At 36.3% G+C, this 444,483-nt stretch overlaps 2 protein-coding genes across 5 annotated transcripts; one reads left to right on the forward strand and one right to left on the reverse strand.

The window, feature by feature from the left end:
• Positions 1–130,769: 130,769 nt before the first annotated feature.
• NOX4 (NADPH oxidase 4) lies at positions 130,770–276,737 on the forward strand. Of its 3 annotated transcripts, none has more exons than XM_082410173.1 (18): positions 130,770–131,330; positions 133,682–133,777; positions 156,027–156,137; positions 157,682–157,766; positions 162,353–162,450; positions 165,230–165,257; positions 171,780–171,852; positions 173,802–173,882; positions 187,918–188,134; positions 190,410–190,574; positions 190,697–190,759; positions 207,801–207,861; positions 236,619–236,700; positions 254,888–255,007; positions 256,562–256,670; positions 260,996–261,064; positions 262,449–262,549; positions 272,728–276,737. In XM_082410173.1, the coding sequence occupies exons 1-18, from the start codon at positions 131,274–131,276 to the stop codon at positions 272,846–272,848; spliced, it is 1,737 nt and encodes a 578-aa protein (XP_082266299.1). In that variant the 5' UTR covers positions 130,770–131,273; the 3' UTR covers positions 272,849–276,737. The 3 variants fall into 3 exon arrangements, with proteins under 3 accessions (XP_082266299.1, XP_082266300.1, XP_082266301.1); XM_082410175.1 differs by having other exon boundaries at positions 131,313–131,330; positions 156,031–156,137; XM_082410174.1 differs by lacking the exon at positions 156,027–156,137.
• Positions 276,738–294,066: 17,329 nt separating this feature from the next.
• Positions 294,067–416,784, reverse strand: TYR (tyrosinase). 2 transcript variants are annotated; one of them, XM_082410178.1, is made up of 5 exons: positions 404,090–416,784; positions 387,868–388,084; positions 344,831–344,978; positions 306,974–307,155; positions 294,067–297,646 (listed from the first exon to the last, which is right to left on the reverse strand). In XM_082410178.1, exons 1-5 carry the CDS (start codon positions 404,906–404,908, stop codon positions 297,420–297,422), a joined length of 1,593 nt encoding a protein of 530 aa, XP_082266304.1. In that variant the 5' UTR covers positions 404,909–416,784; the 3' UTR covers positions 294,067–297,419. The 2 variants fall into 2 exon arrangements, with proteins under 2 accessions (XP_082266304.1, XP_082266305.1); XM_082410179.1 differs by lacking the exons at positions 294,067–297,646; positions 306,974–307,155 and adding an exon at positions 339,318–343,421.
• Positions 416,785–444,483: the final 27,699 nt, after the last annotated feature.

Genomic DNA, 444,483 nt, shown 5'->3' on the forward strand with positions numbered 1-444,483 from the left:
CCAGAGAAAACCATAATTTGAAAAGATACATGTACCCCAATGGTCATTGCAACACTATTTACAATAGCCAGGACATGGAAGCAACCTAAATGTCTATCAACAGACGAATGGATAAAGAAGATGTGGTACACATATACAGTGGGATATTACTTAGCCACAAAAAAGAACAAAATAATGCCATTTGCAGCAACATGGATGGACCTAGAGATTGTCATACTGAGTGAAGTATGTTATACAGACAAAGAAAAATATCATATGATATCGCTTATATGTGGAATCTATAAAAATGGTACAAGTGAACTTATTTACAAAACAGAAACAGAGTCACAGATGTTGAAAACAAACTTATGGCTACCAAGGGGGGAAGGGGGGGATAAATTGGGAGATTGGGATTGACATATACACACTGCTATATATAAAATAGATAACTAATAAGGACCTACTGTATAGCACAGGGAACTCTACTCAATACTCTGTAATGACCTATATGGGAAAAGAATCTAAAAAAGAGTGGATATATGTATATGTATAACTAATTCACCTTGCTGTAGAGCAGAAACTAACACAACATTGTAAATCAACTATACTCCAATAAAAATTAATTTAAAAAAACCTTTAATAAACATTTCTTGAACAAAAAAACAAAAACAGAAACAGAACTCCATGACTTCTACTTAAGCTGTAAACACAGAACCCTTGAACTCTAAATTACACATTAAATAACGTAGCTTGGAAAGACAAGAACTCTCTTCTCCAAGTGATTTTCTATCTTTTTAAAATTTTCAATCTTTTAAAGTTGGAGGGTGGTTATATGAACATATACATTTGTAAAACTCTTTTCACTATACATTGAAAATCTGTGCATTTTATTGTATATAAATTATAAATCACAAAAATTGATTTAAACAAAAAGATAGGTGTATAGGTAAATGAGAATATTTCTTAATGATTCCTCTAAATTCCACTCTTTTAAACTAATTAATTCTCATTCTCCTAAACTAGGGGAATCTTTGCAGACAAGTTTCTTTGCTTCGAAATTTTGAGAAATAGAATATTTAGCTTTTCAATCAAATGATAGAATGGGATTGTAAAAGGACATGTTTTAAGAAAAAATATAGGGTGTTTCGGTTAAATTTTATTACTAAAAAGAAGCATGTTAATCTTTTTAAGAAATGTATATAGAAGTATAGGAAATAAGAAGCTCAAAGTAATCTTTTACACCCTTCTTTCCTTTCCTACACCATATCACCCTCCAGAGGTAAGTATTGTAAACATTTTAGTATTAATCCTTCCTGACGTTCTTTGATGCATATACACAATACCTGTAAAAATACAAAATGATATCATGCTATGCATTTATTTATTTTTTTATTTAAAAAAGCTTTTAATTGATGTGTACATACTTACAGAAAAGTACACAAATCATAATCGTACAGCTTCATGAATTTTTACGAGGTGCAAACAATGGTAATTCAGCATCAAGATCAAGAAACAGAACTTTACTAGGAACTCCAGATGCCCTCCTCAATCCCCTTTACATCTCTACTCCTCACATTGAATAATATCCACTATTCTGTCCTGAATTCTAACACCAACGTTTAGTTTTGCAATTTCTATAAATAGAATTATATAGTATATTTACTTTTGTGTTCTACATCTTCCACTCAGAATTACATTTGTGAGATACTTTCAGTGGTGTACTAGTAAATCAGCTCTGGCAAGGGAGGGAAAAGCCCTGATTTGTGGCATCTCTTAATTTCCATGATGCAAATACACCCACAGTGGTAGATTTAAAGCTAACAACGTGTTGTATGTGAGTGGGAAGGAGATGCCCGTAATTGCATTTTTGGGGGTTGCATTCGGTCTTTGTTGCTGCGCACGGGCTTTTCTCTAGTTGCAGCGAGTGGGGGCTACTCTTCGTTGCGCTGCATGGGCTTCTCATTGCAATGGCCTCTCTTGTTGCAGAGCACAGGCTCTAGGCACATGGGTTTCAGTATTTTCAGGGCACAGTCTCAGTAGTTGTGGCTCGCGGGCCCTAGAGCACGCAGGCTTCAGGGGTTGTGGTGCACGGGCTTAGTTGCTCTGAGGCATGTGGTATCTTCCTGGACCCGGAATCGAACCCGTGTCCCCTGCATTGGCAGGTGGACTCTTAACCGCTGCGCCACCAGAGAAGTCCCCCATAATTGCCTCTTTTAAGCTGGTAGGAGCAGGCTCCAGCATACTACTGGGCCATATTTTTTCCATGTAGCAATCATTCATTCATTCTCTGGGCTATGAACTAACCTATTGTACAAATATGCCACCATCTATTTATCCATTTTCCTCTTGATAGACATCTAGATCATCTCCAGTTCTTAGCTGTTAGAAACTGTGCTTCTACAAACATTTGGCGATTATATGTATTTATTTCTGTGGGTATATATCTAGAAGTCACTCTTACCAGCAGTGTATGTGAAATTCTAATTCCTCCATATGCTTGCCAACTAAATTGTATTTCCCTGACAGCTAATAAAATAGAACAGCTTCTCCTAAGTTTGTTGCCCCACTTGTACTCTTTGAAGTGACTGTTCAAGTGTTTTGTCCAATTTTCTGTTGGGTATTCTGACTTTTTCTTTTGGTGTTTTTGTAGGAATTTTTTTGTACTTATGCCTATAACTTTATAATATGTTTATTTTACTCAATAATGCAGACTTTCATATTAGTACATAAATTTTTTCCTTTATCGTTTTTAGTAGCCTTATAATATTTTAAAGAATAGATGTGAAAAATAGATTTTTTCATTCTTAAGCATACCAAAAATTTCTGTGTGTATCTGATTCATATGAGAGTTTAATATATTGAATCAAAGCTGATATCTGTCCTGGAAAGTAGCACCAGGAATTTTGTTATGAATAAACATTTAAAAGGAAGAGTGGCCCTTAAAGAACTTGAAAAATGAAAAAGTATTCTCCAGTCTGATGAAATAGAAAGGGCCATTTTATTCCACACACAGCAGAATAATCACCGAATGCTGGTGATTTTAGTTTGGTAAGAAGCAAGGTGAGTGTGATTTGGATAGGATAAAGTAAAAATTGTTGAGATTTGTTTGGAATATAAAAGTAAGAGCTCAGCCAGAAGGTCATTAGGAATAACTATTGGCAAAGGTCACGGTTTTGAAGGTCTGTAGGGGGAATTCTGAGAAAAAATACATTATTAAGACTTAGACTAAAGAGAATTAAATTAGCAAGGGTCTAAAGAAATATCTTCCTCAGAGTTCTTGAGAAAATATGGAGAATGGTAAACTAAAGATTCAATTAAATGTAATTTTATTGAGAGAGGGGAGGAGTGTTGATTGGTGGGATGTTTCATTGTTTAAGCTAGAAACTAAAAATTCTGTTTTTTGGGGTTTTGGTTTTGTTTGTTTTTTAAATAATTGGAAATCTTTTACACTATTGTTGGGAGTGCAAAATGGTGCAGCCACAGTGGAAAACAGCATGAAGGATCCTCAAAAATTTAAAAAGAACTACCTTATGATCCAGCCATCCCACTTCTGGATATTTATCCAGAAGGATTGACAGCAGGACTCGAAGAGATATTAGTACTTCCATATTAATTGCAGCCATATTTACATAAGATAAGATGTAGAAGCAACCTAAATATCCATCAACCAATGAAAGGATTTTTTTAAAATACAGTAGGTATACATAACATAGAATACTATTCAGCCTTAAAAAAAAAGGGAATCCTGCAATATGTGACAACACTGATGAAACTTTAGGACATTATGCTAAGTGAAATAGGCAGTCACAGCAGGGAAATACTGCATGCTTCAACCTATATGAAGTATCTAAAGTAGTCAAACTTGTAGAAGCATAGAATAGCATGGTGGTTGCTAGGGAGTTGCTAATGAAGGGCTATAAAATTTTAGTTACGCAAGATGAATAAGTTCTAGATATATGCTGCATAACATTGTGTCTACAGATAATATTGTGCATAATAGGTAGCAGTATTGTTTTGAACACTTAAAAATCTGTTAAAAGATTAGACATATTAAATATTCTTACCACCATTAAAAAAAAAGAACAAAAAAACTAGATGGCAATTCTAAAACGAAATGATGCTAAAAGGCCCCAAATATAACCAAAACAATACATTAACAAAAATTTAGTTTTTAAAATGTGGTATCTTAGATTCATTGAGAGTATTCACTTCAAAAATATTAACAAAAAATATTATTGAAAAGACACAAACATTCACACATACAAATATGCCAAAGTACATATTTTCAAAGTCATGGCTTTGAAATCAGACATATTTGATTTTAAATCTACCTCAGGTGCTCCCATACACAATTATAGGTAAATTGTTCAGTTTTACCCCTTTTATAGTCTCTACCAACTCCACAGAATAGGCTCTTCTCAAAGTTACCAAGACAGTGGTCAATTCTCTTTGCTCCTCATTTTCTCTCTCTCTCTATTTCTCTCTCTCTCCCTGTCTCTCTCTGTCTCTCTGTCTCTCTCTCTCTCTCCCTCCCTCTCTTTTATTAGTGGAATGGACTGCACCTTGGCACTGTATATCCATGAGTTATCTACACCCATATGGAAATCTGTTTCTACCAAATGGGAAAAACCTGACCAAAGTGTAGGTTTCCATTAAGATCAGAGTTCTTTAGACCTATGTAGGAAGAATTTTAAATAATGTAAGAACCAAAAGAAAATTAAACCCAGTGATATAACCACCTGAGTGAGGTTGCAGAGTCTTGTGAGAAGAAAACTTAAGTCAAATCTAAACCCAAGCATGTAATCTCTGTTGGTTATTAGACCTACAAGACTATTAAGTGAATTGATATAGTGGCTACAAATAGGGCATCATAGGCACAGTATCTCTGGTCAGTATCTCAGGTAAATATGCCAAACATGTAAGAGAGTATCCTTGAAGACTCTTTGCGATGGCACCAATATTTCCTTTGTGAGAAAGCATATTTTTACCTCTAGAATATTTAGATTTAAACATAGAAATGTTTAGGTAATCAAATTAATTATTTATTATTCCATTAATTATTATTTCAAAACTGTGCTGTGTGATATTTAAGAGAATTTGGCCTATTCGATTAGACTTGATTCTAATATAAGCTATATAATTGAGTAATTCAGTTAATCTTTTGGGTTTTAAATTGAAATTACTTACTATATTTATATGCAGTTTTACTGAAATACATAAAAGAAGTTAATATTCCCCATAATTATAAATTAAATTTTTTTAGACTTATAAGAATTAATTTTAAGTACTTGATAAGGTTTGTCAGGTGATTGAATTGCCTAAAACTTAACAGAATACATTAAATGTATAAATGCTGTTTAAAATGTTTGACAGTATTTAATTAACTGTGTAAAATAAGACTAAAATTATAAAAGGTCCCAGGGTTATTGTTAAAATTTATTTGATTTATTAATTGAATAAGATATATATGCTGAAATTAAAGTAAGAAAGAACAAGTTCTTTTTTAAATTTCAAACTTCAATCAACCAAATATACATTATAAAAATTAAAGTAAAATTCTGAATAGTTTTTTTTTCTATATAAAACCTGCCCTTAAGGATATTTGAAACAATTTTTTAAATGTTACAATACAGATCCTCAAAGAGTTTAGTAAAGTGAAATGCTAGTTCCCCAATTAACACTTTCTCTTCCAGACCAGATGACATCACTTCTCTCAAACTGGCATTCCTTCTCAGTCTCCTTTGCCAGCTCCTCCTTTATCAGCCCTTTAAATGTTGGACTGTCTCAAGGCTCTGCCTTTGGCCCTGTGCTCTCTTCTTTCTATAGCATCTCTTGAGGTGATTTCAAACTCGAAGTATGGTCCATGCTCTGGTAGAAACTGCTCACCAAACACATTTCCTGTTTCCTAGGCAAACAGCTACGCCAGAAGTTCTCAGTCTCCCTTGAAGTTAGGTAGGCCCACATTACCGCGTAAGAGTTAATAAAATATAGGAGGAAGTGATATATACCACTGCCAAGCCTAGCCTTTAAATACTTCCTACATATTCTTCTCTCTCTTCACTTCAATCATTTGGCTGAATACACAAGATCTAGCAGAGATATCAGAGGCTCTAGGGGATGGTATTGCCTCAAGATGGAAAGAGCATCCATTTCTGAATCATTACTTGGAGGAGTAACCAGCAATCAAGAATGCCCACTGGATTTTATAGATGTGAAAAATAAACTTCTATTTTTTTTAATCCAATAGATTTGTCACAGAAGTCACTGTCACTAATATCACTGATCTTGATAGAATCCTCCATTTCTTCATGTTTTTCGTCAGCCTAGACTTCACTCCTGGGATCCAGAATTAAACACCCAATTGCTTAATTGAAATCTCCACCTGAGAGTCTATCAGGTCCACCAGTATTAGTCAGGGTTCTACAGAGAAACAGAACTGATAGGCTATATAGAGATATACAAAAGAGAAGATTTATTATAGGAATTGACTCACATGGTTATGGAGGCCAAGAAGTCCCACAGTCTACTGTCTGAAAGCTGGAGAGCTAGGAGAGCTGCTGGTATAATTCAGTCCTCGACCGAAGGCCCAAGAAGGGGCATGGTAGGGGTGTGTCTCTCGTATAAGTCTTCAAGTCTGAAGGCCCAAGAACCACTTCCTCTGATGTCTGAGTGCAGGAAAAGATGAACGACCCAGCTCAAGAAGAGAGAGAGGAAACTCGTCTTTCCTTCACCTGTTTGTCCTGTTAGGACCCCAATCACGTTGGTAAGGGTGAATCTTCTTTACTCAGTTTACTGAATCAGATGCTAATCTCTTCCAGAGACACCCTCACAGATACACCCAGAAATAATGTTCTACCAGCTCTCTGGGCATCCTTTAATCCAGTCAAGTTGATAAATAAAAGTCACTTCACTACCACCCCCAACACATTTACTGTCCACTCTCCAGCATCACCCGCACCTCCACCCAGACTTCCCTGTCTGCCCTATCTGAATAAATGACACCATTCTCCATTGTTGTTCAGGATAAAAGCCTAAGGCATTCTTTGTCCATTTACCAATGAAATATCTATTGAGTCTCCTATGCATCAGGAACTATGCCAGGTACAGCAGATACAATAGTAAACAAAGTAAACCTGGTTGCTCTTCTCTCTTTTAGTCATACCCAACCACCACTAGGGTCCTCCTAAAAAAATAAATGCAATCATATCTGACTCTTGCTTGAAAATCTTTGCCTTTACTCGTTTTTTCCCTTCAAAATAAAGTTGAATTGTTTTCATCAGGATATGCACATTTTCCCAGGACCTTATACAAATCTATTCTTGTAGTGGACATCTACCTTGAAAACCTCATGCCTCTGGGTACAGTTAGTTAAATGAAGAAAAGATATCTGATTCCATTTAGCAGACGGTCTTCTTTGCTGAGGTAATGAATTGGAGTTTGAAGTGGCTGGACGTGTTACATATGTGACCGGTCAGCTTCTGCCTACCACATGGATACATTCACAGAGAACTGGGATTAACTAGAAAGTATAATAAAGCACGTGTCCAGAGAGGAGCAGAGATAGTGTTAGAAATGGAGTACTCCCTTAATTCCTGACCTTCAAGATTTTGATTCCAGGGTTTCTTGACACCCAGTGTCATTCCTACCCTTGGGTTCTATGAGATACTCTTGTGTCCTTGTAATAAACCCCTACCCCTTTGTCCATTCTCCTTTTTGCTTAAACTAATTTTAGTTTATTTTACTTGCAACATTGAATCCTGAATATTTAAGCTCTTCAACCTCATCTCTCCTTCAGCTCTACTCCCCCATTCTCTAATCCCATCATCTATCATAAAAACTTGTTACATAAAATTTCAAATGGTTTCTGAAACATTCTTGGCTGTTTTGTGGCATTAGGCTTTTATAACTTAACTTAACTTAACTTAACTTTCTGGAAATGTTCTAGTTGTATATTAAGGTTTTTCTCAAATATCACCTCTGCAGTTCACTTTTTCTGGATTTTGCCAAGAAGATGTTTTCATCTTCTGTGTTGCCATAGTACTCCATCTACACATCTGTTACAGCCTAAAGGACATGAAATCACTATTGAGAGATTTTCTTCCACATTAGACTAACTCAAGTGTAGGAATGGTCTTTAATTCTGAAAAGCATTTGGATTAGTTTCTATATTTCTGAGAGTATACCTGATGTATAGAAATGCTTTGTCTTTAAGCCAACTAAATAGAATTCTTTAAAAATTAACTTTGTCAATACCATTGGAAGTAGAAAACTATCACACACTGATACATACATAGACATACATAAACATACAGAGAGACAAAAACAGAGAACTTATGGTTCTAAAATTTTACCAAGAAGCAGATAGGGTAGGGGTCCCTGGAGAAAGAAAACCAGACATGGGTTTCTTGACATAAGAAAAGCTGTTTTTTGGCCTAAGCTGTGTTGTGATCTAAGCCTGGCCACAATGCTTGCTCTTGAACAGGTCTTGGTAATTAATGATCTTAAAAGAACAAAATAACTCAGGAACAGATGACTTTTATCAGGCAAGAGAAGTAACAATAACAAAGATAATAAATCAGTTGTAAAGATTCCCAGTTCCACAATGGTAAAGATTAACATGAAGAACATTTTCAAGCTGTTTCGCAGAATTCGGACCCCCTTGAGCACTCAACCACCAGATCAGGTGGAACCTAAGGAATGATGATGTTGACCCTTTCTGAATTCAATCAACTAGAGCTTGGACTCTGTCGAACTTTGCCCTAATTCTATACTGAATTCTCCTCTGCTCAAACCCCCTCATGAGTATGTATGTACACTTAGCTTAAAACTTCCTCAATTTTGCTGTCCAGGGAGACACTGCTGTGGGAAAGATCCCCAGTACACTCCTTACTTGCTGCAAGTAATACATCCTTCCTTCTCCCGATCTTTGACTTGGTTGTGCAATTTGGCTGACACCCACCAGGAGGCAAAGCCAGTTTTTTGGTAATAGTATAATAATACAAAACCCACAAGTTTAGAAAAGAGTGGTTGGATCCAAATTGTGTTTCTGGTAGATGCATAAGTTAAGTTTACCAGCTCAAATGGCACAAACTTTTTATTAATATTTGTGGAGAGTGTTAAGATTTTCCATTTTTTCATTTGCTTAGTTTCCAAATAGCCTTTTTCCTTTTTTTCTTTCCTTTTCTTTTCTTTTCTTTTCTTTTTTCTTTTTCCTCTGATAAGAATTACCTCTCTGCATTTTCTGTTTCAAAGAGATGGCTCTCAGTTCCTAGAGGAGACCAGGTAGAACATTTACGTCTCGAAGATACAGGGAATGAATGCAAGTTTCTTCAAGAAGGACTGTTGATCCTAAGTCCAGAATTTTACAATACTTACAAGTCTTTTGAGATGAATAGGGAAGGTTTGGGGATTGGTAAAAAGATAGGTGAGCTTTTAATTGTTTCTAGAGCTGCATTTCTGTTCTTGTAAAGACTTGATCTGTAAGAAAAATACAGTTGTTTTTAATTCCTCAAAGAATGGGTTGCAACCTAAATGACAATGAAGCTGACCTATCCATCCAACTATATTATCTTCAATTTTCTTTAGGAAAATTAATAAACAGAAACCTCATTTAAAATGGAGTTGGGAGGCCAGAAGGGGGAGCTCTCATGCCCTACCACTTAACATCAGTTGCAGACCCAACAGGAAGAAACTTACCTTTACGTCTCCAACAGGAAGAATGTTACTACTTTACTGCCCAGCAGGAAGAAGAAAGAATTTCTCCTTGCTTGGAAACAGACCAGCCAATGAGAGACTGTCACAGCTCAACCAATGAAAACTTCCATTTCCTATAATAGGACTCTCTGTTTATAACAACTTCACTTCTCCCTTTTCTAGAAAAGAACTTTCCTCTCCTTTGTCCTCCAGACTTGCCTGTGGTTCACCACCATAAATTGTATGTCCCAAATTGCATTTTTTTTTTTCTGTTCTCAAATAAACTCATTTTGCTGGTAAAATAACTGGCTGTTTTATTGTGTAGGTCAACATTACTTGGTGTCAGAGAGTGGGATCCAGAGAAGACCCCCCAATAACTCTGAGGCTGGTTATTGGCTGGTTATTCTTTGGTGCTGGTACCCACAGAGCCCACTGAACTCACTGGTTTCTTGCAGACCCTGGAGCTGTGCTCTTTTTGCATTTTAAAACTTTCCAGGCTTTATTCATGGCACCTGCTTTTTTTTTTTTTTTTTTGAAGGTTTTGTCCTTTCTGTTAAAGGCTTTGTCTTTTTTGTGAATACTCATTTGGCAGTTTGGCCTGACTCTTTTGAAATTGGGCTGTTCATATTGGAAATGTGCTGCTAAGCCTTTGGTCAGATCCCTTTGGAACCAGGCTGTACCTATTGAAATTGTGCTGTTTAGGATTTTTCTTTGTTTTTCTCTAGAGTAAAACCTCTAAGAAATGGCATCGAAGTTATCTAAAAGTTTCGAGCATGCCCTCTCTTTTCAGAAACCCCAGCTGGTTTTATAAATTAAAACCACAGTCCCTCCTCATGCACATTTCTATCTAAATGGACCTACTTAACCAAAAGTAATTTAGAACACTGATGTCCATTATGGGGAACTTTTTGAACTCCCCAAACTTACTTTTCTTAAAATTGAATTGGACAGCCATGGCTTTAAAATTGTCAAAACTGAATGGGATACTTATTTCGATTGGTATTTTGAGGCTTTCAAGTGTTATCAGAAGTCTAAAATTTCTTCTCTGAAAAATACAATTTTTAAATAACTGAGGCAAACAAACAATTAAGAAAGACAAAATGGCTTCTGAGGCCGCTCTTTCCCTCCCCCCACCTCCCAAGTCTTTTTATCCAGATACGTGGGAGTCATCCTTGTGATCAGGCCCCACCTCCAGCACCATCTTTCTCCTTCTGTTCTGCACTGCCTCTACCTCCCCTATAACCTCTGCTTCTCCATTCCAATTCTTTCACCAAACTTCCCTTTTCTCCTAAAACTTTCCGCACTCTCTCCTCCTCTGAACCTATCAGAACCTGCCCCTTTAAAGTTAAGTCTTCTGATGATACAAACAAACCTCAAGTTTTTTATGTTCCCTAGACTAAGGCCAAATTTTGAGCCACAGTTAAAGAGTTTCCTAAAGTAACTAAGGATCACCCCCACCCCATAGGTTTGCTGAAGAATTCAACATAGTTATCAAACTTCCCAACCTGGTTTTTCAGATCTATATCTGTTAGTTTACATGCTTGTTGGTGAGAGTCAGGCCAAACATTGGATGAAACTTGCCCAATGGGAACTTCCTGAAAGAGATTTAAAAAAACAAACTCCTAACTTTCGGCAAGAGGCTAGAACACTCGCTGTAGAACTCTACCCAGCACTTACAGTAGCTTTTCTTAAGTCTATTGATTGGAACAAAATTCAGGCTAGCACACAAAAATCTGATGAACCTTTTCATGGCTATTATAATCAACTTCAGATTTTTTTCAAAGAAAATTCTCATCTTCCTTCAGATGTTGAATCTACTTGGGTAGCCTTTAACTCTATGCTTGTTAACATTTTGAACTGGTGTCTTTCTTTTTCAGTTAAAAGGACCAGAGTGGAATGAGAAACTATGTCCACTCCAGATTTAGTTAATTTGGCAAATCAGCTCACTCGCACCCTAGATCAGTCATCTAAAAGAAAGACTGCTAAAATTCTTAATTTTCAACTCCAGCTAATGAAGGTTCCCAAACAAAACCAAAGCCCTCCTAATTTCTGCTATTATTGCAAAGAGCCAGGACATTGGAAGAAAGATTGTCACCAACTTAAGTGCTTCAGGTGCCTTTAGCCCTCTAATCACCTTTTTCAATGTCCTCCTAATTCCCAATGGTCTAAAGGGATGCAAAAGATACTATCCTCTCAATATCCAGAGCCACTGGCACAGATAGCCAAAGGAAAAAATGGCTTAGACAATTATCCTGAGAGCTGGCAATAGTGAGTGGTAGGACCCTAACTGCAAATATGGCACAATGCACATTTCTGTTCAGCCATATCTAGCCACTAATAGGATGTAACCCACATTTATCTCTAGTCATATTTTAGGGGTCCACAACCTGACAATTGTCAAGCCAAGTTCTCAGGACACAAAACAAAACAGACAAGAAGGTAATAGCTGTTCCTGGGAGAGAAAGCGTTGACAACCAATGAGTACCTGAAAGCAAATTCATGAGTCACAAGTCAAAGATCTAATTCTTACTTTTTTTTTTTTTTTTGCCTGGCAATCTGAATTTGGAAAGGAGGGGACAACATGAAATTTACCTTCCTCTCTCTACCAAGCACCACAGATAGAGATCTGAGAGAACTGACTTTGGTAGGAATTCTCACCCTTTGCTGGCTTCCGCCATTTTGCCCAGGATCCCATTTGCAGGCTCTGGAATGAGTGGGATGTCCCAGCAGGTCTCATCTTGGTCACCAGGAACTGTAGCAGAGGAAAAATAATTTTTCCTATATCGTTTATGGTGAGTGCTTGGCTGAGATCTCTTTTTCTCTAGGATACCTCATATATAGATAAGCTTATCTAAGTTAAAATTTCTCCACTGTGGTCACTGAATTCAAAATATTTGTTGGTAAGGTTAACTTGCTTGTTCAGCCTTAGGACAAAATTTTATTTACCCGAGGCTTAAGTCAGGCCCAGTCCAACCCCAGACCCAGTCCCGTAGGTCAAACCCAGTCTGACTCTGGCCAGTTTCTGGAAAAAGAAATGCACAAATAAATTCTGGAAGCTAATAATGTAAAAGCTGCAGAGCTAGGATCCAAGAGGGATGTACGCACCATCTCCAGAGGCATCGAGAAAGCAGGGAATTCAGGGGCTCAGCAGGTACATTTGCTTGGTTGCTTCTTGCTCCTGGGGGTGTTGGGGGAGGTTGGAGGGAGTCTCCTTTGGTTCCACATTCTGAAACCAGAACCATTAAAAGATAAACTCAGGTATATTAAAATTTTTAAGAGTTTATAAGAGCAAAAATCAAATGGAATTTGGCAACATCAAACCAGAAGTGGTTAGGAATGCTCCACTGACAGGAGCACAGGGAGAGGCTTTTCTGGAGAAAAAGCGGGAGAAAAGTAAGAAAATTATTGATTGGGTATAGTTTAAAGCCTTGTTTCCTGTTTGTGATTGGTTGTGCTTAGTATTTGGATTTCATAACATTAAGGCATTTATAGGGTTAGATTTGGGTTTGGTTACATGGGCCACCATGACATTAGGGCCACACCATCTAATGGTTTCCTGTTTTAATTAATTTAACACTTCTCATTTATTGGTTCAGGATTTTGGATTTTATCGCAAGTCCAGTGGGTATCAGGCAAGGATCTCTTGCCAACGATATCTTTAATGCAAGTTATTTAGGTTTATAAGGACTTTGTTGTTGTTGGAGCAGTAACTCGTTAAGCAACCATTTGAGGGCTTAGGAGAGGTTGTTTGCGAGCTATTTCACACTCTTCTGATTTATATCGGGGTACTCAATGCCCTCTTGCACTAGAATACTTTGTAATTTTCTTCAGAAATGTCTATACTATGACTGTCCATTTCCAATACGTACTATATCTCGGTTAAGAAACTCTTTATGAATTTCCACGTTTTCTTCTGCCAAGAGCTGAACTAAACAAGACGTATTTTGAGCCACTGGCCAATAATATGCAAAAAAATTCTTTTTTTTGATATAAGTTTACTAGCTAGAATGGCTTTGGAGGAGAAAGACCTCTTTACCCTTCAGAAGTGGCAGGAAAATCAAGCTGTTCCTCAGAATTGGCTTATCCACCTGTGACTCTGACATGATTATATGAAGTGATATTAATGCAGTGATATTAATGCAGGTTTTGTAATTCAGTTCGTTGTTTCTTGCTCCAATGAGGAACTTGATCTGTTCTTCTGTTCCAGCTCTTCCCCTTCACAGCAAGTAAATCAAAGGAGAGGAGGGAGTTGTGGGGCGGGGAGGGTGACGAAGACCTGAGAGTGAGGGTTTCAAGGTGACATTCTCCAGAAAGAATGAAGAATTATGCCAACCAGTCGAAACACATTGTGGAGTTTGAATTTGGATTAGAATTTTTTTCTTTATGTCTTTTTGCTCCAGTTTTTTTTTTTTAATTCTCCTTTAAAAATGTGTTATAGTACAAATTAGATTTTAAAACTCCACCTTTGTCCTAGCTGAATTGATAGGTTAAGGAATGCTTCCAGATCTCAGACCTAAATGAATAGGGCAATGGCTTATCCCTAAATGGCAAGCCGTTAAGGAGGGCCCTCTTTGGAAAGCCCAGTCACAAGAAAGTTGATATGAAGTGGAAACCAGGAGTTTTTCTATAAAAATAATCCTTTACCCTTCTGTCCATAAAAAAAAAAAATTGTTTAGTTTTTACAGTGTTGTAGGGATTTTCCAGCTACTGCTAATAGTGAGGGAACAGATTTAGTCTCTGGAAAAGGACAGAGTGAGAATTGCAACATAGTTTCAGATTCCAGAAGAACCAGGGTTCCGGCCATGGATTGCCAAAATATCCATCTATAGCTTAGCTTCTGTTTAGATGATCATTCCTGTGTCTCTTAGATACTCTTCTTCCTGATCTTGGGAAAGCTGCCCAATTCCTTCTGTGTTTCCATCTGGATACTATGCACATTATTTTTTTGTTATCATGTATTACTCATATATAATTCAACTGGATTTTGCTGTTTAATAGAAAGAACACTAGACCAGGAATCAAGAGCTGTGGTTTAAAAGAAATGATAATAGAACAATGTAAATTCCTCTTACTTTGTAACTATTTAGCTTTTAAAATTATTTAAACTGCTACAAAATTATTCATAGTACTTTCATTCTTAATTACTTTTCTTAACAAGCTGCAACAGCTGCTGTAAAAATTCTGGAATCATCTCTGAGTAAATAAAACAACACATAGTAAGGATAAAAATTTTTTTAAATAAAAGAAATAATAATGTAATAATAACTAACAGTTATTGCTTATTTGCTATGTGTCTGGGATTGTGATAAATGGTTTACATGGGCAGTTGAAAATAAATGAAATGTTAAGTAAGCAACACACTAGATATATATGATAATATTCAGTTTGGTTACAGAATAAAATATAAAATAAAATAATCTATGGTGTACATGCAGTCATTAGTGTGTTTTGTATTTAGGCATAAGTGGGAAGTATTTCAGACAATTTTTACAGCCAAGCCGAGTAACTCAGTAGAAGAGAAGTCTGCCTTTATTATTACTACTTTTTGTCAAGCCTAAGCATCTGGATGTCTTACTTTCACTAGAAAGCAGCCTGGGCATTGCAAGACCAGTGTATTTACTATCATAGATACATAACACAGCTGAGTCATGCTCTTCATTCAGAAGCCCCAGGGGAACATGGTGCTATATAATGGGGTGAAATGAGAAGCAGGGAGGAGAGGAAGCATAACTTCTTTAGAGGTATGAATCCAAGATTCCTAAGAGGGCAGAATAGTTTTCTCATTTTTTTAAGTTTCTTTCTGTACCTCCTTTCAGTTGAAGAGAATTGAGGTCATAAACACTTTTTTTCCCTTTCCATTTTCATTATTGACTTTACATAAACATGGAGTAAGCTACTGACAAAAAGACTCTGGACTTTGTCATCCCAGATCAACTCTATCATTCAATGAAAACTCTGCACACAGGAAAATAATTTGGATTAATAAGCAAGTGGGACAGATGTTTGTGCTAGTTCATATTTCAGCAGATAGGACACCTCCAAAATCATCATCATCATCACTATTATAGCTTTGGGTTTGTACATTCTGGGTTCTAAAGTTTTGACAACAAGAGTAAGGTAAGGTTGTCCCAGCCCAAAATATGGAGGAGTTCTATAACTGAGGACTTTGAAATACAGTTAAAGAATTCTTATCTTTTGCATGGCCTAAATTCTGCAAATCCTCTTCTATATGTCTTCATATTCTGTTCTTCTGCATTCAGATGATTCTTTGTACTGAAAAGAAATTAACCATATATATGTACATCCTTAGTATTCAGAATTCACTGTACATATCCAGGTGTATATGTGCAGTATCCCTCTATTTCTCCCTCTGTCTCTGTTTCTCCCTGTGTGTGCTGACCACTGCCTGCACCATTTAAAATGTACTTCTCTTCCCAAAAAGAGTGTATTATTCATGGAGATCTCAACTGAAAAAGTTCCTTCCATTGGACGGAAATGTGCATAGAATATCTTCCTTTGGCTGAAACAGCTTAGAATTGTTATTGTTTAACCATTTTATGGCCCATAACATGTTAGGGAAGTATGCTTATTTAGTACATCTTCCCTATATTCTTGTTTATTTTTCATTCTGTTGTACTTTGTGAATCTTTTATAAGACACCTCAAATCTTTTTGGGGGAGACTAAGTCTAGAAATGTGTCACTTCTATGCTCCAGCGCAATTTATATGTGCCTGTTCTAGGTTGAATGTGTTTCCCCAAATTTTTTTTTTTTATTGTTTTGTATTTTTATTATTTTTCTGCTCAAAAAGGTACATTTTCTTTATTTTTTATTTTTTTCCCAAATTTTATATATTGAAGTCCTAACCCCCAGTACCTCAGATGTGACCTTCCTTGGAGAGGGGGTCTTTACAGAGGAAATCATGAGGCCATTAGAGTGGGCCGTAATCCAATATGACTAGAGTCCCTATGAAAAGAGGAAATTTGGTCATAGGCATTCATAGAGGGAAAATGTCTTATGAAGAAGAAGGCAGAGGTCAGGGTGATGCTTCTACATGCCAAGGATGCCAATCCTTATCATCAACAGAAGCTGCAGGAGGGACATGGAACAGAGTTTTCTCTCACAGCCCTCAGAAGGAACCGACCCTGCCAACATTTTGATTTTGGGCTTCTAGCCTGCAGAACTGTATCAATAAATTTCTGTTGTTTAAGCCACCCAATTGTGGAATTTTGTTATATCATCCCTAGGAAACTAATACAGTGTCTCTCGTGAAACAACTGTCTTGTAATTGCAGATGTTTTTCTTTGGCATTTCTGTTCTATACTGGAGTAGGCATTCATCAGGAGACATAAATTTGCTTGTCACATACTTTTTACTCTGTGGTAGTTTTGTAAGGGATACAAAATATGACATGATTCCTGCCTTAAAATATGAAATTTATTAATCAAATATCTATTGAGTGCCAGATGTAATTATGTAACAGGCACTCAGTCAGGATATGGATCTCACAGTGGCGAGCACAAGAGCTGGTGATCCCTACTCTCATGGAGGAAATAGTCTGGAAGATGGCAGTGGGGTGAAGCATTAAGAACATACACAAGAGGGCTTCCCTGGTGGCACAGTGGTTGAGAGTCCGCCTGCCAATGCAGGGGACACGGGTTCAAGCCCTGGTCCGGGAAGATCCTACATGCCGCGGAGCAAGTAAGTCCGTGTGCCACAACTACTGAGCCTGCGCTCTAGAGCCCGTGAGCCACAACTACTGAGCCCATGTGCCACAACTACTGAAGCCCGTGCGCCTAGAGCCAGTGCTCCACAACAAGAGAAGCCACTGCAATGAGAAGCCCGCGCACCGCAACAAAGAGTAGCCCCGGCTCGCCGCAACTAGAGAAAGCCCACGCGCAGCAACAAAGACTCAATGCAGCGAAAAAATAAATAAATAAGTATATTTAAAAAAAAAAAAAAGAACATACACAAGATAAAATAATTGCATGTTATTATAAATAGTTTGAAGGAAAAGAAGGCAAATCACATTTTTATAATAGCAATTTCAATGCATACAAATATGTGATCATTGCCAAGTAGGAAAGAAACAACTGTGCATAGAGGAGGGAACAGTGATCATCCTTGGCTGTGAGATGGTCTGGGAAGCCCTCCAAGGGAGGGCATTTGAGCTCAGCTTACAAAGAGCAGTTGACTTTGATAGAGGGTAGGGGGAGACCCCATTTACAGTTGATGTACACTTGATTACATAAGATTCCCAAGATGGGAATAAGCATGAACCTCTGGGTCACTAGTAGTCCACTTGTCTGGAACATAAAGAAATAGAATAAGCAGAATGATATGGTAATCATAGCTATTATTATTTTTTAATGCTTACTAAGTGCCAGGAACTGAAACAAAGGTTTACATTATCTTATTTACATTCACATTTTTTATGAGGTGGCCTGTAGTTGTCCCAGTTTACAGATGAGAATGTTGAAGTTTGCTCAATCATTGCTTTGAACTCATGTTATTATACCACACAACACACCACCAAGACTGATTCATAGGAATAACTGTAATTTGGAATGAGGTCTCTAACTCCAGTAAACTGTTTATTCTATGAAAGAGGACTGTGTCCCCACATACAGTCAGAGGATGGGTTGCAGGCAGATTTTTAGAATATTTGTATTCCTAGCTAAAGACTGCAAAGTTTATTTTAGAATAAACAAAGGTGGAAATAGAACTTTGGCAAAGTAGTTACATGAACTGAAATGTGTTTTAATATATACATGCTAAAACGTTGAAACAGGAAGAAATTGGGGAATATAGAATCCCTTAGCCCTTAATAAAGGGAAAATCCAGATGAGAAATACAGATGTATTATTAGGATGGCTTAATGTGCACAAGAAGCACCTGAGGTGCCTCTTAATAATCCCTATTTCCAGGCACTACCCCAGGGGATTGTTGATGTGAGGAAGCTTGAGACAATATTCTGTTCTCACTTAGCCAAAAGATTAGGGAAGCAATGTGAGCCAAACTTCCTTCTTCACAGCAAGCCTTTGGCCTGCAGGGACCAGAATTCATTCATCTTTTCATTCATTTTCCCACTAGGACCTGAGATCTTGCTCATAATAAGCATGTGGATGAATTGAATTGAATTGTCGGAGTGAAAGACTCTTATCAAAGAAGAATCATTAGGATTGTTTGAATTGAAAAAGAGAACAAACTCAAGAAAACACGATTTGTAAGTCTGGGAGAGAGAGCACGTGGGCGTACAGGGATGGTTATATGTGACCAACAAAACAAAATTAAATGAAATCTCTAGCCTATTATATCTGAGTGATCTGCTGCTTAGGGTGCATGATTAAGTTCCTAGCAGGTTTTATGTTTGTTGGGTACTTTTTCCTCTACAGACTCTGAAAGCACTTTGAAGAGGCTGCGTCACCATTAGGAGGCAATATAAAGCACCATTTGATTAGAGCCCCCTGCTCTGGAAACATGCAGGCAGCGCTCTTTCTGCTGAGTGCCAGAGGGGAAGCAGAGAACAGTTTTTTTCCATTGAAATAGCAGGAAGATATGTAGGGAAGCACAATATTGTTTTCTGAGTTGGAAATTGGCTAGAACATAGACATGTGAGTGCCCATCTTCTCTAAAACACGCTGGATTCCAATACATATGAATGGCGTGAAACATTAAAATAAATGGCAGGCTCAAAAGATACTAAAGCCCTTATTTAAGAAGTCCTCATTTATTGACCTAAAGGTAGTTGGCATTCCAATAAATATCTGTTGAAATAAAAATATCAATAACAAATTTAGGGCATACATGCTCTCAAGGGGTTGCTGGCTTGTTTCTCGTACCTCTTCTGTTGCTGGACCTACCTAGATGTAGAAAGGTTGTCTGTCCTTCTTTCTCCTAGTTGACACTTCCAGATCATTTTCCTTCTGTCCTCCTTAAAAATCCCCCATCATAATGCTCATATCATTAGATTATATTACTTATTACTCTTATTTATTGCTTTAAGATTGTATCATGTGTGTCTTTACAGCACTCCTGTGTGTCATATAAGTTTTTACAACACTCCTGTCATAACTCACGATAAATGTCTATGGATTAAATTTCCAAAATCCTGACCTCTCTTTCAGAGAACTTCCATTCTATTTCTATTTCATTCTATTTCTAGGGTACAACCAAGGACCCCATTCTAGGGTCCTTGGTTGTACCCTAGAATAATCCGTAGTTAGCTCCTCTGTCCTGCTGCCACCACATCAACTAACCTGTTCTATCTGCACATGAGTATTCTCTCATCTTTCATTGCTACTAGGAATGAACTAACCATGATCCTATATGCTAATACTTGTACACTGGGTCTCACTCCCTTTCACTTCAGCAATTAGACTCTCTCTCTCTTCTTTATGCAATATTTCTCTGTCTCAAGCAGACCATTACCAAAATCATGCAAACATACTGTAATATCTTCTTTTTTTTAAAAAAAAAACCCTTCTTTAAATAATCTCCAACTATTACCTGATTTCTCTGCTTCCCTATGTATCAGAATTCCTTGAAAGAGTTTTCTTATACTCATTCTGTCCCCTCTCTCTCCTCCAGTTCTGTCTTGAATCTACACCAAAAGATCTCCACAATAAACAAAAAGTAGCCATTCTCAAGACTATGAATGACTTCCATTGTGCTAAAATCATTGATAAACTCTCAGTCTTTGTCTTAATTAATTTCTCCATAGCTTTGAAAAAAAATTTTTTTATTGAAGTATAGTTGATTTACAGTGTTGGGTTAGTTTCTGGTACACAGCAAAGTGATTCAGTTATACGTATACATATTCTTTTCCATATAGGTTTCTACAAGATATTGAATATAATTCCCTGTGTTAAACAGTAGGTCCTTGTTAGTTATTTATTTTATATACAGTAGTATATATGTTAATCCCATCCTCGTAATTTATCCCTCCCCCGCTTTCCCCTTTGGTAACCATAGTTTGTTTTCTATATCTGTGAGTCTGTTTCTGTTTTGCAAATAAGTTCATTTGTATCATATTTTAGATTCCGCATATAACTAATATCATATGATATTTGTCTTTGTCTGACTTACTTCATTTAGTATGATAATCTCTAGGTCCATCCATGTTCCTGCAAATGGCATTATTTTATTCTTTTTTATAGCCATGTAGTATTCATATATATATGTATACTACATCTTCTTCATCCATTCATCTATCGGTGGACATTTATGTTGCTTCCCTGTCCTGGCTATTGTAAATAGTGCTACTATGAACATTGGGGTGCATGTATCTCTTTGAATTACAGTTTTCTCCAAACATATGCTCAGGAGTAGGATTGCTGGATCATATAGTAGTTCTATTTTTAGTTTTTGAAATAACCTCTGTACTGTTCTCAATAGTGGCTGCACCATTTTACGTTCCTACCCACAGTGTAGGAGGGTTCCCTTTTCTCCACACCCTCTCCAGCATTTACTGTTTGTGGACTTTTTAATGATGACCATCCTGATTGGTGTGAGGTGATACCTCACTGCAGTCTTTATGTGCATTTCTCTGATTATTAGCGATGTTGAGCATCTTTTCAAGTGCCTATGGGCCATCTGTATATCTTCTTTGGAGAAATGCCTATTTAGATCACCTGTCCATTTTTTGATTGGGTTGTGGATGGCTCTTTCCTTGAAATACTTTCTTCACTTGGCTTCTGGAAGCTTCTCTCTCAGTTCTCCTATTCCCCTTGGTTGTTTCTTCTAGTTCCCACTGTTGACTCTTCTCAACTCTCCACTGGGGTTCACTGGGGTTTGGTTCTTAGATCCCTTCTCTTCTGTATCAACACTCATTCCCAAGGTGATATCACCCACTCTTATGGCTTTAAATATTATCTGTATGTTGATGATGCTCAAATGTTCTTTCCCCTGAACTTAAGATTCTATTCAACTGCTACTGGACATCCTCACTTGCAAAGTTAATAGACATCTCAAATTTAATACATCCTAAGTTGGACTCTTGATACCAGCTCCTCCAAACCTGATCTTTCTGTATATTTCCTGATCTCATTTAATGTCAACTTCTTCTTCCAGTTGCTTAAGCAACTTGGAGTCACCCCCCTTCCCAAGTGACTTTCCTCTTTTTCTCATACATATTCAATCTATCAATCAATACTGTTAATTATACCTTCAAAATGTATAAATAATCTGATTATTCCTCTGCCAAGGCCAACTCCTCCAGGTGACCTTGATCTGTTTCCTGGGTAAATACAATACTCTACTTTTGGTGTCTCTGATTCAGAACTTGCCTCCCTCCTATGGTCTGTTCTGAACATAGCAGCTAGGTCAGATTGGGTAATGTCACCCTTGAACCCTAAACTCTACAGTGGCTCCCCAGCATCCTCCTTACAATGGCCAACAGCCCTGCGTGATCTGGTCACCATTTTTTTCTTCAGACCTAACTTATTCTTCTCTTTTCAGGCCTCATTCATTAATCACACTGTCCTCCTTGGTGTTCTTCACACTCAACGCATGCTTCCAACACAGAGTTTTATTGTTCCCTTTACTTGGAGCACTTTCTCCCAAATACCCACATGTCTCCCTCCATAACCTCCTTCAGGTCTTTGCTAAAATGTCAGTTTCTCAGGGAGGCTTTCCCTGACCACCATACTTAAAATTATACTCCTCCCAGCACTATCTACCCTCCATCCCTGATCAATTTTTCCTAATAATATTTATAGCCATCTGACTTACTATATATTTTACTTATTTATTTATTGACTTTTCTCCCCTCTAGAATGTAAGTACAACGAGGGCTTGGCTTTTTTTTACTGTTCTATCTCTAACACCATGGAGAATATCTGATACATAGTAGGCACTCAATAAATAACACTTGAGTTTCTCAAAGTCAGACAACTCTGGTTTCTGTCCCCCAGCTCCTCTACTTACCAGATATAGAAATAAGAAATATTGAGAACACTAGGAACACCCCTGTGTTATTGACCAGAAACAGTAACATACTCTTTTTCTCTACAAGGACCAAGTTGATCAATACTGAAGAAATATCAGTGACATTCATATTCATGAAATTAAATTGAATAAAAATATATTTAGACACTAGATGCTTTTTGATACATTTGAGAATGAATTGAGACCTTTTGCTTTTTAAGTCAGGTGGACTTCCAACCCCTTTTAAGAATTAAGTTAGAAAGGTCTCATTTTCTCTGAAGGCTTCCTGACTTCCCAGTCAGTCACTCCTTCCTCATCATCCTTTCATCAGCATATTTTTACATATCTTAATTTTAGCCCTTATCACATTTATTATAGTTCCCTGTAACGAGTTTATTTCTCCAGATAGGCAGTGAGGTTCCTGAAGAAAGGGGTAATAGATATCTACCTTTGCTAGAACTGTTTCTGTCATGTAGTAAGTTCTCTTAGGTCTTTTTTGAATAGATGATGTAATTTAGGTTCAGATGGCACAATACTGGCAACAATTCACTGTTATTAAAAAGAAAATGACTATAAAACAGAGCTTTGTTTATAGACATATTAATAAGAGGGGAACAATGGAAGGCTATCTTCAAAAATTTTAACATACTCTCCAAATTTTGGACTTAATAACCCTAGAAAAATGTTAATAAACATAAATGCAAAAGTACTTTATTTTTATTATCCTATATTTTGTATCACCCTGATTTAGACACCAGATGTCACTAGGAGACTGTGGTCTATGTCGCTCTTTCTGTAAACAAGAAGGAAACAAAGGCTTGACATTGTAACATGAAGTAAAATCTATTTCCTTGTAGAAACTCATCTGAATGTAAATCCTAGTAGCTTTAATATTTTATTTTTGACCTGATTTTGACATAATCTAGGTTAGAATAAAGAACACTGGACGGGGAATCAGAAATCTTGGGTTTTAGCTCCCACTCTGACATTTTCTTTTTTTTTTTTTAATCAAGATTTTAAGACAGTTTTTTTTTAAATTTTTTAGTTTTATTTAATTTATTTTTTTATACAACAGGTTCTTATTAGTCATCAATTTTATAAACATCAGTGTATACATGTCAATCCCATTAGCCCAATTCATCACAAAAACCACCCCCACCCCCCCAAGGCTTTCCCCCCTTGGTGTCCGTATGTTTGTTCTCTACATCTGTGTCTCAATTTCTGCCCTGCAAACCAGTTCATCTGTACCATTTTTCTAGTTTCCACATATATGCTTTAATATACAATATTTGTTTTTCTCTTTCTGACTTACTTCACTCTGTATGACAGTCTCTAGATCCATCCATGTCTCAACAAATGACCCAATTTCGTTCCTTTTTATGGCTGAGTAATATTCCATTGTATATATGTACCACATCTTCTTTAGCCATTCATCTGTCAATTGGCATTTAGGTTGCTTCCATGACCTGGCTATTGTAAATAGTTCTGCAATGAACATTGGGGTGCATGTCTCTTTTTGAATTATGGGTATATGCCCAGTAGTGGGATTGCGGGATCATATGGTAATTCTATTGTTAATTTTTTAAGGAACCTCCATACTGTTCTCCATAGTGGCTGTATCAATTTACATTCCCACCAACAGTGCAAGAGGGTTCCCTTTTCTCCACACCCTCCCCGGCATTTGTTGTTTGTAGATTTTCGGATGATGCCTGTTCTAACTGGTGTGAGGTGATACCTCATTGTAGTTTTGATTTGCATTTCTCTAATAATTAGTGATGTTGAGCAGCTTTTCATGTGCTTCTTGGCCATCTGTATGTCTTCTTTGGAGAAATGTCTATTTAGGTCTTCTGCCGATCTTTGGATTGGGTTGTTTGTTTTCTTAATATTGAGCTGCATGAGCTGTTTATATATTTTTGAGATTAATCCTTTGTCCATTGATTCGTTTGCAAATATTTTCTCCCATTCTGAGGGTTGTCTATTCATCTTGTTTATGGTTTCATTTGCTGTGCAAAAGCTTTGACGTCTCATTAGGTCCCATTTGTTTATTTTTGTTTCTATTTCTATTACTCTAGGAGGTGGATCAAAAAAGACCTTGCTGTGATTTATGTCATAGAGTGTTCTTCCTATGTTTTCCTCTAAGAGTTTTATAGTGTCCAGTCTTACATTTAGGTTTCGAATCCATTTTGAGTTTATTTTTGTGTATGGTGTTAGGGAGTGTTCTAATTTCATTCTTTTACATGTAGCTGTCCAGTTTTCCCAGCACCACTTATTGAAGAGACTGTCTTTTCTCTATTGTATATCCTTGCCTCCTTTGTCATAGATTAGTTGACCATAGGTGTGTGGGTTTATCTCTGGACTTTCTATCTTGTTCCTTTGATCTATGTTTCTGTTTTTGTGCCAGTACCATATTGTCTTGTTTACTGTAGCTTTGTAGTATAGTCTGAAGTCAGGGAGTCTGATTCCTCCAGCTCCGTTTTTTTCCCTCAAGACTGCTTTGGCTATTCGGAGTCTTTTGTGTCTCCATACAGATTTTAAGATTTTTTGTTCTAGTTCTGTAAAAAATGCCATTGGTAATTTGATAAGGATTGCATTGTATCTGTAGATTGCTTTGGGTAGTATAGTCATTTTCACAATATTGATTCTTCCAAACAAAGAACATGGTATATCTCTCCATCTGTTGGTATAATCTTTAATTTCTTTCATCAGTGTCTTATAGTTTTCTGCATACAGGTCTTTTGTTTGCTTAAGTAAGTTTATCCCTAGGTGTTTTATTCTTTTTGTGGCAATGGTAAATGGGAGTGTTTCCTTAATTTCTCTTTCAGATTTTTCATCATTAGTGTATAGGAATGCAAGAGATTTCTGTGCATTAATTTTGTATCCTGCAACTTTACCAAATTCACTGATTAGTTCTAGTAGTTTTCTGGTGGCATCTTTAGGATTCTTTGTGTATAGTATCATGTCATCTGCAAACAGTGACAGTTTTACTTCTTCTTTTCCAATTTGGATTCCTTTTATTTCTTTTTCTTCTCTGATTGCCGTGGCTAGGACTTCCAAAACTATGTTGAATAATAGTGGTGAGAGTGGACATCCTTGTCTTGCTCCTGGTCTTAGAGGAAATGCTTTCAGTTTTTCACCATTGAGAATGATGTTTGCTGTGGGTTTGTGGTATATGGCCTTTATTATGTTGAGGTAGGTTCCCTCTATGCCCACTTTCTGGAGAGTTTTTATCATATATGGGTGTGGAATTTCGTCAAAAGCTTTTTCTGCATCTATTGAGATGATTGTATGGTTTTTCTTCTTCCATTTGTTAATATGGTGTATCACATTGATTGATTTGCATATATTGAAGAATCCTTGCATCCCTGGGATAAATCCCACTTGATCATGGTGTATGATCCTTTTAATGTGTTGTTGGATTCTGTTTGCTAGTATTTTGTTGAGGATTTTTGCATCTATATTCATCAGTGTTGTTGGTCTGTAATTTTCTTTTTTTATAGTATCTTTGTCTGGTTTTGGTATCAGGGTGATGGTGGCCTCATAGAATGAGATTGGGAGTGTTCCTTCCTCTGCAATTTTTTGGAAGAGTTTGAGAAGGATGGGTGTTAGGTTTTCTCTAAATGTTTGATAGAATTCACCTGTAAAGCCATCTGGTACTGGACTTTTGTTTGTTGGAAGATTTTTAATCACAGTTTCAATTTCATTACTTGTGATTGGTCTGTTCATATTTTCTATTTCTTCCTGCTTCAGTCTTGGAAGGTTATACCTTTTTAAGAATTTGTCCATTTCTTCAAGGTTGTCCATTTTATTGGCATAGAGTTGCTTGTAGTAGTCTCTTAGGTTGCTTTGTATTTCTGCGGTGTCTGTTGTAACTTCTCCTTTTTCATTTCTAATTTTATTGATTTGAGTCCTCTCCCTCTTTTTCTTGATGAGTCTGGCTAATAGTTTATCAATTTTGTTTATCTTCCCAAAGAACCAGCTTTTAGTTTTATTGATCTTTGCTATTGTTTTCTTTGTTTCCGCTCTGATCTTTATGATTACTTTCCTTCTGCTAACTTTGGGTTTTGTTTGTTCTTATTTCTCTAGTTCCTTTATGTGTAAGGTTAGATTATTTATTTGAGATTTTTCTTGTTTCTTGAGGTAGGCTTGTATAGCTATAAACTTCCCTCTTGGAACTGCTTTTGCTGCATCCCATAGGTTTTGGATCGTCGTGTTTTCATTGTCATTTGTCTCTAGGTATTTTCTGATTTCCTCTCTGATTTCTTCAGTGATCTCTTGGTTATTTAGTACTGTATTGTTTAGCATCCATGTGTTTGTGTTTTTTATGTTTTTTTCCCTGTAATTCGTTTCTAATCTCATAGCATTGTGGTCAGAAAAGATGCTTGATATGATTTCAATTTTCTTAAATTTACTGTGACTTGATTTGTGACCCAAGATGTGATGTTTCCTGGAGAATGTTCTGTGCGCACTTGAGAAGAAAGTGTAATCTGCTGTTTTTGGATGGAATGTCCTATAAATATCAATTAACTCTACCTGGTCTATTGTGTCATTTGAAGCTTCTGTTTCCTTATTTATTTTCATTTTGGATGATCTGTCCATTGGTGTAAGTGAGGTGTTAAAGTCCCCCACTATGATTGTGTTACTGTCAATTTCCTCTCTTATAGCTGTTAGCAGTTGCCTTATGTATTGAGGTGCTCCTATGTTGGGTGCATATATATTTATAATTGTTATATCTTCTTCTTGGATTGATCCCTTGATCATTATGTAGTGTCCTTCCTTGTCTCTTGTAACATTCTTTATTTTAAAGTCTATTTTATCTGATATGAGTATTGCTACTCCAGCTTTCTTTTGATTTCCATTTGTATGGAATATCTTTTTCCATCCCCTCACTTTCAGTCTGTATGTGTCCCTAGGTCTGATGTGGGTCTCTTGTAGACAGCATATATATGGGTCTTGTTTTTGTATCCATTCAGCGAGCCTGTGTCTTTTGGTTGGAGCATTTAATCCATTCACGTTTAAGGTAATTATCGATATGTATGTTCCTATGACCATTTTCTTAATTGTTTTGGGTTTGTTTTTGTAGGTCCTTTTCTTCTCTTGTGTTTCCCACTTAGAGAAGTTCCTTTAGCATTTGTTGTAGAGCTGGTTTGGTGGTGCTGAATTCTCTTAGCTTTTGCTTGTCTGTAAAGCTTTTGATTTCTCCATCAAATCTGAATGAGATCCTTGCCAGGTAGAGTAATCTTTGTTGTAAGTTCTTCCTTTTCATCACTGTAAGCATATCATGCCACTCCCTTCTGGCTTGTAGAGTTTCTGCTGAGAAATCAGCTGTTAACCTTATGGGAGTTCCCTTGTATGTTATTTGTCGTTTTTCCCTTGCTGCTTTCAATAATTTTTCTTTGTCTTTAATTTTTGCCACTTTGATTACTATGTGTCTCGGTGTGTTTCTCCTTGGGTTTATCCTGTATGGGACTCTCTGCGCTTCCTGGACTTGGGTGGCTATTTCCTTTCCCATGTTAGGGAAGTTTTCAACTATAATCTCTTCAAATATTTTCTCTGGTCCTTTCTCTCTCTGTTCTCCTTCTGGAACCCCTATAATGTGAATGTTGTTGCGTTTAATGTTTTCCCAGAGGTCTCTTAGGCTGCCTTCATTTCTGTTCTTTCTTTTTCCTTTATTCTGTTCCGCAGCAGTGAATTCCACCATTCTGTCTTCCAGGTCACTTATCCGTTCTTCTGCCTCAGTTATTCTGCTATTGATTCCTTCTAGTGTAGTTTTCATTTCAGTTATTGTATTGCCCATCTCTGTTTGTTTGTTCTTTAATTCTCCTAGGTCTTGGTTAAACATTTCTTGCGTCTTCTCGATCTTTGCCTCCATTCTCTTTCTGAGGTCTGGGATCATCTTCACTATCATTATTTTGAATTTTTTTTCTGGAAGTTTGCCTATCTCCACTTCATTTAGTTGTTTTTCTGGGGTCTTATCTTGTTCCTTCATCTGGGACATAGCTCTCTGCCTTTTCATCTTGTCTATCTTTCTGTGAATGTGGTTTTTGTTCCACAGGCTGCAGGATTGTAGTTCTTTTTGCTTCTACTGTCTGCCCTCTGGTGGATGAGGCTATCTGAGAGGCTTGTGCAAGTTTCCTGATGGGAGGGACTGGTCTCTGACATTTTCTATTTCTTTGACTACCTGGTAAGTTTATTCACCTTTCTGGTCTCTGAAAAGTTTCTCATCTGAAAATAAGGATAGCAAAAGAAGATGATCCCCATAAGTGCTTCAGCTGTAACTTCTGATGATTTTATTCCCTCCTCTTGCTACTCCTTAGGGCGTAGCAAAGAGTTCCTCACCTCCAGTGGTGACTGGGAAGTCAGCTCAAGTGAGAATTCTGGATACATTTTACACTCTCAATTTTATTCTAAATGCAGGCTTTCATGGATTGTGACCTACTGTGAAGCTGGAAAACCTTCATGTTCTCATTGCCACACCATCTCCAGATGTTGGTTGACATGTCGTGTGAAATTCCTTTTCCCTCTAGAGAATGCTCCATTTTTATTATAAAAATATTGCACAAATTTGTTTAAGATATCAATATGTAAATATGATACTTTTAGCAATAGTCATTTTGGGGGTTTCATTCTCACTGGCAAATGAATTATTTACCTTAGGTATTTCTGAATACTAATCTGAATATTCTCTCTCTTTGTTACCAGTTCTCTGTTCTGCCTACCCATCCACCTACCTAAAACTCATACAGCTTAATCTTTTATTTAAGGTGTTACAAAGCAGCCTGCAATCACAAACCACTTGTAGAAGACTCAGACACTGTTGTTGTATGAGTGCCTCATTTATCTCTTTCTGTGAATATTTATGCATTGGCTGATATATACATTTCATATGTTCTTTTTTTTAACATCTTTATTGGAGTATAATTGCTTTACAATGGTGTGTTCGTTTCTGCTTTACAACAAAGTGAATCAGCTATACATATATGTATATCCCCATATCTCCTCCCTCTTGTGTCTCCCTCCCACCCTCCCTATCCCACCCCTCTAGGTGGACACAAAGCACCGAGCTGATCTCCCTGTGCTATGGGGCTGCTTCCCACTAGTTATCTATTTACATTTGGTAGTTCTTTTGATGGTGAGGGTCCAGCAGTCTCAAACCATTCCTTTGTAATTCTTTTACTATGGATTAAGCCACATAGTAGTATCTTTGAGAATAACCTCAATTAGACGGAGCCCTTAACACTTAGAGCCAATAATCCACTACCCAATTTACATGAACCAAGTTTACAAATGTTTTTGTAGAATTTATTCATTCCTGAAACATATGTTGCGTATTTACTAAGCACTTTGCACTGTTGATGGTCTGAGATTTAGACAACAAATAATACACCAGGTAACCTGGGCACAGCACGAATAGGTATGGACACAGCAAAGTGATGGACACTACAGTGGAGTTATGTCAGTGTGCAGTGGGGGGCTAGAGGAAAGCAAGCCTAAGCCGTCTGGGGGAACCCGAGAAGGCTTCACAAAGATTTACAAAGTTACCCTTGATCTGCATTTCATAGAAAAAGTCAGCAAGTTTGGATGGGAGGTTGGGAGACTATTTCAGGCAAAGGGGGCAGCAGAGGCAAAGAAACAGAGGTACAGAAATGCATATTAAACTGGAGAACTGCCTGTGCGTGGTTTGTGCTTATTGGTTAGTGAGGGGGTGATACACTGGGAGGTGAGACTGAATTAACGTCACCCATTGATTTCTCTTTGAAACTTATAAAATGTTCTCTTGCCTCTCTCTCTTCATGTACTTTGATAACTTTTCAAGGGTCAGTTCAAGTGTTTCTTAGAGAACTATTCTTCATGATCTTTGTTTCAGTGATTCATTGCTACTCTTTATTTATATGTTGGTGGTTTGACAGGTACATGGGCTCTTGCCTCAGCTAGGCAGTGAGTTCCCCTGGGTCATGTTTGTACTTAGCAGTCACATTGAAATGTTATTATTCAATATATAGAGGATGGAAGGAAGAAAAGAAGAAAAGAACAGAGGGAGGGAGGAAACAATGGAGAATTCTACCTACTGTACTTACTTAATAGCATCATATGAGATAATGTATGAAATGGTCCATCCGATTCGGGGGGGTGGGGTTCCAGGTCCCTGAGGTTGAGTACCTGTGCCTTGTTCTGCCTGACAGCCTAGGACTGATCTACTTGCAGACTTTTAGTGCTCTAGTTGCTGAAAACAACATCACATGGCTCTGTGCAAAGTACAGTGCCCATTTCATGGGTTTATGGAGGCATATATGCCAAAGTTGAGAGTCTGATTGAAAACTTAGCAGTCCTGTGTGGTGTCTTACACTACTTTGCATTTTGAAAGAAACTCATAACATAGCTATATGGAGTTTGGTTGTCGTGGTTATTGTAAACTTCCATGAGTGTCTCATATTGTGTTATTCATATGCAGGTTATTTATACAGTCATTCTACCCACTATTCTTAAAAGCTGATATGATTTAAAGTTGCCACTGCATCTTTACGGTTCTTTTTCATTCTTGTATCTGCAATCAAAGCCAGATGCACTAGCATCTGTTTTCCTTTGTTAATGCCAAATCTCACTTCCAAAAGTCAGCTTTCTTTTGACTTTTTTCCTCAAATCATACTTTAGGGTTTCAAGAAAACATGAAGGCCACCAAACCAATACTCACTCTTTACAGCTGAGGAAACTGAACTCCAGAGAGCTTTAGAGATTTATACAAGCTCACCTGGTGTTAGTGGAAGAATGCTAAGTCTTCTTGTTTATGTGTCTTTTCAGATAAATCATATTATCCTTGAAAGTAGAGTCATTTTAAAAATTTGGTTTAGTTCAGAAAGTTTGCATGAAGTATGAAGCTGTTTGATGTAATAATTATTTATATTGTTACAATTTGTTTTATTTTATCTATAATAATTCATCAAATCATTATAAGCTTAAATACTTTACAAAGTAATTCCACATTAATCATTTTGTTGTGTCTTATTCATACTCATTTGAAGAACACGGGTAGATATAACTCTATTATTAATCTCATGTCCCAGATGATCGCATTGAAGTTCAAGGGTTTGTGGCCTTGCTCAATGTCACATAGCTAGTAAAAGTAAGTGCCAATATATAAATACAGGTCTTCTGACTCCAAGTTTACTCCAATCCACCAAAAGTATTATTTAAATTAAAGTATTAATTGTCTACAGAAAGTAAACTTGAAGAAATAGGTTAGCCAGTTTTAAGCTATTTCTTTGCTTGGAAGCAGATGTGATAATTTTCATTCTCTTTAAAACACTGGTTGCATGGTAAAACTGGACACTTCCTGTGTCTCCTGAATTGGAATTTCATTATTTAATCTGAAGTATTAATTTGAAATATTAGACATTAGATACAGTTAGGTTTATGCATAATTTTGTAAGCTTAGTTCAGAGTTAGATGTAACATAATTGTTTTTAGGTTCTCTGTGCTAATGCTTCTATCCATCAGAGCAGATAATCGAGGAGTCCTCTATATGTGTCATATGCATGGACTTCTTCAAATTATCAACATGGCACTTAGCTTTCTTATCTTGGAAATCTCTTAGTTCTTTTACAATATTGCAACTGTACAACTTCCAGAGGAAAATGTAATTTTGATCATTTTGTGTTTTTATGAAAAAATAATGATTATTATTAAATGTTGGTTCTATTTATATTGAGTTACTGTTAAAATGCCATATGGTGACTATTTAATTGTATGCTACTTCCTCTTAAAAACACTTGAAAATTGGATCACATATGCTATAGATTAATAATATATAAGTACATATATATTACTTATATATTTCTTCAACCACGGTTGAAGAAAAATCAACTGTGGTTGAAGAATGATGCATGATGCTTGAAAAAGAGAAGAAAGAAGGAAATTTTCCCCCAATTCAGCATTTTTTATTCTTCTACAATCATATTCTTTTCTAGATCAAGAAGATTCTTGGAATTTGTATTATTGAATACTTTTTTTTAAGCTGAGGAAACTACAGATCTAAGTGTTTTGCCAAAAATCACACAGTCAGTTGGTAGCAGCACCAAAACCAGAACATAGTTATTTTTCAACTATGTGCCAGAGTCCCCCCAGCCCCTGACTTCCTTAATAATGTATTACTTAGTAATTTAATTTCACTTGAACTTCTCCTTTGTAATCCCCAAAGTACATTATATTACAAAAAAGAGGAAGTTCTGAAAGAATATATTTATGATCAAATTTTAATTTTCCTTTTTTATATAGCATCTAGCAGTTTGTTCATCCAATGTGCATAGCAAATAACTGTCATAAATATTGTAAACACCTGATTAAACTTTCTCTTTTATCACTCTATACAAAGACATAGGTGGGGGACCCATGCGAGCATCTCCTCACACCACGGTTAGATTATTGGCTAGTACAACTCTGAGCCCTTCTCCCCACTCCCAATCATTCCCAGCCACCATATCCTATGCTGTTCCAATCCAGCTGACAAGACCATCTTCTTAAAGTCTTTTAAGTTCTCAGAACAAAATCCTCAGTGGTTCATTTCAAGAAACATTAAATCTAAATTTCTCTAACAAGGTTCTACAAATCTAACCCTATTCACTAGTATTGTGATGGAGAGGGAAGGTGTGCATGAGGCAATTTTTTTTCACTTCTTATTTTTAAAATAATTTTTATTGGAGTATAGCTGCTTTACACCGTATTAGTTTCTACTATACAGAAAAGTGAATCAGCTGTACGTATATATATCTCGCCTCTTTTTTGGATTTCCTTCCCATTTAGGTCACCACAGAACACTGAGAAGAGTTCCCTGAGCTATACAGTAGGTTCTCATTAGTTATCTATTTTATACATAGTATCAATAGTGTATATATGTGAATCCAAATCTCACTTCTTTTTAAAAATTTTTATTGAAATACATATAGTTGATTTACAATGTTGTGTTAGTCTTAGGTATACAGCAAAGTGGTTCAGCTGTATAGATAGATATAAAAAAAAATATTCTTTTTTAATATTCTCTTCCATTATAGGTTATTACAAAGTATTGAGTATAGTTCCCTATGCTATACAGTAGGTCCTTGTTGTTTATCTATTTTATATATAGTAATGTGTATATTTTAATCCCAAACTCCCAGTTTATCCCTTCCTCTCCTCCCCTTTGGTAACAGCAAGTTTTTTCTATGTCTGAGTCTATTTCTGTCTTGAAAATAAGTTCATGTGTATCATTTTTTTATATTCCACATATAAGTAATATCATATGATATTTGACTTACTTCACTTAGTATGATAATCTCTAGGTCCATCCATGTTGGATAATGCTGCAAATGGCATTATTTCATTCTTTTTTATGGCTGAGTAATATTCCACTATATATATGTACCACATCTTCTTTATCTATTCCTCTGTCAATGGACAGAGGTTGCTTCCATGTGTGTGAGGCAATTTTTAAAATTTTAAGCTGTGGAGGAGTAAGAACTGCTTGTGTGTAAAGGGTGTTGATCTTAATATTGAAGTCAGAGGCATAATCCATGAGGACAAAGGGCAATCAGAAGCAACAGAGGCAAGAGGCAGTCTTTTCCTCAGAGAAGAAGCTTGAGCTGTCAGAACACTCCTCTTGGAGGAAAAAAGCACAGGTGGAGGCCCCCAAGCGCTCTTTTCCCTATAGTGACCAGGCCACCTGGCAGTTCCTGAGGACTGGGACCCTGACACCTCGGTCACATGCAGTTGCCCCAAGTAAAATGCACACTTTACCTTCCTTTTTTTTTTTTTAAATTAATTAATTAATTTATTTTTGGCTGTGTTGGGTCTTCGTTTCTGTGCGAGGGCTTTCTCTAGTTGCTGCAAGTGGGGGCCACTCTTCATCGCGGTGTGCGGGCCTCTCACTATCGCGGCCTCTCTTGTTGCGGAGCACAGGCTCCAGACGCGCAGGCTCAGTAGTTGTGGCTCACGGGCCCAGTTGCTCCGCGGCATGTGGGATCTTCCCAGGCATTGGCAGGCAGATTCTCAACCACTGCGCCACCAGGGAAGCCCCTAACTTCCTTCTTAATCTCCAGAGTTTTCCTGAACAAGTTTCACTGAATTCTTGATCAGTAACAGTCTTAGGCTGTTTGAAAATTTTCTCTTGATCTGCATACTTCTTAATGCAACATTAAGTAGAAGTCACTCCAGTTCTATCTTTTACCGTGAGACCAAACATACCTTTTTAAAGTACTTGTTGGGATGGTTCTTTGAACAAGTCAAAAAAGAAGGATGCTCTCTGAGGTTATGAAGACAGTGCAAGTGTGGCAGGGACAGACTTGTCAGAATGAACACACTGTGGCATTCTGAATTAAACTCAAGGTGATCTCTATTCAAAGGCACTTTAAGAATTATGCATGACAATCAACTGTAATGTAAAAGGAATCTCTTAACACTTCTGTTCATAATTATTTTATCTAAAATTAAAATAAAACATGATTTAGGTTTATTCATACTTATATTAACACAAATGTATATGTTAATATCACATATATATAATATGTACTTCCAATGTATGAACACATATAGATGAATATATATATTCAGTGAGTATACATATTGTTCATATATTGGAAATACACTCACCAAAATTTCCACTGATGGGTTGAAGCATTAAAGAAGTTTGAAAACTGCTGCTCTAGTCCTTCTCCTCATCTGCTTATAAAACCTGAGGAGCTATTCATCTCAGTATTTTGCAATGACACAAGTAGATTAGAGATGAATTTGTTTATCACCCCCCCCCAGAATAGCTATAAATGTGGTTGTAAAGACAATGTGGGTTTGCTGTAATCAGTGAAACTGAGGGAGCAAAGAGAGGATACTAAAATGTCTTGCTTTTCTCCTAGAATGTTGTCAATAGACAACAACAATTTTTTAAAAAGGGAAAACTGAGGCCCAGAGAGGTTTATTAAATCGCTTAAGATAACAGATCTTATTACAAGCAAAGTAAGCATTTGAATTCAGGACTATTTGTCATTAAATCCTGCCTCTTGCTATGAGAACTTGCTGCATTTGTTCTTTTCTTTGTATTATTATCAGGATATCATGGCCTTTTTTTCCATCCTTTCCTTTATCCAAATTCTCCTTATCCTTCAAGACTCAGCCCCCATTCTCTATGAAGCTTTTACTGATGATTCCAGCGCTTATTAATCAATCTCTTTTCCAAACTCCCGGTGTGAGCTTCATTTACTGAGGGTTTACTCTGTGTCAGATATACAGACATTTAAAATGATCTCCTCACACATCACTATGAGTCATTGTGATAGGCAGAATAATGGCTCCCAAAGATGTCCCCACCCTAATCCCTGGAACCTATGAATATGTTACACGGCAAAAAGAATTTTGCAAATTAAGGTGATGGACCTTAAAATAGAGGGGTTATCCTGGATTATTTGGCTGCGCCCAGTCTAATCACATGAGCCCTTAAAAGTGGAAAAAGAAGACACTAAAGGCAATCAGAGATGTGACAGAAGAAGATGCAGGAGAGATCCAAAGCATGAAAGCGACTTGACCCACTGTTAGTATCTCTGAAGACAGAGTAAGGGGGGGCCACACGCCAAGGAATCTATCTGGTCTCTAGAAGCTGGGAGCAGCCCTCAGCTGACAGCAAAGGAAAGAAGACCCTAGTCCTACAACTGTAAGAATCTGAATTCTGCCCATATCCTGAATGAGCAGGAATGCATTCTCCCTTAGAGCTTTTAGAAAGGAATGCAGGCTTGTGGACACTTTGATTTCCACCTGGTGGGATCCGGAGCCCAGAATCCAGCCAAGCCCACCTGGGCTTTTGACCGAGATAACCGTGAGATAATAAATGTGTGTTGTTTTACGTTGCTAAATTTGTATAATTTGTTACAGCAGCAGAAAACTAATACAGTTGTTACCTACAATTTCCCAGTAAAAATTTGAACCATGGAAGAGTTATGCTCACACAACTCCCAAGTGTCTGAACTGACTCAAATATACTCTACTTCCTCTTGAGTGGGCATGTTACATAGTCTCTTCTACTCTCTACTCAAGGGAGAGAACCATATCTTAAATATTTTATGCATCTATCTTCTCTATATTACCTGCTATAGTCTTGGACACACAGACATCCTAGAGGGTGGACATTTGATGAGCTTTCCAGATGCCCCATCAGTGAAGGACTTAGTACCCTGACAGCTGAGAGGGTTGTCAGTCATGACCGTCAATCACAAGCCCCTTCAGAGATCATCCCAGCTATGGCGCCACCTTGCCCAAACACACACTGTTTGTGGGGTGGCCCACATGACATGTCTAGTACATATCAGGGCATAAAGACCTGGCTGTGTTGACCCAAGTTGGGACAATGCTGAAGGATCCTTATAAATACAGAGCTCCCCATGGGGTCAACAGAGACTGTTGTTAAGTTTACCTTGCATATCCATTTCTCCCTACCCCATCCTGTTTCCATCTCCTTCCTTCCACAGGCCCATAGGTGTGGATCCCAAGGGTACTTTCTACTAAACATTTTGCAAGTTAATCTGCTTCTCAGAATCTGTTTCCCAGGGAAACTAACCTGTGACATCTAACCTTTGGTTGGTTAGCATATCTAAATGTTAGATAAAGTTTATTTTACCTATTAATTTAGGTAAAACATTAGCTCGTTGCCACAAATTTCCAAAGTGTGCAGGAGGCCTATTGGAATTGTTCTTGTAACTTCTATCCCTCATTTGATGACTCTGAGGGCTGCAGATGGCAAATTTTATAAATAGCCTCACTTTGGTTAGTGTTTTAATATGCACGTGTAATATAATAAAGTAGGGTGCAATATAAAAAATGAGGCAGTATTCTTACACGAGGCATGTATCAGGCACTAGAGGGATAGAGGTACATTAGCATGCTTAAACAAAAGCCACAAATTTCATGATGAGCTGGGAGAATTATATAGAAAGTTGACGAATACCTACCCTATTTTCCTCCCTGCCTCTGCAGCCTTGCTGCCATGTTCCTGGCCTGTGAGTTAATTTACTTGGGAGTGTTAATACAAAAGGAGGTTCTTCAGCTGTGCCTTTTTTCTTTCTTTTAAAAGTCTCCAAAGCCATCTTCCTGGTACCCATGATGAGTTCTCTCACCTCCTGGCCTTTGTACTTGTTCTATGATCTCTGTAGCTCCTGCCTTCCAGGAATTCACTGGCCACAAGGTAGCCTTCTGTTGTTTTCCAGTAAACTTATGTGCTCTTAAAATTTGTGGTCCAGAAGCAAAACCCTCTCAAGTGTCATAGCTTGAGATAACTGCTTCTTTTATTCTCATTGTTGTAATCTTTCCTTTCTCCCTCTACCATTTTTTAAGAGTCCCCTTTAAATTCCCTTGGGAACATTTCTTCTCACCATCTCTTCAAGGGCCTCTCTTTTCTATAGTACAACTTTATTAGATATTTTATACAAGTTTTCCCCTGGAGTATTGCAGTTCAGCATTAGGTTTTTCTTACATTCAGTTTCTATTGGTATTCATTTCATCTACTTTTACCAGTGTTTTATGCCACAAAAAATAGAACTACTAAGCATAGTGATCTTTTTGACTCTAAGAACTCCAAGCTAGCATTGGAATAGGTGGTAGGCTTAGAGTCAGTGAAGAAGAACTTTTAACAACATATATGTCTTTGATGCAGTGGTGAGCACTTGTCCCGTTGTACAGTAAGGATGGAGAATCCTCAGACCTCAAGTCAAAGTCCACATTTAAATCCTAACTCTCAGCTCCCTAGGATGCATACAGACATCCTTCCTTGCTCTTTGAACACAATGCATCCCATAATAGTTGTTTTGCAGTGAATGCACATTTCCTGGGGAATTGAGGTTGCTTGCTAGCTAGCCTTCGAACGCCTTCTACAATAGGTACATCTTCGTGGGCAAAGTTGTTGCCTTTTGTTTCCAGTGTCGAAGCACAGGCAAGACTGTAAGTCATCAGGAGAGCATCCTAAAAGCACCTCTGTTTCTTCCTGTTGGCATCAGATCCCAGCAGACTAAATTTTATCTGTTGTTTCATCTTAGACTTCGCAAATCCATTCTGCAAAAGATATATCTCAACAGGAGCCAAACACAAGCAATCAAACTCAGACATATCATATTCTTAATTCCACTTCCCCCCTCGATACAACCATTTTGGCCAGATTTACGCTGTGATGAATGTCTGCTTGTGTTCTGTTTGTTCGCCATGGTCTCAGTTATCTACAAGATTCGTTAAATTGTCTTTTGCTTATTTCTCCTGTTCACCTGTATGCAGCCTATGTTTCGCTCATTTCCTGATAACATCGCTACAAATACTTTACTTCAAATTGCCATGGATAAATTTGGTCAGTGGCCTTATTGCTTCTATCAAATTCTCTTCCCACTCTTCATGCTCCAGCTCCCTTTCCATGGATAAATTGAATGCAACAGGCATGAGCTACTGAGTACAGGTGCTGCTGACATGCTGGAATCCTGGAGGCACCAAGCTGGTGCCCAGTATAGTCTTCAAAGCCAATGACCTGAAGTTGAGCTGCATTACTCATGGAGGAGTGGGGAGAGTACCTCTCTCTTAATTTTAGTATGACCATTCCACATGACCATAAAACATTTATGTTTGTTTCTCAATAATTTACAAAGTTTATAGTGAAATAGCTCTTTCAGTGTTTTACTTATACCACGTCTTAGCAAAAATATGAGTCCATAGGACACTGAACAAGAGACGAATCTGAGAGTGAAACTAATCTAAGTGTAGATAGCTAACACTCAAAATATTTCTTGATGGAGTTCAATTCGGATTAATAGTCAGCAAAACCTGTTTGCTTAGGTCTCTCCTTTATGGTAAGCTCAGTCTAGCCCCACTCCTAAGGGAAACTAGCTGAAATTCGTGAATTGAAAGGTAGGGGTAGAGCATGGAGGAGATCTGGATGGAAAGTGACCTTGGAGGAAGTCATAGGGGCCTGAGAAGAAGGACAGATAGAGGAGTGATATGAGGAGAGATCCAGAATCATCATCAAGAGACTGCCAAGTACATTTCAGTCACCAGTGCTCACAGCTCCATGGATGCCAGAGAAAGCTTGTAGCCCTACGCTTGTGACCATTTGCAGAGGTACTGCACATCACCTATGTGAGGTTCTGTGTTAGCTGATCTCAGAACTCTTAGACAGGATAGCCCATCATCACCTACTTGCTCCATGTCTGAGAACCTTCCAGGAGAGGTGCTGATCAGCCAGAAGATTTGTTGAGTACACCTGAGCTACCTGTGCTGTGGCTACTCCTCTCTTAACTGCCCAGGACACTCCTAAGCCCTGGAAACAGAGCATGGTGTCCTTGAACAGTAGTGGTTTGGAAAGGAATTCCCATTCCACCCTCAGCACTAGCATGTGGAAAGAACAAGACTGTAATTAAAATGAAGTCCATTACACAAATATTATTTACAAATTCTAACTCTTCCTGAAGCAACTAGGAGCATTAAACTTGCTTTGAATTTTGAAAGATTAAGATTTGTTCTCACCAACGTGCATCCTGTTCTATTTGAACTGACAATTTTAGCGTTGGCTTTAATCTTGTTTGAATCTGAAGTGGGGCTTCTTTCAACCTTACCCTCACTGAAAGGAGAAAAATATGACCATAAAAGCAAGTGTAGCACCTTTGTGTTTATCTGATTACCATGCCAATGTACAAGAAGTCAAAGAGTGTGGCAAATCAAATACAACATAAGGCAAATTAAGCTTTTATTAAAATTTAATTTCTTGGCAATAGTTGTTTCTCCCTGGAGAATTACAGTCTGCCATTTAAGACTTAATCTAATGCTTTTATAAATCTTCTCTTCCTTCTTTCCTTCTTTAGTTCTTTTCTTTTTTTCTTTTTCTTTCTTCCTTCCTTCCTTCCCTCCTTCCCTATCTCCCTCCCTCCTTCCTTTCTCCCTTTCTTCCTTCTTTCCTTCCTTCTCTTTCTTTCTTTCTTTCTTTCCTTCCTTCCTTCCTTCCTTCTTTCCTTCTTTCTTTCTCTTTCTTTCTCTCTCTCTCTTTCTTTCTTTCTTTTTCTTTCTTCCAAATATGACTGCTTGCTGGACAATGCAAGTGACACCCTTGAGCCTAACTATGGTCATTACTCTAGTTCTTGTTAGCCTGAAATGCAGAATACTTAAATGAAAATATTTACTTATTTTCAATATCCTCAAGAAGCCCCCTCCTTTAATTCACTTATTGTACAAACATTGATTTTGTACCTACTTTGCATCACACTTGTAAAAGGTGCTGAGGATACACAGTGAGTAGGGCATAGACTATGGTATCAAACAGCCCATAGTCTATTGGGAGCTAGGAACACGGACAATAATAGGCTGTGTCTGTGCAGTCCTAAGAAGATGGCTTTGTTGGGTTTGTAGTAGTTACTAAATAAATGTTTATTACATGGATGTTATTGAAAGATTTGGTTGCTACCATTTATCACCATCACCCATCCCAACTCTGTGAATGTGAGTATGCCAAGTTCACTTTCAGACTGTTTTAGTGGTGAAATTTTCCTTTGCCCTGTCAGTACCATCTCCCAAATGGGACTCTCTGACCTTATTTGCTGCCCTTAGTAAATGTCTCAGTATGAGAGCATTGCTCGAAGCAAATAGGAAAAGGCTTTCTTTTCTTTATTTGTCCCTTTTAAACTTACTGACTTCTGATTTGAAGATTTATTCGAGTATGTAGATAATTGACAGGTTAGAAAACTAGTTTATCTCTTTCTTGATGTAGGTCTGTTGGTTTTTAACTTTAAAAAGTTGGTAACATTTAGGCTAATATATTAGTCTTCAGTCAAAAAAGGCAAAAGAAAGGAAAATTAAGTCAATTTTTATTCTTTTCAGAGCGCATTCACACATGTAAGCTAGAGTATTCTCAACAACCCCCATGGCATTGTGGACCGGAAAGAGCCTGGAAAAAGGGAAAAAGCACTGGGCCAGGTCTTGTCTCAGCTCTGTCTTTAATTAGCTCTGGGAGCAACAATTGTTATGTGTGGAATAGAGCAGACCTACTTCCATTCACCAAATTACATCTGTTTGTGCAACCTTAGCCAAGTTACAAAATTTCCATGTGAACTGGTTTCCTCCTATGTAAAATAGGGATACTATTACCACCATCACACATTTTCTGGGAAAATACTATTATTTAAAATATATAAAGTATTTAGACTAATGCCTGACACATATAGCTATTACCATGTTAATCATTATTATTTCCTTTCTATTAACGTAGATGGGGAATCTGGAATTAGAGAAAATCGCCTTCATTTTCCATAGACTTTCACATGCAGGCGTGTTGTCATGGGTTGGTTTCCAAGGTGCTAACTTTGGGACAGAGTTTAGTGCACAGCGTTTTAGTAGGAATGCCTTTATGATCAAGACCTGTGGAAAGAAAGGAGAGAAAGCAGGACTGGGCAGGTGTCAAACTGCAATGCAGACCTGGTAAGATCCCTGACAGATTCTACAGGTAGCTCCAGAGCTTAAATGGCCTATCAAAGATGCTCCCCTTTGGGACACAACGGTTGTGCCACTACAACCCCAACTCCTGTAGTCATTGGATTTTTGTTGCCCCAAAAATGACTGTGCTAGGGGGAGTCTCTGGTCTGCACACTCCCCAAAGGGGCTGACTTCTTCTACCCACTTTGTAGAAGTCTGTCTACAGACAGCACTCCCAGAAATGAGGGCGCACATCCTCCCTTGAAGGAAGTCTGGATGGTTCATCCCTGTGTCCATCAGATGTACTAACAGTGTTCTACCAGAGAGGCAATGCAGGGTAGAGACAACGGCATTGACTCTGGTGCCAGATTTAGAGACTTACTGTATGCCAGTTACTTAATTTTTCTGTGTCTCTCTCCCTTAGCTGAAAAATGTAGATGATAAAACCTATCTGATAGGCTGTTGTGATAGTAAATGAATATTTATAATTATACCTAACAGTCTATTCAATATGTTAGCTGCATTTTGCAGAAATGCATTCTGCATTTCAACATTCTGCATTTTCCCAAACCAGACAAATTTTGTCCTGTTTTCTCATCAATTAAAAACACCTATTCTAATTTTTGTTTAGAAAATGGAGTTAGCGTAGTTTCTCTGTATATTTGCTTTAAATTTTGTTCTTATATTTTACACTAAGCCCATTTACTTTCTCTACAGCCAGTTGGAAGCCCAAGATCTCTTCCTTGGATCGCTACAGTATCTCACATTTGCTCTGTAGCATAACATGTAAAATGTGACAGCTCCACACTAAGCCAATCTTTTGCATTTTCTTATATTTCAAAAAAGTCATCATTTCCTAGCTTTAATATTACCTGTATATATTATTAATATAAGGGTGGAAAAGGATATGTATATTCAGCTTTTCTCTCAAAATCCAGTCCCTTAGTAACTCAGCCATTGGTTTTCTAGAATGTGTGTCACCCAGATGTGTGACACTACACTTCAGCTCTGTTTCAGTAGACTCCAGATGCAGACATGCCCTAAAAACTGTTATATAGAGTCCAAGCTTATACTACTCACCACATGGCAGGCCAATAATTCAAGAGGCAAGGTGTTGGGGCAAGGAGTAGCGACTTTATTCAGAAAGCTGTCAGACCAAGAAGATGGCAGACTGGTGTCCCAAAGAACCCTTTTACCCAGGTTAGAATTCAGACTTCTTTTATACTAAAAGGAAAGGGGATGTGGCTGGTCGTTGCAAACTTCTTGGTGCTGGCCAGACCCTGGAGGGGTTAAGGTAATCCTTTGTTCTCGAATCTGTCCATGCGGGTCTGGTCACCATGTTCCTGTAAACCTCCAACAAGGCAAATGTTATTTTCTGTTCTGCAACTTTTTATCTCTATATGAATGGAAAGTGTTAACATCTTTAAAGGTCAAGCCTGGTAGGCAGAGCCTTGAGAATGGGCTTTCATGTACATTTCAGGCTAAAGGCAATATTCTTTTACAGAGAAGCAGAGCCAGCATGACTAAGTACAAGCAACAGAGCACAAAGGTTAGAGCTAAAGTAATAGATACAGTATGGAGTCAGGTTTGTTCCTCTTTTTTTTTTTTTTTTTTAATTTTTATTTCATTAGGTTTGTTCTTCTCTGCTACAAAACCAACAGTCGTAAATCAATCTTTTCAGAAAGTAAGTAGGGTGAGACAATATGATCACAGTTTGGACTTTGTTTAAAAAAAAAAATCCAGGGAAATTTACTCTAGGTTTATAAAATAAATATCCATGAGTTTATACTGATACATATAAATGATTGAATAAGTAAACAAAGGGAGGGCATAGACTAATCTCTCATGCAGAAGAATTCCAAATAATTTATGTAGATACTCCACTCTCAAGGAGGTGAAGCAAAACTCCCTATTCCTTAAGTACTGGGTGGGCATAGTAATATTTTTTCAAAAAGTACCATATGGAAATGAGGAAAAAGAGGAACTTTACAAAGGAAAAATCTGGCAAATGCTACTTCGGCCAGGTGATCAAGGTTAACATCAATAGTGATTAGTCATGTTTATAGTATGTATCCTTGATGGGATGGGATAAAAATGGCACTTCACTTCTATGATCTTCATCTCTAAAACCCATATAAGTCTTCTGATTATGATGAAAACATCAGTAAAACCTCAGTTGAGGTACATTATACAAAATACCTGACCAATATTCCTCAAAATAGTCAAAGTCATCAAAAAAAAAAAAAAAAAAGTCTGAGAAACTATCACAACCTAGTGGATCCTAAGGAGACATAATGGCTAAATGCTATATGACTTCCTGGATAAGGTCCTGGAACAGAATATGAATACTGGGTAAAATCTAAGGAAATCTGAATAAAGTATGGGCTTCAGTTAATAATAATGTAATACAGCTTCCATAGTTATGACAAATGTACCATATGAATATATGATGTTAACAATAGGGGAAACTGGATGTGGGTGTGTTGAACTCTGTACCACCTTCACAACTTTTCTATAAATCTAAAAATATTCTAAGATAGGAAGTATAATAAAAAATAAGTTGAAGTCCTCGAAAACATTTGTTTACAAGAGCATTCTCTCATCTGTCCTTTTGTTCTTACCAGTCCTCACAATTCCCCCTACCATGCTCCTTACTTATGGTTAATGAGCACATTTCCTTTCCCATTGATCTTGGCCTTGGGCCCATGACTTGACTTGGCTGATGGAAATGAGCAGAATGTGCATTCAGGGTGGGCTCAGTGCTTCTAACTCTGCGCTTCCACCATTAGAACAGTCCCAGAGAGTGGTTACTCCGTTTACATGCCTTCTAGAATGAGAAAACAGGTGGAGCTAAACTGAGCTGAGCCAAGCCAAGCTGCATGTCATTCATGAGAGCTGCAGCCGTATCATAGTCTTCAGGTAACCTAAGAAATAAATGTTTGTTTCTATAAACCACTGAGATAATGGGAATATTAGCTACTACAACAAAAGTAGGTTAGTATACTTGCAGATATCTTTCAAATAATATTCAGTTCTTGTACTGTCTCCTTCATGAAGCCTTCCCTAATTGTCTCCATGATTCATCTATGATTTCCAGATTTAACATATAAAAAGAGGACTTAATGCACTTTAAAAATGTGGATAGACTAACTTGATTATAATCTCCTTAAAGCAAGTCTCAATCTAATTCATACATTCATAGATTGAGCAATATATATTGGACCCCTAATGTCCCAGGCACTTTATTAAGCTTTGGAGATATAATGGTGTATGAATATAAATAGGAGCCCTACACTCTTCAAGCTTTTAAGCTACCAGAGGGGACAGAAGTTAAATAAATAATCACAATAATAAATGCAAAACTGCAGTTCTAACCAGTGCTATTTAAAGATACCAGTGCTATTTAAAGATACCAGTGCACGTTCTTCTGAGGATCTGTATATGGGAGATTTGAACAAGTCTTAATTCCAAGGCAAGGAAAGTTTTCCTTGACAGTGAGTTAAGAGGTAGAATGGTAGGGAAGAATAGCCAAGCCTCTAAACAACCCATGTATAGAAGTAGCCAGTGTGGCTGGAGAAGAAAGAGTGAAGTTGGTGTGACATGAGATTGGAGAGGTAGATGGGAGACAAACATAGCATCTCTACCCCTAACACTAACTCCAGGGTCACACACTTAGTATGTGCTCAACAAATAATGATGATCATATATGGCTTGATTCGGGCTAGCTAAACTTTTTTTTTTAATTGAAATATAGTTGACATATTAGTTTCAGGTGTACAACATAATGATTTGACATTTATATACATTGCAAAATGGTCACCACAATAAGTCTAGTTACTATAAAGCTAGTTAAACTTTTTAACAGACATACTGAATGCCTGTGGGCAGATGATGCAAGTGCAAATGTGAGTAAGGCATGGCCCTTATCTACAAGGAGCTCATATGCTAGAGGCTATAATAATCCAGTATCCATCAGCTATAGTTGAGTTCTATGTGACAAAAAAGCCAGAGCCAACTGACTTATTGCTTTATTGACTTATAAAATCAAAACAAATGTTCAACAACTAAGCTACAGGAAGGATAGGAATATAGCTAGTCTTTGAAAAACCTGGAGCTAGAAACTCAAATGCTTCCAGGATTTTTTGTGTCCTTTGTTCTTTCACTTTAGACTAGCTTTCTCTACTTTAAGATATAGTGCTGTTTTCGGTTTGTTAGTTCTACATTTCCTGACTTCAGACATAGAGATATTCTAAAACTCTTTTTGGTTGAGGTTGGCCCAGTGACCCATCCTTGGACCAATCAATCAGGATTTGGGTAACAAAATCATGTAAAATCAAGGTCATTAAAACCATGTGAAAGGAAGAAATCCTGACACACAGGGTGACACAGATGAATCTCAAAAAGCTTACAGTAAGTGAAAGAAGCTAGGCACAAAAAAAACTGTATATTATATGATTTCCCTTATATGAAAGTCTGGGAAAGGCAAAACTATAGTGAGGAAAAGAAGAAAAATGGTTGCCAGAAATGGGAGGAGGAGATTGAATACAAAGAAACATGAAGGAAATTTTGGGGATGGAAATATTTAATATTATGATTTTGGTGACAGTTACACCAATAGCTTTAGCAAAACTTTATATTCTTAAAATTGGTAAACTTTACTGTACATTAATGATATCACAATAAAGCTAATTTTTAAAAAAGCAATAAGAACATGTGCATGGGTGACAAGCATTTCCGAGAGAGAAGATGTTGAACAGAAAATACCAACAATATCCACCAAAAATACAGTTTGGTAAGTGGTACGCCAATAATGAAACAAAGAGCTATGGTGGGGGCATTGAGGGAGCGTATTAATTTATATACAAATGAAGAAGTCTCAAATGTTTGCTTTATCTGTGATTAAGAACAAGAGTAGAAGGAAGCTGTTCCCATGAAGATTCCTAGATATTTGAAGTTCTGCAAAGTAGGCATTTCAAATAATGTAATTAGTTTTTTAAAATGTGTGTATGGGGAAGGACATGGTGGGGGAATGGAAATTGAAACGGTTTGGAGAGCCAGAAGGGAAGAAGATGGAATGAACTGAATAAAAGAATTTCTATCCTATGAAGAGTAAGAAAGACTGAACATTCTCAGGCAAAAAGGAATGAAGAAACCTGTTCCTTTCTCTAAAAGAAGACCAGAAAATGAGAAAGCAGAGTTGTAGTGTAAAAGACTCCAAAGCTACAAAGTAGTTTTTTTCTTCCAGTTTTATTAAGATATAATTGACATACAGCACTGTATAAATGTAAGGTGTACAGCATAATATTTGACTCACATACATCATGAAATCATTACCACAGTAAGCTTAGTGAATACCCATCATTTCATACAGATACAAAATTTAAAAAAGGAAAACATTAATTTTTTCCTTGTGATGAGAACTCTCAGGATATATTCTCTTAACAACTTTCATATATAATACACAACAGTGTTAATTATATTAATCATGTTATACATTACATCCCTAGTACTTATTTATTTTATAACTGGACGTTTGTACATTTTGACCACCTTCATCACCATACAAAGATATTACATTATTAAGATATTACATTATTATTGACTATATTCTCCAAACTGTACACTTTATCCTTGTGACTCATTTATTTTGTAACTGCAAGTTTGTAGCTCTTAATTTTCCTCATCGATATTCACCCACCCTCTTCCCCACCTCCCCTCTGGAAGCCACCTGTTTGTTCTCTGTATCTACAACTCTGTTTCTTTTGTTTTTTAGATTCCACATGTAAGTCAAATAATACAATATTTAGCTTTCTCTGTCTGGCTTATTTCACTTTACACAATACCCTCTAGGTTCATCCATGATGTCGCAAATGGTAAGATTTCCTTTTTTAGGGCAGAGTAATATTCCATTATATATATATATATGTGTATATGCATGTATATGTGATATATATATTTATATTACATCTTCTTTATCTAATCATCTATCACTGGGCACTTAGGTTGCTTCCATATCTTAGCTATTGTGAATAATTTTGCAACAAACAGGGGTGCATATATCTTTTTGAATTAGTGTGTTTGTTTTCTTCAGGTAAATAGCCAGGAGTGGAATTGCTGGATCATATAGCAGTTCTATTTTTATTTTTTTTGAGGAATCCATACTGTTTTTTATAGTGACTACACCAAATTACAGACCCATCAATAGTGCACAAAAATTTCCATCCCTATACATACTCCCCACCACTTGTTATTTGTTGTTTTTGATAACAGCCATTCTGACAGGTGTGAGGTGATATCTCATTGTGGTTTTGATTTGCATTTCCCATAATTAGTGATATTGAGCATCTTTCCATGTGTGTGTTGCCCATCTAATTGTCTTCTCTGGAAAAATATCTATTCAGGTCCTCTGCTAATTTTTAATCAGTTTTTCTTTTTTTTTGCTTTTTTTGAGGTTAATTTGTATAAGTTTTTTTGTATATTTTGGATATTAACCCCTTATTGGGTATATTGTTTGCAAATATTTTTTCCCATTCAGTAGGCAGCGTTTTTTTTTTCCACTGTGCAAAAACTTTTTGGTTTGATGTAGTCCTGTTTGTTTATTTTTGCTTTTGTGTTTATTATCTGAGGAGACAAATCCAAAAAAAATATTGCCAAGACTGAAGTCAAAGCTTGTATGTTTTCTTCTAGGAGTTTTATAGTTTCAGGTCTTATATTTACGTCTTTAATCCATTTTGAGTTTATTTTTGTATATGGTGTGAGAAAGTTATCCAGTCTTGATTATTTTACACATAGCTATCCACTTTATCCAACACCATTTATTAAAGAGACTGTCTTTTCCCCACTGTATATTCTTGCTTCCTTTGTCATAGATTAATTGATCATATAAGAGTAGGTTCATTTCTGGGCTTTCCATTCTGTTCCATGGATCTACTGTCTGTTTTTGTACTGTTTTGATTACTGTAGCGTTGTAGTATGGTTTGAACTCAGGGAGTGTGATACCTCCAGCTTTGTTCTACTTTCTCAAGATTGTTTGGGCTATTCAGGATCATTTGTGTTTTCATACAAATTTTAGAATTATTTGTTCTTGTTTTGTGAAAAATGTCATTGGTATTTGAACAGGAATGGCATTGAATCTGTAGATTGCCTTGGGTACTATGTTCATTTTAACAAATTAAATCTTCCAATCCATGAACATGGCATATTTTTCCATCTGTTTGTGTCATCTTCAATTTCTTCCAATAGTGTCTTTAGCTTTTCAAGTACAGGTATTTTACATCTTTAGTGAGATTTATTCCTAGGTACTTTATTATTTTTGATGTAATTGTAAATGAGATTGTTTTCTTAATTTCTCTTTCAGATAGCTTATTGTTAGTGTATAGAAATGCAACCGATTTCTGTATATTAATTTTGCATTCTGCAACTTTAATGAACTCATTAATGAGTTCTAATAGTTTTTTGGTGTCATCTTTAGGATTTTCTATATATAGTATCATGTCATCAGCAAACAGCGGCAGTTTTACTTCTTCCTGTCCAATTTGAATTTCTTTTATGTCTTTTTCTTGTCTGATTGTTGTGGCTAGGGCTTCCAGTACTATGTTGAATAAAAGTGATGAGAATGGACATCCCTGTATTGTTCCTGATCTTAAAGGAAATGCTTTCAGCTTTTCACCATTGTGTATGATGTTGGCTGTGGGTTTGTCATATATGGCTTTTATTATATTCAGGTATGTTTGAGAGTTTTTATCATAAATAGATGTTGAATGTTTTAAAAAGTTTTTTTCTGCTACAAAGTAGTTTTTTACAGGAAAGCAAATTTATTTCATACTAACTCTAACCGTACCCCCCTCAACTTTGTGACTGTTAGCATAAAATGATTGCTATTGGGTTCTGCCTCATTTATTTACTTAATTTTCACCTTACTTAAAAATCAGCCAAAGAGTAGCAGTGACTTTCTTCTTAGAGTTACAAACATTCCAGCAACTAACTCAAACTTCTAATTTATGGCTAACACTTCTTTTCTTTCCTTGCTTAGGGAATGCCCTTTCTCATTAGGCACCAAGAGTCTAGTAGGGGCATTGCACAGCCAGGAACTGAGTTCTATAGCCAGGGTGAAATTGCTGAATTTTGCTATTCCTGCACTGTTTGTGGTAGTAAATTAAGCTTGACATTTTTGTCTTTTAATTTGTTTGGACTTTGCTGCACTTTAGTAAAATTGTGTGGTGTGATTTAATGAGCTCTGGTGAAGGAATAAAAAAACTGTACCAGTGCTCATTTTTTTCATTCAATAGATATTTATAGAGCACTTACTGTGTCCCAGGCACTGCTAGGCATTCAGTATAGCGGTGAAAAATGCCTACCCTCATGGAGCTCATAGTCTAGCAGGCTAACAACCGGGTGGACAAATTATACATATATAAGCCAAGAGCTATGTTTGTGCAAGTACAGGGAACTGCAAGAGCTGATGGCAGTAGCAGCTAACAGTGGAAGGTGTTAGAAGAAAGGCATTTTAAAAAGGTAAAAAGATTTCCTGTTGAAGTTAAAATTAAGAGATGAAAAGGAGCACACCAAGGGGGAAGAGTTAGAAAGCCTGGAGATGAGGGAAACCATCACCTTAAGAACCCGAAAGATGCTTACAGTTTGAAGGGTGTATCTAAGAGAATAAAGTAGGTAAACTTTGAGAGACTACCTGGAATTAGATTATGATGAGTCTTATGATTCAACTAAAGCAGATTAAACTTAACACTAAGGATATTTAGTTCCTTTAATTAGGGTCACTAGTTTCTTTAATTTCCTTGGGCCTAAATTTGCTCATTTGTACTTTGGAGGTTGTATTAGAAATACATTATTTGTTTGCCTAGTATTTCTTTCCTTGAAAATTTAATCCTTCCTTATGCAACCACTTCCTTCCCCAGCCACAGTCATATAACCACATGGCAGTCAAAGTGCCTCATCCTTTTGGATATAGTGACTGATTCAGAGATGAGAACCTGACCCAAGCAAGGCCACTCGGAGACTATGAAATTTGATATGTGCGTGGGAGAAGAGAGCTTTTGGAGGAAAGCTGTAGTATGGGCTAAGGGCTGCTGCAGTGGCCATATATTTTAACCAATAGAGAGTGAACATGAAGCCAAAACACAAAAGAAAGCACTGAAGGGAAGGAAGGAGAATTATATCCCTATAAGGCCCTGGCTCCAGCCATGCTTAAAGCAGCTACAACTCTTGGACTTCCTAGTTATATGAACCAATTATCTTCCTTTTTTTTTCTTAAAGTAGTTTGACTTCCTTGAAATTAAAATATTCTTGATTAACACAGAGTTGATTCCGTCTGCTTTCAAGGCTATTGTGAGGATAAACTTTTAAAATAATATAAGAATGAATTGTAAACTCTAAAGAGTACCTGAGTCATAATTACACATTTAACACAAGTTCATTTGGCCATGGAGAAATAATTTTTAAACAATTATTCCCACTAAATAGGGCTCTTCTTGGAATAAACACACAGTAATAGATTTTTGCATATGCTATGATTTGGAATCATAAGTGTTTCTGTGTTGGGCTTAGTTCTGAACACTGTTTGTGTGTTTGTTTGTTTTTACTAGTAAATGAAACCAGCAAGTATTATGTTTATTCAAGCACTTATGGCCAAATCTATTTAATTACTCAGGAAAAAATTGTTTCTACTTGAACAATGTTTTTTTAATAGACTGGGGCATTATTTTTCTTTAGTACAATTGTGGTAATAAAGCTGGAAATATGTTTTCACAGCCGAGCTTCCTCAGAGATATTTATAATGGTTTGATTGCAAACTGACTCCCTGTGTTTCCTTCTTTTCTTTGTGAGTGAATTAGGGGATTCCCTGGTAGTAAAGTGTATTTACTCTACCCATTTGCTATCTTACCTCCTCTTTCAAATATTTCAAACTCTCCTTGCCAGTGCATCAGGAAAAAAACTGTTTATTTTGCTCCTCAAATGGTATATGATTGCTTTTGTCATATTCTGGGATGCTCACAATACCTTCCTGAGACTCAAAGGCAAATGTGCCAGCTTTTGCAGTTATTCTGATGACATTGTTAGGGAACAGGTTGATAAACTATGGCTGAATCATTCACAATGCCAGATGTTCCTGGCAATTTTTCTTATACGAAAATATATCTGATATATTCCAGAAATGGAAATTACCCACAGTTTTTCAGTATCTGATGTATTTTTACCAGGTATTTCTTCAGTAAGCTACTTGAATGGAATGAGTTAAATAATAACAGCATTGGTTTTTCACACAAAAGTTTGGAATATTCCCTTCAGACACAAAAGTATTTTTTTCTCATTCTCCCTTGTTAGAGATTCACCACAGTAGTGAGGCTGAATGTTTCTTTTAAGGGCTTATTACAAACATTCTGAGAAGTCAAAGGAGAAATGACAATTTACAAAGCAAACTGTACTATGATTTGCATAACAATCTGTACTAAATCATAGTATGCAACACACATAAGCCCAAATTGATTTAACATCACCATAGACCCATATGTTCCAAAATAAGACCTCAGATGAATTGGTTTACACTATCTCTAAACTCACATATTTCAAAGAGAAGACCACTGACGGTCAGTAATTTGCCTTGTTTATAAATTATGACCGATCCCTGCCCAGACCAGGCTGACTAACTTCTGCTCTAAAACCACTACGTCTATCTATCTCCTTCTCTCCTAAATCCTATAAGTATCTTTCTCTAAATTTTCCCTTTTGAGAGCTACAGATACTCTTGCTAATGTTGTGCTCAGCAAGCTTAATAAATTCAGCTTTGTGTGATCAACAGTTATCCCTGGTGATCTTTATATGGGGGCTTGGATCGTTCATACACAGTGACATTATTTTCCTCATCATCCATCGTGATACCCACACTGTGCTCATTGCTCCTAGAATTTAAATCCTTGTAATGAGGGATGTAACATTTACTCCCCTCCTATTAGTTAATGGAAAGGCATCTGAAAGGAGATGGAGACCAGGGACTTATTCTTGTTCAAACTCCATATTCCTTTATTGAGGTCAATCAAAACCAGGTGGTAACCAATCCTTTTAAGTAATGACCCTGGTTCTACAGAAATTATAAAAGAGCCTCAGAAGACAATGACGTACTCATGTGCTCTCAACAAGCAAGCACTAGCCTCCGCTGTTGTTGCTGTTGTTTCTTAGAGCATGCTCCCAAGGTTGGAACAAAGGAGAAATGTGCAGAGACTACATGAAGGGGGCCCAGAACAGCTATGCAAGCAGTTGCAACTTGCTTTGATCAGCACATAAAATCTTCTTGCTGTGAATTACTATCCTTTTCAATATAAATAACATGCCACCTCCATCATGACTTGTGGGGTTGGGCTACATGTTTGTTAGGTCCTTTCCAAACTCAAGTGCCCTTGAGGTCATAAAAATCGCAAAGTTGCTAAACTTTGACTTTAATGATTTTTCAGCTCATGTTTTTTATTTCCCACTCTCTTCACATTGGTTCTGTTTTGCTCTTCTTCACCACTGTTCACTGATGTTCTTAGAGTTTTCCTGTTGTCCTCATTTGCCCAGGATTTTTATTTTAGGCCTGCATCCAAGAGCAGAACATCATTCTCATTCATGTGATGTTATTTCTTGTGTTGGAACTAAAACAATCAGAATGAAGTTTTAACATTTGAAGGTTATAACTCTAAGGTATAATTGATTTTATCATGATCTTCCCGAAAGAAACAATCACTGAATCAAGGAATGGATGTTGGTATTCCGTGTATCATCTCTATAGCAGTGACCTACTTTTCATCTGCATCAGGTCAGCCCTGTGCAATAGTATTTTCTTATTTACATGATGAGCACATCAAGGACGCCATCAAACATTATGTCTTTCAATCTATTCCCCATCAGGCATTTGTCAGCCATTATATTCAAAAACTGCATATAAAATTAACTGACTTATAATGAACATAATTATGTGCTAAACTATGTCTTTTACATGTATTTTATCTCATTAAATTCAAGTAACTGGGAGAGAACGTATTTATAACCTCTGTTTTCCAGGTTTTAAGAGGTTAAGTAAATTGCTCAATGTCACACATTTAGTAACTGTTGGACTTTGCTCTCAAGAAGCTTTCACTCTGGCTGAGTAAATAACGATAGTCGTGGAACAGTTACACAATAACATGAGTACAAAAGACATGCCACACGACAGTACCTTATTAAATGCCCCCTAACCAATTTGTGAAATCTAAATTTCCTGAATTTAAAGAAAGGAGAGATCATGATGAAATGGACTCTAGTTAGAAAGTTTCCTAAAGGAGATGGATAATTACACTGGAGTTCAAAATATGTGCAATGGCAGAATGTTTTATGAGGACAGAAGTTGTGTCAAGTAGAGGAACAATACATTCTTGAAAGGAACAATAATTTGGATAGTCAAATTATCAAGTAAATTTTCAATAGCTAGTGAGGTCATGAATGGGGCATGGAGAGGGGGGAAATCAGGAGTGAAGAGCTATCAGTGTTAAGGGAGGTGAAAAGTATAATTTGCAGCCACACTATCCCTTCTCTCCAGGAGCCACTTGGAGCTATAACGAGATTGGCAACTCAGGTTTATTCTAGTGGAATTTATTTGTACCTGCCTGAAGAGTTGCAAGAGCCATATTTTGAAATAGAGAGACTTTAGAAGGATGGTCTGGCAACTTCCAAACATCAAGCAGAATCATTTGTTTATGAGTTCGTCAACATGTTTGTTGATTGCTTTTTTCAGTCTTTTGAGAGGTAACAAAATGGAAATATGTATAGCTGGGAATGCAAGAAAGAAAAATAAATAAATATATGGCTATATGTGGATATGGTAAATGAGAAGAAAACTGATATTTATAAGTGGATCTCAGACTGTGGATCATGAACTGTGGTAAATTTTTTCCTTAATTATTTTTTTTTCTTTTTTTAAAATTAATTAATTAATTAATTTTTTTGGCTGTGTTGGGTCTTCATTTCTGTACGAGGGCTTTCTCTAGTTGTGGCAAGCGGGGGCCACTCTTCATCGCGGTGCGCGGGCCTCTCACTATCGCGGCCTCTCTTGTTGAGGAGCACAGGCTCCAGACGCGCAGGCTCAGTAGTTGTGGCTCACGGGCCTAGTTGCATGTGGGATCTTCCCAGACCAGGGCTCGAACCCGTGTCCCCTGCATTGGCAGGCAGATTCTCAACCACTGCGCCACCAGGGAAGCCCTCCTTAATTATTTTTAATCCTTACAACAACTGTAAGAAGTTGGTGTTATTTACCTTTTTTTTTTTTCCAGAGAGGGAAGCTGAGCTTTAGGAAAGTTTAATACCTAGCTCAAAGTCATATAGTTACTAAGGAATAATGTCTTTATTTTAGCCAGATCTCATTGATCTCTAAGTACATGCATTCTGATCAAATGAATCTCATCAAAAACAAAAACTCCAAATTTTAGTGAGCAAGCATCCTTGGGAAATTTAAAAGGCAAAATATTCAGATAATAATTAGTGTTTCAATGATATATTGCTGTGTAACATACCACCCAATACTTACTGGATGAAAATGACAACTTTTAATTACTCGTCATTATTCTGTGTTAACTGCACTCAGCTGGTTGGTTCTTCTGCCATACTATACCAGATGTCAGCTAGTTCTACAGTCATCTGGAGGCACTGCTAAGCTAGAATGTCCAAGACAATTCACTCAAATGGCTGCAATTGATGTTGGCTGTTGTCTTGGATCTCAGATGAAGATGAGACTGCTGACCAGACTATCCTGATTCTTTTTCACACAGCCTCTCCATGTGACGTGGACTTCTCACAGCATGGTAGCTGGTTCCAAGAGGGAGCGTCCAAGTGCTCAAAAGTATAAGCTGTAGATCTCTTTAGATTCAGTCTTGGTATTTCCACAGGGCTTCTACTGCCAGATTCTATTGGTCAAAACAAGTTATTGGGTCAGCCTAAACTAAAGAGGTAGAGAAAGAAATTCCACCTCTCAAAAAACGTGGCCAGGGATTTGGGAGCACTTTTAATCAACTACAACTAAAGTGTTTGTTGTGACAATGGAAGTGGGACCCCTCTGCAACTGAATGTTTTTAGTTACTTTTATGTGTGTATATATATATTCAGCCATTGATATTATGATGTTTACTCTATGTGGGTAGAAGCACTGCACCTGTTTTCACAGCACTGTATTTATTCTTGGTGCTTAATAAATGTAATTGACTTGCCCATGGATTCAACTGATGCGGACTGTTGTAAAAATAAATGCTGCTCAAGAAAGTTCTCCCTCCCACCCTCAGGTGACCTCCTAAGCAAAAGTAAACAGAATGAAATCAGCCAACCGTTTTATTTCACAAAGATCACTGTCTAGTTATGTCAAGCAACAGCCTTTTAGCTAGTCTCCTCAGTGCAGAAATCTGCAGCCTAAACCCAGGTGAAAATCTTATTCCGCATTGACCTATCTCGGGGACAGGCAACCACTTGCTGAAGAAGCAAGTTCTTATTATTAATTAGTAATTTATTATTGCATGGTTGCAAAGGAACCTTATGACCTGTTGAGACTTAAAATGGGCACAATCATCAATGTTTCTGTCATTTCAGAATAAGAAACAATTTTAGTCTAAAGTGTGTGTTTCCTGGAATGTATTTCTAAATATTTCTTTTTTTAACATTTTTGAAAGCCATATTAAAAATACAACTTTTGGATACTTTTAGCCTAAAATAATTACTTTTCCCAAACATTGACACTTAAGTAGTGTCTACTACACAATTAACATTTGTTATATATTGCTATAAACATAAATTTATTTGAATCAGAAAAGGTCAAGCAATAAAAGTTTAAACTCAATTCTTTCAATTTTAACAAGATTGTATATTTTTTGTTAAATGTGGTATATGTTTGGCAGAGTAAAAGCAAATGATTGTTTATTCACTACTGAGAAAGTAACTAATTATAATCATGTGGAATCATATGATAGGAATAGGAAGTATGAGAGTAGATATAAGAAATAACAAGGAAAGCATTTGTTATGCTTTTTCATAAATCAGAGGGCAAGTGTTGCAATGAGAAAAATAAAGTTACTGATGATTGTATTTTAATATTAAAAATCATCATAAAGTATATTGAAAATGTAGCTATCTGTTCAAAATCTGAAATTAAGGCACATCCAGGGATTTCCCTGGTGGTCCAGTGGGTAAGACTCTGCACTCCCAATGCAGGGGGCCTGGGCTCAATCCCTGGTCCGGGAAATAGATCCCGCAGGCATGCCACAACTGAGACCTGGAGCAGCCAAGATAAATAAATAAATATTAAAAAAATAATAGTAATGCATAGCCAAAAAAAGAGAAAAACCTAAAAGGAGAGTTATTCATACTGATATACATATATAGGGATATTTTGGTACAAATCAATATAAATGTATTATACTGTTTGATAAACAAAGTTGGACACATAGAAATAGCTTTAACTATTTAACTATTCAACTAATTATTAATTGATTTGTCTCCAAAATTCCAGTGAAGTTGTTCCTACAACACTAATCCAAAGGTACTATTTGTTCTTGCTGTATTTGAAACTTCTTTTTCCCACCTCTCTTGTTCCCCTCCCTTGGTTTAGAGGACACCTCTGTGACTCGGAAATTTTCTTACTTTTTGATCTCTTTTATCTAAATCCTTTATAGTCTTCTTTGCTAGATGCTAGGTCCTTTTTCTCCCCAACCTGTGTTCCAGGTGTCTGTCTTCACATCACCCATTCTCACCAGTAAGCCCCTTTTAACTCTTGACTCTCAGAATCTCTGTCTCTGGAAATCCTCTCTTTAGTATCTGGAACTCATAATTTCAAAATTAAGCACATTATCTTCTCCCAAAAATGTGCTTTGTCTGCTTAATTAATTTACCCCTATAATGGCATCACCACTTTAACAGTCTTCTCAGACAGAAATCTGAGTCATCAAGATGCCTCTATTCCTCTCCTTTCCATACTCCTGCATACAATACATTTCTAAATTCTCATAATTCAACCTCCAGTATTTTTCTTGAATGTATTCTTTTTTCACTGACCCCGTATGGTTTCAGGCATTTATTCAGTCTTTTTCTCAACTCTTCGTATATCTCCCTTGTCTCCCTGCTCCCAAACTTTGTCATTTCCAGTGTCCTGGGAGCTTTCTCCTTCTAAAACATACACCAAACCATAAAACTCTATGACATATCTCCATTTCCTACAGAAAAATATCCAAATTCCATAGAAGTCATTCAAGATTCTTGTAGATATTCCCTCTGCCTAAATGATAGTTTCACCTCCCAGTTCTGTGTTCTCTAGCAGTAGAAGACCATGCAGGTTGAGGTGTATTTCCACACCTTTGCACACGGTGTGTCTTCTTCCTGAAATGTCCCTTAAAATTGTCTTCCACCTAGTCAATTTCAAATTGTTCTTTAAGATTAAGCTGAAAAAAAAAAAAAGATTAAGCTGAATTGTTGCTTCATCTGTAAGGATTCCTGTTTAAAAAGTTAATAATTTTCTCCCATTTGCTACCATGTTACCTTGTGTATTCCTTTATCATTGCATTATGTTGCTTTGTATTTATTTGACTGTATGCAGGCTTTCACCACCAACTAACCTCAATTTTTTGAGGAAAAGGTTTGTTTCTTATCAATCTTTGTACTCCCAGGGCCAAAAATAAGGCCTGATGTATAGTAACCTCTGAGTGAGTTTATCTTAAATGAGTTAAGTGCTTTCTCTTGCATAATGTGCTTTGGAGTTTGACAAAGCTATATTCAAATCTCATTCTGACACTTAGTTGAATGACTTTTAATTAACTTTTCACCATCACATTTCCTTCATGTGAAGATAATGGTATCTACCTCACAGAGTTGTGAGAATTGACATTAAATAATGCATTTGAAGTACTTAGCACAGTGTCTGACACTTAATAAGTACTCAATAAATGATGCCTGCTACTATTATAGGGCTTAAGTTGAATAGGAGAGGAAGTAGAGACCAATGGAATACAATAGTCTGGGATAAAATTGAGGGATAAGGGGATGAAAGCGTAACCAGACAGGATGGAAGTTTTGGTAGCAATAAAAGAGGGAGAGAACAGGAGGAAAAGGAAGTCGTAGTGAGAAAGTGGAATGTCATAGTTTAGTATTCTGCTGTACAGCATTTCACTGTGATGAAAAGATCCAAGATACAGTCATAAGTTAGGGTAGAGAAAATGGATTGTAAGTAAGGATAATCAAAGTTGTGATACACAAGGAATTAAATGTCATGATATTAAATTCTTGCCTTTGGAAATTTGGATAGTAAAAGATTGCCAGGGAAATCAAAGCCAGTGTTGTCTGAAACCTCAGGTGATGCCAGAAACTTGACAGTGCAATATTTGGCTAGTCAACAATGGTGAAGCTTTGGTTGGGATCACAAGCCTGGGGACATGAGAGGATGGATAGAGGCGGTGCCACCAGGAATAACCTAAAAACCCCTAGGCCACAAGGCCTTGAATGTCCCAAAGATTACTAGACTACAAACAAATAATGAAACAACTCATTGCATATGAGTAAGCTCCCATTTCATTTCACAGTATAGTATTCTAGAGTCAGATTGACAGATTAATAGATCAATAAATCGATAGATAGATAGAATGAGATAAATAGAATTATATATCCATTTAAGTGTACACATTACCTGTCTACCTGTCTGTTTGTCTATCCATCTATCTATCATCTTTAGTCATGTATTTTTAGGTAGAGAATTTTGTTTTGGACATTTTAACTGCTGAATATGTTGAACTACACACTGCTACTTAGAAAAATGAAAACAAGACTGTACTATTTAAAATATAAAATACACATTACTTCCCTATAAGTGGTTACCTCAGTCAGCTTAAGACTGTCGATTGTTAATTGACATGCAAACCACTGAACCGCATGTGAATTAAATTACCAAAACTCAGCAGTATATTCATTATTGGTGCCATACACTTGCAAGTTCATTTATTTACCACAGGTGTCAGACCACTGTTACTACATTGTAATAATATTTGTTAATGTGGTAGAGTAAAAAGTAATATAAGTCAATTTAAAAGGCTAATTACCTATGGCGTGAAACTGATAACAGTAGAAAATAAATATATATCCATCAAATGTATCTATAAACATAGAGAATGTGTCAAAGGCAGCAAATTTAAATCCAAAGTTACAAAACACAGTGAATAACCTTGGAATGATGCATAAAGATTCACATTTAATATTCATTTAGGGCCTAGATAATATTAGAAGAGAAAATGACAATACAATATCATAAGCAATGATAGAAGTAGGAATAAAGTCCTGGCCAAGGGAATGAAAAGAGAAAGGCTTCACATAATCTTTACATTTTTGTCCGAAGAAGAATGAGTAAGAATTCACTACCCCAAAGAAGATGCAGTGTTTGGCTTACATTACGTCTGCCATAAAGACACCAGAAGAAAAGGAAGAATGTGAAAGTCAGGTTATTTTTCAAAGGCATTGCTGATTTTGAACTCTGACTCAATTCCAAATATACATTCTGTTCTGTGTTGATACAAATACATATTTATTCATCTTTCCTTCATGTATTCCTTTATCCTATTTTTAAAACAGTATTTATTGAAACCCTGCTGTGTGCAAAGCACAGGAGTAGGTTCTGGGTAAACAAAGATACAATCCTTAAGAATGCTCCCTCAGGTGGGGAGACAGACAATTGAGGGACCAAAGCAATTCCTGAGGTAATGCCACAACAGAGATGGGGAGAGGGCTAGTGGTAGTACAAAAGTCATCAACATCACTCAGGGGAAAGTCTTCACTATGGAGGAGGCAACTTATTACAGCAAATTCATTATACTATTATTTCTATTAGAAAATATTTTATGTTCCTTTCAGGATAAAGCTTTGCTTATTAAAAAGGCTACCAGGAAAAGATGTCAAAAAAATTTTTATGTTTGCTGCAACAGGAATAGATGCAGTCAAGTTTTTCAGATAGATTGCATGTACCTCAATCTGGGAAAGGAATTAGCTTAGCTAATCAGTTTATTTTAAAAAGGTTATAAGTTTACTGCAGTTATTCTATTCAAAAAGGAAATTATTGCTGACTTCTAAAGTCTCTTCCAACCCTGATGGTCTGTTAGTTAATAACCATTGGAAATGTTAAAAATAAACAATATTAAGTTTCACCTGAGTTTATGCAGTGCTGAGGATAACCTTTCTCAGACATCAGAATATGTTATATTAAAACTACCTCTGATTTCTCTAAGACCTTTTGTCGTATTTTAAAAAGCAATTAGCTTCAAGTACGCATTTTCTGATCATGTTTAAGCCAATTGACTTGTCATTTAATATTGCTATGCTACTTTGATAAAGCATAAAAAAGAAGTGTTATTTTGCGTATGTATTTTTAAATTTAGTGGGGTTAGTTTGTGTGTTTTTAAATTAAAAATAAAGATTGCTTTAATGTTATATTCAGTAATATCTTGGGAGCTGCTTGTATATGGCTCAGTTATTTATAGCAGTCTGGGACCAGACCAAGAACAAAATCTTCCTGTATAGGAGCAGAGGCACTGAGGATAGAAACGAGTGACAGGTGCTGAGGGGAAGGGCAGTCTAGAGGCCAGAGTGTAGGATTCAGAGAAGTGCCCTGAAAGTGGGGGTGGGGAGAACATGGAGGTAAAACCTTTAAGTAGCAACATTTAGATTTCCAGGAGAATCTCCTGAAGAACACCTGTCAGCAGGTGACTTGCTGGATTCCAGGCACTGGCCTGAGTTTCAAGGTTGAACTCTCACTTCCAGCAGGAACCTTGGAGGAGAAAGGCCACAGTCTCAGAGAAGCTGGGGTCTGAGACATGTGACAAAAGCTTTTCAGGCACAAGGAACCATCCAAGGTTCCAGTTAACAGGTCCAGTATAGTGAAAGGATGCTGGATTTAAAGAAAAGCAGTGGTTGGCTTATTAGGTGGTTAGTCTACCTTTGAACCATGACCTTTTCATTCCTTCTGTCGCCTCTTTCCTATCTACTCCTGCTGTCCAACAAAGGAGGTTAGAGGAAGAGCCCAGTCAGAAGCAGCAAATCAATGGTTATTTGGATCAACTCAGACTTGGTTATTTTAAAACCAATACTTCTAGGGTTCTTAAAATTATTTTTTAAATGATTACTAGAAGTACCATTCAATTATTCTTTAGTAAGCATTTATAGAATTTACACTGTGTACCAGTTATGTATTAAGTGCTGAAAATAACAAGATGAATAAAATGACATCTGCTTTTGAGGATCTTATGGTCTAAAGGGCAAATAGACATGAAAATGTATGATGCAGTAACATAAATTTTATTATCGCAAAAGAGATGAATAATATTCATTTTTCTGAAGGGTATCTTCTTGCTCAGAAACTTTCAATATCTTCAATATCGCCCCCCATCAAATTTCTAACTGAATGAAGGACTAACATTCACTTTTCTATGTCAGAGCCCAGTAGTAGGGAAGAAACTGTATTGTATTACAAGTTAATCACTGAAGGGATGTTGCCTATAAGCTAAAATTACACATAATAGCCCATCTCTGGGAGCCCTGCTTCCCAGGATATGAGCATTAAGCTAAAATGTCTTTGTTTAGCTCACAGGAAACATCCTGATCAGGCCCACCTGTGAATGACTGCAGGAAGGAAAAAATGAACACATCCCATCCAGAGGCTGACAGGAACCAGGAAATGTTTGACTTTACCCCCTCCCCTTTTAGTAAGAAAGAAACCTGAATTCCAACTCAGGGAAGACGGTTCTTTGGGACACTAGTCCACCATCTTCTCCATTTGCTGGCTTTTCAGATAAAGTCTCCATTCCCTGCCCCAACACCATGTCTCTTGATTTATTGGTCTGTTGCACAGTGAGCAAGCAGTATGAACTTGGACTTGGTAACAGCAACACAGGACTAACCCTTATCCATAATTTCCATAAAAATTCTCCTTTCCACTCTGTATTCAGATCCCTGTGATCTAACCAAACTGAATCAACTGTCAATCCTTGGACGTGACTTACTCTTTTCTGAACCTCCATCTGTGTGAAAATCCTTTCCACCTTGAAGTTCCACTTTTTCCCTCTCCATCTTTCAAATCCATTTAAGCCCATTGAAAATATTGCCTTCTCCACAGCGACGTTTCTGAATTTTCTACACAGAGGCAATTTCTCCTTCTTTAAATTAGCATAATAAACTCCATGTTTCACACTTATTACTTATAAACATTAAGCACTGACTAGAGTTACACTTGAATTATCTCCGTGCCATTCCATATTATCACTGGACTATATTTAAGGATTCAGAGCAGGAACTGTATCTTGGTGTCTTGATTATTTTGTACCTGCCTTACAATGTCTAACCCACAATCCAATGTATGATACGCACTCAAAAAATACCGTAAATTCCTGAATATAATATAATCCCCCCAATAGAGTAAGCCTCCATATTCCCAGTGGGAGTTTTACAAATGAAAGGGTTTTACCCAAGACAAATATAAATTTATTTATCATATATGAGATAGTCTAATAGCTAGTTGTTTTGCTCTAGTTATTAAATTAGTTTCACTTACATATTTCAATCACATATTTTTTTCAAACAACATAATATTTAAGAACTAGCACAATTTTTCTCTCTCACCTTACTTGAAAAATTTACTCAGACTCTTACATGAATCCATCTTACCTGAGTGCATCATGGAATCTTCATCTTTTACATTTATAAACATCATCATTATTTTCCAGGATATAACAACTTCACTGGAATCTAAGAATTTTTAAAATATGTGCTTCTATGGTCTCTGGGAATTTTATTTCAAACAGCAGAATCCATTTGCATATTTTGTAAATCGTCATTTTTTCATTTGATCTGTGGTGGTATACTCATGATCTCCACAACATTGGCATCTGCTATATTTTTTAAATTAATAGACTAGTTTTTGAGTGAAAAATTAAAGAGAAAGTGCCGAGTTCCCATCCTCCCCCCTCACTCCCTCCAGTTTCCCTATTATTAACATCTGGCATTAGTTTGGTAATTTTTTTACAGTTAATAAGCCAATATTGATACATTATTACTAACTAAAGTCAACAGTTTACATTTGGGTTCATCCTTGTGTTGTACATTATGTGAATTTTTGACAAATGTATAATGACATGTGTCTATAATTATAGTGTTATTCAGGATAGTTTCCCTGTCCTAAAAATACCCTGTGCTCCGTATATTCATCCCTTCCTTCTTCCCCTCCCACCCCTGAACCCTTGGCAACCACTGATCTCTTTTCTTCTCTCCGTAGTTTTGTCTTTTCCAGAATGTCATATAGTTGGAATCGTAGAGCATGTAGCCTTTTCAGATTGGCTTATTTCACTTAGCAATACGCATTTAAAGTTCTATGCTTTTTCATAGCATCACGGCTCATTTCTTTTTATTGCTGAATGATACTCCATTGCATATCTTACTCCATTGTAAGTACGAGTTTTTTATTCGACTATTGAAGGGCATCTTGTTTGCTTCCAAATTTTAGCAATTATGAATAAAGCAGCTATAAACAATTTGGGTGCAGGTTTTTGTGTGGATATAAGTTTTCACTGTATTGTTTCTAAAGGAAGCTTTGTCTATATCAACGTGTAATATATACAATTTTGAGATCATACTTCCAGAAATAATTACTGAATTTGATTTAATGTGTTTACATCTTTTAAAAATATTTCTCTTTGATTCAGTAAGTCTATGGAGCCAACATTGACAGACTGAGGTTGTTTGAAGCTATGGCATCTTCACCTTAGAGTCAGACGGCTTTGGGCTTGTTAGTTGATTGTACTATTTACAAGCCATGTGATCTTGTATAAGAAAACCTTCCTGTATGTCAGTTTACCTAAATGTGAAATGCCAATATCAGTACCTATATTTCATGGTTGTTGAGAATATCAATTGTAGTAAATAAATGGCAGCTATATTTATTAGCAATAATTTAAGTAATAACTTGGAACATGAGACACATGAAAAAATTCCAGCATATTTGTCAAAAAGAGCAGGCTTGGGACATTCAACTGTGAAAAGCAGTGTGGGTCACAAAAACTCATCTTCCAGAGCCCCAAGAATACATATGGTATTGTGTAATTAAGACGTCCAAGTGTCACAAAGCAAATTCTCACAAAACTAACAGATATGCATTAATACATAATCTCAAACATAGTTTCCATCAGAAATGTGCAATTTACAGATTACAAAATCATACATACTCCTCAGAATATTATATATTCTTAGGAAAGTAAATTCTCCTGGATTTGTTTTTAAGTAACTTACTGATATGTGGATTTTTTTAAAACTGATATGTGAATTTAATTCATAAATTATTTCATTCCTATACTTCCAAACATATTATAACCTAATTGTAAAGGTTAAATCTACATAGTGATATATTGAGAGAAAATTCTGTATCATAGAATGGAAAAAGTTTGTGCTCTCTGGTCATAATGAGCTGGAGCTGAACCTCAGCTCAGTGATTTACTAGCTGTATAAATTTGGCATTGATTTAATCTTTCTGAGTCTCAATTTCTTCATACCTAAAATTGAGATAATAATTCTTATCTTTCTGGGTTATCTCATGAATGACAATAATATTTGTAAAGTTCCTGATTCATAATAAATGATCTTCAAATAGTAATTCTTGCTTGGATCTCTTTTATCTAAATCCTTTATCTGAGCCTTTCCAGCATTCTCTTTTTCAGTAAGATATGTAAGTGACTTAAGAAAATTGGCTCATACAATAGATTTTTTTAAAATCTAATTTTCTTGTATATCCTGTGACTTAATCTTGTAAATCTAAATCTATCTTACGTAGCATCACTCAGAATTAAATAAATAAGAAGAGATTCTCCAAGTTCAGAATTGTTTTTATGTGATTTAAACTTAAATTATTTAAATTTATCTTTCTCTTCAGTAGAACTTTCCCCCCTTGGCAGCAAAGTTGACTGCAAGTAATTGCTATGTTTTACATCTTACAGTTTGACCCCTAGAAAGAGTTACTAACTGCTGCTCTATCTGGTTCTAGGTCCAAACATTTCAGAGAAGAGAATCATTTGGTCAGCTTGGATCATGTGCCTAAAATCAGACCAACAATTGTGGCCAAAGATACAGATGTGTATGAACATGGAGAATTCATAGACTTATAGACTGTTGGAACAACAAGACATATTAAATGTTACTTTTCTAATGACTTTTTATTTTATAGATTAGTCAACTGTGACAACAAATGTTTGGAGACTTTCCCAAGTGACAAAACCCAGATTGGAATAAAGATCCAGTGGTTTTCTGATACTTAAAGGTATTAAAGGGACAATGACAATAGATGAAGAGGAAGGAAAGGTAAAGAAGGAAAAGGACAGGAGAGGAGGAGGAAGAGGGGGGAAAGAAGGAAGGAAGGTTGAAAGACAGGGGAAAAGGAAAGGAAAGAACAGCTATAATCATATTGATGGAAGGAGTGGGAGCAACGGTTTATAATATACGTGGCTGAGTGTTGGGAAGCAATGCCATATTTGCCCTTTATACCTACCTGCAACTGTAGGCAATGAACAATGCCTTACATGGTATGTATAGCAAGTAGAATCAATAAATGTTTCCATTTAACCTAAATTGTCATGTTTGTACTTATTTTTTTCTCAATTTTGCAGTAGATGTGCTCCATTTTAACTTCTCACTCATCTTCTCTTTTATCTTAATATAGATATGCAGGTTGCTGCTCATAAAACCGGTTCTTGGGTGTAAGAGGGAAAACATTATTTGGTTCTGCCCAGTTTGGGAAGTCAGTGTAAAATATAACCCTTATTACAATACACTTCAATTCCTTAACAAGCACTTAGCTTCGTTAGAAATGTAAATTTCAGTTATTGCTATTAATATCTTTAGTGACTTGTTGGTACCAGGTAATTACTTGAGTTATTCAAACACTGCCATAGAAACACTATGTTCTGTCTTCACCAAGGCTTACCTCTAAACATACGGACCTCTGAGATAGCACTATTTATGTATTGTGGTATTTTCCTTGGAGCTATTTGAGTATGGTGAATGATTTATTTAATAAAATTGACTTTTTGCCTGCTAAGTCCAAGGCAGGTACTTAAAAGTGCAAAGAAAAATAAAATAACTCTTAGGCAACTAGTCTAATTATGAGAAAAAGGCTTATAAAAGGTAATTATTGACATTTTATAGTAGCATACTAAATATTTTGAAACAAACTTCCGTCATAATATAACAAAAATGTTGAAAACATGACATATTCTTAAAGTCATCAGATAGCTAATAAAGTAATAATTCTAGCATCAACCTCTGAAAGAAAACAGAAATCCAGAGAGAAACCTGGTTTTTTGAATTGCTTCTGCTCTGTGGGCCTTTGCCAATCTTAATATAGGTGTCTGACAGGTTGAGCAGTATTTTTGGAAGGCTTCTGCGTCTATGGAGAATTAAGTTGGAAGCCAGTGTTACCAAATAAGGTGGCCCTGATAAGTCCCCTGTGATTGGGGTTGGAATCAGAGGGGATACACTCTAGGTCTAAGGATGCATCAGAAGTAAAACAGCTAGTTTGAGTCATGTGGGTGGCCAAGAAAATTTCAGTTCCTGAAACTCTGTTAAAGCAACAGCAATGATAAAATATGCAAGTAAATCTAAGTGAATATTGAATGTGTAAAACACTAATATATTGTCTCATGGGGATTAAAATATATAATTAAAATAAATGGAAAAATTCATATAAGTTGAAGGGGGAGGTGTTCTAAGGTGCTTGCATTGTTTGGGAAGAGGGTAATTATCAATTAACTCAAGTACACGTTATAACATCAGTAAAACTACTAAAGTGTAGTAAAAGAGGGATAAATAGAATTAATTTAGGGGAAAATAGAGGATAAACCTAATCCAAAAGAAGTCAAGAAAAGACAGAAAAAAGCATAAGACTAGGTAGGACAAATAGAAAATGTGGAGCAAGATTGTAGATATAAACCCAAATATAAAAGAAATATTGACTGTAAATAGACTATGTAACTAAGAGACAGTTGTCGTCTGCCTGGATGAAAACAAAACTCAATTTTATTCTGTTCAAAGAGATATATGTAAAAAAATACAGATACATTGAATGGGAAAAGATAGGAAAAATATATAAAAGGCTTGATTTCATTGGCCTATATAAAACATAACAACAGAATAACACTTATAGAATGTAATTCTGCAGAAGGCACATTGTTTTTATTCTCACAAGGAGCACTTAACAGCAATTAACCATGTACTGGCAATAAAGCATACTCATCAAATTCAAAGGATTGAAGTCATACAGATATGTTTTCTGGCCACAATTCATAGAAGCTAGAGATCCTTAGCAAAAATAAATCAAAATAAGTAGTAAAACAAAACAAAAATTTTGAAACCTTTAAAAAATTCCCATATGTACAGAAATTAAGCAATGCACTCCCAAATAACTCATGAGACTAAAGATAAATCAAAATAGACACAAGAAAATATTTTTGAATGGTCTTATAATGAAACTACTATACATTATACTGTGGCATATAGCTAAAGCAGTGTCTCTGGACAATTTTATAGCTTTGAGTGCATATTTCAAAAAATAGAAAAGATTGATAAAACAATAAGCTAATCAATCCTCCTCAATAAATTAGAATAGTAACCAAAAGATTAAAAAAAGGAGGTATATAATAATAAAGATAAGAGCAGAAATTACTGAAACAAGAAAAATATATAATAAAGAAAACAGACAAAACTAAAAGATAGTTATTTACAAAGAGTAATAAACTGATAAACTCTAAATGAGACTGATGAAGGAAAAAAAAAAAGCACCAATAATCAAAATCAGGGATGAAAAGTAGTCATTAATACTATTCTGCAGACCTTAAAAGATAAGGGAAGATTCTTGAACAACTTTATGAAAAACATTTCAAAATTTAGTTGAAATAGACAAATTCTTTTAAAAGATACAGCATTTCAACTGACACAAGGAAAAAAATGAAAAAATCCTCACGGTTTTATATTTATTAAAGCAATTCAATCCATAATTAAATAACCTTGCTACATCTCAGTGCAAGAACAAACTGAAAATGGAACAGAAGAGAGAGTCCAGAAATATAACGTCATCTGATTTTTGAAAAACAAACACTGGGTTATAGTGGAAAAAGATGGTATTTAAAATAAGTGGTGCTGGATCAATTGGATAGCCATTTGGATACAATATATTTATTTTGGGCCTATCTCACACCATATACAAAAATTTTTTCTAGTTAGATAGAAGATTTAAAAGTGAAGGTAAGCCACATATGGTCTAGGCTGTGGTCTGAAGGTTTGTGTCCCCCCAAAATTCAAGTTGAAATCTTAATGTATGTGATGGCATTGTAAGGCGATCCATTAAGGAGATAATTAGGTCTTAAAGGTGAAGCCCTCATGAATGGGATTAGTGCTTTTATGAAAGAGATCCCACAGAGAGCCCTAGGCCCTTCCAACATGTAAGGATAAAACCACAAGTCTGAGACCCAGAAAAGGCCCCACACCTGACCATGCTGGCCTCCTGATCTTGGACTTCCAGCCTCCAGAACTGTGAGAAATAAATTTCTGTTTTTATAAGCTATGCAGCCTGTGGTATTTTGTTATAGCAGCCTAAGTCAACTAAGACAATATCCACAGGCAATTCAAAATATGAAAAATGCTTAATCTCATTAATCACCATGAAAATGCAAATTTAAATCACCATGAGATAGTGCTCTGCACCTATCAGAATAGCTACACTGAATACTCTCCAGCAATGAGAATAAACAGTGCACAAAATATGTGTATAAAACATGGAAAAATATGGAGTAATCTCATGAACATAATTAAGCAAAGATGCTGGACCAAAAAAAAAAAAAAAAAAAGAGTACAGAATCTGTGATTGAATTATATAAAATTAAAGCAAAGTTAATCTATGATTTTAGAGGTCAGGATAGGGATTAATTCTCCATCCCCTCTAGTATAAGGTAATGACCGCAGGGAGTATTGAGCTACACACATTGGACTGAACTTTTTGGACATGTATATTTTTTTAGGTTCACAGCACATTAAGAGGAAGGCACAGTGACTTCCCATACACCTCCCGCCCGGAAACACCCATTGCCTCCCCCATTAGCAACATTCCTCTTCTAAGCGGTATGTTTGTTACAATTGATAAACCTACATTGACACACAGTAGTCATCCCAAGACAACAGTTTGCCTTAGCGTCCACTCTTGGTGTTGTACATTCCTTGGGTTTAATTAATTTGCTAACACAGCTCCAGAATTCAGAGAAATATTTTACCTATTAGTTTACTGGTTTATCATAAAAGGATATAACTCAGAAACAGCCAGATGGAAGAGATTCATATGGCAAGGGATGAGGGAAAGGGCATGGAGCTTCATTGTCTGCTCCAGGTGTGCCAGTCTCCCCACATCTCCATGTGTTCACCAACCAAAAAGCTCTCTGAACCCTGTCATTTTGAGATTTCATGGAAGCTTCATTACATAGCCGAGGGTGATTAAATCATTGGTCATTGCCAATTCATTCAACCTTCAGAGGTGGAGTGGGGGAGGTGGTTGCGACTGACAGTTCCAACGCTTTTTAATTTAACACAAAGAAAACCTCTGATCTACAGCTAGTTAGTCAGAAGTATAGGTAACAACCTGGGCTTGCAATTGCCATCTGAAGGGGGTGGAGGAGGGTCCTGTAGGACTGAATCCTTAACCTGTGGAATGGGATGCTGTCTCCAGGTAGAGAGTGTCAGAACTGAGTTGAATTCTCAGACATCCTGCTGGTGTGGGATTCCACTTTTCCCCCACAAACACACACTATGGAATTGGGTCCAGAAATCAAAAAAGAATGGGTGATAAGAAATGTGGGTTGCAGGCTGTGTAAAACTGTTACACAGGAAAGAATGAACCCACCATGTAAGCTGGGAGAGAAAATAAGAAAAATAATCCAAAAAGTCTCTGATTTGAAATTAGACAGCAAACCCAAATTACCAAACACCTTAGGTAATGAATGTTGGAGGGCAGGATCAAGATGGTGAAGTAGGAAGACCCTGAACATACATCATCCCATGGGCACACCAAAATTACAACTACTTACAGAGCAACTATGAGAATGACCTAAAGACCAGCAGAAAGAATTTTCCAACACTAAAGATAGAAAGACGGAGCCACAACAAGGTGAGTAGGAGGGGTGTAGATGTGGTGTGGTCAGCACCCACACCCTGGGGTCAGTGACCCAAAAGAGAGATATTAACCTCAGAGTTCCTTCCTGAGGAATGGAAGGTCCAAGCCCCACATCAATCTCCCCAGCTCAGGGGTCTGCCCTTGGAAGATGAGCTGCAGGAACATCTAGCTTTGACAACCAGGGGGGCTTATATTTGGGAGAGCCAGAGGGTTATAGGAAACAGATTCTGCTTTTAAAGGGCACACACAAAAATCACACACTCCAAGTCCCAGCAGAGGCGGTAGTTTGAGATGTGCCTAGGTCAGACGTGCTTGCTGATCTTGGAGCCCCTCCTGGAGAGGTAGGAGGCAGCTGAAACTCCCCTGAGGGATGGAGATGCTCATGGCAGCCATTTTTGTGTTCTTGATCTACCACCCTGACACTGGCATTGGAAAGCAAGCACTATTTTGGAATCCTCCCTCTAGTCTATTAGCACCAGGGGGCTTGCCCTGCCCAAGACTGGGAAGTGGGAAGAAATAGAATATATTAACAGACCAATTACCAGTAATGAAATTGAATGAGTAATTTAAAAGCCTCCCAACAAACAAAAAGTCCAGGAACAGACAGCTTCACAGGTAAATACTACCAGACGTTTAAAGAGTTAACACCTATCTTTCTCAAAGTATTCCAAAAAATTGAAGAGGAAGGTATGATTCTGAACTCATTCTAGGAAGCCAGCATCATCATGATGCCAAAACCAGACAAAGATATCCACCTCAAAAAAATTATAGGCCAATATCACTGGTGAGCATGGATGCAAAAATCCTCAACAAAATATTAGCCAAACAAATTCAACAATGCATTAAAAGGATCGTACACTGTGATCAAATGGGATTTATCCCAGGGATGGAAGTATGGTTTAATATCTGGAAATCAATCAGTGTTAACCACATTAACAAAAAAACTTTTGAGAAAATTCAACATCCATTTATGATAAAAACTCTCAGTAAAGTGGGTAAAGAGGGAACATACCTCAACATAATAAAGGCCATTTATGAAAAGTCCACAGCTAACTTCATACTCAAAGGTGAAAATTTGAAAGTATTTCCTCTAAGATCAGGAACAAGACAAGGATGCCTATTCTCTCCATTTTTATTCAACATACTGTTGGAAGTCCTAACCACAGCAATCAGACAAGAAAAAGAAATAAAAGAAAGCCAAATTGGAAAGGAAGAGTAAAACTGTCACTGTTTGCAGCTGACATGATAGAAAATTCTAAAGATGACCCCAAAAAAACTATTAGAACTCATCAATAAATTCAATAAAGTTGCAGGATACAAAATTAATATACAGAAACCTGTTGCATTTCTATACACTAACAATGACCTATAAGAAAGAGAATTTAAGAAAACAATTCCGTTTGCAATTGCATCAAAAACAATAAAATACCTAGGAATGGAATAAATCTAACTAAGGAGGTACAAGACCTGTACTCAGAAAGCTATGAGACAATGATGAGAGAAATTGAAGACAACACAAACAAATGGAAAGATAAACCATGATCATGGATTGGAAGACTTAATAGTGTTAAAATGACCATACTACCCAAGGCAATGTACAGATTCAATGTCATTCCTGTTCAAATACCAATGACATGCCTCACAGAACTAGAAGAAACAATTCTAAAATTTGTATGGAAACTTAAAAGACCCCAAACAGACAAAACGATCTTGAGAAAGAAGAACAAAGCTGCAGGTATCATGCTCCCTGATTTCAAACTATACTACAAAGCTACAGTCATCAAAACAGTGTGCTATTGACACAAAAACAGAAATGTAGATCAATGGAACAGGATAGAAAGTCCAGAGATAAACCCATGCGCTTATGGTCACCTAATCTATGAAAAAGGAGTCAAGAATATACAATGGGAAAAAGACAGCTTCTTCAATGAATGATATTGGGACAACTGGACAGCTATGTGCAAAAGAATCAAACTGGACTGCTTCCTCAGACCATGCACAAAAATAAATTCAAAATGTATGAAAAACTTAAATGTAAGATCTAAAGCCATAAAACTTCTAGATGAAAACAGGCAGTATGCCTTTTGACATCGGTCTTGGTAAGATTTTTTGGATATGTCTCCCCAGACAAGGGAAATAAAGGCAAAAATAAACAAATGGGACTATGTCTAACTAAAAAGCTTTTGCACAATGAAGAAAACTATCAACAAAATGAAAAGGCAATCTACTGTATGGCAGAAAGTATTTGCAATTAATCCAAAATGTGCAAAAGAACTCATACATCTCAACATGAAAAAAAAATAAACCTGATTATAAAACGGGCAGAGAGGTCCTGAATAGACATTTTCCCAAAGAAGACATACAGATGGCCAACAGGCACATAAAAGGATGCTCAACATCACAAATTATCAGGGAAATGCAAATCAAAATATCACCTCACATGTGTCAGAATGGCTGTTATCAAAAAGACAACAAATAACAAGTGTTGGTGGAGATGTGGAGAAAAGGGAACCCTGGTGCACTGTTAGTGGGGATGTAAATTGGTGCAGTCACTATGAAAAATAACATGGAAATTCCTCAAAATATCTAAAATAGAACTACCATATGATCCAGCAATTCCACTCCTAGGTATTTATCTGAAGAAAACAAAAACACTAATTCAAAAAGATATCTCTACCCCTATGTTCTTTGCAGCATTATTTATGATAGCCAAGGTATGGAAGCAACCTAAGGGCTCAGCAACTGAATGGTTAAAGAAGTGGTATATATGTGTATATACAATGGAATATTACTCCGCCATTAAAAAAGACAAATTGTGTCCTTTGGTAACAACATGAATGGATCTATAGGGTATTAGGCTAAGTGAGATAAGTCAGACAGAGAAAGACAAATACCTGATGACGTGACTTATATGTGGAATCTAACAAACAAAAGAAGTGAACAAACATAACTAAACAGAAACAGTGTCATAAATATAGAGAACAAACAGGTATTTGCCAGAAGGGAAGGGGTGCAGGGAGGAGAGAAATAGGTAAGGAAGATTAAGAGGTACAAACTTCCAGTTGCAAAATAAATGTCATGGGTATGAAATGTACAGTGTAGGGAATATAGTCAATAATTAGGTAACATCTTTGAATGGTGACAGATTGCATCTAGACTTATCATGATGATCATTTTGAGTGTAGAGAAATATTGAAACACTACGTTGTGTAGCAGGAAGTAACATAGTGTTGTTGGTTAACTATACTTCAAAAACAAATGAAGAAAAAACTCATAGAAAAAGATCAGATTTTTGGTTACCAGAGGTAGGGGGGAGGGGGAATTGAATGAAGACAGTCAAAAAGTACAAATTTCCAGTTATAAAATAAATATTAGGGATGTAATGTACAACATGATAAATATAATTGACACTGCTGTATGTTATATATGAAGGTTATTAAATTTTTCTCTATTTATTTAATTCTTTTATCTATATGAGATGATGGATGTTTACTAAACTTATATGGTAATCATTTCGTGATACATGTAAGTCAAATCTTAATGTGGACACCTTAAACTTGTACAGGGCTGTATGTCAATTACATCTCAATAAAACTGGAAGAAAAAAAAGAAAATATTGGAACCACAAAAATATACACAAGAGAGACCAAATGAAGTTGGAGTTGAGACGTAGAGAGAGAGTTAGTGATGAAGCTGGAGTACATCAATCTCTCAAGGAGTCACTGCTCAAGCTCAGAACCTAGAAACCAGGCCAAAAGTCAGAGTAGCACAAAATCTCCCTCCCATACACAAACTATCTCTTCCATTTTCCTAAAGAGTAGAAACTTGTGGTAATTTAGCAGGAAGGTATTTTAGGTTATTACCAGAGATATCAAAAGCTGAACAAAATTAAGGTAAATCGTTTGACTTTACACAGCACCTCTTTATGCTGACAGCCTCCTTTCATTCTCTTGTTTTCCTAAATCTCATCCAGATCCCTAGTTTCTACCACCCTCCCAGAATAACAACCTTTTCATGGCCTTTCCCTTTCCCTACCCCACCATGATTGTGTCTCCACAATTTTCTGTTTGAATGACATTCTTACTAGCGTTAAATCTATTACTTGCTTTTCATTCTTCCTCACTGCCTCTAAAAAAAAATTTCCACTGAAGTTGAGTCTAACAAGCTATCTATTACAATATTTACAAAGAATAATGAACAATTCAAGATCGGAATTTAGGTTTTGAGTCCTAGTCCAGCATTCTTTCCATTAAAGTGAACTTTTATTTTTCAGTTGAGTTTGCTCACAAATGAGTTTGATACATGGCTTCTTATAATTTTTTCTCATGAAAACCAATGGACTAGAAGGCAGTGTGTTGATGTGTAAATTCAAGTTGGTTATTGGAAGCCCAGCATGAGAGCACTGTCAGCTTCTGCCAAGGCAAGCACACTGGCTGTAGCTTAGCAATCTTCCCTGTGAAAGTGTCGATGGTTTGCATGAAGGTGAATTAAACTAAAGCCTGCAAACCTGGGAATTACTACGTTGAGGTCTTGATTCAATTTGCACAACCTCCTCCATACCTACATATGTTACATGTAAAAACATAAAATTAGACAATTGCCAAAAAGTCAATTTATTACCTATTATTTTGTGTCAGAGCAAGGAAGGAATAATCAATTCAATGCTACCATTTTTGCAACCAGTAATGTCATTGTCTTTCCAGGAATTAATTTCTCTCTGTGGTTAGCTTTATGGCTCTGTAGTTTCAGTCCCAATGTTCAAGTACACGTGAAAGTTTGCGGAGCTTATATCATGTCTCTAACCGATAGAGTGGAAGTGTAGCATGCGGGCACACTAAACTTCAAAATGATCCTCTTTGTTTCTTCACAATGATCTTTGTTGCAAACCAGAGGTCTAACTACTTATCTATTCATTGTAATTTGTTTTCAATCTCTAGCCCTTCACTTCATTTCATTTTATTAGTTCCTTCTTTACTTCTAAGACTATCCTTCTCTAGATTCTTCTCAAAGTTATTGTCAGTGGTGTATTCGTTACTCATTTCTTTGACTAGATGTCATTAGTGCCTTCCTACCTGTACCTGACTGCTTCAAGATTAACACTTTTACTTGATATGCTACTTAGATGGCCCTGGACTAATTTCTCTATTCATTAATTTATTCAAAAAATATGTATTAAGGTTCAAATTTGTTCTAGGAACCATACTAGCTGAAAATGGTGTATGGAAAATAAAACATGGGAGCACTTCAGAAAAGATTATGATCTCATGATAAAGACAGAATCATAAACAAATAAATAAATCACAGGTGAAAAGTTCCATAATAGCACTAATGTTGCAAGATTATGTATGAAGGAGTATTCCATTCTACAGGGGATATCAGGAAGGGCTTCATAAAAAAATTCCTCTTTGAGCTGGGCCTTAACAGATGATAAGGAACAAACCATAGTTCCATGTGCTTAACTCTTAGACTTCATGAGGGTAAAATATAGGGTTAGAAGTTGAGACCAAGTTTTTATGAATCTTATTAATGATATTAAGTACTTTAGACTGGAGGTAATAGGATGAAATCAATGGATTTTAATCAAAGAGGAGAGAAATATGGACAGATTATTCATGTTGGCATTGATGGATGGTATAGATGGGAAGAGGCCCAGATTATAGATAGGGAGATTTGTTAGCTGTGAAGGAAGACAGTCCGGAATCTCTGCAGATTAGAACTAGATAGAAAATGAGCTTTGGCTCAGTTTCCCTGGAGATCGTTTTCTATTTGGAGTTGTCTTACTTCAGTTACTGCTGCTACCACCAGGCTGGCTTCTCTGTTTTTAATTCCTTACCCCAGACACGGACAGAGACCTCTTCCCTTTTTTCTTCCTTCACAACAGCTGAGATAATATGGAACTTTCAAAGAGTCTTTGCTAAGTATTAAGAAATAGTCTATATTAAAATTAGCATACTCCTGGGTTTTTGAGTTCTATTCTATCTGCTGTCTTGAGATATCTTTATTAGCCCCAGAGGACAAAAACAAATTGACGATCCCCTAGCCTGAAATTTTTTTCTTACTTACTCTTTTCTAGGTAAGGAATTCACTGAGAAATGGCACATGAAGGAAAATACAGAGTGTGAGAGCATATCTGTGGAAGAGGAAGAAATAATACTCAGTCCCATTGAGGGGTTTCTATAACCGAAACACCACTGCCACTGTCACTTGGCATTTGTGATGCTAGAAGCTCCAGAAGCCCACTGCTTCCCTATAAGAATATTGCCCTCCACCACAGCTCTTTTCAGAAGATTAAATGTCCTACATGCTACCATTTCACATTGCTCATATATACAGGTGATAAATTCCTAGGACAGTGTAGTCAGTGGTGGAATCAGGGAGAGGTTGGAGAGAGGGAAATTATTAATGAGGCTATCTTAATGATTTGTGTGTGAGGTTGGTAAAGTCCTAAGCTCCTGAACTTGACCAGTGATAATGAAAAAGGAAAAGAGAAGAGGGAAGGGGAAGGAGGATGGAAGAGAGACTAGATGGATATAAGAATTTCGTTAGGATTTATTGATTAGCTGAGTGCTTTCGTGGGTAGAGAAGGAGAAGGCTGGGGACAAGGAGTGGATTGCCTATAATGGTCTTTCATTCCTCCAAGATTTTATTTGAATTGTTCCTTGAGACACCTTTCTAAGTTCTCTGCCCCAGCCACTGGAATTTTATATTCTGCTTCCCACATGAAATCTTCCGTGGAATTTAGTCATGGGAAAGTTTCCTAAGGTCCCATTCTTTCCTTTGACCCTTTCTAACTTTCCCCAAGCCACAACTGTTTTTTCACTTTTCACTTATATTTCTCATGTGCACTTATATCGACATTGTTATTGTTTTCACCAGACTTTATAAAGAGGAATATTTCCAATTAATTGAACATTAAGAATATTTAGCATGTAAGTGACTATAGTTGCTTATTAATTAATGTTTTTGTTGAGGATGTTCTAATGCCTAGAGGTTTTTGGAAGTAACTCTTTTTTTCTCAATCACACTCACCTTGTTGTTGTTTCTCTAACAAAATGGGCACTGCCTCAGTTCAGAGCATTTGTACTTTTTGCTTCTGCCTGGAATGTTCTTCCCTCAAACATCTACATGGCTCATTCCTTCATAATCTTCAAAATCATCTTGTTCCTGACCACTTTATATAAAATAGCAAAGGCCGCTTCTCACCCTCCTGCCACTCTCAATCCTGCTTTGTCCTGCTGTTTTTCTCCATAACACTTATCACCATTTGATGTTCTTTACAGTCACTTATTTTTTACAATCAGTCTCTTCCACTAGAATGTAAGCTCCACAAAGATAAGCATTTTGTTTTCTTCACTGCTATACCTTTCCAGCACCAAGGACAGTGTCTGGTACAGGGTAGATAGATAGTTATCAAGCAAATGAATAAAGAATATGTCTATAAAATGTATGCTGTATAACAGAGGTGGTAACAACATTGTAAATCAACTATACTTCAATAAAAAATTAAAAATAAAAAAATATATATCTATAAAATGTAGAGGAAAGAATCTCACATGAAGAAACTGAAGCCTAGAGAAATTAATCAATGTAATGAATACAACATGAGTAACATTAGCAATTATTACTATCACTATCATTATTTTAGTTCCATTTTTAAGAACCTATGTTTTGACATGCACATTAGCTCCAATCATCACAGCAATGCTGCAAGATGGATATCTGGGAGAACTACATAGACTGTACTAATGGGTGGAGGAATAATCTTCTGACAAAATAGTGATTTGTTTTACTTGGACAGAATCCATGCTTCCTAGCTATTTACCTGCTGGGCTGCACTCTGTCTGCCTGTGTCCCTTTGCTTTCTTCCACCTTCTGCTTGCATACTGAAGCAGCACAGAATGTCATTGTAGCTTTACCTATTGATTAAATGTATTTTAATTCTTTATGAAACGGTCATCAGAGATATTGAGAGTAGGTTAGAACAAATTTTAAAAGACAGGTAGTGTATTAGTTTCCTAGGGATACTGTAACAAGGTACCACAAACCAGGTGACTTAAAACAACAGAAATTTATTGCCTCATAGTCCTGGAGAATACAAATCAAATGTGTCAGAATCAAAGGTCCAAAATCAGCGTATTGAGGGCCATGCTCCCTCTGAAACTGTAGGAGAGAATCCTTCCTTGTTTCTTCCTAGCTTCTGATGGTGACAGTCAATCCTTGGCCTTCCTTAGCTTGCAATTATTTCTCTTCAGTCTCTGTCTCTGTGATCACATTGTATTCTCCCTATGTCTTTATCATCATGTGGCCATCATCTCTGTAGGTAACTGTGCCCAAATTTCCCTTTCCTATAAGGACACCACTCATATTGAATTAGGGCCATCCTAATTGACCTTATCTTAATTCAATGACATGAAAGACCCTATTTCCGAATAAGGTCATATTCACAGATACCAGGGGTTGGGACTCCAACATATCTTTTGGGGGAAAAAAATTCAACCCGTAACAGGTGGGGAGCATCAGCATGGTAGGATTGCTAATAATGGGCTTAATACATCGAGCTCTTTCTCAATTCAGACACTTCCTGTGTATTGTCTCCTTTGTCTGCATTACTTTTGTGCCCATTCTTGGCTTGCATTCCAGTTGTGTGCTGGAGCCAACTCACACCAGCTCATGAGAGGCCCTTGGTAAATTTTCAGGAGTCAGTTCCTAAAAACAGCAATTATTAAATATTAAATTATGTAAACTTACAATTAATTAAATTTAAAACAGAGGCAATAAATTCTCAAAACTGATAATTTTCTAATTATTTTGCTACATTTGACTGTTATTTATGTTTTTTAGGTGACTTACATCTATTAAATCTGCATATTAGAAACATAAAATAATGGTGTTCATATCTCTTCCCAAAGTCCACATTCAGTGACATCAACTTGGTAGTTTGAAATTAGCCACAGTGGGAGTATTTATAACACAGAAAGCTATTAAGGCTACAAATTAGGGTTTCTACGTTCCATGGAAAGTCAGCTGTTAAACACTTACTGGATATCACTAAGTCCTATAATTCCTATACTTCTTTTAGGCCTTGTCTCCATTTTCTCAGACTGGCTTTCCATAACATTCATTTAAGTTAGGCTCCTTCCTCCAATTATTCTCACTTTCTCAGTTCCTTTTTCTATTCCTCATTTGTTATTGTGTGTATGATATACACCTAGGTGAGAGGTTCCTAGAATGTAGTAAATTTATTCTAATCACAGAATCTGGAAATAGATGAAAGGAATGTAAATTAGCCTGTGACATCAAAACCTAGTTGCCATGTGTCCCTGGGAATCCTTGGGTGACCTCAATGTAAGGAGCTGCAGGAAATGAAGGTGGGCTAACCATAGGCATTAGAACAATAAATACCTTCTCTGAAAAGATAGATCATCACACCTGAGGTACACTTGGGCTCCTACTGAACCCAGGTGATAATGTAGGGACAGCGGAGGAGGTAAGCATTATTGCTGGCTTCCAGGTAAGTACCTACTAAGTACCTACTTGTAGGCATTATCATCTTTAGTTAGGGAGCAACTTATTCCAAACCAGACTTAGTTACCAAAAACCCAGACTCAGAAAGTATGATAGAAAGACCAGGGGTCTTGAAAGTAGAAGCACTAAGATATTAAAATCAACTCTCCATTTACTAAGTGGCCTTCAGAAATTTACTTAAGCTCTTCACAGCTTGATTTCCTTATCTCTTAAATGGGGGTAACCAGACACATCTCATGGGGTGGCAGAGTCACTGCTAACCTTTAAGGAAGTTTTCTGTGAATTAGTAAACATCAACCCACTCTGAGCTGATGCACTTCCTCTGGCTAGTGGCTTGACAAGGAGATGGCCTTTTTTGGAACAAAATAGGTATCTCCTCTTTCTAGTAGTCATAGTCAGGGTACAAGACCACTAATTCCAAATACAGGAAGCAAACTGCACAACCATTCATCATAGAACTGGGGTTGAGGTCAAGATTAAACAAGATCATTTATTAACCTGAGCTTTGTTTGAAACAGAAATCTGTCACATCCCTAAAAACTCCCTCCTCTCCTTTGTCCCTCTCCTACCTCCCCCATGGCAAATATCAAGTTGGATTTTCAAGTCAGATTTCCTTGTCCTTAGAGACAGAAATGTCAACCCTTTTTCTCTACAAAAGTCTCTGCTTCGGAACCTGAACGGGATAACTGAGAGTCAGGTATCCTGCTTTCAAGTAGGTTCCCCCTCCCCTAAGGAAAAGCTCCCAAAGTGTTCTTTCCTTTCAGGGGTATCCCGGCTAGATGTTGTGGGAGACTAAGTTCAAGTAGCATGAAATACTGACTACTTTTCTGCATGTGCCAATAAACCTAGTCAGTCCCAGCTGCAGAAAAAGAAGGAGTAAAACCTATTTTTTCTTGTTCCTTAAATTATGTCAGTACTTGGCAGTTGTTTATGTTTAAAGAGTCAACAGAAGGCAGGCAAGGGACCAGGGAACATGATAAGTGTTTAAAGGATGTGATTTACTACTCAGAGATGTGTCAATGATGCAGCATGAAAGTCTTCCAGGAGAAAAGATTTCTTTAGAGATGTAATTAATTGACCTGGCTTGGGTCTCTTCTTTCCCAGAGCAGTAGTCATCAGTGAAGTGCTTCCAACACTACCCTGGCTATAATTGTTATTCAAGTTCATGCTGCAAAGTCATTTTCACTTAAGAATTCTAGCATTCACCAGTGAAAAATTCATAGGTTAGGCTTTTGTATTGCCACACACCTTGGAATTGATCCTCAGAATTAAGAAGCAATTACAGCCAGCAATTATTTTAAACATTTGTTTTCAGAAATGAATTTTTCCCATGCTTGTCAGAATTGACTCAGAGTTCTTTTTCAATTTAATCTTTGTTAGCAGCATGAAAAACTGTTAAATGTTCAGGCATAAGCAAGTCATTACTCCATATCTGAACTCTAGGGAACTACTGGTTGTCATGGTAATGTGACTGCACGTTTGAAGTTAGCATTGGCAACCTCACATTTCCATTAAAATATCATGCACATTTGCATGAACTTCTGCCCAGAGCATTGTTACTGTGTTTGGTTCTTCCCCCACGCTCATTGTCCCATAATAGTGCCAAGAGATTTCATATTTCAAAGCCAAGCTTGTGAGAGTTCACTGCATTTATTATTGATCTGTCTCGAATGGAAGTTGAGCTGTATTGAAAGCTCAACATATATGAATAGAGAGCTGACTAAATATATATATATAGTTAATCCTGCCAATTACTCGTCCCCTGAACCCCGTTTTTTTAATGAATGGTTTTAATTAATTTCTTTATCTTGCCTCCCCCTGATATTAGAATGTCTTCCTTCAAATTTCTCCCTCTGGACTTGTAAAGTTGCTATTACTCTTGAAGATGTAGGTTTCTTTTCTCTTTTCAACCCCTCAACCCCATGCCTCCCTCCCAGGACCTCCATCGTGTTCCTTTTGGCTTAGGGCTATGCTCATACTTATTCATCCATTTGTTCATTTTGTTTATTTAGTTGATAAATGTTTAGTCTTTGTTAACTATATGGTAGGCTAGCTGCTGGGTCCAAGGTACACAAGGGCAATAATTAGTTAATAAGAGATACAAGCTTTTGCTGACTGTCCTGTTCTTGATTAAATAGTCTGTGTATTTCAGAGATGACAGCTACCTTTCAGAAAGGTTTTTAGCACACAGATTTTTTGTTGAGTCCCACAGATTATCAAATAATGCGAGTTTACTTTTTGTTCCCACATCATTATTTAAACATTCTTTTGTTGAGCTAAAGTCTTGAATAAATAAACCAACCACTAGAAGTGTCAGGGCAGTATCAGTATGGTAATATGCAGATTATAATGGCTATTAAATATTATATAATACATGTCTACTCCCTCTACTTATACACACACACACACACACACACACACACACACACACACACACACACACTCACACACTAAAGCCAAGACAAGACTCCTTATCAAAAATTGAAACATTTTATTTTGGAGAATCTTATAGAACTTCTATATGATGCCTCATTGTACTTCTGTATGTACCTCTGTTCATCCTGTTCCTTACACTTGGCATGTCTTTCCCATCCCAAATTCCCACAGAATACCTGGAGAATACCTTGTCTTTAAATATTCTATTCAAGTATCACTTCTTCTTTGAAGGGTTTTATAACGATAACAGGAAATAAAGGATAATAAATAATACTAAAAACTTTTTTAGAACTCTAGAGGTAAATTTCAGTACATACACACATACATATATGTATATGATGTATTAATATAAAGAATGTATTGGGGTGTAAAGTGTATTTGTTGTCATGGTTTGTGTTTAAAACAAGTTTGACAATGCAGTATTATATAATACATGTAGAGCATTTCACATGATACTAACACATAGGAAGAGAACAAAGTTTGCCACAAAATATTATGACAGGCGAGTTTCAAGGATGGGCTGATTAATGGTGTGAAATACAGCAGAGAACAAAAGAGGGTGAAATCAGAGAGGGGGTTATTGTTTTAAAAATAATTAACTTGTAAAAAAAATCAAAGGTGATCTACAAACCATGACTTAGTCTGCAAAATATCTACTGTTAATAACGTATACAGTAACGATGCTTTATAGTGCCAAATGACAGTAAAAAATATAAAGAAAAACTATACATGTAAAGAAACAGACAAGATGATTTCTACACAGAAATTACAATAAACAATGAACCGCAGCTCTGTCTCTTTAAGTATGTTCTTTAAAAGGGAATAAACTACTTACATTCTGTATATAATGTAAGACAAAAACAGTCTTGGAACTTGGGACACATGAAACCTTTATGAGACCCCCTTTTTTTTTTGCTGTCTGATATGGATTGAAACTTTGGTTGAATTCCCAGTGGGGCAGGTGAGTCTGGAGATAAGCTTTATGGTTTCTCCAGCAGGTGTCTGCAGACTCCAAACACAACAGTGGTTCCAATTCACCATGTATCTGCTGCAGTCACCATTCCACCCACATTTTCATTAGAATACCGGAGTTTAGTGAAGGTTCTTAAGCTGTTCAAGTAATTAGTCTCCAAGTGTCTGGAGGGGGTGGAATGGGAGAACAAAGCAGGAGAATTAGGGTGGGTAGACAGAGAAATCAAACACCTCACTCTTTCTTACAACATTAGAGGGAAAGCCTCACTGCCTGGCCTCGCTGTGAGAGACCCACTGCACCTTCCCTGTGCTCCCAGGGCCCTGATCTCTTCTCCATACCCTCCAGACATTAGTTCTTTTTTGCTACTAAATTCCACCTCTTTGCATTTTCTCTAGGATCAATCATGCTTTCCTACAAAAATTATGTATGTTTATTCTCCCTCTATCTCATCTAGTGTCTTGCAAAATGATCAACCGCCAGAATTTAAATTTCTAAGCTTTTTTGTCTGCTTAGTTACTTTTGCTCTGTGGAAGGGTAACCATGTCTCTTTGTTCATAACTCCCCCGCCCCTGTCCTGTGGGGATAAGGTGATGAGAAAGACCCGTATATTCTTGGTCCCATGCATGAAGTGGTGCCGAGAAATACTGGGAATTTTTTGCTATATACTATAGTTGTACTCCCCCAGCTGTGACTCTCAATCATGGCTGTGTATTAAAATTGCCTGGGAGGCTTTAAACAATACCCATGTCTAAGCCCATCTCAAACCAATTAAATTAGAGGGTGGGTTCCAAATATCATTTGCTTGTCCGTTTGATCATTTTCTTTCTAAGCTGCTCAGGTCATTCTAAGAAGTTGCTTTGACACTATTCTGGAGAAGGAAAAAGCTAAAAGGTATTACTCCTTCCCCTCACAGAGTTTATAGTCTAGGTGAGAAGGACAGGCAATGAATAAACACATAAAATGGGAGGAGAGACCAGGAAGATGTAAACTAAGCTAGGGTGCTAGTAATAAGCTCTCAAAGAAAAGTTAAGCAGAGACCTAAAGGAAGAATGAAATAGTTTTAGCACAGTAGAAGCTTAAAAAATATTTGTTGAAATGCATTGAGATACATTTAACCAAATCAGTGCCTCTGCCTGGGCCAGAAATTTTAGAAACATAGTCCTAATATTATGAAACACTCTGCAGTATTAGAAAAATGGCAATTATGATTTCTTTTTTATTTTCAAAATAATGCATCTATAATTTTATAAATGAAAGCATAGAAATACATTAAATGAAAAGGAATGGGTTTCCCTTCTCCTTTCTTCTCCAACCACACTCTCTGGAGGCAATTACTTTTAAGCATTTCTAATTTTATTTCTCTTATTTTATTCTCATATTTTATTTCATCTCTATTATTATTAATAAAATGTTTATAGTTCTATTTCTTGATCTATTAGTTCAGATAGTATCTATTTACTTTACACAATGGAAAGTGAGTTGTTAACTAACTCATGCTGCCATTTACATCTGACTGTTTTTGATAATTGTATTACTATATATCATAATTCTTCAACTACTTATATAAATTCTTCTAACGTACTAAATCCTATCTCTTTTTCAGTGTTTTTGAGGTAAATTGACAAAAAATGTGTATATTTAAGGTATACAGTTTGATGTTAGATATACATTGTAAAATATTCATCACAATCAAATTAATAAACATATCCATCACCTCACATAGGTATCATTTTCTTATCTTTTCTTTCTTTTTTTTGTGATGAGAATACTTAAGATCTATCTTTTTAGCAAATTTCAAGTATGCAATACAGTATTGTTAAGTATAGTCACGTTGCTGTACATTCGATCACCAGAAAGTCATCTATTTCACTCCTATAAAATAATAAGCCACTGGGGTGTAATATACAGCATGAAGAATATGGTCATGTAATAACTATGTATGAGAACAGATGGCTACTAGATTTATTGTGGTGATCATTTTATAATGTATGCAAATATCAAATCATTATGTAGCACACCTGAAAGTAACATAATATTGCACATCAACTGTATTTCAATAAAAAAATTAAACTCACTTATGATAAACTGGAGGAGAAGAAAGGAAATATATGCCTATCTTTAGTACAATTCCTTATATAATAGAATATGTGTAAGGGTGTTTATAAGTATTATATAATAATACAATTCAAGGGATATTTTCCCTGAAAATATGAGTATGCTTTTTAAATTAAGACATATTACATATTTTAATGTCCAATATGAAAAAATCAAATAATATATTCAGTAGGTCATAATGTTTGCATAACATCATTTGAGAACATTGTAAAAATAAAGCAACTCCCAGTTTTGACTAAGGACGTTGGCTGACATTTTACTTCCAACATGTTACATTCTGTATTTATATTTTTAAACAATGGCAAAAATTCAAAATATGAAGGGCCAAGCTGCTCTTGTTGGCTCTGGATATGCCTTGCTTTTTTTGGGTTTCAGTCAAATATTTGACACCAGTTCAGTTTACTTTTAGATTGTTAATTTCAGAAGTAGACATAATCCCATTTATGTCATTTAGATGTACATCTCCAAGTTCTTCAAGAACTATGTCATTGTTTGCAAAATGAAGATTTGCACAACACACCCTTCTCATTCATAATGGTAATGGTATGGAAGAAAGAACAAGGTTTTAAGTCAGACTGCCTGGATTTGAGTTCTTGCTTTATAACCTTTTAATCTTAGGCAATTGACTCAAGCTCTCCCAGTCTTATTTCCTTAAGGGAAAAATGAGGATGGTAATACCCATCCTATGCTAGCTATAGGATCTAGCTAATCAAAATCATAACCATAATCTGAGTCATAATGATAATCATAATGAGGAGGAGGAAGAAAAAAGTAGTAGTTATTGAAGAAGGAGGAATAGTAGTAGAAATAGTGCTAATAGGGTGAGATGTAATATAAATAGTATTTACAGTAACATTTATTGAATTGCTTTTGATGTACCAGGTATTATTTAAAGTATCAGAATGTCTAAATCGATTTAATCCTTGGAGCAATCCTACAACCCTAGATCTTTAGGTAACTGTGGTGGGAGTGGAAAAAGGTGGCAAGGGAGAGAGATCATGAATTATTATGAAATTGCAGAGGTAGAGAAGGACAAGATCAAGAAAAACTGCCGAGAACATTGGACTTTATTGAGTGTGTGACAGGGTTCTGTCCAAGGTGATTAAGCAGGACAGTAATGTGATTAGATAGATAACCCCTGGAACAGCTTGAATGCAGCTTAGTCAAGTTTTCCAGATAAGAAAAAGTTCAGGTCTGAACTAAGAGACTGTAATGTGTTCCTTTTCACTCTGTACTTTCATCTTTGAAAATTAATCTTCCTCCATGTCTGGAATAAATATGCTCTTCTTTTTTCTATTGATTTTTCAATGTTTTTTTTTAGAAAAAAGTATCTGTAATATGTTATGATGTAGTAGGGCTATACTTTTTTATATGGCTGCTATCTAGTTTCTAAAAAAATTTGTTAAAATTGTTAATTTAGAGTCTCTTTAAATACTGTACCATTTAGTTAAACGTTTGTTTAAATTCTATCTTATCCATCTCTTTATCTTCAGATATTATTAGCACAGTGCCTACTCGTGGAAGATAAGAGCGAGAGAGAGAGAGAGAGAGAAGTGGGAAAGTAAAAAGTAGAAAGGAAAGGAGGAAAGGCTGATCATGATAATAAATTACCTTAAGGATCTGATGAAGTTTTGTGTTATAGCATCTGGTGGTTCATCATTATTTAGATCCTTTTTGAGAGCAGTAGAAAAAAAATCATTTCTCCCTCCTTTAGTGGATAAACTAATGCTGTTTATTGGACAATTATTTCGTTTTGGGTATCACTCCAAAGTTGGTAAGAACCGCCTTGGAGAACTTACTTATGTATCTCTTGACTCAGGTATTTAGGTGAAAGGCAGGTGAAGAGCAAATAGTCAAATAACTAAAACCCCAAATGGTGTAGGATAATTAGTTACAATAAAATTTAAGAATACTATGACTATAATTTTGTTTGTAACATCTGTATTCATTTAAAAAATGGCTCAAAGACAGTAGAAAAATGCTAACATTTCTTATTGTAGGGTGCTGAGATTGAATAATTCTTGTATTTGTTTCTTTTTCCCCCTGCAATGTGTTCACATTACTTTGACAAAGGAAAATGTAACAAAAATAAAAATAAAAATATTCTAGGACTAAAAGATCAAACTCTTGCAAAGAGAGCTCTATTTAAGTCACTTTTCAGTTTTATAAAATTAGACTCTAAATTCAACACATTCGAGCTGGGAAGGAGTTAAAATCCAAGATCAAACTTAAAGACCTCTCTCTCAGAATTAGTAGTTATCAGTCACTCCTATGCACAAGCAGGCATAGTGCAAACACCTCTATGTGCAAAATATGGTGGAACTGAACAGCAAAACCAAAAACGATAGACACATACTATGAAGAAAATACAGTAGGGACAGCCAAACTTGCCAAAGCACCATGTCCCAAATGTTCATCTAGCTCAAGTATACTTCCAGGCAAGATTCCTGGGCACCCAACCTACTGGGTAAAAATATTCAAAAGAGCAGAATCTGGGAGAACTCTGAGACTATTCTAAGTTAATTTCCTTTTCTAACAAGACTTTCACTAACTCAGAGAATTAGATCTATCCCTAGGGAGAAAGCTCTGGAAAGAGCCGAACAGAGAAACCTGAACCAAGTCCTATGGGATGGGGTACAGGACAAAACAAGATTCTGCGGGAAATCTGACTATTATGAGAATGAACCACATCAATGATGGTGTGTGTGGTGTGGAGATGGTGGTTGTTTGTTGAAGAGGAGGGGCAGTGGAAAGGAAGATGGGGAGAGTAAGGAGAAAAATCAAGACTGTAGACTGTGCCAGTACAGATAAAGAAGAATTAGGAAACACTAAATCAGAAAAATAAGGTCTATGCTTATGCCCAGAACAAAAGCCATTCTTCGGAACAGTTAGGAAAGAGTCTTCCTGTCTAATCTTATCACAGAGCAGTGTCACTGAGAGTGAACATGACCAATGTGTTTTTAGAGAATTAAGAAAAGGATAAAAACAGAAGTTGAGCCTTGGAGTACGTGAGAAAGTGGAATTAAATCTGCCTCTTTGTAATAAGGACTTTGTTCTATTTGTCCTCCCAACATAGTTGGGCAGCTGGAGACAAGACAGACACTGTGAGGTGAGTCAAGTGATACAATCAGACATCACCATGGGGGCCTGTGCTGGGGAAGGGTGTGGAGAGTGGTCAGAAAAAGCAACCTGGGATGATCAAAAGGAAGGAGTTAAGACAAGCTATCTAGAATGAACAACCTTTAGAGCAAACACTAGTCAGGAATCTGTGCAGGAAAGTGGTTCCCGAGTCTATGTGCAGGAATTTGTAACCTGGGGGCTGTGTTCAGAGATGGGGCTCTGGTTCTTGGGAGTTCAGTTAGTCATTATAATTAACATTCGTTGTTATAACAAAGAATTTCCAAATCTTAACCACTTAATGGAAAAGAATTTTATTTCTCACTCACGGTGAACCGGTTGGAAGCAGCTCTAACAGCTCTACTGAGCAGCTTTTCTCCAAATAATGACTTAGGGAACCAGGGCACCAGGTAATTTTTTCTGAATCTCCAGTCTGAGTGAGATATTCCTACCTGTGTCACCTTAGCACGAGGGTTTTCCCTTTATAGTTACACCAGCCTGCACTGTCGTATCTCTGTAAGATTTCTCCCACTAGACTATGAACCCTTAAAGGCAGCAGTTATATCTTTAGTTTGTATTTTTGGTAATCAAAGATATTTGAGGGGGAAAAAAGAAAGAAAGGAAGAGAAAGGCAAGGAAAGAAAAGAAGGAAACTCTGTTTTAAAGGAAGATTATATAGCAATTACATAGAAAACCAATATAAGGAATTCGCGTAGATGGCAATGACACTTATTAGCAATAAGGTAATAAGGTCGGAACTGTGGCGAGTAATAAAAAAATACCATTTATTGAGTGCCTACTATTTGTCAGACACTGTGTTTAGCACATTACATAGTTTTTTTCTAATCCATATAACCATAATTTGAGATACATCGTATTATCTCCATTTTTAAAAAGCTAAGGTTTAGTGAGACTAAGTGACTTTTTCAAAATCGCTCAGGCAGCTGGCATCTGGGATTCAAATTCAGTTCTGGTCTACCCAAAGTCTGTGTGAGTCTTAATGTTGATTCGTTTGAATTAATGCTCTAGGACAGCGGTCCCCAACCTTTTTGGCACCAGGGACTGGTTTTGTGGAAGACAATTTTCCACAGACCGGGAGAGGGAGGATGGTTTCAGGATGATTCAAGCCATGATTACATTTATTGCGCACTTTATTTCTATTATTATTACATTGTAATATATAATGAAATAATTGTACGACTCACCATAATGCAGAATCAGTGGGAGCCCTGAGCTTGTTTTCCTGCAGCTAGATGGTCCCATCTGGGGGTGATGGGAGACAGTGACACCCGAAGAATGTTGCTTATGTCCAGTCTCCTCCGTGATCTTGATTTGGTTGCTGTCACTGCAGAAACCCTGCTTCACAAAGATAGGATGTTGGAAATGGAAGCAGCCTTTTCAGTGCTTTTGTGGCAATCTCAGGTTATTCCGCACTGACTTTAATCCAGAATGTATGGAGATTTGAAGTTGTCTCAAAAACACTTTTAAGGTCACTGTCATTTGTGATCTCAAGCAGTTGATCCTCTTCTAGCACAGAGTCGATTCACCTGGCTTATTCACAAATGGGTCACGGATCCATTCCTTCCCAGTTCGGGGGTCTTTTGTGGTTGGGAATTAATGCTCAAACTCTTTTGAAAGCTGAGATAGGTGATCATGCACCAGCTGGGAGAAAGAAGGCCCTGGCTCAGTCTCTTTCAAAATCTCTGCTAATGTTTGAAACATGTCAAAAATCCCAGTGTTCACTCATAGCCCCCATAATTCCAGTTTGGCTTTGAATGCAGCCACTTTATCTGCCGACTTGAACACAGTTGTCGTTCTCCCCTGAAGTGACAGATTGAGTTCGTTGAGCAGGTTGAATATGTCACACAAATAAGCACATTTTGCGACCCATTCTGTATCACTGAAATGTGCTGTCAGTGGTGACTGTTTTTCTAAAAGAAATCTCTGGAGCAGCTCTCATAACTCAAAAAACCCTGGCCACTGATCTACCTTTAGAAAGCCATCTCACTTCTGTGTACAAAAGAAGACGTGTGTGCTCTATGTCCATCTCCTCACAGAGCTGTGCGAACAGACATGAGTTAAGGGCATATATTTTAATGTGGTTGATAACTTTAAAACATTGTTAAGTTCAGGTGACATTTTTTGGCTGACCAGCATTTCTCTATGGATGACACAGTGCGTAGACTCACGTTCAGAAGTGACCTCTTTGACCCAAGTAGTGAAACCAGAAAGCAGTCCGGTCATGGCAGGCACTCTGTCCATGCATATACCAACACAAAATGACCAATTCAGTTTTCCTGATATGTAATCATTCAAAGACTTGAATAGCTCTGCAGCTAGGGTGTTGGTTGGCAACAAAAGTGCACATAACATATCCTCATGCACATCCTCCTGAAAAATATATCACACGATAACAAGCACTGTTGCCTTGTTGTCAACATCGGTAGACCCGTCAACCTGGATTGTCTACCATGGTGACTCATTAATCCTCTCTAACAATTGTGCCTCAATATCCTCTGCTATTTCATCAATTTGTCTAGTTATGGTGCTAGCCGAAAGAGGAACATGTGCCACTTTTGAACTGCAGGCTCTCCTAAAAGTTCATGACAAATGTCCTTAGCAGCAGGCAGGATCAACTCCTCGCCAATACTAAAGGGCTTCTTAGCTTTAGCAATGCGGTTAGCCACTAAGAATTATGCTCTCAGTGCAGACACATTTGAGGAAGTGGTGGCCTTCAATAATTGCTTCTGTTCTTCGTGTTCACGTTTTTTTTCTTTTGAAAAACTCCAAAGGCTCGTCTTTTAACGCAGGGTGCTTGGTCTCCATGTGGTGAAGCAGTTTTGAAGGTTTCATGGCTTTGTTGGATAGCTGGTCACCACGTTTTATACAAAGTGGGCTTGGAGAATGTGAATTACCTGTTGCAATGAACCTGTAATTTAAGTAGCATTCTTGGTATTTTCTTTTAAATGCAGCTTTCTTTTTTTTGTCAGTCTTAGAGTCTTCTGCTGTCTCATCATTGGGTCTTTCCCCCTTTTCAAAGAAGCTCTCCAGCGACGTTTGTTTTTTACTCATTTTGTCTAGGGCTAGCTTGTGGGCTTACCAAAGCTGTGACTAAGACAAGTGTGCAGTGCAGGAAAGAGGCGCGGAAGGAAGTAGTAAATAAAATAATGGGCGGGCCACGCGTGGACTAAAATAAGTGTCGGATTCTGACTTAAAGCCTGACAGCAGATGCAGCTGTACAATTGAAGTACGTCAACTCACTTGCCACTATAAAGCCTGCCACCAGATGCAGCTTAATTGTCACTTGCCACTCACTGATAGGGTTTTGACATGAATCTGCAAGCAATTGATTTATTATGGTCTCTGTGCAGTCAAACCTCTCTGCTAATGATAATCTGTATTTGCAGCCACTCCCCAGCGCTAGCATCACCGCCTCAGCTCCACCTCAGATCATCAGGCATTAGATTCTCATAAGGAGCGCGCTACCTAGATCCCTCGCATGCGCAGTTCACAGTAGGGTTCGCGTTCTTCTGAGAATCTAATGCTGCCGCTGATCTGACAGGAGGTGGAGCTCAGGCAGTAATGTGAGTGATGGGGAGCGGCTGTAAACACAGATGAAGCTTCGCTTGCTTGCCGGCCACTCACCTCCTGCTGCACAGCCCATTTCCTAATAGGCCATGGACCGGTACCGGTTCATGGCCAGGGTGTTGGGAACCCCTGCTCTAGGATCTTAAACTCAGTGTTGCCTGGAAAGAGGTTTGGTCTTCGGTATGTGGGTGGGGCTAAATGTGTGGCCTCAGGGGTCTCATAGAGAAATGCAGAGTTAGAGGTTTACCCAGATCTTTGTAAGAAAAGACTTAGGTGCAACTTGATCTTTGAGGTCAGTAAAATTTTGCCTGTTTATCCTCTTGATGAAAATCAACTCTGGCATGTTTGGTATTAGAACTGTTGGATTGCAATAAAGAAAGTCAGCTGGAGCTAACTTAAGCAAAACAGGACAACAAATTATGGTGGAACAAAGGAATGACGTCATGGAACCCAATGGGAAGAGTGCAGCTGGACCCCAGGAAGGACTGGGTTTGGGTGCTGGAAATAGAAACTATTGAAAACCCAGGCAGCAATCTCTCTTTCTCACTTCTACTTCTCTTTGTACATATGTTTCTTCTTTTTCTCTACAGTTTGGCATCCTCTGCTTCCCAGTCTACAAAGCCACATATGTCACTCTTAATTTTACCTCTTTGTCATTAATTTCACTTCTTTGTCATTAATTTCAAAAAGCCAGAGAAGGGACCCCAGTTAGCTCAACTTGTATCAGGTACCTACTCATGAACGAATAAACTCTGACCAAGAAGGAAGGAAGTGGTATATATGAAGTAAAAAATTGAATGGTAGTCTAAAAAAAATAGTTTTCTAGAAGAACCAGTATCGATTTAATATGAATGTGTGTGTAGTAGAGGAAGTGAGGGGGAGGCAATTAAGGGTTCTTTGTGTGCTAGACTGACACTCTGCAGGGTCTACTACATTGACCATGCCTATAGCCTCTGGCTGAAAAGAATATGGGATTTGGAGCCAAGCAGATCTAAATTTGAGTATTATCTCAGCAACTCATGTAACTTTGCATAGATCATTTTAGATCATTTTAGCTCTATACTTTATATTTTTTACTTATAATATTGGGTTTATAACTCATATTTTCATATTTACTGTGATGTTTGACAATACAGTATGTGAAATAACTAGCATATAGTGGGTGCTAAAAACTGATATTTGCCATTGTTAGTTCTTCTCTTATATTTTCATTTCTTTTGTGTGTTCCATCTATATGAAAGTGAGCTCCATCATCCCCAAAAGAGATAGGTTTTATAACAACTATCCCAAGAACACGGGAGTCCTTGTGCTATAAATGTTATCCCCACAGGTTTCTTTATCATGTCCAATATTTGTACATTGTATCTAATTTGGTAAACCACTCTGATTTATTTTCCAGTCTTGGATATATTTACCAATGAAAGATTTCCAGTATGTCATTGAAAAAATGAAAGCATTAAACTGTCTGGAGACAGGATTTTAGAGTTTGTATATTCCCTCTTATCACAGTTTATCTTTTATAAAATGATTGGTGGTTGATATTTTGTGTTCTGTTCTTTTTATAGCTTCTTCAAGAATCTTGAGTTTCTAAACGTCTCAGGAGATACTCTGGAATGAACATGAAGTAAAGTATCCGAAGATCGTATTTGTGGCTTTTAACAAATAATCCTTGGCTTCAGGACTGTCTAGGATCTGTTCCCAGGTATTTTACCTGCTTAAATGTCTTCTAATATTATTGTTTATTTGGTACATTGAAGGTTCATATATTCAGTCTGCTTTTCCTGATTTCCCCAATGCATTCCTTTTTTTTTTTTTTTTTTTTTTTTACCACCTCTTGCAGTGACACTTTGGTTTCAGTTAACTTGATTATGGTTGTAAATTGAATATATTTGTACTTGCCTGATCCTACCTTAAAGCCATCCTCGTCACAAAGTCACTTAAAAAAAAACTACTTCTAAAACCCTTGAAAAGAATGTAAATCTTTACTGAGGGTCTCTTGAGAAAACTGAGAAAGAGCTTAGATGGAACATCAAACACAAAACTTTCAAAAGCACAGTAATAAATGCCATACATACATTTCTTTGATAGTATTTGGAGATAAAAATATCAGTCTCTCAAATACATATGTGTGTGTGTATATATATATATACATACACATACACATATATATGATATTATAGAGAAAGAGACCAAAATTCATGGAAACATGCTCAATGTCATATAATTAGGAAATAGCAAAATAGGATTCCACCTCAGGTCTGTATGATTCAAAACTCCATGTTCTTAATCACTATATATAGTTCATACTCACATTCAAATATGAAAAGGTGTAGAAAATATTTACTGCCTTTAAATTTTACTCTAGAGATTCCCTTACAAAGGAAATTTCCTTTCCCCAAACACCTTGATCAGCTCTGGAGGCATCAGGAGGCCCTAAGTACTCAGTTGACTGCAACTGAGGCTTCAGAGAGGAAGAAATATATTGTGCGCTGAATATTCCTATTTGGAAGAATTTTTAACACACCAGTTTCTGGCTCCACGCATTTTAAACCCTTTTTTTTCTCCACTGTGCACATTTCTACCAAAGTTAGAGTAAGATCACATCGTAGCCCCTGAGCCTGTACCTTCAGGTCACAAAGTTGAGTATATTGGCTCAGTAGACAGAGGAATAGTCCTACAACAGGAGAGCTTACAATAAATTAACTATAAATGAAAGTGAACTATGAAGGTATTTACTGCTAAGTTCCAACCATATGAATCCTCAACTCAATGTTGCCTTAGTTAGCTGCAAGACATTGATAAAAGAAATTGAAGATGACATAAATGGTAAGATATACTGTACTCATGGATTGGAAGAATTAATATTCTTAGAATGACCACACTATCCAAGGCAATATACACATTCAATGCAATTGCTATCAAAATACCAATGGCATTTTTCACAGAACTACAACAATTAATTCTAAAATTTGCATGGAAAAACAAAAGACCCTGATAGCCAAAATAATCTTGAGAAAAAGAACAAAGCTAGAGGTAACACACTCCTTCATTTCAAACTATTCTACAAAGCTACAGTAAAGAAGACAATATGGTACTGGCACAAATACAGACACATAGATCAATGGAACAGAATAGGGAGTCCAGAAATAAACTCATGCTTCTATGTTCAATTAATCTGCAACAAAGCAAGACTATGCAATAGAGAAAAGACAACCTCTTCAATATATGGTGTTGGGAAAACTGGGCAGCTACATGTGAATGATTCAAACTGGACTTCTTTGTCACACCATGCACAAAAATAAACTCAAAATGGGTTAAAGATTTAAGTGTAAGACTTGAAACCAAAAACTTCTAGAAGAAAAAAAAAAAAAAAAGAAATCATAGACAGTACACTCTTTAACATCAGTCTTAGCAAGATTTTTTTTGGATCTATCTCCTCAAGCTGGGGAATAAAACCCAAAAATAAACAAATGGGACTACATCAAACTCAAAAGATTTTGTACAGTGAAGGAAGCTATTAACAAAACAATAAGGCAGCCTACTGAAAGGGAGAATATATTTGCAAATGATATATCTGATAAGGGGTTAATATCCAAAATATACAAAGAACTCATACAAATCAATGTCAAAAAAACTAACAACCCAATCAAAAAATGGGTGGAAGACCTGAATAGACATTTTTTAAAGAAAGCATAAAAATGGGCTATGGATACATGAAAAGATGTTTAACATCACTAATCATCAGGGAAATGCAAATCAAAACCACAATGAGATATTACCTCACACCTGTCAGAATGGGTATCATCAAAAAGACAACAAATAACAAGTATTAGTGAGGATATGGATGAAAATTTATAATCCCACTCTTGTGTGCTCTTGGTGGGATTATAAATTGTTACTGCCACCGTGGAAATCAGTATGTCTATTCCTCAAAAAATTAAAAGTAGAACTCCCATATGATTCAGAAATTTAATTTCTGGATACTTAACAGCCCCCCACTAAAAAACCCACTAATTTGAGAAGACATATGTACCCCTATATTCATTGAAGCATTATTTACAATAGTCAAGACATGGAAACAACCTAAGTGTCCACATATAAGTGAATTGATAAAGAAGGTGTGGTGTATATATATGTATACAAACACACACACACAATGGAATATTACTCAGTCATAAGAAAAAAAATCAAATCTTGCCATTTGTGACAACATGGATGGATCTAGAGGGTATTACGCTAAGTGAAATTAGTCAGACAGAGAAAGACAAGTATGTTTGATCTCACTTATATGTGGAATGTAAAGAACAAAAGAAATAAACGAACAAAACAAAATGAAAACAGACTCACAGATACATGGAACAAATGGGTGGCTGCCAGAGGGAAGAGAATTGCTGGGGGGCAGGGAGATGGCCAAAAGAGGCAAAGAGGAGTAAAAGGTACAAACCTCAGTTATAAAATAAATAAGTCATGGGTATGTAATTTATAGCATAAGGAATATGACCAATAATACTGTAATAACTTTGTATGGGAACAGATAGTTACTAGACTTATTGTGGTGATCATTTCAGGACGCACACAAATGTTAAATCATTATGTAGCACACCTGAAACTAACATAATATTGTATGTTAACTATGTTTCAATTTTTTTTAATTAGAAAATTAAAAAGTTAAAAAGAAAATTTCAATAGTATTACTAAAAAATGTTAATTTTTCTCAGATTGATCCAATGATTCAACTAGATCACAATTACAATAGTAGCAAGATTTTCTGGAGAGAAATTGACAAGCAGATTCTAAAATTTATATGGAAATTCTAATGACCCACATCAGTCAAAAATTTTAAAAAAGAAAACACAAAGCTGAAGGATTTATACAATTTGATTTCAAGACTTACAAATATATATTAGTCAAGACAATGTGATATTGGTATAGAGTTCAATGGAAAAGAATAGATGGTATCCGAAATAGACTCACATATATTTGGTAAATTTTCGACAAAGATGCCAATATAAATGAATGGGGAAAGAGAGCCTTTTAAATAAATGGTGCTAGAATAACTGAATATTTCTATGGGAAAAAAATGAACATCAATCTTTACCATATACCATATAGAAAAGATCAAATTGAAATGGATTTTATACATGAATGTGGAGTCTAAGTTATAAAATTTATAGAATAATATGTAAGAATAATCCTTGAAACCTTATAGTAAGTATATCTTATCTAGCACACAAAAATTATAAGTTCCCAAAACTGATAAATTTAACAAAATTTAAAACTTTTGCTCCTCAAAGACACCATTAAGGAAAAGAAAGTACAAATTGTAAAAAAATATTTATAGAACATATATCTCATGAAGGATTTTTATCCGCAATACATGAAGAACTCTTTCAACACATTAAGACAAACAGCACAATATAAAAATGGGCAAAATATTTTAAGTGATGCTTTACAAAAGAAGATTTTAAATGGTTAATAAGCACATAAAAAGTACTCAACTTCAGGGAAATGCAAATTAGGACCAAAATGAAATACCTATGGATATAGCCATTAAGATGGCTAAAATTTTTTTAAATAAAAATACTAAATATTTGCTAGATATAGAGTAAATAAAGCTTTCATTCACTGCTGGTGCAACTGGAAAACCATTTGTCTTATGAAGTTTCTTATAAAGTTAAATATACATCTATAATATTACCCAGCTATTCCTCAGGTAGACATTTAACCAAGAGAATAAAAAGATATGTGCACATAGGGATTTGTACACAAATGTTCATAAATTTTTATTTGTAATAGTTCCAAACTGGAAACTAGGATTAATCTAAATATTGAGCCAAAGGTGATTATATTAAATATGCAGTATATCCATATGATAGAATACTACTCAGTAATTATAAAGGACAAATTTCTTATACAGGTAGCAGTATGTATTAATTATAAAATGATTATGCTGAATTACAGAACCAGACACAAAAGAATGTGATTTTATTCACATTCGTTTTGAATATAAAAGCATGCATATTCAGTATAAAAATACAAAAATTTATATTCAATATAAAAATATAAAAGTTTGCATATAAGAAATTATAAACTATTCTATCATGAGAGAAATAAGGTTAGTGATTGACTAGAGCCAGGCATTGAAGAAATTCATAAATGACATAAAAGAAATGTTTGGTGTAACGAAAATGTTCTATATGTTGCTTGTGATAGTGATTGCATGAGTAGATAAATCCATTAATTTTCATTGGAATGTGCACTTAAAATGGGTACATTTTAGTGTACATAACGTGCACTTCAACATGTTAAGTAAGCAAATCTTACATAGGAATATGAGGCAGTTCTCTGCAATGATCTGAAAGCCAGAGGAAATCAGATAAACTTTCTGAGCCTTGGGTTTTTTCACTTATAATATAGATTAAATTAGACATATTTCATTGAAACAAATGATATAGCATAAGTAAACATTTATACTTAATAGCTAATCAGCCCTTGTTAATTTCTTTCCCCTTAGGTTCTTTTAAATAATTATATCTCTTGCCTTTAATAAGTATCCTCTCAAATACTGTTCAGGAAAATAATACTTAGAACTTGAACCTACTTGACCTTTTTAGTAACTAGGCCTTAAACAGTGCTCTGCTTTGTGTTTAAGGTTAACAAATTTTCAGAAATACTTTTTGGGTTTTTGGGTTTTTTTTCGCTTTTTCTCTTTTTTTAAATTGAAGTACAGTTGATTTACAATGTTGTGTTAATTACTGCTGTACAGCAAAGTGATTCAGTTATATATATATATATATGTATATATATATATATATATATATATATATATATATACACACATATATATATACACACACATTCTTTTTTATGTTCTTTTCCTTTATGGTTTATCACTGGATATTGAATACTGCTGCTTGTGCTATACAGTAGGACCTTGTTGTTTATCTATTCTATCAATATATATACCAGTTTGCATCTGCTAATCTCAAACTCCCAATCCACCCCTCTCCCATCCCCCTCCCCCTTGACAACCACCAGTCTATTCTCTATGTCTGTGATTCTGTTTCTGTTTCATAGATAGGTTCATCTGTGTCATATTTTAGATTCCACATATAAGTGATATCATATGGTATTTTTCCTTCTCTTTCTGATTTACTTCACTTAGTATGATAATCTCTGTTGCATCCATACTTTGATTTTTATATTGTCATTTATGTCTCTTCCCTCATCATGGGGGTGTCTTTTGTCCTTCCTTGTGGTTATCAATATGCCTGCCACTTGACAGTCTCTACTTTCTCATATTGGGTCTAATCTATTTTTTCCAGGTAATCCATGCACATAATTTAGTTAAGCTCATTATAAGTGATGCTAATACAAAGACATGAAACTCTAAGTGAGGCTTTCCTGTTACCCAAGAGCACAAGTTCCAGAGATATCTAGTTTACTTTCTTGAAAGACTGTTTTTCTTTTTCCTACTTTCTGGGTAATTGGTTGTTGAGAAGTACCCTGTGATAAACTGTGGATAAACCACCATGGATTGATTCTACTTTCCTTAGTAGATATTATTGTTACATTCAAGAAAATTAGGAATTTATTTTTACTTTGTGGAAAACATTTTAAAAAATCCTTCAATTTCCTAAGTATTTTTAACGGTTCTCATTCAAAATCTCTAATAATTTCATCTCATTTTAAAATATTTTTCAAACATTTTCATCCCCCATTTTATTTATAGAATTCAAACCGTTCTTTTACATCTGGAATGTGTGTTTATGTTTGCTGATGGGGTGAGAGATATATGTTTTGGAATATAATTCCTAAATATTTTGTTTTGATGGGGTTATGTAACAAAATGTTATTAAATGCTAGACATTTAGGGGAATTATTAGTATGTTTCTTTTTAAATCAGTAAATATTTATCAAGCACTGACATGACAGTATGTACTTTTACATGTAGCAAAGGGGAAAATAAGGCTTTTTACCAAATTTTTTTCTCAGATCCTCAGGGCAACAACTGTAGGGTATAAGTCTTTTTGTCTACTCAGAATCACCCTTCTGTTAGAGAGCTACCCCTTCCTCAGCACTTCCCAATTCTAAAGATGCCATCAGTCACAATGCACTGTCTGTAGTAGTCCTGTTCCTTATTTCAGGATTTGGTAAGTGACATTGTTGGCCACTACTTAGCTCTGGAAATTTTGGCTTCATAAATCTCTTCTTTCAGGAGTGCTTCCCCTTGTCCTTTGAATATCAGCTGATATGCCACAGCTTCTTTGCAGATACCTCGATTTCCTTAGTTGGAGGAAATTTCCTCTTTTAAAATGATAAAAATTTGTATAGGTCACTTTTTATGTCACTTTTTACTTTTTATCCAATGTTTCATTTACCTACATTTTATCTTCTGTTCAAAACCATAATCACCTTAAAATTAGGGTGTTTTTTTGTTGTTGCAGCATCTGCAAATCTCTCCATAGAACATAGCACAGTTTTATACAGAAGATATCATTTGCCTTGAAAAACTTTCCCTAATTTCCTGAAAACCAAGTGAAGTGATTTTCTTTTGTGCTTTTACAATACTTTGCATTTATTCACATCATAACACTTCTTATAAGGTTCAAAATTTTTCTGTTGGCCTGTCTCCCTTATTTCTTTATAATTTATTTGAAAACTTGAAATGTGTTGATTACCATTTTATACCCACAGCCTAACCCAGTACCTAGGAACATAACAGACACTTAATAAGTATGTACTGAATTTATGAATAAATGCAACGCAGTGTAATCCTATGTAAGGACTACAAGATATTCTTTACAACCTTATAATTTTAAAAAGTTACTCCAATACTCATCTTTTTGGTAAAGTTTTAGATCATAATCACAGGTGGATCTTTAAGTGGAAAATTATTTGAATGACAAATTAGAAAATTATGAAATACGGAATGAGTTCAGGAAGTTTGCAGGGTAAAGTATCACTGTATAAATAGCAATTAAAATTCCATACACTAGCAATGAATAATCTGAAAATGAAATGAAGAAATCAATTCCATTTACAATAGCATCCTAAAAATAAAATACTTAGAAATAAATTTTACAAAGCACACTTGTATACTAAAAATTATAAAACACTGTTGAAAGAAATTAAAGAAAATCTAAATAAATAGAAAGATATTCCATGTTCATACATCAGAAGACTTAATATTTTTAAGATGACAATATTCTCCAAATTGATTTACAGATTTAATGTGATCTGTATCAAAATCTCAGCTGGTTTTTTTGCAGAAAATGACAATCTGATCATAAAATTCATATAGCAATGAAAATTCTATTATAGTCAAGACAATTTTGGAGGAGAACAAAACTGGGGGCCTCATACTTTCTGAATTTAAATCAAGATAATGTGGTACTGCCATATGGATAGACATATAGATAAATTCACTAGAACTGATAGTCTGGAAATAAATTTACGGGCAATTGATTTTTAACAAGGTTGCCAAGAAAAATTAATGGGGAAAGAATATTCTTTTCAAGAAATAGTGTGAGGACATCTGGCTACCCACACACAAGAGAATAAAGTTGGTCCTCTTGCTTATACTATACACAAAGTTTAATTCAAATGAACCATAGACCTAAATCTAAGAGTTAAGGTTATAAAAACTCTTTGAAAATAGGAGTAAATCTCCATGACCTTGAGTTAGACAATTGTTTTGTAGACATGACATCAAAAGCACAAGTGGTAAACATGTACACATGTATACATACATACATAAACATACATATATACATAAATTGAACTATATTAAATTAAAAACAAATGATCCCATCAAGAAATCAAAAAGACAGCCTGCTGAAAATATCTGATAAGGGACTGATGTCCAGAATATATGAAGAAATTTTACAACTCAATAATAAAAAGACAACTAACTCAATTAAAAATGGGCAAAGGATTTGAGTAGATATTTTTCCAAAGAAAATGTACAAATGACCAAGAATCATGTGCAAGGATACTCAACATTATTATACATTAAAGAAATACAAAAGAGATTTCACATTCAGTTGGATGACTATAATAAAAAAGACAGATAGCAATGTGTTGGCAAGGATGTGGAAAATTGGGACCTTCATACCTTGTTGGTAGGAATGAAGTGGTGTAGTCACTTCGGAAATAGTTATAGCAGTTACTCAAAATATTAAACATAGAGTTATTGTATTACCCAGGTACCACTATAGGTATCTATCATTAATTTTGGGAAATTCACAGTCATTAATGCTTCAAATTATTTGTTCTGTTCTTTTCTCCCTTTTTTCTCCTTCTAGCATTCCCATTACATGTATGTTACCCAATTATAATTGTCCCACAGGGCTCGGATATTCTGTTCTTTTTCACTTTTTTTTTCTCTTTGCATTTCAGTTTGGAAATCTCTATTAACACTTCTTCAAGCTCATTGATTTTCTCTTTGACCATGTCCAGTGTATTAATGAGCTCATCAAAAACATTCCTCATTTTTGTTACAGTGTTTTTGATTTATAGCATTTCCTTTTCATTCCTTCTTACTTTCTATTTCTCCACTTATACTGCCCATGTGTTCTTGCATGTGTCTACTTTCTCCATTAGCGCCCTTAGCATTTAATCATAGTGGTTTTAAATTATCAGTCTGATAATTCTAATAACCCTGCCTTATCTGCGTCTGGTTCTGAGGCTTGCTCTATCTCTGCAAAATTTTTTTTGGTCTGTTAGTATGTTTTGTAATTTTGGGTTGAAAGCCAGACATGATGAACTGGGTAAAAGTAACTGAATTAAATAATCTTTAGTATGAGGTTTTATGTTTATCTGCCTACGGATTAGACTATGTTTACTGTTTGCTGTAGCTGTAGATGTCAGAGGTTAAAATTTTCACAGGTGTCCTTGTTATTGTCTCCCTATTATCTTTGGGTTTCCCTAGAGACTTCTCAAATAAAACCCGGGACATGCGGTTCTTTTAGCTGTATTCCCTGTTATTATACAGGAACCATGTCGATGTTGTGATAAGGTGTAGGGGGAAGATAAACCTTCCGTAGCCTATGGTTTGGTCTCAGTCTTTTAGTAAGCCTGTGCCCCTAGGCTGTGACTTTCACAATTGCTTTTCAGTCCCCCACACCTTTAATTGGGACAGGAAGGCTATAGAGGACTAGAGCTGGATATTTGCCAGCTTCATGTCAAGGGTAGAGTAGGCTTCAGTTGGGTATTTCCCTTCCCCGAAGTCGCTTAGGCTCTGGTAAAATCTCAGTTGGTTAGGCTCTGGTAAAACAGTTTCTTTTGAGGGATGGTCTTGTTAAGAACAGAATTCTCCAGGAGTGTTTCAAAAAGGCAACTGTCCCCCTCCCCCTGCTATAAGGGTGAGGAAGGGTTTTCCTTCACTGTGAGAACTTCGCAAGACTTCTGGAGGTAAAATTGACCCAAGTGGGGGAATCCCTTTAAGACTAGGACCTCCTGAAGTTTTTAACTTTCAGACTTGTCCACACTGAGCCTCTAGCAATTTAACAATTACAGTTTAGGTTTACCCACCCTGGTACCAGTTCCCAGAGATTTCAGCTCATGGGTTTCTGCTCCACTCAATTGTGATTCTCTATATCTACCTGCCTGTCCCTCCAATTTTGGAGATAGTTGTTTGCCCTGAGACCTCAGCTCTCCAATGGATGCAAAAAGAGTTGTTAATTTTTTGTTTGTTCAGCATTTTTCTTGTTGTGTGGAGAGAAGTGACAACTTCCAAACCCCTTACCTGATGGACAGGAAAGTGTAAGTCCCACTCTAAGTATTATACCCTAAGAGAAACAAAACATATATGAATGTTCATAGCAACGTTATTCATAATAGTCAAAAAGTGGAAACATCTCAAGTGTCCAACAAATAATGAATGGATAAATAAAGTGTGATACATCTATACAGTAAAATACTTCACAATAAACAGGAATAGAGAACTGATGCATACCACAACATGGGTGAATTTTCATTTATGGTAAGTGAAATAAGCTTATCCCAAAAGACCATATATTGTATGATTCCATTTAGATGAAATGTACAGAGTAAGTAAAAAGTAAACTAGTGTTTGTTGAGGTCTGGGGGTGGGGAGGCTGGGGAAAGAGTAAAGATAGGGACTAATTGCTAATAGGGTATGGGATTTCTTTTTGAAGTGATAAAAATGTCCTAAAAATAGAGTGTTATAATTGTTGCACAACTCTGTGAATATACTAAAGACGTTGAATTGCATGCTTTAAACAGCTGAACTTATGGTTATGTATTATATTCAATAAATATGTAAAATTTTAAAAAGTGAAAAAATAAAACCATCTTAATGACTTCCTGGAACCAGAAGCAGAGGAGGATTGACTGCAAAAAGACATGAGGAAACTTATGAGGATACTACTAATATCCTGGAACTATTATCCTGGAAATATCTTAATTGCGGTGATGGTCCCATGGGTGTATATATTTACCACAGCTCATTGAACTGTACTATTAAGTGAGTGGATGCAGTTTATTGAACATAAATTATATCCCAATAAATTTAATTTTTAAAAACCTTTTGAGTAGCAGAAAAAATTGAATATGTTGACAGAAACACAGATTTATACCATGGCATATTTATTTAGTGATCTTGGGCAGATTACTTACCCACCTTGTACTTGTTTTCTCCTCTGTAAAATAGGGATACTAATATATACCTCACAGAATTGTTCTGATGATTAAATAAAATAAAAATTTTAAAGTGCCTCATTTATTTTATGTCAAATAGGAGGGACTTACAAATTGTATTTTTTTCCCCTAAGAATGTCAGTTTGTATTTCAGGACAATTTGTTTTTAACCAGCATTCAAGTAATTGCAAAATTTAAGATCTTTAATCAGGTTCTTTGTATGATGATGGATGTTAATGTGTCTTATTGTGGTGATCATTTCCCAATATATACAAATATTAAATCATATGTTGTACACCTGAAACTAATATAATGTTATATGTCGACTATATCTCAATAAAAAAAGTCTAGAGGTTCTAACTTAAAATGAACTGTTTTAATGACTGAAAACGCATGGAATTTCCCTGCCTGACATCATAAACTTTGTATTCTTCAGAAACTATGTAATTGAGTTATGGAAGCCTTAAACATATGACTTGATAATGATATTCTTACCAAGAAGTTTTTCAATTTCCCATATGCAATGACTAACGAATTTCTTAGTAAAAAAGATCATATTGAAACCACAGCCAAGTTTGAATAGCACTAATACAAATCATTATATTGAGGGTTTTTATAAAGTCTCCAGCTTCTTGGACAAGGAAAGTAATGAGAAATTCCGTCTGGTATTTTTATAAGTAATTAATATATGGTACCACCTATGCCTTACATATCACCAAAATATCAGCCTATACTTTGTGATCAGTCATTTGTATACACTGCAGGGAATGCTGCAAGGATCTAGGGTCTCTTGAACCAACCCTCTGAAAATTATAGTTTTTGTGATCCAAATGACCTGTAAATAATCAATATCACCTAAGGGAAAGTAATATTACCTGCCACTATGATTCTTAGACCTTACTCTAATGAAGCAGTTCTTAACATTTTTGACTTAGAAACTGAGACAAGGAAGCCATGGACTTTCTCTGTAGTAGAATGTACTTAGAAATACTCGAAATTTTTGCTCAGAATTTCAGGAAGTTTATGGACTTGATGAAGCTAATCCGTGACCCATCACGTTAAAAAATCCTGTTATAAAGAAATTTGAGCATCATTTTCTCTAAAGATAGCCCTTAGGTTGGAAAAATATCTGTTCTGCAGTCTTAAATCTATGTCACATAAATATGTAATCATCCAGAACCTAAATAGGGATTTATAATGTCTGAAAAATCTACATTTCTTTTGCAAGCTATTTTATTTATTCAGCTGACTACATTGCAAGAATTGTTTTGCTTATGTTTGAAAAATTATAAACAGATCCCTTAATTTCTGTGGCATGTCATTGTAAAGTCTCACTGGCTAGAGAGCTTTTCATTGTTTTGAACTTTTGTTTTGTGTTTGGTTTTCAATGAGATTTGAAGTCAAGTTTTCCAGGGGACCCAGTGAGTTAAGACAAAGTTCTTTTGGAATTCCTTTCATCAGTGTGGTAGTATAATAACAGAGTTTCACAAATATTCCTCTGAAGATTTCAGTAAATTCATTTATTCAATATATTTTCAATGTCAAGTATGTTCTGGGCACTTTGCTAGATGATGGTCATGCAGTGGTGCACAAGTCAGGACAGAGCCCTACCCTAATGGTACTTGAGACCTACTATATAGCACAGGGAACTATTGTCAATAGTTTGTAATAGTTTGTAATAACCTATAAGAGAAAGGAATCTGATGGCACTTGCATATCTGTGGTGCTTATATACAGACCAGAACTGGCAAGTGTGATTAGTGGGAAGGAATCGTAGAATGATTTAGAGACACATGGTAGGTTAGGAAAAGATTCAATGGTCAAGGGGTGTTTAACTTGAGATTAAAATGAACATATTGGTTTAATCAAGAAGAAATAATGCAATATATAATGAAATCCTACAACATATCAAGTAAAACAATTCTTTTTAAAAGTGCTCTGTTGAGCTCAGTGTCAAGCTCAGCAGTAAAAACACCTACTAATGATATTTATAATCTCCAAACGAAGAAGATTGGTGGTCTTAGTGAGAAGATGTTCCTTTTATATGTTTATGAGTTCATTAAACTGTGATGATCTTAAGAGAAGTAGGGTCTGTTTGGAAACAAGTCTGAGGTATGTGTGGACCCCACAGAAAATCTGGAGAGTGGTTCTTCTCTTTGGAAAACTTTCCTTTGTCCAAATAAATGCAAGCCTCAGAGAATATGAATCCTGGAGAATACTTTAAGTGGTTCTAAATCCTTAAATGTGCTCCAAAGAAGCAGTTTTAGGAAGGCTCGACTCCAGCCTCAAAGTTGATCAAATTCAGTATGATTTGAGAGAGGACTGTCTTCTGATACACAGGTATTTGTAAACAGGAGCCTGCCCATGATGTTTGCAATTAGACAGCCTGAAAAGGACTAGCCTTACACAATAACCCTTACTTAGGAAGTTTATACCAGAAAAACCTTCCCCAAACTCTGCACTAAAAGGCGACGTGGACTCCAAAAGAGCCTTGGTACCATCGCTGCATACTAACATAACACAAATAGTTGTTTCTAGAAAAAAAATGATGCTACGTCAAATAATCCAAAAATGTTTACCTGGGACCAGTGAAGCAGCAGCAGAGGAAGGACTGTATTAAAATTAGATGAGACTTTATCTACCCTGAGATACTGCAGGGAGTTGACTACAAACCCAAAGAGAGGCAATCACTTATTGATTTCTTTTAGGAGTGAACAAAGTTTAAATCCTGGAGTAGAATTTTTGCAAGTTAAGCACTTCCTGGATCCAAGTCAGTATTCCTCAAATAATATGCCTACACAGCAGGTAAACCAGATGCATCTTACTGCTAAGATGGAAAAATGATCCTTTTTCAGAAAAATGTATCAAACATTTCAGGCTTATGGAATGTTCTTATTTTTTTTATTTTCTCTGCATTTTTCTTAAACTGTTGGCGTCTGCTATTATACCTCAACACTATACTCAAGTATAAAACAACATCTGATTCAGTACAAAACTACATGGTTTGATAGCAATTAAACGTATAATCTTTCATGTTCTTTTGTAGGAAGTACTATGATTTGGGGGCACTCTCCCATCTGCACAATTTTGAGAAGCATTGATCTGGAGCTGTAGTAGTCTCTGTCTATCACACTCATAGGCAAAATGGGATCCCAGGTATATGGAAGAACATTCTGTAGCCTTCACATTTTTGTCTAGGGTGAGTTTACCTACGTTCAGCCTAGGCAAATAGAAGCTACATCCCGGGATATTTTTTAATCTCTCAACAGTAAACATAGGCTTCTTTGCTCTGCATGATTTATGAGGAATGTTCCTTGTCTTCTTCCTTAAGTATCTCAAATGGTCATTCTATGTAGAATCGTAATGAAGAGGGCGCCTCCTAGGATAAACCTGAGGGTGTGATCACTTTGGCAAGCCTGGCCATCTCTATCCCAGCTAGAGTCCCAATAGGTGCATTGCAGGTGGCTCTTCATGCCTTCTGATTAAACCAAGGGTCCACAGGTTCCTAGGAAGAAAGCAGGAAGCTGTCTCTCTATTTACCGCTCTGTAGATTCTAATTATCTCCATTACAGGAGGTTGTGGCATTTCTACTACCAATCACCCCTAGGTCATCTCTTTGATTTATGAAGCCAGCAGAGTCTACCATAATGGAGGTAGAGAATTGTGAGTCAGCGTTGTTCATCTTTATACAGAGTAACATCAGAGGAGGGCTGTTGGTTAAAATCAGGAGACACTGACAGATCCGAGGATTAGTTCTCCCCCAGTCCCTGAACGAAAGTGTGCCCTTGGGCAAGTTACTGATCGCTGCTTAGTCTGAAATTGTTCACTTTCTGTCCCAGCGGATCCTTTCTCCATGCTTTCAAGGCTGACTCTGACTGATACATTATTTCTTCAGATATGTTGTAAAATTTAGTTTACATTCAGTAACAAACACAGTTCCAGAGGTCACGATGGTTCTCCAGGGTGGTTTTGCACACTTCTATCCTGAATTGTTATGTATTTGCTCTACAGTTGCTACTCATTTCCCTAGTGTGTGAATTCTCCATCCCCCACCCCACTTTTATCTCCATCTAATGCAAGTTGGGTCCCGCAGAGCCAGCACTAGGCAGAAGGATTTTGTCTTGCTTTGTCATTCCAGACAATTGCTGCTTCTACAAGAACGTTTACAAATGGCATTTGGGGCTGGGCAAGGCAGGCAGCCCACACTGGCCCCTGACATTTTATGACACTGACCTTTTGTTCCTTTGTAGTCAATTTTTACTGGAGATTGAGACTATTTTCAATTAATTGTGCTAGTTAATGTCTAAGAGACACTATCTGTTATATTAGTAATCAAGATATATTGTTTCTTTTATACTTCCATTATCTTTTGGCCATGTAATTCTGTTGGAAGAAAGAAAGTAATTAGGTTTGCTCAGAATGATTTATTCTTTATAAATATATTCTGCTTATTGTTTCTGATTCTATTATTTCTTTTTTTGAGGAGCAGAATCATGTCATTCATCATTTAAAAAAAATAAAAGCAGTATAAGAGACATATTTTCATAAAGTCCTCAGTGACATCGTGATCTGAATATGGATCTGAATTATGCTTCTTGAATAATATGAAAACACTCAATTTTTCCTCTATGCTGGATCTTTCTGTCTGGGAGTTTGGATAGTATGGTGGAAACCCTATGCAGTCATACAACCCTGGGTTTAAATAACAACGTTACTTTGTTGCCTTCTGAATTCGGCAACTGGCTTAACATTTCATAGCCGCAGTTTTTCTGTCTATAAAATAGGGTTAACGATAGCTACCTTACAGAATGTTGTGAGTATTGTATAATACAGCATCTATAACAGGCCTGGCATGGTGCCTGGTAGATTGTTGATATTAGTTTCCTGTCCTCACTCCTTGACTTCACCCTCATAAATCTTTCCAAAGAAATGTCCCTACGTCGGCAGTCTCTGGTCAAGTCTGAGAGAATGGGAATCTTATAACATGTCATTTGTCATATGATTATGCCTGTTTCAGTAGTTGGAATCTGGTTCAGTCCTAGGTGTATAACAATCATAACAATATAACAATCATTTTTAAAATATACATTACTACCTCTATTTTCTCAACATGAGTAATCTTAGGGAGGCTAAAGAAAAAAATGGTTCAGACGTGACTAAATGACTAAAGTTACCATCAGGTGTATTTGCAAGCTCTGGGCTGTCTGCCCCCAGGCCAGCCAGAAAGCAGCACTTTTCAGAGAGATAGCGCTCACTCATGGGACACATCACATCTGTAGTACAGACAGGCCAACTGTGGGACCTTGGGCAAGTCACTTCTGAGCCTCGGTTTGTTCTTCTACATAATGAAGGTTTGGACTGGTGGTCTGTAAAACTGCATGTTATTAAGATTCTTATATCTAACAGTATCTTCGGGGTTAGGGGAAAGTTAATTTGTATATCAATAATTATTGCATTGTACCATTTTAAAAGCATGTTTATGTGATCTCCCTGGCTTTATACATTCTAAATGAGTGGGTGCTTAGTATAAAAATAAATCTCCCTCTATATAAACTATGAAGGCAGATACAATGTTTGAATTGGTTTAAGTGAGAGACAATGCTTAACTATTTGGATTTTATTTTCAAGTTATTTAGATTCTTTGACCTTTGAATTAACTGTGATTTTTCTAAGAAATCATTTTTGTTTTTAAAGTCCCATCATTGCTGTTCTTGGAAGAGAAATAATTCCCTCTAGAAGCTTACTTCTACTGAACTCAACTATGAACTCTCTAACACTTACCATGTGCAAAACACTAACTTGAGCACTGCAGAAAATGAGAGAAGAGTAAATGAAAGTAACTGCAATAAAGCAGACTATTACCTAAGAGACATTCAAAGTGAGGTAGGCCCATCCATTTACATACTGATTTGCAGAGAGGGATAGATTTGAGGATGACTTTTAACACAAAGTCACCTATATACCTATACACACATCTTTAATCTCCTTGTAATACATATACAGGCATACCTCGAAGATATTGTATGTTTAGTTCCAGACCACCGCAATAAAGCGAATATCTCAATAAAGTGAGTCACATGAATTTTTTGGTTTCCCAGTGCATGTAACAGTTATGTTTACGCTATAGTACAGTTTATCAAGTGTGCAATGGCATTGTGTCTGGAAAAACAATGTACATACCTTAAAGTAAAAAAACGCTTTATTACAAAAACTGCTGACCATCATCTGAGACTTCAAACATCAGAATCCTTTTGCTGGTGGAGGGTCTTGCCTCCATGTTGATGGCTGCTGACTGATCAAGGTGGTGGTTACTGAAGGTTGGGGCGGCCGTGGCAGTTTCTTAAAATAAAGCAAAAATGAAGTTTGCCACGTTGATTAACTTTTCCTTCCACGAGTGATTTCTCTGTAGTGTGCAATGCTGAGTGAAGTAAGTCAGAAAGAGAAAAACTAATACCGTATGCTAACACATATACATGGAATCTAAAAAAAAAAGTTTCTTAAGAACCTAGGGGCAGGACAGTAATAAAACACAGATGTAGAGAATGGACTTGAGGATACGGGGAGGGGGAAGGGTAAGCTGGGACGAAGTCAGACAGTGGCATGGACATATATACACTATCAAATGTAAAATAGATAGCTAGTGGGAAGCAGCTGCATAGCACAGGGAGATCAGCTCAGTGCTTTGTGACCACCTAGAGGGGTGGGATAGGGAGGGTGGGAGGGAGACACAAGAGGTAGGGATATGGGGATATATGTATATGTATAGCTGATTCACTTTGTTATAAAGCAGAAACTAATACACCATTGTAAAGCAATTATACTCCAATAAAAATGTTAAAAAAAAATTTGCCATCTTATATGGGCATGGTTCATGTTCCTCAAAACAAATACAATAGTAACATCACAGATCACCAAAACAAAACAAAAAAAAGAATAATAATGGAAAACGTTTGATGTGTAGCAGTATTTCATTAATGTTTTATATATGTTATAAATTCCACACTGCATTTTTCATATTTTTGTTCAAAGTATCCATTTATATTTTAAAGAGATTTAAATAATATGAAAAAATTTTTATACTTACCCACAGAGTTCTCATTTCCAATGTTTATTATTCTTTGGTATAGACATATTTCCAATTGGTATCATTTTTCTTCTGCCTGAAGGCCTCCAATAACATTTACTGTAGTGTGGGTCTGATAGTGATAAATTCTTTCAGATTATGTGTATCTGAGTAAGTATCTATTTCACCTTTATTTATGAAAGGTATATTTGCTAGGTATAGACTTGCATGCCTGGGTATTTTATATTAGATGCTAGACATTTTATTTTACCTTATTTGATGTTGGACAGTTTTATATTCCTAAATATATTCTTGAGGATTTTTTCAAGATCACAGTTAAGTTACATGGAAATAGTGATCCTTTTGTAGATTGACTTTGTCCTGTTTTGTGGAGCAACATGGCATTTAATCTAAGGCTAATCCACAACTGATCCTTCTGTGTACTCTACTCAAAATCTTGTGCATTACATATTTTCCAGACTGATTGTTGGGAAGAGGCACTATTCCTGGCTCTGTTTGACCAGTGGATATTGTTCCATTTTATCTTTTTGTAGCTCTTTTCCCATTCTCATGTGGTTTGTTTACATGCATACACTGATGAGTACTCGAGGGTGGCCTCTGAAGATTTCTGTAATTCTCTATTTGTGCATCTTCTCTTCTATGTGAAACCCCTTGGTCTCCCAGACTCTCAGTTTCATCCTGTCAATTCAAGAAGTCTCTTGGGCTCCATTTGTATCCTCACTCCCCACATCTCAACCTAGAAACTTTCTGAAGGGAATGGCTGGGGCAATCATAAGATTGACCTTGCATTGTTTCCCACTTTTAGAGATCACTACTCTTCATGACCCCATGTCCAATATCTTGAAAGCATTGTCTCATATATTTTTTCTGGTTTTTCAGTTGACTCAGCAGGAAAGCTAATTCTATTCCTTGTTTCACCATTTTGGCTGGAAGCAAAAGTCCAATGAATCGTATTTTAATATTTTTATGCTAATTACAAATGGTGACCCTATTTGTAGAACTGATAATCAGTCAAGTTTTTGTTGCACTAGTAAGTTATCCAGTTTCAAGATCCCTCTGCTTTCCTAACTTTACACTTCCATCAAATAACACAACATGCTCTCTCTCTTCACTGAACATTCCCTCCAGCTGTCTCCTCACTAGGTGAACTCTAGCCATATTAACATGCTAACCCTGAGACCTCTCCCATGCTACCCTCTCTTTCTGGAATATCCTGAATCAAAATTTTCACCTAACTAAATTCTACTTAGTCTCAGCTTAAATATCAGGTTTTTAGAGAGACCTTTGCTGACACTTGCTTCCCACCATTATTCCCATATTATTCTTGATCAAGCATTTTCATTTTTATTATGATCTATGCCATTTCTAATTTTATTTGTTTACTCATTTAACAGTTATCTGTCTCATTTGAGTTTAATCTTTGTCTACCCAGTGATTTTTGTTTGTCTTCCCCCCTTGTGGGCCCAGTTCTCTTAAGGTACTTTATGTCTAGCAGGGAAGACAAATATTAACAATTCTAACCTAAAAAGCACCGTGAAGGAAAAATTAAGGTGATACAGGAGTTTATAATGAGGGAACTTAATCTTCCTGTGTTAGGCTTTTCTGAGAGAGTAGTAGTTAATCTAAAAGACCTAAAAGATGAGTAACAGCTAGTAAAGAGTGACTGAAGAAAGGAAGAAAGAATTCCTATACTTAGCCTGGGGAAAAGAGGCTTGTTGTGGAAGCAAGGTGGGCATAGAAGGAAAGGCGATATGCAATATTTCTACCTTGTTATGTTTGAACTCTTGCCATGTCAAAGAGGAATTAATCATAGTCTCTATTGTTTTGAAGTTCAGAGATAAGACAAGGGAATTAATTAAGACGATAATTAAAGTCAGGGGATTTTGACACAATATCAGTAAGATCTTTCTAACATCTGGAAATGTCCAAACCAACTGTCTTTAAAATGAAATAAATTCTCTGAAATTTGAGGTGCTCAAAGATTGTATGATCATTGTTTAAAGGTATAAATAAGCATAGTTTTGCAGTAGTTCCAAATGTAATATTCTAATCACAAGTACCCTGAAATACAATTTATGCTAGAACTCAGACTAGCAGTTGAATTTATTCATTCATTTATTTGACAATTATATAACAAATACCTCCTAGACACCAAGTATTGTTCTAGGTACTAAGTGAACAGAGGCATTTGAAATAAGTCTGGACCCCATCCCTAAACCTGTAATCTAGAAAGTGTCAGTCCAGATATAATAACAAGGCTTCACAGTCAATATTCCTCATTTGAGCACTGTTCTGAAACATCTTTGTGTTGCTCAGGGTGGCTAGTATAAAGCTTTCCTTGAATGGAAGGACAGTTTATAAATGAATGCTAGATTTAACTATCTCTCCCATGCCTGTTCTTTTGTCTGGAACTTTTCCTTACAACTCCTTTTACCTTACTAACTAGTACTTACCCTGTAAGACTCAGCTCACATGTCACGTCCTTCAGAAAGTATTCATTGAACAACTATCAATATTCCTAGCAAATACTTTAGTGTTTTCTCCTCCTTGGTCACTGCTGTTCCAGGACAAATGGTCATCCTGGGCAGGATGATTTGGCATCACTTCAAAATAAGCTCTAATTTTTTGTTAAACTTTTGTTTAAGGCTAGGAGAGACTGAGCACTTCATGAGGCAAGAGTGAAGACAGAAGATCCTTCTCTTATCCAGTGGTGTTCTTTTCCATTTCATTGCCACCCTTACTATGTCCACCAACTGGTCATTTACACTGCTCAAAATTGCTCTAAGTAGAAAAACTAATTCTGTAATCCTCTGACCACAACCTCCATTGTTTTGGAGATTAGTTTCCTAATTATTTATATTACAGCTCTTCTGCTATCCAGAATTCTACAGCATCCAGTTAATTGTCCTATTTTTTCTTTATCCATCAGCCTCCTCTTCTTCACTTATATACATGGCATACATTCTTTAGTCCCCTGTTTCAAGCACTTTTGCCATCTCTATATTTCCTTGCCCCTTTGCCCAGAAAAAGACATCACACTTGAGTTAATACAATGCTCTCCCTGGGTTAGTGGCTCCACGTTCCTGAAATTCATTTAACTACAACTGCACAATGAAGCAGAGAGGTTGTTTTATGATTCAAGACTACCTATTTTAACTGTTTCAACAGGGACTGGCAGTATTCCTGTGTTTCTCTCATTAGCTGTCTTTCCTACTTTCTAAAACTACTATTTTAAACCTTCTCTATTCTCTTCAAACCTCTGATCTTTTGTCTCACTTTCAGCAGGTAAAACTTTTTCTATTTTGCAGAAAAAAATGGAAGCCATCATAGGGAGACGACTTCAACTTCCTGTTTCCAACTTTATAAATCTTCCTGTGTCTTTACCATCTTTTCCTCCTTCCCTTCTGTTAAAAGATGTATCCTTTCTCCAATTAAACTCTACCTGTGTTATGGATCTCATACTCTTCTATCTTTTTAGGAACATTTCCTATCAACTAGCTTCTTAATTTCTTCTGTTTTTTTTTTTTTTTTTTTTTTTTTGTACCACCTACCTTCTATTGGATCCTTACATTGCCATTTAAAAATATCCTGCCATCATTAAAAAAAAAAAAAAATCCCTGAAATTTATCACCCCTTTCAGCTACTGTCCAAATCTCTTTTCAGCACTTTATAGCCAATTATCTGAAAAGGTACCCATCTCCATTTCTTATCTTCAATTAATTTCTCAGTCCACTCACTTTTGTTTTCTACTACCCAACCCGGACTACTCCTCTGAGCACTCCAATGACCCCTGTGTCAATTATATTAGTAGGTACTTTCAGTCCTCACTTTATTTGACTTTTCTGCAGCTCTTCATATAAGTGATTGTACACTATTTCTAGAAGTACCATCTTACTTTGGCTTCTTGACACTAAGTGCTTCTATCCCACCTCTACCCCCACCAACCTCTGCCACTTCTCTTATCACTTCTCCATTTTCTTGGTTTTTCTTCCTCTCTTCTATGAGTCTTATATGTTAAATATCCTCAGTGCTCTGTCCTGGGCTTTTTCCCATTCCCTTTCCCTCCTTCTCTCTTCTCCTCTCTTTTCTTGTTATGCTTTCTACCTTGAAAACTTAATCCACTCTCATCATTTTAAATACCATATGTGCTATATGGAATCTAACAAAATAAAAAAGGTTCTGACGAACCTAGGAGCAGGACAGGAATAAAGACGCAGACATAGAGAATGGACTTGAGGACACGGGGAGGGGGAAGGGTAAGCTGGGACGAAGTGAGAGAGTAGCATTGACATATATACACTACCAAATGTAAAATAGATAGCTAGTGAGAAGCAGCTGCATCGCACAGGGAGATCAGCTCGGTGCTTTGTGGCCACCTAGAGGGGTGGGATAGGGAGGGTGGGAGGGAGACTCAAGAGGGAGGGGATATGGGGATATATGTATACATATAGCTGATTCACTTTGTTACACAGCAGAAACTAACACGACATTGTAAGGCAACTATACTCCAATAAAGATGTTAAAATATAAATTAATTAATAAATAAATACCATATGTGTGTTAACTGCTCACTTTATAATACATAAAACAATATATATTATACATCCCAAAAATGTCTATTAATATTTAGACCTCTGTATCCAAATGCTATTCAACATTTTCTTTACGTATTGCATAGGCAGCACAGACTCATTATTCCAAATTGAAATCCTAATTCCTCCCTTCTCCACAGTGATCATTTCTCTGGTGTAATCTAGTTTAGTATACGTTATCCACATCTGCTGGCTGCTGAAGGCTGAGAATACAGTATGACCTTTGAAATCTCATGTTTCTTCAATACCAATATCCAAATTAATCACAATTTTGGTAGTTCCTAGCTTCTAAATATATGTCAAAAATCTATTCATTTATTTCCATGTAAACTATAAAATCCCTGTTAAATTCACCATCATCTCTCACTTATCTGCTACAGTAGCCTCTGATTTGGTCTTCTCATATCCACAGTTGCCACCTCCAATATTCCCCAATGATAGAGTAATGTTTTAAAAGCAAATCTGATCAGATTGCATCCTTACTTGAAATCCTTCTATCTCTTTCTGTATGTCTTTGTAGAGTCCAAAATTCATACTATGCTTATCTTTAAGGCTCCAAGTGACCTGACCTTGCCTCCAACTCCAAACTTATTTTGTACCACTTTGTTCTCACTCTGTTTGCTCCAGCAACACTGGTTTACTTTCAGCAGCTTAACTGGATGGAAAACTCTCTTCCATCACAGGGAATTTGCTCATGCTATTTCCTTTGTCTGGACTTCCCCTCCGATCCCCCTCCTTTTTGCCTGGCTATTATCCTTCAGGTATCAGCTTAAATACTTCTTAATCAGAGAAGATTCCCTAGCACTGTAGACTACAGTAAGTTTGTTTACTTTATATCTTACAGTATTGTCTACCTTTCTCGGTAGAAATTCCCACAAATGCAATTAATTATTTAATGTTATAATTATGTGTATATTTTTCTTTCCACTTCACTGTAGTTCCAGAAGGACAGAGATCATGTCTGTCTTAGTCCTTTATCTTCAGCTTTGATATAATGTGGTATCTAACACACAATATATTAATGTGTATGTCAGAGGAGTTTTTAATGTTACGGGATAGATTAGGAAATTTATAGAATCAAAAAACTCTAAAACCAGAAAATACCTTAGTAACCATCTAGCCCACCCTGCTAATCTTATATATTAAGAATATAAAGCTTGGAAAGGTTAAATTACTCATCCAAAGACTTCTAACTCCAAATTCACTGCTCTGTCCAGAATATTAGACAGCCTTCCTAACATAACATTTTCAGTTTCACAATCTGATTTTTTTACTTACTGAGGAAAACAGTACAACATCTAATACTAATGAGCTTGAAGGAGGAAATACAATTTGGTAATAATCAAAAAAATGAGCATCACTTTTCCTTCTACTGTGTTGAATATTATGGCCCAGTTATATTATTCCAGTGTTCTCCACACGTATTTCTTATTTATATTCTGTTAGAGACCATATTAATGAGTGTTGCCACTCAGATAATTATCACAAATTGAATTGGCTGCTTTTCTTATTTGAATTAAGTCTGTGTGGGAGAGATTATTTGAGGACTTATTTCTGTGTGACCTCATAATATTTTGGAATACTGCACTGTAGTATGGAATTTGCCACGGAAAATTTGGCTGTGGGTCTACAAAAATATAAAAAGGAAGTTTTAAATCTTCTACTAACAAAGCACATCTCCACAATTACCAAATACTTAGCCTACTGTTGTTGTTTCTGAATTTGCTGTTAAAATAAATGATTAGAATTTTACAGAACAAATAAATAGGGATCAAGGGCATTTTTCATTTAGATAGAACAGATAACATGAGTAATATAATTCAATTCAAATCTAGCCCAGGGTTAGACACTAGGGAAACAAGTTCAATTAACAGGTAAAGGAGGCAGAATTAACATTCATTTAAAAGGCTGTTTGAATCATACAACCATTCTTACTTTGCCATTGTCATTATGTGAATTATTTAATTAATAAATGAAAGCAATGTGTGTTATCATGTCAGGCATTAGGATAAATATTAGGAATATGAAGATTAAGATGCAGTCCCTTACTTATCAATAAATTAAGATGCAACAGAAACATTTAGAATGTTAATATGGCTATGTTTCTCAATATCAAAAATATTCCTCCATAATCAAGCCATATTTTTACAATCCAATTATAACACCACTTAGGGTATAGACTAAGCTACTGTAACAAAAACACAGTGAATTCATCAAGGTGGTAATTTTTTTTCTCTCTCATATAGGAGTCCATCCAATCTTGGTTAGCAAAGATTTTGCTCCAGGAGGTCATTCAGGGACCAAGTTTCTCCTGTTGGGTTACTCAACTATCGCTTAGAGTATGGTCCTCATTCTCCTGGTAAAAGACAGTTCATAGTTCATTGCCCATTTTGTTCTAGTTCTGAGAAAGTGGAAAGGGAGAGGAAATGAAAGGTAAGTGATTTCCTATTTAGTGAATGTGACTAGAGTTTTAACACATTACTTCTACGAACATAAAGTTGTCCAAAACTTAGTCACATGCTCTCTCCTACCTCAAAGGTAAGCTGGGAAATGCAGTCTCTTGATGGACAGTTCAATGTTTAGATAAAAGCCTGGAGGTTCTGTTATTAAGTAGACTAGGGGAGAATGAATATCCATGGACAATTAGCAGTCTCTGTCTCAATTTTCTCTTTTAGTCACCCAGGTATCTATGACCCTCATCTTTCCTCACAAATATACTCAAACCTTCTACAAGGTCTACACCTAAAATCCTATCCAGTAACTGCAAGCAGCTGAAAATCCACAACCATAGGTAGTCTTTTGTATCAGGTTCTGGAAGGGGTTCCTTTTAATCTGATAACCCATCAGCTAAACACAACTCATATGTCTGCTCTAACGCCAATATACAATGATAGAATAGAAACAGGATAACTGAATTAAAAACACCCCAGTTGTGATACCCTGAGAAGGATCACAACATCACTTATGGAAATTCCAGTCAAGAACACACAAAAAGGAATATTATTCAGCCACAAAAAGGAATGAAATTCTGACATATACTACAAAGTGGATGAACATTGCTAAGGTTGAATTATGCTACGTGATGCTATGAATGAATTATGCTAAGTGAAATAAGCCAGACACAAAAGGACAATTATTGTGTGAGTCCACTTATATGAGGTACTTAGAATAGTCAAATTCAGAGAGAAAGGAAGTAGAATGGTTTTTACCAGGTTCTGAGGAGAGGGGAATAGAGAGTTATTGTTTAGTAGGTACAGAATTTCAGTTCAGGAAGATAAAAACATTCAGGAGATGGATGATGGTAATGTTTGCACAACAGTGTGAAGGTACTTAATGCCACTGAATTGTACACTTAAGAATGGTTAAAATGGTACATTTGTGTTATATATATTTTACCACAATTAATTTTTTAATTAAAGAAGGAAGAAAGAAAACCATCCTTTCAGAAATGTATAAAATGGAAAGCTCACAGTAGTTTTTGTCATAGCAGATGTTAAATTATCCTGGGCAGGAACTGTGAAAGCTTCTTGCAAGTGGAGTAGGTTCCTTGGTTAATTCATCTGCCAGCCCTGAAGTGTCTCCCCTGTTCATTGGTCCCTGAAGCTTTGCTTTTGTGTGTGGTGGGGAGGTTTTTCCCTGTCCACTATCTATATCAGAAAGCAGCAAGAAAGAGTGTGCTCCACTTAGGGCAGCTTTAGGAGACTGAGTATTGTGTTAGAAATTTAACAATCATAGGCTCTTGTACCCCAGGCTTGTGGTTTCTTTGGTAATGAAATTCCCTCAAAACCTTAGTAGAGAAATGAAAACACTAACTCAAAAAGATATCTGCAACCTCATGTTCATAGCAGCATTATTTACAACAGCCAAGACATGGAAGCAACCTAAGTGTCCATTGACAGATGAATAGATGAAGAAGTTGTGGTATATAGATACAATGAAATATTATTCAGTCATGAAAAAACAAGGAAATCCTGCCATTTGACATAACATGGATGGATCTTGATGGTGTTATGCTAAGTGAAGCAAGTCAGAGAGAGAAAAACAAATACTGTATGTGATCTAATTTATACATGAAATCTAAACAAAACCAAAACACACACAAAAAACAAACTCATAGAAAACTCATAGGTGAGGGGGCGTGGCAGTGAGGAGGAGGAGTGCACATTGGCTGAAGGTGGTCAAAAGGTACAAACTCCCGGTTATAAGATAAATGAGTACCAGGGATATAAGTATGACATGATAAATATTATTAACTCTGCTGTATGTTATATATGAAAGTTGCCAAGAGAGTAAATCCTAAGAGTTCTCATCACACACACAAATTTTTTTGCTTTTTCTTTTTATTGCATCTATATGAGGTGATGGACGCTAATAAACTTCTTTTAGTAATCATTTCATAATATACAGTAGTAAAACCATTATGCTGTACACCTTAAACTTATACAGTGATGTATGTCAATTATATCTCAGTAAAACTGGAAAAACACAAGAAAAACGTTAGTTAGGTTTTTTGTTTCTAGACAGTTCCATGTGGAATAGCCACACTCGAAGACATCTGCTGGACAAATTTCTGTAGCGCCTATAGACACTATTTAAAAATTTTATTGTCTCCTTTGCTCTGCTCAGCTCTCTTTCCCTTAATTTAATGTCAGCCACCCTAATGCCATCTGAAACTAAAGTCTTGGCAAGTTGGTTGGGAAGCTAATACTCTTAAACTGATCTTTGCCCCTTGTCTGGCTCTGATGAAAATGTTACGTCATGCTCTTTGAGGAATAGAAGCAGTTGACTTTTCCAACCCTGTAGGGTCCCCAATTAATGGCATTTTAATTCATTAAAGTGCAGGTCAAGGGTAGAAAGACTCTCCATTAGTAGAGCTATATTCCCTTTCATCTCTATTTGCAAATGGGCCATTTCTTGTCTAACTTTATCCCATGTCTCTTGTAGCACTTTGCTAAAAATTCCAAGCAGCAGCCGACATGCACCAAAAATCTGATATCTTTTTAGCCTATTCCTCTAGAGCTACAAGCTTGGTAGTAATGTGGTCTGTTTCCAAGTTAGCTTGTATTTTCTTTTCTTTTTTTTTTTTTTTGCTGAAATCTTGAGTGTTACATCTATTTTTTTTTTTTAACTTTGGGTTTTTATTTATTTATTTATTTATTTTTATTTATGGCTGTGTTGGGTCTTCGTTTCTGTGCGAGGGCTTTCTCTAGTTGGGGCAAGTGAGGGCCACTCTTCTTCGCGGTACGTGGGCCTCTCATTATCGCGGCCTCTCTTGTTGCGGAGCACAGGCTCCAGACGCGCAGGCTCAGTAGTCGTGGCACACGGGCCTAGTTGCTCCGCGGCATGTGGGATCTTCCCAGACCAGGGCTCGAACCCGTGTCCCCTGCATTGGTAGGCAGATTCTCAACCACTGCGCCACCAGGGAAGCCCAGCTTGTATTTTCTAATGACATGACAAAGGGCACTTCTTTCTAGCCTGGATATCTCTCCACCTACTACACAACTTGCTAAACTAATGCCACATATTTTGATTTTTATAATGATGGTGTCCCACTTCCAGGAGCCAATTTCTATAAAAATAGTGTACAAGCCAAGCAGATGTAACCTAAACTATAGTGTGTCAGAATTTTATTTCTTTCTCTCACAACGATCAAGAAGCAAGCTATATAGGCGGGCAGCTGTGACTCACCTACAAGGTAATCAAGATTCTTAATATATTATTTCTTCGTTATCGTTCGAAGTGTTATCCTTACCTTCATTATTTGACGTGTATTTCCAGCTGTGGGAAAGGGGAAAAAAGAAAGTGGAGAGAAAGCAATTTCCTTTGTGATAGGGATGTACACATCCCTTCTGCTCACCTCACATTTGCAGAAACTTAGTACCTACTACTGACTGCAAGAGAGGCTGAGACATGTAATTGCTAGCTGGGTGGGTTTGAGCCAACTGAAAATCAGGGTTATTTATTACGAAAATGAAGATGAGGAGAATAGTGGAAGATTTGCCAACCCTGCCACTCCAATGAAATCCACTGATATGGACATATTTGGGTAGCAAGTAATTGCGCCACAGTTCAGTAATTGAACATATGTAAATAACTGAGCATATGTAAATCTGAACTAAGGACTCTGAAAGACCAGTGGAGGCATAGTGCTGCCTTCAGGGGGAGTCTGATTCAAAAGAGGCTCCAGATAAAGAACTGATAGAACTTGGAGAAAAAGGGAAAAAGGAATTAAGGATGTAAACCTTCCCTCTTCACCAGAAGTTCCAATTGTAGAGCATGAATCTGGCACTCCAAGACGTCAGATCATTTTGCTTTTTAACATGTGATCCCATACAATATTTTTCCAAGCTATTGATTACTTCTAATCAGCTAGGCTACACATAATTGCATATGGACATAGAGACATTTAAGTTGCTTTGTCAGTATAAGCAAGAGTGAGTCACTAGGTGAGCGTGAGAATAAGAACAAGAAATGCTTTTGAAATTTCCAGCCTCAGATATTTGGAGAGTAGGAAAAGAGTTTGTCTGAAGGTTAAATTCCATGGAAAGTTGTTAAGGAGGAAGAAAAGACAAAAGCCAATTTGTTTTTCTTTCATGTTCCTGAACTTGCTTTCCATCAAGTCTAGCATAAAATCTTTGCTACTGTCAACTGAAAAAAAAATGCACAACCTAAAAGTTGGGAATTATGTTTTATTCAGCAGATTTTCTGAGGACTTAAGCCCAGAAGACAGCCTCTCAGATCACTCTGAGGGACTGCTCCAAAGAGGTAAGGGAGGAGCCGGGATATATAGGAGTTCACACATACAAAAAAACCCAGGTAGTTGAACATCAAAAGACTACTGTTAATTAAAGAAAACCAGGCATCTCAAGTTAATGAACTTGGTGCTTTTCTCTGTATGGGAAGATGCAAGAGTCTGGGCTCATTGAAATCATTACTTTGATATGCACCCTAACTATCTAGGGACAGTATCCTGCTTTTCTCCATCCTGAATCCCCTCAGGGTGCACAGTGGCTACTGGCTTGATGACCACCACATCCTTTGTTTACTGACATGGGTGGCAACATTTTTCATCCATACTATACTCTGGGCAAATAGAATAAAATTTTGTGAGTGCTGATTTTCCATTTGGAAAATAACCTAAATTGTTACTGCATACTAGAGTTTCATTCATTGATTCATTCACTAAATATATTTTGAGCTCTTACCATACCCCAGGATTTAGGTAATGAAGAAACATTTCCTGTTTTCAAAGCGCTCACAGTTTAAGTTGGAGAAACAACCTAGAAAATGCATCAACAAATTCAGCCTAACTACCCTGAGAGAGGGCCACACACAGTGGACACAGGCTCACAAACAAGAAGTTCCTGATCCCCCTGGGAAGAATCCATGTGAGCCTCTAAGAAGGAAGGGTTCTCATCTTGACATCTTGAGTCTGGAGACTAAGTGAGTATCACTAGGTCTGGTATGCCAGGAAGCAAGAATAGCACGCACGCTTGGATGAGACTGTTAGTAAAGAGGATATATTTGGGGAAGAGAAAGAATTCGAGAAGTATGAAATTCCATGTCAGTGTACAAAAGGAAATAGTGTGTAAAGATTATTGGAAGAGAAGTTGGGAAATTTATTGTCCTCCGGGCTTTCATTTCTTTCCCTCAAAATAATTACTGAGAACCTACTCATGTTTCAAGCCCAGGGAAATAAGAATGAGCAAAAACAGAAATGTACCTGCCTTTGGGGAGTTCACATTTTATGAGAGAAATAGACATTAATCAAATAAACTCATGAAAAAATATATAAATACAGGTTATCAGGCTGTGCAATGGCCCAGGGGTAGGGGTTGATGGGGGAGGCTCGTGAGCTCAAAGGGCTGAGAAAAGGGTTTCAATCTCCTCTCTAACAAATTCAATGGAAGTTATAATGCTCTCCAAAGCCTTTCTTATCCTGATGTCTTTTATGACTCGACTCTAAAACTCATATTATTTAGTATGGATTGCAATAGTTACGGCTTAAGATTTTTATGATATGTTTAGAAAGTGAAGTGAGACTAGGAAAGAAGTACAATCTTATTTCCTTAGCATTTCAAAGCTGAAGTGAGACTAGGAAAGAAGTCCAATCTTATTTCCTTAGCATTTCAAAGCTGTTTGAGGATGCAACCAGAAACATGCAAGCAGGTGTTAAGATAATTTTTTGGGCCTCCTGGGACACTTCTATTTAAAACTTTAAGAACAATAAAATAATGCAAACATCCAGGAATTATTCTGTTAATGGCTGCATTCAGGAAATGCCACACAATAAAGAGACAAATAAAATAAACAATAGACAAACCTGTCTTTTGAGAATGTGTACTGCCTTAGCAGCACATTGGTAAGTTCCTACACACCTCAGATTATTGGGGGGAGTTGCCAACCATGGCTCCATTTGGGGTCTAAAGTTTTACAGCTCAGAACGCAGGGAAATTCTAGTTCAACAATGACTAAATGGTGTAGAGGAGGAGCATGGGTATTGGCTTCTGGGGATCTACTACTTAATGCCTCCGAGACCTTGGGCAAATTTGTTACTGTTCATGTGCTTCAAATTCTTCGTGTACAAAATTAGGATGAAGTCAAGAATGGGCCTACCTATCTTACAGAATAGATCTGAGGATAAAATAATGAAAAATAATCAGAGAGGGGAGCGAGAGAGAGGGAGGTGGTGGGGGGGGGGAAATGTAATGAGTTTCTGTAGAAGCTGAAGGTAATCAGTATTTCTTACAATTATTTTTGTGTTAAAAGTAAATTTTCTTTAATGAGCACAGCAATGGTATTTTTGTTTGTTTTTCATTTTAAAAATCGTCCTTACTTGCAGTAAAATTTGCATAGTCTGTGTTGGTTTCCATTTAGTTTTTGCTTTTTGAAATTTTATTTGTCTATGATATTCAGAAGTTTGGAAAAGGGTTCTATGTAGGGCAATTTCGAACAAAAGTTCATTATCATTCAGTTTTATTCAACAAACTTTTATTGAGCCTCTTCAGTCTGGCATTCTTAAATTGCCTTCACATTAGCAAGCCTTATTTTCCAACAAAGTATCTGATCCTTGAGGGCTTCAGCTTCTTCAGTATTTCTCAGGGAATTGACCCAGCTGTGTGAGTGCACAGTAGACATTCCTAAAGGCCTGAATCAGAAGATGGTCTACACTTGTTTTTGTGTAGAAATGACAGTGAGTCACTGTTTGGAACTTGTCCCCAGACTTGTGAATGTTAAGCCTTTGGGCCATTTCTTGCTGGTTCCCTGGGGGGCCCTTCTTCCTTGCCAAGGGTCCCAGGGATAAAATGTAGCTTCCTTTTCTCTTTAATATAGCCGTCAGTTATTCACAACTTTAGGATTCTCTTGCTCACTTTACCAGTTATGCTGCATACTGGGACATAGTTTTCCTACTTTCTTCTTTTCTGTTTGTAAGAAAAACACACAGGCTCTTTTCCATTTTTGAGTTTAATACTAATGACTCCTAATAATCAGATATGGGATAACCAAAATACTAAACTCAGTCTAAGTCACAAAGGTTAAGAAAGCTTGCTGAGTTCTATCTGGCATGATTCCTGGTCTATAATTTTTGACTTCTTGACAGAAAAGCTTAGTAAAAGTTCCAACTTTTATGTCTTAAGGTGAATTTCCTCAAAAATCCTTCTCTCAGGCTGGGAAATCAGGGAAAGAAAATTAAAGTCAATTAAGTAACTTTAGGTACTAGAGTAGTCTGAATAATGACCACCCAGATATATCACATCTTAATCGCAGGAACCTGTCAATATTACTTCTTATATAAGGCAAAAAGAGTTTTGCAGGTATAATTAAGTTAAGGCCCTTGACATAGGGTGATTATCTTAGACTATCTGTTAAGCCCTAAATACAATCACAGGAGTCCTTATAAGAGAGAGGCAGAGGGTAATTTGACATACACACAATGGAAGAGGCGAGGCCACGTGATCACTGAGGCAGAGAGTGGAGTGATGCAGCCATAAATCAAGGTACGCCAGCATCCAGCAGAATTGGGAAGAGACAAGGAACAGATTCTCCCCAAGACTCTCTGAAGGGATTGGGGCCCTGTCAACACCTTGATGTTGACCCAATCGCCTGATTCGGGATTTCTGACCTCCAGAACTGTGAGAGAATAAATTTCTGTTGTTCAAATCCACTAAATTTGTGATAGTTACCACAACCCCAGGAAGCTAATATAGGTGCTCACTTGTCCCAGCTGCATATCCTGTGACGAGTGGCATAGGTGACACCCATAGCAAGAGTTCTTGCCCCGTTGGTTCTTTTCTGGTAGTTAATTATCGAGCTAAGCAGAAACTTTTCTTACATTATTGGAAAGTTACACTTGAGACACTGGAGTTTGAGGGAGGCACAAAAAGAAGAATAATATACTTAACTATTATTCATTCATATATCAAACATGCTAAAGTTCCTACTATGTAACAATCTTTGTCCAAAGTCCTGGAATAAAAATTGAATAAGACAAGATCCCTGTCCTTGAGGAGGTCAGTTGATGAGGGGAATTAGACACACACACTCACATGCATACAACTAAAATAATATGTGGGAAATGGAGTAATGATCATGTGTTTGGAGTATTATAAACACATTGAAGAATGCAGACTACAGGATGAGTCTGTGTGAGCACAGAGGTGAGGTGGGCCAGGGAAAGCTTCATGGCAAAGGTGTGCCTCTGAGCTGGTACATAAAGAAGCCGACTAATAAAGCAGACAAAAGGGGGAAACTTTTATCAATTTTTCCCCATGGATTTCATATTTTTGAGGGACACGGTCTACCAAAAAACAAAGCTTCTGTATTTATTAAGTAATAAACAATAGACCAAGAACATCTCTAACTGCCAAACAGAGTTTATAATCAATGTAGGATGATCACTACTATTTTACCATTATTTCAGCCAAGAGCAAAGGTATTTGTCATTTGATTTTTTCCTGTGAAGTTTTTTCCTGGTAAAAGTGTGATTTTTATTCTTCTTGTTGTTGCTCTGATTTTTGGAATACTGATACAGCTACAGGATTCTCTCTTCATTACTTTCAAGGACAGCCTTCCTTATCTTGGGAAAGACAGTATCTACTCGCACTAAACAGTCGGGCCTAGAGAAAATTATATTGAAAAGAACCTCATTAATGAGAGTTCCTGCTCAACACGGCAATAGCTCTGTCCCCTGGAGATAGCTTGCAGTACTGTTTCCTTGTAAGGCAACATAAACAGTTAGGACCTAGTCCCCTGTTACAGAGCTCCTATAAAATAATAGTGATAAATATAATAATCAATGTTTGTATAGCATTCTATCATGGTACAAAAGAGTTCAGAAAAGGATCTGATTATGGGCTTTTTTGAACTATAAGCAAAAGCCTGTTTTGTCATCTCAGACAGATTTCTCTTCTCTTTTAATTTATTGTTTTTCATCTTCATTGCGATGTTCGTATTATTCCAGTTAACAATGTTTTTCCAGCTTTGTTGAGATATAATTGACATGCAACATTGTCTAAGTTTAAAGTGTACGTCATGTTGATTTGATCCATTTATATACAGGGAAATAATTATCATCCGAGCTTTAGCTAACACCTCTATCACCTCACATAGCTACCATTTGTGTGTGTGTGTATGTATGTGTGCGCGGAGAGAACATTTAAGATCTATTCACTAAGCTACTGTCAAGTATATAATAAAATATGGTTAACTATAATCACCATGCTGTGTATTAGATCTCCCCAAACTATCCATCTTATAACTGGAAGTTTGTACCTTTTAACCAATGTCTGCCCATTCTCCCCACCTGCTCAGGCAAGTTTCTTAATCTCTTTTAGCTTCGGTTTCCTCTACTCTGGAGTAAGGGCACTGACGTCCACATGCAGAGCTGTTATGAGAATGAAGTGAGATTTTGTACATGAAGTACCCAGGACAGTGGCTGACACAGTAAGTACATAGTAAGAGCTGGATCCATTATTTTTGTCTTTTTTTTTTTTTGGAAGTAGTTAAACTTTAAAAAAAATTGTCTTTTATTCTACTGTTCTTCAGTTGCGTCCCTCCTCTCAACTCATTAGAAGAACCAGACCATTGTGCCAGTATCTCCCCAACTCCCATTGATTGAAATTGTGACTGGAGGATGGTTTCTTACGGGGGAATTTGAGGAATACCAGTGCGTCCCAGAATCTGACCTGCCTCCAGTGGTGACACCCCTGGGTGCCCCCTGTGCTCTTTTTCTTGTCCTCAGGTATCACATGGTCAATAAGAACAGGGTGTTATTCATAAATAACACACTCCCTAGCCCCAGAAAGATCTGAGGCAGTTTTCAGGTTCAGATCATGCCTGAAACAGGAAAGTCATATGTCAAAGAGATGGCAGGACTGTTAGAGCACTTTGTGAATTCTAACTGGGATCTGATACTGATTTATTTGTGTTTTGAACTGGGGGTTGCAGTCATTAATCAGTTCACGAAATTAATTGAGATAAGTACATTGCATGTAGTAAAGGAAGTATGATTTTTATGAAATTATACATTATATATTATAATTTCATATAATTATATATCATAGCACGTGTTGTAAAATGTATTCCGCTAAAATAAAAAAGAGCTTGAAAGCCATGAGATTAGACTACTAGTGGTTTACTTTTTCTGCCACTTATTAGTCGCTAGAGTTGAGTAAGTTCCTGATTTAACAAACATTTATCCAACACTTACTTTGCATTGGACATTCTTTCACATGCATGATTTTTTGTTTTTTCCCTGCTACTGATATGCTGCAGTGTAGGCTAGGTAGCCTGTGAATATTCTACACTTTAATCACCCTTCACCGGGCCTCTGGTACAAGTTTGAGAGGATTCTTATTACTTAACAGACTCTGATACTAGGTAGTAAAACGCACATTTCTAAATAGAGTGAATCTGAGCTTCCCTAGAGCCCCTGAGAATTACGTCAGTTTTAACCATTAACTCCCCTGGACTCTTTATTTTTTTATTAGTATGATTTTTTTCTAAAATAATGGGTTTATTGAGATGTAATTCACATACCATAAAATTCACATGTTTAAAGTGTACAATTGAGTGGTTTATAGTACATTCACAAAGTTGTGCAATCATTACCACTGTCTCATTCTCCACAGGACTCTTTATTCAGAAGTTTCTTAAAAGCTTTGCATCGGTGTCAGGGATGGGGGGTAGGAAGCGGGAGGTAGAGGGAGGCTTTAGGTAAGGGTTGTGACGGGGGCGTTTGGGGGTGGGATGAGTTGCTGAGGATGGGCAGGAGAAGGGGGACGCTAGTACACAAAAGACAATTTCCGGCTCAAATTTCCTTACCGAGGCGCTCTGAGAGGAACCTTGGAGCGGGGGGAACGACCAGTCGAAAAGGACTAGGTGTGTGGTGTGTGGTGTGGTGTGTGTGTGTGCGTGCGTGTGTGTGTCCAAGGGGGCAGCGAGGGTGTCCACTCTATGTCTGAGTACCAGTCTCCACATCTTGGTGGGTCTTTCGGAGCCGGGCAGGCCGGGCTGAGGCTGCTGGGGGACGCCTCCTAGATCCTAGCCCAGGACATCCTGCCCTGCGGCAGCCACAGCAACAGGCTCGCCCCCAGACAAAGGGGCCGGCGCGGCGGGGCGGACTCGCGCAGCCGGGGAGCGCGCGCTCGGCGCAGGGGCTCCTGGCGGCCGGAGGGCGCAGCGCAGACCCAGCGAGGGCCGAGTCCGCGGCGCTCGGGAGACCCGGCACCGGGGCGCATGCCCCGCCCGGCCTGGCGCGGCGCCGGCGCCGGGCTTCCATTCAGTCTTTGACCCTCCGTCCCCACCCTGCACCCCCCCCACCCCGCCCCGCAGGCCGCACCACTGTAACCGCTGCCCCGGCGGCCGCCGCTGCTTGTCGGGCTGGCGAGCGGAGAGCGCGGCGCGGCGGGGCCGGCGGCATGGCTGTGTCCTGGAGGAGCTGGCTGGCCAACGAAGGGGTTAAACACCTCTGCCTGGTAGGATGGCGGGCGAGGCTCTCCCGGCGTTTTGTCTCTGGGACAGCGATTTTGATTCATTCTCTGAGCGAGCGCGGGTGGGAAGCTGGAAGTTTTGCCTCTAACGCAAACATTCTCAACTAACAAAAACTTTCTGCCGGGAATACCTGGAGATAACCATCCGCTTCCTCCCTTCCTCCAAGTGCTGGGCAACTTTCCTACACTTTGATGGGAGAGCGGATGTGGAGGAAGGGAGAAGAGATCGCTGTTAGTGAACACAGCTTCTTCCTTAACCATTTAAACATCTTCCCCCCCCCCCTTTGCTCTTTTTCCAGATTGCTTCTGTTGGTTTTATTTTATACAGCAAAGTCCTATTTTTCATCATCTATTGTTCATACAATTGATATTTTTGGAAGTTTAACAACATGCAACGCCCGGGACGTGGTGATGTCGCTCATTTCTTAGTCTCATTTTGTCCTGCAAGGGGATATCTGCAATCTTTAGGAGACCTGTTTGCACCCCAAATGCTTAATCTCAGGTGTGCAGGGGCTGAGTGAGGTCAGATAGGTTTTCCTCTGAGTGGTTTTCAGCTTGCTGGTCAATTGAGAATGCTCTCCAAAGCCTTTCCTATTCTGATGTTTTTTATGACTTTAAAACTCATATTATTTAACATGGATTGCAATAGTTATGGCTTAAGATTTTTATGATATGTTTAGAAAGTGAAGTGAGACTGGGAAAGACCATCTTCTGATTCCGGCCTTTAGGAATGTCTACTGTGCACTCACACAGCTGGGTCAATTCCCTGAGAAATACTGAAGAAGCTGAAGCCCTCAAGGATCAGATACTTTGTTGGAAAATAAGGCTTGCTAATGAGAAGGCAATTTAAGAATGCCAGACTGAAGAGGCTCAATAAAAGTTTGTTGAATAAAACTGAATGATAATGAACTTTTGTTCGAAATTGCCCTGCATAGAACCCTTTTCCAAACTTCTGAATATCATAGACAAATAAAATTTCAAAAAGCAAAAACTAAATGGAAACCAACACAGACTATGCAAATTTTACTGCTAGTAAGGACAATTTTTAAAATGAAAAACAAATAAATAAACCAAAATACCATTGCTGTGCTCATTAAAGAAAATTTACTTTTAACACAAAAATAGCTGTAAGAAATACTGATTACCTTCAGCTTCTACAGAAACTCATTACATTTCCTCCTCCCCCCACCTCCCTCTCTCTCGCTCCCCTCTCTGATTATTTTTCATTATTTTATCCTCAGATCTATTCTGTAAGATAGGTAGGCCCATTCTTGACTTCATCCTAATTTTGTACACGAAGAATTTGAAGCACATGAACAGTAACAAATTTGCCCAAGGTCTCGGAGGCATTAAGTAGTAGATCCCCAGAAGCCAATACCCATGCTCCTCCTCTACACCATTTAGTCATTGTTGAACTAGAATTTCCCTGCGTTCTGAGCTGTAAAACTTTAGACCCCAAATGGAGCCATGGGTGGCAACTCCCCCCAATAATCTGAGGTGTGTAGGAATTTACCAATGTGCTGCTAAGACAGTACACGTTCTCAAAGGACGGGCTTGTCTATTATTTATATTATTTTTCTTTTTATTGTGTGGCATTTCCTGAATGCAGCCATTAACAGAAAAATTCCTGGATGTTTGCGTTATTTTATTGTTCTTAAAGTTTTAAATAGAAGTGTCCCAGGAGGCCCAAAAAATTATCTTAACACCTGCTTGCATGTTTCTGGTTGCATCCTCAAACAGCTTTGAAATGCTAAGGAAATAAGATTGTACTTCTTTCCTAGTCTCACTTCACTTTCTAAACATATCATAAAAGTCTTAAGCCTTAACTATTGCAATCCATGTTAAATAATATGAGTTTTAGAGTCATAAAAAATATCAGAATAGGAAAGGCTTTGGAGAGCATTATAACTTCCATTGAATTTGTTAGAGAGGAGATTGAAACCCTTTTCTCAGCCCTTTGAGTTCACCAGCCTCCCCCATCAACCCCTACCTCTGGGCCATTGCACAGCCTGATAGCCTGTATTTATACATTGTTTCATGAGTTTATTTGATTAATGTCTATTTCTCTCATAAAATGTGAACTCCCCAAAGGCAGGTACATTTCTGTTTCTGCTCATTCTTATTTCCCTGGGCTTGAAACATGAGTAGGTTCTCAGTAATTATTTTGAAAGCCCGGAGGAGAACAAATTTCCCAAGTTCTCTTCCAATAATGCTTTTTTGCAATGACTAATTGAGGTTCCATTGGAAGTACTGTGTCCAATGAATGTACTTGAGGTTTCCATTCATCAGGTAATGTTTATTTTTAATTTTTTCCTCTCACCCTTCGTATGATTTAGCTTATCTGGCTGTCCCTGAATGTCCTGCTTTTCTGGAAAACCTTCCTGCTGTATAACCAAGGGCCAGAGTATCACTACCTCCACCAGATGTTGGGGGTAAGTGGGACTTGGGTGACCTGTGGAATGGCTTTAATGTGGGCAGACGATGCTACAAAGCTTGGTCAGTTTTTACATTCATTAAAGAAACATTGTGTGGGTTGTTCATTTCAGAACCGTTTGTTACTCTCTAAAGGGGTCAAGTTTTCATGATTTATCGTTTACACGGGTCCAAGTTAAAACGATTGACTCTTTTAAGAGCCAAAGATAGTATCTTCTAAAGTGAACTGTTGGGCTAGTAGTATCTGAGAAAAGTGCTACTCCTTGCCAGCTGCAAAGTGTCCTGAGGTCTCCTTCACTTGGAGGACCAACCCATGACAGGATTTTAGTTTTTACTAATCAAGACTTCAGCCCGCCCATCAACTTACAGAGAATTTCTGCACTGCTTCCTTTTACTGTCAGTTCTCGCAAAGTATGTGTCTCAGGCGGTTATTCACTGCTGGGCATTTCTCAGCTGCTTGCCCTAGGTTAATGGCTGCTTATGGTGCCGGTGTTCTGGTCTAATAGGAGAACGATACTGTGCAAAACTTTGCTCTGATTTATCTCATGTCGATATTTTTCTTTTCTCCATTCCATGATGTTTCTGTGCTTATTCTTCCTCTCCTTCCCCTTCCTACTTGTCTCCTGAACAAAAGGCAGTGGCACTGAAGACATCTTTTTTGTACAATACAAGGAGACAGCTTTTTCTAAGCAAAAGCAAAAGATATAAAACATACTGAAAAATCTTAGGGCATCTGAAAAAGCAGATTTTGTCATTCCTTTTCATTGGGGAAGAAAATACATTCTAAATAGGAGATGCATTTTTTTTCATGGTTTAATAACTATTTAAAATTCTGATTAGTTCAGATGAATTCAGTGGAACCAGCCTTCCATTTCCTGCTTTACTGTTATAGATCTCATTTATCTTTAAACCTCAGCTCCTATAGTAGTGCTTGGCACATATTAAGATTGCAATCAATTGAGGCTGAATTAATTGATTTATATTTCGTTTTATACAGTAAGGTACTGTCTTCATTATCGGTTGTTCACACAGTTGATATTTTTAAAGTTTAACAACTGTTTTTTTAAAGAATTTTTTTTTAGAGCTGTTTAAAGTTCACAGTAAAATTGAGGGGAAGGCACAGAGATTTCCCATATGTTCTCCTATCCCCACACATGCATAACCTCTCCCATTATCAACCTCCCACACCAGAGTGATACATTTGTTACAATTTGATGACCTACACTGACACATAATAATCACCCAACATCTGTGTTTTCAACTGATGGATTGATAAAAATAGTCTCAAAGATTAAACTCATTTTATTGCAGATTCCTAAATCTGAACATTTCTTTCTTTTGTCCAACTAACCTGACATCCAGCCATCCAGAAAACTGTCATGAAACCTTTACTTTTCAAATGGGCACATAGAGAGTAACACCTCCCCTTTGCCCTCAGGTTGCTTATAATCTAATGGAAACTCCAACAACTAATTCAATAAACAAGTTAAGAAAAAATTTTCTCTAAGGAACACAAGAAGGTTTACTGGCCTATCATGTTACTTTGTTTCCTAGAAATTCCCCCTTAGGTATAAATTAGCAAACGTGAGGTTTTTCAGTGAGAGCTATATCTGACCTATTATATAACTTATGAACAACTTGGAGAAAACTCTTGAGAGTTACGATGGTAAAATTTGCCTTTAAAAAATGGTAAATCTTGATCAGGACGTAGTTTTAATAATATAAAATCTAAGCCTAGACAACTTGGAACGTCATAATTGAACTTTGGATTTCAGCTCTATGACATTGTATAAGCTAAAATGATAACTTATTTAAAAATTAATTATGTTGGAAACCAACAAGTTAATTTTTTATGAATTTGGATGCTGTGTAACAGCTTCAAATTTATTTTGGTGACAAGTCAGATATGAAGAATACACACACACACATATATAACCCAACTAATTAAAAAAATATATGTTTCACCTCTCTCTACCTCATCCCATTTCAGTGGTTTTGTTTGAATAATATGACAGACTAGTGAGGTTCAATGGTGAGGCCTACAGAATAGCTGGCACATAGTAGGGGCTCAATAAATATTAATCAGTTGAATGAAGACAAAGATGATAAAAGGATTCAATGGAAGACTATGAGTAAAAAATGCAAGAGGCAGACTGAAGGAGAGAAAGGTCGTAAATTAGTTTTCATGGAAACATAAGAATGATCGTAGTGAGTTGACCCTTAACCCATCAAGTCAGGAGTCAGCATTTTATGAAGAGTCATAGTGGAAAGGAATAGCTTTTCTTCTTGGCATCATGGCGAAGGAAGAAAGATGACTTACAAACGTCTCACTTTTCAGTAATCACCTATCTGAATTTTCTAGTCATTAATTTATCTACACCATTTGGAATAGATATCATCCATACTTTTACTGAAAAAGGAACTCTATGTATACTTTGACTATTTGTTTAATGAAGGAGTATTTAATTTTATTTGTCCTTGGCTTATCTTTTCTAATCTTTTGATGATTGTGGCATTGTTACATAGTATAAGAATTTGCAGGCATTTTTCAAATTGCAAAGAAATACAGTATAACAATGAGATATAATTAATTTTAAAATAAATATTGCAAGCTCCCATGTTTTACATGTTTAATAACTATATATTATGAACTTAATGCCTTAGAGCAGTTTTTCTTAGAGCCTACCAAACACTCAACAAGAACATGGTCCCACCGTGATAGAGCTGTAGAAATCCTGAAAAGGACATAGGTACTCTGATATTATAAGTCCCTTTTAGGTAAATTTTAAGTTCATAAAAATTATGATGGTATTTCTGGAAATGAATTTGATTGCTACCACTTTAAAACACAAATGGAAACAGTACTTCCATTTGTTGAACATTTTGATAATGGCCTTTAGTCTAAGGTTGCTGTTATTCATCGGTAAAATGTAAGGTAATAATAAAGTTGGACTAGTATTATAGGAATAAAGGGTCCACAGGATATAGCTCATTTGCAGGAAGACATAGACATTCAGAAGCAGTAAATTCTTTGTAGTGGTGGTCTGACATCTCTGCTTTCTATTGAAAGATGATTTATTCAACTGTTTATTTATACTGATGATATACTAGTCACTTTACAAATGCTGTGTTTAAGCTAGGAAACTATTCTTCCCATTTGCACCTGGGGAAGTATAGGCTGAGGAATCTGAATGAATGATTTGCTCAGGTTCCTTTGGATGGTCAGTGTCAAAGCTGGAATTTGAATGCGGTGCTGTCTGGCCTTTTGCTTTTTCCTCGTTCTACACAGATTTTCTAAACCACTTCACTGGCCCATCTCAGATATTTATGTCACTGGTTAGTATTACTCTTTATCAGTGCTGCCCAATAGATATATAATGTGAGTCATATGTAATTTAAAATTTTCCAGTAGTAATTCAAAAAAGTAAGAAGCCAGTGGCATTTAACTTTAACAATATATTTTATTTAAAATAATATATCCAAAGTACTGTAATAGACTGAAGCATTCAACATGTGGTTAGTATTTTTTAAAACTATTACTGAGATATTTTACAATATTTTTGCCTGTTCTTTGAAATATAGTGTATATTTTACACTTATGTACATCACAATTCAGTCACTAAATTTTCATCAGAAATACTTGACCTGTGTTTAAATTTCATAAAATTTTACAGATGAAAAAGTGGATTCACATACCCAAGTTGTTCCAAACATATTTAAAGATTTTCCTATAACACAAATGAATATCAGCTTTTAAATTTGAATTAAGGGACTTCCCTGGCAGTCCAGTGATTAAAGACTTCGTCTTCCAATACACGGGGTGCGGGTTCAATCCCTGGTCAGGGAGCTAAGATCCCACATTCCTGGCAGCCAAAACACCAAAGCATAAAACAGAAGCAATATTGTAACAAATTCAATAAACACTTTAAAAATCGTCCATATGAAAAAAATCTTCAAAAAAAATTTAAGTTAATGAAATCAATGAACCTAAAAATTCAGTTCTTTTGTGGTCCTAGACAGATTTCACATGCTCAATAGCCATGTGTGGTTAGTGGCTACCATTTTGGACAGTATATGTGTTGGCTGTGGTGGGGGGAGATTTTCCTACCTTCATGGCCAAATAAATGCATTTATCGTTTTGCTTTAAGGCAACCAATCAGCCCAATAAAAAGACATCAGCATATGGGTAGTCCTCTTGTTCCCTCTCTCCTGAACAGGAATTAACATTGGGTAGGAAGTTGTGCACTCTAGTTATTGGCATTTAACTATAAAAATATCTCTGACTTCTCCCTAATCTTCCTAGCTTTCTGGGGTGGGAGCCTTTGAGAATGAAGGTAAAATTCAGAACTGGAGTATCCATTTTTATTACTAGTAGCCTTGGTGACTGTCCTCAGACCAAAATTAAGGGTTAAGGGAAAAGAAGATCTTAAATGATGGAAGATAAAATAATGTTGGGATTTAATATGTCTTAGTAGGAGTTTTCATCAGAATTGTTTTTTCCCAGACTAGGCTGACCCAGGCCTGGAGGCAACATGGTCACGGCTGGTTTATGCCTGAGTTAATGTGCTAATCAGACTGTGCACTTCCTAGGAGATGTTTAATTATGACATGCTGTGAATATTGGAATCTTAAAATTAGCTAAGAGGGAAAAAGAAGTCTTTTGAGGAAAGCCAAAACAAACACCCAAACAAACAAACCAGACAATAACTTTCCTTACCTTCCCATAACGATGTTTTAAACAAAGGACTCCATTGATTACTTAAGTTGAAATCTGTCTTTGAGTTATTTATTTTCAAAGAATGGAAAATGTATTTAGTACTTTAATAGCAAATACTAATGTGTTGTGACAGACTCTGAGAAATTCAGTTTCCTAAATTTTTTGAAATGTTGGGGCAGTTTAATTCAGGATACTACCTATAGAAGCCTTCATATTCATGTTCACCTATTTCTGAGTTCTATTTCTGACATTTTAACAATTAAAGGATATAATTTAATTGATATAAACATTTTAGTTTGCGAAGAGAATGCATTTTATGGTACCAGATTCAATTAGTCTTTGTTTTATATATTTTTCCCCAAAGCTAACATTTGGGGGAAGAAACCTAGTTTTTCTCACGGTGCCATGATGAGAATTTAATTTTTTTGCTTCATCTCACAATTTTTCTTTTAGATCTGCTACATGGTCATGAAGATCTTTTCTTTCTTGTTTCTAAACTCTTATTGAGATACCTATGTTGATTGGTATCTCAGTAAGAAGTTGTGAAGAAGAAAGTTGTGAGCATTGAGGTTTTTTCTAATCTTACAATGATGATCTTTCTTTGGTCAATCATTATGCTTCAAGTAATTTAGAAACATTAACAATTTACCCTCTCAAGAGTCCTAAGAGTTGTATCATAATTAACATTTTTCAGAGACAGAAGTCTGCTGTCATGTGAGTTTCTTAAGGTTGGAGATTGGAGTCTCTGGACAAACAGACCTAGGATTTTAAGTCACCGTTGGTTTTACAGCTGGCAGAATTTAATTCTGCTGAGAAGGAATATATGCCTCCTGTATGCCTCCTGTCATTTTCAGAAAAGGCTTGATCATTAACTCTTTCCTTCTATTGCACAGAATACTGTGGTTTCAATTCAGAGGATACTTTTAAATAAGTTGGTTTTGTTTGTTTATTTGTGTTTATTCTTAACATTCTGCGATTGAAAACAATTTACTTCTTGTTTATTGACAGGTGAAATGAGTTACATTACATTGATGCAATCATTATGTACTTAATCCACTTACAATAGAGACTCATATAATTTTAGACTTGAAAGAGAGCTTTGTAATCTTTACTTAGATTTCTTCCTCATTTTCCCAAATAGAAATATGAGGTTGAAGTGATTTGCTCATTATTACTCACTCAATTAGTGGCTTGGTCACTATCCTGGTTCATTGCTTCTCTCAGTCCAATATTCAGCCTGTTATAATTAACAACTCTATAGATATATGCAAGACACATTAAACCCCATACTCTGTAGACCACTGGTTTTTCATCTTATGTGAAATGATATTTAGCAATGACGTTTAGCAATTTAAGAAGTTCTGGAAAATTATTGATTTACACCCAAGATAACATATATTTCCAGTATTACAGTTGTTTTTGACAAATTGTTAAGGGTTATGAGATTTATTTTTATTTAAATTTTTTCTGATTCCATGATGTTTGGCAGAATTTTAGCACAATGATTAACCTCTTTGTTATATTCACCTAAATACCCACTGTATAATTCTCTTTTATCAATACCATCCAAAATAGCATAGAATTGGAATTTGGAATTAATTTCTGAGATTTTCAAATCTACTTCCTTCATTTTATTATTAATAGTATCAATTACATTGATTACATTCATTGAGGACTAAGTACCAGGTATTAGTCTAAGAGCTTTGCTTGGATAAATTTATTTAATCTTTTCATCCATCCTATGGAGTAGATATTTTTAATTCTTAATTTTGCAGCTAAGAATTGAATTAAAGAAGCTCTGTAACTTGCTAGTGAGTGACAGAGCCAGATCTCTAGCCCAAACATCCTAATTCTAGAACTTGTACTCTTAACCATTGGGCTCTTCTGCCTCTAGGCAACATTAGTATTACTGTAGGCTGAACCATATGGAATTGTCATTTCGATAGATCAAAAATAATCCAATAGCAGCCATTGATGTGATTCAACCTAATAACAACTATAACCATTTGTTAATCACATATTATGTACCAGACACAGTTAGTTCTTTGCTCTTTTATAATCTCATTTAATCCTTACATATTTAATTTAATCCTTATAATAACACTGGAGGATAAGAATGATCACTTTTTACAGAATTGAGAAACAGGTTCTGAGTGGTTAGGTAACTTCCCCCAGGTCACACAACTAACAGCTGGAGAAGCCCAATTTGAGCCCACATTTGTCTCATACTAAGACCACACCCTCAATCATGCTGCTCCTCCAGGGAGGTTTCTGAGACACAGAGGGTTAGAGCCTGCAATTTTCTACTCCTATCCAAGGTTCTTATGCATCCCACCACAGTGGCTCTGGGTAAGACTGTTTGTATGTATGTTTGTGTGTTTTTGTATTAATAAGTAAATGTAAGAATATAGTGTATAGATTATTCTTAAACCTGAAGCAGACTTATACACCTCATCCTAACTGATTCCTACTGCATTAATTTGCTCAGGCTTCCATAACAAAGGACCACAGACCGGGTGGCTTTAACAACAGAAATTTATTTCCTCATAATCCTGGAGGCTGTATGCTTTTTCCTAGGGATCACCCAGCCTGAGGGAATGAAGCTTGTAGAACTGCAGAATGTTATAGGTACCTTAGGTATTGTTCTAGCTCATTTATCTCATTCAATAGACAGATTTAGTATTGGGAAATGCCTTCTTTATGGACTCAGTGCAAAGTTTAATGTGGACAGTAGGTCTTCAGACTCTAGTCAGTGTTTCTAGTTCATCATGCTAAGCATTGTGTTGATCATAAAATTGACTTTAAAAATGCCTAGGTAATTCTGTGGAGGAAAATCAATCATCCTTAATTCCTTATTGACAATATCATAAGCTTTGGAGCTATATGGATATGAGTTTGAACCCTGGCTCAGGCATTTATCTCCCTTTATGATTCTGGCAAATTACTTCTCTGAGACTAAGTTTAACTCATCTTCCTCTTAGGTTAGTTGTGAAGATTCCCTGAGAAAATGCAAGTGAAATGTTTAGCACTTGGTGCATATGTGCTTAGCAAAAGATAGCATTACTATAAATATTAAGTAATATTATTTAGCATTAATGGTATTAATACTATTAATAGTAAATAGTAATAGAAATTATTTATGTTTATCAATAAAAATATTAAAAGGAATTCAGAGAAATATAAATATGGAAGGAATTTGCTGAGCATCTGGCAGATGGCATTAAGACAGAGAGACTTTTCCTTTCCTTTGACCTCTGGCTGCCCCCCTGATCCTTGTGGACAAAGGAAGCCTATCAGTTGCTATTTGTAATTGGAACAAAATTTGTAGCAACTTGGTTATTATTGCTGAGTGGAATTTTGTCCTGAGGTAGAAGGCATTTTATTCAGAAAAGCTTGTATTAATCTTCATTGAATTTTGGAGTCTTCAGCAGATAAACAGGGAAATAATGCCTATTTCACAAGATTACTGTGAACCTTAAAGAAAATTAAAAGAAATAACCGCAATAATAGCTAGAGCCAACATTCACTGAAATGTTCTCATGGGCCAGACATGATAAATTCTTTATACATTCAGTGTCAGAGTCCTGACTAGTCTACAAGGTAGGTTCTATTACAAAAGAGGAAGCTAAAGCACAGAAATTATAAATAATTTGTTCATGGATTAAAGTACCTTGCACAAAACCTGTTATGTAATGAGTTCCAAAAATGCCAGCTTTCCTCTTTCCTTCCCTTTTCTCTCATCCTTCATATTCATATACAGCAATTCACTTAACTGTTCTGTACTCCCATTAAAACATGATGAAATGATCCCACTTATCTCAGAGTGTTGTACTGAGGATTAGGTATGACTTAACAGGCAACTACTTTGAAGAATTGAAAGCATCACAGAGGTAAAAAATAATGGTTATTATTACATATTGTTTCTGTCTCCTATTCATTCCTCCCAGCTTTTAAGGCTCCAGCCATTGGTACTCTAACAGAGCTCCTTTGGGAGTCGTAAAGGACAGTTTGGACAAAGAAATGAGAAGATTTCATTTTCATGACAGAAAAGCAACAAGTGGCCCTTAACATCTAATATGCTTTACTCCAGTATTGATTATTGAAGTGGGATCTTAAAGGGCTGTGACATGTAATTAATAATTGCCGAGGCATGAACTAAGAGTGAGACTTTAGTATAAGAGTAAATTACCTAGAGGTGGAGTGAGCTTACCTTACTTCTTAGTATCCATGTCTTTTTTTTTTTTTTTTAATTTATTTATTTATTTTTGGCTGTGTTGGGTCTTCGTTTCTGTGCGAGGGCTTTCTCTAGTTGTGGCAAGCAGGGGCCACTCTTCATCGCTGTGCGCGGGCCTCTCACTGTCGCGGCCTCTCTTGTTGCGGAGCACAGGCTCCAGACGTGCAGGCTCAGTAGTTGTGGCTCACGGGCCTAGTTGCTCCGCGGCATGTGGGATCTTCCCAGACCAGGGCTCGAACCCGTGTCCCCTGCATTGGCAGGCGGATTCTCAACCACTGCACCACCAGGGAAGCCCAGTATCCATGTGTTAATGCAGCTTTGTGATGTGATAAATGTCGATGTAATAAATAGTCTTGTGAAATGTAGTTTCTTTTCAGTTCTGGCAATGGGATTAAAGAAAAAGTAGATAAAGAAGAAGATGGTGTTTCCATGATCAGTAGAATTTGTTTCGTTTTTAGAAGCTGGGAAGTTGAATTTGACAATGACTCCTATCTGTGGATAAATGAATCCAACACATATTTTATAGGGAAAAGTTGCATGCTTTGATGATTTTCATGGATTTGGAAATTGTTAGAGTCTCCAGACACATATCAGGAATACCAGAGGTCTGATATAGTTTAATGCAAGAAGAGATGAATGGTGTACATAAAGTGAAAGCATCTTATACACCTGAGATTTTTTAAAAATAGGTACATCAACACCAAGATAAATTTAAGAAATGATCTATGGCAAATGCCTTTCTGACTATAGTCATTTTTCCTATGATAGTGTTATCAAATAGCCGATTTCAAATTTCAAGTCCCCCCCCCCAACCCGTGCTATACTTTTGGTTCTCTTTGTTGACTTCCTTTCCCCCAGTATACCCTCTGTTATGCGCCTTTCAATTAGCATTTTATCCTGAGTGAACTCCCTGTCACCCCACCTCATATAGAAACATGGATTTCAAGGATGCCCTAAGAAGAGACAGTTGTGGAGCAAGAAAATAAGAACTGTCTATTGAAAATACTGATGAGATAGGGTGATGAGAGAGTTTTTAGTTCTCACTTATTTTCCTTGGCCAAGTTACTTTTGTTAAGTTACTTTGAGCCTTTGAGCTTTGTTAATTCTCTTGGTTTGAAAAGCACAGGCTCCAAAGCACATTTGTAAAGTGCTTAGAGTTATGCAAACATAGGTGAAGATACATTTTTCTTTTCTTCTTTTTCCATAGCTCAGAATATCTAAAGGGAAAACCAAGCAAATATCATCAGTGGTCTATACTAATGGATTCCAACTGGAAAAAAAATGACTTATATTAAACCACAAGAATGTAGAGCTTCAGTAAGAAAATTCTTCTCCCACCTGAGACATGGCATTTGTTGTTGGGCATTCTCTGTATTACATTTGTTACCTACAATAGAATTTTCTGGGGTTTGGGCCTTAGCTTGGACTACGTAGAACCCATCATTGAACTGTTGTTATTTTGATCTTGTTTGTACATTTTTTAACACTTAAGAGAGAGATAAATGAGTCAAATGAAAATCTTGGAAAAGTTTAGTTTCCTGGATCATAATGGATCTACACGGTTTCCTTAATTTTGGTTTGCCTGAAGAAAACTAGTCTTAGACTTGTACTGGTTTGTTTTTTTTTATGTTTTTATTTTTTCTAAATGTGTAAATGCTCCATTTTACAGGGTACATTTTCTAAAGCTGTGGCTCTAATAACCCACGAGCAGTGTATAGGTTTTCCTGTTGGCTTCCATTTATTTATTTATTTATTTATTTATTCATTCATTCATTCATTCATTCATTCATTCATGGCTGTGTTGGGTCCTCGTTTCTGTGCGAGGGCTTTCTCCAGCTGCGGCAAGTGGAGGCCACTCTTCATCGCGGTGCGCGGGCCTCTCACTATCGCGGCCTCTCTTGCTGCGGAGCACAGGCTCCAGACGCGCAGGCTCAGCAATTGTGGCTCACGGGCCCAGTCGCTCCGCGGCATGTGGGATCTTCCCAGACCAGAGCTCGAACCCGTGTCCCCTGCACTGGCAGGCAGATTCTCAACCACTGCGCCACCAGGGAAGCCCAGACTTGTACTGGTTTTTAAAGCTTGAGTGTGTCATGTTAAAGAAGAAAATGTACTTTGTTCAACCACAAATTTTATATATATGAAATTTAATTTGTTAAAGTCTTGTGTGACAGTCATTCTAATTCTTATTAAAACAAAGTGCCTGCTATTGCTTTTTCCTAGCACGGAGCAACTATTAGTTTAAATTTCAAATAAAAAGTAATATCTGTAAAAATTTCAGAGTATCAATGGCAAAAGTATAATGTAGTGAAAAGAACATGGATTTTGTGGACAAATTGACCTAAGTTGAAATCTTGACTTTACCTCTCAATGACTGTATCTTTATTGAAATCTTCAAAACCTAGTTTCCTCAATTTTAAATTGAGAATTATATTATTAGATTGAACTACATGAAAATTTCAATATTGAAACATTTTGACTTACAAAAATGGCAATTTGGCATAGTTTAACCTAATTTCCCTCTTTTCGGATTATTATTATTATTATTATTTTGAGGAGAGGATTAAGTAAGATGAAAAAGAAATGAGTGTAAAGACCACAGATTGTGTTACTTCCCTTCTTTCTAATGGCAAGTTATAGTAGACAAATTCATGACAATTCTAGACTCATTTCTTTCAGGAAACACTGTTGAAGTTAAGAATGTTTTGATATTGCAATCTCCTTGTAAATGTTTGCTAATGACTAAAAGTTTCCAGTAACTAAGAGAAGTGTTAATGTCTAATTTTGTGCAATGTATAAATTCTGGAGTATTTAAAAAGATAGTTTGCAAATTACAGTATACATTTTTTCTTCATTATGGTTTCAGAAATATTTAAGCTCACAATTAATTGCTTTTCAATTGGCAGTAGTTTTCAAATTTTAGCTCCAAATTTCTTGGCCTTTTTTAAACTTTCCATCAAGCAAACCAAAGACTGAGGTTCACATGAAGAGGACAAATTTTATAGGACACTAGCAGTGAATCCTCTCTGTAAAAACAAAGGCGTTAGAAAACTATGTTTCTGATGTTAGGTACAGAGTGTTTAAACATGTACCTTAGTTCACAGCACACTGTCTTCATGGGTCTGTGCAAGGCCCCTGTTTGCTTTCTTCACCATTTATTTGGCAAATTTTTTAATAATGTGTGGACATGTATCATTCTATATTGAATGCTGATGACACAGAATTAGAAACTTCACTTCTAAGAGATAACCAACTATATATATAAAATCTATGTCAATTTCTCTATCTATATTTATGCCTGTATATGTAGATAAACATTTATATGCATGTATATTATTAATTCAAAAATATGTCACAGATATTATTATTTCATTTCCATTACACAAGTTTAATTTATCTTATTTTTAATGGCTACATAGTATCCCATAATGTGTATGATAATTTGTTTTATATTTCTCCACTGCTGGCCTTTTTAATTCTATTCTTTGTATCACAGATTGTACTGCAGTGAGTATCTTAGAAATTTACCCTTGGTTTGCTATTTTCCTTTTTTAAGAAAGTCCAAGATGTGATATTTTGGTCTTATTTAATGTTAGTATTTAGGGAAGAAAAGATTAAACTTTATTTACATCTTCTCTCTTATACCAATATATCATCTTGTATTTGATTTAATGTATTGTTCTACCAGCAGATGAACTAGTGTGGCCACTCTAAGTTGACCAATTAAACACTGAAGACTTTGTCAGAAGAGTCTAATGCTTAAATATGTGTGTATCAGGAAGTTTAAGTAAATGGTCTGTAACAAATGATCCATCGATCCAGTCCATTGTTACTTTACCTACTCTGTTAGGTATTTGGGCCATTTTAATGCATCCAGAGTTCTTACTCTTAGAATTGATAACTTCTTGGAGACAGCGTATATATATATATATCTTTATCTTTATATTTACATATATATATTTTTTTCCTCAAAGAAAGACTGAAAGAAAGTGAACTTGATTCAAACTTGGAAGTTATGGTTAAAAGATGCTGAGTTAGCTAACAGTGCTAGTATTTCAAAGACAAAGGCAGAACTTAAAGACACTTTTATAGTTTCAATTAAAAATGTTATTAACTCACAGGATTGAGTTCGGCAGTTATAAAATAGATATGTTTAAAAGCAGGTTATGCTTGACAGACATGCGAGAAAAATCTTAATTTTGAATATCCTATATTCAATATATGAGTTTTAATACATGTCATTATGGATATTCTGATTAAAATTCTAACCAAGTGAATGGGTGCCATTGCTATGAGTATTGTTTCCTTCCAAAAATTACTCCATATGCTCAGGTTACTACTAGTATATCTGTTTTGGCTTCCAAATTTTAGGAGGAATATTGAGAAATTGTAAGTGGTGTGAAGATGAAGAAGAAAGATAGAAGAATGATTGTTTCTGATGAAGAGTAGCTTAGAGGTGGCTAAATACTCAGTAATCAGTGATCAGATATGCTGGACCTGTGATGTAGGAGAAACAAGGCCTTTCTCAGCTTTTAAGCCAACCAATCTCTGCAAAATACATTTCACTCCTCAGTGCTTTCCCCTGTGCATGGATCATTTCTGTAGGAGGAGGAAAATGTAACAATGACGTCCAATCAAATGCTCTGTAACTCTTGAGGCCCTTGTTGTTGGGCCTTAGAAAGGAGTAGAGGAAAAGGGATAGGTGTGAATATCCACAGGGATGTCATAGATGAATTTTAAAAATTCCACTTTAATAATGTTTGTCAGCTAAAGAGGTCAGATAATTTTTACTTTATATGTTTTTACCTTTTAGAACAATTCCATGAGGGAAAGTGGAGGACATTTTTATTACTGTTCTGTTAAATTCTTCAGTGCTAGGTTTTGGAGACAAGTGACCTTGGTAGAGGTCACAGGTGTTAGCTGTGGTAAAAATTTCATACCTTTTAATCTGGTGACTGTTCACTAGACAGCGTTGCCTTTAGAAACCCATGAACGTGTCCATATGCAGTTCTGACTGCCATTTATGTTGAAGTTTAACTTTTCCAGACAGACATATAGTCTAGAAGTGAATCTCTTCTGCTCTCTGGGCTTTTGGTACAGGAAAGACAAGGTAGACAAAATCAGGACAGAACTATCATGTATCCATCTTGCTTTCTTCTCTCTCTGTAATAGCTACATTTCCTTCCAATTCATAATAGATTTCTAAGGAAAGACCACATTCCCACTGAAAATGGAAGAAAGTTCATTTCTAGAAAAGGTAGAATGAAGGATGATGACATATAAAAGGGAAGATTTGAGTTCAGCATAAGGATATCTGGATAAAGTATCAGGATGGACACTCTACTTTTGGTGGTCCCTTGAGCTATATGGAAAAAAAATTTTTCCCCCAGCTTCCTTCTTTGGAACTGATAGCTTCTTTTAGAGACAGTGTTTTTTTTAAAAAAAGCAGTTTATAGATGGGAAGAAAGGTCAACTTGAGTCGAAAATTACATCATAGTTAAAAGTCTCCAGGGCAGTTAGTTGACAGAAACCAGCTAGGATCATTTGGAATGAATTACAGTTTTTTATTATGGCATGAAGGGACATTCATGAGCTTTTGGATATACCCCAAGAGCACTGAATTGGTAGTCTATATTGGGATTATGTTAAGAAATAATTACTCCAATTATTATTAATGACTTTCTGGTTGCTCATGACATGTTATTCATTATTGTTTCCGTATGAAACCGTATCAAAATAGTTAGGTAATCCACTTTTGAAGTAGCCTTTCGTTGAAATGTCATTTTTTTATTCTTAAGTGCAATCTTGCTCCCATGGAATGCTCATTATATTCTAAATTCATATCCCTATTAGAATATATTAATGGTACAAACTAAACATTTAAATTAGAACCACAGTTTTGATTTATAGATAGAGGAAAAATAAATTGTTCTGATTTTCTGCCATGAACCCTTTTGGTTACTATAAAGACAATTTAAAAATTCCTACTATTGCCTTGGAAATCATATAGACTACTTTATGGGGTTGTCTCTTCTTGTTCATGTATTTGTCTCATGACTACTTTCTTTGGCTTTCACTGCTAAAGGAATATTTTCCCCAAGGAGTATTTTTTTGAAATAATTTTCTTTAGTATTGACCATGCGTTTTTGAGGTTCCCAAGGGTAAGAGGCAGTTTGGGCTTGTCCACTTACTATGCTGCCACTTGCTAGCTTTGTGGGAGAGATAAGGATATGATAAATAGGTAAACCATTACAATATAGTGGGTTAAGTGTTCCAGAGGAGGTATGGTGAAAGGCAGAAGGGAAGCTTTGAGAAGGATGCTCCAAATTTTTCAGGGTATTTGAAAAAGGGAAAAATGTGGAGGTGTAAATGAGGATACTGTCAGGGATGTGGCCCTAGCAAGGCCTAAGAGAGAAAATGACCCTGGGCTGAGACTTGAAGAATAATAAAGAGTTCATCTGGTAGTTAGCACGGAAGTGGGTGGAAGAGGTGGAAAGCCATCACAAAGCAAAGTAATGGCCACAGCACGAGCTGTGGGTAGGCAACTGAGATACGCAGGGAAAGCTTGGAATAGCTGGTCTGGATAATGCATCCAGGAGCTGAACTGAGTCATATAATAGAAAAGTATAGCTGACTGGCCTTATGGTGTCATCAGTTTGGCTTATTTACAGGCTTCTAATACAAGTTGGATGGAAAAGAAGGTTGGACTAGATGACTTATCCAGTCTTATCAGAGAGCTACAGTGGCCCTGAGGGTTTCCTTCAAACTGGGTGTTGCTCAGTTCCATACAGTTGATCCCAGTCTCTAGAAGGGTGGGTGCTGGGGGCGTGGAGGTAGAGTTGGTATCCTGGGAGATGTGATGTGCAGGAAAGAGCAGATCCTGTGCTCTGGTCCTGGATGTTAACCAGATCTCTTGGGTAATCACTTTTGGTTTTGATTCTTTTTTCCTTTATTTCCAAAATGAGGGCATTGAAGGATCCTCTCAGAGGCTCACTCATTCATCATCCGCCATATACTTATTGCACACCTACTAGTTACCTAGAACTCTCTTTGACTTCTTTAGATACAGTTGAGTGGAATAAAGCTCAGCTCCCATAGCTCCAACTATAACGAGAGCTGAGGATGAAAAGACAGGCTTGGAAAGAGTGATTTTCAGGAAACTATGCCATAAGAGCATTTAAATTCTGTAACTAGACCTAATTTGTGGATGGCCAGGGACCAGGATGATAGCTTCTATTTACTTCTTACTATATGCTGGGTACTACACTTAGTATATATATGTTCATTGAATACCATTACCCTTCGGGGTGATTATTTTCATTTTATAGATGAGGAAAATGAGACAGAAAGGGTAAGAAAATTACCTAAGGCCTCACAGCTAATAAAAGTGCTTAAAACTCAGGTTTGTCTGACTTCAAAGTGGATTCTAAAACAGTGATTGCCAAGCCTGCTTGTACCTCCTGAGGGCCCCACTCCAGATCTAAGGAATCAGAATTTCAGGTAGTACAACAGAGATATGTTTATTTTTAAATAGTCCATCAAGTGATTTCAATGTGTAGTTAGATTATGGAAATCTTAGATAAAGATTTACACAAAATGACAGGAAAACCTACTGGTTGGATAAGAGGCTAAGCAATTGAAAGAGTAAGAAAGTATTATGGTTTGGAAAGAGTTATACAAGGCATCTGAATTCACATCTCTTTTCTGGAGAGTGACCTGTCCTGTTCTGTTCTCAGGGAAGTAACAGCGAGGATAAACGGAGGCCTGGGTTCTAGTGCTTTGTGTCTTTACGAAATAACAGTGCAAATAGAGGCAAAAACGTTGGCCTGGATGATATGTAAGGCCCCATGAAAGAGCTAAGTTCTATGATTATAAAATATGTAAGAATTAGATGTTGTATTGGCTTCATTTGGTTTGATTAAAAATATTTCCTTGGAGGAAAAGAGTCAATAAAATTGACCTTAATGAATACAAATTTACATACTTTTTGCCAAACATAAAATGCCAAATCAGAATATAAACTCTTTAATAAACCTCTATGGTAATATTTATTTTTATTTTTTCCTGGAAATGACTAATTGTTGACCCACCAAGAGGTAGCTAGAAAATGGACCAATTATTAAAGCTTACTATTAATACTACTCTGGCCTTTTCAAATCCCTTTGAATACCAGTTTTGCATAGATATTTACATGTAGAATGTCATTTTATATTTCCCTAAAATTGCTGAGAAAATTCCCAGCTGAGAGCAAAATGTTCATTTGAAAGTTAATTTACCAGAAAAGGTAGTTTTCAAGTCCTCTCTAGAGTCAACTATTTCAACAGAATTTTGTTACAATTTAATAGCTTTGTCAAGAACTTGGATGAAGATGAGGAAACATGAATTTGTAAAATTTTCAGCTAAGGTAAAATTGGGAAGGAAAAATATCAATATACAGCATTCACACCCAATATAACATAATGGGCTGACACCAATAAATTCCTACATTTATGTACCTGCTCTCTCACACCTCCGTTTCTTTGTTGCTTGATAGCAAGTCATGTGAGAAAATTGTTGTAAACACAAGATGAGCCATTATGCCGCATGGTTGCCCCACAATATAACACTGTCTTAGAATCAGCAGGTCTTAGAATCAGCAGGTCTTAGAATCAGCAGGCCTTGGACCGTGTCCTTGGTGAGGGAGAGCATGATCTTAAGTACTGAATTCTGGTGAATGGGGAAAGGTCACTGAGATGATGAGGGAGTCTTAAATGTATATCAAGAATTTTAGAGGCTTAAAGAATTGTGTTTAGCCTGAAGAAAACAAGATTGAGCTAGGAAACCATCCTACTTTTACCTTCAGTTTTTTAATGTCTATTTAGGAATATTGTTATCCAGAGTAGCCTGGTGGGTAGAAGTTATAGAGACACAGATTTCATGTAAGTGTAAGAAAACAAAATAGAAGTTCTTGACAGTAGAACAGTCTGCTGTCTCTGGACACATTCAGCAGAGGGTGGGTTACCTTTGGTCAGGTGTAATAGAGGAGGTTAGTCACTGGGTGGATGGTGGGATGTGGGTTAGACCCTTTTAGTTCTCCAATCTTAGATGTATATGTTTTAGGAAATTATTTAGCAAAATAAATGTACTGATAAATAAATATTTAGTTGAAACTGAATCCCTTCTATATGTAAGGCTCAGATATAATTACCATAAAATGTAGTCCCCGTCTCAAACACAATTTCACTTCTGTGATGATTAACTACACAAAGTCCTGTCATTGCCCAAATTATGTCCTTCCAGTTTGTCCTCCACACTTCATTCAGAGTTATCATTACCAAATACTAATCGCTCCTTACCACCTCCCTACTCAAAACACAATGCTCTGCATTGACTTTAGGATAAAGATGCACATTCTTAATATGACCTACAAAGTCCATCAAGGTCTAGCCCTACCTGCTTTTCTGGTTTTATGTTGTACCCTCCTTCACTTCCAATCCAGCCATATTGGCCTACTATTAATTTCTCGTGTATACACCATGCTCCCATTTGCCACACATCCATTCTCATGCTGGTTTTTTCTGCACAAATGTCCTTCTCATTCCTAGATGACTTCTGCTCACGCTCTAGATCTCAGTTCACTTTTCACTTATCAAGGAAGCCTTCCTGACCTTCCTATTTAGATTGCATTTCCTGTTAGGCACGCTCATACTCTGTATTTCTCATTCACAGCATTGGTCACTGTGTATTGGTTACAATATATGTTTGATTATGTAGCTATTTGATTAATATCTGTTTCCCCTACCAAAATATAACATCCTAAGGAAGAAGGCATTTTTTGTTTTTAGTTCACTATTGAACTCCTGGTGTCTTGTGATATGTGCATATCATAATAAATATATCTTGAATGAATAATGTAAGTGGAATAGATAACACTTACTATGGCAGCGCAGAAGAGACCATTTAGAGAAAGGATGTGATACAGTGACCCTAATCAATAAATTAATTTTAAATAGTGCTTGCATTTTTTAGACCAGTTTTACTTTTCACAAAAGTCTTGCAATCTAAGATTATTATACCATATCATATTATATTAATTTTATGGATAAGAAAATTTTATTCCTCTCAACTTTACGGATAAGGACAGTTAACTAGTGCAAGAAGAATAGTTATTAGGTAACAGATTTAAGATTAAAAAAAAAAAAAGTGTTTGAGATTTTAAGAAATGACCATGCACTTGTTATACCCAGATATTACATTCTTTTATAACTTGCTTCAAATGGCATACTTTCTTATAGGACTGTCTTAGTTCAAGCTGCTACAACAAAATACCATAGACTGGGTGGGTTAAACAACAAACATTTATTTCTTTCGGTTTTGGAGGCTGGGAAGTCCAAAATCAAGGTGCCAGCAGAGTTGGTGTCTGTTGAGAGCCCTTTTCCAGGTATGCAGATGGCTGCCTTCTTGCTGTATCCTCACGTGGAGGAGAGAGAGCGAGCTCTGGTCTCTTCCTCTTCTTAATAAGGGTGCTAATCCCATCATGGGGCTCTACTCTTATGATCTTATCTTAACCTAATTACCTCCCAAAGGCTCCACCTCCAAATACCATCATGTTAGGGTTTCAACATATGAATTTGGGGGAACGCAAACATTCAGTCCATAGCAAGGACCAAACTGTGTATTATTTATACATATTCATCTAAAATATATTTATAGTTTAAAAAAATTACGCTTGGAATTTTCAGTTAATTATGTTTGAGACCTTCACAGGTAAGATGTGAAAGTAACGCTGCCATCTAGTGATAACTAACCTGAATGAGATTTGAAAACTAGAGTAGCAGGTTGAGCTCTCTAGGAATGGTAGAACACGTCATCCACATAGAATGGGCTGGGCACATAACGTAGGCAGTCATTTCTTTTTAGTGAACATTTGAAGTAGCTGATTCTTATGAAGGTCATGAATTAATAATGACTAAATAAAACAAATCTTAGCTGTAGACTATTACCCATCTAGTAAGTAGATAAAATGGTTTCCTATGATTTTGTCACTTAACTGAGATCTGTCTCCATTTCCTTACCCTCTTGACGGCTTCTGAATGAGGGAGTTTTGTACTCTGATAACTTAATAAAAAGAATTTTTCATCTTGGTTTAAAGAGCTAAATATATTCAGGAATAAATATACATGAGGAGATGAGTCCTTGGTAAAATTTCCAGTAAGATTTTGCAGCATCATAAGGAAGAAGTGGAATGCCAAAATAAACTCCATTCATCCTAACAGGACACTTAAAGCCACGTTGAATTAAATTACTGTATGAGTTAATGTAAGCACAGCAATAAAACACTTCCAGACATGCAATAAATGGTTAGCAAATGCAAAAATATAGGAATGCTCTTTAAAGCACTAAACTGCAAAGATAATTTGGATAATTTATTTGTAGCTCTTAAGTCCTGAACGTATATGGTAGAAGTTAGCTGATATATTTTAAGTGAGTTATTGTCTTAGTACATTAAAATTACAGATAAAATTATTATCCAAAATCCCTCGAGCTAAAATTTTCTGGTTACATTCAGATGCCATATCAAAAAGATATAATTATTCCTTCTCTGGAGGCCTAAACAGCAAAACCTATCACTTTGAAATGATATTAATTTTGCTCATTGAGGTGAGAAAATTATACTTAACATTTTTTTAGATAGTCCAGTAAGGATTATTTCTACTTGTCTACTGACTGGTATACTCATTGAACTGTATCCCTGAGGTGTTCAAATTCGTGGTGTAGAAATAGTCTAACTGGAAATATCAATTACTTTTTATATAACTCAATGAAAATTACGGCTTTCCTGACATGAGTTATTACTCTGTCTCCCTTTCAGGAATAATAGTTCGTATGCTGACAATAAACACTGTGTAACAGAGTTGCTATTTTGCCAAGAGTTAAGCTGGGAATCTCAGGGGCATGAACAATTTTAAGATAAGAAAAGCATCTGACTTAGACCTGTTTCTTAGTTGATATCCTTAACATAAAGTAGTTTTGTGTTTATTTCAGGACAAGTGCACAGATATGACCCTATCTCTTGTTTTTGTGTGATACATTCATCATATGAAGAATGTACCAGACAACAGTAGATGTCAATCTAGCAAGAATTTGATTTAAAATTAGTTGCCAAAAGTATTGGATCATACCAAGGGGACTGATACTTTGAAAAATATGTTGTACAATATGATTATGATCAGCTTTGTATGAGGCACAGCTGATCTGGGATCTCTCTTGGTTTTGGGTTGGGGGAGAACTTATTAATTTATTTTGTTAGTTGATTTACAATGTTGTGTTAATTTCTTCTGTACAGCAAAGTGATTCTGTTATGCATATATGTTATACATATATATGTATTCTTTTTCATCTTCCTTTCCATTATTTTTTATTATAGGATACTGAATATAGTTCCCTGTGCTATACAGTAGGACCTTGTTGTTTACCCATTCTATATACAATAGTTTGCATCTGCAAGTCCCAAACTCCCAATCCATCCCTTGCCCACTCCTCTCCGCCTTGGCAACCACAAGTCTGTTTTCTGTCTGTTAGTCCCTTTCTGTTTCATAGATAATTTCATTTGTGTCATATTTTAGATTCCACATATAAGTGATATCATAGGGTATTTGTCTTTCTCCTTTTGACTTACTTCACTTAGTGTGATAATATCTAGGTCCATCCACGTTGATACAAATGGCATTATTTCATTTTTTATGGCTGGGTAATATTCCATTGTATATATGCACCACACCTTTATGGGTCAGGGGAGAACTTTAGAGGAGGAGTGCTTAAGATGAACCCTGAAAGATGGGTAGAGTCAGTAAAGTGAAGAGCTTAAAGGTGGGTGCTGGTGTGGAAGGGAGTTGTGGGGAGGCTCAGAGTGTTCTAGAGAGAACACAAATGAAAAACCTTTGTTTTAAATTCTTGGTACCCTACCAGTGAACAAAGGATTCAACGCTGCATCTGTGTGGAGGTACAGAATATACTGAAGCTCTCTAGGGCTCTTAACACCCAGAACAGTCCAGTGTGGGTACAATAAGAAATTGACCTTGCACTGAAACAATGTAGTGAGGTGATTGGAACACTAGTAGAAATGAGAGGAGGCTAAGTTTTATGGCAGTGCGGAGCAGAAAGAGACCGGTTTCTCTTTTGGTGAGAGAGAAAGTGGAGGGTTATTGAGGTCTCTTGAAGGAGTTGGCACTTGCCACGGTCCTGCAGGGTGAGGTCTGCAGCATGCTTGTAGTTTACTTTTGTCCTTGACTGTGTTTTGCCCCTTGCCTTATTCGTTCAGCTAGGATTGTGTCTAAGCAGAGCCTCCGCATCAGTTCTTAACCTCAACTGCAGCCTTATCCTCTTACCCATGTGCCGGACGCTCCTGGCTTACCTTCGAGGATCCCAGAAGGTAAGAAAAAAATCCGTCACTGATTCCAGCATAGAAATCAAGTGTAAAAGTGGCATGTTAGTCCTACTTAGTTTGCATGGTCTGACTTTCTGCTGGAGTGATTTCTTCAAAGATGATAGTAAAGACCACGTCACACGTCAAGGTGATCAGTGAGCTCTTCTACAACAGTAGATAAGGGCAGAGGATAACAGAGTATCAGGCACTGTGCTAACATCTATAAAATTCACATATATTGAATCCTTGTCCATCCTCACATGATTCTGTGGGTACTGCAGATGAAGAAACCGAAGCCTAGGGAGTTTAAGTAACTTGACCACGACCTTGAGACTAGTGAATGGTAGAGCGGAGCTCAGCCCCAGTTCTGAGCTCCTTCTCATTCTTCACTGAGAGCTTGTAGTTTCATTTAATTAAATTCAAGTGAGCAAACTAGAGCTGTGTGGACTTTGATTAATATATAGGATGACTGCTGGTATTGGTGTTAGTTTCTTAAAACACATACCTGTTTTGAGCTATGTAAAAGGCTTGAAATAGATTTCTTGATTAAGATGTGATGTCATATATGATACTTAGTATAAAACAAAGGATTTAAGAAAACAGAAAAGCCCTTTGAAAGTTAAAATTCATCTGAAATTGTTTTTTGTTTTCTCTTATCCTCGTGGGTGTGTGTGTGTTTGTGTGCTATATGTGTGTTTATTCCTTTCTTCAGTAAGATAGTTAGGCACTGCTGGATCGATACTGATATTTTAAAAGGAGGTGTTAACATGAGGTCATTTTGATGTTCTGTGAAGTTCATGTGAGTGGATTTACTGTGGTAAAGCTTCTCAACCTTTTCACGTAATTATATTTAGAAACTCTTTGCTTTTAATGCAGTAATTTGTGGGAATAACTCTTTCTGTAGGTTGCCAACTATTGCAAAATGCTAGGTTTTGATCCCTGTGGCTGGCCATTGGCTTGGTGTGAAGAAAGAGAAGATAAATGGCAGGAAATGAAAAGTGCCCACATAAGTCTCTCAGTATTTAATGTCTTAAAGAATTATCCCCCAGTGTGAAACCTAGGTATTTTATTTTTGTGTAAGATCAAGCAGGCATTTAAACCTGTAGATAAAATTGCTTCATTTAAAAATAATCTTATTTTTTGACCACAAAGGAAATTGTATATATTGTAAAATTAAAACGTTCCAGAAATATGCAAAGTAATCAGTGACGGTTCCCCTAAATGTTACTCTGCCAGAACAACCACTATTTGAGATAAATGCCTGCAAATATGTTAACATACATAATGTCATTAATTTTAAACAATATAGGATCATAGTTTAGTTTATGTGTTGTAACTTTTTTTACCTAACAATATATCTTGTGTATGTTTCCATATCAATAATAAGCCTTCTCACATTCTCTTTAATGATTTGAGTGTTCCATTGACTAAATATAGTATACTTCATCTCACCAATTTTTAATTGATAAGCCTCTGCCATATTTACAAAGACTCATGCATATATCTTATTTGCTACATCATTTTTATCATATTAAATGATTTTTATTTAGGTTCCAAGCAGGAGAACCAGAAGATTGTTGGATAAAAGCAGAACATTCCATACAACCTGTGGTGTGACTATCTGTATTTTCTCAGGTGAGAAAACCAAAAGATACTAAATATTATGTTAGAATAGCACATTTTATGAATGGTATTTTTATTGTTTATGGTTTTCTTATTATATAATTTAATTTTCTCTTCTGTGTATTTATCTAGTGGTGCTATAGAAAATGGGTGTGTTTATATATATATATATATATATATATATATATATATATATATATATATATATATATATATATATATATATAAATGTGCAAAGTTTGGCCCCCAAGCTGGTAATGATTATTTTCTAAAAGTAAGTAATTTCATTTAGAAAGATTGGAAGAAAGTGATTAAAAGTTTTTAACCTCTAAAAGTAGTGATATGGTAGAAACTTAAATGTGTGAAAATTAGAATGCGAAATGTGCATTCACAGAATATGATTCTATCAAAATTATATTTGTTAAGTGTTTCTTTGATATTAACACTTGGGCAGAAAAGCAAATGTCAAAATTTGTGGAAATTTATCCTGCTCAATTCCAAGTTAAAATATAAAGTGAGAACCTTGTGGTTTTTTAAGAGTCATTTTAAAATAAATATTTATCCTGAGCATTTATATGATACTTTTCAAATTTTTGAAACAGAAATTAATTAACATATTAAGTACAGAAGGGACTCTGGAGACAGATTTTGTAGGATCTATCCCCAGCTGCCCTTCTGCCTTACCGAGTGACATAATCTCTCTGATCTTCAGTTTGTTGTTAACTGTAAAATGGATCGACAGTAGCACCTATCTCATGGTTTTAAGACTAAAGTAAGAACATGCCTATGAAGTTCTTAGGATAGATTTAGTTATTATAATTTACAACCTCAGGGGTAAATTATCTCAGTGGCGTAGCACCTGACATTTTCATCTGTTCATTATTTGATAGGACATAGGTGTCTTGATACTTGGGACATTCGATCTGGATATGTGTGTATGGCCATTTTGAATCACAAGTGTTTCGGTATAGCTATTGCCAAGAAATCATTAAACTTTAAGCTTTTTAAAATTGCCAAGTATTGTTGAAACAGGCATCTTCCCAGTGTTTTATCCCTCAACATCTTCCCACTGGTAGTTCCCACCCTGGAAGTGAGAGATGGGGAGAGGCTCAGGGATGGGCTGAAGATTCCAGTATAGCTCAAGGCTAAGAACGGAGTAAGAGTCCAGGATATGATGAGGACCAAGGGTGTGGTCAGGGTTAGGGTTGGATTAGAGCTCGAGAGAGTGAAAGGTCAAAATGGAGGAGGATCGGGAAACGCTGGCACATTCCTAACTTGATTTGTTCTAAATGGTAGTTGTGTTCAAATATTCTGTTCAGTTGGATAACAGCTGAAAGACTCAGATAGTGTGGAGTATTGCCATGAATGAGTATGTGTTCCAGAGGGTTTGCCTTCTGCCATTCACTAGGGGTCTGACTTTAGGTAAGTCACCTTTCTTAACCTTAGTTTTCTTATCTGTAAAATAGGGATGAGGGAATTCCCTGGCAGTCCAGTGGTTAGGAGTCCATGCTTCCACCGCAGGGGGCCCGGGGTTCGAACCCTGGTTGGGGAACTGGGATCCTGCAAGCCGAGAGACGCCGCCAAAAAAAAAAAATAGAGAGGATTCTACCTACCTCATTGTTTCATTATGAGAATTAAATGGGGAAATCCATGCAAAGTGCAGTGCTTTCTCTCTCTTGCCTAAAATTAGAAGCCCTGAAGTCTTTTAACCTAAAAAGCCTTTTAAGGAAGGTGAATGTATCCCTTAAGGCTGTATCTCATACAGCTGTTACCTAGGACTTTTTTTCAGGAGAATTCAGAAAGAATGGTAATTCCTCTAAGGATGCCCTTGCACTTTTGAGCCATATAATATGTAATGAACATATCAACCTTGCATTTAAAATGAAGGAGTATTTTTCCTATAGATTTTTAGAAGTGCTGAAGCTACAGGACACAGGCAGTTTTGCTTTTATAATGTTTTATATCTGTGCCATAGTTGAGTCTCACCTAGACACCCTTTGTTTATTTCTTTGGAACCCTGTCCTTGCTTGTTAGTTAACCCACTTTCAGTTTCCTGTCCATTTTTTTTTTAACATCTTTATTGGAGTATAATTGCTTTACAATGTTGTGTTAGTTTCTGCTGTATAACAAAGTGAATCAGCTATACGTATGCATATATCCCCATATCCCCCCTCTCTCCCTCCCACCCTCCCTATCCCACCCCTCTAGGTGGTCACAAAGCACCGAGCTGATCTCCCTGTGCTATGTAGTTGCTTCCCACTAGCCCTGTCCATTTTTTATGGGACCCTTTTCCCTCCTCTAATTTGGTCACTGACAGGAGTTTAATCCTTTAAATAACTTTTAGGTTATTTAGCATTCTAGCCCTTCTCTCTCACTTTCATTTGTCTTTGTGTGTAATTTGGAACTCTTGGCTTACCTATGTACATCTCGTATGTTAGGTTGGAGGGGTCATAGAATTTTCTAGTTTCCAGGCCATGTCTTCTTTTGAATCTCAACACTCCATATATCAGTGTAAATTATAATAGTTTCCTAAGCAATTTAGATTCACTTATCTCATTAAGCCTCTTATTTCTGTCATCACCATTTTACAGAGAAGTAAACTGAGGCATTAGTAGGCAAGCAATGTGGCCAAGAAAACAGGTTTTCTAACTAATTAAATATTGTTCTTTCCCATACATTACAATGTGCTGTTAATGTTAACTTTATTTCACCTACAAGGAAAGGTTGGGAAGGGAGGAGGGTATTACATTTCTGTGCAAAATGTCATTAGTTTCTTTCTTGTCCAGGCTTCTCAAGATAATTTACTTTTCCCTGACCATGCCGAAATGAATTTGTCTTCAACTCTCTAATAACTTCCTAACACTTTTTTTTTTTAAATTAATTAATTTATTTATTTGGCTGTGTTGGGTCTTCGTTTCTGCGCGAGGGCTTTCTCTAGTTGTGGCGAGCGGGGGCCACTCTTCATCGCGGTGCGCGGGCCTCTCACTATCGCGGCCTCTCTTGTTGCAGAGCACAGGCTCCAGACGCGCAGGCTCAGTAGTTGTGGCTCACGGGCCTAGTTGCTCCGTGGCATGTGGGATCTTCCCAGACCAGGGCTCGAACCCGTGTCCCCTGCATTAGCAGGCAGATTCCCAACCACTGTGCCACCAGGGAAGCCCCCTAACACTTTTATCTCTAAGTCAGTTGACTACTCATTACCATTGTAATTGTGCCATTGTAGGTAGGTTATTAAATGCTGGTCATCATCTTCCTGAGTTTTTGTCCCATGAAGTGGTTACCAACACTTTTGTTATTGGGTTTAAACACTATGACTTGAATCTGTGGATTGTGAAAAATGTTAACTGGTTAAAAGCCTTTTCATGGGCCTATATTTTAGGTTGAGTGTCAGTGAAGTATACAAGATATATAACAGGTTTGGAACTATGGGAGAAGTGAAAGATGTGGAAAATCTACAGTACAGCGGTTCCCCCTTATCCATGGGGGGATGCTTTCTAAGATTCCCAGTGGATGCTTAAAACTGAGGACAGTACTGAATCCTATATACTGTTTTTTCCTATACAAACATACCTGTGACAAAGTTTAATTTATAAATTAGGCACACTTAGAGACTAACAACAATTACTAATGATAAAATATAACAATTGTAATAAAAGTTACTTGAACCTGGTCCCTCTTCTCTCTCAAAGTATCTTATTGTACAAATTTAATGCCTTTTCCATCTTAACTAAACATGAGTTGCAGTTTGAGGTGTGACAGCAAAGTGAGCACGAATTTCTTTTTTCCTTCCCACTTTCCCGGATAGACGATTCATTCTTACCAAGGATCTTAGCAACCTCAACGTACGAAATTTTGTCCTTTCCTTATTAAGTCAAGAACTTTCACCTCTTGATTTAAAGGAAGGACTTTATGGCTTCCTTTGGCATAAATGAATTGCCAGTATCACTACTCTTGCAGTTTGGGGCCATTATTAAGTAAAACCAGGACGACTTGATCACAAGCACTGCAATACACCGGAAAGTTGATCTGATAACCAAGCCAGTTACTGAGTGACCAACGGGTAGGATGTGCTGGACAGAGGGATGATTCACATCCCGGGTGGGATGGAATGGGATGGGTGGAGATTTCATTACACTCAGAACAGCATGCAATTTAAAACTCATGAACTGTTTATTTCTGGAATTTTCCACTTAATGTTTTCAGACCGCAGTTGACCACAGGTCACTAAAGCTGCAGAAAGTGAAACAGTGAATAAGGGGGGATTACTGTATTCAGGAGCTGCTTAAATGAATAAATAATTCCCATATTATTATACACATACGTGTGTGCATGTGTGCCAGTGTGTGTATGTGTGTTTCTAACTCTTGACTTACTAAGGTTATTTTATTCCAGCCTTTGAAAGTTCTGTTTCTTTACATGATTTCTCATACTAAAACTGTCTATAATTAAGATTCTTTGTGCTTTTAAAACTTCCCTTTTAATTGAACATTTTATTGCGCCCATAGCTGTCAAATTGTGACCCTGTGTTTACTTAAGGAGAGGAACTGACTCCCTCTTATAGAGCATATCTGAAAATCCCAGTGACTGGTGTGATTCTATAGGTGTGCACGTGGCCGCCCACCTGGTGAATGCCCTCAACTTCTCAGTGAACTACCGTGAGGATTTCGTTGAACTGAACGCAGCAAGATACCGAGATGAGGTGGGTAGTCTCTGTCTTCTCATTTTCCTTTCACTCGTCGTGAGATGACTAATGAGGGTCTGTGATTTTCACAGAAAATTTGTACCTTGCTGCTCCTTTTGAGTGCTTTTAAAATGCACTTGTCAAGTTGAGTTTTATTCTTTTCAGTAGAAAATATAGGTAATTACTATTTCACAGTCTCTCCCGCCGAAAATGAAAGTTCGGAGAGGGTCTACTTTTTATATTCTGCAGTGTTCAGCAGGTTGCCACTCAGATCTGCCTTCTGCCTCCCAACAGCTTTTGTCCAATTCCTGTCGCTCAGTGGAGACTGTTGACAGTGCCATTACAGGGTAAAAATCCTTCAGTAACTCACACAGTGCTTGGGGGAAAAAAGGCAGAAAAGAAAGTTGACTATTTGAGGATCCTGGACCATCAGTTGATTTGACTTAAAAATATTATTGAGTTTTAGTGCTTTACTCTGTTTTATTTTGTGTTTAATCCTTGCTCCTTAGCATGCCGGTGGAAGCTCTTCACATGTAATGATTTCAGAGCAGAGCTTCCATCTCCGCCTGTCTCCCATCACTTCTCTCATTCCTCTATCCTCCTCTGCCCAAATCACGTGGGGTTACTTGTGTCTTACTCCCACCATGCAGTTTCCTTTTTTATCTTTTCCTTCTTTGCTTCTCTCGCTTTCTAAATTCATGTCTTCAGTAACTACAATAATCTTATCATTTTATTACAATATACTTTTGTTTAATGTTCCAATATTTTAGTCATTTTAAGATTTCTAGTTATTAAATTTATTTCACTTTAAGAGAGATATAGGCTCAATGGAAAATATTTTAAAACTCCCAAGTAAATGAAAAGCAAAAGCTTCTCTTCCAAAACTAGCCACAGTTAATGATTTTATGTTTTCTTATAAGATATTTTGAGTGGTATTTTATGATATATATGCTTCAGCAATTTGTAAATATATGTATTGTGGCTTGCTGTATCAGAAAGTATACATCTACCTCATCGTCTTCATATGAATATACCACAATTTATTTTTAGCCTTTTCCTTATTCACAGATGTTTAGCTTGATTCCAAGTTTTTGTCATGCACTGCGTGCCAATAAATTTATTTTTTTGTACACTTCTGCTAGGCAGATTCATGGAAGTAGAATTTTGGTTTCAAAGTTATGCACATTTTTAGTTTTGATGGACAAATTACCTTCCAAAAAAGCTTCACCGGTTGATACACTCTACCAATTTTATCAGAGTGCTTATTTCTACACTTCACTTGTTTGTAAAAAAACGTTGCTGATCTGATGGATGAAAAATGCTAACTCATTTTAATTTACATTTTCCCTTTTTTCCCCTTCCTTCCTTCCTTTTCTTCTTCATATCTTCCTTTTTTCCCCCTCCCTCTCTTCTTTCTTGTAATAAATATTTTTGAGTACCTAGTAGGTACCAGGCCATGTACTAGATGAAGATGAAAAAATACACACATACACAAACACACACTCACACACACAGATATTGCATATATAAACGGTTATATTCTTCTGTGAATTGTCTTTGAAAATAATGGGTTTATGACATGCACCTTATTGTTCTGTTCTGTGCTTTCATTCTGTCTTCTCCACATCTCCAATGACCCCTCCATCCTCCAGTTTGTGATGGTGGTGCATTCCTGAGGGCCTAGCTCAGTTGGCCTCATCTTGTCATCTGTGAAACAGTCTCTTACTCTTCTTCTATTCTGTCTTCATTCCCTGGCAATATTAATTGTTCCATCTTCTGAGTTTCCATAGTTATTTATTCATATTTCTGGTATTACCACTTTGTTCAGCCCATCTTGTATTTTTACTAATTTTTTATGTATTAGGTTACTCTAGATTAGCCTTTAGTCATGTTTCTAACATCAGTGGTAGAATTCAGTTGACCTAAACTGGATGAGGAGCTATTCTGGGGCAAATGGTCCTCGTTCAAGACCCCTAAAATTGTATCATATAAATGGCTTCCTACTTTGTATATAGCCTGGCCTGACCCCAGATTCAATGGAGGCATGAGGAAAGAAATTCAGTAGTTGTGCAATATTAGGCACCCTTAGGATGAAAAATTAATCCATATTCTACTGGGAATTGATCTAAAGTTTTCCAGAAGACAGAAAGGGAGTTGACTTCAGTCCATTATACCACAAGAATGTAGTTTAAAGGAAATACTACAATAACAATATTAATGTGTTATATTTCTGGGTAGCAGGAACCTATCTTCCTTATTTGAATATCATCACTTCTTTTTACGGTAGCCTTTGAAACATTTTAGTTCTCAGTATTCTCTGTACTGAATTTACACAGTACAACCCACCCCTACATATTTTATCATTTTTTATTCTCACTGTCTTGACACTTGTTAGGTGCAGTTTGGCAGTTGTGGTAGATAGAGTATATATTAACGTTTCCACAATATAGGTAAGGTATTGAGCCCCAAAATGGTCAAAGGGTGGGCTTCAGGCCAATGCCACTAGCTTATAATAACTTATAACTGGCCATGAAGATGAAAGCCTAGGCCTTCTGACTCTTCATCCAGTATTATTCCTTTTTCAGATAGCTAAACTTCTTGGAATTGGGTTTTTTATGTATTATAATCTCCTGTGACATTGTAAAAACATTATGAAATTCAATTGCGTCTTATTTCCATTGGGAGAACAGTCTCTTACATACCTAATACATCACTCTTATCTCTCTCAGACTCATTGCAGAATTTTATGTTATCAGTGTTTTGTTTTTCAGTCAATTTTTTTTTTCCTTTTTCTCAGGATCCTAGAAAACTTCTCTTCACAACTGGTAAGTTGTTACTCATTTCTGCTTCTGAAGATTCAGGGAAATCTTGGAAAATAAGCATCATCAAATTACACAGCATTTAGATATATGCTAAAATATAACATGGAAAATTTGCGTATGAGAACAAATGATTAGGAGTTCAAGCATAAAGTTGCAATGAAAACAGTCAGGGTTCAGATGAATGAAGAGTAAAAGTAAGCAAATGCATTTGCCTTTCATATATTCTTTCAAAGAAAATAACATAATGCCTTATGCTTATTGAGGGCCTGCTATGTGCCCACTGCTTTGGCAAGTACTATTGGAGATAATATATATGGACCAGTTCTCTGTCCTCAAGGGTTAGAAAGAAACACCAAGCACTCTGAGTGTCAGTGTAGTTCTTCTAATTCAGTAATTTAGTAGGATATTTTGTGATCTTAAAACCCATGGAAAAAGAGGAGAAACAGTCATTAAAATAAGTTATCTTTCTTGAAATGTCTTCTTTCTCATTTCTAATTTACTTTTCCTTCTCAAACATATTGTCCATGAAATCTCAGTATAGACTATTCATTTGTTAAAGCACATTTGAACATCTCAAAATTTTGCCCTGATGTTACTACAGTTCTTACTATTTTCTTCTTTTTCTCAACCTTACACTTATAATAATGAAAAGGAAACTGTATTTGAGGGATTTTTAACTTGTATTTCAGGGACAAGGATGATTGTGTAGCGGAAATGGTCTGTCATAAAGGCTTGGCTGTACTCCCTTATTAAGGATCAGAATTGCATATGGGACTGAGGCATGGCTCTGTCAAATGCATTGTTTTTCTTTTGAATCAATTTTATGATGAAAATAAGAATAATTGGGGTGTTTTCCCCCTCCATGTCGCAACTACATATTTAGATTGATAATATATATATATATTTTTTCTGCCTATATTTAGATTGATAATATATATATATATTTTCTGCCTATCAATGTATGATGCTTACCAGTTGCAAAGTACTCATTTCAGTTTTCTCTTTAGGAACACAATTTAGTTTTGTTTACAAATTTGCTCATTGAAAACATGTTTTTATTTAAGCCTTAAGAATTGGGTGAGAAGTAGAAAGGAGAAAAAGCAGAAAAACAAAACTTAATGTATGAATCAATGTATTTTTTGTTCATATGAATCATTTTAAGAGAAATAAACAAGAATTTTGTTTTAATATTATCTTGTGCAGCACAGAGTATAGTTGAAGACTTGGAACATTTGAAATGCTTGAAAAAGTTTAGTTTACAAAGATATAAGAGAATTTCTTATATGACAAAGATATTACATTAAGAAACTTAGTAAAATTAATACTTCTTTATAAGTAGGTGATCTCTCCACCTAGCTTGAAACATCATCATCCTATGTTCTTTCCCAGAAGTTCCCATGAGTGTATTGGGCTAGGTAAAGATGATACTTAAAAACACAAATTCCTGATTCCAGCCTAGAGAGAGTCCAGGTTGGGACCTGCCAATATGTTTTATTAACCTTTCCACTACTGTTTTACCCTTTAGTGAGCATCTCATTATACTCTTGAGCATAACTTCTCACCACTACCTACCTTTTACCTTTTACCTCTCTTACTCTCTTTTTTTCACCTGGTCAACTCTTACCTATCCTTTAAGTCTCAGTTGACACGCCTGTCATGCACAGATTTCTGCCAAATTTCACTAAGTAGAGTTGGTCTCTTCTTGCCCTGGGTCCCTAAAGATACCTAGTGAAAATACTATGAATAATTTATTTCCTTGCATATACTGTAGAATAATTATTACCTTACATATACTGTGTTTTCCACTCAAAGGTGAGCTTCTCCAGGGTGGAAAAGGGATGCCCGTAGGGCATGCAGAGAAAATATTTTGTGTGGCATTTCTGTCAATACAAACAACTTGAATTATCCAAAATCAGCATGTCAGCATCACTTTAGTGGCCTAGTTCCAAAAAATTTCATGAAAGAAGTACTGTGCTTGCCATCAGGAGTCATCTACTTCACAGGGACACAGACCCCCCCTTAAGTATGAGGCTAGAGCTCCTCAGGCATCTGGTCGACCCCACTGAATAGTAGCAAGTGAGAGAGCAAAGCAGAATCTAAGGATGGTAATGGGATGAGTGACACTGTTCACTTAGTCCAGCTTTGAATTCACTTAGTCCAGCTTTGAATTCACTTAGTCCAACTTTGTGTTATGAATACATCTCTGACTGAGTCTATTTCACAGCTATCTTTGAATATTGTCAGGCACAATACCTAGGAAGAATAAAGTTCCTTATGAAGAAATACATGCATGTTTTTAGATGTTCTGATGATAAAGCATATTTTCTATTAGTTGATATAGTTCTTGAATTTTAATTTGTTTAATGTTACATAGAGTCTTCTCTCTCTCTGTCTTTAAAAGTTTTTCCGTGTAACCTAGGCCTAAGAAATAAGGTTGTCTTGTAGAAAATAAAGCCTGTGGCAGCACAAGTGACATAAAATATGGGATTTAGACTCACTAAATAAGAAATGTTAAAGACATTTCAATTAAGAATTTATAGAATAAAATAAGTTTAATAGATTGAATTATTCAAACATTTTATAATGCTTACTACGTATCTCCAAATTTGGTAGCACTTGTGTGATGAGAATAAAATGCACAGTATCTAATTTTAATTAGAAAAACCCTCACAAACAAATACAATTATGTCTCCAATTATGTTCGTAAAAACAGGATAATGAATACAAGATGGTATATTTCTGACTATATCTGGGTATGGATGAAAATGATCTTTCAGTTTCATCTAGAAATGGCAATATAGTGCAATTATTCACTTGAAGGGCTCCTAATTAATTAACCTAATATGCATAGATAAAAGAGTAATAAGAGTAAACATAACAAGCATGTTTTTTCCTAAGGAAACAAATATAGGTTTTGCTTCATAACTTGAAGACTGAGAGTTCGCAGTGTACTTCACTTTGGCAAGTAACTTTCCCCGGTGAGCTTAGACTAGCTCAATAATTTCTAACCTGTGCTTCCTGACTCTTGGAATATGTGTGGTAATAGAGGCTAATTTATTGGGACTTGGCTGCGCTGTCGTCCAGCGCTAGGTTAGGATGCCCTTTGATGTACCTCGAAAACACTTAATGCTTAGCATTCTTTCAGCACTTAATACCCTATGTTGCAATTGCCCGCTTACCCTGTCTCCCACACTGGACTGGGATTTCTTTTAGAGCAGGATTCATTTTTTCCTCTAGCACTTAACAGTACAGTACAGATGCCTAGAAAATATTCACTGAATGGATAAAAGTCATTTATTTTTAAACTCTACTACTTGTTGCATAGATATTCTCTACAACATTCCAGATAATTGGTTGGCCAACCTGTTTGTTTAATTCCAGTAAAGAAAACCATAGCTTTTTTTTCTTTTTTTTACTGAAGTATAGTTAATTTACAATGTTATGTTAGTTTCAAGTAGACAACAAAGTGATTCAGTTGTACATATGTATACACGTATATTCTCTTTCAGATTCTTTTCCATTATAGGTTATTACAAGATATTGAGTATAGTTCTTTGTGCTCTACAATAGGTCCTTGTTGTTTACCTATTTTATTCAATATATATAATAGTGTGTATATGTTGATCCCAAACCCCTAATTTATCTCCCCCCCAGAATCCCCTTTGGTTTTTAAGTTACCCACCCCACCGTTTTTTTTTGACCACCATAATTGCAATTTTTTTTCATTGCTAATTTAAGTCACTTTTTCTTCTTCATTGCTCTGAGGTCTATTACTTTATAAATTACAAACTCTGTCCCTTTTGTACTTCTGGGAGACAGAAAGGAAAAATGAATTCTTTAGATAAAAAAGTTAACTTCATAAATCTGAAAGAACCTTAAGAAGCATTGAATTGATCCTCAGTTTACAGATGAGATTCAGTGAGATAGGGGTTTGGCGTAAGGGACACTAACAGGACCGCAATCCCAGAATATACATACATACCCCAGGCTGTCTGGGGCCTCTACTTCATGTTGGATTCAAATGACTGAGGTCAACTATTTCACCCTCTCTAAGTCTTTCCAGTTTGTTTTCCATGTTCTGCTCTAAAATGTGTGCTCTAGTTAAATGTTTGAGGAAGTATCTGTTCAACTTTACACTGGTTTCTTGACTTCAGTACTTCTCAGAAGCTTTACATTAATGTGCCCTGTGATTCTTCAAGGAATGGTTATAACCTTTTTGAGTAATATAAATTAATACCTCAAGGAATTAATGTTTAGATAATACCCTTTGGAAATTATAACTTTGTTCTAAACATACTCCGTTTTCTCAGGTGCCCTGATGAAATGATTTGCAGACATTCTGTAACTAATCTTGGCATGTTCAGGACTACATAGGAAACCTTGTGTGTAGACACAGTAGACATTCATGAAGCCTCAATAAAATTACTGGAAAGGCCTCTCCAACCACAAATTTTACATTTTAGTGAAATTAGTTGAAGCCAGAGAGACAGACCTCTTTTTTTTTTTTCTTTAAATTTATTCAGTTACAGTTGAAGCACTCTGAATTATACATATGTAAAGCATGCTACTTGATTGGTTTTGATATATGTGTACACATGTGAAACCATGATCAAAATCAAGGTAACAAATATGTCCATCATTCTGTCCTGCTCTCTACCCCTCCTAACTACAGATCTGCTTTCTATCACTAAAGAATGCTCTGAATTTTCTAGAATGTTGTATAAAAGAAATCATAGAGCTTATGTTTTTTCAGGTTTTTTTTGGTGGGGGAGGGCAGTCTGGCTTTTTTCACTAAGTCTAATAAATTTTGTGATTCATCTGTGTTGTCATGTATGCATAGGTATGTATCAGCGGTTCTTTTCTTTTTAAACTGCTGGTTAGTTTTCCAGGTACAGATAAACAATTATTTATCCATTCAGCTGTTGATGGAAATTTGAATTGTTTACAGGCCTTGAGTATTAAAAATAAAGTGGTTATGCACATTTTTGAACAAGTTTGGGGTGGATATATGTTTGTGTTTTGGGGGGGTAAATTCTTGGGAGTGGAAAGGCTTGGTCATTTTGTAGGCATGCTGTTCTTTTTAAACAGTGTTTTGCTGTGCTATTCGCCCTATCGTGTGAACTAGTGTAGTTATCTTGCTCTTCTCTTACCCCCTAGGAAGTAAGTACTCACCTGGGGCAATGGGAAAGGGAGTACCCTACGAAAGAAGTGTAGAGAAGAGATGATTTGGATTAGGCACATCTGGGAAAGGCAAGGATTGTTAGGCTTCCAAATCTTTGTATTGGGAAGAGTGAAAGGAGAGCATACTCCAGTATTAAGTTCCAGAGACCAACTGCCTTATTTCTCATGTGTCCCTTTACAAGTGGAAATTTGTTTCTATTGTACTGGGATTTCTGACGTTATTTTCCAATGATTCTAAACCTTCTGTGATCCTAATGGTGCACATCACTGTGGCTCTTATGTTGTCCGCAGCTTGTTTGCTTCTGCTGGTGGCTTACAGTCCCTGATGGTCCTTCTGTTTCATAGGTGGTTCCTTGTCAAGAAGAAGAGTGGGGGGATGTCTATACTTTTGGAGGCAGAATTGTTTCAATACCTTTTCTGCAAAGATTTAAGATGGAATCTCTCAGCTAGGTCATTTAGTACTTATTGTTGCTTGTATGATTATAAGAGTAAATAAAGGTGACTTACAGACAGAATCTTTTATTTGGTAGTAATAAGATAATAAGAAATGAGGCTATTGTGATTTTCACTCTTTGATAAACCGTATCACCTATTCATCTTGGACATGCTGTATGAGCTAACACTAGATTTGTAGCAATCTATTATGTCAGTATTAATATTGAAAATTGACATGTTTGCACACTTTAAAAAATGTTATGTACTATCAGAAGCACTGATTTCAAAATGTTTTCCATTCTGAGGGGAAATAAGCCTGCAAGTGTTCTTAAAACATGAACACTGTAACTTTTTTCTTCAAATTCACCATTGTTTGTTCTATACTCGAAGTTGCAGTTTTTAGAAAGGTTCAGGTTTTGTTTATTTTTTCTTGAAAATTATTCTAGATAGTGAAGCCCAAAAGAAATTATTTGACGTTGAAACTGAAGGAGCTACTAGTTTCCTTAAAGTGGGGAGGTGAGAGTAAGGAGGGTTTAGTACTATGGTGGAGAAAACCAAAACAACAAGGGAGTTGAATGTCAACCCTGTCCTGTTGTATTAATTACTGACTTTTGTTATAGTATGTACCTATAAAAGTATGCACATATTCACCATTCTGAGTAGAATATTTGAAAACACCAAAATGGACTCTTCTGTTAAAGGTGGAAAAGACTCTGCTTTGTCCTAAGCACCTTGAAACTTATGCTAATTCAAAAAAGGCTTTTTTAAGAGGGAACATACAAGGAGACATACAATTTGAATTGGGCTTCCCACAGATCAGCCTAGTACTTTGAATTTTAAGGTAATAACTTTTTGTACATTTTTTCTCAGCATGACTTAAGTTAAACATACTTATGTACATTTTTATAGTTCCTGGCCTGACAGGGGTCTGCATGGTACTGGTGCTATTCCTGATGATTACAGCTTCGACATATGCAATACGGTGAGTGTCAGAGCCATTATTTTGATGTTTCTTGGTCAGATTATTTAGACTTCCTTAAGATTATCTTCATTTTCATATGTAGAAAATGTCTTGATTAACCCGAATGTTTAGCCAATGCAATATTCTGGTTACTGGACTGTTCTGTGTAACTAAGAGGGAAATAGAGAGGCATTTCTAGATATCATTTCCTGTTTTTGAAAAATCTCTTTCTTTCAGTCAAATATTCTGGGTTGTAAGGAATTGTGTATGGAGACTTTCCAAATACATGTTCCAAAGTGGAATAAAAGGGGGTGGGGTGTGGCTTACTAAATATTAAAATGATTATGCTTCAGTAACTTAAAACAGGATAGGGAATTACTGTATTGTACACCTGAAACTAATATAATATTGTAAGTCAACTATACTTCAATGGAAAAAAAACAACCAGAATAGGACTTACTTGCAAAAAATGACCAAGACGTTGAACTAAATGATAGTAGACAGAAAGTGCTGTAAAAGACTTAGCTATATGTAAGAACCTGCTAAATAATAAAGGTGCCATTACAAACTTATGAGGAAAGTAAGGCTTAAGTGAATTAAATTCTAGATAAATTACAGAGTTTACTGTAAAAAATTATACCACTAAAGATTTAGAAGAAACTTTAAGTGGATATTTATCAGCTCTCATAATGGACAAGGAAAAATATAGGAAATATTTGGCTACCTAAAAATATGAAAACTAAAACTCCTGAATGTCAATATACATTATAAAAATTGAAAAATAAACATGCTATTGTGAAAATTATTACACTCATATGGAAGTAGTACATTCTTAAATTTGAATAGTTTAACCCACAGCAATTGAGAAATATACTATAGAAATGGGTAATTATTATGAACAGATAAGTCACAGAAGAATACAAAGTGAATAACACAAAAATGAAATAATACCTAATTCCACTTATACAAAATACTGAAGATGTATAAAGTGGAGTCTGGGTTTGGGGAAACAGGCCCTCCTGCACTATGATTGGGTTCGTAATTTATGAACATGTTTCAGAGAGCAATAGGTAGTGTGTATCAAAAACCTTACAAAATGTGTGTCCTCTGATGTCATAATTCTACTTCTAGAAATTTAGATTCAAAAAGAATCAGATCTGTGCAAAAAGGCATACATTACAAGGATGCTAATGATCTTGTTTATGATAGCAAAAACTGTGACCCATGTAAATGTGACTCTATTGGCTCTTGCCTAAATTGGGGGTCCCTAAAGTTTCTAGGGGTTGTTATCAGAATCATCTAAGCTTTTACGAATACCTGCCCACCACCCACAAGATTCTAATACATGAATATCTACCGAGATATATGAAATAAAATAACTGTTAGTCTTTTTACTTATCTCAAACATTCTAGGTTGTGTTTATTATACCCATTCCTCTTCAGACTCTTTGTCCTTCCCCAGGACAATAACACAAAGTGTTACTTTAAAGTTATACACTGTCCAGGAAGATAAGAGAAAATTTTAATGAACACTTATTTAGTTTATCTCCATCTGAGTTTCCTTTGAACTACTCTCAAAATATATATTGGGATAGAAACATTGGTTGTCTTAGAAGTCATTTGCAAATTGAGAATATTGATAAAAAGGACAGCAGAAGTACGTATTAGCAGACTATTATTGCCTGCACCTTCGCCTTACATCATAATAACTTTAATATAAACAGCTGATTTTAATTCTTTCTGTGTATCTTTATTTGAAATACAAAGAACCTTCAAAATGATAAAGCGTTACTTATAATTTTGGTCAGTTCTCTCTGCAGTGGTATGTTAATACTTTGATATTAATAGATAAATCTCAGACGAACTCATATTTTAACTTTCAGTTGTGACATGTATTTGAAAGGATGCACGATATTTTTAGTGAGATGGAGTGTAACGTGGAATTGAAATTAAGTTATTTGTTTTTTCAGAGTTTCTAACTATGACATCTTCTGGTACACTCATAATCTCTTCTTGGTCTTCTACATGCTGCTGATGTTACATGTATCAGGGTAAGTTTAAAAAAGTGTTTTTAAAGCTATGTGTGCCTAAAAATGGGGTAATAAAAGAGAAATCTATAGAAATTTTCATAGGAAATGGTAAAATTATTTGGTTACTTGGAACTGAGGGTAGTGTCAAGAGTGGAATAAATAGTTCTATTTTCGACATAGCATGTTTTAACGAAACTAGCATAAAAGTATATTAAAATGGAAAGACAGAGTTACTTCTCCCTCAATGTTGTAGTTTTTAAAGCCCCCTATAGTTATATCCTGATAAGCCCTAAAAGAAAGTGAGTAGGAACTGAAGAACTTCAAGAAGATATTTAGTGTTTGAATTTTCAGGAATTTATTATGTCTTGCTGCTGCAGAGTTTCTAACAGTGGAGTTACCAATTTACTAATATTTGCAGAGACAGCCAAAGATTTATAAGACCCAAAGACAAGGATCTGTCAAAAACACCAGAAAATCACAAAGGGAAGAGAGATAGCATCCCAAGTTGTTACAAAGGATTTACCCCAAATACTCTGAAAAGTATGTGGACCCAAGCAGTATACTCAAATGTATGGCGCTTAAAATAATTCATTAGGTCAGAGGATGTAAATAAATAATATATTTTTGTGTATGTATATGTCTGCATGTTTACAGAGTGGACCTGTGGTTTTGTCTTGACACTCATACTAATATGACACAATAGGCTATTGTCTGGCATCAGGTTCACTTGGTTTAGTAGAAGGATACAGGACAGGAAACATGGAATGTCAACAGGATAATGTCAGGTGCTTCGTCAGTAGGGCTCCCTCTAGATGCACAGTGACCATTTTCCACCTTCTCTCCCTTACCTTGCATGTAGTAACTCAGTTTTAAGATGAGGAGACCATATGGATACACAAGGACTACCTTGCCTTGGGAAGGCTCATGCCCCACAGGAACCAGTCTCTTGGTAACAGTCCAAGTCTCCTCAAGGGATGCCCTCAGTTGCTAGAACACACTGCATCTGGAGGCTGAGGTCACTCAGTATCCTCCAGGTCCAGATGCTTTCCATCAATAATAATCAATGCTGGCTGGTAACACAGCTGGCACTCCCTGTTTATCTTAACTCAAAATGTTTCCAGGGAAACAGTATTTGGAGAAAAGTTCAGACCTGCTGTTAATTTTTTCTTCGGAATGTTTTCTAATGTACTTTGTCAGTACAGTAAATCTTATCCATAAATTATATAGTTATTTCAAGGTGCATGTTCAAAATGTTGTTCCCCCAGTTTTGGAGGCCATTGATTTAGACATCAGTATTATGTGGATCTCTGTCTCCTACGTCCCGGTTCAATTTGTTCTGTATCATGGTTCTAGAACATATAATTGTAGAGCATTAGACACATGGCCACACATAATCCTGACTTCCAGCTAGCCATGGCTGCCACACAGGGAAGAGGGCCACAGTCAGTGGAACCTCTGGGTTCTGTTCTTTTCCCTTTGTGGGGCTAACACATTCTGTAGAGCATTAGGACACCGAGAAAGCCCTTGGTAGAGAAAATCTGCTTTATATTCTGTTCTGTAAATGGCTTGCATGCCTGTCCAGGGCTATTATCATAAAAATAGACTGTGAGTAAACAGACGTGCTACTAATGATAATACTAATTTAAAACATTTGCAAAGTGCTTACTATATGCCAAGCATAAATTCAAAATGATTTAGATGATTTATATTATTAAAGGATTATAGTTTTATAAGGATAAATAATATTGTTAAACCCTTTTTGTGGGTGGGAAAACAGATTTAGAGAGAGTACATAATTTGCTAAAGTTTGCTTAACTGATGTATCCTGGATTCAAATCCAGGCATTCTGACTCAAAAACTTATATTGTTATACTTTTTTTTTTGAGAGTTCAGTACTTCTAAGAATTTGGTCTTAAGTTTTTTTAAAAAGGTTAATATCTTGATTTATCTGGAATTGTTCTCTCTTCCTCTCTCTCTCTCTAGCTATAACAGATGAGAGAAAAATATAATAATTTGTTAGTATAATTAGTTATGCATTCTTTTGCCTTTATGTTGTACTAAATTAAAACTGAGAAAATCTGTTTCTTTGTAATTCAAAGTAGAGTTATTTTTCAAAGTTTCAGGAGTTCTAACAGGCTTCTGAAGGTAAAGAGAGTATTAAGAGTCCTTTCTCCATTTTTTTGGAAGTAAAAGAAGATATATTTAAAATTTGATTTTACTTCTGTAGAACAGGAGTCATAAACAGAAAGTGACTTTATTTTATGTAAAGAAATAACCAAAGACATCAACAGAATGAGTTAAATATAATCACTCTATTATACCAACGGAATTAATAGTTCTTTACATATGATTGATAAAAATGAAGAAAACAATTATTAAAATACTGAAATAACTGTTGTGCAACAAATATACAATACTCTAAGCTTTCTATAGTGCACATTTTTTATAAAGTTTAATTTTTTAAATTGAAGTATAATTGGCAAATGAAATTGCATATATTTAAAGTGTACAAGTGAATTAACACATCTATCATTTCACATAGTTTCCTCTTTTTTTTTTTCTGGTGTGAACTTTTGAGATCTACTCTCTTAGCAAATTTCAAGTATACAATACAGTATTATTAACTGTAGTCACCATGCTGTACACTAGATCCTTAGAACTTATTCATCTTATAACTAAAAGTTTGTAACTCTATGAAGTTTAATTTTTAATAAAGCTACATAGATTATGCTTCTGGTGTAGGAAAAATTATTACTGATAAATCTTACAGCTTTCTTAAAATGGAACATTTCTCAAAATGTTCCTTTTTATCTTTAAAGGATCTATCTACAAGTAAATCTATTGAAGCTATTATTTGTGCCAATGTAGAAGACTTAGACATATCTTTATTTATGAAATACCTTGATAATGTCATTCTCTAGCTTTTGGTTATACAAGTAAAGTGCAGCTATTCAAAACAAGCTTCTTGAATTTATATTGAGATTTCTGTTAAACGGTATGCTTTAGGTTTGAACAGAAAAGCACTATATGTTGGGCATTTGCTTCTTTCTCTCTCAATGTGGTAAGTACTATAATAAGGTATGAAAGAACGATATAATATATGATACTTAGTCTCCCAGAATTAGTAATTGGTTTGACATTAAAAAAAAGAGTTGAAAGAGCTAAAGACAATTTTAAACTGCATAATTTCCAAGTGTGAACATATTTTATTTTCAAGAATTCTGGTAGCCTAGAGAATTGAAGGATCAATGTGGGCTAGAAATTTTAGAAAATTTTTTACTTCAACAATGAAGCAGTTTGAAATTGTCGACTGGTTTCCTTATATAAGCAGACTTCTGTAGTAAGGAGGAACAATTTCTTCATATGATTTTCTAAAGTCAATTTTATTTTTATAGTAAATATATAATTGTGAAAAGCCCGTTCTGTTTTTGGAAAGCTCTCACTTTCACAAAGTCATTTCTCTTTTGAAACAGAATCTATTTTACTTTAATTTCTACCCAATGATTTAAAAGTCTGTGACTCTGGAGGCCATGGAAATTGAGTTCTTCTCCTTCTTTAAATTCTGTTCCTCTGTTACTTTCTCCTTTGACTAAATTAATAGTTAATATTCATTGAGTACTTATCTTACTAATGGTTGATTTCATTAAGTCCTCCCAACAACTCCGGTAAAATTTGCTGTTATTATTATTATTATTATTATCATTATTATCATTCCCATTGTCCAGGTGAGAGAACAGGGGCACTGAGAGGTGAAGAAACTTGCTGAAAGTCATGGCTAGTAAATAGAAGAGCTTGGGTTTGAACCCACGTATCAGATTCCAGAGCCCACATTCCTAACCAGTAAATCAAACTGGCTACAGTTTGGCATGGCTTCCCTGTATCCTTTTCAGATCTGGAAACCAAAATTAAATACGGTGTTCTTGGGGTATGCAATCTATATCGGCAAAGTGGAAGTCTTACCTTCTTTGCTCAAAATATTACAACTCAGTATTATTTAGGATCCAATTATCATGTTCCACGATTATGCATGCCTTTAGCTTAACCTAGTTTTCATTCCTATTACCTATGTTTTAGGTTTTTTTCATTAGTATAAGCAATTGTATTGCATGGCACCCTAAAAAACCCACATTTCATATACGCTAAATTCAGATGTTCTATCAGTGTTCAAATAGATCTTTAAAATACATTAATTTTGGGCTTCCCTGGTGGCGCAGTGGTTGAGAATCTGCCTGCCAATTCAGGGAACACGGGTTCGAGCCCTGGTCTGGGAAGATCCCATATGCCGCAGAGCAAGTGGGCCCGTGAGCCACAACTACTGAGCCTGCGCGTCTGGAGCCTGTGCTCCGCAACAAGAGAGGCCGCGATAGTGAGAGGCCCGCGCACCGCGATGAAGAGGGGCCCCCGCTTGCCACAACTAGAGAAAGCCCTCGCACAGAAACAAAGACCCAACACAGCCATAAATAAAATTAATTAATTAATTAATTAATTAATTAATTTTAAAAAAATACATTAATTTTTTTTTTCCTGGGAGGTCAGTATAACATGGCAATTAAGAGCTACATCACTTAATAGCTGTATGACCTTGCCAGATAATTTGCCCTTTCTTTTTCATCTATTTTATGGGATTAATAATAAAATATCTATATCATAGAGTTGTCTCGTGTTTAAATAAGTGAATGCAGCCATGTAGGCAGAATATAGATATACTCAATAAATGTTAGCAGGAAAAAAAATTATACTGGTACTAATACTAATAACTGTGTAAGGAAGAAACTCCACATTTAATTTGTTGAAGAATCGTTTTTGTTTTGATAAAGACACTGCACTTTTGAAGAGCCCAGATTTTCCGATCAGCAAAGTAATTTGATAAACATATAATGAAAACTGCTTAGCAGATCAAAAGAATAATCCTAAAGGGCAACAGTTTTTATAATGTTGTTAGGTCTCAAAGGTTCAACTGATTTTAATGATAAAGGTTTATTTTGGGATTTGCAAGACAAGCCTTCCCCTGAGGAATTTTTTTTCTGATTTTTAATACACCTTTCGAGGAGGTTGCCATTTGTACACTGTCCTGAAGATATTTCAATTCAGAAGACATTCAGAAAAAATTTTTAAAAGCCAAAAATGTTTCCTCTTTCCAGACATGAATGTAACTGTCCGTTTCTTTCTTCATTTTCATTTGAAAAACTCATCAGGAGGCGAGATATACTGCCATTCTCACTTACTGATAAAAGGGTATTGGAGGGAAAAGCAATTATGAATGTCACAGAGTCTCAGCCCAGAGCCTAAGCCCACTCCTTTGAAAGGCATGTGGAGGGAAAGCATCGTAAATGAGATTTGACACCCTAGCCTTTCAATTTTAAGACAGTCAACACCCCCACTGGCTTTAGCTCTCGGAAGTGTTGCGTGGGTAGTAATTGTATTTTATTTTTTATTTACATAAGAGAGGAAATATAATGTGAGAATTCTGGGAAAGAAAGGGGGAAGGTCCTTCTCAAATGTGTAGATGGCAGTGAGAGCCAAACAATAGTGAATAACTGAGCCAGCTGGACTTCCCAGACTATATTTTGTTACAAAAATGAGACCTGGATTATTCTTTTAAACAGAGCTTTCTGCCATTTGGGACTACTGCTGACAAGAGTTCGTTGTAGAGCATGATTTATATTCTGCTTGAATCATTTTTTTCAGAGAATTTAAAAAGAATGGTTTTCTAGGTGCATGTTTCTAAAAACATTTGTTCTTTAAACCCGAGGAACACAGTGAAACTCCTTTGTCAACAATGACAATGAACCAGAGGCGCTGTCAGCTTCATAGGTATTGAAACTCAAGAAATTAACCCGAGGTAGACAAATACTTATGAGATTAGGCTTATTGTGTTGGTTTATCTTCCCTCTACTATGCCCTTAGGAGGAGAAAATTAAGAATATACTCTTGGGGGATGGAGGTATTTATGCAATATAGTTAAGTGTTAGAAGTTGCCGATTCCCAAGAATCGTCTCTTTTAGAAGCACTTGTACTGAGGGCTCCTTTTACCCACACTGTTGTGGAAGGAGGAGGGGCTTGTGGGATTTTCCTACTGGGGAGAGGCACCAGCTCTTCTTAGAATGTCAAATGGAAACTTGGTGAAGCCAAGGGAAAGGAAGGCCCAGAAGCTGTATGCTAAGCCAAAAGTACAGAATATTAAACACTATATAAAACCTTAGGTAAAAGGGAGAAAGTCAGGTTATAGCTGAAGTTGTAGTTGAATAGTAGAAAATTCCAGTGTTCTCTGCAGCCTACCCCCATTACGCATCTGCGAGTTGCAGTATGAAAGAGAAAAGAAAATATAGCAGAGTGACATATCCTAGGTAAATTATTGTGTTTTTGAGGGTAGGACTGTTTCTTACTTATCTTCATCCGTGGAATCCCTTTCATCATCGATCCTAAGTCATCATTCACTCAGTGTTTGCTGGATTACATGGAACTGTATTAATTGGCTTTTAGCTAGGAATGTGTTATTCTTCTAGGCCCTTCCAATTTTCCTCAAATATTAAAGTATTGCAGATAGCAATAAAAATAATCTGTGTATTTATTTAAATGTAACTTGGATTACCATTTTGGGCCTGTCACTTACATTTAGTGTTATCTAGGTAATAAGTTATTTTGGCAACTGGAATATCAATTCCTGTGCCTGAAGAATTAACTTTTAAGTCTTAACTATTTTCATTGTATTGTAGACTGGCACATTTTTGCTGGAGATTTTTGTGTGCTTCTGTGGCTAAAAATTCTTTGGATCATGGAGGAAAATTTTTCATCTCTTTTTATTTGTCTTCTTTCACTTTTTTGGTTTTTTAATTTTTTACTTAAAATATATAGGGTGAATAAAATTCCTGAGGAATTAAGTCTTTGTTATGTGGAATTCAAATCCCCCTCCCATAATATTTACATATTCTCCATATGTTAATAAATATAGTGTTCTGTACAACTATTATCTTTAGACATGTATGTGTTTTTTCCCATTTCTAATTTCCCATTCATAGGATTAATTTTCCTTCTTGTGTAAAAAATGATTTTTCTATGTAATAATTCCTGACTAAAGTCTTATGATTTATTTATTTTTGCTGATATTTTATCCTGAAAGCCAGGTAGGGGTGGGAATTGAGATCGTGGGGTATTTTCTCCCATAAGGATGCCATTTGTACAGATAGAGATGTGTAGTATATTTGAAGCATTTTCATGTAAATGAATTAATTTATGCTATAAGCTATACTTGTTAATGAATTTTTAGTCTTCTAAACTGTGAGTTAACTTTCTCCCCACTTTGAGGATAGAGGTAGTGAGCTTCAGCCCAAATACTTTCTCACATAATTTTAACCTCAGTTTTTCTCCTGGGACCTTATTTATAATAACAAGTGGTTCTGGCTAGAGGTACAGGGTGAGAAAGTTGGGGAGGAAGGAGAAAGAACTAGAGCTAAATTTATTGTAAGAAATATTTTCAGTACATTAGTGTTTTTTCTGAAATGTGGAGTAATCCTTTTCTCTCCCACTGCCCTTTTAGTAAAGCCTGAAAGCAGAGGAAATAGTAACAAATATTAGATGCTTACATATTTTTTCCTTCCCAAGAGATCAAAGTCCTTTCCTTTATGTACCTGTGAAGTAGAGGGTAACAGGCACTGTCTCTCTCTTTCAGCTGAGAAAACATATTAAAATGACCTATTTTACTTCACACACTTAGGGAAGGTTGGGATCTTGATCCTAGGTCCTTAGACTCCAAGGCTTTGTTTTGCCAGCTGCATAGTGTCTGTGGCAGGGTGCTTAATTGCAGGGCTCACTGCAAAATGAAAACGCGGGGCCCTTTGATAGAAAATTATTAAGCATTTCAAGATGATGGCAACAGAGCATTGAACCAATTACAGTGCCTTTCTAAGATCAGGGTCCCGTGAGAGCACACAGGTCACACACCCATGGTGCTAGCCCTGTCTGTGTGGCCCAGTCTCGTACCTTGGGCATCACCACCAGCAAGAGCTAGACACGATACGTGCTCCAGTCAAGCTGCAGGTTGCGAGTACACTCAGGTATCTGTAGCAAGAGCCCAGCAAAGAATGCAGAGGCAAGTATCTGGCAAGAATCTGGCTAGACCCGACAAAGTGGGGGTGAGAGTAGAAGCTTTGGTTGGATGGGTATCCGATGCTTAGGGTTTCCCTGAGGCACGCTGGATCCTTAGTTTAGGAAAGCACTCTATTTCTAGACGCTGCTAACAGATAGCCTTGACTCTCTCGATGACTTGTCTACCTAGGTTAGGATGGGCTCAGGTTCAGGGCAGGGCTGAGATCTCAGGTTGGACTTTGCGGTACTCAAGGGTGAAGAGGGGTGCTGTAAGTTGCAGACCTATTTAATGCTGTTCCCTGCGAAACTGAATGAACACACATGGTTTATTTTACTAAATGCCATTTGCTAAAGTCTAGACATCTTTATTGAAATTAGAATGAGTTCAAACTAACTTCTGTGTTTGTTAAAACCGGGTGACTCTTCAATCACGTGTTTCAAAAATAACCACAACAAACAATTGTTTATATACTTCTAGCCATTTATTAATCCATTCAGTGAATATTTATCGAACACTTGTTACAGATTATAGGCACTGTTCTAGACTCCGGAAAAATAGAGGCACAGGACAAATCTTTGACCTTAAGTAGTGTATATTCTAGCGGATTCCTCAGAATCCAGTGAATTCCAGTGGGTTTTGCAATATTGAATTTGGATGTATTTTCTTAAGCTCTTTTTTTGTACTTGAAGCAAAGTAAAAAGAATGGTCAGAAACAAGTTGTTATATTTTTTCTGTAAAGAAAAGAAATATTTTGTATGTTATGGAATACAAGGTAAAAAATAGATTCCTCATGGGACAAGGATTTTTTTCTCCACTTTAAAAAAGGATTAAAATCACCACAAACATAAAGGTCTCATAAGCAACACTGCATTTGTTAGAAATTTGTAACTTGCAGTTAAAGTAGATATGATTTTGTGATTCTCTTTTTGGCAGGCATAGTGTTTTGTAATATTTAACTTTTGCCGTAAAAAGTTCTTATGATTTCTATGTTTTAACCTGGTAGGATTTATTCTGTGTACTATATTATTTTCTATGACTTTGTCACAGCCAGGCATTAAAAAATAGTAGTATAACTATAATGCCTAGGGAGGAAAAAAGGAAAGAAAGAAAGAAACCTATTTTGTGGAAACACTGTTGAGTGTTGAAAGCATATCTTGAAATCCTTATGAGTGCAAAAACAGTAGTGTCCACAACTATGTGTTTTGATACACCATAAAATCCTTGATCTCTCATGATTGAAGAACGCTAGACATTCCAGAGATACTTCAAAATCTCTCTTTTAGAACATAATGCAATATACCTAAAATAAATTAGTAATAAGTGTTCCTATTCCCACATAGGCCATGTGCCTCCTTCCCCAATCCCCTGCCACATCACTGTCTTAATTTGGCAATATTCTCTGCTTACCATTCACTAACATCTTTTTCTTTTTTTTCACTTTCAAATGATTTTTCATTTAATTATGAAAGGTACAACAATATAAGAATGTTCCCTTTATTTTAACTTTTAGATGCACTTGCTGTATTCAAACAAATTATGTAGTTATTATTTGCTTTTAAAATCAATTCACTAGAAACGCACTGAAGACTTACTACGTGCAAGAAACTTGCTGGAGGGCTGATGAGATTTGGCAGTGAGTGTGGTTATAAGGGGGATATATAAATGCACAAGATATTATCCCTTCTACTAATTTGGGAATAAACAATGTGCTTTTGTTCATACTACTCCCTCATATTGGAATGCCATTTCCCTAGTCTCTAACATTGGAATCTCCACATCCTTCAGTTACTTCCCCGTGAAGCCCTTTCCAGAATGTCATAATCAGAGTTCATCATCTCTATGTACTCTCCAGGGGTCACTATACATCTATATAGCATTACTCATTTTGGTTTTTAGTTGTTGTTTTTGCTTTCATGCCTAATTTTACCCATTAAAGTCGTGCTATTCAATTTAGATTAATTACAATGAAATAATATGAAAAATTCCATTTTTTGCCTGCACTACCACGTTTCAATTGCTCAGTAGCCACATGTGGCCCATGGCTGGACAGCACAGATTTAGACCATTTCCACCACCACAGAAAGTTCTGTTGGATAGAAGTGCACTAAATTCTAAGCTTCTTAAAGACAGAGGCCATATCGTTTAAATTAATAAGTTTCAAAACTTAAATAATAATAAATGTGAAATAGGTATATCTCAGTGGTGATGTGGGGCAAGGAAGAAGATCAGGATTATTCGTCAGATAGATACAGCTGTGCATTATTTAAAGTGTTAATTAAAGTGGGCTCTGTTGTATTTGAAAAGATTGCATTAAACTCTAAAGAAAGACAAGTATGTTATGTTTGCTGAAATAAATATAGGTACTAGGGATTCAAAGAAATCACAAAGACCACATGTAATATTGAACTCAGTTTTAACAAATGTGGTCACAGTGAAGTAATTGGATTAAAAAGATGATATCTGATTTTTATCTATCAATCTAATATCTATAATATCTAATATACATTCCTATTCAAAATTCTTCAGAGTAAAATTATTTTATGGACTTGAAATATAATTTTTAAAGAAATATTATATTCTAGGGTTGCAAATTCTAAGAATTTCTTCAGTAGTACCAAGGAAATTTCTAAAACTTCTAAAAAGTTCTGCACCAGTACTAAAAAAGTTTTATTTTTTACTAGTACAATGAAAAAGTAAGTTACTGCATTTATTTGAACTTGAAAAATAACATAAAATTATTGGTTTGGTAGAAATATACTACCTCCTTTTCCAGATATATAACCATGTAGAGCCATAAAGTTTATTCATTCATTGCACACATTGGCCTTCAATTTCAGAATATTGTTCATAAGTAGAATGGGAATTCTGCAGGGAGAGCAGGTCTAGTACCTGGGAAGGTGTATGGCCTTTGTACTCTCTGACTTGGCTACTGACTGACAGTGTGGTCTTGGGCAGATAAATTAACAGTTCTGAATGTTTTCACTCATTCTGAGATGGGGCTACTGACCTTTACCACACAAACGTATTATGAAGTTTGTGGAAATAGGTATTGAAACATCAAGTACCTGTCTGGCATGTACTACCTATCCTTCCAATACTAAGTTCAATACCTGCCAGTGTCCTTCCTTTTGAACCCGTCAGTATCTTTACCGCCTAATTTATCCAAAAAACCCAGAGATTCCATGCTTGATTTTTTTCTGATGAATGATATTTTTTGTTTCTTATCATTGTTTGCCTGTAGATCTTTTCTCTCTTATCCATGTTTCTTCAATGGCAACAATTACAATCTGAGACAAAGAAAAGACCATTTTAATGGGCATAGACAGAGGTAACCTATGCCATTAAGCTTGATAATAGCTTAAAATAACATAAAACTCTCAAAATTAAAAGTGATTTTAGAATATTATATGCTACTTTATGTACCAAGAATAGCAACATTGTTTATTTGATTGGGCTGTCCTGAAGGTTTGTACTGCATAGTAAAAACATTTGTCATTCTAAGGACCATTAGCACATGGGGTGATGTCCACCTGAATGCTGTGATGACTTAGGAGAAGGAATAAATAACATTTCTTTGCCTGATGTGAAGCAGCCCCTTCACACACACACACACACACACACACACACACACACACACTCTCTCTCTCTCTCTCTCTCTCTCTGTCTGACCTAATTTCCAGGCTTTTGTTCTTTTTGAACCCCTTCTCTTGATGTCTACTTCTTTAACCAACTGATTTGCTATGCACAGTATAGGTTTTTGGAGTGAGGGAGCTCAGGTTTCTGAATCCCATGCTTTGACTACTACTCAATTAATCTCTGACCTAAACAATAGCCTTGTGTTTCTCATCTGTGTAATGGGAATAAAAACACCTGGTATGTTATTTTGTTTTGAAGTTTAAGTGGGAAATAGATGTTTACAAAATTCCTGACATACTTTCTTAATACATATTGATCTTCCCCTCCCTTACCTTTTCAAAGGTATGTTGTGAGGATCCAATGATCCAATGAACTAACATGCTGTATAGTAAGAGGTGAAGAGCTTAGACTTTGAGTCAGACCAGTGTTCAGATCTTGGCTCTGCCACTTATTAGCTGTGTGACCCTAGGGTATTAATTTATTAAAATAGTTTCTTAATTTGTAAAATGGGAATAATAATTTGTATTTCATGTAGCTGTGGTGAGGGTAATGTGAAATGTATACAAATTGCTCTGGACTGGACCTCATGTCTTCTATACATTACTAAGCTCTTATTAAATCACTCAAATTATTATTTGTGGTCTGAGTTATGTTCAGCTTCTCTAAAGATATCTTCTAAACTGCATTTTAAGTTTTTGGAGGGTTAGGGGCCAGATCTGACTATCTGTAGCACCACCTAGGATAGTGCCAGTTGCATTATGCCAATGTTTGTTCAACTTAACAACCAATAGAAAAATATGCTCAAGATTTTTGGCCTGCCCACCCATCAGCCACTACCCTTGGGATAGTTAATTAGAGCAACAGGTTTGGGTAACTCATTACTTGTAATAAAAGCTGCATCAAATTAATGGATTTTTCAAGTATTAAAATGGCACAATTGTATTATATGACTAGAACTCTATAAAAGATTATGTACTTGGCTCACATTTATATAATATGCATTCATTTATTCCATACCTAGGCTATATCTACTGCATTACTGAAAAAAAAAATGTGTGTGTGGTCTACCATGGATGTTATGTAATACAGCCACTACTTAGATGCTCCTGACGTGTTCTCTGTGCTCTCCAGTGACTTCATAATGACTGGTTTTAGGGAAGAAAGTAAAATAAAGTGAGGAGAGAAAGGGAATTGAACATAAGCAAAAGGGGTAAAAGGGAGAATGATCAGGTTGAGTAGATGGTACATTCCACCAAAGACTCCCTTAGTCATTGCTAAGTCATTGACCTATTTAGTATCATTTTTCTTGTTATAGTTTTTGTTGTTTGAAAATATCATCCTTGTAATATATCATTTGTAAAATTATAGCTGTGGTGAACTTAAAGATGTACTTTTTTAATGTACTAAAATTGATTATTTGAGAGCATGAAGGGTAATTTAAAAACACACTCAGACAACGAGGAAAAATAATTTTGGAAACCAAAATTTTAATATCTCAAAATTAAACATTTTCAATGCTTTTCAAATTCTTACTTTTTTCTTCAAGATTTGCTTATGCAAAAAAAGATTTTTTTTTTTATATAATCTATGGTTTCATGCACTATCCCTGTGAGGTAGATGTTACTTAACTCCTTGTAAGAAATAAAGAGCACAGAAAGTTGAAGGCTTATCTTAAGTCTCACAAAATATGAAATAATAAGAATGGTATTTTAGGGTTTTAAGTTCTCCATCCTGATTCATTATTTTGAGTCCTTTATGTGGTCCTGTTTATGGAGAAATTGAAAAGTAAGCAGGTTTAGGGCCTGATTGCTGTGTATTGTTTTCAGATCACAGGAGATGCAAGCTTCTAATTTCTGTTATTATGTTTGTTTAACGTTTCTCTGTAAATCAACAAGGCTTGTTTTATCTAGTCTTAGCCAAATCAAATATGATCTCCATACTTTTCCATTTGTGTTTGAAATTATAGTGAAAGTACTCATCATTATGGTGTTTATTGAAGTGAAAACTTGTATGTGATTGTATGAATGCCTAATAGACTTGAAGTAAAGACTGTCAAATTCAAGAATATTTGGAAAGATTGCATGTGTCTTCTCTACCATGTATTTGTGGCATTTCTCGGGGGGGGGTCTAAATTTTTTTATTTAGTTCCATAGTAAAGAATTTATTAAAAATTTTAAGATTTCTCAATTGCTTTTAAGTAAGATATATGAGAAGCATTTTTTTTGATAAATGCTATGTAAAGTTAACAAGAAAATAAGGTTATTTTCTTGTACTGTGTTCTCTGATTTCAATCTCTTTTTCATCTCCTTGTTTTTATTTTTCTCTTAACTTTAGAGGGCTGCTTAAGTATCAAACTAATTTAGATACGCATCCTCCTGGCTGCATCAATCTTAATGGAACCCGCTACCAGAATATTCACTTACCAGAGTATCTCTCAGAACATTTTCATGAATCTTTCCCTGGAGGATTTTCAAAACCAGATGAGCTTACCCAGAACACATTTGTGAAGATTTGTATGGAAGAGCCCAGGTTCCAAGCTAATTTTCCACAGGTCAGATTAATTCTATGTCTTTACTGGTCTCTGCAAAGTCCATGTTTCCATAACAATTGATCAACATTGTATTTAGACATGTTTTTGAAGGTAATGAAGCAATTATTCTTGCAGAAGAGAATGTTTCAGGATGTTTCAATAGCAAGTTAGTACCTATTGTTTCATTATAGGTAGCCAACAGCTCAACGAGAAAGACCTATGATATTACAGAATATAGAAAATCCTTGCTTAACTGATCATATGATCTTTGCATACTGTGGCACTGGTACTTGCCACAAGAAAGGTAGCAAAGATATTTTCCTTATGCACTGAGAAAAATAAGTTGAATAAAGAAAACAATAGTGAAAGAACTAGTACTACTACTAATAATTATTATGGTATATTATAATATTATGGTACAATATTATATATAATATTATAAATACTAAGCTGTAAAATCAATTTATTGAATGCTTACTATCATCTGCTAGGAACTATGCTAAAATATATAATATGCATAATTTTTTCAATATTCACAACTCTTTGAAGTAATTACTATCATCCTCAATTTTCTGATAAGGAAATTGTGGCTTAAATACATAAAATACCTTGACCAAACTCTACAAACGAACACGTGGGAGAAGTAGAGTGTAAAACCAGGTTGTTGATTTGCTCTTAGAAAACTTCATTCCCAAATACCCAGCCAGTAGTTTGATAAAGGTCCTAATCTTCCCTTGTGGCCATGGGAGCTGCCCACATGGGTATTACGCCCTGTATTCTTTGTCTGTAGCAAGTGAAAATCAGGGAATAGTGATGTTGAATGTCTGTTTTAAGAAGAAGAAAGGGGGGTCAAAAGGTGGAGTTTGTAGATGACTTTGGAGTGAGTGAGTGTTAGTCTTGTGTTTATTATTAATAATAACCCTCTAGATTTCTATTAGACTTTACAACCTTCATTGCTTTTCTGGGCTTCACACAATGCTATATGTTAGGGAGGGCAGGTATTGGGACTCCCATTTTACTTGTGTGTGACCTGACGCCCGAACGTTGACTGTCCCAAAGTTGCAGAGCTTGTCCTGTGATGCTTACTCTTCACACAGTTTCTAACCAAATGTGAGAAAGAGGCATGATTTGCTTGGAAGAATATAGTTCTGGAATAACTCTGTAAATAAGGTTTAAAAAAGTGACCATGAAAATAAGTTTGGGTTGGAGGCCTCCAGGTGTTGAGGGAGATAAAGTATGCAGCTGTAGGAGAAAGGTTGGCTACACAGGTTATGCAGTTATCCTGGGATCAGGGCTATCCCTCCAGCACACATGCAAAATTGTCATGGTTTCCAGATTCTAAATCTTATCTGCTATTCATATTACGTAAAAGTAAGTTGTGAACAACACATGTGGTATACCCATATTTATAAAAATGTGCATATACGTATTTTACATTGGGTATACATTTTGTATATGTACATTATGCATATACATTGTGTGCATTAACAATATCTAGGGTTCTCATTTTTTTAACAAACATTGAACTGGTACATTTTTGTTAAAATCATCTTCAGATTTATTTGAGCTTTTACTTCCCTTTCTTCTCTCATTAGATAAAGATATTGTATATATATACATTATATATTTCTGGTGTGCACAGAAGGATATATGAAACAATGTATGCTTACCTGTTAATGGTAGTTATACCCTTATCAATGGCTAGAGGGTAGGGTCTTGATATTACTTCCCCTTTTATTTTATACTTTACTCTTGTTTAAGTTGCAGTGAGCATCTGTTGTTTTTTACGCATTTTTATTTACATTTTGTTATTTAAAATACAGATTAAAATATTATTACGGTTCTCGCTTCAGCAGCACATATACTAAAATTGGAATGATACAGAGAAGATTAACATGGCCCCTGTGCAAGGATGACAGGCAAACTCATGAAGCGTTCCATATTTTTGGCCACGTAACTTGCTTTGGCCAATGGGATGCTAGTGGATGTGATGTGAGCAGAGGATGTGATGTGTGTGCTTGTCTGATTGGGCTTTTCCTCTTGTACTTCTACCAGCACCATGGCAAGAGCATACCTGGGGTAGCCACTGCTCCTCAAGCTTTGGTCCTATGATGTGACACATGGAACAAACACCCCAGTTGTCCTACAGATATGTTACCAAGAAATAAGTGTTTATTATTGAATGCTAAAAAATATATATTATTACTGTAATGTGTCAAATAAGCAGTTGGGAAGGATATAAAGATTCTCATAATACAAGTGTTTCTTAAAGTGTATTTCAAAAATTCTCCGTTAGACCTGGCTTTGGATTTCTGGACCTTTGTGCCTGTATTGTGCTGAAAGGCTTTACAGGTGTATCCGGAGCAATAAGCCAGTCACCATCATCTCAGTCATAAGTCATCCCTCAGATGTCATGGAAATCCGAATGGTCAAAGAAAATTTTAAAGCAAGACCTGGCCAGGTAAGTCAGTGTCCAGAAACTTTTAAAATACCCTTTATCTTTACATATTTTTTGAAAATTAGCATCATTAGACTATTTGAATTTCTTTTTTGGTCACTTAAAAATTGTTTGTTGCTTTTTAGTATATTATTCTACATTGTCCCAGTGTGTCTGCATTGGAAAACCATCCATTTACTCTCACAATGGTAAGAAACTTGTTTTTTGATTTTTTAATTTTTAGAATGAAATGTGTCTTTTTCTTTTTGTGTGTGTACACTCCACCTCATTCTAAAAATCATTCAAACCTGTCACAATATCCTTAATGTTTAAGTAAGCCATCTTTTTACAAAGAAATATAATTATTCAGAAACTTTTAAACGATTTATTATTTTCTACAACTTTAAACTTCAGGAAATAGTATATTTAATTTATTAAACCTTGTTGATTCAAAATGCAGAAAATTTCCTGAATATTTGGACTCTTCCTTTTATGAAGTATGTACCAAAATATAATATGTGCATGATTTTCTTTAGAGAGATTAAAATTATAGAAAAAGAAAGTACTCTGGGTTGAGGTGGAAGCATAAGAGAATGTTTAGAAAAGAAAAAGCCCAGTATAATTGGCACCCAGGTTGTGTATGGAGAAAGGAAAAGAAAATAAGATCAGAAAAATAAAATGGAATAATAATGAGGGGAAATCTAGCTAAATAACGGCATTATCAAATATCGTTAGCCCATTGTTTAACGTTATTTTTTTCCATTATACAAATGGCATAAGCCCATTAGAAAAAAGTAAACATTTCACAAGCATGTAAGATCACATTATAACTTTTCCTCATTTCCCCACTCCCCAGTCCTTTTCTTGAGTTTGACCTATAGTCTTCCAGATATTTTTCTGTATACTTTGGCATATATAGGTGTCTGGCATTTGTTTGCTGGATCCTTTGTTTTATCATTTTCTCTTTTTACACAACAATATGTCATGGACAACTTTCCATGTTACTGTATTTGTATATGCCTCGTTCTTTTTGATCACTGTATAATATTTCACAGTAGGAATGTACTGTAATTTATTTAACATTCCCCATTGATGATAGAGGTTAAGATTTTATTCAGTTTCTAACAAAGGTAACTGAGACAGGGACCACATGTTTAAAATATATGCTAAGATATGCAAATAAAATTGAACAAATTATGGGAGAGAGGCCAGAAAAATAACTAGTGTCAAAGTGCTGAGGTTTCGGGATGAGGCTGTGCTGGGATTGGAACCGCTGTTAAATTTGATGTATTAGTCAAGTTGAAAACTTGGAAACCTTGGCCAAGTTACTTCATCTTTTTGTACATTCATTTCTCAGTGTAATATTGTGATAAAAGCAACAGCTATTTACACATTTATGAGTTTAAATGAACTACTACAAATAAAGTATGTAGAACACAGCCTGGAACGTGAAGTGTCAGGTACATGTTGATACGTGTTAGCAAGTATTATGATTTTTATTTTCAGTGTGAACTTGCCCCTTGAGAACATGTACTTGTGAAGACGGCTAGACCAGAAAATTTTGTATTTAAAGGATAAAACAAGCAGAAAGGAAGTGTCAAACGGTTAGAGAGAAAACAGAAGTTATTTATCCAATAGCAATTCTTTAAAACGAAAGAGAATTTTTTGCTTCATTTGCTCCAAATTTTGCATTCCGTTTGTATGTAGCAAATTTATTTATCTATTTATTTATTTTTAATTTATCTTCCAGTTTTATTGAGATATGACTGACATATACCACTGTATAAGTTTAAGGTGTGCAGCATAATGATTTAGCTTACATACATCATGAAGTGATTAGCACAATAAGTTTAGTGAACATCCCTCATCTCATATAGATTCAAAATTAAAGAAGTAGAAAATAAATATATTTTCCTTGTGATGAGAACTCTTAGGATTTACTCTGTTAACAATTTTCATATGTATCACACCGCAGTGTTAATTATATTTATCATGTTGTATATTATATCCCTAGTACATATTTATCTTATAACTGAAAGTATGTACCTTTTGACGGCCTTCATCCAGTTCCCCCTCCCCACACCCCACCCACCTTCCCCTGGTAACCATAAATCTGATCTCTTTTTCTTTGAGTTTGTTTGTGTCTTTATTTACTTTTGAAGTATAATTGACCTACAGCACTATGTTAGTTCTTGTTACCCAACATAGTGATTTGATATTTCTATATGTTTCTAAACGATCACCATGATAAGTCCAGTTACCGTCTGTCGTCATACTAAGATATGACATAGTTATTGACTGTATTTCCTAGATTATTAATTATTGAGGAAATGTAGTTTGGTATCTAGTGAAATAATTAACAACATTCCATTTTATCAAGAAAGATGGCAACATTGGCTTACCTTGGAGACAGGTATAGTATAGTAGTTTACAGTCATTATAGTAGTTTACAGTAGTTACAGTATATATATATATAGAGAGAGAATACATATAGTAGTATATATATAGTAGTTATAGTAGTTTCTCCAATAGCGATGATAGACACCCTTTCATCTGGTGCTGTGTGGGCTGCAGGTGACAGTGAAAGGGGAAATGTGCCACCATGAGGAATAGTGGAAACTTAGCTGCCCTCATGAGATATAAAACCAACAGGGACCTCGGAGTCCTGAGGTCATCAGGAGCCAAGTAGCCATGTCACACCCTTCACTCCTGTAGCATACACACCCTACAGGGTGGCTGAATAAGATTGCCCACATTCTATTAGGACAGCAGGAAGCTTGGGGAGTAAATCTGATCAACAAACATTCAGGTGTGATGTGTCAGCTCAGTCATGAAGCCATTTTCATGGGATTGAACCCACTACAGTCAGAAGCACTGTGCTTTAGTTCTGATAGTTGCAAGACATGTTTCTATTTCTCTGCATCCCTACATCCTGTAGGCATAAAGTTGGTAACATAAAAAGAAAGGGGAGAATGAAAAAGGGAGAAATACACAAGTAAAAGTTTGTCTTGATAGAGTAGTTTAGGAAATTTGGCCCAATCTTGGGGTCATATGAAATTTACTTCAGAAATTAACCTTTCTTTGTGTTTGAAACTTTTTTCCAGGTTTATTGAGGTATAATTGAAAAATGAAAATTGTATATATTTAAGGTGTACAACATGAGACTCTATTTTGAAAATCGTTTCTTCATCATAGCATTAAGTAGAGAACATGGAATAAGAAAAGAAGGCCGTTGCTGAATGTCAACTACAAAGAAGAGAGGGATTTTTATAAAAATGTTTTTCAACATACACAAAAGTAGAGAAAATAGTATAATGAACTCCCACATTCCCAACACCCAGCTTCAACAACAGAAAAAAGAAGATTGTTTACTTTTTAGTATATATTCTGTCACTGAAAACTTTTATGTTCTCTCAAAACAGAAAATCCAGGAACTTTTCACCTGTGTTACACACTGAGTAGATGCTTCTAGATCTAGTCTCTTTCAGCTGGCCTAGAACTTTTTTACAGGGCAAAGGAGAAATAAAATAAAGTGTTGTGTAGAATCTGAAGGGCTTTAAGCAAATGCTTTATGTGGCCTGGTCTGCTTCCTGAAAGCTGATTGGGGAAGAGCTGTGATAACCCTGTAGCTGGCTTGAGGCACGGATGGGAGGAAAAGAAAAGAGGAGAAGGGAATGTAGGGAACAGACAGAAGAGCAGCCACTGGAAATAGGAGAGAGAGCTAAGAAAGGGAGAACAAATTACATGTGAGGTAAAAGGTAGTAAACATTCGCACAAATGACAGGAACTTTAGAATTCAGTTCCAACTCTGTCACTTATTAGTTCTGTCTGTGAGTGGATCTCTGCTCTCATCAACTCCCAAATAGTAGTGTTTGGATATGAATCAAAAGAAAAGATAGGGATAGCAGTCTAAAGATAAAACAAGCTAAAATGATATAAGAATTTTCTCAGGTACTTGACATTTTGTTGTGTGAATGAAGGACTATTTACATTCCCCACCGCCCCCCCCCCCATGGAATCCTAAGGTGTAAGAATAGGAATAACAATACATTATTCTTGGAGAAAGAATACTGCTTTAGTGAATACTTTGAGAAATAGGATGTATTTGGCCGGGTGGGGAGACGGAAGAGCTTCTGCTCGCCTCAGTGAAGCGCTGTTAGGTATACAGTCCTCCTGAGTACCCTATGAGCAGCTTCCTACAGCAAAGGACCATCACCCTGACTCTAAAGGAGGTCTGGTAAGTTCTCAGCACAAGGGCTCTGTGTCCAGTACAGGCTTGTTTCAGAAGATTCAGGGTCAGAGTGTGTTGGATGGAGGCAAAGAGGTTGGATGCCTGGGATTCCGTATCCATCATAGTTTTTCTTCTTTCTTACTTTCTTCAATTAAGAAAAGATTTTTCCTTTTTCCTTCTACTTCTTCCAGGCCAGTCTTCAGTTCTCTTCAAGGAACATGGTTCTCTGAAAATTCTCTAAGAAAAACAAGAAAGAAAAGACCTAAAATAGTTTGGAAAATAGTGCTTAGTATATATCGCTTTTAAAAATTCATAGTTTCTCTTACCATATTAATGGTTTTAAGCCGTTCTTTAATAAATAATCCCATTAAATTTTATTCACCCATTTATTTAACCCTTTTCTACTTTGTCACTTTTAGATCTTTGCCCTAGAAACCAACCACTGCTTCTTCCACTTATTCACTCTCCAAATACCATACATTCTCTTGACCTTTTCCTTTTATAAGACCCTGTATATTCTCTTCAGCAATTAGTGCCATTAAATTACCTGTTTAATACCTGTCTTCCTCCTAGACCATAAGCTCCAGGAACCCTTTCAAAGTTACATTCATAGCACAGCATCTGGTACACAGAGTAACCCAATATATATCTGTTGAAAGAGTGAAAAACACTTAATATATAATTCGTGTTTGGGACTTAACCTTGAGGAATACTTCATAGATGAATTTTCTTTTCCTCCCATCTCTCACTTGGAAGGTGAAGCCAGAGAAAAGGAAAAGCTAGAGGATTTAAGGAGAAAGAGGATAATGCTTATGGCTGATGTGGCTCTCAGTCAAAGAGCAGGTTTCCAGTCAGGTTCTGAGTCTAATGTTTAAGGTCATGATGACTATTTCTCTTTAGCTGATAAGAGGAATGGGAAATGTACTTATGGTGGAGGTAGTTTGGGAAGAACCACCAAAGACAAAGGGAAACAATTTACTGAGAACATCTGGTTAGAGACAGCAGGTCAGTTTTTCACCTCCACTGCCCCATTCTCAGGGCTAACAATGGGAAATTACTTGCTCCTAATTTCTGTTGCTTATTTGACCAATGTTATCAATATATCTTAGGTTTGCCTAGCAACCTGCAGGTCAAAATGGATCTTGACTTTGCAAGTTTAGGTTTTGTATTCACATTTATCCTTATTTTAAACATCATTTTTTGTATGTTTTAATTATGCCCTATTAAACCTCAAATAAAGGTTTAATTGTTTTAAAAAGAATTATATCTCATAGATATTTTAAATTGCAACAATAGTTGGCTTCCAAAAGAAATTTTAAGGCAAAGGAAGATTCTTTTCACCAGACCATCTGTGTACCATGTACTTTGTGTAGGCTTAGGAAATGGTTTCTAGCCCTCCCACATTTGGGGGAATTGCTAGCTGTCTCACTCATACCATGCCCCAAGGGAGTCTCTGTTTTTGTAAGAAGGAAAAGAGGTGAATGGTACTGCTGCCTGGAAAGGAATTTGAGTAAAGCAAAAACATTTCTAAGCTAAATTTTACATTATGCTATTATGTTAATTTACTGTCTTTTCCTGCCATTTCCTTCTTTTTGTCCAATTACTTCTGTTTGGCACTTACATGTAAAATACATGCTTTTCAAGCATTTTCACTGGATGGTTTTAAGGGTTCCTTTGAAATAAAACAAAGCAAAACAAAGTGACTTCCCATATGCCAATTCCCACTAAAATTGTATACACACCCCATCTTTGTCAAGGATAATAGTACCTACTAATTAAATGCCTAAACAAACTTTGAAAATATTATATTATTTAGTTCTACTATATTCCTATGAGATGTGTATTGTTAGCTCTCTATGATGCAGAAAATAATGTGACTCAGAAATATTAGATAACACACAACTAATTAGTGGCACAGGTGAGATAGAAACACAGACTGCCTGGCTGAAAGGTGTATTGTCAGCTATTCTGCCTTGTCTCTCTCATGCCTCACCACCTAGCCATGTTCAGGGCATTCATATTTCTAAAACTCCTATTGCTCTTAGACATACTTGTTGGAGTCAACAAAAAAGAATTACCATTTAAAAGAGAAATTTACTGAAACTATAAAAATGTATTTTCAAGAGAAATATGAAGCTGAAAGTTTTATATTGCCCACACTGCTAAGCTCTTCAAATATTGTGGGGAGTTGAAAGTGAAATTCCCCTGCTAGAAAAGTCTAATATTTACTTTAATATATTGTGTCAGTATAAGGAAAAATCAAATCTATAAAATATACATTGATCCCAAATTCAGTAGCTTGAATTTCAATTCATTTTTTAAATGGAGATGAAGCTTTTACAGCTGAAAATAACAAAAAAAAGTTGGTGCAAAGATAAGGTACAGAAGCACTATAATATTTTTCATAATTTCAGTCAAAGTAAGGCTAAGTTTTGACTACTGATTTAATTAGGAACTCAAAGGTTGGACTTTTCATTAAAGTGCTTCAACATTTCTTATACTTGACATTGACTTTGCTACACATGGAAGCCATGCTAATTTGGTGGGTGTTCCCAGAAAGTTGTGATTGTTTTCTGTGATAACACTTGCATTCTCTCAGGGTGTAACCAGCAGGAACGTTTGCTGACAAAGGTTGTTGGAGATCAGAGGGCACTGTACAGTATTAGACCATAGATTTTGGAATCCTGGACAGCTGGGATTGGAGACCTGAATACCCCACTTATTAGTACTGTGACCTTGGACAAGATAATTAACACACTTACCTTTGGTTTACTTCTTTATAAAACATGGGTAATAATAGTAACTTCTCTATGAAGCTTTGAATATGAATTAAAAAGATATAATCAAGTGCTAAGCATGGTGCTTGGCACACAGTAGGTTCTCAGTCAGTTAGAAGTTGTTTTTGTTGTTGTTGTTGTTTTTCTCACTCCAATCCCACAATTTAAAAAAAAATTTTTTTATTGGAGTATAGTTGATTTACAATGTTGTATTAGTCTCAGGTGTACAGCAAAGTGAATCAGTTATACATATACATATATCTACTTTTTTTTTAGATTCTTTTCCCATATAGGCCATTACAGAGTACTGAGTAGAGTTCCCTGTGCTATACAGTAGCTCCCTATTAGTTACCTATTTTATATATAGTAGTATGTATATGTCAATCCCAATCTCCCAATTTATCCCTCCCCCCGCTTATCCCCTGGTAACCACAAGTTTGTTTTCTACATCTGTGACTCTATTTCTGTTTTGTAACTAAGTTCATTTGTACCTTTTTTTTAGATTCCACGTATAAGCGTTGTCGTATGATATTTTTATTTCCAATAATGAGTGGACAGTCAAAACAGGATTAAACTGACTTTTTTTTTTTTTTTTTTTTCCTTCTCCAGCATGCAATAACTGACTAAGCTCTGCCCATAGACTGGTTTAGAAACAGTCATTTGGGGGACTGATGATTTGCCTTTTGTGGTTTACTAGCCCGTGGGATGAAGGATGTTTCAGGTTGGGCTTCCAGGGAAACAGACTGGGAGTAGAGATTTGCATGCCACAGGTTTGTTGGTTAGTGTGCTCAGATTAACACCTGGTAAGGAGTGAGGGACTAAGGAGTCAGGGCAGAAGTTGAACTGTGATATGTCTCCACAGAGGCCTCAGTAGCTCACACAGGAGATCTGCAGGTAAAATGATAGTTCAGAGTTGTCCTGTCTTGAAGTCAGGAGGACAAATCTTTGTACTCCCAAATTACAGTCATTGGATTTGACGCTTAGACATGGGTGGGGAAGCGTTTGTCTGTGGATGGCAATTCCTGGGGAGGGTCTCAGAAGTAGCTCTCAGCAGGCAACACTTTGAGCAGCTGAGAGATTGAGGAAATGAGTGTTTTAATACTGAAAATTGGGAAAAAGGAGAAGGGAAGAAGACCTGAACAGTGCACCACAGTTTCCACTACACACAACACTTAGATAGATGTATTTAAATTTATATATTTATATACATTTATATACCTATAAATATATAAAAGGTGTATTAAAATATAGCTTTTGTGAGATAATTCTATTTTTAAAACTTAAACTTGAGACACGTATAAATTCTAATAGTTTATCTAAAGTTATTGAACTTTACAAATTTGTAGTCCAAACAGCAGATTTACTTGTTTCTTTGCTGTGAGGGAAGGAGGTATCTAAAGCATAAATTGTTTAAAAAATCAAAAAAACCAAAGTAACACAACTGATGACAAAGTTGGAACCAAAATTCAAGTTTTCTGATCCTTCTCCTTCTTTAAACCTTTATTGACTTAAAACCTAGGTAGATTTTTCTTTTCTTTTCTTTTCTTTTTTTTGACTATGTAGTTGATCTCTTAAAGTGTTTTCTAGCTGTGCTCTGTAATTACCAAACTTTGGATTTTCTGCCAAAACAAATATATTAAGGTATGCTCTCATCTAATTTGATATGTAAATCAGAGATGATTTTAAAAAGCCAAACTTAAGAAAGCATGAAACCTATTGCTTACTACAGAATGTAACATCTCTTAGTATTTAACTGAGGTAGATATTAATTATGTTTATTAATATTTTTCATGGATTCTCAAATAAAGAATGCAGAATCTGCTTTTGTATATCAGTAATTGATTGAAGTTTGCATAAGTATCTCTGTATCCTTTCATTATTATTTTTATTCAGAAACACACATGTGCTTTCCTGACATCTGTATTTTAAATTGTATGATTCATTATTTTTAAACTTGGATAACCTGATTGCACATATTTTTCCATGAGTCACAGGAAAGTCTAGTTGTTAGTTTGTTATTGTCTGTACTTTTACATAGCATGCCTGCACTTGCCATTATTTTTCTGATTTTTGTTTTTCATCTCTCAACCAGTCACTTTGGGAATAGTCCTTCCAGTTTTCAATGAAAACCAGACAAGAATGGCCATGGATTTCTCAAGACTGGCAAACTATTTTTGTTATTATTTATTTAATTCCATGGGTTTAAATATAACCAGGAAGTCTGCATCAGTTGTTTTGATCTTGGGTCTTGATCTCATCTATTTAACTCTTAAAAATTACTTTTCTCTAGGGTTTCACAAATCTTTTGCTTGCACAATTTAGAAACTCAGCTGGGATGGATGATAGGCAAAGACCTATAAAATAGGACCTATACCTATAGGCAAAGGACCTATACCTACAGGCAAAGGACCTATACCTATAGGCAAGGCAACAATGTGTCTTAACCACAGAGCAGGCACAGTGGTGGAAATTGCTCCAGAAGGTCACTAATGTTCAGGAAACTTAACAGGGCATCTGAATTCTCTGAAAATTAAACATTATCTAACTGCTCTAGTTTGACTTTTTTCCAGGGGAAAAGAAAATATTCCTTCAGTGCCTAATATGATCCTGCATGATAAATATGAACTTAAATAGGTCAATGTATTCAGAGCAAACCTGTTGTTTAATATTAAACTTGGTTTATTCAATTGGTATTTTTGGATGCCTCCTTTTACCTAGATACCAAAGAGAAGATGATCAATAAAAGCTCCTTTCTTGACTTAACATCTCCTTTCTGCTACTGCCCCATTTCTCAGTTCTTCCTTTCCTCTTATTCTCTGTTAAATCCACCAACTTTGTCCATACCACTCTACTTAAACATTTCTGAGGTCAACAGTGACCATGTTATTGCTAGGTCCGAGGGTCATTTTCCAGTCCTCAGTTGGACTGACCTCTCAGCTCCATTTGGCACAGCTGATCACTTGCTTTATCGACACCCTGCTTTCATTTTGCTTCCAGGACATCCGCTCACCTGGCTTGTCTCCTAGGTTTCTGGGTACTTTTACTCAGTCTTTCTTTTTTTGCTATTCCTTGTCATCCCATGACCTCTAAATATCAGAACACTCCAGCATCCATTCCTTGAACTACTTTTCCTCTCCAGCTAAATTCATTTCTCTGGTGATCTTTCCTTTTGATGTTATCTGTATGCTATCATCTCCCAAATTTATATTTCCAGCCCAGGCCCCATCTCTGAAATTCAGGATCCTGTATCCAATCGTCTACCAGGAACTTCCACTTGGATGTCTAATAGACATCTTAAATTAACATGTCTAAAATTGAACTAACCTTTGGCCTTCCAACCTATCCCACCCACCATCTTCTCCCACTTCAGTTAATGCCAACTCAATTGTCCATGTTGCTCGGGCTGAAAACCTGAACATCATTCTTGACTTTTATCAGTTTTTAAAAATATAGACAAAAATCCATCCACACATTTTCTTGGCTCTACCTTCAAAATATGTCCACCGTTTCCACCGTTGCCACCCTGGTCCAATCTGCTACCATTGGATAGCCTCCTGACTGCTCTGCATCTGTCTGCCCTTACTCAGCTACCATTTAATCTTAACAAGCTGCCAAGGTGATTATTTTGAAATGAAAATCAGATTATGTCATTTTTCTGTTGAAAAAACAGGCAGTTTTCACCTTGAGCTATACTTGATATCTGTTGACTTGTATCTGTGTGAGTGGGTGGGTGTGGGGAGGGGTGTGAGTGGAGAAGGGAGGTCAGAGGTCAGAGTGTCTGGAGTAGATTAAGGAAAAGGAAGGATGGTAGGAAATAATGTCAGAGAAGTCATGAGGAGTCAGATTATGTAGGGTTTATGTGACACTGCAAGGGCTTTGGTTTTTACTTTGAGTGAGGAAGGAGCCATTGGATGGCTCTGGGTAGAGGAAGGACATGACCTGGCTTAGTTTTTAGCAGGAGCACTCTGGATGCTATGTTAAGGTTAGATGAAGGGCAGAGCAGAGAGACCAGTTAGGAGGCCGTTGTGGTCATCCACCTGGGGTATGATGATGCTTGGACCAGGATGGTGACAGTGAAGCTGGTGAGAAGTATCAGGTTCTTAATATATTTGAAAGAGTTAGCAGGATTTCTTGATAGACTGGGTATGGAATGTGAAGGAAATACAAGAGTTAAGGTTTTTATTTTATTTTATTTATTTTTTTGTTTGTTTTGTTTTGTTTTTTGGTCTGAGCAACTGGAACTGCATTATCTGAGATAGGGAGGGCCCTCCCTATCAAATTCTCATCTACAAAAACTCTCATTCTGATGAGAATTTGTAGAGCTCAGTTTGGGATATGTGAATGTGATATGGCACTTAGTCTACTTTTATCAAATATTTCCTGAGCAAATGAATGACATCTCAGCCCTACTTTCCACTGTACAGGTTATTCCTGTATCTTGAGCCCTCTTTTTCCCACCTCTACTTGTCCTACTTGTGTTTGGATTTGTGGGAGCGTAGCTGCCTGAGTTGTGCTTGGGGTGAGGTAATTTGGGGCTCAAGTTATCCCATATACAGACATGAACACATTTCTTCTCTTTTTTAAAATTATAAGTTCAACCTCAGCTTTCTTCTATTGTCTGTGAAGTCTCTGAGACGTAAGTTTTCCCAATGAGATGTGAGAAAGATGGGCCTGCTTCTCAAGGTGATCCCCTTTTTGAAGGTTGTGCGATTTCAGCTTTGGAATTTTTTTCAGTCAGTTCCCAAACCACCATGTCACCCACATTTCATCTTTCAAAATATGTTGACACCTCTCTATTGTTGTTATCATTCCCTGTGTTACCTTTGATATTGTCATGTGTATTTTTATATTCATAAGTTGTTATTTCAGTGTTTTGGTTTTTTTCTTTTGAGGGAGTTGAGATAAATGCACATATTCCATTGAAGTTAGCAAAAATCTCACTTACATACTTTTCCAGGATCTTTCTGTTTAATATTTAGCATTTTTTTCATGAAACTATACAAGTAAACACTAACTTTTTCCTTCAAGTAAACCAGTAAATATTGAAATGTTATGTTTGTCAAAACGTTTAGAGTCACGATGTTGCACTAATTGTGATGGATTTTGCGCTCCTGGCTCATTGTCTCCTCTCTTACTTTTAGAACAGTCCTCATTTGTGAAGTTACATGAGCTCCTAGTATAGTCTGTGAAACTTTTTAATACTCAATACATGTTTGTTGAATGTTTGAATAAATTGTAGAAGAATTGCCCATTGCTGAAGTCCTTATTCATTCTCAGGTTAATTCTCCAGTATTTTATTAACTGATATTTGAATGCACACCCAATAAGGGTAAGATGCTATGGAATATATGATAATGATTTAGAAATAGTTCTTGATCTCAAGACACTTATAGTATATTAATACTGGAAAAATTACACAAAATTAAAGAGGTAAACTGTAATAAAGGGCATAAAAGTCAAGTAATTTGGAATTTCAGAGAAGAGAGGGATTTTTGTAGCATGGGAAATCAAGATTTCTTCATGAAAGTGGTAGCATTTGAGATGGGCCTTAAAGAATTACCAGTGTCCAATATGAGAAATGGGAATGAAGTCATTCTAAATGAGTATACTAGTAAGTGGGAAAATGAAGAGACAAGAAAATATATTAGTTGATCCATGTTGGCTTAGCTGGATTAGAGTGAATCAAAGAGGAAAAATAGAATATAAAATTGGAAAGAATTTGGAACAAATGTGGTTGGTCAGGGACCGTAGGAAAGAAAGAATGTGCATGTTTTCCCATAAGAGGATATGAAAGGTTAATCAGTAGGAGATTGCTGTGATCAGATGTTTTCTTTGGTAATATTACTTGAAAGGACTTGAAAATTGATTGAATGCTGGCAGGAAGATAAATACCTGGTATTAGTCTGAGATTTGAACCTCTGTTCTGGTGGGATGTAGGTTCCATGTCCAGACCTAGGGGAATTAGAAGGAGAAGATAATTTGGGAAAGAAGATAACAGCAATTTTAGATATATTACGTTTAGAGCAAATTTCAAGTAGAAATTATCTAGCAGGCATAGAAAATGTGAAACTAGAGCTTTGGAAAAGAGGGTTAAAAATAAAGACCTGACAATAATGATTAAAGAACATCATATTCTGTGATCATTTTCTCTGGTTTAAGAAATTTGTTACATTGAAAATTTAATATTTAACATAGTAGCATCCATTTTAGAATTATTTTTATTTATTGTTGCAAAACTCTTGATTTAAAATAAACACATGGTGGCTTTTAAATTCATTTTCCGTGTTGAGTGAATTCTTGTGCAGTGACATCATTTTTACATTTTGTTCTCAAATGTAAGATGATTGTGTAATATCTGTTTATATTTTTGTGGGACTGTTGTAAAATCATTAGTCATTTGAGCACATTAAAAACCCAATGCCATTTTGAACAAATAATTTGAAAGAAAAGGTTGTTTTTCTCCAGGACATCAAACTACACATTCCCCCAGGTCTCTTGCAAATTCTGTCATTTTATTTTCTTCTCCTTAAACTAGGTGATGTGTATTCTGCTACTTATATTAAGGTCAACATCAGCCAAACTCCATTGTCTTCATCTAGGAAACTTAAGTGAGACTAAAGTAAGACTCAGGAATGTTTTAATGTTTATATTTTAAATTAAACTTTTAAAGTATTTAAAATTATAAACATTAAAAAGCTTAATAATAAATTTTAAAAATAGATGTGTATGAAATGAGTTATTTTCTCTGTCTTCAATTTTACTTCCCAGAAATTAATATTCTTAACAATGTATCATATAGTCTCATCAATGTATTTCTATGTATAGAGGAAAAACACTAATATCTGTTTTTTTTAATTTTATTTATTTATTTATTTATTTATGGCTGCGTTGGGTCTTCATTGCTGCATGTGGGCTTTCTCTAGTTGCGGAGAGTGGAGGCTACTCTTCATTGTGGTGCGTGGGCTTCTCGTTGCGGTGGCTTCTCTTGTTGCGGAGCACGAGCTCTAGGCGCGTGAGCTTCAGTAGTTGTGGCACGTGGGCTCAGGAGTTGTGGCTCTCAGGTTCTAGAGCACAGGCTCAGTAGTTGTGGCGCACGGGCTTAGTTGCTCCACGGCATGTGGGATCTTCCCGGACCAGGGCACAAACCCATGTCCCCTGCATTGGCAGGTGGATTCTTAACCACTGTGCCACCAGGGAAGTCCCCTAATATCTGTGTTAATTTTAATAATGTGAACTTTACTACATGTCCTACAACATTTTTTAACTGAAAATTTGTCATTAGCATATTTATTTTTAATGTTCTAAGAGAAACAAGGTAGCCAAAGATATGAGTACTTTATTATTTCTTCCCTTTGAGAAGTTTTCTAAACACTTTTAAAAAGATAGTGAAACAACATTAAGGAATCACTACACTGTGCTTTAGACAATATTAATGAATCTGAACATTATTTGTGCAAAGGTACTAAAATGTGATTCTAAGATTTTCAGTCATGTTTTCAAACCACACATGCTGAAGTCATTCTGTGTGCTATTCTGTGCAGGCCCCCTTCAAATCTGGGGTGATATGATTGGGCAAAGACTCTGTTAAAATCTGTCTCTTAATTCCTAGCTAGTTTGAAGAAGTATCAGTAATTTATAAAGGCATCATTCCCAAGAGTTTGAGAGGAACAATATTGTGTTCTACCTGTTCACAACCAGATCAGCCTTAAAAGCTATCCTGATACATTTGGCCAACACTTAGAAGAAGGAGGTTTATAGGCTCCTACAAGGCCTGAGGGAATGTTAAACATCATATGTAATTATCTTTTACAATGTCTGAAAGAATAGAACAGAGTTATGAATATTTGGCAAAATGTACATTTTCCTTTAGAATACATTATAAGATTAAATCAAGCCAGATGCGCACTCAGGCATAGAAAGACTAACTTTGTTGCTCCCTATTCTATCTTCTTGGCTTAGATCTTCTTTTCATAACCTAAGATTTAGTTCACAATAAGGGAAACATCAAGAGACATGGGAACAATCAGATTGGTAGCTTGGAACTCGGTTGGGATTCTTGCTTTCTGGCAGCTACAACTTTTGCAGCATAGAAGCTCTGGCCAGCGTTAAGTATTGATAGTACGAAGTAAAAGTGGTGGTGGGTTTTTACAGATCACATCGTCTTATTTGGAGATTTACTAATGACAAAACATTGCTCTTGGAGTTATTAAAAACTAGAACGTAAATTAAATAATTAAACGTTAGAGTCAGAATTATAAATGAAGTAATATCATTTTAATAATATAAATAATATTTAAGTAATATGATTTTTATATTCTTTTCATTTATTTCAATATTTTAAACTACAGTTAGTAGTAATAATCCTATTAGAAACACTGATTGTGGAATAGTGGTTTGGAAATTCCATGTTACAATAAATCTCAACCCTGAACATGTGCTTTTTAGTTTGTTTATGATTCGTCATGAAGAAATGATTAATACCTAACTTTTTATTTAGTGTTTTCACTGACCTCCAAGCTACTTATCTGCTTTGATGAGTTGTTTACATATCTCCATGGTGTCTTCACCTTCCTTTACTTCTTTTCCTTGGAGCATCCCTATGTGACCTACGTTAATTAGTCAACATAGTGAGCTCGAGGATCTTCAACTTACTTCATGTAACCCATTCTCTATCACAAGGCCCTCAGAGCCACTGGCATATTCTTTCATCTGTGCTTTAACTTCAGCCCATATTTCCCCTTAATTCATATTGTTGTACATTGATTCCACTAATTTTCAACAAATCCTTTTTTTCCCCCTACTCCATTTGACTTCTCATGCAATCCTTAGCCATTTTCCATATTTTTGCTTTAGTGGAGACATTGGCCTGCCATAGTTACAAACTGTGTAGTCAGACAAACCCAGACCCAAACTCTGTCTTGGGCAAGTTGATTTATTTTTTTCCTTTTTAAAAATTTTTTTTTATTTTTAAAAATTTTTATTGGCATATAGTTGATTTAAAATGTTATGTTAGTTTCTGCTGTATAGCAAAGTGAATCAGTTATATATATATCCACTCTTTTTAAAATTCTTTTCCCATAAAGGTTGTTAAAAGTTGATTTTAAGTCTTAATTACTCAATTTCCTTAACTATAAAAGACAGCTCACCAGGGTTATTGTGAGCTTTTAGAAATGAGGCATTTAGCCCTGCCCTTGGTGCATGATAGTCAATGAACACTGGCTAGTCACATGCAGATGATCCCTTACCCATAACCCTTATGCTAGATGTATGTTCGGAATTCAGAATTTTGAGGGTTGTAAAAGGTATGCGTAATTAATATATTACCTAAGATCTCTAGTAGGATATGAGGCAGCATTCTTAAACAAATGGGTATTTCTGTAGGAAAATAGTTCTGTATGAACTTTTATACAGAAGTATTAACCTCCCATCATTACCTTCCCATCAATTCAGGTCTGATAGTGCCACCAAATGCGTTATGAAAAAACTCATTTTTGAAAATTTCTGAATTTTAGAATTGTGGAAAGGGATTGGGATTCTGTAAAATAAAGGGAGATACTGCATTTTCTTATTGTGAACTAAAAATTATTCTCTCATTTTTACTATGTGGCTGTTTCCTATATTTGCTAAACATGGGACCACAGGTACTTTTTCTTACCTCCAGTACCACAGCTCACTCCCCTCCTCAGGTACCCTTGCCACTTTACTCCAGATTTCTTCTGAGAATTATGGGAGGGAATGAAATAAAACTCTTTCAGTAGGAGTTTCTTCATTGGACACAGAAAATTCAGGTCACATTGATAATTATTTTTTTCATTTCCCCTGAATTTGTTAGGATGTGAAGCGTATAAGAATATCTGCAAAGAAAAAGACACTAAAATCATCAGTCTCCATTTCTTCCTTCGTGGTTAAAAGCTGTGTCCTCTTAAATATTTTAACTCAAAATATATTTAAGCAAGATTTATGGTTAGATGGAATATACTAGCCGTTTTAGACTATGTGTATTTTTTGTTTTATATAATACATATGGGCTTTTCGAGAAACGTATAGTGTCTTATTGACTGGTTGGCATTGCTTTTTTTCTCCCACTAATGAGGATCTGTATAGATTTTTTTTAGTCCATTCCTTTCTATTTCTTATTGATTTTGGAGATTTTCTATGAGAATAAAAGTAGTAATTGAATCATACTCTGGTACTATATAATTATTATTCAGAATTGATTCCAGTATTTATTTATTTTTTTAGTGTCCTACTGAAACCAAAGCAACATTTGGGGTCCACCTTAAAATAGTAGGAGACTGGACAGGTATGTAGAACATAGAGTTTTAAAATATACGCTTTGAAAATAATGGGTCATACAATAATTTTGATGTCTAAGTAGTGGAATGACCAGCATGTATAGAAATGTGTATGTGTTCTCAAGCTGTTTTGTTTTCCTTCTTTGCTTGTACAGTTTTAACATTCATGTGTCTTTTTTTCTTCTGTAAGATGCATTTTTGGAATTGGAATACCTTGGATATCAGTAATTAATAGTGTGTTGTTCATGTGATTGCAAATCATAGATTTCTACCTGCTTGTCAGATGTACTGGAAATAGTGGGAACACTGAAATGTCTTTTAGAAAATGTCATTTTAAAATTAGTGGTTGGTTTTACTTTCAAAATAATCGACACCTGGGATTGAGATCACACAAATCTTCCAGTTCTTGCATGACTGTCTGCATGGTATTATCTGTATATATAGCAACTCTAGAACATCTTTTGTATAGTGGTCATTTATAATAGCAGGTCTGTTGGTGATGTTTTACTCTTTTATTGATAAGATTTTTTTTTATTATCTGAAAGGTGCATTGTATTAAGAGTTCTGAGTAAATAAACATTATTCATTCTTATATTCCCTTTGCCCAACAGAGTGACTGACAAGTGAGTGCTCAGTAAACGTGAGCTTGTTGGCTGGTTGTTTACTTTGACTATTCAAAGGAAACGATGCAAATGTAAATAAAAAATAATTTTTAATTGAATGCTAAACTAGGAGTTGGTTTGTGAAAACTATACAGAATCAGAAAAAGGCAGATTCAGTGTAATCTCGGGCAATAAGAGAAGCTTCACAGAGAAGATAAAATTTGAGCTGAACATTGAAAATTAGACAAATGAAGAAAGAAGAAGGTCATTTAAGTGCAATCCACAGCACTGTCAAAAATCAAGGAAGGTAATGATTAAACCTTATTTGAGAAGTGTGAGTCAGTCAGCCTAGCAGAAGCAAAGATATTGTTCTGGGGAGTAGTATGGAAAAACCATTTAGGGTCAGCATGGTAAAGATCTTGAATGCCTTGACAAGATGTTAGAACAACTTAGAGATGTTAGGGAATCTGAAGGATTTGGAGCATCGTAATGTAAATGGTATTGATAACTTGGTAGTTGATTAGATTAGGATCAAGGGAAGACTTATTCGTACTGGAAGGCAGAGGAGAAGGAGTCAATAAAGGAGTGAGGATGGAAACTGAGGACTAGAAGAAATGTATTTGCAAATGCAGCTTAAGAAGTTAGTACTGGAAAGGGGGGGACTAATTATTGTAAAAATTAGGAGAGGACAAGGTGTTACGTAATAGAGAAGAGATATTTTAGAAAGGACAGTAGAAAGAGCTTATATTATACAGTTAAATAATAATAGTGTGTATAAAATCCTTTGTCTCTAGAAAGAGCACTCAGCTTGGAAATGGAGATGAGAAGAAAATGGGGAAAATATGCAACATAGGATTTAATGGGCAAACAAAGAAACTAATCCAAAGATCTTTGAGCAGTGATGACCTATTTGGAATCATGAAAAATCAGGCTTAAATTCATATTATTCATTTGATAGCTTTAGAAAGAGATCATTGTGGTCCATTGTTAGAAGAATACTGGTGTAGTATACAAATAGTAATTCTCATAAGCCCAGAACTAGTTGATATAATAAAAATTGTTTTGCACTGTTTGGCAAATAAAGAATGAGCTGAAATTCTTCTCTGGTAAGAATCCCAATATAGTAAGAATTAACTTCAATAATTAATGGTAATTGATAGAATTCTATATCTGAAGGGTAACAAGCATAATGAAGTCATAATTTAATTCATCAGGGTAAGCAGAAAGTTCATCAGGGCTTATTTTTTTATTTTTATTTTTTAAACAACTTTATTGGAGTATAATTGCTCTACAATGGTGTGTTAATTTCTGCTTTATAACAAAGTGAATCAGCCATACATACACATATATCCCCATATCTCCTCCCTGTGGCGTCTCCCTCCCACCCTCCCTATCCCACCCTCTGGTGGTCACAAAGCACCGAGCTGATTTCCCTGTGCTATGTGGCTGCTTCCCACTAGCTATCAATTTTATATTTGATAGTGTATATATGTCAATGCCTCTCTCTCACTTCGTCCCAGCTTACACTTTCCCCTCTCCGTGTCCTCAAGTACATTCTCTACATCTGTGTCTTTATTCCTGTCCTGCCCCTAGGTTCTTCATAACCTTTTTTTTTTTTTAGATTCCATATATATGTGTTAGCATATGGTATTTGTTTTTCTCTTTCTGACTTCACTCTGTATGACAGACTCTAGGTCCATCCACCTCACTACAAATAGCTCAATTTTGTGTCTTTTTATGGCTGAGTAATATTCCATTGTATATGTGTGCCACATCTTCTTTATCCATTCATCTGTCAATGGACAGATGTCTGGACTATTGTAAATAGAGCTGCAATGAACATTATGGTACATGACTCTTTTTGAATTATGGTTTTCTCAGGGTATATGCCCAGTAGTGGGATTGCTGGGTCATATGGTAGTTCTATTTTTAGTTTTCTAAGGAACCTCCATACTGTTCTCTGTAGTGGCTGTATCAATTTACATTCCCATCAACAGTGCAAGAGGGTTCCCTTTTCTCCACAGCCTCTCCAGCATTTATTGTTTGTAGATTTTTTGATGATGGCCATTCTGACTGGTGTGAGGTGATCCCTCATTGTAGTTTTGATTTGCATTTTTCTAATGATTAGTGATGTTGAGTACCCTTTCATGTGTTTGTTGGCAATCTGTATGTCTTCTTTGGAGAAATGTCTATTTAGGTCTTCTGCCCATTTTTGGATTGGGTTGTTTGTTTTCTTGATATTGAGCTTCATGAGCTGCTTGTAAATTTTGGAGATTAATCCTTTGTCAGTTGATTCATTTGCAAATATTTTCTCCCATTCTGAGGGTGGTCTTTTGGTCTTGCTTATGGTTTCCTTTGCTATGCAAAAGTTTTAAGTTTCATTAGGTCCCATTTGTTAATTTTTGTTTATATTTACATTTCTCTAAGAGGTGGGTCAAAAGGATCTTGCAGTGATGTATGTCATAGAGTGTTCTGCCTATGTTGTCCTCTAAGAATTTTATAGTGTCTGGCCTTACATTTAGGTCTTTAATCCATTTTGAGTTTATTTTTGTGTATGGTGTTAGGGAGTGTTCTAATTTCACTCTTTTACATGTAGCTTTCCAGTTTTCCCAGCACCACTTATTGAAGAGGCTGTCTTTTCTCCATTGTATATTCGCCTCCTTTATCAAAAATAAGGTGACCATATGTGCGTGGGTTTATCTCTGGGCTTTCTATCCTGTTCCATTGATGGATATTTCTGTTTTTGTGCCAGTACTATACTCGCTTGATTACTGTAGCTTTGTATTATAGTCTGAAGTCTGGGAGCCTGATTCCTCCAGGTCCGTTTTTCTTTCTCAAGATTGCTTTGGGTATTCGGAGTCTTTTGTGTTTCCAAACAAATTGTGAAACTTTTTCTAGTTCTGTGAAAAATGCCATTGGTAGTTTGCTAGGGATTGCATTGAATCTGTAGATTGCTTTGGGTAGTAGAGTCATTTTCACAATATTGATTCTTCCAATCCAAGAACATGGTATATCTCTCCATCTGTTTGTATCATCTTTAATTTCTTTCATCAGTGTCTTGTAGTTTTCTGCATACAGGTCTTTTGTCTCCTTAGGTGGGTTGATTCCTAGGTATTTTATTCTTTTTGTTGCAGTGGTAAATGGGAGTGTTTCCTTAATTTCTCTGTCAGGTTTTTCATCCTTAGTGTATAAGAATGCAAGAGATTTCTGTGCATTAATTTTGTATCCTGCTACTTTACCAAATTCATTGATTAGCTCTAGTCGTTTTCTAGTAGCATCTTTAGGATTCTCTATGTATAGTATCATGTCATCTGCAAATAGTGACAGCTTTTCTTCTTTTCCAATTTGGATTCCTTTTATTTCTTTTTCTTCTCTGATTGCTGTGACTAAACCTTCCAAAACTATGTTGAATAATAGTGGTGAGAGTGGACAACCTTGTCTTATTCCTGATCTTAGAGGAAATGGTTTCAGTTTTTCACCTCTGAGAACGATGTTGGCTGTGGGTTTGTCATATATGGCCTTTATTATGTTGAAGTAAGTTTCCTCTATGCCTACTTTCTGGTGGGTTTTTATCATAAATGGGTGTTGAATTTTGCCAAAAGCTTTTTCTGCATCTATTGAGATGATCATATCGTTTTTATACTTCAATTTATTAATATGGTGTATTACATTGATTGATTTGCATATATTGAAGAATCCTTGCATTCCTGGGATAAACCCCACTTGATCATGGTGTATGATCCTTTTAATGTGCTGTTGGATTCTGCTAGTATTTTGTTGAGGATTTTTGCAACTATGTTCATCAATGATATTGGCCTGTAGTTTTCTTTCTTTGTGACCTCTCTGTCTGGTTTTGGTGTCAGGGTGATGGTGGCCTCGTAGAATGAGTTTGGGAGTGTTCCTCCCTCTGGTATATTTTGGAAGAGTTTGAGAAGGATAGGTGTTAGCTCTTCTCTAAATGTTTGATAGAATTCACCTGTGAAGCCATGTGGTCCTGGGCTTTTGTTTGTTGGAAGATTTTTAATCACAGTCTCAATTTCAGTGCTGTGATTGGTCTGTTTATATTTCCTGTTTCTTCCTGGTTCAGTCTCAGAAGGTTGTGCTTTTTTAAGAATGTGTCCATTTCTTCCAGGTTGTCCATTTTATTGGCATATAGTTGCTTGTAGTAATCTCTCATGATCCTTTGTATTTCTGCAGCGTCAATTGTTACTTGTCCTTTTTCATTTCTAATTCTATTGATTTGAGTCTTCTCCCTTTTCTTCTTGATGAGTCTGGCTAATGTTTATCAATTTTGTTTATCTTATCAAAGAAGCAGCTTTTAGTTTTATTGATCTTGGCTATTGTTTCTTTCATTTCTTTTTCATTTATTTCTGATCTAATCTTTATGATTTCTCTCCTTCTGCTAACTTTGGGGTTTTTTTATTCTTCTTTCTCTAATTGCTTTAGGTGTAAGGTTAGGTCGTTTATTTGAGATGTTTTTTGTTTCTTGAGGTGGGATTGTATTGCTATAAATTTCCCTTTTAGAAATGCTTTTGCTGCATCCCTTAGGTTTTGGGTTGTCTTGTTTTCATTGTCATTTGTTTCTAGGTATTTTTTGATTTCCTCTTTGATTTCTTCAGTGATCTCTTGGTTTTTTAGTAGTATATTGTTTAGCTTCCATGTGTTTGAATTTTTTACAGATTTTTTCTTGTAATTGATATCTAGTCTCATAGCGTTGTGGTTGGAAAAGATACTTGATACAATTTCAATTTTCTTAAATTTACCAAAGCTTGATTTGTGACCCCAGATATGATCTATCCTCGAGAATGTTCCATGAGCACTTGAGAAGAAAGTGTATTTTGTTGTTTTTGGATGGAATGTCCTATAAATATCAATTAAGTCCATCTTGTTTAATGTATCATTTAAAGCTTGTGTTTCCTTATTTATTTTCATTTTGGATGATCTGTCCATTGGTGAAAGTGGGGTGTTAAAGTCCCCTATTATGATTGTGTTACTGTCGATTTCCCCTTTTATGTCTGTTAGCATTTACATTATGTATTGAGGTGCTCCTATGTTGGGTGCATATATATTTACAATTGTTATATATTCTTCTTGGTTTGAGCCCTTGATCATTATGTAGTGTCCTTCTTTCTCTCTTGTAATAGTCTTTATTTTTAAAGTTGATTTTGTCTGATATGAGAATTGCTACTCCAGCTTTCTTTTGATTTCCATTTGTATGGAATATTTTTTTCTATCCCCTCACATTCAGTCTCTATGAGTCCCTAGGTCTGAAGTGGGTCTCTTGTAGACAGCATATATACAGGTCTTGTTTTTGTATCCATTCAGCCAGTCTATTCATTTTGGTTGGAGCATTTAATCCATTTACATTTAAGGTAGTTATTGATATGTATGTTCCTATTACCATTTTCTTAATTGTTTTCGGTTTGTTATTGTAGGTCTTTTCCTTTTCTTGCGTTTCCCATCTAGAAAAGTTCCTTTAGCATTTGTTGTAAAGCTGGTTAGGTGGTGCTGAATTCTCTTAGCTTTTGCTTGTCTGTAAAGGTTTTAATTTCTCCATCGAATCTGAATGAGATTCTTGCTGAGTAGAGTAATCTTGGTTGTAGGTTTTTCCCTTTCATCACCTTAAATATGTCCTGCCACTCCCTTCTGGCTTGCAGAGTTTCTGCTGAAAGATCAACTGTTAACCTTATGGGGATTCACTTGTATGTTATTTGTTGTTTTCCCTTGCTGCTTTTAATATTTTTTCTTTGTATTTAATTTTTGATAGTTTGATTAATATGTGTCATGGCGTGTTTCTCCTTGGATTTATCCTGTATGGGACTCTCTGTCCTTCCTGGACTTGATTGACTATTTCCTTTCCCATATTAAGGAAGTTTTCAACTATAATCTCTTCAAATATTTTCTCAGTCCCTTTCTTTTTCTCTTCTTTTTTTTTTTTTTAATTTTATTTATTTATTTATTTATTTATGGCTGTGTTGGGTCTTCGTTTCTGTGTGAGGGCTTTCTCTAGTTGTGGCAAGTGGGGACCACTCTTCATCGCGGTGCGCGGGCCTCTCACTATCGCGGCCTCTCCCGTTGTGGAGCACAGGCTCCAGACGCGCAGGCTCAGCAATTGTGGCTCACGGGCTTAGTTGCTCCGCGGCACGTGGGATCCTCCCAGACCAGGGCTCAAACCCGTGTCCCCTGCATTGGCAGGCAGATTCTCAACCACTGCACCACCAGGGAAGCCCCTCTTTTTCTCTTCTTCTTCTGGGACCCCTATAATTCGAATGTTGGTGTGTTTAATGTTTTCCCAGAGGTCTCTTAGACTGTCATCAATTCTGTTCACTCTTTTTTCTTTATTCTGCTCTGTGGTAGTTATTTCCACTATTTTATCTTCCAGGTCCCTTATCCGTTCTTCTGCCTCAGTTATTCTGCTATTGATTCCTTCTAGAGAATTTTTAATTTCATTTATTGTGTTGTTCATCATTGTATGTTTGCTCTTAATTCTTCTGGGTCCTTTTAAAATGTTTCTTGTATTGTCTCCATTCTATTTCCAAGATTTTGGATCATCTTTACTATCATTACTCTAAATTCTTTTTCAGGTAGACTGCCTATTTCTTCTTCATTTGTTTGGTCTGGTGGATTTTTGCCTTGCTCCTTCATCTGCTGTGTGTCTCTGTCTTCTCATTTTGCTTAAGGGGTGTCTGTGACCTTATTACGATTTTAGGCAGCCTCTCTGCTAATAGATGGGGTTGTGTTCCTGTCTTACTAATTTTTTGGCATAGGGTGTCCAGCAGTGTAGCTTGCTGGTCGTTGAGTGGAGCTGAGTCTTAACGTTTAGATGGAGATCTCTGGGAGATCTTTCACCATTTGATATTACATGGAGCCAGGAGGTCTCTGGTGGACCAATGTCCTGAACTCGGCTCTCCCACCTCAGAGGCACAGGCCTGACACCCAGCCGGAGCACCAAGACCCTGTCAGCCACCCAGCTCAGAAGAAAAGGGAGAAAAAAAGAAAGAAAGAAAGAAGAAAATCAAATCAAATAAAATAGAAAGTTATTAAAATTAAAAATTAAAAAATTATTTAAAATAAAATTTAAAATTTAATAAAAAAAGTAAGTAGGAAAGAAAAAAGCAACCAAACCAATAAACAAATCCACCAATGATAACAAGTGCTAATAACTGTATTAAAAAAAAAAAAAACCGGACAGACAGAACACTAGGTAAAATGGTAAAAGCATAGATATATAGACAAACTCACACAAAGAAGCATACACAGGACAAGATCTATAATCCTCCCAATGCAGACCACTAGCGTTCTCAGCCACACAGGCACTTATAAATGTTATTCACTGGCTTCACCTACACGCTTGTCTGAAGTTTGTGCGACATGGACATCTTCTTAGTAATCTTCCAATTACTGGCAATTTTCAAGTACATTGAAGAAGGTAAAACATGTGGCAGGTGAAGTAATGGCCCCCCAAAGCCACGGAAATCCAAATCCCTGGCACCGCCTGGCTGCTGTGCAGTGATGGGGACCCGGAGCCCCATCATGGCTTATTACTAGCTATTGTTACTGAGTTTCTTCATAAAGTTATTTTCTATTGTCAGTGGCTCATTAAAATAAATGATTATCTGATTATCTCATCATTTATTTCAACCATCCCTATTAGGAACACTTAATAGTTTTAATTTTATCCTCTTTTTTAATATACAGTGCCATTGAGGGAGAAACAAGATCATTCTCTTCAGAGAGTTCAGTTCCAGTTAGATGCTTTTCAATTAATAGACTTTCTTGGTTGTTGACTTTAAATATTTGTTGATTTGTAAAAAACTGTCAGGCATTCATGCAGAGAACCACTAAATAGTTCTGCCGCTATCTGGCACTTTAGTTCAAAAGACGTTTTAGCTGTCTTAAAAAAATGGAATTATAATTATCAAAGGAAAATTGGGAATATCATTGCTGAAATCAATGATTATTGGGTTTTTATTCTAAAAGAATTGATTATTAAGTCTTACTCAGTATTAAGAGTAATAAGTATAGAAAATTCCAAAGAGATGCTTAAGAAGTTGAGTATCAAAGGTTTACTTCTCTAAACTGACTGAGAGATATTTTACAGTGACTATTTCTTCCCTGAAATATGTTCTGCCTGGGCACATCTAAAGAACAGGTTTAATACCACCTCCTGGGTCTAATGTAAGACTAATCAGCTACACCGAGCTGTAGAGTACCCAAGAAGCAAATGAAGCAGCCTAAAGAAGAGACCTGTAGTGACCTGAAATACACTTCTTGTTGTTGTTGTTGTTGTTGTTTCTATGACTAGCAAATTATAATGGTCATATCTGTGGAAGATAACATTTAAACTATGTGTAATTTTGGGTAATAATCAAATATTTATTAAAAACTTATTCTATGCCAGACACTGCACTAGTCTCTGGAGATACAGCACTGACCAATGCTGTGTTCTAGCCAGTAGAGACCTCCAAGAAACAGAAAAGCAAATCAATACATAGTGTGTTAGATAGTGATGAGTGCTATGAAAAAAATAAAGAAAGGTAAGGGAGTAAGAATGATGAAGGGTGGTAGTGCTATTTAGATAAGGTATTTAGTTATGGACTTTCTGAACAGACATGTAAGTAGATAAGGGAATAATCAGATGGATTTCAGGAAGAAGTGTGTTTAGGCAAAGGAAACAGTAAGTGCAAAGTCCCTGAGGTGAGGGTAACTTTGGATAGTCAGGGAACTGCAAGGATCCCAGTGGGGCTGGAATACAGTCAGTGAAGGGAGATAGTAGTGGGAAATGAGATCAGAGAGGGGAGTTGGGGATCAGACTCTGTGGGTTACAGGAGGACTTGGATTTTAATCTGATTGAGATAAAAGGCATGATTTTGAAGTCTACATTTGAATGATTAGCCATTTTGTTCTAATATATACTACCTAGTGTTTGCCAACCCAAGGGTTTTGTGTGTGTGTGTGTGTTTTGTTTGTTTGCTTTGTTGTTTCAAAAAAAAATACTGAGTTTAGGGAGAAGGAGGAAAAGGGGATACTTCTGAGCACTGTAGAAAACAGATCAAAAAAAAAAAACAGGTCAAATTTTTTTGGTGAAGGGGAAGGTGTATCATCATTTTGAGATGCCTTGCCTTAGTGGTGGTTCTATCTTCTGCCATATGGGCCTGGTTTATGGGTTCTGGTAGCCTCACCTACACCCTATATCCCACTAGCTTGTATGGATGGTAGTAGCTTCCTGCTACTCTTTGGATTTCTCCCCTATCTTTAATATAGCTTCCCAGTTCTTACCTCACCTGAGTTCCTTATATCAAATTCCTTTAATTAAATCATATAGAGCCCTTCCTGGTTTTGGCTGGACCCAGACTTAGAAGGTCAGCAAATCCTCTCTGAACAAAGCATTGAATCACTGAGAGGAGTGATATATGGGAAAGATAAGAGAAAGTGTAAACTTCCTGAAGCAGTCAAATGTTTACATCCAAGGACCAGTAAGAAGTGCAGTGTTGCTGGAACTGAGTAAGTGGAAATGTTATAAGGAATAAAGTCTGAGAAATACCTGTGGACCAGGTATGATAGGCATTTGCAGACTTCAATTTTATTATAAATGTTATGGAGAACCATTGGAGGATTTTGATTAGGGGATGACTCATATTTGAAAATGGTAATTCTGGCAGCTATGTAGAGAATATGTTGGGGGGGTCAAGAGTGGAAATCAGGAGATAAGTTGAGAAGCTCTTGCTGATGTCTAGACAAGAGGAAATGCTAGTTACGCATAGGGTGATAGAGACTAGGTCTTGAGAAGTGGATGTATTTTGAAGGTGTATCTGACAGGTTTTGTGGATGCATTGGAGGTGGAGTGTAAAAAAGTTAGGAATCAAAGATAACTCCAGGGATTTTAGTTCAGTAAGTAAGTGGACGGTATTGCTGCTTATTGAGATATAGAACACTGTGGCATACTGGGGGGACAAGAGTAGACATTCAAAGTTCAGTTTTGTACATTTTAAATTTGAGAGGTCTAAACTAGAGATCTAAACTTGGGAATCATTAGTATCTTCATGGATTTAAATCCTTGAAGCTGGACAGGCTCACCTAGGGCAGTAATTCTCAATCGTGTAAGATCCAACACCTTGTTTTATAACATTTCATATGCCCACTTTACATTCTTAAAATTCAATTTACAGGTATTATATACACAAATGATTTATAAAAAAATCAATATACCTTAGTATAAAGGAGCTATGTAAATAATTTATAGTAAATGATTTACATTCAGTATTTAAATTCTTAAGCATGACTACACTAGAAGTCATAAGAAATAGGTGACTTGTACCCATATACAGAATCATCATGAATAAAACAGTTCTAAATGCAGGCTCCCAATGCAAGTCAAATACTGTGAGCCCCAGTTCTTTTATGATGTGCTTTTCCAAAATGGTGAATATCTTTTGGTTAAGTTCTAGACACAATAGAGTACAATAATATTTAGTTTACAGGGTAGTTACAATCCCAGAAATTCCAGTGCATATTTAAATCATGCAAAAACTTTGCATCTTTTATAATTATAAATGAGTTTTTCATGTACATGAATGTCCAGAAAGTCATTTGAAAAGCATACGGGGAGTGAGACAATTTCTTGTTGCACAGTATTCTCCACAAATTGCAGGATGTCTGCTGTCTCTGACCCCTACTCTGTAACCATCAGTAACTTCTCATCATCATTGTGAAAACCAAATTGCCGCCACAAGCTCTCAAAAGTCCCCCTAAGAGGTGGTATTCTTCCATCAAGAGTAACTAGTTTAAGAAATGTGTATAGGTAGAGAAGAAATCTAACAGAGGACTGAGTCCTGAGGCATTTCAACATGTAGAGCTCAGCAAAGGTGACTAAGAAGGAGTGGCCACTAAGGTAAAAGGAGAACCAGGCAAGTCTGAGTCCTGGACACCACAGGACAGTGTTTCAAAAATGAGGAATGGACCAGTTGAAACAAATGCTGCTGAAAATCGGAGTGAAATGAAGGCTGAATTAATGACCTTAGGAATCGTGTTTTTAGTGGAGTTCTGGGAACAGAAGCCTGATTGAGGTGGGTTCAAGAGATAATAATAGTAAGAGAAGAACTGGAGATGGTAAGTATAGGCAAATTCAGTGTGTTGGGGCCAGCTCCTATGAGCTCACTAGGTTATAGGGTGCTTATTTTCCAACTCTGCATTCAGTGAAGTCAAGTTTGATAGCTTTAAATCATCCACAGTATTCCATAGAAATTGACAAACACCATAAGGTAGGGATTAAAAACATTTTTTAAAGACCCGTCTGTTAAATATTTGCCAAAATACCTCTGGACAAATTCTAAGGAGTTGGGATATAAAATGAAGTAAAGAAATAGGACAGTAGTTGAAGGGGCGGAGGATATAGGGACAAGGCACATATGAGGTTAGAGTACATATAAAATAAATATATACATGTATTTTATATAGTTTTATATTTACACTTATATATTTGATGTGAACTATTATGTTTATATATGTCTAAGGACAATATGAATAATAAGATTAAAGTAGAGATGGAAACATTGATAATGCTGGAGAGATAGAGGTTATAATTATAGGAGCAAAGCCCATGAGGGTCTCCTAATGGGTTCCAGAAGGACTAGATTACAATGTACAAGTGGAGGAGTTGACCTCAGGTAAGGCAGCTGGGCAGTTCATGCTTTATAGGAAGACAAGAGAAGATGGTTATAGAGCATGGCTACTGATTGGTTGGTGGACTTGGAGTGAGAAGAATGGGATTTGTCTTCTGATTCCTTCTTTTTTTTTAAATTATTTATTTATTTAGTTTTGGCTGCATTGGGTCTTAGTTACTGTGTGCGGGCTTTCTCTTGTTGAGGCGAGCAGGGGCTACTCTTCGTTGCGGTGCACAGGCTTCTCATTGCGGTGGCTTCTCTTGTTGCAGAGCACGGGCTCTAGGCGCGCAGGCTTCAGTAGTTGTGGCACGCGGATTCAGAAGTTGTGGTGCACGGGCTTAGCTGTTCCACGGCATGTGGGATCTTCCTGGACCAGGGCTCGAACCCGTGTCCCCTGTTTTGGCAGGCGGATTCTTAACCACTGCGTCATCAGGGAAGTCCTTCCTTCTGTGTTCTTAGTGAAATAAATAGTAAGGTTTTCACTGAGAATGAGGAAGGGGGGAAGTACTTTGAATTTTGAGGAGAAGGAAGAAAGTGTAATGTATCATTTTAAATAGTAAATTCATGAGTGAAGCATGATGGCCTTTCTGAGTTGTGCCAAGAGTCCTACTGAGATATGTGGTCCAAAATTTAAAGTGAGAGAAGTCAGAATAATTGTGAGTTTTTTCCTGGCATGGTCCACTTCTTCAGATTAGCTATTGAGCAGGTGGGGTGTTGGATTTAACCAGCATTGGTCCACTCCTTATTAAATTCACTATAGTTGTCACTTCCAATCTATTCTCTGCACTGTAACCATAGAAACTTCGAAGCATGAATCCAATTAAATCACTGCTTTTGCCTCAAACACGTTAATAGCTTTCCATTGCTCCTCGGATAAAGCAAAAAACCCTTACAGTGGCCTAGAAAGGCATCCCTGCTTGGACCCTGACCTACTCTTAATCTTGATTCAGTTTTTTCTTCTCTGCACAAGAGCACCTTGGCTTTTCTGTTCCTTTTGTTTCCCTTGTTACCTCCCACCATATATATATCATGATCCATATACCCGTAGTACTCTCCACCACTTCTTCCCACCCCTACCCACGTAGGTACCTAGCATCTTTAAATTATAGCCCAGGAGCCACTTCATCTGAGAAGCCTTCTAGACACCTCAATTTTGGGTGTTGTTTCTTATATGCTGCCGTCACTGTATTTCTGTTTTTGAGAGCACTGATCTCCATTGGTAACTATATACTCAAAGTGTGATCATGGGTGTGACAAGTTTTCTTCGATATACTCTAAGCATTATCATGATAGAGACTTGTATCTCTTTTTGCTCATCGTTGTACTCAAGGGTCCATTAAAATGGTTGTTCCTAATAAATGTAAATATTTGTTAAGTGAAGAGAGGAAGGGAAGGAGAGAGGAAGGAAGGAAGGAAGGAAGGGGAGAAGGCATGTAGGCAAGCAAGAAGGTGTATCCTCTGCTTTGTGAAAAATCACCAGTAAGTGGGGCAGGGGTCAGATACATAATGTCATGCTGTGTTCATCAAAATGGAGGATGCAGATGCATTGGGAGGGAGATTTAGGAGGCTTTCTGGGCCAAAGTGAATGTAATGGAAAAATAGGACTTGTCTAGAGTGGGAGATTTTTCCAGGGAGAAAAATAGCTTGACTAATAGCACAGAGGGGTGAATTATCATGGAAAGTCAGGAAAATGTCATGCTGTTGGACGGCAGGCTGGGACTGTATCCAGAGGTCATGTTATGGAGGAGCTTGTAGAAATTGCTAAGAAGCTTGGTCGTTTTTCCTAAAGATGTTGGTGAAAAACTGAAGGGTTTAAAACAGGAACTGAAATCAAATTTGTACTTTATGTGGGTGCCCCTGCTGGTTTTTTATACAGATTGGAAAGGAGAAAGACCAGGTTAGAAACAAAGACACCAAATTAAAGGATTGTCATAGCATCAAGGAAGCTGAGGAGATAAAAATTCTGTGGAGGGAATGGTCTATGGTGACCAAAGAAGTAGGACTGAACAATAACTTTGGGAGGGCATCACTGCTAACTTGATAAAAACCACCTTTTTGGGAAAATGCAGAGAAGAGGTTTGAGGATGGTAGAGGTTGCTGTGAATTACTGAGTAAAGTGGAGACCAGTAAGTAGAGAGAGTTAGTGTACAAAGAGAAGCACATAGCAAATGGGCCTATTTCTAAATTCTTCCTATTTCTAAATTGGCCCAGAACTCTGATAGGGATTGAATTTATATTGATCTGTCCTTTTATTAGCTGGGGGTGATGAGTAGCAAATACATATGCAATTACTTGTGTATCTATCTAGGTAAATAGATAGATACCTATTTACCTAGGGAAGGGTGAGGATTAACATATTATGTCCTAAAAAGTATGTATTATTTGTATAATGAAACACTATAACTCGAGCGCCATGTAAGTCTATGTGGAAATCATTGAGGACTATTAATTAGCTAATATAATGGAATTTAACATAACTCATTTGCTATCACAATATAATAAATCATTCAATAAATATGAGCTGTGGTTAAATTGCATATTTCATAGTATCAGAAGTCAAGGAAATTTTTCTATCAGGGAAATGAGAAATTTGTATTACCATATAAATGCCCATCTTTTCTCAGGAGAGAGGATAAATTGTTTTCCCCTTGGTTTCTTGGTGTATGAACATGAAATCTATGCTGTCATTTTTTAGTAGATGATAGTTCACTTATAATGCCACAGAAAATATAGAGATTGCTTAGTAAGTGATTGGAATTCACTACTCATTAAGTTTTATTCTAGTTCAGTTATCTTACAACACCAAAGAGAGGGAAAATACAAAATTTGGGGGTTTTTATCCAATAAAAAGTTTTACTTCTTATTTTTGAAAATAAGCAAATAATATAATTTCTGGACCTGGAAGTAGAGTTATTATAGCAAAGTGGTTTTTTTGCATGGATTGTTATGTGTTTATTATGAACTGTTTGTTCCTAAGTTTGGATTCTCTGTTACCTACTATTTTCTGCTTGATTTACTATATAATATTAAGGAAAATAAGAATAGTGATGGACTTCCCTGGTGGTCCAGTGGTTAAGACTCCGTGCTTCCACTGCAGGGGGCACAGGTTCAATCCCTGGTCAGGGAACTAAGATCCCACCTCCCGCGCAGCCAAAAAACAAAAAAAAAGAATAGTGAGGAATTTTCTTGGTAACATAATTTCTTAAGCAATGTCAAAAATATGACAGTAATGTACTGGGTGGTCAAGAAAAAATAGGTCATTTTGCCAAGCTAGTCTGGTGGTAATGGACTAAATAATTCCAAAGCCAAAAAGACAAGGATTCTGTGCCATTATCATTATCATGAGGAACATTTTTAAGTACTTGTTTGATGCGATTGCTAAGCACTTTATAAAGGAAGCTAAATGCATATAGTTCCTGTATTCTAAACAAATTGTAATTTTTAAAGCAAAATTGTAACTTAATGGATTATAATCATACAGACAGTGTTCTTTAGGGTCATCCAAATGAACACACCTAAGACATTAAGTATGTTAATCCCAAAGGAATATACTTATCTTCCACGGATTCAAAAGCAATCAAGTAAGGGAACTTTGGGAATAGAGTCTAGTAAAAATGCTATTACCCTTATTATGGTTTTTGAACTTTAACAGAGAAGAAGGGTGGGATTTCATAAACAAATATAAATAGAATGGAAAAACTAAACTCTTCCATGAAATGAGATTTTGAGAAAATTTGGAGGTGACAAATTATGGACATGGAATGCTAGGGAACACCAAGAGATGTACTTTGGATAGATAATAAAGTGAAAAGTTAAAATGGTCTGTCATAGAGTAATGAAGAGCTTAATAACAGAAGGCAATCTTATTTTTTGTTGGCACTGTATTGAGAAACTAGTAAAATGTCTTGAGATGTGGCTACCCACATAGTTAGAAGGAAGGGAAAGCCAAGAAGGTCCACATAGAAAACTTTGCATATCCCAATATTTTCAATGACAATATCTAGCAGAACGTTATGCCTCTGATTGGAGCAAATAAGAAAATACATTTTAAGGGTTCGACTGTCCTTCAGGAATAGTCAAGTGATTTGTCATCCTTTCTTCTCCCAGCCCCTTCTTCTTATTTGTGATGTATTCCTCTGACATTACAATTTCACAATAACAGTGAAAACCTTTTGCTGCTGCTAGCATGGTGGACTGTTCAGTGGTGGTTTGGAATATCGTGTCCTTGCTGGTCGAGATATAGTACTCAACCATACAGACTTGCAGAGTTTTCAGCGAACATAGTGGAAAAGACAAACAAGGTTAAGATGCAAACTCAGTAGAAATGAGAATTTATCTTTTTCATTTTTTTTTAGGCCTGGGAATCAATTTACATAAATAAATATTCCTATTCTTGTTTCTTCCACGGAGCAGAAACAGAGGCAATATTTTTCAAATCATCCTTTAAAAAGAAGTTCTTAATTGTATTTATTATATATTTATTTGAGGTCTTGGCCTGTGTGATGTAAACTTCTAACAAAAAATTTCCTAAGCCTATCAAAGGCATCCATTTGGTGTTCACTATTTTTCCATATTAAGAAGAAGTCACAGAGGAAAAAGAAATGATATAACTTCAGTGAGAACTGAGAATCAAGTGATGTAAAGAAAATTAAAGATTTTTTTTAAAGAATAGAAAAGTTGAAAGGGACATGCAGTTTTTCTAGATATAAAGGCAAAATATTTAAAACTCTTAATTCTTCCCAAAATAATTTACAGCCTTCATATAATTTCAATTAAAATCAGAACTCAAGATCAAAAATAATATTATTTGAAGGAAACTTCAAATATTATTTGAAGAAAAATAATATTTTTTTTTGACTTTTTCAACCACATTTACTGGCTCACATGAATATCTGAAAACAAATCCATCTGTCTTCCCTTTTTGTCTCCTTGGCACAATTTCCCCTAGTTCTTAGAAAACAAACTACTATAAATATTCAGAAGGGGAAAATAAATTTATAAGGTGAAAGAGGTCAATAAATAGCCAAATATGTCAACCATTGGAAGGACTATTTTTTTTTTAAGATTAAGCCACTGATTTGCAACTTTTATTAAAATAAATTGAACCTCTAAACACAAGATAATTGATACCTTGATCTCAACTCAAGTTTTGACAGCACTTGAAGTTTTACATAAACAAACTGAATAAGAAAACAATTAAAAATGTGTAACAGGAAAATCTAGAAAAATTTGAATAACAAGATAGGACTGGCTCTATTTAAACATGTTATAAAGTGAAATGAATTTTACAAACAAGCTAAGAATTTACAAGGCTAAATAATATGCCTAGGAACATGAAGCTATTAAGTGGATGAGCTGAGATTTGAACTCAGGCTCATATTATGCTAAAGGATGTGCTAATTTATAATTTACTACACTGCCTCCCATAAAGTTCAAGAAGTTTAAGCACTGTGGCACTAGAGCAAAAGTGACAAGAAATATATTAACAAAGGAAAATAGCCTAGAAGCAGACCCTTTGATACATGAAAATATATATCATATGATACAGGAAGCTCCGTAAATCAATATGAAGTGTTAGTTTGTAAATAGTTAAAGCATTTGGCACTTAACTATTTAAAAAAATTAAATCTTTACTTCAGACGACGTTACTTCCAGATAGGTTAAGTACCTTAACATAAAAATGTTAATCTGTAAAGGCATCAGAAGAAAATATAGAAATTAAACTCTCCATATGAAAGAGCATTCTATTGTGGAAGAATTCACAGAGAAAAGTAAGTAGATTTAACTACATAAAAATTTTAAAATCATGCCAAAAAATAAAAGGAAATTGAACCCCAAAAAATTTATAGTAAATACACACTAAAACCTTCAATATATAAAGAGCTTGTTTAGTTCAATAAGAAATAAGCTGCAAAAAGAAATGGATAAACTATGTGAACAGAGTAGATCATAATAATATTCAAATAAATGTTAATTAGAATAACTGTAATACCATATTTCATCTATCAATTAACAAAGATTTTCTTTATTGATAGTATCTATTGCTGGTGAGGATGCAAAATATTGACATTTTCTCTCATGGATATATAACTAGGGTTCTTTAAGAGGACTTAACTTATTCTGCCTTAGGAAATCAGAAACTTTGTGTGGGCATGATGAGGTGCATTTGAGCTGGAACACAGAGGTTAAGTAGGAGCTTTCTATGCAGAAAAGGGCACTGTTGGAAGAAAGAACACATTGCCATAAAAGGCATGATGTCATAGCAAACAATAAGATGTTAATGCAGCTGAGCTTAGAGTTCATAGTTAGAAATATTAGGAGGTAAGGCTGCAGAGATATGTAGGAGCCAGTTGTTTAAAGAATATTCAACACCCAGCCAAACAAATTAGACTTCATTGTATAGTCCACAGGAGATTAAGAATCTCTGCTCCAGTACCTAACCTTATTATGCTGAAAATAAAAACAAAGGTTATCAATAGGCATAGTTATCAGTAGGCATAGTTTGTGCAGGCCTCTTCAGGGAATGGGAATCTTAGTTGGTCCTGAAATCTTGGACAGGATTTGGTTAAAAGAAGGATAAGCAGTCCTGGCATCGAGAATGCACATGCAATAAAAAAGCCAGAGACAAAGGGGGAAACTCAAATTTACCCAATGAAACAATCTCATGAAGGAAGTGAATTCATATATTTGCTTGTTGCTATTCCCTAATCCATCATTTCATAGGCTTGGTCTTTGACCAGGAGGTCCTGTATTTAAGAACAGAGAAGATTCCCACTGGAAGGTTGGTTTTGATAGGTTTCAAAGGACCATGTATTTCATGCCAGTAATTTTGTTTGCCCAGGGTTTTAGGTTAGAACTTCATAAAAACATTAAAAAAAACCCTCCAGTTTCTTTGGATAAAATTGCCTATTCCTCCTTGAATATGCACCCAGGGGGTATTGAGTTTGTGCAGAAAGCAGGAACTGAATTAGTATCAAGCTGAGCCTTGATCACTTTGAGGTGTTTCTTTTGTTGAACACCAACGTTGTCAAAAAAGTGCATTCGCTGTGACAAATGAAAAGAAAACATTCTCCTTAAGAGGTAGATTGTGGAAAGCTTAGTAGCAATAATGTGTGCAACTGAAAATGCCTCTGTTACTTGCTTTCACCTTCCTTAAACCTCTGTTCTTTTTTTTTTTTTCACCCTGTCAATTTCTGTATTTAGCTTCAGTGGCAATAGAACTCATATTTTATAAGAAAGCTAGTTACAGACATTGATTCATTGATGTATTTAGAGGCCAACAAGTCTGTTTGCAGTTCTTTCAAAAGCTGATTTTTTTGATTTTTTGTAAAATAATATGTTTAACAAGTAGGAACTAGAATAATGAATATTAAAGGAATAGACTTTTATCACTGGGCTTGCTCTGATAATAAAAGCATCCATTAAATAGTTTTTCTTTGTGTAATACTGCATGGCCTACCTCCAGAACTTACACTGTTGAAAGTACCAGGTGTGGAGGCACACAGATTGTATATGACCTTGCTGCGTTTTTCTCTTATTATGTAATCCTTAGGCAAGAAGAAAATAAGAGAGGGGGAAGGCCAGGAAAGGGAGTACACTATTTTCTCTCCCAAGAATGAGGCAATATAATGCAGTGGAAAAAACACTTGACTGTGAGTTTTGGGGGTTTGTTTTTGCTTCTGTTTTTGTTTTCTTTTTAAATCTCTTTGCCTCTTGCTAGCCATATGGCCCTGGGCCAGTCAGTCAGGCAGTGTGCTTTTTAGTTTCCTCACCTACAACCTGTTGCATTGATATAATTTTCTCATTTACCAGCTCATTGCTGATGTAAGGCTGTATAATTCTTTTCAGAGAAATATATCCTAAAATGTGGATAATGTAATTCCACATAGGGTAGGAATGATAACAGATTAATTGAGGGATAGTTGAGAAATCTCACAGGGAATATTGTGGAGGATAAATGCCAAATATGGGATTTTTATGTTTGTTTTCTTTCTAGCACCTATTAGTGTTCGTATTCATTTATTAGCTCTGGTTGTATATATTGTGCTCTATGTTCTTATCTTCTGAGTTACAAGTGTGGACTTGTTTTTTCCCCCCTTGGATAACACAAGTATAAGATTCTGTTTTTTTTGTATTCCTTTGATATTGGCCTTAATATTTGTGGAGAAGGTAGTTTTATATAACCAGAGCATGCAGCTGATTGTTTTTTTCTTCTAAAATCTCAGTCCATTTCCATTTGAATTTTATCAACAGAAGATTTGTCTATATCTTTAATAGGAAAATAATTCTTGCTCTGCAGCTAGATTTTCTGATTTATCTAAAATGGTATTAATGTGAATGCCTTTGATGTTGCTTTGAAAGCAATATTTTAAATAGCAACTATTGTTATTCAATACTGAGTTACCATGGTGATAAAGAACACTTACTTGATTTAAACTTTTCAGAAAAGGAAAATTTATACTCCGTATCTTTCTAGTTGGTTTGGATGTACCTCTCTCTAAGTTTGCCCTTTAATTCTCATTTTTTGAAGTAATTTGTTACTTCTAAGATTAGTGCACATATTTCTTTTCCTAAGGAAAATAAAACACCAAATTTTGACAAACTATTAATTTCTTTGAATCCCTAGGAGAACAACTTTTCTTTCCCTCTTTAAGTAATGTTGTAATTACATTCTAAAATCTTTTTCAAGTAGATAGGGGGAGGAAAACTTTTTCCTTCTTCCCTTCTAGATTCTTTGGCTGGCCTAATAATTAAATTGACCTTAGCCAGGTTAACAAGAAAATAAAATTTAATTTCGTATGTATGGGAACCCCAAAGAGATTAGGCTTCTTGGCAGTTAGGCAATTGAGGCTTATATGCCATGCTGAGCTAAGGAGAAGCAGGTAGGGGTCTTCAAAGGGGAGGAAGACAATTCACAGGAAGATGGGAAGAGCAAATGTTTGGTAAATAAATGTTTCCCATGCCATGCAGATAAGTCTTTCTGACGTAAAAAGTTATGGCTGGTAACCTCTCTTCCTGGTAAGGCCCGTTATCTAAATTCTTTTAGGTAGTTAAGCGGGAGGTAAGAAGCTCTTCTTGCGTCTGTTGGGCCTTGATTGTCTTCAGCTTGGAATAATCCACATGCCAAAGTGGCACATTCTGGGGCAGCCTGCCCTGAGCCCCATCATGGCTGTAATTGCATTGCAGTTCTTTTGTTGTCCTGGCATTTCCGTGTGATAAACAGGGCTGCCCTTGAGAATTGCAATTTGTTTTGTTCATAGTGTGTGACAAATAATAGGTACTTAATGGAAGTTTGTTGAGTGAGTGAATAAATGAATAAAGGATGCTTTAACTGGTTATATAGAAGACAGCAAAAATGCTAGCAAAATTATTCATTTCATCTAACATCATGGATAAGAAGGACTTATCTTTGGTTTCTTTCACTTTTTTATAAAACCTCTCTGCCTCTTTTGCTTTTTATTACCGATGTATCCAGGCAAAGTTGGTGGTTCTATTCTTCTGGACTGTTAGAGTACATGTTTATCACTTATTTATTTGCAGTATACATCTCTTTTGATAACACATATGTCTTCCTTACTAGACTTGTAGTTTATTGAGGACCTAACTTGGTGCCTTATTTTTAGTACATGATCATAAATGTTTGCTGAAAAAAATATTTTCAAATATGCCAATTTTGTTTGTATATTTAAGTAGTACTTCCTAAATATTATGGGAAATATTAATTTGTACCTTCTCTTTTAAGCAGCATGTGTGTATGTGTGTGTGCATGCATGCATGCTGTTTCTGCATCAGTGTTATGTCTTCCTCAGGAGGTAGAGGAGTGGATAGTGTTACAAAAGCTGTACTGTAGGGAATGTAAATGACAAGTACCCTTGAAGGCGTGTGTGTGTGTGTGTGATAGTATACACATCTATCTTTTTAAAAATGATTACTCTTATATAAGTTCTCTTTAAAATACAAACAAGATACAGATAAAATAAAAGTTAATGCCTTTTAAACTTCCATCTCAAATCCTTAACCATATTTATTCTCAACTCTTTGGTATATATACTTATAGACTTCTTAGATATATTGTAGATGAAGTTATCCAATACCTTAGAGAGATTGGAAAGCTGAAGAGAACTTATTATATATGATGGCTATCAACCCCTTAACTAAATGCCCATGAACGATGCTTTCACTACAGATTTGAGAAGTACATTGGTGATAGGCATTCTAGAACCCTTGAAAAGCTCTATGGTGACAGTTTGCAGGCTGAGAATGACAAACGAGAGAGGCTATCATTGGGCTTCTTGAAGTCAGTGGAGATGATGAGGTCCCTGAGAGGCAGGGGTTATGGGGCAGCACTTAACTGAAAAAGTCAAGCTGGGTGTGGTTACCATTATGGGCAGCATGTCCAGAGCAGTGATCAGAATGGATTGACCTGTTGAGATCTTTGGTGTTGACTGACCATGGTGTCCTTAGGACTCAAGTAGATGGACAGCCTAGTAAAGTCTTACTTGATTTGTACAAATGAAAACTCAAAGATTGGCAAACAGAGGCATAACCTGAATCATCTCAGTAGAGAGTCACAGCCCTTCTTCCAGTTCCTAGATCTGAGTCAGTTCATAGATTGTGAACACCTTTAATAAAGGGATGGTTAAGTCCCTTTGAGAAAAAACCCTTCTACATGTCAAAAATTAAACTATTAAATGATCCTCTTACCCTGTAGCCATTTGGCAGGGTGCTTGGAGCCATTTGGCAGAGTGACTGTGCATGGGTGAAAGAAATATTCAACTTTGGGGGAACTAAACATTGACTCTAAGGTGACACCATTTTCTTAGGAACCAAAACCTTACTACAGTAGACCAGTAAGGTCTTATAGGAAGTTAATAGTTTTGGCTTTAGTCTGTATCACCATAGGCCCAGTGGGTCTTTGAATCCACCTTAATTCCAGAATGCATGAATTGAATAAATACACTTAGCCGCTGTCAGAATCCCCTTATCAATATAATCTCCTTTTTTTCTCCTCTTTTGTATTTTTTTTTCATAATTTACTCTTGGTGTTTTGTACTTCTAGGTAAAAAGGAACATTTCTCATGTCTTATTGCTAGTCCTAAATTTACCTCTTCACCCATGCCATTGTTTCTTCTTTAACTCCAATAGGTAGACCCCATTCTTTTGTATTTGTATAAAAGTTGTCAAAGTGTATGTGTTTGAAGAGCTCGCCTCCAATCCCTACCTCACTAACCAGAACATGGACTTGACCAGCTTACTTTCTTCTGTATAATTTCCTTTCCAAAGAAAAGGATGTCTTTGGGAACTATTGATATTATTGGGTTTTTGTGATACAGTAAATGGAGTGGGTAGAAAATGACTAGAGAAGTGAGAGAGAAGAATTTTCATTGGAAGGGATTAAGTTTCATTTTTTAAAAAAAGAGCAAGAAGAAGAAAGAACAGGAAGTTGAGTGTAGAAAGGAAAGTTAGGAGAGAAAAAGAAAAATGAAACAAGTATCTGTTCTTCCTAACATGAAAATACAAGTTAGAGACCCTTAGGGGATAAGCTCTGCCTTGCAGTAGAGAATGTTGAGATAGACAATCAGTGGAAGGAGGGTAAGAGAGTTTAAGATGTTTGTGGACACTTCGAATATAATCTCTTCTCACTCCAACTCACCTTCCCATGTATTAATGGTCAGTTTTTGGGCAATTCTATAAAATTAGAATAGCTTTATTATCTTTTGATGAATAGCTTGGCACTATGCACAAAGACCAAGCCACCTGGATTCCAGTTATTGTCAAGTTACTTTTTTTTCATGACATTGATCACCTACTGCACCTTCTACATATTTATGTGTTAAATTATCATCATTGGACCAGTCTTTTCATAAAACAATGAATAACTTTTGAAGTAGATGCTGATTCATTATCAACAGATTTGAGTGTTTTCATGTGTTCAGTGAAATTGTTATGGCTTCCAGGGTGGATGGCAAAATACAAACACTTTGTTCAAGTTGCACGTTCATCATCAACTTTCTTGAAAAAGACAAATAAATTTAATATTTACTTTTATTTTTAATTTTTTAAACGTTTATTTATTTATAAATTATTTTATTTACTTATTTTGGCTGCACCAGGTCTTAGTTGCGGCATGCAGGATCTTTAGTTGCGGCATGCGGACTTCTTAGTTGCGGCATGCGGACTTCTTAGTCGCAGCATGCAAACTCTTAGTTGCGAGCTCTAAGTACAAAGTGGAGGTCTGTCGAGCCCATCTGTTGCAGGTTGGGTTCACCAGAAACTGATTCTGAGAATAATTTGTGAATATAAAATGCTTATTAGGGATCAACACCTGTGAAGGGAAGAGGAAGGCAGTGAAATTGGGTAGAGGAAGAACTTGAACCACCATGTAGTCTCTATGAAGCCTCAGCCAAAGTGGCAGGAAGTTTTGGAGGAAATTTTGCCCATCAGAGTTGCCTGTGTACAGATAAACTACCCCTGCCTTGTTCAGTCACTGGATTTGAGCTGTTCTGGGAAAGGCATTTCCCCTGCACCTAAGGCAGACTCTGAAGTAACTGACAGCTGGAGGCTACCTGCTGACTGTGCTTTTTGCTTTTTTTCTTCCTTATTATTATAGTGGTAGAGAGAAGACTTTATTTTTTCTCATTCCAAGAATATATATGCATACTGTTTGTTGTTGCTATGCAAATTTTTATTGCTTTTGTTACATTCTGCATGTTGGGGTGGATTGCAAATTGCCTATTTTCCACTAAAGGGAAAATAAAGAATTTGAGTCACCGTAAATGTACAAAAAAGTTTGTTAAAATTGGAAAGAGTATTTTAGTTTTCTCATCTTTGTTTTCAAATAAATAAGTATATCGTCTCACAGTTGGTTGTCCAGGGAACCCAAATTAATGTAATTGTGTGCAGCATGTCATCCAGGTCTGGTTGCCTGAGAATCCTTTTGTTCATTGAATGAGAGAAAGAAACAGTGGGTGAAAGGCTACAAAAGCTTGTGTTAATTAAGATATATCCCCTACTGGTAGAAAATTATGGTCAGACATTATCACATCATTAGTCAACTCATCAAAATATCACTTTGCAGAAAATCCTCTGGTTCTTTTCAGTGGCTTTAATGAAATTGTTCTAAGAAGCCCTGTGAAAGGACTGAGCTCTAGTTTTTGGATAACTGCCATTTTCTTAAGAAGCAGACTTTGGGCCTACTGAGAAAGCAGATCAGCTGGTGTGACATTTTACTCTAAGAAAAGAAGCATTATTTTAGAATTTTTGCTATTTAACAAGGAAACGTCAATTTATTTTGGTCTTTTCCTTAGCATCAGATAAAGAATGGGATGCTAATTAAATAGCTGAAATTTAGGAGACTAAAGAAGGATTAATGTAAGCATTTGAAACAATTTTTCATTCACTTGGACTTTTCTAAAGATAATTTTTATCATTTATTTTTATTCACATAAAGAAAAAAAAGCAATCATTATACTTTTATGGGAAAAAGTTAATTATTCTCATTTAGGAATTTATAAATATGGTATAAAAATAGAAAATTTTAAAAGGACAGTTTTAAGGTATTGTGTATATTTTCTGTTTGTGTATATGTGAACTTTTTTTTTTTTGACAGTCGTACTAGCTACTCAAGAGTCTTCATGTTCACTTGGTATTCCTTGAATTTATGATACTCAGATTAAAGGATGCTCCAGATGTAGGAATACTAATTATAGATTTCATAGTTTGGGTAGCTTAATAAATGATCTCTTATATGCTACTTTTGCTGTGTGTGTAGGGGGTGGTTTTTTGTTTGTTTTTTAGTCCTATCAGTATAATGTCATCTCCAGAGATTTTCTTCCAGATTTACAATCAAGTGAGTTTTATGATTATATAAGCAAGGATAATTTATAGCTGTATTATATTATGGTTATTTTTATTAATAATTCTGGTTTTCCTTTGCATTTAAATCAGTTTGGGAAACATTCAGTAAAACTTGAACTGATATTAATTTTCAGCACCCAAGGATATATCATATTGAATATAGCTGTTTGATTGAACAATTCTTTACTTGATGTGTAAAGTTCATATTTGCTGTTGGGTTTTGGTTTTATTTTTTCAAGACCCATTTTAGGAAAGGCATAAATGGGGGGCAAAAGAAGGAAAAAGAGAAACACTGCAAATCACTCATTTAATGGGATGCTACATAAATTGGCAAGTAGACTGAAAAGCATGGGTCATGTCGTCAGAAAAATTGACTAGTCGTTCATTGAAATAATCATTAATTTTGTTGATGAAAAATAGCAGCATATCAGTTAATAATAGAATTTAATTTTAAAAAATATGAACTCAAATTAAAGAGTAAGTGTGCCTAAAGGAGAAAAAAATAAAGTATGCTTTCTTGGATTTGTAGACTGTAGGATACAGCCACCTCTGTTTGAATTTTCTTAGTTCCTCTCCAAGCGTATTGTAAGAACTGTCAGAGTGGTGAAAACAAAATGCAGAGTAGAGGTCAGCTAAACATCTGATTCGATCTATTTTAATAAATATGAGGATAAAATCCACATCCCGCTTCTCAGCCATACTTGGTAACCCCTGTACTCACAAATGTTTAACGTCTGGCTATTCAGTAGCCTGGAAAGGGTGAGTCATCATCAAGTGTAGATTTTCAGTATTTTGTGGAAATTGCTCACCTTCTGTTAGTGATGGATTTACTGCAGTGCAGCATTTCAGCTTTGTACTCTGTTCTCAGCCTGATGGTGTGACTCTGTCAAGGCTAGAGTACAGGTCCCCTGGCTTTTTATGGTTGATCGATGACCAGTGGGGCTCTTCTAAAAGGCGTTAAGGTTAACCTTGGCAAGCAGTTTTCTGTATCCAGTAAAAATGGAAGTCGGAAATAGTCTTTCAACAAATATTTATCTAACACCTTAATATGTATCAGATAGTGTTCTGCATCCTGGTGCCACAATACCCATCTACTAGGAGGAGGGGGAGGGGTGGATAGACAAATGTATATAACAGTAAAAATGTAATATGATAGATTCTATGAGAGCGTAGCACAGAGTGTACTAGGAGTACCCAGCAGGGCCATCTATTCCAGATTTGGCAGGAAGAAAGAAAGAAAGAGGAGGGATCAAGGAAGCCTTCCCTAGGGATGACTCTAGACATAGTGACTATCTAATCCTAGAAATGTGGGATCAGTATTAGAGTGATAGATTATTCTATCAGTGCAGATAGCTTTTCATTATAGCTATTTCTAAGGTAGAACTGAGGATTCTTCCTTTCTCCACACTCCTTTTTTTCCTTCTCTTCTGTTTCCTGTCTCACTTCTTCCCTCCCTGTCTCTTTCTCTTCCTCTTTCTTTTCCTCCCTTTCTCCTTCTTTCTTTCATTATGAATTCATGAGTACCGAATTGTATTAATCAAATTCTTGGTTCATGACCCACTGTCATCATTGGACAATTTCTGGCTCTCATTCATTCATTCATAAACTGATTTATGATGCTATAATGAATACATATGACTTTATTAACAATTTCTTTCACCTGCCTTTTTGCTTTTCTCCTATTTCATCCCCTCACTCCTTCTAAAAGGTAACCATTGTCCTGAATTGTTTATATCATCCCTTTTTTCACTGGTTTTCTTTGTTTCATATATAACATACCCAAATAACACATTGCTTAGTTAGTTTTTAACTCAACAAAAAATAATATTCTTGTATATGTAATCTGCTGGTATTTTTTTCACTCAACATCATACTAATATGATTCACTGTGTTTTTATTTGTAACTGAATTCATTGTTTCACTTCAACGAATATTCTATTGTGTGAATATACCACAAATTATCCATTCTCCTGTTCCTAGGCAATTGAGTTGTTTCCATTTATGTTGTTCTGACCAGTGCTGCTATGAATATTCTTTTTCTTGCTGCCTGAGACATATTTGAAAGTTTCTGCAGAGTATATACCTAGGGAAGGAAATATTGTCTCATAGAGTATGCAAAAGTTAAACTTAAAAGATAATACTGAATTGTTTTCCAAAGCTATTGCACCAACTTGCATTTCCACCAGAATTACATAAGAGCTTATGTTGATACAATCCTAACACTTGGTCTTGTGAGATTAATTTCTGTCAATTGAATGCCACATAATGTGAATGCTATCTTATGGTGTGTGGTTTTAATTCTCATTTCCCAGGTTACTAATGAGTTTGTGCACTCTTGGTATATTTATTGGTCATATATGTTTCCTCTAACCTTTCAATTATAAGATTTTAGTATTAGTTTATACTAATGAATACTTGCTATTTTTATATATGCAGTTGTTATGATATCTTAATTAGAAAAATAGGCATAGTCATTAAAGTGAAATAAAAACCTATTTTGGTAGTACATAAAATGGTGGGTAAATTTCTAATACAAGATATGCAGTCAAAATAGTTAACAAATTAAAAGAATAGGAAATAATTCTATTTTGAAATTATTTTATGACTTTTTTCATAGCCTGTTGTTTATTTTTCTTTTGACAGAACGATTTCGAGATTTACTACTTCCTCCATCTAGTCAAGACTCTGAGATTCTGCCCTTCATTCAATCTAGAAATTATCCCAAGTAAGCAATAGGAGTTCCCTAGGTATTGTGAAGGGAATGGGCATAGTGATGGGTGAGCTTTGGGAGGGCAAAGAAAAAATATTTCCTTTTCAGGATTTCTGAAAAGGCCTGAAAAACCTAACCTAACTAACTAGAGCGTCTCCTGCACTATAATGTCTCAGGCTCTTCACAGCTAATCCCTCATCTGGTTTCCTGTTTTCTATCCTTTAAATGTAAGGATTTATTTATATATGTATATATATATTTTTTTAACATCTTTATTGGAGTATAATTGCTTTAAAATGGTGTGTTAGTTTCTGCTGTATAAGCAAGTGAATCACTTATATATATACATATATCCCCATATCTCTTCCCTCTTGTGTCTCCCTCCCTCCCACCCTCCCTATCCCACCCCTCTAGGTGGTCACAAAGCACTGAGCTGATCTCCCTGTGCTATGCGGCTGCTTCCCACTAGCTATCTATTTTACATTTGCTAGTGTATACATGTCCATGCCACTCTCTCACTTTGTCCTAGCTTACCCTTCCCCCTACCCATATCCTCAAGTCCATTCTCTAGTAGGTCTGTGTCTTTATTCCTGTCTTGCCACTAGGTTCTTCATGACCTTTTTTTTTTTTAGATTCCATGTATATGTGTTAGCATACGGTATTTGTTTTTCTCTTTCTGACTTACTTCACTCTGTATGACAGACTCTAACTCCATCCACCTCACTACAAATACCTCCATTTCGTTTCTTTTTATGGCTGAGTAATATTCCATTGTATATATGTGCCACATCTTCTTTATCCATTCATCTGTTGATGGACACTTAGGTTGCTTCCATGTCCTGGCTATTGTAAATAGAGCTGCAATGAACATTGTGGTACATGACTCTTTTTGAATTATAGGTTTCTCAGGGTATATGCCCAGTAGTGGGATTGCTGGGTCGTATGGTTGTTCTATTTTTAGTTTTTTAAGGAACCTCCATACTGTTCTCCATAGTGGCTGTATCAATTTACATTCCCATCAACAGTGCAAGATGGTTCCCTTTTCTCCACACCCTCTCCAGCATTTATTGTTTGTAGATTTTTTGATGATGGCCATTCTGACCGGTGTGAGATGATACCTCATTGTAGTTTTGATTTGCATTTCTCTAATGATTAATGATGTTGAGCATTCGTTCATGTGTCTGTTGGCAATCTGTACATCTTCTTTGGAGAAATGTCTATTTAGGTCTTCTGCCCATTTTTGGATTGGGATGTTTGTTTTTTTGATATTGAGCTGCTTCTAAATTTTGGAGATTAATCCTTTGTCAGTTGCTTCATTTGCAAATATTTTCTCCCATTCTGAGGGTTGTCTTTTGGTCTTGTTTATGATTTCCTTTGCTGTGCAAAAGCTTTTAAGTTTCATTAGGTCCCATTTGTTTATTTTTGTTTTTATTTCCATTTCTCTAGGAGGTGGGTCAAAAAGGATCTTGCTGTGATTTATGTCATAGAGTGTTCTGCCTATGTTAATAAGTGGTTTTCAAAATAACCACATGCTAGATATGATTTCAGGAATTTATTCTTCTTTAGCATCTTGATAACTCTTTCTTAAATGGGATAGACTTTTTCTTAGATGCCACAAGTGTATTAATTGATTGAAGCAGTGTGCCTCATCTTCCCAGAGAATAAGGAAGTACCAGGCTTTTATTAGGTATTCTCTTCCCTAAAAGCTGATGTATGCTGGTATCTTGATCCTTCCTGTGGAAGCTTGGAGTACCCTCTACTTTTTGAGTAATCTGACTCTCTTTACTAGCTAGTATACAACAGGCTAAAGAATGAATAAACTATTATCTGAAATAGAAAAAACGGTCACCAAATTAAAGAATTAGAGCTTGGTTTACACATATTTAATCAAAACTCATCATGATGCTAAATGATTCATTCTTTGCTCAGTTTGGCAGTTTATTCAAGTATTTACTGAACTTCACCTGAGTTAGTTTTTCCCTGATTACATAGCTATGATAATATTTACTTAATTCTGGTCACAACGTAAATATATAATCTGAATTATCTGTTCTTTGTTTCAGATATTAATCCAGGTTTAAGCTCTAGCAATAATCTTCCAATCTCCTCCCAGTACTCACAGGGACATACATGTGTCTGGACAAGCCTTGCATGGGTACATTACTCATGTTCATGTTGGCAGGGAGCATGGAGGTGCCCGAAGAGATCCATGCATGTCTATCAGTATTTTTGCCCACAGCTGCTCTTTGCAGGGGCCAGTGATACTTGCTTTTCTGCCTCTTAGGCTTACTGTCTGACTGACACCATTGTTTAAAGGAGACTTACAATGGTTTCTCAGCTGGTAATCTGTCTGCAGTCTAGGTTTCCTTAGCTGTATCATTTTACAAGTATCCTTCTTGTTCTTAGATTTCTTTTCTGATAGTGATGTGATCCATTCTAATATTTAACAGACATCATGTGACAATCCTTTGTCAGTGTCTAACTCTTGGAGTAGATATACTTTTTGACATCTGCAGATTAAAGAAATAAAAATCATCCATTGATGCCACACACACCGTACTACGGCAGTCAAGTGTGCAGACTCTGAAGCAGATTGCCTTCCCTGCTGACTTGGTGACCTGGGTGACCTAACCCTCTGTGCCTCAGTTCCACCTGTGTGAAAGGAGGAAGATAATAATACTTACCACTCAAGCATGATGCAAAGATTAAATGAAGTAATAAAAAAATATTTTGAACTGAGCTTGACACATAGTAAATACTGCATTTTAGCTGCAGATGTTATTTATTGCTATTTATTTAAAATTGCATCTAGAATTAACTAGATTTGCATGTTTCCAAACACCGTAGGAAATAGGTTGTTCATTTATCTTGCAGGATAGCTTTTATGCCAAGATACTTTCGTCAACCCACCCTTATTAATATTTAGGGAAGTACTATTTATTCAATATTTCTAAATTACTGCGAGATGCTGATGTGAGGCACTGCTTAGGTGACCACTTAACATCTTTATGAGCTTCAGTTTTCTGAACTATCAAATGAAAATATGCTAATTAAAGGTTTCTGGGGCTGAAAATATTTACATAAAATTCTGGATTAAATACAATTAGTTTATTTAAGTTACAGAATATTAAGCATTTTCATCTTCCCATAGCTGATTTAATGTCTAGTTTGGCAGAATTTTAGGAGATGCTGGGGGACAGAGAAAGGATAATATAATTCTGTTTGTGCTGTGCCTAGGCAGTGTTGAGTTGGTCCAGGGAAGGGCATAGGAGCAAAAACTCTGTGTGTGTAAACAATGCCCACTTAAAGAATGTTGCGGTAGAAGAGAAAGTTGCGGTAAGGGCCAATTAGTAAATACAAGTGGGCAGGGAATCTGTGTGTCTAGACCTAATTTAAACTAATTTTGTATTATTCATGGTTTTTAATACTCTCATTTTTTCTCTCATTTATATTCACTCTCAGATATACTCTCATTTATTCATTATTGAAGATAACTAAAAGTCAAGGAATTTGTAATTTTGTGACACACAAAGATTTCTAGAAAGCTGAAAGTTTAATCAAACCGTTAGTATTTGTTGCTTTTATTCACAATGCAGTATACCTATTTATATTAAGATTTTTTTTTTAGTAATTGTTTGAGAGTTTAATTTATTTGTATCTCGTTAAAATTTCAGCAGCCAGATCTGCTTTATAGTAAATGACATTATGTTTTTATATTAATAAACATAGAATTGGCTGCTGAATTCTACCAGATAAGTTTTTGGCACTTACAGATATAACCATATTATTTTTTTTTTAACATCTTTATTGGAGTATAATTGCTTTACAATGTTGTGTTAGTTTCTGCTGTATAACAAAGTGAATCAGCTATATGTATACATATATCCCCATATCCCCTCCCTCTTGCGTCTCCCTCCCACTCTCCCTATCCCACCCCTCTAGGTGGTCACAAACCACCCAGCTGATCTCCCTGTGCTATGCGGCTGCTTCCCACTAGCTATCTATTTTACATTTGATAGTGTAAATATGTCAGTGCTACTCTCACTTCGTCCCAGCTTACCGTTTCCACTCCCTGTGTCCTCAAGTCCATTCTCTACCTCTGCGTCTTTATTCCTGTCCTGACTCTGGGTTCATCAGAACCTTTTTTTTTTTTTTTTTGGATTCCATATATATGTGTTAGTATACGGTATTTGTTTTTCTCTTTCTGACTTACTTCACTCTGTATGACAGACTCTAGTTCCATCCACCTTACTACAAATAACTCAATTTCGTTTCTTTTTATGGCTGAGTAGTATTCCATTGTATATATGTGCCACATCTTCTTTATCCATTCATCCGATGATGGACACTTAGGTTGCTTCCATGTCCTGGCTATTGTAAATAGTGCTGCAGTGAACATTGTGGTACCTGTCTCTTTTTGAATTATGGTTTTCTCAGGGTATATGCCCAGTAGTTGGATTGCTGGGTCACATGGTTGTTCTATTTTTAGTTTTTTAAGGAACCTCCATACTGTTCTCCATAGTGGCTGTATCAATTTACATTCGCACTGCATTAAGATTATTCTGATTCTTTTACTGACTCATTGAATATAGACTCCATTTGTGAGAAATACATTTTAAGTGCTAAAATATGGGTTAAGAAGTGACTTATTTGCCCTATATTACATGGTGTTACAGAGTGATATTTACAGAGGGTAATGTAGCTGACCTTCTTTAAGTGAGACTCACTCTACACTGGTTAATATAGGCTGATGAATGGACTGTGGTAATTTGGATTGGGGGTGGGTTCTCTAGTGAGCATAGTGTCCCTATAATCTTGAGCATCTTATCGAGACACCTAACAGATAATGAAACACGGAGAAGGGTGTCTTTTATTTAGGGAAAAAATTCATGAAGAGAACTGACTAGTTCTTGAAATGTGTGTGTACGTGTGTTTTTTAAGGGAAAGCCATTGTTTAAAAAATGTTACCTGCGATGGTGCTGGGGAACATTGTTCTAAAATATAATAATGCTAATTAGTCACATTCTTACATTCCTAAATTCAAAGTTGACCCCTTGCCAAAACCGGGCACATCCATTCTCATCAGAATGTCATAGAAGACGCTGCACCATGAAAATTCGCAGAGCAGGAATAGATGTGTCAGAAATAGACAGATGAGTGAAAAGCAGGAAATGAATGCATACTTAATACAAAGTAAATATTGATTCATAGGTTAGAGGAAAGAAATGGAGATAATGAGCTGAAGTTTTGTTGCTCATTTCTTAGCTGTCATCATCGTTATTAACTGTGAAGGCTTTAGGTTTATAATGTATTTAGAATAGAGGGTAGCGATAAATATTCTTATCCTTGTAAATGCAGCTTCGGGATGTAAAATGGTTGAAGACATTTGGCATAATTTTACTCACAAATGACTTGCAACCATGTTGGCAATTAGGCCAGCAAAACATATTCCAATGGCTCTGAAAGTTTAATCATAATACGTATAAAAATATTGTGGAAAACAGGAATAAAATGTCATGTATCTCTATTTGGTTCTCATAAAGATCAAATTCTCTGGAATGCTTAATGTCAGAACTGTTTAGAGAGGGGAATACTATTTATGACAAAATTCAGAGCTCTTTCTTTTTGGCTTGGTTTGCCACTAGAGGACAACCTTGATTATTTGGACAATAAAAGCAATGTCTCAACTCAATGTCATTTCCAATGGGCTGTTTAAAAATGGCTTAAAACAGTGATATTGAGTAATATACTTAAATTGCAGAGCCTCAGATGACCTTTCCAGATGTCATCTATTCTCCAAATTGTCTTCCTTTCTCTTCCCAAAGAAAGTTTTGAGTTCCTCTTCTTCCAGAGACCCTCCCTCCCACTTCAGTAATTTTTGTTCAATCTGCACATTTGTAATATATTTGTTACCTGAGCGAAGTTATTCTCACTCATAATAAAAAATAGCAATATTTAACACTTTTTACATGCCAAGATTGTGTTATGTGCTTTATATGCATTATTTCATTTAATCTTTAGCATCCCCTATGAGTTAGGTAGGACCATTTTCCCAATTTTACAGATTTTACAGATTAAGGGACTAAAATTTAAAGGGGTTAAGTGACTTATCCAAAGTCACATGGCAGAGCTGGGTCTCAAACCCAGGTCTGTTTGGCCCCCAAATTATACCTAATTGTGCTATACTGCCTCTCATTTATTCATCTGTCCATTTTTCCATTCTTCAAATATTTATTGAAAAACTACATGCACCAGAAGCAGTCATAATTACTGAAAATACAAAAATGATTAGGACATAGTATATGGCTTTGAGGGACCTAGAGTCCCATGGGGGAAAAGTAGAATCAAAGTTTAATGGAGAAATTAATTATAACAATATGATAAGTCTTATAAATTATAGAGAAGTACTAAATTCAATGGGAGAAGAGAAGATAAAGTGCCTTCCTGTCTAGGCAATTCATGTAAAGTTTAATTTTCCCTTTGGGGAAAATCTTGACAAGTGCTATGGAACCAGATGAAGAGGCTTTTTATAGATGGAACAAAGAGCATAACAGCATATGGAACCGTGAAAGTGGGTGGTTCATTGAGAGATCGTATTTCATATTCAGGGGAGAAGTGATAAAGGATCAATTCTGTCATAATAGTAATAGGGAAAAGCAGATAGATGTCTGAGAATGTTAGGAGGCACAGTCAGCAGAATGGGATGATTATTGGGCAAAAAGAAGAGGGGGGAGAGGATGAAAGGGTGAGGGGAGGGAAGGGAAGAGGAAGGACTTCAAGGAAGGAATTCAAGCAGTTTCACTTGTATCGCATGCTGGCTTACTGTCCCCATGACTGAGGAAAAGCGGGAGGTCTTTCTGAGAATGATTTTTTTTCCCTCTCTTTCAAATACAATATTAGCACTACAGGAAAAACTCCCTGTTTCTCCTTTATTCTCACATACCATACTTCTAACACCAGGTACGTGGGAGTTTTTCCCGCACCAGCCAATTCTTTGATACCAGATGGGTGTCTGGCAATTCAATTCAATTCTGACACTCACCAGAGTTAGTTGCAGACCCTACAGGTTAAGGGTTCAGTCCCATATGATTGCTCACTCCCACTTCAGATGCCAATCACAAGTAGTAGGTTCCCAAGTTACTTACAGCTTCTGCCCAAATTAGCTACAAGTCAGGATTCCCAGGACCCTCTCCTTGGTTTCTGTCCTTTGCTCACAGAACTCAGGGAAGCACGTCCGGGTTTATTATACAATAAAGGATATGAAAAAGCATACAGATGAACAGCCAGATGAAGAGATACATAAGGTGAAGTCCGGAAAGGTCCAAAGTGCAGGAGATTCTGTCCCCGTAGAGTTGGCGTGCACCACTCCCTTGGCATGTAGATGTGTTCATCAACCTGGGAGCTCTCTAAACCCCTTTTTATGGAGGCTTCGTCACAGAGGCATGGTCAGTTATTAACTTCATTTCCAGCTCCTCTCCCCTCTCCAGAGAATAGGGGGGTGGAGCTGAAACTTCCAAGCTTCTAATCATGGCCTGGCATTTCTGGTGACCAGCTGCATCCTGGAGCCCACCAAGAATTGTCTCATCAGAACAAGAGACATTCCTAGAATCAGGAAATTCCAAGAATATAGGAACTCTGTGTCAGATGCGCCTATCATGGAGGAAGTTACAAAGGTCTTAGGAGCTCTGTGTCAGGAATAAGAGTCAAAGACTAAATACTAGAATAAAAGATTTTCCTAGTACCCATATGCACAAGAGTTTAGGAGCTCTGTGTCAGGAACTAGGGATGGGTGGGTAGATAGACAGATAAGTACCTTCCCTCTAATGTTGCTTTGAGGAACACACAGTGCCTGGCATAATTCTACCTCGTAAAGCTTTGTGATTGTTAAATAAAATGATGTAAAGTACCTGAGCTTTTGCAAATGTGAAATCTCATTAGTACCCCAATTCCCAGCTCTATTCTATCTTTTCCCAAAGCTATGCCTCACCTCAGGGTAGGGTGGTGAGGTTCTACCCCATGGTCTGCTTTAGTGTCTTCATTCCAGTCTAGATCCTGCCAGAATGGATATGTTCTGCCCAACAATGATGGCTCTGGGTGATGGGATCTGATTGCAGAGTGATTAATCAGGAAGGGACTCTTTCTACTGTGGGCCCGCTTATGACGGATGCACAGCTGTTCTAGTAGTTTCCACAATCACAGCTAGTCATAACATTCTTCATAATGTACATAATATTAAAGGATTACTGTCTCTCATTTTCTCATCCCTAAACTTAGGTTTTCTTTTATTTAGTAGATGATATTCCAACACCTGGCTGGCAGGAGATCTAAAAAAATGGATATTTTTAGGATTCTTAATTCTTGAATATTTTCCAATCTAGGCAAGCATAATGTCGAAATTAAGCTGATCTATCCATAGATAGTAGGTCCCAGCCCCTGGGCTGGGATTCACAAGTAAAAACCCTGCCATCAGGACTGCAAAAGCAAGGTGGACCACCAAAAAGAAAAACACTGAACAATTCTACAAAAACTGAGGCACTGCTGAAATTGTGAAGATTCTGCTCAGACATATAAGTCAAAGAACTCTGTTAGTGCAAGACTAATGGACAAGGAATAAGGATGCATCAGTGCCGAGTGAGAGAATAACTGGTTCTGGACTCAAATAAGAACTGGTTCAAGGATGGGGCCAAGATGAACCTGTAGCTGGAAGGTCAGGCAGCTGAAATCTTAAAACAAGTTGAGGAAGTAAACACTTTCTAGGAGATTAAGTTAAACATATTGGATTCTCCATCTAGTGCCTTTGAGAGCTTTCTTTGTTCTGCCTCATCTTGCATTCTCAGCTGTCATACATCTTCTCAGACATCAGATGTTTTTAGTTTTTTAATTTTTTATTTGTCTTTGACTCAGAAATTGTCTATCAGTTGAGAGAGAAAGTGGCCTGAAGTTCTTCCTTTGTTAAAAATCTTAAAATCCTATCTTAACATCCTTGGATAGAAACAACCTCCTTTTTGCATATATAGCTCCTCAACAATATTCTCAGCTCTAGAAGAGTGAGATATTATCAAAGTTAAGCCATGATTTTAGAAACAGTTTATGAGCCTATAGTAAAAATGAATATTAAAAAAGCAGTTAAAAATTAATCAATTCATAATGGTTATGGTAGTATAATTTTGATAATATACTTGTTTTATGGGAACTTCTTGCCAAAGAAGTTTTCTCTTTGCAACCCCTAAATTAATTAACGGTTTCTGCTGGAAAATCTTGATTAAATGATTCAGAACTCCAAGAAACAGACATCAATCAAAGCAGTTTTTCGAACAATGTTGCTTTTATTTATGCATGAGATTGTATTATGTATTAATCACTCACTCGTTAATTACGGAGATTTCTTAACCCTCTACTGGTGAAGTTTTCTTCCTTAAGTTGTTCCTAAAGTCTAAGCAGTGTGAACCACTACCCACCACCTCCCACCAAGTCTTAACTTAAATGTTAAGGGCCTGCCTGGGTCACCATTTTTAAAATCCCCACCTGCACCAGCTCACTCTCTATCCTCCTTACCTGCTCTTCTAGCACCATCAATGTCACATGGGATATTGTTAGAAACAAAGTTCTCAGACTTTACCCCAGACTTATTGACCCAGAAAATCTGGGGGTGGAGGCCAGCACTCTGTGTTTTAGCAAGCCCTCCAAACAATTCTGATGCACACTAACATTTGAGGACCATTAGAGAAAGAAAGATTTCAAAGACTTTCTCAAGCTTTTTAACTCCCTCCCACTCCTTGTTGTTCTTATTGATATGATTACTTCCTGGGAATGGAATAGTCTAAAACTGCAACTGTCCTTTCCAGGGAAACAGTTAATCACATTCACCTTTTTCCCAGAAACAACTGTTATATGAAGGCTGGCTCTGAACCCTTCCATCCTGCAAAGCAGGAATTTCCAGGAGTTCCTTGACACAATGTGCCCTTTTCATATTTTGTTTTGCCTTTATGTATTATCCCTAACCAAAATAATTTCTAATTGACTGTAATCATTAATATGTGATCATTAAGAAGATGAGCTTTGGAGTCAGTCTTACAAGAAATTTAGTAACACTTCTTAATAGAAACGTGGCCTTGAGGAAATTACGTAACATTTTGAGTTTTGGTTCCCACCCCAGTAAAAGGGAGATTATACCTTCCTGTGAAGGTTGTTGTGTGAATTAGGAGTGAAGGTGTATATAGAACATTTAGGTAGGTCCTGGGTTAAATTAAATGTTCAATGAGGAGTATCTATTATTATGATACCTTATTTTAGGTTTTGGGAGGTAAGGGTCTCAGATAGTTTTTTATTTTTTTTTAAATTAGAATCATTTTTAAAGTAAAAGTTAATCAGATGAAGATAACAAAGGCAAATAATTTTCCAGAAATGTACATTTGCACCAGCATTAAATGTATGTAAATTATAACTCTTTATTATTAATAATAAAATCTAACATTTATCACACGCTTACTATATCCAGGCACCATGTTAAAATATTTTATCAAATATTTGCATTCAGCTACATAAAACAGAAACATAGCTAAAAGTGATGAGGGCTTGTTTTTCTCATGTGACAAGAAGTACCAAGGTAAGTGATGGCTTATATTAATTCAGGGTCAGCATATTACATCTGAGGTGTCTGCAACTCCCCTTTCCTTCTCTCGATTGCAAGATGCCTCTTTCAGCTTCAGCCATCGTATTCTCTTTCCAGATAGAAGAAAGAAGAGCAGAGGGCATAACAGGTGCAGGCAAGCTGAGTCAGCGTCCTCCTTTTCAAGGAGCTGCTCAGAACCCCAACCCCAAACGTCTTACATCTTATTACCCTAAAGTGGGTCTTATGTCTTTGTAAGAAAGGGTGGGAAATATAGTCATTTTTTTTTCTTAAGTGGATACATTACTGTAACGCCACCACCAATTGGGAATAAGGGAGAGAAAACAGATAAAGGGTAGACAACCAGTGGTCTTTACCTTGCCTGAATTATCTCATTTAATCCTTACAATAACCAGTGAGGTGTGTATTATTTACATCACCTTCTGTTTACAAAGAGTGTGATTGAGGTACAAAGTGATAGGTAACTTGCTCAAGGTTACACAGCTACTAGCTGGTGAAGCCATGATTTAAACTCGATTTAGAGCCTACATTCTAATTTACTATATTACTATATAGTAAACACATAGTTTTATTCATCTTCCTTAAATTTTCTTTAATAACTCTTTTAAGTTGCAATTTTCCCTCCTAATTGGATTTTAAAAGGCTATTTTTTGCTGTTAAAATCTCTGTACTCAAAGTAATTGCTGTGAAAGTTTTGAGAACAGAAAATTTTACCCTACTGTGAGCATTCTTCCCTCTAGTGAACAAGGTTGCAAGCGTATTGTCTCTAAATTAAAGGCAAATGAACGTGTTGAGCATATTTTATTCTTTCAGTACTTCTTTCAACCAAAATTTTTTAGTGCCTATTGTACGCCAGCAACTGGAGATAACGACTGAGCTAAACTGTTTTAACAGTGTCCTGGTTTTCCTGGGTTTTTGAGTTAGTAGTAAAACCCAAGGAGGAAATCTGGTGATTCCTAGACAATAGGGCTAGCTGTATCTATAAAAATATGTTTTATTTTTATGGCATTTTATTGTTTTCAAAGCATTTTCATGTGTAGTATTTTGTTTGTTACACCCATTTATTCTATGAGTTTATCTTACTTATATAATTTACCTCTTGTTTATTAAAAGCCTCTAATCAATCAAAGAGTAAGCCTAGAAGCTAGAATGATAGAAACTTATAACAGTAGAGTGATTATTTCTTTCTGTCTGAAAAATGTGGCAGCTGGTAAGTTGTGTCACAGCTGAAATCCAGCATTTTGGGGTTCTGTTATTCCAGAATCACCTAGGGAGGAGAAAAATGATGGCAGAGGAAGGTGAGACAAAACATTAAAATCCATATACTCACAAAATATGGTAATATTACACTTAATTCCCAAAGGCTGTCTAACTTTATAGGTTGAGATTTTGTTGATGGTATTTCTGAACTCTTACTTTCTTGGATTATATTTTTAAATATAGTTCTGTGTCATTGTTTTGGTTTTGATTTCAGAGTCTACAGTTATATATATGTGTATATATATATATATATATATATATATGTATATGACATTACTTGCCTGTCTTCCTTTTCAACCACTTTTTTTTTTCTGTTGGTATTTAGTGATCATTTTTCTACAATAGTTATTCTCTGTCTCCTGGTAATGCTGATATGAATTATGTGTGATTTTATTTGCATTCCTTATTGATTGTACAATTTTGGGGAAGATTCACATTCAGGTAGCAGACATTACCCTCCAGATCTTGAAATAACTAAATCATCACTTTCTATAAAGTCTCGAAGAAGATAATATTCACAGAATACAAAAGAAAAATAGAGGGAAAAATCTCACTTTATTATCAACATTAACGGAATTCTCTGGAAAGACGCGTTAGAGAAGTGCTTCTCAGACTTTAATGTGTTTACAAACCACCCAGAGGCCTTAATAAAACACAGATTCTGATTCAGTAAGTCTGAGGTTGGATCTAAAATTCTGTCTTCTAACAAGTTCTCATATAAAATTAATGCTATTGGTCCAAGAACCACACTTTGGATGGAAACATACCACATATTAGTCAAAGCCTAATGGAAGGCTTTTCATTCCTTTCAAGGTCAAATTTTATCACATCTGTAACCAGGGAAGAGAGGAGTGCTCAGCATGCTGAACAGAAAAGAAGAGAGTAGAATAAAGAAGTCTCTCGCCTCATGGTCACCCATCTTTGATAACAAAGGAAAATCTGAAAGCACACCCCACCGAGCTGAATTACCAATGATTAGAAACATCATATCCGTAACAATGTTTTTTCCTTAAAGTCTATTTTATCTGAACTAAGTGTTGACTACAAATATTTTGCTTTCGAATAAATTTTCCTCCTATATCTTTATTCTTTAACTTTCAACTTTTTTGTACCCTATTTTTTAGCTGAGTCTCTTGAAAAAACCCATGACTCAATTTTATTGTCTTATTTTAGTCTGACAGTCTTTCCCATTGAGCTGAAGATGTTAGTTCATTTACGTTGAATTACAGTCTACAGAATTATTTTGTGCTCATTATTTGTCCCACGTTTTCTGTTTCTTCCCCTACCCTCTCTTTTTTTTTTTTTTTGGTCTGTGAAGACAAGATGCATAATAATGACATTTTACTTCTATTTCTTAATTGAATTGAGCTCTCTACACTAATGGAAAAGAAATGACAAAACAAAATATAGCATAAATAAATCTGAGGTTTAAGAGTTTATTCACACTAAAATTAGCCAGCAACTAAGCCAGCGAGCTATACACCTTGCTTTCAGCAGGAGGATAAGTTGCCATGTGGAAAAAAGAAGAAAGCTAAGAAAGGGATGGAATGATTTGTTTGAGAAAAAGAAATTGTAAAATATTTGCACCTAAATGCAGATAAGTGGACAGAAAATAAAAAGATTCGGTTATCATCTTAATAAATAACATTCCAGATTAAATACAATTTAAAACATAGCACTCTTTGTTGGAAAGGCTGATGTAGTATAAAAGTCTAAACTAAAGATCTAAACTCAAAGTGTTTATTTTAACTGAATATATTCCCTCTAAAATCTTTCAGAGGTAATTTTATTTTAGTGTGGCTTGCAGCTGGGTTTAAATATATGTTGGAATGGGGTGTGAAATTTGGCTAGGTGTTTTACTTGAAGATTCACTAGGGGTTGGTCAGCTTACAATTCGTGTTTCCAGTTAACTACCTAGTGTGTGCACAGTTTGAAGAGCTTGGCAGCTTTTCTTTTATATTATTTGAACTAGCTTTTGCATAGTAATAAACATTTCAAGTCACATATTAGCAGATCAAGCCTAAGTTAGCCAGCACAATAAAAAAAAAAACAAAATCAAAGGGCAAAAGCAAATTCTCCTTAACTTTCTATAGGAACTAATTCCAATAGTGGGGATCCACCTATATGTTTATGTATGTGTATGTGTGTATTTAAGAGTGAAAAATAAACGTAACATAGCATACTAGATGCTCAATAATAATCTTACTAGTATAGAAAGCCTAAAAATCTAAGCACACAAACATTAGTAATTTTAATACATGTTTGATATGGTAGGAGATAAAAATAATTGCTTGGGGTCGTAATTCATAAGGAATGTCCTACCTAGATGAATAAGTGAAGTGAGTGCTAAAGCTTCTATTTGCTTCTAACATCATAGGTATTTATCCCCCAAAGTTAGAGCTGGTTTTAACAGGCCATATGTGTGATGGACAAGAGATAAGTCCTGGGCTCTGAGGAGGGTTGGAGAGCAGATCAGAGACCCCTGCAAATGGCCCAGTGGATAAACTAGAGATTAAATAGTCGGCTCGGCAGAAGGAGGTGGTAGAGATAATTGACTTATTTTGTCCTTGGTTCTGAGGGGAATTAGAAAAGAAATCTCCCCTGATATTTAGTAACCACAAGCTTCCTCTCACTTGAGTTGAAACAGTGAATTCACAATATGTATATAGCCCACTAAACACAGAGACAAAAATTTAGTTTAAAGTGATTCCAGATTCATGGCGTCCTTTTGTGGCCTGGAAGAGGAAATGAAAATGCTTTTTGCAGGGACACATTTTAATCCTCAAAGTATTCCTATACATGAGGCACCAAAGAGCTTGTATTTTTTAAAACATGAAACAAATCACGTTAGTAAAATTGTATATTTAAAAAGTATAAAACAAATGTTTAATATGTCAAAAGAAATAAAAGAGAGTATTAAAATAATGATTGAGATGAAGGACAATCAAATTTCTCAAAACACTTTTGAAAAAGAGCCAATAGACCTTCTAGAAGTGAGAGATACAATATCATAAACTTGAGCAGTTTATCGCAGCCATGGAGAGAATAATGAATTGTCAAGTAGAACTGAAATAATTATCCAGAATGCAACACACAGAGACAAAGGTATGGAAAATATGAAAGAAAGGTTGAGGTATGGTGGATGGAGTGAGAAGTTCATGCATTCCTTTACATTAGAGGTTCAAAAGAAGAAAAAGAGAGAGTGAAGGAGATGTAATATTTGAAGAAATAATAGCTCAAATTCAGGGATCTCAATGAATCTCAAGCAACATAATAAAAATAAATTCACCCTAGGAAAAATCGTAATTTACTTACAGAAAGGTAAAAGCAGAGACCAACACTTTAACATAAAAGTAGTCAAAAAAAAGGGGGGGGAGGGGAAGAAACAAAAAGTTGGACAAACAGTACAGGTGATATTGTGGTACGTAATTCAACATCATTGAACTAAATTCTACAGTTCAAAGGAAAAGGCTGTCAGACTGGAATAAGAAAATGAAATAGGGCAATAAGCTGTTTTCAAGAGATTTGCTCAGAACATAAAGGTAAAGACAGGCTGAGAAGTTAAAGAAGGTGAAGAATACAGCAGAGAAATTCTAACCAAAGAAATATTGTTTCAGATAAAATAGACTTTAAGGTAAAAATATTTTCAGACATAAAGAGAGTTAATATTCAGTGAAAAAAGGGTTCAATTCATTATTTCTCTGGTTGAAAGGATTAGAATGAACTCCTTTTTTAAGAAGACAGTTTTGATTTGTTTGGTTTCATAAATAGAAATGGAGTTCATTCTGGTGGTCAATATAAACCACTTCTTAGATGTGTGACCTTGAGGAAATATTTAAACTTCTAGAACCTCAGCTTCCTAACTGAGGAAGTAGAATAATACCACTTAACTCTTGTTTAATAATTACAAATAATTCATCTAAAGCACGTAGCACTATGCCAGTCACATAGCTCTATTGATGTCAGAATAGTCAAGGAAAAAGCTGTTGATTTTACATTGTACTATCTTTACATAAACAGAAAGATTAGGCCTATAAATTTATTTTGGTTAGAAAAATAACCCTTGGGCTGTCTAATTTAGTTCAAAGATAGCTATTCTCTTATAAAAACCTCACTACCCCAGAGGCTTGTTATATTCTGAAATTTCATTAAAAGTAACATTTCCTTTGACATCAACCCAGATAAAATATGTGGAGGAATGTCCATTTTTACCAAACACAGGATTGATCTGAGATCAAATCAGAACTTTATAGAGATGTGTTTTGTAATCTTTAAAACACTATGAAGTTGTTCAGTTTTATTATCCACTTAATGCCAACTAAGAAAAAATATTTATTTTTTTTACCTTTATATACTGTTCTTTTAAATTACATTGCTAGGTTTTTAAAATTTTTTAGTTTATTTTTTATTTTAATTTTAATTTTTTTATTTTTATTTTTTATTTATTTATTTTTGGCTGTGTTGGGTCTTCGTTGCTGTGCACAGGCTTTTCTCTGGTTGCAGCGAGCAGGGGCTACTCTTCGTTGTGGTGCGCGGGCTTCTCATTGTGGTGGCTTCTCTTGTTGCGGAGCACGGGCTCTAGGCGTGCGGGCTTCTGTAGTTGTGGCTGCCGGGCTCTAGAGCGCAGGCTCAGTAGTTGTGGCTCGCGGGCTTAGTTGCTCCGGATCTTCCCGGACCAGGGCTCGAACCCATGTCTCCTGCATTGGCTGGCAGATTCTTAACCACTGCGCCACCAGGGAAGCCCTGGACAGTTACTATTTTTTAAGAAAGTTTTTTTTTGTAATAGGAAAAAAGCTTTAAAATGGCAGTGTTTTATATATATGGGTCTTTTTTTTAACATAAAGATATCTGGAACTAGGCAGTCCATAGAGGGTATGGCAATTTTATAGTCATCAAAGATAAGTGTTTAGACCATCAAGTCAACATTTCAGGCACCAGGAAGGAGGAAAGAAGGGGACAAGGATAGAGGTGCAACTTTCAACTGAGACAGCTTCCTTCAAGGAGCCTTCCAGTTTTCCTAACTACACTTCTATTTATATCACATTAGGCAGAACATAGTCACACAACCGAAATAGATGCAAGACAGTCTGGGGAATGTCGTATTTTGGCTGGGCACTTTGCTTCCCTGAATAACGTTAATGTTTTGTTACTAAGCAAGAATGAGACCTAAATGTCCATCGACAGATGAATGGATAAAGAAGATGTGGTATATATATACAATGGAATATTACTCAGCCATGAATAATGGCTCAGAATGAAATAATGCCATTTATAACAATATGGGTGGACCTAGAGATTATCATACTAAGTGAAGTAAGCCAGACAAAGACAAATATCATATGGTACTGCTTATATGTGGAATCTAAGAAAATGATACAAATGAACTTATTTACAAAACAGAAATAGACCCACAGACATAGAAAACAAACTTATGGTTACCAAAGGGGAAGGGGGGAAGGGATAAATTAGGAGCTTAGTATTAACATATACACACTACTATATATAAAGTAGATAACCAACAAGGACTTACTGTATAACCCAGGGAACTATACTCAATATTGTGTAATAACCTATAAGGGAAAATAATCTGAAAAAGAATAGATATATGTATATGTATAACTGAATCACTGGAAACTAACACAACATTGTAAATCAACTATACTTCAATCAAAAAAAAAAAGCAAGAAAGAATGGGAGGATGAATACTGAGTGAACGATTTTCAAGTTTCATTGTAGTTAAGAAGGATTTCACACACATACACACACATACACACATATATTTGAATATACTATCACAAGTAGAGTAATCAGAGATTCCTTTGAGATTGTGCTCTGGCTATTTCTATACTGATAAACCTAACCAGGGCAAGAAGAGGAACAGGGTTAGTTTCTTTTCTGTTCACATGGTAAAGGTTTCAGGAAATATTTCTGCTGCTGTCTTTACCATGGAGAATAATATTATTGAATTTAGACACAATAAAACAAGATATTTTAATTTAGTCCAATATAGTAATAAAATAGATCAAAGCTTTAACTAGTCCTTCGCTAACTATCATGGTCCTATATATATTTCCCTACACTTTAAATGAATGTTTCCCTCAAAATAGGCATGCTTTGAAACAGATGTGCTTGTGTTAATATTGACAGTTCATAAACAACACTTCTTGTTCCTTTAAGCTTATCACTATGAGAAACAATGAAATGAGGCCCGAGCCATCACAAAGCCTAGACACTAGATTTATCATGTTTGCCACATATTATAGAAATTTAACTCATTTTCATTTTTTCCACCTTTGTCTGCCTTGTCCACAGGCTCTACATTGATGGTCCCTTTGGAAGTCCATTTGAAGATTCACTGAACTATGAGGTTAGCCTCTGCGTGGCTGGAGGCATTGGAGTAACTCCTTTTGCGTCAATACTCAACACTCTGCTGTATGTCATTTTGATCCATTATGTTAGTCCAAGTAGAGAACTGTCAATATTTCAGGCAGCTCTCTTTCAGTAAGAAGTAATTCCTTCCAGAATTCTTTTACTTATTGTTCAAGGAACTCCATTTACTGACTGATAAGGGGAATAACTGAGTGATTCTCAATACGTGGTCTATGGCTTTCAGCGTGTTCTCTTGTAGAATAACGTCAGTATCACAATTATGCATCCCTCTGTCCTTTTCCTCTGTTAAAGTCATTCCACCAGCCTCTGTTTCTTTACTTTCTCATCAGGGGCAAGTGGCATTACTAATGCATTTAGTCAACAAATATTTTTGAGCACCTATGTGCCAATTGATCTTATAGTTCCTGGTAATACAGCAATGACTAAAGAGAGTCTCTGCTCTTAAAAAGTTTACATTCAAATGGGGCAGGAAGAAAATCAACCAGTGAAAAATTCATAAATAACATTATTTCAGAAAATATTAGAACTATGATGAAGAGAAGAGAGATTAATGGGATATAGAAATAAAGGGCCCAGGTTATTTTAGAAGTATGGTCAGGGAAAGCCTTTCTGAGGAGATGACAAATGAGCACATCATTCCTTGGTCTGTTACTCAGCAGATTTATAACAGACTGAAGAATAAAAATTTCAAAGGTAAGATTGCTTAACCAGGATATACTTATTCAGTTATTTTAGTTCTAGGATTATAAGCAAAAATTAATGGACAGTAATTGTCATGAAACCCACAAACAAAATCTATTCTGTTCACTTTTCAAGAAAACACAATTTGCATTAAAAGTTTGTTTTATGAAGTACTAAAAAAGAAGTAATAAGTTGAAGTGATGTGTTTGAATGATATTTTATTTCAATCTTAAATACTTGATATAAATTTGGGACATTTTTGGAGGTTCTTAGAAAAAAAAACTATATTCCAAACCAGAAATTGTTTCTGAAAACATTTTGCAAGTTATTTGGACACCTAAAGTTTAAAAAAAGGAAGAATATTTTCTTAACCTCAAGCCTACTTCATAATTATAAGGAGGAATCCAGACTTGGAATTGTGAGTTGCTAGAATGCATTACATAGTAAGTGGTTGTGAAATCTCTTTCTTTAACAATTATTAAGAAGGGGGTAAACAACCAACTTTCTGGAATGGTTTTGGCTCATTTTGCCTGGAAGCCAGGGCAAGATGACCATTGGAGCCCTGTTGAGTGATAGAATTCGCTGAAAATAGAGAACTTTTTTTTCCTGAGATGCAGAGCTGATATTATTCTAATCCAGGAGTTTAGTGTATTGCCTTCAAATGGAAATGGGTGATATGCATATAATATCCACAAGCATGAACACTTAAATTCATGGAGTGTAGCATATCTTTGAGTCAGTATATTGCATTTTAAATAAATTTGGGAGTTAAAGTAAGTGGTATGTCAGATGCTAGAATGTAAATGACTGTTTTTTCTATAGGTTGCTTACTAATGAGAAGCAAAATTTCAAGTATATAGGGATTCTTAATTTTTTTGCCATCATAATCACTATCATGTTATTTTAATTTTAAAGGGATGACTGGAAACCATACAGGCTTAGAAGACTGTATTTTATTTGGGTGTGCAGAGACGTCCAATCCTTCCGTTGGTTTGCAGACTTACTATGTGTGTTGTATAACAAGGTAAAATTATGTTTGTTTTTACTTTTGCAGCTTTCTAAATTTAAAATAAATTATTTTATTTCAAATTGTAAAAGTAATAAGTGCTCGCTATAGAATAAACCAGAAAATATGCAGATAAGTTGTGAGGAGGAAAAAAAAATCCCTTAAACTTAAAAAAATAAAAAGAGGTAACATCTGTTAATAATTTGGTACACATCTTTTCAGATATTGGTATCTGTGAATTTGTGTGTGTATCTAGAACATGTTTTAACATGGAATGTTTTAACATAGAAATGTATGCATATGGCTGGTGATGTATGCATATAGGATACATATGCATGCAAATGTGAATGCATATGAGATTGTGACAGAGAACAGATAGAGAAAAACATCAACAGGCAATTACTATTACACCTTTCATCCTTTGTTCTAGTAGCCCTTATCTCTTATCTCCACCTTTGATATTCCAAGTTAGATCATCAGCAGACTTTTGGCACAGTATACAGAATTTCAAAAATCCCAAATTCTAAGTTTTATTCCTTACAGAGATGAAAGCAGGCATTTTCGTCTATCCTACATGTAACCTGTTACTTATCTATTAATGTATCTATCTTTATTTTTTAAGTTATTCAAGTAATACACATATGCATCTTTGCTACAAATTTTTCTAATAATCCACATGAAGCAAAATCCCCACCCAATCTGTGTAACCAGATGTAACTCACGAGCATTCTATACATTCTACCATACTATTTGTATTGTTCTGCACATTGCTTTCTATAAACTTATTACTATCTAACCAGACACAAAAGGACAACTGTTGTGTGATTCCTCTTATATAAGGCACCTAGAGTAGTCTAATTCATAGAGACAAAAAGTAGAGTGGTGGTTGCCAGGTTTCCAGGAAGGACAAATGGGGAGTTACTGTTTAATGGGCACAGAGTTTCAGATTGGGAAGATGAAGAAGTTCTGAAAATGGATTGGTGGTGATGGTTGCACAACAATGTGAATGTATTTAATGCTAATCAACTGTATACTTAAAAAACGGTTAAAATGATCAGTCTTATGCTATGTATATTTTACCACAATAAAAAAAAAAGTGCAGATTCCTGGGGCTCACCAAGGGCCTGCTAAATCAGGAGAAAAAAAAAGGGAGAGATGAGAAGCCATTGATTGGATTTGAGCATACTTATATGATTGTAGATCATCTTGAGAGTGTGTGTGAATATACCAAGCCTCGGGGTACTGCAGTTTCTAGAGGGGCAGAAGATGAGTGATCTTCTGTAAAGGAGATTGGTCAGTAAAGGAGATTGGTCAGAGTGGCCAGTGAGGTAGTAGGAAACCAAGAGGTAGTTCTATCCCTGAGGTAAGGGAGAAAAATCTTTCAAGAAGAGCATACCACTCTCAAATGTGTGGGTATTTTTTCTAGGTTAATGCCTGAGGCTGGACTTCCTGAGTTGGAGGCTCTGAGGACTTTGGGAGTGAATTTAAATTTTTAACGTATACTAAAAAAATGTCCCCCAAGGAGGCTAAAAAAATTTACATTTCCACCAAAGAATATAAGAGAAATTTATTCCAAACATTATATTACCAATCTTTCAAATTTCTATCCATCTCTTAAACAGTGGCGTCTCACTGTATTTTTCCCTGAATGTTAGTGAGATTGAACTTCTCTCCCTATGCTTACCAAACACTTGTATTACTTCTCAGATTTCCTAATTCTACCTTTGCCTGTTTTTCTAGTTTAAAAAAATTGTTTTGAACTGATAGAGAGCCTATACTTTTTTAAATAAAAGGCTATAATTGGATCCAAGATGTGGAAAGGCACATTTGAATAATAGATGCTTTATAAGGCAAGTAGCAGGGCAGGAAAGGAATAAAGGAAAGAAAAAAATATAAATTGCTGGACATTCGAAGTAGTTCAATCTTAAGATTTCTTCTCAAATTTTTTGGTGGATATGCTTTACCCTTAGGATTCCATGGAGTAAATAATATGAAAGATTAAAACTAGTGTAAATAATGTGGTGATGATTATCTCTACACACACCTCTGTATACCTGTTTCGATTTTTCACATCAAGAGGATGAACACTGGTCCTTCAACTGTGCCTCTGAGGAAGATGTTAAAAAGAAGTCTTTTTTTATTTTCTGTGTTTGCAACTGAGTTACCAAGTTCAGTGTGTTTGTGCGTGTGTGTGTGTGTGTTTCTTTAGTAGATACTATTGCTTGTTTTCAATGAGGGATAAGTTAAAATGGAGACATTGAAATCATTAAATACATTATTTAAGTCTGCATACTTCTCTCTGGAGGCTGTGGGCACCAAACACGTTATTTTTTTTCTTTTTGTTTAAATTAATTTTTATTGGAGTATAGTTGATTTACAGTGTTGTGTTAGTTTCTACTGCACAGCAAAATGAATCGGCTATACATAGACATATATCCCCTCTTTTTTGGATTTCCATCCCATTTAGGTCACCACAGTGCATTAAGTAGAGTTCCCTGTGCTATACAGTATGTTCCCATTAGTTAAGAGAAAAACAAATCTCGTATATTAACGCATATATGTGGAATCTAGGAAAACGGTATAGATGATCTTACTTCCAAACAGCAGTTATTGATGCAGGAGTTATTGGGTGATCTCAGAGGAGTATCCTGGTAGACATTTAAGACAAAAATCAATGCAAGTCATGTGTTTTGTGAGGTGCTATCCATTACTGGCACCTGGAAATTCCTGTTTCCTCACAATTAAAATTCATAAACCCTGATCCAATTCCTGAAGGGCCTTAAAATGACTTTAGTGTTTGGGTATAACTTGAGGCAGCTGTGGTATGGAATTTAATGATTATATTTTAAGACTCTTATGGGTGCTGAGAATCATCACTTATCACTTTAAAAGTAAAATATGTTTTTATTGGGATTTTATAACTTAGAGTTGCCACCTGTCAGAAAATGTATAGTTTTAGATCCAGAAGAAACCTGTAGGATAATGTCATTCAACTCTCTCATTGTCCTGATGGAGAAACTGAGGCCTTTATAAGTTGAGTAACTCCCTAGAAATCTCAAGGGCAGACAGTGATGGCAGTAGAAACAAGTCTGTAGCCACCTGCCAGGTGCCCTTACTGTTATAAAGGGTGCCGGAGGAGTGATGTAACCTCACTTAATTACTCCCTGTTTGCAAAATGACTTCTTTTGCATTCCTGAACCTTCTATTTTGAGCCCCAATATATATTCATTAAAAAATTATTACTTTCACACTCTGTAAAAACAGTACTTGAAATCAATTGATCCTTTCGCTGCAATAAGGTCCAGCAAAGCCATACTATCTCCAGCAAACCTACTACGCCCACTGATGCTCAAGAAATAGTTTGGCTGTTGAAGAAGTGCTGGTCTCTGCTAAGCCTTTCCTCAGGTTCTGCACATCAGATACTCACCTCTGTTCTCCAGAGCACACCATGGTTATGGTGCTCCTTCCATGGTGTTCCTTCCTTCTCTTCTACTTTTTGTTTGTTTGTTTGTTTTTATTTTTTGACTCCTTTTCCTTATCTTTCAGCGTCTCCTTATTTCAGGGTGGTGAAAGGAGGCCTTAAGAAGAATACTATTTTTTTAAATGTAGATTTCAGAAGTCAGGATTCAGTCAGAGCAAGGCCAGAGTCATTAGCAGATTCATTTTTGCCTTCTGGTAAAAGGATGTCTATGGGGACAAAACTCTTTTACCCCCTTTGTTGAATTCATTTTTCTTCAGATAGTTTTCTTTGTCAGTTTATTTTTCAAGATTTCAAAATGGTTGAGAGCTTTTCCAGACTCTTTTATTTTGGCAGGTATATTTGCTGCCTCATACATTTTTATACAAGGGAAACCAGTGCTGAATAGGAAGAAGGTAGGAACTGGAACCAGGTTTTGTTTGTTTTGTTTTTTGTGATTCCTAGCATGCCTATTAAATATCACTTTTTACTTTTAAAAATTCATATTCTTTCTGAGTGAACTTTTGAGTAAAATTTAGAGGCTCTTAGGGAATCAAATAAGAAATAATTGGGGAGGATTTAGGGGAATATTAGGGTAACATTTAGCGTGTTTGATTTTGTATCTATGAAGATAACAGAGAACTAATCCTGTCCACTACCTCCTTCATAACTTATTAAACCAGTAGGTGACAGGTTATTAATGTTATAATCTGCCATGTCTGTGGTACATATATATGTATGTATATATGTACATTTGCTCGTAGATGTTGGCTGTGATAAGACACGATACATCTTAACATATCGTAGGATCACATATGTTAGGATAGGAGAGAGTCTGTGTATACAGAACAAATTTTAATGTCTATTTACTTTTATGTCCTGTCAGTTTTGGCAAGAGAACAGACCTGACTATGTGAACATCCAGCTGTACCTCAGTCAGACAGATGGGTTACAGGTATGTGATTGGATGTTATTGTAAATTAAACAAGCCTCTTGAGAATAGAAGATTTACTGTAGGGGCTGTGTGGAAGAAAATTTCTGCAGGTGGTTTGAAGAGACGTTTCCCAGAGGAAAGCCTGTTTTGGAATGTGTCCAGCAAACTCATGGCTTGTCCTTGAAGTCAACCGTATTCTCCCTTTCACAGGGAGCTGGAACAGACCTTTGAGTTCATCTCTCTTCTCTCCACAGTTGCCTCATCTAGAGATGAGGACATAAGCGAATAGTCTTGTGATTATGTTCATCGAGGGGAGGTTTTATGTGGAGAGAGAAGATAAGATCATACACAATTAAGCTTGTTTCTCTTCAAGGGAAATTAAATAAAGTAACAGTCATCACGCATTATTTACTTCACTGCTAGACGCTGTGCTGAGCATTTCATATACAGTATCTCATGTAATTCCAACATATTCAAGAGGTAAATGATCTTGCAATCCCCATATCATAGATGAAGAAACTGTTTACAAACAACATTGAAGAGCTGTATGGCCGTATAAACCTGAGCATGAATGCTTTCACAAGTTTTATTGTAGTATTTTCCATCATACGTTTTCTATAATAGTTTGAATACAAAACATGTATGCTTGTCAGTTACTTTGAAACTAATCTAAGCCTATTTTTTTAGTCAGATTTCTACCCTACTTGGTATGTAAAAACATTTTATTTTATACTCTCATGAAGCAAGTCAGTATCATTATTCCTCATGGTTTCGCTGTAATTAAGGTACAGAGCATATATTACATCTGATTCTCAGTTTGTCTGCCTGGGACTCAGACACTTTCTCCTCTCTTCTCACTTCACTCTCTTTATCACCAATTCAGATCTAATAGTCTGTTAATTGCAAGCACCAGTACATTAGAAGTTGTTTCTTGATAGATCCCAAATTTGGAGCTCTTCTGTTTTAGGCTATCATGTCCAGGATCATTTCCCCAAATTTATGGTGACAATTTACAGTATTTTACTCATATAATGAGCCAAATATGATAACTTTGCAGTACAAAAACGCCTCAATAAAGCTTATGTGCTGCGCCTTTTTTGAGAGTAGGCAATTAGAATGCATTCTTTAACGCTGCAGTTGCTTAAAAATGATGCAACTAACTGAAGTCTAGGAAAATCAGCCATTTGTAATAATGGCATTCAAGAAGGTAATGGATTTTAAAGGGAAAGAGGGAGGAAATGATGCTTGTAAATGACTTTACCTAATAGGTTGCCATATGATACTTTTATTCTTTATATCACAGCAATTTGTTAGAAAGCCACAGCACCAGCAAAGATGATGTTAGAGAAATGGGTTATTTGTCCAACTCTGTGTCATATAAAATATAGTGCTTTCTTTTTGGCAGAAGATAATTGGAGAAAAATATCAAGCACTGAATTCGAGACTTTTTATTGGACGTCCTCGGTGGAAACTTCTGTTTAATGAAATAGCAAAATATAACAGAGGGTAAGTACTAGTCCTCAAAAAACTTATGTGGCTAATGATCAAATTAAAATATTCCCAAGTCATCACGTGACGTTTTTAAAGATTACTTAGTAATGGGTTTACAAATTACAGAGTCACTTAAACCGTCAATTATCACTACCAAAGGAGGAAGCAAGGCAGGAACCACCTCAAGCATCTGTAATGCCAAATACTTAAAATTTGGCTTAAAAATAGTCTATTTATGAACTAGACTCTCCTACCTACTTTTAAATTTACATAGATCCATATTATAAAGGGTGTTTATTCCAATAGCATAAATCAGGTAATCATTGGGAAAGTTTTTTTAAATCACGTTAGCAAGCGAGGGAGCTCTTCAAGTAGTTCTAACAGTGAATGCACTTAAAAATCAGATTTTTGGTACCTTTTTACCAGAATGAATACATTTCTTAAAACCATTAGTTTTTAAAACTCTTTAATATGCAGTCTCTAAATCAGAAATATTACCAAACATATTTTTTTCTTTGAAGCTATAATTCTATAAAGAATTCTAGCATTATGGGCTATATGTCTATGATCTGAAGCGATACAGTTGAAGGAAAGCATTCATTTTGGGGCACAGACTAGGGAGCCGGTTTGTCTTCTGTAAAATTATCATAGTGCAGGGCAAAGGTCTATAAGAATTTTAAAAGCATTTTGTAAACCATATACCCACTCACACATTTTAAAGTTGGCATCAAAGAAGTTTCATCATAAGTTTAAATAGTTCCAAAGGCTATAATTTCTAACTTACTGCAGATATTGACATTTTAAAATTAATGTAACTCTTTTAAACATATCTACTGGAATCTAAATATCATAGTTTCTTGATACCGACCTCGTATATTTGTATGTTTTGTAGCTTTCACTATCAGTTAGAAATTTTACATCACTCTTTTGTCTAGTTGAACTTGTATTTCTATCCTGTTTATCCTGCAGAATTTTATTAAAATTCAATGTAATTTTACACCTGAACTAATCATACTTTTGTTGCCAAACTAAACACACCTGCAATAAGAATGTATATAAACAGAAGATTTAATTTTTTAAATTTCCTGTGACTCTAAGGCACCAGTGATCATCGTTTTCTTCTAGATTGAATTATGCTACAATTATTAGCATATATTTGATTAAGTCATAATTTTAAAAATACATTTTGATAAATATAAAAAGGGTATTTGATTGTAAATGAATGAGGCAGCTTATTCGATGGAGAGTTTTTTTAAAGCCCTGATTTATAAATTTATGGATGAATGTGATCTACTGAAATAATCATGGATTCATCATGGCGTTTGGCTTCATCTTCAGAGATTTTGTTTTAGGAATCATGGTGTGAAGCCCCAGAAGCAAAATCTACAAAGGAATACAGTGACCCGTGTAATTCAGATTACAACCATGTTTGAAAGCACTCCTAGATTTCCTTCCCTTGATGAAGTAATTTGGGTTAAAGAGGAAAGCATTATTTGGAAAGCAGAGGTCCTTTGTAATATTCAGGGCCCTAGTTAAAGGTGAACTATAGAATAAAGAAAAAAGTCAACCCAGTTTTTGTTATATTTCTTTCCCTTTCTCCAGAATCATCCACCTTAGATGTGATCATCTTGTCATACTCACCTGGGTCTTGCTATGCACCACAGACTCCGTCCTCCCTAATGACATTTAACTGACTTCTGGCAAGCGTTCTTTTGTTAGTTTTCATAGTATAGTGCTGAAAACGTTGATAGTTTGTTTCTTTGTTTTGCTTGTTTGTTTTTGCTCAATTCTGAAACCAAACCCCCAAACAGTAGAGGATCATTTGCAAGAAATTACATTGGGATTTTTGGTTTCTTTGGTTAGTTCTCAAGAGTCCTCATTTGTTATACTGTTCATACTGAGAGGGATTTTGTATGCTTATTTGGTTGTTTGTTCATTTTCTTTAAACAGCAAAGCTTATTTAAGAAGAGCAAGTGTGCACCATCTACGGTTGACATTTTGTACACTTTCATTTTGTGTATCTGCTCTGGGCAGGCACCTCAAATGCATTATTTTTTGAAGGATTTTTATGTAGCGTAGCTAGGAAAAGAATGGATCAACGTCTTAGGGTTTGTTAACTGGAAAAAGGCACTATTTAAATAGAAGACTTCATTTTAGATGTAAAATTTTGGTTAACTTCATGTACATAAATTGCTGAGAGAATATAAAGAGATAAAAATAGAGAAGAGAGGCATATTAATTTGCACACATGTATGAGAGTGGTCTCTTCCTTGTATGTCTTTTTAAAAATTATTTATTATACCTGAGATCCAGTTTCCTGTTATTTATAGTAAAAATGCATATCATACCTTAACTTAGTTGAATGTATGCATCATGGAAAGGGAGAAGTAAAGAACTTTACGTGGCCTTTGGAGTAGGGAAAACTCTTCTGGGATTGATGTCTGAGATATATCTATATTTTACTGCCACATGGTGTTTTAAAAACAAAACAGATTAAGGATACCTAGGTTTGGTCTCTTACATTTGCTCCTGTGTCCCTGGGTCAAGTCACTCGACCCTTCTGTATCTGTAATACAAGGAGTGAATAATCCCTAAGGCATGAATAAGCTTTCATTATATGAGATCACACACTTTAAAAATGAATGGAAAAACGAGTATCGGTATAATAGGAAAATATTCACCAATATGTTGAACATTTATGGAACTAGTTCCCAACATCTGCCCCCAAACAACATCCTCTGCTAGCATCTAAGTCTATCTCTACCCATCTCTACAGAGTTTTTGTAGATAAATCTCTAGATGATTGTTGGATTGCAGCAACCTAATCAAAATTAGTGCAAATTAATTACAAAGGTTAATTAAAAGTTGTAGGAGTTCATTGTTAGTGAAAGTGACATTGGGGAACTCCTCAAATTACACAAACAAAGATCTCCTAGAGTTAAACTAGTTAATAGTTGGAAAACAAAATGTAAAAAAGAAAATGATCATATACGGTGCTTTAAAAATAATGATTTTATTATGAAGAATTTAAGATAAGCCTTTAGGAAATTTGCAAAATTTGAAAATCTAACTCTATATTTGCCCTATGAAAGCCAAAAAAGAAAATAATGGTATCTTATTGTCATAATGCAGTGTTGACAGAGACTGTATACAGACAGCCAAAATGTCTCATTCCCTTTTCATCTTAATGAAAACTGCACTATGACTTTTTTTATTTTTGGTGGTATAAATTCAGTAGTTCAGTTTTATTCATTTTAAGTAATCCATTGTGTCTAGCTCTGGTTTTGATAGTAACCTAAATTTTATTAAGTGTAAGAGTTTATTTTCATACTTTTTTATTATTTTCTTTCTTCTCACTTTGGGTTTAATTAGCTCTTCTTTTACTAGTTACTTAAGGTGGAACCGTAGGTCACTGATTTTAGATCATTGTTCTTTCATAATAAAAGTGTTTAATACCATAAATTTTCCTCTAAACACCACTTTAGCTACATACCACAAATTTTGATATGTTTTATTTTCATTTTTATATAAGTCAAAATATTTTTTAAATTACCATGTGAATTCTTTTTTGACCCATTGGTTATGTAGAAGTATGTTGTTTAATTTCCAAATATAGGGGTATTTGTTCTTGATTTCTGGTTCAAATGGGTTTTAAGAAAATATACTCCTTGTTATTTCAATCCTTTAAAATTTATTGAGACCTGTTTTACTGCCCAGAATATGGTCTGTGTTGGTGAATGTTCCATGGGCACTAAAAACGAATTTGTATTCCATTGTTTTAGGGTAGAATACCCTATAAATATCAATCAGTTCCAGTTGGTTGATAGTGGTATTTAAGTCTTCAGTACACTTACTGATTTTCTGTCTACTTGTTCTGTCAATTTCCAAAAGAAGAGTGTTGAAGTCGTTAACTATAATTCTAGATTTGTCTGTCTTTACAGTTCTATCAGTTTTTGATACATGTATTTTGAAGTTTTTTAGTTCTAGGGTTTAGTTGTAGTGTTTAAACTATTTACATCTTACTATTATATTGCATTCATTACAAAATAAATTACATTTTATCATTACATAGATTAAAAATATTCTTCATTTTTCCAGCTTTGTTGAAAAATAACTGACTTATAATATAGTATACAGTATAACAATTTGATATGTATATGTTGCAAAATGACTACCACAATAAAGTTAACATATCTATCACCTCAAATAATTACAAATTTTGTGTTTGTGTGATGAGAACTTTTAAGATCTACTGTCTTCCCAACTTTCAAATATACAATAAGTATTGTTAACTATAGTCACCATGCTGTCCATTACATCCTAGAACTTATTCCTCTTGTAACTATAAGTTTGTAACCCTTTGTCAGTCTTCAGTCATCCCCTACCTCCTCCATCTGCCTCTGGCACCCTCCAATCTGCTCTGTGTTTCTATGAGTTTGGGTTTTTTCGATTCCGCAAATGAGTGAGATCATACAGCATTTGTCTTTCTTTGTCTGATTTATTGCGCTAATCATGATGCCCTCAAGGTTCATCCATGTTGTTGCAAATAAGAGGATTTTCTTCTTTTTTATGGCTGAATAATATTTCAGTGTGTGTGTATCACATCACATCGCATTTTCTTTGTCCATTCATCCATCTATGGACACTAAGGTTGTTTCCATGTCTTGACTATTCTAGATAATGCTGCAATAAACATAGGAGTGCAGATAACACTTCAAGAGAGTGATTTCATTTCCTATGGATATATACACAGTAGAGGGATTGTTGTATCATATGATAGTTTTATTTTTAATTTTTTGAGATACCGCCATACTATTTCCCATACTCGTTATACCAATTTACATTCCCACCAGTAGTGTACAAGGGTTTCCTTTTCTCCACAACCTCGCCAACATTTAAAATGTAAAAATGAATGAATAGACATTGTAAAAATGTCTATTCAGTTGTTCTGCCTTTTTTTAACTGTGTTGTTTGTTTTTGTTTTTCTTTTGATATTGAGTTTTATGAGCTGTTTATATATTTTGAATATTAACCCCTTATCAGTCATATCATTTGCAATTATTTTCTCCCATTCAATAGGTTGTCTTTTCATTTTGTGGATGGTATCCTTTGCTGTGCAAAAGCTTTTCACTTTAATTAGGTCCTGTTTATTTTTACTTTTGTTTCCTTTGCCTTAGGATATAGATCCTAACGCATACTGCTATGATTTACGTCAAAGAACGTTCTGCCTATTTTTCCTTCTAGGAGTTTTATGGTTTCCGGTCTTATATTTAGGTCTTTAATCTAATTTGAGATTCTTTTTGTATGTGGTGTGAGAAAAGCCTCTAATTTCATTCTTTTTACATGTAACTGTACAGTTTTCCCAGCACCACAAACCAAATTCAACAATACATTAAAAGGAGCATACACCATCATCAAGTGGTATCACCATCATCAAGTGGTATACACCATCCAAGGCATTACAAGGATGGTTCAGTATCTTTATATCAACCAATGTGATACACTGCATTAACAGATTGAAGAATAAAAATTATATGATCATCTCAATAGATACAGAAAAAGCTTTTGACAAAATTCAGCATCCATTTATGATAGAAACTCTCCAAAAAGTGGGTATAGAGGGAACATACCTCAACATAATAAAGGCCCTATATAATAAGCCCACAGCTAATATCTTACTCAATGGTGAAAAGCTGAAAGAGTTTCCTCATATTGGATTATTATTATTATTTTTTTGCTAGCGAGTTATATGAATTTCTTATATATTTTACATATTAACCCCTTATCAGATATGTAGTTTGCAAATATGTTCTCCCATTCCCTAGCTTGCCTTTTCATTTTGTTGATCATTTCTTTTGCTATGCAGAAGCTTCTTACTTTGATGTAGTCCCACTTATTTATTTTTGCTTTTGTTGCTTGTATTTTTGGTGTCAGTTTCATGAAATTATTGCCAAGACCACTGTCAAAGAGTTTTTTCCTCTGTGTTTTCTTCTAAGATTTGATGGTTTAAGGTCTTATATTCAAGTCTTATTTCCTTTAGAGTTAATTTTTGGGAGTAGAGTGAGATAGGGTGCAGTTCCGTTCTTTTGCATGTGAATATCCAGTTTTCCCAACATCATGAATTGGAGAGAGTATCTTTTCCTCATTGAGTTTTCTTGGCTTCTGTGGATTGTGTTACAGTCCAACAGTTTACTGTTGCTTTCTATTTATCTCATTTGTTCTTTCCTTTTTTCTTTATTTCTTTACTTTCTTTTCAATTAGTGTTATTTTATGATTCCATCTTTTTCTCCTAAAGTGACATATTAGCCATGCTTCTCTGTTTGACTTTAGTTATTTCTTTAAGGAATTGGTTCCCAAGTTGCAATCCTTGGACTAACATCACCTGGCAACTTGTTGGAAAACCAAATTCTTGGAGCCATATCCAAGATCTGCTGAATCAGAGGATCTAGGAATAGGGCCTTGCTATCTGTGGTCTGTGAAGTGCCTTAGGTGATGCTGATGAAGCTGAAATTGGAGAAGCATTGCTCTAGGTTTACGGTGTACACCATTAGCTTATCACAGTGTACTTCAAATAATATTATACTACCTCATGTACTTCCATTCACCCTGCATCTCTTTGGCTGTTGTTCTTATTCATCTTTCTTCTACATATACTATAAACTCCATAATGTATTGTTATTACTTTTGTTTTAAATATCAATTATATTTTAAAGAGATTAAAAATTAGACAAAATATACAGTGTATTTATTCACAGATTCACCATTTTGGTGTCCTTCGTAGCTTTGGGAAGATTCACATGTCTATCTGATTTCATTCTCCTTCCCGACGAATTCCCTTTATATACCTCATAGTGCTAGTTTGCTGGTGATGAATTCCCTCACCTTTTGTTAGAAAAGTTTACATTCTATCTTCAATTTTGAAAGTTATTTTTGTTTGGTATAGAATTTGCTTGATATAGAATAGTTGCTTTTTTTTTTTGTCTTTCAGCACTTTGAAGATTTCACTTCATTGCCTTCAGACTTAAATAGTTTGTGACAAGAAGTCTATCCTTCATCTTCTGTTTATTATTTGTAGTGTGTCTCTGCCCCCACCCTCTGTCAGCTGCTTTTGTGTTGTTCTCTTTGTAACTGGTTTTCAGAGTTTTATTATAACTTGCCTTATGTTGTTGTTGTGTGTGTGTGTGTGTGTGTGCATATTCTCCTTGGAGTTCATTAGATCGTTGGATCTGTTTGTTTTCATCAAATTTGTTAAAATTTTAGTGATTATTTCTTCAAATATTTTTTTCTCTTTCCTTCTGTCTTCTTTTATGTTGAGACTATGATTACATATATGAAAGACTGGTTGGTATTGTCCCACAGGGCCTTGAGGCTCTTTTCACTTTTCTGCCAAATTTTTGTTCTCTGTGTGCTTCCATTTGGATATATTCTACTGCTATATCTTCAAGTTTACTTATCTTTTCTTCTTCAGTGCCTGTTCTTCTGTTAACCCATCAGTATATTTATCATTTTAAATATTGCATTTAATCTCTAGCATTTCCACTTAAGCTTTTAAAAAAATCTTTTTTCCTTTCTCATCATGTCGATGTTTTTCTTTGAACATATGAAACATGTTTCTCATCACTGTTTCAGTGACCTTATCTAATAGTTCCATCATTTCTGTCATTCTCATCCCGTTTCTATTGACTTACCTTTCTTCTTGTATTAGTTTGCTAGGACTTCCATAATAAAATCCCACAGGCTTGATGGATTAAACAATAGAACTTTATATTCTCACTATTCTGAAGGCTAGAAGTCTAAGATTAAGATGCTAGCAGGGTGATTTCTTCTGAGACCTCTCCTTGGCTTTCAGATGACTACCCTCTTTCTGCCTCTTCACATAGTCAGTCTTTTATCTGCATGTGTGTCTCTAGTGTCTCTTTAATTTCCTCCTCTTACAAAGACACTAGTCAGATTGCAATAGGGTCCACCCTAACAACATCGCTCTGTCTTAATTACATCTTTAAAGGCCCTATCTCCAAATACAGCCACATTCCGGGATACTGAGAGTTAGAGTTTCAACCTATGAATTTGGGGAAGGGGACAAAATTCAATCCATAACACTTCTAGTTATAGTTCATAATTTCTTGCTATACACATTCCTGGTAATTTTTTATTAAATGCTATACACTTTGAAGTTTAGACATCAAATTCCAATTGTTGGAATTGTTTTTGGCATACAGTTCTGTTACTTGGGTTCAGTATGATCTTCTTTCTTTTTTAATTTATTTATTTTATTATTTATTTTGGCTGCATTGTGTCTTTGTTGCTGCGTGCGGGCTTTCTCTAGTTGCGGCGAGAGGGGGCTACTCTTCGTTGCGGTGTGCAGGCTTCTCGTTGCAGTGGCTTTTCTTGTTGTGGAGCACGGGCTCGCGGGCTCTAGAGCAGAGGCTCAGTAGTTGTGGCTCGCAGGCTCTAGAGTGCAGGCTCAGTAGTCGTGGCGCATGGGCTTAGTTGCTCCGCGCCACGTGGGATCTTCCCAGACCAAGGCTCAAACCCGTTTCCCCTGCATTGGCAGGTGGATTCTTAACCACTGCGCCACCAGGGAAGTCCGTCAGTTTGATCTTTTCAAGGCTTGCTTTTAAGCTTTGTTAGTATGAGTCCAGAGCAGCCTCCAATCTGGGCTAATTTTACCAACATCCTCCCTACCCTTTGCAAATAAGGTAATAACTTTTTGAGTACACTATCCATTGCCAATGTATTATATAGAGAGCTTTCCATTTTGGCTTGTGGGAATATGAATTGTTGACAGCCTTGCGTAAACTCAGAGTTGTTTGGCCTACTGCTCCTTGGTAGTTCTCTACCCAGTTTCACATGGTTTCCTCTAACACATGAGGAGATTAGTACTCAGCCAAAGACTTGAGGATACTCCTCTGCAGATCTCCAGAGCTTCTTTCTTTTGATATCAAGTTCTAGCTGCTTTGGCCTTCGTGAACTCCATTCTTTTTCTCTTTAACTCAGTAAGACCGCCAGTCTCTGCATGAGTTTCCCTCTTCTGTGCTACAGCTTCTAAATTGCCTTCAGGCAACAAGAAGATTTAGCTGTCTGGCTCGCCTTGTTTTTTCTTTTTTTCTCAGGGATCACAGTTCTGTGCTGCCTGTTGTCCAGTATCTGAAAATAATTGTTTCATATGTTATTTGTTTTGTCCTATTTTTTTAATGCAGGAGAGTAAATCTCGTCCCTATTTCTCCATCATGGCTACAAGTAAAAGTTTATTTTGTAGTTCTTTGTTTCATTTTTCAAGGTGAAAAGTTTTAATAAAACTTTTTTCAGTATTTATTATAAATTTTGGTACCCATTTAAATGGATTCGCTGTCTTTTTTTCAGCAACAATTATTCTCAGATAATGAATACATACTGGATTTGTCCAAGATATGATAAGAATTGTCAATCATTTTGATATCATAGGAAGAATTCAATGCAAATCAACAAACTTTGCAGGAAATCAATGTGAAATAGTAATCATTTTGTGGGATTTATTTATTCTATTTGTTAGGGATATGTATAATTTATCTACCAAAATTTTATGTTAGCAAATATAGCAAATAATAAAACCTGCTTGGTATTTGTTACAATTATTGTGGCACATAAATAAAAAAGAAAATGTATCCAGATTAGTATGCTTTTTGTTTTAATGTAGATATAAATTAGTCACTTAAAATTATCCTTTCAAATTGGTAATAGCTTTCCTTTCTTTATGCTTATTCACCACTTCCCATGAAAATCCATGGAATCTTTGGGGGGAAAAAATGTCTGTAAAACATTTAGCATGAGAAGAACTGATATGGTCCAGGGTGGATAGAAATCTATTCATATGTCAAAAGTGGAGCAGTTGACATCTATCAATTGCTGCTCTTGACTTCGTTTCTGCCCTCATCAATGACATGCAGACTGCTCACTCTGTCTAATAACAAACAAATATGTGCTCATAGTTATATTCTTTGAATGATCTTGATCTCTAGCATGAAAAGCATGAGGTAAATAAAATATCTTCCCAGTGGTCACTTATATTTGGTAATAATTGGAAAATTATTTGTATGCAAAGCAGCAAGAAATTAACTTTGTTAACACCTTAAACATGCTACTAAAAGATACTTCTTGTCATGTTCTGCCTAATTTTCCACCTGATTTTCCATTTTCTCCCTTTGTCTTTCCAGGAAAACAGTTGGTGTTTTTTGCTGTGGACCTAATTCAATTTCTAAGACTCTTCATAAACTGAGTAATCAAAACAATTCATACGGGACAAGATTCGAATACAATAAAGAATCTTTCAGCTGAAAACCTTTGAGATGAACAAGGACTTTAAAGAAGGAATGAGTGCAATTTCTAAGACTTTGAAATGCAGCTGGATCAAACAACTGTGTCATGCCAAAGTGTAGCAAGGTTTTCTTATTTATGATTATTTAAAATGGAAATGCAGAGAATGTGGCAAGATGACAGGTCACATTACATGTTTAATCTGGAAACCAAAGAGGCCCTGAAGAATATTTGATGTGATTATTCACTTTTCACTGCTCAAATTAAAAGAAAACTATTAGATGCACACTGTTGATTTTTATGGCAGATTCAAGAACTCCCTAGTAAGGTGTTGCTCACTGAGAGGCTGATAGCTTTGGTCCTCTTTAAATTGTTTTTGGTTGAACAAATGCAAGATCGAACAAAATTAAAAATTCATTGAAACTCAGATTACATTTTCTACATGAGTATAAACAGAGAAGCTTTGATTTAGAAAAGCTCCAGGTAAATATACTAGAAGTCTGAAAATACATCACAGGATGCCATTGATACGGGTACTTTGTGTCAGTATCTAATCTTGCTCACTACTGATGCTAATACCTCTACTTAATATCCGTAAACTTTATGCTCAATGAACCTTTTGCAGATGTTGATATAATACCTATTTTTATATTTTTCTTTCTTCTTTGTTCCTTAGTCTAGGGAAATCTGCCCTCCCTTGGCATGTGTTAGCCACAATGATTTAATCGGTCCTTTCTATCCCCAATTTATTTAATCTATTACTATTGCATTTTAATGAGGAAAATATCATTACTATAAATTATAAAGGAACATATAGACTAATAACTTTTTTCCTTTTTCAGCATTTTGGCCTCTATTATTTTTATTTACCTTTTTTCCCAGTGCAGTTTATCATAGCCTCTTAAGGGGCTTTGTTTAGTTTGCACTTTGAAGACCAAAGGGTGTTATGTCTGCCAGGGTCACTGAGATATAATTTCACTCTCTTTTGTCACACATTGGTTTATGCTGGAGACATTGGAAGTGTAGTCACAACCCTGAATAGGAAACCTATATTTTACTCTTAATACAGGAGGGAATACTTTATTTGCTTATTGAAATTTAAGTGCAGAATCAAGAATATTATTGTTGCACTGTCTGGTATTCTGGGTCCTGATAAAGAATTACTGAGTTTACAGTCACTGATAGGACTGTGCTGTGTGATCCTATCAGTTTATGCTCCCCGGCCATTATATTCTCAGCTCAGAGAATATAACTCACTACCTTAAAAATTAAGGCATTTTTACAATTTAGTGATTTTCTTTTGTAGACATCTATCAATTGCTATCAAATATAGCACATTGCTGAAATCAGCAGTGTGGTTTGTCGTGCCTTTGTTAAAATTTTGCATGATATAACATAACATGATAGATGCTACTGTCATTTTTTAGCTCTGATTCACCAGCAGCAATCAAGCATGTTAAACCATCTAGCATTAAATGCCCATGAACATATTACTTACAGCTATTTCTTCCTCTCCTTGGAACTCTTTCTTCTTCGGAAGGAAGGAAAGTGAGTCAGAAAAAGATATGGGAAATGTGCAATGTTCCTGCAGATTTAGCTCTGAAGGCATATTTAATAACCAGTACATCTTGGCAACACTTTCTAAAATAAAAATAATTTTCATAAAAACACATAACAGGAAAAACTAGTAAAAAGAAACTTGAGTTAGTACAGGCTTGATATGCAACACTCTTTACTAATTATAATTTATTTATGTGATTATATTAATACACCTCATTTTAGTAAAACTGGTGGAAAACTTTTCAAGAAGAATGATCTTTCCAAGTAGGTCTGCTATACTAGATGAGCTTCTTTGCCTATTTTAAATTCTAGTGGATGTTCCAACGTTGAGCGTTAAACATAGGTAATTTTTGCTTCTGTAAGTAGGAATGAAACTAAGACTTCGTCATGCACGTACAAGAGAGCTTTGTTTTGTTTTGAGGGATTCTTTCTCTGGGGCTAATTCTTGTTGGACCAATCTTAACACAGTAATTTTAATGGCAATAAATGTTAAAATTGAAAAGGTATCCTTGAAATCTCTATAAGCTGACTTTACATTTGCAACAAATAAAGCAGGCAGAGTTTCTTCACAAGATGACCCAAGTTTAAGAAACATAATTTATTTGAGTGTGCACTAGCATGAGTGGCTGTAAGGATCTCAGTTCTGGGGCTGTCGATGACACTGGCTAGTGGTGTAACTGTGGCAATTGCTCCTCACTCTGGGATGAAGACTTCTCATTCAGACGAGGTCAGTAGTTAGCAGTCTTTTTAGTAATGTATATTTTTGAGAACCTGATTAAAATGAATACTATGACACACCTACAAAGTATTACATATAATTTTGGGGGGCCCACAATCTCCAAAAGCAAGGATTCCCTTTTAAGAAACTCTGAACAAATAATCATCATTATAGATGTTTTTTTTTTATCCTATGCCTTTCTGTTCTCTGATTTTTTGGATGAAACTATCCCTTTTTTATAGGATTATACTAAGACATGAACTATATGGACAAAGGAAAGGAAATTATATGCCCCAAAACAAAGAATCCAATGGAATCTTCCATGCAGTTTTTAATCTTTTTTGGGTCTCCTGTTTTATGTAAGGGAATGCTGTGGTTTTTACATATCAATAATAATACTAAACTCAGATTCACATACACACACACCCCAGACATACACTTAGGGCTTGTTTTCTGGAGTTGTTTTTTTTTTTTTTACTTTTTTTTGTTTTTTTAAATTCAAGTTAAAAGTAAAATGACTGATAGTTTTTTTATTTAGTGACTTTAAATGCCAGTAGGGTGATTGTGATAGTGCAAGCACTTAAAACAAAAAAATAAAAGCAATGTAGACAAAGCATAGGCTGAATTGACTTAATCCATATGTCCATGTTACTTGTAATCCCCCAAATCAGTGTTTACTTGGAGCATTCACAGCAGGTAATGGATTTAAATTATAAGTCATTGTTAAAGAGGCTTGCTAGAAGTAAACGGGCCATGGTTGTCATCAATAGATGTTAGTGCTAAAGAATGTTCATTATATTAAGGAGAAAAAATTTTAAGTAAAAAAACAAATTTGTTTCTTTTTTCCTTACGGATGGTAAACTCAGCTGAACAGTGATTTTTTTCTAAACAAACCGTGAGACACATTTTAAAGTGCTACTCATGACAGATTCTTTTTCTTGTGCTGTCCAGGATACTTTCATATCCCGTTGTATTATAGAAACATAAAATGCTGAAGTTGGGAGTACTCTTATTTTGCAGTTGAGGAATCTGAGACCCAAAGGAAGATGGAAGCTTGCTTCAAGTCATCCACTGAGTTTGTCACAGTGTGGAAACGGGAGTCCAGCTTTTCTAATCTCTGCTACTGAAAAGGACTTTCCCCCTCCCTGTGACATAAACATCTATTAAGTCACAGCTGTTAGCTTGAATCTCCTATAAACTCTATTTAGTGCTACATGGAAAATAAAGTATGAGTGTTAATTCCAGATTCAGATACAGAAAATAAGTCTTTTTCCCTATATATCTTCTGATTATAATTTGTTAGTCTTATATGTTTTGCTTATTAGAACCTATTTCTAGATAATCACTTTTAAAATATGACAATTGTGATAAAGGGATTATATTCTCCAGAAGTTTGTAGTGGAGAAATATGTAATAGTATAGTTTCTAGGAAATGCTAATATTGTAATTTTAAATTGATTGATAGATAGAAGTCATAACCTCACCAGCTTTCTAACCACCCAGGGAAATGTTGAAATTAAAACAAATGACTGTTGTTCTCTATTCACATGACCATAACATGCTTCTTGTTCAGGAGAAGAAAGTCAACTTTTTGTAAGCTCTTGAGACTAGAAATAAATGAAATCAAGCATAGTGAGATCGACATTTACTTCAGCTACCACAGAACAATGAGAACTCACCATTTCCTTCTGTCTAAATCTCCCCTCCATTACCCCAACTTCTTTATTTCATTCTGTAGTATTCTCAAAGGACAGAGTTGCAAAAGCTAGCTAGATGAGGTTTTGCAAAAAGAAGCAGACTTCCAATACTTAGCAAAGAAAAGTCCATTAAGGGAAAAGAGAAAAAAGGCCATGTGAATCACTTAAAATTAGCAGAGTTAAGCAATGTTGTTTTAGAACACACACCAGTAATTTTTTTGAAGCAAATACACAGAATTTTTATTTTCTCCTATACAAAAGTTTGATATTCTTGCTTATAGAATCTGAAAATAGATTTTTTTAATTGTATTTTACACTGTTGCAAAATCCCCAATAATGTTAATGCAGTATCTTAATACTGCAATTTAAGAATCAGTAAGGGCAGGAAATGCCTCATAGGAGCAAAACTAGGAGGGAAAAAAAGGGAGTCAGAGAAAGAGAAATTGTTTAACAGATCAGGACACGATTATGCTTTTTTTCATAACGTAGATTCTCAAATGTGGGCAAAACTACCTATTACTCTGGTTTGGGGAAATGTAGAGAATGTAGTGTTTGGTTTGTTTTTAGGAATCCTTTCACATTTTCATTGCTACTAGAATTTTAGCAGAAGCTTTACTTTTGATCAGAATTATATTTGGCTTCTATAAGAATTAGAGTTTGATGAGCTACTGGTGGGCCTGGAGACAACCCCAATATTTAGGTGAGAACCAGCACCACATAAATGCTCTAGTATATGTGGCAATAAAGAAGCCGAGGCGGCCATGCACTGCTGCAGCTACATACACTGCACATTGATGTTCTGTCATTGCAAGGTCATATTTCTCAGCGCTTATCCTTCCACCCAGGGAATGAAATCTTCCCAACAACGCAGATGCTGAGAAAGATATTCTCTCTGCTGTAGCGTAACAGTGTATCTGTTCAGCTATATCAGCACATTCATCTGAACTTAGTTATCATTTCAGGATGACTATATAATTCATTTTACTGGTGAGAAATATCCACAAGACATAAAATGGGAGCCTTGCTTGCTCCACTGGCTAGGGAGAAAGCAGTTAAATCTTCCAGCGTATCCTCTCCAGCTGAGCCTTAAGGAATGCAAAATACCTTACCACACATGTGTTGGAATGTGACCTGGGTTGCACTCCATTCTCCGTGATTAGATGTGCTACACAGTTTATTCTACAAACTCCCAAGGACTATCCAGATCAGGAAAATACCAGCTCTTGAGTCAGCTTGGCGTCTTTAATCACATAACTTGGTACCCACTCGGTACAATTACATCCGTATTTAAAGATGGCGATTATCTGCTTGCCAAATGGCGTTAGCAGGAAACTGTCTTTATGTTCTTCTCTTTTCATTAAAATTTAATTTAAATTCAGAGTTGGGAAACGTAGAAAGCACTTTAAAAAGTGGAAACAATTGGCAGCAGTTCTTCCCAAGAGTGTGCCAGTTTCATCATTTTATTCAGCTACCTCCAATGTGTGCAGTGAACAGGATCCTGGGTTAGAAATCAGAAGACTTGTAGCCTTTACCCCTGGAAAGTATTAGACCATGTGCACAAAAATAGGAATAATATTTACCTCTGCTAAACTTACAGGGATGCAATAGGGCAAGAATGTGGGAGAGACGAGGAAAGGGTGATGAAGAAGGATACACTTCCTGAGCAAATCTTTCTTAATAGGTTTTTTGATAGCACAGTCAAAATAAAACACTACTCCAAGAGAGTGAAAACACAGGCTTTTCTGAGTCGCACTCCACTGTAACTGAAAGAACTAATATTTGTATTTTCAGGGCAAGTAAAGAAGTACTCACAAGCAAACTGGCACCACTATCTCTCTTTGTTCTTCTGAGATTTCCATAAACAAAAGTCACCTGTTTGTCCAGTATAACTGCCCTCTGAATTCCTCTTGACTATTTTTGGTCAGGCCCAATGTGGCTGGAGATAGCTGTATTGATCTATGACAGTTGAGCTAAGAATTGCTGGAGGGTGCTATAAGTCACTTTCTTATTTAAGGTTTGATGGAGAAAAAAGCAGGTGTTTTTGAGACATCCTACTGGATTAAAACCAAGGCCTTTATCTTAGAACTAGAAATAATTCTAAAAAAGAAAAAAAACACTGCATCATAGCTATTTTTTCCTAGATGGAAATAAATTAATTTATCTTTTTCTTACTCTTAACAAAGATACTTTGTATCATATATTTTCATCAAAGCTTACACTATTTTATAGATATTTGTATTTAAATTATGAATGTGCATGTGTATGTGAGAGAGAGAATATTTTTACGATGGATTGAAGGAAAATTGCCTATATGAAAATTACATTCTGCAATCATGTGTAATGATACTTTCCATCTTTCATTAATAAGCATTCAATGGTGGCAGGTTCACAATTGGAGGACGTATAGTCCACTCATCACAATATGAGACACTCAGCATTCTAGGTGTGGCATTTCATTCTTGTTGGGCTAAATGGAAGTGTGAGTTTACGCGGTGCTGAGGAAGAAGCATTAACTCAGATTCAATATTTGTAAAGAATTGGAAAAAATACGCTTACTTTTATATGTAATTGTATTGTTGTAAAGTTATGGTACGTTTGTAGAAAACCTTCATTGTTTTGCTAAACAAATAAAGGTTGGATAAATATTCTTAAAATTCCTTTCATTGTAAACTAATTGCTCACCTTTGGCAGTAATAATCAAGAATTTTTCCAGGATTTTGAGTATGTTAGTATTGTTTTCATCCTAATAAAAGACCAAATGATCACACTAGTCTTACTTGTGAAGATATTAAACAAGTAATATTTAAGAAATGTCGCTTTGAAAAATTTTGAACGTGGTGTAGTAACAAGCTTGTCAACACTCTTGTAACTTTCAGTTCAGCAGGATGTATAATTGGGAATTATGGAATTCTAATCTCTAAATTTACTATGCTGGGTTTGGGATTTGGATTTTATCTTTGGTTTCTTTGTTTTTAGGTGTTATTCTCAAATCTCATAATTGTGCTTATTAAAACATTGAAATGTTTATACAATTTTAAGATGTCAAAACTATACATATTTCTCTTCATAAAAATTAATAAAATATAATATGTTCATTATGAATTCTAAATGTTGAGTTTTCATAGTTGATCACTGAGGATTTCTATTTTACCTAAACATTGACTATACTGTAAATATTTACACCTATATAGAAGCTTCTGCTTAAAGGATTTTGTTTATTTTTTTCCAATATATCACCATCTCCCTTTTTTGAAATTTGTGCATTACACAAAATAAAGAATAATAAGATAATAACTCACAGGTATGTCTGACATTTACATAGGTGGAATATAAACCGTTTGCTCTGTCTTATTTTTTACACCTGTGTTCCAGTACCATCTGAAAACTAGCTGTGTGACTTCCCCATCGGAAAAATGCACACCAGAATTTTCTCTAAGATTTATTCCATTTTGTGTTTCTGTGTTGGCTGTGAACACAGAATTTATTCCATTTTAGAGTGGACAGAATGAGTAAAAATGCTTCAGTATACATGATCATGGTCACATTTAGATCCTAAGGTATGCATAATTGGAAAAACTTCCTGCATCAGCAGGATGAAAAGATATTTGCTTCAGAGTATAAGACATTATGCTATCTGCATCTTTAAATGTATGCTCTTGATATTAAGTTATTTTTCATTGTCTTCTTTAATCTAAAAGTCATTCGTGGATCACATAAGATGCCACAGTGCTCTAATTTATAGAGCTTTTAGGAGTGGTGACTTGTTTGTAGGGTTTAAGCAGGTTACTTCACTACGTGGTACTGCATTTTTCTCAGTCAATTCCTACCACGTTACAATCTTTCAAGTGATTTATTTTCAGGGAATCTGCTTTCCTGAGGTGGTGTCTTGCCTCCTGTATTTTGCCAAGCTGTCATGCGTACTGTAATGGGCATTCCAATAGGTCAAGTTCAAATGCATTTAAAAAGCAAAATTAGCAGTTATGTGCTTGCATTCCCCGTGTGCATTATTTGCTTTGTGTCACAATGGGGTCATGAGTGCATGTTTTAATAGCATTAGTGTTGTAAAATTACTCATCAGCAGTGGCCAGTGGGGAAAGAACACAAAAGATAATTGGGAAAAAATATTTTGGGGCGTGTGCAAATCAAGGAGACTTTGATGCAAACCTCAATTCTGAAGATTAAAAGTTCCTCTAAAACGCCTTCCCTTATTCATATTGATTACCTTGTTGTCAGGAATGTGTTTGCCAGAGCTCAAAAATATGAAAATGTGTGACAGTAAAAGTTTCTCATCAGACTTTTTATTAGGCAATGAAATATATAAGAAATCTTTTTTAAATGGCTTGTGTTGCAGAGGCCGTTTGCAGCTTGGATAAATATGTCATCAACCGGGAGATATAAGCAAATATCCAAAGCTGGTTTTGCATTTCACATATGGACCCTAAGGTATTATGTAAAAAATAAATTTTGACTTAGAGTGACTGTTAATTGTGACAGATTTCCAAGTTACCTTTTATGCATTTTGACAGGGTGATTTCTGAAATTAAATTCCAGGTTTGTTCTGACAAAAGACTTTGGTGGGAGGTTTAGTTTAGTAAACAAATTGAGATTTCAAGTTTTTAGAATAGCTCTCTATTTGCCTTGGGTTTCCTTTATGGTGTTGGTGAGAAATGGTTAATTATTTATTCAAATCTCTAGCAGGATACTTGGGGAAAAATACATTTGGTCTCCCAAAGTAGATGGAAATAATATGTCTAGTAATGTGCTACAACTGTGTAGGCTCTGTTAAGCTTTGCCTTTGGAGTAGTTGCCTGTACCCTTTAACCCTTATCTGTTAGTAACAGGAAGTGTGTCCCAAATTAGATTAGCTGGCAGACGAGCCATGGGAGCCACAGCCATACTTCGAAGTTGTACTTCTCTCCTCAGTTGTCCAATATAACTCATTTCCTCACCTGTTTCCTTTTTTAAAAATTTATTTTATTTATTTATTTTTGGCTGTGCCTCACGGCATGTGGGATCTTAGTTCCCCAACCAGGGATCGAACCTGCACTCCCTGCAATGGAAGCACAGAGTCTTAACCACTGGACCATGAGGGAAGTCCCTCACCTGTTTCCTTGAACTCAGCTTTAACCTGGAACATGTATCGGGAATCCTGTATATATATTTTTTCCTGTTGGTTCCTTAGCTCAGCTATAGACCATAGAACCTTGAGGTCCTATGCTATACTCAGCATAGCCTATTTGTGTGAGTCCTTAGATGAACCCAGGCTCTGCTTCTGTCTGTTTCCCACTCAGCTCCTGAATTAATTTATTATCCTTGGTTCCGAGGTTTCCTTTGCCTCAGGGCTTAGGCAAATCATCCATGCACTGGCTCTGTTCGGTCACAGCCCTTCTGTGCCCCTGGTTGTTGTAGCTGCCCATCACATACCAATGTACTAAAGAAACAGGAGTCTTTATGGCAGGCTTTTTGGTAGTTAAATTACATAGGAAGTGATGCCTGCAGGTACAATTGAGTCCTGTTTTTTTTCTGGTAGTTCTGTTCTATGAAGACCACACACACACACACACACACACACACACACACACACACGCACACACACACTGAATTAGTGAATATTGAACCATTGTTCCCAATTAGGTTCTTGTGAGCCTCTGATCACAATATTTTTATCAAACAATCAATACATGACCTTGTTTATGTGTGTTTCTGATTGAAGACACCTTATTTAATATATATGGTTGATTCGTTAATGTTGAATTCACAGCCAACACCACTATAACTCATGCCTGAATGAAGCTTGTCTAACACACGTATGTTCTCCAGAAGGCACATCATGGGTAGAGTGTGAAATTTTTATTGGCCAGCATTTATTAATAGTAGATATGGTTATTATGTGTAAAAAAAATGTGCCATACACTTGTGTTCAGAAAATGTTAGAATACCAGGCCTGAGACTGCTATTTTTCTTAGGAAGTCCTTCTTGCAGGATTGGCCATCTGGGAACATAGATTCAGGAGCATTCCCACCACCCTAACAGCTAAGAGTGGCTCAGCATACCTAAACTTTTGTGCAAACAATGAGGTTTATTCTGAACACCTGCTTTCCTTCTGAGAGTCTGGAATTTTGATGAGTGCTAGGCAGAGGGTGTCTATATGATCAACCCCCAATAAAACCTTGGACACCAAGTCTCTAATGAGCTTCCTTGGTTCATAACATTTCACAACGTTTGTCACAACTTATTGCTGGAGGAATTATGTATGTCTTACATGATTCTGCTGGGAGAAAGTTCTTGGAAGCTTGTGCCTGGTTTCCTCTGGACTTCAGCCCACACACCTTTTCCCTTTGCTGATTTTGCTTTGTATCCTTTTGCTGTAATAAATCTTAGCTGTGAGTGCAATTATATGCTGAGTCCTGTGAGTCCTCCATAAGAATCACCAAACCTAAGTCATAGTGGGCGCCCCTGACACAATCTGCATGACTTTTAGTACAGTTGGCCCTCTATCCACAGGTTTTGCATCTGAGGATTCACCCAAGGTTGAATCAAGTTTGGCTTAGACTCAAGGTTGGCTGAAACTGTGAATGCATATCCCACAGATTTGGAGAGCTGACTGTGTCCATTGTTTTGTGTTATTATACATAAGGGACTTGAGCATCTGCAGATTTTGGTATCCATGGGGGTTCGTGGAACTAATCTCCCAGGCAAACTGAGAGACCACTGTACCTGTTCTCTCACTGTTCTTTTATGTGCCTGGGAGGGAAGTGAATGCAGGACCTTATCTCATACTTTCAGCTCTCCCTTCCATTTCTTGTATTGCATTCATATGGCTGAGCCCTTAAAGCAGGTTGCTGTCTTCTTTGTTATGTCTCTTTTCTCTCTTTGATATCTTTTCTCCATTTGACAGACCAAGGGCAGTAAGAGCCCTGATTTGGACTCATCCTTTACTAACAGCTGAAAGTTCCATTTGGAACTATTTCTTAAGTTTCATGCACCAACCTAGGTTTACCAGAGAACCCCAGATTGGGGTTAGGCACTGGCCTAGTTACTAATACCACTTTATCTCCTCTTCTAATGCTGTGTATTGTATATACCTCTTATATAATATCAGACACACAAAAGTAAGGGGTACCTGACACAAAACAGGGGCAGAGCAGGATTCAAACATTCTTTGATTCCCTTTTTAAAGTACCATTAAAATACTACCCCAAACCCTAATATGCCTCATCTGTTTCTCTCTTTTTGCTACTCTTCTTCAACCTATCTGTTCCCATCTTTCCCTTGAGTGGATCATGGTGAATGTGGTCTGTGTTGATAGAATTGACTGTTCTCTAAGATATTCCTTTTTCTCTTTGTTATCTTCCCTGCATTCTCCAGCCCATCACTTTTCATCAAATCTCACAGTTCCAACCATAACCTACAGAACAGGTTATATTCCCAAGAAAAACAAATTTTACTCCATCAGTCGTTCTTTATTACACTTCTGAAAACTACCACTTACCAGTTTTCCCACCAATATTTGGTTTATTTCAACACAGAAGAATCACTATACCTGAGACAGTAGTTTTAGAGTCAATACACAACCCAGTGATAATGATTTGATTGCTTCTCAAGTGTCATATTTTTAGTACTATACTTTATCAAGGAGCCTTTAGGTTTCTGTCAAGAGGAAGGCTGATGATTTGTTTAAGCTGACTTCATAGGTCAGTGTCTTTCTGGACCTACAGAATTCCAGCATTGGCCATATAATGCAATAGTTAGAATGTCTTTTGAGGCAAACCCCCTGGATTTTAGATTCTTACTGCTTAAGTTAAAATCTTGCCTCCACTAATGTGAGCTCTGTTATGTGTGCCATTTTTTTAAAAAACTTTTATCAGCTTTAGTTTTCTTATCTGTAGAATGAGGGTTACATGAGTTAATAGATATGAAGTATTTAGGGACACAAAGTAAGTACTCATTGCTATTAATAACAATGATAATTTTAATAAATACAGAAAGATAAGTATGAAAATCTGGAAACGGTATGGTGTAGCAGGTATGAATTAAAAGTCCTAGTCCTACAATTTTACTAGTTTTGTGAACTTTGGGCAGATTTATGTTCTTCAAGTTTTTTCCTTATTAAAATTAAGATAATATATCCATTTTCAGGGTATATGAGAACTAACAATTAAAAAATAATAGTGTTTAGAATTATGTCTAACATGTAATAGATAAAGAGGTAACTATTACAATTATTATGGGAGAAATTAGGCCAACCTGAAGAAATCAGGTAGTAGACCATGGATAATTCATTACTTTTTCTGTATTATGATCTTATTTATGAAAGTGTGTTTTAAAATATTGCTCTAAGGTGATTATATTTCCATTACAATTTTGTAGTTATTTGCCTGCCTGTAACCTCCACGAATTGTTCATTTCTTCAATGAAGTGCACAGTCTTAGGGTCTTAATCATCTTTATATTCTGGTTCTTAGCAAGATGTCTGACTCTCAATAGGTTCTCGGTAACTGCTAAATTAAATCTAGTTCTCATTGTGCTATTACAACTAAGGAGCATAACTAATAGGAAATATTGGGTACTGTTATAGGTACTTACAAGCATAGAAAGAATCTTAAAGTTGTTGTCCTCAGGAAAGAAAACTATTTTAAAGAAAAGCTAGAAGGAATCAGTTAAGAATTCATATGATCAAAAGATTATTTTTTAGCACTTACACATTAATTACTTGACTAGCTAAGGAAAAGGTAATATCAGACTTAAAAACTTGAATATTAATTAGTTTTCTCTGTTACTTATGCCAGCAAGTCCTCTTAATTTTTCCTTTTTGGAATTTCTTGCATCTGTCCTTTTCTCTTCCCATATCCACCATCTTAGTTGTAGATACAACCTCAACACCAGCTCATTGATTCATTGGCCAAACTATAGAATAGCATTAAATTTGAGACTGCTCACATTACATAATAGAAGTGATTTTTCCATGTGTATTTGAAAATATTTTTATTAAAAAATCAATATCACTAGCTCTTGGCTTTCTTTTTGACTTAATACCAATGGCTACACTCAAAATTCTTTTAGGTAGCAACTGGGATGCATCTCAAAGAAGTTTCCAGGATGTTCATCCCAATGATCTATAGTCATTTGAGGAGCAGGAGAGCATTGTTTCCTTTTGCTTTGCTAGAAAATATCTCTTATTGTCAAAGGAAACAAATATAACATTCTCAAACACACTCTTTGCTGTCTTGTCTTCAAACATTGATTCAAGACATACTAGTCATATAAATAACCGGAAAGATTACCTTAAATGTATTTTCTTCCTTGAACTTTTCTTGATGCTACCACCGGATGCACACACATACACAACACACAAAAACACACATATGGCAATACCTATAAACATGGTATATTAGAAAAGTACATGAACTTTGGAGTCAGAGGTAGGTTTGGATCCGAACTTCACACCAGCTGTATGACCTTGGGCATGGCATCTTGGCATTCTAGCTTCCTTATCTTTCAAGGAAAATGAGGATAATACTAAACTCAGAATTTTAGTGACAGTGGAATGAGATCAAATGCATTAAACACCAGATTCTGACATGTCATAAGATAAAACTCTACCTAAATATTAAGTCCATAAAAACTTTCAACTTTTATAATTCTTCTCCTTTGACCGTAAGCCAAATCTGCTGTATTTTTATTGTTTGTATGTGTACTTCTTACATTTCTTCCTGGACTCTAGGCATCTGAAGGACAGAACTTCTGTCTATTCACTTCTGTATCCCCTCAATCCAAGCCTGGGGATGCCTAATTCCAGCTCAAGCTTTCAACCACTGCTTTCTACCAAGAATGGTTCTGAACTAAACTTTTTTTTTTAAATAAATTATTCCACTACTGTCTATCATTAATGGCCTTTTCATCATGATTTATCATGCTATGGAAGCTCTAATGGGAATCTTCACTATCTGCATCTAAGAACATTGTCTTCTAGAGCCACTAGCAGACTTATCACATTGTTATGCTTTCACCTCCTATCAAGGATTTTTTTCTATGAACAATTTCTCTCTTCTCAGGGTCACTCTTTTCACTAGCTTCAGCTCTCCATCTTCTTTTATTAGGAGTATTCCCTAGTTTTATGCAAGTGTGACTTTTTCCAGTACTATAAGCAGTCCTTACTTTTTGAAAGTCCTTGATATGCTGAGGTGGAGCTGATCTTATTATTTTCTAAGTATTAACTGTGTTTATTCAATTTTTTTATTTTTATCTATTTGCTGAAGCCTAACTTCCATGAGTTGCACTTTCGTTCTTCCATTTACTATTCATCACATGCTTCCTAGGGGTCAGGCACTAGAAATATCATGTCTGAAAATCACTGCAGGACTTGTCTTCATGGAGCTTATAGTTTAGTGGAAGAAAATACATTAAACTTTATACACACAAATAGGTATATAATGAAAAGTGTGGTAAATTCTATGAAAAAAAAATACGTAATGAGAGGTTATAAAAGAAAGATCTGAGTTAGATTAAGAAGGCTGTTTGGAGAAAGTGGCACTTAAGAAGAGATCTAAAAATATGAGTAAGAATTTGGGGCAAGCTTGGAGTGAAGTCAGAGGGAGGTCCTAAAATGGCAGAAAGAATCACACTTTTAATGAGCTAAAAATGTGTTATATGACTAGAGCACTTCTGGTAAGATGCAAAGTGGCATGAGATAGACTGGAAAACCTGGCAGGGACCAAAATGGGAGGCCTTGGTTGAGGATTTGGAATTTAACTGGAGAGGAAAGTTAACCTTCTTTTTTTTTTTTTTTTCCCTTAGGAAAACCACATATTTATTTCTCCGTGATCAACTTCCAACCTACATCCATATGTGTACACATCTTTACATGGCTGTAGCAACAGCAAATCTTCTATTTTATGCTTTTGTTTGCCTTCTAAAGGGTTATAAACATGCTTAAAAACAGCCACTTCAGTTGCTATATGGATTAGAAAAAGGCAGCTGAAGCAAGTAGAATCCAGACAAGAGGTTATTGTAGTAGTTTCAGCAACAGATGATGATGGCTTAGACCAGAACTAAAATAGAGAGATTATTGTAATACCAAGGGCAGGTTAAACTGCAGTGGAGGCATTACAAACTTACTGTATTTTGAAGGTAGAATCAAAAGTACCACTCACAGATTAGATGTAGATTGTAAAAGAGCATGAAGTATTAGAAGGGATTTCAAGTTTCTTGCATGAGAAATGGCTTGGGTATAGGTGACTTTTATTGACTTGTGGAAGTCTGGAGGAGGAATTAATCTTTAGAAGGACATTAAGACTTCACTTTTAGATGTAAGTTTTAGTTCTTCTAGGATATTTGAGTAAATTTAAAAATAAGCAGCTAGATATATCATTCAGGAACTCTGAAAAGAAGTTTGGCCTAGAGGTGAAAACTTGAGAATCATCAACAATTATGAACATTTTGGAAAAGAAGACTCCAAAAAAAAGTAGAATGGGAAGATAAGAGAATCAATGTGTAGTAGATGCTGTGAACAGATTGCTCCTTCAGGACTGAGGCACTGATTTCCCCAGCTACTGTCAGTGTTGGCTATTAATTGCTCAGAGCTGAGTTCTTCCTCAGGAGTTGTGCTCACAGAAAGGAATCCTTTGTTCCAGTTTACATCTCTTTCCTTGGGACAGCTCACATGCAATGTGGAGAAAAACAAAAGCTGAAGCCCCTTTGAAGGACTATCCCAGCTCCAGATAGCTGTTTGATCAGCTAAGATCTGAGGGGAAATCAGATGAAGACTGTTGGTGCCAGACATGGTCTTAGGAAGCAGCCTCTGAAATAGGATCTTGCTGCTGGATAACCTACCAATTAATTGGCAATGAAGACTCCATCACTAGTAGTGGTTGAAGTGTGCATAGGTTCTAGCATGCTGCAGTGGGCAGTTGTTACAAACTTCACCAGTCTTTACTGGAATAGGCTGCCAGTAGAATGGAATGTACTTGTAACTAAAGCATAACTTAGGAGTTTGAGAAGTTCAAGGCAAATGGCTCTTGTTAAGTACTGTTGATACTTTGAAAGAAGACAATGAAAGGCTGGAGATAATTATTTTAAGGTGACTTGTGAGAGCCAATGACCTTACAATTTGAGCTGAAATGTGAAAGCCAGAGATCCTCCTCGACAGAATAAAGAGAAGCTCATCTCCTACAACCACAGGAGAGAAACACCTGATGATTAGTCCAGGACTTAATTATATGGGGAGCTGAGTTGCTACAAAGTTTGCATCTTCAAACTTATCAATTCTGATACCTGAAGATCAGGGTTCTGGTTAGAATAAAGTGGGATCCTGAGTCAAGAGGGAGACATTACGATTGATGCACTTGGAAATCTTGAACCATCAGCTTCCCTTTAACCCGCTGGCTGCAGAAGTGAGCTACTCATCCCTCTTAAGGGCTAGCCCTCCCCTCTTGCTTGAAAATGATGCCAAATTTGCTTTGCAAGACTACACACACCTCTTTCAGTATTGCCCCCAATTCTCTTCATGGACATCAGACGAATAAGTAGGGTCAAGTGACAACATAAATTACTTGGGGAAGTCACTAGGTCATTTAAAAGGGGGAAAAGATACAGGGTGTAGCTAATATATACCCAGGGAGATCTGGAATAATATATATGGGTCTGGATCTTGAGGGAACTGGAAAGATGGGAAGAAACGTAAAGTTGGATAAGGAAGAATTCATTGAAATGGGAACATCTCCTATGACACAGAATTTAACATCTTTGAAAGAATCCCAGAAGATGGTGCTTACATACTGCTAGGATCACTCTTGGATATTTGAGAAATTTATGGCCCACACTAAATGAAAGAGCAATGTCAGAATGTCCATGGCTGATGGTGAAGGAAGGATCGAAGAGCAGGTCAGGAAGGATATCATAGATAAGGTGTGGAAAACCACCTGCTGATTATGTGGCATGGTAAGGTTTCAAGAAACCTCTATTTACAAAAGTGATAAGGAATTGCTGATGAGAAGGACACCAGTATTTCTGAGAAGCTCAGTGGCGTCTTTCTCTAAGTCAGGGCTAATTGTAGGAGATATAGTTTTAGAACTGGGATCACTGATTCCAGTGGGGATCATTGTATACTAACACTATATGGCAAAGAGTATGGGACAGTGGGCACATGACCATGGAATCCAATGGTTCACCACTAAGAAGCTGCTGGTTTGTCCATTTGATGGTAAATTAACAAGTACGGCAGCTGTGTCTTGAGAATGGTTCAGAGTATGGAGGGCTCGGTCTTACCATGTGTGATGTCTTTTGCTGTGTCAACATGGCTATGATAAACTATAGTTCCCAGAATCTCCTTTCTAGTATGGACCAAGAGGAATGTTCTCTCACAAGAATTGGAGGAAGCATTTTGTAGCATACATACATTTTCTCCAGTTATTCAGTCAAACATTAATCTAAGTGCTGCTGTGGAGGGATTTTGCAGATATGATTAAAGTTTCTAATCAGTTAATTTTGTGTTAATCAAAAAGGAAATTATTCTCAGTGGACCTGACAATCAGTTGTAAAGCTTTTTAAACAGGGTTTTGGCCTTTGCTGAGTAAAGAAACTCCTCCTTGTAAACAAGTTTCACTTCATGCTCTTGGGGTTCCAGTTTGTTTATCTTCCCTTCCCAACTGCTTGCCCTAAGGACTTCAGAAATGGAAATGATATCGGTGGAGAACAATTTTCTTTTTAAGATCAGCATGTCTAAATGCTGAAGTGGTAAGTATCCTACAGAGTGGGAAGAGCTGAAGACACAGGGAAGGATGAGGAAAACTAATGAAGTAGAGGCCCCAGGAAGTTCAGAAGGGTTGGGATCCCAAGATTACAGAGAGATGGGACAGGAAGGACATGTCCATGGAGACAGCAGGTAATAAAAATATGAGTAAAACTGAAATACAGGACTTTTATAGAGTCTCTGGCAGAAAAATAGATTTCCTATTTCACAGTTTCATAGACATTATTCACAAAATTCAATATTGCAACCTTATCAATAGTTCCTAATCCACATAGGTATGTATATGTTTATATACATACACCTGCACCTGCATGTATATATTATATATATCTGCATCTGTAACTATAGCTATATATATAGCTATATCTATATTTCTATCTGTACCAAAGGACTTTATACCTTAATAAACCAGCAAAACACTGGAATAAAAAGAACACTAATGAACTATTGTCACAATTGTTAAGGTGGAATTCTTTCTTGGTTTTATAATTACCTTTATCTCTCTTCAGCTACTCTGAATTTCTTGATTTAGTTTAAGGCCAGGGGGCAGCAAACCTTTTCAATAAAGGGCCAGATAGTAAATATTGTAGGTTTTGTGGGCCATATGGTTTCTGTTGCAACTACTTAATTCTACCATTATATCATAAAAACAGCCATAGACAGCATGTAACATAAATGAACGAGTGCAGCTGTGTTCCAATAATACTGCACATACAAAAGCAGGTGGCAGGCAGGATTTAGGCCATGGGCCATCATTTGCCCACACTTGCTTTTATCCATGCCATGATTTTGTTGAGACTATCAATCACCTCATCTCATGGGTGAACTTGATGAATTCAAATCAATGATCAGTTTATCTTCGAAATCTTCTATACCTCCCATGATCATATTAGCTGTACCTCTATGGTATTATTATAGTATTCCTAAAGTACCTACAATATTCCTTTGTGATAATACTTGTTATGCAGTAATTTGTTTAGGTATTTTACTCTGATTTCACTGAGAATGGAGATCAAGTCTTATTAACCTTCATATCGCCAGCACAGTACCAACATAAAGCGGAAGTCCTATAAATATTTGTTCATTGAATAAATGAACAAACAAAGTATGAATCATTACTGTCCAACTCAGAGAGAAGTCTTTCCTGCTAGGGCAGTTGGCTTAACATGTTTATTAGATTCAAGTTCAATACCACATTCACAGGTGGTTTAATAGCCAGCTTTTGTTTGTGAACTGGGAGCCTGTTACTGGCATGATTTGTATTCCTATGTCTCACGTGTTTCTCTGTCTTAAATATATTGATATACACTTGTATTTATCGTGATATCATTTCATTAAATTGGCATGTTATATTAATATTCATGATTATGCAAAACAATTTCGCACAAACAAAATGTATGATTATATTTCATCTCTCTTTTTTAAAGGCAGTTGTGCTAAGTTAACATGCTCTATGAGAGTTTATTAAATCACACTTGCTGAATACTTACGTACTATTGTAAATGCTTTGTTTATTCCTCCGACTATGTTGAGGAAAATACTATTACCTACATTTTAAAGATGCAAAAACTGACGAACAGAGAGGTAAGATAATTCACACAAGGTCATACAGCTAATGAGAGATTGAGCCAGGAATCGAATTCATAGAGTCCGACTTCAGATCCCACGTATGTTAAAGGTTTTCTTGTATCTTTAATGTACTGAATATCGCAGTCTGTGGCATGTTAATCACACAGGAAGAGCAATTTATCAGCTGGCCAATTCTTACTACTTTTTAGGTCAGTACTAGGCAGAATGATGCTCTTCCCCATCTCCCCTCCAAATATCCCTACCCTAGTCTCCAGAACCTGTGAATATGTTATAATACGTATATGGCAAAAGGGGCTTTTCAGATATGATTAAAGGTAAGGACCTTGGGATGGAGGCTCTAGGAGTACCAGGTAGGCCCAAACTAATTACATGAATGCTTAAAAGCAGAAAACTTTTCCTGGCTGCAGTCAGTCAGAGAGAGATGTGACAGCAGACTAATGATCAGAGTGATACAACCTTATCTGGCTTTGAAGATGGAAGAAGGCCATGTGACAAGGAATGTAGGTGGCTTCTAGAAGCTGACAAAGGCAAGGAAATGAATTATTTCCTGGAATCTCCACAAAGAACATAGTCTCACTGCCACTTTGATTTCAGCCATTTGAGACCCATATCAGATTTCTGGTCTACTGAATTACAAGGTAATGGTTTGTAGTGATTTAAGCCGCTGTGTTTGTGGTAATTTATTGCAGTAGCAAGAGAAATTCTATATAGTCAGCAACAAAGTTCTCTCCAGTATCAGAGAGAAAAAGATTTTCATTCTTTCTGTATTTTCTTGCTGTCTCCCTTTCTCTCTCTCCACACACATACACACTCACACAGACACATCTACTGTTCATAATTCCTCTGGCAAGAGTATTTAAAAATGACATGGTCCAAAAATGAAGACTGACCAAATCCCAGGCAGAATGCAGTACTTTCTCAAAAAGCACTAAAAATAAATGGTGCAAACTTGACTTGGGCTTGGTCTTCAGGGCCTTTCCAGCCTTCCCTACCCCTGTCTCATGATCTCCTGTCCGTCCTAATAGCTGACACTGACTCTGCTTTGATTCAGACTATTTTGATGCCTTGTGCTTATTCTTCCAAGTGTGGATTTCTGGTTTTGCTGTTTTTATTCCTGTATGATTCTGAAAGGTACTCACACGCTTCTACCTAGACAAGACGTACACATATCTTATTTGAGAACCAAGTTACATGAGTGTTATTCCCTGTCTTTCTGAAATGGCTTCAGTCAGTATTTTCTTCTAATTTTAATAAGAGAAAATGCTCATTAAATAGATGTTATAATTTGAAAAAGATAGATTTATGAAAAGAAGCAATACGTGAAGTGGCAAGTAGGGTCTTCAGTTCCTCTCAAAGAGACTTGCAACTCCTCTTCCTTCTTCTAAGTTCTTCACCTTTTCATTTTCTTCTTCATTCCTTTTGATCTCTTATTGTTTGGCTCCATCTCTTTGCATTCTTTAATCTATGCAACCCTTTTCAAAAGCACCATGGCAGTTCATTACAAAAGCCATGAAAGTCTTCATATGCTTTGACCAGAGATTCTACTCCTAGAAAATAATTTAAGTGAAGTCAGATGCCAAATGCACCAGGATTTTCATTACAGCACTAACCATAATTTAAAAAGTAGATGAAACCTGAACATTCAGTAACAGTGAATTGGTAAATTATGACATGTCAACATAATTGAACAACAAACAATGAAATTTATAATCATGAAGAAGAACTGGATGCAAATCCCAGCTAAATTACCTAAACTACTGAACAGACATGTAAACAGGGAAGGTGCGTCTCCTATTTAAGCCACAGTCTCCTCATTTGAAAACATGAATAATACTTATTCTCATATTGATAACATGAAGATGAAATGAGTTAACATATATGATGTGTTTAGCACAGTTCTTGGAACATCATGACCACTCACCGCATTTAACATCTTTGTTATTTATTTTTAAATAAGAAATTAGAAATCACCGTAATAATGCATACAAGACTTGGTAGATTAACATGAAGTTACAAGAATAATTTCTTACACTGCTATTAAGACAAGAACTCATAAAACAATTAGATAAATATGGGCTATATAGAGTTTTAATGAGGCTTTTATTTAAAAGAACATACTTAAAATATTTCTATATGGTTTTAAATAGCTGAAGGATTTGAAAGCCCTTAAGGCCTCCAGTGGATGCCAAAGGCAATTTTATATTCATTATATTGTACAAACTGGCAAATGCTTTTGAAAATAAGCAACACAAAGTTAAAAAAAAAAAAAAAGCTCTTTTTACTTGCATTTTAGCAGCCTTCAGAAGGAGTCTAATCAGAAAATGAGTGGACCTTTGTTCTACTGACATGCCCCCCAAATAGCACAGGTTTACAATAGGTGACCCCAATGCGGTCTTTTTTTATGATGACAAAGAAAACTGTCCCTACATATCAAAGCCCATATAAACAAGGAAAAGCCTATTTAAAAACATTCACAATCAACGCCAGTTGTCAGTCTGCTGGAGACACTGGTTGAAATGACTTGTACCCATCACATATTTATTTCTACAGATGGAGAATTATATATTTGACTTGTTGGAAAAGTTGGGTTCTAAAAATACTGTTTTTTTAAAAAAAAGTAAAACGCAGAAAGAGGAACAAAAAGAGTGGCAGCTGCTTATTTCTTTCTCTGTAACAAAATGTGACATATATGTAGCAATGGAAAAAGAGCAGAGCTAAAATGAAGAAATTCAAAAATTGCACACTATAGAACAATGCCACACAATATAAATGTTGATTAGAATTTAATGAAACTGCTAAGTATCTTGAAATATGTCATGTCATTTTGGTACCTTACTGAGAAAACCACAGAATGAATGTGGTGGTGGTTTTATCGCAGATGTTGCTGCTACTCAAGTAGATAACTTGAGCCTCTAGAGAAACAAAATGATAGTCTATGTTGAAGCTCAGTGATAAAGGAGGGAATTGCCTTGTGATAAGGAAGAGAATGACTTTATACAGATCCCTGTCGGTAACAATGAAAATTCCCTGGGTAGACTTTTATTCTAGATGTTTTGTAAAAAATGATTTAAACACCACCTGGTCTGAAATTTTGCCTTCAGATCAAACCTAGCTAAGTAATTATTTTGTGTTCTGAGGTCAGACTGAAGGCAACCACAATCACTATTACTGTTTCTCCAGAATCTTCTTCAGGCCTTATCCAAATTTATTTTCCTACTCCTTGCTCTCAGTTTTACTAGTTCCTATTCTCAACTAAATTGAATCCAGTTTTCAAATGTCCTTGTTAATTTATTTTAAATCTTGTATTTCTGGTTATGTACCAAGTGAAGGATATAACCCCTAGTATTTGCCCTCTAATCCCACAGACCTCTTCTGTGTCAATAAATATGCTACTCCTCATCCCTTGCCTGACTTTTCTCCTCTAGGAATCAGAAATTAGCTAAGCCAGCAAATGTTGACTGACAACTAAAGAGAGTTAGAAGATGAAAGTTGCTCTATAACTGAATTTCTTAACTATTAGTAATCTCTGAGAGTTGATGGCATTACTTCAACAAGAATTGTAAATTTTTATTTGTTCTAGATGAAAATTAGCCAAAATCATTTGACCAATGTTTATACTAAGATGATTTTTGCTTTCCTCTTAATTTCTAAATGTATTCATAAACAGTCTGAATCCTACACTGCAGGCCTTATAGGAATTGTAAGATATTTTAATAAAAAAGTACCATACAGGTCGGTGGGTCTCCTTTTAAATATCATCCCAGAGATGTAGATGTTTAGGTGTCAGACCCAGGCAGGTTTCTGGGAGCTAGAATTGGACAAGTCTGTCTGAAAAGCATGGCCATCTTGAGAAAGTGAAAAGACAGTGTTTAGGGATAAGGCTGGAAATATAAGTCAAGTAGTCAAACTGAGATACATATTTGAAAATGCTGAGCAGATACATACAAACTAAACATAAGGGAACTAAAGAGACTGGGGATACCAGGACAGAGTGATTGAGTTTGGATGAGAGAGTGAAAGTTGGAATCTGGTGAAACATCCTGAAATACTGTGGCAGAATCACAGGAACTTTTTACAGAGCATGTTTGGCCTCGCTTCTGAATGGGGAGTTGTTATGAGCCCTGAGCCAAGAATGACTATAGACTCAATACTTAAATTCTCTTTATAGAATTCAAGTCAAATTAGCCATCCAACCTCTATGTGAAGAATTCTAGAGTCAACCACTTATTATTTTCCAAGAATGTCCATTTTGGTTTTGGAAAGCTCTGAATATTGGACAGTTTTTCCTTTTATTACACCAAAATGGGTCCTCTATAAATTCCACCCACTGGTGCTAATCTTTTATGCTCTACATAGTGATAATACAAATGGAATATCAATTGGACTATTTTTAGAAATTCAACTGGACCTAAAATTTCAAGTAGCAAGATTATCTAGACATTCTAATTTAAGGTCTTAATAGCCAGGAAAAATAGAAATAAGTTATTTTACTAGAACTGCAGACAGGCTGATATTCACATAATTGTTCTCTACCATGAAATGTTTGATAGCATTTTAAACATTCTCTAATAAAGTTCTTCTTAGAAGATAAAAAAAAAGCTCTATAATAAGATTATTATCATCTTCATCAACATAATTAATGAGCACATCTTGAGACAGGTACTTAGCCGGATTCTCTTCAGGCGAAGGGCCCTTGATTTCAATGGCCTTAAAATGTACAGTCAGAGCTATGGCAGGAAAGAGTTGAAGATTGTTTTCTACTTGAAGTCCATTACATATTTTGGAGCAGGAATGTAAAATATAAGGGAAACATTATGCTTTCTTAGGAAAATTAAAATGTATTTCTCGAGCTCAAAGGAGTCAATTAGTGTAAATTTGTTACTATTTTATTAAAATCAAAGAAAGGGGATAATAAAAGAAACATGTCATTAAACAATCCGGAGGAAAATAATCACAATTGTTCTCATATTTTATAAGAGCACTTTCATTCGGATATGACTAGCAGACCAGCACCTCCATTACCAAATGGCATCCTTTCCTTGGAAATATGGGCTTGAGGAAAACTATTAAGGGAATGATCAAAATACAGCAAAGCAAGCACAGGTGGCTTCTACCTGAGTTGGAGGAGGGGTATATTTTGTATTAAGATAACAATTCTAATAATGATCTTCATGGACACATGCCAAGGATTTCTGCTGGGACAACCCCTAGGGACTTTGACATCATTTAATTTAGAGTGAGGTCAGGTTTTTTGGCCCAACTCTATTGCTTAAGCCTTTTATAACTGGCTTTGATACAACAAGCTGTGGTGGTCCTCCTTGTCCATAAGGAGTGGTTGCTTTTCTTCAGGAAGCTGCTTTCTCTTTCGATGACACAACAGGCTAGTGAGTCCTCCCAGCACGGCAGTGAGGACAGACCCTACCATGGCTGCCCCAATGAGCCATGGCCAGATCTGACTTGCTTGTTCTAAGTAGGGTTTAATGTAATCTTGAAAACTGTCTGGTCCTGAAATAGAAAGACATCCCAATGTTTTTACTATCATCATCATCATCATCATCATCATCATCCTTGCATAGTACTTTGGAGTCAGACGCTTGGGTTTGAAGGCCAGCTCTGCTACTTACTAGCTATAAGATCTTGGGAAAGTTACACCTAATACTCTTAAGCTTCAGGTTCTTCATCAGGAAAATAGGAAAACAATGCCACCTTGTTGGGATGTTTTAAACTTCATAGATATTATCTGATCTGTAAATTGTACAGTGCCTGCCCCCAAGTCAGCTATTGTAACTCTTTTAGTTATTTATTCTGTTATTTGACTCCATATTTCTAAATAATAGGCAAATATTACTACTTCTTAATTCGTCAAGTTTATCTCTGGAGTTCCTCAGGTATAAACAATGATTTGAGCTCTCTTACAGCTTCCCTTTTCTTTCCTCCATATTTTCAGCATAATAATAGCATGATCTGGAGTCAAATCCACATCTCGGATTTTCATTATTTTTAGTATTTAAATATTATTCACAATCGAACCAAATATTATTCTATGATGACATTTCCTTTCTTACATTATTTTCCACTTGGAGTTAATAATTTATTACATCTATTTGCTTGATTTTAAAGTTCCCATCACTATTTACAAGACACTCTAAGATACTCTATATCCATTTTGTGATACAAAGGAAAGAAGAGAGTGCATCTTGGGCTTACCTAGTAGCAAATTATGGCTATGTGACTTAAGTCTTGAGCAAAAGTAATACATGTAACTTTGGGGCAGTTCCCTTAAAAAGAAAAGGTATGCTTTTTCCTTTTCCCTTTTCCCCTTTCAACTAATGCAGATAGTATGTTGGTGAGCCACCATAGATCATGTGATCAAGGGTAAACCCTAGGTCTTATAGAACTATAAGAAACAAGCAGCTCTGGTCCCTGAAATTATGGAGCTTGTATTTGACAACATACCAAGACTGCCATTTGAGCAATAAATAAACTAACTTATTTAGGCCATGGATATTTGAGCCTATATCTGCTCCCCATCCCTGCCTTCCCCCTGTTGCTGATGTGGGAACTACAACATTTTTTTATGACCTATTTTCTTGGCTACTGTTGATTAGTTCATAGTGAACCACTGACTCAAGTTGGGCCAGTCAGAATCATTACTCAGAATTCACTGTGCTCGAATTAAGAGTCAGATGACTCAGGAGCTGATAACAGTCTTAGAGCTAGAGAGGTGGTAGGGAGGGGGGAAAGAGAGAGAGGGGGAGAATGAATCTTTAGCTAGCTTAGTTTCCTGGTTCCTGCTGTTCCTCAGTCTCAGCTGCATTTTTGTCTTTCTTACATTTCAAATGTTCATTCCTTCCTTGGATTTTGTAAACCAATAAATTATCTTTTTCTGCCTTTTGCACTTCAAAAAGTCCTAATTATTTTTAAAGTTAGTTAGATTCCTACAACAATAAAAGATAGAGTAAGTACCTTAGGATATTCTGAAATTACAGTTATATGTAAGCTTCATATATCATAAAAATTAGATCAACAATATAAAAAGAAAATTAATATTTATTTAATAAAATATCTTGGAAAGAATGGGTAGCAACATGAAATGAACTGTAAAGTGGGAGCTTCACTGATCACCATAAACTCAAGCACTCAAAACAGTTAAAGCAGGAGAATTTGTCAAAAATTAATTTTATATTAAATTCCAATCTTCATTCAAAGAAGTAACAGTGGCGCTTCCCTGGCTTAAGTGGGGCTACAGGGCTCAAACCCCATTTCTCCTGTTACTTTCTCCTTTTTTGTCCTTAGTACTGTCCTTTTGCCAGCTGTCACTAAGATACCTCTAAAATTCTTAGAATCCATTAAGCATAATTTGAAACAATAGAGCAGATTTGTGTTTCTCTTCATCAAGAGGGGACAATAAGTTGCAAAGAACTAACATTATAAAATAAATTATAATAAAAAAGATTTATAACTTTGGATTAATATTAATTTAAATCTAAGAAATGAAAACTAACAAAGCTAAAATAAAGAAATTAAAAATGTGAAAAGTATTTTCATCAAACATAAAGGTTACCATTCTAACACATTTAAAAGTTATATTGAAAATGAAATTACAAATGCTTAGTTTGCATTGCTATTAGTCACTTCAATATATAGTGCATTTTACATGCCTGACAAAATGCAGATTACATAGAGGTTACATAATAAGTATGATTTCTTTATTGCTTAAGGCTCAGCTCAAATTCTTTCACAATTTTAAAACAGTGTTTCTTTGTCTGTCCTTCTGTTCTCCAGCTTCTCTTATTATTTCTCTACTTCAGTTCATTTCAAGTGGTCTTAATTTTACTGTCACCAATGGACTGTCTTCTTTGAAACATGCTGTATTTCTCAATGGCTTCAACCTAAAATTTAGACTTGTCTTCCTCAGTTATTTGCTTTTGAGCCTCAATAGTGTATCTTTAAATTATTTCTTAATATCAAAAGTTTTCTATTTTTTTACCTACTTAAAATTCCATTTTTCTTGTTACCCATTCTCTTCAGAATAATCATATACTCTTCTTTTTTTCTGGTGCTCTGTCATTTCCAAAGCACATTCATATGCCCATTTATCCACACAACAAACACATGAGGTAGTTAGGAATCATTACCCTAATTTAACCAATTCAAGATCTGTAACTTAGAAAGTTTGCCTGTAATGTTTAAACTCTACAATGTATGTATAACCTTTGGAATGATGTCTTTCATATAAAACGTAATTTATAACTGTTATTGATTCTTCTTACTCCATAATAATTCCATCAATATTTCAACGGAACCAGCTTCCAGTAAGAGTTTTTCTCTCTCACACCTGCTTTGATCACTGATTCTGCTCAGCTCTCTCTTCTGGATTCCCAGACTCTTTCTTTCATTGCTCCTTTGTGACACTTGGCACAACTGTCTACGTGTTGTAATTATTTATATGTATGTCTTACTATTCAGGCTTCATCATGAACCCTTGAGAGCAAGTAGTATGTCTTATTTATCTTTCATTCTTCTGTTCATTCATTTATTCATTCATACAGCAATGTTTACTGAGACACAATAAATTTCAGGTGGTGGTCCAGGAACTGCATGTGAAAGGCTGAGTAAGCAGAGCCCCTGGCCTGAAGGAAATAATAACTGGAAGAGGAGACTGACAAGTAAACAAATGATTTTAAGAGCAATGCTGTTCCAATGCAAGTATATAAAAGATACAATGGGATCATGGGGAAAAGACCTCCTATAACTGCCTGGGGAGTCAGAGGAGGCATCCCAGGAGACTATCCCACTGAGTAGAAGAATAAATTAGGACTTGAGTGTGGGACGCTGATGGCAAGCCATCCCAGGCAGAAGGAACAGTATACAGCTGTGTATACACATAGGGAAGCACTAGTGAACAAGTCCTCATCAAACCCCATGTGCAGAATGAGACCCTCCAGTTACTGTGAACATGCCTCCTCCTCTCATTTTTAAAATCAAATGTCCAGGTCTTTTGGAATATATTGGAAGAAGGAAGCTCTTAACAAAGTAACACCAGGCAGAAAGCAGGATTACATTTGCCAACAGCATCAAGGACTCAGCCCTTCATTGCCAAAGGTTTTTGGTCTCACCTTTCAATCAGTTATGCATGCAAAAAAATCACCTGCTACTCACTTTTGAAAAACATCACTAAATTCAATTATAAGAGAAAATGTTTGACTAAAGCAAGAAGACATCAACTGCCTTTTACGGAAAATAATTAAGTAATTATAAACGTGAGTGCCTAAATGATGAATAATTAACTGCTTGAACTAAATTATATCAAGAAATTTTAAAGAGTTTTTTAGTAAGCTTAAAGTTTAGCTTACTCTATTCTGGCATTGTGTCTCAGTATTATTGTGTCTCAGTAAACATTGCTGTATGAATGAATAAATGAATGAATAGAAGAATGAAATATAAATCTTAAACTCCTTGAAAGTACAACAGAAGGAGCAATAGAATAATTCATAAAATAGAAAATAAGCAATTGCTGTTGCTTATTTTAAAGCAAAACTTCTCTAAAATTAGTGGCGTAAGCTCACAGCTATATGAAAAGGACTCTAAATAGATAAAACATTTTGAATCAATTTTATTTTTAAAAATTTAGCTATAAATAAATAATAAATACCTTTAATCCCCTAATGTGACTCTTTGAGTCTTCTTTCCCTTTTCTCCTCCAGTGGTTTCTGTTGCCTTTTCAGTAGAAAGTACCCATTTGGGACACTAGGGAAGGGACAATGAGGTGGAACATATGTGTACAAGGCGAGTATAAAGAGAACCCTCTCTTCTGTGGAGTTATGGAGAGAGGATTCATTTGGGATTCTATATTTGCCACTTACGAGCTTTGTGACTTAGAATTTGTCACTTTATCTTTCTGTTCTCAATCTACTTACCTATAAAACAGAATAAAATCACTACTAAGCAAGATTGTAAAGATTAGCAAAGATAACAATTTATATGCTGATGTCTCTCACATTAGCATCTGCAGGCAGAATCTTTTCTGAGGCTCAAGGCTATCCAACTGCCTCACAGATATATTTACCCTGATGTGCCATTCACCCCATTTCACTGTGTAACAGATATCACCATGAGATTCACTCCATGTCTGGCCCTGCTCCTATTGTTTCTATCTCAATGAATTCAATCACCATTCATCATTTGCACAGGCCAGAAAGCTTAAGGGCAACTCTAATATCGCCTTCTTTCTGACCTATTATATGTAATCATTTTCCAAGTTCCATAAATTTTGTTTTCAAAATAATATCAAATTTTTTTGTCCTTTCTGCCTTGCCTCTTACCACCACTGCAATTCCAATTTCCTTCGCCTCTCCCCTGGATACTCGTAACAGCATTTTCACTGGCCTCCCCAAATGTGCTTTGCAACTGACACAAAACTTGCATGTTTTTGGATTTTATATGAATATAATCATCAGTATATATTCTATGATGTCTGGTTTCTTTGGCTCAACATTATGTCTTTAACATAGAGGACAGACTTGTGGTTGCCAAGTGGCAAAGGGGGGAGGTGGGGGAGGGATGGATTGGGAGTTTGGGATAAGCAGATGCAAACTATTATATATAGAATGGATAAACAAGGTCCTGCTGTATAGCACAGGGAACTCTATTCAATATCCTGTGATAAACCATAATGGAAAAGAATATGAAAAAGAATGTATATATATGTATAACTGAATCACTTTGCGGTACAGCAGAAATTAACACAACATTGTAAATCAACTATACTTCAACAAAATAAAATTGAAAAAAAAACTTCCTACAAGCTGCAGCAACCGTAATCTTATGAAAACTCAAATTTGATCCTGATTTGTTTAAAATTCATTAATGGTTCTGTTATCCTAGCAGTATGGCCAAAATTCATAATCAAGACCTCCTTTTCAACTAATTAATTCTTCCTATTACTGATATTCTCTGAAATGTCACTTCATTGACTCTAGAGATATGCACATCTCTAAACAAACGAGTCATTAGGTAAGTAGTGGTTTAAGGTCTTTCTCTTTCATTAGGATGTAAGCACTGTGAAGAAGGAGACTACCTTGTTTACCACTGTATCCATAGTATCTAAAAGAATGCCTTGGGGGCCTCCCTGGTGGCGCAGTGGTTGAGAGTCTGCCTGCCAATGCAGGAGACACGGGTTCGAGCCCTGGTCTGGGAGGATCCCACGTGCCGCGGAGCGACTGGGCCCGTGAGCCACAATTGCTGAGCCTGCGCGTCTGGAGCCTGTGCTCCGCAGCAAGAGAGGCTGCGACGGTGAGAGGCCCGCGCACCGCGATGAAGAGTGGCCCCCACTTGCCGCAACTGGAGAGAGCCCTCCCGCAGAAACGAACACCCAACACAGCCATAAATAAATAAAATAAATAAATAAAAAATTAAAAAAAAAAAAAAAAGAATGCCTTGAACAGGTAGTTACTAAACATATGTATGCAGAAAGAATAAATAAACCAATAAAATCACCTAGAAAATATCTAGTGCGATAGAAGACTTGAAATACGTTAAAAATATCTAAAAATGCAAATCAAAACTACAATGAGGTATCACCTCACACCAGTCAGAATGGCCATCATCAAAAAATCTACAAACAATAAATGCTGGAAAGGGTGTGGAGAAAAGGGAACCCTCTTGCATTGTTGATGGGAATGTAAATTGATACAGCCACTATGGAGAACAGTATGGAAGTTCCTTAAAAAACTAAAAATAGAACTACCATATGACCCAGCAATCCCACTACTGGGTATATACCCTGAGAAAAGCATAATTCAAAAAGAATCATGTACCACAATGTTCATTGCAACACTATTTACAATAGCCAGGACATGGAAGCAACCTAGGTGTCCATCGATGGATGAATGGATAAAGAAGATGTGGCACATGTATACAGTGGAATATTACTCAGCCATAAAAAGAAATGAAATTGAGTTATTTGTAGTGAGGTGGATGGACCTAGAGACTGCCATACAGAGTTAAGTAAGTCAGAAAGAGAAAAATAAATACTGTATGCTAACACATATATATGGAATCTTAAAAAACAAAAAAGGTTCTGAAGAACCTAGGGCAGGACAAGAATAAAGATGCAGATGTAGAGAATGGACTTGAGGATGTGGGGAGGGGGAAGGGTAGGCTGTGATGAAGTGAGAGAGTGGCATGGACTTATATATACTACCAAATGTAAAATAGATAGCTGGTGGGAAGCAGCCGCATAGCACAGGGAGATCAGCTCGGTGCTTTGTGACCACCCAGAGGGGTGGGATAGGGAGGATGGGAGGGAGACACAAGAGGGAGGGGATATGCTGATATATGTATATGTATAGCTGATTCACTTTGTCATAAAGCAGAAACTAACACACCATTGTAAAGCAATTATACTCCAATAAAGATGTTAAAAAAATTTTTTTTTAATTTAAAAATGACCTGAGTATTAAGAGGTGTGACATTTTTCTAGCAAGCTTTACTTACATGTATGTGTTAAGAGACACCATCCTACATGATAAATATCACTTGCATTCAAGTTAATTCATTGGTTTAGCCCCATACCAGATACCATTTGGAGAAGACTGGAGAAGCTTGCAAGGTATCAGTTCTGATTTTGTAGGGCTCACAGCCAAGGTAGAGGGGGGAAAGATTCACATGTAGAAAAATTACCATGTAACTCTAATAAAGGAGTGATTAAACATGACTACGTATATGTATACAATGATTTCATATCTGAGAGTGTGACAAATGGATATGGATCAGAATTTAGCCAGAGAGAATAGTGTAATAAAAGCATGAGCCCGTGAAAGAGTCTGTTATGTTCTGAAAATGGAAGTTATAAAATCCTGGTGGTGAATCTTTGAAAAACCATTACCAATATTCTCCTTTATTTATGCACTGTGGGTGTTTTTAGAAGGAGGGAAAAACACGTTACTTGAGACTGCCCCTCTTTTTGACTCACTGGGAGCCCCTCCCCTTACCATACCTCCACCCTCTGCAAAATCCTCTGTTCTTAGTGATCTCCAGGTTTTCAAAGAACTCATCTCCTCTACTAACCATTTTAGTATTCCTTCCACTGGCTATGGTCTTCAGATAAAGCAAAACAGGTATCGAACCCAAATCTGTCCAACTAATGGTTCCCCAAAGGTCAGGAAAAGGTTGATAAAATACAGTTTCTCCTGTTGGCCTTAAAATGTGGTTCTGCTATGCCACATACTAGCTAGATGGCCCAGGACAAGTTATTTATATTCTTTAAGCCTCTGTTTTCTCATCTATGATCAGGAAAAAGAAATAATAGTGCCTACTTCACAGGGTAATTATGAAAATTAAAGGAAATAATGCACACAGCATACCCAGAAGAGTTCCTGGCACATGAAAAGATCCATAATATATTAGCTATTATGAAATAACTCAATTTATCCCCTCAGTGTAATTTTTCATTGCTCATACTACTCAAATAGGAGAATTTAGCATCTCAGAAATACATAGTACACTTTACACCTCTATCTTTGTTATTCTATTAGTTTAGAATATTCCCTACCCTTTTCTATCTGCTACCTGCCTGCTCATCCTTCAAGGCCTTGTCTTGTCTTTTGAGGTTGAACTACTCTGAAGTCATTGCTTTCTCCTCTGTGCTCTTATAAGATTTGGTTTATGACTCCGTTATTGCACTTAACACAGCCTGATGTTTCACACTTTTTTGCACAACTGTCTGACTTCCATACTGAATTTAACGCTCCTTGAGGTCTGGAGGTATGTCATTCATTTATGTGTCACTAAAGTTTAACAAGAGGTAGGAAATTGGTAAATGTCATTCATGTGTTCATTTTATTTTACTAATCTGTTTATGCTTCCATGAATTATCAGTGAATATAATGAAACATCAGTGCTTGTTGAATACCTCGTAGCCACAGGCTCTGTGTTGTTTAACCATTTTTTTAGCTGTTGACCATCTTGTGTTGCAGGGGAGAGGACCCTGTAGTGTTGAAATCTGGCTCTTCCACATACTGGTGTTTGCTATTGGGAAAGTCATTTAAATTATTTTAGCATCAGTGTCCTTACCTCATTCTAGGGGTAATAATACTTCCCCTAATATATGGTTGATTAATAATGCACGTATGGTATGTAGCAGGCTCACAGGTAGGGGGAGACATTACTACCTGTTCCATATTTATCAAAAAGATACTGACATACTACTACTAAGGAAGATTATTTAAAGCCTAGATCTAGTTACAATCCTAGACTTAATCATAGTCAGAGCAATTATTATTATAATAGCTATTATCATTATTATTATTACCTGTGTTTAACGTCAAAATGTTCACAAATTTGCTTGGTAACCCTAGCAGGAAGTTCCCAAAGATGATTTCAAAACTGCTAGACGTTTAACTTGTGCTGACTGCCCTAGGCTCTTAATGTATTTAATTATCAAATATCTCTTTGAGGTATTCTATTCCCAATATTTTAGGTTAAGAAACTGAGATTCAGGGAACTGAAGTCAAATTTCCCAAGGTCACACAAAAGTCAGTTTATAGTGTCACATCTCACACCCATTTTTTTTCTGATTTTAATTTTAGTGCTCTTCCTATGGTTGCCATATGCAAAATGCTCTATATTAAGCAGAAAGGACAGAAATTTAAAGATTCTTGCAACTTGGTCCATGTAATAATGAATCAGTGATGAGTTAAGGATCGTAATGCATTTTCCCAATTTAAATAATTTGGGGATAACATTGTAAAAACATAAGGTTTTGCACTCTCTCAAAAGAAATTGGTCACACCAGACTCAGCAATTCACATGAAAGAAACTGAGCTTTACCTGAATCTTGTAGGTAGCTATAGTCGTAACCCAGATCTCTGGATGAAATAAAGAAATCACCATTTCTGTAGAGAGGTATAAAAGGAACCATGTAGGATTCCCGGTTGTGCCCAATGGGTGCATTGGCTTCTGGATAAACTTCTTGAAGAGGATGGTGCCTTCGAAGCCACTGTTCAAAAATACTGCAGAGGAAAGGATTATTCAAGGTCAGAAACATATGGTTAGTAAAAGAAATATTTGGAATTCTTAAAGTAAAATAACAAGGCATATCTTAAAACCTAAAGCCGTGGAAAGATGCCAAATATAGTTTTCACGCTTTGAAAATATTTTGTAAGTCACCAGTTCATGCTGTCAGGCCCTGATGAAACTCATTCATTTGAGAGAAATATTAGAGGATAACTTTGAAAGAGAAATTTCTTAGAAGATAAATGAAACTTATATGACAAGTTTAGACCCTTCAGAATGCTGCAGAGCAAGTGTAATTATTGGTTGAGTGACAATTGAGACATAGTTGTAAATTAAATATGTCTCTTATCTCAAAGAAAGTTCACCTAAAGAAAGAACATGCAAAACTAAATTGGAATCAGTACTAGAATTCGGCCATTTTTTGGTCATGGTAGGGGACTTTCAATTATTTCAACCTCCTTGTTATGTTTGGTGCAGTGTATGCTTAATGAATCTTGGTGGGAGAAAGAGCTCACCTTCCATGATAGAGGCTAAAAATACTTACTTGGAAACTTGTGGTTTCCAAACTTCCCTGGAAGCTAGAGTATGACCACATGATCAATACTCAGCCAATCAGACATACCCATCCAAGACTCTGAAACAGGAGACACTGACACAAAGAAGCAAGGACAATGGAAAACCAACATCCTGTTTTTAAGGGCAGCGAGGCCAGAGGTATTAGTAAAGGTGTCCAGGGGTACCCTGTGTTCTAGAGCAGCGGTCCCCAAACTTTTTGGTACCGGGGATCGGTTTCGTGAAAGACAATTTTTCCATGGATGGGATGGGGGGGGAGAGGGTGGGGGGGATGGATGGTTCAAGCAGTAATGTGAGCCATGGGGAGCAATGCGGAGCTGCAGATGAAGCTTCGCTTGCTTGCCTGCCGCTCACCTCCTGCTGTGTGGCCCAGTTCCAACTGGGGGTTGGGGACCCCTGTTTTAGAGCATGGTTCTGGCAGATGATTGACTGCTGCCCTCCTTTCTCCCTTGTTCCCATCTGTTTCTCAACCTGCTTCTCCATGATCTCCTCACCTATCCAATATCCTTTCAGCAAATTTGTTTCCTGTTGAATCAGCCAGAGTGAGTTTCTGCTGCATGCAATTAAAAACTCTAACTGGAACAAAAGCTAAAAAACTATGGGATCAAAAAGGTCTAGTAAGAATGGAAGCAAAACTAAGCTACAGCAGATTTATAGTGGATCATTAAAGGTGCGATAAAGAGAATAGCTTTGTGTTATCAGACCGTATAACATAGAGAGAAGAACACTATATTTGGAGTCAGAGAACTCCCCTGAGTCCTAGATCTGTGGTTTAAGAGCTGTATAAGCTGTATAAGCTCATAAGCAAATCACTGAACCACTTGAAGACTTAGCCTTCTCATCCTTAAAATGAAAGTAATAATATCTGTCCTGTTTCCAAATTATCCAATGTGATAATTTTTATGAAAGTGCTAGATATATAAGCTACTGTTGTTTAGCTCTAGAATTTAAGTTCAGAGATAAAAGGTTAGTGCATGGTCAAGAGGATGGGTCTAAAAAAGAAAGTGATAATACTTCAAGCAAACAAATAATTATTTTGAGAAAACATTTTGAAGTACAATAAAGAAGAGAACAAGGAAGTCAGATGGCAGCAGTGGTGATCACTTTTTCTGTGATGAAAAGCAATTCTATTTGCTTAGAGAATCTGGACTTCAAATACTAGTTGTGGTCAAAGTTGTTTTTAATTGTGAATTAACTGAGAGATCAGCAAGCTGCTGATAAACACTGCAAATCTGGTCCATGAATACCAAATGGTCCCTAAATAGCTCAATTCTTAAATATGTTTACTGAGTACTTACTATATGTTAAGTTTTGGAGAAATTTGAACCCGTGCAAAAACCTGAATTCTGTGGGTTGTGACAAAGGAAACTTGTAAAAGGTCTTAACCTGTTTAATTTTCCTTTTATTCATCTGCAAAATGGGAGTAGTATTTATGTCTTGAAGGTATTGTAAGGATTAATTAAGCAACCTAAATGTCCTTTGACAGATGAATAGATAAAGAAGATATTGTATGTATATACAGTGGAATATTATTTAGCCATAAAAAGAAAAAAATAATGCCATTTGCAGCAACATGGATGGACCTAGAGATTATCATATTAAGTGAAGTAAGTCAGACAACAAATATAATATGATATCACTTACATGTGGAATCTAAAACACAAGTGAATTTATTTATAAAACAGAAATAGACTCAGAGACATAGAAAAAAACTTGTGGTTACCAAAGGGAAAGGGAGGGGAGGGATAAAATAGGAATTTGGGATTAACAGATATACACTACTATATATCAAAGAGATAAACAACAAGGACCTACTGTATAGCACAGGGGACTATATTCAATGTCTTGTAATAACCTATAATAGAAAAAAATCTGAAAAAGAATATGTATATATTTATGTATATACGTATATGTGTATAAGCGAATCGCTTTACCCGGAAACATTGTAAATAAAAAATTAAAAACTGATTAATTAAAATAACATAAGTAAGATATATGGTTAAGTGTTGGACAGATGGTATACAGAAGCCATCCTCATCCCCATAGCATTTCTTCCTCTTCTTCCTTCTACTCATGATTCATGTTATACTGGAAGAACTCTACAATTGGTGAGAGACATGAGACATGCATAGAAATGCCAAAACCATGTATATTTGAGCTGGTTCTTTAAAAATGGTTATTATTCTTTAAGCAGAAGTGGGGAAGCAGAGGATTCAAGAAGATTGTTTTTTCTGTGTGTACCTCCATTTCCTCAACTGAAGAAATTAGGAACTGGCTTAAGTCTATTCAAGTCCTATAATTTCATGAATTATTCTTTTTATTTTAACATCTATAGTTTTCTTTTTTTCATGAAAGCATTACTTGTTCATTATATATAATTCAGAAAATATAAACAAGCAAAAAGGAGAAAAGAAAAAAATCATATGTACTTGCTCCATATTTTTGTTGCAGTTTTTAAAATATACAAGTATAACATTAAATACATATTTTAATAAAAGAATTTAATTATAGACAATATTTTATAAGACATTTTATTTGTACTAAACAATGTTTAAATGATATTTAAACATGTTTAAACAATGTTCACCAGTTTTCAAGAGGTAAACCTATTTTTTAATGAGAAGGAGACCCTCTGATAATTAATCTCTTCCCCATCCCTATTAAACTTTGACTGACTTAGAAACAGCCTAATATACAATGAGCTACTAGATAAGAGCTTGATGCAAACATTGTGCGTTTTGTTAATTGAGAAAAATTACCCCTATAGTTCAATTTATAAATAATCTTATTTCTGCCAAGAAGTAAAAATTCTTTACCTAGGTAGGACAAGGACATCAATTCTCAGCACCAAAAGATATAATGGATGAAACCATTAATGTGCTTACCCACCTTACCAACCTTTTAAAATGAAGGTATTAATCTTGCTTAAATTCTTCATCAGTGCGTCTCATCTTCAGTTAATTTCATCAAACCATGTCTAGAATGGCTCACATCGGAATACTAATGTTTAACGTGGATAATCACACTGACATTTTGGGAAGAAAATTATCTTCTTACCAAAGATTCATTTAAACTGTATTTAGATGGTTTTGTAGAAGTCTGAGCAACAATGAAATGCACAACAGAGAATTTAGGAAAAGGTTAAGATGATCACAGATGGAAACAAGAAGGGATGTGTTTTATGTATGAAAGTAACATGGACGTCTGGTCACACCCATCCTTACAACAAGACAAAGCTGGACAAGTAGAAAATCAACAACTTTTCTTGGACCCATGAGAGAACTGGGCAAACTGCTTCCCCCAAAACTGTAGAGATATTCTCTACAGTTTTGGGGGAAGCAGTTGGCCAGAGGAACTGCTACCAGAGGAACTCAACTGAAATTTGCTAACCAAGAAGAGAAACAGCTGGATCCATAAACTTAAACACTTTGATGAATGGCTGGAGGTTGAGTACGGACAACTTGTGATGTGAGAAACTCCTGGGAGACATAGTCTTCGGGGGATATTCCCACACATTTGGGGGTTTTACCTCCAAGAACTCTGCCAGATTTTCATAATGAAGACCTGAGAAAGATCCTCTCCTGGCTCTGTAGGGGGAGGGAGAGAGTGACCATTGTGAACTATGCCCAGAGTCTTCTCCACACCAAAGCCCTTTAATCCAGAGGAAATAACTACCAGAGACTTATCCCGGTAGGCGGAAGGGAATTTCTCTCAGTCCAGTCCCTTTCAGCCTTCCTGTCTCACCTAAGGGGAAATAAAACATAGGCCATGGGTCAGGGCTTCAAGGAAATAGATTGGGAATGCTACAACTGGAAAAAGGAGTAGAGGACAGAGGGGGCAAAGAAACCAAAAAACTATACCATTGGAGAAACACTAATGAAGGTCACAGCCCCAAGACACTGGCCAACTAAAAGACTGAAATTTAATCAGAATATTGTAGAACACTTTCTTCCCCTGTACTTTACCATGATACCAACAGAGCTCTAGTATAATTAGGTAGACACACTGAGTACATAAAACAGCAATACACAACTCCCTACTCCTTTTGTGTGGGCTGTGCATAGTAACTTTCCTCCAAAGAGCACAATATAGAAGGGTGGTAGAATCATTTAGGAGTTTGAGAAACCTGAGAAATATGACAACTGCCAAGTGATCAAGGTTAACATCAACAATGGTAAGCCATGTTGATAGCATGTTCCCTTGATATCATGTGAAGAGAATAGTGCTTTACCTCTCTCGTCTTCCTCCCCAAAACATGTAATTTCAGTCTGCAAGAGAAAAACATCAGACAAATTCGAATAGAGGGGCATGCTATTAAATACCTGAGCAGTACTCCTCAAAACTGTCAGGGTCATCAAAAACAAGGAAAGTTTGAAAAATTGCCACAGCCAAGAAGGAGCCTAAGGAGACATGATAGCTAAATGTCATATGACATCCTGGATGGGATCTTGAAACACAAAAAGAGATTAGATAGCAACGAAGTAATCTTAAAGTATAGATTGTGGTTAATAATAATGTATCAATATTGTTTCATTAATTGTGACAAACCTTCCATACTGAAGTAAATTGTTAAGAATAGGGGAAACTGGATGTGGGGTATATGCAAACTCTGCAACATTTATGTAAATAAAAAATTATTCTTAAAGTTTCTTTTTAAAAACAGAACAACTAACAAAGAAGCCTAACGTAGTTGGATATTAGGGAACTGATTTGATTTAGTACATTCACTGCTACAGTAAAAAATGCACAAATACTAGAGAATTCTTTTTCATTCATTTATTCAACCAGTTCATAAATAGTTAAATACACATATTATGAGCACCTATAATAAACTGGTTCTCTGCCAGGTATTGATGTATTTCTCTGTCCTTGTGGTACTTAGATCTATTGATGGAGATAGATACTAACCAGTAATTTCAGAAATGCATCTGTAATTACAGACTGGCAAATACTATAGGAGGAAGCAACATGGTAATACAATTTAGTGAGGAGGCCTCATTGATTCTGCAGCCTTTGGGAAAGTCTTTGATGGCGTTGAAAGAGTATTTAGAGAAGTGGTACAAGAGTGTTTCTGAAAAAATAATAGAATTTGCAAGGGCCTTTGATGGGAGGTCAGATTCTCTCATCTGTCTCACTACTCCCATAGCTTCACTTATTATCTACAGGCTGATGGCTTCTCAACTTATAGTTAGAGTAAATCTTGCTCTGAAATCTCGGTCCAAATACCCAGCTGCCTAAGTGGCACCCCATTGAAATGCCTCAAAAGCATCTTCGAGCACAGCACACAGTATCTTCAAAAATCATGATATTAACACCCCTTCCTCATGCTACACTTCTCCACTGATCTATGTCTTTGGAATAAAAATATCTGTCCAGCCAGAAAATGTAAAAAAATGACCAATGTATCTATGCAGAGAACAGTTTGAGATGAAGCTAGAGAGGAAATAGGGGCCAAATCAAGAAGGGCAGTTGAGAACATGTGAGAAATATTTTTAATTTTTCCTAAGAGCAATAGGAAGTCACTGTTTATATCTGTGATGGCAAGAGATAACATGAACAGATAACTTTTTTAAAGAGTACACACATTGCACTATGGAGAAGGGACTGAAGGACAGTCAGAATTGATGTGCAGGGAACAAGGGATGAAGAAATCAGTGAGAAAATTATATCCAGGTAAAAAGATGATGTGTGGGTATCCAAGTAGTACAGCTCAGTGGTGAGATGTCACAGAAGACTCCACATTTTCTGGTTAAAGTGAAATAATAATAATAATAATAACAGAAAAAAGGAAACAGTGAACAAAGTTGGTAAGGCGCTTAAGGTAGATGAGAACCCAGATCTTCTGGCTGATGTACCTGGGCTTCTTCCTCTGACATTGCAGTTGTCCCTGCCTGTGATTCTGTTTTCTCCTTCCTTATTCTCCCTGAGTGGGTCCTGAATACTTCTGTTACTCTCTGACTAAGCCTTGTATCTGAGGGCAGGGTTTTCAACAGGGCTGGAAAGGTACAGAAAAACAGATGCTAGAATATCAATTAAACACTCCACTTAACTTCAGAAATTATCTCACATCATCCTGTTTTCTTTCACTGTCGGGGGAACAAATCCAAACTGAGGCAGAGACATTGTTTTCAGAGCAGGCACAAGTACATTGGAGACTATCAGTGCTACCAACTAGCTGAGAAACCACATCTTTTTTATCTTCCTTTTCTCTGTGCAGAGCACATAGTTGCAATATTTACATGATAATTGGTGCTACTCTTTTGAGTTAATAATCTAACCCAGGAGAATGTGTTCATAATAAAGCAATTTCTGTAACGCAACCTCTTGATATATCTTGCTTATTGATTTAAGCCTCAGCAAATCAAGGAGGTAACTATTTTATTGATCCCATTTTACAGAAGAGAATATTGAGTCAAAGAGCTGAAAGTTTGCCAATGCTCACTCAACTAGAATGCAGTAGAAAATCTGGCATTTCATGTCAGATTTCTGTGAGTTTTGCCATTATACCCAGCTTGCAGAGCTAGGGCCAGAGCCCAGGTGTTCTATTCCAAGTTAAATACTCTTCCACTAATAAGCAAAACGTTAGCAATTAGTACTTAAAGCAGAAAGATGGACAAAGCATTAATGTTTTTCTCCAAGCATTTTAGAGCCATGCACATAAGTGGGAACTAGGCATCCTTTGTCATTTCACTTTACCTGAGAAATGAACATTTGATTATAAAACCTCTCAAGTGCAGAGAAGAGATAAATGCAGAGTTATGAAATATTAACATCCCTAGTCTAAAGACTTGTGATTTTTCTTTCTGGAACTGAAACCCTTTTTACTTCCCTCCAGAGGCCATGAGGACCCATAGACCAGCACAAGCTTAGTAGGTAACAAGTGGCAACAGAGAAGGGGACCAAAGAGAATGGCCTCTACATGGGATTCTGGGTCTAGGCTTTGACCTACGCATGAGGACCAGCTTAGAATTCCTCCTGAGGGAGGCCAGTGAGCACCTGTGAAGTGACTCTGAAAGTGCTGAGTCTTATCTAGGCAGCTGACATTCACAGCAGGTGCGTGGGAGAGAGGAGCTGAGGGAAGAGGTACAGTACATGCTGTGAACATAGGACAGCCCTGCAGGATATGCAGACAAAAGGGCAAAATCCACCTTCAACCTGTTATAAGCAAAGGTTTAATAACGAGTCCTAATTTTCGCCCTGGGATTTGAGGGCACAAAAAGAAGCCAGAAACATAAAACCTCTTCTTGAGAAACCTGGATAAATTTCTGGTATTGGTTTGTGAGGGGTGAGAGGATAATCCGTGTGAGCCTCAGTTTATTCATCTGCCAAATGTGGATAATAACAAACTTCAAAGTGTCATGAGATATAACTGAGATAAAGTGTACAATACACCCAGGACAGTGCCAACACACGGTAAGCACCCAACAGGGGTTAACTGTTGCTGTTATTCTTGCACATATCAGAAACCATCGTTTCTGCAGTTTAATACGAGGAGCCCACTTTAATTCCCTTAGAGCAGAGGTTTTAGATTTCTGCTCCTGGGGAATTTTGGTGTACCACAAGCAGGATGGAGGTGTCTTAACAAATAAATATGTCAATGAATTTTATTTCTCATTTTTAAAGAAATTATATAAACAGAGAGTGAATAAATTGTAGAGGTTAGCTTCATAGATTCTGAAGCTAGATTGCTTGGATTCAAATGTTGGTTGTGATACTCAGTAGCTGTGCAAACTTGGACAAACTACTTAACCTTTTTGTGCTTCAGTTTCCTTATCAGTAAAATAGCAATTATAATCTGGGTTGAATTATGTCCCTACCCCCAAAGTTCATATGTTGAAGTTCTCAGAAATTGGTTTTGTATTCGGAGACAGGGTCTTTAAAGAGTTAATTAAGTTAAAATGAGATCCTTGGGGTGGGTTCTAATCCAATATGACTGGTACCCTTATAAGAAGAAGAAATTTGGACACAGGCAGGTACAGAGGGAAGACCCTGTAAAGACACAGGAAGAAGAGGGTCATGAAGAAATCATGGAGAGAGGCCTCAAAAGGCACCAACTCTGCCCACACCCACCTTGATCTTGAATTTCAAGCCTTCAGGATTGCAAGAAAATTTCTGTTGTTTAAGCCACCTAGTCTCTGGTACTATGTCATGGTAGCCCTAGAAGACTAATACATAATTGTACTTATCTGAAGGGATTCTTGTAAGTATTAAGGGAATTAATATATGTAAAACCATTTAGAATAATGTATAGAATAAAATACAGAATACTGTTATTAATATTGATATTAAAATGATACTTCCTTTGTTTTTGAGTTTTTCTTCCTTAGGATTTCCTTAAACTTTTATTCTCTACTACATTTTTTTTGCTTCTTCAAGGCTTAGGTCAAATGTTACCTCCATGAAAACACCGATCAGACTTACTGTTTCCCTCCTTTGATCATTACATTTGTCATGCTGTATTGCAATTATTTGATTATGTGTCATTCTCCAACAGTATATGGGTTCAGCCACATGTAGCCACATATATTCTTCCTTCCAACCCTTCTGAACCACTTGAAAGACCCCCAAAGCATACCTCTGTTTCTTCATGCTTCCTAGAACATTCCTGTTCTTTCCCTTCTATCACTTTGCCCATACTTCTGCTATTCGTTTTTTCAAAACTTAGGTTCAAGTGTCACTTAAGGTGAAGGGCCTTACCTGATACCACCTGTGATGGTTAATTTTAATGTGTCGACTTGACTAGGTCATTGTACCCAGCCATTTGATCAAACATTATTCTAGATGTTTCCATGAAGGTATTTTTTAGATGATATTAACATTTAAATTGGTAGATTTTGAGTAAAGTAGATTATTCTCCATAATGTGGGTAGGCCTCATTCAATCCATTGAAGGCCTCAGTAGGAAAAAACTGACCTCCCCAAGTAAGAAGGAATTTTGCCGGCAGATTGCCTTTGGACTTTAGCTGCAACTCTTACCTGGGTTTCCAGCCTGCTTGTCTACCTACCCTGTAGATTTTTGACTTGCCAAGTTTCCACAAGTGTTTGAGCCTCTCTCTGTCTCTTTCTCTGTTTCTCTCTGTGTCTTTCTCTCTCTGTCTGTTTTTTTTTTCTTTCTCTCCCTTAATCTGTAAACACAATCTCACACACACACACACACACACACACACACATCCTGTTGGTTCTGTTTTCCTGGAGAACTCTGAGTGATACACCGCCCATCCACTACCTAATCAGATGCTATCTCCTCTCTCCCTCTTTCTTGGTTCTACCAAGATGCAAGTCATTAATGCCTCTGCTTCTCCCATGGCACTCACACTATACTATGCTGTGTGACTGACCAGACTGCAACTCTCTTGAGGACTGGGACAAGCCTTCATACGATTTTGTATTTCCAGCTCCTGGCAAAATGCTTATTATTAATATATGCCAGACACTGTGCTAACTGGTGTGGGTCAGAGAGTAACACCACCTATAGATATATCCAACTCAAAATCATCAGCATCTCTTGGATTTCTCCTTCTCTCAGTTCTAATAGCTAACTGCTAAGTAAATGATTCTTTAATATTTAATTCACATTCTCTTTGAGAATTTGACAAAAATGTGGGCTCTCTCCCAAGAAGACTACACAATTCTCATAAATTTTACATATTTTTGAACTACCTGAATCTAGCCCTCTGGTTAGTGAGCAGGCACTGTGATGGACATTTGGTTTGCAGTGATCAATAAGGCAACATCATTGTTCTCAATAGGTTCCTCATATACTGTTGGAGAATGACACATAATCAAATAATTGCAATACAGCATGACAAATGTAACGATCAAAGGAGGGAAACAGTGAATCTGATTGGTGTTTTCATGGAGGTAGCATTTGACCTAAGCCTTGAAGAAGCAAAAAAAATGTAGTAGAGAATAAAAGTTTAAGGAAATCCTAAGGAAGAAAAACTCAAAAACAAAGGAAGTATCATTTTACTATCGATATTAATAACAGTATTCTGTATTTTATTCTATACATTATTCTAAATGGTTTTACATATATTAATTCACTTAATACTTACAAGAATCCCTTCAGATAAGTACTATTATGTATTAGTCTTCTAGGGCTACCATGACATAGTACCAGAGACTAGGTGGCTTAAACAACAGAAATTTTCTTGCAATCCTGAAGGCTTGAAATTCAAGATCAAGGTGGATGTGGGCAGAGTTGGTGCCTTTTGAGGCCTCTCTCCATGACCCTCTTCTCCCTGTGTCTTTACAGGGTCTTGCCTCTGTACCTGCCAGTGTCAAAATTTCTTCTTCTTATAAGGGTACCAGTCATATTGGATTAGAACCCACCCCAAGGATCTCATTTTAACTTAATTAACTCTTTAAAGACCCTATCTCCGAATACAAAACCAATTTCTGAGACCTTCAACATAAGAATTTTAGGGGGGACATAATTCAACCCATATTATAATTGTCAACAACAGCCAATTTGGGGTCCCAAAGGAAGTAGCCAGGTAATAGTTATATGACCTAATTGTGCCGAGACCACTGGAAAAACTTGGAGACTTTCTCTGGGTTTGAAATAACAGTGTCCCAGTAATACCTTTTCTTCATGTTCCTGGCTAATGATAGAACTCATTTAAGGAATATTTGGAAATTTTTACTGAAAAACAACACTTTTAAAAGAAATGGATACTTTAAGAGCATAAATTGTCAGGAATGAGTAGCTGCAAATGAAAAGCCAGTTATACAGCTAAGTAATTCAACCTCGATTGACTATAATTCCAAATACATACTTTACAACTTCTTAGCTTAGTTGAGGAAAGGGCAAACAGGTCTTTGGGGAACGGGTAAGGGAGCAAAAACCAGATTGAAACTACTTAAGCTAGTGATGAAACTTGAAAGAACTTAGTGTACAAAACCAAAATATCAATGATAATGAACCGAAAAGAACCAATGAACTAGAAGTCTAAGAAAGAAAGGCAGTTTCAGAAGTTATTTTTTCTTTTCCCATACTTACGGGTATCATTAAGTGGCCAGGCACCCTACTAGGAACTATTTTGAGAGAGGATTAAAAGCAAGCTATAGTGCTTCCCATGCAATCATAAGGTGCACCCAGGATTGAGAGCCACTACATTAGGCAGAAATTGACTCAAATCAAATGAGCCAGGCTGCACTCACAGACCACAGCTAGTCAGAGTGAATTTGTGAAAAGGTATCTTAAAGGGCCAGCCCTCCCAGATGAGGTTCAGTTTATCTGGGAGGCAGCCTATTCATTTGGTTCTCAGTAGATGTTACTGACTGACCTTCAAATTCTCAGTGTTCTTACCTGTGAAGTGATGATAAGAAAGCTTACCTTGTTCCCTTCACTATGTTACCCATTTAATGATTGCATTAAATATTCCATCTTGAACCCACTACATGTCAAGCTCCAAGGATGGATAAGAATGGTTCCTACCCTCATGGATCTCACTCCATGTCATGATAACGAGATACATACAATTTCAAAGCAAGGTAAACAATGCTCTTGGGGGCTTGTGTTTAAAACCTATGGGATTACAGCAGAAGCAGTTAACTGTTGGAGTCAAGGAAATCTTCACAGTAGGGATGGTCTTTAAACTGGATGAGTAGATTATGAGGAAGGCATTGCACTCAAAGCACAGACCCATAGGGAGCCTAGGCACTGATGCAACTGACAAATGAAAGTGGCTTGGTGTGTCGGAATGGAATGTAGATTAGTGAAGGATCAATAGGAAGTGAGACCAGAAAGGTGAGAAGGGTCAGACTGTGAAAGATCATCTCTCCACCGAGGAGATGGAGGGTTGTGGGGACGAGGAGGTAGTTTGAACTTGATCCTCAGAGTTAATTTGCCATCTAAGTACATTAGATAAGGAGTGACCGTGATTGGATTTCAATTGTAGAAATACAATTATAGTGGATATGTATATTAAAATAAATAATAATAAATCAACATCTATTACTTCCATCTGTTGGAGATCACAGTGTATCAACATCTATTACTTCCATCTGTTGGAGATCACAGTGTATCAGTGGACCAATAGTGAAACATATGCAGACAGTTATTACTTTTCTCCAGATAGCTATGCTGCCTCTCTTCCATTCAAAATTTCTCTTCCTTTAGTTCAAAAATTTCCATCACTTCCTACTATTCATCATTAGAGTGATGCTTCTGAGGTTCATAAAATGATGAAAAACAGCTAATCAATTCAGTAATGATTCCCATTTATTAGGTAGCTATGTATCTGGTACTAGGCTGGGGATTTTGACATATATCATCATATTATTTCTCCACCAGTACTGCATGAAAGGTATTAGTAATAGTAGCAGTAGTGAGAGTTAGCTCATATAACACTCACTATATGTCAGGTACCATTCTTAGTGCTCCTATATAGCAACTCATTTAATCCTCAGAATAATTCTATGAGGAATGTTCTGCTGTTATCCCTATTTTACAGATGAGAAAACTGAAGCACAAAATGGTTATGATACTTGCCCAAGGTTACACAGCTAATAAGTGGCAGGATTCAAAACCAGGCAGTCTAATCTCAGTACCTGCTCTTAGCCTTAGCAAAGTATGGCCTCATGACGGCATTCACATTAAAACACACAAAAAACAAGCAACCAAAAAGCAGGAACTTAAATAAATTTCTACAGTTCATGTAGTTAATAAATGTAGCAGGAGGAATCAGACTCAGATTTGCTGCACTCAGTGCTTTGCATAAGTGCTTCCAATTGTGTGTTTTGCAAACAAACACACACACACACACACACACACACAGAGGAAACCTGTGTGACTTGCACATTTTCTAATTTAGTCAGGAAAAGAAAAAGAATGTTGGAAAAGAGCTTTTGAGTGGAAAAACCTGTGGCATTATGTATTAGAAATGAAAGCTCAATCTGTTCACTGCTATATTCATAAAACCTAGAATAGCACCTGTATACAGTTGGTACTCAATAAAGAGTTGATAAGTAACTATCCCAGAAGGATTCTAGAATCTGTCCCCTGGGGACAAGGAGAATATATATTATACATATTCAGTGAGTAGTTATTGAGTATCTCCCCGTGCAGGCAAGTACAGGCAGTATATATGGTAAAATGGGAGATAAAAGGTTGCAAAAGGCAGAGCCCTTCCTATAAGCAATGTTTAGGGAGGATTTATACCACTTATATATATTTTTTGTATCTTTACTTTAGCCAAGGCGCTAGGACCTGTATCTGACGGGGAAAGGTGTTTTTAGGTGTTTTAGAGTAAAAGTCATCATTCATGGTAATAACAGTAAGTTCAAGGTGGGCATAATTAGTATAAATACAACTTCACTGACCCAACAGTCCTATCATGAGCACCAGACAATACTCTGTGGTTTCCAACATCCTCTGTAAATTATGCTTTTAATACCATATCTTTTTGCCGTAAGCATCACCTCTCAGTATGATGTTAGCAGCTTTACTGCTTTCCCCCAACCATGATAGGATTCCCCTGATTCTGACGGTTACAGTGGAAAGTCCTTCATACTTCTATTACCTGTACAGACGGAGAACTCCTTTATTTGGAATGATAACTCTTTCGACAAAAGGATATTACTACCATTTTGGCATATTGCCCTTCAGACACAGCTTCTACATTTTCAGCCTCTCAAGGAAGTGGTATTGGTTTGATGGAAACTCAGAGAAGTTATGGAATTATTCCTTCACCTAACAGCCTACATCACAACCTAGAGATACCTGCATTCACAGTTACACAAAGGCTATAATTTCATTAAATCAACTTTATTTCCCTTGCTGGCTCTAAGAGTCCCTGTTAATAGAAATCACTAAGAACTTCATTCTTCATCTTGGATCACTAATAGGACATTTGTCAATTTATCAATACCCATACCTGGCCTGCATATCTCCTGGTCTCCATCTCTTTCCCAGAACGTATGATGAGAAAAATGAATAGGTTACTTTGGTACATATGGATTAAAAAAACAAGTAGTGAGGATAGTGAACAGATGGGAACAAAATAGCAAAAACCTATGGGTGTCAGCCTAAGGTGTCTGCATTTATTCCATATGTAATGAGAGTCTCTGTTGCCATTTGAGAAGGTGAATGACAGGAAAAAAACCTTGTGCATAGAAGGATTTATATGAAAGTGTTGCACTTTTTTTAGTTGGAGAAATTAGAGGATTTTTGGTTGGAGAGTTTGGAGGCAAAGGACTAACACATACTTATGGGTAGTTAAGCACCTAGAGCCTCTACTAAAAAGGTAAGAAAAATCAAAGTTAATGTCTGTAAGTGAAATAAGAGAGCAAAGAAGGTCACAAATGTTTGAACTCCAGGGATGCCATCTGGCAGAAGGAAAATTCAGTATGAGCTTAAATGCTTCTTTTCAATGAACAGCAAATATTCCATGCATGCCTAAGAATATTTATGATGTACAATTATAGAAACACATGGAACACAAATACATAAATAATTTATGAAGTAATAATACTAATATCATTAGACATTTAGATGAGAAAAATATATAATGTGTTCAAGTCTAGCCTAATGAACAAAGAAGATAATGTAAAACATCCTTCAGAAAGCAAATTCATCTGGAGCTGACAACCTGACATCTTAATCACAGCAAATGATTCTGACTGTTGGAAGGAAAGAGCTCAGGAAAAAATAGTTCAAGGACTGAAAAAGAGATTATTTTCTGTGTTACCTTCTCTAAAATAGTAGTTATATACCCACTTACTCACTTTTTTTTCTGTAGCTGAAATCTTCATCTATGAGTACTTCCAAATCTCTGTCCTTTTCTACTCCTCTAATCTTCTATTCCATTTGAGAAAAATTGACAAATGTATTTCTTACAAAGGTCAGTGATCTGGGTGTCACCCAATCTGGAGTCAAAAATGTAAACTGCCACTTCAGGCAAAGGAGAAATCTGTTGGATCTTGGATCTTCACTATGGGGAGGGAGCTAATACAAAAAAAATAATCCCTATCTTCTGTGCTAAGCAATGATCTATAAAAAGGTGAGATATTATTGAAACCCCTTCTGAAACCAATGAATAACAGAGTGTAAAAGACCAAAGGAGCAAATGTAGACAATTTCAGGAAGAGTCAGGAATATAAACCAAAGGGTCTATGGCAGTAAAACTTAGGAATCTCTATAAATGTCCCAAGTTATCACTTATTACCTATTTTCCCCAAGTGATTAACAGTAAAATTCATGAAATGAGAGGGACCCTATTTGCGAACATCAGGGAAATAGGAGCTCTGGAGATACATTCTGCTTAACAGTCAAGTAGCAAAGAGAGAATAATTCTGCAGGATGGAACAAACATGACAACCATATCTGCAAACTCTTCCTTGGGCCCAGTTGACAATCCCTCTCTTCTTTTCGAAGTTTAAAGGAATGAACTTCCTGTTTGAAGCCTTTCCCCATACTACTTATACACTCCTAGACAGTGAGGGTTAATCATTCCATTTAACCCTCATGTCCCTGAGTTCTTACGATTTCCTTGTTTCATTTTGAAAGTTGGGCTTTCCTGTGTAAGTGAGGGTTTATCACTTTCTCTTTGTGGTGAACAAAACATGTGAGGATCTCTAGCTATTAAGAAAATATTACTAGATATAATCATCCAAAAAATTTAAAAATTTCTCAGAGACCTGATTACCTAATGGATCCAAACTCAGAATTAATAATATAAGGATAAAGCAAGTTTGAAGAAAAGTAACATACACTAAACACATAGATATCATTCACTGAAGACTCATATGAGTGAGAAGGGAAGAAAAAGGTATTTAGCTGATTTCTTGAAGCAGTGGCAATAAAATGGCACTTTAGGAAAAGTGATTTTCCTTAGAAAGGAGAGAGAAGGTTTCACAGATGTAGAAATCACATGTTATCCCCATGTTAATATGATACATATTAGGACTTGAAAGAATGTTGTGATCTAACTCAGGAGTTGATAAATGAGTAGCTTAGAGTCATTGCAATGTTTGAAGTCTTGCCATCCAAATGGGCTCAATCACAATTAGAGCAGTTCCACTTGTATCTTGTTTTACATATAGAAATGCCATTTTAATATGTTATAATATAATAACTGAAATGCCATTTAATTTTTTAAAGGGTTCTTGACTTCTGCTTTTGGAAGGACAATGGGAGGAGTTCTGTGGTGCTGTTCCCCAGCAAAACAAACATAACTGGTGAAAATTATGAAAAACAGGCCCAACCATTTAAAGTTTCTGGAAATTTTTCTAAAAGCACAGCATAACACTTATGCAAGAAAATCTTCTAAACTGATAAGAACAGCAAGAGTATGTAGTATTTGAGTCATGACCCTCTCACTCTTCACTTGACAGAGATTGTTTTGAATCTGTAGATTAATTTGGAGAGTGTTGACATTTTAACAATAAGAAGTCTTCCAATTCATGAACAAGGAACGTCTTTCCATTTATACAGATCTTAAGTTTCATTCAACAATGTTTTGTAGTTTTCAGTGTACAAGTCAAACTTCTTCAGTTAAATTTATTTCTAAGTGTCATATCCTTTCTGTTGCTAATGCAAATGGAATTGTTTTCTCAATTTCATTTTCAGATTTTTTATTGCTAGTTTACAGAAATACAATTGATTTTTATATGTTTTGTATTGTGCCACTTTGCAGAACTCCTTCATTAACTCTCCTTTTTTAAGTTTCATTAGGATTTTCCATATATAAGATCATACCTTATGTACATAAGGTATAAAGGAATGAATTTCCTGTTCATTCAGAAGGACCAAATTTAGTGTGAGATCTGTGGGTCAGGGACAGATGGGTGCTAAAGTTTATAGTTTTAGGTAGTCTGTCTGCTTGACATTTCTTTATCAGTGATAGAGGTTTTAAATAGTGTCAACCTTCTTGGAAAAAGAGGCTAGGAAGAGTTAGGCAAGATACTAGTGTACTGGCCAAATACCCTTCACAACAGGGAAGAATTTGATTCTCCATATGAAGAGTGCTAAGCTTGAAAGAAAGAAGTCCAGCTGTATAGAGAAGAGGTTAATAGAATACTGTATATTGGTGGATATCTGTTCTTAAAATTCACTTTTGGCATGTCTGTGGTTATGTAAATGTTGCTAATTCTAACCCACTCATTATGGGCATGAACATAGTGGTTCTCAACCCATTAAAATGCTGATGCCCAAGCCTCCATATTTATTAAATAAGAAGTTCTGTGTCTGGGGCCTGCACCTAGGTATTTTTAAAAAGTATCCCATGGATTTATGCAGCAAGGATTGAGAACCACTTTCATAGTAGATTACTTATTCTGTCAGGTCTGATTTAAGAAATGAATGAGATAGACACTGAGCAGAATGTATTGAGTATCTCAAGCTGAGCAGGGCTGGAAAAATTATTGGCTAATTGATATTTTAAAAATAAGCCATTCATGGTTCTCAAAACATTAAAAATGTGTAATTGTGTTTTGGTGAAAACAAAATCCCAAGACACTGCTCTAATTGTTTCCACAGTATCTATTTTTATGCCTTTTAATTCATTTTGAGGGTGTGGCATTGTGACAATTGGGTGCAGATCGATTGCTGTGGTGAAAAATAAAAAATCTCCTTGGATGGACTCTACCTGAACACAGATGAAAAATGTTGGGGTTTTTTGTCTTTGTTTATTTTACTATTTATAACTTGAGGAATTATGACACCTTATATCTTGAAGTCAATAAAGAGGAAAAATTTTGCTTTCATATTAGCTGTCTGGATCAAATCAAGCAAGAATAAAAAGAAAATTAATTTATTTGCTAAAAGTCTGATGGATATAGTAACCTGTTTTAAAGAAGAAAATAAGGAAAACTTTCCATCACCTATATGTCAACATCTGGCCAAAGAAAACGTGCAAAATGGAAAAACAGTAAAATAAGCTGGAGGTGTTACTTTTTTAGTGCAAAAAATGAAAAGATTTTAAATTTAGATATTAGACTAGAAAAAAATGAGGACTTAAGTGTCACCTCCTTTGCCACCTTTGATGATGTGCATCACAGACTATATTGGGGGGAGGGGAATCTCATGAAATTATGATTGGGATACTGAATAAATCAATCAATCAATAAACAAAAGCAAAACATAAGTGGGTGGATATTGGATGGATTTAAGAAAGACAGAGTGTTTTTAAGCAGAGACTCAACAAGCCCCTTTCACCCACATCTTGTGTAATTTCCACCCTGGGTTCAGGGTTGTCCCAGTTTTGAGGAAGAACTGATCTCAGTAGGAAGAACTGGTAGATCAACCACAGTAGTCCTTAAGTCCTATCATGGACTGACCCTGACCATCTATATCCATTCTAGTAACTGTGCTTCTTCTTTTCTGCCATGTTTCCTTGATCTGGCTAATATCTTATTAACTTGTGAAATTCTTCAGAATTGAGTCTCTACGTATCAAAATAAAACTTCTCTTGACAGTTGGGTGTCTTGCCCCAAATTAAACCTGCTTGGGTAAGCAATTTTCATATCCAGACTGTCCCTTTCAACTGTAGCTAACAGTATGGTATCTGGCCATCCCCTGCCTAGAATTGAAGCCTTAAATTCGGCACAGTCTCCTTCTGAAATTAAGGGTCAGTGTTTGTTAATCCCCAAACTCAAAGTCCCCACTGAAAATTCAGCAAATACTTCTGAGTGGCTACTGTGATTCTTGCACATAAAAACCACAAAAAATATTGTCCCTGCACTTAAAAGCACCACAGTCTGGAGAGAAGGACAGATACGTGAATGTGCAATTTTAATGCACACTAGGATAGAGATAAGTAAAAGATAGTAAAAAAAAAGAGGATGTGATCAGCTATAATTGTAGGGAAGGAAAAAAAGAAGAACAATGTTTGAGCTAGAGCTCAAAAGGTTGCTAGAAGCCCAGGTGGTGAATGAAGACAGAGAGAGAAGTTGGTAGAGAATTTCAAGGAAGAGATAATAGTTTACACAAAGGTCCCCTGGAGTAGGGCACATTTGTGATGATTCCACTTAAGGATATCTTGATTCTCCATAATTGAGAGGTAGGTGCATATACTTTGCCTTCAACTCTCAGTGCCTTGAGTTAAGGTATCTACTTTTCACTCTGTCCTCAAAGGTTGTATACTGCCCTTCTCTGCATTTAGAGGCCTGTAGGCAAATAAGAAGCATCATGATTCATCATGACATACCAAAATCTCTGGGGTCTGTCAGTCTAAAAGGGAGTGAAAGACACTTTGAGAAATATTTTACTTGCCTTTCTCCATAGAAATAATTCTCAAGGGAGGAGTCTCTGAGGGAATTTATATTTGGGGCGGGGTGGTGGAAACAATGCTATAGAATAATGGAATTTTATATTTAGAACCTGTGATTGTTATTAAGCTATTGCTTTACAGACCCAAATACACCCTACCATTATCAGTAATAAGGTGGACAAATCGATACATTCTATTGATCTCATTCAGCCTCTTTCCCAAGTTGCAACAATGTTTGCTCAATAAATCCATGTACAAAGTAGCCATAGTGACAGAGGTGGAGGCCTGGCATGGGTTCAGCAGTATAGCTTCTCTTCTCCCTAAGGCTGACCTAGCTACCACCACTGAGTGCCAAATCTGCTAATACCAGAGATCAACTATGAGGTTCTGATAAAGTAACATCCCTTGAGGATAATTCACTCACCTGGTACATTGGTTATATTGGGCTCCTATCATCATAAAGCATGGCACAATTGCTTTCACCACAATAGATGAAAATCTGCATATGGATTTGTTTTCTGTGTACTCCTTCTGCCAGTACCACCACCCATGGACTCATGAAATGTTTCTTTACTGTCACACTCTCCACTCAACATTGCTTCTGACTACAGAACTCATCTCACAGCAAAAGCAGTGCAACACAGCTATTTCCTATGGAATTCACTAGATTTACCACGCTCTCCTACCTAAAAGCAACTAGCCTAATAAAATAATGAATTGGCCACTGAAGATTCAGTTAGGGTACCAATTAGGAGAAAACATCCTAAAGAGTTGAGGTCTTGCCTTACAAAGACAGTATATACTTTGAAATACTGACCAATATTTCTCCCGTGTACATTCTCTACAGGTGCTAGCAATAAGAGTGGAAATGGGAATGGTTCTTTTCACAATAACATCTTATAACCCACTTACAAAGTTTTTTCCTGTCACCATAGTTTTGAAATTGTCTGGTTTTTAGGTATTAACTTCCAAAGTAGAAGGACTGCTTCAACATGGGTACACAGAAATATTGCATTGAATTGGAAATTTAATTGAAGAATATTTTAGATGCTTCATGCCACTGAGCATATATATATGAAAGAGGGATACTCTCTTGGTTAATGATTCAGTGCTGAATGATCCTGATTATCAAGGTGTATTTGGGTTTCGGCCACACTGTAGTGCAGGAAATACTATGTAAGAAATTCAGGGAATTCTCTGGAGAGTTTTTAGTGTTTCTATATTCAATAGTAAAAGTTAATGGAAGACCTTAGCAACCAAAGAAAAGCAAAATATGTTAAAATTCAGATCCTCTAGGAATAAAAGTTTGATGTTAAATAGCCAATGGATGGACTCTGCTAGTTATTAGCTGGTGTTTCTCAGTCCCAAAGATGTCTTACTCTACTTTGTGATTCTCAGGCTGAAACTCTGTAAGCTGCACATCTCCTTTGCTAGCTGGATCTCTGACAGACACTAGTAGTAGACTGGAAGAAGAAAAAGGGACTTGCTCCCTCTTGTGTATTTCAGCAATTTCTCCTTACCTTCAGAAGGGCAGTAGAGTTCAGTCTCCAGCTCTTTGTATCTAAACTCCCAGAATCATCATCATTCCCTCTAAGAAGTTTCAACATAGTTGGGCTATAACCACCCCCCCGCCACAGAAGTCTGTCTGATACCCAGTTCTGTAAAATGCTGCTGAACATTTGAAGTTATCAGGACCAGCTGACTAGAGTCCCCAACTCAGAGGTTTGAATTCCTGCTCTATGAGGCCCCTCTTCCAATGTCAAAATACCACGAGGTACTTATACTAACTGAACATTATCTCCCCATCAGAAGTCTGAATCTGCTTCTGTGAAGGCCCTCCAAATGCTACTCATCTCTAACCATTCCTTATCTCTCCCCAACCTTAGAGGGGGTACGGCTTCCTCCAGTTCCTATCCCTGTATATATTCTTTCAGTTTCTTTTTTCACTTTTTAATTCTCTAATCTATTTAACCTATTATTTGCATTAAATTACTTCTGTTAAGATAACTGGCATTGTTTCCAATTTCTGTCACGGAATCTTGACAGCTGATATGAAACACACATACACACACACAACTCCCTATCATTTTTGAAAATAAACTACAGAAGATAAAGTTCTTCTTGGCTAATTGGTTATAGGTTAATTTTTTTTCATACAAAGTTAAGAAAAATCCAGTCAGTTATTATAGAGTATACTTTGAGGGCATAAGACATAGGGCAGTACCAGAAATACTTGAGATGTATTTAGATATCATATATTTTACAGATGAAAACATATATTCATATACTCAAATTGTTCCAGACATACAAGTTTTTCAATAACCAATGCACACATCCATTTTTAAATTTAAATTAAAAATTACAACCTGAGTTGCACAAGCGAAATTTCGAGTGCTCAATAGCCACATATGCAGACTAGATCATTAGCTTTCTTTCTCATATTAAACTATGATGATATAACAACCTCTGAATATAAAATTGGAGCCATATGTGGCAGTTGCATGATGCTAAGGACCAGAATACAAATTAAATCTCACTATTCAATGATATTTCCATTTTTCATCTTTGTTCTGATTTTTCATGTGCCCACAAGACAGACTGAGGAGGGAAGCACAGCCCTCCCACATCAATGCTACAGTAATAACAGTGCTCCACGAGAATTATTCTGGATGGAAAATGGGACCACAGCAGTACTTGAGCCTTTTTTTCTTTCTTTATTTCTGAGCTCTGCTACTTAACTCATGAACTTTGATTCCTAGGTTTACAGCACTCCGCTTCAGCAGTTCCTCTGACATCAATTCTGTCTCAGCATGTGAACAAACTTTTATGTCTTAGCTATTATGCGCTGCTCTCTCAGGATCCATTCCTCACTCCCTATTCTTTGCCCCAAGGTTTTTGCTTGATTACTTCCATCTTGACACTTACCACTGACACTAGTATTGTTTTCACTTTGTGACTGGGAAGAGAGGAGAAAATTAATGCTTGTCAGCAATCAGTTCTGTTTCTGCTTAAGAGGTAAAAATGTTGCAAGAGAATGTCATTCTTAATTTAACAATAAGAAAAAGTCATAATTTTTAAAAAAAGATATTTTTGCCTCATCCAAGAGCTAGAGTCACAATGAAACCAGGCAAACTGATTCCAATGGGTGACAAAACATGTTGAGGAGGGACAGGATATGTGAACTGCTTCAACTTTGGCAAAATATGAGAGGAAAGGGTAAAAGCCATAAAACTGGGTAAGAAGGAAACCACTGAAATTGTAACAAATTGATTAAGCTACATGTGGGCTATGGAACAGTTTAGGATTCCTGATAATCCAAGACACAGAGGAATACACAACCACTTCCCAGCTCTTTTCCCCAGACGTCTACTGGACACCCATGGAAAGACTGGGAGCCTTGCCTCAGTCTAAGGTGAAGGAGGTGTACCTGGAGAGGCCCATTGTTCTCTTGAGCATAGGGTGTTAATTGGTTGCTGGTGAGAGACAGGCAGGAAACCTACTCAGACCGCAGGTGCAGATCTTTCTTTCACATGAAGAAAAGATGTCAGCTACTGGGAAATGGAAAATGTTGGTTCACAAACCACCATGGGAACTTCCCAGCTGTAATCTGAAGCCAGCCCCCTTAGTAGAGAGCAGGGGGAGAGACAGAGGAAAGAGGCAGACCACTTCTGATTGGTAAGTGGCAAGTTTAATAAGCAAGGGAACTTACATTGGAGGCTTGTCTTAGGTGGCTGCAAGATGAGTAGATCTCTGCATCTGCCCACCAGAATCTTAAAAGTTTATAGAGAGGCTTTTTAAAAATATTTTTTTATTACTGGGCTGGCCAAAAAGTTCCTTCTGTTTTTAAGTAAAAATAAAAGACACATTTTTCATTTTCACCAAGATCTTTATTGAACAACGTATTCACCATTTTTTTCCACTACTTTCTGCCATTTTTCAGGCAACTTCATAATTCCTTCTTCCCAAAACTTTTTGTCTTTTTGAGCAAAGAACTGTTCCAGGTGCCTTTTACAGTCTTCCAGGGAATTGAAGTTTTTTCCATTAAGAGAATTTTGTAAATGGAAATCCAAATGTTCAATGTCTGGTGAATATGGTGGGTGGATCAGAACTTCCCAGCCAAGCAGTAACAGTTTTTGCCTGGTCATCAAACATGCGGTCTTGCATTATCCTGTTGGAAGGTTGTGTGTTTTCTATTGACTAATTCTGCACGTTTTTCATCGAGTGCTGTTTTCAGTTGGTCTAACTAGGAGCAGTACTTGTTGGAATTATTTGTTTGGTTTTCCGGAAGGAACTCATAAGAGAGGACTCTCAATCCCACCATATACACAACATCACCTTCTTTGGATGAAGACAGGCCTCTGGTGTGGTTGGTGGTGGTTCATTTCGCTTGCCCCACAATCTCTTCTGTTCCACATGATTGTACAGTATCCACTTTTCATCATCTGTCACAATTTGTTTTAAAAACGGAACTTTTTTTTACGTTTAAGTAGAGAATTGTATTCAGAAATATGGTCAAGAAGGTTTCTTTTTCTCTTAACTTATGTGGAACCCAAACATCAAAGCAATTAGCATAACCAAGCTGGTGCAAATGATTTTCAGTGCTTGATTTGGATATTTTGAGTATGTCGGCTACCTCCAGCGTGGTATAATGTTGATTGTTCTCAATTAATGTCTCGATTTGATCGCTCTCAACTTCAACTGGTCTACCCGACTGTGGAGCATCGTCCAGCAAGAAATCTCCAGCACAAAACTTCGCAAACCACTTTTGATACATTCGATCGGTCACAGCACCTTCTCCATACACTGCACAAATGTTTTCTTTTGTTTCTGTTGCATTTCTACCTTTCTTGAAATAATATAGCGTAATATGCCGAAAATGTTGCTTTTTTTCTTCCATCTTCAGTATTAAAATGGCTACACAAAAATTCACCAATTTTGATAAGTTTTTTGTAAAATGCATGCTTGTATGTCAGCTGTCACAATACAATCTAACAAAATTGGTTCAAATGACGTTAAAGACAACTAAGCGCTACTAGAGCTATCTTATGGAAAAACTGAACGAACTTTTTGGCCAACCCAATATTTTTATTGGAGTACAGTTGATTTACAATGTTGTGTTACTTTCAGGTGTAGAGCAAAGTGAATCAGTTATTCATATACATACATCCACTTTTTTTTAGATTCCTTTCCCATATAGGCTATTGCAGTGTACTGAGTAGAGTTCCCTGTGCTATACAGTAGGTCCTTAGTAGTTATCTATTTTATATATAGTAGTGTAACTGGATTCAGTCACATATGCTGTCCAGATGGTCTCAGTAGCACCTCACTCTCTCAAGGCTAGATCTTTGGAATAATTCCCACTGTGGGGATGAATGGTAGGCAGACTGTACGTTCCTAAGACAGGGGAGTAGGTTAGGAGCCTCTGATTGCCCGGGTTCAGCTCAGAGGTCAAACCACAGCAGTCATATCTTCTCGATGACCTCCTTCATCAGGGGGAAACATTTCACCTCCACCACCCCACCTCATCTCTGCCTTGTTGCTAGACAAAAATTAGCTGCCTCTGGGAGAGAAAGAAGAATTCTGCCACAAAACTCCATGCTGTGCTGATACTAGCACAGCCCCATGATATGAATCTGGAAGCTTGTTCTGCTCTCTTTTTTATCCCTGAAATTAAAGGGGCTCTGCTGCTTCTGCTTCTTTTTTTGAGGGAAAAGTACTTTTCTTAAAAAACTGTTTTTCTTTTGGTAAATATTTATCTTTCTCCTGATAGTTTGCTTTGTATAAGGACACAGCTACAGAAAACTCTTTTCATTACGGCCGTTTGACGTCGTGAATATAGTAATGTGTCTTTCCTGAGATTCCAACAGATTCGCATCCCCATTGTTATTTGTAGATTATTGCGACATTTTGTACTTGACAATAGCTATCTTGGGCCTTGTTGACTCCAGGATGGAAATAGCATTTGTATTGTACATCCTTGGTTTTCTCTGTTCTCTGCTTTGCCAATCCTATATGCAGAAATTTTGTTTTGATATTTCCAGAAACCCTCATATTATCTAAATTACGTTAATAAAACAAAGTCATATGATAAAAAGACATCTTATGAATGTTTTGACAAATGAGGTTCTGAATATACCATTTCCTATGGATATTTTGTACATCAGTTATCATTCTTTAATTTTTCCTCTGGGGAAAATATGCGATAATTTCTCCTAGATAATGATCTTTAAGAATTGAAACCATATATCATTTTTCTTAGTTTACTTTTTAGAGCATTTCAATGTTCTTCACTTTTAATGCTTTTTTTTCTCATTTCCTTAGCAATAATTCCCTTAAATTATAAATTCAGGCATGTATCTCTTATTGTTAAAGGGGGAAAAAAGCCTCTCCAAAAAGCTCTTTTTCTTAATTCTTCTCCTCAAACAATTTGCTGTCCTTTCTATTTTAGTTTGTCATCACACTTTTAAAACTTTGGTCTAATTTGACATTTTCAATTCCTATTCTGTTTTCATTCTACTACAGTTTGACTTTCATCCTCACCACTTGTTATGAGTTGAATTATTCTCCTCCCACCCCGAATTCATATGCTGTAGTTCTAATCCACAGGACCTTAGAATGTAACTATTTGGAGATAGGGTCTTTGAAGAAGTAATTAAGTTAAAATGAGGTCATGAGAGTGGTCCTTTATCCAATCTGACTGGTGTCTTTATAAACAGAGGGAATTAGGACATGGACATGTACAGAGGGAAGACCATGTGAAAATACTGGGAGAAGACAGACGTATGCAAGCCAAGGAGAGAGAAGCTAATTCTGCTGATATTGTGATCTCAAACTTCTAGCTTCCAGAAATGTGAGAAAATTAGAAAGTATCTTAATGGCAAGGACCTTTTCTGTTGTGTAATTGTGTGCTAAGAACTTTAATACATATTTATAAAAATATCATATTAATTATTAAAGCTACAACTTCAGATAGGTACTAGTATTAGCAGAATTTTATGGCTGAGAAAAGGAAGGCTTAGGTGAGAATAAGCAGCTTGCCAGAGATCATTTAGCTAGATGTGGCAGCCTTGAGATTCAAAATGAAACATGTCTGATGCTAAAATCTGTGATCTTAATCATGATTTACTGCCTCCTAGTCTCCCGATTTCTGGCCTTTTGATTAATTTTAAAGTCCTGTTCATCCCTTGAATCTGATATTTGGTGCTGTTTCAGCAGATCTGAACTCTGGATCTCTAAATGATGATGGTAAGGACCTTCCTATAGTCACACTGCTTCTGCCTTCCTTAGTTAAATATCCTCTGTCGTGTTAAATATTCAACTCTGTCTCTGAAAGCTCCCACCTGCCCCACAAGGCCTTGAAACACTCTTCCCTCTACTTTGCAGAAACCTGTGTCCTTGGGTAGGTCACCCTTTCTGGGCCTCAATTTCCTTATTTGTTAAATGAGGGGTTAGATTATGATCTTAAAACTTTCTCTCAGATTTAAAAATTCAGCAAAAATAATGACAACTCATGTTTCTTTATCCTCTTTCATTTGGGATTTTTAAGTTATCAACACTTTAAGCAATTTAATTCCCTTCGTACTAAGACATATTAATCCTGCAAAGAGTTGGGAGATTCCGCACATTGTAGGAGGACTATTTTTTAGGTTATTAGTTATAGTACATGGCCTCTTCATCAATTAATCAAGTGCAGCAACACTTTAGTCTAATAAGCGTTTAATGATGTCTCCTATGTGCCAGGGTCTTTGTTAGGTGCTTGGATCTGTGTTTAGGTGCTACAGATGATCAATACACAAACACAACCTTAAAGGAGCTCAAGATTGAGTGAGAGAGACAGTTAAACCTACAAATACATCTAGCCAAAGCAGACTGGCATCAGAGCTAAATCCACTGATGACAACAACAAAATCAGCTGTGGATATATGGATAAGTACAACTATAATGGTATAACTGCTACTTGTTCTAGGGAGTTAAGTCTAGGGAGCATTTTTAAAGCTGGTCAGAATCCAACAGTATGAAAAGAAACCAAGAAACAAAGGGGTCCTCCTCTGCCATCCCGTCTGATTCCCAGAGCAGACTTTAAGACATTTCTCTGGTTTCTGAGTTCACCTCCTTCCCTAACACTGGGACTTCTGTCTTTCTGAGCAAGCTTCGGCCTTGCTATCACCAGCAGGCAGGCAATCTGCTGTTCGTTCCTGAAGCTCCAGGGAGCTGCCTTCTGCCTGGACTATTTCTGAGCTGCCTAGTTGGCAAGGCATTTAGTTTGCAGGCATGTGGGTCAGGGCAGCCTTCTTAGCAGGATGGCCCAAGGGAGGCTTGGGGAATAGAATGGAAAGGAAGCCTCATCAGCAATGACAGCCAAGAAGTCACTCCAAAAGATGTAATTAATCTGTAGCTGAGGAGTGAGGCAGACCTGCCATCCATGGAATGTTTTGCTTCAGGTTTATACCTAGCTGGGATTCCCATGCACTCAAGAGACAGGTTACAGGAGAACTGAGGAAGTGTTGTTGATCCTGGAGGGCGCTTGCAAATAGTGAGTACAGAATAAAAGTATCGCATATGCTTTATAAAAGTCCCTTATACTCTACTCTCTTTACAAGAAGCCAGTTGTCATATTACGAGTTATAAACTGTAAAGTCACATTCCTATGAGAAAAGTAATAATATTACCGCCATTTTGTCGGTGAGGAAACTGAGGCTGGGAGGAATTCAGCAACCTTCCCAGGGTCATATAAGTATCTCAAAACAGAGCCAGGATGTGCTCACAGGTATTCTGCCCCCAGGTCTCATGGTTCTTCCACCAGAGGACTTCTTATCCACACTTGGAATCTAGGAACTAGACTATGAGCTTCTAGAGGTGTCCCTTCCTGCCCTCTCTACCTCAGCCTCACTTAGTTCCTGAGTCAGTGCCTGCTCAGCCAAGGTGAGCCCAGCCCACATCAGAGGAGGGTTTAACATGAATGGATAAAGAAGATGTGAGATATATACAAATAATATATATATATATATAATATATATATATAGTCATGCAAATGACATCTTAGATGAATGGAATGCATAGAAACCTAGCATCAAAATATATTACATAATGATATGCCACAGGATATGTCCAAAGGATGTTTGAAGAATTTGGAAACGACATTGGAAATCTTTGCAAAGTTAAGGATCAGTTGTTCTATTTTGGGCAAGAACTAATGTGGTTGCAAACTTCTGTGTATATATATACACACACACAATGGAATATTACTCAGCCATAAAAGAATGAGATAATGCCATTTGCAGCATCATGGATGCAACTAGAGATTATCATACTAAGTGAAGTAAGTCAGACAGAGAAAGATAAATATCATATGATATAGCTCATATGTGGAATCTAAAAAAAAAAATGATACAAATGAACTTATTGCCAAAACAGAAATAGACTCACAGACAGAGAAATCAAACCTATGGTTACCGAAGGGGAAAGGAGGGGAGGGATAAATTAGGAGTTTGGGATTAAAATATACACACTATATAAAATAGATAAACAACAATGACCTACTGTAGAGCACAGGGAACTACACCTGTTTGCTGTACACCTGAAACTAACACAGTACTGTAAATCAACTCTATTTCAATAAAAATTTAAAAATCAGTTCAAACTGCAGGCTTAAGCTTCTGGGCACTCTAAACTGTAAAACTTACTCCAAATATTGGCCCAGTTTTTGTTCCCCTTCACATTCCCCACCCCTCACTGCCTAGCCCCTGCTTGCCCCCTGCACTCCTCCTCCCCCCCTCCACACACCCCACCCAACTGGAGCTTGCTAAATTTTTCACCAACCTGTTCTGCTTGGTCAACCGGCCTCCTGCTGCAGTAACCATGCTGGTGACTAGTGTTCAAGATAACCGCCTACCCTGTTAGCTTTTGCTCTTGTGTTGGGGTAAGAGTATATTCTCTCTCTATATAGACATGCATTTCTTCTGCTCTCCAAACACTTTATGAAGCAGCATATAGTACAGGTTAAAAACATGGGTTCATATCCTGACAGGTTATTTAACCTCTCTGTGCTTTAGTCTATTTGTCCCTAAGATGGGGGTGACAATGCCACTTAACTGGTAGGATTGTTGTTAACTATTAGATGGGTCAGTCCATTGATGCCCTTAGCTTTTGGTGTAGTAAGCACTCAAACGTTAGCTGTGCTTTCAGTATTTTAGTTGGGTTTTAATTATGGCTTATTTCCTGAAGTTTCTATTAACCTCACACTTCTGAGGTTTTCTTGTTCTGTTCCACATGAATTGAATGTTGTTACTACCAAACTTCACGAGTCAATATCTTACTCATTCTTCATAAAGCCACCGGTCATAAGAGAATTCCAAACACTGGAATCTAACAGCTATTCGTTGAATATCCACTCTGTGCCAGGCAGGCTGCTAGGTGCTACAGATCCAGGGGATGAGGAGGACCATTCTTATGGTCCCCACTTCCTTGATGCTCTTTTCTTCACTCCCGCAGACTCTGGCCTATTAAACCACTACTATTGCAGAAGTTACATTTTGTTTTATGTTACTTAGTTTTTTACATATCTGGACCAGGAAGCATTAGGTGGGGAGGAATAGTATTAGTGACTGCTGAATCCCCATGGCCTAATATAGCACACAGAGCATAGAGGGGACTTAATGTTTGTTGAATTAACAGCTGAATGAATGCATGCATGCAGAGATGTGCTTGCTTTTGTCCACGTGAGCCCTCCTTGAGCAATGAAGTATTAAGGAAAAGGAAGTATTTCTAAAGCCCTCTTTCTGTTGCTCTGACATTTATCCATAGTGTACCATCCAGCACCAATGCTCATCTTCCTTCCTAAGGAATTTATAAGCATAAAAGTTCCTGATTCCATGGCTAAAACATCAGCTTTGCTTGATGGGTGTTGTAGTGTTAGGTTGGTTTAAAGTTTCAAATGTCTCTGTCTTTAGCATGCCCCAAATCTCATCTTCTTGGAGAAAAAGAATACACATTCCAACATATTCATTCTTTTAGGGTGCCCACTGTTCAATCCTCTCTTCTTGCCAGAAACTTTTTTTACAAATCTGAGAAAAGCTTAGAGTCCTGTCAGACCTTAATCTGAATAGCAGAGAAAAATAATTTACACTATGAATTGGATTTATCTATATGTCAGTTACCTATTAATCATAACTAAAAGCATGATTAAGCTGTCACTAAGAAACCTGCTAAAGCCCTGTAATTGTACTAATGCATTCTACTGTCATTTCTTCAAAAACACATTATCCAGAGGATTGTAAAGTCCAGAAAGAACCATGGAGATTTAGATCAATCCACTCTTTTTACAGATGAGAATACTGAGGAACAAAGAGTTCAAGACTCTGAAGCTGTGAATAGAGATTGAATATAAAAGATTATATAAAAGATCATGTATTGGGCTTCCCTGGTGGCGCAGTGGTTGAGAATCTGCCTGCCAATTCAGGGCACACGGGTTCGAGCCCTGGTCTGGGAAGATCCCACATGCCGCGGAGCAACTAGGCCCGTGAGCCACAACTACTGAGCCTGCGCGTCTGGAGCCTGTGCTCCGCAACAAGAGAGGCCGCGATAATGAGAGGCCCGCGCACTGCGATGGGGAGTGGCCCCCGCTTGCCGCAACTAGAGAAAGCCCTCGCACAGAAACGAAGACCCAACACAGCCATAAATAAAAAAATTTAAAAAAAAAAGACTCAAGGGGCATCCAATCATGGGGCCTCTCACAATACTGTGAGATTTATCACCAGGAACTCAACGAGGGTCCACAGTAAATATCAGAGAAAAATCCCCTTGTAAAAAAAAAAAAAAAAAAAAATCATATATTAATTTCTGAATACCAAGAAACATACCATAATATTTAAATGATGACTAAAACTGCAGAAAATATTTGTAATGTTTATGACAAAAAAGGTCAACTAAAAATTTATGAGGACCCTATACAATTTAATAATAAAAAGACCAATTAACCTAAAATAGCAAAGAATGTAAATAGACATTTTAGAAAAAAGTATAATTAATCTATAACATGCCTAGGAAACAGAAAAATACAAATAAATATTTTTCTACTTTTCAGAGTTAAAAAGATTAATAAATTTGATGACATCTAGTGCAAATGAGGGTACAGGGTGGCAACACACTTTCATTCTCTATTTGTGGAAATGTAGCAAGCACAATCATTTTTAGAAGGCAGTTTGGAAATATCAACAAATTTTAAATGTATTTAACCTCTCACCTTTCAATTCCAATGTGAAAAATCTATTCTTTAGCTATACTCACAAATGTTCACAATTATATATATATGCACATAATATAAACACACACAAACATACACATATATATATAGTTTAAAAAAGAAAAGATAGATAAAAAAGAAACAATCAAAATGCCTGTTAATACGTGACTAAGTGATTACTAAAGAATGGTGCATTCATACAATGGAATTCTTTTTTAAAAAAATATTTATTGACTCATTTAAAGATAAACAATGACTACCTTTATTAACACTGCATGTTAATAACATCTTAATGTTATAATGAAATTAGTGCTCATCTGGTGGAGCCCCTAAAATCTGTCTTAAAGTGCCAGTATGTTCCAGGATATGAAGGAGCCAATGAAGGATGAAATTTGGAAAGTGAATTTTATTTGACCTGGTTTATAATACCTAAGTTTGAAAAATAAGTTATAAAATTTGTTTAAAAACCTTAAAATATTCTCAATTTTGATGGCCTTACTGACTTGGCTTACTTACTTACTGACTTTTTATTTATTTATTTATTTACTTACTGACTTACTGACTGATATATTGCTTATGGCCCTTGCCTACAATATAAAGGTTTTTTTTTGTTTTTTTTTTTTTTTGCTTTTTAGATAGCAGATATTTTCTGTCTAACTAGAATAATTTCCTGAGCTTTTTGTTGCCTGTATTATACTCTTGACTGTTTAAGAAAGAAAAAAAGAGCAAAGGTTTCTTGTTCCTCACTTATAAAAGAACTAAGGTTCTTTACAATCCTGTTACCTTCTTTTCTTTTAACTTTAAAATGCTTTATTGACACTTTCATTAAAAATATAATGAAATATTATTTCTCAGGCACTCATAATCTTACTTAATCGTGTCCAAGTTTCCTCTGACAACTTCTTTGATTTTGCCTTGCCCAAATCAGATCCTAAATATAGAAAAAGTGACATAAATCTTGTAGACTATCTTTTAAATTATCTTTGTGATTTCTGGAAAATTACAAAGGTTTGTTATTTCACCTTACAAAGAGAGAGATGCTAGAAATACTTAGGTTCATTTATTAGTTACCATTGATGAGTAACATGGGAAGAGTACTCAAATAAGAAGAGCTACTCAGCCTTCCCTAGGTTAAATTTGTATAAGTAAATGTCGTTAATTTTTTTCTAAATTGTATGCTTTACGACAAGTTCTTAGAGATTCATCAATGCCCTCACTGTCCATATCACATTTCTATTTATCAGAGTCCTGATGGTGCACTATCTGATATTAGGCAACAACAGTATACTGTTACCACTCATAATTTCAGTTATTTAAAAATGTTAAGTAGGTCACAACCATACTTATCTCTCTTTTTAAGACTTTTTTAAAAAGAGATGTTTTAGGCTTACAACAAAATTAAAGGAAGATACAGAGATTTCCTAATATCCCCTTCCCCCCCACACGCATAACCTCCCCCTTATCATCATCCCCCAGCAGAATGGTGCATCTGTTATAACTGATGAACCTACGATGTCTTATCATAGTCACCTAAAATCCATAGGTTACCTTAGGGTTCACTCCTGGTGTTATACATTCTATGCGTTTGGACAAATGTATAATGACATATCCATCATTATGCCATCACACAGTTTTTTCACTGCCCTAAAAATTCTTTGTGTTCTGCCTATTCATTCCTCATGCCCTCAACCCTGACAACTGATCATTTTATAATCTCCACAGTTTTGCTCTTACCAGAATGTTATATAGTTGGAATCATGCAATATATAACCTTTTCAGATTGGCTTCTCTTACTTAGTAATATATATTTAAGTTTTTTCCATGTTTTTTCATGGCTTGATAGCTCATTTCTTTTTAGTACTGAATAATATCCCATTGTCTGGATGTACCACCATTTATTTATCCACTTACACACTGAAGGACGTTTTGCTTGCCTCCAAGTTTTGGAAATTATAAAGTTGTTATATACATCCATGTGCAGGGTTTTGTGTGGACATAGGTTTTCAGCTCCTTTGTGTAAATACCAAGGAGCGTGATTACTGGATCGTATGGTAAGAATATGTTTAGCTTTATAAGAAGCTGCCAAACTGTCTTCCAAATTGGTTGCACCATTTTGCATTTCCACCAGCAATGAATGAGAGTTCTCGTAGCTCACATCTCCACCAGCGTTTGATGTTGTCAGATGCCTCCAGTTTTGGCCATTCTTATATAATTTAAGCTCTTCCTTCTCTGGATTCATATACCTCTTACACTTCTTTTATAGACAGTGCTACATTGCTATGTTGGTTTTTTTTTTTTTCCTTTTCTGTCTTTTTTGAAGAACTATAAGCATCTGGAGGTCATTCATACCAATAAATTAAAAAGGCATGGTACCTGGCATAGGACCTAGAATATAGAAGAAACTTAAAATGTTTGATGAATGAATGAATTTTTAATGAAAATGAATTATCCTCAGTGTCAGAGCAGTCAGAAGGAAAACTCGTCTTTGCATTTTCCAAGGAATTCTCCACAGTGGTTAGGAACATGTCTCTGTAGTAAGACTGCATTGTTTAACTCTCAACTCCACCCTTTACTAGCTGTGTAATCTTGGGACAGTTACTGAACTTCTCCATCTCTCTTTTTTAATCTAGAACATTACAGACTTGTTGGTGTGGATTAAATGAAATAAAACTAGTAAAGAGTTTATAACAGTGCCTAGCACATAGTAAAAACTAAATACATATTCTCTTTTAAAATCATTGTATTAGATCCATTCTCTGATTTTTCCTTTTTTTTTTTTACTTAAAAGTGGTAGAGATAATTGAAATTACTTTATGTCTTTATTTGCCCAACAATGGCACATTTTGGTGGTGAGCTAACTGGCCACTGGACTCATCACTTTCTCTGCATATGAGACTTGAGGCATATTTCCTTATTTTGGACCCTAAGCTTCATTTTCTTCTTCAGTTCATATTTTGAGCTTGTGCTTGGTTTCAATGAGGTAAGAGTTATGTTCCCAATCCTTGAATATCCATTCTTGTCTTGTAGGCCTGCTGCTCTTCAGGGCTCAGCTCATATATCATCCTTTTTATGTAGCTTTCCAAGAATGTCTCCTATGACTATGCGTGAATTATAATGTACTATAGTTGTTTACTTGTTTGTATTTCCCACTAGACTAATCTTTTTCAAGCCAGTGATCTTGTCTCATTATTCTGTTTAATCAGTGCCTAAAACAAGGTCTAATGGTCTAGACCTTGCTAAATCTAAAACATGCTAAATCTTAAAACATGTTTATAGCATTGAATGATTTGTGTTTTACAAGACTTGCAAAACGTTTTTTTTAGTTAAAATGATTTCTCTGCAGTTTCCTTTGTAGCTATGATAAATGTAACTTGCTAAGGTTGTTTTCAATCATTTATTCATTTGATAGAAATGTATTACACATCTACTAATTACAAGCTAAAGAAAACATTGTGAGAAAAGCAAATAGAATTCAAGGCGTGGGTCCCACCATTAAGTAGCTCAGAGATTAGTCATAGAGACAAAGCACAAATAATCAGTAAGGAAAGCACATAATCAATAAGAATGATATAAATGATGTGTCCAAAATAAGAAGTAGAGAGAGAAAGTGATGTGAGTTAACAGATGGGAGCAGCGGTATGCCGGCCATTATTTTAACAACCAGCTCTCTCAGAGTGAAAGCCCTGATTTGTAGCACTTGCCAGTTTCCTGATGTAAATACTCCTACCAATACTGGTTTCAAGCTACAGCCTGAGGTCACTGAATGCAAAGTTGGGAAAATATGTACATAATTCAATCTTGCTAGCCAATTTGGGCTGGCTCCAACACACCCTTGGATGAGAGAAATGGTTTTAGATAGGCTTGGTCATTCTTCATGGAAGAGCTAAAAATTGAAACTAGTCTTGAAGATTATATAGAAATTAGATAAGTCAAGGAAAATATGTTGCAGATTTGGAGACTGGTAAATGCAATAAATAGAAGCAACAATGGATGTGAAATATTCAGGCAAATGTACTCAGCACATAGTAGGTGCTCAATAAATATATTTGTGAATAACTGAACAACAGTGAAAAGACCATCTGATTGAAGAAATGCATCTCTATAAGAAGAGACTTGAGAGGAAAGCTCAGATGCCACAGTACTTTGTGGCAATCCGCAGGTCTCTATCCTTCTTTATAATGATGCTTTTTCCTCCCTCTCCATCCCCAGAATCTTCATCAGCTTGCCTACAAGGGCTGAATGAGAAACTACTTTGACATCTGCTTATTATTTTTGAGTTACTTTAATAATCATGCAGGTATCTAATAGTAAGATAGGATTAATAGAGAATTCTAAGAAAGAGAAAATTTTAATTTTCAAAGGTGGGAGAGTGGCTTCTAAAAGCTGTATATCTTTGTAATAGCTTTATCTCTATTTAAAAAATGCCTCCAGACATTGAATTAAATTATAGCATTTTCTATAAATATAGATATAGGTGGGCTAGATAAAGATGAACCTTTTTCTCTTACCTGGCATATAAATATGGAATTCTCTGGTTTGGCAGGGGTCAGGAAACTTCCTCTGTAAAGGGCCAGGGACTAAATATTTTCTATTTTGTGCACTATATGGTCTTGGTTCAACTTGGCCACTGTAGCGTGAAAGCAGCCATAGACCATATGTAGATGAATGATTGTGGTTGTGTTCTAATAAAACTTTATTTACTAATAAGGTAGGAGACAGATTTGGCCTATAAGCCATAGTTTGCATATTCCTTGTCTGGGGCATCAAGGTATCTAGGAAATCTACCTTCTTTAAAGTTCATGGGATGGCACTAAAGGTCAAAAAAATGCCAAAAATTCACAAAGACAATATGATATAAAAATGACTCAGTAAACAGAGTTCAGTCTATCTGCTCTGGTAAGATGTTTTCCCCCACAATCTTCCTCCCTCCCTGATGTATAGTTTTGGTGGTTTTGATATTATATTGTTATCATAATTTTGGTGCTTATATACTTTCTTAAAAACTAATTTCTAAATAAAACTTGACTTGAGATATTATTTAATTCTTATAATTTTAGAGTTGCCAAGAAGGCAATAAAAACCTGCCTAATAATCTTCCAGGCTAATAGTCACTTAGTTATTTGATATTATGTCCATGTTCCTGAAACATGAGTGAGGTGGAGATAGTGATAACTTCTTCAGCCACTCATCCATTGATGGACACTTATGTTGTTTCCATATCTTGGTTATTGTAGATAATGCTGCTATGAAAATGGGGGTGTCCTTTTCAAGTTAGTGGTTTTGTTTCCTTTGGATATATTCCCAGAATTGGAATTGCCAGATCATTTGGCAGTTTTATTTTTAATTTTTTGAGAATCCTCCATGTTGTTTTCCACAGTGGCTATACCAGTTTACAATTTCACCAATAGCACACAAGGTTTCCCTTTTCTGCACATCCAGGATAGCATTTATCTCTTGTCTTTTTGATGATGGCCATTCTAACAAGCATGAGGTACTATCTCATTTTGGTTTTAATTTGTGTTTCCCTAATGACTAGTGATGGTGTGCATATCTTTATGTGCCTGTTGGCTTTTTGTATATCTTCTTGCCATCTGCTACATTTAAAACCAATAAGCACATAATTTATGAAGAAGTGCCAACCAACCTGTCAACAAATGCATGATGAAGAAGGAAAATGGGATCGTTGGCAGATCCCGGTACTTGGGACATCGTTCCATTCATGTAGATGTGCAAGGCATTGTGCATACTGCTTTTTGAGGCATCTGCTATCCCAGTAAGCGGACTAGCAAATCCTGTTGGCAAAAAGAAAATTGGAAAAAAAAATTAGTTTGCCTTAATGATTGAAAATCTAAATGATTTTCTCATTTGGTTTACAACTACAATTGAAAACCTGATTCAAAGTAATAACATCAACCATAAAATTCATTCTGTATTGGGATTCTGTACATTCTAGATGCCCAGTGAGCATTTAATAAATCTTTGTAGAGTTGAATGGTGTCAATCTGGTCACAATGGACTGATTAACCAATGGAATAGGCTGAACCAGTCTGTGTTCCATTCTGTTGCTTCTGCCTATTATTCCTCCTTTAGATCCTGAAAAGTAGTAAAACCTTTTTATAATAATCGGCACAGTCACTCTCACTTCAGTCTGTAACAGCACGTAGAAACAGATCTTTCCAGCCTTTATGTGTCCCCTTGCTTTCCAGTTCTGGTGGTTACTTTTAATTTTTTTTCTAGTTCCAGAGGAAACATGAAATTTGTGACCTTTGACATTACAATTCATCTTCAACTGTCTAGAGGACATCAGGTAATGTGTTTTATTTTGCAAAATATTTATTTCAAAGTTAAGCAGGACTCCATTAAATGGCTCCACTCATTGCAAAAGGAATAGTAATTATAATAAGAATTATTATTTTCTGAATGTTAATTGAGCTATTGCTTTTTGTAACATAAGTCCTTCAGCCTTTATAGCAGCTCTGTTGATTAGAAATTATCCCCATTGAGAACAAGAGAAAACCGAGGCTCAGACAAGTTCGGAGTTTCCCAAGCCTACACAGGTCGTGGTTGAGTTGGGATTTTAACCCATATCAATTAGACTTCAACATCTGAGCTCTTGAAAGTTTGTGTTCTCTCCCACATACTCCCAGGGAAGAGGTAGAGTATGATATCATTTCAGAGTCCATTCAGGGAAAACACAAAACATAAGGAGAACTCAGATTCAGAGCCAGACAAAGAAGTAGGAGTAACAGAGTTAAACTGTAAGTAGGAGCCAAGTTGAGGGACTATGGCCAAGGACATGCTGAATTTCAAAATTCAGAAATATAAGAAAACAGAAACTGTAAGATTATAATTTTTTTTAAAAAGTAGGATAGAAACAGTGCAGGCATTAGGGCTTGGGCAGAGGAAATCTAGCTTCATTTCATACAATTAGGATTATTTTGTTGTCAACTTCATTTTTAAAGTGCAGCTCTTCACTTTTGCATTTGAAGCTTTGTGCTCTCCCACCATTGTGGCTCATAGTATTTCTGCCGCCTCAGCTGATGATTTTTTTTCCCTCCTTTTGAGCTTTATGTACTCATTCTCTGAAACCATACCAAGCCCCATTCCCTCTGGAACCATAGCCCAAGAACATACACTTATCTCCCCTCTGAAATCTCTTTTCTATGAAAACTTTTATGACTGTATATACATGGCACTTACTATGTGCAGGAATTTTTCTAAAAACTTAACATGATTAATTTCATGTAATCTTCACAATGATTCTACAGCTTATCTTCATAATCTCCATTATACAGATTTGGATAAAGCAGTTTAGAGAGCTTAAGTAACTTGTCTAAGATTAAAAAGATTAAGATTAAAAATAAGAGAAGGCTGGAACACCAGTGTGTTTTATTCCAGAGCTTAAGCTCTTGAATGAACTGGTATACTGTCTTTCTTATTAGCAATAAGTCATATCATGGAGGGAAAAGGTCTGTAGAACAATGGTCTTTAAGCTTTTATCCTTGAGTAGCACCAAATGAAAGTTTTAAAACCAAGTTTTCTGTATGTTCTCACATATTTTTAAGTAGATTCTAAGTTGCTTTAATCATAATTGTATATAGTTTCAGAGGATAAAAGTTCAGGGATAGATGTTGCAAATAGTATAAGTTTTAAAGTAAAAATTTATTATCACTTTATAAAAACGTATGCACATTAAATGATTTGATATTTACCAACATCCATATCAAAAGTACCTAAACAAACTCTTCTATTATAGTCTAAAATTTTATAGGATTTCCTTTTTCACTTGATCTCATGTTTTTATTCTATTTTCTTACAAAATTATACCTAAATGTTATATGTTATTCTTGAAATGTTTTTTTAAAAAACTCATCAGCCTATCATACTTTTCTACAACAAAATAGGTATAAAAATTAAAATTACTTTTTAAAAATTTCATGAGACCATTAATATAATCTGGATTGTTATCATTATGTTTTTTAGTAATACACAATTTATTAGAATGACATAAACATTAAATATTTTACAAAATAAGCTATTAAATATAAAAAGTAAAATTTTATTGAAAATGTATTTCTTAATAATATTTGTGAAAGATTGTTAATTAAAATTTATTGTATGTATCCATGGATGAATATTACTCATTGATAGAAAAGATAAGGCTCAGCATATTTTCTATTCTAAATTTTAAAAAGTAATTCACAGTCCTGAGAAACTTTATTCTCATAAAAAACTAGATGGTAATGAAAAGATTTTTGTAGGAATTTCACTTAATTACTTGAACTCCTTTTTTAGTTATATATGCCAAAAATGACATAACTGATTCAGTATCAAAATAATCTGATCCGTCAGTGACAACACAATCAAGAATTCTTTGAAGAAAGCAATCTTATAATTTATGGATCTATTTACAAAGGACCCAAATTTCAAGACATTTGCTACCTAGTCATTAAAGTCATTCACTTCAGCGACAATGGCACCAATATTTTGAATTCTCCACTGCTTTGGTACCTTGTAAGTTTTTACCCCTTCTGTGAGTGCATAGTGATGAGAATGGATCCAGTTTAGGTGAGAGGTATGACTTTCTTCTGAAAAGTCGAAGGGAGATTGTGAAAGGGGAGGTGGTAAAGAAGAACATTCAGGAGGCTTCTCATTCAGATTCATTTTAGAAAACAATAGATGGGAGGAAGATCTGGAAATAAATTTCTTTAAAACTCTCTGTGCCATGTACCCTTTAGAGAGTCTTAGCGAACCTATAGTAATGTCTATCCCAATTTGAAGATACTGCTGAATAGAAATGATTTTTAGAGCTAAGCAACCTGGGTTTAAATTCTGTGTTACTCAGTGAAAGTATTACCTTTGTCAAGTTATATTTTGTGAGCCTCAGTTTCTTCATTGGTAAGAGAGGGAATAATTAATGCCCATCTCTCGTATTCTGATGAGGACTTTTTTGATAACAGGTGTGATGCATCTAGTATAGAATCTGGCACAAAATGAGGGCTTCCTGAGTAATAGCTATCATTTCTCTAAGCTTGTTGCATTTGATAAATGGGTGCCTATCATGAGAGCTGCTAGCCAAGAAGATGGGACACTCCCACTGCAGAAAAGCCTCTTTTGCCACAATTCTCCACCACCAGGGTCCATCCTAGTACCAGACACTTCTCTCCTCTTGAACTCCATTTCTCTGCAGAAACCTGCCTGCTGCTTGCCCTCAGCCAACAATAGATGCTTCGGGGTGATTCTGGAAACTAGAATTGCTATTCTAAGAGTGTTTTCAGCAGGGCTAGTGTTTCTTTACTCACTTCTTTTGCTAACTTTCCAGATGTTGCACCTAGGAAAGTCCCCAATGTTATTATGAAGGATATGTGAATAAGAAGCACATGGGGGAGAGACCTTCAGGATGGCAGAGGAGTGAGACGTGGAGATCGCCTTCCTCCCCACAGATACATCAGAAATACATCTACATGTGAAACAACACCTACAGAACACCTACTGAACCCTGGCAGAAGATCTCAGACTTCCCAAAAGGCAAGAAACTCCCCACGTACCTGGGTAGGGCAAAAGAAAAAAGAAAAAACGGAGACAAAAGAATAGGGATGGGACCTGCACCAGTGGGAGGGAGCTGTGAAGGAGGAACGGTTTCCACACACTAGAAGCCCCTTCGTAGGCAGAGACTGCAGGTGGCGGAGGGGGGAAGCTTTGGAGTCACGGAGGACAGCGCAGCAACAGGGGTGCGGAGAGCAAAGTGGAGAGGTTCCCGCACGAGGATTGGTGCTGACCCGCACTCACCAGCCCGAGAGGCTTGTCTGCTCACTTGCCGGGGCGAGTCTGGGCTGGGAGCTGAGGCTCTGGCTTCGGAGGTCAGATCCAAGGGAGAGGACTGGGGTTGGCTGCGTGAACACAGACTGAAGGGGGCTAGTGTGCCACAGCTAGCCGGGAGGGAGTCCGGGAAAAAGTCTGGAGCTGCCAAAGAGGCAAGAGACCATCGTTTTAGGGTGTGCGAGGAGAGGGGATTAAGAGTGCCGCCTAAATGAGCTCCAGAGATGGGCGTGAGCCGCAGCTATGAGCACGGACCCCAGAGACGGGCATGAGACGCTAAGGCTGCTGCCGCTGCCACCAAGAAGCCTGTGTGCAAGCACAGGTCACTCTCCACACTGCCCCTCCCGGGAGCCTGTGCAGCCTGCCACTGCCAGGGTCCCGTGATCCAGGGACAACTTCCCCGGGAGAACACACGGCGCCCCTCAGGCGGGTGCAATGTCACGCCGGCCTCTGCTGCTGCAGGCTCGCCCCGCATCCGTAACCCTCCCTCCCCCTGGCCTGAGTGAGCCAGAGCCCCCGAATCAGCTGTTCCTTTAACCCCGTCGTGTCTGAGAGAAGAACAGACACCCTCAGGCGACCTACACACAGAGGCGGGTCCAAATCCAAAGCTGAACCCCAGGAGCTGTGCGAACAAAGAAGAGAAAGGGAAATATCTCCCAGCAGCCTCAGAAGCAGCAGATTAAATCTCCACAATCAACTTGATGTACTCTGCATCTATGGAATACCTGAATAGAAAATGAATCATCCCAAAATTGAGGTGGTGGACTTTGGGAGCAACAATATATACTTTTTTTCCCTTTTTCTCTTGTTGTGAGTGTGTATGTGTATGCTTTTGTCTGTATAGCTTTGGTTTTACCATTTTTCCTACGGTTCTGTCTGTCCATTTTCTTTTTTTTTTTTTAGGTATCATTTTTAGTGCTTATTATCATTCATGGATTTGTGTTTTGGTTTGGTTGCTCTCTTCTTTCTTTCCTTCTTTCTTTTTTTTCTCTTTTTTAATTACTTTTTAATTTTTTAAAAATAATTCTTATTCTTCTTATTTTTTTTTTTATAGAGAGTATTTGATGTGGACCATTTCTAAATTTATTTATTTATTTATTTATGGCTGTGTTGGGTCTTCATTTCTGTGCAAGGGCTTTCTCTAGTTGTGGCAAGCAGGGGCCACTCTTCATCGTGGTGTGCGGGACTCTCACTATCGTGGCCTCTCTTGTTGCGGAGCACAGGCTCCAGAGGCGCAGGCTCAGTAATTGTGGCTCGTGGGCCCAGCTGCTCTGCAGCATGTGGGATCCTCCCAGACCAGGGCTCAAACCCGTGTCCCCTGCATTGGCAGGCAGATTCTCAACCACTGCGCCACCAGGGAAGCCCCCAATAATTATTTTTTATTTTAATAACTTTATTTTATTTTATTTTATTTTTGTCTTTCTTCCATATTTCTCCCTTTTCTTCTGAGCCGTGTGGCTGACAGGGCCTTGGTGCTTCAGCCGGGTGTTAGGCCTGTGCCTCTGAGGTGGAAGAGCTGAGTAGGACATTGGTCAACCAGAGACCTGCCAACTCCACGTAATATTAAACAATGAAAGCTCTCCCAGAGATCTCCATCTCAACACTAAGACCCAGCTCCACTCAATGACAAGCAAGCTACAGTGCTGGACACCCTATGCCAAACAACTAGCAAGACAGCAACACAACCACACCTATTAGCAGAGAGGCTGCCTAAAATCATAATAAGGTCACAGACTCCCCAAAACACACCACCGGACATGTTCCTGCCCACCAGAAAGACAAGATCCAGCCTCATCCTCCAGAACACAGGCACTACTCCCCTCCACCAGGAAGCCTACACAACCCACTGAACAAACCTTAGCCACTGGGGGCAGACACCAAAAACAAAGGGAGCTACAAACCTGCAGCCTGTGAAAAAGAGAACCCAAATACAGTAAGTTAAGCAAAATGAGAAGACAGAGAAATACACAGCAGATGAAAGAGCAAGGTAAAAACCCACCAGACTAAACAAATGAAGAGGAAATAGGCAGTCTACCTGAAAAAGAATTCAGAGTAATGACAGTAAAGATGATCTAAAATCTTGAAAATAGAATGGAGAAAATACAAGAAACGTTTAACAAGGACCTAGAAGAACTAAAGAGCAAACAAACAATGATGACAAACACAATAAATGAAATTAAAAATTCTCTAGAAGGAAACAATAGCAGAATAACTGAGACAGAAGAACGGATAAGTGACCTGGAAGATAAATTAGTGGAAATAACTACTGCAGAGCAGAATAAAGAAAAAAGAATGAAAAGAATTGAGGACAGTCTCAGAGACCTCAGGGACAACATTAAATGCACCAACATTCAAATTATTAGGGTCCCAGAAGTAGAAGAGAAAAAGAAAGGGACAGAGAAAATATTTGAAGAGATTATAGTTGAAAACTTCCCTAATATGGGAAAGGAAATAGTTAATCAAGTCCAGGAAGTGCAGAGAGTCCCATACAGGGTAAACTAAAGGAGAAACACACCAAAACACATATTAATCAAGCTATCAGAAATTAAATACAAAGAAAAAATATTAAAAGGAGTAAAGGAGAAACAACAAATAACATACAAGGGAATCCCCATTAGGTTAACAGCTGATCTTTCAGCAGAAACTCTGCAAGTCAGAAGGCAGTGGCAGCACATATTTAAAGTGATGAAAGGGAAAAACCTACAACCAAGATTCCTCTACCCAGGAAGGATCTCATTCAGATTGGACGGAGAAATTAAAATCTTTACAGACAAGCAAAAGCTAGGAGAATTCAGCACCACCAAACCAGCTTTACAACACATGCTAAAGGAATTTCTCTAGGCAGGAAACACAAGAGAAGGAAAAGACCTACAATAACAAACGTAAAACAATAAAAAAAATGGTAATAGGAACACACATACTGATAATTACCTTAAATGTAAATGGATTAAATGCTCCAACCAAAAGACATAGACTGGCTGAATGGATACAAAAACAAGAGCCATATATATGCTGTCTACAAGAGACGCACTTCAGACCTAGAGACACATACAGACTGAAAGTGAGGGGATGGAAAAAGATATTCCATGCAAATAGAAATCAAAAGAAAGCTGGAGTAGCAATTATCAGGGAAAATAGACTTCAAAATAAATACTACAACAAGAGACACATAAGGACACTACATAATGATCAAGGGAGCAATCCAAGAAGAAGATATAACAATTGTATATATTTATGCTCCTGACATAGGGACACCTCAATACATAAGGTAAATGCTAACAGCCATAAAAGGGGAAATCGACAGTAACACAATCATAGCAGGGGACTTTAACACCCCACTTTCACCAATGGACAGACCAACCAAATTGAAAATAAATAAAGAAACACAAGCTTTAAATGATACATTAAACAAGATGGACTTAATTGATATTTACAGGACATTCCACCCAAAATCAACAGAATACACATTTTTCTCAAGTGCTCTTGGAACATTCTCCAGGATAGATCATATCTTGGGTAACAAAACAAGCCTTGGTAAATTTAAGAAAATTGAAATCGTATCAAGTATCTTTCCTGACCACAACACTATGAGACTAGATATCAATTACAGGAAAAAATCTGTAAAAAATACAAATACATGGAGGCTAAACAATACACTACTTAATAACCAAGAGATCACTGAAGAAATCAAAGAGCTAATCAAAAAATACCTAGAAACAAATGACAATGAAAACACAATGACCCAAAACCTATGGAATGCAGCAAAAGTGGTTCTAAGAGGGAAGTTTATAGCAATACAAGCCTACCTCAAGAAACAAGAAACATCTCAAATAAACAACCTAAACTTACGCCTAAAGCAATTAGAGAAAGAAGAACAAAAATATCCCAAAGTTAGCAGAAGGAAAGAAATCATAATGATTAGATCAGAAATAAATGAAAAAGAAATGAAGGAAACAATAGCAAAGATCAGTAAAACTAAAAGCTGCTTCTTTGAGAAGATAAACAAAATTGATAAACCATTATCCAGACTCATAAAGAAAAAAAGGGAGAAGACTCAAATCAATAGAATTAGAAACGAAAAAGGAGAAGTAACAACTGACACAGCAGAAATACAAAGGATCATGAGAGATTACAAGCAACTCTATGCCAATAAAATGGACAACCTGGAAGAAATGGACAAATTTTTAGAAAAGCACAACCTTCTAAGACCGAACCAGGAAGAAAGAGAAAATATAAGCAGAGCAATCACAAGCCCTGAAATTAAGACTGTGATTAAAAATCTTCCAACAAACTAAAGCCCAGGACCAGATGGCTTCACAGGTGAATTCTATCAAACATTTAGAGAAGAGCTAACACCTATCCTTCTCAAACTCATCCAAAATATAGCAGATGGAGGAACACTCCCAAACTCATTCTGCGAGGCCATCACCCTGATACCAAAACCAGACAAAGGTGTCACAAAGAAAGAAAACTACAGGCCAATATCACTGATGAACATAGATGCAAACATCCTCAACAAAATACTAGCAAACAGAATCCAACAGCACATTAAAAAGATCATACACCGTGATCAAGTGGGGTTTTCCCCAGGAATGCAAGGATTCTTCAATATATGCAAAACAATCAATGTAATACACCATATTAACAAACTGAAGGGTTAAAAACCATATGATCATCTCAATACATGCAGAAAAACCTTTCAACAAAATTCAACATCCATTTATGACAAAAAAACCCCTCCAGAAAGTAGGCATAGAGGGAACTTACCTCAACATAAAAAAGGCCATGTATGACAAACCCACAGCCAACATCGTTTTCAATGGTGGAAAACTGAAACCATTTCCACTAAGATCAGGACAAGGCAAGGTTGCCCACTCTCACCACTATTATTTAACATAGTTTTGGAAATTTTAGCCACAGCAATCAGAGAAGAAAAAAAAATAAAAGGAATCCAAATCAGAAAAGAAGATGTAAAGCTGTCACTGTTTGCAGATGACATGATACTATATATAGAGAATCCTAAAGACGCTACCAGAAAACTACTAGAGCTAATCAATGAATTTGGTAAAGTAGCAAGACACAAAATTAATGCACAGAAATCTCTTGCATTCCTCTACACTAATGATGAAAAATCTGAAAGAGAAATTAAGGAAACACTCCCATTTACCATTGCAACAAAAAGAATAAAATACCTAGGAATAAACCTACCTAAGGAGACAAAAGACCTGTATGCAGAAAACTGTAAGGTACTAATGAAAGAAATTAAAGATGATAGGAACAGATGGAGAGATATATCATGTTCCTGGATTGGAAGAATCAACATTGTGAAAATGACTATACTACCCAAAGCAATCTACAGGTTCAGTGCAATCCCTATCAAACTACCAATGGCATTTCTCACAAAACTAGAACAAAAAATTTCACAATTTGTATGGAAACACAAAAGACCCCGAATAGCAAAAGCAATCTTGAGAAAAAACGGAGCTGGAGGAATCAGGCTCCCGGACTTCAGACTATATACTACAAAGCTACAGGAATCAAGACAGTATGGTACTGGCACAGAAACAGAAATATAGTTCAATGGAACAGCATAGAAAGCCCAGAGATAAACCCACACACATATGGTCACCTTATTTTTGATAAAGGAGGCAAGGATATACAATGGAGAAAAGACAGCCTCTTCAGTAAGTGGTGCTGGGAAAACTGGACAGCTACATGTAAAATAATGAAATTAGAACACTGCCTAACACTATAAACAAAAATAAACTCAAAATGGATTGAAGACCTAAATGTAAGGCCAGACACTATAAAACTCTTAGTGGAAAACATAGGCAGAACACTCTACGACATAAATCACAGCAAGATCCTTTTTGACCCATTTCCTAGAGAAATGGAAATAAAAACAAATGGGACCTAATGAAACTTAAAAACTTTTGCACAGCAAAGGAAACCATAAACAAGACAAAAAGACAACCCTCAGAATGGGAGGAAATATTTGCAAATGAAGCAACTGACAAAGGATTAATCTCCAAAATATACAAGCAGCTCATGCAGCTCAATATAAAAATAACAAACAACCCAATCCCCAAATTGGCAGAATACCTAAATAGACATTTCTCCAAAGAAGATATACAGACTGCCAACAAACACATGAAAGGATGCTCAACATCATTAATCATTAGAGAAATGCAAATCAAAACCACAATGAGGTATCACCTCACACCAGTCAGAATGGCCAGCATCAAAAAATCTACACACAATAAATGCTGGAGAGGGTATGGAGAAAAGGGAACCCTCTTGCACTGCTGGTGGGAATGTAAATTGATACAGCCACTATGGAGAACAGTATGGAGGTTCCTCAAAAAACTAGAAATAGAGCTACCATACGACCCAGCAATCCCACTACTCGACATATACCCTGAGAAAACCACAATTCAAGAAGAGCCATGTACCACAATGTTCATTCCAACTCCATTTACAATAGCCAGGACACGGAAGCAACCTAAGTGTCCATCAACAGATGAATGGATAAAGAAGATGTGGCACATATATACAATGGAATGTTACTCAGCCATAAAAAGAAATGAAACTGAGTTATTTGTAGTGAGGTGGATGGACCTAGAGTCTGTCATACAGAATGAAGTAAGTCAGAAAGAGAAAAACAAATACTGTATGCTAAAACATATATATGGAATCTAAGAAAAAAAAAAAAAAAGGTCATGAAGAACCTAGGGGTAAGACAGGAATAAAGACACAGACCTAGAGACTAGAGAATGGACTTGAGGATATTGTGAGGGGGAAGGGTAAGCGGTGACAAAGTGAGAGAGTGGCATGGACATATATACACTACCAAACGTAAAATAGATAGCTTGTGGGAAGCAGCCGCATAGCACAGAGAGATCAGCTCGGTGCTTTGTGACCACCTAGAGGGTGGGATAGGGAGGGTGGGAGGGAGGGAGACGCAATAGGGAAGAGATATGGGAACATATGTATATGTATAACTGATTCACTTTGTTATAAAGCAGAAACTAACACACCATTGTAAAGCAATTATCCTCCAATAAAGATGTTAAATAAATAAATAAATAAATAACAAATACCATATGCTGACAGACATATATGGAATCTTTAAAAAAATTTTGGTTATGAAGAACCGAGGGGCAGGACAGGAATAAAGAGGCAGATGTAGAGAATGGACTTGAGGACATGGGGAGGGGGAAGGGTAAGCTGGGATAAAGTGAGAGAGTGGCATGGACATATATACACCACCAAATGTAAAATAGCTAGCTAGTGGGAAGCAGCCGCATAGCACAGGGAGATCAGCTCGGTGCTTTGCGACCACCTAGAGGGTGGGATAGGGAGGGAGACGCAAGAGGGAGGAGATATGAGGATATATGTATATGTATAGCTGATTCACTTTGTTATAAAGCAGAAAGTAGCATACCATTGTAAAGCAATTATACTCCAATAAAGATGTTAAAAAAAAATAGCACATGGGGTTTGTCAGAACACATTGTGTTATGTGCTCAGAAATAGTTCAAAGGTACACGTTGGACAAATAGCCGACCTCTTTGTGATGTACCAGATTGTTAATATAGACAATCTGATTATATTAACAATTTTTAATGAACTATGTATATCTTATCTCTTAAAATAGACTGGAAATGCCTCAGAAGCAGAGACCAAAGACTTTGCTTTGATTTTCCACAGTCAAAAACAGAGCCTTGCATATCTTTGTATTTAAAAGAAAAGTAAATATAAAATACTTCTCGATGTGCTATATATATATATATATATATATATATATATATATATATATATAAATATATATACATACAATGGAATACTATCCAGCCATAAAAAGAGAACGAAATTTTGCCATTTGCAGCAACATGGATGTATTTGGAGGGCATAATGCTAAGTGAAATAAGTCAGACAGAGAAAGCCAAATACTGTATGACATCACTTATATGTGGAATCTGAAAAAATAATACAAGCTAGTGAATATAACAAGGAAGAAGCAGACACAGATATAGAGAACAAACTAGTGGTTACCAGTGGGGAGAGGGGAGGAGGGAGGGCCAACATAGGGGTAGTGGAATAAGTGGTACAAACTATTAGGTATAAAATAAGCTACAAGGATATATTTTACAACATGGGGAATAAAGCCAATATTTTATAATAACTATAAATGGAGGATAACCTTTAAAAGTTGTGAATCACTATACTGTACACTTGTAACTTATATAATATGGTACAGAAAATATACTTCAATTTTTAAAAAAGGATTGAAAAACATACTTCTCAATCCTTCACTAATACCATGCTGTAAAGATTGCGAGTAGGAAAGATAACATTTCTTTCCATAAAATCTACAAGGGACCTTTAAAGAGCTCTACTCTGCTGCTTGTTAAGTGACAAAATAAAGAAAATGTCATGGATGTGAATAATGTAAAAATGTGAATAAATTATTTTCTATTTTACTTCTTGACACAATTCATTTTTTGGCTGGTAAATCACCTTGAAAAAATAGAAATGATTACACCAACATCAGTAGTTTCTCTTGCTGAGATTTTATTCCCTTTTGGAAGCACAAGTCAAAAAGGAAATTCTAGGCACAAATAATAATAATTTCTACATCAAACTTTTCAAATGTCTTTCATGCACATGATCTCATTTGAATCCCAGGGCTACTTGTGATATGAATATTATCATTGTCCTAATTTTACAGTGAGAAGGCTTAAGTTTATAGAAGTTAAAGAACACACTTAAATTCAAGCTAGAAACTGAGGCAATCAAGGAATTGACCATGGCTCTGATCGATTTCAAATCCCATACTCTTTTCTGTACACTAGAGTGGGGTAGTGTTTATACTGACTTGCTGACACATCTTGGAAACCTCCTTTTATTTTGCACTATGAAATGAATTTAGTGACTTGCTATTTTCATCCATTGAATATCAGCAAGGCGCAGAATGCAATATTGGGTCTCTCTTGTCCAAGGATTCCCCACAGATGGAAAGTCTAATAAGCCAGCAGGGACCTTGTTAGCAGTCACAGATGCCATAATGGCTCAGAGTTCTTTCTGAAGGGCAGTGACAGTTGCCCAAATTACGCTGTGTTATGCCTTCAAGACTGTGTGCTACATTCCTATGGGAAATTAATAAACATAGTTTCAGGCTGATGATAAAAATAGGAAACTTCAACTTGTCCCTCCATTTCTTTTTCTCTTTCATTTCTTACCAATAGCACTCTGGAGACTTTTTGTATTTGCTTGTTTGTTTGTTTTTAATATTGATGCCTATCTCTGACCCCTGGAGATCCAGATTTAATTGGTACAGAGTGGGGCTCAGGCACTTGGAATTTTAAAAACACCTCAGGTGATTCTAATGTGTAACCAGGGTTGAAATTCACTGATGTCGGCAAAACTGCTCTCTATCTCTAAACTTGAACTTGCACTTTAAAAACTTTACCTCTGAATATATTATTTCCTTCACCTGAAATGTTCTCTCCTATATTCTGACAGTCTAAAAATGTTTCTTTCTTTAAAATTCCACATCATGAACTTCTGCCTTGAAATATTTTCCTATTGATAACTGCTCCAACGTGTACCCTTGAAAATGATGTTTAAAAACATTGAGCAACTACTACATGGCAGGCACTGGGTAGGCATTTTCACATATATCATCTTTTTAAATTCAGAATACTCCTTTCTAGGAAACTGGGCTATATAGTTGTTGTACTTTATCATGCCTGTTGGAGTTTGAAATGTGAAAAAGTACATGGTTAAATCTTCAGAACAGAGTACACTTAATTTATTTGATTTAATTTTAAGTGCAACTCTAACTTATTTTAACATTTCATAGAGTTTCAGGGACATAATTGGAGAAAAGAAACCTAAAAGAAGATAGAAAAATGTACATTGATGCATCTAAAGATTGAAGAGAAGGGACTGTTAGGCCCCCTGGCTATATTCCCTCTAATTCACTATCCTAATGTGCAACTTTATTCTGGAACTATGAAGTGCATATCCTCACAAGGTTACACAAAATGATTTTATTGTATTTAACGGCTGAGTACTTTTTAAAAGCTTGTAATTTAAGCTACTTGCAGCAGAAATATAATATTGCAGATCAAAAAAGATCCTTGGATCTAAGCAAGTCCCTAGGTGTAATGGAAGCCTTAACTTTCACTCCACCTTCAAGGTCTCTCAAATAAAGTGCTAGCTCTACAGCCATAGATGTAATTAATTAGCATTTATGTTTATTAGAGAATACTTTTAATTTGACTCAGGAAATTCCTTCAACTACTGGGAACAAAGCAATGAAGCAAATACTGTGGTGGGTGATCATTTCTTATCATATAATTATTAGATGCATATAATCACAAATGCTCCACAAGTTACATGGTTTTCAAAAGTGTGGTCCCAGAGCCTGTAAATTTGTTAGAAATGCAAATACTCTAGCCCTACCAAAAACTACTGAATCAGAAAGTCACTGAGATTCATCATTTGTGTTAACAAGTCTTCCACGTGATTCTAACGCACACTAAAGTTTGCATTAGAGAATCACTGCTCTATTTTCATTGTTTGCCCAAAGACAATGGTGAATTAGTCAAAATTATAGTCATCTCCATAAACTCAATGAAAAAGAACAGAATTATTTCATGTGTTATCACTTGAAATTGTTTATTATTTTAAACATCAGACTAATTTCTCCTCTTGGTAACATCAATGTTTGTGTGTGTGTTTGTGTGTATAAAGAACATGATGTGTAATTACATGCTAAATACACAGTATATACATGATTTACACCATCCAGTGATTTTTTTCAACATTTCTTAAATCTTATTTCCAGTTTATAAACACATCTGTAAAGTGATCTTACACATTCAGAATAATGGTCCATTCTTCATTTAAAATTTGTCTGAAACTTGTTTTAAGGTAAAACTTTAAGGTAAGGCTTTCTATATTCTAAGATTAGATTTGTGCATTTGGGAAGAGTCAGGAGTCAAAGTAGAGTCATTTAGTTCACTAAATTGCACAGATGGAACCAAGCAAAGATCTTTAAAGACAAAGTGTTATTCAAGCTATATTCTCTTCCCTGCTCTTACTTATGACTGAATTGATAGTACTTGCTACAGTTGGTATATTTCACTAGGTGTGCTAAATCTTTGATAATATATTAATATTAATGCTAACTATTTTTGAAGCAAAAGTAGGGTCACCAACCATCTTAGTCCCTGTTTGCCCCAGACTGTTCTGATTTTAGCACTGAAAGCCATGGGTCCTAGGTGGAGGCAGCTTCATAAGCATGCAACTGAGTGTTCCCCACCCAGATCTGCCCATACGTGGTTTAGTGCTTTGCTGTTCCTATCTTGACATTTTTAATAATTTTTGAACAAGCTGTTTCATGTTTCCATTTTGTGCTAGACGCTGAAAATTATATAGTTCATCCTAGTTCTGGGAAACTCCATAGTCCTGGGAAAACAAGGATGCTTAGTCACCCTGCAAAAATTCTATATAACATCCCTTCATTGGCTTGATTTGATAGGGCATTTCTATCATACACAAGTCTATTAAATCATTTAAGTGTGTCCTACAAGCTCATTCATGTCTTTGCTTTTTAATTAGACAAGATCATTTAATGATATTTTCATATGCAAGTCACAGATTGTCTCTATATCCATAATTTTCCATAATGAATATTATAACATATTTGCATTACACGTTATATTTCACAAAGCACTTTCTGGCACATTTTTTCATCTGACATTCCCAGTAGTGTACTAACAAAATATTAGCCAGACCTCAGAGGGAAAATGGGGTTGGTAGTGGAGAAAATGTTGATTTGTAGCATCTGTCAATTTCCATAGTGTAAATATTCCCATGATTATTAATTTCAAAGTGCCAACTTGTTGTCATTGAGTGAAGGGTTGGGAAAAGACACTGTCAACTCTCCGAGAAGATATGAGTCAGCACACCTTTGGATGTTCCTCACATAAAGGAGATAGAGTAAATATCAACATGCTTATACTACAAATAAAGATACTGAAATTGGGAATCTAGATGACATTAAAAGTCACATGTCTTCTGAGTGGCTAATTCCAAAACTGTATCAATCATCTCATTCCAAATCCCATGTTTTTCCCCTTTTGCCATTCTGTTTTTCTTATCTCTCATGTCTATAAATTTGTATATAGTGGTTATTGCTGTGAATGTATAAGAGCGCACATATGCATGGATTAAAAAAATTAACATCAAATAAAGTTAGCTACAGGGAAGCATAATTAATAAAGATTCTACTTATATTAAATTAAGGGTAATTATTTTTTAAATGCTTTGATTAAAATCACTTGAAAATATGTTTGAATTGTTCACAGGTGTGTTTGCATTCATCAGCCTTCAATTTCAAATATGGTATTCCCTATGCTAACAGATTACAAAGCTTCAACTTCACAGTTTAATTATAAATGGAAATATGATTCATACATTTTCTTATTTCTCTTTGTTACAACTTAATTATCACTTGGCAACAAAGATTACTGCTATTACTACACTCTCAACTCCTGAGTAGTAGGCATTAGGCTGTTTTATTACATCCTTACAGAACTTAATCCTCATAGTAACTCTGTAAAGAGGATACAATTAAAGCAATTTTCAGCTGGTGAAACTAATGCTCAGAAAGGCTAGGCAGTTTATCCAAGGTCATTCAACTGGTAGGTGGTGAAGCCAAGATTTGGGCCAATTATCTACCAATTTCTGCTCTCAATCATTCTGTTACACTCTCTTAGCTGGTGTAGAGCTATTAATTGTACTAAAATATAAAATCATTAAGATGACAACAGATCTTCTTTTTAACTACAACAACACCCTTGTTTCCCTTAATTGTTTTTATGAAAAGAGATGAAAAACTACTGAGGCATCTTATCCAGCCCAGCTTTCTATAATATACTCTTTCAGGGTAGAGAAGGCCCTTAATATTATGGAGGTTCTCACTCTCCATCTTCTTTTGGATGAGTACCTTATAAGCTTCCTATCACAGGACTTCAAATGCATGAAGTCAGCAGGATCAATCAGATTCCTGTCATAAAACACGGAGAAGGTTGAAATTCTTTGGTAATGCCACCAATATATAAGGCCAGAGGTTTACCCAATGTTTGTCTCCGTCAAATTCCCTTACTGAATGTCAAAAGTTTGTAGAATATAGATATAATTGCATCTCAAAGTTTACTTTTATGAGTCTTCTAAGTAGAAAGTACTATCCTTTTGTTACACTTTGGATATCAGCTCAATTTAGGACTAATGCTTCTCTGAAATATTTTTATCCACTGGAGGTCTCAAATACGGTCTACTCCATTGTTTAGAATTTGGTTTCTATATGGAGCTAGAAAATTAGACTACACATTGATATGCAAGACAGTGACTTTATTATTTAATGAAAATTTTCCATTACAAAGACTGTTCTAAGTCATTTACAGATATCTGTAAAGATCATGTAATCTTTATAACAACACATGAGGTAGGTATTGTGATTACACTCACTTTGTAAATGAAGGATTTCAAGATAGGTTAAAGTGACCAAAAGTCATCCAGTTAGTAAGTGATAGTATCAGGATTTTAACCCAGGTAATCTGACTGTTAACCACTACTCTCTGTTTCCTCTGAAACTTTCTCTATTTGGAAGACCTGAGGACATGACGGACCCTGGTGATCTAATTTTTCTACCTATTAGCTGTGTGACCTTGTCAAGTTATTTAAATTCTCTGAATCTCAGTTCCTTCATCCATGGGTATAAGAATAAATATGTTATAAGATATTTGAGAGGAGTAATTTTTTTAACATCCTTATTGGAGTATAATTGCTTTACAATGGTGTGTTAGTTTCTGCTTTATAGCAAAGTGAATCAGCTATACATATACATGTATCCCCATATCTCCTCCCTCTTGCTTCTCCTTCCCACCCTCCTTATCCCACCCACCTAGGTGGTTGCAAAGCACTGAGTTGATCTCCCTGTGCTATGCAGCTGCTTCCCACTAGCTAGCTATTTCACATTTGGTAATGTATATATGTCAATGCCACTCTCTCACTTTGTCCCAGCTTACCCTTCCTCCTCCCCGTGTCCTCAAGTCCATTTTCTACATCTGTGTCTTTATTCGTGTCCTGCCCCTAGGTTCTTCAGAACCTTTTTTTTTTTTTTTTTTTTTAGATTCCATACATATGTGTTAGCATACGGTATTTGTTTTTCTCCTTCTGACTTACTTCACTCTGTATGACAGGCTCTAGGTCCATTCACCTCACTACAAATAACTCAATTTCCTTTCTCTTTATGGCTGAGTAATATTCCATTGTATATATGTGCCACATCTTCTTTATCCATTCATCTGTCGATGGACACTTAGGTTGCTTCCATGTCCTGGCTATTGTAAACAGAGCTACAATGAACATTGTGGTACATAACTGTTTTTGAATGGTGGTTTTCTCAGGGAATATGCCCAGGAGTGGGATTGCTGGGTCGTATGGTAGTTCTCTTTTTAGTTTCTTAAGGAACCTCCATACTGTTCTGCATAGTGGCTGTATCAATTTACATTCCTACCAACAATGCAAGAGGGTTCCCTTTTCTCCATACCCTCTCCATCATTTATTGTTTGTAGATTTTTTGATGATGGCCATTCTGACCGGTGTGAGGTGATACCACATTGTGGTTTTGATTTGCATTTCCCTAATGATTACTGATGTTGCGCATCCTTTCATGTGTTTGTTGGCAGTCTGTATATCTTCTTTGGAGAAATGTCTATTTAGGTCTTCTGCCCATTTTTGGATTGGTATATATGACAAACCCACAGCCAACATCGTGCTCAATGGTGAAAAACTGAAACCATTTCCTCTAAGAGTAGGAACAAGACAAGGTTGCCCACTCACACCACTATTATTCAACATAGTTTTGGAAGTTTTAGCCACAGCAATCAGAGAAGAAAAAGAAATAAAAGAATTCAAATTGGAAAAGAAGAAACAAAACTGTCACTGTTTGCAGGTGACGTGATACTATACATAGAGAATCCTGAAGATGCCACCAGAAAACTACTAGAGCTAATCAATGAATTTGGTAAAGTAGCAGTATACAAAATTAATGCACAGAAATCTCTTGCATTCCTATGCACTAACAATGAAAAATCTGAAAGAGAAATTAAGGAAACGCTCCCATTTACCATTGCAACAAAAAGAATAAAATACCTAGGGATAAACCTACCTAAGGAGACAAAAGACTTGTATGCAGAAAACTATAAGACACTGATGAAAGAAATTAAAGACAATACAAACAGATGGAGAGATATACCATGTCCTTGGATTGGAAGAATCAGCATTGTGAAATGACTCTACTACCCAAAGCAATCTACAGATTCAATGCAATCCCTATCAATCTACCAATGGCATTTTTCACAGAACTAGAAAAAATTTCACAATTTGTATGGGAACACAAAAGACCCCAAATAGCCAAAGCAATCTTGAGAAAGAAAAACGGAGCTGGAGGAATCAGGTTCCCTGACATCAGACTATACTACAAAGTTACAGGAATCAAGACAGTGTTGTACTGGCACAAAAACAGAAATATAGATCAATGGAACAGGATAGAATGCCCAGAGATAAACCCGCGCACATATGGTCACCTTATTTCTGATAAAGGAGGCAAGAATATACAATGGAGAAAAGACAGCCTCTTCAATAAGTGGTGCTGGGAAAACTGGACAGCTACATGTAAAAGAATGAAATTAGAACACTCCCAACACCATACACAAAAATAAACTCAAAATGGATTAAAGACCTAAATGTAAGGCCAGACACTATCAAACTCTGAGAGTAAAACATAGGCAGAACACTCTATGACATAAATCACAGCAAGATCCTTTTTGACCCACCTCCTAGAGAAATGGAAATAAAAACAAAAATAAACAAATGGGACTTAATGAAACATAAAAGCTTTTGCACAGCAAAGGAAACCATAAACAAGATGAAAAGACAACCCACAGAATGGGAGAAAATATTTGCTAAGAAGCAACTGACAAAGGCTTAATCTCCAAAATATACAAGCAGCTCATGCAGCTCAATATCAAAGAGAGGAGTAATTAAGATAATGGATGTGGCAAGTTTTTAGGAACTGAAAAAGTAGGGCTATTGATGTCAGCAGTTGTTTTTAATTACAGGGACTCTCTGGGAATTTGCAAGATTATTTTATTTGGAAATTGGAAAGAATTTGTGCTTTTCCCCTTTTTCTTCTTTTGACTTTGCCTGACCTTTTCCAACTCATTCTTGCGGATATCAGATCCTCAGAGTTTCTCTGACAATAAACACTCGGTTAGGTCCCTCTATTTAATAACACTTATAATTCCCTCTTTTTAATCATTTATTTCCTTTAGATATTAATTACTTGTTCATGGTCCAGTTCTCAATTAGACTGTAAATTCCAAGAGAGAAAGATCTGCATTATATTCACTAGTTATTCCTAGTATATTGCAAAGTGCCTGCACACAGTAGATGCTTTATAAAAGTTTGTTCAATAAATAATTATGGAATATTTATTTCTCTTTCTAAGACATGTAACTCCAGTTGCTAGCATAATTTTAAAATCAATTAAGCTAAAATTTTTTGGAACATGCCCTTAATGTTCCAAGGTTTATGACTGAGTAAAATGGGTCATGGCCCTGAATCTGGTTCTCATGTTTTTATTTAATAGGTGATTCTCTCAATATTCTCCTGATGGAGTAATTAATTACAAATAGAGAAAGCCCTGAACAGCTTGTATGAAAAATAGTTATGGTGTTACTCAGCATAAAGGAGAGGATAATACATGTTAGGAGAGAAGAGACAGGCAATTCTTCATTCAAACAAAGCATGTTAATGGAAATAACTATTCACCCATAAATCAAGGAATATATTTTGGGAGGTGTCATTGGAAAGAAGAATATGGAATGGCTAAAGAAAACAGAATTTCTTTGCTTTTTCATACTTGGTGGAAAATGAGATAAACAGGGAAAATATTATAGGAAAGAAAACAATGGCAAGTGAGAGAAAATCAATAATTTTTCTTAGCCAAGAATAGAGGCTTCAATGTAAGTGAAGCATCCTAGCCGAAAACTAAAGCTCCCAGCAATCACTGGATCCTAGAGGGGAAAAAAAATTGAAAAGGCTCAAACAGAAAGACCTAACACACTTCCATTTAATATGTTCACAAAACCCATTTCCTCAAACTCCTTTATGCATAACCAAACTCATATTTAGATGTGGCCCTGTTAACGAATCGTAGACAGTGGAATGTGGGCAGAGGTAGATGGACCACCTCCAGGCTTGACCTGTATATTCCTCCTGTAGGACCCTCCAAACACTCTCTTCTCTTGTCTCCCAGAAGATGCAGAAGATCCATCAGAGAGCTGGGGGACAGTGGAGTCACTAAAAATACCATGTGAGAGGCCACTCTCCAACCATTAACATCCAAACTGGACTTGGTGTGAGCAAGAAATCAACCAATTTTTATTAGGTTAGGCCACTAGATTTGGGGGTTTGCTTGTTACAGCGTCTATATCTTGTCAGTATGGACTACTATAAAAAAGTACCATAGATTGAGTGGCTTATAAACAACAGAAATCTATTTCTCACAGTTCTGGAGGCTGGAAGTCTGAGAAAAGGGTGCTAACATGGTCAGATTCCAGTGAGGGTCCTCTTACAGGTTGCAAACTGCTGAATTCTGGTTGTATCCTCACATGGTAGAGATCAGAGAAGGGGAGCAAGCTCTGTTGTGACTCTTATAATAGCACTAGTCCAATTCATGAGGGCTCCACCCTCGTGACTTCACCTAATCCTACCATCACACTGGGGAAGAGGTATGTTTCAGCATATGAATTTGGAGGGAACACAAACATTTAGTCTATAACATCCTAGCATGTTACTCTGATACATTCTAATTTCTTGTTACAAAAAAAGTACTCATAAGTTTAATAACTTGAGAGGTCTGGAGTAAAAGAATATTTTGACACTTCATTTACCACTACAGAATTCATGTTGTTTTATAGGAAACGTAGTAGACATAATACTGTGGGAAAGGTATATGATTTTAATTTTATGCATTTCAATGAACACTAGGAAAAGGGATTGTGACAGAAACTGCTACTTTTTTCACCAATACTAATTCTCCTCTTTTTCCAAACAATGAATATACTAAATGTAGGGCACATGGCCACTAGATGGAGACCACATTTTCCAGTTTCCATTTAGAGCAAATGTGGCCATGTCTGTGTGACCATAGGGATAAAATAGAATTGATGAGAGATACTTCCAACTTAGGTCTTTAAAGAGAAATGGGCATGTACTCCTTTCTCCATTTTGTGTTCTTCCTACTGATTGGAATGAAGACATTAGAATGAAAATCTAGAGACGGAAGTTGGGAGTTGAGGACCATAGAATTGTACCACCAGTTCTGGGTCATCTACCTCCTCATTGTTTCATGAGAACAAAATAAATATCTACTTTTTTAAAGCCACATTATTTGGGTTTTCTTTCTTACAATATTTTAACGGAAGGAGAAATAGACTAATTCAACAATGTCCTGCGAAACAAATGGCATGTGGAATCTCGGAAGGAATACTTAGAACCACAGTTTCTTTTGGTGTATATACAAGTGATGCTTCTTATCCTGATTAATTACCATATTTCAAGTATTTATTACAACTGATCCCTTTATTAATACACTCTCTTCTACTTATTAAGCACTAAAGTTATAATTCCAAGTTCGCAAGCTTTCAAAGCTTTTATTGTCAAGTCACCTACTGTGAGGTCACTGTCACAAGATTCTGAACTTACTCTAGGATGAAGGAGAGAAATAAATACAGTTTGGGGTAAAATTAGTGACAAAAGATAACAAAATTCTAATACTTTGAATAAATCCTAAGAAGTACTTTCTTCATTGTAATATAACAGCAGTTTCCCACTTTCAACAAACATTATCTTATTTGATACTCACATGAACACTAAGAGATAGTACAGAAATATTATCTCCATTTTATAGATGAAAACGATGTGCTATGTGAGGTTAAATGACATACACAGGGTCTCGAGTCTTGAGTTCAAGAGAGCAGAGAGCGTGTAATAGGGGCAGGGTGGCCGCCTGTGAGGTAGCTACCTTGGCTTGTAAAATCTCCCGGACAGCAGTGCCCTCAGCAACAGCTGGTGAGCAGCCCCGATGGGGAGCAGCGGCCTGTGGGCTACTGTGAGGAGAGATGGGCTACTGTGAGGAGAGATGACAATGGCGGAGGTGACCTCAGGCCTCGCCCCACACCAGCTGTCCAGCAGGTGCGACATGAGCCTGGTCTGACATCCAAGGGATGCTCTGTGAGCCCCTTCTCTGGCTGTTAACATTTAAGAGCATGACACTTTTAGATAAAAATTTGCAGAACAGAGAATAATATTTGTTTTGTTGGAGGTTTACAGGAACATCATAACCTGACCGTGACCTGACCTACGTGGACAGCTGCAAGAATAAAGGATCCAACACCAAGAAGTTTGCAACAACTAACCATGGCCCTCCCTCACCTTGCCTTTAAAAGGGCTTTCCTGAAAGCCTTTGGGGAGTTCGGGGTTACTTTAAGCCATGAGCCACCCATCTCCTGCAATAAACCTCTCTCTGCTCCAAAGTCCGACGTTTCGGTATCGTTTGGCTTCACTGTGCATCGGGCACATGGACTTGGCAGTTGGTAACAGTCGCTCTTCAAGGATCTAAGTATCCTTATTATATTTCTAAGCATTTCCTGATGATATTATGAGCTCAGAATTTGGTATTGATTTTGGATTCCAGCTTTTATGATCTATGTTTGGATTTCAGCTCTTATGATCTATGTGCTGTAAGCAGATGAATTTGCCTTTTGACATATTTTTTTCATCTATAAAATGGGGGTAATTAATAGAACTCACCACTTAGGGTAAGGTTGATACAAGGTAGATAAATTGGATACTGAAATAACTAACATTTAGTAACCTCTCAATAAATGTTAGCTATTAGGTTTTTTTAAGTTTTAATTTTTAAGAGAGAATAGATTTATAGTACAGTAAAAAACACACCCCTAGGGAGTACCATTTACATTATATTTTATGATAATTTCATTCCCTAGAGCACAATACAATAAAATTTCGATGGTGTCCCTAGAGTTGTACAATGCAGTAAACTTAATGAATTTTTTTTAACAATGGAATGGCTTTCATCTTGAGGAAAGTGGTATCTCAACACATACTCAAGCTTCTATTTCACATGTATTCCCTTGGATCCAGCTAAAGCTGTAACAGAAATTTCTGCTGAAACTGATACCTACATAAATAAAGAATCACTTTGATCCTCCTAAATTTAACTGTAAAGAAGGAAAGGATAATTATTCATAGTCTCTGGCATGAAATTGATTGGCTCAAAAAAGATGGAGACTAGAGTTAACCGTTGGTATTTGCAACTGTGATCTTTTAAGAGCAGATTTTCCTAAGTAAGTTTCTTGAGATTTATACATCAAAAGTTTATTTTATTTTTTAAAATTCATTGAGGTAACATTGGTTTATAATGTTATATAAGTTTCATATGTACAACATTATATTCAACTTCCGTAGACACTATAGCAAACGTTTAGTACCATCCATCACCATAAGTTGACCCCATTTACCCATTCTGCCCTCTTCCAACCCCTTTCCTTCTGGTAACCAATACTCTGTTCTCTCTATCTACCTGTTCGTTTTCCTTTGGTTTTGTGTGTTCATTTATTTTGTTTTTTGTTTGTTATTTTTTAGTATAAAATCATAGAGTATTTGTCTTTCTCTGTCTGACTTATTTCATTTAGCATAATATCCTCAAGGTCCATCCATGTTTTGGTAGATGGCAAAATTTTATATTTTTTATGGCTGAGTAGTATACCATTTTGTGTGTGTGTGTTTGTGTGTGTGTGTATGTGTGTGTATGTGTGTTTATCTCATCTTTATTCCTCAACCACTGATGGACACTTAGGTTGTTTCCATATCTTGTACATAATGCCACAATGAACATATGAACATAGGGGTGCATATATCTTTTCAAATTAGTGTTTTCATATTCTTCAGATAAATACTCAGAAATGGAATAGCTGGTTCATACAGTAGTTCTACTCTTAATTTTTGAGGAATCTCCATACTGTTTTCCATAGTGGCTGCACCAATTTACATTCCCACCAACAGTGCAAGAGGGTTCTCTTTTCTCCCCATCTTCTCCAACGCTTTTAATTTCTTGCTTTTTTGATAACAGCCATTATAACAGGTGTGAGGTGATATCTCACTGTGGTTTTGATTTGTATTTTACTAATAATTACTGATGTTGATCATCTTTTCATGTGGTGTAGATCATCTTTGAAAAAGTGTCTTTTCAGCTCCTCTGTCCATTTTTAAATTAGGTTCTCTGTTTTTTGTTGTTTTTGAGTTGTATGAGTTTTTGTATATTCAGGACATTAACCCCTTATCAGATATATGATTTGCAAATATCTTCTCCCATTCAGTAGGTTGTCTTTTCATTTTGTTGACTGTTTATTTTTTGCTGTGCAGAAGCTTTTTAGCTTGAGATAGTCTCATTTTTTATTTTTGCTTTTGTTTCCTTTAACTGAAGCAACATATCCAGAAAGATCTTGCTAAGACTGATGTCAAAAAGCAGAGGGGAATAAGGAAAAGTATATCTAATCTACTTTCCTAGAAGTGGAAAACTGTGTACATTTATTAGTATATTGACTATGATTCTTCTGCTTTTTGGACATCTAAAACATCCATTGTTTTCACACAAATATTACTTCTAAGATTCCCACATAGAGTGATTAGTGCTGGGAGTTATAACAGATGTAGGATTGGAAGTGTACCAGAGATCTAAGTTCTGCTCTGGCAACCTAAGGAAGCCACAATGGGACACAAAAACATAATATTTCTGCTGTATTTTGAAGTATGATGGTTACTTAAAGAAAAAGCACTTGTGTTTCTGTTGAGAGCTGAAATAACCATACTTTTCATGGAATGCCATTTTTACCTGAATGCACAATTGAGAGGTAAACTATTGTTATTCAGATTTAAGCATTTGGCAGACAATTTCTTGAAAGTAAGTATGTCACTTAAAATAAAACAACTGATGATATTTTCACCTATAGAAAATTTGAGCTTTCAAGCAAAAATTAGAATTCTGGAAAATTTTATTCAATCACTGTAAGTTTGCCAGATTCTCGGTATTTAAAGACATTTCTGATGAGATTGTTGGTGATATTAATAAATGTGACTTTTAATATTGTATAATGAGATATTACATTTGAAGGATCTGCATATCTCAGTGAACCAGTATTTTGTAAATGATCCATGCTTGATATTACAAACTAATTATAGGAAAAAAATTTATTCATAATGTAGATAGATCAATGAAATTTAATGTAACAAATACAAAAAGTTTATTGATATGCTTTCAGCTTTGACAGTGCAACTAAACATTTAAGAAATTACCACTAGGTTGTTTGGCCTGAGGTGACCCAGGAGTGGAGCCTACAGATTCTTTGGTGGGGCTAATGGTGGACTCCGGGAGGGCTCATGCCAAGTAGTATTTCCCAGAACTTCTGCTGCCAGTGTCCTTGTCCCCACAGTGAGACACAGCCACCCCCTGCCTCTGCAGGAGACCCTCCAACACTAGCAGGTATTTGAAAAAAGGATGTATCTTCTCTTGAAGGACACAAACTAGACTCATTACTGATGCATATTCAGAAGATACTTCAAATAAAATATTGAAGTTAGAGAGGTCACACAGCAGAAGCAAGAAGAACTACATTCCTGCAGCCTGTGGAACAAAAACCACATTCACAGAAAGATAGACAAGATGAAAAGGCAGAGGGCTATGTCCCAGATGAAGGAACAAGATAAAATCCCAGCAAAACAACTAAATGAAGTGGAGATAGGCAACCTTCCACAAAAAGAATTCAGAATAATGATAGTGAAGATGATCCAGGACCTTGGAAAAAGAATGGAGGCAAAGATCGAGAAGATGCAAGAAATGTTTAACAAAGACCTAGAAGAATTAAAGAACAAACAAGCAGAGATGAACAATACAATAACTGAAATGAAAACTACACTAGAAGGAATCAATAGCAGAATAACTGAGGCAGAAGAACGGATAAGTGACCTGGAAGACAGAATGGTGGAATTCACTGCTGCAGAACAGAATAAAGAAAAAAGAATGAAAAGACATGAAGACAGCCTAAGAGACCTCTGGGACAATATTAAACCAAACAACACTCGCATTATAGGGGTCCCAGAAGGAGAACAGAGAGAGAAAGGACCAGAGAAAATATTTGAAGAGATTATAGTCGAAAACTTCCCTAACATGGGAAAAGAAATAGCCACCCAAGTCCAGGAAGCACAGAGAGTCCCATACAGGATAAACCCAAGGAGAAACACACCGAAACACATAGTAATCAAACTGGCAAAAATTAAAGACAAAGAAAAATTATTAAAAGCAGCAAGGGAAGAATGACAAATAATATACAAGGGAACTCCCATAAGGTTAACAGCTGATTTCTCAGCAGAAACTCTACAAGCCAGAAGGGAGTGGCATGATATACTTAAAGTGATGAAAGGGAAGAACCTACAACCAAGATTACCCTACCTGGCAAGGATCTCATTCAGATTCGATGGAGAAATCAAAAGCTTTCCACACAAGCAAAAGCTAAGAGAACACAGCACCACCAAACCAGCTCTACAACAAATGCTAAAGGAACTTCTCTAAGTGGGAAACACAAGAGAAGAAAAGGACGTACAAAAACAAACCCAAAACAATTAAGAAAATGGTCATAGAAACATACATAGCGATAATTACCTTAAACGTGAATGAATTAAATGCTCCAACCAAAAGACACAGGCTTGCTGAATGGATACAAAGACAAGACCCATATATATGCTCTCTACAAGAGATCCACTTCAGACCTAGGGACACTTTCAGACTGAAAGTGAGGGGATGGGAAAAGATATTCCATGCAAATGGAAATCAAAAGAAAGCTGGAGTAGCAATACTCATATCAGATAAAATAGACTTTAAAATAAAGATTATTACAAGAGACAAGGAAGGACACTACATAATGATCAAGGGACTAATCCAAGAAGAAGATATAACAATTATAAATATATATGCATCCAACATAGGAGCACCTCTATACATAAGGCAACTGCTAACAGCTCTAAAAGAGGAAATTGACAGTAACACAATAATAGTGGGGGACTTTAACAACTCACTTACATCAATGGACAGATCATCCAAAATGAAAATAAATAAGGAAACAGAAGCTTTAAATGACACAATAGACTAGATAGAATTAATTGATATTTATAGGACATTCCATCTGAAAACAGCAGATTACACTTTCTTCTCAAGTGTGCACGGAACATTGTCCAGGATAGATCACATCTTGGGTCATAAATCAAGCCTCAGTAAATTTAAGAAAACTGAAATCATATCAAGCATCTTCTCTGACCATGACCATGAGATTAGAAATGAATTACAGGGAAAAAAACATAAAAAACAAAAACACATGGCGGCTAAACAATACGTTACTAAATAACCAAGAGATCACTGAAGAAATCAAAGAGGAAACCAAAAAATACCTAGAGACAAATGACAATGAAAACACGATGATCCAAAACCTATGGGATGCAGCAAAAGCAGTTCTAAGAGGGAAGTTTATAGCTATACAAGCCTACTTAAAGAAACAAGAAAAATCTCAAATAAACAATCTAACCTTACACCTAAAGGAACTAGAGAAAGAAGAACAAACAAAACCCAAAGTTAGCAGAAGGAAAGAAATCCTAAAGATCAGAGGAGAAATAAATGAAATAGAAACAAAGAAAACAATAGCAAAGATCAATAAAACTAAAAGCTGGTCCTTTGAGAAGATAAATAAAGTTGATAAACCATTAGCCAGACTCATCAAAGAAAAGAGGGAGAGGACTCAAATCAATAAAATTAGAAATGAAAAAGGAGAAGTTACAACAGACACTGCAAAAATACAAAGCATCCTAAGAGACTACTACAATCAACTCTATGCCAATAAAATGGACAACCTGAAAGAAATGGACAAATTCTTAGAAAGGCATAACCTTCCAAGACTGAACCAGGAAGAAATAGAAAATATGAACAGACCAATCACAAGTAATGAAATTGAAACTGTGATTTTAAAATCTTCCAACAAACAAAAGTCCAGGACCAGATGGCCTCACAGGTGAATTCGATCAAACATTTAGAGAAGAGCTAAAGCCCATCCTTCTCAAACTCTTCCAAAACATTGCAGAGGAAGGAATACTCCCAAACACATTCTATGAGGCCACCATCACCCTGATACCGAAACCAGACAAAGATACTACAAAAAAAGAAAATTACAGACCCATATCACTGATGAATATAGATGCAAAAATCCTCAACAAGATACTAGCAAACAGAATCCAACAGCACATTAAAAGGATCATACACCATGATCAAATGGGATTTATCCCAGGGATGCAAGGATTCTTCAATATATGCAAATCAATCAATGTGATACACCATATTAACAAATTGAAGAATAAAAACCTTATGACCATCTCAATAGATGCAGAAAAAGCTTTTGACAAAAGTCAACACCCATTTATGATAAAAACTCTCCAGAAAGTGGGCATAGAGGAAACCTACCTCAACATAATAAAGGCCATATACGACAAACCCACAGCAAACATCATTCTCAATGGTGAAAAACTGAAAGCATTTCCTCTAAGATCAGGAACAAGACAAGGATGTCCACTCTCACCACTATTATTCAACATAGTTTTGGAAGTCCTAGCCATGGCAATCAGTGAAAAAAAGGAAATAAAAGGAATACAAATTGGAAAAGAAGAAGTAAAACTGTCACTGTTTGCAGATGACATGATACTATACACAAAGAATCCTAAAGATGCCACCAGAAAACTACTAGAGCTAATCAATGAATTTGGTAAAGTTGCAGGATACAAAATTAATGTACAGAAATCTCTTGCATTCCTATACACTAATGATGAAAAATCTGAAAGAGAAATTAAGGAAACACTCCCATTTACCATTGCAACAAAAAGAATAAAATACCTAGGAATAAACCTACCAAGGGAGACAAAAGACCTGTATGCAGAAAACTATAAGACACTGATGAAAGAAGTTAGAGATGATACCAACAGATGGAGAGATATACCATATTGTTGGATTGGAAGAATCAATATGGTGAAAATGACTATACTACCCAAAGAAATCTACAGATTCAATGCAATCCCTATCAAATTACCAGTGGCATTTTTTACGGAACTAAAACAAAAAATCTTAAAATTTTTATGGAGACACAAAAGACCCCAAATAGCCAAAGCAGTCTTGAGGGAAAAAACAGAGCTGGAGGAATCAGACTCCCTGACTTCAGACTATACTATAAAGCTACAGTAATCAAGACAACATGGTACTGGCACAAAAACAGAAACATAGATCAATGGAACAAGATAGAAAGCCCAGAGATAAACCCACGCACCCATGATCAACTAATCTATGACAAAGGAGGCAAGGATATACAATGGAGAAAAGACAGTCTCTTCAGTAAGTGGTGCTGGGAAAACTGGACAGCTACATGTAAAAGAATGAAACTAGAACACTCCCTAACACCATACACAAAAATAAGCTCAAAATGGATTAGAGACCTAAATGTAAGACCGGACACTATAAAACTCTTAGAGGAAAACATAGGAAGAACACACTTTGACATAAATCACAGCAAGATCTTTTTTGATTCACCTCCTAGAGTCATGGAAATAAAAACAAAAATAAACAAATGGGACCTAATGAAACTTCAAAGCTTTTGCACAGCAAAGGAAACCATAAACAAGACAAAAAGACAGCCCTCAGAATGGGAGAAAATATTTGCAAAGGAATCAACGGACAAAGCATTAATCTCCAAAATATATAAATAGCTCATGCAGCTCAATATTAAGAAAACAAACAGCCCAATCCAAAAATGGGCAGAAGACCTAAATAGACATTTCTCCAAAGAAGACATACAGATGGCCAAGAAGCACACGAAAAGCTGCTCAACATCACTAATTATTAGAGAAATGGAAATCAAAACTACAGTGAGGTATCACCTCACACCAGTTAGAATGGGCATCATCAGAAAATCTACAAACAACAAATGCTGGAGAGGGTGTGGAGGAAAGGGAACCCTCTTGCACTGTTGGTGGGAATGTAAATTGGTGGTGGGGTTGATGGTGTGATGAATTGGGCGATTGGGATTGACATGTATACACTGATGTGTATAAAATTGATGACTAATAAGAACCTGCTGTATAAAAATTTTTTCCTAAAAAATTCAAAAATTAAAAAAAAAAAAAGCTAAGCAGGAGGGTGTGCTACTGACCCACTGGTAGAGGCCAGGGATGTTGCTAAACAACCTGCAATGCACAGGACAAACCCACACCCCCAACAAAGAATAAAAAAAAAATTGAAGTTATATTATGGAGACAAACTTATTTTAGAATTTAGAATATCTTGTTATTTCTGGAATTAGTCTTTGTGATTATATAAAAAGAATTGCCAAAGAAAACTGTTGCCCCTCAGCTAATACAGGTTAAGAGATTAGACATTCATAGACTTAAATTACCTGCTTCTCTAGCCCGACAACAATTAAAACAATACCATTTATAGTTATAATATACATTTCATCTATTGGTTAAAACCTAGAATTAATAACACTGAACCTAATACTTAGAAGGAAAGATACTCATCCTTTTGTTTTATGTTAATACTTCTAAAGAGATCTAAACCAATCCAGAAAAATAAAGTCTAGACAATTTGAAAAGCTGGACGATTGTCTCCATTTTCACTTTACTACCTCAATAAACCTAGTCACCCCATAGTGTTACTCTTTGAAAGCCTATTTCTCAAATGTACATTATAGAATCAAATCTTTGAAAGTTTAGATTTTTCTTTCTACTATATATATATTTAGATTAATCAACTGTGAAATATAATACAGCTATTTCCTACAAAGTTTGCTACCTAAAGAAATTGTGTTAAATTATATTGTATAATTTCTGTCTTCCTGAATGCCACCTTCCAATTTTTTTAATCTCAGACTCTGAAAATTCCTCTCATGCTGCTTATGAAACAGTTACTATCCTGAATGAAAGTGTTTTGAAAATCTTATAAAGTATAAGCTGTCTTAATGTACAATTTACTTGGATTAGTAGCAACTTGCCCACATGCTTGTCTGTGTTTTGGATGCATATTTTTGTAAAGTGCCTGATATAGAATAAGTCATGATATTTGCTGTGTTGTGTGCTATTGCCAAGACACAACTTGTAAACACTAGCAGAATTTCTGATGCAAATGACAGTGTCATTTGGAAAGACTTCCAAGTTGATATCTTTGCAGTTTTATCGATAAAGTTATATATACATATTGTACATGTAATATGTATGTTTAATATATAGACATATGTATACATATATATAACATGTATACGTTTAATATATGTATACATTATTTTAAATTATTTAATTATTGCTTTAAATTAATTGCACATATATACGTGCATATATATGCAATTAAAAACTTTTGCTCTGTGAAGGACTCTGTTAGGAGAATGAAAAGACAAGCTACAGACTGGGAGAAAATATTTATAAATCATATATCTGACCAAAGGATTTGTATCTAAAATATGTAAAGAACTCTCAAAACTCAACAGTAAAAAAAACTAAATCCAATTAGAAAATGGGCAAAAGATATGAAGAGGCATTTCATCAAAAAAGATATACAGATAGCATGGCAACTAAGCAAATGAAAAGATGTTTAACATCACTAGCTATTAGGGAAAATCAGATTAAGTCCATCGTGAGATATCACTATATACCTATTAGAACAGCTAAAATACAAAGTAGTGAGAATACCAAATGCTGCTGAAGATGCTGAGGAACTGGGTTTCTCGTACATTGTTGATGGGAATGTAAGATTGTACAGCCACTCTGGGAAATAGTTTAGCAGTTTCTTAAAAAACTAAACATATACTTACCATACAAGCCAGCCATTGCTCTTCTGGACATTTGTGTTGGAGAAATAAAAACTTGCGTCCACACAAAAATCTGTACATGATTGTTCGTAGCTGCTTTATTTGTAGTAGCCCCAAATTGGAAACAACCAAAAGGTCCTTTAATAGGTGATAGTTAAACAAACTGTGGTATATCGAACATGGAATACTACTAGGCAATAGAAAGTAGACTGTTGATACAGGCAACAGCTGGGATAGGTCTCAAGGGCATTATGCCCCTGAAAAAAGCCAGTCCCCTAAGGTCCTATACTCTATGATTCTGTTTAACATTTTCAAAATGACAGAATTATAGAGATAGATAATAGTGCTTGCTAGGGGTTAGGGATGGTAGGAGAATGGAGGCAGATGTGACTCTAAAGAGGTAGCACAAGGGAAATCTTCCTGGTGATGGAATAGTTCTGTGTCTTGATTGTCGTGATGGTTACCTGAATCTCCAGATGTGATAAAATGACATAGAATTTGGGACTTCCCTGGCGGTCTGGTGAGTAAGACTCCACGCTCCCAATGCAGGGGGCCCAGGTTCAATCCCTGGTGGGGGAACTAGATCCCTCATGCCGCAGCTAAGAGTCTGCATGCCACAACTAAAGATCCTGTGTACTGCAACTGAGACCCGGTGCAGCCAAAAATAAATAAATAAATGAAAGAAAAGGGGAGAAAGCAAAACAAACAAACAAAAAAAAACTCACAAGTTAAAAAAACAATGACATAGAATTTCCAGACATATGTATCAATATTAACTTCCTGGTTTTGATATTGTACTATAATCATGTAAAATGTACCCATTGGAGGAAACTGGGTGAAGAGTACCTAGGAACTTTCTGTACTTCTGCAACTTCCTGTATAATTGTTTTAACACAAAAAGTATTTTTAAAATCCTCCCGGAGTTATGTAGAATCCATAGACTATATATTAGTTATTCTTAACAAGGTGAAAAACATTGTTTTAATGAATTTATGCCCTAAAATGCATGTTAAGAGCCTGGGTTCTGGTGTCAAGTAACCTTGAAACTCAGCTCTTTATTTAGCAGCCATACGTCATGAAAAATAACTTATTGTCTCCAAGTCTCAATTTCCTTTCCTGTTAAAATATAATCATGGCAATAATAATAATAATAATACCTACCTTGTGGCATCTTTACAAAGATTAGAATAATATATATATTGATCTTAGCACAGTGTCTGACATCTAAATATACCTCAATAAACGGGAGTTGAAATTTAAAAAAAAAAAAGAAATTATCACTAATTAAGTTTTGGTAGAGAAAGAAAAAGAAGATCAAGAGTTATCAGAAGATATTTTTAAAAATACTGCTGCTATTCCAATTTTATATGTGTGAAGATGTATTTTCTTCAAGTTCTTCAATCAAACACCACATCATAATATGTTGAGTATAGAGGCAGACGTAGAATCCAGATCTCTTCTTTTTGCAAATATATAAATCAGTGCCATGCCATTTACTATTTTTTGAAAATATATTGTAATTATGTTATCTATACTAGCATGTAATGATTAATATTTATAATTTTAATGAATCAATAAATATTTTCAAATCTTCTCAGTTTTAGTTTTAAAAATGCTAAGTAGCCATCAATATAACTCACATAAACAAAAGCTTTGTGGAGTTCTCCAAAGAGCTGTAAATAGATACTGAAATCAAAATATCTTATTGAACAGATCAATTGCTGTAGAAGATTATAAAGCAGTCCTACGTATACATGAGACATAGCCAATTTGTCTTTCGTTCCTGAAGTCTCTCAACTCATATTTGTTAAGTGAATAAATGCATAAAATAGAATTCTGCTTTTTCTTTGCAGTGTTTATCGCTAATGAGTGGTGGTATTTTCACCAAGATTTGTCCCAACGAAGTGAAATCTCCGAAGACCAAATGCCTGACTCTATATTTAGAAGAGGTACATTATTAATTTGCTCCTTAAAGATCTTCTAGGACCTTAAGTTGAATTATTGGAAAATGATATCATCCTTTAGCAAACAGCCATTTTCCACAGCAGTGAATTCAAATGATGAAAAACTGAATGAAAGCTGTCTATTATGAGTAAATACATATCATGAAGACTAGTAACCTATGCCAAATTATAAGGGAAGTTGGGATGACTATTGAAGATTGCAGAGAAGACAGGAGTGGGGGAAAATGGAAACATATCTTGTGTATATAGTAGGAGCTAGGTATGCATACATCCTCACAATAGCCTAAATATGTAATTATTAAATACATTTTTTAAATGAGGGAGAAGATACTCATAATGTTAGAATTGATGCTCCAATATATTGCTATATGCCTTGAAAATTAGTATTTCAATCCACTTTAAAGGGCCCTGTCCCAGTATGGGATGTTTTTCCTCTCTCTCTCTCTAGTGTTGCTTTCTAAAGTGGTGTTTGCCAGTACATAATACCAGCACCTTTTAATTCATAGCGCAGCTGACATGTGTCTTAAATAAATCACTTTACTTTCTCAACATTCACATTTGGCAAGAACAATTTGCGTGCCAGTACAACTGGTAGAAACGGGAAGAAATGGAAGAGTCGTTTAAAAATGTATAAATACATGGGGACTGACCTTTTTCTTTTTTTACAGAGAGAGTTCCAGGGTATACTACTAACACATTTGTTGCTAAAAGTTTACTGAGTATCAAGCAATAATATCCCCAAACTTTAAACTACTTATTCTGTTTTTAAGGGTTTTTTTCTGAAAAAATATACAACTGTGAGTTTCTACCACACAGATGTCTGAACAATGTCAATGGGTCTAAAAAAATTGTTTCTGCAAAAAATTAAAATGCTCAAACAGTCATAGTTTCTAGCAGGCTCTCACTGCACCCTGACTAGAGAGCTTCTAGTGGCCAGATAAAATGAATATATTCTGGTCTTGCCACCCTTCAGCTTTGGGAAGCAAAGCACTGAGTAAGAATTTAAAAGGCATTTGTATATATAGGAATTAAGTTTGACTTGTTTTTTGTGAACCTAACACATAAGTATTAACTCATCCCTGAGAGCAGCTTCTTCCCTAGAAATCTTAAAAACATGCTTGCATATCCACAAAGCCTTCTCCATAATATAGCATTCCGTATTATTTCAGGCTTTTTAAAAAGGTAACATTATCTCCTAATAAAAGAATCACAGTTCAAAGCAAACCCATTTGGAAAATAATATGCAGGACACTTGTTCGAATTTCTTACATGTAATAGGAAGGGTCCTATTTACCCTAAGAACTTGAAGTAAAGAGGAAAAAAATGTTATTCTTCAGGTCAAATGAGTTGAATCAGCTCATTCAACTAGAAGACAGGTTGTCTCCTAAACTCATTAGAATAACTACTTCACTGAAGATGGTGCATCAGCTTAACCAGTGAATATTAAATATCTCAAGACTGTTGTGAGGATTAAGTAATAAAACACGTGGGAAATGAGAATGTCTAGCACATAGAGGTTTTTGTTATTATTATGATCAGGGTCATTGCCTGTTCAGAATATCAACAAGGTTGGCAAGGTGATAATTCTGGGGAGCTAAGTAACCCAGGCTCAGAAAGGTTCTCCTGATCTGGATGAACTCTTTCTCAAAACCCTCCACCTCATTCTGAGTCAGTGTACACCAAACTATACCAAGCTACTCAGCTTTCTGATTCTCTTAGAATTGGTAAAGAAGGTGTGTAGGGGAGGACTTGAGCCTTCCCATCACTAAAATGTCTCACCTCACTTAAACAATCTCCTTAGCATTCTGGTTTATACAACAGTTGTCAATTTAATTTATCTTTGAGTTTGTGTGACCATTTCTGGATATGCTAAGAAAGTCCATTTCTTAGGCAGGAAGACTGGAGACTAGATCATCCTTTGAGACGTCATTGTGCCTGGCCACTGACCTTTGTCTTCAAGTATGCATACTGTTACCTTAAGACTTCATTCAAAATCTCAAAACCCCAGTTAACTTTCATGAAAGCCCAGAGCTCATTTACCCATTTCCTAGACTGCTCCTCAAGAAATTCTGGCAAATGAGGAGGTAAGATACTTCCCAGGTAGTCACAATAAAATAGAAAGGGTGAAAGGGCTGCATGAAAAAACGTTCTAGAGAATCATAATAGATGGATTTTTTTAGAAGAGCTATTACATAAAGCTCTAGTGGTGTATACTTAAGAGGACAAAACAAGGACCAATTATTAGACGTCAGTGGCAGACATTTCATAATTCTCCTCAATGTGATGCTTACCTTTCTGCCTCCTATTTAGTCATCAAGAGTTTCTGATACTCCATACTCTAGAGTCTAGAAGACTTTCTGTACTCTAACCAACTCATCTTCATCTCATTCTCCCTGCCTTGGATAAAGCCCTCACCATTCACCATCCTCCCACAGCTCATTAGTTAGTCTTTCTGCATTCTGCTAAGGGCACTAGATTCAAATCTTTCTGAAACATAGAATCATATCAAGTTCCTGCTTAAAAACCTCTCTTGACTCCCATTGTCTATAGCAGTGTTTCACACAAGGTATTTAGACATGTTCTTGAAGATATGAACATTATATCATGACTTTTAAACTTTGGGTTTTCAAACATATCTCTTCTACAGGGAAGATATGAATGATATTTACAAAGAATAAATGTTAGTTTCTTAATTCCCTAGGGATCTGTGGACATATTCTTAGGAGCCCATTATTTCCCTCTCTGGAGAAGATTTAGAAACATGGGTATTCACGGCATATTCTAAACTTTCCATACCTCTTTGTTATTTCCCATTACAAACTTAATATTCTAGCCATATACATTTTCTCATTTTGCTGTATCTAATCTTATGCTTTCAATATTTCTATTCCACTGCATATGTTGTTCCCACAGCTAGAAATGCCTTTCCTTCTCTGCTCTTCTTGGTGAGAAATTATTGATATTTCAAGATCCGGTTCCAATTTCTCCAGGTTGGGAGATGTTTCTGGCTTAGTTCTGGGTTCCTACCTCATTTTATATTGAGCACCATATTGTGTTTTCCTTATGGGTTTGTGTGATGTTTTCTCACTAGCTGGTGAGCTCCTCAAGGTCAGAAACTGTGTAATAGTCATCTTTTCATGTCTTTGGACTTTTATAATTTCACAGAGTACCAGGTTCATGGAGGACTCTTTAAGTTGAATGCAATTAGATTTTGTCTTAACCTAAAGAACATCCTGTTCTCCCTTATGAGGTAGGTTGATCTCTGTTCTTGAAAGACCATATAGAGATACTGTTATAGTGGGCATCTCAGCAAAATGAGAGATGTTGAACTGAATACATTGAGAAATGTCTTCCAACTATATGTTCCATGGTTCTAAGTTGCACTGTGCTTGGGGCTGAGAACACACCATTAAATTAGAGTTGTTCCTTGTTCCTGCACCTTCTTCTATTTTAGGTAACAGGAGCTGCCTTTGCTCTTGACTCCTTGCTTCTGGGAATTCACTCTGAAAAGCAGTAGCTTTTACCTTCAGAAATGCTCCCTCCCTGGGTCTGTCTCAAGAAAGTTCCTCTTCTATCTTTCCTCCTCCCTATTTTTTTCTCTGCACCTAGCACATCATGATTTATTTTCTCAGGATGCAGTCTATACTTAGTTTGTAAGCTAATTGTCAGAAAAATTAATGACTGATAACTGAGTTGTGAAAAACTAATTCCAGTTTAACATAATAATAGCTGCCATTTTTTGAAGAAATGTTATACGTTCCTTACATGTACTATATTATTTAATCCTTACATGAACCCTCTAAGTTATTATTCTTATCTACATTTTCCAGATGATGAAATGAAGGCCCTGAGAGTTAAATAGCTTACTGAAGGTAACAGATGTAGGAAGTGGTAGAGTTTAGATCAAATCCCAGTCAGTTTGGTTGCCTTTAACCACTTCCCTAAACTGCGAGCCCACCCCATTCCCCAATACCCACAGCAGTACAATTTTTGCATTATCATTATTATAAAGTGTGAAATACGGGACACCATGGGTAGTCAGAGATTTGCACATGAGAAGATTCTTCTTTGAACCGAATAGCCCATACTCCACAGGGACCACCTAATCAGAAGACTACCTTTTATAATGTATACTAATTCTTCTTTGCTTTATGTGTCTCTTCTATACAATTCATAAATCACACATTTTCAATCTTTACTTCAGCATTTAAATCCAAGAGGAAAGCTGAGGTTACATAAATAACTTCAGTAGACAAAAATGCAACAGTTCCTCCATCCCAGGGCTGGCTGTGGGAGCTTGTTGTATGGGAAATACATCACATACTTCTCATGAGACCCAAAAGAAAAAAAGGGCAGCAATAACTGTGAGGTTCAATCAAAACTGACAATTCAATTCCACCTGCATTTATTGAGAGAGGAGAGTGCAGTGTTTGCCAGTGCTCGTGCTTCTCCAGTCCTGCTTTCCTGGCAGCTGTACTCACTTGAGCACTCCTTGTAGACCAGACATCACACATCCCCACCTCCCATCCTGGTTTTGAGACCAAATGTGTCTCTCGAGTGAGCAAAATGTTCTCTCGACCTTTGTCTTTGTCCTTCCCCACTGAAAGGAATGAATGTTTCTTGGAGATATGGCTGATTCCAGGCTTTGGGCAGTGTAGGTACAAGGTGACTCTAGAATATTTTGTTGTACTAGAAAAAAAGAAAGAGCTAAAAAAAATGATAGGGTCATGAAACAGAGACATAGAATTGGCTTGAAGGTGTGCCCAATGGTGAAATCTGGGACCATTTTTGTACAGTGGGGAATCTGGTCCACACGTAAAACAGGTGATCAAATTAGCATCACCAAAGTGAGACAGAGGGTCATCGTGTGCCTTCAGATGTTATATGCTCTTAGAAAGACACGAAACCACTTCTGTAAAATTCTGGCTAAGAATACATTACCTGGATCCATTCTACTAAAAATTCTATTAAAAACAGGAGCATTCTGTTAAAAATGGGGGGGGGGGACCGTATTCTCCAAAAATGTGAATCTCATCAGAAAAAAAAAAGGCTGTGGAAATATTTCATATTAAAAGAAGGCTAAAGAGACATGGCAACTAAATGCCATCTGACCCTAGACTGGACTCTTTTACAGAGAAGAAAATGCTGTAAAGGATATTATTAGTGTATTGAAAAAAATGCAATATAAACAGTAAATTAGATTAAAGCATTACATCTGTATAGAATTTACTGAAGTTGATAACTGTTCTGTGGTTATGTAAGAGAATATTCTTGTTCTTAGGAAAAACACACTGAAATATCCAAGGGTAAAGGGTTCTGATCTATACAATTTACCCTCAGATGGTTCAGAATGAGAGAGACAAAGAAAAAAACAAGATAAAGTGTAAATGGTAAGTGAATCTCGGTAGAAGGTATATGTGTGGTTTTGCACAGTTTTTATTGTTGTAATTTTTCTGTAAGCTTAAAATTATTTCTAAAGAAGAGAGTAAATAAATGTGTCCCTGATCAGGAAAAGCTCTTGTTGGTGGCTCAGATCAATGTTTTCTAACATTTTGCTACCAGTAAATAGGCTTCATACAACAGGCATAGACAAACTAAGTGATGGGTTAGGTGCAATTGGAAGAGCCCTAGATATTATTTATGTTTTCATTTATCAAACACATACTGAACACCTATTATGTGCCAGATAATGTGCTACAATGTCTTTTCTCTCCTTCTCAAGAAAACATACTAGACTATGAGTAAATAAGAATAGTTTATTGGAAAAAAAATAATTCACAGATATAACTTATTAGTATTTGCAAATTATTGACAATAAATGTGATGTCCTCTACTGACTCTGCGCATTAGAAACTCATTTGAAAGCCACTGGCTGAGCTGACATGGCTCGAGCCCATTTTCTTCTTTGACTTGAGGCCCAGAGAAGTGAGGCTCCCCTACCTTCTTTCCGTGATCAGCCCATGTTCCTTAATAACAAAGTTTATGCTTTCTCACTGTTAGAAAATCTGCCTGAATAACCTATAATGTACTATAATTCCCTTAAGGATGGAGCCCCACTTTATAATGTCATTAAGTCAGCATCTGGAATCCTGCTATTAACCCCTGCACAGTCCAACAGGATGCCCAATGCACCCACGTGGTGAACACCAACTTGTCTGTGTGCCTTCGTCGAAGTCTGTAGGCTCAGACTCCTGGGCACCAGGCATTGCCTTCTCGTGTTATATTATTGAAGGACTAGCTTGATATTTTCAACCTTCAAGAAACGCTCAACTCACTCAGGGTCATCAGAGTACAATGGAAAGGACTCTTGGATTTTGGCACTTGCCAAATCTAGGAACAGATTTAGCTCTGCCACTTACCGAATGGGTGGTAGCCAAATTACTGATATCTCTGATCCTGTTTCCTCTCTTTAAATTGGAAATAATGATGCTATCTTCCTCAGAGGATGGTTGTAAGAATTAAGTGAGATGGTATGATACAGAATCTTTGGCACGGTGCCTTGCACATAGAGATTACTTGGAAAACGTTAATTACTAATATTATTTAAGGAAAATAAACACAATTTTTATTCTAATAGCTGCGCCGAGGTTCCTCTTTAGGGTGATAACTCTCCTTGTTTAAATTGCTTCTGAGGTAGAGCAAGGCCCTAAGACCTTCTGGATTAGAAAAATATAGGGAAATGAAAGAGACAGAGACACTATTCTGCACAGCTGAGCAACAGAAATTAGAGGACAAAGCAACAATCACAATGACAAGAAACAAACAAAAAAAGTTAAGGAGGAAGAAATAGGAAAAGAGAAAGTTTTGTCTCCATGGTAGGGTGCCAAAGAGTTTTTAGGAGGTGGAATGTCTAGTGTTAAATTTTGAGTTATCTGCCTTGCCAGAATTGGTCCCCTATGTCTCCCCAGAACTCAGATTAAATCTGTAACTTGAGTGAATATTCCTATTTTTTGTTTGTTTGTAGGTTTGTTTCCATAATGAAAATTGAGGTGGCAGAGATGGGTTTCATGACTGGGTCAGCGCTGAGCAGAGAAGAATGAACAGGTGCTGAAGGGAAGATGCAAGTAAAGTTGAAAGCTTTTCAGGAGAAATAGGTAGACCTTAGAAGAGACTATGAGAAGGAATCTCTGACGAAACACAGAAATCTTGAGGGATAACGGGATGGGGCCTTAACCTTACATGGGGATTTTACCCTTATTATAGTTAAAAGAACAGACTTGTCTCAAAGAGGCTAGCATTCAGAATATTTTATTTTTTCTTTTCTTTTCTTTTATTTATTTATTTTTTTTACTAGCTCACCTGTTTATTGTAGAAGGATGTAACCCAGGAACAGCCAGATGGAAGAGATGCAGAGGGCAAGGTGCAAGCTACAGAATATTTTAAACTAGATAAAAATACTAAAAGTTAGAAAAATATGATAGGTCCACAGTCCTATATCTATAATTCCAAAATACAAAAAGGTCAAAAAATGTATTATTTTGTTTGGCGCCAATATTTTTTTAGTGGAAAACCTGACTTTATTCTCCATTAGGCTGCCTCTTGTCTCAATTTATTGACCTGGTGGGTACCTTCATACATTTTGCTGAAGAGTTATTCATGTTTCAGATTATATGTGCCCCCCACACTCTCCTAGGGTTATTGGTCATATATATACACATGCCACATGCCCTTACTCAACTCAGAAAATTCTGAATTCTCAAACACTTCTGGACCCAGGATTTTGGATAAGAGATTATAAACATGAATTCAGAAAAAAAGAAAATTTAAATGAGTGGATAAAAGGGGATTACCTTCCAGTGTATTTCTAAAGCTGAAGTTGGCAGCTTTGTCCATGGAACCCGATTCATACTGGGTCAAACTCAGGCAAAATTCCACATCAGCTGAGGAGGGGAGCCTTGGGGTCCTGGCTTTGTCGTGGTTTCCAGGATTGCGCAGTATCGGTCCCTCGGACGTCCCGTTGCATAAAGCGTGACGGCTATTGTACTCCTCTAATTGGCTGCAGATGACCTGCACAAAACACCTTTATGTTAAAGGGGTGTTGTCTCCACTTCTAAGTCAAAGGGGGAAGGTAGGGAGGTTGAGGTTCCTGATTACCATATTTGGATTTCTAATTATCAGGAGATTAATGTTTTAAAGTAAATTGTTGTAGGAAGCAGCTTTCTGAGGGTTGCAGAATAACCCACGAATGTTAAAATTCAGAACAGAGTTCTAGTCTTGCATCTACCACTTGAGAAAATAAATTAAATACCATAGGTCTCATCTAGCAAATGGGGATAATAATAACTACTTCATATAATTGTTGTCAAATATTTATTTGGTGGGAAAATTAATTTGACAATCATCTGTTACATATCCATTGTGTGACTTTCATATGCCCTTGAAGCTAGCCATGGCCCAGAGTTCAGGTCTGTACCCTCTTCTTTTATTTCTCTCTGTAACTTCTTCTTTGGATCTGATGACCAGTTTCATGGCTTACAGGCCACTATATGATAAGAATTTCCTAATTCCTATCTGAAGTCCAAAAGCACTCCTCTGAACTCTAACCCTGTATATCCATCTCCAACTTCATATTTCAATGTTATCTCACAGGCATCTCAAATGGAACACTTAAAAATCAAAAATTTGTTCCTTTGTAATAGCCTATAAGGGAAAAGAACCTGAATAAAAAAAGATATATAGGTATGTATAACTGAATCACTTTGCTGTACACCTGAAACTAACACAGTAGATAAAGTGGTTGTTTGTCAAACTTGTAAATCAACTATACTTTAATTTAAAAAATTAATTAAAAAAAGAATTTTTAAAATAAAAAAACTTAAAATAAAAAGATTTAAAAAAAATTGTTCCTCTCCCTCTATTTCCTATCACATCAACTATCCTGCAGCTTAAACCAGAAGCCCATGAATCTTCATTTTTAAGCCAGAGACTGTTACCATTTGTATTTTGTTCCCCTTTATCTTTCACATTAAAACCATCAGCCAATCTGTCAATTCTGCCTCCAGAATACATCTTGAATCTTTATTTGTTTACAAATTCTGTGATCCAACTGCTGAAGTCAGACTGGCTACTCTTCTCTGGGCATCACTCATGCTTCTCCATCCCACATCTTTGTTCTTGCCTAAGCGTGTTCACTCCTTGCCATTTATCTGATATTCTACCTAAACTTCAAGGCCAAACCAATATTCTGAAAAAAACAGACATTGTCAACTCTGACTTAAAAAGTAAATCAAAAGGGTCCAACTCTAAAATATGAAGAAATTTTAGAAATCCTTCACCAAATTATTTTGCTTACAGTTTCACTTATATGTAGGCAGAAGACTGAACTATGATAAAATTATTTGATTAAATAAGTCAAAAGGAGCTCTTTCAATAAATATGAAATAAAAATGCTAAGTGATTTAAAAAAACATTATAATTTAACTGGCAGGTTTTTTCTCAGTGGTTTATAAGTTAATTCTTCATCTTAAAATCATTGATGCCGGGCTTCCCTGGTGGCGCAGTGGTTGAGAGTCTGCCTGCCCATGCAGGGGACACGGGTTCGAGCCCTGGTCTGGGAAGATCCCACATGCTGCGGAGCAACTGGGCCCGTGAGCCACAACTACTGAGCCTGCGCATCTGGAGCCTGTGCTCCGCAACAAGAGAGGCCGTGATAGTGAGAGGCCCGCGCACCGCGATGAAGAGTGGCGCCCACTTGCCACAACTAGAGAAAGCCCTAGCACAGAAATGAAGACCCAACATAGCCAATAATAAATAAAAATAAATAAATTTTAAAAAAATCATTGATGCCTTAGGTTCCATGATGGCAATTAAGCAGGTAGCAAGATATCAGCCTTAAACAAAAGCATAAAATGCAGGAGAGGCCACACTGCCATCCGTGACTGTTCACCGTGGGCACTTAGTCTGTAGGAGGCCTGTGCCCACTGAGTAGATAAAGTGGTTGTTTGTCAAACTCAAACTTGACTCACTTTAATCTCCCTTGATAAACAGTCAGTATCACTTCCTTTAAAAAAATAGTAATCTCCATGAGGATAACTTTCTTTTTTTCGTTACTGTTTATTCCTAGAATCTATAATAGAGGCTCTATAACAATTTGATGGGAGAATAAACAAGTCAATGGATGAACCAGTGAATCTTCAACTACCAACACGTGTTGCACATCGTTTTTAGCCAGTCCTGTTACTGATACCAACATTTGCCCTAGAAGATACTTCCAAAAATATATCGTTTGTATTAAATATATACTGAGGCCCCACTCTCAATAGGGAAGGCATCTCTGTGTACATTTTTTTCAATTCACAAATGACCTTGTAGGTTTATATGATTTTATCCCTATTTTAATGACGAGGAAACTGAGTGTGGAAGAGTATAAAAGGCTAGTAGGATCTAAAACCCTGTATTATGATTAATAATTTTATGGGCAACAGGCAAGGCACATGGAACAATATTTTAAAAGTGAAGTCTTCTTGGTCAACTGCTTGCACCACAGTTAGGAATAATTAAAACAATCCTATCAGTCTCCTGCTCCAGTGAGTTGGCAATCTATAAGAATGTAAAAGCAAATTAAATCACCATCAGGTGGAACTGAATGAGGCTTGCCCCCCCGGGAATGGCTGCTACTGTGTTATACAACAGACACTTAGAGAAGCTTTTCATTTCTGGTCACTAAGATATCATTTATGAATTGAAGGGTTGTGTGTTGGAAAAGAATTAGTTTCCAAAGTCATGTAGGTGTGGGCTTCAACTCTGGCTCAGCTACTTACTAGCAATGGGTCAATGAGTATATTATTTAGGCTTGCTGAGTCTCAATTTCTTCAACTGTAATATGAAATAATAAATATTACATATTAATGTATAATTTATTATATTTATTATTATTATATTAATAAAATAATAAAATGCAGTTTCTGGCTCAACAGATGTCAGTTTCTTCAGACTTCATGACATTCCTCAATCCTTTTGCCCATGCATAATTGAGAACTTGAATTGTTGGGTGACTTGTCTAAGGTCATATGATGTTCAGAGCCAGGACTAGAACATTAATCCACAGTCCTCCTGACTCCAAAGCTACATCCAGTAGATTTATGACTGCCTGTAAATGGCTTAGGGATGGTTGAATAAAGCTAACTTAACTTTTGCATTGAGTGTAATATATTGGATTCCTTTAAAATGTCGATTAACTAGACATCACAGCAGGGATATAGATGAAATCATTGTCATTCCTGTTTGAATAATAAACCATATCAGGATATTTTCAAAAGATCCTACTGCCTAAAAGACTCCTACAGCAGACTCAGTTAAATTAGAGAGGATTGAATGAAACTATTTTTGCTGAAATGCCAACAGCCAAGTGGCTAAATGTTCAGAGGACAATGTATTAGTAACAAGGAAGAAATCTACCCCAGTTCCAGAAATAATTTGAAAAACTTAATCTCAAATTATTGTTTTTATATTTGATACAGCAGGAGAGGCAGGGTAGGAGAAAGTGTTATCACTATGGTTATCATGGAGATTGCAGTCAGACATGGTTTCCAAATTGAGGAAATTACTTAAGCTCTCTGAATATCAAGGTTTTTCATCTGTAAATGGGGGCTATAACAACTTTTTATGAAGGATCAAATAATTTTACCCAAGTAAAGGATTTAGTATATAGTGCCAAGTACAGAGTGTTTAATAATGGCAGCTATTATATTATTATTGAATACAAGACCATTGGGCAGGCCACCAAATTGTTAACCCTGACTCTGTAACACTGGATGAATAGTCATTATTAAAATAACTGTCATCAATATATCATGTAAAGATATATTATGATAATTTCCATACATGGAACTCAAAGAATATGTCAGATACTAAACCAGTCATTTTACATTAACAGATTTCATTGAATCCCTTTACTATAATGCTTTAAGATATGTTATTCTAATTTTAAAGAAAAAAAGGTCTCAGAATAATTAAGTAACTTGTCCAGGATTTTGTAGCTAAGTAAGTTACAAAAGTCATGTTTTTATGACTCAAAAGACTATACCCTTTCCACTGCATTATTCTACTTTCCATTCCATTTAGTATTTTCATCAACACAGAAAACACACATATATGATAACTGCACCCCATTTTTTTCTGTTGAGAAAAAAAACAAAGGTCAAAGATTCCAAATAACTTGTCCTATAACATCTGGTAAGTAGCAGAGGTAGAATCTGGTAAGTGGCAGAAGTCTTCTGATGAGGAATTTGTTCTTTTTCTGTTTCAACACAGGTTTCACAGGTTTTTCTGTTTCAACACTTATAACATATGATTTGGGGGAAACAGATCAAGCTGTCCCAAGTCAAATAAAAAAAGGAGATATAGAAAGAAGAAACAGATGTATTAATGGAGAAAGTGAACTTAGTGTTCTCTTAAACATAAAGAAATAGCAACAAACAACCAGTTATTAAAAGCTTTAGGAGCGGGATCTTGGGGCAAGATGGCGGAAGAGTAAGACGTGGAAATCACCTTCCTTCCCACAGATACATTAGGAATACATCTACACGTGGAACTGCTCCTACAGAACACCCACTGAACGCTGGCAGAAAACGTCAGACCTCCCAAAAGGCAAGAAACTCCCCCCGTACTTGGGTAGGGCAAAAGAAAAAAGAAATAACAGAGACAAAAGAATAGGGACGGGACCTGCACCAGTGGGAGGGAGCTGTGAAGGAGGAAAGATTTCCACGCACTAGGAAGCCCCTTCGCGGGCGGAGACTGCGGGTGGCAGAGGGGGGAAGCTTCGGAGCCACGGCAGAGAGCACAGCCACAGGGGTGCGGAGGGCAAAGCGGAGAGATTCCTGCAGAGAGGCTCGGCGCCGAGCAGCACTCTCCAGCCCGAGAGGCTTCTCTGCTCCCCCGCCGGGGCGGGCGGGGCTGGGAACTGAGGCTCCGGCTTCGGTCGGATCGCAGGGAGAGGACTGGGGTTGGCTTCGTGAACACAGCCTGAAGGGGCTAGTGCGCCACGGCTAGCCGGGAGGGAGTCTGGGAAAAAGTCTGGACCTGCCGAAGAGGCAAGAGACTTTTTCTTGCCTCTTTGTTTCCTGGTGCGCGAGGAGAGGGGATTCAGAGCGCCGCCTAAACGAGCTCCAGAGACGCGAGCTGCGGCTATCAGCGCGGACCCCAGAGACGGGCAGGAGACGCTAAGGCTGCTGCTGCCGCCACCAAGAAGCCTGTGTGCAAGCACAGGTCACTCACTATCCACACCTCCCCTCCCGGGAGCCTGTTTAGTCCGCCACTGCCAGGCTCCTGAAATCCGGGGACAACTTCCCCGGGAGAACGCACGGCGCGCCTCAGGCTGGTGCAGCGTCACGCCGGCCGCTGCCGCCGTAGGCCCGCCCCGCATACATACCCCTCCCTCCCCCTGCCTGAGTGAGCCAGAGCCCCCAAAACAGCTGCTCCTTTAACCCCATCCTGTGTGAGCGAAGAACACACGCCCTCAGGCGACCTACACGCAAAGGCAGGTCCAAATCCAAAGCTGAACCCCGGGAGCTGTGCGAACAAAGAAGAGAAAGGGAAATTTCTCCCAGCAGCCTCAGAAACAGCGGATTAAAGCTCCACAAACAACTTGAGGTACGCTGCATCTGTGGACTACCTGAATAGACAATGAATCATCCCAAATTCAGGAGGTGGACTTTGGGAGCAGGATATATTAATTTTTCCCCTTTTCCTTTTTTTGTGAGTGTATATGTGTATGCTTCTAGGTAAGATTTTGTCTGTATAGCTTTGCTTTCACCATTTGGCCTAGGGTTTGGTCCGTCTGTTTTTTTTTGTTTTTTTTTTTTTACTTAAAAATTTTTTTTTCTTAATAAATTTTTTCTTAATAAATTTTTCCTTATTTTTTATTTTAAAAAATTAAAAAACTTTTTTTCTAAATAAGTTTTTTATTTTTTATTTTAAAAAAATTAAATATTTGTTTTCTTAATAAATTTTTTTCTTAATAATTTTTTCTTATTTTTTATTATAAATAATTAATAAATGTATTTTTTAAAATTAAAAAAAATTTTCTTAATAAATTTTTCTTAATAATTTTTTTCTTATTTTTTATTATAATAGCTTTATTTTATATTATTTTATCCTCTTTCTTTCTTTCTTTCTTTCTATTTTTTCTCCCTTTTATTCTGAGCTGTGTGGATGAAAGGCTCTTGGTGCTCCAGCCAGGCATCAGGGCTGTGCCTCTGAGGTGGGAGAACCAACTTCAGGACACTGGTCCACAAGAAACCTCCCAGCTCCACGTAATACCAAATGGGGAAAATCTCTCAGAGATCTCCATCTCAACATCAAAACCCAGCTTCACTCAACGACCAGCAAGCTACAGTGCTGGACACCCTATGCCAAACAACTAGCAAGACAGGAACACAGCCCCATCCATTAGCAAAGAGGCTGCCTAAAATCATAAGGCCACAGACACCCCAAAACACACCACCAGACGTGGACGTGCCCAACAGAAAGAAAAGATCCAACCTCATCCACCAGAACACAGGCACTAGTCCCCTCCACCAGGAAGCCTACACAACCCACTGAATGAACCATAGCCACTGGGGACAGATACCAAAAACAACGGGAACTACGAACCTGCAACCTGTGAAAAGGAGACCCCAAACACAGTAAGATAAGTAAAATGAGAAGACAGAAAAACACACAGCACATGAAGGAGCAGGATCAAAACACACCAGACCTAACAAATGAAGAGGAAATAGGCAGTCTACCTGAAAAAGAATTCAGAATAATAATAGTAAAGATGATCCAAAATCTTGGAAATAGAATAGACAAAATGCAAGAAACATTTAACAAGGACGTAGAAGAACTAAAGAGGAACCAAGCAATGATGAAAAACACAATAAATGAAATTAAAAATACTCTAGAAGGGATCAATAGCAGAATAACTGAGGCAGAAGAAAGGATAAGTGACCTGGAAGATAAAATAGTGGAAATAACTACTGCAGAGCAGAATAAAGAAAAAGAATGAAAAGAACTGAGGACAGTCTCAGAGACCTCTGGGACAACATTAAATGCACCAACATTCGAATTATAGGGGTCCCAGAAGAAGAAGAGGAAAAGAAAGGGACTGAGAAAATATTTGAAGAGATTATAGTTGAAAACTTCCCTAACATGGGAAAGGAAATAGTTAATCAAGTCCTGGAAGCACACAGAGTCCCATACAGGATAAATCCAAGGAGAAACACGCCAAGACACATATTAATCAAACTATCAAAAATTAAATATAAATTAAACATATTAAAGGCAGCAAGGGAAAAACAACAAATAACACACAAGGGAATCCCCATAAGGTTAACAGCTGATCTTTCAGCAGAAACTCTGCAAGCCAGAAGGGAGTGGCAGGATATATTTAAAGTGATGAAGGAGAAAAACCTACAGCCAAGATTACTCTACCCAGCAAGGATCTCATTCAGATTTGATGGAGAAATTAAAACCTTTACAGACAAGCAAAAGCTGAGAGAGTTCAGCACCACGAAACCAGCTTTACAACAAATGCTAAAGGAACGTCTCTAGGCAAGAAACACAAGAGAAGGAAAACACCTACAATAACAAACCCAAAACATTTAAGAAAATGGGAATAGGAACATACATATCGATAATAACCTTATATGTAAATGGATTAAATGCTCCCATCAAAAGACACAGACTGGCTGAATGGATACAAAAACAAGACCCATATATATGCTGTCTACAAGAGACCCACTTCAGACCTAAGGACACATACAGACTGAAAGTGAGGGGATGGAAAACGATATTCCATGCAAATGGAAATCAAAAGAAAGCTGAAGTAGCAATTCTCATATCAGACAAAATAGACTTTAAAATAAAGACTATTACAAGAGACAAAGAAGGACACTATATAATGATCAAGGGATCAATCCAAGAAGAAGGTATAACAATTGTAAATATTTATGCACCCAACATAGGAGCACCTCAATACATAAGGCAAATACTAACAGCCATAAAAGGGGAAATCGACAGGAACACAATCATAGTAGGGGACTTTAACAGCCCACTTTCACCAATGGACAGATCATCCAAAATGAAAATAAATAAGGAAACACAAGCTTTAAATGACACATTAAACAAGATGGACTTAATTGATATTTATAGGACATTCCACCCAAAAACAACAGAATACACATTTTTCTCAAGTGCTCATGGAACATTCTCCAGGATAGATCATATCTTGGGTCACAAATCAAGCCTTGGTAAATTTAAGAAAATTGAAATCGTATCAAGTATCTTTTCCGACCACAACGCTATGAGACTAGATATCAATTACAGGAAAAGATCTGTAAAAAATACAAGCACATGGAGGCTACACAATACACTACTTAATAACGAAGTGATCACTGAAGAGATCAAAGGGGCAATCAAAAAATACCTAGAAACAAAGGACAATGGAGACATGACGACCCAAAACCTATGGGATGCAGCAAAAGCAGTTCTAAGAGGGAAGTTTATAGCAATACAAGCCTACATCAAGAAACAGGAAACATCTCGAATAAACAACCTAACCTTGCACCTAAAGCAATTAGAGAAAGAAGAACACAAAAACCCCAAAGCTAGCAGAAGGAAAGAAATCATAAATATCAGATCAGAAATAAATGAAAAAAAAATGAAGGAGACAATAGCAAAGATCAATAAAACTAAAAGCTGGTTCTTTGAGAAGATAACCAAAATTGATAAACCATTAGCCAGACTCATGAAGAGAAAGAGGGAGAAGACTCAAATCAATAGAATTAGAAATGAAAAAGGAGAAGTAACCACTGACACTGCAGAAATACAAACGATCATGAGAGATTACTACAAGCAACTCTATGCCAATAAAATGGACAACCTGGAAGAAATGGACAAGTTCTTAGAAATGCACAACCTGCCGAGACTGAACCAGGAAGAAATAGAAAATATAAACAGACCAATCACAAGCACTGAAATTGAAACTGTGATTAAAAATCTTCCAACAAACAAAAGCCCAGGACCACATGGCTTCACAGGCGAATTCTATAAAACATTTAGAGAAGAGCTAACACCTATCCTTCTCAAACTCTTCCAAAATATTGCAGAGGGAGGAACACTCCCCAACTCATTCTCCGAGGCCACCATCACCCTGATACCAAAACCAGACAAAGATGTCACAAAGAAAGAAAACCACAGGCCAATATCACTGATGAACATAGATGCAAAAATCCTCAACAAAATACTAGCAAACAGAATCCAGCAGCACATTAAAAGGATCATACACCATGATCAAGTGGAGTTCATTCCAGGAATGCAAAGATTCTTCAATATATGCAAATCAATCAACGTGATACACCATATTAACACATTGAAGGAGAAAAACCATATGATCATCTCAATAGATGCAGAGAAAGCTTTCGACAAAATTCAACACCCATTTATGATAAAAGCCCTGCAGAAAGTAGGCATAGAGGGAATTTTCCTCAACAGAATAAAGGCCATATATGACAAACCCACAGCCAACATTGTCCTCAATGGTGAAAAACTGAAACCATTTCCACTAAGATCAGGAACAAGACAAGGTTGCCCACTCTCACCACTATTATTCAACATAGTTTAGAAGTCTTAGCCACAGCAATCAGAGAAGAAAAAGAAATAAAAGGAATCCAAATTGGAAAAGAAGAAGTAAAGCTGTCACTGTTTGAAGATGACATGATACTATACATAAAGAATCCTAAAGATGCTACCAGAAAACTACTAGAGCTAATCAATGAATTTGGTAAAGTAGCAGGATACAAAATTAATGCACAGAAGTCTCTTGCATTCCTATACACTAATGATGAAAAATTTGAAAGTGAAATTAAGAAAACACTCCCGTTTACCATTGCAACAAAAAGAATAAAATATCTAGGAATAAACCTACCTAAGGAGACAAAAGACCTGTATGCAGAAAATTATAAGACACTGATGAAAGAAATTAAAGATGATACAAATAGATGGAGAGATATACCATGTTCTTGGATTGGAAGAATCAACATTGTGAAAATGACTCTACTACCCAAAGCAATCTACAGATTCAATGCAATCCCTATCAAACTACCACTGGCATTTTTCACAGAACTAGAACAGAAAATTTCACAATTTGTATGGAAACACAAAAGATCCCGAATAGCCAAAGCAATCTTGAAAACGAAAAATGGAGCTGGAGTAATCAGGCTCCCTGACTTCAGACTTTATTACAAATCTACAGTAATCAAGACAGTTTGGTACTGGCACAAAAACAGAAACATAGATCAATGGAACAGGATAGAAAGCCCAGAGATAAACCCACACACATATGGTCACCTTATCTTTGATAAAGGAGGCAAGCATATACAGTGGAGAAAAGACAGCCTCTTCAATAAGTGGTGCTGGGAAAACTGGACAGGTACATGTAAAAGTATGAAATTAGAACACTCCCAAAACCATACACAAAAATAAACTCAAAATGGATTAAAGACCTAAATGTAAGGCCAGACACTATCAAACTCTTAGAGGAAAACATAGGCAGAACACTCTATGACATAAATCACAGCAAGATCCTTTTTGACCCAACTCCTAGAGAAATGGAAATAAAAACACAAATAAACAAATGGGACCTAATGAAACTTAAAAGCTTTTGCACAACAAAGGAAACCATAAACAAGACCAAAAGACAACCCTCAGAATGGGAGAAAATATTTGCAAACGAAGCAACTGACAAAGGATTAATCTCCAAGATTTACAAGCAGCTCATGCAGCTCAATTACAAAAAAACAAACAACCCAATCCAAAAATGGGCAGAAGACCTAAATAGACATTTCTCCAAAGAAGATATACAGATTGCCAACAGACACATGAAAGAATGCTCAACATCATTAATCATTAGAGAGATGCAAATCAAAACTACAATGAGATATCATCTCACACATCACACATTCTGATGATGGTCAGAATGACCATCATCAAAAAATCTAGAAACAATAAATGCTGGAGAGGGTGTGGAGAAAAGGGAACACTCTTGCACTGTTGGTGGGAATGTAAATTGATACAGCCACTATGGAGAACATTATGGAAGTTCCTTAAGAAACTAAAAATAGAACTACCATACGACCCAGCAATCCCACTACTGGGCATATACCCTGAGAAAACCATAATTCAAAAAGAGTCATGCACCACAATGTTCGTTACAGCACTATTTACAATAGCCAGGACATGGAAGCAACCTAAGTGTCCATCATCGGATGAATGGATAAAGAAGATGTGGCACATATATACAATGGAATATTACTCAGCCATAAAAAGAAACGAAATGGAGGTATTTGTAGTGAGGTGGATGGAGTTAGAGTCTGTCATACAGAGTGAAGTAAGTCAGAAAGAGAAAAACAAATACAGTATGCTAACACATATATATGGAATGTAAGGAAAAAGAAAAAAAAAAGGTCATGAAGAACCTAGTGGCAAGACGGGAATAAAGACACAGACCTACTAGAGAATGGACTTGGGGATATGGGGAGGGGGCAGGGTAAGATGTGACAGGGTGAGAGAGTGGCATGGACATATATACACTACCAAATGTAAAATAGATAGCTAGTGGGTAGCAACCGCATAGCACAGGGAGATCAGCTCTGTGCTTTGTGACCACCTAGAGGGGTGGGATAGGGAGGGTGGGAGGGAGGGAGACGCAAGAGGGAAGAGATATGGGAACATATGTATATGTATAACTGATTCACTTTGTTATAAAGCAGAAACTAACACACCATTGTAAAGCAATTATACTCCAATAAAGATGTTAAAAAAAAAAAAAGCTTTAGGAGCAAAACTTCTATCATGACATTAGTGGTTTAGCTAAATAAAAATGTAAACCCTATAACATTCCACAGAATCTTTTTCATAAAGAAAAAAGAGAAGCTGTTAATTCACTGAGCTGTTGCCATGGTTACCTAAACCCATGACTCTCTGCTGAAATGTAACTTTTTTTTTCTTCCTACTGTTTGCTTCCATGTGATATGCTTTTCACCTGATGAGTGAATTCCCTGGTCACACTTCACTCATGCCTATCATCTTGGAAAAGTTTTTTCTCTTTATTTTGATCCATCATGACAGCTACCCTTTCCTTCTTACGGCTAGCTTATCTGCTGCTTGCATAACATTGGATCTAACGGTGTTGAGCACAGGTATTTGTACTTTAATGTTCACCCCCCACCTCCAAAAATAATGGACTGCTTTAATTGACGACAGACATGCTTCTAGTTTAAAAGCTCTTGGCATTAAACAAACCAAAAAATAAAGGAACAAATATACAAAAAAAGCATGTGAATTCTGAATATAGGCTTTCTATGAAAACTAACATTAAGCACCTAATTTTTAATATATTATTTTATTGAATAAAAAACCTTATCAGTAAATATTATTAATCTCACTTAAGTAACACTCAGGTTGTAACTTGCCTGATCTTCTCTATGTGTGCTTTCATTTTTTGCATGCACACACACACACACACACACACACACATAAGCCTAGAGAGAGCTACACAAAATGTTTTATTCCAGACAATAAGTTACTGCTTATTTTGGCATAATTGTGTCCTTGGCCTTGGGGATCCAGTGCTATAAATTATGGCTTAATGTTCTAGAAATCTAGCTATGTCTATGCAGAGTTTAATTTTTTATGTGTGTTAGCACTGGAGCTAACATTTCTATGATTTTCAATTTTGTTCAATTCAACATATATTGACAAAGCCCATTCCATGTATATATTATGTTCCTGACTCTGTGGACATAAAGATAAATTAGAAATGGTTTCTACATTGGAGCAGATGGCAGTCTGTTAGACAAAGATAGGTTTGAAAACAATTACATGTATTGAAGAATTATAGGTACTATGATATAAATCTGTACAAAGTATAATGATAGTGCAAAAGGGTGAAGGTCAATTCTACCTGAGTAAGGGATGTGGATAAATAAATGTCTAATGGAATAATTTCACTCTAACATGAATGAAAAGGACTACATCAGAATATCTGCCCCAGTTGTCTGTGCAACTGAATTTTAAGGGAGTTAAAGTGACTACAAGTCAGAATTTATATCCATAAATCAGGGGCTTGTTTTATCCCTTCCAAGCCTAAATGGCTCCTTAAAAATAGGAAACAACATGGTTAATTAACTTGAAATAGCATTGGAGTCAAAGGCACTGGGGTTTAGTCCTCAGCTGTGTGACCTTAGACAAATCATCCTAGCTTTCGGGGTCTCACTATCTTCTTTTACAGAATGTAGGTAGTACACTACACACCACTGAAGGTCTCTTAGCTCAGAGTTAATAAATCTTATGAGTTAATAAATCTAAAAACTCTATTTTTGTGTGTGTCAAGTAAAAGATATCTGAAATCAAGGAAAAGCAGGAGGCTTTGTACCTAAGGGGCTGAGTCTAACTAATTAAGAAGATATTAATGAACTCACCAAGTCTGGAAGATATTTGGTCTCATCATCTAACGTAAAACAGTCTAGTTCTTGATTTGAGTGTTCAATTCAGGCAAAAGCATTTAAACTAGTGGTGTGTTTATTATAGAACCTGAGTTTGTAAAGTGAAAGAGATACCAAAACAATTTCCATATTAATTAAATCAATGATTCTTAGTGGGGGCTGTGCATTAGCATTACAGTAGAAGTTTTTAAAAATACAGACGCTTGGACTTCACAGTGGACCCCCTGACTATGATTTTCTGGCAGAAGGTAGATGGGTGGAGCACATGCAATTTTTTAAGCTCCTAAGTGATTTAGAAGATACTGAGAACTGCTGAGTTAAGTCAATATAAATAACTGATCTTCATTTTTAAAGGCCTTTAACCAGAGATGCTCTGCAAAGGAATGGAAACAGCCAACTAGAATTGGGTTTGACTGTCACCTCACACAATGACACCACTCACGGTAGGTGAACGTAAATGTTCACTCATTTCACCTTCTTTATTTAAATCGTCGTTTGCTCATTTTTCTTCAGTGGTCTTTGTCCTCTGTATTTCCTAATCTTATTTTTACCACCAGTTACTACACAGTAGTTTAATCATAGAACAATATCGAATCTAATGTTGTAACAATTTCAACTTAATGTTTACCTACTAGACCCAAAAAGTTTTATTTAGAAGTAAAACTGGACACAATTGTAAAGGAGAAAAAAACAGAAAAAATTTCCACTCAATAATCAATAAATGAATAGAAAAAATTAGAAACATAATTTAGGTACTTCCAAGAAGCCTACATCTAATGTAATTAATATCAATTAGTATTTGCCTATTAAGCTTCAGTGTGGATGTTGTAACTTTTTGGTAATTTAGATAATCCTCCAGTTTTTCTGGGTCAAGAAAAGCAGTTAAGGAAAGCATTATAACTGACTGAAAATCCCGCATCCAAGCTTAACCGTATTTTAGGCAATAACGGAGGATGTGAGAGTTAGATGAGAGTTTTGCACTTTATAGATTAAGGTAGGAGGTCTGAAGGCTTATTGAAATAGATTTTTTTTTTTTGAAGCAGTATTTTTCCAGCCTTTCCTTCACAAATACACTCCTTTCTCTTGGTAAATAGCTGACATTAGTGACACAAGACATTACAGTGGTCATTTTCAATGAGCTTCAATAGGCTCTATTTGGAAGGTGTGTGAACTTAGTGCAGGGGGGCGGATGGGAAGCCATCCACATTTCAAAATTGCAGAGCGCCGGGTAAGAATGCAAGATTCTTCCCATCTCATTTAAATATTGGGGTTTAGTTCCATAAAGCACTGCTAGTCAAAAGTGCTGTATTAGAAATGTTTGGAATACAGGCAGAAAAACATTCCTTCCACCTATGGTTTTAAAATGATAAATAATTAAAAGCATGTTTCTTTGGCTACATTTTGCCCCTAATCCAGAGTGAAAAAAGTCAGAATAGGAGAAACAGAAATTAAACTTCAAAATAACAATCCCTTATCTTGTACCTCAAAAGTTTGCACATATTTTGGAAAAAATTATAATTTCTTCTGCATCTTATTGAAAAAAGTGAGGTAGGATGGCCAGATCCTTTAGACATCATAGCAGACATGTCCTTGGAAATATTGGGTTGGCCAAAAAGTTTGTTCAGGTTGTTCCATAAGATGTTACAGAAAAACCCGAATGAACTTTTTGACCAACCCAATATTATAGGGTTGTCATGCAGCCAGGCTATCTGAGAACAAATCTTGTCTCTGCTACTTACTAGTTCTGCGATCTTGTACAAGTTACCTAATGTCTTTATACCTCAGGTTGGTTTTTTTAAATCTTTGAGATGGGGAATGATTAGTAAGAGTATTAAATGAATTAAGACACATAAACACAACAGGGGCTCATACATGCTCATTGATTGATGAATATTAGCTATTTTCATTATTTACCTGTTTGAGCCTCAGGGTCTTCATATATTTTTTTAAAAGAAAATTTAATCTAAGTAATATTCCCCAAATTTTGCTGATGGTGATAATCACCATAGACATTTAGTAAATGAGGTCTTCCCAGGACCCTCCTTTGAAGATTCTTATCAATGGGATTCCTGGGATAAGGATAGGAATTTGTATTTTTAATTTGTACAATGTATAAATTTTATTGTGAAGAAAATTTCAGAAACATTGACCTAAATCATTTATTTACCTAATCATCTAAGTATTCATTCATCCATTGGTTCAACAGATACTTCATGAGCTCTTACCATTTGCCAGGTACCATCCCAGGTGCTAGGAGATACAGTGATGAACCAAGTACTTTTTATTCATTAGATTTTAGGAACCAAGTAGAGGATATTAGACAAATAACCACACAAATCTCTTTGGAACTACAATTGTGAAGTGTGCTATAAAGGGAAAATACAAGGTATGTTGAGAGCTCTTGACAGGGAAAATTTTCTAGGCTTGGCAGGAGATGGAGAGATGGGAAAGGTGTTTATGAAGATCTTCCAGAAGAAGTGATTGCTATGGTTCTTTTATGCTCTGATATTATATGTCCAGCACATCTTACCTGCCAAGAGGAGAAGAAGGATGCTGGGCTGAGTAGATTAGGGTTTGCAGGGTTGCGCCCTCCCATGTACTCATCTGTGCAAACGTCACAATTTTCTGCATCTCGCCAATCCCAGTATGGAATAGTGAAGTTCTCATCCCTTGTCAGCTTCTGGATTTCTTTTTCCCACAGCAGCAAGAAGAGTCTATGCCAAGGCAGGAAACCTGGTGCTTCATGAGCAAAATCAATGTCTCTCCAGATTTCAGAGCCCCCAAGTAGTGCGTCCCTTGACACATAATAATGCATCCAGACAAAGAGGTCATAAACGTTGATGTCATTAAACAGAGGTGTTGACCCATTATTCATTTGGCCATAGGTGCCTGTGGGGATGACATAGTCTGGGCTGGTAGTATGTTTCGCTAAAGTGAGGTAGGCAAGAAATTTGTTCTTCTCTGGGACACTCAAATCAAAGATGTTTTTTCTCACTAAAAGTCGCCTCTCTGTGCAGGTGGGTCCCCAGAAGCCAAACTTACAATTTCCGCAATTGAATCCCATGAAGTTGCCAAAGCACTGGCAGGTCCGATTATAAAAGACGGAGGGCCAAGACTCCCGGTCGTCCACCCCTGCGAAGGGGAACTGAGGTCCAAGTGGTGCCTTGGACAGAATGATGTCCTGACAGGAACCCCGGCTTGAAAGCTGGCCACAGGGACTCCCGTCACCCTCCCATGGTGGGCAGCATTCCTTCTCCATCAGGTTCTTAGAGGAGGTACAGGCTCGAGGGAAATGGCCAGCAGAGGTCTGGAAAGTCCACAGCAGGCAGTACAAAGCAGTCAGGAGCATTCTTCCTCTAGTTCTCACAAGGTCTGCCTGAGCTGGTTAATTGAGCCACACACTTCTCTTTCCAGCTACCCCTTCAGTGACTATCACATGTTTTGGCTAAGACCTATATAATACCACTCCCACCTCCAGCATCAAACACTCTCAGTCTTTATCTTAAGCTTTCATCTTCTGAAACCCACATGACTAACTTTTCCTTGGAGTTGGCATGTATCCCACCAGTGGGATAGGCCTATGTTAAAGTGAGAAACACTATTCACCATTAATAGTTTAATTCTTATGGTTAGGATAATAATACCACTTGATCTAAATAAACCCAGTTAATTGACTATAAAATTAGTGATGCTTTACATTTGCAAATGAGAAGCCATGTCAGGAATAGAGCTTCTTTTATTAAGAAAAGTCAAGCAGTGTTAGAGATTTTGGGTGCAAGATGGTTTGTTTCTCAAAGACCGTATATAGGCCACAGCATTGGTAGAATTTGTCTTTGCAGAAAGAGACACTTTTCAGAGCCTAGAGATTATTTCTTATATCTGAAGGTTATTTATTTTATACAAAGTATCAGAAGAAAATTTTTTTTCTGATACACTTCCTGATTATCTTGATGCTAGCTGCTTGCTTGCTGTCTAATCGCTCATTTTCTGACTATTATTAATGAGAGGTCACTTTGATAGCCGGGTGGTCTGCTTTATTTTAGAAACATTTACTAGTGAATATTCCAAAGGAAACTCTTTTTTTTTTAATTGAAGTATAGTTGATTGTCAATATTATATTATTTTCAGGTGTACAACATAGTGATTCAATATTTTTATAGATTATACTCCACGTAAAGTTATTATAAAATATTGGCTATATTACCTGTGCTGTACAATATATCTTTCTGGTTTATTTATTTTATAATAGTAGTTTGTATTTTTCTTATTTTAATGCTATAACGGTCTTGCTTAGCCCATAAGTTCTGGAAATCAGGAATTCATTTGAAATTTTGTTTGTAATATGGTCTTGCAAAGGAGTTCTCAATGTAGTGAGTGAATAAGGACTGATATATTCATTCAACAAATATTTATTGATCATGCAAATTTTTTCAAGATTTTTTTCTCTGTGTGTATAGTGAGCTAGATAAATTGAAATGCATGGATAAAAATATTATTTTACCACTACACCAGTTTTCAAATGAGTAGTATAGAAAACAAGCACATCAGACTTTTAATGGAGGAACATATTTGTGAACTGAGGATACTGGAAAGGACTGCATAATTTTGGATAATAGTATGCAAATTTTATTATGGGAGTACCCCTTGAGCCAAACCTTGAAGGATAGACATAAGTTGGAAAGACAAATGAGAATGGAGACAATACTTCAGGCAGGGGAAACTGTAGAGAGGTGAGAGCTGTACTTCATCTGCTGAGTTGGAGCATTGGCTTCAGATACGCCCCCATGCTATAAGGAATTAAACCTGAGCCCAATCCATGGAGGGGCTTAAAAGTCAAGTGGTTTGTACTAAGGTGAGTTGAAGAGTTACAGGATGAGAGTAGTCAAGTCAAAGTTGCCCCTGTGAGACTTCCTTCCTTATCCTGCTCCATACTTAAAGCTGGTGGTCCCCTGAACTTGAGGAACAAGTGAGAGAAAGTGAAAGCTCTGAGGAAAGCAGCAGTGTCTGCAGTCTTAGCTGTAGGGATCCAAGGAAGGTCATCGCTACATGTGATGCTAGAATGTCAGCCTTTCTGCTCTCTACCCATTCTGCTGGAATTTTTCTCATTATTCAGAAGAAACATCAAGTCTCCTCCCTACAACTCTCTTGAGACTCAAAGCAGCCTTTTTAGGTAGAAGGAGCAGTGTGTGTGAGAAGAAGAAGAGAAGAGAAGTTTCCATGGAAATGCCGCCTCTGGCTGGGATCAGGAAGTCATCACATGATCTCCACAAGGAGGCTTAATCTTTTTTCTTCCTTCTTTCAGAGCCACAGAGAGATTAACACAGGGCTTCTTGTCCCTGGGGAGTCTTGGTTCTGTGTTACTTATACCCACATGTGGCCTTTTATAATTCTGTTGCATCTACTTGCAGACAGAATTTAACTTCTCATGTTCAGTTTAATTACAAAGTTTGCTTTATATTTGCCTCCCATCAGGCTTCCCAGTGAATAACTTAGAAAGCCTCCATCACACCACTGGGCTTCTGTGTCTACTCTCCCAAGTCTCTTTTTCATAATCTTCAGAGCATGCTTAGAGGAATGGCTAAAATGTACTTTGTCCTCTTAGTTTCCTTCACAAAGTTGATATCCTGACATCGACAGACCTCCTTATTACTCTCAAATATAGGACACTATCTCCTCTGGCCTATTTGTAAAACTGTCTTATTGTTAGTATAAACTTCTTTAGAGAAATGTCTATTGGTACAGCCACTATGGAGAACAGCATGTATGTAGGTTGCTTAAAAAACTGAAAATAGACCTACCATATGATCCAGCAATTCCACTCCTGGGCATATATTCGGAGAAAACCATAATTCAAAAAATACATGCACCCCAGTGTTCACTGCAGCACTATTTACAATAGCCAAGACATGGAAGCAACTTAAATGTCCATCAACAGATGAATGGATAAAGAAGACGTGGTATACACACACACACACACACACACACTGGAGTATTACTCAGCCATAAAAAAGAATGAAATAATGCCTTTTGCAGCAACATGGATGGACCTAGAGATCATCATACTAAGTGAAGTAAGTCGGACAAAGACAAATATTATATGATATCAATTATATGTGGAATCTAAAAATTAAAAAAATGATACAAAGGAACTTATATACAAAACAGAAATAAACCCACAGACATAGAAAACAAACTAATGGTTATCAAAGGGGAAAGGGGGTGGAGGGATAAATTAGGAGCTTGGGATTAACATATACATACTACTATATCTAAAATAGATAAACAACAAGGACCTGCTGTATAGCACAGAGAACTATATTCAATAATTTGTAATAACCTATAAGGGAAAAGGATCTGAAAAATTATCTATCTATATCTGAATCACTTTGCTGTACACCTGAAACTAACACAATGTTATAAATAAACTCTATTTCAGTTTAAAAAAAAGCACAAACTTTAAAAATGTCAAACCGCATTTAGATTGCTTCCTCCCTGAACTCTAGATGTACATTCACTAGGTGTCTCTAGTTTTCAGAATTTGAAAGTGTTCTGTCCTATCCTGGGAGATTATTGTACGTGTTAACACCCAAGCTAATGTGAGACTCTATTAACCAGAATTAGGACCTCTGTAAATATTCTGCAATTATTTGTGGAACATCAATTATCAAGCATACAATGGGAGGTAGGGATGCTATGGTAAGCACAACAGAGAGGTTTCTACCCTCATGCAACATATAGCCTATTAAAATAACATCTTAATTTTAGTAATTTTAATAATATTTATAACTATGCATATTTTAAATAACTTTTTACTTGATTAAATTTACTATATATTGTTGATTCATTAATATTGAATTCCTGGCCAACAGCACTATGACTCATGCCTGAACAATGCTTACCTAACATGTATTTTCTTTAAGGCACATTCCTTGTGCTTAGAAACACTAGACAGCACATAAGCACCATGCTTGGAGTCAATTTTGGGCCATAAAATTACCAACAAAAAGCACAGACATGACACTAAATAGATCATGGGAAGAACATTTGTTTATAGTATGAGAGCTGAAATGAGAAGGCAGTGCATCACTTTGCAGACCTCATGCACATTGAGTGACTCCAAATTCTTTGTGGCTCTGCATATATCTGTGAATGAGTGTAAAAATGTTGTAAATATTGATTTGAAGTTTTCCAGTTTTAGCAAGTAGGAAAATATACTTCTTAAACTGATATAAAAAAAAATTTTTTTCAACCTATTAGGAAAGATAGCAAAGGGACCTATTTCGTAGGCATAGTTGAGGAATGCTTTCTGGCAGAAGTTATATTTCAAGTGACAGCCGAAAGATTAGTAGAAGTCTGTTTGGTGAAGAGAATAGTAGGAATGTGAGCATTCCAGGCCCAGGGAACACAATATGCAGAGGTTCCAACTTGGAAGCGGCATGGCATGTTCAAGGATCCTAAGGAGTTAAAGTGGCTATAACCTCCAAAGCTACGGACATGCGATATAAGTATAGAAGTGTACATATGGATGACATCATAGTCCTTGAAGCGTTTGAAGCAGAGTCTTGATGTAATCATATGCCCATTTAAAACATTTCACTCAGGCTGCTGAGATAAGAACAGATATGGGGAGGGAGCAAGCGTGAATGTAGAAATAATTCTTAGGAGATTATTGGAGTAACCCAGGCAATCAATTTATGTGGCTTAGACCAGAGTGATGATACCTGTGAGGAATATAAGTGAAGGAATTCAAGAGACAGATAAGCGAGGAGCTCAGGACGAGTGAGAGGTGAAGAGAAAGACATGTGCGGTTGACGCCTAGGTTTCTGGTTTGTGCCAATAACTAAAATAAGAAACAATAGAGGGTAAAACGTTTGTGGGAATTGAATATGGGTTCAATTCTTGACATATTGAATTCTAGACTTTAAGTTATAGTCTAGCCTCAAACAATTGTCCTCCCTTTTCTGCTGTTCGCACTGATAATTCACCTACTCACAGGTTTTGATCTAGTCAGCCTTATTCTTTTCCCTCACTCTGATCATTTGCCTTTGCTTTTTTATTTGATGATGGCTTGAACCTTCTTCTCCAGCTTTTGTAGCCCCTATTCTCTCCATTTTAACAGGACCTACCATTTATTGAGTATAAGTAACATAATGAGCTCAGTCTGAGTAGCTACCGTTTTTAAATAAATGTAACTATGCAAAAATGTGAAATAGATAGCTAGTGGGAAGCAGCCGCATAGCACAGGGAGATCAGCTCGGTGCTTCGTGACCACCTAGAGGGGTGGGATGGGGAGGGTGGGAGGGAGACGCAAGAGGGAGGAGATATGGGGATATATGTATATGTATAGCTGATTCACTTTGTTATAAAGCAGAAACTAACACGCCATTGTAAAGCAATTATACTCCAATAAAGATGTTTTTAAAAAAAGAGTTAAATATATTCAAACTAGGAAAAATAATATAAGGAATTAACGTGTACACATCATCAAGCTTCTTCAACCATCATCTTTTTCTAGGCACTGTTTCTTCAGTCCCACCCATAAAAAAAAGCAAAACATTCTTTAGTGTTTTAAAACACATCTCAGATAACATATCTTGTCTGTAATATCTCGTGTAAACTGTTAACAATTAAGGACTTAAAAATACAACCACAGTAGCAGTACAACACCTCAGAAAAAAAGAGAGAAAAATAATTCCTTTATATCATCTGATTTCAAGTTTATGCTCAATTTAATTATCTTAAAAGTGTTTGTTTTCAAGATCCAAACAAGGTCTATACATTGCTTTGGGTTCATATATTTCTGAGGTTTGTTTTTTTAAAATCAATGTTTCTCTTCTTGTTTTTTTTTTTTTTAATGTAATATACTTAAGAAACAAACCAGATTGTGTCCTAACAGAATTCCCCACGTTTTAGGGTTGACTAATTTTATCCTTGTGGCATAATTTAACATGCTTCTTTATCCTATATTTCCTATCACTTCATGAATATTCAATAATAATTTCATATTTTCTATAATTAGGGAATTAGATATAGGAGATGATTAGATTCAGGTTCAATTTTGCTTTTGTTTTTGTTAAGAATGACTTTATAGTTGTTTCTGTGTACTACTTATTCAAAGACACCAGAGGAACATATTGTCTGGTTTTTGCACTATTAGTTTTTAAATTGATCAGTGGTTTGAGGTGATGTCAGACCATCTTGTCTATTATATAGTTCTCTAACAAACTTTTACCTCATGGTTTTATCATTCACTGATAATTGTTTCTTACATCCAGCATTTCAATGAAAGATTACAAGAATAGTGAATTTTGTAATTCTATCATTCTATTTACATTTATCAACTGCGATTCTTTCGTAAAGAATAACTTTTCCTCAGCAACTATTTGGCTACTCTGAAATACATTCTGTACAAGAAAGGTGGGATAAATGTTCAGTTCTTACCCTTTATTCATCAGTTTTCAAAATGACGATGTGATGCCCTATCAACCTCTAAACAGAACCTATGTATATATTTTAACTATCATGAAGACTTCTGGAGTTTTATGTATTTGGTGTGTTTCTTTTAGAGGTTAAAATTGATGCAGTAGTCAGCTGATTAGTGACCGTTGGCCAAGCTACATTATGATATGTTGAGCAATGATTATTATGATATGTTGAGCAATGATTATTATGATTGTGTTTAGGTATGTGCTCGTGTGGAGTTGAAGGCAGAAAAATGTAGCCACTAACTCTCTACAGTTTAAGGTTAAACTCATTAAATTTATTCAGTAAATATTGAGCATCTACCACGCATAAGACCTTGCACTAAATACCTGAGGGATGCAAAGTTGTATAAGTCACAGGCCTCAACTGCCCCTGGATTTGATGCCCTGGAGTCAGACTCCAAATTTTTATCTAAGGTCTATGAATTATTAGTTCTTAAGCCTCACGGTAAGAGAAAAGGGGGAAAAGAATAAGCATATACTTAGACCTTGTTCAGTAATTCCACTTATCACAGCTTCTGTGTACTCAGTCATACCACATAGGGCTCTTGAGTTTTAAATGATATAACACATGTTAAACACTCAGCACAAGGTCTGACACTTATTAAGTACTCAATAAATGTTGAAACTGTTATTATTAAAGACCACAAATTGGGTATGGGTTATGTTCATTGCTATAGGTCTTACTTCTATGTCTTTTCAGTGTAAAGAGCTAGAAAATAGCATTTTTATTAGATATAATTAAATATCATTATTATAAATTGGTCCCTTCTTCTCTACCCAGTAAGCTCACTTGCTCTTTTCCTCCAATTAAAACCTTATGTTCTAAGATACTGAACTTTTGCCATTATACTGAGATGTCATGCTTCCTTAGGATTCTGAGCTTAGCACATGCTCTTTCCCCTACTAAGAATGCTTCCTTTTTTAATTCACTTCCATAATCTAGTTACACTATAAGACTCAGCTCAGCTGTTAAGGAAGCCTTTGCTGACGTACAGGCCTCCTTCAAGGGTAGGTTGGGGATCTTTCCTCTATTCTCTTCTTTTACCATGGGTTCACCTTTGTCATTGTACTCATCACACTCAACACTGGATTAGAAGGTTCATCCTGGTAAAGTGGAAAGCACTGGGCCACAGATTAGTTCAAATTAATTATGGTGCTGCCAAGTTCTGTGTGACTTTGGGCAAAACACTTAACCTCTCTGATTTGAACCTTCCACAACTGAAAGTGATAGTGCCTGCCTATCTACTTCCAAAGGTTGTTAATATGCTGTTGCTTTTGTATAGCTTTAGATAACAAAAACTCAATCTCATTGTCTTAAACTATTGCACCCAAAATCTGAGCCCTCATCACAGCCCACAATTTCTGATTGGCCATTTTAAACCCATTGTCTTTTGCTGAGCAGCTCCTGGGTATCCCATGATCCCTGCGATAAATAAAGAATGTAATTCCCAACATTAGTCTTACCCCACCAAATTAATATAATTAGCATATCTCTTATGGTAAAGAGAAAAAAGTAACCTACTGATGATGCTTCAAGTGATATCTTCCCAAATGGATACACCAGAATAATGTTCTATGCAAGACAATGGTTGAAAAAATGTTTACCTAAATGATCTATAGAATGCTTTCCTTCTCAATTCACTTTTCTCCAAATAGTTGCATAGATTACTAAACTAAGTATGGGTTTATGAACATATTCACCTAATCTCAAATTTTGTGCCCTCTCTTTAGAGTTCAAAGAGTCCTGACTATCCTTTTTTTTTTTTTAAATAAATTTATTTATTTATTTGTTTTTATGTTTGGCTGTGTTGGGTCTTCGTTGCTGCGTGCGGGCTTCTCATTGAGGTGGCTTCTCTTGTTGCGGAGGACGGGCTCTAGGCACGGGCTTCAGTACTTGTGGCACGTGGGCTCAGTAGTTGTGGCTCACGGGCTCTAGAGCGCAAGCTCAGTAGCTGTCACGTACGGACTTAGTTACTCCACAGCATGTGGGATCTTCCTGGACCAGAGATCAAACCCATGTTCCCTGCATTGGCAAGCAGATTCTTAACCATTGTGCCACCAGGGAAACCCCTGACTATCCTTTTAAACTAATTTTATATGACACTTAACCTGATAGCCCTTTGACTGCTCCCAAGATTAATTTTCCCAGAAACATTCCTTTTAATCATATTATGCTCTTATTTCTGGACAAACTCACATTCATTGCAGCAAACATTTATTTGTATTACGCAGTGTGAAGCTTTGTACTCAGAAGAATAAAGGGCAGTGCCTACTTTTAAGGGGTCAGAATAACATGCATTCCTTACTTTTTTCATTTAATCAACCAACAAACATTTATTAAGTGTTTATATTTTGCCAAGCAATGTATGTGACAATGTAGGATAACAGTGACAAATGAGCCACAGTCCCTGCTCTGAAGTAGTTCACAGTTTGGCAAGGGATTCAAAGAAATCAAGAGACAATTACAGAACAGTTTGTTAAGTGCATATTGTTAATAATATTGAATGTGGTGTCTGTCAGGGCCCTGGCAGGAAACAGCTGACACACTCAAGTTGACTCAAGTTGACTTTTTGAGGAGGGTTTAATAAAGGAACTATTTACAATGTTGGCAGCAGGGTTAACGGAAATGAACGTAGGATAATGCAGTACCCTGGGCATCAAGGGCAAAGGGAGGGAACAATTTCTGGAAGACAGAGAAAGTCACTGTATTGACTGAGCCAGCTGGCGGGAGCTGCGGCCTTGTAGAAAGATGCAGGCAACCCCTGGCTACGTGGCAAAGAAGAATTGGGAGATTAAATACCCTGACCCCTGACTCCAATTGCCTTCTGCTTTCTGATCTTTCTGTCTGTGAACCTCTGTGGATGAAGCCAAGCTCAAGCCAGAGGAGCAAGGAGCCCATTAATACAGATCTTATAAATCATCTACTTGGGGCCCAGAACAGGGTAGAGAAGGCAAAGAATGGACCTGGGAGGCCAAAGGAATTATATTTAGCACAAATTCCTATTCTGTGCTTTTCACATAACGTCATTCATTTTTACAACAAACCTGCATTAAGTGGTTGCTCTAATCCTGCAGATAAAAAAAATGAGATTCAGAAACTATAGAGGACGTATCCAAGGGCATGCAACTAATAACTGGTAGATCAGGGCTTGAACACAGCAGTGTGCTTACACTATCTCTGTTCTTTTCACCAGGTCTATATGTTGGTATTTATGTGCAGGGAATCATGGGAATACAGTGGAAACACATAACCCATACTATCTTGTGAAAAGGCCTGTGGAGACAAGAGTGTCAGGAAAGGCTTCCTGGGGAAAGATGATGCCTGAACTGAGATTTGATGGAAGACCGGTGTAAGTAAACAGAAGAAGGGAAGAAAGTGCAGTGCAGGTAGAAGTAGCAGCAAAATGCAGGGATGACAGATGCAATTAATTGATTATGGTTGAAGCAGACAAAGCAGACATAATGAGAAAATATGACTTCTATACAAGCAGTGTGAAAAATTGATAGGATTTAGGGTCTTTTAGGTGAGTTAAAGACTGGATGCTATTACCTCATTGTATATAGATAGTGGGGTTCATATGGACAGATGAACAGGATTATTTTCCATGAAAATAAAAGAAAAGGAGATATATAGAAAGATCATCACAAATAATGACACAGCATGCTTCCTCATTACTGAAACCCAGTTCTTTCACCATTCCTCAATTCATCACCCTCAAGGACAAGGCCATCATTTTCTAGAAGCTTCATCATGATAAAATTTATAATTCTTATTAATGCCCAGAGTATAATAATTTGTGCTATTAATGTGGCTGACTGACCTAAACTCATTAAAATATTACATAGGTGAAAAAATCAATCAATAATGCTAGGTCTATAAGGAGATTAATAAGACTTCTGGTTCCAAAGTTCTATAATAGCACATTTGTTACAGCTTGGTCCCCATACCATTTAGATATAAACTCTATGATTTTCATCAAATATTTCCCTTTTATCCAGCGGCCAATGATATAGCCTTCTATATAGAGTCAATCATGATACATAGCAAAATCCAACATAAAAACAAAAATAGGCTTTGAAACAAGTGAGTCCATCAGACAAGACCAAAATTTTGTCTTATACAAGCCATTGACCTCATTTTGAGCCCTGGTTTGTTTGCTTTTTTGTTTGTTTCTTTGTTTGTGGTAAAACAAGGGTAATAAAATCAGTTCACAGGATTACTGTGAGAACCAAATTAGACAATGTCTTTCTTTTATTTTATTTTATTTATTTTTTTAACATCTTTATTGGAGCATAATTGCTTTACTAGACAATGTCTTTAAAACAGAAGTCTTCCATCCCTCAGCCCCTCAAAATTTCCATAACTTTTCCCTTTGTATTTTATCCATTTCTTTTCTGGAGGACATGCCATTACTTGACTTATAAAAGACAGATAAATGTTTTAAAATGCAGAATTTGTATACATTCAATTTTTTCGTCTTATTAAGCAATTCTAAAAGATTATTAAGCAAAGATATGAAAGAATTATACAGAATTTTGAATTATCAACTTCTCTCTCATCTCACATTATCTGAATTTATTAATAACTGAGCTTAGTGATAAATATGTCTTTATGCTACTAAGATTATACATCACATTATTTCTATTTTATTTGCTAGGAATCAGACAGTCTAAAGGATTAAGAAACTTTTTTCTGATCCTCTGTGTATTTCATAGTTGTAACTAAATTCCCAGGCATAGAATCCCCCATTCTTTCTGATCACTGTACTCCTCAAGGATCTGATACTTGTAAAGCCCTTTGATAGCATCAGATGAAAATCGCTACTCTACACAAAGGCATATTTATGTCATATGATCAAAAGAGTGAAACACGGAGAAAACATGCTTCATGCCAAAGACAAGCAATTCTGATGCAGCCTCAACTTTTTGGCCTGGAAGAAGCTGGAGATGAAGCAAATGCCTCACATCCAATTCATGTTATGAACTAGTTCAGAGGAAAGAGAAACTGGGAAAATCTGCTAGTTTTCCATAGAAGCAGGAACTTCCACCTACACCATGTTCTACGCACTTCAATGCAAGTGTGTCTTCCCGATGGCTTGACTGTAAAACCAACCCACTTCCTTTCTATCATCCTGTCAAGAGATGATAGTTTGTTGTAAACTAGGAACATATAGACAGCTTTCAGACAGATTTTCATGCCAACTATATGACTGAGTTTCACTTCGTTGAGTAATAATGATTAAATGCAAAGCCAAAAGAAGGCCATCCTCTGCAAAGTGTGAGTGAAGGACATCAGGGCTGTGTCAGAATGACTGAAGAAAGGGCAATTTTCCTTTGATTTGACAGCCTGAGCCCTACCTCAGAGTCAGACTACCTTGTCTACTGTGCTATTTAGTGACTTAGAATCTTTCCAGCCAAGAGCTGGCCTAACAGACTTATCTTCCTAGTGAAACTCATATGATTTTCAATATAAAAGAAATAAGAGAATGTCAGACATAAGCTTTTAGTTATTAGACTCCTTGGGATACATGTGATTATTACCTTCCTTTTTTTTTCCAGATTATACATATATATTTATAGAAACATGAAGTAAAAACCTGATGCAGACCCTCAGCTTACTTTAAAATAAATTTAAATTTTGAAAAAAATGTTTAAAAATACATTAAATGGTAGAAGTAGAAAGAAAGGAAGGAAGGAAGGAAGGAAGGAAGGAAGGAAGGAAGGAAGGAAGGAAGGAAGGAAGGAAGGAAAGAGAAGAGAAGAAAAGAGAAAAGAAGGTGGAGAGAGGGAGGGAGGAAGGAAAGATGGAAGGAAGGAAGAAAGAAGGAAGGAAGGAAGGGAGGAAAGCATAGTGGAAGGGAAGGAAGTAAGAAAGAAAAAGAAAGAAAGAAATGAATGTAGGATAGGAAAACTTTTCCTTTTTTCCTTTCTAGTTTCTTAGGGTGAATTAGATTGATGTGAGACAGATTAACAGGAGAAAAACAAATTTAATGTTGTACATATAGAAGCTCATAAAGATATGAGACTCAAAGAAGTGACTAAAGCAGGCAGTTTTTATACATTTTAGAGAAAGAACCAATTGTTTGTGAAGATTTGACAAAACAAAGGGATTTGGGCTTGGAGTAGCAATTAATTATGAAGTAACAAAGTTTGTTTATACAACATTCTTGGCCTTGAATTTCCTATCTCTAGTGATAAGGTATAGGTAGAATACCTTCACATGGGAGATTTATTTCATGCTTTCAGGGGACAAAGGAAGGTCAGAGTGTCCTTCCTGCACTGGCTATTTCTTAAGTAACTTTAATTCAAAATAACATGTCAAAGGGGCATATTTTGGGGTGGTGCATTTTGCTCCCCCTCAGAAAGAAAGAAAGTAAAGGAGGAAGGAAGGATAGATGGAGAGAAGGCAGAAAGGGAAATACTTGGTTCCAGAAATGAATAGAGAATTAAAAGCCAGTGTGGTAATCTATGAATCTGATGCACTTATTGCCCATGAGGACAATAATACAGATATGGACTTAATGCTAGGAGATAAGGTTTTAACACCCAAGTAGGACAGGAAATTTGGCCTTTGGCTTATAAAAGAAGAAGAGATGAAATGAAAAACCTTGCAACAAAGTTGGCAATGTGAAAAGGTTGCCCCTCAGGGAGAGGTTGGATGAGACATCACACCCACCAGCACAGGGAAGTTGCAAAGATGACTAACAATTACAAATGACTGAAACTTTTACAGAATTATAGAACAACGTGAGTCCTCAACTTAAGAAGAACATTGAACTGCAAGCAGAATAAATAAAATAAGCTTCTAAAAATATTATAGTAAAGTAAAAGAAAATCAAAGCAAAACACAAATCCTGAAAAAGAACTTTATAAAAAAAAGATAAATTACTTTTAACCATAGAATACTTAGGCAATTATAAAGTACAGAAAATAATAAAAGGATATATCCAAAGTACTAAAATAACATAGTCCAAAACATAGAATTTCATGGTTTAATTTATTATAAGAATAAAATCAAATAAAGCCATTTTGGGGGAATGGCTGAGAATATTTACCATCAGAGCTTTTCAGTGAAAAAAATGAGTAAACAATGAATGTATGTCACTTAGAGGGGAAAACCCAGAAAAATGCAATGGTGGCCAACTGGGTAAAAGATGTGGGGAATTATAAATGCACTGACCATAAAATTAATCACAATACTGAATAATTTGAGTGGTTTAAAAATGAGGTAGAACTATAATATTATATCACAAACAACATGAACTTTAAGCTAAAAGCTTTATTAAGGGTAGTCATTTCTTAAAGATGGAAGAGTCAATTCATTTACCAGAAAGCTAAAAATTTTCTCAATTTAAATACACCTATTTATTACTCAAACCAAAATCCCAAAAGTGAAGTTACCAAAAGGTTGAAATACAGAGAAAAGAAGAAGAAAACCAGGGAATTATTAACCAAAATAAATCTGTTGTAACTTTATTATTATCAGATAAAATAGAGTTTAAGCCAAAAAGATTTATTAAGGCTAAAGAAAGCTATTGTTGACAATAAAAGGAACAATTTCTTACCATATAAATTCAGGATTATTATTTATATTTAGTAGCATCTTATTTGTATAATATAAATTTTAATTGTAGTGTTTTTGTTGTATAATTTTAAATATTTTATAGTTTTGTACCAGCAACACACAAATTCTCTGTACTTTTATACTCCCCCAAATTTATAGAGTGAGCACTGACCAAATTGAACATTGATATTGAAATGTCCAAAAATCATAGCAGGGATCTCTCAGAAACAATGACACCAAAGTTCACCATTTTAGTAAAATATGAAACATTTTAATAATTGACTATCAACCAGGCCCAAAATTAAATCTCAACAAATATTGAGTAAACAAAATCATACAGAAGTCTTTTCTGACCAAATTGCAATAAAAGTAATTAGATACAAAAAGCCAAAACTACATAAAGTATATTTATAAATGTGCAAATTATAGAAGAAATCAAAATAGACCTTACCTTATATTTAGAATTGAACACACAAGCTTTATGTAACAAAATCTAGATGATGCAGGAAAAAATGTTTCTTAGAAAGAAATTTATAGTTCAAAATGCATATATTACAGTACAGGTAACATGGGGAATTAGTGATTTAAGTGTTCAGTTGAAGAAGTTAGAGGAAAAAAAGGAAGCCGAAGAAAGTAGAACAAAATAAATAAGAATAAATTAGTGATTTTGAAGACAATGAAACAATAAAGAGGTTCCTTTTTGTTTGTTTGAGAACTAGTAAGGTAGTGAAATTTCTAAGATTGATAAGAAACTCAAGTGAAATCACAAGTTAACTCTATTAAATTATAAAGGAAGCATAACTTAAATGCAGAAGGCATTAAACAAAGTCACAAAAAGAATTATATAAACATTTGTGATCAAAAATTTTAAGTTATAGATGAAGTGTATACATTTAGGGGAAAATACAATAAACAAAATTGACTTTATAAGAAATAGAAAATCTGAATCAACTCTAAAACCATTAAATTTAGTCAGTAATAAAATATCTATGTAGTTGAAAAAAGCAACATGCCCAGATAGTTTTATAATTGTTTTGTTAAAACATCCAGGAACACATATCCCCTATATTACATTACAGATAATAAAAATGGGAAACAATGCTATAACTTATTTTATGAGTCTAGTTCAGTTCATTTCAAAACCAAACCAAGACAATATGAGACAGGAAGACCGTAGGGGAATATCACCTATGGGAATCATGCAAAAATTGCAATTTTAGCAAAGAAAATTAGCAAAGTAATTGTAATTAAAAAACAACACATTAGTAATTAGTAATTAGAAGACAATTTCAAATTATCTTAGTAATTAGAAGATAATTTCAAATTATACATTCATTACTAGATTTGGCTAAAGCATACATAATTTCACTTACTGCTAAAATTAAACACAAATAAATGATAAAACGGATTCTTAAACGAATAAATTCACAAGGACATGACTAAAAGAAGAGACAGTGACACATCTGGGAAGGGGGGATGTAAAGGATGGACGGTAAAGGCAGCAGACCCACCTAGTTGAATCTAAGCCAGAAGAAAGGAAATCAACAAAGCTATGGAATATGGACTGTAGAAGTTCTGAAAGTTTCAAGAATTGACAACACAATGCATCTCTGGAAGTGGGTGTGGAGGGTAACCTGAAAACAGTGTGATTATGTGAAAGTCTTTTGAAGATGCAGCTTAATTCCAAGATCTTTAACCCCAGTTCTGAGAGACTTGTCTCCTCTGTGCTCCATGGTGGTGCCAGCAGAAGCCCGATGATTCTTTGAGAAGGGAGTCAAGCAGCTTCTGCATTGAGGCAGCAAGTGCACAGTTGAGAGTGGAGTATTGTATTGAAAACAGAAGAAATGGGAAAAGCCCAGCTACTTATTGAAAGACGAGCCCCCAAATGTCAACCCTCATCCTCTCCTTGGCTCATAGACTTTGAACAGCTTTTTTTTTTTCTTTTAGAGAAGAGATTAGATATATTCTCTGAAAAATCTGACCAGCCCTAGAAAACAACTCAGCGTTTCCAAATGAAAATCTCCTTCAGACTCCCTGTGATTAATCTTACAGGCTACAAGCCCCTCCCAGGGGCTCATGTTTTCCAATTAGCGTTTTTTTTTTTTTAATTCAAGTTGAAGTGTGAGCAAAGATCACACAATACCCAAAGAAATCTTTAATGTGAAAGAGATGAAAGCAAAGAAGTGACAGTAACTGTGAACCTAAACTAACTGATACAAGATTCTATCTTCCAGAAACTCTCAATGTCAGAAGATTTCCCCATCAGAATATAAAGATGAATATCCATGAACTTCAGACATTAGCTTTTACAGAGAAATGTGAGGCCAGCCTCATTTTTATTTCTTTACAGATAACTTATTTTATCTGTTTGGAGTCTTACAAGATTCTTTTTATCTTCATAGGAAGGATCAGAATTTTATAAATACTTTATAAGAGAGGAAAAAAAGAAATATCATTGAGTATTTGCTAAAAGGTCTTTCAGGAAATTTTTGGTAAAGAAGGTTATTATGAAGTCTTGCAATGTAATTTTCCTTTTGCTGCCTCTTTAAAATACTTCAATAAAGACACATAATTTTTTGAGATTCTGACATCAATGCTTAGTTCTTTTTGATGGAATACTATGTCTCTAAGACTGTTCACAAAGTGTCCCACTTATATTTGGGTAACAGGTGCAAGTAAGTGCCAATAATTGTTTTAATGTTTCCTTGGAATTGTTATATCTTTATGGATATTTCCATATTTGGGGGCATGGAGAGTGGAATGGTAATCTTGCATGTCGAATATAGCCTCCAGCAAGAGATGGCGGCTCATTGTCCTCTCTGACAAAAACCTGGGGCTCTAAATAGGAGAATTTTAAATCAACAGGAGTGAGAAATTACCTCCCTCGCTTCTTCAGATGGATAGGACTGCCTACTTCAAGAGGTGATTCAGGAACAGGACACAATGATATTTGTTTGTGTATTGGTTTATCTTACCCAACTCTATCAGTCTTATAATTAGTGGAAATTCTTAGCTCTTAAACTGTCAGAGCCCATTAAATGATGGTATGAATATCTGTCTTTGTTCATGTCCCTATAAGTACTTTGGTGGTACGTTTAAGAGGCTATGTCTGGAGCTTGCTAGTCTAGTGCCACTTTAAAGGAGAAGTCTAAATCATTGTTTAACAGAACTGGCAGTTCAAATTAAACATTCTAAATTAAACATTTATCTTCCTTACTAGAACTCTGTAACTCTCCAGTGGAAGAAAATGATTTGAAGTATTCATCCATATAGCATATTTATTTTTTATCACTATGTCCCAGACTCTGTGTTTGGCCCTAGGGAAATAATTATTAATATGGTGTACGTCACGTCCCAAAGGGATAACAATCTAATGTGAAGACAGCCATGTAACAGATTAAATCCAATACAAATGGAAGGAGCTATAATAGTGGTCAGCGCAGAATAGCCTCACATACCCCAACCTAGGGAATCAGAGAGGATTTCTTGGAAAGAACAACCAGGGCCAAGCATGGATAGAGGGTTCTGAGTAGGACAAAAGGCTCCCACATACTTCTTTCTTTTTTTTTTTTTTAGTGTGATGAAAATATGTTTCCCCATAATTTTTAACACCTTTATTGAGATATAATTCATATACCATACAATTCACCTAAAGTGTACAATGTATTCGTTTTTAATATATTCAAAGACATATGTAACATCAGCACAGTCAAGTTTAGAACATTTTCATTGCTTCAAAAAGAAACCCCATACTCTTTAGCCATTAATCCCCTGTACTCTCCCCTCCACTTTCAGCCTTATGCAATCATTAATATACTTTCTGTCTATAGATTTCCTTGTTTTGTACTTTCAAATGAGTGAAATCATATAGTATGTAGTCTTTGCGACTGGCTTCTTCCACTTAGCATAATGTTTCCATTAAACATAGAGTTACCATATGACCCAGCAATTTTAATCCTAGGTATATACCTAAGAGAAATGAAAACATATGTTCCGAACAAAATGTGTACATGAATGTTTATAGCAGCATTATTCAAAACAGCCAAAAAAGTGGAAACAAACCAAATATCTATTATCTCCCCCACCCGCTCTGTGCCCTTCTTTGTCTCTCTGTATTCCCTCTCTCTTTTTCTCTCTCTCTCCCTTTCTCTCTCTCTCGGAAATATTTGTACTTATTGAGGTTAACAGAATTCCTTAAGATTTTGGTGTCCATTTTCTAAAGCTTAGTGACACATTTCTTATTCACCTGAATCTCAGTTTCATGTACCTCACATTTGGTATAAATACCAAACATTTTTGAAGCACAGATTTTTTTTTGGAACAGTAAAGGATCTTAAAGATGATTTAGTTCCATTCACTCACATAGAGCAGGAAAATAAGGACGAAAGAAGTGTAATAAAATAACCAAAATTACAGTCAGATAGGAACAGAGCAAATAATAGAACCCAGTCTTCTTGACCCTTATTTAATGCTCTTTATCCCCCACTTGTTGTGAGAAACGTGAAAGAATTCAAGATATGAAGGCTTCAAAAATTGCCTGTCTCCCATATCTATAAACCAACAGAAAGTTTCCCATGTATGTTTTCTTATGAGGCACCTCCAGAACCCATTCCATTGTGAGATTTTTCTCCCACACCCATTTATTCTTCCCTCTAACCCATTAATGATGATTAACTCAGTGTCACTGCTATGCATGCAGTCTTTTACTTCTTCCCAGAGACCTCTCTGCTCACCACCAGTTGTTGGTCTGGCAAAAATCTGATTCCATGTGCAGTGGATATCGCATCGCCCCTCCCAACAAGTTTGTGAGACTCTAGATTCAATCCAAAGAATAATTTTAGAGTGATAAAAAATAGAGCACTACTGAAAACCAGGACCTTCCAAATACCCTCTTCCTTCTTAGTTCCGACTCTTTCACTGGTGCTTACTGTGAAAACATTCTGTTCAAGTCAACATTTCCTTATTGGATAAAGGTATCTGCTAAAGAAATACTCAACAGGTACTTGATACGAAGAAAGAGGGAGTAAAAGCCTCTTTTCAAACTAATACAAAAAATAACCCCACTTTAGTTCAGTGATGTACAACACTTGTACCCGAATGCAGACATGACTGCAGGAGAATCACCTGCAAATTACGGCAAAATGAAGATTCCCAGGCTCCATTTTGTTTTTTTTAATAAATTTATTTATTTATTTATGGCTGTGTTGGGTCTTCGTTTCTGTGCAAGGGCTTTCTCCAGTTGCGGCGAGCCGGGGCCACTCTTCATCGCAGTGCGCGGGCCTCTCACTGTCGTGGCCTCTCCTGTTGCGGAGCTCAGGCTCAGTAGTTGTGGCTCACGGGCTTAGTTTCTCCGTGGCATGTGGGATCTTCCCAGACCAGGGCTCGAACCCGTGTCTCCTGCATTGGCAGGCAGATTCTTAACCACTGCGCCACCAGGGAAGCCCCCCCAGGCTCCCTTTTTAAAGGTTCTCATTCAGGAGAACCAGGGAGAAGTCAGGAAACTTTATTTTTGAAAGATTCCCCAGATGATGCTGATATGAAGCCAGATTTGATTTCTCTCAACAATATTCTTCAGTTTTGGGCATACTAATTTTGCACATCCTTCTTGCACATATTCTGTTAGATTTATCCATAAGAAGTTCATACATTTTGATACAGTTGTAAATGGTACTGCTTATTTAATTTCATTTTTTTCAAATGCTTATTGCTATTATATAAATATTAAACAAATATTTTTTGTGCATCTTTGAGATTTTCTGTATAATTAATCATATCATTTGTGGAAAAAACAGCAGCTTTTATGCCTTCCTTTCCAATCCGTATGTTTTTATCTCTTTCACTTGCTGTACAATTAAACTTTATATTCCTGGGATAAACTCCACTTGATGTATTTTACTATTTATAAGTTACTGTACTTGATATGCTTATATTTTCCTAGGAATTTTTGCGTCCCTGTTATATAAATGATAGTAGAGTTCATAGGTTAAATGTTATAGAATAAGAAAAATATTAAGTTCTAGGCTAAATTCTGGCTAAGAATATGAGATATGATTCGTTCTAAGCCATCACTGCTCATCTTAACAACATTAATATAAATCCCTTGCTTTTATCATCCATTTACACTTTAAAATTTCTTTCATAAGCATTATTTCATAAGATTGTCACAGTAACTGTATGGAGAAATATTCTTTTTCTCATTTTTCAGATAAAACATCTGAAATTTGAGAAGATAAAGTTACTTGCTCAAGTTCTCACAGTTTATTGATTTTATTAGTAATTAGTGGATTGCACTTTACTATAGCTATTATTTTTGGAATATAACATTTCTAACTTTGAGTCAGTGTTTTTAACATCTTACCTCCTCACAAACACTTTGGCTTATAAGTTTAACCAGATATGTCGGTGTAAATTGTTTATTATTATGCTCCTGGCCACTGTACTCAGTACCTTTCTCTTTTTTCCTACCCACGTTCAGTCCTGAAAACCTAGCTATTTAGGGTATCCATAATCTATTTATCAAATCCTCCTCACACATCACAACACATCGCAACCATCTCAACTATTAAACCTTTCATTCATAGCTCCTTAAAAGTTATATTTCATTGAATCTAAGACACTACTGGTTATCATATGCCTTATCAGTAGCACCACTATTTTATGTTCTACTATGAGAGAAATTTATTATTGCAAATTACACTATGAAATGATGCCTCTTTATCACATTCATTATGATCCCAAGAGTAGAAATTTTAAAATATGAAAAAGGCTACTACAGTTATTTATTGCTGTGTAATGATCCACTCCCAAATTTAGCAACTTAATATAAAAATTCATTAGTAGATTTTATGGTTCTGTGCGTTGACTGGACTCAACTGAGGAATCCTCTCTTGAATTTTCTCAAACAATTGCATTCAAATGAGACTTAAAACTATAGTAATTCAAGGGCATCCCTGGGATGGGTGTCCCAGCTGCCGCACTCACATGGATGGCAGATGATCCTGACTGTTGGATGAGATATTAGCTGGGACTATGGAATAGACTACCTACACATAACCTCTCCACATGGCATGTGCTTCTCACAGCCTAGAAACTGGGTTCACAGAGAGAGCTTTCTGAAGTGTGTCCCAAAAAGAGAAAGTAGAAGTTGCCAGTCTAATAAAGGGCTGAGCCTGTAACTAGAATAGCATTATTTGACTTATAATCTATTGGCAAAAGAAGTCATAAGGCCTTGCTGATTCAAGTGAAGAGAGAAATAGACTATCTTGATGGAAGATCAGCAACTGTGAATATTGTGTTGGCCAAAAGGTTCGTTCATTTTTTTCCATAAGATGGCTCTAGTAGCACTTAGTTGTCTTTAACTTCATTCAAAACAATTTTGTTAGATCATATGTGACAGCTGTCACGTCAGTTTGCGTTTAAACAGATTTATCAGGGCTTCCCTTGTGGCACAGTGGTTAAGAATCTGCCTGCCAATGCAGGGGACAGGGATTCAAGCCCTGGTCTAGGAAGATCCCACATGCCATGGAGCAACTAAGCCCATACGCCAAAACTACTGACCCTGCGCTCTAGAGCCTGTGAGCCGCAACTACTGAGCCCATGCACTACAACTACTGAAGCCTGCGCTCCTAGAGCCCGTGCTCCACAACAAGAGAAGCCACCGCAATGGGAAGCCCACGCACCACAATAAAGAGTAGCCCCCGCTCGCCACAACTAGAGAAAGCCCGCGCGCAGCAGCAAAGACCTAACACAGCCAAAAGTAAATAAAATAAATAAATTTAAAAAACAAAAAACAAATCTTTGCTCTTAATCCTTTGCATTATATGGATTTCCATCATAATGAGAAGATGAAAGAATTGGAGAGGCGGGATCCTGGTGGTATTATTTAGCTATTTCAATAAATCTACTCTTTCTCAATTAGGCTTGGTCTAGGCAAGGCCATTTATCAAGAAAAATTCCTAAGATCTGCCAGGAAAATGACTTCTATTTCTTTCTAGATTATTTTTCCATCTCAGGATGTCCCCTTCCCTTCAAAAAGGCTGCATCTACTAAAAAGGGAAGGTATGGAGTGGGTACTTGTAACAGAAACACACTTGGTTCCTAGTTAGTGGAAAAAACAAGTGATTAATTCTGTAACCACTATAGGCTCACTGTAGGCATCAATATTATTATTAAATCAACTTTAATTCTTCATCTTAATTTTAGTAAAACCTCATCAGGTGAAAGAACTGAGCATTGGAATGGAGGCTTCTGAAGACTTCAAACTGAAATCTCTGAGAGTTTAAAGATTGATATGCCCCAAATCTGTCATAGAGGCCCCTGTGTTGTTTTGTTTTTTTTCATTTACTGTGATGCTCTTGGCCACACTACTTTCTGAACTTCTTTCAAGCATACTACAGCAGTAGACACTAGAGCAACAAAAAATAAATTTTGCAATACTTATAGTTAACTCCCCCTTTCCTGATTTTCTCCCTCCCTGACCATGAAACCTCAGAGCGCCCACTTATCTTCTACAGATAATATTGACACTGAGTAAGGTGTATTCAGAGTCTGAGGCTGAACCTGTTATGACAGATAATAAATCACTCGAAATTCTTACTGTGTTTGAGGAGGTGTTAAAATCACTTTTACAGCAAGTTGATGACAGGGATTATTTTTCCCTCAGACAGCAAGAACTTTCACACTCACACCAATTTTAGAATGGTTACTGAACAGATGATCCATTCTCCATCAAATACTTATGATAATTCTTGTCATCTGATTTGTGGTCATGAAGAAGGCGGACTGCTGAAAGTACTGATATTGGGTTTTTTTTCATATCTTTTAATATACAGAGAAAGCATTCTTATTCATCTCCTAAGTACTTCCTCCCTATGCTTTTCTACTCAAAATCCAGTGAGATTCGTTAATAATATTTCTCTCTTAGATTCCCAGAGTGACATCACTAGGGAAAACAATCCACAGGCCTGTGACCCTCTAGTGAAATACAAGTTAAATTTGTTCAGCTGGACCTTCAGTATTCCTATTCATTTTTCCTACAAATACTCCAAACCTTTTTTTTTTTTTTTTTTTTTAATGCTTCTTCTTGGCAGAGGACTTGATCTTTTACTTTAGCTAGAAAAGTCCTCCTTTTTTTCAGAGGAAGAAGACTTTGTACCCTTCTTCCCATTCCTTCTTGCAACTTGCACTTTTGCTCTTTTGTACCTTCTCCCAAGCCCTGCCCCCATTCTCATATTGTACCCTATGGCAGTCTTTGCATTCCACCCTGAAACTCATCAAATCTTTCTTTCTTCAGTTGTAGGAGAAACTGATGAGCTTCAAAGAAAAACTTTCTCTGGACTCTCTCAGGATGCCTTTTCCTTGTCTTCATTTCACAGCTCACTTTTCTTCATCCTCTAATCTGACTATAGTTTCCTTCAAGGTAGTAAACACGTCTCTCACAGGTCAGCGGTAGATCCCTAGTAGCTACAACAATGAGTTTCCCCTAGTTCTCATTCTTTGACATCTCTCTGCCCACTGATCTGTTATCTTCCTCCTCTCTATTGAAAATCTCCCCACTTTGGTTTTCCATAGTTTCTTCCCTCTCTGATCATTCCACCCACTCCTTCACTTGCTTTTCTTCCTCTTGTCATCACTTATGGGGAGGTTTCTCAAGGTTCTAGTCTCAGCTTTTTCCTTTAATCTACTTATTTTCTCTCCCTGGGAGGATATCTAAACTTTTATAGTTTTAAGCACCTATTCTTTACAAGATATTTCCAAATCTATATATCCTAAATTGTTTCTCTTGTATTTTAGCTTCCTAAGCAAAAAAATCTAGAAGCAAGTTGTAAAACTTTCCACTCTCTCATTCTTTCCATTTAGAACAATAAACATTGAAGGGGAGCAGAACTTGCCACCCCAAAATATGTCTCTGTGCATAAAGCTTATCTTAAGCTGGCTATATTTTGGAAACAGCAGACACAGAAAAGCTCTGAAAACCAAGTAGAATTTATCTTTTTGTAAGGATAGGAAACTTACATTATAAGGGAAGTCTCCATTTGTAAGGGCGACTGCCTCTGTAATGGGAAGAGGAGGATGACAAATTCTCTAGAAACTCTTATCGATAGAGAAGGCTAGGACTTAAACCTATGTAATAACCATGTCCTTGTTAACTGGATTTTCCAGATAGCCCTCCATAACTGGCTCTTCCCACCCCTCAATATCTTCTTTTATCTTTAACTGGAGATTGTATTTAAGGTGGTGGCTTGGGCCATTTCACTTACTCAGTTTTCCTGGGTATCTCTCATGTATACAGGAGGTACACATGTTAATAAACTGCTGCTCGTTTTTCTCCTGTTAGTCTGTTTTTGTTTTTGTTTTTGTTTTTTAACATCTTTATTGGAGCATAATTGCTTTACAATGGTGTGTTAGTTTCTGCTTTATAACAAAGTGAATCAGTTATACATTTTTTTTAAATTAATTAATTAATTTATTTGTCTGCGTTGGGTTTTCGTTGCTGCACACAGGCTTTCTCTAGTTGCGGTGAGCGAGGGCTACTCTTCATTGCAGTGCGCGGGCTTCTCTTGTTGCAGAGCATAGGCTCTAGCCACGTGGGCTCAGTAGTTGTGGTGCACGGACTTAGTTGCTCTGTGGTATGTGGGGTCTCCCCGGACCAGGGCTCGAACCCATGTCCCCTGCATTGGCAGGTGGATTCTTAACCATTGCACCACCAGGGGAGTCCCAGTCTGTCTTTTTATTATGGGGGAGAGAGGGTCTTAGCCAAGAATACAGAAGGGGGGTGTTATTTTTCCTCCACTACAACATCTAATCAAGACTCTAGCTCAAAAATACTCCTCCTTGGGATTGACGTACACACACTAATATACATAAAATAAGTAACTAATAAAGACCTACTGTATAGCACAGGGAACTTTACTCAATACTCTGTAATAGCTTATGTGGGAAAAGAATCTCGAAAAGAGTGGATGTATGTATATGTATAACTGATTCACTTTGCTGTACACCTGAAACTAACACAACATTGTAAATCAAGTATACTCCAACAAAAAATTTTTTAAAAAAATACTCCTCCTTGAGTCACTTCCTTCATCCTGAGTGCATTGCTTCCTCTTTAAAAAGTCATAATCTCTTGTCTGGACATGTGAAACAGTCACCTAACTGTTCTCCACACCTTTACTTTCTCATCCCTGCATCTGTTTCTCTAACAGATACTTTGCTAGAGTAGTCTTTCTAAAAATATGCTTAAACCTGTCTTTCGTTTGCTTGTAGAGCTTTTTGCAGTGGCTCTTCAAAGTGTGCTCCACCAAACAAATGTAAGATATATTTCTCTTTCAAATTATTATTATCATGTGATAAATCAGTGCCTGCTTATTTTGTCATTTCTCCAATCGGAAAAATGAAACTTGAGAGATAAAAGCCTGCGTTTTCTCTCAGATCTGAAAATAGAAGAGAAAATATGATTATAATCCAGATTTCATTTTTTTTTGTTTAACATGCTGATTAGTTACACTTATTCAAACTCAGATGGCTTCTAAATAAGTAAATAAACAAACAAAAAATAAGTAAATCCCATTGGCATCTGTCCTGATACATGGGTACTCATTAAATAAGAAGCAGTCATAATTCAAAACAGTTGCCATCCATCTGGCTGGGTATTAAAATCACCTAGGGAGTTTGTTTGTTTTTTTAATGTTGATCCATAAGCTTCACCAGAATCTCCAGAGGTGGGTCTCTGACACACACACACACACACACACACATTTTTTTTAAGATTCCCAGTTGATTCTAATCACAGGCAAGGTTGAGAATTCAGCAGTCTCCCTTGCTAGTTAAAGTGTGATTCTCTCACCAGTAGTAATGTTCCCAAATGCAAGTGAGGCCAAACAAACCAAAATGTCAGAGTTTGGAGCAGAGAAAGGTTGATTGCTAGGCCAAGCAAGGAGAATGTGTGACGTACTAAAAAAAACTCAGACTCCCCAATGGCTTTTAGGGAGAGATATTTATAGGCAAAATTTGGGGTGAGGGCTGCAGGGTGTATGGCTTTCTTCTGCTTGGTTGGTGGTGAGGTAACAGGGCAGTGCTCTAAGAATCGTGTGCTCAGCCTGAATTTACCATCCTCCACCTGCATGGGGCCCTTTGTTCTGCAGAAGAACTCAAAGATATTGCTATGTATATTTTGTCAGGAAGAACCAGGACCTTGCCCCATTGCTGCAATTGACTGCTCCTCTTTTGTGTCTGCATTCCCTCACTTCCTTGATCAGCGACTCTTGGAATCTGCCCTTTGGAACTCAAGGAACGTCTAGGAGGCTGAATGAAGCCTATTTCCTACAAACAAGAAATTGGGACATGGATAGGATTTGTACCCGGGAGAGCCCCATAGGGTCCTGCTTGGTTTCTGTAACAGTATTACTCTCAGAGCTAGTTAGAATTGCAAAATATGGAACGTGGTCTGTGATTCTGTATTTCTGAAGCAATTTCTGAAAGTAGTCCGAGGGATGTTACAGAGAAATATATTTAAGGAGTATTGAATTATACAAAGTTAAACAGAACTGTTTAGTGCTTTTAATATGCAGATGTATGAAATGCTTCTCTAAGTACTGGTATGGTATTCAGAACTGAACAAACTCACTTATCACAGATTACTATTATTTTGTTTTTTGAATTATTGGTTTGTTTTTCATAGAGTTTCCTCAGACTAAAATGTTCCACAGAATACACTTTAGCAAATATTGATATAGCCATGTTTCTCACAGAGAACTACTGGTATTTTGGGTGGTATAGTTATAATGGCAGTTATTATTAAAGGCCTGTCCCACACTTCTCAGGAAGTTTTGCCTCCCTGATCCTTGTTCACTAAAAGTCAGCAGAACTCCCTAGTGATTTTGGTAATTTAAAATATCCTGATAAATTACTAAACACCCTCAGGAAGGTGGTATTACCCCAGGTTGAGAGCTATCTTATAGTTAGTTGGTCATTAGGCACAAAGAATAGGAGAGATTAAGTTTACCAGTTGGGAATAATTCTCACTGCAAATCTCTGGTCGTGTTAACATTGGTCTATATCTTTCTTGTTGTCTTTGTTTGCCCATTATGTAAAATATTGATCCCTGCTAGTGCCTTATATAGATTTGTTGAGCCCTCCTTCAGAGCATTTCCAAGAGCTACAGAGGCTCAAACTTCTCAGAGGGGTTTTTGCCCTATGAGAAGATCACAAATCTTCATAGCTGTTGGGGAGTGTTGCACCAGTGATGCAGATGGGATTACCTGGGCTAGGTCACAATTGAGTTGCAATCATATCAACTTTAGCCTTCCATCCTCAACTTCCACGTGTCCACCAGAGATATTTCTTCCTAAATCACTAATCAGATTATGTCATTCCTCTACTAAAAAATACTTTGTTTCCCTTTGCTAAAGATTAAAATCTAGATCCTTAGTGTGACATTTAAGAAAGAACAATAATATGTGAAAAATTTGCCTTTTTCACACACATTCATACACTCACACACACATACTCTCTCCATTTCCCTGTCAATTCCAGTAACATGAGCCTTTTCTGACTGAATTTTTACTATTTGTCAACTGACATATACTCTATATCTCTAAGTTTTTGCTCTTGTGACTTGGAATGTCTTTTTCAACTTGACTGCCTAATAAAATTCCTACTTAACTTTCAAAACATCTTACAAATGTCAAGTGTCACCTCCTCTGCAAAAAATTCTCCAACATTGCTACCTATCAGTCACTTCTTTCTGTTCAGGGCTTCAGACTCATACCACTCATGGCAGCAATCCTCTTGGAATTATAATGAATGGTGGGTATGGTAGTGGTGTCGGAAGGGGAACTCCTACCAGGGCCCAAGAGTGGACTCTTGTCTAACACTTAGACATGAATCGTCTGAGGAGACACATGTGCTGACAAAGCAAGAGACTTTATTGGGCAGGGGCGCTCGAGCAGAGAGCAGCAGGGTAAGGGAACCCAGGAGAACTGCTCTGCTACGTGGCTCAAAGTCAGGTTTTATGGTGATGGGGTTAGTTTCCAGGTTGGCTCTGGCCAACCATCTTGCTAGTGCCCATATTTGGTCTGACTCAGGGTCCTTCCTAGTGGTGGGTGCATCTCTCAGCCAAGATGGATTCTGTCGTGAGGGTTTCTGAGAGGTTGGCAGGACATATTATGGGCTGGTGTCTCCTCCTTCCTTTTGGCCCCTCCTGAATTCTCTGGGTTCTTTTTCGGCAGTAGCACTGTGTTCCTTATCGGGACCTCCTGTTGTGAGACAACTCACCCAAGCAGTTATGATCCTGCCTGGCTGAGGTGGGTGGTTTAGATCATCGGTTCCTTAACAGTAGGAGATATTTTTTTCCCTTCCCCACATTCTCATCTGGGCTCTTAGAGGAGAGTACTTCTGTAGACTGGGTGTCCTCCAGCATCATGCTGAGAAGGCAGCTTCCATCAACTGTGAATGGCTCTACTTGTCCCAACTCAGAAGAGAAAGAGTAGTTAATCTAATTTGTGAGACTCTGGCATGTAATGAGCAACATGGTTCTACTAGCACTTAGGATGACTTTGCCTAAATATTAGAAAAGACACTATTCATTTTTCTCATCTCTTCATAGACGAGAAGGAAGATCAGAGGACGAACTTTCCTCTGTTTCCTCCATGTGGTAAGAATCTTGGGTCAACGTCCTAAAACTGCCTTCCAAAAGTAGTAATCTCAACCTCTCTTTGTCTCTGTCTCTCATTCTTTCTCTGTCTACCTGTGTTTGTGTGTGTGTGTGTGTGTGTGTGTGTGTGTGTGTGTGTGAGTGATTCTCTTTGCCTCCTCTTTCTCCTTGCCTGTTTGTGCATTCTCTGTCTCTACGTCTTCCTCCCTCCTTTCCCTGTGAGTAACTGGTAAGTGTGGAAGGCCTGAATTATTTGCAGCTGGTGAAGTCAACTCCTCCCATAGGTTCCAGGCTGTAAATATGGGTGGGTTATAAAAGGACTCTATTTGACTTATACCTAAGCCACCATCTTCAGTATAATTTTACCTTGAGAAACTTGTTCTTTGGGGCTACTGGGGACTTTGCTTGGCTGATTAAAAGGTTTTTACTTTGTTTTCATTTTCATGATTATTGTTTCAATTTTCCTGATAGAACCTGTAGAGAACCCTCCCAACTTGGTCTCCAGCACGTTGGTATATTGATGGTCACAGGGAGTGCTGGGAAAGAGGATGGCAGTAGCCCTATTTTGGTTATATTGATCCTGATTCTTTGGAAATGCAGAATAAATAAGAAAGCTTGGGTCTTCAGAAGACAACTATTATAAAGGAAACCATGTTCCATTTAAATAAGACCTGCCTTGGATGAGACTAGGAAATCTAAGATATTGATGCTGGAAGATATTTGGGCTTGATGGAGGAAGACACCATGGGGCAGACTCAGTAAGATCTGGTGTCTAAATATGACACTATTGCCAATTTTTGTTTTGAAAGAATACAGGAGCCTTTGAGATTCCGCATATGGTTTTCCTTTTTAATTCCCATCTCCCCAAATATCACCTATATATCTTTGTTATTTTTTTTGTAATGACAGTCTGAACTGCTCCTAATCCTAGTTGCTAGAAGCAAAATTTTGCTCAACATAATTTTTTTTAAGTACTATATTGTTTTTGCAACGTTTTAGAGAGAAAATGCATGTCTAGTTGTAGAGCTGATTATGGATATTCTTTGAGTCCTACTGACTTTTTAGACTCTTTATAAAAGTGGAACTTACAAGTCTTAGAGTAGGATTACTATAACTCTGAAGATGCTGAAGGAGTTATAGCTATGCTGAGGAGCCCAAATATTATTTGAGAGAAATTCTTTGAGTTGAAACTGAACGTATTAAGATATTAAGTTGTTGAAAAGCTCTGATTTGAATTTTTTTAAGCCAGAAAGAGTGGGCAATTTCATTTTTTGGACTTAAACTTTCTTACTGAGAGGAGAGAATTAATAATGTTTAAACATGAATTTTTTATGTTGTAAAAACTCTGTTATTTCAAATAATCTTATGCTGCTTCACAGCAGTCACTGTCCTACATGCCCTGTGAGACCCACTTGACTCCATGACAAGGAAAATTTAAGATTGAAAACTAAATTGGAATAAAATGTAATTAATATCCTTTTCTCACCCATTTTAGATTCATCTGAGTATAAACACTGAACTACAGGCAACTTGATCTAGGAGAGTAGAGATTAGGGAACAACATGATGAAGGTGAGCACAGACCAAGCATGATTTGTTGCTGGTCTTTTTCCTTAATGGGCTTACGCATACCCCTGGTTGACCATAGATGTCGCTATTGGCTATTAGGAAGAAAGAACAAAATCTGAAGAATGTGAAAGGAAACCCTTTTTTCTGATATTCTCACTTCAGCCCCTCAGGAGAAGGGCTATTGGGAAATTTCTGTCTTATAACCCCACTTTTCCTTCTCACTCATTCTTACCTGTATCAATAAGAAAAAGTAATTGGACTGGTGAGAATTTGCCATTCATTCAATAAGCTGGATTCTCCTCTACAAGTTGGTGTTCTGTATCCAAACTCACTGCTCATGTAAGAGATGGTCTCTTACTTGGATTATATTTGTTCTCAAGCACAGTGGGTACTCATGTTCTCTTTTCTTCTCAAATATGCATTTTTTCCATGCAATAAACATACCATCAGACAAGGACAGAGCCATCTCCTGACTTTACTATCTCCCCCTTAGAATTTGGCCAGCCATTCTTGAACTCTCCATTTTGCACTAAAGTTGGCACAAGAGCAGATACCTGACAAAGTGGATAAAGCTTGTGCTACAGATACCTGATCTGCATCACTGTGCCCCAAGGTTTAGATTCAAGGAGGGAGTAAGCTGGCCCACTATAACACCAATTTAAATCCATACACTCTGATCCAGTATTCCAGAAATCCTGCATTTGAGGATAACTGAGCATTAACTTCTCTGTTAATAAATTTATTCTTTGATCTCCATTTAGACTGCCTCTGTGTGTATTGTTTCTATTATTTACAACTTGGATAAGAGGAGGGCTGAAGACAGGCTTTTGTTCCCTCTGTCTGAAGTGCTTGTGTCCTAGATATTACATGGCTTACTCTTGTCTTCATTCTGTTCTCTGTTAAAATGTCCTTTTTTCAGAATATCTTCATCTGACAGTCCTCTCCAAATTCATATGTTTGTCTTGCTTTGGCCTCTTCTTTTGTTCTAATTTTCTAGACTTGATTAATTGGTCAATTTTGTATAGCCATGCTGTGACATTTTTCTTAATTTTTGTTGTGCACTTAATTCTATTAAAATTTTATATGTATAAAATTATATTAAAAATATATAATTATATAATACATAATACCTGAAAAGAAATTATGATATACATACATACACATATGTAAACACAAACACACACATGCACATTTACTCAATTAGGTTTGAGTTGAGAATATGTACAAAGACCTTAAATAGATCATGCTTAGGGTTTGAATTGTTAGTAATTACTGACAGCAGTATCTCTAACTTGCAGGAGACTTTCTCTCTCTCTCTCTCTCTCTCTCTCTATATATATATATATATAATTAATATATCAGATTATCAGATTATAGTTTGGGAAATGGTTTACACTATAAGTCATACCCTATTTAAGGTCTTTATGCATAGCTCTCAACTCAAACCTAATTGATAGAGAGAGAGAGTGTGTGTGTGTGTGTGTGTTTGTGTGTGTATGTACGTGTATATTACATTTTTCTTTTCAGGTATTATATACAGATAATGTAGTATACTATATTTCTTATCTTATTACATGATAATTTATTATGAAACATATGTAATCATATAGTATACCTTACATAAATCAACCTTCATCATAAGAGCACATTTTTTTTTCAGAAATAGTGCTGAATATTTTAAAAGTTTATGTTATTCTCATCAATTTTCACTTTTTATTTATCTTCTCACTCTGAGTCTTTGGTTGGAGTCTTTTTGATTGGTTTGACTTTAATCTTTGGTTTTATGAAAGAATTATAGAATTTCAGAGCTGGAAGGCCTTGCTGAACATCAAAGGACTAGAGCCGCTTGTCTTTGAAGCAGTCAGGCTCTGTCCACCCAGCCTGGGTTGTCTGACCTAATCACGGGGAAGGTTTTAATTCATTTTTCTGCCCCACTGCCCTCAGAGAACTGTTACTTTCTCTATATTCTGCATTAAGAAAACAGAAAGAAAAGGAAGAGAAATAGAATTCAGACTCCATGTGTTTAGCTGTGATGATAAGCACTCATATTACCCCTACCAACTTGTCTTTGCTTTGATAAATTTTACCAGGTCATTCCTAGCAGCAGCTCAGAATTCCCATACAGCTTGGTCTTTGGAGCAGCAATACAATGGAAGGATGGACAAAGGTGGTCTTAAATCTGCATGTGCATAGAATGCACACAGTTTTTATTTAGATTATATAATACAAATACACAAGAAAGGAAAGTATACTTTCTAAAAATGGCTTTTTTCAGTTTTTACATAAAGTTGAGAAAATGTCCATTGTCTGTATAAATTAGTATTTGGTGTTGTGATTTGGATGTTCTTGGAAATTACTTAGGCATGGGTGCTAAGGCCCTCCACAAACTATTTTTTGGCACTGTCACTAACCAAGTAATTTGACTTATTTATTCAAAAACAGTGTAAGTTTTAATGACCAATTTCTTGCAGTATCAACTGTCAAGTCTTGACAGATAAGGGTAGTCAGGATTAGTTTTTTTTTAAGGAAATATTTGTAAATGGGAAAGCCATCCATTATACCAATAATTCATAGCTTGAGATCCAAGTGCAGATGGACAGATTTCAGCTCATCCAGGGATACCTAAAATTTGAGCAAAATTCATATGGATATGCACTTTTCTGTAGAGAGGATCTATAACTCCATAGACCATGCTGGATTATACTGGTTCATAGGATATATATAAAGCTAAATATGAGAGAAAACCAACACTTTGAAATCTTAACATGACAGAAATTTATCTCTTTCTCACTTGAAATTCCAGGCTAATATGGTGACCTTTCATCCTGAAATGGTCACAGACACAGGATCCTTTCATCTTTTGTTCCACCATTCTATGATATTTATTTCCAGATAGTTCATAAATAGATCAGTGTTTCAGCCAATAAAGAGATCCCTTCCCTTTAAAGGCAAACATGAAAATTATACCATGCTTTCAATGAACACCCTATTAATTAAAACTTAAAGTCCTCATTCTGGGTTACCATGTATCTACCCAAATATCAAGTGTTCTATTACCTTACAGGAAGAAAAAAATGGATACTAGGGAGAATCAATAGTCTCTGCCACATATATACATTGTAAAGTGCTTAGAACAATACTTGGTGCATAATAAATGTATAACAAATAAATATTAGCTATTTTAACTATGGATTCTTTTAAAGAGATTTATCTTATAAAGGCTGGAAAGAAAGTGGTAGAAGCAGAGGAGCCAAGATAATATGATTTATAAATTACTCCACAAAGAATTGCCTTCTCTGTCTCATATATAATTTGTTTGAATTCTGCCTTGATAAGAATCATCTAATAGAGTGGGATCCATAGCTGTTTCTCCCACAGTGCTAGGGATGCAATAAAGGACTTGCTAGTTGACACAATTCCAGAGTGCTAACTTTAGTCTGTGATCACTGAAAAGCATTCTGCCTGGTGTGAGACTTCAGCCCTAGATATTATTTTTTCTCTACTACATGGGAACAGATATTCTAGATTTGAACTAAAGAAATCATTGTTCTTCAGTGATTATTTTTATGCCACCCACATTGTTCTATTTAATGCAAGAAGCAGGGTTCTTAACATTTTTAAAAAATTTCTCAGACCAAAGAAATACAGCTTTGTATATCTCAAAGTAGAGATATGGGGTATTATATGTCACTATTTCTAAACTCTCTTAGGAAATTATTTTTATATAAGTATTATTATTACCATTATCATTATTGATATTGTTTCTTCATGAGGAAGAAATTAGCCATCTAATCGAGAAGATGGCACATCTTAGAAGATTCTGAATGTCATAAAATCTATTTCTAAGCCCCATGAGAAATCAGATCCATTACTTTACAAACACACCACATGTTTGGCATCAAATAGCATTACTATTTCCCTTATTTAGTACACTTAGAATTAAATATGATTTATTATTCCCAATCACTATGAAAAACATTATAATAAACACGGCACATTAATGTGGTATTTGTTAGAGATTTTATCAAAAGCATTTAAGTGTTATATTGGGAATTAGAATGGGTGAGTTTTATTGCTCCTTTCAGCTCCAAAAGCTCATTAATTTGTTATTTTATCAATTACAAGTCCTAGATTCGAATTCTAATTCCACTCCTAACTGTGTGATCATGGATAAATCATCCAAATTTCCAATTCTGTAAGGCCAAATGATCCACCTCTAAAATCTAAGATTTATAATCTACATTTAACCAGTAGAAGTATTAATTTGAAGGGAAAATTTTTTAAAGAATGTATTGATGAAAACTTTGAAATTTTAGTTGCAAGTAACAGAAACACAGTTTTAAATAAATTAATAAAATAGGTGGAAGAGGGATTTCTTGGAAGGCAACGGAGACATTTATCTTTGAATATTTTCATGACCAGATGAATCATATTGACTAGGTTCAGGGGATAATATGATTGCTAAGCCTTGGGCACAGGTCCAGCTTTGTGCTTGCAGTAGAGTCTTGGTCTATAACCAGAGAAGAAGGAAAAGTATTAGATGCCTTGGCTTGTCGATGGCCATCTTCATATTCACATAGAATTCTCTCTGTATTCATGTTTGTGTCCCAATTTTTCCTTTTTATAACACCAGTTATATTGGATAAAGTTTGAACCAAATGATCTAATTCTAACTTGATTACCTCTGTAAAGATCCTATCTCCAAATAAGGCACTGAGGTATTGGGGGTTAAGGCTTCAACATATGACTTTTTGAGGGACACAATTCAACCCATAACAACTAGAATAGGTCCACATTTAAACTTCAGTTACAGATATATAAACTTCACATCTTTTTAGTAATTCACTTTTCTCTCTACCTTTCCTATGTTAGTAGAAAAACATACTATCTCTTTTAGCCTAGGTTCCTCCCTTAAGTTGCATAGTATAAGAATCCCACAGTTTATTCAGTGCCAGGGGCCAGTCTGCTGGAGAATACTCAGAACAAGAAACCCAATGATTTTGATCAGTCTAGTAGGTGGTCTTTATTCCCTGCTGCCATTTGTTCTTTCACTGGCACACAATGTCACTGCTGTAAGGAGACCCCGGATAGTAAGGATGTTCTCATCACCCACTACTACAGTGGCTCCACCACTGGTCAGACAGGAGTTTCTAAAGTTATAAGATGGGAAAGAAAATGTTTCTACAAAGTATTATGCTTGGCAGTCGTGGCCATATGGACAGTTTGGGCTGTCAAGCTGACTGTCCTTGAACAACCCATGTGGATGTAGATCCCTGCACAGTCTGTAGTGACTCTTAGTTGGAGAATAGCCAGAAGCACGCTGCCTTTGTGTCTCCAGAATTACTGATTTTTATTTGGCCTTATATGCTGTGTGACTATTCCCAGAGTACTCCCTCTGGACCAAAGTAATTGGGGTGTTAGGGGTGGGAGTAGAGGGTTTTCAGCCTTATCCACACAATTTTTTTTCTTTGTGACACTCCTTTTCTCCATGAACATTCAGTTTTGGAAGTGAGCCGGATTCACTTGCCTGGACAATTCCAAGTGAGTAGCCCTTGGATGACCTTGATTTCCTTTCTGCCAGCATTCCTCACCTGGTTGATTTCAAGCCATGGGACCAGAGAGATTTTAATAAAATTGAGCCTAAGAGGGAGAGGGATTGAATATAGGCTCTAGCTTATGTTTTTCTCTGTGAGGCTCCTTGCCTCTATGTAGATATTTTTTGACCCATTTACCAGTTATATGAAATAGATGTTAACAGTTCACCACCACAACTTACCAATAATGGTTTAGTCCACTTTTTTTGCTAGAGTGATTTTTGAAAGGGCCCCCTTTCCTTTTGTGACCTTAGCTGGAGGAGAGCATTCAAGAGATTATTCCTAGAACAACAATGACATCAAAAAGGTCCACTCTGTCAAAATAAAATTTTTTAAATGTTAAAAAATGGTGATTCTTGTACAAATATATATCAAACACATTTCAAAAATTTAATTCTTTGAGGGAGCCAGCAGGGTGGTAAAGCCGGTTCAAAGAACGTTTGTTCTTTGAATCTCATGGATACAGAGAACACACTGGTTGTTGCCAGAGGCAAGGGGTGCAGGGTGAGCAAAATGGGTGAAGGGGATCAAAATGCACAAACTCACAGTTATAAAAAATCTAAGTCATAGTGATATAACCTACAGCATGGTGACTGACTATAGTTAATAATACTGTATTGCATATTTGAATGTTGCTAAGAGAATAGTTCTTAAAAGTTCTCATCACAAGAAAAAAAATTGTAACTATGTATGGTGATGGATACATTACTGTGGTGATCATTTCACAATATATACAAATATTGAATCATGTACATATGAAACTAATATAATGTTATATGTCAATTATACATCAATAAAAAGGATTCATACAATAATAAATAAACTATGGTTATATACATAACTTGGATGAATCTCACAAATTTAATGTTGAATTAAAGCAGTCAGGAAAGAGCACATCCTCTAAGACTATATATATAATAATAATATATAATACATATGATATAGACAAGTTTTACATTACATATTATTTGTACTTTATATATATATACACATTCATTATATACATATGTATGTGTATGTATATATAAACGTGTATGTGTATATATATATATATATATATATATATATATATATAATGGAAAACTAATCTACATGAATAGAAGTCAGGTAGTGGTTATCCTTTTGTGTCTAAGCTGTGATTGGAGGGGCTTCTAGGATATTTGCCATGGTCTGCATCCTGATTTGAGTGCTGGCTACATTGGGTGAGTTCAATTTTTGAAAATTCATTGAATTGACATTTATTCTTAAAACACCTTCCCCCAAAAAACCAAAGAACATTTGTAGAACATATTTATTTATGCAGCTAGAAGAGAAATGTGAAAATACATTTGCTAAGTTAGATATAAAACTGGCTAATATCCTACATGTCAATAGTACTATAACCTTTGGGGTTATCTTTTCTACTGGACAACAATTATTTTATCTTTTATGAACAAAAAATATTTTCAATTTAGGAAATTTCTGATAGTTTAAAAAGTTTACAACTGTATTTTACAGAATCTATGAACAGAGCCCTAATCAATAGTAAATAGTAAGTCAAATATACATTCACCTAGGAAATAAGATAATCCTGGGTTTTGTGTCTAATTTAGCAAACTTATTTTTGCATTCTTTTCCTTACTGACTATGTAAGTCTTTATTTCTCAAATACTCTTTGAATTCTTGGATGGGTCTGTTAGTGCCTGAGTATGACATTTAAAAATATGAAATAACCTTTTTGTGTTATTTCCACATTTTGAATAATTTTATCTTAATTACTCTAAAGTCATATGCTGCATAAATAATAGCCTTTGGAAGGAAATCAATCTTTAAAATGGTAAATTCTCTCACTTAAAAATAACTTAAAAAATTTTACATCACCATTCACCCAGCTATATGCTAATTATTATAAACAACCAAGGCCTTAAACTTTCTCGGTATCTACATATATTATCACTTCTCTTTCAACAAGTTAATGAACAACAAAAAAATTAAAACTTAGTTTCCTCTAAAACATTCGTTGAACATCAAAAATATGCCGATTTATCATGATAGAAGATGAATCCTCATGACAATTTGGCAATGTTGGTATTAATGTGTCACTAATTCACCAAAATATTTAAGTAATTAGTCCAAGATCACTTGACCTATAAGTAGTGGATTGGGACCATAAGCCCTCAATCTTTTTCCAATATCACCTCAGAGATGACTTCTCAACAATCTGCAAGGGGGCTTGTTGGAAGAGTGAAATTTAATGAGGTGATTTTCAAGAGTTTACTCTAAAAGGTCTAATAGGATGAAAGCAATTTTGTTTGAAACGGCTAAGTGAGCGTTAAAGAATGCCAACTATTCTAATTCCACATAATGGAAAACCAATGTCTGCTTCTTTTCTGTCTCACACTACCTGTCAGATATGATAAATGTGGAAAAAGAAGGGCAGAAGGTGATGTCATTAGGGTTAGGGTTACAATCATTGCTACTGGCTTGAATTGATGATCTTTAAAAACCCAGGAAGAGACTGTTAATGAAAGGAATGCAGCATGAACATGTGGACTAAGTCTGGAGTCCAAGATTCTAATCGTACTCTACCATCAAATCTGTATGGTCTGATCATGTTAATGGTCCTCTCTGGGCTTCAGTTCTTTATTGTGTAAATTAAAATAGTTGAGCTAGGTGGTCTCTAAGGACCATTTCAGCTTTAATATCCCTTGAACCCATTAAGGAGTTAATAATAGAAGACAAACAATATATACACAGTAACATTATTTTCTTGCTTAAAATCTTTCAATGACTCCCCACTGCAGTATAGCATTGTAGTTAAGAAATTAACTTCTCTGTGTCCCAGTTTTCTTACATGGGTTGTGAGGATTTAAGTAAGATCAAGTATGTAAAAAATACCACCGTGTTTAGAAAATGGTAAACATTCGATAAGTACTGGCTATTATTGTTGACTACAGGATTAAGTTAATTTTTCACCTGACTCACCTAACAACCTTTAATCTGGATTTTATCCACCTCATTAACATTGTCTCTCACCATTCTCTGCCTTATACACAATGCCGAAATACACAAGAGTCTTTATTTTTCATTCATTTTTGAAGGATCATTTTCCAGAGTAAAGAGTTCTACATTAATAGTTTTTGTCTCTCAACACTTTAAATTATTCATTCTACTCTCTTCTCACGTGCTTGGTTTCTGAGGAGAAGTTGGATGTAATTGTCTTTTTCCTCTGGCTTCTTTCAGGATTTTTTCTTTATGTGTGATTTTCTTCAATTTAAATATGATATGCCTAGGTGAAAGTTTTTGGGTTTTATCCTGTTTGATGTTGTTCTCTGAATTCCTGGATCTCTGATTCGATGTCCGACATTAAATTGGGGAAATTCTCAGTCATTATTGCTTCAAATATTTTTAATGTTCCTTCTTTGTTTTCTTCTCCTTCTGGTATTCCCACTACAAGTATGTTGCAACTTTTATAATTGTCCCACAATTTTTGGATATTCTGGGGTGTTTTTTTTTTTCAGTCTTTTTTTCTCTTTGCTTTTCAACTTTGGCAATTTTTATTCAGATGTTCTCAAACTCAGAGATTCTTTCCTCAGGGGTCCACTCTATTAATAAGCCCATTAAAGATATTCTTCAGCTTTTTTTAAATCTCTAGCATGTCTCTTTTATTATTTCTTAGAATTTCCATGTCTCAGCTTACATTACCCCATCTATTCTTGCTCACTGTCTACTTTATCAATTAGAGTTCTTAACATATTAATCATAGTTGTTTTAAATTCACGGTCTGATAATTCTAACATGCCAGCTGTATCGGAGTCTGGTTGTGTTGCTTGCTCTGTCTCTTAAAACTGTAAAATTTTTTTGCCCTTTTTTATGTTTTGTAATTTTTTCTTGGTACCTGATCACAATGTATTGGGTTAAGGAACGCCTATAAATAGGCCTTTAGTAATGCGGTAGTGAGGTAACAGGGGATGGGAAACATTCTAGGGTCCTATGATTAGGTCTTGATCTTTTTTTTTTTTTTTTTTTAAGATCTCTGTGCTCATTTGCAGGCACTCCCTGTTCTTTTTTTTTTTTAATT

The sequence above is a fragment of the Balaenoptera physalus genome (assembly GCF_965194825.1).
Source record: "Balaenoptera physalus genome assembly, chromosome: 10".
Taxonomy (NCBI): Eukaryota; Metazoa; Chordata; class Mammalia; order Artiodactyla; family Balaenopteridae; genus Balaenoptera; species Balaenoptera physalus.

Bases quoted from the DNA above. Each gene is read 5' to 3' on its own strand.
- NOX4 (XM_082410173.1), top strand. From the start codon at position 131,274: ATGGCTGTGTCCTGGAGGAGCTGGCTGGCCAACGAAGGGGTTAAACAC. The intron at 173,883-187,917 runs GTAAGTTTAAAA...TCTTAACTTTAG, and splicing joins CTGATGTTACATGTATCAGG to AGGGCTGCTTAAGTATCAAA. The intron at 261,065-262,448 runs GTATGTGATTGG...TCTTTTTGGCAG, and splicing joins GTCAGACAGATGGGTTACAG to AAGATAATTGGAGAAAAATA.
- TYR (XM_082410178.1), bottom strand. From the start codon at position 404,908: ATGCTCCTGACTGCTTTGTACTGCCTGCTGTGGACTTTCCAGACCTCT. The intron at 388,085-404,089 runs GTAAGATGTGCT...TGTTTTGTGCAG, and splicing joins CCTTCTTCTCCTCTTGGCAG to GTCATCTGCAGCCAATTAGA. The intron at 344,979-387,867 runs GTAATCCCCTTT...TTTTGCCAACAG, and splicing joins CTTTAGAAATACACTGGAAG to GATTTGCTAGTCCGCTTACT.